At 39.0% G+C, this 482,578-nt stretch overlaps 23 protein-coding genes and 1 non-coding gene across 44 annotated transcripts; 14 read left to right on the forward strand and 10 right to left on the reverse strand.

The window, feature by feature from the left end:
• The first annotated feature begins 5,481 nt into the window (after positions 1-5,481).
• On the forward strand, positions 5,482-10,622 carry LOC131667545 (phenoloxidase-activating factor 2). The gene is made up of 7 exons (XM_058941023.1): positions 5,482-5,604; positions 8,458-8,539; positions 8,650-8,956; positions 9,039-9,356; positions 9,428-9,699; positions 9,842-10,005; positions 10,080-10,622. Exons 2-7 carry the CDS (start codon positions 8,476-8,478, stop codon positions 10,278-10,280), a joined length of 1,326 nt encoding a protein of 441 aa, XP_058797006.1. The 5' UTR covers positions 5,482-5,604; positions 8,458-8,475; the 3' UTR covers positions 10,281-10,622.
• Positions 10,623-14,941: 4,319 nt separating this feature from the next.
• Positions 14,942-24,837, forward strand: LOC131667577 (uncharacterized). The gene is made up of 15 exons (XM_058941075.1): positions 14,942-16,166; positions 16,302-16,638; positions 16,713-17,047; positions 17,118-17,561; positions 17,954-18,308; positions 19,032-19,344; positions 19,453-19,839; positions 20,220-20,851; positions 21,038-21,240; positions 21,376-21,609; positions 22,492-22,710; positions 23,364-23,549; positions 23,693-23,910; positions 23,986-24,144; positions 24,215-24,837. The coding sequence occupies exons 1-15, from the start codon at positions 14,942-14,944 to the stop codon at positions 24,416-24,418; spliced, it is 5,451 nt and encodes a 1,816-aa protein (XP_058797058.1). The 3' UTR covers positions 24,419-24,837.
• A 144-nt stretch (positions 24,838-24,981) lies between these two features.
• Positions 24,982-26,586, reverse strand: LOC131667571 (transmembrane protein 230-like). The gene is made up of 5 exons (XM_058941070.1): positions 26,464-26,586; positions 26,071-26,152; positions 25,814-25,917; positions 25,622-25,741; positions 24,982-25,355 (listed from the first exon to the last, which is right to left on the reverse strand). Exons 2-5 carry the CDS (start codon positions 26,075-26,077, stop codon positions 25,218-25,220), a joined length of 369 nt encoding a protein of 122 aa, XP_058797053.1. The 5' UTR covers positions 26,078-26,152; positions 26,464-26,586; the 3' UTR covers positions 24,982-25,217.
• A 315-nt stretch (positions 26,587-26,901) lies between these two features.
• LOC131667597 (transmembrane protein 230) lies at positions 26,902-29,251 on the reverse strand. The gene is made up of 4 exons (XM_058941098.1): positions 29,045-29,251; positions 27,962-28,074; positions 27,764-27,886; positions 26,902-27,697 (listed from the first exon to the last, which is right to left on the reverse strand). Exons 1-4 carry the CDS (start codon positions 29,139-29,141, stop codon positions 27,560-27,562), a joined length of 471 nt encoding a protein of 156 aa, XP_058797081.1. The 5' UTR covers positions 29,142-29,251; the 3' UTR covers positions 26,902-27,559.
• Positions 29,252-31,224: 1,973 nt separating this feature from the next.
• LOC131667541 (ATP-dependent DNA helicase Q4) lies at positions 31,225-36,772 on the forward strand. 2 transcript variants are annotated; one of them, XM_058941010.1, is made up of 8 exons: positions 31,225-31,644; positions 31,709-33,781; positions 33,855-33,966; positions 34,046-35,139; positions 35,224-35,550; positions 35,611-35,773; positions 35,849-36,174; positions 36,258-36,772. In XM_058941010.1, exons 1-8 carry the CDS (start codon positions 31,534-31,536, stop codon positions 36,486-36,488), a joined length of 4,437 nt encoding a protein of 1,478 aa, XP_058796993.1. In that variant the 5' UTR covers positions 31,225-31,533; the 3' UTR covers positions 36,489-36,772. The 2 variants fall into 2 exon arrangements, with proteins under 2 accessions (XP_058796993.1, XP_058796994.1); XM_058941011.1 differs by having other exon boundaries at positions 35,611-35,767.
• LOC131667602 (uncharacterized) lies at positions 35,982-39,080 on the reverse strand. Of its 3 annotated transcripts, none has more exons than XM_058941110.1 (3): positions 38,331-39,080; positions 38,055-38,259; positions 35,982-36,102 (listed from the first exon to the last, which is right to left on the reverse strand). In XM_058941110.1, the coding sequence occupies exons 1-3, from the start codon at positions 38,442-38,444 to the stop codon at positions 36,089-36,091; spliced, it is 333 nt and encodes a 110-aa protein (XP_058797093.1). In that variant the 5' UTR covers positions 38,445-39,080; the 3' UTR covers positions 35,982-36,088. The 3 variants fall into 3 exon arrangements, with proteins under 3 accessions (XP_058797093.1, XP_058797092.1, XP_058797091.1); XM_058941109.1 differs by lacking the exon at positions 35,982-36,102 and adding an exon at positions 37,441-37,973 and having other exon boundaries at positions 38,331-39,075; XM_058941108.1 differs by lacking the exon at positions 35,982-36,102 and having other exon boundaries at positions 37,441-38,259; positions 38,331-38,538; positions 38,855-38,920.
• Positions 39,081-40,700: 1,620 nt separating this feature from the next.
• Positions 40,701-42,243, forward strand: LOC131667625 (uncharacterized). Its single transcript, XM_058941166.1, has 2 exons — positions 40,701-40,853; positions 41,567-42,243. Exons 1-2 carry the CDS (start codon positions 40,781-40,783, stop codon positions 41,863-41,865), a joined length of 372 nt encoding a protein of 123 aa, XP_058797149.1. The 5' UTR covers positions 40,701-40,780; the 3' UTR covers positions 41,866-42,243.
• A 46-nt stretch (positions 42,244-42,289) lies between these two features.
• On the forward strand, positions 42,290-46,724 carry LOC131667623 (uncharacterized). The gene is made up of 5 exons (XM_058941164.1): positions 42,290-42,814; positions 43,070-43,240; positions 43,995-44,332; positions 44,411-44,639; positions 44,721-46,724. The coding sequence occupies exons 1-5, from the start codon at positions 42,793-42,795 to the stop codon at positions 45,074-45,076; spliced, it is 1,116 nt and encodes a 371-aa protein (XP_058797147.1). The 5' UTR covers positions 42,290-42,792; the 3' UTR covers positions 45,077-46,724.
• Positions 46,725-49,944: 3,220 nt separating this feature from the next.
• Positions 49,945-51,300, reverse strand: LOC131667579 (uncharacterized). Its single transcript, XM_058941076.1, has 2 exons — positions 51,130-51,300; positions 49,945-50,483 (listed from the first exon to the last, which is right to left on the reverse strand). The coding sequence occupies exons 1-2, from the start codon at positions 51,134-51,136 to the stop codon at positions 49,945-49,947; spliced, it is 546 nt and encodes a 181-aa protein (XP_058797059.1). The 5' UTR covers positions 51,137-51,300.
• A 1,152-nt stretch (positions 51,301-52,452) lies between these two features.
• Positions 52,453-53,911, reverse strand: LOC131667624 (uncharacterized). The gene is made up of 3 exons (XM_058941165.1): positions 53,803-53,911; positions 53,461-53,579; positions 52,453-53,382 (listed from the first exon to the last, which is right to left on the reverse strand). The coding sequence occupies exons 1-3, from the start codon at positions 53,828-53,830 to the stop codon at positions 53,017-53,019; spliced, it is 513 nt and encodes a 170-aa protein (XP_058797148.1). The 5' UTR covers positions 53,831-53,911; the 3' UTR covers positions 52,453-53,016.
• Positions 53,912-54,645: 734 nt separating this feature from the next.
• LOC131667622 (isocitrate dehydrogenase [NAD] subunit gamma, mitochondrial-like) lies at positions 54,646-56,989 on the reverse strand. Its single transcript, XM_058941162.1, has 4 exons — positions 56,920-56,989; positions 56,575-56,814; positions 55,955-56,374; positions 54,646-55,885 (listed from the first exon to the last, which is right to left on the reverse strand). Exons 2-4 carry the CDS (start codon positions 56,797-56,799, stop codon positions 55,367-55,369), a joined length of 1,164 nt encoding a protein of 387 aa, XP_058797145.1. The 5' UTR covers positions 56,800-56,814; positions 56,920-56,989; the 3' UTR covers positions 54,646-55,366.
• A 317-nt stretch (positions 56,990-57,306) lies between these two features.
• Positions 57,307-60,981, reverse strand: LOC131667621 (probable ATP-dependent RNA helicase DDX10). 3 transcript variants are annotated; one of them, XM_058941161.1, is made up of 13 exons: positions 60,866-60,981; positions 60,656-60,762; positions 60,307-60,498; positions 60,089-60,242; positions 59,767-59,881; positions 59,486-59,687; positions 59,232-59,394; positions 58,985-59,168; positions 58,723-58,899; positions 58,406-58,641; positions 58,054-58,268; positions 57,547-57,965; positions 57,307-57,477 (listed from the first exon to the last, which is right to left on the reverse strand). In XM_058941161.1, the coding sequence occupies exons 1-13, from the start codon at positions 60,885-60,887 to the stop codon at positions 57,351-57,353; spliced, it is 2,313 nt and encodes a 770-aa protein (XP_058797144.1). In that variant the 5' UTR covers positions 60,888-60,981; the 3' UTR covers positions 57,307-57,350. The 3 variants fall into 3 exon arrangements, with proteins under 3 accessions (XP_058797144.1, XP_058797142.1, XP_058797143.1); XM_058941159.1 differs by having other exon boundaries at positions 59,767-59,888; positions 59,970-60,242; XM_058941160.1 differs by having other exon boundaries at positions 59,767-59,888; positions 59,970-60,242; positions 60,831-60,873.
• Positions 60,982-63,507: 2,526 nt separating this feature from the next.
• On the reverse strand, positions 63,508-290,420 carry LOC131667615 (tyrosine-protein kinase transmembrane receptor Ror). 3 transcript variants are annotated; one of them, XM_058941142.1, is made up of 15 exons: positions 289,801-290,420; positions 115,534-115,630; positions 107,826-108,033; positions 107,599-107,752; positions 70,866-70,944; positions 68,832-69,087; positions 68,611-68,735; positions 68,253-68,518; positions 67,851-68,108; positions 67,527-67,766; positions 67,326-67,459; positions 67,035-67,251; positions 66,617-66,958; positions 66,274-66,542; positions 63,508-66,188 (listed from the first exon to the last, which is right to left on the reverse strand). In XM_058941142.1, exons 1-15 carry the CDS (start codon positions 289,877-289,879, stop codon positions 65,607-65,609), a joined length of 3,306 nt encoding a protein of 1,101 aa, XP_058797125.1. In that variant the 5' UTR covers positions 289,880-290,420; the 3' UTR covers positions 63,508-65,606. The 3 variants fall into 3 exon arrangements, with proteins under 3 accessions (XP_058797125.1, XP_058797126.1, XP_058797127.1); XM_058941143.1 differs by having other exon boundaries at positions 70,866-70,932; positions 107,587-107,752; XM_058941144.1 differs by lacking the exons at positions 70,866-70,944; positions 107,599-107,752; positions 107,826-108,033; positions 115,534-115,630; positions 289,801-290,420 and adding an exon at positions 70,193-70,356.
• Positions 126,385-126,456, forward strand: Trnam-cau (transfer RNA methionine (anticodon CAU)). The gene has a single exon. It is a non-coding gene; the product is annotated as a tRNA-Met (tRNA).
• On the forward strand, positions 157,143-162,317 carry LOC131667618 (TD and POZ domain-containing protein 4-like). 6 transcript variants are annotated; one of them, XM_058941157.1, is made up of 3 exons: positions 157,143-157,267; positions 159,734-159,847; positions 161,109-162,317. In XM_058941157.1, the coding sequence occupies exon 3, from the start codon at positions 161,121-161,123 to the stop codon at positions 162,144-162,146; it is 1,026 nt and encodes a 341-aa protein (XP_058797140.1). In that variant the 5' UTR covers positions 157,143-157,267; positions 159,734-159,847; positions 161,109-161,120; the 3' UTR covers positions 162,147-162,317. The 6 variants fall into 6 exon arrangements, with proteins under 6 accessions (XP_058797140.1, XP_058797137.1, XP_058797138.1 ...); XM_058941154.1 differs by having other exon boundaries at positions 160,058-161,115; XM_058941155.1 differs by lacking the exon at positions 157,143-157,267 and adding an exon at positions 158,968-159,105 and having other exon boundaries at positions 160,058-162,317.
• Positions 215,485-246,852, forward strand: LOC131667617 (probable serine/threonine-protein kinase tsuA). Of its 6 annotated transcripts, none has more exons than XM_058941145.1 (7): positions 215,485-215,662; positions 224,939-225,160; positions 225,888-226,920; positions 227,963-228,168; positions 229,204-229,614; positions 242,453-242,589; positions 243,808-246,852. In XM_058941145.1, exons 5-7 carry the CDS (start codon positions 229,296-229,298, stop codon positions 246,352-246,354), a joined length of 3,003 nt encoding a protein of 1,000 aa, XP_058797128.1. In that variant the 5' UTR covers positions 215,485-215,662; positions 224,939-225,160; positions 225,888-226,920; positions 227,963-228,168; positions 229,204-229,295; the 3' UTR covers positions 246,355-246,852. The 6 variants fall into 6 exon arrangements, with proteins under 6 accessions (XP_058797128.1, XP_058797129.1, XP_058797130.1 ...); XM_058941146.1 differs by having other exon boundaries at positions 227,963-228,161; XM_058941147.1 differs by having other exon boundaries at positions 227,963-228,068; positions 229,208-229,614.
• A 1,442-nt stretch (positions 290,421-291,862) lies between the features above and the next one.
• Positions 291,863-294,233, reverse strand: LOC131667580 (uncharacterized). Its single transcript, XM_058941077.1, is given in 11 exon segments — positions 291,863-291,919; positions 291,999-292,077; positions 292,141-292,362; positions 292,427-292,679; positions 292,803-292,884; positions 292,991-293,153; positions 293,217-293,286; positions 293,341-293,424; positions 293,507-293,888; positions 293,948-294,092; positions 294,166-294,233. Coding segments are annotated over 11 exon segments (1,605 nt in total).
• Positions 294,234-295,079: 846 nt separating this feature from the next.
• On the forward strand, positions 295,080-307,556 carry LOC131667598 (F-box only protein 32). Its single transcript, XM_058941099.1, has 6 exons — positions 295,080-295,459; positions 302,159-302,220; positions 302,657-302,706; positions 303,426-303,612; positions 303,682-304,108; positions 304,293-307,556. Exons 1-6 carry the CDS (start codon positions 295,338-295,340, stop codon positions 304,489-304,491), a joined length of 1,047 nt encoding a protein of 348 aa, XP_058797082.1. The 5' UTR covers positions 295,080-295,337; the 3' UTR covers positions 304,492-307,556.
• Positions 307,557-308,532: 976 nt separating this feature from the next.
• LOC131667544 (histone deacetylase HDAC1) lies at positions 308,533-312,870 on the forward strand. Its single transcript, XM_058941022.1, has 9 exons — positions 308,533-308,728; positions 309,812-309,924; positions 310,041-310,158; positions 310,232-310,605; positions 310,681-310,828; positions 310,918-311,203; positions 311,287-311,515; positions 311,601-311,691; positions 311,773-312,870. Exons 1-9 carry the CDS (start codon positions 308,680-308,682, stop codon positions 311,841-311,843), a joined length of 1,479 nt encoding a protein of 492 aa, XP_058797005.1. The 5' UTR covers positions 308,533-308,679; the 3' UTR covers positions 311,844-312,870.
• Positions 312,871-313,031: 161 nt separating this feature from the next.
• Positions 313,032-317,099, forward strand: LOC131667570 (putative sodium-coupled neutral amino acid transporter 10). Of its 2 annotated transcripts, XM_058941068.1 has the most exons (8): positions 313,032-313,253; positions 313,339-313,406; positions 313,485-314,046; positions 314,132-314,402; positions 314,474-314,610; positions 314,708-314,935; positions 315,012-315,216; positions 315,304-317,099. In XM_058941068.1, exons 3-8 carry the CDS (start codon positions 313,573-313,575, stop codon positions 316,839-316,841), a joined length of 2,853 nt encoding a protein of 950 aa, XP_058797051.1. In that variant the 5' UTR covers positions 313,032-313,253; positions 313,339-313,406; positions 313,485-313,572; the 3' UTR covers positions 316,842-317,099. The 2 variants fall into 2 exon arrangements, with proteins under 2 accessions (XP_058797051.1, XP_058797050.1); XM_058941067.1 differs by having other exon boundaries at positions 313,032-313,406.
• Positions 317,100-318,003: 904 nt separating this feature from the next.
• On the forward strand, positions 318,004-320,622 carry LOC131667554 (mini-chromosome maintenance complex-binding protein). Of its 2 annotated transcripts, XM_058941041.1 has the most exons (8): positions 318,004-318,139; positions 318,217-318,491; positions 318,748-319,113; positions 319,230-319,552; positions 319,618-319,794; positions 319,862-320,105; positions 320,181-320,351; positions 320,428-320,622. In XM_058941041.1, exons 1-8 carry the CDS (start codon positions 318,136-318,138, stop codon positions 320,617-320,619), a joined length of 1,752 nt encoding a protein of 583 aa, XP_058797024.1. In that variant the 5' UTR covers positions 318,004-318,135; the 3' UTR covers positions 320,620-320,622. The 2 variants fall into 2 exon arrangements, with proteins under 2 accessions (XP_058797024.1, XP_058797023.1); XM_058941040.1 differs by lacking the exon at positions 318,004-318,139 and having other exon boundaries at positions 318,207-318,491.
• A 1,689-nt stretch (positions 320,623-322,311) lies between these two features.
• LOC131667556 (protein FAM166B-like) lies at positions 322,312-327,497 on the reverse strand. The gene is made up of 5 exons (XM_058941042.1): positions 327,156-327,497; positions 323,842-323,917; positions 323,624-323,777; positions 323,330-323,554; positions 322,312-322,556 (listed from the first exon to the last, which is right to left on the reverse strand). Exons 1-5 carry the CDS (start codon positions 327,227-327,229, stop codon positions 322,327-322,329), a joined length of 759 nt encoding a protein of 252 aa, XP_058797025.1. The 5' UTR covers positions 327,230-327,497; the 3' UTR covers positions 322,312-322,326.
• A 6,992-nt stretch (positions 327,498-334,489) lies between these two features.
• On the forward strand, positions 334,490-348,323 carry LOC131667560 (uncharacterized). Of its 2 annotated transcripts, XM_058941046.1 has the most exons (3): positions 334,490-334,982; positions 339,568-339,604; positions 341,752-348,323. In XM_058941046.1, the coding sequence occupies exons 1-3, from the start codon at positions 334,875-334,877 to the stop codon at positions 342,246-342,248; spliced, it is 642 nt and encodes a 213-aa protein (XP_058797029.1). In that variant the 5' UTR covers positions 334,490-334,874; the 3' UTR covers positions 342,249-348,323. The 2 variants fall into 2 exon arrangements, with proteins under 2 accessions (XP_058797029.1, XP_058797030.1); XM_058941047.1 differs by lacking the exon at positions 339,568-339,604 and having other exon boundaries at positions 334,494-334,982; positions 341,752-342,189.
• Positions 348,324-398,836: 50,513 nt separating this feature from the next.
• LOC131667582 (uncharacterized) lies at positions 398,837-410,013 on the forward strand. Its single transcript, XM_058941081.1, has 2 exons — positions 398,837-398,913; positions 408,614-410,013. Exon 2 carries the CDS (start codon positions 408,622-408,624, stop codon positions 410,011-410,013), a length of 1,392 nt encoding a protein of 463 aa, XP_058797064.1. The 5' UTR covers positions 398,837-398,913; positions 408,614-408,621.
• Positions 410,014-482,578: the final 72,565 nt, after the last annotated feature.

Here is a 482,578-nt window from a genome sequence, read left to right on the forward strand (position 1 = left end):
AGGTTACATGTTTTAATAATTTATAACTGCTTGCAGAAGTACACTCAGGTACCTGTATACAAGCTGGCATAAACAAATAATATTATAAACAAAAACTCATAACTAAAACTTGTAGCTATTATTATCGTAAATCTTTCTTGTTAAGAATATTACTCTCCACCAGAATTTTACTATTTGTTTATACTCATTTTTAATATTATTTTTGAAACTTTTGTTCCTAATCCGTTTTTCTGTGAGACATTTTATTTACTTGTTGAATTTTCGGAAATTTTCAGTCGCAGCATACCGATGACTTCTTAAATGTAATTCTTTTGCGTCCGGCATAATTATCCTGGTCTATTCGTACTATTCGAGGTAATCAATTCAGTAAAATTCAAAATAAGTTACTGACTTGTAAGTTTTCAATGCTATTTATTGGAAATAGAAAATTAATAACGCCCAAACCATTTTGAACAAGAAAATTGCAAAAAAAAATCAATGCAGAAGACAATGATGATTCCAATGATGACGCCTCATTCAGTGACGATTCGTCAGATAGCAAGATAAGAGATGAAATGTTATACATAGAAGTTATAAAGAACATATAAAGAAGTTATACATAGAAGAGCACGGGTGATCGTTCTGTTGAAGACGAGGAACAGGATGAATATTATTCCCAATCCAAGAAAACTCTTGAGCCCTCGTCCTCGGATGAATCAGAAGACGACATCAAAAATAGCTTGAAGAACAAATTTATCATTTATAGCTATTAAGTAGTGACAACCCATCTCTAATTTTTGCGTGTTTAATAACTTTTTTGCGAACTTTCGCGTATTGTATTTATTCGTGCTTAATGATTCAATTAATCAGTGCTCTACACTAGATCTAATATTTTCTCCTTGGTTTTACACGAGATAATTATGCGTTTGGCAATCCACGTTTTGAAACGGAATACCGTCATGAAAAATAATATGCCTTTATGAACGGCATCTACGCTTAACTGAATAAATTGTTTTTTAGTTTAAAACAATATTAAATGTTTCTTCAAACCACTGTTTAGATTAATAAACTGTACAATAAAAAAATCATAATTCTTTTGGCCCTTGACACTCTATACCAATACAGTTGCTCATGCTGTTAAACTAATTTTTTTCCGAACTATCATCTTACAAAGTATTGACGATTTTTCTTCAACAGTGACCATGATTAGCAATTTTTATACGCGAGAACGAACTTAGGATAATCTTAATTTAAAGTTTTATGGGTAATTGTCATGCAGAGAAGTGTTCGGTAAACTAAGAAATGTTATACCATGTAATAATAACTCCCACTCGAAGCAAAAGTGTAACTTTTGCAGCACTATATTACGAGTAAGTGTAATGTTCAGTAGGATCAATCGGTTGGAATCTTGATAATTACAAATGCCAGACTTTTCCAATCAAACAATATTAGTGCACTGTAATACCGACAATCGTCAGATTCCTGTTTTTTCTCTTGTAGCTTAGAAAATAAAAATATGAAAATTACATTTTTCATATCAATATTACAAAAGGGGAGAGTAAAAGATGGAAGGAACGATTTTTTACATTTGATTCGGAAAACTTGATATTTATAATTAATTATATTTATATTTATAATTATAATTATAATTATATTTATAATTATATTTGTAATTATATTTATAATTATAATTGATGATTATATTTATATTTATAATTGATGATTTTGTAGTGGTCGGTGAAGTAGATTACATAAAGAAACAAAATGATTTTAATAAGCAACAATTTCAAATCTGAGGTACTACAATATTTAAATATTGCAAGTTATTGTAGACCCAGGTGCGACTGTGTTTTCATTATGTTAATAAAATATGAACATCAAGCGATAATATTACTATCGTAATTTTCTATTAATTGTGAATCAAAATTATTCATGTTCGAAAGTGTAATACCATTAATTACATGAAATCAAATGCGGAATACACAAACGCGAAATAAACGTCAATTGAAATTGAAACGGAAATATTTTTAAAACAATAAAATGAAGTAGGTAACGAGAAAAACACTTTTTATCAACATAATGAAGGTCGAAACATATCAATATGACGCAAAATAGGTACATGCATTCATATATAATATATGACCAACGACGATCTTTTAGTGCTTCATTCATAAACTTCTCTGATATATCTTTTTTCTGATAAAGTTTTTCCTGATCCACTTAATTTTCAATTCGTATCTTACAGTTGGTTTTGCAGGTCAATAAATTTTCGCGCAATCGTTTCTATGGATAGATTTACAATGTCAATTAAAATATAGAGACTTTATTCCAGCTTTTCCAACGTAAAAACTATTATAATATGAAAATTTAGCTTTTGATACAAAGTTAAAAAAAATCATCTATTATCTTTTCTCTTTTCTTATAAAAAAGAGAATCTAATTTAGTGTAGGCAACTTATTCGTGATCTGATTAGCTGGAAAATAATCACGTGATAATCTGTTGTGGGTAATCTGATTAAAGATTACTACAGATTTTCGTAGATGAATCCATATTCGAAAAGTATGTCAGTATGGTTGGCGTGAATATATTATGAATTGATTGATTGAACGATACTAATCACATGCAATTATTACCTCGATAAAGAAATTAATTGAACTTTCCTCTATGCGAAAGTTTAGTTTCGAATAAACAAAATACGTAATAAAAGATATAAATCGACAGATTATCGCGATAAAATATTGTACAGTGATTTTAGCTCAAGTTACGTAAAGTATTGAATAATTTTTTTTTAAAGTGCCTTAATTACAACTGTGAATGTCTACTAAAGAATGTTATTTACGTAATGAAGGATATAATTATAAAAAACTATAATGTTTTTAAAATTTATATTACATTATGTATCGTGTTTTTAAAACTTTTAAGCGATGATTTTTCAACACAAAACTTAGGGTGACAAAAACTTCATACTTCATCGATATCTTTAAATCGATTATGAATTAATTAATGATTATCAATAAATAATGTCATCGGCTATATCTCATATATCAAACCAAGGGAATATTTAATGCATTTGGAATTTTCGAATTTTAACGTATATTCGTGCATTAAAATGAATGTGAACAAACATAAGCGCGCAAAGCGTACTAGACATCACTAGTAAATTAAACTTTTCGAATAGCTATTTCTAGACTCATGTAAGTACATACACTTTTTCAGAAAGCACAAGTTATTCTTCCTTTTCCAATCGGTATTCTTTTTTTATGCAGTCGTACGTTATCACCTGGATCAGCGAGATACATTTGCGTTAATTCTTTTGTAATTGAAGTAATCGAAACTAATCACATCGGCACGGGTTTTTCTACAAAATGGTCTATCGCACTATATTCCAATAAAATTGTTTCGGATGGTTACTAGACGAAGCAAAGCAGCGAGAAAGTGATTAAAATGCGAATGTAATTAAAATTATGCGTTGACGCCTTCGCTCGAGGTGTATATATTTTACGACCGCATTGTATCATAGACGCCGAGCGCGTTCGAAGGAAAATTTACGGCCGGTCAAGCGTCGCTCGCGAGAAAAACAGATGCATCCGGATGTTTGCTTTCCAGCTTCCATTGGCCTCCTAAAAAAGTCTTGAATATGTTTTTTATTTGATTTGTTTCTCGAAATACAAAGACTGTCGCCCTGCACCTGAAAATGCGATTGCGAGAAATGCGAGTTAAGCGTTTTAATATTCAAGAAATATGTAATCGCACTATATAGTCTAGTTTCAATCATCGATATGTTATAAGCGAGAAAGTCTTGATATGTAGTGTCAAAATTGAGAGTTTAGAAGCGGTACAATTAACGAGGGATGTGAGCGAGACGCACTGACCCAAGTCGGGATTTAAGTTCGCGTTGTGACGGAAAGAGATGCAGAGTTCGTCTCCCGTCAAGTAATAATTTGTGACATCGACTCGCTCAGAACTATTGCTCAAGAACGCTTTTAGAGTTCAGTAAGGCAAATACACAATTTTCGCGCTAATTCTGACGAAACTTGGTACTTGTCTGCAGAAACTTACATAGTTTTTGTAACAAAAATGAGAGTTCTTCGATTTGCATTTCGATTTAATACTTATCTTTGTTCTAGTTTTAATGTAGTCATTAAAACTGAATTTATTCATGTAATATGAATAAACGTATATAATCACGTATTCCAATCTTTTTAAAAATTATTTGTGATTTATTCTTACTCCTTTTCAATCTGAACAAAAATTGAGCTAATAATTTTCATGCAGTTCAAAGGATAAAGCTGGATATTTAACTATGTGAAATTTCAAGTTCATAACAATGAATATTTTTTTTTGAAAAAGCATATTTTTAACAAAAGATGTTTTATTCTCGTTGAGTTCTTGGTAAAGGCATGAGTTTATACTATTTTGCAGCACCTTTTGCACAAAAAGAAAAATCCTAAGAAATATTATTCACAATAATCAGTACTACTGATTGTAACGTCTGCATCTGAATTTTCTCAAGATCGCTATAATCAATATTGGTAAGTTTTTAGCTTGTTAAATACAAATCCTGAGCTATTTAAGTGCCAAGAACTACGAATACCGTAACCTGCTACATACTTTTTGTTCTCAAAATCCATTTATATTGAAGATAATAAGAATCATCATTTTCCGCAAATTGAAATTCCTCGAGGACACACTTGTCCGTCGTATATACTTTGAATTCAACGCTCCACCAGCTCAGTTTGCAAGTAGCATATCAAATACATCTGTATTCGCAACCGAATGGATCTTAGTTTCACAGCATGCTGTCTTTTTTTTTTATTTTTAAGCCTCGGCAACTTTTTGAAATATTCTCCAACGTCTCGCACTGAATATTTTCCGGTAACAAGAATGAATACAAAATTTGTGCGGAAGGTCTCAACACGAAATCTTCCAAGCCGTATAACATTAGCGTTTCTTATTATCAAAGACAACGAAGAAGAAATTGTTGAAACTCCTTGTGCTGCATCGCCACAATATCTTCGCGCGTTTACCTTTATCGAAATTATCCAGCTAGATTAACAGAGACACTTACAATTGCACTACTCGATTCCCAATCAAAGCACCTGCTACGAACTTGTCTTCGAAATAAAAATCGGGATCTAGCATTGTTGTCGGCTCTTTGTCTGGCAGTAGTCATTTATAAAGTCGTGCGATTAAAGAAACGAACGAAAGTTCACGGGTCCTTGATTTCAGTGCCGTTCAAGTCAGATTATCTATGAGAAATTAAATGAGTTCGCTGGAAAAGTGACTGGGACACGGGCGAAGATGTGAGTGATTGGGTCCGCGTACTGCGAGTATAATCGTGCTTCTTGGGACTTTCCCGCGAGCGGTAAAGACGTCATGTATGGCATTGCGAAACGGGTGTTAGCGTTCGAAAACCGCCGAGTGTACGTATATATATATATACATGTGTGTATATATATATGTATATATATATATATGTGTGTATGCATGATTGTGGGAGAGGGAGTGATCATTCGTCCGTCGCAGCATACGCTTGTGCGACCGTGAGTTTGCCGGTAATCAGCTCTCGACTCCACAGCTGTCTGCGCGCATCGCACGGCTCTTCTCGATCTCCGGATCCCTCTGGTTTGTAATACATTCACTTATCTCTTTTCCTCTTGCTTTTGCGTGCACGCCAGGAATCAATATACGAATGGGGATGGACGAACGGCCGCTTGCCTCTTTCTAAATCATTTGCCAAGCTTTTCACTGAATCGTATTTTCGGAATTCGTCCGATTTGCATACTTCCAATTGGTTTCGTGTGTCACGGATCAACGTTCATTCGTCCGCGCAATTAATTGAAATATTTTTATGGAAAGTGTTTACATTAGTTTACAATCGTGGCACAATTAAATTCTCGCCTAAATTTCAACGTAAATCTTGATATTTCTCGCGAGAAAGAGAGAGCTTCTAATCTAAAATAGTCGTTAATATTTTGACCACTGTCAACACAACGAAGATAACTACGCTTTTCTTTCTTTCAAGATAGTGCGCAAAGAACTTGCGATGGCTGTGCGCTTGTCTCGGACGAGTAAATTGCCAATGCACGCTAATTTTTTTCACGTAAACACGTCGTTTGATGTTGACTCATCTCAACACTTCCGATAAGTTTCAGTGATATGTAAATACGATGGATAAAAGTTTGCTCGCGGGACAAAACGAAGTATACGCTAGCTTAAGAAACACTCATCGATAAACCCAAATACAGTAGCACTATGAAAATAATCATAGACGTTGAAATAGGAGCGTAGTGCCGATAGCGCTGTTCGTTTTTTTTTTCCTTCGACAAAAAATATTGTCGCTGCCAACTCATCTAAACGATGGCGCATCTGTTCTCACCGGGGCGTCAATGTTTTAAATTGTTATCGCTACAAGGAAAACCAAACAGATTTCGCGTTACGGACACATGCACGATCTGCAACTACATAAATTAAGAAGTTGAATTCCGCGTGTCGTGGCCGCGTACCGCGCGCGAAGCTCTGTTTCGATTTTCGACGTTTTGTCTTTGTTGGCACTGCCGGTGCACCGGTTTGTCGCGCGACCGGTTTCATCGCGAAAGGTCAGTGTCGCTTACAAACGGTGAACTCCACGCGCATACGGACGCGCACACGGGTCTCGTTGGTACACCGCGTTGCGCAATGTCTGTCGTTCCGCGTCAATCGCCTAATTTGTAAGGGTGTCACCGAAGCTCGATACGCAATTGCGGCATCGGCTCGAAAAGTCGTGGAAAATCTGTTGGATATAACGATCGTCAGTTGTGACGATCACTTCGTGCACTCGGGTAAATATCATCATAAGATAAATGTAATTGTTGGCAACTCATTACCTGTTTAAGAAGACGACATTTCTCAAACTCGCAACACTAATTAACCGCGTAAATGAAATAAAATTGACATATGTTTGCTTTTGTTTTTTTTAACAACACAATCTTATCGTTATATATAGCTACATATATCTTGTTACGTTGTTCGCATGAAAAGTATTATGCTATATTAGTTGCGAGGACAAATGTTTGCAGACATTACGAAGAAGTGCGATTAACGTGGCATTGACACAGTGACCAAATTTTGTAAGATATTGAATCTGGATAATCTTGTTTGCGACTTTATTATTAGTACAATCAACAATACGTTTGATTTTGTATATATATATACAAAATATTTTGTATATATATATATTAACTTCTTAGCTTTTATTATTTCATATCAAGTAGTATTCCTTATAATCAATTATAAAACTAAGTTGCTTCTTTAATATTTTGCAATTATCGTGTATGACGTGGTGGTAAGAATAATACAATAATTAAATTAAACTCCGCGAGAATAAAGTTCTCTATAAGACGTTACAAAAATGAAATGTTAATGTTTGTCGCACGCGACCTCAGTCTTGCCATTAAATTTGCTTTGATAATATTAACAGAACTGGATTTTTTTTCAAAATCTACATAATTCGACGTCTCAAGAGCTTATACAACTTTTATACACTGGTACCAGAGTGGTCCTTCAGATATTCTCGGTGGTATTAAAGATGTACCAACAAAATTTTTATTTTGATCTATTGCTTTTGAATCATTTTAATATGTAGAGATCCACAGTGGCTCAGTGAATAAATGTACAAGACTCCCGTTCAGAGCCTGGATTCAATTCCTGGGGTACATTTGAGCGAGAAAGAAATGAGTAAAGTTAGATTACAACAATAAATTATGTTATTGAGCTTTTTCTTTAAAAAAGTATGTGTGCCAAAATTAACACCGCGACTCTGGTGATTTAATTCGAACAGTACTGAACTAAGGTGTAGGTCTAGTAACTTGAGGTATTTGTGTCTTTTAATTATCCATAGGAGGAGGGTAGCCCACAGGTATTTGGTAATAAAGTTTGGCAATGAAGTTTGGGCAATTTGTATTGCGACATTACTATATTTGAGGAAAGAGGACGAGAAAAGTCGGATTACAAAAATAAATTATGCTAATGTTTTTTACGTAAGAATAAAGTTATTCTAATCATTATGTAAAATCAGCTCATCAGCATAACTATAAAATCTGTAAATACTCATATAATAATATCTATTGATAACAATGCCAAGCGCGAGTTTTACATTCGCTATGTATCTTGCGTATGAGATTTCAAAAAAAAAAATAAAAAATGCACAAGTAGATATAGCGTTACAATAATTACATGCATGCACACAATTACATTGTGCAAAGTGTTCATAGCTATTTAAGCGTCAATATACGTGGAACACTAATACATAGAAAAATATGAAACGTTATGCCTATTGTTATCTTCGTATTTGTTCAGCTACATAAATCTAATCTAACAATTTTTACGCTAAAGCTGAGTTGCGATTGGCGTTAGCAAACATGTACAGAAAAATATGGTTTATAAGAAATGACGTTATTTCGTCGACTGATTTGTCATTATATTCTTTTGCTATTTCAGAAAAAGAGAATAGCAAAAATGAGTTGGATGATCGGCGCGTTATCGGCCCTGCTGATTACTTCCTGCTTGGCTGCTCCTCAAGGTAAAAGCACGAATAAACTAATGTTTGCATACGGCGCATCGCACACCATTAGTCTGATAAGATACGATACGTTTTGATCAAACACGTAATCAATTGAAAAATCATTCCAGATAAGCCTGCCAAAGGAAGTTTGGAGGATCTTATCAAGGACGTTTTCCAAACTGGCAACAGTCCTTCGGGAGAAGCGCAACGTCAGAATGTTGAAACGACGACGCAAAATCTCGATTACATAATCAGTCAGGTATTCAATCAACCGCCAAGCAACAACAATCTACCAGGTGGTGACCGCACTGGCTTTCCTGGCGCTAACGGAGGTAACTTCCCAGGTGCCGAACGAGGTGGCTGCGAATGTGTGCCTTACTATCAGTGCCAAAACGGTAGCATCACCGAAAATGGCGCTGGTATCATCGACATTAGGTCATTTTTTTTATTCGAATATGGAAAACAAAATTAATTACAAGTAAGCCTTGAATAACCAATCGCCACCTCGTGCTAACAGGGTTCAAGGTGGATGCGACGACTACTTGGAAGTGTGTTGCACACCGCCCAACCTAATTCCAGGACAGGACGTGAACATCCCAACAGTCAGACCACCACTAGAACGTAAGAGTTGCGGTCAACGTAATCCGGACGGCGTCGGCTTCCGTATTACTGGTGCCAAGGATAACGAAGCACAATTCGGTGAATTCCCCTGGATGGTCGCTGTTCTCAAGGAAGACGACGTCGGCAACAACGGTGAACCACTCAACGTTTACCAGTGCGGTGGTGCGCTCATTCATCCGAAAATCGTTCTTACCGCCGCCCACTGCGTTTTCGAGTGTGTGATCTAAATACTTTCTCATTTTTCGATCGACATTTATTCTTCATTCGCTTGGCTACACTCAACAGCAAGAATCCATCAATCCTGAAGATCCGTGCTGGCGAATGGGACACTCAGACGAAGAACGAAGTGCTGCCACATCAAGATCGATTGGTAAAGAGCGTCATCACCCACGAGCAATATCACAAAGGAGCTTTGTACTACGATTTCGGTCTGCTCATCCTCGTCGATCCTGTCGACCTAAACAACGAGAATGTCGGTATCGTCTGCTTGCCTGAACCCACCGACAACTTCGACTACTCGAGATGCTTTGCTAGTGGATGGGGAAAGGATATCTTTGGTAGGTTGCACGTTTTCCATCCTTCCGTTACGATTGTTTTTCGACATTTTCGTGGTATTCATTTATGTAACACAAAGTTGTAAAACAGTGAGATAAAAAATGACGAACCAACAAACAACTTGTCGTTTCTTTCGAATTGCAGGTAAGGAAGGTCATTACCAGGTGATACTCAAGCGCGTCGAATTGCCAATAGTGCCGAACGATCAGTGTCAAAATGCTCTTAGGACGACGAGATTAGGAAAATACTTCCAGCTTCACAGTAGCTTCATATGTGCTGGTGGTGAAGCTGGCAAGGATACTTGCAAGGTGCGTACTTTGAAACAAGCTACTTACCATTAACATACAAAAATTATATTGTTTACGTTTGCATTTTAATTCAGGGCGATGGTGGCAGTCCATTGGTATGTCCCATGAAAAGGAATCCAAGTAAATACGTGCAAGCAGGCATCGTTGCATGGGGTATCGGATGTGGAGAAAACCATGTGCCAGGTGTATACGCAAACATTGCCACCGGTAGAAGTTGGATCAACAAACAGGCGCAATACGCCGGTATCAATCTCAATGAATACCAATCCATTTAGAAAAGTCAACTATAACTATGTCCCAAGCAGAAATATTCTCGTGGGGTACTTTCTAAGAAGGACTGATTACCAGTTTTTTCTATGTTGTATTTATCAAGTGATTGCCTCATTGTCGCGATCTTATCGCATATGCAAGACATTCGCCAATATTTTTTTACATTTTACTCTATAATTGTACGCTACTTGTAATCTTATCGTTGACGAGAGATTGACCAAATGTAGCATTTTTCTCTCGTTCAATTGTGATTCTTATATAAATTTTAAAGTAAGAGGCAGATTGAATTCTTTTCAAATATATGCTGTTATTTCTTTTTTGTAAATTAAATAAAATATCGTTAAATCACAGTGTCGACATGTGCATTTTCTTAAACAATCAAGTGAAATTGACTATAAAGCTCTTTTTACTCATATCTCAACGAATAAGTAATATTTTCATATAAACGCAACGAGCTTCGTAAGGTTTCTTCTTCCTTCTATTCATTATTTTTATTATTTTAGACGAAATATTTGCTTATTATAGAGTAGATATTTCTATATTTCTTAAAATTAATAACGTACATACTAGAAAATTATGACCGTCAAATACTTTCATCGCATCAAATAATCATTATCGCATCTTGATAATTGAACTTATTATTTAATTATTTACTTACCTTAATTTTTCTGCAGACTGTACATTCTGAACAAAAGTGTAAGAATATACGAAAAATTCGGACAAGGTGTCAAATCGTAAAGTAGTTGTCTTAGCGACCTGCTCTGCGCATACAAAATTGCAAATATCTTAAGGAATACTTGAGATTCTTCAGATTTTTAAGATTCTGAATTACTTTATATAGTAAACTGTAGAAGTTTCAACTTAAAAGTTCCAACGTAAATCCCATAAAAACAGAAAAAATAAAAAAAAACTATACCAATAAAATTAATTGCTATTGTACTATGGTTTGCAAAAATAAAACCTGTGCGCGTGTACAGAGAATCGAGAAAAGTTGATCCGTTTTCCATTTCAAAATCAAAAATGCTGAAAAAAATTGAAAAATTCATGATTAATTAAAGAAATATAGAAAGGCGCAATTTTAGTGTTACACAGATATGGACGAGTCTAATACAAGGTTTTCTACGTATTTTATGAATATTGTTAATTCGCATAGCGTGATAAGGGAAATTGATTATAAAAAATCTATCGAAAAAAATGACAGCAAACTTTGACAACGCGTCTATCTTGGTGAGATCTATATCTTTTGATTTTTTGGCAAGATAGCTTCATCGCAAAGTGTTGGAATATATGAATAAAGAATTTAGCTTCTCGAGGTAACGAAAATCAATCGACTTATAGAGAGAATCAGATACAATATTAGTAAGAAATGTGAAATAAGAGCGATGACGCAGAGTCATAAAACTAGTGTACTTATGTCCGCATTGCTCATTAAGAGTTCATTGATTTTCAGTCTAAGGAAGACAGTGCTGCCGTAAGAACGTGCCTTTTTCGTATGCTTTCAGAAAAAAGCGCTTCTTTGCTTTAAATATAAACATAGACGATAAATCGTAGAAATAATGAAAGGTAATCTGTCGTGGATGAAGCCTCGTGAGAGTGACCTTCCGCTCTAACCTGACATAAGAAAGTCACAGCTTGGAGTATATTTGTCGGTTGGTGCATACGCATTTCCATAAGGACATGACGCGCTATCAGTTCAATTCGGCCGGACAGTAGTCACACGATCTGTCTTTCTGATTTTCAATTAATAAAGCGCGCAGAGTTAATTGTCATTCTAACAGAAACTATTTAAGACACCCAACCGTATCGTCAAGTAGTGGGCAATGACAAGGAAGAACCCTCAACTCATCAGAAATCATAGAAATAATGAAAACCAGAGTGCATATCGTAGCTAGCGTGCTACGAGGCGAATTCGTTCTTTTGTATGGCAGAGAATTTATTTTCCCTGTTGATAAGTGCTCAAAAATTGTAGTATTACGAAAGCCCGATCAGTCGTAAAAAATGAAAAATATGTAGGACTGTAGGTGATATAAGGATGCAAGATAGTGAGTGAGAGAGATTTGCAGGTAGCGATAAGCGTGTAAGAGAGCAAATGAGAGAGATCAACTTCGAAAAGCGGTAGGCGAGCGAAACCCTTTGTCGTAGTTTCAGTCAAATCTACACACACACACACGCGCACATATCGGCTACAAATATAAGTTGCGTGGCTGCGGGTGACTATTTGGATAAAACTTTATATTTCTTCTTTTAAATATGTATGACGAGAACGTTTTTCTTGACATAGATCTGAATATTAAGAGTCTGTAAAGTCCATAACTAATTAGCGAGACGAGAAACTAGAATAAACCGATATATTTATACTTTAGGACACAAGTGCATATGAGAAGGAATTCTAACAATCAAGAAAGTTATAGGAAGTTTACAAATTTTTTGTTATAAAATTCAATATTTTCTAATAAAAATTAAGTCGTTTACAAACACTGAACTCTTTACACATATAATATCTCTATACATATAAGTGATTGATATATGTTAAATAATCCAACAGATACAATAATATATTACACAATTAAGCTATTTTTTTATTTTGTTAATTGTGTTACGAAACTAAATTTTTACATATAGTATTGGCATTGACTATCGCATATTCTCTCTCTCTCTCTCTCTCTCTCTCTCTCTCTCTCTCTCTCTCTCTCTCTCTCTCTCTCTCTCTACGGCTAGGTAAATTTCCGTTGAGGAGATTTTGAGAATCGAAAACTGCGTGCTAAGTTAATTTTGTGTACCTAATTGCAAAAATGAGCAAATAAAAATGTAATCTGCAGTATCCCTGACGATTTTTTTATTTTTACACGCGTAAGTAAGAAACAATGTTATTCCTACTATTCCAGATTTGTTGAATTCCGATCATTTTTAACAATTGTCACTTATACAAAATAGAAAAATTTACGTACACTAGAAGCAGAAAATCAATATAAGTTATGTACATTTTATGCAATTCGAGTAAGTCATTTATTAATTTTTTTATTTCGGTCCAAATGATAATCGATAAATAGATATGGTACATCGACGGGCAAATCTGCGAGATTACTTAAATCAATGAAATTTTATGTATGTTTTTGTAAAATTAGAGGTCTCATATCTGAAGGTTGAGCATCATATTACACACGCGCTTTTTCCGTTATGTACATATACATACATATATATACTAACAGCCTATACTTACATTTTTCGGTCGTTTCTAATTGTTTGTAATTTTAATGATCATTAATTTTAATGAACCATTGATTTTTGGAAATATATTAAATCGATTATATCAACAGTGTCGTAAATCGTAAACATTTTAACGCCACTTATGTATTTCACACATAGTTGGAAAATAGCGACAGTTTTAGCCGAGCATCTTGATTGTTTACCATAGCTGTTATGACATCATAAAAAAATGTTAACCTTCAATTTCACTGATAATCATGTAATATATTTTAACCATCCTATATAAAACTGTAGAAGTAGAAATAACAGAACTTTCGTGGTTCGAATCTCTATCCCGCAGCGTTGGCAGCCATGATGCCCAGACGTTCCGTCTAACGACGAGAGTACAGAGCGAGCAAATAGGTACTCAGAGTCTTGTTTCGGCAGTAGTTGCAGTGCGTGTTCGAACGGCGGAGAAGCAATCTAATCCTTAAGCTCGTTTAGTAGTCACATACGAAAAGATTCCCAAGGAATGACCCATATATTATCGTCGAGTGCAAAAAGTAACAAGTACACAATTATGTAGACTAAAATCAAGTGAGTTTGCGTTAGTATTTTAATCAGTTCTTGCACCGGCTTTTTGACTTTCTTTGTTTCTTCATCGTCGCCGGTGGTGCGTTTTTGCGCTATATAATGTCCGTGCCTTCGAAATAATCATCGTAGGCCGTTCTTTGTTACAAGAGTGTTACGCAAAAAAGGATCAACTTTACTGCAACCATGGGTTCACAGGAATCGCCGCCGGGTTCGTTAAAAAAAAGAAAAAGCCCGTTTGATTCGCCGTCAACCTCGCGAGTTACAATGACAAGTAAACGCCGAAGGCAAGTCAACTGATATTACTGAACTGTGTTATATTTTTAGCAGCGCATTTCTGCGACTTCACCTGTTACCAAAAATAAATATGCAAACTCGTCATGTTTATGTTTATCAAAAGCAACTTGTACCATTTGCCACATGATATTTTTGCTATTTTATATCAAAGCAAAAGACAACAAAGCCCTTATATCAAAGCAAAAGACAACAAAATTTCAATCTTTTTCTACAGCCGATTAATTGCAATCGAATAAAATATCTATGAAGTAACTAGATGCACGAGTTCAGTTCTTTTTAACCACGACATGAATCTGTTTTTTTGACCTCTAGTGTTTGTTTACAATTCGCTGCCCTTCTGTTTTAGCGTGTAAGCCTTGCTAGCATATCGTTTTAACATGCTTGTTTTCATTACTTTTTCGTTCTATATTATTTTTTACAAAATAGCTTAAAGAAAAAAAAATATTTCTGCTAAAAATTCCTTGCAATCCAGTTATTCTTATTAAAAGATATAAATTAAATTTGTATTATAATTTTTTTTAATCATATTTTCATTAAATTTATCTCAGTTTATTTTAAAATCTAATTTTTAATAAAATATTTACATAGGAGTATGTTGGCACTCAATAAAGAATATTTAGAGCAACATAGCCAGTTTATGAATGACTCTTTCTTGAAGTTAGAAGATGAAGATACAAGAAGTTTTACATCTGTAAGTGTTGTATCGATACCATCAGACCAAGTATTAACAAACTATCCTGAAAGAGATTATACTTCTGTTGCCTCAAAATTTGGTATTAGTTCAAAATCTGCCAAGAGGTTTTATTATTTTTTGTGTAATCAGCCAACAGTGTCCATTGTTAAATATGTCTCTGTCAAAAGAGAATTGCTCAATTCTACACAATTGGAAAAATCTATTACATCTACAGCATTCAGAAGGAAGGGAAAGAAAATACTGAAGACCAAAGATTACACTTCATGTACCGTAAAATGTAATAGTATTTATAATGAAAATGCAACTAGCAACTTGATAGAAAACGAACCTTTACTGAGTAATGAACCATTGCAAAAGAAGAAATTGACTAAAAGAATAAAACAAAACATTCACAATTATTTAAAAACTTTGAAAAGCTCTCATAAAGTTTCTTTGGAAAAAAAACTTCATCCTTCAAAACTATCTAATAATACAGTATTTGATTCAGATGAAGAATTTCAAATTTTTAAATTTAAAAATTGCCAAAAGTTTGCTGAAAAGGATAAAATTGTAGCTAATCCATTTTCAATAGATGAGCAAGCACGAACCAGTTCTCCAATTTCTAAAAAGAAAGAATCCTTTTGGACCAAGAAGTTTGGCAGTATTAAAAATGCCAGGCTCAGAAAAAAAACTTTTTTCAACAATTTTAAAAAGGAAGATGAAAGTAATGTAATTGATAATGAGGTTCAAAATGAAAATGGTCTTGTACAAACAAATGAACAGGTGAATAACAAACATGGTGAAATTAGAAACGAAGAAGGTGTAAGTGCAAAAATGAAATGTAAAAGATCTCGAATCTATATTTTAAGTGATGATGACACTGATAGTGATGTTGACATTAAAACATATGACAGCTTATCTGTAAACTGTCAACAAGTTAATGCAAATATTGAAAATAATCTGAACCAAAGCAATAATCAATTAAGGCCTATTATATCATTTGGTGAAGGATATGACCAATATGAAAATGAAGATAGAGATGAAGAAAGATCCATCGACAATATTAAAGAACAAGATATTCATATTCAAAACAATGTTATTAATAAATCTGCAGCTTCTCCTGAATCTATAATAATTAAAAAAGGTATAGTGAAAATAATTTATTAATGTAACATGGAAATTGATTAACTTATTACTAATGGAACATATTTAAATTTATTTAGAATTTGAATTGTAATTGTGAGACTTCATTTCTATTTAAACTTATGTTATTTTTCAGAAACTATTTTCACAACTAATAACATGCGTGATAGAGATAATGATGACAATTCTAATGATAATCTTTCAGATGATCTTTATGATTATGTTAAAAAGTTAGACTCCCCATCTGATGATAGACTAGTAATAGATTTTACTCCAACATCGAGCATTGAATCATCACCAATTAAGAATGATTCTACCAAGTTTAAAGGGAAACCCAAAATAAAAAGTGATACAAAATTATCCAACCCTATATATAATATTCCTGTTCGCAAAAAATACGAAAAATCAAGTCTTGAAACATCTCCATCTCCTCTCAATGTTTTTGCTGAAATCAATGGAGTTGAAAAACTTAGGTATTTAATTGTATAAAAATTTCGTTAAAAAACAATTTTTATTTCTATCTTTGTTATTGTTTTTCCATTTTTAGTAATGAAGATAATTTCAACCAACCTGATTTGAATGGTGTGAATCGACAAATTAAAGCTATCAGTGCAACGCCAAGAACAAGAGGCTTAAAAGCTAGTCTACAAAAGGTGAAGTGTAACCTCAACAATAAGGAGAGTGTAAAAGAGTACCATAATGCCAAAACTAAAATTACATTTGGTAATGATGTAGATGAGAGCTTTGATGAAATTTGTCAAGATATTACTGGTTTAACAAATAACGAAAGCATCACATTATATAAAGGCAGTGAAGATGTAGAAGATTCGACTAACGGCATTGTTTTGAACTATTATTCAAAAAGAAATACTCATAAGAAAGGTAAATCTAAAGAAATTTTTAATATTTAGATCAAAACAATACAGATTATTGGTAATATTTTATTTTTCAGAAAATTCCATGTCATTGTCAGTCTTCAATAATAATGTAAGTGAGACACATATATCAACACAAATAGACCCAGAGACTACATTGCCAATAACTTCAAGCAAAGCTTTTTCATCTAAATTGAGTGGTTCGAATGACCAGGATAGAACAGCCACGAGGCCGACTAGATCATTCAAAAAACTCGTTGATGTTCCCAGAATTCCACGCAAAAATTCGCAATCAAATAAAGCTAGTTCAGTTTCTTTGTCAGAGCTTAGAGATCCTCGCTTAAATAAATCACTCAGCCCAAACAAATCGCTTAGTGTGCCTGCGACCGATGTGAGAGTGACCAGATCTAGTATCCAAAAGTCGCCTGGTATTTCTTCTGCTGATCCGAGATTAACGAGAGGCCAGAGTCGACCAAGAACGTCCGATCCAACTACACCTACTAAAATTTTATCGAGAATAGGTAAGACAAGATGGTGTGTTTCTTTATAAATATGAGTTTGCGTTATACCTTATCGAATTTTTATTTTTCGTTGAATGTTTTGTTCGTTTAGTATTTTTGAATCTTTTATAATACTTAATGATCAAAGCATTTCATGAAAAATAAAAACAAAGTCTGAATAACAAAAATGAGTTCTTTCATGGTAGGTATATTTTACAATCAACAAATGTAATTTCATATTAAAAAATTGCTTATTGTAAAACTGCTCGATTTGTTTTTCAATACACTTATTATGTATTTAATAAAAAAGTTATATTGAAATTCACAATATAAAATATAATATAAATACAAATTGTACGGCAACACTAATTATTACTTACTAAAAAACAAATTTTTAAATAACCAACAAGCAGAAAGTGATGAGGAAGTCACAATCGTGGATCCGCGATTACGTAAAAGAAAAGAACGTGAAGAGGCCGAGAGAGCAGCAAAGCTTGAACAGGAGCTTTCCCAGTCAAACAACAATGCGTCGATTTCAGAACCACAACTGTCACAAGTGTCTCAATTTGGACAAAGTTCACCTGCTGCAGAAAAGAAACGTAGCGTATTTCAAAGGCTTGGTTCAAAAGAACCGTCGCCTGAACAGAATTTTTTATTAAACATCATCAAATCTAAGAAGTCTACGACGCTAATTAAATCTCATAGGGGTTATGAAACAGATGATGACAACATCTCTTTACATCCTGGCATTTCAGATTTTTACGAGTCGTAAGTATTCTCGTTATTTTGTTTATTGTGGCATGTATCGATATTTTGAATAGTGTGCGATAGAAATTATACTAGTTTTGCAAGTTTTGTATGGTCCTTTGGCAAGTATTTTTAAATGAAAAGTTCAAGTTCAATATCATATCTACACTTTTTCATCTTATTATTTGGAGAATTTTACTAAGATTCGTGACTTTTCTGAGAATTCTCGAGATACATATTATTATATAATAATATTACCGTGTAGTAATTATAAATTTTATTACTGCGGTCGTTTGTACCAAACGCGTCATCTTTTTAAATAAATCTAAGCCGCAGCAGTTTATATGTTTTTTCTTATAAGAGCGAATAAAGATGCAGGCTGACTAGTCTTTAGAATAAGAGGGCCTGAAAACGACATTTCCACGCGCGTTTTTCCTCCTAAAGTAGCTGCGCTTTTTTTGCTTTGTTTTTTTTTTTACGGTACAAGAAATGCGGTCGTTTTTGTTTCACGTATACACATTTGAAGTTTGTCCCTAAATATGCACGTTATGCTCTTCTACAATAGTATTAACAGAAATCTGATATCTGCTGTATAATTCAAGGTTATTTTTGATATGTCAAAATGACCTTTTTAAATTTGACTTTGACACATCCAAATTAATCATGCCTTTTAATTTCAAATGTTGCTGAATTATAAACAAGATGGGAGAAAAAATAAAATTAACAAACAAAATTGTCTCGTAGTAGCGATGAAGATGATAACGATTCAAGTCCTCGACATCGGAAATTTGAGTCGGAAAGATATCGGAAGACAACTGTAACGTCAGAGATTTCATCAGCATCGTCAATAATGCAATATGCGCCACAGCAACACAGGCTTTCAGCAAAACAGCGAGTAGGAGCAAGAGTGGGAGTACCGGTCGCTTTGGGTAATCGCCGAGCACCAACCAACGCGCTTCGCGCTTCATCAACGCTCGCGACGCCGATCAAGACGACAACGGCAGCAAACTCACTTGCCAATCGACTAGGAACGCAACCGGCGTCTCAACTACCAAGGGTGAGATCAATTCAGTCAAAACAACAAAAGTTTACTTTTAAATAAGCCATTATATTCATATACCGCGAGTGACAAATTAGTATAATAATAAAGCAAAATATTTTATAGATACTACCATCAACGGCAAATGCAACGATCGCGAATGTACCGCCTCCGAACTTGAATGTACCTCCACCGCCGATAAGAGTGTCTAACTCACAATTCAGAGCTAACTCCCCTTTCAACGTAGACTCGTTTTACCAAATGAATACGGAGCAGATGATGCAAGATCAAGATAATTTGATAATGGATACGGATGAACATAATGTCTATTTCGATGGAAATGATAACATGCCTAGTGAGTTTGATCATCGTTCGATCCTCGACAATAAGCCTAATACGACGATCATTGGGCTTAGTGATCCAAAGTTCACTTTCTTCAACAAACAATGTTACAAGTTGCTTCGCGACGGCAAGTGCAAAAATGAACTCACCACCTGCAAATTCCAACATCAAGTGAGTATGTTTTTGTTTTCATATATTGTCGCGAATTATTTTTAGAATAGTTTAGATGTTTGATCGAAACAGTGTGCAAACATCCAGCTATTTTTAGAATTCTCGAGTTTTTCTAGAAGAAAGGCAGGCTTTGTTTACATACAGTATCCTGACGGAAGTTAAATGGATACACAAGGTGGTTTTTAATACTTAAATTTTGAGCTTTTTGTGAAAAATGACTTCAATTTAGTTTCGTGGCATTCAATTTAAATAATTTTTTTCTTCGTAGTTTTGAAAAAATTTCCTTTTTTTATCTAAAATTTGTAGTTATACTATTATTAGCTATAAGAAATCGAATTTTTATTTCAATACGTTATTTAAATGGATTATTTTTATTTCAGATTTATATGTTATTGAAAAAGATAAAAACTAACGATCCTCCGTTTATCAAAGCAATACTTGAAACATCTATCGACCAGAATTTTGATTATTATCTTGATAAAGTTTGGAAAGAAATGCTACCAATAATCAAAAATGATGCCTTTACAATTTTCACAAAATTGTATAAGGCAGGTAAACGCAGTCAACATTTCGTGATTGAACTACTCAGGTACAGTCTATCAACAGGTGCATACACTGTAAATTCCTGTCTCGAAAAAATTGCACCTATGCTTGAAGAAAATGATTCTGTAACGGTGCAGGCTATCTGCATGGCAATAAAAGATAAACTGGAGGATGGATTTTGTTGGGAAACGATCAAATGCATCTGTACAAAAGCTGCGCCACCGAGTGATATCGTAGAGATCATTATGTTGCAGTGTTTGAAAAGGAAGAAAGATCGTAATCATATACTAGAAATAGATAAACTCATCAAAACGAAGATGATTGCATATGAACGAAATAAAATAGGTCAATCATTAAAGAAACAATTTGAGGAATTGGTAACCAAACAAAATCCTATGGTCAAAGATACTGAAACATTAGGTACAATGCCTTTGATGAATGTTACGAATAATTTAACTAATGGCAAAAAGTAAGTGATGTATTTTGGTATTTTATTAGTTATCAAAAATCGTTGAAAAATTTATAATATTGTTTAGTTGAATATCAAAATTAAATCATACATTGATTATGGAGTATTGAAACTTTAATCTAAAATTTTCTGTAATACACTTTAAATTTATATGACAGTTTGAACAATTCAATTTTTGAATTACAGTTTTCAACGGGAGTCAGTTAATGCATCGAAAATAGTCATTCAACGAAATGCCAACAGTATTAACAGTACTGTTATAAAGACAGTGCCCCAGACTCCACAATCTCCAGACAATACTCCTAATACTTCACCAAATGGGAATCCATTCCAAACTCCTGAGAAAGATGAAAGTACAAATTTTACTCAGTACACAGTTAATGAAGTTTGTAAGTAATAAAATTAAATATTTGCATTTTTACGGTTAAATTAACTTTTTCAATTGTTTGATTTCACATCTTATAGTGAATATTTGATATACGATATTTTTAAAATATATCTATTAAACATTTTCATTTTTACAGCCGTACCAGAGCCTAAAAGTGTTTTTAGGGATAAATTTTGGAAACTTTATGCAGCTGTGGATAACGTATCGAAAGGACTGACTCACAAAGATTACGATTACGTTTGGGAACAGCTAGATAAGTTTTGTCAAGAACCTATGCCCAATGAAATCTGCAAAAGAGGAATTTATCAAATCCTTTGTAAAAATGTGAAAACTTCTGAGCAACATCTCAGTGAAGTACTCAAGAGAGCAGGTAGGTATCATCCTCTTGTCGAGTTTTTAGAACCAAGAACTATTTCAACAATACCATGAAATTTACAATACCTTTTAATATATTTAGAAAGGAAATGTTTATCTTGTGGTTTTTAAGAAATCAATTGTTAATGTATAAGTATAGATGAGTCACTTTGATATTTCTTATTGGTATACTCTCTAGTATATATCAAAGCTGGATGTACTCAAATATTTTTATTATCAAACGTACCAATTTTATTTTAAAACTTACTAGTTTTTGAAAAATTCAACATTTTTGTTATGTAATTATTAGAAACTTATAAATCTTACGCAAAATATTGAATTTTAAATTTTAAATTTGTTTTCATTTAGACTTGAAAGATGGTATTGTCTCGTTGAACATATGATACTTATATATATATTGTATATGATATATATATGATATATATATATATATATATATCATATATATTAAATATGTAGTAAATGTTAATACTTTTCCAATGTTAAGTTGATATACTCAGTAGATGATATTAATTCGAAGTAAATGATTTATCACATGTTAAAAAATAGTTCAGTTTACCTTTTTGTCTAAATTTAATACCTCATAAATGACGTTATCAATATTCAAACTAAGTTATTGACAAAATTGACTAAAACCGGTTTTTATTTCAAGTTCATTTCATGTAAAAAGTATTTTTATGATATACAACTAGGGACTCGCCAAAAAATCTTAGAATTGACATTTTTATAGAAACTTATTGTAGTATACAGTATTTTATATTTTGTATGGAGACAAAGAATGAGGTAACGCTAATGTATAATGATCGAGTAATAAAGAGAAGGAATATTTTCTTGTATCTTTGGTTATTCTTTGCCTTGCTAAGTATCATATTTGCAGCAAGAAAATCAACGGAAAATACCACTCGCTTACTCTTTGAAGTTGCTATGCACGCCCTTGTCCATTTATGTGACAACGGCTTATGGGTGATGGCTGCGGAGCTGTTGAAAAATATGACGATATTTCAGCCTGACGTTTCGCACGTCACTTTCGTTCTTATTAGCGCTGAGATACACTTAGCTAATAGTGAACCAATAGAGGCACTCTGCTTATTGCAAAGTGAGTTTTGCCATACTAGTTCACTCTTTTTTTTTCTTGAAATCTGCTTTTTATTAATATCTTTTATTTCTTAAGTTAGTCTCGTTTAGATATTGGTGGAGATTTCTTCAGATTTTCACTTACAAGGTTGTTTAAAATGAAAAATTTCAGATTGTTTCAAATTGAATTCTGTGTTTTTTAATTTTGATGAAAAAAAATCTGATGAATAAAATTTCTTTCTTAGAATTGTTAATTTTACTAAATGACTATTAGAATTTTGTTCTCGGAGCTTTTGATTGTTAAAAATACGTCATAATTTTTTCTTTTTGATACAATTGAAGGTTTAATTTTTTATTTAATTTTGATTTTGGCAACACTTGTGATTCCTCAAATAGTTTACTCCACTGATATCTACATCGATAAAATATTTATCAAAATTTATACATCGGTAAAGTTACTAACTAAAATTAATCAAAGTCAGTAGTGAGATTCTAAAGCATGTACGAATTTCATCGTCATGTAAGTGTACGCAAGTGATTATTTAACTAAAAGTCAATGGCATGTAAGTAAGACTCAAAATGCCATATTAAATTATCAGAAATTTTTGCATTCTTTCGAATCTGCATTACTTACAAGCAATAATTCGCTCAAACATTTTACTACTTTTTTTGCAGGAACAAAGGTAATCCGTACTAATCGGGATGAATGGCTCGTGTCAGACAGTAAAAAAGTTGATGAAAAACATCGTAATAAAGTTGTCTTTATTTTGCTGCAAGCTCTAGCTCATGTTGAACCAGAAAAAGCTGTGTTCTTGTATAAAGAACTCATGGCAGATCAATATATTTACTACTATCCTATTGGTATGTACTAGTTATTATTTCTATTTGTTTATAAAATACAATTGTACTGTTCAATATATAATTTAAGAATTCTAATGAATATATAATCAATTGAATGCTAATTTTTCTGTACTCTATTCATTTGTTATTCAATTTTATTGCAGATCTGTCTCGTTATTTAGATAAGCTTACTTTACTATTATTTGTGCATAGGAGATTGGATTTAGCTGTAGAGATTACTAGATTAGTTATGGCTAATGACATGACATTTCAAAAACCGACTTATCAAGAGATTCTGTCTAGGTTGCTTCCGGTAGATGACATTTTGGTGAATCAGATTTTAGATTATGCTGTTCACCTGGGATATTACCCAGACATTAATGTATATATTTTAATATAATATTTAAGATATGCAAACTTATTTTCAAAGTGTTTAATGAAATGTATTTTGTATTAGATAAGACAAGGCTTTACAACGTTGATCATTGATGTAAATTATACTGAAGAAGAAATTTATTTGATGTTGAAAAGATTAATACGTCAATTAACAATAAACCTTGGACCAACGATACCGAGATTGAAATCAAGTCATCTGAAGGTTATCTTAGTGTTCGAAGTAAGTATCTTTTTTAGGTAAATATCACATTTTTTACTTATAAAAAATACTAAATGTTTAATTTTTTTAGGATATACCAACTGGCAAGCGGCTCTACAAAGATGAAACTGTGACTTCAATTAATTTGAATAACAATAGACAAATGAGATCTCTAATATCTGATATATTATCTACACGGTTTGATCCTCCAATAAAACTTTCCCAGTCAAAAGCAGATAGATTTTGCAAAATAATGAGTAGAACGCTTGTTAACTACTTGAAACATTGGCATTAGATACCAATTTCTTAAATTTTTAATGTAACTAGATGACTTATGCTATGAGCATATTGATTTCGTGTTTGTAATTTTACACGTTTTTTTTATTTAACGTGATATTTTTTTACTATTTTTTTCTTTTCGAAAAAGCATGCATTTACTTCGCTTTTGTGATTTATAAGATTAACTTATAAAATGTTTGAAATGTCTATGTTAATTAAGAAAAAAAGATCTTTGAAAGTTAATTTTCTTATATTTAACGTTTAAATTGAAAAGAAAGTTTATTTTGAATCGTTTCATGTACGATTAAATCAAAGCAATGTAATTGTTTTGCTGTAATATAGAAACAGCTGTATATGTAACTGTTGAAATTTTCGCAGATGTTTAATTTGTTGTTTTTCAAAGCGGCTGTCAATATCATATAAAGTTTATTAACATATTTTTGAGGTTTAAATATAACGATAAAGAAGAATCTAAAGAATTTATTTTTTTTTTATTTTTTGCTGTATTTTTATAAACCCCTCTAGTAATTTTATTTTTATATTATAATTTGCATTATAAAATAATAGTAGCCTTGTACTAAAATACATTAACGGTAAATGAAAGTGGTATTGCTTTTAATTTTATGTCTTCTTACAAATTGTTCAAATATTATAGTAGGTTGAAAATATTAGTTTAAATTACAAAAATTTTAGTAGTGATCATGTCATGTTTGGAACTGTACTCCTTGCTTAAAGGTTTTATAGAAATGATGTATTTCAATTTTATTTCCAATTGAATTTTAATTATGTATGTACACCATATTATCTGTAACCGTCTATTCAAAATCAGGGATGTCGTCAAAGGAGTAACCAGGAGCTTTTCGATAAGTTTTAACAGCTGCTCTCACATGATAAACACCTGGTATGAACATTAGAAGACCTAAGATAATTACTGGCCACATCCAACCAGAAAGCTATAATAAAAGTAATGAAACATTCATCATATTAGCTGTAAGTCATAGTTATTAATTTTCTACATTTTTGATAATTCTATATAACTGACGCGATTTGATAAATATAATTTATTTATAAAATTTTAATCCTTTGATTCAAAGTTATTTGACCTAGATCACACTATACAAGTTTGCAGACAAGGTTTCATAGTAAGTGTTAAGAGTAATATGAAAAATCCAAAGATTCACTTTGGATTTTGAAACGATAAAATAAAAATAAGTTTTACCTTTGAATTAATGCGGCCACTTACTGTCAAGCAACCTACAATCACCATTACAGTGCCACTAAAAAACAATAGTGTCGCTATAATAACAGTTCTCCAAGGGATTTTTGATGGAGGACTTAGCTGCAAAAATAATTGAATAGATATTATTTGAAAATGGGAAATTACAATCTATTATTGTAGCTATACATTTACCTGTGAATCTATAAATCCATTATCAGTCTCTGTAAGCTGAGTATAATCGACACTGTCGTATAGTCTGTCTCTCGAGCTTTTTCTGCCCCATTTATGAAGGTAATCTAAAATAAAAGATAAGAAAAGTAAATTTGGAACAAGATAAACTTTTTTTGTTTAGCTATTCAACAAGTATTAATAATAAACTATTATCGTTTTTTATTATTATGATTATATATATTATGTTACAAACGTATTATTTATAAATATTAACTCACTCCACATGTTGTATCTTGCCAGTTATACATCGAAAATTCTTATATGAATAGTTTTCCATGTCGTTTTTTCCCTTGTTGAATTCTGAAAACGTGATCGAAATACTGATTAATTTTATTGAAAACTCGTTACTCTCGAACACATTTACACGGTATTTCCATTGCCTAAAACCACCATTAATTTCCTCAAGCAATCTACTCGAAAATAAAGTTTATCATTGAAAAATAGTTTCACGGAAAACGTAAAAAAGTTATTCACCATTAAAAATAGAAAGCTTCCATCGACTGACTTCAATTTCACAACAAGTAGAATGAAATAAACAATTAATAATTGGAACTAGATAAGCTTTGAAAATGTTCGTGTCGCTAGCCTGTAAACAATAAATAATCACTTACACATCGTCGCTGCTTCTGTTGGGCGATGAAGACACATAAAAGCACTGTGTAATGATGGTTTGCATTGCACGCTGCATACACATTGCGCGTCAGTCGGCAATCGATCGCGGAGGCTGCGTGACGACGACGCAGGACACTGGCATTGTTCTCAGAAGGGACAGCAAAATTGTAAGGTTACCAATGTGGATTCCCTATTGAAAAGTCTTTCTTTTTGAACATCTATAATTAAATTATTTTAATTCATTTATTTTTTGACAAAATTCTTTTTTATTTGTTAGTAGCGATTTTTATTAATTTCAACAGACTGAAAAATTAATGACAGTTTTATTTTCGAATCCTTAATTATTAATTCCTACTAATTAATTTTTTTATTTTTACGCTTCTGCGACTTAAATAATAATATATCGAAAGCTACTTTTAATGTAGAGCAGTCATCGTACACATTGGTTTCATAATCTCAGAAAAGTTATTTTATTATCTGAAATATATGTTATACATAAAAATTATGTTTATTCAGCTTAATAAAGCAAACATCCGTATATCATAAAATCATAACAAAATTTGCAACACTTATATGTATATATAACTACGCGCGTATGTGTATAATACAATTTGAATTATGAAAACATACAATTCACGATAGAAGTTTAATTGTGCGTTCAACAATAAATATATGTGAAATACGTCATTAGTAAGTCACTTTACAATTTCTCATTAATAGCAATGAGTGACATTAAAGTAATGACTTACGTGATCAATTATTTCAAAATCTACGTATTAAAATACTAAATAAATTATCAACTATTACGGCATTTATTAAGGCTCGTTTATCACAAATTAAAATGTTTCAAAGAAAAAGCTTTGTTATCACAATGTGTAAAAAAAAGAACTAAATACTATATACAAAACATCCATACGAGTTTGAAACACTCGTTATATATTAGTCAGTATATGCCCAGTAATAACACGAACTTTCAAATGCAATGACATTTTTTCTAAAAATAAACTTGTTCGCTTTTAAAAAATTTCCAAGCAGGGTTGATACATTTCGATGAGATGTTCAACATATATTATGTTTACACATCATTTTTAAATATCAATCGAACTCTGGAATATCGTCAAAGGAGTAACCTGGTATCTGCCGATACGCTTGTACGGCTACTCTTACGTGATAAGCACCAGGAATGAACATTAAAGTCCCCAGGATTATTATTGGCCACATTCTGTCGGAATACTAAAGAAAAATGCGAGAGGTCAATTCACGGATTTGAATATTCTGTTGGTAAAAAAGGTGTCTTACCTTTGTATCAATATGCCCACTAACTATTAAACTGCCTATTACAAGCATCACAGTTCCCCCGACAAACAACAGAGTAGCAAGTATAATCGCCTTCCATGGTACTTTTACCGGAGGCGATACAAACTGCAAGAACAATCGTTTAATTATAACATGACAGGTTTTTCGACGAATAAACAGTGTGACTTAGAGCAAACTTACTTGTGAATCGATGAAACCATTATCGGTCTCGGTGAGTTGCGTGTAATCCACATTATCGTATTGTCTTTCCTTCAATCCCTTTCTCCTCGACATGCTCAATTTGTGTATGTATTCTGAAATGAAAAAATCATTGGTCAAATCATATCTCTTATTTATTAAACATATATGCGCTCGACGTCAACAAAGTTACATTGCCCGTATCGTAAAGCAGGCGCGCGTGCAGCTCGACTCACGCACACACCGAGGTATAAGTAAAAACTGCCTTTGAAAGTGCGAGTTCTGCGAAGTAAACTGCCGTGGGACAGTGCAAACACAACCCTAATCAAGTAAAGTTTCTTCACTTACTGAGACTTTATGCATTGCTTCGATATTAAATCAATTATCGATTTTTTTAGCTCACTGGCAATGAATTTCGTTGTGTTTACCCTTTGTGTGAAGCTTTCTTTATGATTAATGGTTGCCTCTGATGTTCTTGCTAACACAGACAGACAGAGAGAGAGAGAAAGAGATATTATTGTTTTATAAAGGACGTTAGTTGATGGTCTGTTGCGCAAGAATTTCACGGTCTATGAAAGGCATATAATTATTTACGTCGATTTTGATTCAAGTTTCTTTTGAAAAATTAGTTTACTCTATATTTATAAAAATATAAACGATGTAAAGAATGCAATTGACTATTTCTGAACACTTGTACTGACTGAAAAGTATTTCAAAGTTCAAGCAAGTGCACACGGTATACCATATGATCAATATACGTGTACGTAGAGCTGCAATTAATAAATGAACTGTTGGTGAAGTGCACGAATTTTACTGCAACAATGATCGAATGAAATTTTTTTTAATTCCTTACTAATTACACTCACGCTTTACAAAATTATTTGTGATACGAAAAATATTGTCCTTCCTGCGGAAATTTATAGCTCATTGTAAAATAATTAGAGTCAACTGTATTGTTCTTATATTTCGTCCGTACTAAGTTTGAATTAATAATCTTAGATAACAAGGCTTTTGACTAAGTATTTTTAGATAATCACTAACACTGCACACGCGCAAAAAAATCTTAACGACATAGGATTAACTAACCGAGTTCGCTTTTGCAGACAAGATCGAGAGTATCATCGAGGCAGACACGCTCGCTGCTGTCCGCGCCTCCACAACGAACGCCGATCAACGTGTCCATCCGTTACTTAAACTGTTCGCCGGACGACTGAATCGTGAATCCCGTGGCGTGGCGCGCGCTTTCATCAAAATACATCAATTCGCTCACTATACTATACGCATAGAACGAATCGATCGTCGGCCTCGTTCTTGACAGCATTATTATACTCACTGTCCGGCGACGATGAATTTGCCGCAGCCGAGGGTTATGCTAGCAAACTCTCGTAATCCCGAACCATCAGTACGGTCACCCTCCGACTTTTCGTCACCACTTGGCCGCTACTCCACGTCGATAATGTCGACGGTACTGCTTTTGATGGTGATTTTTTCACGGCTACTTCTGGCGATGACGATGATGCCGCCGTCTCGGACATGAGCGTGAGCTTTGTTTATATTTCTGCGTGTGTGTACAGACAGACGGAGCAGAATGCACTATTGGAGGGACAGATTATCGAGTTATCTTCATGTAGATAGTATTTATGACTGTGCGAAAGGTTATCTATTATCTGCAGAGTTCTGCTGGTATGTACTATATATAACCTAACCTTACGAATAAGCGCGAAAATTCAATTAGCTTGAATTGTTGGAATTCCTTGAGTAAATAATTATTAAAGGTGTTAGTGAGACTAATTACTGTTGTTACATATATTGGCAAGTAGAATAATGAAACTTTTGTGCATTGTTTTTTTATTTCCGAAGATCTTCAAAAAAATATTCATTTTTAAGAAAAAAGTTTGGTAAATCCAATATGATCAGATACTTGTTGTTATTATGCAAAATGAAAAAAAACTCGTATTCCGAGTGAAGTTTCTTCAGTATTGTGCGAAATGCCTCGCAGATGTTTTAACCTACACATTTTTTAACACAATTCTCGATGAAAAATTTCAAGTAAAAATTCAATAGTAACGGCAAAATTTTTTGTATGAAAAAAATCACTTAAAAAAGTAAAATTTAACGAAAGAAATATTAAAGAAGCATTATGTGCGATTTACTGCCAAAATTCGTGCACGATGCTCTGGATAAAGCGGAAACCTCGTTGAGTCTGCCGATTCTCGCTGCAGTTGCCCTGTGCACTTTACATTTAGCAATAACCCATATTATGCACATAGTTTGCATAGTTAAAGATATACTTCGTAAGAGAGCCAGAAAAGCTAACCGATGTCCCAAACCGAAGAAAGTTAGCGATGGATGCAGTTTGGTTGATCGTATCAAAGGTTTGTTTACAATTTAATTTTCACTGCTCATTCACTTTATTTAATCTGGATATTTTGAAACAAATTTTACTACTTGAAAGCAATTTTGTTAATTTGCACGTTGGTTTTAAATCAAAAGAAAAAATAAAAACTGATAAATTAGTTTACGTCAAGTAGTGAAAGATCCGTTTTTATGAACGAGTGTCAAAGTATATATCGTGTTACGTTGATAAACTTCTTCGTTCATCTTTGCCATTCATCAATCAAATTCGAGAATGGCTATTTCAGCAATGTTTAATTCGTGGTTCAACGCTAAGCCTAAATGCCCGGAAAAATGTCCTAGAAAACCCAAACCAGTGTGCAAACGAAGATGTCCCAAAAAGAAATGTAACGATGTTGATTCGGATGATGACGAATTTGATGATGGCGACGATCTATTAGGCCTTGAAGATTTATAGATTTTCAATTTACTATTTTGATATTTCAAAAAAGTCTGTTAACGTTTATAATAAAATATTACATTTTTGTCATTATTAGCTATTGTTTAAAGCGTGTGCACTCGTGCACTTTCTTAAACATTATTTAAATATCATTATTATTGATTGTTTATTAGCAAAAAAAAGTATGAACGTTTCGGTTAAAGTAACTTGAATTGAACTTGAATTATTTTTTACGTTGTAATATTCTGTATTGTAAATATTTTTTATTTGAAACATTTCAGGATAAAACTCATTCATTTGCATATAAATTTAATACTCAATCTACATCATTAATCAAATCAAAATTCAAGGTACCTGTAAAGGGATTTCATTAGCGCATAACATTTTTATTCCGCTATAGTGCGCAAGCGCTTCAAAATACTCTGGCTCCACACCGCCATCTAGTAAACTGAACTACTCTGGCGCCATAATAGTGAGATAACCTACAAAACGCCTCGAAAATATGTCAAATGTCGTAACGTGTTTTGCTTTAACATTTCTCGAAATCGTCAATAAGAATATACATTTATTGAACAGTAACTTTAAATGGTAGCTTTAGTACAAGTTGAGCAACATAAAAGTCTGAAAATATTAGTGATCATCGCGACGATTCTTAAATTTTAGTAATATTCAGAGTACTCTGCAGTGCAATAAAGTACATATTTGAGTTTAGAGTTATTTGGCTAAGGGGTAGATTATAAACAATTTTGTTTAGCCAATTTTTAATATAAATCAATTCGACATGGATCTAATGCAAAATCCTACATTTAAAACAAAGTACCAAAAACACAAAATGCGAGTGAAATTTTGGGAAAGTGAATTTATGGAAAAGTTTGGGCGCAGACCTACTAAGGTAACAAATATAATATGGTATTTTTTTATTTGAGATACTTATTTCTATTTTTTTGTTTATGTAGAATGATATTAAGGTAGCTGACCCATCCATTCGCGAAGCTTATAAAATGTACTTTAAGTTAAAAACTAGAGCTTTAGAAGAAACATTAACTGATATCACATTTTTTGAAGATACTGAACAAAATATTTTACCTAATGAAAGTCTATCAGAAAGCATTATTCAACAAAATAGTAAGGGCGATGATAATAAAGAAAAAATACAGTCTAAAGATGATTTTGAAAATACATGCCCTAGCGGCACTGTTTTACCTCCTATGCAAGAAACGGTAACTTTAGTTCACGATAATGTGAATGTAAAAGGGGTATGGGATAAACTCTTAGATGTAAAGCAAGAGCCTAGAAAAAGATGTACAACGCTAAAAAAGTCTTCATCTTTTCAATTGTCTCTACGGAAATGTAATTCCCTCAGTGCTCCTAAGAGGAATCCCAGAAAAGCTAGTTCATTTAGAAAATCTAATATATTAAAAGAAAAATTATCCAGAGAAAAGAATGAAAAAGAAGTGGAAAGGAGCGAGGAATTGGACATTTCAGATTTAATGGAATCCTCTTTTAATGACAGTCTTAAAGTAACTCAAGCTGAAAAGAAAAGTTCTACATCAACAACCAATACCATTCAACAATTGATAGAGAAAAATCCAACTTCATTAACTTATAATAAACAATTGAATTTAGGTTGGTTGAGCAGATGTACTGGAGATGAAATTTTAGATAACAGTATAGCAGATCCACACAGGCTATCAGGAAATAGTGATTCTGGATTAGAATCTATGGATTATGTTCATACATCCAAAGAAAGTATTGAAACAAGAAACTCATCTAATGACAAAATTCAGTCCGACGAAGATTATGTTTGTAATAGTGATTCAGAAGAGGAGCGCAGGAGTAAACGTAAACGAAATTTCAAAAAAATTTTCAATGATAGTGAGACTCAACCATCTAAAAAGCCTTGTGTCAATAATATTGTTACTGCAACACAAAATCAAAGAGACAAAGGTAGTGTTATGAAAATTAGTAGCTGTGGAATGGTACAAAAGTCTTCAACTGCTGGTGATATACCTGAAGCGTTGAGTAAATACATGCTTAATTCAAATGATGAAAATGAAGTTGTTTCTTCTGTTAAAAAAGGTGAATCACATACCGCTAAAATACCAATTACTCCAGCAACTAATTTAAGTAAAGAAGATGTAGATAAAGATGTACAAAATGCTACAGGAAATGGATCCTATAGACTTTATAAAACTAAAAATGCTTCTACACCTGAAGAAAAAAAGACACGTAAACCAAGAAAAGGTAAAGTCAAAGCAAAGATAACCACAACTACTATAAGGAGAACTCGAAAATCTGTTAAGAATAAGCCATTAGATAATTATACCTTTCAAAATAATGATGAAGTTGAAGGTAATGCCTATAGTGAACCAGACCAAATATCTGAGTACAACATAGAATCATTAGATGTAGTTCCTCGTGTGCCTCTTCATGCTTCAATATCAAGTAGCAATCTCATAACAAGTTTCTCACGTGTTCTTGGACTATCTGATGCTAAGGAAGTTGAAAGAGATGATCTTGCAGCAGTTAAATATAGTAAAAATTTGTCTGATAAAGAAAAATTTGAACGTAAAGTAGCTTCAGGAAATTTAAATGATAACTATGTGAGAATAAATTTGAAAAAAAAAGTATTTGTCAGAGGTAAAAATACCTTCAACTTTTCAAAGTACAAGAAAAGTCAATGGAAAAAAAAGAGAAAAGAATTAGCTTCAAGTGAGAAATATTTAGAATTTGCGGATTCTATAGACAAAAACAATGGAGTCTTGTGTTTCAAATGTAATGAAGTTGGACATTTTGCCAGACAATGTAAAAACGTTAAAGAAGATCCTTTATTGCCTGTTGAGGCATGTGAAAATATCTCTAACTTTCCAACCATAGAAGAAGTTGAAGAAATGGTCAAATTGAATGGTGGTAATGGCAGATTTCCACCTAAAAATGCATCTACATCTGATGCTAAACATGACGAAGCTAACATTGACGATCTAGAAAACTTTTCAGATTGGGAGGATGGTGAAAAAAGTACTATTGAGGTAAAGTTTTACCTTATAAATAAAAATTTTTATAGCAAAGTCATTATGCCATAACTTAAATTTTTTTCTGCAGTCCATAGCACCGATTCATAAAATACCAAAAAGTGTTTTAGAAAAATTAAGACCACCAAGTATTGAAGAAATTCAACCAATTTACAATTTGCAACCTGATGGTTCTTTGATAGGTAAATACTTTTCAAATACACTGGAAACTATTATTAGAAAAACTATATCGTTTCAATTATATTTTTATTTCCATTTCAGATACACCATTAGAGGTTTTAAAAGCTCTCTTGCGATTTGGACACACAAGTTTTCGCGAAGGTCAAGAAAAAGCTATAATGCGTATTTTGTCAGGGCAATCAACTCTTGTGACTTTAGCTACTGGTTCAGGAAAATCTTTGTGTTATCAATTGCCAGCTTACTTGTACTCCTCAAAATCACACTGCATAACTCTAGTTGTTTCCCCACTCGTGTCCCTAATGGACGACCAAGTCGCCGGGATACCTAACTTTTTATCTGCGGCTTGTCTGCACACGAATCAAACTCCAAAAGTGCGTGAGAAAGTTATTGACGATCTGAAAGACGGAAAAATACAAATTCTATTAGTATCTCCAGAAGCAGTTGTGGCAGGAGAGAAATCAAGAGGTTTCGGTTCGATATTCCGTTACTTGCCACCAATAGCTTTTGCCTGTATCGACGAAGCACATTGCATTTCTCATTGGTCGCATAATTTCCGTCCTTCTTACCTGATGGTTTGCCGAGTATTGAGAGAAAAATTAGGAGTTAGTCGGATTCTTGGATTAACAGCTACAGCGAGCAAGTCAACCGCCTCGAATATTGTGACTCTTTTGGGCATCAAAGACGGGATGGCAGGAGTGATATCTGAAAAACCTTTACCATCGAACTTAACTCTGACGATATCTCGCGATGAGCAACGAGACGAAGCTCTAGTTCGATTACTACTCAGTGAAAGATTCGCCAAATGCGATTCTATCATTATTTACTGTACCCGACGAGAGGAATGCATGAGAATCGCATCTACGTTGCGCGTTTCTCTCAAGCAATTGGAATCTAAATGTAAAAGCAACAAGAAAGCTAAAGTATCCTCTATAGCCGAAGCTTATCACGCTGGATTATCAGCTTACAAGCGAAAACAGGTTCAAGCAGCGTTTATGAAGTCCGAGACGAGAATCATTGTGGCTACTATTGCTTTTGGTATGGGCATCAATAAACATAATATCAGATCGGTAATTCACTACAATATGCCCGCAAGCTTCGAAAGCTACGTACAAGAGATTGGTCGAGCGGGTCGTGATGGTGAGCCTGCTCATTGCCATTTGTTCCTCAGCCCTCAGGTTTGTATTTTCAACGTATTACAATAAGATAATTGATACTAGGATTAAATGAATTCTGATTGTTCGATTTTTTTTTATTTGCAGATCAACTCCGACGAATATGAATTACGTCGTCACATAAACGCCAATGGAATAGACAGACACACGATTAGACGACTGCTTCAGAAGATTTTCATTCCGTGCAGTTGCAAGGAGTCTGGCAAAGACACTCGTTGTCAAGGACACGAAGTCGCATTCGCAGTTGATGATACTGTGAGTTCCCTCGATATAACGGAGGAAACAATTGCAACGCTTTTGTGTTACTTGGAACTTCATCCGAAACGATTCGTCAAAGTACTCTCACCGGCTTATGTCGACGCGAAGGTTATTAGTTACGCCGGTGCTAATGCTTTGAAAATTGCTGCACAAAATGTGAGTATTGTTTTCAAGTTTTGTGAAGAGGCATTAATTTTTAACTTTGTTCAATTTTAGTCTCCACCGCTTGCAATGGCTATAGCTTTGTCGATAAAGAGAGGAACGTACTTTGAGCACAATGCTACTGTTGAATTTCCAGTTATTGATACGGCTGCGACGATTGGTTGGGATAGTGGGTTAGTTAAGAATCAATTGAAAAAATTGGAATGGACAAGTACTGGTAAATTTATTCATTCTAATGTTGACTTACATTTCTCTTTGTATTTGTCTATAAAATACTTACTTGATTTTTTAGTGGATGGAAGGAACAAACGTTCACCCATAACAGTTACCTTCGGAACATTAGGTTTTCGCGTCAAGGCTCCTGGTGACTTGACAGTTGAGGAACAAGATGAAGTTCTAGAAGCGTTGAACAGACAAAGTCAATCACAGATGATATTATCTCTTAGACAACTTAAAGCCATTTCTATAGCATCTCGGAAGTTTAGCTTTCCTTCGATCAATCAGTGTGTAGAGTTAACAGAGGCGGCGCAACTTAAATCTGAAGAACTAAAAACAACAATACGATCGTACTTTGAACAGGATGATCCCTTATCGCACATTGAGGTTTCATTAACAGAGGTACCTAATGTATTTTCAACAATTATAAGTAATTTTAATTACTTGCTTTGATATTAAATGATAGTTTCAATTTTTTCTTATAGACGAAAGTCGAGAACGAAGCACTGATCGTAAATGACATACGCAATTTGATTCTAAGCTATCGAGACAATAATTTCACTGGACGCAGCGTTGCTCGTATTTTTCATGGAATACAGAGTCCAAATTACCCGGCTATTGTCTGGTCCAAATGTCGATTTTGGAGAGCGCATCTTACGGACGATTTCAACGCGATATGTCAATTAGCAACGAAAGAAATTTTCAAGATGAAGTAGAATGTATGTAAATAAATATTTAATGTGCTTTTTCTTCACATAAGCTTTTCGCAAGTATAAATAAGTAAGTTGCAATTACGTTCTTGTAAAAAAACTAAGTTGTATATACTTTTTACTTTATTTTAATAATAACCAATGTTAATAGACTATAACGTTTAATTTTACCATTTATCTTTAAGTCTTAATTAATAATTTTGTCTGATCTATGGGATAAAATGATATAGTTGAAGATTGATCTTTTTATCTTATGTTTATGAACTTAGAGGTTTATGAAATTTAGAGGTTTTGCCGATACATTGCAAAATTTAAAACAGAAAAGTGTTTACAGACGGACAAGCAGACTGAATCATTTACATGCCTATCAATGCAGATAAAAAGTTTCTTGACATAGATAATACTTTATCTCTAAAATTTAATTAAGTCACAATAAAATTTTAGTAATTTCAGTTAGATTACTTTGAAATTTGCTTTTAATTGACTTTTAAAACCATGTGGTTTTGAATAAAAATGGAAAAACATTAAAATTACGTATAAAATAACATGCTTTTAATTAAGTCAAATGTGTTCTTTATAATGTGAAAATTGCACTGAAAAGATCAGTGCATTTGAACTGACTGATTTTGATTTTGCAAATTAAAAAATAATTATTATCATGAATATTGCGAAATCCGACATCATTAATCTGCAAAAATTGACAGATTTGATTAACAAAACTGGAAATATTGGATTTTTTAATTTCAAATTATTTTTATTACGTTGTGATTTTTAATTATTTCGGAAAAAATCGAAAAAATATGTAAGTTTCATTTTTTTTTTTTCGAAACGAAAGAGAATCAATGTTTCCGTCAATTCCAAATAAATCAAATTTATAATCATTTCACGTTCATTATCAATAATAAATGTATGCAAAGTAAAATAATTTTCAGATTGGGTTATCTTTACGGGATATAAAACATCATGTTGTATAAAAATGATGAGTTTTATTTACTTGTATACGGAAGCTTTCATTATAAAAATGTATACACTTTGATAAGATGACAAATTATTTATTCCAATTTCATATCAGAAAAAAAATTGTTTACCTAATAGATTTCTTTTAAATAACAAACTAAAAACGATAGCCTTCAAAATAAAGCAACTTTCACCAACGTACTTGCAAGTACGTGTAAATACATCGGCGATATACAAAAAACAGACAAACAAATCCGCCTGGCCCAACTATGACGCATTAAGTACTCTAACGTCAAAAACAATGAAATTAAATCATGCATATATAGAGGACAGTTGACCCAGCGATGCGAGATATAATATCCTTTTCACCAAGCACCTGATTGTAAAAGCCAAAAATAAAGACACAAAACAAAAGGCTTGTAGCTATGTCTCACTGAACAACTCTCTTGATATAATGACATTGTTTGAAGAATTTGTGCATGCGATTCTGCTGGATCTTGCCGACGACGTTCATGCAGGTCTCATTTTGACATACTGCGCAAAATTGCGAGGTTATGGCATGGAAAGGTGAACGAAAGAAGAATGCGTTTTCGTTGCTCAAGCATTTGTTCTTACGATGTGCGTAAACGTGTAGCAGCCATTCGATAAGGGCTAATACTCCGAGTAACCACCTGCAGTAAACTATGGCTGGCAAGAGTAGACAGATCGGTTTGGTTTCACCGAAAGATACACCCGTTGGCACTGGCTCGAATTCCGGCCAAATTTTTTTTTCCCTCGAACTGTTAACGATTGACTGATTTTCTGTCTCTTGTATGGGAATCTGAAATGAAGTAACGACATGCTCTGTTAGTACCGTGATGTTGTTTGTCTCCGCGATCGTGCAATCATTACCTTGAAGGGTTTTTTACGATTTGGCGATTGGTAATGTGGCTCAGGTTCACCAGTCTCGGCATTGCTCATCTCGTACTCAAGCTCCTCGCCAGTTTCCCGGTCTATTCGCAGCATGTCGCGTTGTATATTTCAGTTGATCAACAGCAGCGACGACACGGTTAGCACCACGACGAGCGCACGCAGCCGACTAAACTATCTCTACGCGACTCTGAAAAAACAGATATCGGTACGTGCGTCGATCTCTTTTCGTTGCTGCTGCGCGCGCGTGTGTATGCAGGTAGTTCCATTCTCCTCCGAGAGAGGCAACACTCGTATAAAATTTCAACTATACTCTTTATTTATTTAAAAAAATCTTATTATTACTATTTTCATACTGCACTGATGTAGAAAATGTAAAGCGCCGCGCGTTTTTTTTTTCTCGAAAGAGAGGAATTATTGTGCTTCGTTTCGTTTATGTTTGTTTTGGCACGCGATATGGTGATGCGTAAATAAGTGCAATTAGCGCACGTTGTTTTTGTACCTACACTGTTGATCAGATGTCGGCAAATATCTTAGAGATAATGTCCACGCGAGGCGGTAATTCTGGGAGGCTGCGAAAAAAAGAAAGCAGGTACATGAACGCGTAAATCACGAAAATGTAACGACAATTTAAATGACGCAATACTTTGATAAAACCAGTTTTTCGATTATATTGATAAACATTGTTTATCAAGATAAAAATGAACGAATGTCCTTCACCTTAAAAAAACAGTTATCCATTATAACATGTTTGTATAAAATCGTTCGGCGCCGGTAATATTAGTTGCATGCAGTACACGAGCTATAAATATGCATATTATTTTTTTATCGTTTGCTTTCGATTAATACTGGTTTTGAGCGAAAAGCATACGCGCGTAACATATTCCAACGTAATCAGTATTCGCGAGCTTTAAGTCTGTTATAATTATTTGGAAAAAAATGTGTGTCGTTAAAATTACACGTATGATTTTCGGCTCTCGCGTCGTAACTTTCGAAACTCGGCTGTATATAGTTCCTATTGCTCGCCGTATACTACTTAGCATTGTCATTAATGTGCTTCCTGTGAAACGATAATGTGGCGCATACTTCACACAATGCCATCGAAAAAAGAAACGAAAATTCCATTACTTCAACGCTCATCTTCTCGCATACGTAAGCTCATTAGCGAGATTCGTTGTCGTATTCAACGATACGCTTGCAGAATTTATCGACGGCTTTTATAGATTGTGCACGTTCGGATGCGTGCAGTTGTAAACTCGGCGATTCCAGCCGTCGCGGCGGAGGATTCGAAACATTTTGTCTGCGTACGTACGGCTGCCGGATGATTAATTGCAGCACGATGACGATTGAGCGATGAGATTTTTTTTTCTTCACAAATTCAACGAGTTCGAATCGTAATTATTTCTTGTTATTCTGGCACAATGACGCGGCCTTCGGCTCGCTGATGAACAATTAAATACAGCCAATTAAAAATACATTGAAAAAATTCTTCACTTGACATTGGAAACTTATTTATTTTGTCGGATGCGCTTTAATGCCCGAATCTATTTCGGAGCACGCCCGTCTGCAAATTATAGCAAGTCAAACAATTGCGGAGTGTATCACGCGAAAACTGCGTTTCGGTCTAAATTTACGTGAGCGCGAGATTCCTTGTTATTGTCCAAATAATAAAAAACACCAAGATCTGCAAAACTGACGCGTCTTTGAGAAATATGCAGAGTCGATTGTTTCGCAACTTTAACGAGCAAATCGTCGCTTTGAAATTTTTATCATTTGTCGTCATCATTCACCTACAGAAATCAAACTTTCAAAAAGACCTCACTTTCCAATTACTAATCCATAAATAACATCGCACCTGTTGATTCGTTCTATTTCTTAGATTACCCATTGATAAATATTCTTATAATGTGATACATTCGATTTCAATATCTTCAATTAACGCTGTTTTTGTCAAACAAATATATTAATAATTAGCAGTAGTTTAAATTATGTATTATTTTGTTTGTGCAATTGTGGTATTTGCTGGAACGTTATTTTCGAAATTTGAAAAATGATGCGTAAAAAACCACAAAAATGCGCGTGTATAGCTCTTTGATGCTCAGTGCCATCAGAGTTACGCAAGAGGAATCGATCTATCAATGTTAGTTCCCAATTGGACACATCTGGTCAATTCAGCCGCGCGATATTTTTCAGGCAAAAGAACAAATATTCACCGAAAGAAAAAGAAGAAAAATTGCCGTGTTTTTTTTTTTTTTTTTTGGTCTATAGTTCTTCAGTAGCAGTGCGAGCACTTTAAAATAGTATATTGTGCGAGTTTCTCCCACTTGTTCGTCAATCCACTCTACCGGCAAAGATCAGACCGCACTTTTAGAATCTTTTCAATGCCAGTCGGTGCGAAAAAAGCAAAGGTGTAACGCGCTGTGGGCTGGTGCATGATCGATGAACGCGACGCTACAGCTTTCGACGCGCTCGCACGTTTTAATTCACTGCGAACCTTTTTCCGGGGTAAGTCCAAACGAGCTATACAATCTTATTTAATCAAATCAAATGGCGCGCAGAGAAAAACGCAACACAGCTAGAATCAAACATTTGAATAGATTTTCTTTGTAATACATCGAGATTGCGGTAAATAAAAAAAGATTACGTGTTCAAAACTTTTTAGTTTATCCGAGAACTTTTGACATAACTACTGTCCGATACAACATTATTATTATTCGTAGAGCTATTTCTATCACTTTATTGTGTCTTTGTGTCTGATATTCGCATGATATAAATATAGACAGGAATGTGTACTTTCACATGATTAAATATGTTACGAACCTATTTCGAATAAAAAATAATGCAGTAGTTTGCAGTGTTAAATTAAACAAATAATAAGATTTAATTAGTTAATTAAATTACTGTTCTTGTGTTTTAATGCGTCAGTGAAAAAGTAAATCTTAAATTATTCGTCAAAAACAAAATAAAAGGAATCGTAACGCGCAAAATGAAAAAAAAAAAAAAAAAAAAATTCGCATCGTATCTCGCGCCTCATAAAAATAGCATTTTTCTAAAACACGACGAATTGGCACAGTGATGCCTCGCACATACTTTCGGGCAAACATAAAAGCGAAGCAGTAAGCGATCAAACTGAAATAACGATGCGCGTATCTTTCAATGGATAATCGTGATCGCGATTGTTGAGGAGACTTGAAAAATTAGAAATCGAACTTTTGCAGGTATGAAGAGTAAGAATGTCAGCGGGGTTCCAAGTCAAACTCCAGTGCCAGTCGAGCCTCCGCCTTGTTACGAGAAAGTCATGAGAAATCTCAGATATTATCCGTCGCCATTCTTGGAAAATAATGTGAAATTTGGCTGCGTCGATAACAAACCTATTTGTGACCAGCCCAATGATTCCGCTAGAAGTGCTTATTCGGATAATCGCAGTAGGGAAAATGATCGAAGCAACCGATGTGACGATCGCGATGAGTGTTGTTCTTACGAGGAATGCTGCTTGGCTTTTATAGCTTGTCTTTGATTTGTACTTCTGAAGCTATCGTGCATGAGAATCTGCATTTATCGTTGCTGATGTAATGTCCGCATGATATTTTATAAACGTTTGTTTGTGATATCGATGAGCAATGTGATATACGTACAAATTTGTTGCAGACCGTATCTCTTTGACAGATATGGCAATAGTTCATTACCATGCATTCTCCGCATGTAGCCTCGTGCACGCGTTTGGCCGAGCATTCGGGGAAGCCGCATTTGGCGCAAGGGCTGTCAAAAAATACTATATTAAGTAAAAGCTCCATGTTAGGGAATCCGCACTGTTTGTCTCATATTATGCGAAAACATATATGATAGCCATTTGTATTTGTACAGAAATGACTCTATTAAAAGATAATTGATACAATCGTATTAGTCATTCATAATTTAAATAGTTTTTTTCATATCTCACTCGATTTCTTTATCTATCTCCACGCAATGTCTTGCTTATAACTTGTAATAATTCTCACTGTATATTTCAAAGTTTTACAATGGACAGTCTTCCTTACTTGTCGCTCGATACATATAATTCCATGACATTAATAAATTCATCAGTCCATCGAGCATCGTCGGAAATAAAAACTGTAAGAGCAAAGCTCGCACATTTGAACGGCGGCGCGCACTATTCTTTGACGAAAACTCGGACGCGACGTTACGGAATTAAAGCCCCGCACACGCTTACAGCAGTGTCTCTCTGAACTGGCACCGACTGGGCTAACTAGGCAGAAGCCATGTATCGCCGTATCGCAGTTCGGCTACGGACGCTAAGATGAAGCGAACCTACGCGCAGAGTTGTCGCTCGTAATGTACGAGTCTGGCCTGCGAAACTCCCGGTGATAATCACGTTGCTACACCTTGTCACGTGCCAATACGCGTAGTCCCATGCCGCACGAGAAATTTGCTTAAACTAATTAACATGGAATCTAAAAAAAGTCAAGGTAAGTAATATATATCAAGCTTGCACGCGGTCTGAAGTCCGTTTATTTCATGATTCTTCTCATGGGATATTGTAACGAATACTCATCGATGAGAAATATTTCTCGACGTGATTTTGATCTTGCGAAATTCCTTCAACGGTCGAGGGTGAATTTGGGTGAATTTGGAAAATTCATTATTTTAATTCATCAAATTGAAAATCACTTGGCATCAGCAGTGACAACGGTAACGATAAATTAACGCGCTCTTGCATTTAGAGTTGAATAATACGAGCGAGCATAATGTTGGGCCAGTGGAAGCCCCTCCGTCGTACTACGTGGCTGTGGGAAATACGCCGTATAATCAGCCGACAGCGCCAGGGCTCGAAACAGAAAGTACAAATCCAAGTGCCAACAGTGTTTTATCTCGGGATCAGTGCGCGTCACCAGGTAAACATGAATTTTCATTCACTAAAGTACGCCGGGAATCGTGAAATTATTTAGTCATTTATGCGTCAGCGGCGTATGGAGTGCTATTACATACACCGGAGGAGAAAATATTTTCAGCGGTACAATAAGAGCTATTTTACATTTCGCGATCAAACGCGTTTGCTTCTCTGGTGTGAAGGCGCTCGATGCGCTGCCGATGATTAAAAAAATTTTTCATTCCTGGCAATGTCGTACGAGGCTTTTTAGATACCGAGAGCAGTTGGTCGGTAAATGAGTCGTGTTCGACGCAACTACGCGCAGTTTATTAATTATAATAAATAGCATTTTCGTTTTTCAAGTCTTTTATTAAAAATACTGCCGATAATATTGGACCGGCCAGCACAAACATGTGCTGTCGGAACCATGCCTTTGTCGCGTCAAAACAAAACTACTATTCGCTTGTGGCGAATAAAAACACCACTGGAGGATGACTTATCTCCTGTCTCCTCCTAGTGTAATAGCGCCATTATACTAGAAGGAACTGCTCGCGTATATGGGACCCATTTACCGATCTAGTAGCCTCTGTATTTAAGAATCCGAATATGGTCGCCCGCAGTGTAAAGTAAGTTTACAGCCTAGGCGAACGTATGAGGGCATTTGCGTGCAGAGAACCCTGGCTTCGCTCGCTGTCTCGGCTTCTATACTATCCCGCGCTACATTTTACTCGGCCGCATCTGCCTTCCATACGCTCCTGGCGCATAAATAACTATTATAGGACCACCGCCTATTTACACGGTCAGCGATCCGAGATTCGCGCAAGGGGACGACAGAGCCACGAGAATATTGATAACGAATCGACTGAGAATGAACGACCAATTCAATCAAGCGAGGAATCAACAGGAGAGGGATATCTTGTGGAATTTGATACTCATAGATCTAATTAATGAGGGTTACTGCAATTTCATACTCCACAATGTGATAGACTTTTGGCGTTTCCAATATTACATTTACCAGAGTATAATAAATGGCCTAACAAGTAATTCATCGAATAACTGGCAATTTTTAGAACCAATGCATAATGTTTTCGGAAGTAGTGGTGGCTCGAACTTCACGGTATGTACGATTTGAGTATTCAAATTAAATTTACATTGAACGCATTGTCTGATCTATTATGTACGTGTCTTTTTTCAGAGCGACGTATTGTCTTCAGACCACAATATTTTTCCCAGTTCCGGGCTTGACAGTCTTCCCAGTTCTAGTATAAATACCGATCCCAGTATTCTACAAAATTCCACGGATATAAACCATAGCATGTCATATCTGCCCGTCCCTGTACCATCGTTGTCTAGCATACCTCCTGCAGATGTTGCAACCGCGAGCGCCGTTGGGCCTAGCCTAGGAGACCACATTAGCTCCGGAGGTTATTTCCCTCTACAAATCGAATTTTAACGATCTCACGTCGAAATTATTTCCGTTTTACAAAACAAAAATGAACTTTCAGATGTGATTCCATCAGGCGACGCGACGGCGAATTTAATCTCGGCAATCAACACCACAAGCAATAACATAGGTTCGGACGTAATAACGAGTCAACCTATCGAATCTTTAGTACCAGTGTCATTGAACGATATTGTAATAACGAACCAGCCAACAATTTCGTCTCCTCCATTAACGGCAAACGATACTAACCATACAGATGGTTGTTGCGGTGGTGACGGCGGCTGTGGCGGTGGTAACGAACACTGCTGCGGTGGTAACGACGACTGCTGCGGTGGTAATGATGATTGTTGTGATGGCGATTGTTATGTTGGATGTGACGATTGCGGAGATTGCAATGTATGCGAGCTAATCTGTTAAAGATCAAAAAGTGAACATTCTATTAAGCAATAGCAAAGTACTTTTAAATTTTTTTTAGGCATTTCGTTGCTTATTGTAGTCGTGCTATGATGTTTTTACTCGAGAGAAAAGAAAGATAGCAACGATGTGACAAAACTTAGTCGCCATGAAAGTATTACCTCATTTTATTTCAAATACTTATATGAAGTTATAAGAAATAATTTTATACTATTGACACGTTTCTTAGATGAGTTTATTATATGTGTTTTGGTATATATAATTTTGGTATATATAATATTATTAGCATTTTTTATTTTATTTATGGAGATTGTTTGATCTAAAAATAGATTTTTAAAATAAAGATGAAACTACTTTATTTACAAAAGTTTTTGCTGCGTAGTTATTAATTGTACGTCAAAATCACAATGAACAAAATAACATCAGAAAAGAAGTATAACACAATGGGTGGTTCTGCGATCGAGATACGAGAGAACATCTGTAGTTACTTTCTACTGTCAAAGTGCATCTTTATATTTCTCGTTTTTCGTGTAACTTCTCCTTCGATATTTGTTCAACATTCAGCGCATTTTATTGGACAAATTAAAATTAGTAAACAATTGATACGCTCAAGTTGTATAGAACGCGTCGTAACATTATTTGTTTCTGATTGAGTTATAGGGTAGAAAAACAAATCAATGAAATTTATAAGACAAATTTTGAAAGTAGATTTGTGTTTCTTTTCAGTAAATAATTTAGAGCTCTACAAAAAATGCGTGATAATAACGAGTGGTTTTAAATTATTAAAAGAAAATTTAGCTTTGCATTTAAAAACATGAGATTTAACTTTCACGACATTCTCAGTCCATAAGTATAAGAACTGTTATAATTATTCAAGCATCAGCTTGTCAAATTCAGTTAATTAAAACTCGCCAAATGAAAGCGAGAGAAAATATTTGACAAAATAATAAGTTTAAGCCGAGTCTTATTGTACATGCATTCTTAAGATGTGGGATTTGGTCGTGCAGAGAAACTTGGGCTTGCCGCAGCTTCTTATGCACGTGCATGTAGTATACAGTAAGCATTGTGAACTAAAGTTAGCTCACATTACTTACGGAAACTAAATAATAGTGCTATGTCACATAAAACACTCGCGTATTTAAGATAGTTCCAAATGCAAATTCAACCGTACTGGCAAGCGATAAAGTGCGAGCTTCGAACGACAAGGAAAATAAGTGGTAAAAATTATTGTCATACGTAGTCGTAGTTACGCAAGATTTCTTATCAAACGTAAGTAACGTACGTAGATACAACCCATAGCTTCTTATGATGTTCAATGAACTTTGTTATTTGATCGGAAGGGGGTACGTACGGTGTATAAAACGTGTAACGCGACACACGATTGAATGAAAATGATAATATTGGAAACGACGCAGATTATGAATTCGAAACGTTATACAGCGGTTTAATTATAATGACAACATTTACGACGTTTTTTAATAAGTCCGTTGTCAAGCATCGGCATGAGGACAATTTTGCAGCACAGCTTTATTATACACACGAATTATTGTACACATTAACGTAGCGCAAGAAATACACGCTGATTCACGCCGCATTACTCTGTACAATAGTTTGTGTGCGTAATAAATCCGTGCACAATTGTTCGCGTGACCAAGCATGAGTTCCGATAACAATTTTCACAAATTGCGAGAAAGTAAAACTTTTCTAGTCTGATTACAGTTTTATTACGATTAATCATCAGTTGAGCGGAAGAGCTAAGGAAGCAAGTCATTCTTATGATAATTAAGCGTGTGCCTTTAGGTTTTTTTCAAAGAAAAAATATATTTTGGTATATATACATCAAAACTTCACGATTAATATGTAACAAGTCACTCAAAGATAAGAGTGGTATAAGTTATAAAACGGATGGGAAGTTAAATTCATATAATAGAGAGTTAATATTACAGTAAATATAAACTTGTTTGCGTCAGTAATCAGCTCAACTTAGCGCTGCGGTTATCCAAGAAGCTCAACGTTAACGAATGGAAAAAAAAACGAAAGAAACTTTCTACAAAATCGACGCACGTCGCGTCGATAAGCCACTTGACAAGGAGTGCGATATAGTCGCGCACTACTCGAACCCGCGGTGAGCGAGAGATTAATCGTCAGAATCACAGATACACTTGAGGCACATCCCGAAGCACCTGCACAGCTCGATGCATCCGCAGCAGCACAGCAGACACTTGCAGCACTCCATGCCGTCGCCGTCGCGACGTTGATTCTGATCGGCCGGCGGCACGACCACGTAAGTCTTGCGGTAGCTGTACTCGCCGCCAGCTTGAGCCGGTGCCGGCATCATCGGCGCCTGCTGCGGCATCATCATGGGTGGCTGCTGCGGGTTCATATTGGCGAAGCCAAGCGCCGGCTGACTGGGCATCCCCGCCGGATACGGGCTGGGATAGGGCGGCTGGCCCGGCGGTCCGTAACCGGGCGGTGCCGACGGGTAAGCTGGCGGATAGGGCGCGCCTGCCGACATCATCGGCTGCATCGGCACGTCCGAGCCCGGCGGCGGCAAGTTCGGGTAATAGGAGCCCGGTGGCCCCGGCATCGCACCGCTCAGCGCGCTCGCTGGAGGAGGCGACGGGGCGCTGTCGCGTCGTTGTGCGACGCCGGACGCGCCGTCGCTGCTGCTCGACGGCTTGGGACCTCGGCGTCACTGCTTCGCCGCCCACCTTCTCGGCTGCGAAACGTTCGAGCCTCACTTCGGACAGCTGCAAGCTTAAAGTCTGCGTCAGAATGCCCTTACGCCGTTCGGTTAAGTAGACAATTTTTTTTCCCGAATTTCGAGTTCTCGCTACCTCGCGATTCCGAGCATAGAAGGCCACCGCGAACGATGATGCGTAAAGCGCGACTATATTTCATTGTTCCTGCTATTCCCGTCGGCTGTAAGCGTTTCAACATATAGCTAAACACGTAACTCGAATGTTTAGATTGTCGATCTAATAAATTATCGATGTTTGGTCACTGCGCCCCCCCCCCCCCAAACTATACGCGCCAACTGCTCGGCATCGAGTCAGAGCCTGCCTGCTCTGTGTCCTTGGAATTCACCAATATGCGTGTACAGTACGTAGGCGTATCGGTCAATAGCCAAAGCTACAGCATAAAGTAGCAAACGAATGCGCAGTAACGAAGCGACTTGAATGCAGCAACTAGGAGATGCCGAAGGTGAAACGCACTATTTTGCCTCGGCATCGTTGTGTCGTGTACCGTTACAAGCGAAATCAATTGAGTCCAACGAGTGACACGAACGCACTCTATATACGTGCACGTCTGTAGACTCGATTGAAGCGCTACTCGCGAAGCACACGTACATCACGCAACCGAGTATATGAGAAGCTCGATTGTGCGTAATTCCGTCGCGCGCACAGATCAGCGAAGAGCGAAAATTGCTTACCTGGCATTTCTCGGCGTCCAACGGCGCCTGCACAACGTGCGTGGCTAACTGCGGGTGTCTCGATATAGTTGTGCTCTGTATCGAGCTCGAGCAGTAACGCACTGTGCGCACTGTACTTTCCCGTCGCACAAACTATACTACTTCCTTCGAGCGCGCGCGATCGGAGCAGCGAAAAGGCGCCAAAAGAAATCAATGGCTCGTGTACAGTTGTTCTGCGCACAGTAGTTTTGGCAGTGGTGCGAACATCTCGTCACGTAACTAATAAAGAATAACGTATATAACGAGAAGTCGTTGCGCGCGCGCCCGCGCGCGGGCGTCAGTGAACTTGCCAGGCGCCAATTTGGCGACCGACTGACTAGAGCTTCGAACTACTTATCTTCCAAGACACGCACGTGTGCGCCGAGCGCCTTTATTCGCGCAATGAGCACACTTGCGTCGCGCTACGCAGCGCGACACGCGCGAAACCAACTGCAGCGCCGATGGTTTAAAAATGGAACGAGAGGAGTCTCGAAGATAGTTGAGCGCGTGCTCAACGTCTCACCCCAAGTCGGCGAGTGCGAGATCTACTCTCGAGGCTACAGCCAGCACGATTCATTATACATGGCTATCTCGGGGAGCTATCTATCGGAATCGAGCGAGGTGCGACGTACGAAAAAAGATGTTTGTATTTTAGACTCGGCCACACGGTAGTTAGTAGGCGCATGTATGCTACGCTCTTATAAATACTCACGATTTTTATATTGTGAACACGTGCAGACGCGAGCGACTAGAGTTACCGCATTCTTTTGTGTGCATTTGCATATATACTTGGCTTTTTTATTGCGTGACCTGTATCCTGGCACGTTTTGAAATCTTCTTCGATAAGAACATTGAAGCGTCATCTCACACCAAAGATTGTAATAGCAAGGTTGCTTGCATAAAGCTCGTAAGGACATTGCTCTATTTGAGGTTTTTATTACTAACGGACAAAGTAACGGGATAAAGTTAACGTGACTTGTATGTTATGATAAACGAAGTTTTAGCATTGAGTTTTGGAGCTTCTCTAATTTCGTGTGACCGAATTAAATAGACGTGAAAATTTATAAAATTAGGTTAATTCTAGAAAAAAATATGATAGAATAATTTTCAACGGCGAATAATAGTAAAAACATTAAATTTATTGTCTTGGCTGTACGTGAAGACGTTTTGCATATACCAATATAAACGTATTTATAAACTATTGAAATATACATACAAATAGAAATACTACATCGATCCCTAACGCTCATAAATCGTAAAAAATAAACGCATCTGCCAATATGTATATTGCCACAAGCTCATTGTCAAACTTTATCTTTCTTATCATATAGTTGGCATTATACATATCGTAACGGCCAAATTACGTACATACGAAATCACAGATCACGCGCCAGCAATAATAATTGTCCACGCGCTCGGTTCACTTGCAGCAGTCGACGCAGAGCGATATACACCTGCAGGTCTCAATGCAACACCAGCAGCACATAAGCCAATCGATGCAGCTACACTCGCTATCCTCGCGCCTTCGATTTCTGTCGTCTTGTAATACGACGTAAGTCGTCTTTGGGTAAATGTGCTCGTGATCCGCGCTGTATGCAGCCGGTTGGTTGACAATAGGCTGCTGATAAGCGGAACGAGGCAGTATGCTGTTGCTTAAATCTACAGTTGGAACGGAAGTGTGGCTAGCGTGTACAGGTTCAGGCATTGATGAATGGACAGTCGACATTGGCCGAGCTGGCACATTGTCGTCCACGGGATACGGTTCAGTCGGTTGCGGCAGCGGCATCGTTGTTTCTCCGATGGGGTACGGGGTTGTTGCGTAGGGTAGTGGCATCGGTGGATACGGCGACGAATTCATGGCTTCTGTGTAGGTCGGTGGTGGTCCCATTGGTTGTACCGATGAACTTTGTGGCCTCGCTTCAGTTTGTTTGTAAGCCTCGGGACGAGATATCGAGTTACCTGAACACGTGGAAGATATAGAAATCAGAAGCGATCATACGATCCACGGTGGAATGTCTTCACGCTTATCTCGCAAAAAGCTATAGCGTCATCGCAGCAATACCCAGTACCACTTGAATACGTTTCGATCGACATTTATTTTAAATGTATCGAGAGATGCAAGTTCGAGTTCGTCGCATGTTGTGCTGAAGACTTCAATTACGTCTAATAATTTGATGAATTTTAATTATATCGAAAAACTTTCTTTGCTTATTGAAATCACGAAGCAACAAAAGCGCATATCTATTATTAACTCGTGATCATCTTATCAAATGAAAAATGTGTATTTGTACAGCTATAATGCCACTGCGAGTTTCACTGGAATCGTTTAATAGTAAATGATAAGGGCGTTATCGAGAAAAAAATTATGAACATGAGCAAAGAACTCGATAATGCACTGAGATGTATTTGAAAATTTTTGTTACAAGATGGTTTTTTTTGAGAGAAACATTAAAATCAAAAAGTAAATTTATTTAGTCGTAATAAAAGAAAACTGCACGTATATTTTTAAAGTTTGCCATTAAATGTTGACGCGATGCACATACCACTTAAAATAAACACTGATAACCGCGACACACTAATTGTTTTGCAAGTTATATATACTCACTCGACATATTGCTTTTGGCAATTTTCGCACTGTATTCCACTGAATTAAATAACTCGTTTCGTTCGTGGACCGCAAATACTAGACTCGAGTTCGATAATTTTTGCCAAAAGGATGTTGAACACTCGGCAGACTAGCGTGCGTAAGATGCCGGGCGTCGGATTGCTACGTCAATTTGTTGGCTATACTCTCGCGAATATGCATACTATTGGAAAGAGTGGGAGTAACGCTGACACTTTCATTAAGGTTTTTACACGCTCCTTGCGATTTACTACAATAACATCCATTTCTTTTACGTTATCTTGGCGACTCGTATCGTCGCGAATTGCAACTCGTCAAATACCGCTGGCTTCTAAGCTAACACCTTTTCCGATTTTTGTAGCCTGATTTTCATGACTTTTCGTTTAGCGAATTGTTGACGGTACGCATACCTTCAGTTCGGCCATGAGCGGGAAAGACCAAGTGTGTTGTATTAAACTTTCGGGAATTCCGAGGCTCCTGACTTTATACTATACGTACGTATAGTAATAAAATTATGGTATTTTTGCTGTCGTTTTGGCGAAAGAACTGAATTGATTGACTGATTATACATGCGTTTCTGCGTATACTTAATGAACTCGCAAATTAAATAAAGTTACCGATATTTATATTATAAATTTTATATAGGGAAATACTTTGACGTATTTAATTTGTTGATGTGATTTGAGTATGATAAATTATTTATAAGAATTCGAAAAAATTAATTTATCGATATATAAATTAATTGAAATAAATTATTTGATAGAGTTTAAAAAAAATTATTCGATAAAAAAAAAAAAGAGTTAACTAAAACAATTGTTTCGATTTGTCATCGATAGAGTTGCGCAGATAAAAAGCAATACTTTTTCAAAGCAATAAATGTATAATTTCGGTTTGGACTTATGAAATTCGTGAGACGTAGTATGATTTTATTGATATGACACACGTGCCATATCTTATCAATTATTTCCATTTCATTACTACATACGAGCACCTGGTTCGTCGTCAGTATGAATCAGTTTTTTCATTTTTATTTCTTATTCGTAATGTACATAATTTTTTGGAAACAAAAACTATGACATTCACTTCTAGATTACTCACCCATGGCAATATTTAATTTTGTCCTTACTTATGTCATATCTGTTCAGTTTATTGGCTTCCAACATTTTAAAATTGTATAATATATAACTGTTAATCTATTTACTGATGTCAAACCTTTAATTAATTCTCAGTATTAGTTTTATATTTATTATGTAATCTTTCTGCTGATTGTTAGGTTAATGAAAAATATATTTCAAGTGACTTCATTTAAAAATTTATTAAAACGTTTAAACAATTGGTTAACAAATTATTATAATTTCTCTAATAATGAACAACAATTAAGCAACTTAGTACTATTCTATTCATATCGAATTAATCTACAATTATGACACATTATGAACTGCACATGTGTTTTCATTTTAGAACATTCAAAGTATTGTAATCAATTCAGGTATCACATGTATTATCATTTTGTAAGTCTTCAAAGTATAATCACTGCAGAGAACATCAGCACTTATGAATTCAGTATTGAATATACAAGTAATTTCTATGGAATGTAGTTAAAAAGGTTTATAAAAACATTTGATTTTTAAAAAATTATTTTACAGTGATACTATTGTCATGTTTTTCAGTCATTTTTCATATATAAATGTATAAAAAATCTATTTTAACTTTTTTCAAACATGCGCTTTGAAGTTATTATTTTTGAACGTTTAAGAAAGTGAAATATCTCACATCGTCATTTAATAATTGTAATAATTTAAAAAGCTGATTTTGTACTAAACTAATACTGATTGTTCAATTTTATGTGCTTTTTGGACCATTTGAACTTTAAAGTCCACCAAAACAATCACAAAAGAAGGCTAAACACACTAATGGTCCTCCGTTGCAACTGCAGCATCTGTAATCATCCTTTTCTGGAGTATTATTTTGATTGCTCATGCCAGTCTCATTTCTAGTGGTATTTTGAACTTCATTTCTTGATTTAGTATCCTTCTCCAAGTTAATAAATACTGAATCAAAATGATCTATGATGGAATTTTCGTAGTTTCCTAATTCAAGCTGAGAAGTTGATTCTTGAGATTCCGAAAGGACATCATCTTTTTGTATGTCTATCAAATCCGAAGTTTCGTCCAATGAAGACGGTAGGTTGAACTCAACGCTTTTTGGTTCTGGAATTTTCGGGTTATCACTTTCCTAATATAATTAAACACATTGGTTAATTTTTCATGTAATTGAATTTAGTAAATAATTATTTTTATTAAAGAATCTTACCTTCGCAAAAGAATAATGATCATGAGTCGCTTCAGAGTGTTGTTGGGACTGGTAATTGTCCTGATGCGACGTATCGTATGCGTTGTAAGAGTCATTAGTAACGCCAAAATTCGACGTATCTATGAAATGACAAAGAATTCAAAAAGTTAACAAACAGAAACGTATTACTGACAAGTGTCGTACGAAAATTGAGGGTTATGTCAAAGTTTAATTGATGACAGATGAGAAGATCATTCTACCGTGAACCCCTTTTCCCTAACAAATGTTAATAAGTTTTCCGAAAACAATTGACTTCAAACTACTATCGATATCTACTCTACGTGAGTATATTAATGAAAATACCTTGAACCGTATTATCATACGAGTCCATTCTGCCGATCGGCTAGAAAATGACTAAGAATTAAGAAAGAACAATTAGAACGTTATAAACCGGAGTGTGGGGCGAATGACAATCAGCTGACATCTAGATCGTTGATCTGTCAGCTGTGCGAGATATCGGATCGATCCTAACACGAAAATAATATTTTTCAAATACCTATAATATCGTTCTAAAAATACCACCGCGAAATTCTCTCGTTTGTTTTAATGATTTGAAAGAATATTGGGGTGGTATTTTTCATACAAGCAATGAAAATCATTTTGAATATTTAAAACAAAAAAACCAGCAATCACATCGTTATAATGGAAACTTTCATATTCAACAAGTTTTGTGCACGCGTATGGTCACTTTATCATTTCTCCCACGCGGAAGTATGCGGGGTTTGATTCCCAACGAATATTAATGGCTTTTTGTCAAAAAGTGCCAAGAATTAAAAATGAACACTACGGCTCCGGTGGTTCGGAGTTCGAATTCCGCCTTAAACTGATTCAAGGTAATACCCTGGGTACTATATATATATGGTTCCTGCTACTCTCCATAAAAGCGATTAAATGATTGTTTAAATAATCCGAATGCTTCTCGAGAAGGGCCCTTCTCCCCACACATATATAATAAGAAAAATCACGCTTGCGTATTGGCATACTGACAGTTGCTAACACTTTCCTATCCTATAATCTTCATTCCCGCAGTTATACGATAATTATTTAAATTTTAATTCAAATTTTATTAAAACTCACCTTTGAACCGGATAACTTCTTTTATTAAATTGAGTGTGGTAGGAAAAAATAATTCAATCGTGAATAATCTTTTTTTCTTCGTTTAATTGAATCCTCAATCCAAATATAATGTTAGTCACCGAGTATCATCTTAATTATAAATCAAATCAACAATAAATCAATTGACATTCGTAGTCTTACAAATTTTCTGTTAAAAAACATCAGTTGGCGAGATTGAACGTTCAATTCAGTAACAATAATTGTTTGTGCGATTTTTTTTCAACATTTGCTTTTAATGTATTATCTTATAAGGCAAAAGCAGTCCTACTGGTGCGTTAATAGCATTTTTATAATACTTTAATATGTAATTTTAACACAATTCAGTATATTTTTAGCATGATGTATTGCAAAAAATGTTTGCATTTCTATGAATATATTCTTCAATTACTTGCAATATATTTTTATGATAAATTCAGTATAACATTTTTCTATAAATTATGTTTGGTTTCTGATATATTTTGAAGTATTTTCTTAAAATTTACAACTATATTATTTACGTTTTAGATTAAAACAAGATTGTTTCCAATATAAAATTGTATATCACAAATTCAGTATAATCAATTGGTCCAATATTATTAATACATATAGTGAAACCAAAAATTAATATAAGAGCTTAAAATCCATTATGAACTTTTATAAGTACATACAAGTGACTACAATAATAGGTTTTTACAATTTAAAAAGAATCTGCAATGATTTTTTGTAATACTTTATCACAAATTCATTGGACGAACTAATATCGTATGTCTTCTTAACTTCTTGCCGCTTTAATACACTTCAAGATATTATCAACAACATCTCTGCTCGTAGCAGTGCCTCCTAAATCTTTGGTGTGGACTCCGGCATTGATTGTTTTTACAATGGCATTTTGAATGACAGTTGCATGTTCCTGACGCCCAAGATGACGCAACATGTCTGTAGCGGCGTTGAGCATAGCAATGGGATTTGCAATATTTTTTCCAGCTATACTTGCACCAGTGTTACGCGTTGCTGGTTCAAAGATGGTGTAGTGATCGCCATAATTTTTACCAGCCAATAAACCAGCACCACCGAGCAGACCACAAATTACATTAGAAACGATAGCACCATATAAGTTTGTTGTCAACATGACATCAAATTGATGAGGATTGGATACTAGCTGCATGCATGTATTATCAATAATCATGTCATTTAATTGAATATCAGGGTACTCTTTGGCAACTTTTTTAGAGACTTCCAAGAATTTTCCATCCGACAATTTCATGATATTTGCTTTATGAATAGTGGTGACCTAAAAAGGAAACAATATTATATTCATCAATAAAAATTGGTGTATAATTTATCTTTACTTCTTCTTTACCTTCTTCCTGTTATGTCTCCTTGCATATTCAAAAGCATATCGAGCAAGTCTTTCAGCATTTTCTTGTGTAATAACTTTCATACTCTCAACAACACCTGATACACTCTCATGCTCTAACATGGCATATTCACCCTCAGTATTTTGTCTCACAATAACAATGTCTATATTTTTCTGACGCGAATTAACACCAGGGTAGGAGATACAACGTAAAGTATTAACAAAGAGATCCAACTCATTTCTCAGAGCAACATTACGTGATAATACTCCAACTTCTTTGCTACGAGTTTCAATATTACCTTTTAAAGCCACACCATTTCTGCGGATAGAAGTGATGGCATAGTCTAAGTCGTCATTGTTGTCTGCATTGGGATCAATATTAATTTCTTCAAAATCTACTGGTACACTTGCATATTTGAAAACCTAAGAAGTAAACAAAGACTTTTTGTTACTTTGATCATTACATTTATTATAATTAATAATTTTGTATTATTGTGGAATCATTTAACCAGAAAATTTAGTTAACTTTTCTCAAAGACATTAAAAAATAAATATTTGTGAATTCTAACTGCATTTGTAATCTATAATTTAAAGTTATTGCAAAGTATTAATAACAAAATTACCTCTCGAACATAGCCCATAAGTTCAGGTCCGATACCAGCTCCTGGTAAAAGAGTGACAGTATGTCTTCCACCGTAGTGTGCTTTAGGCATTGGCATAACTTTGATTATAGTTGGAGTTTTATGTTGCCTCTCAAAAGCAGATATTGCTGTGGAAGCACTACGAAGGTGTATTTGAGGTGCAAAGCTTTTTGGTTGTACATATTTGAAGACACATCTCCCTGCCATTTTGGTGACTATTACCTGTAACAAGATGAGAAAACAAATAGTAGAAAATCACTTTTATTATGGTTTCCCAAAAGAAATATTCACTTGGCAGTGTCTATAAAAATCTATTTTAACAATCACCTATAAAGACCTTGCAAGTTATGTTAAGTCTGGATTTTTTAGTGTAGCACTACACTTACCTATAGCTATAGTACAAACAGTAAGCACTAGTGGATTTATAGAGTAGAGATATTTTGGGCTTTCAAGACGAGCTTTCAAGCTGCTTCACTGTTTCATCGCGCGTTATTCAAATAACCAACATCATTGTACAAAAATAAGATATTATTAAAGAAAAATATAAATGTAATTTTTCGTTAACCTATTGTTAATACATTTTTTATAAACATTAGATTGATTGAAAGTATTGGAAAGGCATTTGAATTTGGGTAATATTAATTTATATTTATCGTTAATTAAAAACATCACGTTTTATCAACTAATATAAAAATATCATTTACACTATACAGCCATATAAACATTTCATTCTAAATTGTTTTCTAGTAAAATTATAATTAACTTCGTAATAATTGCAAAGCAAGCTCTTCATCAAGTTGTAAATTATCATTGTCAGAATCTGTCGATAGACGTTTCTTTTTTTTCTTTTTTATGTCTTGTAAAATCAACTTCCTCTTTGGAGGCCTGAAAAATTTGTCATTTCTTTTATGCCATAAAACCATTATTAAAAAGAATAAAAGGTAAATACATTACCTGTGAATTTGATCATTATCGCTTTGATTACCACTATGTTCAGATTTTTCGTCAGCATCGTCGCTTCGTTCAGAGTCGGATCCTTTTGATCCATAAATTTCATCTGGATCAGGTAAGAAAGATAAATCTGGTTCGTAAGATCCTTCACTTTCTTCACCTGATTCCTCACCGACGTTTTCGCTATCATATTCTTCGTCATTATCCTTTTCATTTTTCGGTTTACCTTTTATCAATGCTTTTAATTTTCTCTTTTCTTCCTTCTTTTTCTGTTTGACTTTCTCTCTGTGCCGTTGCTTGTCAAACTTATCTTCTTCCATCAACATTTTTCTTGCTTCCTCAATGTTTATTCCGGATGTTTCTTCGTTTTCGTATTGTCTAGCCAAATCGGACACTTTCGATTTAGTTGGATCAATCACTTCCTACATTTTTAAATAAATAAATCGAGAATTAGTTTTGAAGAAATTATTCAAATTTGTAATTGGCAATAACGTTTTTGTCGAATATTACCTGTCCTTCTTCATCAAAGTTAATTTTCTTATTTGGCACAATTTTCTTTTTCAAAATTTTTTTAGCTACTGCAGCTTTTGTTACGGCTTTCTTTTGCTTTGAGTTGGATGTTAAGTCTGTAATATCTACGTTATCTGGCAATTCATCATCAATATCAATATTTTTCCTTTTCACAGTTAAAAGGGTATCGTCATCACTGTTATCATCTTCACAAACTAAAATATAAAAATATGATACTCATATACTTTTCAAAACAAATGTTTATAAAATATTCAAAATAAACAACTAAAACATTTCAAATGTTAAATTGACATTAAAAGATATTTTATGAATATTTGATCCTCTGACTTACTAGTCCCAAAATTTTTGCTAGACGATGAGCGTGCTATTTTGATACTTTGGTCTTTTTCTTCGTCTTCTGATGATTCTTCATCATTTTCCTTTTCGTCACTTGCATTATTTTCTTGTATATTTTCAATATTCTTGACTATTTTATGATCATCATCAACTGCTTTCTGCTTCAGTTTCATATTCTTCTGAGCTCGTTGCAGAAATCGTATTCTTGGTGGAATAGCCAAACCTAAAGACCTTTGGAATAATTTTTCAATAAAAAAATTGTTTTTAAAAAAAAAGTTATATTCATCAAAATCTATTAACTAACAATATTACCTAGCAAATCCATCTGTATTTAAAGCATGAACATCAAAAATATTTTTGTCTTTCATCAAAGAAACCGATTTTACGTATGCTACAAAAGCGCGTTGAGCAGTATCTTTTAATGATACATCTCTTGCCAGTAAAGCTTCCAATTTCCTTTGAGGGTACTGAAGTTTATTAGGATTAATTCTATAATATATAAATATGAATAGAGTTTTGGAGACACAAAAATGAATTGTAAATTAATATAAAAAGTTGTGAAAAAATAACGTACTTAATCATATTGATTGGAATTCTGTGTGTTTTTAGTTGCTCAACAAATTTCTCTTCACTTGGCAAAAGTACTAACAGAGATTCTCCACCTTTATCTAGCCTAGCCGTTCTCCCTGCTCTGTGAATGTAAGTATTTACATCTTCAGGACAGTCCAATTGTATAACCCAACTAACTTGCGGAAAATCTGAAATAAAAAATTTATGAAATTTTGAAATCTCCAATTATTTCGAATTTTGATGAATGTTACCTAATCCTCTAGCTGCTATATCAGTGGCAAATAAAACAGCATGATGTTTTTTACAAAAAGATTCATAAATCTTCATTCTCTTTAGTTGATGCAATTTGCTATGAAGAGCCATTAAGCTCACACCTGGTCTCATGTGACAAAACGCATCATTTATATATTTTACCTGAAAAAATATAAAAATACGTATATAATCAAAATACTGTGAAACATAAAAATAATTAGTAATAGATATAATTGTATTAGTGAAGACTCACCTGTTTACAACTTGATAAGAATACAATAACTTTTTGTTTAAGATGATTACGAATGAAAGACCATAACATTGCTATTTTGTCTTCTAATTCACATATAACATAACTCTGTTGAAGACCTTCAGGTGTTGTGTGGGCTGCATGTTCATGGACAGATACGTACGTTGGATCTTTCAAACTGAGACGAGCCAATGTTTGTACAGATCTAATAAAATTAAAGTAAAAATATAAATAGTTGATATTTTTGTTAATTCAAGTAATCTGAACCTACAAAAATAATGTACCTTGTTTGAGTTGCTGAAAATAAAAGCGTCGTTCGTGTTTGAGGCAAATTTTCTATAATGGCATTCATTGTTTGCTCAAATCCCATGTCCAAACATCTGTCTGCTTCATCTAAAACTAAAATCTACGAAATCAAAGTATTTTTAATGATAATAAATTTATCATGAACATGTGTTTGATTTGTTTTATTGTTGTAAATACATACTTGCATATTTGTACATTCAAAAAGATGATTTTCATCCATATGTTGCAGTAAGCGACCAGGAGTACATATTATAATGTTACACTGGTTCATTCGTTTCTTTTCAAAGTGTAAATCTTTACCTCCAATGATCAAACCAGCGGAAAAATCATGATACCTTCCAACATTCCTCAACGTTTCAAAGATTTGCAAAGCCAATTCACGAGTAGGGGTTATGATTAGAGCACCTAATCCATCAAGTCTTGTCCATTGTTTGCAATACATAAGTTCTATGACCTTAAAAATACAGAAATCATCAATCTGAATGAACGTAATAAAGATATTAATAATAAATACATACTGGTATTAAAAATGCTAATGTTTTTCCACTACCAGTTTTGGCAGCTCCTAAAATATCCTTTCCTGCTAAAGCTAATCCTATACTTTGTCTTTGTATATCTGTTAGATTAACATATCCATTATCTTTCAATCCCTTCTGTGTTTGAGAAGACAGTGGAAGATCCGTAAACTTTTTGATTTTTAAGACATCAATCTAAAAAATTAATTTGTAATATGTAAATTACATTAGTGACAATAAATTAGTTTTCTAACGATTGTTGAATATATTATGTTGACAAATTAATCCACAGTGATAATTATTTTAGTATGTTTGCCATATTAAATATAAGTGTATTTATAAAATAACCTACCTCATCGTATTTAGATAGCAAATTTTTGATGATTTTGATCTCAGGTGGTCGTTTCTTTGACTTAACATAAACTTTAACTTTTTTCGTATTCTTCTGAGCCATTTTTGCTAAGAAATATTACAAGAAAAACGTTTAATAAATTATCAAAAAATATAATAAACCTTGTATACCGCACATTTGTTGCTGACTGTCTAGGTTATGTTTGCATACCATGTGCGGGTGCAGTTCTCATCACTGAAGATCTATTTATGCTATATAAACTATAATATATATACTTTCTACCTCCCAAACAAATTATGGTATTGTAGGAATCTATGTTCAATATATTATTACGGCTCCGATTGCTCCGAACTAGTGATGGGCGATTATCACAAAAGTAATCGATCGAACACAATCGATTACCAAACTCTATTCCAATCGACTAATAGATTAATCAGCTAAAAGAATCGCAAACAATCAGATAATCGATTAATCGGCGGAAACATTTAAATAATTAAAATAATTTAATTATAATTTATACAGTGTTTATTAAATAACGAAATTTATCGAATCTAACTATTATTTTCAAGGTTTTATTATACAATAATGAAATTGATCATGGACCCAATTAATTACAATAAATATTTTCATGGAACTTTTATTTTTTGAGTTTGAGTAAAATGAAAAAGACTAGGTGCACAACGTAAGTGACATACACAAATTGATAATTCCAATATGATCATTTACAACACGTGATAAGCTCAATCACAGGTTTTTGCATAATTTCCATCGAGATTTATCTTTGTCTTTTTGTTTTTAGTTTTGTTAGTGAATATCGTCTTATAAAGATATTTTAATATTTTCATTGTTTCCAGTGATTTGATCCTCATCATAGACGTTGAAAAAATTCATTAGTAAAATAAAACTCCTGGAAGCTTGATGTATATTAAATTCAGTTAAATTATATTCAGAATACTATAATAAAATAAATATTTTTTTTTACTTACTACTTCTTAAAATAGAAATGATCAAATAATTTATTATATTAAAAATAAAACCAAAATTATAATCACACATAATTAATTGAATAATTAATTGAATATCTTTGATTTTTCAATGTCACCGGGATGGGTTGAAATTTAATTGACTAGTCTTCCGTAACTAAAAAATGCAAAATAATTTTTGCCGCGCACGCGCAATTTTACTTCGATTTCGTCACCGCCATCTAGTAAAGTAAAGTAAAGTACTTCGATTTCGATTACGAGTTAAAAATGAATCGAGCTACGATTAATCGGTGGCTCAAATAATCAAATTCAATAAATAGAAGAAATAATGTATGTACAACATTTGATAAAACTTATTTAATATAATAGATAAAAGTATCATTCAAGATAGAAAAAAGTCTATAGTAAATATACAGGGTGGCCCATTTTAAGTGATCCACTCAGATATCTAGATTGGAGTGAGTTTTATCGAAAAAAGTTTCAGATGAAAGTTACTCAACTTTGAGGGGGCCATGTTTCTATGACCTTGGATTTGACCTTGGAGGTCATGTTCAAGGTAATTTCAAGGTCAACTTTGTTTTTTTAAATAGGAACCCCCATTTTTGACCCCGGATTCGGAAAGAGCGGGAAATTTTACGTCCAAAACGGTATTTTTAAATTTTTTTTCATGGCCTAGAGAAGGTCGATTTAAGGTCAAATGCTTGAAAAACTGCCTAAAAGCGTTTTTTTAATTTTTAAGATATCGAAAAATGACCTCTACAAAATTTGTTCAGAATAGAGTGGGCCACCCAATGCACCAAAAACCTTTGACCTTTAACCTCATTTTGAAGATCATTTCAAGGTCGAAGTGTTTTTTGTAATGGAAACCCCTCTTTTTGACCCCGGATTCGCACATAGCGCGAAACTCAACACAATACCTTATCCAAACGTCGGATTTCGCGCTATGTGCGTATCCGGGGTTAAAAAGAGGGATTTCCATTACAAACAACACTTCGACCTTGAAATGACCTTCAAAATGAGGTTAAAGGTCAAAGGTTTTTGGTGCATTGGGTGGCCCACTCTGTTCTGAACAAATTTTGTAGAGGTCATTTTTCGATATCTTAAAAATTAAAAAAACGCTTTTATGCAGTTTTTCAAGCATTTGACCTTAAATCGACCTTCTCTAGGCCATGAAAAAAAATTTAAAAATACCGTTTTGGACGTAAAATTTCCCGCTCTTTCCGAATCCGGGGTCAAAAATGGGGGTTACTATTTAAAAAAACAAAGTTGATCTTGAAATGACCTTGAACATGACCTCCAAGGTCAAATCCAAGGTCATAGAAACATGGCCCCCTCAAAGTTGAGTAACTTTTGTCTGAAACTTTTTTCGATAAAACTCACTCCAATCTAGATATCTGAGTGGATCACTTAAAATGGGCCACCCTGTATAATATATTCAGACTATTTTTACTGCAATACCTTTTTTTAAATTTGTTGAGTAAAAGAATGAGTGAAATTTATCATCGTAGCTTGAAAAAAATGTTATAGGGGAATGGAGCAATAATAAAAGTCATCTACGATAACTCAAATGCGATTACACATAGTAAAAACAATTGAATGGCGAATAAAAATTCATTATTATCTATATATAGTTCAACATAATTAATAATCTTATGCATCATAGAAAGAATTGAAAGATTATTTTCATTATCTTTCAATATTTTCAACAATTGATAAAAATGGTTTGTATAATTAATTTTTTTGTTTTATTGTTTTTATAAAACAAGTATTGCGAAGAACTAAATACATGCTAAAAGGTGTGAGGAAAAATCTAAGGAAATGATAAAAACACTGTTTTTACAAAAACATTGATTTTATATTTGACCGAATATATAAATGTTGTATAAGTTTTTAAATATTAAATACAAATTATGGTGTGAATCTATAACCCTTAGTTTCGCAGGAAACTCTACAAATGATATTGTGAAATGATATACAACTATGAATCAAAACATTGTATATATATTTAAGAGCATCAGTCTTTAAAAGTAATAGCATATACAGATGTTTGAAAACATTATCAAACGATTGCATGTGTATCGAAAATATTTAAATATTTTAGATTAGTTGTCGATTTTTGCGAAAAATTCTTCAATTTCAGTGTATAGACTATTGAAAAATGACAGTCATCATATAAATATAGTAAAATCAGTCATAGAGATTAATTTGCGAGTCGATACACAAAAAATTTTCGTTTTTCATTTCGGCAATCGCTTGATATTCTATATATATGACAATTTCAAAAATTTCGTTTAGCCAAACGGTTCCTTCAAATTATTTTTTTTCACACTCGTTTCTTTTGGATTTACAGTTTACACATAGAATATTTATATTATATATAATATATATCTCAAAAAATTATAAAAGTTATCATACACGCTTTTTTTAATTACACGAATCTCTTCATTTATTATATTGTTCATTCTTTCGTTATATATAACATACTATCTTATAATACTAAGATTTTTATTTTATCAAGCAAATATGAAAAATGTTTCTTCTAGTTTTCTTAGAAAATAGTCATTCCGAGTTTGCATATGAAGGTACTCTGAAATGCGATGAGAGCTTTTATTTTTTTTTCATATTTACTTGTTCAGCTTTATTGTTTGTTTTTTTCGATTTTTTACATTCAGCGTGTGAAACATAAAATTATGTTTAAGCAAGCATGCTATCATTTCACGTTAGCAAGAATGAACACTTAAAAGTACTTAATGTTTAAAAAATCTAAACTTTAACAAATGAAACGGTAATACGTGTTTTTCAAACATCCAATTCGCTGCGTAAGGTATTTCAAAATTATTCTATAGTGGTCGAACTTGTCTAAAGAATAATAAATAAACTATTATTGCATTCATCACGCTTCAAACATTTAATTATTGACATGACCTGTGTACGTAGATCAATAGTGAAACGCCGCAGTTACACAACAAACCGTGTCTAACTTTTACTAAAATTACGTTGCAAAAATGTTTTATCAATTGTTTTCCTGGTTTGAAACGCTTTGTAACAGGAATTTTTGTTTTGATACAAAACAGTTTTCGAAACTTTTTACAAATATAAATTTTACTTTATCGAAGGAAATGCTTTGCGAATTAAATCATTTTTAAAATCAATCGAATCTGATATAATGTGATCATTGCTTCATACTTAAGTTTCTCCTTTTTTGGTATAACAGTTTTTTTCCATTATAAATGATTTTAGTATAGAATAGTAACTTCGAATCTTATTAAAAATTTAAGACACGATTAAATTAGAACACGATTAATCGGCAGTGTGAATTTCTTTGAAACTATTCGGATAGATGTACATTATAAAGCTAAACTGTTTAGCTACAACAAATATACTACAAGATTATGAATTGATGAAGAAAAAGAAAAAAATCGCGTATTTCGTTACAGTTCATTGGGCTGTTAAATTAAGAAAATATAAAATATGTCTCCGATCAAATTATCGTTCTTTTATGTGGCACTAAAAAATCACAAACTGTATCGTATATAAAAACAAATAATATATACATAACGGTTTTCTAATAACTGTCTCAGAAATAGCGTATATTATATTAAAAGTAGTAATAAAATACAAGCTCTTAGAATAGTGTCGATAAATACATTTAGCTCGATTTCTTTTCAAAGTCAAATAAATACTAGAAAACTAAAAGGTAACATTCATCCATTAGTTATTTCTAAGAGTTAAAAATAAAAAATACCATTTTTCAATAAAAGAAAGACAAACGAAATTAGAAATACTCTCTATCCATTTAAGTTGAAAATTTTATGCTTTCTACCTTTCGTATCGAGACTTAATTGTTCTATTTCTTAACGACTCGTTCAAAAACAGTTATGCTTTGCTTCTTAAAACTACTAATAAAGAACTGCGTTGATATTCGAACATTTAACGTACTATCGCTCAATCACGATCCACACAGAAGATTACTGTTTGGATAGTCTGGTCTCAGTGAGTACTTTACTAGGATCGGGTAGTCTGACAACGAGTTGAGCGCCATTCTGCATAGGTCTTGTACCGTTGACTTTCATATTTGGGCTTGTTAACAACGGTAGAACCTTTTTAGCTCCACTGAGCTTAGGTGAACAACATTGTTTCTCCTCCCCCTGATAATTCATTTTCTGTTCATTCACATTATATGGAATACCATTGGCGAAGGTTTGTTGTTGATTAAAATTGGGCATTTGATTCCTGTTAAGCGAATCATTTTTAAAATTGTTTGGTGCTGAGAGCTGCGTGGAGTTAGTCTTGTTGGTACTCTTGTGGCTGCCGCTGCCCGAGTAGCTGGTTATCGAGTCGTTGCAGTAGTCGGTCAGATATGTCTGGTTAACGTACCAGTTATGCAAACGATGGTGAATCTCTGGAAATTGTGGCCTGCGGTTTGCAACCTCGTGCCAACACTCGATCATTAAGCTGTAAATCATGGTTGGACAATCTTCCGGGCAGGGTAGCAACTGTCGTGAGCGAATCATGTCAATGACTTCTTGGTTGTTGTAACCATAGTACGGCTAAAAACAAATTTTTTTTATTCAGTTAATTTATTTATTAAATGACTTTTCATGCTAACATTTTAATAAATATATGATTCTTTACCTGTAAGCCGTAACTATAAATTTCCCACAAAACTACTCCAAAGCTCCATACGTCGGATTCAGTTGTGAATTTGCCGTACAATATTGACTCCGGTGGCATCCACCTGACAGGAAGCAAACTTTTTGATTGTACTCTGTAATAATCGCTGCTATAGATGTCGCGAGAAAGACCGAAATCAGAAATTTTCACTGTGAGATTTTCGCCAACTAGACAATTTCTGGCCGCCAAATCTCTGTGTACGTAGTGATGGCTTGCTAAATATTCCATTCCTGAAAAATAATTATTCAGTTTAACAATCGCACTCTTTCTTTCCGGAATATATTTTTTATATTGAATAATGTACCGGAAGCAATCTGAAGTGCGATGTGCAAAAATTCAGGCTGCTGTAAAATCTTTCCACTACTGTTGTTAAGAGGAACATCAGTTCTCGGAGAGTGACATATCAGAAATTCATGTAAGTCACCCTGAGTCATGTATTCGAATAGCATACACATCGGCTCGCCATTGAGTACAACACCGAGTAAACAAATGATATTCGGATGCCTGAGATCAGTCATAAGATCAACTTCACGCTTGAAGTCATTCTGAGTCTTTGGACTTGCGTTCTCTTTCAACGTTTTAACAGCAACGTAAATTACTTCATCAGACTTATTACCAGTCTGCAATTCTCCTTTATAAACTTTACCTGAAAATTGTAAAATTATTTGTGTAAATTATTATTTTTCCGAAAAGAGGTCAGTAATTCTACGAAATTATCTTACCAAATGCTCCTTCTCCCAATTCTTGTAACAACGTCACATTATTTATTGTAAACTGTGGCACACGATTATTCGAAGTTCTACTACTTCCACTACTTAACGTTCCGGTTCCGGGAGTTGTATTTCCAGGAGCAGCTAACAGGGAACTCATCTCCATGGGCTGTGTCATATTTCGTCTTCCGTCATATATATTCTTGTCACATTGTAATCCAGTTAACATCTGTGTAAAATTTTTAGAACTCAACGCCATGATTTCTTTACAAGTATATGCATTTAAAACAATGAAGAACTTACTTTATTTGTAGGTAAATGATTCGTTTGTCTCCTAGACTTTCTACTTTTATAGCAACAACAATAACAAATCAATATAATTATAAATCCTCCAGTGAGTACGAAACCAACAACACCGTAAACCCACGAGTTTTCAACTGTAAAATTAAACAGATATATTTTTGATCTAACATTTTTTTGAAAAATCATTTCCATGATATTTACCAGTTTGCAATAGTCCACACTTAGGTATATTACAAAGTGCTTTTTGACGATTTTCTACGTAACACCACGGTTGCGCTTCTGTATTATCGGGATTCCGACAATATGAGTGATGTCCTGCAAGCTCGGGATAATCAGATATTGGTAGATTGAATTGTTGTATCCAGGGTGTGCAAGGACCCAATATGCTTGTTTGATGAATTCCACGGTATGATTTTCCATTTCCCCAGTAACAGTATTCATCTATAAAAAGGCGTAACAACGTATGGTTTACATTTATTGTCAAACAAGCTACTTGTAAGATCTTCAATAATGTTTGAAACTTACTCTCTCGAACATTTTCCATAGTGATTCCAATGCTCATGCAATCATCCGTTTCGGGCAGCTCAGAGCATTCAACTAAAGGTACTTGTCGTCCAATCTCTGGATGTCTTTTAGCAATGGCATATTCTTTTCGACATAGATCGTTTTCCAACATTTCACATTCTTTCCGGCAGATTCTTCTCAATTTGTTGTTCAAGCTGTCTTTTCTGGCTGAGCGTGTGTCACCGTACGATGTGCTGATTATTTTGCCGTTTGGTGAACCTTTGATTTCAAAATATGTTAAAAATATTAATCTTCAAAATCATAACTTTCGTCTCTACTTTACTACTAGTAATATTATTATCGATAAAACTATGGCTTACAACAATTTGGTTATAATTTATGTATTAAAATCAATGTTCGTACCTCGATCTCTATGCAGTTCCGGACTAGCGTCACCCATTGATCGATATTTAGCACCTCTTTTACGTGGAATGCCATGACGCAAATTAGAAAGATCGTCTGAGTTATCATCAATGTCTGCGTCATCAAATGGATCTCGTTGATTTGCATTCAGAAGGTTGAATAATTGAGTGCTAAGTTTTTGATTTTTGGAGAATTCTTTACAAATTGGAAATGTTGAATAACATAGCGATGGCTGAGCATAACGACCACAGTTTTGGGAAAGTTCGCTGTAAGAATAACTCAAAAATGTTAATAAGAGATTCTTTAATAAATAACTAATGTATGCATAATATTACCAGAAAACTATAGTTTTTAATACCTTGATTTGTTTATAACTTGAAATGCCTTTATGAGCTTTTCTTCGAGTATGCTTTGATTGAGAGGATAAGGTAAAAATACAGGTTGGTTTCCAACGAATTTTTCGCAAATTTTTCCGACATAAATCTGAAAAATGAAATAAAATAAAATAAAATAAATAAAAATGCTAAGCAACATGAGAATGGATTAACGAATTGAAAATACAGATGAGTAAGAAATTACCTCGCAAATTCCTCCGTGATTGTCTTTTCGACCAGAAAGTGTGGATACGCCAGGTAGGCTGGCAAGACTAACACCTACTGGCAGTTGCATATTGACATTTTTAAGGCCACTGATTTCAGTGAGATCTATTGTGCTGGGTTGCAAGCCCGTTGGCTGGGGACTCGGAGGTAATTTTCCATAAGTATTCGTTGGCCCTTGCTGGTACGGAGTCGAAATTCCACCCCTTGAACTTTCAAATTTATCTTCATCTTCGTTGCTGAAAATAACCATTTATTTTTCGATTACAAGGCGTATTTTTCTGATAGTGCAATTTTAAATAAGTATTTCAAATTGGTATTATCCCGGAGTTTTGAAAACTTTGAAATCGAACGGATTGCTTCTTGAAATATAAGAACGCTAATATGGAACATTAAAAACTAATGTAAAATAGCAGTATAGGCTTTTGTAAACAGCAACGTTTTTTATTTCATTTACACTCTCAAGTTATATATTTTATGAAATTTTTTATTTACACCATATGGAATTCCAAAGTTATTTTAAATTATATTTATTTATTTATTTTAAGTCATGTTCGTGGACTATAACATTTTCGAATTGCCCGAAAACATTCCCTGTGTTTTTCATTTTTATGTACTTGCAGAATTTTCATTCAGATGGCGTTATTTAAAATAAATATAATCAGAAAATGGAATTGTCAATTTGATTTATATATAATATAATTTACTCATGAAATTGTAATTTACAGCCCGAATATAATTATTCATTTTGAGATAGTTAGATTGAATTCACTACTTTTGTTCAAATAACCATATGAATTTTGTTTAATTCTTGATATAATAATATACTTAATACAATTATAAATTTCGATAAAATTTAAGAATAAATTTTAGGTAAAAATCCTGTAGTCGTGAATTAATGAAAGTAACAAATAAAATTAAAAAATAATTATAAAAATTTATTTTAAATTTTTCTTTTAAAACCGGTATATAATAAACATAAATTTATGTTTTCTATAAATCTCGAGATGTTTTTAAAATTTACCGAAATTTCACTAGTTTTTTAAGTCTTAATACTAAATCAACTTCAGTCAAGATTCCAGTATTTCCAGTCTATCAATGAAGATCACGATGTAAACAAATGCTCAGTTTACAACATCAACATAACCTTTTGCCAAACACAGATTTCACGTGAATGGAATTTTCGTGAATCAAAGTGAAAAAGCCGATCACTTGGAACAGCAGTGAAGGCTCGAAATCATTGATACAAAAGCACGAAAGCAAGAAAAACCGTTGGACCATGTATAGCTACAAGAGAGCCAAAAAAAGAGGAAGCAGAAAGAAACGAACTGCGCAGACACAAACCTGGCTTCAACATCATCCAGGTCACTGGTAAAGCTCCCGTTTGTTTGTATAAAAATACGAGAATCAAGTAACAACAGAAAATACACAATTAGCTTCATAATTACAATAAAAGAAGCAACGAAACATTGAACAAAAGAAGAGATCCCGTGTCATTGCACCGTCAGCTCTGCGGCGGCCATTGCTACACTACGCTGACTGAACTCGTGGAGTAGAGAGGGAGAGAAAGAGACATAGCAGTCCTGCTTTGAGCGCCACCACGTGATATCGAGGGTCGAAATAGCTATGTAAGGGCAGATGTGCTGCCTACGCGCGCGGCTCTCTGCTGTATGCGCGTGAGTATATTCGGAGTGAGAGACGCATTCATGTGCTTCTTTTCTACGCTTTCTGATTGGGAAACGTGATGGCAAAGAAAAGTCGTTGAGTCGGTTTATTGTTAGATGCGATGAAGATTTCTTGGAGAAATCACGCGTTTGAAAATTCTTTTGAGTATTACGAGTCAATTGATGTTTTTCTACGTTATAACAAGGTGCAATTTTATTTCAACTTATTATTAACATTGTTTATAATTAAAATCAAAATAATGATCAAGCCGTGAGATTTGACTTTTACGTAGATGATTTAAACGCTAAAGCTTTTCTTGAAAAGTACATAGGTAATGTGTGTGGTTACTTACTCATCGAGTAGATCTGGTAAATGAGGCAAAGTAGATGCGTAACCACCGACGTCAACTAAAGGATTCACTCCATGATTATCTAAAATCAAATAAAAGTTGCAAGAATTAACGAAATTATATATATTTTTTAAAACTAGATAACATTTTAGGATAAAATATCTTGCATAATGCAAACAATCGCTAATAGTGTCATTCGAATATTTCAGATCTGTAAGGGGCCCATTTTAATCTCGTGATTTCTACTTTTATTGTTGACTTTCCAATTTTATTGTTGATTTTTTGTCGAAAAAGCAGCGCATTTTTACCACGCACATACTTGTCGTGAGCAAGTGGAAAAGTCTGGAGTTCGTATTTTCACGTGCCTTTCCGTTTAGCTTAACCCTCACCACAATTTTACCTATAACATTCGCCGACACGTATGGTAAGTATACGTAAAAAACAACGCACGTCGTAAAAGAGGCTTTGAAATGAAATAATCGAGTGAAGTTTGTTACGACGACGTTAATCCTGTTTGAGCGCTGAATTATTAACGATCGATATTCAATCAGCCGTGTAATCTTTGCGTCTCAAGCCGTCAGCAGAAGCTGGCACGAGGCGCTAAGACAATGCGAATCCGATATGCCAACATAAAATAGATTATAGCTCGAGCGCGCGTCTACGTATCCGCCCCTAAAAAGCAGATACACAGGCAGGCAAGCGGAATGAAAATCGAGGAGCCGGCGGCAAATTGGCAGGTTGTCAAGCGACCCTACGAGATTTCTTACTTAACTTATGTGTTTCGCGCCCTTTTCTTTTCGGCTTCTCTATTTCTTGTTTGCCTTGCGGCTAAAGCAAGACAGGCCGGGCTGCGCGCGCGTGTATATGCGTACGAAAAAGAAATCCCTTCGTCGGAAAGGGGACGTGCGTATGATGCTTCGGGGCTTCTCGGCAGCGCCCGATGGCGCATTGTTTTCCTTCCGATTATCTTTTTGCGCGCAGCGCGAGAGAAAAATCTCGCCGCATGCGTCTTTGTCCCTTTTAATCAGAGCGTTTCATTGCGCGCGAGATAGTTTATGTATAAAAACACCCGAGAAGGGCCGATTGGACGTCAAAACTCAATGTCGAAAACTCGACGGGAAGGGGGAAGGCAGTCGCGAGAACTCGGCCGCGAAATCAGCAAAGTCATAGCCCTTGCGTCCGAAAAAAGTGCAACGCAATAAGTTGCGATTACTGAGCAAAATTGCTTTTCCTCGAGCTCGCGCGTACTACCGGGTTCTCTCTTTCTCTTTCTCTCTCTCTCTCTCGCTCTCTTTCTTTCATGTTTGGAAAGAGGGCTATGGGATGTATACCTATTTTCGTAGCGAGGGTTCTACTTTACTTTTTCTCTCCTCTCTCTCTTTCTCTCTTCATATTTCACGGGTCGACCGGACTTATTAGGGTCTTATAGTCGTGGAATCGAAAGCTGCTTTCGTTTTGCTTCGTGAATTTTCGCGCATGCAAAGAAATATAAAAGCCTTCGGAGTTATCGGAGATGATCTATCGTATTTCTTACAGGCGACTGCGAATTTATTTGTTCAAGCTATTCAAGTTTACTACGTCGGAACATTTTTTGACGGCGGAGAAGTAAATTTTGTAGATTCGTCCGAATCCTTCTGCGGTGGCAAGATAAAAGAGATGCAATTGATTGTTCACCGAAGTTGAAGAGAAATATCGTATGTTATTGTATATATTGTATGTATTATATTTAAGCTCGTTTATCTGGAAAAATTGTTCAAACGACTCAAGCCTTGTCACCTTGACATCGCAGAAAAATTTTTATGAAAAATTTAATCAGTAGTCAAAGAGATCTGGTAAGAATTAAATGACCAACTGATGTCCATTAATAATAAGGAAGGTTTAACAAGATCTCGATTGTGTATCCGAACTGAAGGTCTGGAGGGCGCGCCAGCAAAGAGTTTCGGTTTGTAAGGTGTGACGATGGTCAAACGCTGCTGGAGCCAAGGGGTTTAGAGTTACAGACGGTCGCACTATGATAAATTAGCGCGTCCGTACCGCGCCAACCGGAAGCGCGCCAGCGCCTAGATAAGCTCCAACTCATTAATAATCGGCGTACCTACGGCCGAGGGCGCTTTTGTGCGTCCCTCGGCTCATGATATTGTTGGCAATTTGAGAAAAGCACACGGGGGCTCGATGAAAATAGAACGGGAAGCAATAAGGCCGCGCGCGGTGCAAAGCTTCAATGCTCGCAATTAAGCATATCTATTTCAGCGGGTAAGACCGATCGGATTCCCATCGGCGCAAAGGGGGACACTGGTCGTTGTTGCGAGATCGGACGCTGACGTGATTGATCGGCTTTGAGGGTGATGATCATTCGCCGACGTACACGCTTACGGACGGATTTCGATTAAGTTTTTTTCAAAGCCGTCTATCGGATGCCAATGCTCTGCAGTGATGAATTTTCGAAAACTAAGCGTAGGGTATTCGCTACAACACTGAGTTATGACAATGAAGTAGCCACCCAGTGTCTTAGTCGATGATCGATGCCTTTTCAACGATCATTCAAAACTATCTGGAATACACTGATCTCGCAGTTGATCCAATATTCATAGACCGAGTGTCGATGAACGCGCCTGCGCTGCTAATCTAAATTGCCAAGCCCCCCCGGACGAACGGATACTGAGCAGCTGCGATCGATCGTTCATCTTATCACAGAGCGCCGAGGAGGCGTAGCGCCGACAACAGCTGTGCGGGAGCTTTGGCTCGCATGTAAATCGGCCGTATCGAGTTTGCGGCGCGAAAACCGGGGGCGCCGGCCAAAAGCTCGCTCACAAAGGCTCTCGCGCGGAGATGCGCGTCGCGTGCCTTATCCGACGAGTTGCAACAGCCAGCCGGCAGCGCGCATCGATCAGCGCGGAGGCTCGCGCTCGCACACAAGCGGTCAGAGCTCGCTGAATTATTCACGAGGGCACGATAAGTGTTGTCCCTCGCGGATTCAATCGCTCGCCGACGCCCCCGTCGAGGATCGACGCTTCGAGAATCCACGATGCGTGTTTTCTTCGTAGCATTTTTTTTTTCAGGCTTCGCGATCAAACGAGCTTCAGCGGATTTTTTTTTGGCCAGTGCGATGTTTCCAAATGTTTACAAAGAAATTTCGCTATCGTTTGGCCGAGAAAAGCAAGAAGCGAATTAGGTATGTGACGTTCATCACGCGGACCGGTGTTTTCATTAGATCATGTGTTCGGGCACGAAAACATGTCTATTTTGAATTCCGATACCTGCATAGATAAAAGTTTTATTGGAATGCTAATTGAAAGAGATAAGTAAGTGACGTATCAAGTACTAATCATCTTTAAAAATCAAAATATTCCTATCTGACCTATTTATATCAAAGATAAGGTTTATCTCTCCGTGCGTAACATTGTTACATTTTATTACTAATTATACAATTAATCAGAAATACAGATTTCCTTAGCCACTATCAGAGCATAATACTCAATATTTATACATTATACATATTACACTTTTCTCTTCTCATTGGAAATAAAATATTTGGAATTCTTTTACAATTCAATTCCTTATTGGTCGGTACGACAGCCGCTAGAAGCTCACAGAATAGGTCAATAGGACACATTTCTGTACAACCAGGAATTCGGAGCACATCGGTTTTCACTTGAGTGCCATAGTAGTATAGTAGCTAAAACAATATTGTGGAACATTCAAAATTTACAAGATACATAATGTACACGTAAAGACGTTAGGAAGCGATTTGCCTAGGAACATACCTTAACGTAATAATGGCTGTTATCCTCATGTAGCTCGACTATCACAGCGCTCGAATAGTCCGGCATGTTGGTTTCATAAACTCCAAGAGCTTGCAGCAACATAACAATATTCAGGTCGTCACCGGAGTACAGATGAATTTTCTTCGAATTTTGACCTATTATGGTTTTCGACATGTCATTGATCATTTTTTTCAGCAGAACTCCTGTAATGTTAAAATATTCTCTATGTAACATTTCATACGAATTGACCAACAAACTTCGCAGTGCTTTTGTGGGTTTTAAAGTCTATTCAACGCGTGTACATTACCACCGGCCAGCCGTTTCAGTTTATCATTGTATCCATAAAGCTCGTTCTGCATTAGTGAAATTTCCCGAAGTTCACCGGTCTTATAAATGGACAACAGCCAAGGATCAATAGGCATATTTAATACGTCTTGGCTGGACATTATGTCATAGAGATCATTCGTATCCATCAACGCACATCCTCTTCTTTTTCCCAAGAACTCTCTTAATTGACCGAGCAATTCAGCAAGCTTGCCGTATTGCTGTTGAAATACTTGCGAACCTAACACTCTTTCGTATTCCTTTTTGTATCTGTATGAGCGATATACAACGATGAAAAGAGTTGCGAAAATCACGGTGAAATGAATCCAATAGCGGATACTCACTCTTCACACTGCTGAGGAACGAAAATAATATCCTGATATTTTGGAAGAAACGATGTCAACGCTGGTTGCCAGGACATTTCGTCGCTCCATTTTTGAATTTGACTTGGTGGGTACAAACCAGCGAGCACTAATTGTAAAGACATACGTGTTCTGACCGTATCGGAGCTCACAGCTTCGACTTCATTCGTCAAGTAAAAGTCTCCTAGAAAGTGGCTGTAATTTTGTCGCAAATATTTGCCGAAATTGTAAACACGTTCCTTTCCTTCCTGTAGATTCAAACAACAATTGAACTAGTTTTGAGTTGAAGCGTATTGATGACATTCATGATCGATGGGTTCGAGAGCGACTCATCAATGACATTCTAGCTTCTAACTAATAAATCTTAAATGCTTAAGATTTCGTTGCATCTAATAAAGACTGCCATATATATTTTCATCAACTTTGCATTACAAAGCATTAAAGTTGTTAATGTTTATACTGTGTAGCTTAAATCAGCACTTAAGTAACGCCTATCCATTAACTAAGTAGTTCATTTTTACAATGTGCATTCTAATCTTACGGTGCAAGTCTGATTCATCTTAAGTCATCGATAGACGAACCGTAATGCTGATTTATGATCGGCAGTATAAAACATTATACGATATTTGTGACTCAAGAATCCCATCTATGTTCAGGCACTAATATCACGCCGTGCAATAATAGGCTACTTGAGTCAGACTTTTCACAATATACTAAATTTCTCTTTAATTTAAAATAATTGACGATGATATTGAATGAATCGCAGGCGTATACTTACATTGGTTAGCTCACCAAAACCCGACGGAAAAAGAAAGTGCAGATCGATAGCTGTAAAATAGCACTTCCTGCATGATTTCAAAAAGTCTCTGGGTACTCGATCACCATGTCTAAATAACTTTTTTTTAATTAGAATATATTTTTTCTGTTTAATTATACGATTTCATTATGCTTGTGCGCATTCTTTGAATACTTCAGTATCTATTAAACTTACCACATTAATAAGTTTTATATCAGCGCAAACAAAGGTACAAGTGAAAATGAATACGAGAATCGACAAATAGTTCATGATTGAAATAACGTTTCTTCGACCAAGATTCTAAACTCTTTGAAACTGACTTTATCATATGGTGTGCTATTATTTTTCCTTTATATACACGTGTAATCGTACGTTTTATGTACTTTTCAGATAACAATATTGATGCATAATTTAAAAAGGTTTTGAATATAAAATTATTTAAATGCTATGACGAATGACGACTTACATTTATATTTTCGTACGCTTTCTTGTTCATAGCATATCAAAAATCGACCTACTCAAAGACTATAACAAGTATTTTACTGTTCAAATACTCGTCTTTATAACAATTATTGCTGTATAATTCTAATGGTGTTTTATTTCTTCAAAGAAAAAGTTATTTTTATTATTAAAATGTTCTTTATTAATGCAACAAGGAATAAAATACAGTAAATGATAGAGAATAAAAATGACTCGTAACGCAGCACGTGATTATACATATTTAATTGTTTATAATATCTTTATAATATCTGGAAAGCTGGAAGCTTCGGGATAATTTATTTGCCAGTACGGTTGTTCATTATAGTTATAATGAAAATATATTGTGGTTCGGATGATAAAAATGAAGAGACATACTATGTATTGGACTTTGGTTATGCAGAGCGATCTTTCTATTGGATGATCTCTTTAGATGTAAAAAAAAACTAGTTTAAATTCAGGTGTCTGCATCGATAAAAGTTTCATTGGAATCAATAGGTATAATAATTTAAAGGGTTAAAAAAGAAACGTATCAATTATAATCGAATCTAAAACTTAAATATCGATAATTGATCCAGTTATAAAAAAGATAAGATGTATATCGACGTGTGTATTATCGTTACTTTCTACTACTTATTGTACAATTGATTGAACATTCCGGTATATAATCAGAAATACCGGTTTTCTTGATCACTATCAAAGAATAATACTTAATGCTTATACATTATACAAATTGCAATTTCGGCTGTCGGTGGATTATAAATCCTGGTCAATCCTCTTACAATATAAGTCTTCTCCAGAGGGGAAAACAGGGTTTAGAAGCTCAAAGTATCGGTCTATATTACATTTATGTTCACAATCGGGAATTCGGAGTATATCGGTTCTCATTGTAGTGCCGTGGTAGTGTAGAACCTAAAAAGATATTACGGGATATTAAAAATTTGATGTTAAACTTACAAGACATACAATGTGAAAATTTAGCAAGACAAAGCATTTTTCGTAGAGACATGCCTTAATGAAATGCTGATTCTCCTCTTTGTGTAGCTCGATTATAACGGCGCTCGACGACACCGGTATGTCGGCGTTATAAACTCCAAGAGCTTGCATCAACATAACAACATTGATTTCGTTACCGGAGTACAGATGAATTTTCACCCTACTTTTTATCATACTACTTATCATATTATCGTACATTTTCTTCAGCAGAACTCCTGCAATATTAAAATATTCTCTGTGTAACATTTAACGAGAATTGTTCCTCAAACTTCGCAGTGTTTTTATGATTTTTAGGCGTGATTCAGCGACTCTACATTACCACCGCTCAGTTGTTTCAATTTATCATTGAATCCATAAAGCTCATACTGCAGTAGTGCATTTTGCCGAAGTTCGCCGTTATCCAAGACTTTCTGAATCCAAGGAGCAAAAAGACTTTCGAATGGTTTTTGAGCAGTCAACTCGCGATAGAGATTTTTGACGTCGTCCACCTTAAATTCTTCTTCTTTTTTTCCCATATTCCGATGCAATTCTTCGAGAAATATATCAGTTTTATTATATCGTTTTTTAATTTCTGGTAAAGCCGTCACGCTTGCGTACTCCTTCATGTATCTATATTTGCGACATACGACGATTAAAAACTCACGGAAATCGTGGTGGAATATATGGCTTAAATAGCGAACTCACTCATCACACAGCTGAGGAGCGAAAATGGTATCCTCATTTTTTGGCAGATAGGATGACAGCGCAGGTTGCCAGGCCAGGTTATCATTCCAGGTTTGCATTTGACTTGGTGGGAACAAACCAGCGAGCACTAATTGCAAAGACAAACGTGCTTCGGCTTCATCTGAGCTTAGAGCTTCGACTTCTTGCGTTAAGTAATTATTTCCCAGGAAATCGTTGTAACTTTGTCGCAAATGTTTGCCCAAATCGTAAGCATTTTGCTTTCCTTCCTGTAGGTGTAAATAACAATTGAATCAGTTTTAAGTTGAAGCTCAGTGATGACCTATACGATCGATCGTCTCGAACGCAACTATTCAATGATATTGTAGCTCCTAACTGATAAATCCTGAATGCTTAAGATCCTGTTGAATCTGATAAAGGTTGCCGCGTATGTTTTTATAACTTTGCACGATAAAGCATTAAAGTCAAGAATATTTTCTTTGGCATTTCGAATAACTGATGAAAATATAGAACAAATAGCTGCTGTATACTTACAATGGTTAATTCACCAAGAGTTATCGGGTAAATAGCAGCAGGATCGATAGGTGTAGTATAGCACTTCGGACATATTTTTATAACGTTTCTGGGTACTTCAGCAGCATGTCTAAATAACTTTTTTTTTTAATTAGAATACATCTTTTAGTTTTTAATTCTACGATTTCATTATGCTTGTACACATTCTTTGAATACTCCGGTATCTGTTAAACTTACCACATTAACTAGCTTTATTTCAGCGTAAGCAAAAGTATAAGTAAAAATGAATACGAGGATCGACAAATAGTTCATGATTGAAACAACGTTACTGCGACCAAGATTCGATATTATTTGAAACTGACTTTATCATATGGTATGCTATTACTTTTCCTTTATATACACGTGTAATCGTACGTTTTATGTACTTTTCAGATAACAATGTTGATGCATAATTTAAAGTTTTTGAATATAAAATTAATTTAAATCTAATATCTATCTTTTTGTACGTTTTCTTATTCATAGCACATCAAAAAATCTACCTCCTTGAAGATAATAACAAATATTTTACTGTTTGAATACTCGTCTCTATAACAACTCTTATTATATGATTCTAATAGTATTTTATTTCTTCAGAGAAAAATTGTATTTTTTGTATTACTAAAACTTTCTTTATTCTTAAAACAAAGAATAAAATACAGTAAATGATAGAGAATAAAAATGACTCGTAACGCAGCACGTGATTATACATATTTAATTGTCTTAATAATACCTGAAAAGGTGGAAGCTTCGAGATAATTTAATTTCCAGTGCGATTGTTTATAATATTTATAAAGAAAATATGGTGTGTTTTGAGTGAAAAAAAGCAAGAGATTGTAAATTAGATTGTAGCGATGACACGTGATTCGCACCATATTCGTGGCACTCCGTCTGTGCACATACGTAGATACGTCGTTCTACTGGCGGTCGTTGCTCTCAGTCGTGTCGCTACTGTACTCATTTTGGAAAGTCCAAGAGTTCGAGAGCACTTGCTCTTGCCTGGGACCCGCCAAAGGAGCAACATCTCTCGGAACTCGCGAGGATCTCATAGCTGCTTGCGTCCAGATCTATACGCTCTGCCCTTTATCACTCCGACGCAACTACCATTGCATCTTAGAACGACCAAATCCAAGCTCGGGAACTTGCCTACCCGAGTTGACTTTAGCTGTCGTTCCATGGTCGAGGGGGAGTCCAACATGGAGAACCCCAGACGAGGAGCTAACGGTTTTCATCGCTGCTACCAGCTAAGTACCTCGTGTTCTAGCGTACGCTGTTGTCTTGCCATTTTATCTTACCGTTTGTCTATCACTTGAGTGTCGAGTCCTCGTTACGCGCTTAGCGAACTGGCATTTAGCGTCATGCCTTCTTGTGTACATGTAATTATTATCGTTTATCCTGTAACTATGGACTTGTGTTAAACACAGGCGCTACCTCAAACCTGTGTGGTTCTAGTATATCTTTGATTTTCTCTTTCTGACTTATTCCTTAATATCTCTCTATCTCTCCTCGTCATCTGTAACGCAAGTGTTCAACATCGTTTCAATAGCACCCAACGCACATTAAATAAATTAAGTTTGTATCGAACATTGCAGATTGTTCATACGCAGGAAATTGAGGTTTTTATTAATTACACATTGCGTAATATTGTTTTATCGAAAGCAAGACGTATATGTAACGCGAACAGGCGGAAAACCTTTGCGCATTTGAATACTAATTATAATCCGTATTCGAGGATACGAAAAACCGTTGTCAAGATGACCGACCAACCTAACACTGCTACACAAGATCAAATTCGAGCACAACAAGCGGAGATTCAACAGCTGTCTAATACGTTGGCGAAACACCAACGAGTCGTGACTAATGCATTACGCTCGAAGAACAACGCGCAACGCAATGCACAATTAACGGCAGCTGAGTAACATAATAGAATAATAATCAGCGGTAAGATAGCGTGCTTCATATTCAATTCAAGCTATAATCGAGCTTTTGCTCGAACAAGTACTTCGGTATTCAAAAATTGTTTATGAGAACACTATAAATCCATTGCAGTTTTTACAAGATCTTGAATAATTCTTTAAGCTGTGTATATATTTCAAACGATAAAAAAGACTGCTGTGTTTTGTATAATTTTCCTGTCCAGGACTACGATACAGTTAGGACTGCTCTCATTTCTGAATTTTATGCGGTTTCAATCCAAGTCAAAAAGACAAAAGAGTAGCGTACCGAGAAATCTTCAACTGATGACGATAATTTACAAATCTACTTTTATAAGCTTTAATGATTGAAAGCTGCTACTTACATCTTAATACAGCGTGAAAAAAAATTAAATTATCATACCGAGAAGCTATGCAATTATAATTGTCGTCAACATTTTCAAAACAATTCTCAGCGAATAGTAGAAGTGAATTAATTTGTGAATTAATTGTCTGTGCGAGGAACAAGCATAAATACAAACAAAACTCGTGGTCACAGTAGAGGCCGTTCGCAATATGCAAATGATAGAAACTAGGTAGAATAAACCTCATTATAACGGAAACATAAAACATCAACAAAACTCAAATTACTGTAGTTTCGTGAACATTATTTCAGGAGCTCAAAAATAAGCATACTATTCCTTTATGACCAATATCAAATATCATTGCTGCAATTGCAATCAGAAAGAAAAGCACTACAATTAAAAACAAATGCTACTGGAAGTTTCTATCGGAAATTATAAAAGTTCTCACATATTTTTTATTATCCCATTTCTATCTAACGATATCATTTTAGGCAAGAATTCGCACTTAAAAAACACAGTAATTGAAGATTATTCTAAAAGAGAAATCGAAATAAAATTTCGTTTATTGCAAAGACTTTAGACTTGTTCAAACAATGCTTGATAGATAGATTAATCTATTCCAAAAACAATGAGGAAACAATTATTTATGTTATAAAAACTGATAAGTTAGATACCATCAACAATGATGTTTTAAATAATAGAATCATTGTGAACGCTAAAAATGGAAAAAGTAATATAACGCATTTGAAAACATTAACTAATGATCTAATAAATCATGAAGATTCAAATAAAAAATATGTGAAAATGTAATTTTTGAAAATAGAGCTAAGAGGTATGATAATGATAGTAAAAGTATGAATAATAATAACTTAAAATATATAAATGAAACAAATACCTTCTCGGATAGTAATCGTGAAGAAATCTCTCGGATGTTCGATCGCGTATAACAGAACTAAATAATGTACCAAAAAAACTTGTTTAATGTATTATCTAGCAGAAAATAACCCTTTTCTAATAAACCTGGTTGCGCTAAATGATATGAAAACGAAATAAAATTAAATAAGAATAATCCAACGACAAAAATTAACTATTTCCTTGAACTTACAGGAAAAGGTTCATGAAACAATAAAGGACATGCTAGGCTTCATCGAGCGCACCATCAGTCCGTATTGCAACCCACTTAAGGCGATGAATAAAAATAATGATGATATTAGACTTTGCTCTGATACTCTTGTTAATTAAATGAAAACATAGAGGATAATTGCTAATCACCTTTAATTGTTAGAGAAATACTTCAGAACTTTGAAAATATTTCATTTTTCAAAACTTAACTTTACACACTCTATTTGCCCAATATTATTGATTCCAAAGTCACGACCGTGTGCAGTTTTTATGTTTGAGTTTACAGTTTACCAGTGGATTCGCGTGCCATATGGCTCGAAAACTGCTAGTAGTGCGCTCGTACAATTGGCGATCCAGCAGTGTTCGGAAATACGTTGATGATTTGCTCATTGAAAGTTCAAACTTTGAAGAGCACTTATAGATTTTGAAAGAACTATTTGATAAATTTATAATACACAATTTTCACAATAAATATAAAACAGTGTCAATTTTATAATACTGATTTTATATACTAAATAACCCAACTTTTTCAAAATACAATTACTTTCCTTGGATGTGAAATATCAATTAAAGAAGTTACTTTGGATCCTGCAAAATTGTCTAGAATTCGAAACATTAAAGAAACTCGTTGCCTCGCGCCGCTACAATGATTTCTTAGAGTATGTAATTTTTATCGATAATTTTTTTAAATACAGCGACTTTATTGATCTCTTTCTTGAATTGTTGAAAAAGAATGCCACATAGTTATGAACAATTCGTACTCTTGAGTGCAATGGAAACGAAACTACGTAAACGGTATGTTTGAGTCATATCTTACCGAATAAGGAATTTGTAATAGAGTGCGATGTTTCTGGGAAGAAAATTTTAGGTGTTCTTTTCTAAATGGATGATGAAAGTAATTACAAAATGTAAATTATTAGCATAATATTTACCAGTTACAAATTATTAATTATTTAATTATTGTCAAATTTAAAATGATTGCTGTTAACAAAAGTTTGATATTTCTATCGGATACCAAATATCATAATAGTAGACTTATTTGTTGGTCTGCTATTACAATGATTTAGTTAACGCTAGAGATAACATTGTTGCTGATTGTTTTAGTAAAAATCCTGATGGACAATTCCTTGAAAAAATTAAACACACTGAAAATTGCCACTTTGCATGATTTTACTCCGATTGAACACTACAAACAAATGGATCCCTTTATGGTATTTGCGTTAGGTGAAAATTTAACAGATCTCAATTTAATATTTGAAAATATAACAAAAAAAAATAAAAACAAGAGAAAATAATTTCAAAGATAAATGAGATGCTCATTAACGAAAATAAGATTTTGTCAGACTATCAAGATATGAAAATGTTCTATTTCATAAAAATAAAAATAAAATAGTGATTCCAGATTCAATAAAAAAATCTTTGATTATGGCGACACGTGAGAAATGAGATTATCCGAGAATATGTAAAACAGAAACATACTTAAAAAGCAATTGTTATTGAATATCTATGCATCGTGTTGTAAAGAAATGTGTAACTAAAGTCAGCGCGTGAAATAACTTTGGAGAGCTTAGAAGGCGATTTATAATTCTTAATACCGGAGGAACCCAGCAATCTTGTCACCGTTGAATTAGTTGGTCCCCATCCCCGTGCTCGTGGGTAATGTAGCGTTTGCTTGTTCTGGTGAATACGTTTTCGAATCTCGTACGACCTTATCCAATGAAAGCTGCAAGAACAGCTGCTTCATTGAAACATATATTTGATGACTAAATTCCAGAATACGGGAAATTCAAATGAATATGAATGAATAATGGTACGCAGTATACTGCCAAGGCGTGGAAAAATAAGTTTGAGACTAAAGGTATTCGAGTATTATACGAGTATAACTCAATTCGTCATCCGCAGAGAAATCTTACGATAAGAGCGATGCGTGAGATATATGGATAGACTTTTTCTAGATCCTTTAAAATTCAAATATATTAATTTAATAGTTTTCAGAACAATTAAATTATAATTTATATTCAAAGACTTGTATCAACGTGACTTAATGAGATATATATGCGCGGTATCTCATTTTAATCTATGCTGTCAAATATCTCCGAATGCAAGCCAGATACAAAAAAAAATGGTTTAGACGAAAATTGTTCGTGCTGATGGAGGTCAACTTTTGGTCACCTTCAATTTGACTTTAAGATAATTTTTCAGGGTCATTTCAAAGTTAAGATCATTTTTTAAAATAGGAGTCGTATTTCTGATGTCAGAATCGGATAAAGTGGGGAATTTTACGTCCAAAACCATTCTTCAAACATTTTTTTGTGACCTCCACAAGGTTCAATCAAGGTCAAATGCCAAAAAAAATGGACTGAATGTGAAATGTCATAGTTGTCTCAAGCAGAACAAGCGTTGATAAAACCAACCAATCAAAGGATGTCTGCTTTGTAGATACAACTTAGTATGCCGCATATCTGTTGCACGATAATTACCATTACATTGTTGTAAAATCATTATCATGTCTACTATTTGATCACCTGTATAATTCACAGATACAGTAAAAAAGAGGTCTATACCTAAGAGCAGACTCATCAACTTATGAAATTTGATCTGCTAAAACCAAATTCGGCCAGAATTATGCCACCGCCCTCCATTTTTTATTAAAACTAAAGAAATCACCCTGATTTTTCTATTTTGCTTACTAAATATTGTAAAATCAACATAATTATACCAATGTAGCTTCTTTGGATTTATTTTTTTCAAACATAAAGTATTTTGAAATATTTACAACAGAATAACGATGTCAAAAAAATTCTGGTTTAAAATCTAATAAGTGATAATAAGATTAATTAAATAAAAGTTTAAAATGCAATTGTTAAGTATTACATTGTTGAAAATAAGCAAAAATAGAATTTTCAACGATTTGTATTGAATTTTTAACTTAAGTTAAATTTCCAAGGCACTAAGGTTTATTTGTTCTCAATATATGAAAATTAAATTTTTTTCAATTGTCTCGTCTATAAGTAAAATTATATCATGGCTGATTATCCAGTTGATCAAATAGTTGACATGATAATGGTTTTAGGGTAATGTAATGGTAATTATCGTGCAGCAGCTAGGCGATATGCTGAGTTGTATCCACAAAGGAGTTTTATCCTACTGATATGACAATTAAAACTATAACTCAAAGAGCTGGCGGTGGCCACATTATTCGTCAACGCAAGCACTACGAATACAATGAAAACGACGCACAGTAGCACACACCAAATTGAAAGAGAAATTGTTATTACCCGTCCGACGGTTGCAAGTATTCTGAGAATTCTTAATTATCATGCCTACCATATAAATTTAGTTCAGGAACTAAGGCAGAACCATATTTAATTGCGTATTGAATTTTGTCACTGGGCTTTAAGAATGATAGAAAATGATCCAGAGTTTTTCAAATACGTCCTTTCATCGGATGAGGCAAAATTATATAGCGTTGGGCGACTAAACAGACATAATTGCAATTATTGGTCAGATGTGAACCTTCACTGGTACATAGCGATAGATCATCAAAATCGGGGAAGCATTATGGTCAGGTGTGGAATAGTTAATGGTTACTTGATAAGTCCGTATTTCTTTGAGCGAAATATCGATAGAAACAGCTATGTGGAGCTATTAAGAAATCACTTGCATAGAAAGATGTTGCAGTGCCACATTTTGTACGAATCGTTCGAGAATTTTCAAATAACAATAACAATAAAAGATGGATTGGACGAGGAAGTCCAGTTAACTAGCGTACTAATTCACCAGATATGACGTCACTAGATTTTTTTTTGTGGGGTACGTAAAAATATAGTTTTTACTCAAAGACCCATAATAAGAGAACATTTTATGGATAGAATTCGTAGAGCTTGCGTATTCATTCTTAGAGCAACGTTGCTCAGGACTTTGAACATCTACTCCGTGAATAGATTATATCAACCGCAGTAATGGTGGTGAGAGGCAATGGGACTTATGTTAAACGAGCACCCCAAAGGAAACAGACCTTACTACGTCCGCGTCGTTGTTTCTGGGTAACATTAAAAGTAAGGTTCCAGTATTATCAGAAGGAGTTTAAAGCCAATAGAGCAACGTTGCTGGAACTTTTACATATAAGTGACCGCAGAAATTTCCAGGATAGTATTTTTAGCGATTTTCATGGAAATTGAAAAAATTGAAAAAAATACTTAAAGCAATTCAGCCTCAATACGGTACCATCGCGTTGCACCTCATAGAAACCTAACATCAAATTCATAATTCGCGACCACAAAAATTTCTTAATTGATTGGTTGAGTTTATCAAAGCTTGTTCTGCTTGAGACAAGTATGACATTTCACGTTCAGACCATTTTTTAAGTATTTAATGTCGATTGAACCTCATGGAAGTCATAAAAAAAACGTTTGAAGAACGGTTTTGACGTAAAATTTCCCGCTCTATCCAAAATAGGAATTCCCATTTAAAAGATGATCTTAACCTTGAAATGATCTTGAATAATTATCTCAAGGCCAAATTGAAGGTGACCAAAAGTTGACCTCCATCAGCACGAACAATTTTCGTCTAAACCATTTTTTTTTTGTATCTGGCTTGCATTCGGAAATATTTGGCTGCATAGATTAAAATGAGGTACCGTGCATATATTTTTTTGGTGTAAATATAATTCTTTTAATTATAATTAGATCAACCTATATATAATTTGCTATAAAACAATGCGGAACCGTATATTATATTAAAGTTCATATAATATAAATAGGGTATGCGATTAATGTATGATAGAATTATGCGTGGCTTGGCATTAATAAGTCAATTTCGTATGGTATCTTAAATTAAATTTCGTTCGCGATGCATTTCGATGATAGAGTTATCTGTATAGTTATTCTATTTTATTATAAGTTTATGCTTTGCTTGTAGTATAGTTTCTTCACGATAGTTGCCTAATGATTGTTAGGGCGTATGGCGAAAAAGGAGAGATTGTAGCAATCGTCTGTAATTTGCACCATGCTAAGCGTTCCGCCCGTGTGCATAGATGCGTTGTTCCAGTGCGGTCGTTACTCTTAACCATGTCATCACTGTGCTTCTTTTAGAAAGTCCAAGACTGCGGAAGTGCTTGCTCTTGCCTAGGGTCCACCAAAGGAGCAACATCTCTCGGAACTCGCGAGGATCTTCTAGCTGCTTGCATCCAAATCTACGCACTGCCCATTATCACTTCAACGTAACTATGAATTGCATCATTGTATCTCAGAACGACCAAATCCAAGCTCGGGAACTTGCCTATCCGAGTTGACTTTAGCTGTCGTTCCACGGTCGAGGGGGAGTCCAACATGGAGAACCCCAGACGAGGAACTGACGGTTTTCATCACTTCTAGCAGCTAAGTACCTCGTGTTCTAGCGTACGCTGTTGTCTTGCCATTTTATCTTACCGTTTGTCTATCACTTGAGTGTCGAGTCCTCGTTACGCGCTTAGCGAACTGGCATTTAGCGTCGTGCCTTCTTGTGTACATGTAATTGTTATCGTTTACCCTGTAACTATGGACTTGTGTTAAACACAGGCGCTACCTCAAACCTGTGTGGTTATATTACATCTCTGACCTTCTCTTTCCAACTTATTCCTTTATATATTTTTATCTCTCCTCATCATATATAATACAAGAGTTTAAAATCCTTACAAGGTATTGGAAATTGGATATGCGAGGCGGTCATTTCATTTAATAATTTGTTTAGATGCAAAAAAATATCGATATTGAATTCAGATACCTGCATAGACAACATTTTTATTGGAATTAATAAATATGGTAATTTAAAGTGATAAGAAAGACACGTGTCAAGTATGAATCGTGTCTAAAACATAAAATATCGATGTCTGACCTATTTACATAAAAGATAAGGTGTATCACCACCTGTGTATCTTCGTCATTTTTTATTACTAACTCTAAAATTAGTCATAAATACCGGTTTATAATTATAAAAACTGTCTTCTTAATCACTACAAAGGTTAATACTTATTGTTTATACCTAATACATATTACAATTTACGGATGTCCATTGGGTATAAACCCTCATCAATCCTTCTACAATTTAACTCTTTTTCTGTAGGAATGACAGGCATTAGGAGGTTAATCAATTTGTCAAAAGGACACATAGCTGTACAACCAGGAATTATGAGCACATCGCTTTTCATAAGAATGCCACGGTAGTATAGTACCTAAAAGAATATTGCGGAACATTCAAAATTTATAAGATACATAATGTATAGGTAAAAATGATAGGAAGTAATTTGCCTAGGAACATGCCTTAACGTAATAATAGCCACTCTCTGCATGCAGCTCGACTATCACAGCGCTCGAATACTCTGGCATGCTGTCTGTATAGAGTCTAAGAGCTTGCAGCAACATAACAATATTCAGTTCGTGACCGGAGTACAGATGAATTTTCGTCGAACTTTTCCGTTTTATGATATCTATCATGTCATTGATCATCTTCTTCAGCAGAACTCCTGCAATATTAAAATACTTTCTATGTAACATTCCATACAAATTGACCACAAAATTTCGCAGTGTTTTATGGTTTTCAAACGTTATTCAGCGAGTCAACATCACCTCCAGCCAGCCGTTTTAATTTATCATTGTATCCATAAAGATGATACTGTAGTAGTGCACTTTCTCGAAGTTCACCATTCGGATAGATGTCATTCGCCCAAGAAGGAAGAGACAAATTCATTGCTTTTTGAGCAGATAATGTGTGATAGAGATGGTTAGCATCCATCAACGAACATTCATTTTTTCCCATACTCTCGCTCAACTTAACGAGAAACGGATAAAGTTTATTATATCGTATTTGAAATTCTTCCGAAGTCAACACATTTTTGTACTCCTTCGTGTATCTATATTGACGATATATGACGACTGAAAGACTCACGAAATTCATAGTAAAATAGCTTAAATAGTGAATACTCACTCTTCGCACTGCTGAGGAACGAAAATAGTATCGCTGTCTCTTGGAAGAAAGGATGTCAGCACTGGTTGCCAGGACATTTCGTCGCTCCATTTTTGAATTTGACTTGGTGGGTACAAACCAGCGAGCACTAATTGTAAAGACATACGTGTTCTGAACGTATCAGAGCTTAGAGCTTCGACTTCTTTCGGTAAGTAAACTTCTCCCAGAAATTCCTCGTAATTGTTTCGCAAATATTTGCCGAAACTGTAAACACGTTGCTTTCCTTCCTATAGTTTCAAACGAGAATTGAATTAGTTTTAAGTTGAAGCGCATTTATGACATTTGTGATCGATAGATTCGAACGCAACATTTCAATAATATTCCAGCTTTTTAACTAATAGATCTTGAATGCTTAAGATTCCGTTGAATCTAATAAAGATTATCATGTACATTTTCATGGACTTTGCATTACAAAGCACTAAAGTTAATAATGTTTTATATTTCATTCAAACCATCTAAAGAAAATAGTGAGTGAATATCAAGCGTATACTTACATTGGTTAATCCACCGAGACCAATTGGGTAAAAAATATCATCGGAACGGTTGGGTGCAACATAACACTTCGGACATGACTTCAGAAAGTTTCCAGGTGCTCGATCACCATGCCTAAATAACTTTTTTTTAAAATTAGAATACATCTTTTTGTTTTTAATTCTACGATTTCATTATGTTTGTTCACATTCTTTGAATACTCCGGTATCTGTTAAACTTACCACATTAACTAGTTTTATTTCAGCGTAAGCAAAAGTATAAGTGAAAATTAATATGAGGATCGACAAATAGTTCATGATTGAAATAACGTTACTGCGACAAAGATTCTAAATATATTGAAACTTACTCTACCATATGATATGCGATTAATTTTTCTTTATATACACCCGTAGTTGTACTTTTTATGTACTTTTTTAGATAAGAATATTGATACATATTTTGGAAAGGTTTTGAAACTAAAATTAATTTAATTCTACGACAAACGATGACATCTATCTTTTCGTATACTTTCTTATTCATAGCATGTCAAAAACGTAACCAATTCGTAGAAACATAACAAATATTTTATCACTGGAATATTTGTCTTTATAACAGCTATTTCTGTATAACATTAACGATGTTTTAATTATTTAAAGAGATAATTACAAGCAATTTACACAATAAGAATTCACAAATAAATGTCTTATTAAGGTAAATTTGCCACTTTTATCACATTATTCATTTTTGTTCTACGCCGTTCTTTCTGTATCAGTGCTAAGATTTTATCTCTTTTGGCGTTGTAAATATTTAAAAATTGTTTCATAAAATTGCTTCCTCGAATTATGTTTTAAGAGAGGAAATAGAAATGTTATCAACTAATACTGACTCGAATAGCGTTTATAAAATAATTTTCGTAGACTTTGCGAACAAATGTAATTATCAAACTAATAAAAATACCAACAAATAAAACAAAATATTATATAAATTTCAGAAGAAGTCGGTAATATAGCTACACATATATTAATTAAGAACAGAAGTATTAAATAAAAACTTACAAAAAAGAAAGGTAATGATCAGTTAGCAATAAATTACCATACGTGAATAATGGATAAAATATTACAAACACTAAGTGATAGTTTAGATAATTATATATAACTGAAAAAGATAAATTATAAACTTCTAAAATAAAATTGATTGTTCTAGATAATATTGAACACTTACCTGATAGGGAACTTACCTGATAGGGAAGCGAGGGTGGAAAAGCACACGAAACGAGAACATCTTTTCTGAGTATGTTAGATACAATTTTTTTCAAAACAACGTGTCAAAAGCACGAATTTAATCGTATATTTCTTGTTAGCGTGCGACAATGATTCAAGGATATAACAAGATAATCTAATGACGAAATATCGCAGGTTTTTGCTTTGATAAAATTTTTATTAAATCAGGAATATTAAATTATAATGCTTATAAATTAACAAATACAAGCACTAATCACTATCTATTAATTATTAATTTAGAAATAAACAATATTGATATAGAAAATGAAGATATTTTATAATAAACAAAAAAACTATAATAAAAAAGCTATTAGAAAAATTTATTAATGCAAGATTCAAATTTAACAATAACATAATAATTTTTGAAATAAATAATTGCATAGGTACATCGAAAAATACTAGTAAAATAAAAACAAGTAAATAGAAGAATATTCCGAGAAAGAAATAGATTATAAAAGTAGTATGCAAAATGAAAAATAAAGAAGTAGATAATATAAGTTCAAAAGATTTAAAAACCATACCTAATCATATTGCTATATTATTAACATATCTTTTCAATTAATGTATCAATTTATCTATTTGCCTAAATACTTCTAAGAAAAAAAAAGCTGAAATTATCCCAATTCACAGAGGTAAACAAAAAAAGACGTAGAAAATTATAGAGCTAGTTCACTTATTTCTAACATAGGAAACATATTTGAAAGACTTATATTTAAAATAAATATATAACTTAATGAATAACAATAAGATATTATCTAATAAATAATATCACTTTAGATAGAATGTCAAAACTAAAGGTGCATTAAAAAGATAACGGATATTATTAGCAAAAATGTCGATAAGAGTGTTATAAAGATACTCTTTGGATATTGCTAAAACCATTTCAATGCCGGATCATAATATCTTACTACAAAAACTGTACGCACATGGCCTTCTTAGGAGCTACTTATCCAATAGGTAATAAGGAGTTCGATTAAATGACGACACTAGTAATTATCTAATGATCAAATTAGGAGTTCCACAAGGTACAATACTAGGACCATTTTTTGTATTGTACGCTAATGATTTAATTGAAAATATATTGAATAATTCTGTGTTAGCACGCGTAGAAGACACCGTGGTGATATCAGGAAATGAAAGAGGTTATTGCTATAAATAAAATGAAGCGGGCACAAAAAGTTATGAGTCGAAAATGAGCTTAGTATGAATGTATCCTTTAAGGTAAAAAATATTCCGTTTTTTTGCTGAAAAGAACTGTTAATCAGTTGTCAGAAAGCGATCGTCGAAAATAAAGAGAAATGTTGGTAAAGACTCGTCACGTATTCATGGTATAGTATAATAGTATGGTAAAGCATTCAATAAAATTACGTAGATATTGCGATGAAAAGTTTCACTTCCAACTGCTGAGGGAATATGACGAGAGGGACACGACTGTATATGCGGGTACCGCGTTCGCGGATATAAACCGAGTTTTTCATAAGTAAGTCGAAGTTTACTGCCCCGGAGGCAAAAGCAATTGCTCGGGCGGTTTCGACTCCTAATAGCACGGGGCGAACTACTACTACTGCCACTGGATATAGACGAGCCACGACAAAAATTTCATCGAACGATATCCGTCTTGATAGCTTCGGGCGTTGCCAGTTAAAAAAAGCAACGCTCTTTTCCAAACAAATCGTTTGTTGATATTTTGAGTGGCGTTGTTGTCCCACCTCCCTTTTTTTATCATTGCTTGACCTGGAAATTTATAGCTTGGACAGTGAAAAATATAAGTTATAGAGTTGATATGTGCAACGATGCCATCGTTATGGTTATACGAGTGTGCGATTCGCAAAAAATAAATTTTTCTTTCGATAGTCAGCGTGAATATGCTGTTCACCATCGCAAGCATATTGTAAAGTAAAATTGATTTTTTCGGTGTGTGTTGAGCTTTCCAGTCACCTCTGCACGCTAAAAGAAATTGTGTTTCTTACGTTCATCGCTCAAAACACACGATCATTTTTACACATTTCTCGCGCGCAGAGCGCAAATTTTTCTTTCTCATTCATACGACGTAAAAGATAGTCACATGAGAGGAATTCAAAGTAATCGAATTCCGTATTCTGAATCATAAAGAAGTAAAAAGCGCCAACTATCTTTTCTCACTCGAATATTGATTTTATCTTTCTATTTTTTGATTTCCAACTGACGTACATAATTACATTAAAAAAATAAACAAAAAGAGAAAAACCCTCAAAACATTTTTCTTACGAGAAAGTACACGTACACTAGAATTTCATAAAATAAAATAAAGTAAGGTTTTTACTACAATTCGCGGCTAATTCACGCTAATGGAGTTTAGGTGGCAAGGGGTCCAGCAGCCGTGCGGCGTTAATGTATAAAATATGATATTAAGCGGGAGGGCAAGGTGCACCCGTGGCTTGATCCACCTTAATTTGCCCTGGGATTATTTCGCTACGAGTTCACTTTAATAGCGTGCCGCGGCAAATTGTATCCACTCGTTCTTGCAAGTTCGCCCTTCCGCCCGAGCACTGCATCTCGTTATTTCCTACCTGTACTGCTGGTGAAGATTATTGTTATTGTAAATTATTAGCGAGGATCACGTTGGCATTGAAAAATAACGAAAACATTTTGGCATCATTGTAATATCGAGTATCGTTAATGTGCACGCGAGTTTGAATTATTATTCAAATTTTCGGTATATCTTCACGAATATTTTACCAAGTTTTTTAATACAACTCTGTCTCACCGTATTATGTAACTCACGAAGATTCACAAGATAAGAGAAAAAAAGAATCACACACTTAGTAAATCAAATAGCGAGCTGAAAAAACTATTGCATATGTTGGCAGGTGTGCAACGATAAAACTTTCAACGCACGAAAACACATAGCTCCGACAATAAAAAAAAAAGAAGCGCACACAGGCATATAGATATACGTTCTATATTTACGTTTTTTTTTCATAAACCTCGAATTCCAAGCGTAGTAGACGAGTCCCTTTATTACTAGAGCGAGAGAGTGCAGTGCAAGCGAGAATCGTCAGAAATGCAGGCTGCATTTCGTCGGTGGGAAAATTTAATTACAAAATCCTCTCTCTTGCACTAGGAAGGGAGAGAGAGAGAGAGAGAGAGAAAGAGAGAGAGAGAGAGAGAAAGAGAGAGAGAGAGAGAGAGAGAGAGCAAATTACTCGCGACCTCTGTAGCAGAACCAAAAGAGCTGAGTTATGTTTATGAATCGCTATCTCTCTCTCTCTCTTTCGCTCGCTTCCTTTTTTCTCTGTGGGATTTTCACGCGTGTCGAGTGATTTGCGTGACGACAACGACGTTACGGGAATTTGTGTGTACGGTATTTTTGCCCGTGACATATATATACGCGACGAACGTTGCGTTGTGGTCTGCAGTGTGATTAAATTTTTTAACGCTACTGACATTGCTTGAATTGTTTTTGCTGATGGCCAGCTTGGTTATTGTCGTCGCGGGGCAATTAAAAAGTATGGAATTGTCAATAATAGAATTTGTTTAATGATTTTTTACTTATATTTCATTTGCACAACTCGGATGAATGAAAGACTGATGAATGGATAATTGTATAAAAGAACAATAATTATACAGGTCGATAAAATATCAAAATGAAAAAAACTAGAAAGGCAATAGTACATTTTCGTAGGTTTTCAAAGCGCTGAATCGAAATCTGTCTTCAGAATTTATCCATCACCTGAGTTTCTCGAGATATCCTAACTTAAAAGTGCAAAAATCACAATATTTTGCTATGTTTTAGGTTATGTAACACTGTGAATAAATTTATTTTTCAAAAACAAGTAGAGTCATGACAAAACAACACTCTTGCCCACTAAAACCCATATTTTTGAATTAGAGTTATCTTTTTCTTTCATCGAGATATCATTGATTGAAGTTAAGTACTTTAGCAATTTCGCAACTACATTAAAACAGCCCAATCGTCAAGTAAGTGTATCTAGCATACTCCAGACTCTTACATCTCGATTGCCTTAAATCCTGACCCATGTAACCTGCGAGGCTATAACTCCGAACCCTTAACTCCAATTGTCTTAACCCCCAACCCCTCTAACCTGTGACGATGTCACCCCCAACTTCCGACTCCTATAATCTGTAATTTTAATGTTGTTGCGAAATTGCTAAAATACTTAACATCAATCAATGATATCTCGATGAAAGAAAAAGATAACTCTAATTCAAAAATATGGGTTTTAGTGGGCAAGAGTGCTGCTGTGTGATAAATTTTGGAAAAGAAATTTATTCATAGTGTCAGATAATCTCGAACATTGCAAATAATTGTGGTTTTTACACTTTTAGGCTAGGATATATCGAGTGCCTTAGGCGATGGATCAATTCTGAAGGCAGATTTAGATTCAGCGCTTCGGAAAACTACGGAAATATGTTACCGCGTTTCTGGATTTTTTGAATGTCGGCCTGTGTTATCGATAACGTGCGCATAATTAATGGTTACTGTTGTTACTCATCGCGCAGTACATTCTTGCTATGAAACTGACTTGCCAATTCGTTCGTAAACTTTTGTCAATTGCGGCAATCAACCAAGCCGTAAGACTTCATCCACGAATACAAGAAAGAAGTGGAACGAGCGAGACGTAGTTGACATCGCCAAGTGAACAATGCGCACTGAGCGAGGACGGCGATCAAGCGAGACGGCAAAGAAAGAAAAAAAAAGACCGAGCATCCGAGAAGGATTGATAGAAAAAGTTTGGCGTGCGTCGCGGGCGCAATTAATTCGCATAATCCGGAAAGTTAACGAGAGCTTTGCGTCGGCAAGTTGGCGGAGCTGGAGTCGGCTTTCCAATTAACGAGCGGCGCGCGCGCGAGCTTTGATCCTCTGCGACAACAGCGATATTGTTTCTCAACTTTTTCAATCGCGAGACAATCCGAAACGCCTGCCACGGCGTCGACGGCAATGAGACAATGCCATTTTCGGTACGCGCACGCCGAGTGTGGGGCGGGCACGCTCGAGTTAATAGCCGTGTAACGAGCATTTCAGCGAACCAGGTATTATATCATATAAAACATTTGCTGGTATTACGCGAGCTACGTGTACATCCGTAGGCGCAACGAATGCTCGGCGTTTCGTGTAGCGCTCGCTGCCGAATTTTACGCGTCAAATTAGTATGAGCGCATCGAGAGCCGGAGCAGCAGCAGCGGCAGCGGCCGATTTAATTAAAGCTCCGGGCGAGAGAGGCACGTTTATTTCTGCCGGTTGTACGCGATGAAAATTATAAAGCGCCTCGTAATAAGCCTTTCATGGCACTGGCTGCGCGCCGATTAATCGATTGCCGAATCGCTTTTCGCGCAACGCTATACTTTCTAACTGCCATATAAAACTTGAGCTTGCGAGGTTGCAACGGTCGTTTCGTTATCAAGAACCAGACCGAATATATCGATACGACGTCCGATGCGAAGAGCCAGGAGTGACATCGGAAATCGAATCAGCGGAGCGGTACATATGCTTCGCGCGCACGCCACGCGAGCGAACGACAAAACTGGCGCGGAAGCGTGCGGGTCGTCCGACTGATGGAGGAGCACAAAGGCGCAGAAGACGTGCAACAAGGACTGCTACTCTCACTGCTAGAATTAAGGCACAGCTAGTCGCGAGCTCGAAAGGATTGGGGTCGCCGATCGGGCGAACGGGACAGCACTGCTCCTCGGGCCCACCGTCGGCCGCGTTGCTCTCGTCGCCGATTGAGCACCTTCTTCCTTTACCGTTCATCGTCGCGTGACATCTGCGAAGCGCAAATAAATCGAGTGTAAACTTTGATAGTCTATAAAAGTTTTTGAATTGATAATGACGATGACGAAGCAAGCTTGCAAGGGCAGACGACGAGCTTTGACGGGTCCGCAGCCTGCTCGCGTATCGCGCGGAGCTGCGCGCGCCACGAGCGCACCGTCGGCGTGACCCCGTGGAAGCTTACCTCGCTGTCCACGCACGTCACCTCGACGGGGAAGGGAGGTTTTCGAGTTGACCTTCGGGCGTAGGCCTCGGAAAAATCAGCGACAGTGGCGCCAAGAGGGAAACGCTGGCGGCTTTGTCTCGGACTCGACTGACACGTCTTTTCCCGATGCTTCGTCATCGGTAGCTCAATCAATGGCATCGCGCGCAAATGCAGTCAAGCGCCTCGCTGATTCGGCAGCTCGTGTGCGCTAGCCGGCGGGTGGCGTATAGGCGAGCGAGCGAAGCGTCCGATTCCCATTAACGAGCGATTGACCGTGCGTCCGCGTGCACGCGGATCCTACGTCGAGCGCACGTGGATCGGAGGTGGCCGCGCGCGACGCCGAGCGACGATGGCTTCGTCAACGCGCGAACCACTGCCCCCGCTTTTGCCGAGTGATCCGCTTCGTCGCGCTCGTGCGTCCGACGCGGCGGGCATCGGCTTCCCAATGGCGACCACCTCGCTGCACGACAACGACTGCACTCGCGGGGTGAACGGAAAAGAGGGCGGCACGCGAGTGGGGGCAGCAGGCCGCGGGTCGTTTCCCCGGCGGGAAATTGGGCGTCGTTATAAATTACATCTCGTCGCAGACGAGCACGGCGCTCGTACGTCGCCGAGGTTTATGCTGCCTCGTGATATAACGAAGGCGGCGGCGCTACTCGCGAGCTTATTACAGCAGGCACTAAATTCAACGAGCGAGCGCCGCGCGGGCTTTTGAAAAATTCACAAAGTTGAATTCGTTCGTGTGTGGCGAATGCCTCGCTCTGGTTTATGAGCATATTTATTATGCCAAATGCACCCACTGTTATAAAGAGGTCGAGCTCGTTATTCGTCACGGCGACTGGGTTGTTTGGTTTTCCTTTTAACGAAGCCTCGTAGCGTAAATCGTAGAGAACTTTGCACAAGTCATTCCACTGGGCGTCATTTATTATGCGATTCGAGTTAATGAGTCGTGCTTTAAAAATCAGTTTGATCGACGCGTCCGCATCGAAAAGTAATCACCAAGCGAGAGAGAGAGAGAGAGAGAGAGAGAGAGAGAGAGCAACTCATTCGGAAATGCTGTGGCTTTGATGTAGCGTGCTTCTCTTCATCAAACATCTCGGCAAATGAAGCTCGCGCGCTCGTCCACCGATCGAGAGCGAGGGAGAAAAGAGCGCCGGCATTTTAAACGTCCGAGCAAACATCGATGCATAATCGAGCGCCATAACGAGAGAAATATTCTGCACCTCGATTGCAAATAATGCAGCAGCATTTTCCCTTTTTAATCCCTGGCTGTTTTGGTGTCTGCGGGCTAGGCTGCGGCGCACGCATATGTACAATAAATATGAGAGGCTCTCGTTCCCGGATTACCATTACCTCTCGGCAGCGTTGTCGTGCTGCGGCGACAGATATTTCGCTGCGCATATATGCCCTGGCTGTGTTTTCGTACCGCGCGAGCACTTTTTTTTTACATTATCACTATTATCACCGCAGAGATTATTTTTATCCGTGGCGATGAATTATTTATTGCTGCGGCCATTGTGCACGCACTTTGTTGTTCTGTGCCCTCGAACGGGAACGCAATAGAATCAAATTTGCGGTCGAGGCTTAAATTCTGCGCAGTAGATACACTGATTGATCAAAGACGGGAACGAGAAACCGAAATAAGAGTTTAGCGTCCTCCATTAAGCAGTCAAGCTGCGCGACGAGCAAATTGTCTGATTGTCATTATAGACGACGCAACAGATGCTCAAAAAAAAAAAAAAAAATAGTCCAAAGCGCTCTAAAAGCAAATAACGATAAGTCAAAGCACAGAGAGACGAGAAGAAAGAGATCCGTAAATCCCCTCGTTTATATTCAAAAATATGGGCGACGCTAGCATTTAAATATTCTAATCGGGCGCGCACACAGTCTCGGCGCCGCTTGTGTTTGTTTTGTCGAAAGGTAAGGTTGCGCGAGAGCTCTTCGGGCAACGAGGAGCGACCCTCGACTCTCGGCTTTTCTAACGCGCTTGGAGATATCGCTCGGGCCTTCCTGTTCTTTGCTCTCGTTATTGCCGCCGAGACGCAATTCGCGCGCTCGCGCTTACGCAACTCCCTCGCGCGAGGCTCTCGGCGCGTGCTTCGCAGCTGCGGCAGTCGCGTCGGCCAAGGGGCTGGCGCGCCCGAACGAGCCGCTCTCGGAGAGGAAATCGACGCCTTCGTCGGAGGCCGCGCGAGGGCAAATAATTGCCGCGGGTGTCGTCGGCGGCGCGATCGCGCGTAATCCGCTGATCGACCGCGGCGCGCGCTCCGATCCGCGCCCCTGGCATTTTTCACTCTTGCGCCGCGGTCCTTTCGAGCTTTCGCGCGTCCCCGGCGCGCGGGAGATGAGGGCCTTTGATTTTTCGCTCTCGTTAGCTAGCGCGCTGCCGCGAGCTCCGCGCCCTCCGCCTCCTTGGGTTCTTTATGGAGATTCTCCATTCTCGCGCTTGCTCGAACAGCCTCGCTCCCTTTTGTCCGCTTTTGCTTGTACCTCGACGGCCGATTTTACTTATTTCAACATATTATTGGCGACTTTAGCGATCGATGCCGACCTCGAGTACCAACACTACTGCTCATATCAACAGCACGTCGAATGTTAATTTATTCACGATCGTGAAAATCAGTAGAGACAGTCAACGCCAAAGAAAAGATGCCTTGGAGTGACAAAAGCCATCGTTCACAATTCAGCAGGAATATTTATCGTTGTAGTCCCAAAACGCGTCACTGGCATTGCCTCATCCAGACGTACGTACAAATTATCGACCACCGTTTCGGTCGAACCCATTGTCACGTCAGCTTGAAGAACCACGAAAATAAAGCGATCAGATCGCGAGGCGGCTAAAGGAAATCATACACGCGACGGGCAAAAATTGGAGCGCGACCGGCGCTCGCAAGCGATGCAAATCGATTCGGAAGGAATCTCCAATTCGTTGCTCGTCCTAGCCGTGGGAAAGATGAACTTTCTAATGGCGTATTTTTTCCGACGTGCCAGCCTGCCTATCGATCTCGTTTAGCGTCCTTACGAGCGCGCCGTGCGATACCGCTTGCACCTGATGCGCGCTGCACGCCCGTGATTCGCGATAGACGCACACAACACCGTCGCGTGTTTTTTCAGCTTTCTCGCCAGACCGACGCTCTGTAATTTCATCGTTGACGAACGAGCGCTGCGGCGCGATGCTGTTTCGTGAACGAGAGGCAAATAGCGTTTGAAAAGCACGTGCAGCTGATATTGGTTGCCGATCTCGTTACTGTTACGAGTTGAGCGAACCGAATGTCTTTGCGCGGAGACGACAATTCTATCTCTCGTGAGAAATTCGCGTCTACCGCTACGGTTCCGCCTTCGCGTGAAAATTACATGCACGGCTCGTGCCCGAATAAGGAAATTGTCGAGGAAAGGAAAAAACCGAGCGAAAACGTAAATGTGTCCGGCCACTACCTCTAACATTCGCAGCGTTGCGCGAAACATTTTTAGGCGCCGCGTGCAAATTAAAACGGAGTCGCGCAGTAAGAAAAAGTAGACGGACGATTTTCCAGCTCGCCGAGTACCAGCTGAGCGGCAAAAAGTCCGTGCTCCGCGCGAAGACACTCTCCTTTTTAGTTTCCTCTTTATTCGTCGTCGCTTATATTTTCCGCGCGCGACCCCTCGATTCGCATTTCCTCGTCGTGGCAAATGAAGCTGCGCTTCATTCTTTCCTTTTCTCCTTTTTTCTCTTTTTCCTCGTGCGACAGTGAATATGTTGTATTCCCATTGTCCTCGCTGTAGCAAAACGAACGCGATAAGTTTGCAGTACGACAAAATGCTTTGTTCGCAAAAACAAATATTTGCTTTGCTTCCAACGCGTGCAGTTCTTCAATAGTTTCCTTTCCAAAACTACAATACATTTAGATAAATTATTTGATTCACCAGAACTTTTATTTAATATATACTCTCTCGGGAGGATGACTCTCACAAAATCAACCAACAAATTCAAGAACCATTATCATCGATCAACATTTTTTCTTCAAACTGTAACAATGAGATTTTATGTCTCACTTGATCGGTATTAAGCGGTATACTATACTCGTAGATGGACATCTTGCGCACCAAATTTCCACCTAAGATCGCTTATGAGCGCCCCTTAATCCCCTTCGAGAGGTTTTAAAAGCAATGAGAGCCTAGCGTTAGAGGTAGAAGGAATTGAGACTCGCTGTCTTTGACAAGTACGTGGTGTGTGACGACGATAGTTCGAGAAGATTCTCCAGCAAGAGTCGTGAGGAGATCTACCGGCTACTTCAAGCATATACACGCGTACGCAGATATCTTGCAATTATCAACTACGACAGCGACCTTGAATCTGCGAGTCCACCGCAGATTTTGAGGAAAAATTAAGAGGAATTCAACTACTTCGCTTTAAATTTTCGAGGATTACTCTACCAACGGCAGATTATTGCACGATAATATACAAAAATCGTGTAAGACGCACTTTTTCTAATAAGAAAAATCGCAAATTAGAAAGAGTTTAGTAAAACCAAGTTGGCCTTTGACGATAGTAATAATTACGATTACCGTTTAAACTAGAATCATTAATTGTATCGAAGTATTGAAAAATTGTAAGCGTGATCGCGTAAACTTTAAACCTATTTAATAAAATTGACAATTATTAATAATAATCAATTTAATTTGTTATTGCCACGATCTTGTTCCTGAGCTCTTGGTCGTTTGCCTTTTCATATAAGCTCTACCGACATTTAAATAAGATGTTTGCGCTGGCCATTTAATAGAAGTCCAGCATAATATTTACGTTATGTCTTTATTATATATATAAAATTTTACAAAACTAAAATTTTTAGAAACTACGTCAAGTATCTTGCGACGAACCCTCGACTGAAAAATTGAGCTATGACGAATAATCTTGCATGTTAGGGTCTCTTTCAATCGGAACATCTAGTAAGTTAAAGTTAAGTCAATGAACTCATTTCATTATTTTATGAAAAAACAAATGGAGCTTCTTCAACGAATATTATTGTTGTTCAAAATCTGTCTCTGTAGATGTTTTTATTTCAAACTTTATTAGCTTTACAAATTTTTATTGGTAATTGCTAACTGAAGTAAGCAAGTGAAATTGAAATCAAATCGTTTCTTAAATATCAATAATATTTTCGACTAAATCAATCAATTGAAACTATGGTAACACGACTCTTTTAGAACCATATCTTCTCGTTCTATCGATGTATGTATTCCTCGGACACACGCACAGTTTGTTAAAAACAAAAAATCAGGACGAATACAGAACGTTGTTCGTGCTTTCCGGCGAACTTATAAATAAAACCTTAAAGCGCTCGCAGCTCGCGTAAAGGTGCCACTTGAGAATCGTATCGCACAGTGGTCTTCGTGACTGCGAGGAGATTGGAATCCAGCTCGCGTGCGATGCTAATTGTCCTAATAAACGACACTGCACATCGTCCAAAAAGTAAAAAGAACAGAAGAGCGAATGAGAGGGATCACGCCATTGCGAATCCGTTATCGCGCGCCGCGCGCGCATTTCGAATTAATGGCCTTTTTCGCGGCACGATTGCCCTTCCTCTTCGCCGCTTCTCGTTTCACGAGAATGGCTTTGTCATTATGGCCGTTCTATTTTGCGCGACGCCGAAGCGATATGATTCGAAGCGATCGTCGAGCTGGCGCAAGAGCAAAAAGGAGAGAAAAAAAAAAACAAAAAAAAGACGAGAGTAATTATCTCTCGCGCGTGCGGCGCGCGATAGTTGGCGAGTTTTCGGCGGGGCGCTCGCTCCTTTTTGCTCGCGGGCAAAACACATCCCTCGCGCGACATTCGCGCGACAAGCCGCGCGCGGACGATAGGACGCGGACCGACTGCCGTGTAACGCGCAAGTTCTGCGCCCGTCGAAGCCCTCGGCTTTCCGGATTTACGGGCAGCCCCCGAGCCAGCCAGAACCGAGGCGTGCGGCCGCGTAAACATATTGCCGCGTCACGCTTTACTCGCCAGCTGCCGTGGCTCGTTCGCATTTCGGATAGGGATGATTTTGCGCGCGATTGTCGCCCGCTTAATTGTCCTGCGCTGATATGAGCTGACCGCGGAGACGATCGTGCCGCTGCGCGAGATTTACTGCTCTCAGTTGATTTCCCAAGTTTTGCTGCGCTTATGTGGTCTGCGAAGGCTGATGGCACGAGTATGGATCGTCTTTCTCGTCTTTTTGTGTTTCACGCTTCCGATATATCGTTGAACATACGGTTGCGTACTTCTAAAAGTAGCAGCGTATACTTGTTTCGAAGTATCTTGTAACGCTAGATTTTCAAAATAAAAATCTTTTTAAAAATTCTTTTTGCCACATTAAATCCGCTGTTTCAAATTTTCAAAATTTGACGTCAGATGTTCGATCACCGATGCCCAAAGTCTTCATAATCACTTTCACGCTCAGAGTTGGTGTTGCAGAAAAATGTGTGCCGCTCAACGTATTAATTACGAAGCTTTATCGTGGCTATGAGTTTCAGTAAAATCTTTATTTCTTGACATAAAATAGTATCGAGTGATCGTGCGAGTTATCACCAGTTTCATCCAAATAATGTAAAATTCACGCGAAGATTCTCGATCTGCGATGCATAAAAACGGTGTAGTTGGTTATGAACCCAAAAAGAAACAAAGGACAGGGTTGAGTTTAACAGCTCCGAGTGATCAGATCAGTGGGCGCGTGCGTTCGGCATTAAATTTACGGACCTCATACCTTTTTTTTCTACTCGACACGATCGCGGATAAAGGAAAAGAGACAGCGACCTCGCGCCCCTATTGGCACATTCGCACTCTACAACGCTTCACGCGAGCAGATCCGGTATAATTTCTTGCAGCGTTGCGCTCAGCACGCGTTGTATATGGCAGTGACCCTCGTAAATTCTATGCCGGCGCGGTCAAGCGACAATTCGGAAATGTCCGTGCATTTTGAGATTTAATGGTTTATCTACCACCCCCTGCCATCCTCGCTGCGCCCCGTTTTTAGTGCGGAGCACATTTCCTTTCTCAAGATTTTCACAGGAAAACAGAAGCACAACGACGACGAATCGAAAATGCAAGCCTCGAGCGGAAAACACAAGCAAGGAGTCAGTTTACGGGTAACAATATTTCCCGCGCGCAAACAGCAATGGGCAATCCGACGAATTGATAGGGACATCCGCGCGGGCGCCGCAGCTGTGCGGCCTTTGGCTCGTCCGATAAGCTTGTACGCGGCGCGCGCGTATACATGTGTGCAGCATCGCGTCCCTTTCGGAATAATCGCACGCGCCGTTTAGCGCGCAGTCATTGCCGTTCGCCCCACAGGGAGTTCGACGTCCGCACGCCTACATACATATATATATATATATATATATATATATATATATATATATATATATATATATATATATATAAGCGATAAGGCAGTGCCGCAATAAGAGCCAATGACGAGCGGGCCTAAGGCGTTTGTTTTACTTTTATTGACCCGTTAGTCTTTCCTCTTCGCCGAGGAGAGGGGGGGGGGGGGTCGCGAGCTTTTCACTGCCAGTGCTTTCTTTCTCGTCCAATTCACGGTGTTTGAAAGGCTGCTCGACGAGACGTTCGGTTTAATGTAAAAATGAAAATGGGTTTGGGGTTTACAGCTATCTATCCTGAGGGAAAGCCATCTTTCAGTGGGAGCTTTCAAGAAGCAATATATGTGTATATATCGCTCGAAGCGGCGAGAACAAACTCAGTTCGAGAGAGCGCAGGCTAACAATTCAAACAATCCGAGTTACCGCTGCCGTTGCGGCTTTTAGTAAGCTAATTCAACCGCACGAGATGCTTCTCTCTCTCAGTCTCTCGAGCCAATAAATATGTAGGCGACGATACACGTACACACACGCGCACACATCGGCGAGCATCGTTTACGGTTCGTGCGCGTAGGCTGGCGGCAGCTATAAACTTGTGACCGTAAATTGAACCTTGTCCTCTGCAGCTGCTTCAACGAAAATTCGTACACGTGTGCAGCGATCAGTTGCAATGCTATACCTGCATGCCCGACCTCTCGACGATTATCTCACCGAGTTTGCGCTCTGCCGCTGCGCTTTGCATTGATTTTCGTATCTGGCTTCATAGCCGTTCTTAAAAGCCAATCGTTCAACTGTACTTCGTTATGAATTGTTGCAGATGGAGATCGTAACACTCGAGGTTTCCTGCTTTTTCGCGTTGGACCGATTGATTTTTCGTTTTCCAGATGTGGAATCGAATTCGATGCGAATTTCAATATTTATTATGAATTTAAGCGACCGTGCTTAACGCCGTTTTCCGGTTTTGAAAGACAGGCTTAGAAAACTTCTCGCGTTGTGCACGGAAAGAAACTGCAATAAGTTTGCTGTTGTATACGTCTTTTTAATTTACAATTTACTTTACCGAGGTCCATAGCAAGAAAATAAATCACTACTAAGTGGTTGACAAAGAAATCTCTCGACTGCGCGAAGCCAAAGAAAAGGGTTGAGCGTTAGAAAACGTTGGAAGCTATATACACTATATTCTCGGCGATAAAGACGGCCATTTTTCTTCTCGTCGAAGTCGAGTCAGCGATTGCCTTTGCGATTAGCCGAATTCACTTTACCACTGTTAGCTCCTTGGGGAATTGCGAGCTTCGCTCCATAAGATCCAATGCCTATTGCATGCCCGCTGAGACTTGACGGGCATTTCAAACGATTAAAAAGGGATGTGTCTCGCGGGCGATTTGTTGAAACAATTTCATATTTTGAAAAGACTACTCCAAGTGGAAGAGGATTATACTCGTAAAACACCCGAAAACTTTCGCGGCGCGCTGAAAAGTTGTAAGACTCATCAGAAACAATTTCGAATGCGCAACTTTCTCTCGAGTTTATGCAAATTTTTCAACCTCGCGGCCGAACGACACTTGATGAACATTTTCCCTTTTTTTCTTTCTTTTTTTCTTCGCGCTCAGGGAAACTCTCACTCGACGAAATTTTCCCGACAATCGCTCCTATAAACTTTTCAGTCACCGCGTCAAAATTAGCGGAAAACTCCCTGACTGGAGTGCTTTCAATTTTTTTTTCGTTTGCGTGCGAGTGATAATGTAAAAGCTTCCCTCAGCGTGCACGCCTGCTTCATTTATGAAGAGGGTGAATGGCGATGGCAGCTTCTTTTTCCGTTTTTTCTCTTTTCTCCTTCACGCTTTCGTAGCTATTATTAATTCATGTTTGTTTCTTGGGATCGGCCTGAGATTGGCTTTTGAACTTGCGTAATTGCTTTTTCATTGCCTTGCTCGCCTTCCAAAGTTTCCTCAACGTTCAATTTTTCACTCATTCCAGCTAATCGCATTGCGATTTGCGCGGCCCGATGTATTTCATCGTCTAGCTCTGATTAATCCAACTTTACCGCGAGTTCAGCTCGTGAAATGCTTTTTAATCGTTCGGAAATAAGCAGAACAACAGTCGCCGGGTATTTCCCCAATCGAAGAGCAGTAAATGAACGAAGTCGCACGAATCCTTGGGCAAACGAATAACCCGGTGAAAAGCTATGGTGTGAAAAGCCGAGAACGAGATTCGAGCCGGAAGGAAAAGCAGAAACGCGAGCGCGTCGCGCAGCCAGGAGCCAATGAAGTGGAAGGAAACAACATTGAAATCCATACATGTGCCTCGAGGAGGGCGCAAGGCACATTTAAAAGTTGCAGAGAGAGAGAGAGAGAGCCCGAGAGCCGTGCGCACTGGCCGCCGGATTAGATTAGACTTTATTGGCGGGGCGAGTCTCCCTCGCCCGCTGCCGCGGAGATAACAACTTGCCCGAGAGAGGAGCTTTCTTCGCGAGTTTTCGGATCGCGCCGCTTGTTTACGGCTACGAGAGTACAGCCGCAACTCTCGGTTTTCGCCGGGTAATCCGGACGTGTCTTTTTCTCTCTCTTTCTTTCTTTCGACGCTGCACGCGACGCGATAATATTCGTCGAAGAGCGCCGTGCGTCGGCGAACTTGTATAATAATTTCACGACGGGGCTTTACGGCCGGCTTAAAAGTCACTCTGAAACGCTTGAATAAATGATGCCGAGGACTCGAGGCAACAGGCAAAAATTTATTTCCGCGTCCGCATCGGCTCGAGAGGAGTCTTGCCTCGAGTCGGAAGACGAATCGAACAATTTCGAGATTTCTCAACGCTCCCATTTGACTTTCCGAGGCTCCTCGGCCAAAGCCTCGCGGACTCGCTAATTTCTCGCTTTTACTTTTCTTTTCTCTCGTCGAAAGCCACGTTAAAAATGAATTTCTGCCCTCGCGCGGCGCGGACCTTTAGCATCGCGTCGGTGGCAGAGGTACACTAGTGTGTGGCTTGAGGCCAGCCCCTCGAGACTCTCGCTCTCTCTCTCTCAAAGCGCGTGATTTACGTTTCCACGAGGGACTGGCTGACTTTCCAGCGTTTTTGTTTTTTATTTTGTCGACCGCAGCGCGCGTCTTAATCAGCCAAAGGCACGCGCGCCGCGCCAGCGATGACGTGGCCGCCGGCTCGCTCGCTAATTTACGACGCTCAATTGCTCCATTACCACGAATATATTTCAAGCGGCATTGTACTGTTACGTCAAATTAGAGGACAAGTTTTACATTTGATATGCATCTTTGTAGATCCAACATGCAGATACTCCGCTCGAGGGGGGAACTCGATGCGGGTATACGTACCGTGGCGCGAGGCTCTGACTTGAAGCGTACCCTCGCTCTGAATGAACTCCTTGCCGTTGTTCGCTCGACACGCGTAAAATCCTCGATCGTTCGCGTCCAAGCGCACGATCTTCAGGCGGCTGCCGGCTATGTTCTTCGCCGCGTGCTTGTGATTCTGCAAACGAGTCGATTCGCGCGATTATTCGCTTTGGCCGAGCAGCAGTTACGCCGCGGGCGACGCCTCTCACCTGATAATTGATTTTCTTGATGATAATCCTGTTGGACTCCTCTTTGATTAGCGCCTCGTTCTTGAACCAGCGAATCTTGTTTGGTGGCGGGTTGCCGACTATCTCGCATCTCATGTGCACCACGCTTCCGGCGTCTTTGGTCAAATTCGCTAGGGCTCGCGTGAACTTCAACGTGCCGGCCTTGTCCGCCGGCGCCTCATCGTCCGTGCTGAAATCAGATTATTCGAGTATTTTTTAAGGATCTTCCCACGAGTTTTCATTCGACGAGTCTCTTTTTTTTCTTCAATTTAATCATCGATAACTTGAATTTCATTTGCACGTGGAAATTTTTTCGCACTAGACTGCCACTTCGCCAGCACGAGGTAAATAAAAAAAAAGAAAAATTAATGCGCGAACGTTTTGTCCCACGTCTGACGAGCAGACGCTGCCATGTACGCGATAACCCGGGTAGCTTTACCAAGTTAATCCGATATTCGCGATACCTGACGATTCGCAGTTCGATCGTCGGTCCTCGACTGCTCACTTGGGCTCTTCCGTCCGAATGCCCGCCCGCTTTTACTTTACCCGTTTAGGACGAATTTTTCGCGTGTCGTATTTGAGGTCCTCAAAGTCGTCATCGACTCGCCGAGCCCGAATATTCGACTTTGAAAAAAGAAAGAATGGCTGTAGTTAACGACAAATCTAACGGGTATCTTTCTTAAAAAATAGTAGACGAAACGCATCAAGGTGTATCGAGATAAAATAAAAAAGAGGACTACGGAGAGATTAAAACTGTTCCATCTCTTGCGCGCACTACGCGTATATATACGTATAAAGTCGAATAATGGCCTCCACTTAGCGCGTGTAAAATATGCAAGAGAGAGGAAGAGAGAGAGAGAGAGAGAGAGAGAGAGAGAGAGAGAGAGAGAGAGAGAGAGAGAGAGAGAGAGAGAGAGAGAGAGAGAGAGAGAGAGAGCCGCTTGCAAAGTCCCTCGAGGGCGTCACGAAGACAGATGCGCCAGCAACGACAAAAAATAACAATACGAGCGACGCGTGATTATCGGCACTACTGACGGAAGTTACGCGGCTATCGGAGAATTTCAGCGCCTTCGGGAAGTTCCACGTACCTATCTTGATATTAATTTGAAAGACACGCCGGTCGCAACTATTAATTTCGCAGTTTGATTGAAGGCTTCGAAGCTGTTATCGCGTGATTTTGTCGGTCTGTAACAACGCGAATTCCACAAAGGATGAGCGTAAAGTATCAGACATGAAATCCTCTTGACGCGTCAATTTTGTTCTTGTTTTCTTTTTTCTCTTTTTGTAAGCTGACCCACATAAATGATTACAAAGTGCGCGCGCGCTGCTGGTAATGGCCATTAGTAGCCGTAGTTGGCAGCCGTGCGAGCGCAAACAAGAGTATCCACCGCACATCCGCTACACACGAGTGTGGCGATGGTGGCGAGGCGCATACATTTCGCGAGGGGTGCCTTCGACAAAGGGACAAGCAGCGTGTGTGCGTGCTTGTCGGAGGTGAGCCGCGGTAATCAACGTGTTTGCCCGCTACCTCTCTTGGCCAATTAACGGGAATACCAAAGAAACATTCAGAAAATCGCTAATTGACGGATCAGCGAAGATCGAAGGTGATTGGATATTGGAAATGCCGAGCGCCAGCAGACATCAATTAAGTGGCTACATTCCCGCAGCACTGTACGCATTTGAATCTTACGTGATTGCACTGTCGCGTTGTGTGATAATACACTGGAATTACCATGGGTATACAGCCCAGTACATCTAGCTTTCGCATACATTATGATGTGCGAGTTGCTAGGTGTTAGGCGGTATATGCTGCGCTGCACGTGCGACATATTAACGCCAGGCATCAAGCCGTGGGAATTAATATCAATATCATAATATTAATGTGGAAAACTGAGATACCGTCGAGTTAGACGATCCTCTATCGACTGACAATTCTCATCGTCAATAGTTTCGCTTCAACTTCGAATGTATAGTTCTCTACTTTTCTTTTCTCGATAAGCGCTATCAAAAGTCTTTAATCTACGGCTTCACTTATTTCAATTACCAATCTCAGTACGTAAAGGTATCTGCAATCTCTACGTAAGCACTACGAGATTGATATTAATTCCCACAGTGTTTGTGTCTGCCCTTATTGTATCGTGGATTGATCGTTGGCTCACCTTTCAAAGCCATCAATCCCGCAACTTGACCTAAACACGAGCGATCTTAACATTTGTGAATACGGCCAAGCAATGATTCTCGTGAGAAAGAAAAAGAAAAAAAAAACCGACCGGCTATTAATAAGTTAAAATGAGACGCTCGCGGCGCTTAATTAGCGCAACGCAATAGGTAAGGAAGGGGAGATCGGATCAAGTTGGATGCACGCAACATCGGCAGTATAATCAGAGCAGAAGCCGAGAGAGGGGCCGACGCTGTGCACGTAACTAACCTCGGCGCTTATCGAATGCAAATCGCGTGCGTAAGGTTCGGCATTCGTACGGACTTGAGACCTGGGATGACTTCTCGTCCACGAGAGCGTTGTCGCTCGTCAATCATTCACGAAGCTCGGGGATGCGGATCGCTCGTCTCTGATTGTCAGGTCAATGCGAATTCGTGTAACTATGATTCGCAATCATTGACATATAATTGGAGAATTCGTCGATGTGAAGATGGGACCGATGATATTAAATTTGATTCGAGTTAACGATTAATTAATGTGCATCGGGATTAAAACGCTGTTTATTAATAATCTGTACATCGGCAAAATATGGTGATACCCGCGGTGTAACGAAGGCTTACTATCGCGATTGGAAGCTCCGGCGGTTCCGTTGAGCGAAAAAAGGGAGGCGAAGCGTGCAACCGGCGTCGGCCAAGGAAAAATTTAATTACCGAGTGCTGGCGACGCAATTAAAACTTGGCTTTCAGCGGCGGCACGAGAGTGAAAGAGAGAATGGGTCCCGCCGCGAAGGAACGGCAGAAGAATTCCGGTAATACAAAGTACACGTATACGTTCGGGAGGCTTGCTCAATTATTCAAATCGCCACTGCGGCTCCGCTAGCGGGCTACATAGCCTGCTCCGCCTCTGCCCGTGAAAGACGACGCGAGTCGATCGGGCTATTGTCTGGACCGCGCGTAAGCGCGAAATTGGCTGTCGGACGGTCGAAATTTCGGATAAAAGCTCCCCCGGCCGCGAGCATCTGCCTCGTGAGTCCCGGCGTCGGCGGAAAAAAATTAAGTGGCGAGCCGGGGGCGCGCGCGCGTCCGCAGATCCGAGACAGATTTTTCATCGAGTGCGCCGGGCGGCGGACGCGGCGAAAAAGAAAACAAGAGGAAAGCCGCGGTGAAAAATGGAAAGGCGAGCTCTCCTCTGTCCGTCGCGAAAAGCAATAAACGAGCTGGAACGAGTCGCCGTGTCAGCTGGCTTCCAATGAGCTTGGCACGTATAGTCGCGGCTTTATAAAATTTTCAGTGGCGTTGCCGGCTATTGGTTTTCGCTGTACGATCGCAACCCAATCCTTTTCATTATTTCGGGCTATTAATAGAGCTTCGATCGCCGCTGGCGGCCAATGGGAAACGGGCAAGTGCACAGTTCGATAAAAGTGGTCAAATTGAATTACTTTCCGTCGTCGTCGAGAGAGAGAGAGAGAGAGAGAGAGAGAGAGAGAGAGAGAGAGAGAGAGAGAGAGAAAGAGAGAGAGAGCTACGCTTATTCCACGTGTTGCGACCTTCAAAGCGAGATATCACATTACAATGGATATTATACCAAATTGAATCGAGCTTCGTTTGTCTTGTTCGTCGTCGTCGATGAAATTAATTTTGGAATATTGAAAAAGCTTTGAGTGATCCGAACTGATTGTCCGTTCGTCCAACTCGATCCGAAAAGAGTAGTTTAGAGTACGATCGCGAGCTTCGGCCTGTCGGGTGACTCAGACGGCATTAATCAGCGAAAGCGTCGTGCGTACATCAGGTAACATCGCCTCCTTCGACGAACACGCTCACGGGGTTTCCCCGGCTGGCTGCTCCTGGTACACTCTCAGTGAGTCATCGAAGCGCGCTTGCAACAAACTTTTCCCGCCGCGTCTGCGACCCCATCGCGCTCCGAGAAAACGAAACCTGCGCTCGCTCTCGCGTCCGATCAGTAATTTCGCGCGGCGCGCGGCAAGCTCGCAGGAGATTATTTACCTCGCATTGACAGTTGAGACAGCGCTAGAAGACCAAGATTTAAGATCGAAGATAGAGAGAGAGAGAGAGATAGAGAGAGAGAATGTCCGATGAAAGTCTCTCCAAATAAATAATACCTGGCGCTGGCTCTTCTTTCCGCAAGATATTCAAGGGCGGGAAGGACGAGCACGTCTTTCTCCTGCGTTCATTCGCGGCGCGACCCCGTGTCGTGGCACAGAGCGTCGGGAATCAATTAATGCCGCACCAGTGGCTGACTCGATATTCCAGCGGCGAGAATTCCAAGGGAGAGCTTGCGAAATCGAAGCTGCTTAGGCGCGTCGAGGGCTCTTTGAAGTTTCGGTAAACGCGCCCTCGATACTGTACCTGTAGCCTTAGCTCGCATAACTGATAGCTCGCGCGAGGCGTTCCGCGTCGAAGTCTAAAACCGACGTCGTGCGGTCAGGGTGTGCGGCGCAGATCAAAGTTTGACGTTCGCGATTCGTTGCAATTTCATGAAGCTCTCGTAAGTATTTCACTTGGGATTCGAGCGCGTCTCTTCTTCTCTGCTCATTGTGAACGACGAGTCGCATTGTTTACTTTTCCAGTAACAGTCGAACTATGATATTTAAAGATCAAAACGTAAAAGCAAAAAAAGAACCATCTACGAAATGAAAAAGAAACAACATAACAAAGGAATATATATAGTCGGTATGGCTTGCGTGGTACTTTCCGTCACACGTAGCGCCACGGCAATTGATTTCTCGTCTTATGACGTTCGCGGCCGCTAATATCCGCGACGAGAAGGAACGAGACATGTCTACCCACGTGCTCACCTTGGGCCCCCACGTATGAAACATAATTTACGATCGATTGCTTGGCGCTTAGAATATCTATCCATCTATTGTGGGAATGAGTTTTTTACTCTTCGACTCGTGACTTGCAACTTTTAAACGTTGAGCTTTTCCGTCTGCTCGTTCTTTTTCGGTGCTTCGCGAGCGGGCACTCACTTGATTGACTGTGCTTGGACACGTATCTCAACAATGATTTTCGAAATATTTTCGTGGAAATTTCGTTAGCTGTATTTTTAGATGACGACAGATTTTCGGCGTGGGGCAGGTATCTTTTTTTCTCATTTTTTTACGTTGAAAAAAAACTGTCAGTTCGATCTCTAGAGAGAAAACTGATATTTGGAAAGAATGATGTTTGGTGCGTTCGTATTTTTAGAATCTATCGTTAATATTGCAGTTTATGTCACGGTAATTTTATTCAAATGGATTGCTTATGTAGAGCAATTTTTTGTTTATATAACATCAACAAAATTGGTCAAAAAAAAACGAACAACCAAAGATAACAGTTTTGCAATTCAACAACTCCATACAAATTGTTGTGAGTAAATGCAGTATGCTCGGACATTACCATGAAAGCATTTGACGTTTCTAAACGCAAAAACGCTTGAAAAAAAGAATAAAAAACAGAAACGTGACTCGAAGTGATTTATCGATCAATTAGCAATGGAAATAAAAATAAAAAGAAGAAGCCGAGATTGAGTCAGCGCGACGCGCAGGAGTTTGAAGAATCGGAGCAACCGCAGGGAAAACAATCACGGTGTCTGCGCGTCGTCAAGCCAATGAATTACAAACGAGAACCGGCGGGGAGAGCCTCGACGGCGCACAAAGCAAAGTAGGCCAACGTGCCCTCGGCGAAAGAGACGCGGGCGCCGCGCGCGCCAGCAGAACCCGAGGAGCATCAATATTAATGGGCCCGTGCAGTTTGCGTTTAGACCGGAATAATGCATGTCTGGCGTATGCGCGTCTCCGCGCCGCTCGAGCGAGCGAGCTTTTCTTTGGCATCTCCTTCGCTGTAGGATATACGCACACCAATGTATGTATCTGTTCGCGTGCGCCTCGGACTCTACATCTCGAGCATTGGATCTCGCTCTTTGTTTTCGGTGCCCGACGCGCCAAGAGATATCGCTTTCGATGGTGTGCATATAGCGCGATGACTCGACGGCTTTTCTTTTCGATCGTTTTACGTCGAGCTATTGCGGCCAATCGATGCCCTACATGGAAGAACGAGCAATTTTCTATTTCTTCGGTAACTATTTGGCTTGTTTGCTTCTCACGACGACTGCTCCGTAGATCGGAGGCTAAAACGCTGATCGCGACGATGGGGGATCGTAGCGAGGACAAAGGGAACGAGCGTCTGCATAATAATTAGAGCATGCGCGCGGGGACAAGAGAGCAAAAGAAAGAAACTCCACCGCGACAATCAAGTTCGATTTGTCCACGCGCGCACCTATTGTTTCGGTCGCTCCATCTCGATTCCCGTTTAAATTAGCTTTCCCCTTTACTATAGCGTGCGGCGCGCAAAAAAAAGAACGAATTCAATTTTAATCACGCGACCACGTGATATCGTTATAAACGCAAGGAAGGCTAGACAGAGAGACAGAGAGACAGAGAGAGAGAGAGAGAGAGAGAGAGAGAGAGCGAGATTGAGAGAGAAAATATACGCGAAATTGGAATAGAGGAAGCCGGTGCAGAGAGAGAGAGAGAGAGAGAGAGTCGATGGAAAATAATCAAAGAAATAAAGAGGCCAATCGCGTCGCTGGAGGATCGCAAGTTGAATTAAATCTCTGGTTAAACAAATGATCCGCTATCTAGCTGTAAAATTTCAAAGAGGGGGCAGAGAGAAAAAAAAACATCAACAAAGGGTAGGGGGGAGAACAAAGAGAGCTTGCGCGCGGGAAAGTGGCATTATTAACTTTCGAATCCGAAGCAATCGCGCCTCGTTTCCTTATTAAGCCCCGCGGCACCCCTCCCGAGTTTTTTTTTTTCTGCTCGCGTTCGCTTTGGATTGAATAGACGCCGCGCGCGCTGTTTGCGCTGCCGAGCTCGCGCCACGTTCGCCGTTCTTCCGTTTGTTTGCGAGGACGCGCGGGTTCGCGAAACGGCGACTCGATGGGAAGACACCCGGCGCGCACATTTTCCGGATAATCGAAACAAAAGAACGAAAAGAAAAGTAAAAGCAACGAATTCCCATGCGAAGAATCCAAGCGTCGGCGCGCGTCAACGCTTTCGAGACTGCGTGATTTCGCGGAATTCGTAAATTGCTCGGCTTCTTCATTAGCGTCATAGTTATACATCGACGTAGAGGAGGATGGGCGGAGGTAGGCGGAACGAGGACTCGTCGTCGCCAGCGCGTCAATCTGAATAACCCTCAGCTGCTGCGGGCCAATATTCAATATCTGAGAGCCCACATTCCTTGAGATAAACTAATTATTTGCCTCGCGCGAATTGGAGGCAGAAGACAAGGAAATAATTACCGTTCTTGCTTGTCAGAAGTTTCATATAGAGTTTCGTTACTACACTAAGGATTCGTTATTAGTGTTTGAGTTCAGCCTTCGACAACTCCAATTCAAATAATGCGTAATTTTGGCATCAATAAATGTTTCGCGCCAGGTGATGTCGTCATAAACGAATCTAATCCGCATCGCGAGCTCTGATTGCGATTCAAAGTGGAAATCTTAATATTGATCAAATGAACGACTTACTCGTTCGAAGCGGCGTCGAAGACGTCGTTGTAATCTTCGTCGGTGTAATCTTGAACGCTTGGATCTAAATCTTCAGCCTCGTCGACGACACCAGCAGCTGAAACCAAAATCATCGTATTTTGTTATCGTCTTATTGGCACGAGTCAAGTCGAAACATAATGAAATTACAATAAGTCATATTTGTAATTGCGTAACCAGTAAATCACACATTAGACATACGAGAACGCATTACCGGGCAAAATGCCATGAAAAATAGCCATCGCATTTTCTCCCGGCATTTTCTTTTTCCTCTTCGCAGTACTCGAGATTGAATAAAATTCTAATAAATCGCGGCCTCTTTGTCAAACGAGCTCGCATTAAAGAACCTCGTAACCCCCGTACAGCTTGCAGAGCCAAGCGTGGCGGAATCAGTTTTTTCCTTTTATTTTTACGACGGCGAGAGACGGCGACGCGTATCTTGAATTCGCGCCCACGCGTCCCGGACATTTGGCGCGTCTTGGGTCGTTAGAGATCTCACTTTCGTGGCACGAAATGCTCCTTGTTAGACTGGCGCGAATATGCTCCCATGAAAAATGCTTTTTCTCGTCGATAGTTACTTTCGATCGATTGGATTTTATGTCATGCTCGATCGATCAATAACGCATAGAAATAAAAATTATTGTCAATTGTCAGACGCTTAGAAAAACGCCGGACAAATCAAAATCATAAATTCTTTTTTGCGCAACAGAAAACTGTTGTTCGGTTGAGGAATGTTTTTCGTAAAACGAGTGCGATGCGCCAAATTGAAGCAGCCGCTCTTGAATCGAAGGACTGTAAAAATCTCTAAAGAACAACGATTTTATTTTTCCTGTGATCAGTAGTGCCAAGTAGTCAACCAGCAATCTGCTCAGCCACTTATGCGATTAGAATAGCTAATTGTCAATTAAAAATGATGACGGTCTTGCGTAACGTTGTAAATGCTTACGTTATAAGGATTACGTTAGGATAACTGCACGCTGCTCCTTTGATAAATATGACATCCTTGTTATTTTGATCCTAGTTAGACTCCAGTTAGAGCAAAGGACGAAATCGATCAACAAATTCAGTCTACTCGCGGTTCGAGGACTCCGATCACCGAGCGTTGCTTAAAAATCGACTCGAACAAAAATTGAATATACTGGCTTGTCGACGCGTTACATCGTCGTCGACAAAGCGCTGGTTCAGACCGAGGACACGTGCACAGGCGCAATCCAGCGGCTTTGGCGCGAGCTAAAATTACATTGTATCCATGTTCCTCTTCATACAATCTTTAGGCAGACGAAAATTAATCATACCCGGGCGAATCCCTAGCCTCTCGCGTTGCCTAATACCTTGGCGCGTGTATATACCTAACTGCATGTGTACAGCTTGCATTCGTTTATGATAATCCGAGCCGAGCGCTTCAAAGGCCCTTTGATTTATGCGTAGCCGCGTTCACGTGTGTGAAAGGATTCGCCTACGCCGCTCGCTGCCTGTTTACTTACTAAACACCAATTATTATGCATTAAAGAGGGTAAATACGTAATTGAATGTCTATACTTTGTCACCGAAGCCAGTGGCGCTTCGTCTCTCTCTCTCTCTCTCTCTCTATAAGGTTCGCTGCCTGTAAATGGTTGCCTTTGAACAATTAATAGCAACTGGTCTGATACGGATATATTACACCACTGTAATTTACGTTATAGTCAAATATCGTATGAAACATCCGGTAATGATTTATTACCTAGCAACGATGAATTCGATGAAAGAAACTTTGATCGCGTAGTAGTCATCTGTCGGCTGTAATAATTTTATCGAAAAGTTCACTCTCTCCAACACAAAAACCACAACTTTGTATCATTGGTAAAGTATATTTCGTATAAACACTCGATTAATACTTTGAGAAGTTGCCACATAGGTATTTGAAGCTAGCAGGTCTAGCCGATAAAAGAGGTGTTGAAAACCAACGCGCCAGCTCCTAAAAGGATCTCGCGTGTAAACAAGCTCATGCTTCATCGTCGCAACTTCGACAAGGCACTTTGCCGCGTCGGGATATATCGGATTAGGGATTTAGCAATCGACGATCGACTTATACGTCCCGCGTAAAGAATTGGCTTGTTTTGCATAAAACAGCGCTAAATTCATATCGAAGGGCGCGCGCGAGGCCTCCCCGAACGCCGTTGGCTCGGCTAACGCAGACTAACGAGGTTGCCGTCGGAACTTTCTCGCGCCCACGATTTTCATTTCCTATTTCGTTTTTTCTTTTTCTCTTCGCGCCTACCAGCTTGCCAGATTTTCGCGGAAACGAAAACTTTTCGATGATTTATCGTTGAACTTTATTACCGCGGACTTAATATCGCGATCATTGCTTCAAATCAGATAAGTGCTGGAGGCGTGCGATGCATAAATCAATTTTCACGGTTTTAATCGCGATTTGATAGCGCTATAAAAGTACCGTACAAGTTCGAAAGCGGAAAGAACTCAATAAAGGTAAAGCCACTTTCGACATTCTTTATTTCAACTTTTCATCCGCGGCGCTACTTACGCATGCGTATTTTTGGCAGAGTCAGCCGATCGTCGTCGCGCCAAGAGCGTCGAGATAGAAGAAATTTCGCGGGGGTGGAGAAAAAGTTTTTTTACCTTCTTTCGTTGCGCGCAGAGGCCAAGCGAGTTCTTATCATGCAAAGCGGGCAAATATACGGCGGTTCATAAGCGGGGTGTAAAGAAAATAAGCGACCTTCAGAAAAAAGAGAGACTGAAACGTATAAGTCAGATAGCACAAGTGCGACCTTTAGTCAAATTGGATATTTTCTGCATAGGTAGAAGTAAATCATCTTTTTATGAATCTACAATTTTATTCCTTATATATTCAACTGAAAACTGAAAGTCAGCTAATTTATGATAAGTTTAGTTTTTTGAAATTTGATTTGAAAGAGTAATGGTAAATTCTAATGAGCTGTTAACTGTTCAAAGGCGTATGATCCATTGGATAATTCGATTGATCAGTAAGGAAAAGAAAAAGATGAAATGTTATCAGTTGTTGATCGGATCAACGAACCATATAAAATCGCGCGATATTTTCAATTCGATAAAAAACAATCGCTCGGAAGATCGCGCGAAACGCAATAAGCGGTGTGTCGATTGATTCGCAAAGGCCAAAAACAGCGCGATAAAATAACAAAGGCACGGGGAGCCGGGATGAAAAAGAAGAAAAACGAGAGAGGCGAAGGACGCGCAGACGATGGAGCCTTCGTTGTTTTTGCGCGCGCGGAATTGGAGCCCCGGCGGCAAAAAGAAGACTCGAAACGCCATCACCCGCGTAATTCGAGTCTCTCCACTTTGACTTCAGTCGCGCTTGCCCGGCTCATAAAAGCTCACGGATATATTTTCCGGGCCGAGCTTTCAAGGTATATGATTACCAGCGATTAAATGCGCCCGTACCTGGACGTGGCTTCGCGTTGAAGAAAAGAAAGCCAGGATGTACGCACAGCAAATGAAACGTTCGATATAATTAGTTGCCGCCAACTAACGATCTCGGCGATGCACTTTGCCTTTGGAACTTTGGCCGTTTCGCCGTGTTCCCTCTCCTCGGGGCCGAAACTTTACAAGATTAACAGCTTCCATTACAGCAGAGAGGAGTCGATGCTTGCGGCCTGCTCCCCGGTCCTCTTATTAACCACCCCTGTCCCGCGCCAGAAGTCACACGAATCCAAATGGAGAGACTATCCGGGCAGTTATGCCCGTGAATCCGCGAGAGTTGTACGAACGTATGTGTCTTCCTCCAAGAATGCCGCTTGTGCCGAATTGTTTGCAGCCGTCGAAACAGTGTTGAGTTAATCTCTCGAGCAAGGACAATCGATCCTTGGCGTGCAACAATGACAGGTCGGCTGGTCAGCTTCGAATTCATCAGCTTGCCCCTCCCCCGAAAGCTTAATATTCGCGGCGAGGAGATAAGAGGACGGGCTCGCGGGTACAGCGGCCAGAGGTCAGCCCTCTCAGCTCCAAGGGCTTTTGTCGAGATCAAGGGAGACGAGGGACCGAGTTGAGTGGGTAATCTTGTTTTTGGCCCCGACCGGCAAATTTCTCAATAAAATCTTAACCGGTCGCGCGCGACATGCGCATCAATTCGTTGAAAGCACTCGTCGTTTCGCGAAAATATTATCTCGATAAAAAAAACAAAAACAAGAAACCAAAAAGACAAAAAAGCAGAAGAGCAAGAAAAAGAAAAGGGAAATGGGCGAAGAGCCGAGCGTTGTTTTGACATGTTGTTCGTCGACGGACAATCAAGCTCTGCGGCTTTGTTCTGAATAAAAGAAAAAGAAAAAAACAAGGCTTTTGTAGCGATCTGACGCTATTATACGTGGCGAAATACGGACCTGGAGGGAGGCCAGCGATAAAGGAAAACAAATCTTGCACGCGTAGCTCTTCCAATCAGCGTAGAGCGCACATCGTGCGTCCGAATGACAATGGCACGCGCGCTGGCTAAAAGCGGAGCTTTTGCAAGCTCTCGGGAACGATACCGATGTCCTCGCGTCAATGCCCCAAGCCCGAGCCGGGACGCGCTTTAATCATAGGCACAATAAAACAGAGGGCCACGTCGTGCAGTTAGCGATGTACCTGCGCTCTTCTCTTCATTCCCTCATCCCTTTTTTACGTCCAAAATCAATTACTCACTCATGCTACATTATATATATTTGTACAGGGTAAATGCTCTCTACCATTTTCCGCAATTCCATTTGCCATTCAAATCTAACACTCCGTAGACTTCTACTGAAAAGTCCATAATATTATTTTTCGCCGTTCTGAAGTCTAAAACAACTTTATCGAATCCGATAAAGTTGTTCCACCAGACTCAATTCGCACAGTAGCGCCCATACTTAGATTGTTTTCAATGACATTTATATACGTGATATTCGATTCATCGCAATATGTAACATCCTATTCTTGATCTAACGGCTGTGCATTCAATTGGACACATTCTTGGACAATCAAACGATCATTTACGACTCTTGAGCCAGCGCGGAAGTTGTCACCAAATACAGATGGCGTTGCAACTGAGATCAGCACAATAGCGAAGAAAATACGTAGAGACGACATAATGTTTCTCTGCAAATATTTCAACAAACGTAAAAAGCAAGTGTAAGGTTGAATAGTACAAAGGATACACGGCTGACACAAACTATTGTAGTGATGATAACTCTTATCGAATGATGATAAGCTATTGCAATTTAATGACAACATTTGGAAAATGAAAACAAATGTTATCGTTGAAATGTCAGTTTTCAGTCAGAAGCTTAGTGACGATCTATATATAGACAATGAAATCCAATATTTATACTCACGTTAAGAAAATGTGAAGATTAGCTGAATGAGCTGGATTGTGAACGGCAATCGTTTTATATAATATCTGGTCGTACGTTATCGATTAGTTTTTTTATTGATTTCATCTGTGCTTCGTCGCGTCAACATCAAATTCAAAAAGTAACATTTTCAGGCAAAAGGACTGTCATATATGGCTTTATATCTGTTGTAACAAAATCGCCGATTATCAAAGTCCTTCATAGTAAGCTGAGCTAATGTTTTAATAAACGTAATATGACGTTCCATTGCTAAATATGGCCTTACACATCATTAAGTGGTATGCGGATAATTGTGCACGGTTTCGCTATACACACAAACTATTGTGCACAGTAATGTGACGTGAATCAGCGTGTATCAATTCTCAGGCTACGTTACTGTGCACTATAATTTGTGCGTACGATAAAACCGTGAACGCGCCCATTAAGCTATTCCTTTCGAGAAATTAAGAGAATATCGACTGGAACAAGAATAGTAAAAATGTAATCTTATAATTTGTTAATCAGCAGTACGCCGAACTTGAAAAATGTGTTTAAACAAATGACATTGATTTATTTAATAAACGATCCACCTACGTGAAGTCTTACAAGAACTTGTAACGGTTGAGCAACAGCGAACTCGCAAGAAAGGAATGCAAGCCGAGAGGCAGGAGGAAGGAAAGCGAAAGTGATTTGGAGTGCATTGTGCGAACGAGCTTGTCGTAAAGCAAACGAAGCCGAAGGCAGTTGTCCTCGTACTCATACGCGGGGCCGAGAGTCCGAGGGGCTGATAATTCACAAAAGGGTGCTCGAGAGGCGCCGGCGCACGTGCGCGCCGATATGAGTGTCAGCTTTTACGAGGGACACGGTACCGTCGCGCCGCGACGCGTTTTATGGCGAAGCTTGCAAGTCCCGCAGCCTTCTGGGAAATCCACCAGCGGCATCCGCCAGCCTTGTACATTATCGTATAAACCGACACTGCTCATTCGCCGCACTCGCACACATTCGCTCTCTGTCCTGGACTGTTGTCCTCGGATTGTGATTGCCTTTTGGGAGCATGCCAGAGGATCCGAATCGGGAGAGACGTTTGTGCAAGTGGTCAGCCTATTTTTATGTTAAATGTGCTGACTTTTAGAAATCGGGGAAACTTGAGATTTTTTTTTTCTGGGGGGGGGGGGGGGGGGGGGTAAAAAATAAGCCAGAATTTTTCAAAATTTCGATGGAATCAAAGTAAAAGAAAGATCACATACAATCGCGATATCTGCACTTCTCCAGTTGCAGAAAACAATGGGAAGACCCGAAAAAACAAACAAGAATTGAGCTATCGCAGGAACTCCATTCCCGAGTGAAAGCTCTGGAAGCGACAAGCAAACAGGAAAAAAAAAAGGAACGCTAGCCTTGAGTATCCCGGCGCGCCCGCCCGGTTGAAAAGCTCTACGCGCGAGGATACAGTTTTCAAGGACGCCGGCACCGGACACCCGTCCGCGTTTGCTGTTCATTTTTGAAGTGCGCGTACACGAGCTTTCGTCGAGTACAGCGCACTCGCGCTCTTTCCCGCCTCGGCCTCGAGCCCCCTCCCCCTCTCCGTCGCGTACTTTTGACGTGTAACGCGAGCCCGCGAATTCCGCTCGGTGCCCGGTTTTGCGCTTTGCCGTTGTGTGCATTATTTGAATGAGCCGTGTAGCACGCGTAGTTTGGAATTCATACGCGCTCTTGCCAATGTCGGGTCGATGTCGTTCGGAGGATTCATTAAACGTTTCGCTAGTTTGTCCAAATTACAATGGAAGTACGGAACGGCGAGCTTTGCGCAATTAATCGACAATGTACGTACGTACGTTGAGTTATAGGTTTAATTGAAATGGCAAATACCTTGTTACGGATCAAATTGTGAAACATGCCGAGCGAACGCGCTCTCCTTGTCGGCAATAAGGCGAGATAATGCAGATGTGACGGGAATACCGGGCATAATAATTTTGCAACAATGACGAAACAACGAGCAAGCTACTTTTGATAAATTCATTGATTGCGTACTAATCATTGCATTTGAAATTAAAATGAATAACGACGACCGAAAATAAAATAAATGAACCGAGTGGCGTGCTGACGGATGAAACATAATAAAGAAAATAGTCCGTTGGAATTAGCCACGAATGATCCACGACTCCGTCTCGAGTCAATCTCTTCGTCACTGAGATACACAAGTACACGTAGGACACCATGCGAACATATACCGCCATATAGTAGGCTTTGCGAATGACTTGGCCAACGGCAGGTCGTAACCAATCGCTATGGCACTCAATACCCCTAACGTAAGAGAGTAAAATATTTTCTCGATGGGATCTTTTATAAAAACATTGTACAGCGTACACGCGATAAAAGTCCATCGGGGAGAGTCGATAAAGTGAGGGTAATACACGCAACAAAAGCTTTCGACCGTTTTTGCACACTTTAGGTTGAGTACTTGCTGGCGCTCGAGCGCGCGATCCGCCTTCACAATGAGTTATCGCATACGGCTTCTGCTCAGGAGAGCTGCGAGCGATCGAGCTTTTTCTCTTTCTTTGCCGGCTATCTTTATTTAGATGGACTCTCGGCCGTTTTCCGTGGCGACGGGGCTCGCCATTATGCGTCAAAGTCCGCTTCCTCGTGCGCAAGTCGCCGCTAAGTTTGATTAAAAAGTAAGCACTACGCTTCCTAAGATAATTTGCGATCAAGTTCGCCTTACGACCAGCTCTTTTCTAAATAGAGTAATAAAAGTCTTTTACGGTATCTTAAACACATATTGCCAGAAGAGGCTTCTTGTACTTTGGCTCTTTTCTCTCTCGCGCAAAAGCAGTACTTTCTTCTCAGACACTTTACTGTGCCGCGCCATATTTGCTGCGAGCATTCTTTTACGGCTAGTTTCAACTCCCTTTCGCATCTCGCTTTACTTTGATGAAACTATCGGACCGCCCGTATAACAAAGCCACTGTATAAAGAATTTAATCGAGAGCGCACGAGCTCTTTTACGGGATAGTCCGGCGGAAACCAAGAGCGTAATATCGAGCAATTGATCGATTACTTTCGAATAAGACGTTTTTCTTGAAAACTGGCTCTCTCTCAAAACAATTGCTCTTCATTCATAGGTTAGACCTTTTGCGATCGTTCACAGCGCGAAAACCAATTGCCACTTTTAATTTAACTAGATGTCGTCAAGCGCGCTGTAATATCTTATCTTTATTAGCACATGTTGTCAATATATTAATATAATATTATAAAAAATATTTCTTTTATATTATTTTATGATTACATCAATATATATTATTAAGTTTTGCATCTTTTTTAATAATATAATTCTATAATATGCTTTTCATTATTGTAATACATCAAAATTTATTCTTGGTATAATTCTTTGAAGACAAGATTTTTAATTTTTCTTATTTGTGCGTAATTTCCTAAATATATTTTAACAGAATCCTAAGATCTAACCCTAGACATTGCTATGTAAAGTTGACCATGATTGAACACGATCCGTCTAAGATCAATAATAGTGTTTTTAAATGTTTGTCCTTGAGCTTTATTAATGGTCATTGCAAAAGCTAGTTTGATTGGAAATTGTCTCCTTTTAAATGTGAATGGATAATCATTTTCAGAATACAGTGTTATACGGTTTAAGAAGACAATTTCATTAACTTTACCTGTTAAAATTTTACATTTTATTAAGTGGTTCGTAAATTCGTAAAACATGTTCCGTTACATCAGCCTTCATTAATACTAATATTTCTAATAACCATTATAATACAATTTTTTCATAATCGTAATTCATGAGGAGGTAAACTTGGCGGATTTAAATTATGCAAATGTTCTGGTAAAATAAGATCGTCTAATTCACCATTGTTATTAACAACGGTATCAATAGCAGTATATATTCGTTCAGAATCTTTATTCAATAAATTAGTAATTTGTTTGTTAATATCGTTTACGTCAATATTTCTAGCTGATAATATAGCACATTTACTCATTTCTTGGAATTTATTTTTTCTGATTAAGTTACCAAACATATCAATTATATTAGCATGTGGGGGGAGTATACAATGTTCAGGAATAGTTATGCAGTCATTTTTATCATTTAATGTTCCATTTCCAATATCTAATAGAAATTTAGAATATTCTATTTCATTTGATAAAACTCTTATGTTGGCAGTTAAAGTAAATTTAGTAAAATATTTCCATACTTTACTATATTTAACACAAAGACTCAATGTTTCACTTCGTGTTCCTCGAACTTTAATTGATAACAATTGCTTTAAATCTCCTCCTCTATGATAATTTTTCCTCCAAAAGGCAAATCATTGTTTATAAAATTTTGTAAGGTTCTATTTACACTTTCCAATGCATATATTGGAGTCATTGAAATTTCATCCTATATAAATATTTCAGTTTCTCTTAGTATTTGAGCTTCACGAGATTGTGCTTTAATATTCGAAGATGAATCTTGAAACATAGGTACTGGTAATCCAAAAGTTTTATGTACAGTTTTTCCATTTGGAAGCAATGTAGCTGCAATTTCAGTAAATGCCATTGAACATATTTTAATATTTTCAGAAGTTAATTTATAGTATATAGTTTTATAAACGTAAGTTTTTCCAGATCCTCCTGGTCCATCCATATAAATGCACCTAGGACCAGAATAGTTTGAATTGTGAACTGCTTCAAAAATCATGTCAACTATTTGTTTTTGTTGAAGATTTAGATTGTTATAACGTTATTCTCCTTGTTTTCTTATCTTCATTTGAAGTATAAGGTATAGCCATTTGTTGGTTGTTATTGATATTCATAGTTGAGCTGTTGAAAATATAATACACGTGGTTTTAATAGGTTAGTTACATAAATTACTATTTTTATTTTTTAAGTAAAAAAAATAATGATAATTATTTAATTCACACTTGGTTTAAAAAATATATAAAAACTTACTTGCTCACTATTAAATAACACCTCAATTAATAATCGATCGAAAGAAATCACGTAATCGCCGTTTTCACAATGCGCCGCAGAGACAAATGACGCTTAGATGCTTAACATGTGTGTGTTGGTTTGGTGCGTGTGACATTGACATCGTTAAACTTTTATCGTCACCGTCGCTACTCTCTCAAATATTTGAATGTCGGTGCTTTTTGACGTTCAACCAATCACAATGCTGGATGATCGGCTACACATCATTTTTTTAAGGTAGGAGGATTTCATCTCGGAAGGATTGCATTCATTTGTTTTCAAAGCTGACGTACTTTGAGTCGCGGGCTTCACGACCGATATTGGATGTATACAGGTTAAATGGCAATTTTTTCGATATTCCCCGCGTACTGCTATTTTTATCCGACTCAATAGTATTTTTTCCGAATAAAAATGAAATTTGTTTGTACAATTTATATCGAATAAGATGTGTAAAATTATCTGAAATATTAGCGAGCCGCCCTATTGATTTGTCCTCAAAACTGCATCATTCCGTATTCACTGCTATGAATATACGCGACATCGGCGCCACAAGAGCAGAGTGGCGCAGTGGAAGCGTGCTGGGCCCATAACCCAGAGGTCCGTGGATCGAAACCACGCTCTGCTAGTTTCATTTTTTTATTTTTTATTTTAGCCGGCAAATTAATCAAATTCGTTCGTTCACTGATTGTCGATGGATTTTTTCGGAAAATAACAATAATTCGACTGAATCACCGTGGCTGTATTTTCTTTTGCGTTTTTTTTATCTATAAAGAGTCTTGTAAAAGAAACGATTTCTTTTTATCGAATAAAAACTCCGACCAGAACAATTAGATTTCGTCTGACGAAAGAACGACAGGTAGATAAGAACTGATCGCAAGAAGGAAAAAGAGGTAAAATGCCGGAATTTTATGCTTGTTCAAGTCTATTGTTTGAATGATGAAAATATGCTCTGCTAACGAAGAGCTACGCTTTTCATTGGTGCATATTCTTAGATAAGAGAAACGAATGGAGTGCCACATTTCGACCATGACGAAGCGCAATGAAATAGACGACAATCCGCTGGCGCGAATTTGTCGCGAGCCTCGACTGGCTGTCAGTGTAAAATGCAGGCGAGCGAGCACCGAAAAAAAAAGCATTTCGCAGTTGATTAACCCGGTACACAAGCCGAGGCAGAGAATTAGCGCGCGCGTTTACCTTTGGCTCTGCCTAATTGTTCTGGGTGGGAATGGCGTGTGCATTGTGTCGTGGAGCCTGAGCGCGCGCGTCTGGCTCGGACGAGGCCGTAGGGGTGGGGAGGGCAGCTGTCCAAACGAAATTTCAATCCTTCGCCCAGACGCAGTCGGGCCACGCGCAGGCCACCAGCGGATCTTTGTTCGACGTTTGCCGCGCGTTCTCTGTTTCGCGATTCACGCGGCAATGGATACGCGTCGCCTTGGCACGTCTTTACGTCGGAAATTGGCAAAAATGGGCGAACGAATCGGTGTTCGCTCGCTCACAAATCCCTGCCGCGTCTGCTCGGCGGCTGTCGTCAAGCGTCAAATGAAATTCCACGATCAAGCCCGGCAATGAAAAGTTACAGCGGGCCACGTGTTTCCGCGGTCATCGGTGGGGCAAGAACTATGCAAGAAGGGGGGGGGGGACTGGCCCCGTACATAAGGAAGCGCACATCGATGGATACCACTCGTGCAAACTTGACTGTCCGCGTGCGATAATGCGGACGCAACAGCCAAAGCGGAGCCGAGCTGCTGCCGCTGTTGTAAAGTTTATCAGGTTGTGTACACCGCAAGAGAGGAGCAGACCTCTCGCCCTCTCTTGGCTTTATCCCCTCGGCGAAAAGCTTTATATACAACCCGTGCTGCTGCCGCTGCTACAGGGCTTTACGACTATCTCCACCAGACTGACGTATTGACTTCTTAATTTATCGCTGGGCTTTTCTTTACTCTATATCCACGCCGATGCTACGGCAGCGATGTTGTGCCTGTACAAGTATTTCACGTGGCTACCTCTCGCATTCTTCTTGCCTAGCGGTTGGATACGACCGTACTTTAATTTTGAGTGTCGACAAATCTCACATTTGTATGTTCTCTCATCGGTCTGCAAAGATTTTCTCGTTCGGATTGGAATTCGTTCCAGAGAACCGTTTTCACCGTTTTTTTTTTTCGATGCATTCCAAAAATGTGCCAACCAGATAGAATGATTTTGGCAGTGCAGCTTATATACAGAACGAAAGAATTTCTGATATCATTTCTCTCCTGCCAACCACGCTATTTTTAAAATGTAACACTTTTCTGCGAGTAGGCTACCGCTGATACCTAGAGACTATTTAAAAATCAATTTGGTAGTTGTAATTTAACTATTTTTGTTATAATTACGGAATGTCAATTTTATCACGTTGTGCGATCAAGCTCGCAATTTCCGCTTCGTAATTATAAAGAAAATGGTCAGATTACAACTTTTACTTGCATGCAAAAATACCAAATTGATATTAAAATAGTCTCTAGACTCTAGGTATTAGCGGCAGCTTACTAGCGTGTAAGTTTTACTATTTTATTTGAGAAAAGTGTGGTGGGCAGTGAGGAAGGGGAAGATTTCATTAACTATACCAGGATCGTATATAAAATAAAATTTATAGACACAAATGCTTAGAACCGAGTACCAGTTCAATTACGCATGATCGTTTCTGATAATTGTTTAATTACATCAATAATTACAAATACAGACATGTATTTGTAGGTTAAACTTATACCTACAATACCGGCATCAGGCTATGACTGATATTTTATTATACATACTGACATTTTTAGCATTCAGATCATACTGACACTTTTAGTAATTCAAATCATTTTTACTAACCAAACAACTTATATAATTAATATATAGATGTATAGTGTCGGGTGCGGCCAGGCTTCATAATTATTTCATACCTATTTGCATGCGTACCGCGACCACATACACAGTATCTGCTCGAGTTGATTTTACGTAAAATTTTCTCGGCTTTTTTGAGAGCACGGTCAGTCCTAGTTTTCAATTGAAAACGCGTGAAAGTACCTCGAACCCTAGCACAATGCTTTTGGGAAGTTACATTTCAAAACAATTGCAAGTAGTATATTCTAATTGAACTATTCAGCCAATATTATTAGCATTCGCTAATTTTGCTTCAAGCGTAATTATATTATTTGTCACGATCCAAAATTTGATGACCCACCATGTATGAATACGTTCTCTGTCTCTATTTAATCATTTGCCTTTATAAATAGTTATCATCACTCGGATTTTCCACGTTTGATAAAGCACTGACTGCCGGCGTGTGAATAATTTCGTAAATATGCTCTAGGTAATCCATTTACAAAATTATAATTATAAAGCACGGATTGACCAAAACAGCCTTTGTTTCTTTGTAGTATTATAATTTTTGACGTGTTACGCATACACAATTATAGTTTAAAAGGTATATTTATAGTTTTAGGAGCATCAGTGGTAAGTGCATTGCAACCTTCTTGATCTTTATTTTTAATGACAGTTATTATGTGAAAATTATTAAACTATTCGAATCCATCTACGAAACGATTTTTTATTTCAATAGCACATATCGATGATCAAAATGAAAGCTGTTGTATCGACTCTGTTGGTTCTTACTGTATCTACGATTGTTAGCTTGGATTAGTACTTAGAATATTTAATAATGGATTTATAGCCTACGATCGTCTTCATTGAAACTTTCTAAATATTAAGAATTATTTGCAACGATCGAAAAAATTCCAATTTTTTGTTTTTAATTAGATAAGCACTGAGCAAAGTTTTCATATTTTCAAGTGCTATGGGAAAGTCGATCATTAAATGCAAACTGAATTGTCCATCGGTGTTTTCATCCTCGAGCGACAACTTGCAAAATCAGCCTCAAGGTGACTATTTCAAAGAGTATTACCGTTCTACACCGCGACCATCGCTCCGCCAATAAGACAGCGGTTACTGAAAGAAGTACTGTTGAGAATCCTCTTCGTGACAAAGACAATCAAACGTCTATTTACATATTTTTTAAATTTTGCCACTTAATAGAGCCGCGCTCAACTTTCACATTGCCAATCCCGTACTTTTATAAAATTCAACTCAATGTAATTGAACAATTAATTTTCCTCTGTAGAAATGGGATGGTCGCAATAAAATTTTACAACTAGCTAGCGATAGCAAGAAATAAAAAACAAACAAAAAAAGAAAAGCTTCGTAAATTCACGGCGTGTAACGTAATTCAATAACCCTAATGCGCAAGCAATTAGACTGAAAAATGTGCAGTTAGAGCTGAAGCATATCGCGCTTCCTCGTACAATTTGTAGCATTCATTCGGCATTCGATTGGCGTATTTTTTATCCCCGTCCGCGGCACACGGAGAGCGCACTTTATATGCAAACTCGTGGAAAGCTCGTTGTTTTACCTACAGCCGTGTGTGGATATGTGGATTCAGTTGGAAGCGCGAAAATTTGATGGTAACCATCCGCCCGCGCGCGCACTCGATTTCGCTGGGGAGTTATCGTTGTGTTTACGCGCTCTGCCGTTCTCGCGCTTTGCATTTCTTTTATTTTTTTTTATTCCTCATTCAATTTCCAAACGTTCAATTGCACGCGTGGGCGCGACGTTAGATTTCGTTTCTTTGACAGAGAGAGGGAGAGAGAGAAAGAAAGAGAGAGAGAGAGAATAACAAAACTCCATTTGCGGCTGTTTCGTACTATTGATGTTCAGCGAGACGTGAGCACAACGAATTAATTTGGCAAATGTATCTCGCGGCGCTTTCAGAGTTGTATTACTAAAAGGTAATTTGAAGTTCGTAAAATTACTCACCTCGTGCGACACAGCATCACGTAACTCACATCGTCAAAGTAATGTTATCGCGTGACCGACAGCGTTAAATTTTAGCATCGCACACGATTTCCACCTTCGCGTACTGTTGTCGGGGCAGATATAATGTTGCTCTTTGTAAAATCTAAGCTCGCGTTGCAGCTCTTTTTGGCTTAAAACTGGAGACGCAAAAACGGGGCGCATAGAAAATAAGTAAATAACGCTGTGCAACGAATGAAACGTCAGGAGCGTAATTACTCCTCCCTCCTCCCGCTGCTGCTTTATCCATTTACCCAGGATTTTTCAGCAGAAGCAGGTCTCCGCAGGGTCCGCGCTGGAATCGATCGATTGCACTCGACGGCGCGCATATCGGCGTCAATAAGTCGAACATACAGGCGGGCAGAAACCAAATCAAGCAGGAAAAGCAATCAATCCATTAGCGCGCAAAAGCGTGGCATCCTTCGGGCGCAGAGCAGCGCTCGTCATCGCTCGACGTCAGATACGAATTATTGAATTTGGCGAGGCGTTTTAGGCGCGAGGCGACGGCCAGAAGGGTTGGCTCGACCGACGGCCGCGCGGAAAAGCCGGCGAGGCGCGTCGCGTTGCATCCCGACGGCAAAGTGCATTATGCTCCTTGCGCGTTAGTCTCGCCGAGCGAGCCAACAGATGTTGCCGTATACGCGCGACAGACACTTTGCGCGTCGTTTCTATTACGCTCGATCACTTGTGAATGAGTTCTCTACGTCACATTCAATTCAACCAATACCTTTGGCTTTGCTTATCGTTTTCTTTGTGCAAGTGCTTTGTGTAAACGCCAATTTTTTTGGCCCGATACATTACTCATGCTGTCCTTTATAAAAGCGAATCTTCGATTAATGTTTTTTTTTTTGTTTTAGTTACAATCAATAATTTTACATTATGTTTTCTCTGAGCAAAAAAGTCTATCCCCTTTATCAATTACCACTGATACATGATGCAAAAACGTAATGAATTTCGAGATGCCCACACGAGACAATCGTTGGCCGATAGGAATCACACAGCACAGTAACTAATATTTCGTGTACTGTGTCCAAATTGAATTTCAACCTAATCGAAAAAAAAAATGAAATCATAGGTTTATAACGTCTGCAGTCTTTGATGTTCTTCAAAGGATATCGTGTCATAAAATTCATAGGATCTGTTGTGTACGCGAATGCCCAATTTACTATTTTGTTTTGCTGCTATGTTCATTTTTTGTTTGCATCTTTTATGATTATTATTCAGCTCTGTCAAAATAACAGACTTGATTCTGACAGAGCTGAATTTATTTCTGAATTTTGTTTTGACAGATTCAGAATCTATTGTACTCGAGTAATTTGGAGCCTGACGTCGTTCTTTTCATTATTTTTGAGGATGGAAAACTTGTATAATTGATCTACAGTGCATATTAAACGAGCATCAACGATTGCAAGTTGCGAAGCGTAGAGTCGCTACCTACTAATACGCATTGTATAATCAGTTGTCTTTGCTTATTATACGTCTTTTGGCAATAAGGAGGGTCAACCAGCTTGTGTTAGAATGTAAATAAGGGATGGATGACTGCGCTATTCCATGTAAGATAGTCTGTACGATGAGCGGCTAAATAACTTAACGCTCTTAACTTTATCTTTCAATTTGAATTCCTGATAAAACTTGGTCTCTTATTTAGTCTGATGTCTTGACGTAAAACATAACTCGATTCGCTGTCGGACCGAGCTGAATGATATTCTCCAATATCTGCGTCTCAAAACTAACTCTGTAAATATTCATCGTGCTAACATTGCAACAAGATTTATTACTGATTGATCAAATATTTCAGCGTGTCTAGAATGTTACAGAGTTTAACTGAACATTAATCCTAAATAGTTGACTCTATGTCAATTTGAATTATTTCACTCAGCCCAGGTGAGTCGGTTATGGCGACGCCGATTAACAGCAAAGTCAAGCGCAATAATTTTCATTTCAAATTTTAATGAGATTTCCTGCTGAAGCAATTAATCGTGTCGCGTTTACTCAAGCTATGTAATGATTGGACAACTGGGCAAACAAATCGTTCAGTGAAAGATACTGAGAGTAATATTAGCCACAACTGCTACGTACGGGGCAAACAAATGACTTGACTTAATTCAGACACTCGCTTACGTTACCATTTTCAAATTATAAAATCATATGAGCAGCACGTGGTAGCTTGTAAAATCTGCGAGTATTATTATCCACAACTACTACTTACAGGGCAAACAAATGATTCGACGTAATTCAGGCACTCGCGTAACATTTTGGAAATCATATGAGCAGCACGTGACAGACTGGCTCAAGTCCCAAAAGAATAGTAGTAAGCGCTACGGATAACAAGATATGACATTGCTCATCAATCACAAGCAGTCGTTGTAAAATGTGTAAGATTGGAGACGATGATGCAATCTCACGAGAAATAGACAGTCGCGACGTCGGGATATGAGACTGCGATGAGAGGCTTCGCGCAAGTGCGCGGTGTACGGAGCTGGCTCTTGAGAATGCCTTGAGCCTTGACCGCGCGCGAATGGAAATGCAGGCAGAGCCATCGATTCTCCGTTTCCGTGGACACGCTCGGCCGGCAAAGGCGGCGCGCGCGCGCACAGAAGCCGAGCATGTAATTGAAAACGGAAGAGAGGCGTCGCGGAGGCAGCCGGAAAAAAGGAAAGGCCGGGGAAGAAGGAATGCAGCCTACGTGTTTGTCCCGAAAAGGCCGAGCAAAAGAGGCGGCAGCGCGTGTCTCGGAAAATAAGGGGTAACCAATGGCAAAGGGATTGCCATTCTAGTTCCGCGTCGCGCATCGGAGAGCCGGGGCGCGTGCCTGCTGCGCATACGCACGCACAGCGGAACACATGCTCCTGACAGCCGCGGAAAGAACAATTGAAAGCCGTTGCGCCGCGTGTCGAACCGAAGAGTCGAGGATCAGCGACTCGCCGCTATACGGACGGCCTGCGCGCCAGAGTAGCAATTTACGTGTAAATATGGCGACTGCGTTATTATTAATGCGAGGATCGTTTCTCCCTCGGTCTTCGCGGATGGATTTTTATTGGTCGGCCTTGCAGCGGCAAAGGGCGGCTAACGTGGTCGCGGATTGATCGTCGAGGCATCGGTTACTTCCAGAGGCCATTAGTTTCGCCGGATGCTTTTGGTATCCGCTTTCCGTTTGACGAGCACTCGGCTACGTCGGGGAAAATAGCAACGCAAATTAATTTGTTCGGCGCGACGCACCGACGAAACAACGATGCTCCGCTGTCACGTGGTCGTGCCGGCTTCCCTTCTGGAAATTCGCGCCGCGCGATATTACAGAAGCCATTGGCATTCGGCAAAAGACGCGCGAGGAGAGGAAAAAAACAGGCGGCTCGCGCGAGGTGAAAGAAAAAAAGAGAAAAAGACAGGCCGCCCGGCAATCTCTCTTTGGACTGTCGAGGAATCTGGCAAGCAGAGCACGCGCGTTCAATCGTTTCTTCCCTCGCGCGCACATAGGCGAAGCCGACGACTCGTTTCACGCGCGCATAATAATCGTTCGGGAAACTTTGGCTTTCACGCAGTCAGGCTCCCCGATGTTTCCCCGATGTTCGAAAAGGGCATGCAAAATAAGAAAAACAAAAAACAAAAGGAAAATCCGGCTCTTGCGAGTTCCCATTCTCTTTTTCTGCGAACCATCGCAGGAACGCAAGTTAACTCAGAAATTTCGCGAAGCCGTAACGATAAGATGCCTCGAGCTGTACTGCACGCGATTCGATTTGATATTCACGGCCTGTGTTTCGCAAGGACGGGCTCGCGCTAAACGGATGTGTAACCCCTTCGGTTTTCGGCCCCTCCTTATGCTGTCACGCTCAATTCGGCCTCTATATTAATTTCGACGAGAGCTCGTTTGATTGAATACTCGATATTAACTTTGGAAAATATACGCCAGACGCTTATTGCGAATTCAATCAGTCAAGCGGCTTTTCACGTGATACGCATTTTTATTTGCTTTCGCTTAATTCTAGTTAATATTACGTAGCTTACGGGCAGTAGATTTGGGCGAAAAGCAAGGGGCAACGCGAGGCTTACCTGCAACAAAGAAAACCAACAATTATTTGGATGATGATACCGCAATGGGATATGTGCTATTATGATAATGGATTTCACGCCCAGCCGAAATTCGTACATTTGATTCGATCGACGAAAGTTCAGCGCATGTCCACTAGTACACGACAAAATACCAAAGTGGCATTTCTCTCGCAAGTGAGAGCTGAATTTCATCAAGGAAATCCAGCTCGTGCATTTATGCGGCTACAACACACGAAAAGTATAATCCCCTGTAGAGTCAATGTCGGCATATATAACCTTTTATTCGATCCCTTTCTCATTCGGTGTATTTCGGGCATATCAAAGGGTGTCCACGACGTATTTCCGGCACTTAGCGAGTTGGACGATGGAAAAGAGAGAAAGAGAGAGAATGATTCGTAATGAAGTGTAATAGATGGGGAGGGGAGAGGGGGATCGCATGTAAGCCACGGGATTATAGGAGCGATGCTACAGAATAGGTGCACAATGCAAGCGCGCGAAAGCCTCGGCTTAATATCAAATGTAAAGGACACCCTTTGTACATGGACGCAGGATTTTATAAGGGTTTCGTCAAATGATTTTTTATGTCGATTAAGGTCGGACCGACGTCACTGTAGTTCGGTTTCGTTCGCTATGTGGGACGGGAAGAATATCTCAATGGGAAATTCTCTCCTTTCTGTTTTCATTTGAAACTGAATGCACGATAATCGCAATTGAATATTACTCCTACGCTCTGAACGATTAGCACGCAGTCGTAAAAAGTATTGTTACTCAGGCTTAAAAGATGGTTTAAAGAAATATACGGACGAGTGGATAATTCATTAATTTTCACGAAATGATTTTTTTTCTCGTCGACGCACAGCAAAATCTATTCTTTTAGTTACAAAATGGGTATATAACCGAACTTTTGGTATACAGATTGAATAATTTGTTGTAACGCGAGTAACAGCAGTAAATATACTACCGACAATTATTTTTGTAATAGTAATCATTACTTTCGCAATGTATTGCATCGTTATTTGATTATCGTAAAATGCCAATACGTTTAAAGAGTTAAAGACAGATCAACTGTGCAACTGTTATCAGATAAGTACAGAATTGAGACCTTTAATTGTTTCTTATCTCCGATTAACTATTTAGCCTAATTAATAACAATGTTTTGAATTATAAATTACACAAGCCAACGCATTTTTACACCCAGAGACCGGAACTGGTACACCCGAAGGAATTTGATGCGCTAAATGCGTATCCGAGCTCAGAATTGCTTCATTATTCTCAGCATTCGAGATATCCTAACTTCAGAGCATCAAAAATACGTTTTCTGCTATTTTTCAACCCCTGTGACTTTGTGAAAAAATGTTTTTTCTGGAAATTCAATGATGTTACTTTAAAGAGCAACCTTGCCCTTCAGTACGCACTCCTCATTTTTTTAATATTATTTTTCTTTCGACAAAGATATAATACAATCAAGTATGATAAATTGGCATTTTCGTTTAAGTAGATAAAAGTTTCGCTTAAAGATAATCTTTGTTAAAAAATAAAATAATATCGCAAGTACCTTAACCAAAGAACCTTAGACCCTGCTAGGCAATAACCCCCGACTGCTACATTCCAAGTACCTTACCACTACATCCTAAGTTCCTTAACCCACTAATCCTGTACTCTGCTAGGTTTACCATTGTTATATTTCAACGAAACTTTTCTCTCCTTAAGCGGCATTTGCGAAAATTCAAATTTATCATACTTCAATCTGTCATATCTCTGTCGAAAAACATGATATTGAAAAAAATTAGGAGTGCGTCTTGAAAAGCAAGAGTTGCTTTTTAAGATGCCGTCGTAAAACTTGCAAAAAACATTTTTTCACAAAGTTACAGGGGTAGGAAATAGCAAAAAAACGTGTTTTTGATGCTTTCAAGTTAGGACGTATCGAAAACTGAGGATGATGGAGCAATTTTGAGCTCGGATTCGGATTCAGGGCACCAAATCCTTTCGGATATATCTTGTCTGGTCTCTGAGTGCGGACTTTTTTCAAATGTTATCAGCCTGTGTTATCTTTCATTTCGCATACTTTAGCTTCGTGTCGATATTTTGTCGATAGATAGAGTGCAAATGATTGGCTGTGTTAACTCAAAGGAGGAATATTTGAGCTTTTACGATCACATAATCGGTAATAACACAGTTTAGTCGGTAAACAATTCATGTTTCAAGTTTGTCGATAAGTAACTGCTATTGTTACAATTAGTCAGAAAAGTTGATTCTACGAACTAGCACAATCAACACGTTTAAATTGTGATTTCACGTTCACGTTTGTTAATAAAGACATATTTATTTTATTTATATAAATTAGTGTTTAGTTATTTCATGCCCTATCCTGACAATATTGAAAGGTGTCCTACCCACAAAATCTTTGCACTGTACTGAAAAGAAGTTCAGTTGCATTTATACCGACGATTCACATACGTTCTTTTACGTAATAAAAAAACATTCAGACAAAATCGTAAGATGAAATTATTCATTAATCTGAATATAAATTTTCTTAAATTTAGAATCAAAACTGTAAAGCATACGTTCATTAGATTAACCTTAGTTTTGTTTATGGCTTCATAACTTACGATGTGTTATACATTCAGTTTTCCGTAAAATCAAGTTTTCGTCAAAGAACTTAAAAGAAACTATTCATTGTCACTGTTATATTTCTAAGTCAACATTATTTTTGTACGTTTTTATTTCAAATTTGTCAATTGTTTTCAATAGATGAAACATTCGAAATGATCAAAATCAACCATTTCGATCGTAACGTTGTTTAATATTTAAAATTATTCATATTACTATTCATTTAACTTAAAAATCTGGCGGATTTCCAGTTAAATATTTTTCGACTGCCTGCCTTGTACTCGATAAGGAAATAATGAAAATGATTGCGAGCCGCATAATACCAATAAACAAACTAAAAATTGATCGTTTAACAGATGTACATCCACAACTAATAATGTACAGAGCCAGACTGAGAGACGCACTTCAAAAGAATCTTACCGACAAGTTCAAACTTTAATAATAAATTGATCCAGTCATATTAAATAGACAATTGAAGTAGATGTCAAGTTTATCTTCGACTAGTAAGTAACAGAACCGATCTTAACGCGACAGTAACCAAAAAACAAAATAGTTCAGCTTGTAGATAATGAATATAAGATCCCTCACTGGTCTAGGCCAAATATGTTTCTTTATAGTTAACGAAATTTCTGCCTCGGTATGACACGTAAAGAAGACGCGTATGAATAAAATGTATGCTGAATTTATAAAATCCATCCAATAAAAGGAAAGGTACATGCTCTGGCCGTCAGGAGTGCAAATTTGTAGGCGCCTTCCTGCTCCTCGGAACGTTACGAGTGTTGGAACAGATGCGAATGAAAGAGATTGGATGGAGGCGGGGAGATTCGCAAGAGCACCGGCAGTCTGGCATTATTCAGAATCACGCCCTAGAATGCATTAGCGCGACAATAGCCGCGCGCTCGCTCGTGGAGATTTGCCAAGCGATTTGGAAATGTCCGCCGCTATACCTATCTGCAATGCGATTTCTTCCTGCGAAAGCGCTCTTGCACTCGGCCGCTCCGCAAACGCCTCGACCACGCTGATTTTATTGGCGAATTATCGCTCGGCTGCAATTCGTTTTTACCTTTCGAACAGATTCTCGATACGCGATTGTTATCAATTGTCAATGGCGAGCTTGCGGACGTTTCGATAAGATCGACTCGCGTTTGAATAGCTACGAAACGCAACTCGACGCCAGTCGAATGTTCCTTCGAAAATCTTTGCACCTGCATCCTTCAGCATCGGTATTCGTCTAATTACACAGATTTTATGAATTATAGGTTGAGATTGTTGTTGGCCAACCAAAGGTCAATTTCGAAGTAATTCGTTGCGTAGAATCTGAATTCAGAATTTGTAGCTCTAAACTTTTAAACCCCAATTTCCCTAATCTTGGAGCGTTGCACCCATTAACTCTTTCAGGGGCACTTTTTTCTGCTGCACTTATCCCGAACCCGAAAGTGTATATAAAGGTTTTCAGGGTCGCTGATTACGAATCTGGAGTCCAATTTTCAAAATTCAAAATGGCGGATTCGTAATGAGTAAGCCTATAAATACCCTTATACCATCTTTCAAATGAAATACTCAGAAAACCGCAATTCTAACCTAAAATAGTCGCCATATTAGATCCACCATTTTGGTTTTTCAAACCGGATTCGTGATCAACGCCTTCAAAAGCTCTTTTATACAAATTTTCATTACATTAGGATTAAGAGTCTGAGGTAATAGCTTCGGAGGTTGCAGGGCTCGATTATTGAAGAATTGGAGTTTTAAGGTATTTGTTGTTACAATGTGCTGTATTTTGATATTGTGACGAAATTCCTAAAATATTTAACTTCAATCTACATTATCTGAAATGAGTAATGAACAAAAAAATAATTGTGATATGAAAAATGTGTTTTGAAAGGCAAAAATTGTACTTTTAGATGGTTTGATCCCTGAAAACAAAAAAATATTTTTTTCATGCTATTACGAAACCTCAAATATACTAAAAATTGCTTTTTTATGTTAGGATATTTCAAAAACCTGATATGATGAATAAATTCTACGCAAAAAATTACTTTGGAAATAGAACCGACTGTGATGTTGGTTCTATCCCTCGAGTGACCTATTATCGAGTAAGTCCGCGCAACTAAGAAGCTTAAGCAAATCAGGAAATAAAGCAAGCTCACAGGCACAAGTCCCAATAGCCGCACTGCGCGTTTCCCCAAGTTTCGCGTGTACTCGCGCGCGCGACGACGCGAGCGTACCGCGGTTTCCAAGTGTTAACGCCGGGGAACCGAACGTTGAAGCTCGCTGCGAGTCTGCTGATAAACAGCTCTGCGCTCCGGTCGTAGTCAAATGCATTGCCTACTGCGACTGCCCTGGACCTCGTGGTCTTTCGGGCCAGTTCTTGACTCAGCTTCGACACGAGATACGTCCGCGAATAGCGTTGATTAGCCTTTCGATTGGGTTACAATCGGCTTATGAAAATATCGCGATGAAAGCTTTCGAGGAACGAGAGCGATTACCTAGTAACTTCAATACCTGACGCACGCGACACGGGAAGCAGCGTATCTCGCGCAAGAATGACCACATCCTTGTCGCGTGTCGCCGTGCCATTCAACATCTCTCCTTTACGTTTTATTTAGCTGCATCTGCTTGCTAGAGCGCCAGAAAAATACGCGTGCGTCTCGCGGAGTCGATTTGTCAGGGGGTCGCTATTAATCGTGGACTTGCTCGCGCGAGGCTATTTGCAGAGGCTCCTTTTTCTCGCCGGGCTTCGTTATGTTTCACGCGGAATCGTAGCCTGCGATTGTGCCAATTTGCGGACCATCGTGCAATTTCATTTCGGAGGGTGATTCATGCGATGGGCTCGAAGACACGAATCCTCGAGACTTGGCTCGCTCGAACTATCATTCCGCCAAGGAGAAACAATCTCGGCGTAATTTCCGAAGAAAGTGGAAGCCCGCGAGCACTGCGAAAGGTTGTCAACTGGGAATTCTGAGCGTCGATTCAACAAACACTTTTGCCGGCCTGGATACTCCGTACCCGCCCCTCCGAGATAATTAAGTAATTTTACAGACGGTTAAATTCGTCTCGAGGTACACGCGACACTGCGGCACGAGGGGCTCGGCGCCACCGCTAATTGCTCGCTACCACCCTGTCTCGCCCTCCCCGCGACGCGTATCACTTTTCTACCTCGCGTTTACATAAAAGCGCGATCTCGCCCAACGAATCTACCCGTTCTCAACGCGACACTCGCTTGCACGCCAGATTTTAGGCTTCATAAAGTTTCCAGACCAGATGTCTACTTCAACTTATATATATATATATATATATATATATATATATATATATATATATATATATATACATATACACACACACACACACACACACACACACACACACAGATGGCAATGCAACAGCTCCAAATAGAATAATCTTCGCGTGCTTTAGAGATACGAGGAAGGCAGGCTATGTTTTTCACATTGTTTTTTTCAATTCGAATTACATATTACAAATTTTTATTTTCAAAAAAAAAAGAACAGTCGATAGCTTTAAAAAGATTCTTCAAAAAAAGTTATACCCCAAATTATTCGCTTATCTCGATTAAACAACAACTCGAGGAAACAAATAATAAATAACAAATATTTCATTCAGTTACAAGACAAATCTTTTAAAACAAATCCCTACTTACATAATTTTTTATTGATCTCAACAACCACTTACACTAATTTTGAAAAATTAAAACGCCTTTACATTAATATTACAGTGCGTGATTCTTCGAGGTATTGATTTAATTTTTACATGTATACCGTTTCCTGGTAAATCATTAATATAAGATCATGTTATTGTTAATGGCAAAAGAGTATAAGATAGGTATGTTTTTATGAACATTTTCAATGTTAAACTAAAAATTTGAAACGTCTTACTAAATAGAGAAATTTGATGAAAAGTCTTTCTATTTTTATATCGTTATCTGGCACTTATATCGTAAATACTTTTTTTATTTTCAACATGAATAGATTTGAATACTACAACTTGCAAAAGAATAAATAGTTACTGAATACCTGATATCATAGATTTTGCATACGCAACTGCAACAATAAGGTTAATGGCCACAAACGAAGTGTTAATAATAAATATACCATTTCCGCAGTGTCTTAGCAATACATAATAAACAGACCATCAATTTTGAAAAGGTATGGATTTTAGACACATAAAAGCAAAAATGCAGACGTACATTTTCGGAGGTATTGTATATTTACAACATTAAAAACAATATGAACCGATAATTAGATACGATTAAATGAGACGATTGTTATAAATTCACTATAGATATCGTTAACAATGAGTCTAACAATTGCAAATCAAGGAGACAAGCGAATAGGCGCTGTCTTAAACCGAGAGTGTCACAAACATAAATGTAGTCCAACACTAGAAGGTAAGTGCTAATTTGATCGCTTGCTCATTTAGAAAACGGTCCAGTTTTGTGCATATAAATCACCCCTGTGATGTGAAACTCTTAATTATCCAAAATTGACAAGCAACTATAACATCCGGGATATTCTAATTTGGTTTCTGCCATTTTACACTTGTGACATGAAATTACTCAATTACTAATAAAACATAAAGAATATGTATAACTGAAATGTATTTATAATATGACACGTAAAGATTAATTTACATAATGTGCCTGCAGCTTCGTAACGTACAGTTATGTTTTAAATCCCTGACACAACGGGAATCCACATTGCTTCTAAGTAAATAAATTCAGTTGAAGTGTTTCTTTTTACTCGAGAGAGCAGATTTTTCATAAACACTACTAATCGATCAAGATTCTTGCATAAAAAATAGAAAATAAGAAATCAATATGAGTCTTTCTAATGGCTTTGCTAATGTTCATCGTTACCACATTATTAACTGTGGTTAGTACTAACTCCTTCTTATTGTTTGCGTTTCAATTTATTACATATCAATATGCTATTTCAGGAGACACTTTGAATGTAGAATATTTACTTTTATTAAAAAGCAGCAGTTCTATAATTAACAGCTTTGTGAACAGCAGTAATAATGTGAGTTTTTGAGCTGAAGTGTCATTTCGATATCGATATGAATTGTTGAAATGTTTTATTTGACATTTAGATTTTTGAAAAACGTTTTCGATATTTTTCTATTATCGATTTTTAAGAAGAAAGCCGATTTGGATTTACAACTCCCACTGTGCGCGTTTATTTTTATTGAATATTTCTAAAATGATAAATCGAAATATGGTAATAACCCTTTGATATTATTAATGATTAATCGTTTATCTTATAGAGCTCAAACGACAATAGTTGAAGAAAAGTATTCAATCAAGATTTAATAAAAATTAAAAAAAAAACTAGGTAGAGTTGATAGTAATATCAAAAATTTCAACAAAGTATTAATGAAATAATGCTATGTGAAATAATAAAGATTCTTTCTTGCGTGTATAAAAAATAAAAACAAAAATGTAGAAAATACATGTAAAAAATATAATATGAAATGAAAATTATCAGGGAAACATCTTGAGAATTCATTAGCCTTATCTTGCGGGTAAATTTGAATCCAAAGTGCAGCTTTTCATGCAACATCACGATTTCGAGTTAAGGTAATAATTAACGAAAAAATTCATAATCACTTCTTCAGCGTTTCTCGCAATTTCATACTCTCATGCACGTAGCACATTTGTTGCGATAGACCTGTCATATCCATCATGGCTCTTATGCATATATCTGTAATCCAAGAGCAAACGTGATACATTACACTTTTCGCGTGTGCTCGGCAATTGCTTTACTTTATTTTTCATATCGCCTTGATTTATGATCATTTTCTTTAGGTTCATTCGAAATTTATGTACTGCATCGCAAGGGAAATAATGCAAATATTCTTCTGAATAGTGATAATTTCGAAACATAGTTCTTAGCGTCATGAAATGCGGCGAATCAAATTTTAGTTGATTGTCTGGTAAGTATGCCTGGTAATTTTTTTCTCCGGTAAATAAAGAAAATAATAGTTTCATTTTGTAACAGCGTTTTCAACTTTAATGACTCATACGTCGAACAATATACATTTGAAAATGACGTAATTTATTAATTGAAGGTACATAAGAAGCACTGTTAAGGTTGTTATCGTTTTATAAAGTTAACGGGTACTACTTAATTACACGAGTAGTTGATAACAAAGAGAGAAAAACCTCATTTAACTACTAAGTACCTCATTTACTATACGAGAACATGAAAAGACATTGTGTTGATAAACTCCTCTCTGCACGAGAAGACAAAGGCGTAATGAGTTTTGTTAATGAAGATGGAAAAGGGCTTTGCCATTTGTCTCGTGAATTACACTAAATGTTACACAAGTAAGATCGGTAACTTCCTTTCACATCAAGATATATACAAATGACAATTATTGAGCTTGATAAAAGGCAAAATTTGTTTGGACCAATTTTGTATTTGTATATTTTTATATGAATTTGAAAGTCGTCGAGTATATGACTGTTAAAAAGCAAGCAATAATTCAAAATATAAATTAACAAACTATTATCATTGGTATCTCTGACTATAAGTGTATTAAAAAAGTTGCTGTCTAACAGAAGCAAGAAGTTGAGTTAATTTTCACCTCAAACGCAATTTCATCCAATTAATGGCACTGAAATGGAGTAAGTTGAATTTTCCGCTAAAAGCATTTCTAAGCGACTAATGCTTCTGCGAAAAGCATTTGACCGTGCTGAAACTTGTACACTGTAGAGGTGATACGAAGGGACAAAAAGGGACGAAGCTTTGATAAACGTTCCACGGGTATGGAAAGGTGACAGCGTAATGAGTTTCGTTAATTAACGCGAGGCAAAGGGAGGCCGTGCGCTGTCTACTTTAGGACTGTACAATATTCATTGGGCTTTTCTTATTTTGTCAATTCAAAATGCACAAAGTGCGACAGCCGGAGCAATTCGACAAAAGCGGAGAAAATGTGGCGCGTGCTGATTAAATCGGAACTAACGAAAATACTCGTGTCTCCACTGTGGCAATATCTAAATATGCAACTACCATACAAGTTGAAGTTCAGCCGTGCTTTTAAATAACTCGGCTGTTAATACTTTCTGTGCGATAGCGAGATACACAGCCTTGAAGATAGAGGAAGATAAAGAAAGCTCTGTAAAATCCCATCTGTCACAGCTAAGATAGATTACACCATTTTCGTCGCACTAATGCATGAACTTGTGCAATACGTAGTAGTCTTGCGTAGAGTAGAAAAACCAGTATACTACAAAGATAAAGAAATGTGACAGACAAATAGCGACGGACTAGTGTCAATATGCTAATTTCAAGTTGGTTTTTTTAATTATCTTTGGTAAACGTTACGGCGAGATAATTTGTTTATTCAAATGAAGATGGACGTGCTATTTGTGATTGTGCTGCTTATTGTTATCTTAGTCGTTACTTAGAAACGATTTACACTCTTGATTAATGGTTGGGCATACATCAATATTTATAGGCTGGCGGTAGCGTATTAGTATTGCTATAGAGCTGACAATGGTACGTGTAACGTACTCGAAAGTATTTAATATTAGGTAAACAAATAAATTGTGCGAGTTAGAAAAGTCTGGAAAAGCATTGGAAAAACAGCGATTTTTATTCTGAATTGGCGACACTCGGCCTCAAGTACTCCTCGTAATTGGGGAAAACCGTCACGAGCGACAGTGACATTCGGCTCGTCTTCGTGCTTCGGTAGGACGAAATTAACTCGGCCTCGCCGCTAATTATAACATTGAACGTTGAAGCGCCGAGGGGTGGGGCAGATTGCACGAAGGGGGACATAATATCGGACTTAAAGGTGAAAGCGTCGAAAGATCCCTGTCCTCTCCGCCAGATATTCCCCGCACTTGGCTTAATTTAATTGAAGGTGCGCGCGTGCTCGTGTTGCACGTGCCTCGTTAAGCTCCGCGCCCGGCTACGCATATCTGTCTTCGACATTTGCCGATTGTAAAATTGACCGGCGCCTCGCGGGCCTGGCCTTCTCGCGAACTGCCGAACGCTTGACGTCGCGTTTCCGAGCGATATTCGCAATAATTATTCCATCGCCAACGCCGGCATAATTAACGAGGTAACGGATACATACGTATCCCGCAAAACGAACGCAACCGAATCCGCGTATTATGCAGTCGCGGCGCGCAAACACGGCAGCATCGAAATATTAATTAAACGTAATTATAATGGCGCCGACGAAACATTAATTAAACATCGTTCGAAATATTAATAGCACATCGCCGTACAAAAGGCCTTCTTCGCAGCACCGCGCGGCGAGAATAAAAACGCCACGTCGAACAAAAGCTCAGTTCATTGAAAACAAAAGGCAGAGGGGTCAGACTGTTGTCGCTGGTAAACACAATATAAAAAATACGAGTGAATTTCGCAGCGAAGGAGAGGGAGGGGGAGGGGGAGAGAGAGAGAGAGGCGCAATATTGCCAAGGGTGGCACGGCGAGATATCCGCTGCTGTTCGACATCAAAGGCGAACGTACACGTCCGAGAGCTTGCGTGCAGGCGCGCTCCTCTCTCTCTCTCTCTCTCTCGTATTTTCATTTCATATGCCCGGCCGATTGTACACGCTTGCTTGCTTTTTCTTTCTGTATCGCGCGCGCGCGTGCGCCGCACTCGTCGTCGTGTCACGGCTGTGATATAGCGCGGGCAACGATAAGCTCGCAGAGCCACGGCACAGAACGGCGCTCTTTTGTCGTTGGAATACGCTCGCTCGCTCGCTCGTTATTGCTAGATTCGCCGCGTTCGCGAGGAGTTATTTCGCAAAATCAAGCCGAGCTTTAATAATCCAAGGCAAACGAGCAGGAACGAGACGTTCCGCTAAAAGTATATGGATAAAACTGGCGTCAGACTATTAGCGTGCCTTTTCTTCTCACGCGTGGTATTAACAAGTCGATTATTTGTTGTACAGCCTATCATTCACCAACAACTAAAACTAAGATAATTATCTGTCTGCGCGCAGAGTCGAGCGAGTGATGTAACAAACGGCGTCGCAGGCGAGTGAAAATGACAATAAATAATTCAGGTCGCCGCAATGAGACAAGTGAAAAGAAAAGGGGAGGAGGGGTAAGCAAGACGGAAAGGAAAGCGGCCTCCGTCGATATTCCGCTGCTTTATCGGCGAGCAGTCCTCAATAATTCATGAAAAAGAAGAGAGAGAGAGAGTCTGCGGATAGTGCCAATTATAAAATAACGAAGCGCGTGCTACCGTCCTGCCTCCCGCATGCCTTCGGGCTGTACGGCGCAGAGCGAGAGAGTAAAACTTTGCTGCGCGCTCGCTGCCCTTTGTCCCGGCCGTCGGCTGAAAAGCTCGCGGGCTCCCTTTTCCTCTCGGGCTTCGGACGCCCGTCATCGAGCAAAATTGCTTGCCACTGATTCGCACTGCTCTGCGCTCGCGACTCGGCCGACGCACGACGGCGCGAAAACGTCGATGCGGCGACGTCGAGGCAAATGCTAATTAGTTTGATTCCCGGGGTAATCCCTTGTCTTGCGTTTAAGCTATTTTGCATTCTAAGAGCGCGACTCTCTTTCTCTCCCTTGGCTGCCGTCGCGGAGAGCGCAGACGAAGAAAATCGAACTCGAGGGAAGAGAGCTCGCGACGCCACCGCTGCCGTGCCCGTAATACTTGCCAGGTTGATGATTCCACGGCTGTCTGGTCCAATTACCAGCTGGAAAAGCCTCCCCCTTGATTTCATATTCAGATCCGCTGCTGTCTTTTGCGGGCTTGCTCCTGATTCTTTGCGAGAACGACGACAGCGGAATAATCCGGAACGTCGATCCGTACAAGTGCATTCTCCGAGCGCGATCGGGCGCAATAAGCGAGCGCTCGCTCCAACCGAATTTCCCGCGCGGGGGATAAAGGCCGAGCACGACAAATGAGCAAACAGCCGAGTTCTCGCGCGCCAACGGAGAGAGTCAATATCAAGCCAAAGTAAACAAAGCTTCGGACGCGGAGAACGAGAAAGTTGGCCAAGAGCACCGCGAGGCTTTGACATGGCTGTGGGGACTCTTGCGCGCGGGAAGTAAAGCCCGTGCAACGTCTCGAAACAGGCGAAGCCGCGCCAACGGGCAACCGAGAGTCGTGTTTGCTCGCGCGTGAACGCCACCAGACTACACGCGCGCACGCGCGCACGCGCACTCGCTCGACTTCCAGCTAAGAAAATAGGGATCGAAATATTAAAATCGGGAGAATCTAAATGACGGTTCGTATTTCAAATGCAAGCGTACTGGAATTTTTATTTACGCTATAAAAGTAAAAGAAATTGTATCTTTATTAGGTATCTTTTGATTAAGATGGAAAATAATGTGAGGAGTGCGTAAGCTGCGGTTCAAAGGTAAAAATAATATTCAAGGAAGGCATTTCGATTGCTCGCAACAATGAAAGCAGCATACCAAAGCGCAGTCAATTGAAAAGAAGCCAAGCAAAGTGCCGCTGGCAAACAAGAGTGCAGAATGCAGCATAATGAACTCCGCCTGAAAGCACAAGGGGAGTATAAAGTCAACCGTCTCCCCATCCAAGCAGCTGCACTCGTGCCACCACCGCCGAACTCAAGGAAGAGAGCAGTGTCGTATGCACATCGGAGGGGGCGATTATACTTGAGCGATTTGCCGCGAGGATTCGCGCCGTAATTACTCTTCGAGGATCGGTTAATTGAGAAAAGGTGACCTCGACATCAAAGACGCCAGAGAGAAAGCTTTAAGCGTTTGCCTTCTACCGCCAACTGCAAACCTCTTTTATTTCATTTTTTTTCCTCCTCTCTTCGTCTCTCCCGTTCTTTTTCACTTTTCGTTCCTCGCTACCTTGCTCATACCTCCTTTTCCCCTCTTTTTTTAATCCACTCTACTATCCATCCTCTTTCTTTTTCATACTTGCACGCTAAACGAGGATCTTACTCGAGGCTTTGTCGGAAAAAGCACATCTTGCGCATTTCTTTTGCTCTGCTAATTTTTAAGTGGTCGCGCTTCTTCCTAATGCTTGAACAATTGAAAATAACCACTTCCAATTGCAAAATACCTTTCGATTCCCTCTTTTGCATCCTGACGTAGCGTCTCCATCAGCCTTGATCCCTCTGCGTATATACTTTTTTCGAGTCTCACCCTATCCTACGATTTCTCCTTTCTCTTTTTTAGCTCTCCTCGTGCTGCCGTTGTGTGTGTGTGTATGGGTACCCCTGGTCTTTCGGTTCTATTTTTCTCTTGATCCCTCTTACGGAAACGTTAGCGTGCTTAAGCTCTCGAGATGACGAGGCGAAAGAATTGCGCTGGGATTTAAAAAGCAAAGGAGGAATCGGGAAAGGAGAGTGGCGTGCTGTGCACCATTGACCGAACACTGCTGGAAGATCGAGTACTGAGAGTTTCAGGATGAAGTGTTCTCTTCTTGCGTATTCGCTTTCAACAATTTCTTTTTTCTTATTCGCGAAGAAATCAATTACTTTTCTCCTTCGAGATTTATTCTTATTTAAATACCAGCAGTATATAAAAAATGTTGTTTATTTTCAAAACCATTAAGGATAAATATAGTCCATCGCGACTAACTATTTCTCAAGTTCTAATGAAATACGTAAGATCGGAATGTAGTTTTTGGAAGTTGATTTTGAGCCAAAATTATCAATTCATTGAACAAGAGGAAAGGTCCAAAATCAACTTGCCGATCATAACCTACTTGTATTTCAAAAACAGATAATAACTTGAAATAGACTTATATGATTATGCCGGGAAGCCTCAGCATTTCACAGTTGGTAGTTTAACAGTAAATCGTATTGGTTGTCTTGATATGTTTCTATCAAGTTTCAAACTTATTTTATACTCCTCGAAATTGAATAAATTAAGCCAAAATACTCCAAGCAGTTAGCATACATTTCCTTCGTTCAATTCCAAGATAAGCAAGCACAAGCCTTGACCACAGTCGCTTGATAAAGCAATCGAAAATCTTATCTGGACAATGATTAGCGTCACGAGATACGTGGGTAATTTTTTACGAAAAAGAAAAAGAAACGGAATATGGAAACGCACGCGTAGCACGAAATGCGAATTCCATAACTCATTGGAGAGAATTGTATAGGTAGTGAGAGAGAGTGATAGAAAGGGGTGTGTGTACACGCCCGAAAGCTGAGTCACACTTACACGCTCGCGTGCACGCTCGACTGAAAGGAAGAAGCCTGACTGCCGCGATATAATCCTACTACTTGGGGGGACGTGGCGGCATTATACATACTGCCTGGCGCTGCTGGGATTCGGTGGAGCCACGGCGGAAGCGAAAAACTTCGTAATTAAATGCGAAGAACGAGCACCGAATGAATAATATAGTGTCGCTAATTTCGCGCGACTGTCGATGAATCTGATTGCCGAGCGAACATTTGATTCCCCCGTCGATGCTCCTTTCAGAGAGCAAGAGGCTGCGCGTACACGTGGCGAACGAGCTGGTCAGTCATTTTTTATCGCGACTAATGGCCAACCGTGGATGATGACTCCGGCTTGGCCAACGCGACCTGCGTACCCAGCCCTCGTAATTTCACCTTCATGCCTTATTCAAACTTATTTCGCAGCGCGACACATACTATCCTCTTTCAGCCAAGTTTTTTTTTTCTCCCTATGTTTGCTCTCGTTTTTACGACGAAATAACTTTCCCCTTTCCCTTTTCTTCTTCTTCTTTTTTTTTCTTATTTTTCATCTCTCGCGTCAACTTTCTTTTTGGGCTTATTTATATTAATTTTGTCGGCAAAGTTCTTCGCCGCGAGTGAATGTTCCTTTTTCCTTCGCGTGTCGTAAAACGCAAGGGATGGTGATGCGATGCTTTAGCCGAGGATAAAACATTCATGAAGGGCTTTGAAATAGAGTTATTATCAATACACGTCGTCTGTGCGTAGTACTTATCGTGGTAACTCGACGATAATTGCTCTGGTGAATTTTTGATGTGACACAGTCCTTTCATTAGACAATATTCAAAAACCCATTATTGTAATCTGATAAAATTATCGAGTAATTTGATAAAATATTTCTAAACAAATTGTGATTCATCGGTCGTTTGGAAAAAAGAGGGTGAAGGGTGGGTGGGGGGGGGGGCGAAAGATTTAAAGCAGTTTACGGCTCCTCCGCCTCATGTATTTTTACAGGTGAGTATTCGCTCAATGGGGCCAGTAAATTGTCGAATTCCAAAACGCTCCATAAATTCAGAATTAAATTCGAACGAGCTACAACCGCACTTGCCCTCCATAAAACGCATATCCCCCGCTCACTTTTTTTTTCACTTTCTCTCTCAAACCTTTCAAACCCGCATACTCTTTGTAGGCGCGCGTTAGAGGGGCTGCATGTCCCTGTGGTTACAACCTCTTTTTTCTTTTTTTTTCATTTGACACTTTACTCTCAGCGCGCCCTATTTTTCTCTTCTACTCAACTTGCCGCTGCTCGCCTTCTTTTCTTTTTTTTCGGTTACAGATATGAGACGGGGTTTGAATTTAACGGCGCGTCGGTAATGTACCTCGTTTTGCAGTGTGTTTGAAATCTTTTACTCCTCAAGGAATTCCAGTGCAACGGAAGCCAGAGGGCAAATAGAAATTATGACGCCGCTGGAATTAAAAGAATTACAGTTAAACGGTTGTTTAATGTTAACTGCTTGCTTAGACTCTTTCGTCCGTAAAAGTCAGCTGATATATACTGCGAGACTTTCCTTTACGAGCTTCTTTTTCTCCTTTCTTTTTATTTTTCTACCTCGAGAGTGAAAGACTTTTAACGAAGTTCAGCAAGACAATTTCTCCGATGTTTCAAGCCAGAGACTTTGTATAATGGCAAAAAGTAGAGGCTCGCAAATTTGCCGTGCGAGAGGAGATCAAACGATTTGCAATTCAATCGTGGCTGAGGCAACTATTTCGAAAGCAAACTACATAGAAAAAGGAGCGAGTGTCGATGGAAGAAGAGAGTGCTCAGGAAATAAAAAGGACTAATATATATATATATATATTCTCCGAGCCGAATGGCTCTCGACTGCGCACGCACTGCACACGATAGATTGAGTTTCAAGTTGTTCGCCAACAAACTCGGAGCGCGCTCCAAAGTCCAACGGGTCACCGGGCAATCGCTGCCCCGTTCTACGGGGAATTCGCTCTCCTGGCTAAGTTTTCTTTTATATTCTTCCTTGATCTCTCTCTCTCTCTCTCTCCCTCTCTCTCTCCCTCTCTCTCTCTCCCTCTCCGTCTGTTACAGCTTTATGGGCCAAACATTGGGACATTGCGCGCAAGCCGCGTCGCGATTGATATCGACAAGGCGTGTTTCGATGCGGAGAGGATCGACGGCGTGTCGCAACGTATTGCTTCTCGGCTTTGATTCTTTGAAGGAGTGAAAAAGGAACGATATCAGATTGCTCGATATTAGACGGCGTATCAAAGAACAAAAGAAAACTGTCGGCGGCATCGAGTGCCTCGATGGAAAATTGACGGGATTAGTTGAGCGTCCGCTTCGCGTGGCTCCGCTCGCTGCTTCGTTCTCGCAGATTTTCAGTTCACGTGCGGTAAGTCACGTGTAACCGACTACAATTGAACGCCAACTCGTAGATCAAAAAGCTCCTATCGCGGTGCAAAGCGACACGCACAATTCATTTCTCAGCGATGGCAAACGCAAAAAAACCACTGTCCCCCTTCCAAACAAGGAAAAAAAAACAGTACATCTGCCGACCGTTCAAACAATCTTGTTTTTTCAATTCGACACCGTCGAGTATACGCCTATAGTCGAAATTGGCGTGTGCGATAAACATGCGCTTAAAAGCTGGGATGCTCATATATCTTGCGACACGCGACACTGTTTGTCCTTCCCAACTAATACCCCTCGAGGCTGAAAGTTTTCGCTTTGAGAAGCCAACTATAAGTCGCACCACATGCGGTGCTGTCACGCTTCTCTCTTTTTTTATTTAAGCGCGCGGGACACGACCAAATTTGTAGCTAGTAAGCGCGACCCCACGAGGGTGATGTATATATAGAGGTGTTTGCCAGTTTGTTGGCGACTATACTTAACAACGGCTCGTGCTAATGGCGCTGCGAAATGTCGGCTAGTGGATTAGAGTTAATCTATGATTTGCTTGTGAGCTACACTTTTTTTTACTTTGATCTTGTCGTACATGATTGGCAGTTCAATGTAAGTCAACAGATTGAATAGACGTGGCGATGGAGAACAGCTTATTGTTTAATTAGCTTACCGGTTTTGCCAAGTGATTCTAAAGCACATATATCTGCAGAAGAAAAGAGACAAAATTCTCGCAAAAAAATCAATTTTAAACGGTGTGTAAATTATCCCTGGTACGTGCATTTAATTTAACACATGGTCAACAACTGACATAAGTAAACATACGTGTCAATCTCATATTTCCAATGTATTAAAAGCAACTAGTTCAATGGATGGTTCATAGCCGACCTGCACGAATTGACCATCGTGCAACACGTGACCAAAAAGCTTTTTCGGTCGTACGGAGTGATTACTCGTTTTGTCGGTAGCCTCAGCTGCTACTTAGCAATGTCCACCCACAGTCTTCTCTTTGGTTTGTCCAGGCGCGAGGGGGAGACGACGAGTGTATTTGCAGTCGAGACCTACATAAAGTGTATTTGCTCGCAGCGCCGAGTCTTTTATTCGACACGCTTACGATCGTGTACTCGTGTGAGGCGCGCGAAAAAAAAACGTCATAGGTAATTTAGAAGTCAACGATATGTTGGCTTTACTTACGTGGCAGTTGTAGCTTGCACGAGCTTTTTTTATATTTTCAAACTGCGCACGACGAGACGAACGTGTGTATAAACGACGTAGTAACGTAAGAATCCAATAAAATGGAAGCGGTAATGTTTCAACTTATTCAAATGTCATGGCAAACGGCAGCAAGTTGAAGTTCCGCTGCACTTTTCCGGAGCCAGAAAAATAATCAGAGCAGTAAAAAAAGAGAAAGCTTCAGCGCTCACGGGGAGGCGAACCGTAATGAGTGCGAACGGCGTAATTTGCGGGCGCATGACCGGAAGTAGCCGCGGTAAAAAAAGCTCTGTTTCTCCTTCTCCCCCCCCCCCCATATATATAAAAGCTGGCCGAGAGAATCTTTCCCGGCTTGCGTTCATATTTCAAAGGCTTTCCGGGAGCGAAGTCGTTTTCGTTAAAGCGCCTCGCGCAAGGCAACTTTTAATTATTGCGCTTGAGGCCCTCCTGAGGCCACCGCGAATTAATTGGATTCGACTTTATTTACTTGTGCGCTTGTCTTGCTGTGCTTTTTAAAGCATGGTTTCCGAATCAAAATAGAGCTTAGTATTTTTCTCGGACAATTTACGAATCGAAATTAATACGCGCCGAAGGTTACGTTTGTTCATTATCCTTTCAATATTTGCATTTTATTTTATACAAATACGTTTTTATACAAATAATAATTACCAACGTTGTGCATTACTTTCTACCGGTTAGCTTTTATTAATTGTGCAAGCACTTCAAAGAAATATCACCGAACAAGTATGCAAAATGATCATATTTTTTCATGTTTGAGGCAGAAAAATAGGTCATTTATAATCTTGAGTCTTACAATTTTCGCGTTTTTATTATTCTACTCAACCACGAAGCGAATATTATCGTGCGATTAACATCATCAAAGTCTACGTGCATAAAGACTCGTACTGTAATAAAACTAGATTTCACTGTTCATTCAATTCAATAATTTTAGAATAATTTGTCGTAATACATTACATTTATTGTTATCAATATTTCTTTCATATTTTTTTAAATTGAAGTTGATATTAAATGCAATATTGCTCGTTGTGTGATCACTCTAGTGTTTAGCCTAATAATATGAGCATTGCAGGAACATTCTAACTTCATAGTCTTACTCGCCACGAAATTTTTTGTCACAAATATGGTAAGCCATTTAGTGGTCTGAAGGTATACCAAAATCTGACAAATTTTTATCCCAATTTGACATTTTAATGTGAAATTGTAAAAAATATATATATTTGAAGCTTCTTTATTGTTATAAAAAGTTTAACTCTTGAGACACGTTCTGAAATGTAAATCTGGCGTAATCAGCAAACAGATGTGTCACGTAACTTCTAAATCATTCTAAATTTCATAGATGTTACAAATGATAAATGTTCACGACAGGAATGATTGCGTGCTTTTCTAGTTCAAACCTTTCCGATAGAAAGGAATATCTTTTAAGTTGGGCTCTGCGACAAGATCATTTGGACACGTTCGTGGCCAGCTTATAGAAAAACGGGAATAACTGAATTGCAATTGAAAATTGAATTCTTTTCAATTACTCAGTTCAATGATAAAAAAGCACAAAACTCGCTCAAACATTCTAGCCACCTTAAGAATAACGTACTGTAGTGTAACATTGATGAAAAGAATACAAAGGAAGGTTATATGATGTTGGTTTAAAAAAATAATTTTAAAATTTCGGTGATAGCTCATCACTTTTGTGTATAAGGATACAATAATAAAATTTTGCAATATCTGATTCATCGACAAATAAAAAAAGTTAGCATGAAAACCACCGAACAATTTGTTATCAGTATTATTCCTTCCATATTCACGATTCCTTTAAAAAAAAAAAAAATTAAGCAACCATTGCCGTATATTATTGTACTAGGATATCGGGAAATGTAAAAAAATAAACAAATACTGAGGCAAGACGCAAGTACATTTGATTAACGCAAACGCAACGATCAATTGGACAAATCCTATAGCCTTGAGCAAACAACAAGAGAACACATAAATTTAATCAAGCATTCGCTGGATGACTCGTTGTTCCCCTGCTTCTCTCCTCTCTTTCATCGTTCATAAACATTCTCCACCATTTGGTACATCTATAATTCAACTCTCGCATCGACCCATTGTCGTTCTTATTCCGGGCAACGGCCTCTTTTCTCACGCTGTGTGACGGGCAAATCTATTATTTATTAAAATAAAAAGAACGCACGCACGCGCTCTTTTTAAAAGCCCTCAAGGCTCCCCATCTTATTTCTGCGACGTATACATACCCAGCCCCTACACCTACCACTGTGTATCCGTCAACACTACGTGTAAACATGGCGCATTTGTATATTTAACCTCATCTACCATTGGCGTGAATTGGATGCTAAGATGCTGATGTAAAAGATGTTTTAGAAGCGCATGTGAGAATATGATGGAATATCGGATTATTTGCGTTAAGAAAAGCTGATCTGCAAAATAATTCTTTGATGGTTTGCTGAATACATTTTTTTTTTCCAATCCGTACCAAATTTAGTAGATTATTTAAGAGCATTATTTTATAAACGAAAAAGTAGATCATTTAAAGAGTAACTGCAGGTATCGAGCTCACAGCATAGACACGTTTAATCCATCATTATGCATCCTGACAAAAGTGCGTCGAGCTTTCTTGGCCGAAATGCCACAATTAAAAATGAAAGTACTATCACGGAAAACGCAGTGGCGTACTCATTTGGAGCGAGCAAAGTAGCCCCCATTGCACAGCACTTCAAATCCAGCCGCACGTGCGCGCCTAATTCTCTTTCTCTCTGTCTTTCACTCCCCCCTCCCGCTTTATCAACGGTGGTACGCGATGCGCCTATAAGGTGAAGTACCGGCCGGCGGCGATATTGCATTAGCGCAGCGCGAAAATCGAGTTGGTCTGCGAAAGTGCGCGCGCGTGTGGCGCCGCTCTAATTTAATTTCAAAATAGCCGACGAAGGGTACCGGCCTAGATAGCTGCTGATAAGCTCTTCAACGAGCAGCAGTAACAGCAGGGTTCAAGCTACTTCAGTGGACCGGAATCAACAGAGCTCGAGACCCTAAAATCGTATACTATTGTTTTGTAAGATCGTCGAAAAAAAATGCTGTCGATTCATTGGCAGTCATCTTACTTGTAGATTATTTGCTTATTCTATTAAAATCTAATTTCTCAATCGCTTTATTCAGAAATATTTTAACATTTACGTATTTGACAAAGTTTTATGAAATTTCTCTGGCTTGGTACGATTTCATTGGACCCATACCATGCACACTTACTTTGGCTTAACAAAAATTCTATACTGAGTGTATGCAACACTAATAATTGTAAATGCAATTAGCTACCGTGAAATTGATTGTGTAGAACTTGGTTTCATTAATACTTTAGTTATCATGAAAACTCAACTTTTTTGTAATCTTGTTTTGTTCTATGCAATCTATAGCAAAGTAAAGTTAATTGATTAAAATTTTCGATACTATCCGAGTAATAAAAACCGCACAGTTAAATAGTTTTATACCCCTAACTCTAATCAACAGTTTTATCTGAAATATGCAGCACGAGAACTTTCGTATTTTTCATTTTCTTTTAACGATCATTTGCAAGAAAGATCATTTACGAGAATTGATCTTTCTTGCAGCTGCTTAGTTAGAAAATCTAAATTCTTAAATTTTTTATATACTTACTTCAAAAATAAATATTGTTAATTTAAGTACATTTCTTATTATTAAAGCTTAAGTTTATAAACATAATACACCGTTATTACTTAATGTAATGGATTTATAATCCTCAATTCCAGTACATCCGTTCGATTAAAAAGTTATTGCAGCAAATCATACCGTTTGTATGTCCAAGTGTCAATAATTGTAAGTTTTTGAAAGATATCGCGTTTTCCAGCTAATCGAATTGTAGATGCGAAACTGGAATTTGACGTCACACTACGATGCTAATGCATTATCTGTCGAAGGATGTCTATGTATGTCTGATTACGTGACGTTGCTAAATTTTATAGTACTACGTGACTCAAGTCCGCGCTTATGCAACGTATAACGGCATCTCGTTGGCGCTCGGGCTATAACTTCACAGTGCCGTTTTGAACTACTAAGTTACGGAAAGACGAGCCGTAAGTGCGGATTTGAGGGCAGTGCTATAAAATAATGAATGATATACGTGACGTAAGTAAGAATCGACAGCACGGCATTAACTACTCTTACTGTGTTCGGGCGTTAACTAGTCGTCGTATTAGGCCTTACTTACGGTACTAGTATTGTTATATACTAATCCCTAACTATAGGATATTGTTATTAATATTTAATTAAAAGATATGGTAACGCGATATAACAATTTGTAGAATTTTTTTGCAAATATTTTTCAATTCACCGTACAAAATATTCTAATAAGTATATTCGAAAATGTCATACTTTAACGATATTTTCAAGGCTGCTCATAAGAGCTCACGTTGAACATCACATTTGGATCGTCTTATTTCTCCGTCTTTTGCATGACAGAGTAAAATTAAAAATAAATTATCTATAATTACTATAAATTAACTAGTCAGGTAACGTCCTTAAGGCTCTGTTGGCGTTACCGAAGAAGTTTTTCCAGGGTTTTTCTCAAACAAATGAACTAGTCAACTTAAAACTTTTTCAGAACATCCATTGTACGTAAACAAAGAGCCGTAGAGCCGTCTTTTTGAAAATTGTGTTAAAAATCAAGAAAAAAAATAAAAAACTGCGACTAGTTTTAATTTTTTAATTAATTTCTAAACTAATTAGAAAAATACAACTCTTTATTGCTCTTGCTTTATTTACGACGGATGTTCTGGAAAAGTTTTAAGATGACTAGTTTATTTGGTTAAGAAACAACCTGGAAAAACGCTTTGAGAAAAACCGTTATACGTTAATAATTTGCAGTTTTCATGAAACATCGTAATCGTTCCACATTCTTTAAGTCTTAAGGTACCTAGGATATCCTTCAATTTTGTCAAAAATAAATATTGAGTGACAATAATAAAATCTACCATAAGCGTTTATTAGGGAGTCGTGTAATTTTTAATTATTGAAGCAAGTTTAATAGTGACTTTTATTTAGTTATTAGTGTCATTCCGCAATCATTATAATCTAAAGAATAATGTAAAACTTACGACATGCCGTAAAAACTGAAATTACTTTAATTTGATGGAATCTATAATATTTATAAATTATATTTTCCTAGAACATTATCTTAACGAAAGACAAAAAATCGAATTCTCACAAGCATAGTATTTAGACGTATTGTATAAAAATAAAATTATTTAAAAAATTCAGTAAAAATTTAGAAGAGAATGTCAATGTAGGAAACAATAGAGCTATTGGAATCTGACATCTAGACTGCTGCCACCTATCGTGACACTAAACAAAAATACACAAGCAAGTTCTTTAATACAAGTAGGTTACATAGACCAGAGTGTAGCTATAACAGTCCAATTTCTCCTTAATTTTATGTCGAGAATTTTCACTTTTCCGTACTCTCTATAGCAATATCCCTCTTTAATCTCTGTCTATAAGATCCAAGGTAGATAAAAATGAAGCCTGAATGGGTAGTGGGGTAGTCAACACTTTGACTTTACCTATAGAGCATGTACAAACAGACTAATAGTGTACTGTCCGCACATTAAAGTTCAAGATCCAAATAATTTTTGATGATTGAGCATCGATGATATTAAATGCATTTTTTTTTGGACAAGTTGCGGAGATATAACTTGCCAAAATAAACCCTTTCGCCTACCTTCATTTAGTGTCGTCGATATTTAATTGACGAAAAAATTCAGATTTTGAACTTCGCGCGTCTCAAATGCTCGGGCAGTATTCTGATCATCTGAGGTTGTGACGTCCAAGAAAAGACTGTTAGCTATTGCTTTGCGTCGCAAATTCATACTTGAATAACTGTTCTAAGTGTTGACACTAGCTGTTGACATTGTTAACAAGTCATTCAACTAGTGCCTGTGGGGGACAGCTATTTTGAAATTAGCAAGGTGATGTTGTTTTTAATATTTCAATACAATTTTTCATTTATTAGTTGGAAATCGAATCGTTTTTTTATAACTAAATGTAATAAACATGCCAACGAACGTGAATGAAATTACGTATAGATTCTGGTGTTTTCGATTGAATGAGAACGTTATATTATACTGTGAAACAAACGAAGCTAAACTCGAGACAATTATGTTAAAATTTAATCATTGTAAAAGCAGTATGTGTAGAATAGGAAACTTTGTATATATTGAAGTTAAGTTTATACTGTTTACCTTGACATATTTTCATCGAGAAGTACATGGTATATAAACATAGAAAACTTTACGAGTAAACTTTTGTTTGTATGCCGACAGCAATTATTACTATCGTATAATCGTGGCTAATAGATCTAAGAGTAAACATTTGGAAATGGTTTTATTTGAATATTTTAGCAATTCCTTATATACGACTGAAATATTTAAAAAAAAATTATTTCATCGACTATAAATAAATCATCTTTTCAAAAAATGCTATTTTATTTTATAAATTTATGATATTGTTTGAGACGGTACTACAATTTTTGAAAAGGAAATAACGTATTCTTTAATAAAATGTAGAAAGATCATTGTGATGTATTCCTCATTACAGATAACATTGCAGCCACATCGATTGGATCAGATACCTGAATAAAGATAGGTTAAGATTTCTACCAACAAGAAGAAGTTGCTCGATACTTTGCCTACCACAAGTAATCTATTATAGGTAAATATATGCTCTATACGATTGATTGATATATTTTCGGGATTGAGCCTTTTGTATAGCGTGAAAAATTTCGAGAGTGAAAAATTAAGAATTCGCTGTCTTGTCGATAAATATATGCAAATAGCGGCTTTTAGTAATCCGACGATTAATAAATGCACCAACGACTGTAATTTCGCCACAACAAGTAAAGAAATAGTTATTATATTCCAGATAAAAACATGGATATTGATCTTCGAAATAATCTGCTGGGTTGTTATGTTCAATGTGAATTACCGACCTCAAAATTGAATGAGAGATTTCGATATTCCAAGCCTACCGCTGCATGGTCTCCTATGGATCTAGAATTAGCATCTATCGAATTAGTCCAACAGAATGAAAAGAGTACATGGAGCTTACGCGTGACTAGGCCAATGGAATATCCGAAGCTTCCGAGAACAGTCAATTACGTAGACTATTTGTCTTTTGTTATTTCGAAACAGACAAAAAATGAACATTTTATATTTTATCATGCAATGTTGAGCGACAACGATAAAAAATCGGTGCTAGCGTCAGCAACTGGATTCACAGACTCGAGCAGTACCATATTCAGTAATGTTCATTTTGATGTTTTGAAAACGTTTATATGTGACATTGGTTGTCTTTATATACATTTGTATTTAATAGATAATTTTGTGTCAGTCGATGATTTGATCCTATTGAAACCTCCAGCAAGCTCCGGAGAGCTAGATATTTTACAAGAAAATTATTGCTGTAGCTTTAGCAAGGATCTTTTTGATATGTTTAATAGCGAATTGTTAACAGATGCCGTTATCATTGCAAAAGATAAAGAATTTAAAATTCATAAAGCTATCGTTGGTGCTAGAAGTAGTCGTTTTGCTACTTTATTCAAAACTAATTCGTCAAACTGCATATATCTGAAAGACGACCGTGATCAGCCCATTAATCCTAGAGTTGCTAATAGTTTTATCAAGTACGCGTACACAGGCGCTGTTGATAATATTGAGCAGTACGTTATCGAATTATACGAATTAGGTCATATGTATGTTATGAGTGCGTTACAGTCAACATGTATATCGTATTTGAAGCGTGTTGTGAATGTAGATAATACCATAACTATATTATTGTTGGCAAAAAAATATGGTATCAAGAGGCTGTACAATCCTATTTCCACAGTTTTCAAAACGCGCGCTAAGGAAATATTTGATAGCAATAGCTTTAATGCGTTTATGTCGTTAATTTCATCTTAGTATCTTATTTTCAGATCATCATCAAGATGGATCAAATAAACGTTATTGATAGTCAAGATCAAATCAGACAGTTTGGAACTCGTTGCTCTTTGATTCTCGATCAATTATCATTGCGAAACTACCCATATGAAACTGCGTCTCACTTATTTTGCACGATAAGTAAGACGGGCATTGAATATAGATTCGTGGTAAAAGCTTACAAAGATGAATGTTATAAGCTACAGATCGATTTTCTTGGCGACTATGACGATGAAGACTTTACAAATTTAAAATTTTGTTACGCGATTTGCGATAAAGTAGGTAAAGTAGTTCATCGTTCTGATCGCACTGAATCATTCAATGTGTCTCGAAAATATTCCGGCTTTTTAATGTCATACGAAAATTTGAAAAACTGGACATTCGGTTATACTTCGCCGCTTATATTAGTTTTCTACATTATCAACCACGAGCCTCTGCTGGAAAAATCTGGCGTTTTAACTGGCGTTAAAACGGGCTTGCCTACGAGTCACTTACACTCCTCGACCGAATGTCCATTATCAAATGATCTATCAAATTTATACGAGAAAGGCGATCTCAGTGACTTCACCATTGTCGCGGAAGGTAAGACCTTTAACGTTCATAAATGCGTTCTTGCTGCGAGAAGCATAGTATTCAGAAAACACATTGAAGAAAATATTGATCACGAAAGTATGACGCTAAACCTTAAAAGCGATATTGTCGAGGAAATGCTGCGATTTATTTACACTAATACTGTACACAAATTAGAGGAGCTAGTATACGATTTGTACAATGTAGCAAAAGAGCATCATTTACAAGAACTCCGAAGTAAATGTATATCTTACATGGTGGAAGCCGTCACTGTAGATAACGCCATGAAGTTAATATATTTTGCAAAGAAACACGATGAAAAGATTTTACAAGCGAAAATCACTGATTATTTTATGAAAAATGTCGATGAAATTTTAGTAAGCAAAGGAACTGATGAATTTTTGAAACCGCTTCTTCAATGTAAATTGAGTTTGAATTCTTTTGAAAGTCTAGCTAAGGATTAAAATAATTGTATTTGCGTTCGATATTTAAGAGAATTACTAGTATACATACTAGTGAAACGTTAACTTTTGAAATGTATTTTGAAATGTATTTCATAAAATTATAAATCAATTAAAAATAATAAAGGTCTCGCTTTTGGTTGTAGTACAAACTTACAGCTATTACATAGCGTTAAGGCGTTAGAAAATCAGTTTATTTGAAAATATTTGCTTTACCGTACTAAGATTTTGAGCTAAGAAAACCAAATCAACGAGTAGTTATTTTGCAGAGAATAGAGCATCTGAAACATCTTGGCCGTGGCTGAAAGTTTGTGCCATTGTAACCTCCTTTTCATTGTACCCGCCTGAAGATAAATGACGTAGCAATCTAAGAGGTTACCCAATTCTTCTTCACATAAAATATCATTCTAGTTTTTCTCTTGGGCGTGCATAGAGAGAACAGAAAGATAGACGGTCACGACGAATCAACGCCGGAAGAAAGTACTAGAAAAGAGAAAAATTATGAAAGTCCGGCATCGAGGGTGGAAATATAACTACTGTCTTTTCTTATTTTTTTAAGCTTTTCGCAGAGCTATCAGTCATGTCAAAATGGAGTAATAGCTTTTGCTGCTTTTCTTCTTTTAATAAGAGACGCTATTGTGTGCTGCAAATGGCTGACTGTATTTTTGAACGTTAGACCAAAATAACGGTATTACAAGAGGACCCAAGCTTAATATTTTTTATGTGTGCTCGAAAAAATAATGATAAATTTTCATTTTTTTTTTTCAAATATCATCTCTTTGATCGGTCCCGTGTAAAACGCGATCATGCTGCGCTTAATCATCGGAACTATCGTACATACCGAGCTAAAGAGTGAATCGTAAATCGTGGAACAAGATAAAAGCACGCCTTCGCTTGTGTGTAGCGCCCCGCGTCAGCCGAGTACACAGAAACATCCGCGCGCGCAGAAAAAAAGAAAGATTCATCCGGCAGCCGGAGGGGCAAACGCCACCTGCGCGAAAAGTTTCGCGCCGCAAATAAAAAGAGCGAGAGAGAGGGAGAGAGAGAGAGACAGAGATAGATAGGGGGAGAAGAAGGAGAAAGTCGAAATACGGGAAACGAAGGGCGGACCTTACATTTTATAAGTGCCCGATGCTCCGACTGTCTCGATACTACCCGCGACATGAATTTTAACGCGAGTGCTAGAACTTTTTCCTTATAACCGCTCGATCTGCTTACTCCGAGAGCTTTTTGTATCCTCTCTCACTCGTCTCAGTTTCGCTTTTTCTCCCTCCCTCTCTCTCTCTCTCTCTCTCTCTCTCTCTCTCTCTCTCTCTCTCTCTCTCTCTCTCTCTCTCTACGCGCGCGGTGATGCATTATTTTTCTTTTGCTCACACGCGTGTGCTTCCCGCTCAACTTTCCCTCGAATTCTTTTCTTGCTATTGCAACATAAAGTTTGTTCGGTTTAAAGCAGGTTTTCGAACGTAACTTACAGGTCAAGTGAGAGCGAAAGCTAAAGACTGTTCTTTTTTTCCGAGTCTTCTCGTTGTTTGGCGAAATAATCTACGAATTAATGCAAATAACTTTCATTGTTCGGTAATTCTACTTGGTAATATAATTAAGTTTACAAAATTTATTACACGAATTTATAACGTCGCTGGAGATTAAGATTTATCAAACGCGCGACCTTCCGACGATAATAAATCTTCAATACCAGTGACTAAAATTTGTCTTGATTAGAGCCATTCGAGACATTCTACTGTCTACAAATCTTCCAAAACGTTCAGCATTGTATTCGTAAAATTGACAAGTAAATTTTCGTTTCTTACCAAATTAACTTATCGAGCATCTTAGAATTTCTTTGCTACTGACCTGAAACAAAACAAAAAAGATATGTTAAAATATAGTAATGAAAGATGTACAACGTAGTTGAATATAATTGAAATTACTGTCATACTAATCCTCAAAGTCTGCGACAAAAATACTCTCTTTCACGTAAAAGAAACTTCCGTCGACTTCACCTTTGTAGCGATATCCTTAGACGCCATGCAAATACAAACCGAGAGAGAGAGAGAGAGAGAGAGAGAGAGAGAGAGAGACGACAGGATGGTATAAAAATAGAGCTCCCCCGGAAAAAAGAAGAAAGCAGAGCAACAGGACAAACAAAAAAACCGCAGAAAAGACTGACGCGAGAGCAACACGACACATTTTATCCCGCGCACGCAGAAAGGGAATGAATAAAAAGGACGCGAAGCATCTTTAACGAGCGAGCATATAGAGGTCCCTCGAGAACGACTCGATGTACATGTCGAGCGCTTATAGTTTATCCCATGCTGACGGACGTCTAATGGTGTCTCCGCGAAAACGTCAGCTCATTATAACAAAAAAAAAAATAATAACAAAGCGAAAGCAATCATTTATTCTTCAATATTTTGTTGAACAAGCCGTACTTGGTCATCGATCAAAAAGAGAGACGCGCCCGCGCCTAATGCAAAAATCCCCGGCTCGTCGAAGCCATACACTCGCGAGAGCAACGTGTGTAACGCACAAAAGGGGTTCATAGGGGTCTTTCTTCGTTATAATACTTCCGTAGACAAAGACGTCTTAAAATTTGCGCATCGATATATCTTCTATGGGTTCCCTCCCTCCCTCTCTCTCGATGTGTATTCATTATTCATACGCTATGGGCCAAAACTCGCGTGACGCCGCGAGTATAGAGCTTAAGCTTCTTATCGAAAATCCTATAAGATGACTTTTTCTCCTCTCCCCGTGGCTCCGGGGAATTAATTATTTGCGAGATATGGGTTGGGTATTACGCGTACGTTTTTCGGTGAATGCGAAAAAATTGCGCGCCTAAAAATCGCGCGGCGCGCGGCTGCGGATTTTGTATATCGCAATCGGCGCGACTCGAAGGATTGCGCAAGGCCATTAGTCGCATGCCGGACCGTGTTTATTCGCGGCGATAAACATTGATCGCCGTCGTTGCGCGCGCGTAATAAAAGCAGAAGAACAAAAAGAAAAAGCGACACGCCTCGACGGAAGTGCTAAAGCCGCGCGCGATAGATCGGCAAAAGAGCCGAGCAGTAAAACGAAAGGAGCCCGCGAGGAAAGTGGCTCTCTCTCGCTTGGAAGAGGCGCACGCGTGTGCAATTTGCAGCGGCAGCTCGCGCGCAAAACGCAGGGTCTCGCGCGCAGAGAGAGAGAGAGAGAGACCAGAAGAGTCGTCCATTATTCCCCGTTGCAATTACCTTGGGAGCTCGCTCGCGGTCTCTCTCATGAGCGCGTGACACTCGGCGACGCGGTACTCATCCCGCCGCTTCCCCTTTCGGGAGACGACGACTACGACGACGACGACGACGACGACTAAAGTATACTTGAGAGATTTGCATTCGCCGGCGGGAGGAGGAGCTAAGGTCTCGCTCCGCGGCGCGCGCGTGCTGCCACTCTTGCGAACGCGGCTTTGCGCGCGCGGCGCAGCCACCGGCGTTTCGTGTATTTTCGCGCTCCGACGGGCGTTTTCGGAGATGCGAGTTGACCGTGGCGGCGCCCTCCCACCCCGGCCAAGAGGATTTTTCTCATACGCCACAGAGAGCCCCGACCTTTTCATTTTTCATGAGATCCTTATATGCCCCTGTTCCGCTGCTGCTGCTACTGCCTCGGATCGACGTGCATCTCTTTCGAGGCAAATAAGAACCACTTTCATGCCAGGCAGACTTTGTTCATTCAAATGCTTAAACTGTTGCTTTGGCTGACAACCGTTTACTTATGTATACGTTCTTTTCTCCCGTCACTGGGTATTTTGCGTTTATTTTACTTCTAGCGCGGTCATTGTTGCGCCAAGTATCAAACTCAAAGTAATGATTGTAATAAACGTCAAACCAATCGTAGATTTCTAAGCCATTTTAGCAAACTTATTATTCAATATTCGAATCGTAGGTATTCGAAAAGTAAGGTAAGTAAATAGTTGCCGACAAATTTAGAGACTTTTCTTACATTGCCAGCAGTCAGACATTCTATGAGATTTTGTCGGCTTTTAAGTCACATACATGAGCGTAAAGGTAATTTTTATTCGGCTGTAAATAAGGTTAAACGTCGGTATGCAACACACTCCCAGTCTCTATCTTGAACTATTTTTAAATTTAAACCGCCTGCGCGATGCTCATCCTTACTGTTTTAATGTCAGTCTTAGTATGGATTTCGTCAGCTTATTTTTAGTAGGAACGCAAATGTACAGCTTTACGTGTGCGGCTTGGCTCGATGATTTCAATAAGCAGCTATAATTGTCAGCACGTTCAATCCTACTCGAGAGTGGTATTTTGCTTATTGCTTTTCTCGGACTTTATACTCGACAATGAAGTAATCGGAAGTGCAGAGTCATTTTTACGTTAAAACAACAAGTCAAAAACTCCTGTACGAGCCGCCGTTCCCCATTTCAAAACTCATACGCACAAACCCAACAGGCGAAGTAACGAGATCAGCGTAATGAGTCGGAAAGAAAGAGAGAGAGGGCGGAGAAGAAGAAAGCTTTCTCAAGAAAGAGGGAACACAACATAGCAAAGCTCGAAGATGTCGGGGTTCGCCTAATCTCCGAGGCAGAAGCCAAAGGAAAATCGTAGGATCGGGTTCCGTTCCGTCGGTCGCCTACCGGCCAGCAATTACACGTCGACGACGTTTCATTCGACGGAGGTGCCACTCGAGAGCCACTCGGCGCACGGCGCCGCAGCCGCAAGTCAGGTATCCACCGCCACTATCCCCGTTTCATACCCATTAAGCCCAGTACGAGTTGCGCGCAAGCATTTGCCGCGAGGGTCGGGAGAAAAAAGGACAAGGAGAAAATCGATCTCCGGACATTTGCCCGAGACTGGGGCTCTATTTCGAATCCCGCAGCAGACGGCATTCGTCGAAAGGGAAATAATTGTTCCAGGGCGCAATCTCCCAGCAAAGCGTACGTTCTCCGCTGCGTTGTTGAGCGTGCAAGCCGGTTTCACGTGCATTCGTCGTGACGCGTGACATCGAATGTCGGGAGCAACGGCAAAGCGCGTCATCATCGATGCCAAATATCAATTGGGCAAACTTATCCAATTAGATGTGACACCGAGCCCTCGCATCGCTCTGTCACAACACGTCGTCGGAAAGCTCGCGAAAAAAGCGACTTTGCTCTCCGGAGCTCGAGCAGAAGCGCCGTAGAAGCGAGTTTGGCCGAGAACGAAATTCAAGTATAAAGAAGTTACGAGCAAAGTCGCGAGAGAGGAAGCGACAAAAAAAAAGAAATGTCAACGGGTAGCTCGCCACTGCAAGCTCGTCGTCCGTCTCTTATCCGGGAGCTTCCGTGCAGCGATCGTCGTATAGGTGACTATAACGCGTAAACAGAAAGAGAGAGCCTCGCCTTGACCCTTAAGGGGGAGAAACAATAAGGGACCTCGGGCACGAAAAAAAAAATAAATAAATTGAATCAGACAATTTGGGAAAGAGTACGGCTCGGACGAGGACGTTTTTAGTGAAATCTAGTTATATACGAGGCGCGCGCCCGCGCAGAAAACAATCTCCTCAGCGCGCGACACGAAGCGACCACCGGGCTTTTGTCGCGCGTTATTTTTACGTCTTTTGATGTCCTAATGAAATCCCACGGCAAGGAGAGATGGAATTATACGTCGCTAAAAGAGATCACAAGGGGCGGGGATGAAAAGCTACCGCCGCTGTTTCTTCCTCCTCGCGGCAGATTGATCTTTACGACGACGACGACGACGACGACGACGATGGTTTTTCTGCGCCCGCAAGATTGAATGTCGGTGCTTACGTGATGGGGCGCTTGTATCGCCCGATTAGTGCTTAATGACGCCGCCCGATACGCCATCTCCTTTATTAGGTTTATTTATGCCGATGAGCTATTTCTGCGAGCTGGCAATGATATTTCTCCAATGGGAACTCCCTTCTCTATGATGTTGACTCGTGTGGAACGCTCACGGAATTAAGTAAATGGCCATACGTATGTTCTCCTGTTAAATGGCCAAAAGCAACGAATTGCGCCGAAACGTTTCCACGAGAGCGATCGCGGTCAACTATTTGGAAATGAAGATTCTCTGCGTATCCTTTCCAATTAGCTCGATTAAAAAAAAAAAAAAAAACAAATAAAGCGTTCCGCTCAGAAGCGCCACTTAATTGACGAAAACTCGAGGGGGGCAGGGGCATTTAAGAAAAAATTACACGAATCGTCGACAGAATTGAAAGGGGGCAGACGACATCTAGGCGCACGCTGTACGTGTATACAGAGAGATCGTGCAGGGCGGAACGCGCGCGCGAAAGAGAAGAGAGGCGCGGCGATATCGACTGCAAATTAGCTTCGGGCGGGCGCGCGTCGAATAGAGAGTTTAAAGGGGCGCGCTCCCCGAGCGAAAGTGGCAGGGGAAGAGGGGGGGCGCCAAGCTCGCGGAGTGGCACGCGCGCAAAATAAACCAAGGCAACGCTCGGCGCCAAAAGGACACCGCGCGCCCCGGATTAACGGCGTCGCTCTGATTAATCTATCGCTATTCGCGAAAACGACGCCGCCCTGGCACGTCCCACTGCCGATTGGTCCACGGACCAATTATTGTTGCATTTCGTCGTTCCGAATAATCCCCAGATTTATATTAATCGTTTCATTTTTCTTTTCGCACCTTCGGCTGATGCACGTTGATTAATTAGAGCGCCAGTTAATGAGAGCGGATTAGCAGAAATAACCGATGCAACGATTTTCATGGCATGAAAATCAGGTAATTCGACCAAGAGAAAAAAAGAACAAAATGATAAGTGAAAAAGAAAAAAAATGTTCTTGTTCTCTTCTCTATCCTAGAAAAGAATAAACTAATACGCACACGAAATATCTGCATGTTACATGCGAAAGCCAGAAGGACGAAGGCAGCAAGTGTTAGTAAAAGAATTGCCGAAACGGAGGAGAGGAAAGCGAGAGGGCGCGAGGCGAAAACGGGTTGATCGACGAGCCGGCGAAAGTTAGCGGCGTTCGGCTACAGGTCGCGTCCCGACGGCGCGCGCACACACAAGTGGGAATCCTTAATCTTGTCTCCGGGATAATTGAGCCGAGATCGCAGTCGCGCGGCGCCGGCACGAGAGGCGACGACGGCATTTAGACGTCACGAGCACATGCTGGCTGCAATTCGTTTCTGCGTGCGCCGTGTCACCGATTTGATCCGCGTCCCTTGCCCCGTCTGCCTTCGCTTATTGTCTCACGAAAATTGAATCCTCCCCCAGGGCCAGTCTGGTGCGCGCGATGCTCTTTTCCACTAAAGCCCTTTTGTTTACTCTTTTCCGTCGCTCTGCGAAGGACCGTTCTGGGGCTGGCTCCTTCCTTCCATTGTTTGTTTGTTCCATCCTAATGAACTCTGCTTTGCCTGCTGGATATCGTTGCATCTCTCTTTTCGCCCGAATGTATTTTTTGCGCTTGTTTGTCGCGACTCGTGCGACGTTCGTTCTTAGATCGGTCGAAATGCCGTGCAGTCGCACCACGAACGGCGAAACGAGAGTGCGACGGGCGTCGAAACGCGATGCGTCCGGGGGAGACGACAAGAGAAAGAGAGCGTAATCAGCTCGCTGAATGGAGGCATCAGCGCTCGAGATTTTCGCGGTGGGCCGCGAAGAGACGACAAACGAGATTAATCGCCTCCGCTTTCGTAATCGGATTAAAGCCCGCGGAGAGTAGTCGTCCTTTGGTCGGTATTAGCAACATATGGTTACCCGCTAATATCCCCGAGTTTGCCGCTAACCGTAGCTGCTGCGACTTACGACTGCGCACATATGCCGTAGCGTGTTGCAGCAGGCTCGTGGCTACCTTCATTTGTAAGATTTAGACGAACGGCAAACAGCCGCCTCCCGCCCAGCGATACTTTCATTGCGCGTTATTAATTTTTTACGATCGCGCGTATATACGAGAGCGCGCGTTTGCATTTTCGAAAGGCTCGATTTATTCGAGGTCGGAGCGACAATTTTCCCGAGTCTCGTTAATATTTTACGCGTTGATGTGCGCACGGCCAGCTTGGCGTATTCCCGGCAAGCGGCTGCGGGAACATATGCCGCGTCATGGTTTATTGGCAGACTGCTACCGCGGGCTTGTATTTGAGAGTCTCTCGCCAACGTAAGCAGGCGAGTCGATCGATGGTTAATTCGCGTTTGATCGGGCGTTGTAGAACGAAACGAAGGTTGTTGCTGAAGGCAGCGGAACTCCGCCGGATGAGCCCTGCACGCGCAGCTTTCGCGAATGTAGCGCGATAGGAAGAAATCATACGGGCGGCTCGGTAACACCCGGGAGGAAAAGATATTTGGAACGCGCACGTTCAAATTAACTCGCATATTTCACGGGCCGAAAGTACATTATACGCTCCACAAGCGACTCGCAAATTCTTATGTATCCGCGCGCGTAGGGAGCGGGCTGCTAGAAGCTCGCAGAGACCAATTTTATTGCTTATAACCGTGATCCCCTCTTATCTATGATTCATAAAGATATTTGCTTGTATCGCGTATCGGCTTGAAAGATGCTTTAGATTTTATGGTGGACGCGTGCTCACTCTCGACGCCCAGTTACGTGGCGGAAACGTTGCGCATCATCGTAAAGCTGCGAGATCAACTTGGCGCTTCAAATATTTAAATTGTACAATAATTGCGTTAAATATAATTAACGATTAATTATTTATGCATCGAGTAGAGGACAATTGTAAAATAACAAGATCTGTTTCTTATTTTGCGATTTGCTCACTGAATCGCGATAAAATCACGTTTTAGTCCTCCCGAAGCCGAAACAAAAGAAAATACGACTTTCCGGCGAAACACGTTATCGAAGAATATATCCGCCAAAAAGATAGACATCTGATATAAAGGACAGGCGTATAGTCGCGCGCGCACCCTAGCGATTCGCAGAAATTGCAGGCATGTCGCGAGAGAAAGCCCCTTAGGGCACAAGCTAGTGTCGCGCCATTAGAGGGTCCGTTCGTTCGTTCGTTCGTTCGTTCGTTCGTTTGGCGTGGCGCGCGCGATTGGGACAATTTATACGTGGGGCGAAGCGCGCGTGCAGTGCGTCACTTTCGCCAGATCGCAATCGGCTCCCGCGCAGGCTAATCGACGTCCACGGTCACTTCTTTACTGCGCCGATCTCCGTGCCCCGACGGCGCGCGTCCTGGCTTTTGCGCACGGAACCCCACGGACGAGCTTCTGCGCGAGCAAGCCCGTTTTCGGAAGGTGGCTCGCCCGCGCGGGTTTGTTTGCGAACTCTGATTATTTGCGCAGGCTTGTGAAATAATCGCGCAGAAATTGTGTCATTTGAAAGTTCGCTCTTTAAGCGTTCGATGATTATTCGAGTAAATTTTCAATCAGCCCCAACAAAAGCAGTTATCGATCGCAAACTTTGAATATTTTATTCCCCATGTGGACTATAGAGTCTTTACACCGGCGTAACTCCGGCAGCAGAACCACGCCGTTACGGGGCGCGCGCGAGACGGTAAACGTGTCTCTTTAATTGCGTCGTCATTGCCCTGGCTGCACGAGCTGTCACGCGCCAAATCGTAAAAAGACTGCTTCGCTTTGGCTGCTGCCCATTACGCTGGCAACTCTCTTTCTTTCCGTAAAGCGCGAGTCGCTAGAGCGAATTCAGTTACGCCTGGCGCTATGCCGGAGCTCCCGGAATAAAATTTAACTTCTCGCGCGTGATTCGATCTATGTACCACTCAATTATTCTTCTCGCTGTTTTTCTTGCGAAGCGAGAGAAACAAGGAGACGAAGAACTCAAAGGGAGATAGCCGAGGCAAAGGCTGCGAAGTCCAAAAAAAAAAAAAAAAAAAATACACGAAAGAAAAAAAAAAACAAGGTGAAGCACGTGGGCCGAAAGCTCCTTGGCGAAAAGCTCCCTGGGCGTTTATCGCGCGCGGATTTCGCCTTCTGGCCTTTATCGCCGGCAATCACCTTCGCTCCGAAAGTACCGCGAGCGCCTCGCGCATAATTCATTCGCCTCTTTTGCTGCCGGAGATTCTCGCGCGAGCTTTCGCTTCGGCTACGGGATTATCGAGCGTTCGTGGCACACACCATGAGGATTAATATTTGATTGTGATATAGGTTCGAGCTTTTATTGTTATGACGCGGCGCTTTCATTGAAATATAAAACTGTCCTTTTGCGGGGGCCACTGCGATTTTTACGAGCGACCGGAGGTGTTAAAGAGAGCCCGAGTCCATTTTAATTTGTCGTTCGGTCACGGACGTTAAAAGCGCGATGCTTGGTATGCGCCCTGCGCAATCCTGGCGAAACATTAATTTCTCTTACGATCTTCACGAATCTTATTACCTGTTTACCATTTTAATGGCAAGCTCTAATTATTATTCTAATAAAACGTATGAATACTTGGGATATAATTTCGTCATCGTTATATTGCTGTTTCCATGCCAGAGACCTCAATCTATGAAAGATAGTTTTCGAGTCTACATAAAAACAGTGTTAAAAATCTATACCGGTTTGAAAATTCCCGTCACCCATTAAAGGATATACTCGTGGGACTTGTTATTTGAAATCAGGTTTCTGGCTTCTTCTTAAATCTATATAGCTAAAAAATGCTATCGTCTCAGTGCGGTTTACAAGTCAACATACAAGACCGACGCTGAAGACTTCTGTGCTACTGCGAGATAGATGTTTGCGCACGAGGCCTCCGGTAATTCCGTTAGTGGTTTTACCAGATGATGGCGCGACACTCCGATATATAGAAAGTCACGCTCGGCAGTTTGAGTGTGTGTGCCGATGTATAAAGACGCGTCGGTTCTTGAAGGTGACGAGTTCTTCTACTCTTGCGAAAGCAAATCAAAGTAATTGCTTTTTTCATACTCTCGTGAATTTGTAAAAGCAGATCTTCGGCCCGAGGAATTTGCTAATTGAGATTTGATATTTTTTTACAGCTTGGATTGAAATGTCACGGCTCACGATGATTGGCGCACTGCTGTGCGTGACTCTGAGCGAAGCTCGCGCTACGAGCCTACCCGAGCGAACTGCAACCGTTGTCAAAGAAGTGAAACTACCAAATTCGTATGCATACACCGTAGCGATCGATTCGCATCTTTACACAGTTTCGAATAACATAACGCACCTGCTCGTCAACTCGACTGATGAAAATGTCAAACCGTGCGTCATCGACTTCCACGAGCACGAACTGCAACAGACAATCCGAGCAACTGTCATCAATGACAAAATCGTCGTTTGGGGCATACGAACCAAATACAAAACCGTTTACGGAACGAGAATGGATCACACGGTTTTGATAGTCGACCCATGGCATTGTAGTTTCAAGGCCGCATCGACATTCGAAGAAGAGAGACCGCGTGGCTGGTTTGATCCATTTGGAAATATAGCTCACGTCGTACCTCACGAAGACAGCTTCGATGTGTTCTATCCCAGTCTCCAAACGTGTGCACCTTGTCGGTATTCGATCGACGGCAAAAGAATTGATTTGCAGCGTCAGCTCAAGTCTGAAGTTGCCAACATGAGGGTCTACTTTCAAATCCAAGGATTCAGTGCACCTGGACTCGAGAATGGCTACTTTTATGCTTACAAATTTAAGCCACGTGATGAGACAGTTATTCAGCTACTCGATGCCAATTTCCGTGTTGTCAAGAAGAGAAACCTTAACCATACGGTAGATGCCTTTGCAATTAATCCGGTAAGTCCATGCATCGACATAAGCGATTACATTTTTTACTTGCGAAATCTTTTGTGTTACATAATGATGAGTCAGGTAATTTAGATCAAAAGTTTCGAATATTTTCTCGAAAACAAAACAAAGAATAATCATTCTATGCTAAAGATTTTGTGGCTCGCTACACCATTGCGTTACTCAATTGATATTTTAATCTATTTGCTTTTTGCAGGCAAGTCGTCCTGGTGTCATCGTTTGTTACATGACTTCCCCGTTTACGCATCGCAACGGCAACGATACGGTCTATTGCAAAGCCTTTGACAGTGACCTACAAATATTGTTTATAACTCGTTTAAATATGTTGGACGGATATGGTCCCGATTCGGTTTCGGTTACTGTTGATGCTCAGGGTGATTTGTTCATCTCTACCGAACAGTCTGCGGATAAGTTGAAAAATCATAGACGGAAATTTGTTAATTACCAAGTTAATTCGGCTGGTAAAATAACGGACGTTTCGACGGTACATGTACTACCAGAGGATTTCTATGGCCACTGGAATATTCATGGATTTTTCTCCAATAACACGTATTGCGCTGAATACAACAATAATGATTTATTCATCAGAGAGGATACTCAAGAATTCGTTAGATGCGTTACTATTCCTAAATGATCTTGATTGTTGGAATTCATATAATTTTTTGAAGCGATTATCAAATTATTAAGATAAATTATCTGAAACTGAAAAATTTATGCCTACTTCATGGATTACGCAAGTTCAAACTTTTGGAATCGTCTGTTGTATTTTCATACTTATTGCAACACTGATAAAAAAATGATTATAATCACTGCATAATTTACAGTCGTTCAAAAGGATGAAAAACTATATCTTGAAAAGAGTTATTTTTTTAAATACCATATATTTAGAATAAATTTTCGGATATGTTTCTTAATTATTTACCAAATAAATTAATAAAACAAAATATTCACTGACTTATATACAATGTATGAACAAAGCATTGTTAATGTAGTATTATCTACCACATTTTTATTGATAGTCCGTTCTTCTCCCGAAAAATTATTGTTTATGACGTTTACACTAATCATTGATTAGCATTTAATTAGTACGTGGTAATATTTATGACAAGTAAACATCACTAAAAAATATAACGCGCAAATACATAAATGATTTTTCAAAAAAACAAAGTTAACTGAGGCTTATTTGACCTCCAGTAACCTCACACACGACGAAATCACTTTAATGATAACCTATTGCATGAATTTATTATCAATTAGATAATTCTATTTAAGTCATCGGATACTGATCTGACGTAATGATGCAGGAAAGTTTACACTATGTTATCTATTTTTTTCTTCGGATACATAAATCAATTGACATTATTTATAAATCCTTATTCAGTTTGCATCATTTTCAGAGATGAAGCATTTAAATGAACAAGTTAAGCGGTTAAATTGAAGTCTAAGTTTACGACGAAAGGTAGAATAACCGAAGGATTTATAGCTTTCACTAAAATGGCGAAACTGATAATGATAAGCACATTATTGTGCCCTTGTTTACATACAATAAATGCTGTAGAATATCCAACATTTGTCAAAGATATCAAGCTTCACAATACATTTTCAACGACAATAGTAGATGACTCGCGCCTTCTGACTTTGGCTTCAAGTAGTAAACACATTTTAGTAAATTCCCTGAGGAACATGCTAAAGTTTGTGAAATTGCGGTCGATGATTCGGAACATCCAATTCAAAAGAACGTCAAAGCGACGATGGTCGGACATAAAATCACCGTCTAGGGCGTACGCGCCAAGTATGGCGTTAACAGAAGAATAAGAACGGATTATACGGTTCTTACTGTCGATTCAATACAATGCACTTATAAATCAGTCAAAACCTACGAAGAAGAATGTCTCCGGTATGATTTGAATAAGAATCTATCTAAAGTGGTAACCCACGACGACAACTTTGACGTTTTTTATTCTTCTATGAGAGATTTCACTCCATGTCGATATTCGATAGACGACAAAAGTATCATTTTAAATCAGGGAATTGAAGCTGAACCTTTGGAGCGACCGGTTTCGTCTTATATTAGAACATTCAATAATCCTGATCTCAAGAACGGATTTTTTTTATGCTCACAATTATGCTAATCAGACATCGGTGATAAAGTTATATGACCACAATTTTAATCTCATCAGCCAAACAAAATTCGAACATACAATCGACGATGTAACAGTAAGCTCTGTAACTATACTTTTAAAACCAATATTTATTCATCTAATTAAATGCCGTTTGATTGATTAAAAATAATTGTTTGTAGGGAGATCATCACAATATAACGATTTACCACGCTAAATCGGCCGAAGAAAATCCAATCCACGATAAAAAAGTTAACTGTAAACGTTATGATTTCAATTTGGAATCCATTTTCTCTTCTGATTTACATCTGTTGTATGTTTGGAGTATTGTTTGAAAACTACGAAAATATGGCCTATATTTATGGTTCCGTTCGATGTAGATGAAATTGAATCTATTAAATGCACGGCAACTTGAATTTCACGTTCTTATTTTTATTTTTAAAACGTGTTACGATTTTTCCAGAGACAATTGTAATGTACATAAAATATTTTTAAAATACGTCTGACGGCTGTGGATATTTACTTAAAATATTATTGCAATAAAAATTCTTATTTTCCAAAATTTCAATTTCTATCAAACTCAGAAGTTCTACGAAAGCTAACATAATTTATTTAAACTGTTATCTTAAAATGATTTATTACAAACGGCAATAATTTTGCTTACTTTAATAATCACATGAATAAAAAATTTCCTAATGAATAGCCATTCACATTAAATTTTTCACTTATTACGTCGTTAATTACGTTCAATTTATGTACAGTATTAAAAAATGATTATAATCGCTATACTTCACAATTAATAACAATAGAAAATTTATAACAAATATCACTATTTATGTATATGTTGCAACGCCAGAATAATTCTATAACGTTACGTAGTTGTTTGCCAAATAAATTAATCAAACAAAGTATCCTCACCCGTACCTGATGTGGATTCACGAAAACCATATAAATTCGTCTGCTCTCGACATATGTATATAATTACTGTTTAAACTGTCTATTAAGTTTAGTCAATGTCATTTTTTGCCTAATCTACCACATTGTTATCGGCAATTCATTTACTTTTCCTCTTTCATCATGACTATATTTGTTATTCAGCTCAAAATTTGGCACAATTGAAACTGAAGTTAAGAAATATGTTCTGTGGAAAAATGTTCGACTAACAATCGTCAAAGTTTTCATCGTCAACCTATGGCGTATACAGTTACAATTCTAAAAACAGGTTTTTAAACTCAAGATAACTGAGAGGACGGTGAGCTCACTTAATCCGAATGAATATTTTTTATTTCTCATATTATTTTTGCCTTTTTCAACCCTGACATTAGGAAATATAATATCGTTACTGTCGCATTGACTTGGTTTATTCGTACGAAAAAATCGAATTCTAGACTGACGTATTACTGTCCTAAATAAATTGTCTTCCTTTTTGAATGGATTCCTTTTGTTCAGTTTGCAAAATTTCTAGTAAGTCACGGCGTCGATTCGAGGAAAAAAAGTAATAAAATATCCTGTTATAAAATATATATTACATTCCAACTTTCGAAATTTACACAATGAAAATTCTGTACGGTTTTCGAATGAAATATATGTGCACAATACTGTCAATTCTTATGGTACTGTGTATTATATTGGATTTATCTTGAAAGAACAACATTGCTTTGAAAGTATTAGTGTATTGTTTTTAATTTATGATTTGCCAACAGCAGCTGACAATAAATCAATCAAATTAAATTTCACGTTCAAATGACTGATCTTTACTTTCACTTTCACTTTATATTCTAACTAACATAGAATTATTTATAAAGTAATACTATTTATATATTATTATATAGCATTGTATTAACATATTATTATAAATAATTATTTATAAAGCACGACTCCAGATATTTATTTGCAATATTGAAAACTTGGTGAGGAGCCAAAGACGATATTACGAAGATTTGGAAATGTAATATTCCGTGAATTGATTTACAACAGATGCTAATGCTTTGAAATTACTAAAAAAGGACTAGTTAATTGCTTTACCATCTGAGTTTCATGTTCAAATAATTTCCGAGATGATGGTGATCATTAGTGGTGAAAAAATAATTATTATTTAATATAGTGAAAATGGATCGGTAGGCAAAAGTCAGATATGTTTCCTATGAATAATCTTCAGTGTGATACTCTCATTTAATAAATATAATTTCCATTATAGGTTTTTTATATAGTCAGATATATTACACCCATCTTGATGGAACATAATTCAAGCGGTTCTTTTTTATACCGTTTTTATATAAAAAAAACAAGATTTTTATTTGTTGCTATACTACGGCGCATCGTGCCATCATGGCGAAGTTTTGAATAAATATATATACATACATTATTTTTATATTAGTAATATAAAATAATTGTTCGTGATGCAATTTATTCGTGTAAATTATACGACCGTGAATGAAAATAAAATATCTTATAGTTTTAAACATATTTATTATTGAAGAATTGCATGTTTATACTTCTGTATAAATTTGTTTCGGTTTGAAATTTATAGTTGAACTGAACCGAGTTTTTCACGCTACGCTATTTTGGGTATCTGAAACAATTTGAGTTTCTGAGCTTTCGAATTGTTTCAAGTTCTAAACTTTAAAAATTTTTGAACTTTCAATCATGGTAAACTATTTATTCCAACCGATATTTTTAAATTTCAGGTATTTGCATGAACATTTAAAATTATTATTAGATGATTTAATTAGTGACTTTAAACTCTAACATCTAAAAATAAAAATACGATTTCAATTATTCATGCTGTGAGATTTGCATAAGAATTATACAAGATTTGGCACGTTCTTCAATGTCGATGCGATAATACTCTAATCTTTCGTTTTAGGGAGAATTTGGAACGTCAGATCAAGCCTGATCCCGTATAACTTGTACTTTTTTCGCATATTAAAGTGTTCAATTCAACTAAAACGAGTCACGGCTATTAAAAAAAAAATAGCTTTAGAAGCGAATAGGCTGTTATAAAATTGCATGATCGAGATTTTAATGTTGTAAGGCAGAAACTTGTGAATCATACCATTGACGTGTCTACAGTTGGTGCTGTAAGTTCCTGAATATTTTTGAAAATTTTATTATTGCCTTATATTCCTTTTACAGGGCACTTTGGCTAGTATTTGCATTTACTACATGACATCTTGACCGTTTCCTTATCGCAGTTACATTTACGTTCGAATAGCAAATCAACTGATCAAATGCTCTGTGAGCGATTCAGCGGCAATTTCGAGTCACAATTCTCATCTGAATCAATCTTGCCGAATGGAGTTTAATCGAAAGCCGCAACACTCGACATCGATTCTTCAGACAATTTATTCATCGCAGTGCAGTCTTCGAATCTCAAGAAGAAGGATACCATTACCGTTCATCGTCTAGACGCAACAGACGTATCGGTTAGTTCTTTAAATTTAGGAGACACGAAAAATATCAATTTCGAAACGAGGAATTATTTACGTGCTTGTTTTATCGATGCTTAGCACTGCTTTGAAATTCCGCGCATCGTCCGACGACAGTGAACGAATCAAGTACATTACACTTTATGAAGAAACTTATTAACGTCAATTATCGATGTAAATTTTGAAGGAATAAGTACAGCTCAAAAATACATCATACATCAAATCTTCATTAACGAGCAATAATCGCCGATGTAAGATTCCACGATGCATGGAAAAAGGCCACCGCTCGATTAACCAAGTATTTCCGTGCGTCCGCGGGGCTGCTATTAGACGTGGCACACGTGTCACAGATAGCGGACGTCGACTCGAGCCTCGTTGCTACATATATAGCCGCAACAGCAGGTGCGTATATAGAACCACGATGGAGGGTGAAAGTACCGATCGAATCACCTGTGTGTGTATGCATCGCCAGCGCGAGATCTTATCGAGAGCTGTAGTCTCTTGTGCCATTTGGCATGAATGAATGCTTGGCTACTCGTGTAAAGAGAGTCGTGGCCGCCGTGCTACACGCTTGTTAATGCTGACGTCGAGTTTCTTGAAAAAATAAACGAATTCGTCAAAGAGCGTATTTCGAAAAAAAGAAAAAAGTAGGAACGATTCAATTACATTTAGTCAGGTTGGAATCTTTGCCGTTTGCGCGAGAGCAACATTCGATTATTGGCTTGGTGCGGTTTCGCTCGACGATGTGCACCGCGCTATACAGCTCTCGCCGTCGACGGAATATCTTGAATGCCCCATCGATCGTATCTCGTTCTATGTGTGCGAGCTGCGGTAACGATACTCGCGAAAGGAAAACACACACACGCACTGACGATATGACGTGATAAGAATAAAAAGTCGAGAGAGAGAGAGGGAGAAATGACATGATGCGATACCGTTTAGCTTGCAATTTATGAGCTGCGCGCAGTTTGTGCGCAAAGATTATCGCCAGAAATAAATCAGCTTACCCTAGTCGCAACAATACGAGTTATTTATAACTATGCTCAGCTGACATTTATCATTCCAATCGATTCCTCTTTTTTCTGCGATTCCGAGTATTGCGAAAAAGGAGAAAAACGCGATGACGGCTTTTGATTAGTGGAAAAACAATTGGTCTTAAAGCACCAACGATAAAAAAATCGATTAACGACAAAGAGAACGACGACCCGAACGACGACGACGACGACGACGACGACGACGACGACGACGACGACGACGACACATGGAACGCTGTTGCAGTACAGTAGAGCATATACCTTTACTCGTGGAAGTACTCGCAAGCTCACGTTGCATTTTTGCCAAGCTCTTGGGAGAGAGAGGACCAACAAAAAAAATTTAATCTGCCGAGTGCTGCTTCCCTTTCCCCTACTTGCACAGTTTTGCTAAGCCGCAATCTTTTCGGCTTCTTTCTTTTCTTTTCTCTGCTTTTTTCTTTCGTCGATCTCGTACTATGCCTTTTCTTCTTTCCTCTATTCTGAGCGTGCGAAATCAACGGGGAATTTGCATGAAAGTTGACGTTACTTTTTCGGTGTTTCCGTAAAGTGTAATTTTTGTTTGTGAAAATTTTTGCTCAGTCTAATTACGTACTTTTTCGGTAATGTAAAATCAGCAACAATACAACGCGAGCGCTTACTTCTAACAAACAAACAAACACGGGGAAAAAATGGAAGCATTAAACAACCAAGTAATTTCCATCCGTTTGAAATCCCAGGATCGTGCGAGCAATTTTCTTAAATAGAATCCGTCTTATCCACCAACGAAAGTCTCCACTGCAATCCGCTCGGATTTTTATAAGCTACCTGTCTCGCTCTCCCTCCCTCCCTCTCTCGCTTTCTCCTCCTGCGACCTTCGTCGGCATTTAATTCCCAGGCGCACGAATAGGCGGTTCTATTTACGAGAGCACGATTCCGCAGGGTAAATATCGTGGATACGTTTTTTGTCTGCATGTGCGTGTGTGTGCGCGCGCGCGCGTCTTTTCATTGAGGCAAACGGAACGAAAAAAAGAAAAGGAAACCCAACTGTATCGACTCGTACTTATCTCTCTTGTGTGCGAATATTTTTTCTCCCTTTATTTTTCCCCGAACAGTCTTATTAAACGCGCACCGAAAATCCAGTCGAGGCCCTTCATTATTGTCACCCCCTGCATTCTCCATGCGCAGTTTACCCGAATAGATTTTGTGGAGAGAGAGACAGATAGACAAGAGAAAGGAAGTTTTGATGCTAATTTTGCATTTCCATTGGGAATAAGCCAACAGTTACCTCACGACTTTCGCCGTTATCGTCTGCTTTTTAATTGTGGAGCTTGCGCGTAATGATGCTTTTACAGCTCCAGACTAATCCGTTGGCTCGGGTAAAGTTAAAAAATCAGAAAAGTTGAGTCGATCGAGAGACGTTGCATACGAAATTCTCCTAAATAAAAGCGATACAAACTTTTCCATTTTGCCTTCCGTTTGTCGCGCACCGTCTCGATTAATTTACTTTTTTTTTCAGGGCTGCGTCGCAGGGACTTATCGCACGAAAACTTTTCCATGACTGCAATAAAAGCGGGACCCGAAGACTGTTAAATGCAGGCCAAAAGAAACCGGAGCACATCGAAAACTTATCTGCAGGAAAAGTCGTACGCTGAGAAGGAACCATTGAGTTGAGGTCCAAGTGCGGGCACGCGGAGCTCGTCCCGTAAGAAATCTATAAGGAAACTTTGGTGAATTGAATTACGGCAGGTATAACGAGGCCAACGCGCCGAAGTTTCGGCGAATCGAGATAGCAAAGCCACAAGCGTCAACACAAATCGTCAGTCAATCCCGGTTAATTCTCGTTCCCCTCGCCGTCATCGACACGAAGGAAAACAACAAGCGAGCACGCGTGTAAATGGTATCACTTTATCAGTGAAACTAATCGGCTGCCAAGGTCTGCCGCCTCGACCGCGGACCGACAATGCGCAATAAAATTTGCATGAGGCAGTCATTAGTCGTCGTATAAGCAAGTGATGTATTCCTTTGGCCTCGGCGAAAACTTTGCGTCGAGGGTCGCATTGATCTCCTTTAAGGGTTAGGCAAATCACGGCCTTTGCCTCTCTCCCTCGAGCGATTCTCATCTATTACCCGGATCCTCCGCTGCTACCGGCGTGTCAATCGATCGCTGCGCCGTCTATATTGCCGGGCTCTCGGCAATCACCAATTTTATGAGGGACATCTTGAAAGGACCGAGCGGCGTGTGCGTCGGTCCGATAGCACGCGGTTATTTCGTACGTCGCTCGTCGCGTTTTCTTTTGTTTTGTGCGCCAGCGAGCTGCGTGCATTGGAAGCACCTGCATTTCCCATGGCGCGAATCATTTCATTAACGACAATTGCAGTCGATGCGTGTTTGCAGCATGGTCTTTGTCTCTCCGTGTGTATCGAGTGTCGGTGGCCTTAGGGTATACGCGCATACATCGCGCGAATAGAACGGGCATACATACATATAGAAGCAACAGCCGAGGATAAGATTCCCGTGGGAATCCTGCCGAGTTCGCTCTCTCCGTGGTCTATCCCCTCCGGGAAGGAAAAGATGTGATGCTCCCTCTTCCTCTTTTTGGAAACTGCTGATAGCTGTGGTGGCTGACGAAAATGCTCGCTCCCTTGTCTTAGCTTACTCTTTCTTTCGTGGTTGAGATTTCACCTTTTCCAAGGGTTTGGGTTGGACCTTTTATTTTCGCCCACCTCGCGTGGAATCGCCGATGGGCGTTTTCCAAGCGGCACGGGTACAGTTGAATCGTAAACAAGTTCAAACCAATCTTTAGAAAAATTTCTCGTTTTTTGGAAACATTAATTAATGCCCTTTCGCTTTCTATTGATTCTCGCAAAGGAACGCTCAACACTTTTCAATAACCCTAATTCTAAAGGAAACGACTGGAAAACTTTGTAATTTAATCCCGTAACACCTGAAAGAAATTTGATAGATAGCCGCCCAATTGCGCTTTAATGAACTCTCAGGCGACAATGGAGCTTGCTCCCCATGAAATCGCCTCTTCGATAAACTTCTCTCTTTCTCTTCAAGTTACTACATAATTGGGTCGTCGCCCTCATAATTGTGAAAAGCGGAAAATCAAAGCGACCGAGAGCGAGAGGATGGGGACTTGGACCTTTTTTATCCAAACTTCGTCTCTTTTTTTTTCGCGCTATCGAAAAGAGAAAGAACGAAAGAAAAGCGCGATGTGATGAAAGACCTACCTGGCACAGGCAGGGAGCGAAACAAAGGACAAGCTTCGCGCTAGCGAGCGGAGCATTCTGTACACCGAACTTTTTAATTACGCGGACAAAATTAAACGCCGAATTTCCGGCCTCGCCGCGCCCTTTTCAAACGACCGCGTCTTGTTTGTTTAGCGATGGGCTTTCGCGCGGAAAACGCGCAAGTGAGCGATGCGCGAACCATCGTTCTTCTATTTTAGGTGGTAGAGAGATTCGGCACTGTGTATACCGAACGGATTTGTTGTCGAGCGTCGATTGCGAAGAAAGCAGGTTGAACCTTAGTATCGTTTTATAACTGGAGAGCAACGCAGCGCGACAAGTTTCAAGTTTCTAAGCTGTCGGTAGCAGCGAAGACCACAAGTCGCTTAGAGAGTTGAAGATTTAATAAGGCAGAAACACCTGCAGCAAGCAACAGTGGTAGAAGCAACTCCGCCGGGAATTCCTGCTAAGACCAGGTGGGGTTTTAGCCACGTACGCGAGAAACTTGGGCATGCTAAGCTCGCGCACGCGTGGGCAAGGGATGCAGGTGCAAGAAATCGAGTGGCTTCGTGTTTTACTAGCTCGTAAACGTCCGCGGGCACGTCGATGCGTCGCGCGCTATTTATTTATCGCGGATGGCCGAGCATCTCGCCCCTCCCTTTCTCCATCTTTAGCGCTTGCCCTCGTAAATCTTGCGTCGCAGGCGCAAAAACTATCCTAGCTTTTTCCCGTAATTGCTTTATCGTGGCCTATCCCTACGGCAAACGTTGTGTAATTTATGGCCACAGCGGAACGACTTTGTTGCCCAATTGATTTGCTTATCAATATACCACGGGATTAATCATCGTGTCCAAGATTTATGATGTTTAATCAAGTTTCACAATTATTGCTGTTTCTACGCCTATCTTCGTTCCAATAACGTTCGCATCTGCAAAAATCTCCTCCATTCAATTTGGCGTGGAATTACCGGTGAAAAATAGACGCCGTTCAATCGGTTGAGAAATAGAATTCACCTTTTAACATTCATCATTGCTCTCTCTCTCTCTCTCTCTCTCTCTCTCGTCGCGACTGAATTCGAGAGGGGTACATCGACGGTTCGTCCTCGGCGTCTTTTTCCTCTTGTTTGACGCTGAAACGTTCGCGGAATTTTAATTTGTTAGAGACCCATCGAGCGCGTAGAGGCCGAAAAATGCCTGCATAGTTGGCCCCACGAGTAATAAAATAAGAAATTCCGTTCATTCCCACCTTGGCTAAGTAATTTTTTTTTTCCTTTCTCCACATAAACTTCTACAATTTTCCTACGCTAATTCGCTCGTGCCGCGAGGTATTTCTTCTTTAGTTCGCGCGCGGACGAGGAAAAAAAAAAAGAAAAGAAAGTCTAATTCTGTTTGACGAGATTTTTCTCTCGTGTAAATTCTCGGCACGAAAGCTGTTAGAGATGGCCCCGTAAAAATAAATAGCTCTGATGTGGAAGAGCGTGCGAGAAAAACACGTAGCCTCTCTGTAAATGCGAAAAAGGCTCCGCTCTGTTTTACACACACGCGCGCGGTCTACAACTTAAACTTCAAGTCTGCGTTCGCGTCAAAGCTTTCGTAAAAAGTACGACCTGCGGGCGTGCGTCGTCTCCTGTGAGCTAATTCTTTTTTTTTTTTTTTCATTTTGCTTCCACCTTACTTTTAGCATTTGCTTATACTCGCGCAGCTTTTACTAGGAGGTTGTGTCTGTTCATTTGGCGAGTCAGTTCATTCGCGATGCTCCTCGTATTGTTGTTTTTCTTTCTTTGCGAGTCTTGGGAAATGCTGAAAATAGTTTGAAAGAACGGAATTGCTTGGTTGATCGCGAGTAACGATTATTTTCCGTACGCGATGATTGCTGCGTAGAAAGAGAAGTGCGACAAGAGGCTCTGCGGCAGTGCAGAAAGGTTTCCTTTGCGACCGAGAGAACTTGTTCCCAAAATCACGTTCGAACTTGGTCGTGTATTTTCCTTCGAGCAGAAGAGTACTCGTACGGGCCGTCTATGCCCGGCCCAACTATAATCGCCAGAAATTACACTTCGGCGGAGAATCGTCAAAAGTCAAACAAAGAAATGGAGGAGGACGTGGGGGAACTCGACCGCTGGCACGTGTACATCCACGGCGACACAGCCATCAATTCCCGACACGCAGCTCGCGAAGGAAAAGTTTACGGCGAAAGTCTGGCCGACAACGGCCAAGTCGTTGGTCCCTTTATGCCTTTCGTAGCTTCTAATGAGCAGAGCTATTCCCCGCACGTACGGTCTAAAAAGCTCTGCGTGCGCGCGTCTGACGCCTTGGATACCGCAAAGCTTTGAGTCGCTCCAGTGTGCGCGCGTACGATTGAGAATATAATTAAGGCCAATTTGAGTTGCCTCCGGGCCTTTGCACTGTTTTTCCGGTTTAATTATCGCCCCCCGATATACATGTATACTGCTGCGAGTTTACGCGACGCCGCCGCCGCTGCTTTGATGTCTGCACTCTTGATTCGAGGTATTGTGGTTTTGCTGCAGATGTGCTCGCGAATCTCCGCTTGTTATCTTGTAATAAAACGCCGGTCGTTTCGAAAATTAGGTTGACAAGCTCGCAGCGGTTACTTACGACAGTCATTTGCTATCGCTTTCGTATCTGACATTAGCTGTTACGAACGGGAATGTGAACAAAGTATTAGCGAAGCGCGTTTTAACTCGAAACGTCCACTCGCTCGTTATCTCGGTCGTTCGGCGTAGCTCCCGTGCGAGAAGAACCTGTTCGAGGTATGGCCACTTGAAACTCGTTGATTTTCTAGGCAACGACACATTCGTCCGCTTAATCGACAAAAGGCACTCAGCTCGCGTGCGCGCCCGGATAAATATTCCCCGGATGAATTTGCAAATACTCGCGAGGAGGGAGGGGGTAGCATTCGAGGCGTTAACGACCGTCGCGTCGCGCTCCCGGCTAATTATCTTTAGGCTTCATCTAATTAGCGCCACGTCGAAAGAGCTCTGACGAGGGATGGACGATTTCAATTTCTTATCGGCGGACGCTTACCGCGGAAATAATTTTTCTCCGCTACCCGATAAAATAAAGTACGCCAAGTGGAAGATCAATCGATTATATCTGAACGTGGAAGCGGCGATTAGTGATATTCGAACAAGAAGAACTGTTCGTTACGAAAAACAAAGAATTATATAGTTTGTAAAGTCAAACTCTACTTTTAAGGTAAAATAATTATCTTTAACGTGAATGAAATTGCTGTACGAAAGAAATCCCGCTCGGCAAAAAACAGCAGCGTACTTATTTGGTGGATGAAACTCGGGGAAGCCGTCGACCGATAAGTTCGCGCAGCTCTATGTCTTCGCGTATTGTAAACTTTCTCTCGAGCGATTTACTCTGTACGCTCCGCGACAGCCTCCACATATTAATTAACTCCCGTTAAAACTGAGATGGCGATCGAGTTGAATTTCTCCCTTGCATTGCTCGCCCGCGAACTCATGGAAGCTGGTCATCGCGAAAGTGCACAAGAGCGTCTTTTCTCTTTCGTCTTGCTCGGGGGAGGAACGAAAGATCGATTTGCTGGCAAAACAGCCAAATGTCGATGGATGTATTGTCAGTTGGCGCCCATTGTCGGCGGCGAGCCGTAAGCGACCTTCCTCCGGCGCGCGCTTCACTGCGGCTAGCCGCGCTGCGGCGCGGAGAGGCGCGTCGGGATAACGAATCGGAGGCAGCTCGGGCTAATTGGTTCCCTCTGTCTCCCGCGAATATGCTCGGCAGTAACTTTTCGCCGTCGGCTTTTCGCCTCGCGTCTCGCCAAGTTTTCTCATTCCGCGCAAAGTCAGATTAACCGTGAGCGCGCTGCAGCGCTGCAGCTCGCAGCCACGCGCGAATTCAGTAAGCAAAACTTGCAATTGAATTTAAAACGTTCGGCGACCCGCCCGGGTAAGTTTGCTGGCTGAGCGCAGCAGCAGCCACCTGGTACGCGCGCCCGGGCGAAGCAACGCAGCGCGCTCGTAGGAGAGTCCCATCGCTCTGCGCGTAGGAGCCGCCTACTCGAACGCGGCGTCGATCGAGTTGTCCGTCGTCGTCGGCAGGTCGCGCGGAAGGCCGATCAGCCGGGATCGCGCACGTGCGCCACCAAGAAGGCTCGTCGCGCGCAATCGCCTCGAAACTTTGTTTTTCGTTTTCTTCGGCCTGATATTATTTCGCGTCGACCGACCGACCGGCTAACGAGCTCGCCCGAGAGATTTTCCTCCTTTTCTTCTAAAGCAGGCGAACGAACGCGAGATTGGCGCGGAGCAACGATCGCACGAAGAAAAGTTGGGAGCTCCATCTCGAATTGGCATTAGAATCGCTGAAGAACAACAGCACGAAAGAACGAACAAGGGAACAAATCGAATTTTTTTTTTTTTCTTTTTGAGTTCGACGCAAAACATACCGGAAAAGAAAACAAGCCGGTCGTCAAATTGTGGAAAGAAAGAAGGGGAGGGGATAGTTTGCGCCGGGCGCGTACACAGTCATCCGATACATTCGGTGGGCGCAGGGGTTGACTAGCCTCCCCTTCGCTTCTGGCTAATGGCGTATTACGCGGATTACGCGGTTTCCGTTTGGTCACGCATACACTCGAGGTAAAGTTGCCAAGTGAGGGCCTTGGCTGGGCGTGCAGCCATTAACGGATTAATGATTTCATAATGGCTGGCCATTATCGGAACCCCCTCTCTCAGAATGATAAAGAGGCTACGCCCCGTCGACAACGCTAAGCATTTTCAATGAAGCTCGCGAATCCAAAGCTGCGGTTCGCGCGTTTCGATGCGTCATTGAGGTGGTAACCCACTTTACTTGCGCCCGACGCTGCCGGTAGAGTCGCGACCGCCCAAGAGAGCGCAGCGCAAACTGTTCGCCTGCTTGTAAAAAAGAAAGAAGTAAAGCGCGTCGAATCATTCGGAGGCAACTATCAAAATCTCATTCGTTGCGCTCAACGCCATCCAGCCGGCAACGGCAATCTGAGGGCGGCCGAGAGTAGCATCTGGATAAGGCAGTGGTCACGTGGCCTAGATATTGCCTGATACTTTTCTCGCGTCTGTTTCCAAATATCGACCGGCCGAGAGTCCGATAGCGGTGGAACCGCGCGCTTACATAGTCGATCGGGGCGCGCGATTATATGGATTCGATGACTCACTGCATGTACAATCTGTGGGGATTTTGCGCGACGCCTAAACGACGCTCCGCTCTCGCGCGTCTCGTTATAACTTTATGGGTATACGAGGGGGCAAAGTCGTATCCGATATAACGACGCGCAAAGTACCTACGCGTTGCAGCGAGCACCGGCGCGTGTACGCGCCGGCAGCCGGTACGTGGATCGGCAAAAGTGCGCGCACGCTCGCTGCCCCTCGAAAAAGAAAAGGAGAAAAAAAAGAAAAGAAAAAAAAAACGGGACAGGGCGCGGAGGCGGAGGGGCTTAACGGGTATGACGAGGAAACAATGCCGAGCGCGCGCGCGATTCTCGCGAGTTGTTCCTTCGCTTTTATTTGTCTATCTGCGTTTTTCGTTTGAAAGAGTGAGTTACGTTGGCAGCGTCGAGGGAGCAGCCGCGAAATTGTTTCCTCGAGGCTGACGAACGAGGAGTAGCCAGATCGAGAGAGTGCCGAACGACGCGGCGCATATGAGCACTGCGCGCTCACGGCAATTTATCGTCAGCCGTTCGCTGCTCTGCGAGCGAGCAAGCGTACACATCTGTGTGTGTGTGTGCGTGTGTGTGACCTGGCGCGTTGTCGGCCAACAAAATGAAATTCAGCAGAGTCGTCGTCGTCGTCGTCGTCGTCGTCGTCGTCGTCGTCGTCGTCGTCTGATGAGAGCGCTTAGTCGTCGAGCTCATGGTTTATGCAAATCGTCGGTCTGATGGCTTGATGTTCTTCTCATTATTACGGGCAGTACATTCCTGAAGAGGGACTATGTGCAGCTTACTCAAGAGTAATGCTTAATTTTAAGTTTTTCACAATTTTCTGTCAGTTTTTTGCGAATTTACGAAGGCCTATAGACGCAGTCCATAAGCCAGATATATTTCAAGGTAATGTTAGTTCGCGCACGATGTATATAGAACGAGAAGTGGAAATAACGAGGTAGAAACTAGTTTTGGCGGAGCGCGTCGATGATAAGGGCCATAACGGCTGCCTGACCTCAATATTCGCAGTAGCACGTTTACCGAACGTGCGGCAGACGAATGCTTCGAGTTTCCCGAACTCTTGAGACCAAAAATTCCTTCCGTTCTGCATAGTTCTAAGAGGGAGAGAGAGAGGGAGAGTACATCTACGATGAGTTTGTTGCTAAACTTCCAGCGACAGTGCCAGAACGCAATTATTCCACCGAGAATTTCTTCTCTTGATGATCTATTCTCAAGTTTATTCCAATGATAAGTGAGTCAAAGTTTGACTTCTAAAGATACGCGTGGTTTGATTCCAGCTTTCCAAATCGAAAGAAAAAGGAAGCGAGTTATTTGGAAAATAAGTGTCGCGCGCTAAAACTGCAAAAGCAAACAAATCTCGCAAAGTGAAAGTAGCGCAAAGTCTAAAAAGTCACGCTCGAGAGGAAAAGCTCGGCAACAAAAGCAAGAGGGCTAGAGCGAAAAGCATCGCGTGCAACAAATACAGAAAGACGTACGCGCGCGAGGCAGAATGGCAAGAGCAGCCCGTAAAATTGCCGCCGACGGTAAGGAGAGATATATATAAGCGGCATTCGCGCACGACGCGCGTGTAACGAGTTGTTGCAACGGATCTCGTTTCCAAACGACGTGTCGCGCTCGTTATACGTCGCTTCATCCACAAATGTTGCCTTATTGAAAACTGCCCAAGTTTTTAAATGCCGCGCGTAGACATTTTTAGTTGAACGACTCGTCGTTTGTTTACGTCCGACTTCGTTTTGCCGCCACTTTTTTTTTTTAATTTGTGAATCGCTGCTTCTATTTATTCATTTATTTTTATCATCGAGATTGCAGCTTTTTCAGATATCGAGAACGCCTATATTTTTTATCGCCTTGAACGCTATCCCGGCTTTTTTTTCATGAAAAAATAAAATTTCGAGAGCCAACGCGAGATCAATAACCCTTTTTTCTGTAATTGCGAGTTCCAGTGTAAACAAAAAATATTGACGAGCCTTCGCAATAAAAAAAAATGTGGGAAGGAATGTTTGCTCGTGCGGAGCTCCGTTGCACATATTTATTGTTCGCCATCGACGGAGGGGCAGCAATATATCTGAAAGAGATATATAAAAAAATTGCCGAATGCCGGATAGCGCGCGAACAAAAGACAAATCGAATAAGGAAAATCGTATCGGAAAGAGGAGAAAGAGCAGATAGATAGCAGAGACGCGTAGAGGCAAAAGTGTCTGTGAATGAGAAGTAGAAAGAAGGGACAAAAGCGTTTTTCCCAGGCGCCCTTCCTCTTCCCGAAGTTATACGTGGAGAGATAGCCAAGCGAGCGCCGAGTATTGAATGACAAATGCTTGACACTTTCTGACGCGTATTGCCATTCTTACGTTGAGACTGATATACCACTTCTGAAGAATTCAGGATCTCTCACCTGCAATCAGAAAAAGAAGAAAGATATTGCATAAAAAATTAATTAATTCAATTTTTTTATTATACTGAGAATCGTTTTGCATCCAGCCGTGTAAGGCAGTCATTAATCATTCAACGTTTGTTCAATACAAACCCGCGCTTTCATGATATTTTTACTATAGTATACTCAAATAAAAAAAACCACTCGACTGGACCCGTACTAGCGAGTGTCATACAAAAAATAGACATATATATATATATTGTGTGTGCCAACAATAATAATCTTTGATCTCCCTTCCGTGCGCCAAAATCCCTCAGCAGCCCTCCAATAATCCCATCAAAGAGTCACAGGCACAATCGCAAGGCTAAATGAGCTTATACGCAAGAATACGTAGAAATTTTTTTTCCCCTTTGGCACACAGCACGTGCGCGCACTCAAAAATCCATCGACGCGCGAGAAAAGAGAAAACACCGTCGAAGCGTGAAAAGTGACCCTTCGTTTTGGCGCAACAATATATTTTGACGGTGCGCCAGGCTCCTCGCCCCCCTCTCCCTTTTCTTGCCGTATTTATTGTCGTCGGCTCGAATCGAGCGGGAATTTCAATTCGACTCGACTGGCCAAGTCTTTTTCTCTTCAGCTGCCAAAGAATCCAATACTTCTGTGCGCGCGAGGTCTCGCGAATATTTTTTAATATATTCGCTGGCCGTGCTTCCCTGAAAAGGAGTAGCGGGCGAACGGTTGAGGCGCGCGAGCCTTTGAAGTTGATTAGTCGAGCGATTCCATTCGAATGGTACGAGGCCGCCTCGCTCGAGCACATCCCGATCTCAGCGACTGGCCGCGTTGCTTCGGCCGACCCGCGAAGATTAACGGCAAAGAAATTAACTCGGAACGGAGAAAAATCAACAAGCTCGGCGGACGGGGGTGGGGAGGAGAGAAGAAGATGCGTTTCGCGCGGTGCAAGTGACGGCGGATCTCGCGCCAAGTCGGCCCATTATCCGCGGCAAACTGGCATCCATTGTTTGTCGATGGACCGGCTAATTATCTTGCGCGCTTGGCCGAGGGAGAGGAAAGCTATGCCTCGAAGGATTAAAGTAGATCGACATTACTCTTTGGCCGCGCATGCCGAGAGCCAGGGGACAATGACGAATGCCCGGGAGCGCAAAGGAATATCGACCGAGAGGCCTTCCAAGCCGACGACCTGCCCGACGCTCGCTAATTCGCAAGATTATCGAAGAAATTTCTAGCCGCTCGGCGAGCCACGTCCTTCTTGCGGCTCTAACGGTGGGTTAAATTCGAGAGCTCGAGAGGCAAGCTATACACTTTGCAACTCGGACGGTATACAGCGTGGCAAACCGAAATACGCGCGGCGAAGAAAAAGAGGATGCTGATTCGCGACGCGTGTCTCGCCGATCTTTTTCCCCTCTCGCGCGACACCCGTCTCCACTGGCAGACCGAGCCGAATCTCAATGTAGCAATTTGCTCGGCCGTAGACAAGAAAAATCATTCGCAAGCGCAATTGATTGACTATCCCCAAGTGGGAGCGCTTGCATAGTCATTTCAAGGCAATGCGGGTGGCTTTTGTTATGACTGCGCGCTATCATCCATATTCATGAGCAATCTATGTATAGGAAGGAGGGCGAAGACTGCATGCAACGATGAGTAATTCCTGAACGAATCTCTTTTTTCCTCTCTCTCTCTCTCTCTCTTCCATCTCTCCTGATTTCTCTCGGGGATTCGATTCGAGCGCGAAAACAACGCAGCTCTAGTATTCGTGCATTCGTTCGGAAAATGCTCTGCATCTTTTTTTTCTTCTTTCTTTCAAAAGCTTTCTTCGATTGTCCATTCATCATCGCGTACTTTCAACTACTGCGTTTCATATTCATCGTAGCTTCACTCGCGCTTCTTACATCGATCACGCCGACGTAACTATAACTACAGGTAAATATAAATCGAGAGCGACTGTGAAATAAAAATAAAAGTTGCTCGTAGAATTAAAAGAAAAAAGATAAATTATTCCTCGGCGTTTACTTTTGGAAAAACAATATGGTTGTTCAACTTGAGCCCCGAACAACAAGCTTCACGCGGCGCTCGGTATTTCTCACTCGTCGCGACATAATGCGAGATCTGCTTGGCGCGAGTGCAGCCTTTGAAAGGCCGCGAAGCGTGTATCGCCTGCTCAAAACCAACAGCCGCGCGCCGCCGAAAATCTGCATTCCCATTGGCCGTTGCCTCGTGACTGGCAGTCATATTCACTGTCATACGCGCGAGAGGGGGGGAATTAATTATAGTCGGAGACCGAGGGTCCGAAAGCTGCAGCGTTCGCAAGGATGTGCGACAGCGTAACGGCGACGAGGGAATGCGGAAAGGTGACGGACCGCGCGCGCCGAGAAATAAAGCAACTGCGCGAAAAGGGTGGGTTCGGTGACGGGCCGAGCGTGAAAACGGAGATGGCTGGGTTATTTTTGGAGGATACCAGCGGCTCAGGTGCCGAGTCGTAATTATCGCCTTTTAAGCACTTTGTAATCTGTTGGACTTCTATTTCCTTTTATGACGAAGCGACGGAAGAAAACAACGTGAAACGTCGAATGGAGAGCGACTGTTATTCTTCGATCATTCCTTTAGTACATAATTAAATTCATTCCATTCCGCATTCGGCCGCATTTGACGATCGAAAGAGAGAAAGAGAAAGACAAAAAAAAAGAAAGCGAGCTCTGTCCCTCTCCGCGGGCGAAGTAATTAAAATCTTTGCACTCGAGTGTAAAACCGCGGGGAATCCCCGGGCACTCAAAAAAAGAAAAACGAAAGCAGCGCGGGCGTCGATTGGGAAACAAGCAAGGGATAATTAAAAAGAGAGAGAGAGAGAGGGAGAGAGAGAGAGAAGTGACTTTAATACCGAGTTTACGCGTTTGCACGTCCGGGCCGTTTGTCAGCCCGAGATAAACGACGCTACGTCGATTTTGCACGCGAATTACGAGATATGCGGCGGTGCGTCTCTCGCCCTCGTGGGACTTGCGGATATGGCCGAAGATAATGCGTGTCAAGGCCTATCGTAAGGGAAATTTGGTAAGCTTACGCGTGTAACGATGTCCCTTCTTTTATCATTCCTTTTTTTCGTTTTGCTGCCACCTGACAGTTTAAAAAACGCTCGAGTTTGCTGAAAAATTGGATTTTTTATTCGACACCTAAAATCTTTCGTAATTGAGTTTCCGTCGCTTGGTCGTATTACCAATTATAAATCACACATTCGTTACGAAGTGAGATTCGTTTGGATAATGTCATTGTCAAAATAAAAGGCAATCAGGATTATCAGCGCGACGCGTTGATATTCCAGAAGTACGGATAATCCGTCAAATTCAGACTTCATTAGTTTATTCGATTGTAACGCCTGCTCCTCGTCAAAGTGACTTGCTCGTTAGACTTACACACACGCCAACGTTTCGTCTGGCCGTTCAATGAACCTCGCGTACGTCTTTTCTTTGCCGTGAAATTGCTTATAAGCAAAGGAGCCGAAATTTTCCGTAGATCGGAATTGTAATTTAGAGGCGTGCCCTCCCATCCGGAAACATGCTCGTAGCAGCAGAGCTCGTATTGGATGAATTTTGGCGCGAGCCGAGGTAAACGTTACCGAAAGCCCTCGCGGCAAAAGTGTACGTGAACGGAATTTGTTTCTTTCTTTCTTTGGAACGTCAAACGAAATCGGATGAGATTTTGGAATATATTTTCGACCGAATTCAATTTCCGACGAGTGCTCTTGAGTTTTCTTTGAAATACAGAAACAAAGCTACGTGGCAATTTGCTTTGCGAACGTGAAGTATTATCCTGTTTATCGTCGCGCGTTTTAATTTTAACTGCTTGCCGCTAAAGAAGACATTCCTCGCAAAATAGGTAAAAGTGTAGTAGCGGCAGCACGCACCCTCGAGAAAAGAAACAAGAACAAGCGATAAACATCGCTAATCTAATTAAGAGCGCGGCGGCAGAGGCAGTAGGCGTTGCAAAGCCCGAAGTGCATTCTTGGGAGCTAACGTAAAAAAAAAGAGGAGCATAGAGAAAGAGAAGGATGAAGCAGCGCGTGAATTTCCGCGATTTCTTTTCCCTTCGGTCACGTGGGCAGTCGCGCGTTAAATCCCCACGCACGCACACGCACACGCACGCATACTCGCTGGCTTTTGAAAGCAAGCGCGCGACCAAATTTTTGCCGGCTATTTAATTTCAGCAAAGGGGTTGCGTGCTTGCGCGAGGGTGAGTGTATTGGTTTAGTCGAGTAAACGCTTTGTTGGTTTTTCCGTTTCCTTCAAATTTTCCCCCGGAATCGCGTGAAAATAGCTTTAAAAATGCATTCGACGACGTGGCGTAATTCAGTTGGCTCGCGCGTCACCGAATTGCCGAGCTGCATCTTACTAGACGTTTGCTTAATGCGTCAAAGCATATCATTGAATAAGTTTGCTCGTAGTCGAGATATTGCAGTCGAAAACATCAAACAAAAGCGCGCGCCGGAGGAAGAATGCCACACAATTCGCTTTGCCTTCAAAGCGAAACTCGTCGCGTGTATATGTATAAAATACAAATGCACGGGGTGCAAAGGAAAATTATTCATGCAACGGGAGAGGGAAGAGCTCGACAATATTAACCGAGCCTCCTCTTATCTGCATCAGGGACACGGGCACACAGGTAATTCCGCAACGTGGCATTTCCATCTTATACCCAGAGCAAAAGACTCATAACAACGAAGAAAATTTATATGAAAGAGAGAGAGAGAGAGACGAGGGTTAAATTTCTCTTGGCGCGCTACAGTGCAGTTTCGTCTACAAAAGCAAGTCTTATTAAAAGCTCCGACGAGACTTGCGACTTTGCGCGCTAACGAGTTAAGGAATAAGGATAACTTTGCTTTTCGCGATGGCGTGTATAGAGCGGTGCGTTCGCGGCTTCTTCGCAACGAAGTTTCGCTCTCCGCGATGGACAATTTTTTCGCAGAAAAAGTCTATAAAAAATGACAATGCTCATGAGTCATATTTAGAATGTAGTCATTTTATTGTTTACATTGAATTAAGCCAAGATCACATTTTTCACACTAGCTTGACGTGAAAGCAGAATCACAACGAGGACAAAATTTTTGCCTATTAATATAATTAACTAACTTCGCTATGTTATCTCATAATTATGAATATTCGTAAAAATGGAAACAAATATAACACGTTTTTGTAATGTAACAGTATGGCATCATTACGAATTACAGATATTTATAAAATATAGAAAAATAAAATTCATTTCAGAAGGCAACAATTTCAAACTCTAAAAATAAATAAATTAAAAATTGAACATTGAATTATAATTAATGTAACTATTATCAATAATTTTCATTTCTATCATTATCATCGTAATTTTTAATTAATTTTTAAAAAATTACATAATTTGAAATGAAGTTCCAAATATTTGTTGATAATATTTAAAGATCTTCGAAGACTTAATTCGTCTTTTGAGATGTCTGAAATAGCATCTGCTTTCCTCAGTACAGTATTAATTTCATCTAAAAGCTACAAAATACTTCAATTAATAAAAATGATAACATAATATAAAAAAATATGGAAAAATAATGCTAACTTTGCCAGCAAAGAAATAACAATATTTGTACTTAAAGTGTTTATTCGTCAAAATATGAAGTTTTTCAACCTCTTCACTCAAGTAAATGATAATTTGTCTTTTGCATGATAATGGGATTTGTCTTGGTAGGTTTTTTATTGAATGGTAACGTTTGCTCACTTCCTTATAAAGTTTCTTAAATCCTAAAGTTAACATGGATTGACCGATCACGTTGAACTTTCGGTCAACCTGCATAGAAATCAGTAAATAATATGTTTACAAAATGATACATAAAAGATGACGTTAAAAAAAAATATACACGTTTCGATTTACCAAGCGAATATTAGCTATTGTGTCATAATTCAAGTTGGAAAATATCATCCTTAATACCTCTTCTGGCAAATTTGTCAAATTACACCTGGAATCACTAGCAGCAATCGAAGCATAATTTTCAAGTGGAACATCAGCGCAAAACCTCTTACAACTCGCAGGCGCCATCTCTCTTTCAAAATATCAGAAGAACCACCTGCAAACGAAAAATTTTGTTGATTATCTGCTCCCACGAATCGTTAGAACGCTGGAATAATAAACAGAGAGGAGAGAGAGAGAGAGAGGGTAATAAAATAGATGCGCGCTCTGCGCGAGGTTACGGTAAAACTTTGGGAAAGTGGTAGTTTAAGCGTGCGTTATTAATACGGGTAAAAAATTGAGAAAAGAAATTCTAATCGGGGAGCGCACAGCCTGGTGGCGCCAAAGTTGCGGCTTGATAAGGCAATTAGCCGAAAAAAAAAATCTGCCCGCGGAAGGTGTTGTTCGGGCAGGCGCGGCGCTGCAGCAGAGCACCAGGCAGAGCGCGCGCAACATTAAAAAGCCATTTGCCCGCGCCATAAAGCTCAAAGCTCTCGAGAGCGAGTAAAAAGCTCGCAAGTCTTCTTACATCCTGGCTCCGCGTTCGTTACAGATGCGCGCGCGACTACAGGTGTGCCGAGCAGATTGAAATATCGGAGTTGCACAGTTTCGGAAAAGTTGCCGCCGAGTTGCTCGTCCACTTTTCTAATGGGCCGCCAGCAAGAAAAACAAATCACTCGGCGGCGCGTCAATAAAACCAAACTCTCAAGCTCGCCTGTCGATAAATCAGCTTGCTCTCGAATGCGTTTCAATCTCAGAGTGAATGACAAGACAAACAAGATCTGCGAGTCGCAGGCTCGTATCTATGCAGCGCACACGGCGTCGGAATTCTTCGCGGGCTCTTGCGGCACGGCGACAGAGTTGCGCGCGCGCCCGTATACACGCTCTCTCGAGTGCTAAACAAACGTCAGTAGCGAGGCAAGACGTCGCGACGACGAGACCTTCGCAGCTCGTCAGCGACGTTGCCGGCGCATTTAACTAATAAAGAGTCGGGCAGTTCTTCAGGCGCGCCTGTGCCTTTGCGCCTCGATGACACGACGGTCCTCCGAGCGCTCGAATTCGATCGTGAAATTGCGCGCGAGCATGCGATTGGACAAGCGCAACAGTGCGCGAGGTGGCACGCATAAGCGCGGACAAAGCTCTGCGTCGGGATTTCGCCGATACGCGTACCACGCATCGACGTGATCTCTCTTTCCCTCTTTCATTTTTTTTTTTTTTTGTTTGGCAGAAAAGCAATCACGCGCACAAAGAGCAGTACACAGCAGCTTGCTTTAAGCGCGCGGGGCGTTTGAAAAATTGCAATGCACTCTGCCTCCCCCGGTGCGCGCGTGCACACAAAGCCGGCGCGATCGGGAGAGAGACTTGAAATGCACCTCTGTCGGTTGCGTTTCGAAATATCTGCAGGCTCGAATCGTAATTACGAAGAATCCTCTCGAGCTCGCTATGGACCACTCCGAAGATCTCGCGCGTCTCGCTTGTGCCCTCTCTTGCTTGGCTGTGAGCGCGGCAGAGCTGTTTTCTCGTTTTTCGACGGCGCACGGGAAATTTATCGGTCCCACGGGTATGTTCGAAGCTGTTAATTCAATTAGCCGCTTATCGTTTGTCCATTGCCAAATAAGGCCGAGCAGAGCCGCGTATAATTACAATGCAGTGGGTAATTGACGGGAGGAATGAGTGTGGCGGAGCCGAAATTTCCAAAGAAGCTTTGCACTCGAAGCACTGTGTGCTCGCGGTAAATCAAGACGTGGGTGATAATTGAACGCGTACGGCTCGACTACCATAGCTGGGAGCGTGGCGCGGCGCGTACGCACGTAACACTTGCACAGTTGTAGTTTCAATTAACCGCAGTTCGAGTACTTCCGCAGCCATGGTTAAATTAGGTAATTGTATGGGCCGGAAGGAATTCGACGTTGATCGCAATTAGCCGACTACGTTTCCGAAGGGGTGCGCGAATCGTGGAACGCGCAAGGTCGCCGGAGCCTCTACCGCGCGTGAAAAAATCAGGCACGCTGCCGAAAGTATCGCCTGGGGAGTTCGCCGATAATCGCCAGTTCGCTCGCAGTACACGCATATTTGAGGGCTCGGGCGCGTCGCGGTAAATCTCGCGAAGCGGGGCCCGGCCCCCTTGCGCGCCTCCCTCGGCGCTGTCGCGGATCGTCGAAGGGCAGCTGACGCGAAGTTGAAATTGGCGCGGGCCGACGCCGCGGCGCATTAGCGCACCTGCGCGAGGACACGAGCGCGTGGTATTGATTCGACCGCTGCCCGAGGAGACGTCCTGGCGTCGGACGACGCCGGCAAATTTAATGCGCCGCGGGCCGGGCCGAATCGCGTCGTTTTCTTTTTCGCGGGGCTGCGCTCGAAAAATATTGGACGACGCGCGCCGAGAGCGGGCTCGGCAGCGGCAGATGGCCGATTATATTACACGACGGGGAAACCGGCGCGTTCGTGCGGTGCGTCAACGCGGCGAGCCCAAGTCGGACGTGCACTCGGCGAAAAACAAAAGGTCGTCGTCGTCGTCTTTCTTAGCGCGAGACGCCGGGAAAAGGGTGCCTTAGGAGACGCGCTGTTTATCGTCGAGGCTTAGCGAGTCGCCTGTCCTTGCGCACGGGGATCGTTATCGTGGTCGGCTCTGCGAAGCCTCCCCTTCAACCTCGTAAATATGGGCCTGATAAACTCTCTCTTTGGTCGAATGGCATACGCTCGAGCGAGCGGCTGATTAATGCAGCCCTCGTTATCGAGTAACAGCGCGCGCCGCTTTTACACATCCCCCGAGGTATAGGTACTACGTATACACTCTCACTCCCCGCGACAGATTGTCATTCGCGCGACCAAAACACAGATAACTGATCTCCAGCCCTGCGGTCGTCACCTTCCCCTCCCTTTTTATTGCCAGGGCTTTCCGCTGGTCTATACCAGTAAATTCTGACGGGAATTAAGTTGATTATTTTGGGCAAATTGATGCAATCCAAAGTTTATGGCCAACTTTTAATCGCGTCAGTACCAAGAGGATTTCCATGCGAGAAAAAAGATAATCCAGTGTCGTACCCGGAATACATTTTAATGCTTCGATTAACAGTCAGCGCGCGAAATAAACGGTCAGCGATCCATTTGCTTAAAGCACTTTTCGTCAAGTCGCCACTCGCGTTCGACAAATGTCGCAAACAAACGCGTCCCCGACCCGCGAACGACGAAATCAACGGGAAGAGAGACACTTGGCGTGCCGACGGCATCGGCAGGACATTTGGTTTTCATGCGGGCGATAATTGCGCAATACGACTCGCAGTGCCTATCCTATCGCAGTGCGATTCCGATAATCGATAGCAACGCGTGCCCCCCCCCCCCCCCCCTCTTTCTCTCTCAACGCATATATTTCGCCTTGATAAGTGCGCAGGCGCTAATTGAGTTTGTCAATTTGGCTCCGGCAACGCCCCGCGCCACGCGGTACACTGATATATCCCGTTTCCGCGGGCGCGCGCGCGTATAGCTGCCCTAGAGTACGTACGATCGTCGTATAACGTTTGCGCGCGCGCGCGCGCGTGTGCGAAATGGCAAAGACCAGCCGTAATATAAATGCATATATGCGTTGCGGCGCACGAATATGTATCGGGTTACGGTTAATTAGAAAATTGGTGGTATCGATGTGCCGCCAGCCGGCAACACGGAGAAAACCGGCCGCGATGGGGGAAAAAAAAACTACGAGAATTTTGATATCGTGGCGTGTTATTTGAAACTGCTGTACCGTTACGGAGATTCAATTATTAATCGGGTATTTTCACTAGCAGTCCGATCCGGCCCAGATGCATGGTCGCATTCGCGTCGCTAATTCAAACAATTGATGGACTACTTGCGTTGCAAGAATGCGACGTGTCAGTGCCAAATAAATGAGGGTAACCTTCGCGACGTTTCATTCTATACGAAATGTGCACATTTATCATAAAACTACGTAAATCTTATTTCATTGACACTTAGATCAATAATGTGTATATACGTGGTGGTGCGCACGGATGAAAAATGAACTCACTAGAGGAATATACACGATGTGTGCATTTGTACGAAGTGACTCGGGTTTACAAGAAAATAAATCTCAACAGTGGGAACTTTTCTAAGTCGAACCTCTTCGCCACATGACGGTAACAATATAGAATTATTCAATTCTTACTTCTACGTTCTAACTTTTCGTCAACTCACAAACAATGATGGATAGTCTACAGGAATATATATACATTTGTGAGTTACGTCGCAAGAGCAAGCATACGTACGTGTTGGCACTGGCACGTCGCGTTCTTGCATCGCAAGTAGCCCACCAATTGTTTGAAGTAGCGACGCGACTGCGACCGTGTATCTGGGCCAGACCAGACTGATCGTGAAAATATCCGATTAATAATTTAATTTCCGTAATGTATTTGAAAAAGAATTCAAATTTATTGGAAACGTACCCGCTAATTGGATGCCATTCTTAGGGTTTAAAAAATAACGGTAACAAAATTAAAAATAGAGGGTGTATATTTATGCTTTTCGTATAAATTGATAGATTTATGAAGGCGTATGTATATACCTTCAGTAGTCAAAGGAGTAGTAAAAATGGAACTAGTTCCGCAGTTTTTAATATTTTTGTTACGGATGTATTTTGAAATATGCTCTCACAGAATTTTCGGACAAAGACATTGCGCTTAGATCATTTCATTACGCCGCGGACTGTTTTGCTAATCGATGCGCGCGTGCGATATCGAACTCGAAATCAAGATCGAGTGACCATGCGTAGCGGCATCGACACTCTCATTTCTAAAAGAATCTCTTATCTGCCGATATTTGTCGGTAGGTCCCTTTGTTGTTAAATTCAATTACAGCGTCTTCGAAACTCGAAACTTAAGCAACACTACGAATATTGTTTACTTAAAATAAGCGTGTGAGAGAAGCGTGCGCCGCATCAAGCTGAGTTACGATTTAGAATCAGATTTTACTATTTAACATTGCTACGATCACTGCATCCAAACTTGCCAAAATGCATACATCGCTAAAAAAGATGGCAAATGTATTGTGGTAATCAGACTGGTTGAAAGGTTACCTTTCAAAGCTGATTGCCGACGACGCACATTGAGCGTCCGTCACCCCGTTGTTGGAGCCGAAAGCCGGCAATATCAAACAACGCAACACGAGCCACCAAAACACGGCACAATCTTTAGCGCGCGGTCGGAATTATCACAGACTTCGACTCGAGCCAATCAAACAGAGTAAGGAGCAGTTGATACGTGAATAATGAAACCCCATTGACAGGAGGTCAAGAAGTTCACGCCTTCTACCTTCGTGCGAGGAGAGGGAATTGAGATAAGAAAAAATTTTTTTTGCATCGGACTCAGCTGGCGCGGCGACGCGTTTCATTCTCTCTAGATCCGGCTCTTAAAAAAGGCAATTTGCTTATCGTTGAGCGCGCGTGCGTTAATCATACTCTATTAATTGTACTTCCGTCAACTATACCTTTGTAATATTTGGAGATACGATTCTTGTGCCGACTTATTTAATCCTTTCTTATTTTTAACTAACTCAGTTTGCGATTGAGATTTCGAACTTTTATAAATGTAATTTGTAACGTTAGTTTTAATTGCAAACTTACTTTGGTTCCGAGCGTTCCGGTTTATTTGTTATACTTAAGCTATTTTATTGTGAGTTGAATAAATCCGGCGTTCTTATATCTAATATTTTAAAACTTCCACTCTCAGTCCTTCTCACCCTAACAATTTCTTTTTTTTTTTTTTTAACACGGAAAAAAAATTTTAAGTTTTTTTTGGAGTGCACCATTGAATTCTTCGTGAAATTATTAATTATTTAATCACTTTCGCATCGATAAATTATCACCAGGATGAAATTTCACTTGATGCTTCCCTTAATAATTTAAATGGTAAGAACCAATCCTGGGTGACTCAAAAATAAACAATTATAAAATATCAGGACGTTGCGCTGGTTTGATTTTCAGCTCTATTAAGTTCTAGCTCTATGTATTTTATAAATGGAATGGATAATAATAGTGTAATAGAAATTTCTAGTTGAGTTACCCATGGTTTTTTCAAGTGGCGAGTTTAAAGAAATGAGTAACGTCCGAATAAATAAAATACGGGAGCTACTTTCAAAAAGCGTCTTTTTGTCAAAGTTAACAATGTAGAAATAGTGATCACGTCGTCTCGGCGTTCCTGCCCACTCGCTTCCTTTCGATCTTCCTTACATTGTTACTCGCCTTACCTTCTCGCTTTCTTCTACTAATCTCCTATTAGACGCTGCAGCGGAAAAGTACATTCGCTTCAGCAGATGTTCCAAAGGTAAACATTGTAAACGACTAGACTCTCTATTTCTCTCTCCCGCTTTCTATTTCACTTACCTTCAAGATATTCACCTACGTGTCCTTTTTGAAATATCCGACGATAGACTGGTGACTGACTCACTCAAAAACAATGCCCTCGAAAGTACTGTTATGAAGAAAAATATACATTTTATTTTATAAACAATCAATGTAAGATATTTCAAATGAAATGTACAAAATATACTAAAATAATATTTAAATTGATATACTACAAAAATGTATTTGAAAAATTTCAAACTTATTACTCGTACAAGATTCTTAAATAAAACATTTTGAAACACTACAATTGTTGTTATACGTACTTCTGTCGAAATATTTAGCGATGTTCACTCGGTAATTTGAAATATAACTCTCACTGATTCAAACAATAGATGCTGCGAGTACTCGATGCTGTCAACTCATGGACGAGCGTCAACTAAACTGATACTAAAATTCACCGTACAAATTACCCCTAATAGCGTCGTTCGAAGAGATAGGTGAAAAATATGTGCAAGTGTATTGATGGAGGGTCTATACCTCATAATCGGTGACTAGCAAGACCGCTTCCGATTAGGTCTTAGCTAATTCCCGCCACTGACACTTTCTTCCCCTCTCTCGTTCACACTTCATAGCTCTGTCATTTGATGGTTCGTGGTCAGCTTCGCCAGTTTCCCTTTTCTGTATTTAAACCTACCTAATCCGCAAACCGTGCTTTCCGTCACAACTAGCCTACAGCTTCAAAGAGTAAACTCTTGGATCCAGGATGGCTTCAAGGCCGCGAGAACGCTAGTGCCGTCGTACGCGCGTCCAGGCTAAACCTTAAGCTGCGAGGGATATGAAAGCCACGCTCGGATATTAAAATACTTTTGTCGAGATGTTTCTTTGTCTTCCCACGAGCACTTTGCTCTCGCGTTCACAACTTACAAATCACTCTATAGAACACCTTGTGCACCTACAGTTTTACATTTTACAACACACCTTCCTCAATCGCAATGAAAACATGTTTTAAATTATACATTCACGTTATTAAATAGATACAAAATAAAGCTGTAAATAAGTTGAGAGTAGTAATCCCTCAAAATACGTTCGTGTCAGAAACACAGGATCGGGAAGGTGACAACTACCTTAGTTCGAGATTTTTATGGGGTAGTTTCAATCTTTCGAATGGCCCTATTCGATACCGTAGTCAAACTACCTAAGATTTTTCCAGCAGCTCAAATAACGGTACCGTCATTATGTATTGGGGACGGAGGACAGGTACCAAGGAAACCTAAAGATTCATTTTTCTATTCATAGTCAAATCAACAGAAGAAAATTATAGATGAAAATTCAGATATGCAAAAAATCAACGGAAATATGTCAGAAATAATGTAAATATATGCTCTATAGCCGTGTAACTCGAGATTTTGCATCAGATGTTTTTGAAAAGGTCAAAGTTTGCAAAAACAAGTTTCTGAAGTCTGTAAGCCACGGTATGCATATTAGATAAAAAAGGTTAAGATATAAGTTGTACAGAAATGTAAAAGCTACATTTTGAGCTATTCCACGATAATTTTGGTTTATTATTTGTGCTATTAAAAGAAAGCTTTTACTATTCTATAAAATATAATCTCTTGTGCAATTGAATATATTTATCAGGTGCACAGATATTCCAATTAGTTAACTAAATGGTAGCTAAAGTACGGAGTTATAACTTTTTTTGGCCGATGAAATTGAATTGCAAAATGGATTTTTTGTCTCTTTGTCAAAACGTCAATTTTCATAATTCACTAGTAACGAATGAAAAATTTTTATTTCAACCTCTTGTTTTTAGCATTAATAAATACAATGCTTTTTTTGTTATAAATAAATGTATTTATGGCTTTCCTATATATTGTAGAAATTTTTCATCTGATAATTTGGATAGCTGGATTTACGACGGATATTTAAAAAAATTTTATTTTCGATCAATAGAAGCCGAGTCGGGTTTTTTTTTTAAATTCAATCGCAGTTCTCGTAAAAATAGAGATGAAAAAGTAATTATAGTAGCATTCTAAATGCACCGACGGTGCAAATAACACAAATAACGTAACCTGAGTTTAGTTTTAGTGGTTGATTACGTAACTCCCCCTAGCGAATGGCGAGGGTAAACAATGCGCGATCTTCGTCGTAAATGAAATCCGTCGTAAACGGTGATGAATGACATAATAAAAATTATAACGAATCTCCAGAATTGTTATGAGATTTCATTGTAAATTGTCAATGCTGTAAAAATGTTTTCATAACAATGAAATGTTCGGTCACCGTGTTCCTGCATTGCTTATCCGTTACCGTTATTTTTTCGATGGACGTTTTCTCCGTCTGTTTTCGTTTAAAACTTAAAATACAATGTGGAAAACATTTTACGTTTGTGTCCTAATTTTCTTGGACTATTGCAAAAACGAGCTAATAGTAAATTCTAAAAATGTCTAATCATACGGTTAATGTTAAATCATAATTGAGGATATTCATATATTTCTGCTAACTTCAATCAGCTGCCTCGAAATATTCAGTTAAAGGCGGGAAAGTAATTCAGAATTAAGTAAAGAGTACAATTACTAGTTTTTCGCTATAATTATAATCAAATAAAGGCAAAAATAGGAAATTCAATTGATTGACTAACAATACGATAGGTCATTGCCATTTCCGTAATAACGGCAATCAAATAGAAGCTCTCGTCGTGCAATCAACTAATCTTTTAGCTCCCTATCAAATAATTTATAATGGCTCAATCATAATAATAAAATGGCTTAATAACATTATAACTCTGTAGCGGAAAATAGAAAGGAACGCAGAGAACGTTCATCTTTATATACCGACGAATTGGTTAAAAAGCCTTAGCGATGCTTGCGCTTGGATAAAGCCATTCAATCAATCGTCCGCATAGTAGTCGTTTCATTCGATTACGCTTTCGCAAACTGCACACGCGCGCGCCTAGCAGTTGAAAGCAATCGTGAAATTCCTGGGAAGCACTTGGCAGAAAAGAGAGAGAGAGAGAGAGAGCCACATGCAGTTGGGTAGACAAAGCTCGCGAAGAATTATTCGCTACGATGAAAATGCAACTGTGCGCCTTCTAATCCGTTATTCGTCTTTTCTAGAGCTTCCTTTTTATTCCCGGAGGAAGAGAAGAGCTGAGGGGAGAGGAGGGTGGTTCAGCGCCAACTTTTCCGTGCTCGTGCAGCCACTGGCTCTCTGGTTTATTTGAATAATTGAAAGCTGCAATTTGCCAAGCTTACCTTTTGTCCCTTCTCTCTAGCTTATTCGCTTCGCGCTGGCTAGTCCAATCCCCATCAATTTACTATTTTTCCCCGTTGCTTTTGACGAGCGAGACCGCGCGCCCGTTGTAATCGTAAAAGTCGTCGATGCACACACCAGCCACGCGAAAACCTCCAACATCTTCCTTTGTTTTGTTTTTTCTTTTTGCCTATATATATTCCCTTCTGAATTGACCATCGTATATTTCATTTTCTTTGGCAAACTCTTTCTTGTTTCTCCGACGCTAATGGCGCTGGTGCTCGCGCTCTCGTGCTCCTCGGAGAAGAAGAGCAAAAAAGGGCCGAGCGCAACATTTGCCTAGCCAGAGGGAAGAACTTGGCAATAGTTTACGAGTGCACGGAGTATCCTATTAGGCGAGCCGATGCACAGCACAAAAGGTATACGCGGCGTATCTACTCGCGCCAATGGCCATGCTGTGGAAAAAAGGGGAACGGCGCCACAAAGTGAGGGGAATGCGTATTAGAAACAACGCGTGCAGTCGAGAAAGTAAGCCTCGCGACGTATTTAAAATGATTGACTTTTAGTCCGCTCGTTATCCGTGTCGCCAGTCTGACTATTATTGAAATGTTACCCCGAGAAAATGATTTTAATGTCGTCGCGTGGATGGAGATGTTTGTCGAGACAAGTAATTTGCTAGACAATCGTTAATGAATGTAGTGCTGTGAAATGACGAATGTTTGAAACTCTCGGGATGTTACTTTTGAAAACAGCTGTGTGACTGCACTGAGCGTTATCTACCCGTGATATCTTATTGAATATGACACAACCGAAGAAATCCGAGTAGTCGTGAATGATTTAACTTTACGCAACAGCAATCAATAGCCGTGCATTCATGCCTACTCAGAATCTGCCAGCAGACAATGAAAACGCAGACGCACATATAGTCACAGGTGAATAATGAACCGGTGGGTGTAAGGGATCACCTCGAGAAAATCATCAACTGCGCGAGGCTCAAGCTTCGGCAACATTGGTTCTCGTTATTATAACGCAGCGGCAACAGTTGAAATACATCGTCGCTCCGTTTCGCGGAAAGTCTATGCAAGTAGTGCAGCTGCAACCTAATTGGATGGTTTATTTAGATATTTCTTCTTTTTTTTTTTTTTTTTTGTGCACGATCATATCTCGTGCACGCGCGCACAAGTCGAGGGCTTTTTAACGAGCTCTTATGGCTGCTGCCAAAGAGGAAAGAGATTCGCCATTTTTTTTTGTATCGACCGAGGCTACGCCCGGATTTAAGGCGATGTTGATTTTTTGGGGCTGTGCCATAGCCATGTTAAATGAAAACTCATTCGGTCAAAAATGCTCGTTGCAGAATTTCACATCATCCCTTAAAAAGCAAAGAGGAAAAACAAAATCTCTCTGACAACGAATCCGGTCTTATCGCAAACAATTTTCTCGTCGTTAGCTTAAAGCCCATACTCCGTCAGCGATGTTCCAAGGCTAACAACAACAGCAGTTTTATACACGGGCATGTATTATGCGTGCAACACAGTAGCGGCCATTAATCCGAGACAGAGAGAGAGAGAGAGAGAGAGAGAGAGAGAGAGAGAGAGAGAGAGAGAGAGAGAGAGAGAGAGAGAGAGAGAGAGAGAGAGAGAGAGAGTGAGAGAGTTCACGTTTTAAGCCATGAAAACGGAGGGTTCATCAGGAAAATCCAGCGAATTAAGCTTGCGGAGCCCCTCCAAATTACATCTCCTACCGAAGACATTGTTCAAGCCCCTTTCGCTCTCTGTCTCTCTTTGTTGCGCATCGTGCGCGCAGATAAGCGCATGAGAAATATCTTTCTTTCGGCTGCAAATAACGGCTTAATGTGGCCGCGATGTATCTCTCGCTTTAACGAGCTTCCGCTGTTATTTTTTGTCATAGGGATCCTCAAACGATTGTACGTGGCGACAACGCGTGTAGAGTGAGTTTATTTAGTTAATCAAATACGCAACAACAACGAGAAAACTTGACGGTAAAGATAAACATAGCCAACAAGCAAAAAAAAGCCACGTCCAAGTGAGCCATGCTCTCATAACGAGGCACTCGACCCGTTAATTGAAGCGAATAAAATAATTCGCTGTCCATTCGCTTGAAGATCGACCGAAAAGAAGAAAAAAGCATAAGAGAGCTCCGTCTCGAAGGAAAAGCACCTGACCGAAAGCCACTCGAGAGGAGGGACTTGGCGATCGTTTAGACAACGATCGACTGGATTGCAGGGATTGCGTAAAGGAAACTGCAAGATAAGCCCTCGGCTGCTGCTGCTTCTTCTCCGCTCTGAGCCAGCAGGTGTATATAAAGTTTGTTCCCCTTCTACAATATGAGCAATCGCCCTGCTCAGCTATTTTCTTTTTTTCACGCAGGTATTACCAGTTGATATCGTAGATTTTGCTTTTATAGATCCTTTGTTGCTTTTAGAAACAGTTTTAACATGGGATTGAGCGGTTTTAAGAGGATTCTATAACCGTTTCTACAAGAGTCCGAAAATCTGCCTTACAATCATCTAGGAAATCGTTATTTTATTGAATTATTAAAAACTACGTATTTTTCTACGAAAGTAAGAGCACTCCAAAGAAATATACGAATCACAGAAAATATGTGATTCCAAATTGAATAAAGTCAAATAACGGAATTCATAAAATGAGATTTTTATATGGAAGCACGCCATATTTTACGCCATTTTCTAAAGTCGCGCGTGCCGTCCACCTCAAATTGTGGATTTCATTATTCGACTTTACTTTTATTTTTATCGTCTATTTGTTGCGCTTGGGTGATTCCTCTATCGTTTACAAAAAAATATCGTAGATATACTCGGATTTTTAAATATTAATCAAAAACTTCATAGCCGGTTAGTTCAGAATTTGTTTTTATAGCATCCGCTTTACGAGATGACAATTTATTTACTCATTTATTAACGTAAAAAGAAATTTCGATACGTTGATGTATATATACATATACGAAATCATATTGGTGAGGATATGCGCCGCAATCCTGCGTGTAAAGGCACTTCGCGCACAACATTAGAATTAAATAAATGTTTATGGTTGGACAAACAAAAGCATACAATACGTGGAATTATGTTTCCATCAAAACTCGTAAACTCGCTTGCAGCAGACGTACGTACATCCGGACGGTTAATTTGTCGGTTGGTCGAGGATTCTCGCGGGACACACCTAGACGCGACTCGAGAGAGCAGCCAAATCAGCAGGACGACGTCGTGCGTGCGCACACCACCGAGCTACGACGTGTTTAATGGCCTGCGAGTGCATAGTTTTCACGTATAAAGCACCTACTCGCTCCGCACGAGTATAGCCTCAGCTGCTTCTCGTATGCCGAAGCACATTTACATTTCAGAATTGGCTTGCGAAATTGTACGCACGCAATTCATAATAGAATAGAATAGCCAGATGACGAATATTCGATGTGTCGTTGAATGAACATCGTGTCCTGGACAAGAAGCTTTATCGCGAGTGAAGACGCCGCACGATCAACGCGAAAATCGTGTCGCGTCGAATTTTCAGGTGTCGCCAAAAAAAGAAAACGAAATTGAATTTAGCCGAGTATAAAGGACATCGAGGTGCATCAAATTTTCGGGGTTTTCTCGCAGCTCGTTCGCGCGAATCCCGTTAACGCCTATCCAGCTCTTCCTCTTTTTCTCATCGAAAAACTTTGCAGCTTCTATCTATCGGCTAAATGGCTTTGCTCTAATGGACCGTTTTCTTAAAACGCTCATTGCAACCCGTTTCCTTTTACTTTCCTTTTCTTTTCTTTTTTCTTTTTTAGCGGGCAAATGAAACGATCGATTAATGTCTCTTTTTATTTGCCTTTTGTTTCAACGACCGGTCAACTAGTTTATAAAGTGTACGAAAGTTCAAAATTCTGATTTACAATTTACAAAGTTTTGCTCATTTTGGTGCTTTTTCAAACATCAGCCGTTCAACAATTACATTTATTTATTTATTTATTTATTTCTTTAGTTATTTTTGAAAAGTATGAAAAAAGATCTGAAACATTTCACACTGATTCTGCTTATTTTGATAATGTTGAAAAAACCATGTGGCTTACGAAGATTTGTACGTTGAAAAACGTACGAATGCCAAAAGCCAATGCTGATCCCGATTTCCAAACATTACCGTTGCCCGACAAGCTTGCGGATTCGCTCGCGAGGCAAAAAGAGAAACACGGCGCGCAGATTACTTAAAATAATGGAGAAGAGCTGGAAAGAAAAGCGTCCGCCCTGATATCGCGGCAGATGCAGAGAGATACGGGCCGAGCATCTCGTGCGAGCCGCGAATCTAATCCGTCGAATTGGAGCGAAAGGGGTGGAGGGGGATAGATTAGAGCTTGGCGCGGCGGCGACGCTCTCGCTCGCGAGCGCAAGCCAGATGGCTTGGAAAATCTGGGATTACGCGAGTGCGCGACGGAACTAATGAAAATATCGAATTACGCCGGGCGGAAGAGCGACCCGCGAGGACGGACGACCTATCGCGCGACCATCTCTGCGCGCGGGATAAAGAGAAACAATGGCTTTGGTTTTCGACCGGGAGCGCAGCCAAAGTTCGGTCACCGGCGCGATTCGCTTTGCGCCATTGAAAGATCGTTGTCGACCGTCCGCGCGCGCGCGTGCGACAAAGAGTCTCGTGCGTGGCAGTTCCTCGATGTCCGCCTGAGTTGAAGCGAAACGCTGGCAGGCCTATTCCGTGCACTTGTGCGCGCGGCACTTTCTGGCAAGCTGACGTCTCGTTGGACCGTATCCATCCAGGAACAAAGGAGAAAGCATCGGCGATTCGACGTCCTGCTATTACGGAGCAATCAAAATCTTCCGTTCTCGTGGCAAAATGAGAGATGCGACGCGGGCCGCAACGAAGAACGGAAAATCCACGACGAAGGAAGGAAAAGCGCAGAGCCGCGATCGCAATGGGACACGCGAGCGTTGAAGTATCGATTGCCAGTCGGCTGCCAAATCACACTGCACCGGTGGTGGTGTAGCTAGAGCCCGACCACCGAGTAAATCGTGGCAGCGTCGCCTGCCCAAGTGAAACGCGACGACGACGACAACGACGACGACGACTCGACACTGCGCGCTTTGTATCTCAGACGCGGCTCGCAGAGTCCAAGTGAACGCTGCAACCGATGTGCGCTGTATTTGGAAATGCACTTTAGAATTTTATTTCAGATTAATATCCAATGCCGTTTATAATTTGACAGCTTTCAAATTCCGAGTTATCAAATAAGGCTTAAACTTGATTAATTTCGATAGAAACTGCGTGACTACGAAAGTATAATTATTATTTATCATTTATTACAAAAAATTGAAAAATAGAAATACAGAACCATCGTAACAATATTGTATCGCAATGGATGATATAGGAACTGATATAGAAGCACATCTTGAACATAGTACAAAAACAGTACCATCTCAACATCGGATCTCACCAAAGTATGCAATACGATCTGATAATAAACGCAAATATTTAAATTTGCTTTCGATCGTATAGCAAATATTTATACAATTTATATATGGCGCATGTGGCGCAACAACAGAAAAAAGTCAATTATAAGAACGAACAGAGCCATTTTTCTAAAACTTTTTTCATTTCTTCAGATTGCTGATCATCAATTACTGCTGTCGCAAAATCGTTTTTTATACGGTCAATAGAAGTTGATCTTGATTGTGTTTCTTTGTCTCTGGGCTACTTCTAAGATTAAACCCGTGCAGTCTTCCGTTATGAAAAGAGTGATAACTTACTTTGTAATTTGAAGTTTCCAAATTCCGTCGCAATGTAAAATCGTCAGTTCAAACGTGTTCGCGCATATCAAACGCTATCTAATCCGGCGATCTTCGCACCGAAACGGATGAAGAAGCACTCGTCATCGCAACGAGACTCGCTCGCAATCTCGCCTGGGCTCCATATAATAAACAACGTCGCGCTCTGCTCTGGTCCGGCGTGTTGACTTCCCGCGTACGGTCACATGTTCGACCGTGTGCTGCTCACCATCAAGCTTGACGAGGGATCTCGTCAACAGCTAGCCCTGAAGAAAGAAACAATCTTCGGCTGACCAAGTCGACTCTACTAGCTATGGTTCAAAGGAAGCAACGCCGAAAAAAATCCAAGCGATGAGCCGTCGCTGAGCTCGCTCGCCTGACAAAGATAACCGATACGTATTCAGAGGAAGCGTCGCTTAATTTCTCTTTGAATGTGAACTTTGACGTTTTTTACGTTTGGAATAACAAATTACGCAATTTACAATTTTAAAGCAATGAGTCTGAGCTAATAAAAATACATTTTATCATTATCAACCATTTCTCCGTATTTCCCTATTTAAATGTTACAATACCAATGCTTCATCTACGAGAATGTCGAGTGCTGCATGACCGAATTTCCAAATTTCCCACAACACGGATTGCAAAACTTTATTTCGTTATTGTAACGCTGCCAGTATCAAAGGGACGGGTTTTTTGCTCTATGAAAATTAGGATTCTTCTTGTCAAAATAGACAAGCCCGAAAACAGAGTATCGAAAATCATTGGCATTGTCTTTTCATCTACGTCAATTAAAATTTCATTGGGCAAATTTAACGCATTTATACGTGAACATGCTATGAAAGCGACGCCGTACAACTACTGTTTTCTTACCGGCAGTATCAACAAATAAATTTACCTGAAATAATGAACGCGACAGCGTGGGAATTATTTGAAAATACAATTAAAGGTACTTTAAATAACAAATAAAAATCTAGGGCACAGAATATGAGCACATATTTGAATAAAAACTCTCAACGAAATAATCAGATTACGTTATATCGGACGAGGAAAAATGTGCTAATTAAAGACTCCTCATGGAGGAGAAAATGGAAGAGATTCACGGGTCTGGGCTAAAATGTAGGCCATCTCACGTACAGAAATAAGCGCGGAATGCAAACGGAAATAAATCGACGCTCTCTCTCTCTTTCTCTAGGCAACGACACATCCTTATCCCTCCCACAACGCTCGTTCGGGCTTTTGACGTTCTAAAGGTCATTAGGCAATTGTTATCCGACGTTTTTACCACAACCGCATCGCAACCGCGATTGCTCGTATTTTAAGGTTCATCAACAGCGCAATTCCGGCGCAACTTGCCCCCCAAGCATTACGCAGAGCAGTGGCTGCTGTACAAACTTTCCAAGAAAAATAATTACTCTGCCCCGCTATTTACGAAGTTGCACGTGATCCGTATTTTTTCCTTCGACCCGAGAATAACTGCTGCGTAGAAATCGGGCCATTTAAAAAATTTTAATGCTCGTGCGGCTTCCGTGTTTGGATTTTCGCGTTTAACCGCTTCGTTACCCATCCATTGATTCGTAAAGGTCTCGGTGAAGGCGCCTTTATAACCATCTTGTTTGGGCTATCTTTGTTCAATGATAGTTTATATCGACACACGCGTGCGCGGTATTCCAGTATTCTCGCTGAAGCTCGCAGCTAAATGTTTGCTGCGGAATTTCGCATCGACGCCTATTTTCGCGGCGTAAATCACGCACTTTTTTTTTACTTTGTTCTAAAAACGTAAGCTTGAATGTTCTTCGCGCTGTTTTGAAAACAAATTTCGTAGATAAAAAAAAATTTTTTCTCTCTAACGCGTAACACCTGAACCAGCTTGTACAGCTTAGAAATATATTGTATGCCTAGCAACGAAAAGCAAAATGAACATCATAACAACATGAATAACAAAATGTGGTACATCCCACAGAAAAGTTTACCTGGACCTACGAAAATTTGGACGCCAGAGAAGCTCCTCTGTGTTGATCCCATAAAGGTTCGAGAGGGCAACATCTCCTTCATATTATGAGCGCCGGAGAAGGCGAACCGTGAAGAACAATAAACGAGCGTGGGCTGCGATTAATCGGTGAAAGAAAAGCAAAGAGACAGAAGGTAAAGTGCGTGTCTACATGTCACGCCTCATCAATGTCGATCGAGCGTACTATATCGGAAATAGTCGTGAGTCAGTTCGGCAGCTGCACGCGTTCGACTGTAAAAAAAGCTTCGCGAGATAAAGTACCAGAGCTTTCTTTCTTTTCCCGTTTCCCATTGAAGGATTGGCGAGCGGTCGATTTCTTTGAAACTAAGAGATCATTAGCGAGAGCTTGGTCAATCGGTGGACGACAGTTTTGCAATGGTCGATAAAAATTGAGCCATTTCATTGGTTAGTTCGCTCGAAAGTTGGATAGGAGACGACAGATCTATATGTAATAATGCTCTTTGTGCTAAAAATGGTATAATTTATTATTAGATCAACGGACGACGAAGCCAAGCGATCTAATATTAGGACCGATAATCTTCGTCCGCTAATCGTAATCGGCGGCCGCGAGCTTTTCCAAATAGTTATCGACCAAATTTTATTATCCAAGCTTGCTTTGCCGTTGAAAAAAAAGCAATTTTCACTGTACCGATGGAGCGTATAGCATGCTAATGTTGCAACGGAAACATGGTTTTCGCGCAAAGTGACCATCGGATTTCAATCAAACGTCGTGTTAGTGTCGGACGAACTGCGCCGTCTAGTCGGAAAGAAGAGGCGATCGTGCACCGGACATCAGTCGATCACCCCGAAAAATCGTCGCTCCCACCACATCTACGTCCAGCTTCGTCGTCGTCGTCGCCGCCGGATAATTTTAGATAGACGGCACCGAGAGCCGCGATGTTGAGCCGCAGGCGTGTGCGTGCGCACGAGTAAGAGAGTGAGAGCAAGCCAAAGTCGCGGCAGCAGCCGGGAAGAGTAGTCGGGCACTCTTCAAGCAGGCAGGCAGCTCAGCAATGCCCATCGGCTGATCGATGACCGAGCAATTGACGACCAGTGTCTTCGTGTGATTTGTGTGCTCCGCGTGTGTCTGTGCGTGCCGATGTGTGGCAGTCTTTTTTATCACATAGATCCACACATCAACTAAGCGTTAGGTAATGAAGTGCATCTAACTTACTCGGCGTTATTGTTTGAGCGCATGCGATTTCTTAATTTCTTTTAATAGAGAAAAGCTTTTACCGTAATCCATTTGATACCGAGTTTGGGTTATTTGGTGACTGATGTCAATTACCTAATGATCAATCGAAAGTTTATCACTTATTCAATTAATTTTATTAGACCAAAAAATACGTTGCTTTCCATTTCTCAAATAATGGTTACTTTTTCTTCCGGAATGCTCGCAATAATGTCGCAAAGTGTGTTGTATTGAATTGAATCAAGCGAATCTTGCTGAGCAATCTTAACTTATTTAACAAATTCACAAGAACTTATCGAAAACTTGATTTCCTGTTCACGATATCAATAAAATAAAATTATAATAACTATATTTACATCGCACAATCTCTACCATTATTTCGATTGCGAATAACTCTATTGACTATGTCCACAGATGTCTTAAATGCATTTATTTTACATTTGCTCCAAACATGAACTTGTTCCAATCTTTTCCGATTGATTTATTGACTCATTGGATTATCAATGTAATGACGAGTAGCAAGCAAACTTCAAAAAGGAATTGTGTGCAATTGTTTAATAAATGGTGAGATATGACAGTGTGTAATTGATTATGTGATCTATAAGAAGTGATTATAATTTTTATTCGTTATTTTAGATATGTGAGTAGGAAAACAACACAAATTTTCGAAATTTCGATGTGAGTTTGTTAAACAAATAAAGATTATTTGACAGGATTCGATTGATTCGATTCAATACAATACATTTTGTTCCATATTTCTGTCGAATTAATTATGTTTAATTAATTCGAAGCATCGATATTCGTTATTCGACACAAATAAGAATTTTCTAAATTTTGCTCATGTCAACATTTTAGTTTGACGAATACAAAAAGGAAATTTTCTCGTGTTAAATTGCAAAAAATTTGCGTAACAAAATAAATTTACAAAGGGAGAGACAAGGAAACCAACCAAAAAAGAAAAAAAAAATTCGACAAACGCGTTATGTCTGCAGAACTGCAAGTACACACGAGGAACGAAACAAAAAGAGTACAGTGACGGAGCGAGAAGAGCAAAAAGTCCGCTAGACCAACAAGTGTGAATCGATATGAGAAATGCTGTCGAATATTTGGCTTCCTGGCGAGAAGTGTGCTCTGAACTCCGAGTGGAGGAGCTCGCAGAAGGGCGACCCAAAAGTGCGCGCACGTCGGGGCAGCAAGCAAGATGAATTAGTTAGCGCGCGGAAGACTGCAATTACAAGATTAAAAGTGCTAGCGCGCGACGGCGTGTCAGAGACCTGCCAAGCTTCGCCATACAATGGCGTTTCCGAAAAAAATGATAAAGTGCCTCGAGTAGAATGAAACCCACACCTGCGCGCTAACTCGTTCGTCTTCTGTCCGTGGCGCATCTTCAATCTCAATTAAAAATCATGCTGCGCTTCAAGATTTTAACGAGCAAGCTATGACTCAACTACAATCTTCTTTGTTTATGCTGCAGTCGACTACTTGCTGATTTGAAAGATTGACTGCGCTTTCGTGTAAATTCGTTCACGTTTACAATAATTTTCAGTTAAGTATGAGATGTTAAATACTTTACGAGGTTTCTTGGTTTTTATCTTTGGCATATACTAAAATTCGGCGCAAATCAATGTACGCCGTATTGAACAATTTATTTCAATTTACGAGTGGAAGGTAAATTGAATCGTTCGTACTTTTAAGCCGTCCACTATCAACAAATAACGACAATAAAACGAAAATACCGGATAGTTCTCTAGAAATACTAATAAAACATCAGCGTACGTCAGTAACACCTGAATGCGAAAATGGTCGTGGGGCCACGAAGTTCAGCCAACCCTCCCTCGGAAAACTGTGTCGAGATTGCGTGATAAACGACTCGCGTCGAATGATTTACGTGCTGTCCGATTTAATTATTCTCAAACCCATCGTAAGTAAGGTGGCTTACTTCGATAACAAATTTAGGCTAGTTTAGGCTTTTTCGCAAATTGATATTTCAGATTTATTTGTTGTACTAATGCATTTGCGATTTTCATAAATGTAACAATCGTCGGCAAATTGATTTGTAGATTTTTAGTGTCACAGCGCTGATACTGAAATTTCACGCAAGCTATTGTCAATTAACGATATTTTTTTTTATACGCCAATGTGTTTGCTTAGTTGTATAACGATCGCTACCGGTGGAAATATATATATTTTTGCAGCCTGGAGCAAGGTGCTGCTGCTATTTTTTTGGACTTTCAGACTGCGAGAGATGGCGAGAAAACACGATAAATCTCGCACGCGAAAATAAACGTACGAGACACGTGAAAGATCCAGGCGCGGGGAGTATAGAAATAATTAGTCACCCATTAAACTTTCCACCAAGTCTGGATGAAGTCACCGAGGTTTCGGAGCGCGCTATTTTCGCGTGGAAAAAAGAAAGCTGCGATCATGCATCCTTTTTTCGTCGTGTAAATCTTATCTGTCCGGTGTGCATGATGTATAAAAAGCCTTTGCGGACTATGAGCGGGAATTCGAGGTTTTGTCTCTCTCACTTCGATGATTGGCCTTAATTCTCTCCGTTTATTTTTTAGTGCGCACTCTCGTGGGATGGTGATTTCCTTCCTCTCTCTCTCTCTCGCTCTCTCCTTCGGTGCGTCGTTTGTTGATGTTGTAAATTTTCTCCACCTCCAAGATATGTTTTGACAATAAAACGTCGTGAGTTATGAGAGTTCTTTTTTTGAGACGTACGAACTTTTATTTTTCGAGAAAAGATACAGAGGGTTATTGGAATCGCATTCGTTCGAAAGATGCCAGAAAATGTGCGACAGTCATATTTGCGAAATCGCAATTGCCTAGCACGAGAGGCGCGAATAAATAAGGAGCTACGAGAAAAGGCTCGATTGGTCTTTGAGGTGCCCCTCGGCCGACAAAAAGTTTGTAACTCGCCCTTCCGGCGTTTTATTAAAATACACGTGGCGCGATGTCCGGCGCGGTGTGTTACGCCTCATCTCTATGCAAATCCGAGCGGCTGTAACGTTGAGGTGGCGTAATCACGCGCGAGGTGCGCGACATGCGCGCGGGAAAATTGAATGGCGCTAACGATACGTCATTGTAAGCTCCAAGTTTAAATTGGCCGAGTGAGAGCTGAACTCTTAAGACTCAGAGACCTGCGTCACTGCGACACTTGGCACTCTCTCTCTCTCTCTCTCTCTCTCTCTCTCTCTCTCTCTTGCAATTAACGCTAGTCTTTCGGCCAAATTCAATTAGGTTTTAGCAAGTCATCCCCTCCCCCGTTACGAGACTTACCCAAGTTGGCCTTCTCTCTAGCTTTCGGATATTCCACGGATGTCGCGAGCAACGCCACCGCCCTCGCTATCAAATTGGTATTGAGAGTTTCGTAATTGGATGCTGCGTCCTCTCTCCCCGTCCTGTATACGGGGCTGGCTCCTCTTTTTTCCACTTTTCTTTCTAATCTAATGTCTGGCTTACCTGTCAAACAAGAAAATATTGTGGCTTTAGTATATCTGTAGCTTCCGGCTATTACCACATATGAAAACTATGCATTGACAAATATATTTCTCTTATGCGAAACTTTCATCAGAATTGACGATCAAAACTGAATCGCTCACATGTTCGTACTATATTTACCGTGGGTATAAAAACTTAACATATTCGATGGCTAAAAAACATTGTTTGTTCTAGTTCCTTGCTACTTTTGTTAAGAACCTCAGTCTCAACCGAAAGCAACGCTTCTTTAAGAAAAAAAAAGTGTCTACGTCGCAAAACGAAGACTCATTGGCCGTCTCTGCGCGCCAAAATAATTTACGCGGAAAGAATCTTAATTAATCAGCCAGCTGAGAAAAAGAAAGAAGGCAAGGATGGCGCAGCATCAAAATCCGAGACTTGCACGAAACTCTAATCCACGAGGGCGAAGAAGACGTTTAAGTTTTCGCACTTGGAGAGGTCGACGCGTGAAAAGAGTGTTTTGCAGCGCGGCGCAGCGCGAGAGTAATGTTTGCTCTGAAATTAGTTGGCGCCGGTCACGTTTACCTCGCGCGCGCCTCTACCCGTCTATCGGCAGGCCGAACGTGACACTCTCGTCGAGCGGGCCTCGTGTTTCGGGTTAACGTCGCACCCCTCTGAATTATTTCGCGAGGCCAAGCTTCGAGAGGTGCAAGCCTGATGAGACCTGTCGAGCAATGACGCCCTGTTGTGTAGAGACACAACCCTATCTGATCGGGGCTCCTACGGATTGGTTATTAACGCGCGCATTTTCAATGCCCCGGCTCCCCTCGGATCAGTCTGCCGTTGGCAAATTCGTTTATCAATGCTAGCGTCCAACTCGAAATAATCGAACGCTTGCGCCTTCTCTTTCTCTCGAGTTTATCATTGAAAGTGATACTGAACGAGGTCAAAGAGCTACGAAGCCAAGCAAGCAGGCAGGCAGACAGGCAGGCGGGCAGCCAGCTAATTACCAGGTCGACCGCAAGCTTCACTCCCAGCTTCCGGAGGCGCAAAGCCGCTTCCTCTCCCCTCCTTTTCAATGCCGCGAATTTGTTTTGCAGAGGCAGCCCCGCGCACCGGCGCACACTTTACCGCTTTCAATTTGGACTGACGCCTCGAAGATTGAATGCCGTGGAGGCGATCGACCGATTGCCTCTGGTTGACGGCCCCGTGTACACAAGCGCGCATGTGTCGGACCGGCTTGCCGAATCGTGAAAGCCATTTTATTTCCAGAGCGCAATTTACAATGCTCTTATCGTTCGCCATTTGCACTCTTTCACGGCGTGAATCGCCAAAGTTTGTCCGTCGCTTCCTTGGCGAGTCGTTCTCATCCCCCTTCCACGTGGAAGATCATAAACGAGACGCCGAGCTTTTGTTACGTGATGAAAATTAAGGGCCGGTGTCTTGCCAATTCGTCGTTTTCGCGTGCTCAAAGTGTCGCGCTGGTTCTGTTTGACTCCGCTCGCAAGCGCTCCCGATGGGGAAGCCTTCGGACAAGCCAGCGGAACGACGTCGTCGAATGATCATCGCCGAACTCATTCCAAATAAACTTTACGACTTCGAGATGTATCGGGTCCCGCGCGCGCGAGCACGTTTCGCGAGTGTACGGTATTTATTTTCAGGCCATCCAACAGCGAATGAAGCTCGATTTGTGTTGCTTTCCAGCGGCGCGCGACGAAATTTGACTTTTGCTTTGTAAACATAGCGGCGAAAAAGGAAAACACGGCCGAGGGATCCGAGTCGAAATAGTGCGCGGCAAACTAATCGATCAGGCGCGCGCGAATCGAGCGGCTTGGCGTTCCGGGAAAACTCCCGGCAGAGGTCGAAGCGCCAAAGCGCGCGGAGAAAAAGAAAATCTGCGCTCACTACTTTATGGAATCGTTCCAGATACCGCGGATTCCCAGAAATTACGCAATTGCTTCTCGATTAAATTCAGATTTACGGCTCGCTGTGCCGCCCAAAGCCAGGCGCGCAAGTCGCACACGCGAAACATTTTCCCCTCGGCCGGCTGTGCGCCTATCTACCTTAATCCCTGCGCGTTGAAAAAACTCTAGGAGGAAAAAGGACCTCCTGAATTTACATATCGACTGCGAACGTCATACGGAAATCCTGCGGTTATTTAGGTGCCCACTTCCAGGCGTAATTCAACGACGTTATTGCAGATATTAGAAGATGCATCGCGACTTCAATTCATTCCGAGCACTTGGGAAATAGAATTTTCGAGGGACATTCTACCAAGTCAATTATTCGCAATTTATGCAGACCGTCATACTTTATTCAAACGCGAAGGCGCGCATTAACGAGATTTTTCTCTCGGTCTGGAATTCATTGCGGCAATTTACGCGCATATCTTTTTTCCTTCATTTTTCTTCGGTCATCATAAACTCTCTCGTTAAAAGTCATGGCGCATAAACAAAAAGTGTCCTTTACCGGCGATGCGTGGCGCCTTCGTTGCTTGCCACGCGAAAGATAAAATTCAATTAAAGCAAGCCAGTGAACAATTGCTTGTTCGACCTCGCGACCTTTGATAAATGGTATGCAAACGGAGTCGGACTGTTTTTAGTTCGCGAGCGAAAGCATTTCGCGCGGAGAAAGTTTCGATTGCCGCTCGCTAACTGCGTGCGATCGAACGCTCATGAAGGTTAATTGTCGGTAGCTTTTATGTCTTGCGATTAAAAACCGACGTGTTAACGATTAGTCGATTGGCGTCGAATTATATTTATGCGAAATTATAGTGCGTCCTCGCTCTCCTTCGTCGTATGTGGCATTCTTCCGTTAGGCTCAACGTCACACGTTCAGTCCCAGTAAAAAAAAAAGCGCCAGCCCGTCGGCTCGTGCCCGACGTCAATCTTCTATTTTTTTTTTTCTTTTATGTGCGAGCGATGTCAACGCGTGTCACAAAGTCTCTTAGAAAAACATAATTTATCTCGATGTTTAATTTAAAATATACATTAAATATAAATTTTGTATCATATATAAATAAAATGGGTGGTATAAGATTTGAAAAATTTAGAAAATTATCTAGAGAAATTTGGCAATGGATAGGGACCAAAAATGTTATAATTTTAGCTTTTTACATTTCCTCCAAGAAAAACACAGCAATAAATAGACTATTTAGAAGTGAAAATATTCACACGTAAAATGATAGATTTGTTTGTTACGGCATAGTATAGGAAATGTAAAAAATTTATTTCTTGAGATCCGGAGAAAGATGCATTGTTTGTTGATGCTTTCTCTATAAATTGGTCTGAATTTTATTCTTGTGCAGTTCCATCTTTTCATTAATGTTTGCAAGATTTATCGAAAATTAAGCGAGAAAATGCTTATGGTATCGCAGTGATTCCATTTTGGAAAAATCAATTCTAGTTTCCATTGTTCGAAAATCTGATGGTGGGAAACTCGTTTATGTTACAGTCTAATCAGTCCCTATTGTTGTCACCATCTTCGTCGAAAACACATCCGAAAGTGGATCACCTGTGCTTCATAGCGTGCAAACCTTTTTAAAGAGAAATTTTTCGGCAAGGTACTCTAAAAAAATTACATGTATTGTAGGAGAGCGAAAACAACATAATTGAACGATCATACGTTCTGACTTGTAAGCGAGTACATTGTATCCAACCCAAATGCTAATTGTAAAATTGCACAAGCCTTCTATTCTCACATATCATTGGAAAAATGTAAATGAAGTGCTCGCTTCCGCTTACTCTGAAAATTGGATATTGAAGTCGAAGACTTGCCGATGGGGGGCGCTTTCTCTTTACTGGAACCATCGACTAGAGTACATATGATGATGATACAAAGTTCTCGTACGCAATTTCTCGTCGTGCAAAGGATCGTTAAGGCTTACCTAGTTGAGCGCTGAGGTCAGTCTTATCCTTTACATCACTCTTTAATAAGAAAAAAACTTCTCCTTTGTGCTGCGCTTTTATCACAGTACTGCTGCAATAGTGAGACCACCAAAGATATAGGACGCCCTAAATTGTGTTCTCTCGCCCTAAATTGCGCCCTCAATGTCCGCTTCGCTGGTGGATCGCCGAACGACCTCGGGATAACCCTGGCGCTATTACCGAATCGTAACTTTGTCCCTTCCGGAGAGTGGTCGTAACAGCCTCGAGAGAGCACACGGCCCTGGACCTACCTGCAGGTAGCCACACGCTCGGACGAGCGAAGCCACGGAGGCAGGGCAGATGCAAGTATCGGTAAAATCGCTGACCTCCTCGCTCAATCCACCTAGCTCACTCGCGCGCGCACATTCCCGCTCATACCCGCGCCTAAAAATCGTATATTTCGCGCGCACCTACGAGTTCTGCACGTGCGCTCGAACGCGAGACACCGATGAGCCCGATAAAACGGGGAAACCGCCGGGTAAATCTCGTCGTTACCTTGGCGCGCCAGTTTTTACGAGGAGATGCCCAACCTGGCTCGCACACGCGTGGTTGACCAGTCCGTACGTGCGCCTGCCTTCAACGCGAGAAACGCCGAGAAGCGTCGGCGCGTCATCTGTTCGTTACGTAATTGTTGCCGTGCCACTAAACACTTCCTAAAGAAAAAGCAAAAAGCGCATCTCCCGCCGAACCATCGCCCATTTAATTGCCATTCTCAATAACGTGTAATTTACCCGACTGAGGATTTCATATAATTTCGATCTAACATCGCTTACTGGTAAGTTCGTTCATTTTATTATAAGTAAATTCATTAGCTCGTATCTCTAACGATGCCAATCGACATTTCGAGCGGATTACAAATCCGACTAACCATATGTAGTATGCCTTGTGTTGACAGATTATAATCGTACATGTCGAGTAGATTGGGTCAATTGTACGAAATATTCAGTTGAACTTGATCCTGCGTGTAGCATTATTAATGTCCCTACAGACCAAAGAAAACTCATGTGTATCAGTTGCACATGAAAAAGCCCTGATTCACGAAGCAAAATCTAAGACCGTCCCCGAGCGCACTTAATAAGCGGGAATATGTTCCGTAGGGTGATAAAATGAGATTTCGAGGCTCTCGTATTCATACATCTACACGCACGTGTAAATCGTCGCGGCAATATTACCTGTGGGAATATAAGCACACGAGAGTGCCAAAGAGAATATTTTGATGAATTTGCCGATTTTTACGTGAATGACAGAAGTGTGTTTTTAGGGCAATAAGACATATTTCCAGGACAGAAATAATCGTTTAAAGTGGTTCTGCTTGATGCAAGACGCAAGCTCTAGCTAAATTATCGTTCAATATCGACGCGAAGTCGTTTTGAGCGGTAATTACCCATCGCTGGTCATACTATAAAAAACTTCGAGTGCCAAAGTCTTTTACTCACAATCACAAGTTCTTGCCAAATGATTATCAAGAGACAGATAAATTAACGTCGCTATAAATGTCTAAATTAAAAATGTCGTGAATCATACGAGACGGGAAAAAAAATAGAGTAATTAAGATGCTTCATGTTATTTTTTTCCCCAATTCCTACGAAAATTTACACGACGAAGCTTTGACAAGGACACGCTAATGTTTCCATAAGATAAACACTTCGAAGACAGAGACTGTATCTGCGTGCAAGCGACGTGATGCGATCGTTAATTTAGAGGCCAAAGCTAGAAATAGACACGACGATTTAGATGTTAAAACCAATAATTTAGATAGTTTTGCCAAACGGTGCGATATCCATATATCAATCTCTTCCTGATTATTTCGCAGTAATTTAAACATTCTTGTATGCCTACGTTCGTACTGAAACGTTATTAATTTGCAGGTACGAATCAAAGGACCTCGTCGTCGGATGCAAGCATATGTACATACATCAGCTTGCAGACCTGTGCCTTTGACGTCGCCAAGTCGTCCATCTGCGCCTGCAACCCCACAAAGAGAGCTTGAACCAAGAGAGAGAGAGAGAAGAGAGAGAGAGAGAAGAGAGAAAGAGAGAGAAGAGAGAGAGGAGAGAGAGAGAGAGAGAGAGAGAGAGAGAGAGAGAGAGGTACTGAAACGTGTGCTTCAACGTTTTTCCCTCCTCCTTCGTGTTTATAAATGTTTTCTTTTCGTAAATTGCCACGGAGATGATTGGTGTGGGCACGTTTTTTTTATATTTACGAACGAGATGAGTAAACAGACTTCTGCTGAGTTGACTTCGTCCGGTTTCGTTTACGTTTCTATTTTTTTTCTCATTGCAAGCGCGTCTAACGGTTAATTTTCTTGATGGGATCTGTGTAAATTTTCTACTTGCTTTTTTTTTATTTCATGAAGCGGTTGTGTTCATATTTATTGAAGAGATACGATGCCTTTACTCCAATGAAGAAAACATTTTTCAATCTTTTGACTGTACGTTTACGATACGCTTACTTATCATTAAATTTTATTGAAAACTTTTTTCAAATAATTGAAAAACTAGATGTACCAATTGTCGGAATTATCGATTCATGTAAAAAAATTGAATCAGTAGATAAACAAATAAGAGAACAATTGAAATCGTGATTTCTTTGAATCAGTCGCGTATCCTGCTTTCTTGATCCTGAGTTTTCAAAGCACATACACAGCGCGTAACAACAACAGAGCTGTGCACCGCGCTTTCGCTTTCTCCTCGCGCACATATCCGCCGTGCTGTCAATAAACATCAGCATCTATCTTAGCCGCCGACATGAGCACACAAACATCCTGCGGAATCATCAAAAGCTCATTGACTGAAAAATCTTTCTTTTATTTTTCAGACGAGAGACGTAAAAGCGCACACGCACACACATCGAGTGAGATAGAGAGAGAGAGAGGTGGAGTCTTGGAGGGACGTCGATGGAATTTCGCGAAAGTTCGACTTAATAAATCACCGGAGATACCGACGGAGGATTGAAGGCGCACCTCTTCTTTTTTTTCACTACGCGGAGGGAGAGAGATCTGTATACAAGCCGATGCGTACGCGGGAGTAAATAGGTTTCCACAGAGGTAGCGCCGCTAAAAGGCTTTGTGGACAGAAAAGGAAAGAGAGTGCAGCACGTGCGAGAGGGAAAAAGAATTGGGTTGTTTACGGAGAAGTATTGAGGCGATTATAAACTGACTCTTTTTCCAATAGAAAGCGAAGGCGAAATATCAATCATTTTTTTTTTTTAGCAACGCCGTAAGGACGTGATCGAGCGTAATTTTGCAATCCTTTCCGCACGCGAATCTCATTATTCAAATGCTGGAATCTCGAGCGTGAAAATTTCCACGTCGAAACTTTGCGCGAAAATCAAGAGAGAGATGGAGAGGGAGAGACAGCAAAACAAGCCCCGTGGAAATTGAATAGCGTGGTGGGAAAAACAGCCGACAGAAAACACCGCGAAAGTTTGGTTGTCAGTCATAAAGAGAACTTTTAGGGCTGTTGATCGTCATGATAAACACGTTTACCCAGCAAGTTCAACCGCGGCTGCTCGGGTTCGCTAATTTTCATTAGGCATCATAAAAGTGATGATCGGCCAGGGATAAGAAGCGTAGCGTGCGTACGTGAAATCTGCGTAGGCAAAGGATGGCTTCGGATTAAAAGTGCAGGTGTGCGGACGAGTTGATAGGGAAAAGCTACTTGAATATTTATAATATACATGAGAGGTAATAGGATAGCCGCGGAATATAGGGGGCGTTAGATGCGAAGGCTTGCTTACGCGTGGGCCATGCATTACGACATTAACCCTGAAATATCAAGGCAGCAACGGAACAAAAAGAAGCTGATGCTGCACAAGCGCCACTGTTATTGTTGCAGCACTACGCTACACTGTAAGTTTGTGTAATCAGGCCGAGAGAGATTGTTTTCCGAAAGTCTCGCGAGCCAACGAACGCAATTCTGAAGTAATCTACGCGTGAAAAGTTTTCGACGCTGTTTAATTATTCAAAGATTTGTTGCGAGAAATATTGAGTTTGTAGCTTATTGCGAACGCTGTCATTATACTGAAAAGCAAATGTTTACCAAAATCACTAGTTTTGTTATTCGGTGAATGCGAATGAAATTTGCAAGGTGTTTTGGAGAATAGTATAAGTCCAAAAGTTCATATGAAAAAATTTGTCAAAGTCTGATATTTTGATAAACTACTCCATTCATAAATAAAGTTGTTTTAACAATATTTATTCAAGATAACCATATCTGTCTAGTTTTTCATCCAATACTACAGCCTGTTTAAAGCAGTACCATTGTAAATCTTGAATTTCGATTGCGGTTGTGTTACAGGATACTTCGGATTTGAATTAAAACCTTTTCACGTGACTCATGCTGTTTTTTTCAAAACACTGCAGAAGTTCAAAGTTACCTATATATTTCATTTTAAGAAGAATAAACATTATACTTTTGCTTTCAGATGGTAAAGTCTATATAAATTAAACGTCCAATAAAAGAATACTGTATTTAATTTGAAAGCAACTTAATAAAGCGATGTACTGTAAAATGAATGCTTAGCGTCGTAAGCGTGCTTTTTTACGTGAAAATAATTGAAGAAACAATAACGTAGTTTTAGAAACAAGTATGATCTAACTTTGACACAAGTAAATAATAATGCCCAACAAAGTTACCGACATGCCATTTGACGCGACCACCACTCCAAATAATACACCGTTGCAAACTCCTGAAAGTGAATAAATTATGGCAACTAAGGGCGCTGTTGTAAACTAAATGACATTGTCATTTTCAATACGACATATACGAAGGTGAACTGAATAACGAAGCACCGTCGCGTCGCATTCGCGCATTATTCTTAATTTGATAAGAATGCAAATCGAATAATAAATCGCGAACCTTGGCATAATAAAACTGCCTTTATTTCGTCAGGGTATCGAGCAGCAGTAGAGAGTTGGGGATCAATCGTGGAGGACGGTTCTCCCGCTAATTGGCCGACGAGGATATTAAGGATCGACGAGCTAATAACCTCAGGCGAGTGTCCCGTGGGCGTTGCTGATTGAACTTGGCTGAGGATATACACTGGCTGTAGCTGGACACGGACCGATCCGTTATTTGGCTTGTCGACTTGGTGCCTTGTAAAAATATATCAATTAATAAATAAATAAGAGAGAGAGAGAAAGAGAGAGAGAGAGAGAGAGAGAGAGAGAGAGAGAGAGAGAGAGAGAGAGAGAGAAAAGGAAAATGACTGAAAGACTTTTGTCAAGCCATACGGATGTGTTGTTTTACAACATGCTGAACCATTTGTTTCTAACGTTTGACCTTTTGCTTTGTTTTTTTACTTAACAATGTTTCTGTTAATACCAAGTACCAGCTTGTGGTGGTAATGATTTGTTTTCTTTTTGTATTTGTTAAACAAAGATAAATAAGAAATACCAAAGTAGTTGTTGATCACTTTTACCAATGAACTTTAGAGACATATTATAAGCTTAAACTTGTCAAAGAATAAAATGGCTTTTGTGTGACTATGAATATAGCTTTGACGCATTTATCGCTTTGTTTTTGTAAAGAGCATCATTGTATAATTTTGGCTAAGTAATTATTATTGAACATGTACAATTTAGACTACGAATAAACGCAGAAGTCGAACCAAAATATTAATGCGAGATTGTTAATTCCTTCTTCATTGTTCAATCGTAACTAACATTTGCAGTGCGCTTTAATTAATGATTGCAATAGTACACAGTGAGATACATTCAATTTTCAACGTTTAATACATTATTGAATTTCGAATTGTATGAATTTGAGCATCCGAAATTGACACTCACTTAATTTTGTTATTATATAGTGCACAGTGGAGTTTGTCTCTACTTTGCATGAGAATTCATGTTTTTATGATTATTCAACAAGAAACTGTGAAAGTTTATTATTAAAGAGTCACAGTTGAGAAATATTTTTGATGTTTATATGGTAACATTGTGTATTTTGTTAATCGCTTTACGATCATCGAAATCATTTACAATTTGATTACGAAAATGTACATGATCAATAGGCAAATGTGCAAAATGCCACTGCACTCAAGCATTTTAACTCATTGAATAGTGTTCTCTATAAAGATGCAATACCACTGGCAAAGCTAGAAATTCTAATCAGAATTGTATATGAACCCACAGGCAGCAGCAGCAGCAGCAGCAGCAGGCACGAATTTGAGTGGCCAGAAACGATCATCGACGAACAGCAGCAGTCGCAACAGTGTGTCGAGTGAATGCGCACGAAACGGTGCGAGCTGAAGGAAGTGCGCCAGGGTAGGCGCCGAGCGATAGGCGAGGAATACGTGAACGCACGTCGCTTTGCCTCGGGACAACTGTCAAAACTCGACTCGTACTACGAGCTCATCAAGATGATCGCCGGCGCGGGCGTTGGCTTCGCTGGCACCGCCGGTGTCGGTATGCTACGTGCACGGCGTCGAGACATCAGTATCAAACCAAATCGCAAGCTCGATCGCAAATCTTCTAGAGGTGTTATTTATGAGAACGAAGAACTTCGACTCAGAGCCATAAACATCAACGCTGAGGTTGAACAAGGTAAGCTTTGCGTTCTTATTTTTAGTTTTGACCGCTTAGGTCGATTTGTGGATGACGTTTGCCAGTTGTCATCTTGGATTATCTAGAGGATAGGCGTGCATTTACTTTTTAAGTCGATAAGAAACGTTAAGATGACATATTCAAAGCGAACTTTTGATGAACGAATAATATTTGAGTGATAGTTTCGTAAGTAGTGAGAGCTAAATTCTGAATAGCTTGAATATCTTTGGTGGTTAGATTTAGAAAACCTTTTTAAGCGATGCTTATTTATTAAAAAACATTCTTGTCAAAACAAATACCATCTTTCAATAGCCTAATTGTTTAATTTTATTGTTCAATATTTGTTGAAGAGTTAGTTTAGTTTTTTATTAAAAGAATATAATCTTATCACGTTTTCAGTTATGTTATTGTAATGATTTTCTTAATAAGTTCACGAGATGGCTTAAAATGGTATATTGTATGTATTTGTTTTTCAAACTATTTCTGGAAAAATCTTGAACGTGCAAGAACGTTTCTTCTCGTGTATTATTCAAATAACAATTTTATAGAAAATATTTAAATGTCGTTAACCAATATGATTTGCATTATTTTTTAATTTTTATAAGAGAATTTTTTTTACTTTAATTTCGAGTAATAGAAAATTATCGATCAACAGCTGAAGAAATTTGCGATCGATCTATATAAAATTGTACAGGTAGAGACTCATTTCTTGAGATATTTCCTAAATAAAAAAGTGATGGGCTGCCGAGTGAAGTAATTTATTTTATATATTTATTTTATACATTTATTCGTGATCCGATTGACTGAATAAAGACGCATGGGTCACAGTCATGAGTAAATCGACACTAAATAATAAACCGAGGCGTTTTGCACTGATTTATACTCAATCAATTGAATGAATAAAAATAAGTACAACAATTTATAGGCATTAGAAAAACAATAACGCCCACATTCTCTCAACGGACTAACCTTAAAATAACACGATAAAGTAAGCTTAATGCACTCCAATTACATTTATTTGTAGGACATATCAATTTACTGAATATCTTTATTCTAAAAATCTTATTTTTAGCTTTGAATCAACATCATTAACAAAATGAAGAGAGTTGTATATCGATTTTATATGACATACTGTGGATTGGTTTCAGCGCATTCGGTACCGTTAATTTATTTAAAAAAAATTTTTAATTTCATTTGTAAACAAACGCTTCGAATGGTCGCGAATAAACAGTTGAAACAAATTAAAATTACATATCTGTTAATATGAGGATATTTTACAAAAAAATTTAAGTCGTAGACAAGAATGTTAAAAGATAACGAATTTAATGCACTGCCTATTATCTATTATAACTAAATAGCCAAATTATTGCTAAATTGGCGAATAATCAACGTATTTGAATTTTCATTTATCAATTAATATTGACGTATTTAAGACGTATGTAGTGTATTTTAGATTTTTTTTTATTTTGCCTACAAACAAGAAATGAGCGCGTGAAGTGCGCTTGATGACACTTATTATTATTGTTATTGTTATTGTAAGTTCAAGAACTACGTCCATGTGGAACGCTGCAGATTTATGTTTTAGAATATATATCGCTGTAGATAGTGACGATGAAATATTTTCCACTTTGAGCCAAATCAAATGAATCACTATACTATCATTCATTACTATTTCATTGAACCACGTGACTCTTGATTTTTTAAGTACTATAAATTTGGCTTCTTCGCAAATTTCCGAAAAGTTTTACTCTAAATTCTAACGTCTACATAATCGTGTCTAGGTTCATAATTTTCATAACATATTAATTTTAGTTCATGTGACCATTATGTCGCTTACACAATCAGAACACTCATTCATCACCTTTGAAATTCCTCAACGAAATTGCAAAATACCACAAACCTAATTCTTTCAAGAATGGAACTCAAGAAATAAACGCAAAGACAATTCGACTGCATTGCTACATACAATTCAACATTTCGGCTAACAAACTTTTGAACGGAAACATATCACGTGCAACAGCATTCCTAGACAAAAAAAAGTATAGCTAGCGATCAGTCAGCAAAACTTGAACATACCATCGGGTATTCCGTACAAGCATCACGTGCAAAAAAAAGAAAGACCACGTTGGTGATCGTCCAACGCGAGAAGCATGCACTTGGTGGTGGTCGCGGGGGAGCGCGCGACAGCTTTCTTCTCCCGCCGTATGCGCGAAGCTTCTTTAAATTTTCGGGGTTCACGTCCGCTTAGTTAAAAATACCCAAGCGCACCGGCGGGACGGGAGAAAGAGAGCAAAGTGGACTCAGAGAAAGAGAGAGAGAGAGAGAGAGAGGAGAGAGAGAGGAGAGAGAGAGGAGAGAGAGAGAGAGAGAGAGAGGAGAGAGAGAGAGAGAGAGAGGAGAGAGAGAGAGAGAGAGAGAGAGAGAGAGAGAGAGAGAGAGAGAGCAGGCGCGTGGACCTATTTTCGAGACTGACCAGTAGCGCTAGCGCACCAGCAGCATCGTCGACCCGACGGAGTTCGATCCAGTCGTCGACTCGCACTTGCATCGCCAACACACGCGACAACTGTCCTGCCTGTCCTCACTCGCGCGACGCTTCGACGATGTTGACGCCTGATGAAGTGGCCGCACGACGACAGCATGCAGCCGTACTTACATCATTATCTCGAATGTACGTGGAACGCGCCAGCAGCAAGCTAATGCTTAACGCAAACCGCAACTGCTTTTTCACGCCTCAGCGTAAGTAAACGAGCTCGCAAGCTTTTCGCCACGACGATGACGATGACGACGACGACGACGCCACTCGGACGCTTGCAGGAGCATTGTATTTCCGCCGCAGGCACACATGTGCGAGCGGCGCGTAGGCGGCGGCGATTTATGTGTTTCCACTTAAGCAGCCCAATTATAGCTGCGCGCCCGCACAATGCTTTCGCGGAATTAGCCAGTGACAAATAATTTCGCGCCTTCTCTTGATAACACTAATGATAGAATGAATTTGTTTTCACCAGAGAATCTCTAAATCTGAATGTCTTCCTCTTTCTCTCTTTCGAAAATAGACTGCGCTGATTATTTTTATTGTCATTTTAAAGAACTGATGTATACTTGCGTTTTCGTAAACCTGGTTGGACATTTTGAAAACAATATTTTAGTGTGTTATCACGAATGTATATCATTGTTACTCATAAAGCCAATCATTTCGATAAAAATATTTTGATAAAAAATGTTTGTTGCGTCTCTTCTAGCGAGAATTTCGACATTCGGTTTGAGGAAGGGGAATTGTTTGACATACCAACTCAGTACGCCCTCGATCCAATTTGTTCCGGGAAATGGAGGAAAAGCGTTTTATTTAGATATACATTATTCATCAGCCAATGAATCTTTCATCAGGAATAATTTTCAAGTTTTTTAGAGACACTCTGTTTGTACGTATAATTAGCCGCGAAACAATTTTGCGTTTCTGCATTTGTTTGCGGTGGAATTGATGTTTGATTTAATGAAGCTGCTGATTTATCACGATTTACCATTCGGCGCAGGTTTCGAGGCAAGGGAAAAGTTGTTTTCAAAGCTACAAAGCAACTTGTGCAGGCAAGTTTCGCAATAACGACGCGTGATACTATGGAGACTGCAGCTGAAAAATGTCGTGCAAGAGAATGAGTTGTCATTCTGCGCATAGCCGAGTGAATTATAATAGCGTAGCAGCTAAATAACTTGGCCCGACGCGCGAAGCTTGCAATTCTTGCCGGGAGTATCTCTCTCTCTCTCTCTCGTAAGTTTTGAGCGCGCGATGCGGCATTATCGAAATATTCGGGCTCGCGTTGGCGGATAATAGGTGATAGTAAAGAGAATTCGTCACAGACGAGATATACATCATTTATCTTAGTTTGCACTCACGAGAGTTCGCCATCTTTTGCGAGACGCAGTTTTCCGTTCATTAATTATGGTTTCGGGAGAGAGAGAGAGAGAGAGAGAGAGAGAGGGAGAGAGGCTCTCGCAAAGTTATAATCACTCGCGAATGATTTATATCTCTCGTCTAGCTCTCCTCTCGCGCAGTTTCAATTTTTTAGAGGTGCTTGCCGAGATTGCCTCCCGACTCCCAGTCGAGCGTGAGAAATATGCCACTTGAAAAAAAAAAAAAAGTTCATCTTTCGCGACTCAAACTTTCAAAACAACGACGTCAGATATTAATGATAGTATTTGCACGCGAATAATTGTACGTTTAACGGTTTTCCATGGAATATAATTGAGCCGACAATGCACTCGAGTGCGGAAAATCTGAGGTAGTTTGTACTATATTACGTATCTTTTATAGTAAGAAACAAAACTGTCATTAAATCGTAGTCGAATATGATTCACAGGAAATGTCATATAAGAATAATAGGACTTGGAAGAGAGAGTGCATTATGCGATGAGTTTGCAAATTCGCAGCTCTCCGTGGGCGGAGAGAACTTGTTTGCTTAATGACAGCGGTGTGCTACAATGGGGAAAGTCCTGTCTAAAGCGGCGATCAAACTACGATTATTCATATTATCATAAGCTTTATGAAGGTGTTATTGGTGGCTTTTGAATATCGAGAAAATTATTGAGTAAATCAGTAAGGCTCGATTGCAAATTGTGCAATGAATTCTTCGTAGCTGCCTCCGATTTATCATAAAAAGCCAAGCGAACGAACGTCTTATGGAAACGTCTTGACGGAAAGTTCTGGCGCACGCACAGTCGCGCAAACACACCAAGTCCATCAAACTTGCATAGAACAGTAACAGCATAGCGAGGAAAATGGAAACGCAGGAAGGCAGCGAGTAGCCCCCGACGAGACTGCGTATATACGCTGCAAGTCTATTCCTCGGGACAAGCTTTGCTGGCCACGCGAGAGGGATACATCTATACGGTGAGAGGCTAACTTTCCTCGAGGGCGCGGCGCGCTCAGTGATATAGCGTTTCGTATCACTGCTCTGTGTGTGCCCCCATGAGATTTACGAGCGAATGTCCAATTTCGAGTCACTCATATATATATATATATATATATATATATATATATATATATATATATATATATACGCGCCGGAGAGAGACGACTTTTCTGTACTGCAGCTTTATCGATGAACAATGGCGTATATGTCGATTTGTTACGTCGATATAACTTTCACTTTTACTTGGAGTTTCGTTTGGGAGCGTGTTGTTGCTGCTGGTGCCGAGTTGCTGATGTTTCTTGTTTCAAAGATGGATTAACGAGACGTTTTGGCCTGAATGTGAATGACGTTGTTTCGAGGGTGTTACATTTACACGATGACCGTGTGGTTTTCGATGGAGATGACGTGATTATAAGGCTGCGATTTCGAAAAAAATAAATTTCTCAATACATTGAGAAAATTTCTAAGGAGGAGAATCAACAACCGTAACAATTTTTTATTTCAACGAATTCGGATTTTTATGCATGCTTTGTTCTCAGTGTTTTGATTTACGCATGTTAGATAACAATTTGTCTGTATTCGCGAGCACTGCACTTCTAGCGCTATTTTATAACGAATTGCTATATACCAACACTGTGTGCGCTGTATCGAATGAAAAGCCTTCGTTCAATAAAAATCAATAAATCGAATTTATCCCAGGCTTCTGACGTGCGTCTTAAATCATACAAGCAGTTTGTGGAAAAAAAGTTTAGAAATTTTCGGAATCGGTGGAATTTTAATCATCACAGTTTAGAGAACGAAATTTATTCTGGACGTTTATAGACTCCGCTTCGGTAACATAATTGTGCTCGATAAAAAAAATGGAGTTTTTGAGCCACAAATGAAACACAATACCATAGAAAAAATAGCACATTAAAAGTTTAATCGTACAGATGGAGTGGTAGGTGTGTCTATAGCAGCTGAAACATCCGCACGTCAATCGACGAAAGTGAATATCGATTTGAAACATTATCCAACTGCGTAAGCCACATCGATCATGCCTAATTGGATTTATCCGCGACCTTCGATCAATATAATACGTACACAGAAGCTTTATATCGCGACGCATGTAAGCTTGTTTAACATTATGTCGGTTCGACAGCGAGTGAGATATTTTTAAGAAAATACGCGCGGAAATGCGAGACGATCCAGCGTAATTATGCATTCAATGCCGTAACCGAAGTCGCGACGTAAATGGAGAGAAGAGCACAGGAAGCTTTTCGCTGCTTTCCAGCCGAACCGAGCAAACCGTAACCCCGTAGGCCGCTTTCACGCGGCTGTGCTCACGGCTATATCGCGAAGCCATCTTCATAGTTCATCGCGGTTGGCACATCATTCGCAAAGACGCGGGCAAACAAGCGACAACAACTACTTGAGCTTCCTTGACCTTGCACTCTTCTCAGTGCCGCTTCGACTCTCGTGGCGTAAGTTGTGCACGTACAACAGATTTAAAATAGTCGAGTGTCGTCGTCGGCTGTCGGTATGCTGCTACAGCTGCTCCGTTATATAGACTGATGGAAATAGATGGGAGGCGCGTGATATCCGACATTTTTCTATCGTGAATCTCTCGGTGTGTTGTTGACGAAGTCATAAATAAAGAGCCAAGTGCTTTTAGGGAGAGCTGCTACTGCTTCGCGAGAGAAAGTCGCCGATGAGCCCTCGCAGTGTATTTATGGAGCTTGCACGGGCATGGACAAGGCCGGCTTCGTGCTCTTCTTGTCACCTTCGCGTGGTATGTGATTCTTTTCTCGATTCCGCATTCTTTCGTCGTCGGCCTCCCTTCGTCGTGCTAAATGCACCGTTCAACGATGTCCAGCGCTTCATTAGACGCACAAAATTATTTGTCCGGGCTTATAAAGCGGCTTGAAAAGTCTTTAAATACCGGCGTTACATCAGCTGCGCGCACGTGAAGGTAAACCAACGAAGCCAATGACACTGTTCTCCGAAAGTTTTCGAGGAAGACACGCATTGGCAGGCAATTTGCCGTCGCACACGCGCACACGTACACATATGAAAAAGCGCGCGAGTCAAAAGTGGATCGCCTCGTGGTAGGGGGATCGCTGCTCGCCGAGCGAAGAAGAGACGAGTAGCGGAGCTTGGCGTTGAAGGCTGGTGTGTAGTAGTAGTTGGTCGGCGAAGCGTGCGCGCGCCGATTGATGCAAGCTCACCGGACCGAATCTTCTTTTCTCCTTTCTTTTTCCTCGTGTTCAGAGCAAGGCTGTGGAGGAACTTTGAGAGCCCGTGAAATCCTGAGGCGCCAGGGTTAATTGATAAGCGGGCCGCGTGTGCGTGCGTGTGAAGGGATCGAAGGCGAAGTGGAACAAGTGGCTAATGCGCGCTAATTGCTTCGAAGCTCAGCCGTGTGGTTCGGTCAAGTGGGAGCGTTCGTTGCACACAAGGAAAATTATGACTCGTTATACTTTGTGTCGAACGAGGGAGATAAGCGCAATGGAACTTATGTAACCACGCAGATCGAGTGCAATTGTTTGCTAGCGTTTTCAGCGAGAAGTTCAGAGGCCCGATCGGCTCAAAGTCCATGAAAAGTATTCGATCGCTTCTGATATTTTTGAAATAACAAATCGTGCCAGCGCGCGCCTCTTATAAAGAAAAACAATCAGATTTCTTCTTTCGGGGAGTTTCTTTTTTATTGTGACATCGGCTATTTTAAAGCTTACAACACGTCATCTCTTTGAACTATACTTAAACAGCGGTAACGCCATTTCTACTCTGAGACTGACTTGAAAGCTTTACGAATCAAACTGACCGACGCCTCTTGCAAGGCGAATGGCATTGTGCTGTTGCTAATTCAAATATTTGCAAGAGACGTCAATACTAGACTTAACCCGTTTCTGGAAATTCGAGTGTAATCCAATCTTGTGGATTTCGAATTGAAGATACGAAATTAAAAATAAAAATTGATATCGAATTCAACAGGCAGCTGGAAAAGTATAATTAAACTACAGGACTATCTCCAGTTTAATTTCTTTCAAGATGAGGCGATAAGCCGGCCGAGAAATTCCAATCTCATCGGTGAAATCAGATTCGCCTTTTCCGCAGGTGGTAAAATTTATCAATTCGACGGAAGTGAGTGAGGCCTCGTGTATACACCGTAGATATATCTCGCTCTCTCGCTCTTATCGATGGTATGCGATCGATCCAAATCTTGCAACGTAAAAGTTGAGATGTGCTTATAGTATGAGCAAACGAAAGTGAAAGTAAAAAAGCTTGCCGGTCGAGAAGAAATTACCTTTTCATCACTGCACTTCGCAAATTGAATCAGTGCCTACGTGCAAGGAAGAAACGGCGAGTCGACAATAATAAAGAAGAAACGAAAGAAGCGAACAATCGCCATCGATCATCGCTGAAAGCCCAAAGCGACCGACATCTTGCTCGGATAGCCTGCAGCAAGTCGTAAAGTTATATTTTCGACTGCAATAAAATGCAGAACGAGTGGCATACAGCAGCACGCAGACACTCGATCAATGAATCGGTCTCGTCGAAAAGTTGAACGATCGCAGCAGAGAGCTAGAAAATAGCTCGAAGCGTCAGAACCGCCGGCAGCGGCGGTGGCAACGCCAAGCCGAGGAAGTGCAAGGTCCTCGGTTGGGATCTTGATGAGTACAGAAGAATGGGAGCTGTCGAGATGAGGGAACGCGATAGGATCATGAACAAGAGCCGGCAGAGTACGTTCTAAGTTGTAGTTTTAATAATTCAAAGCCGAAACTGTCAAGCATCTGTTTTTTTTTTCTTTCTTTTTTTCAATCTCCAGCTACGTGCAAACTTTTCACCATTTCCATATACTTCGTCACGCATATTTTCGCGAGAACGAGCGTAATTTTCCAGCTAAACGCGAAAACTCAGCTTCGCGAAGAAGCCAAGTAAACTTGAAAATTCCAAGGCAGATTGAAAGTTGCGAAGCGGCGGCAATCTTTTTTCTTTCTTTCTGTGCCACTTAAGAAACTATTTTATAGGCTCAGGTGAAACTTTTTGAATCTCGTAGATAATGCTCGCTGAAAGAGACTAGTCGAAAGAAGGGCGAATTGTAACTTGGCCTTTTTTTGGTTTTACAGACAAGGTGCAGATTTACAGGATGCCCCTCACGCTCGTAAATGTTCGGATTTCAAGTCTATAAACGGGAGTAAAATATCGAAAATCCTGCTACGTACGAAAAAACAAAGACTCAGTCGAGTGTGCGTGTGCGTTAGGCGTGCACGTTCGGTGCTTACTTTTATGACTTTTCCGTTGATTTATCGGGAGTAAATGACATTGTTACAGCTGCTTGCGCGCGTTCGATCCTAAGAGCCACTTTTTCGCGTAACACAGCTCGTACTGGCTAATTTTAAAGCTTTTCTGTCATGCCCGCGACCGAAATAAATGCTCGATTCACTTGCACGATTTATTATAACCTGCAGCGGCATTTAACCTTGCCAGCTGCTCGCTGGCTTTTCGAGCGTCATAAGCTTGCGGCGATGCAAGAGTTCCATTGAAAATAATAAACGATTGCGGACTCCGACTGCCAAAGGGACTGCCAACGGGACTGTCAATGAGGACGATTCGTCAAAAGTCTCTGCGCGCTTCAACACTGCCGAAAAAAAAAGAAAGTGTAATTATTTATCATCGGCCGCCGCGAGAACGTGTAAATTGCGAACATAACGATAATAAACGGAGATTTATAAGCTTGTTAGCGGGCCACTGCGGAATATAATTCGCCTGCGCGTAACACGTGGTGGAAACGCGCAAAGGCAAAATATTATTGATATTCATCATATCCACGCTCACCCGGCTGTTTATCTTTATTCGTATATTTTAATGCCTCGCGCATATATTTACGCTCGATGAATATACACGTGCACTCGTTTTTATTAATACGCATCGCTCGTACGCAGTGACAATTAGCGGGATCGAATACATTGCAATGATTTCCCATTTGATGAAAGCATTTCGATACTTCCCCGTTCTCATCGTAAGAGAAATTCGTAACGTGCCCGTAGAGCATTAAATCGAATGGAAATTCATCAGATAAAGCAATATCACCGATTTGTCAGGCGCAATTAGGCAGCAAAGAAATAAATAAGTTGCGCGTCCATGACGAAATTAGGCATCCACCTAGACGCGAATAATCTCGATATTTCGCACTGACATGTCGAGAGAAGCGTGGATTGATGTATGGCCGTACGAAGCGATCCAATCTCAGCGACACTGCTGCTGCTGTTGAGCGATCGAGTTGTCGTTAAGCTTAGCCGAGTGCCATTAAAGTTGGTCAATTGCGGCTGCTGGCGCCTCGCTGCGATAGACGAGTTGAAATTTGCCATAGCGACTGGGAGGACCTCGATCCTCGTGAAATTTCGATATGAAAGTTGACTGGATAGCTTGCTTCGGACGATTGTGGATGATTTGACGAGCGACGTCTGAAACGAATTAAATTCGTTTGGCGAGGTGCTTCCCCCTGCACGCTGCCGCTCAGTCAAGTATTTGCTTGTAGTCCGCCGAGCAGCACCGGTAACGCGCGAAAGTAAAAGCAGCGCGAAGTTGCCGGAGAGAATTCTCCCTCTCTTCTCGGGAATATCGAGACATCAAAGTGGGCAGCGCAAGATCGAGAATTTAGTTACACGTCGGCAGACGCAATTTCCACCTTTGAGAGGAAATCTCGCGCTTGCGACCGTGGCAACATAAAGCGAAATATTTTGCCGCGCGAGACTCTCTTCTTTGATCAGCGCAGAAAAGGACTTTTGAATTCGCAGCGCGCTTATATTGCCTGAGCTTTGCAACGTCATCTCCACGAGCATTTTTCCTGCAAAGCTGTGAGAGAGTCCGTGCGAATTTTTAATGCACCCGCGGAGCTTCATTAACGTTCCTTTCTCTCTTTCCTGCTTTCCTCTTTCTCGTCGTGCCACTGACGAGATTAAAACTCGGCGGGAATGCGCTTGTGCGCGGTTTATAACGCTTTGGCAGTTGACGGTGGTACTGATTTTTTGCTTCGGCTGTTGGAACAAAGCTCTGCGTAGATGTGTTTTGCGTTTCCCCCGGTGGCGAACGCTTGTCAGGCGTCAGTCAAACAAGCCGAGAACCATTAGCACTTTAACAGGGTACTCGATCAGAGATTGAAAGGCTTACTTTATTTGACTGAGCGTTTTACATTTCTGAGGCTCATGCATTTTTGCTTGTACGACGCTAGCGTAGTTCTTTTAAAATGTTTCAAAGCTTTGCGCAGCGACCTCTTGAATCGCCTTCTGCATTTGCTAGCATAAAATCCTTTAGCTTTTACGCTTTTTATGATTATTGTGGCCAAATCTAATAGCTAATATAACAGATGCGCTCACATTTAAAACCTACCAACGTTACTTTCTCTCGAGCGGCCCACTCAACATTTTGCATAAATACGTTGACTTACTTTTGCTGGATAAAATGGACAAAATCTTTGATCGATATAGAATTTCCAATTTTTCTCCAACAGATTGAGATAATGCTTGACCGATTTACGGTATTTCAACTTGCAATATCTATTTCGTCGACGCTTAAACACGTAAACAGGGAAAAGCATGTGCCGATTCGCGTGAACGCGTTCAAATCCTTTATTTAGGTTATGCATGCAAATTTGATTCATCGTGTAACAAACCTACAATCATTGACATTCGATAAGTTGAATGATTTATTTGCTCTGAGCCGGCTTATATACTCACGAGACGCAATTTCGACATTTCAGTGTACGATAAGTGTTTGAATATTTTCATAATAATTTCTTCCGGCAAATCCAGCAAAGACCTGCTGTGAGTTTCTGTTACTTTCGTAACGGTGCTATCTCTGCTAGCACTTTCCATCGTTGAATGTGCAAAACTTACGAGACACTTCAAATTATTCGAACAGCATACTTTTAATATCCGAGAAAGAGTAATAATAAAACTTTAGGTTGTCTATAAAAATATAGACAACCTGAAGAACCTACTATCCTGTTCAAACAAAGGAAAGACGATGTAAATTTTTAACACGTGACCAAATTCCACATAGATTTTCATTCACAACATACGTGTTTATTCGTTATAGGCAGATTTCGCGTGCTTCAATTGAAACTGATTGCAGCTATTTTGAGAAACTTGCCGGTAGCTATTCCGGAATTGGGATTATGTATGGCTACACTAAATATTACAATTTATTGGTGTGTACAGCGCCAGTGCATATCTCTAAATTTAGTCCGAAAATTATCGTTAAAAAGCGGCACTTTTGTATCGAGCGTATCGAAACAAACGGGCACACGGTACAAGCTGACAATCAAACAGAGCGTGGAAAACAAATGAAAAAGGTTGCCCGGCCACGCGCGAACATCAAGCGGAAGGCGACGGCATGCGCGTAGTTGAAGTGCACGTCGGATCGAGGAACTGCACTAAGTAATTGCCATGAGCTTCTCGCGCCAGGTGATTTATCACGGAGCAGCAAGGATTAGAGAAGCGGAAAGGATTGTGTGAATCGATCTGAGATCGAGCCTCGTCTTATGAATAGCTCGCTTGCTGCTTTTCGTTGCGCAACGAGGCTATCGGTCTTATTCCAATTGTGCTTTTTCTTTCCTTTGGACTTTCGATACTTGATTTACTTCAACGGGCGCGCTTACTGAATGCATTCGGTCGGTCTACACGTTCATTATCTTTTTTTCAACGATTTACTTGGCAACCGTTATTAATATTCTCAGTAAGTTCACCGCGGCACTTCCAAATGATATATTATATATTTTGAGAGGTCGAAGGAGAAACGTAAGCCAATATATAACCGATATGTTAGCTCGTTCCTTATTTATCTTGGTCCTTCATCAATCCTGGGCTCAAAATTTTCACTCGAGTACCCCGTGAGGAAAGCGGGTAGTCTCCTTGGCTCCTTTTTTCTTACGCAGGCTGTATTTGTTTTAGGCCAGAATGACATCAAGAAGCTACGCCGGGAGAACGAACAGCTCAGGAGAGAAATATGGAGTCTGCGGGATGAGTACGACAAGCTCGAGGAGATCTTGAAGAAGCAGAAGAGTCGAGAGGAGAGCGATGAACCCGAGGTTCGTATATACACAACCACCTTGATTGACTTTATTGATCCTACCTCCAGCTTTTCTCCACTTTCTCACATTTGACATATTGAATTAGCACAGAATTTACCAACTGTACAAGTATTGTAGGGTATTGCTCATTCATTAATTTAAGTTTGGTTTTATTGTCTCTAATTCGGAGTAACTGAGCAACAAGTGATTGACACACAATATGGCTAGTTCAGTATCCTACTTGCTCAACTTCTTATCGAATTTATATTATAAACTTCTATTGCATCAGACGATTAATTTGCATGATTAACAATTTACTCACTTTTCATTTTGTTTCACATTCATATTAATGGACGACGAAGTCAAAGTGATGAAACAGTGATAATCAAAGTACTGATAAAATATAACATTGTGAATGGGTCTGGTCGATCATTCAAACGAGCAATACTCGTGTTAAAGAGGGGGGGAGGCCTTGTCCCTGTCGGACGCTTTAGGAGTGCAATTTTCTCGAAATTCGGCGAGGTAATCTCTTCCGGCTCGCTTTGCGCGCAATTAGGCGGGCCTGGCTGCTTGAAATGACACCAGTAAAATATTTAACACGCTATTTTCCTGGCTAACGCGCTCGCGCGAGCGCCACTCTAACTTTCTGACCCTCTGCAACCCTCCGTCGTTTGCTGCTAACTCGATCGATTGATGTCGAAACGCACTGGGCACGCATCTATCTCCGTTGTTTGCGTCGCGTACGCGCGAAGCAATTATTTCTATTTCTATCTCTCTCTCTCTCTCTCTCTCTCTCTCTCGCTTTTCTCCGCGTGTTTGCTCAATCGTTGTTTTCGCCTGCGCGTTATATAGTGATCAACTTTTACGATATATGTATACGAAAATGGATTTTTTTTAATAACTATCAAGTTCTTGTTTTACGGCTCGTTTAGTCAAAAGAAAAACAACCAAGGAGTACATTGGTCGTCCATGGGGATTGGTTAACAAATATTTCATGCCATCGTAAAACTTTCCTCTCTTTTTTTAGAGACATTCAAGGATACAGAGAAGCTGTGTAGGAATTTTTATGAGATAATATGTCGTATAGCGGTGCTTGCTGCTTCTAGCTTTTATTAAATTTTTCATTCAAGCCAAACAAAAAATAGTGGGCGCAAAAGACGAATATGACCAAATCTCGATTAATTTCCGCGATTCGGCAAAAGAATAACGAACTTATCGGAAATATATAATTTTCAGGTGCGCTCAGAAACCGAAATTGCTGGCTCAGAGTTCTCGGACGACGAAGAGGAAGAAGACGACGATGACGATGAAGAAGAAAGCGAATCCGACGATAACGACGCAACCGACGATCAAGAAGTACGCCAAGAGAACGCAGAGAACCAAAAAATATCCTCGGAAAAGTCAAACGTCACCCCGACGATGCAGCAGCAACAGCAGCAGCACCACACCTTGTCCATAGTTCACGAAGAAGAAGAGCCACGGAAACGAGACAAGGGTCAAGCGTTCGTTGCTACAGTCAGCGTGGAGCCCGCTGCCGTCGGCGCCACACAGCAGCCAACGTTTCCGTATCACGCGACATCCTTCGAGCAGCCATATCACATGACAACAACGAATTTCAACTATCCCATCGACAGCTCGTTCGTGTTCCCTCCAGCCTCAAAGCCGGAGCCTTATTCGTCGCTCGTCGATAGTATGTTGATAACTACTTATCCTCGAGTACATCATCGTCAGCAGCAACAACAGCAGCAGCAGCAGCAGCAGCAGCAGCAGCAGCAGCCTTCCGTCGTCAGTCAAACTTCGAGTTTCGACATGGGCATTTTCGAGCTTCCCCACGTCGCGACACCTGCCCCACCTCCCGGCTGGCAAAGTAGCCTAAACGCTCGAAGCAGTCCGTTGAACTTTGCCACGGGCTTACCGAGGACGCAGTCGCCTTTGTTGGACGTCGGCGGGCCAACTCTCAAGCCGCCCGAGGAGTTCCGATGTGTAGAAAACGGGCATCAGCGGCAGAAGAGTCTGGCTGAGAGGCGGAGGGCTTTTTTCAAACAGTATACGGACAGTCAGCGGGCTAGTGGGTCTCGTGACAATAGCGGCTTGGACCCGAACAAAGCTCCGGATCCCGCGGCAAGCGGCAGATTGGAACGCTCGATCGACACCGCCAACGGACTGGATGCATCGCCATCGGCTCTCAACGACACTGGCAACCGGCCGAAGCATTTCTTTGCGCCTCTGCCCGTGAAATGTAGGTCTCCGTGTAATGGCGAAGCTAACAAAACGATGGGCGCCGATCTCACAATGGCCGGCGTGTCCGATAACGGAAACAGTCCGAGCAGCGAGAAAACTGGTTCGACAGTGATATCGAGAGGCCGTTATGAGCAAGGCTCGTTCGACGTAGCCGTTAGCGAGAGCGACACCGGCAGCAGACACGTCGTCTCGTTCTCCGACAATGATAATTTCCGATACGCAGACAATGCGGGACAAAGTGATTTTTTCGGTGACTCGAACAATCTACTGACCAAATCACTGTCCTGTCAGGATCTCAATTCACGCGTATCGTTCGTCGAGAACCTCGGTTCAAGAAACGAGCAATTAGCTAAGAGCGATAGTACTCTGGATAATACGTCGATCAAGGCCTTCAAAACTCATCTGAACGTAACACTGAGGCAACCGGGTTCACGGAAATCGTTGAGCCCAGACACGCCGGAGATTCCAAAGCTACCGTCCATAGACTACAAGCTGTTCAACAATCCATTCCTGCAAACTTTCGAGCAAGCTTATCAGAATTTTCCAATGAGGACGGAATGTCAGAGTCCGCTCTCGCTACAGGTGTGCGAGAGTCCGGTCTCCGGAGCTGGCTACTCGAGTCCGGTGAGGATGCAGCCGACGTTCACGAGTCCGAGCGAGCCCGAGTACGCGACTTGCAAGCGAAAAGATCTGGAACGATTGCGACTGATGATACCCAGCAACAAAATGCTCGACGGCGACAGGCAAGAGTACCAAGTGACGTCCTTCGAAAATCCGAGTCCGCGCACCTTGCAAATTCCGCCCATGACGCCGTACGAGCTGGAGGCACTGCGCAGAATGCCCACCGGCACAACGCCCCTGGACCAGCCGCCGATGCTGACGCAACCCACCCCCAGGCTCTATCAAAATGTACCTTTCACTCCGGGTATGAGGCACGAGTCCACCACCAAGATATCGACGATGACTCAGACTTCGCCGAACGATCGGCCGCAGGACTCGACGACGCAAGCCCAAGACGAGCAGCCGAAGAGGCGACGGTCCCGGAAGGAAAAGAGCGGCTTGGCGAAGGAGAAAGGAGGCTCGATAAGGCGCAGATCGCTAAGCACGGCGCGTCGCAGCAAGGAGCAGCTGAAGAAGCAGCCAAGCGTGGCATCCGCCAAGGACATTCCAGAGACGCCGAGAAGCCAGCGCGGCGAGTCGGAGCAGCAGGACAAGAACGAGAGCAGGTCCTCGTCGTCGGGTCAGGAGTCGCCCAAGAAGGACCAAGTCAGCACGAAGCGAGTCTCGTTGTACTTCAGCGCGAGGAAGCGGCCGTCGCTAACCTCGTCGAGGACCTCGACGCGCAGCAGGAGCATCGACAACTCGCCGCGGCATCTCGGTAGGAGCGACAACCATCTACTCGAGAGGGACAACCCTATCCAACAGAGGGAGAGAACCAATTCAATCAGTAGTCGAGAGGCCAGAGACAAACAGCAACGCAGGACCAGTACTAGTAGTGGTAGTGTGCCTTGGTGCGCGTGTTGGGGTAATGGCTGCGTCTAAGACTTTTCCAATCAGTGCTAATTATACAAACTATGGGCTATGTTATATCTGTTCGTTCTTCTTGATGGGGCGCACGACAAAAATTTCAGTTTTTTTCAAATTACATTTGCACTTGACTTCGTCGTGTGAAAATCGTTACAAAAAAAAAACATTGCGTTATCTAGGAAACGGAAGTAAACCAATTTTATACGCTTATTCACGTTTATCTATATATTTTATGTCGTGTTCATGCTTGTATGCAGATGTTTATTAGTTATTTGTTAATCAAAAGTTTTGTAATGTCGCGTCCAACACCACTGACGAGATAAGCAATATACGCAAGTTTTAAAAAGTTTCAATTGCTCACTGTAACTGCATCCCGACTATAAAAAGCCAAGCCCTATTCGTCGTATTTGCTGGAGTTGTGGTGCTGCAGGTTGCGGCAAATAAAGAGATCCCGTGCAAACTTGACGAGCAGCCGAGTAGCAGTGTTGTCTCCTGCGAGGTGCAACGGGACTTGGAGCCGATGCTGTATGTCGAGTGGGACATTGCACATGGCTATGCGCAAAGAGCCTGGCGTTCGCGCGCGGCACGCGAGAGACAGCGAGAAAGGTACGTTCGACTGGCGAAACGAGGCACTTGAATTAACGCCGGCCTCTTCGCCTGCACGCGGAATGTAATAAGGCTCCGAGGCCTCCAATTGCGCCTAAACCCTCGTCCTCCTGTGCCCATCTTTCGCGCTCGCATACCTGTATATACGCGCGCGCTCGAGCACGATTTCGCGCCCGCGATGTCCCTCGTCTCTAGGCGAAGGCTTCCGCCGCGCGCCCCTGCAATTAAAATGTAAATTATCCCTTTTCCGCGCGCGCGAGCGCGAGCACTAGAGCGGCTCGCTCCCTTTAGCGGGCTTTCATCTCGCTTCCCCTCCGCGCGCTGCTTCCGCGCTTCGTCTTGCTGCGCGGCCCGCTCAACGTGTGCTGCTGCTGCTGCTGCTGCTGCTGCTTCTGCTGCGCCAACCTCGCTCACGACGATTAACTGCCAACTTGTTTACTTGACCTCCTCGGCAATGAGCGTTACTTCTCCAATTTCGACTCGTTGCCTCGCGTTCGTCGCACTTTTTCGTTTTTTATCCAAATTGGTTTCTGATTGTATCTGATGACGCATAGCGATCGACGCAGAAGAGCTCTCAGCGAACATTCGTTTTTCGACGAGTGGTCTGGCACATCAAGAACAATGCTTCTCGTGTCGAGGCCATAAAGTGAAACGGTTTCCTGTTGTCGGTCATACTCCTAATTTATTTAAGGCAAACAGTGCAGTAGCTCTCGCGATGACTGCTTGTCGAGAGAAATAACGCGGGCACAGACGGCACGAATGACTTGGTGGTCGAGGCGTGGAAACGAAAGAGTTCTTTGGGCCGTAAAAAAAAAAGAGAAAGAGCAACGTCGAGACGCTTTCCAGCGCCGAGGCACAGCTCGTGACGCTGATAAGGCTAGCGAGAGACGAGAAAATTAGCAGCTTCTTTGAGATCTACACTTGGGAGTGAGGTGGGAAAAAAAGAGCTGTTTACACGGCGGTTCTTTCACTCGCCCTCCTTCCTTTCCTTTTTCTACAACCGCAGGGTCGCTGGTCTCTGCTGCGTGCGGGGTTATCTCGAGTGCGCGTGGCGAAATCTAAATTGCGCTGGTTTATCGGAGCAGAAGGTTCGGTGCGCAGGGAAAAACTCATTAAAACGTGGCCGGGTCTACGCAGATCTCTTCGTGAATAATTTTAATATCGCGGCTGTTTTTTTAGACAATTCGTTGACATTAATTTCTGAAAATCAGAAAAATGTTTGTACGCGAGTTTGCTTTTAAAGTGCTTTCCGACTAGTCATTCCGTGGGATAATCAATAACGCGTAAATTCATTTCAACGAATGCAACCCTATCGGCAACTAATCGCAATCTTAATTTAATGAGCACTTCGAAGTCTGAATTGTTTACAGGCGCCTAAAAGATAGAACAATTCAATCATATTACGTTTCGCTTAAAACGCAACTTCGGTCTTTTAGATTTACGATCTTCACTTCGTGCGCTACGTTCCCATTAAAATTTCACGCTACCGTTGCATCTTCGTTCTCGCGTTGGCAAATATGATTAGCGTTCGCGCTTGAACGCTCGCTAAATAGACTTTGTCGCCTACTTGAATTAGCTTTCGCACGTTTTTTTCATTCTTATTCGCGACTTGTCATGCAAATTTACTCTCTGCGGGAACGAACTACGCAATGGTCGACGAATTTTTAACGGGAATTTAAAGAGAGAGAGAGAGAGAGAGAGAGGAAAAATACTGTTAACGCCAACGAAACTCGTTATAAAGTTTTGGCACAATGCTCCGAGTTTGAACAGCACGGCAATTAACGCGAAACATTGTTACAAAATGTTTAACTTTGCCGAGCTTCTCATTTTTCAACGAGATAAAATTAGCGAAAGCTCACACACTTGGAAATTTTTTCAGCTATTGGTCACTCGAATGTAGTGTTGAAAGCATTTAATTCAGTTTTTCTTATCAAGTGAAACCGAGATTATTCAATTTGAGTATGCAAAATCTGTAATAAAAAAAATCTCAAATATGACACGATTTCATTGAAAAAAACTCTATGGCACATCAAACATCAACTTTACTTTATTCGTGAAATTCAATGCCGCCCTCTCCAAGAAAAAACCTTGTTGTAACCTATCTACTTCAAATAACAAAAGTATACGTGTGTAAAAAAAATATTTTGCTGGAAAACATCACTTGTGGTAGAAGGCATTTGTACGATTTTCGCGTGAGTTTGAAATGAAGGGAAGTTCAATATTATTGGAAAATGGATTAGCCTGTCCGGATAAAACGAGTCGACACGACGATATTGGATAATGAAAGAGCGTCGAACGAATGAAGCTACGGAGCTCGCAGTTTTTAGAGGCGTTTTCTGTTTCTAAATCCATTCGTACTTTTTCAATCAAGAGAGTTATAGGCTTAGGAAAAGCGCCGGAAATAATAATTTTCAATTAGATAGAATTAATGACGATGCTCGTGAAAGAATGACCAATTGCAGTACGGGCATCCAACGTTCAAAGGCAATCCAGATAAAACAGTGAATAAGACAGCAGACAATAACTCACTTCCGCCAAAATAGGAATATCAGCTGCGATCGACGTCATCATCGATCTCGTAAAAGGCACAGCAATGGCCATAAGAGAAAAGAAAGCGTTGAAAGCGGCGTGGCGCGCGGGTGCTCTGCCGAAAATCTTTTGTCTCTGGCTTTCGCTCTGGTGGCGCATTCCATCGTTGAAATTGAGCGTGCAGCAGAATGGAGGGGAATATCGGCGGGAGGTGAGCTGTTCGTTCGCGGTTTTGAATTTCCCGTCTCGGCGGTATATTCAAAGTCGGGAGGGGGAGGGGTCCGGATCCCTTCCCAATGGAGGAAAGGAGACGCGAGGCAAAATAAGAAAAGGGAGGGAATAGGGAAGCCGAAAGGGCTGGGCGAAAAGTTTCGAGTTTAAAAGCTTCCAGCGGCACGCGGTCTAATGGACTTGGACCACTTCCGATCAGGATGCAGCGACAGCCACGCGAACTCGATAGAAAATTTGCCGGGATGCGCTTTTCATTGTGCTACAGCCCCGTGGCCTACCTCCTCCTCTCCCTCCTCCTCCTCCTCGGATTCTCTATTAAGGGAATATCTCCGTGGCTTTTCTTCACATTTCTTTTCTGTCTATTTATTTTCAATGCATTCTTTTGTAACTGTCCACTTTTATTACGAAAGATTAATTTGACATTCAACAAATGTTTGCTTAAATAACTGTAAACAAAGCTGTGAGAAAGAGAAAATGAACGAGTGAATTACCGTCGGCCGTATTCTTCTATCCAGGCTTTTTGCGGAATTAACTTAGGCCGGAAATTTGGCGCGTATGCGTTGGAAAACGAATGAGCGCATAAATCAACAGTAACGATCGCGTCGCGCCTCTCTCTCTCTCTCACTTTTCAAGTGAAGAGTAGTATGAGTAGTAAGAGAGAGAGGGAAACCAACGACAGACAAGAGAGCAGAGGAAATGCAAGGAGCCAAGGGGCGTTAGGCTGCTCAATGAGAGGGAAAGTTATGGGGCAAGGTACGACGACGAGTGTTAGTTATTCTATGTCACGTTCCTCCATATATGGGTGCTCAAAGCTCAACTCTAATGAACCGCGCTCGTCAATTTTTCCTTGCACATCTGCGAGCAACGAAGCAAAAGAACGTCGTGGCTTGCATTCTTCTTGAAAGATTTTGCTTTATAGGCAGCAAGCTGCTTGTCGTATAACGGCAACAGGCCAGCCGCTTTATGCCTCTGGCACAATAATTTGGCGCACCAAAAAGATTCTAACTGCGCCATGTGCCGCTCGCGTCCTTTCATTCCCGATAGCCGCGGCTCGATGTGTAATTATTAATATTCATTTTTTCAATAATTAATATTTTGAAATGCCATCTTAACTTTAACCTCGCCGCTTTACGAGTTGATAAAAATTAAAAACGCTCCAGCCGCGTTTATGTGCGCCTATCGATATTCGGATAATCTTTATTCACACTTTACGTTGATGTTTATCCAAGTTTTATGTAACGACCGCGCAATAGCAATGCGCACGCCTACAGGCAAAAATAAATTAAGAACGGGCCGAGCGTATCTCCAAAAAACCACGAATTTCCATTTAAGCTTTTACGAGCCAACTGGAAATACACAATGCAAGCGAGCACGAGGCGCACGTTATAATACGTTATTTCCAGCGCTAAAACTTTGTGAAATTCTACGGGAGAGATAAACGTTGTTGCTTTCTTTTTACGCGCCATCAAGCGATTCGTGGACTTCTATACGAAATAGGTTTTACTAAAAGAGGATGGACCGCCCAGTGCGTATTAAGAACCTCGAGCTCGCATTGTATCGACTTATTCATGATCCCATTTTGCTCCGTGTCAATTATATTTATGTATTCCTGTCGGCATGTAATTCATTACCGACGTTTTAAAGGTTTTTGCGAAAGACAAAAAGAAAAAAGACGCACTCAAGCTGAGTAGTAATGGAGAATGATCATTGGATGATTAATGTGTTTGGCCATCTAATAAAAGGTTGAACTCGTCCCTCGAGACGGGGGAGAATCTTCTTAAAAAAATAATAAAGGGTATAAATCGTCGACACCTGCTTTCCTGAAGGCTTGGCTGAATTTTTCTCAAACGTTGCTAAGTGATGACGACGCTTTTTTAAAGTTTGCAAATCTGTGATAAAAAAATTTGAATTATGCTTCGATCCGTCGACTTTTTTTTATCGACAGTGTAATTTTTTAAAATATAGATAGATGTTACAAGTAAAACTATGAATATTACGCTGGCTTTCGATTTTTAACGGAGTGCTAAAACAGTTTTATATTGATGACCGCAACTCTACATACTGAGCGTTTTACGCTTCCTATTACGGTTGGATAAACTTATAAAGCTGAATTTTCCTTTCTTTTTTTTAACTTTCTTTCTCAACTCCCGTGGAGAGTGTGCTCTTGAAAGGCTCATTTTCTCAACACTCGTTGAAGGGTGGCGAAGGAACGGAAAAAAATGCGAAACCATTTCTTTTCGGTCGCGAAGAAAAAAAAAGAACTGCAGCTTCATATTCTGTTTGAGCTTTTTTCATCCGCTCGTAGTTAATTTCAAAAGCCTCGTGTTCCTTTTGTTTGAATGAGGTTATATCTCACTTTTTGGTGCGTCCCGTGGAAATCGTTTCCGAGAAATATTATTCAATTAATCGAGCTGATGGTTGTACGTAAAATATGATCGGTTATTAGTTATCGTATTTTTCCCATTCTTTGATAATCAATCGAATAGTAATGTAGTAGTAAGTACTGTTTGTTCGATTATTTCCCGTACATACGAATAACGCAACGAAACAATGAAATTCGCAGGTGAGCAAAATCAATAAATTAGAGCAATCGGATAAGCTGCAAATTCAATAGCGTCAATTATCGAATAAGCTAAACTGAATTAACGGTCGGCTGGTAAATCAGCTCTTAGTATATATAGCCACAAGCTGTGATATAGTTATAGTAACGGCGGCGGCAAACTACGATTTATATAGAGTATATCGTACATCGGCCACCCACAGGCTGAACGGAAGTCTTAGCAGTAGCAGCAAAACATACCAACTCTCCCCTCCCCTCCCACGTTTCGGTTTATATACCTTATACTCTATGAGGGGGGTCGCGCAGGAGTCGCTAAAATAACACCAGGCTACCGAAAACTTTGACTCTCTCTTTCTCTCGTCCAATTACTCGGTAATTTTCTAGTCCCGTTTTCCCTTTTCTCTCTCAGTAAAATGGACTCGCTCCACCCATCTTGCGATCTGCTTGAGACACTTTGGTGACCCGTTTTAAATTGCATCCCATTACCTCCAGAGCGCTTACATTTTCCGAATCCACCTCCCCCCTCTCCCAACCCTTCGTTCTCCCTTAGCTTGATATTGCGATTTTTTATCGCTGTCGTCGCGCCATCGTTTAACCATTCGACGCTTATTAGAGCAGCTTGACTGCGCTATGACGTGATATTTTGCAGGTTTCTATGGAGCTTTCTGTCGGATTTGAGAGAGAAAGAAAAGGGTGGATATCGAAGTTTCATTTCCTCCTCGGCGAGGGTGGAAGATCATTTCGTTAGAACTGAGTGTAGATTTGCCGATCGAGCGTGAAATTGAACAATGCGATATTTATGATACCGCTCGTATTCGAAATAACAAAAAAGAAATCAACTTTTTCTTGTAGCGGGTTATTATTTAAGCGGCCATATGAAGCAGCGCGCTCTTTTCGTTTTGCGCTAAATTCTTGTCGACGTTGGCGCCCATCGACGAAACGAAAAGTACATATACGCAGATGTGGCTGACGCGCTCGAGACGCACGCGTAATATATGTTTCAAAAAGGCTCCCCGCCGCGCGCCTAAAGCATTTGAACAATCGAGCGGCGCGACAAAGAGTGGCAGTATTTCATCCTTCCGCCAACGAACACAAACGATTATTAAATCTCGCATTGAACGTTACAAGAGAAAGAGAAAGAGAAAGACGCCGAGTATTCCATTTTTTCTGGTGAGCTATAAAAAATCCATTCTCAGGTTCGCTTGCCATTTCTTGTGCCAACTCACATTTGATAAGTTACGTTACACGAAATCCCCTTGTGCAATTACACCTGTGAGTGCTTTAGAATGGAATTTTTACATCCTGCGATGCTGATAATTTGGATCACAAGAGTCAAGATGAATCGTTTTAAACTTACAAATGGTGTATATAAATAGCAACAAAAGCTAGTGCACCGAGTAACGACATACACAAACGCACCCAAGAGTGTAAATAAAAATAAAGCAAGTGTCAAGACATCGTTGAAAAGCCACTACTAAAAGAAAAACAACGACCACCTTAAAGATTCATAGTCCCGTCAGAAGCCACGCAGCACATACGCCTACCTACTTTAAAAGGAAAAAAAAGAAGCAAAAGAGGAGAGAACGTAAAATCTCACCTCGGCGAGAGGCAACGAGAAAGAGAGGGGGAGGGGGGGAGTGCCGACCGCGTGCATGTGCCGTCGTAGGGAAGCAGTCGTACGCGAGCCTCGGAGCGAGACGCTGTCCAACAAGTTTATAGGGCGTTCGTAAAATGCGCCTGCACTCGCATAAACAATGAACTCGAGCTAGGCTTGCGATTCACGAATTTATTTCAATAACAAGCGCGAGTGAAAGCTCTGCTTTTCTCGGTATATAAGCTTGCACGCCTCTGCAGTCTGATTTATAAGTGTCTGTGAGATGCTGCTGCCGTTGCAGTTAGCTTCGGCAATGGATATATTTGCGCGCTCGGTGTATTTCAGGAGCGTGCAAGATGCTTTTTAGGCAAACATTTTGGTAGAAGAGCTAATGAAATATTACCGACTGCACCTCGTAGAAGCCCGCATTCTTTAGCATTTCTGAAACATTTTTTGTTCCAACTTGATTTTAACTTTTTTTTTTTTTGGGGGGGGGGGGGGTATTCACACTGAAATTTCATTGTGAATCATAATATTCGCAGAATTACGAATTTTTATTAAAAAAAAAAACTTTTGATATCTATCAGTGAAGGTAGTACGCAATTGTTAATTTTCATAAAAGCTCTCATGAAAAAGCTGATTATAATGTATTCCAATTGACAGTTTTTCCTCACTGTTGGTGTACGGGAGTGAGAAGCAACAGTTTCAATTCACATCAAAGTCCGCTCAAATATGCTTTTCCATACAGAAATACTTTCGTCAACAAAACGAACACAATCATCATCATCGTTGTTTGGGATGAGGTGAATAGGAATAATTTTGATGGTGCAGACAATATTTATTCATTTTAGATTTTGATCTTCTGTGTAATATTACCGGATTCCGGTAAAAGGCATTAAAACTAATCGCAGCTTCATAAACGGTTCGCACCTAAAAGATGCGCGTAACCTGGCCACCTGGCCGTTCGCTGGCAGAAACTTGGCTGCTGTTATCCCACTAGGGAAACGCTCTCGCGCTCGCTGGCTGACCGGTCCGTGGGTCGGCCTCTCGGTCTTCTTTTTCCGCTGTTGCTGACCTGTAGTACCCGGGAGTCGTACTCCCCGAGAGGTCTATGGCCTTCAAAGGGTTACGCCCGCGAGGCTGAACTTGGCGCAGCAGCCACGATACACTTCTGCTAGCGTTCGTGTACGTGCATGGACAAGCGAGCAGCGTTAAATTTAGCGGGTGACTCAATCGTTTGATCAAATCATTTCACGGTAAATCTGAATCCAAACGTCGCTACAAGACTAGACAGACGTATAGCAAACTTTACAGCGCAGACTTGAAAACGATCGCGCGTTGAACGCAAAGTCGCTTAAGCGGCGGCGTATGTCTGGGCCATGCTGGGGAAAAGACGCGTTCTCCCTGCGCAAGGCGGCCCAAATTCTTTGGACGCGACCCAAGCCGCTTGCTCTTTCGACGGGCACACGACGGCCCACGATGAAACGTGATTCTGCAACGTGCGAGCGCGAGCGTCGACATGGAAATTCGGCGTTAATAGAACGAGCAGCAGGCGAGCGACTCGCAGAGAAATTACATTTTCATCGGGTGGCAGCCGCTCGACAAACAATACGAAGGAGAGAGAGAGAGAGAGAGAGAGAGAGAGAGAGAGAGAGAGAGAAGGCCAGCCGAAGATTGAAGTTTGACGAAGCCTCGAAAAACGAGAGCTCGCGCGACGAGTAAAGTATAGGTATACCTGTAGACGTGCATAGGCGAGAGAACGGGAAGCGCCTTTCGCGGCCAATTTTCTCGCCCGAACGTAAATTACTTGTATTAAGTGCGCCGCGTCGGCAACTGCCTCTCGACTGAACGTCGCGTGCTGCCGCCTGGAATCGTTATGTAACTTTCACCGCTGCGAAAAGCTTTTACGAAGCGTCGCAGCTCGATGAAGCTTCAGCAACAGCGGCTACTTTACCTGACGCGGGCGCGTTAATGCCCCCTCGACCGGGCGGCCTGACCGCCCAGCCAAAAGTGTCGTGGCGCGGCCTGCAAAAATTTAATATTGCACGCGCGCGCGTTAAGCAAAATGATTATGGCAGTAATTTATGCACTCGCTGCGGGAGCAGCCAAGCCACGTAAAACCGTGTTACGCTTTCGTTTTGCCACTTCGTTTTTAGTGCTCGTGGACTGATTATGCATTTTACGCTTTATAAGTGCCGCTATGAAAAGGGCTTCACGAGTAATTATTAAACTTCTCGTTTTCAAGCTGTAGCTGACAATATTACGCCAGCTGAGATTTCAGCTGTTGAAGAGCGCTACTAAATAAACCATCTTGTCTTTGATTTTATCGTATTTACTTTATCGTATTTATCGACAACAGCTCCATGTATAGCTTCTAATGATATACATATATCCATTCAGAATTTTCCGTACGCTAGATTTTTCAATTAAATAACATTTATAAATTTCAGAAAAGAAGTGTTTTTTTTGCCATGTCGAATCCGTCATTTACAATTCGTGATCAGCAACTTTGAATCTTGCAAAAAATATGCCTCCAAAAAATTTAATTTAAAATTCAATCATCAATTTTTAAGACACTATTGTATAGTCTAAAAGTAAAAATTAAGTACTAGTACCCGTATATAATAAAATCATCGCTACAGTACAAGCAAGGAAAAAGGGACATGCCAACATCAGGCTGTGGTAAACATCGACAAGTCGGATAATGTAGACGGGTAAGAGAGGACCGAGCTGTGGGATAAGGCCACTCGTACACGCCAGTTTGGCACGAATCGGCCGAATTTCCCGTATTCGCGTATATTGCCAACTGCCAGTCGTTCATTATGCTGGCGCGTGCGTTCAACTCGTTTGCATGCACGTCTACCGGAAGAGCAATGTGCACGGTCAGAGCCAATCGGGTGCGTGGGAGTTTAATGGTCTAAGAAGAGCAAGTATGACGATATACAGCGCTCGTTAGTTCGCGATAGACTTGAAATATTTTCGCGTGGGCATCTATTGCCGTCTGCGCAGGAGTACGCGGCTTACATTTCAACTTATCGTCATCCATTTGAAAGCGCGCTATTCTCTTCTCTTCCACGACGCGCAGAAGAAAGAAATCCGAGCATTCGTTCGTAAAAGCGACTTAAAAAAGGCTTCTTTCGTGAAAGCGCACGGAGTGCGGCGGAAAAACTTTGGCAATCATCGTTGAGTCTCCGGCGAGAATCTCCATTTCCCGCGTCGGGTTTGTTCAGCCAGAAAGCGATAGAGGACAAAGAGAAATCAAATGAATGCTCGACAAGAGGAAGTCGATAGATAAGCTCGCGCGCGTAGCGCGAACAATGCTTGTGCAGTGCAGCAGTCGAACGGCTTAGAGATAGCGGTGTGTGTTGCACTAAGAAACGATGTCGCGAGTGAGTGCGAGAGAGCCAACCAACGAGGTCCTTATTGTAAGGCGAGATATCGGCTGGAAGATACGCCTCCTTTTTTTTAACACTTGGAAAATTGGACCGATCCCGTCTTATCATCGTTTTCTGACACACAATCGAATATTTTCCCTTCCATCGCTGTAATCTCACGTGATCGTGAATTGACGATTCGTAATAACATTGTGGTAAACATTAACAAGCTGCATCTTGGTCACATTGTTGCGGAATGTTAATGATCGCTGAACCTGTGTCTGTTTCTGCCATTTTAAGACTTAAATTTGCAGTAAATGTAGTCGAGGCTTTTAATAAAATATGTACTGCTATTAACAATAACATTGATTATATTTTTTAAAACTTATACCAAGTTCTTTCTTGTGCATTTAATGAGCAGAGCAGATCCGCAAACATTTCTATTATTCTCAAATACAATTGAATCACATCACGCAAGTAGATTTTAAATTTAGACACTATCGCACAAACGATCATCGTTTCAATTGACATTTGTATTTGGTTGTCTGAATTAAATTCCAATCTTCAATCAGAAAGGTGGAGAATGCATTACTTTTATACGACAATAGTGAAGTTATGAACGAATATCGATCGGATTTGATGGAAAGGCAAAGGGTTCGGGTTAATGAGATAGCATAATAGTAAAATTTCAAGTATAAGCTTTATCATTCTCATTTTGTATGGTGAACCATTAATTACGAAGACTTACTATTGCATTACGCGCTGGAATTTCTGATAAATATTGTGAAATACAGCGCATAGTTAACCATGTGGAGAGTCGAAAAGTTTCATAAGTATTAAATAATTTTCAGTAATCTATGCACATTTACAATAACAAATTTTTTCGTTTTCTTTTGAAAAACAAATTCGAAACTAATATAAAAATTTTATTTTTCGTTATTTAAAAAGTTATTTAAAAAAATCTATAACTATTCTTTATTCGTTATTACAACAAAGGGTATCTTTACTACGAAAATAATTACAATTACTGATGTACTCAATTTTTAGAATATAAGATTCCACTGGGTTAAAATGACAAGTGATCTATCCTTCGAAATTCTTAGCACACAGTATAGCGTTTGTGATTTTTATTTGATTTAATCATAATGTGATTTTTTTTTATATTTTACTCTTCAGTCCTGACAAAAGACTGTCTGGATGTAAAAATTAGTGAAACAAGACAGAATACAGATCTATTCTCAAAAGTTTTGCTTATCCCTTCAATACTTGATTTATGTTGAATCTTTAAAGCTTATGATCATCAACAAAACACTTACAAGTTTAAAGGATGCCTTAAAATTATGATTAACATCAAACACCTGTTGACAAGAGGGTTGATTATTATCTTCTGACGTGCGACTTGAAAATGCAACTTGTGCAAATGTATACGTCAGTTATGATTATTACGAAGAGCTTCACGGTCACGGACAGTTCTATTGATCCACGTATAAGCGCAGACGTATCAATTGATAATTTATGCAAAAAGTAACTTTTCACTTTGACTATTATGCACTTGAAAAATGAAAGGAGAAACAAATCTGTAGGGCATAACCACGTAGATAATTTGCATGAAAACTTGAGTTATTAGGAGCCGTAGAATTTTTATGCACAAAACAGTGGAATAAAGTTTGCTTTTCTAAAAGCTCAGGGCCATGGCATTCAGAAACGGTTTGGCTCGTAATCGATCCTATCCGCGCAGAAATAAAAGAGAAAGCCATCACGGGGCGAGCTTTCCAAGCTTACCTGTAAAAAAAAATAGTACGAAGTAAGCCCACAGACGCGAGTGACGCGGAATAAAGCTCTCGCATAGATAATGCGTCGTCGTGGCGTCGGGAGCTCGCTGTGTGTATGAATATTAAGCAAATTAAAAATCATAATTAAACGAGAGGAAGCAAGGCCATGCAATCGCGTTAGTCCGGGCAAATGGAGAGGTACGCAGATGCATACGCGAGGGAGGGAGTAGCATTGCTCATTTGATTATACCAAAACGAGTTTCAAAGACCACTTCTGCGAACACACACGCACACCTGCCGAGTATAATTGCATAGGGAGTGGGGACAGGCGAATTCGCATTATTTAGAGCATCGAGAGTCGTCAGAGGCTTAGGGGAAGAATCCGCGTTCGACTCCCCCCCCCCCCTCCGCCACTTCTCTCTCTCTCTCTCTCTCTCTCTCTCTCTCTCTCTATCCGTGCGTTTCGTTTATGAGGAGGATTTAGCGACGGTTAATGCCGATTTTCATGCGCCATCACGTTGCCCCGTCCAACGTTGCGAGCTTTGCTTATTGTTCGCATTCATTGGTGTGCTGGGGTTATTATTATTATCACTACTAATTAGTTCGAAATCCCATATTTTGGATACAATCGTAAACGAGTATCAATTATCGACTGGTCCATCTGCACGTGTAATGATTTATTTTTCGCGACGATGTGCAGTGAAATATTTTGGTATTTTCCTCTGTGTCATGAATGATTTGATAGTCAATTTACAAATTATTTGAAAGCACTGAGTTTTGACTAGCTTCGTGACAAATGTATTTCCAGCATTGTCAATCTACACAGAACTTGGGAAACGCACGAATGGACCTTACCGAATGATTCATTACGTAAATAGCGATTTTATATGCCAATAATATACTCTGAAAATGTATACCGAATGCTCCGGAAACGTTATTAAATAGCACAATATATATTCTATCCATTCGGTTGTTTACGAACAATACGATGAATAAATTTAGTTAAAAATTACTCCAAATTTTTTTTGCAAGTGCCTGGAAGAAGTTTTATGTTTTCCACGGGCAGCTAAGCTATGCAGCAGAAGGCTAAGAAAATAAGTAAAAATCCAAATAGAAAAGGGAGAAGAAAAGATCGAGAGATTTTATACAGAGCAGAGTCTACCTTAGTCCGAGTGCACTTTGAGGATTGCGAATAAAGCGAAGTCTTGCGACATCCCTTATTTAAGCTTCGACAGTATATTAAGGACAGTGGCAAGATTTAAAAAATCAACATTGCTTTTTCTCAGTTTTCCTTTTTCATAATCCTTCCACTTTGTTCGCCTCTTTTCTCGTTTAATTTACAGGGCTAAAGATAATTCATCAGCCTTACCTTCGCAATATTGCTCCATATTTGCGCAGGCTTTTATTACGCTCGCGACGGTATAAAGTATATTCACGATATGGTCTCTTTTATACGCTCTCTGGCGCGCGACCGAATTTCATCTTGTCGTACCTTGCCTTTTAGTCCCTAAGGTGCCTTACAGTAAAAGGACATCGCCCTCCGGACGGCTGTCTGCTTAACGAAGCCGCGCGCACACAAATAAATTTCGCCCTACGAATCGCGCTGCTCACGTTTTTATTTCGGAGGTTTTAACGCTGAGTTGTTGCGACTTCTTCCTCCCACTGTGACCGTTTAGTCTTCATTCGCCGGAGGGCCGACGAGACACGGGTGTCAAGAACATTTATAATGCAGCTAACTCTTCTTTTTTTTTTCTTTTTTGTTTTGTTCGACGAAACACAGCACGAAATGGACTAATTACATTTGCGCGTGCCCACTGCGAGAGCATTAAAACTGTAATTTCAAGCTTTATTATTTCGCAACTCACCTTCTGTGCGAAGAACCGAGTGAAATGAGTACCCACCTGAAACAGACAAACGAAAAATCGTATTAGTTTTAGAGCTTTCAGCTTGTCTGAACTGAATAAGTGACAACAGGTGATAATCACGATAATTTTGCAGCTCGCGGGAAACAGAAAAAAAATTGAATGGAATAAAGCTCTCGACTCTTCACTTTTGAAAAGAAGGAGAACGAGATGCCATGAAAATGGAATATTGTGAGCTTAAAAATCTCGGGGAAAACTAAATTAGCCTCCTGGAATATCAAGCTCGCACTTATTAATAAACATGATCTCTCTCGATCCCGCTCGGGGAGCTCAAAAGTCGTTTGAAAAAATTCCAAACAACGCCATTTAAGTTTGCAAAGAGAGACGAGATGGGTGGGAAAGGTTAGGATAGTTCGGCTGGTGCTTGATCCCTGCAGCCAAACAAAGTTTTGCCTTGAGTAAAATAGAGATAGCAGCGGTGTACGTGACGTCGCCGCGCGCGTCGAGAAGAAAGAGAGGAAATTGAATCCGGCGAGACAGCTCTCATAAATTTCTCTTGTCTCTCGAAAGTACTTACCTCTTCCCAGGTAAAAAGCCAATAGCCCGGGTGCGCTTTTCATTCGGAATCCAGTTAATATGAGGTTTTTTCGCTCATATCTGGAGCACCAATATCTGCCCCGCGAGATCGTCGAGTCTTCTTTGTATCTCGAGAGGAGCATCTAGGCGACAAGAAAGCAATTTGACGAGATACTTAAACGGTTAAATGCGTGAATCTTTCCTCTATCCAAATCGCTGATTAAGTTTGCCCAATTATACACTTTTTTTCCACTGTAATTTCGCTGCAGCAATTGTCACTTACAGGGCAACGACTGCGCAGCTGTTTAGTTTTCAACAGTTATTTGTTTTATTGTTACAATGTCAACTCCTTAGTCGCGTTGACGGTGACATCAACATTAAAAAAATTATTTTTAAAGTGTAAAAGATAAGAACATAAAACTGCTTTTGTTGGAACAAAAAATACATGCTAGGAAACAATAGTCGAATAAACTGAAAATTATGTTGAGAGTTCGATTGCGCACGTGCATAGTTTTCAAATGACCAGCCGAAAATCACTGCCTATACACTACCATATCTATATATATTATGTGTGAACATAGATATTTCGCAGCACAGAGAAAAATCCGATCACTGAGTTGCGAAAGAATGAGGTCGATGCTTTGGCGAAGTTTGTCCCGTGAAACGCTTGTTCAAGGCGACAGACGCGTGCAGGTATAAAATATGAGGCATAGAGAGACAGAGAGAGAAAAGAAAGAAGGGACATGCACTAGACGGCAATATCGAGCTTCCGCGAGCGCGTCGAAGTAAAGGATCTTGTATTTCGCAAAAGAGATCCGAGGCAGACGTCGTTTTCCACCTCTACTGCTTTTACATATATAGTTATATATTCTCGCATTCGAGCTTTCGCCTGGGAAAAGATCTTCCCCATGTACGTGTTTGTGATTGCACGCAAGCGCGAAGGAAAAAGAAACGCAGCTTCTCACACTTGCCGCCATCATTTGTGCGCGTATTTTGGTTTTTTTTTTCTTTTTTTAGGTAGATAAAAACTGCGTTAGCTGTCGCATCTACGGTTTCTATAATCGTAAAAAGCATATAACTGCCAGCTAGAATCCTCAACGTGGATGCTGTAATGGTGCTCATTAATTTCTTTTCTTTTTTGCTTCCGTCACATTCTTTACCAATATTTTTTATTTCTAAAAATTTGTGACTTTTATTACGCGTTACATGTAACAAATCAAAATGAAATTCCTTTCTGCCAAATCGTTCTCGCATTCATTTGCAAAAGCCAGTTTCACTTCATCCCAACGTGCGTGATCACTCTTTACAAGTTCCCGCCAGCTGTCGTACATATATACGAAGAAAGCTGGATCAATAAGTACCCGCGTTTTAAGATAGCTTGCGTTACTAAGATTAGTAGGCATTACTATCGTTCACTGCTATCTTCCAACCAACGTCGTAAAATGTCAATGTGATTTATAAGTTAGTTTTGATTTGACGGCCATTTGTACTAATAACTCCGGAAACGTGTTTGGTTTTTTTCGATACAATGGAAAAAGAGCAATATCGATCCGTAATTGCCTTTTTTTTGAACAGTAAAATATAAGAAGAAATTAAACCAAAGTTACGTAGATACTGTTTATGGGCCATTTACGTCAATCGTGAGATATTGGTTCAGCGAATTTAATCGCGGATGTATATGTGTTATCAATGAAGAGCGCTCAAGATGTCTGATGTGGTAGCTGAAAAAATCGTTGAAAAGATTCTTGATATGATTCTTGCCGATTGTCGAACGAAAATGCGCAAAATAGCAAAGGTCGTAGACGTTTTGCATAATAAGTTAGGAATGAAAAAGCTGCCGGTCCGGTGAATGCCACAATAAACGGATGCGGCTGGCAACTGTGAAGCAGTGTTTGAACCTTTTTAAGCGAAATCCGTAGGAGATTTTGCACCGCACAACGATTTATTTTAACCGATTCCATGAGAAATTGAAAGGGATGCGGCCTCATTTGGCAAAGAAAAAAGTGCTGCTTCATCACGACAACGCACTAGCTCGCTCCTTCGGAATCATCGTGGCCAAATTGTATGAATTGCGCTACGAATTGCTGTCGCATCTGCCCTACTCATCCGACCTGGCTGCCATGCTCTTTTCTTTTTAAATTCAGTTCAAACGATGTCATTATCGACTTTGATAAATCATACTTTTTGTTATTTGCTAGGAGAATATGGAAAAGCAAAAAAAATTTTTGAGAAAAACTCTTCATTGAAAACACAGATACTTATATTGATCCACTCCCGTACAGGGAGTATAGCTATACGTGTCGGGAATACCGCGGGCGATAATATCGGTAACTCGCATCGCGGGATCGCAGGACCGTTACTCTCTCACTCTCTTCGAATTCGAAGGGTTAGTTTACACCAAAGGATGGTCTATACGATCCCACTTCGCATTTTTTCTTATTTCGTTTCGCGATTTCAGTTTATATTTATGCCTATGTGTTTTTTCAGATGGCGAGGGAATTGTGTGGCCTTCTTCAAGCACAAAAAACGTTCCAAAGATGGAATTCACATATATCTTATCTTTTCTCTTCGCTTATTTCTAACATCTTTTTTGGGGTAAATTTGAAATTTGAACTTTCGGGTACATCATATTTCGTAACCTACGTGACTATTGACTAGTTATGTATGAAATAGATTAAAAAGTTACGAATGTTTGATGTAATGAGTAAAAACGACGTTTTTAATAATTATTGTACACAGGCATTTCACAGAATATACCTACGGTATCGATTTCATGTTTTATACAACGCGACACAATAGGTATTCGCCTGTTTCTACTCTGATATTGTTACGAATGAAAGACGAGAACGTGCGCTGTACAACTCAGGCACGTGAACGTCGAAATTCCGTTGTGTCATGAAATTTCTTTCCAAAGATTTTCAGGCGCGCATGAAAAGGCTTAATCAAGCGTTACGAAGGAAGACAGGCTTTAATGTGCTAGTTAGACATTTCCCCGGTGTATCGAAAAAGGTTCATGCAGTTTCAATGCACCGCGATACACGTAATTATTCCGTCTAAAAGCCTTTCTATGAAATATTTGTATACCCAGCTCGACTTCGCGTTATACGAATTGAACCAAAGGAATGTAATTAAATATCCAGGATGATGAGAACTGTTTATTGGAAAGTGTATAGGAGCACTGAACGCGTTTATGTGCGATTGGTTTTCCGAGCAATTAACTTTTTTCTTCATTCGTGTCCTAAGATAGCAAGGAAAAAATTCCAGTCGATCGGCTGAAAAGGCGATTTTTATCGTCGGATTAGCATTTACAAGGAAAGTCGCTGGGAGTAAAAATAAGACGAGTCTACGAGCGTAAAGTTGCAGATTCGGCATTGATTCGGTGAGCGTTAAGATCAAGCATTAGGATTCGCCGTGTGTGCGTTCGCGTCCTAATCCCTTTAAAGGATCGACGCTAGAAGAAGAGGAAGAAGGAAAAAAAAATGTCACCCCCTTGACTCGATCGCCCGAATACGCTTTCCTGTTTACGTGCACGCAGTCTGCGCACGTCTTATCGGCAATTTCGTTCCTCCCTCCTGCTCTACGGTCTTTTCGACTTATATGGCGGCGAGGGTGAGAGAGACCGACGCGGTTTTAAGGTGAGACACAAGCTTCGACCGATCCTGCGATATGGATTTTCTAATAACTGTATTTTACTTGAGTGAGCCCTGTGGTGTTACGGAGCTTGCGAGAAGTACATGAAGAAAAGTCTGCCCGACTCTTTAATCTTTTTCAGTACAGTGGCTTTATCACGAAATTCGAGCTTTTAGTAGTTTTCAGTTTGTAATAAGTAGCTTTAAATTTGAATAGCTGAGATGAAATGTTCACATTTTACTAAAATTTTATTCACAACAGACCACAAACCCAATTAGTTTATAAGATCAGTTGAACATGTTGAAAAAGGAAATTGTTTGTAAAGCCGCGAGAAAGGTGTCAGTGTAATACACACGAATGAACCAAAAGTCTAAGTATAATACAATATAATGACGTTTAGCGCAGCAGCCGCTTGTTCTAGACTGCTTCCTTTGAGTATAACGTTTCTTTTTTCCTTTTTTAGAATAAGTTATAAAAAAGGTATAGTTAGAGGTTTGCGCGTGCAAGAGAGTCTCTATAGAAAAGTTTCCTCGCTTTCGTGCCTCAGGCGCGTGAATTTCCATTTGCTTTCTGCGCGCTGTCTCGTGAGCGTTATAACGATCATTAGGCTCAATTGTGCAAAATGCAGTGGATATCTTTACCCAGTTAAAAAGAAAATACATTAAAAAACGTAGGAATCGCATGTTTTTAATAATTTTAATTGATAATGAGTTTAATTATTCCGCTTCTCTTCGCGTGTCGTGAAAAAAAAATTTTAATGTAGATGGGAAAAACTTGTAGTAGTAGTACATAAAGCCTTCTAAATTGCAAGGCAAGTTTTCCTTTCGTACGTTATTGTGAACAAATGAGAATTTACATCTGAATTTGAATAAAAAGACTATAATACATAACGATCAAATATAATATCACTAATCACGACGTATTTGTGAATCAACCAAACTCAAACTAGATTCCCTTTATGCAGTATATAATTTTTTTCATATAGACTCGATAGACATGTTCTGATCAGAATTAAATATATTTTTCAAATATGCTGAACTTAAACGCGTGCCACGAACATCAATTCAAATATCCATCAAGTTTAACATGCATACCTGTGCTATTTTTATGTCTGTAATAACAACTATATAATGTATCATAAAATACTTTATATGTACAGAAATATAAGAGAATAGTATAGAAGATGTTGTCGATAAATATTTTAAGGAATCGATTTTTCATGGATAAGTGTGGAATTTTCAGTTAATTATGAAAGTAATGAAATAAATACAATAACATCATAATCGATACAATTAAAGATTTATTTGAAGATGTCTGTATGAATAACAATGTTATCATCTGTATGTTTTACTTAAAGTACCTACATATGAGCTAATCAACTTAATTGTATATTTCTAGTTAAAATTAAAAATTTACGGACATCTTTCTGGTGTGTATAAAATTCTGCCAGGGATTTAATTTGACTCTAATATTTGTCATGAGCATGCGAGCAAATACTTTTTTAAAGCAATCGTCGAAGAATTAGATTGGCTGAATAATTGTTCTCCAAATCGTAATTATATGATTCTTCAAGAAAATATCGATCGATAGACTACTATTGGCCTTCAGTTTGATTGCCAATACTAGTTCCAGTCGGTTTCCGATATTGTTATTGTTATTGTTGCTTCAAGATATTTAGTAGATATTGACATAAGAGAAAGGATATTTTGAAGTTATTTAAATTGGCAAATCTTTTAATTCTTTACAAATTTCCGGTAATTTTCTTAGGAATGGAAGGACAATGAATAATTGTTTGAAATGAATAAAGTAGTATTTTTTAGGTATAAAATAAAAAAGATAGTATAAAGATTTCATTTGCCCGGCAAAGGAAGTAAATAAAAAATCTTGTAAATAATTTAACACGAATATTACTTGAATACTTTTATTTGAATGGGTGATATCAGTTAAAGGACTTTAATATGATCAAATAGGATTACTCGTGGCAGGTTTAACAGATTACAAGTATTATTAGACTAAAAAACGCATTCAAGAAGTGTGTCTATATCGATAATTAAAGTATATTTTAAAGTTATTTAAATAGGTATGAAAAAAGGCGATCGTAAAAAATTGTCGCGAATTTAATTAGTGCTACAAGAGTACTATTAGATTCAGAAGGCGCAAAGAAAGTACACAAATACAAAAGCGAGTAGTGAAACCATATTTTGAATATGATCTAAAACAAAAGAAACATCTTTTACGCTATTCTTCAAGTAAAAGCAAGTGTGACTGATGTTATATGATAAACACAAAAGTTTTGAAGATCCGTGGACGCGTTTCGTTTCATTCAGTCGTGTGTACATGTGCTCGCTCGTATTTACAAAAGGCGAGCGACTTTATCACTACTAAACAATATCTTTCTTAACTATAGAATGACATTCGTTAAATGTCTGTAGTACTGCATTGACTTGTGCTCAAGTACATTTTATAACTGAAATTTCTGTGACAGTTGAAAACAAGTAATCCGGCTGTAGCGAGCGGAGAAAGCGAGTGTTGCTGCAGAGGCGGTGCAGTAGAGAGGTGACGCGACGACCGACAAACGCACTCGGCGGCGGCAAAAAGACAAGAAAACATACCATCTAGAGCTCGTAAGTTCCGCGTTCGCGTTCGTAGATAAGGCAACAAGGAGCAGAACGCAAGAAAAGAGGAGCGAGTCGTCGTCGTGAGGCTTGAAGATATGGGTAAGCGTGTCGGTTGAGTGCCGCGCGGAATCTCTCCTCTCTCACGGCAGTTAATCCCAACACGCGCCCGGCTATCCCAGAAGGCCTATCAGCAGCAGATAAACTTCGCGTCTTACAAAAGCTACCGTTTAAAGAACTGCGCGTTTAACGATTGCTCGGTTAATTACGATGCTCCGTCGTCACGCTTGTTCAAATGCTCACTTTACCCCATCCGTTTCTTTACATCCCGCGCGCGATATAAACGCCGACGTTCAATGTTCTCTCATTATTATTGGGTTTGATCGACCGCGAAATTAATTACCGGCTCATAAATTTTAATTGGTTGTTGATTAACTTTGATTTATTCGCGCTAAAATAATTTGCTGATTACGTCAGTCTCCTCATTTTAATATGCAACAGATAATAATAAGTAGATCAATATTTAAATTTCAATGTAAAACTAAAAAGAGCATCTGCAAGATTGTCGTAGCGTGCGATGCCATTGAATTATTAGTATTAATTATTAGTAGAAGCTGTATATTAAAAGGAGGTCACAAGTCGCTCGACCTCATAAAAAAAGCAAATGAAGTGGCCGCGCAGCGAGCGAAAAGCAAATTTTCCTCAGAGGGAAAAATAAAATGATAAAGAAAAAAAAAGCAGAGATCCGATGCTCGGGCGCGTGCATTTTTTAACGATTACATAAAGCTTTCAGCGCGTGTAGCGTTGGCCAGGTCAAAAGAGAGAAAAATAACGAGAGACATCAAAAGAAAGGTAGCAAAGGGAGCAAGAAGAAGAAGAAACGAGAAAGACACACGTACGCGCACACGTGTGCACGTATAGGTGTATAGTGGTAGAAAACGAGTCGGCGGGTTAGGAGAGCAGAGTCTAGTCGGCGTGTTCTCGCACATAGAAATGTGTCCTGGGACCGGTTTGCTTAGCCTCTCGTAAACTTTTTGCCAGAGCCTTTTGCCTGAAAACCTACTCGGCAGTTTCGTGGTACGGTGTTTAAACATAATATCAAACTTGCGCATGCACGCTCACACGAGATAGAAAAGATACTAAACTTTGCGGGACGCTCTTTTGCACGGCCAAAAGTTTTGAACAACGACGAGGGTGGAGGGCGAGAAAGAGAGGGGAAAAAATTAATGAGCGAGTCTGTAATTTAATTTCGGATGGTAAAATGTTATCAAGCAAATTTATTTTCCTTCTTTCTGTTTCTTCGCCAGTCTGAAGTACTTGCCAAACTAAGCTTGGCATCCCTCCGTCTTGAAAAGGCATCTCTAATAGTCACGTGCTATGGGTATCTGGTTCTGGAGCACGTCCTTGATTATTTCTTACATATTACTAGTTACCGACAGTTTTTACGGTGCAAATACTTGGTTTGCAAGTTAAAAGGACCAATTAAAAAGAAAACAAGAAACAAAAGAAGCTATTTTATTAAAGTGCCATCGAGTAAATTGCATTGTTATGCCGTTGAATTTAAAAGCAATTAAACAATAAAACAACTCACAAGTGAAAGCTGCAGAACTCCATATGCAAAGTATAGGTATCTACTCGCGCGCACACGTAGCCATAAGGCGCATCACAATAGCTGTATTAGTTTGAAAACTCTCCCACGCTGAGAAGCGCTAATCGGATACTGGCTCTCGTGTCAACTCTCGTGCAGCGGTGGCTTTACGGAACAAAAACGTCTTATTGGTTTTCTCGCGCTTTTCCCAGCACAATTCACAAGTACGCGCCTTATATCAATCAAGAAAGATTATCAAATCGATCACTGCGTTTTCGCGAGAAAAATTTATTACCAAGAATCTATAATCTATTAGCGAAAGGAACTGACCATCGCGGCTAAGCCAGCAATCAATCAAGCAGTTCTTCATCTCCCCCATCCTTTCACGGCAATTCTTTCTTTTACTTTATCTGTGTGAGCTAATCTTCCACCTGTCTGCGGTACTGTCTGTCCCACGTCTATGTTCCTCTCTCGTCCTCTACTTTCCTTTCGCGTTTCGAAATGCACACACAAATAAGGTATTAATCCGCCTTTTCACGCAGCGCACGCACTTTGCATACTCGCTCGTACATAGGAGGATAGCTGAAATTTACGTACGAATAATGCCAAGCGGTTCAATTTACGTGACAATAGGACCAGTGGATCAAACTAAAATTCAATATATTCCGAGAGAAGAAAAAAAGAGAAGAAGCGTGAATTCTAGGTAAAAAAAATAATAAGGAATCGCGCGTGGATGAGTAATCAGACATCGGCCGCTCGCGATTTGGCCCGTGTTTTGTCTGCGGATGTGTGGGTATGAGCAGCAGCAGTAAAGGCTCGGCGTTGAAATATGGGCGACACCTTCGCGCTGGAACTACGAGGGGCAGCGCGCGGGACTGTCCTCTGCTCGTTTTGCTCGGTGGGCGTCTCTTGCGAGCAGAAAGAAATACGGGGCGACACACTCGCACGGACGCGAGAGGACGGATACACTGCACGCCCAAAGTGTGGGCTCCTTCTCTCACTCTCATCTCGACGAGGAGGCGTAGCACCGTGTTATTGACAAAGACGTTCGCAGACGAGGGCTCGCACGCGAAACGGAATAAAGAACTAACTGCAGAGAGTCCAGAGCGAATGAACCGTGCTTAAATATTCACGCCTAACCGATTTGTGTGTGTGTGTGTGTGTATGTATTTTAAGGGCAACCGGAGTAATAGTGGACTTGGCGTGCAAAACGAAGATTAAGGCTGATTGAATTCGAATTGCTGCTCATTCTTCACTTTGCTCGATGCCCTACACTTCAATTTTCGATGAGCTTCCGTTGGTTGCTCTTACCTTACGGTGAAGAGGCTGATTAGGGTGCTTTTACACGTGCACTTGGTCATTAGTATCGTCGGACTAGAGGCTGATAATTACCGGAGACTCGTCAATGTTTTTTTTATAGTAAAATATTTTGTTTGCCTCTGATAACCGAGATAATAGTCATTAAACGCGACATCAATTATAGAGAAATTGTCAGATAAGTAATGCAACATCTGTGGACATTTAGACAAGTAATGAAAAGCTAGAGTTGATTTTCAATTGAGATCGAATGAATCGAATCCTGTTCCGAGGCAAATAAAAACGGAATCGCCAAAACAAACAAACACAAGTGAGGATTGGAAGATGGAAACGCATTAATGGGATTAACAATAGCGCGCAACTCGTTAGCCCGACTTCCGCGCGGAGAGTTTCAAATCAAAGTTTTCGAGGTATAATTGATAACCGATGTATAATTCGATATTCCAATTAAAGGCGGCTTCGGTATTGTACGTGCTGTAGGCACAAGGCTAAGGTATTACCGCGGCGCGGCGTAATGCGATGTCTGACTGAAAGTTTCGCAGCGAGGGATGAGTAGCCGACCTTCGCTGGTTTTCGTATACCCACCTATCGGTTTGACTATAGCTATACGCAGATAACAGAGTGAAGGAGCGTCGTCGTCGTGTTTGGATCAAGATGCCAAGTGTCTGGGATCTCATTAGGGAATGCGTCCCCTCTTCGCCCGAAACTTTTCGAATGCTCGGATTCGCCGGCTAGTCTGTCGGCGGTAATTCCGAAACTCTCTTTGTTCGTCGAAAAAAAGCGCGTGCTTAGGAGCGAGGGCTACCGAAAACAGACGAGCGTGTCCCGCTTGGAAAAGCCAGTATCAAATGAAACGCGGCCGCATATGTGCGTGCGCGTTAATTTGCCGGCAATTCGGGGCTTCTGTAGTCGTCGCTACTTTCAACGGGCTCTGCGGCTAAACGAGCGCCAATTAAACGAGCGACACCTTACCAAGCGATTCGATTGACTTTCTTCGCGTCTTAGCTGCGGCTCGAGCTGCGTAGTCGCTAACACAATCAAATGCATCCTTGACTTTCGCGTTGTTCGGATCACTGTGATCGTCGTGAAAATCAAAGAATCGACGGTGTGAGAGTCGCGCACCTCATAGACACGTAGTCTTCGCAGGGCGAGCGAGAACGAGAGACGAGGTGGAAGAGAAACAAACGAAGAAGAAGGATCTGGCAGCCCTGGTTCGCCCGACGCGTTTGGTCTTGTTAGCGTTACAACTCGCCGCGCGATAACCACGAATAAAAAAAATGGAAGACGCAACGCGATGCTTTGCCGTTTGGCGTGCTCGCAAGATGGATTCGGCAAGAGATCGTGCGCCGGCTAAACGATAGGCTTTCTTTATTCGTTCGCGATGGGATTCGCGGATAACCAAAGATCTACTGCACTCGTGCCGGCACTTTGGCATATAAACCCGAGCGGAGAGCAGCATTCTCATCAGCAATGCCCGGCGTGCCTGTATCTCTTGGAAATACGCCGCAACTTTTTTGGCCTTCTCTCGGCCTGTCTCTGTGCAGGCGCTCGACGAGACGTCGGCAGCGCCACGGCGGAAGCAGTTTTCCTCGAGTACTGCGCGTCGTTAGCTCGCATTCATGCATTTCGACAGAAAGGCTTGCTTGCTCCCTCGCCATTTTTCCGATAAGCTAGTTTCACTTGAGAACCAAATGATAAGAGCGTTCCGTCTGCATAGTCTCTCGATGCGTTCGCAGTCGTTATGCTCTTCTTCCCTTTTCTGCCTCCATGCCTCAAACTTTTTCTTCCGATTTCATCGAGCGTCGCGAAACTTTTGTCTCTAATTAAAAGCAATGTGACGACCATTAGGAGACAACAGCGAACATTTATCTCAAATCCGAAAACGAATCGGGGTCGAAATCACACTAGCAGCGGCGAGGAAAACGAGGACTGGCGCATCTGCGTCTCTCGTGTCGCCTTTAATCTCGTACACAGCGGACTTGATCCCTCCAATGATTAGCCTTCGCTAAATCACTGACTCAGAGACTAAACTTCGTGCGCGCGCGGAAGAAAAGCATTCCGTTGGTTTTCGAGATTCGCGGGCGCGCGAGTGGTCGCTAATGCGAACGTCCGCTGCAGTGTTGCCGCGGCCCGCTGTCGCCGTATCGATTTCGTATTAAGAGCCAAATGTCTAAGCATTAGGCTGCTTGCGTGGCGTGCGCGCGCGCACATACACACACTACAGCTCTCGACTCTTGCAAATGGCTCAATTTACTTTCCCGCGCCCCCACGTCGCACAGAGAGAGAGAGAGAGAGAGAGAGAGAGAGAGAGAGAGAGAGAGAGAGAGAGAGAGAGAGAGAGAGAGAGAGAGAGAGAGAGAGAGAGAGAGAGAGAGAGAGAGAGAGAGAGAGAGAGAGAGAGAGAGAGAGAGAGAGAGAGAGAGAGAGAGAGAGTCGCGTCGCCGTTGTGTAGATTTTATACCCCGCGGGCTCTCTCGATGCGTCGTTATATATAAAAGAGAAAGTCGTGCGACTAAATTTCCGTCAATTATTTTACCTTTTCTTTTTCTTTTTCGCGCGAGACTGATTGACGCTACTTCGAATTTCGGTTATAAATAGTTTGCTTTCATTCGTCGATTGAAATTGTTTTGCAAAGATAATGACAATATCACGACAAACGAGTTCGACATACTTTACTACAAAATAAAAAAACGCGCCAAGCAAAGAGTACGTCGTAATATCAAAATGGTAGGGTAAACCAGAAAAATTAACGGCGAACAGGAAGCAGCAAAAGCAGCGTCCACCAGTGATATCTTCATTGAATATCGACCTCGCACAAGAAGCCGGAAAAAAGTTGAAAGAGAATTCCCGGGGCTTTTCTCAATTTGCCAAAGCGGCTCCGCCCGGAATCGCGCAAAATGTTTCTCTCCTTCGAAAAATCAATCGAACAATAACGCACAGATACTTGAACGTCGGAGATGTAGGCGCGGCAAAATTGTCAGAGATAGCATTGTCTGGCAGTACAATTGGCTTGAGGCTCGCGGGAAGAGCTACAATCCAAAGGGATTCCGAAGCGGCAGCCGTGGTGCAGGTGCGATAGGTATCGCGCTTTGAAAACAGCCAAGGCTCGATGCTGCCCCCATTCAATGCCAGCTGAGCAGCCTGGTCCCCGGCGTCACGGGCGATAGTAGGCAGCTACGTGTTAATTCAAAGGAACGCGCTGTGTGTCGCTGCTCGGTGTCGAGATGCTTCGAATTTGCAATTTTCCAGAGTATCCTATCCACCAACCGGATTTTACACGCAAGCGTAGACTAAAAAGCCAGAGATTAATCCTTGGTTTAAAAAAAATCTTTGTATTACTGTGTGTTATGATGAAATATACAACTCCATCCTCCACCTTACAAAAGAAAGAAGAGAAAAAAAAAATTCATATCACGGCTACCGTATTCAGCGACTCACTTCTCTCTCTATCTCTCTTTTTTTCGGCGACTTCGTAACAGCGTCGCTTATATCCCCATTATCTTTTTACGAGGGCCTTCCCGCAGGATGACAAATGAAATCTTTGTCGCGGGATATATATACATATCACGCGGCATGAGTTCGCGCGAATATTGTCGGTGTGTGCGCGCGCGTCTATCACCATCATCGATTACAAAAGCTGTCACGTTGAGCCACATATAATTTATCATGGCCACGCATCGATCGCGCAAAGTCACTCTCGCGCTCGATATTCTTTCATGGAAATTTCGTTTTGGCACCCGCAACGGAGATCAGCAACAGTTTCGCGCGTGAAAAAAGACGCCGAAGCTTTATATCTTTTCCTTTCAATTTTTCGTTACAGCAAGCTCGAGTAATAAGTTTCTCGAAGTAATACACCTCCGGGCTATTATGATAATTGATCAGGGTGAATAATTAGCGTAGCCGTACGTTGAAGGGTGATCGATGTATCGTATTTACGCTTGGCTTGGAGGGTATAATTCGATTACATAATTCCTGCAAATAGAGAATGATCGCATCACCGCTTGCAATTTAAAAGTCGCACTCGAGAGCCGCTCGCATAAAGTTTCAAGTGCGAAAATGATATCGTATTAATGGCCCTCTTCCCGCGGAGTCGTTGCCTTCCTTCGTAGACGCGCGAACATCTCAATAAATCCGCGACTGCAGGCAGAGATTCGCGCGCTCCTCCTTATGCGCGACGCTTGCCTATCACGTACCAAACTTTGGCGCGAGAAGAATAGAAAGCACCAACACTGCGCATTAAAAGCGCAATCTCGCGCGTGCGCGAATATATATATTATATAGACGGATATTTCATGGGAGAGCGTTTTCGCAGATGTTGCCGAATGTCGCGCCGGCGCGCGTGCAAAAAGACCCGTGAGCGAGGAAGAGGGGGTGCCGTGGCTCGAGCAATGGCTCCCTGGGCGCCGATGACGAGGCGCGTTAAAACAGAAATTTTTTTTTTTTGCACCTTCCGGGGATCGATAAAAAACCAGTGTAAACCCGACGCCCAAGTTATATTCCCGTGAGATAAAGACCTGAGGTTAAGTTTATTATACGTGTCGCGGCGGACGAGTGAAAAATCGCTTGGATTATTTTTACACACCTCGCCCCGAAGTATTATCGCTCTCTTCTCGTTTTCCTTTTTGTATTCGCCGGCGAATTGATGCTGCGATAAGATGTAAGCGGGATCGCTTGTTTGATTCGATAGGCAGAGTTATTCTTTCTCCTCGTCGGGTCTCCGTTTGCCATTGACAATTGTGAGCGAATGCATTTCATGAACGATCTTCAATCGCTTCCGAGAAGTTCACTCGATTGAAAATGAAAATACTCGACTGAAATGTCGTTGGAAAAACATACAGAGAACACGTCATTGCAGCACAGAACACGCGGATGGTGACCATCTGTGCCGTCGTTGTACAGTGATAAGTACGAAATATCGTCCTTAAAAAGAAGGTGCAATACGCCGTGAACGTACGAAGTCTCGATCGGGGAAAAAGAAGAGCAATACATCACGTGGCAAGGCGTGACGCGTCTAACCGGCTGCTGCTGCCGGAAAAGATTCATCGGTCGAGGGTAACGCGGGATAAAGGCGACATCGATAACCTTCTCATAAAGCGTCTCCGATATCTCTTCATAACTCGATCGTCGTCGTCGGGATCAAAGCGTTAGAGAGAGACGGATAAAAAAGCTTGCTGGTGACGGCCCTTTCATCCCTCTCGCTCGCGTATAATTAACATCCATTCAACAAATAGCGAGACGCCCTAATAATATCTCCTCGCCACGTCGCCATGGTGATATACTTTTTTTTTGGCTCCCTCCTCGTAGTTCTACAGTGTCTTCCGTGCTCTTTCCAACTCTGCTTGGCTGATTATATTAAAAAGTGCAGGTGCTCTCTCGTTCCAATATACCTTCTCCCTACATTATTCGCTCTACTCTCTAATCATTTTATATTTGCACAGGTATATTTATTGGATGGGCTTAATCGAGTTGCTACTTTTAATTGCTCTAATTACTTCTTACCCCTTTTTTCCCTTTTTTCGTGTAGACCTATTAAGCTGCAGCACTTCTCTTTTTTTTCATGCTTAACTTCGTTCATGACTCTACTCTCTCTCTCTCTCTCTCTCTCTCTCTCTCTCAATGGAAGCTAGTCTTTTTCTCTACTGGCGTGAGTGTAATTTGCTTTCTCATTGTTAAAAGCGAAACTCAATTAACAAGATTAAATCAGTTGAGTGAGACATTTTGTAGAATGATTTAACACTATACTTTGTATATTAGACAATATTATGTTTTGTGTATAAATTAGTATTTTGAGTTTGAAAATTAGGTTGTGGTTCGCTTATGCTTATTATTTAGACATCTTTACGTAGTCCAAGTCACGACAAATCAAAACGTACGTCATTCTTACAAATTTTATTCATCTATAGCTTTTGTTTCAAATTACTCATATACAAATTTGTCTAGGTAATACAATCTTTCACGTTTTAAGAGGTAATTATTGATAGACCGTGGAAATCGATTATTTGAACGTATAAGTACATAAACTTAGATAGTCGAGTTGATAACTAAATTATATGAATTCAAATCACATCAAATCGAACACAACTGAACTACCTGGGCCGAACTATACTATCCTCAATATGGCATTCATATCTGAGCAGTTCAACACTGTTAACCCAGTAACAAGTGAAGTCCGTCAACAACGTAATACGATCTGCATAGCTGATGATGATTACGAATCAGCATCACTGTCATGAGCAATTAGTCCGCTTCGTTGACAGAGTTGAACTGATTGGCATTGCCGCCACATTCTTCGTCATTTCCAATAGAAATTGAACGTACATTTCATCTAGCACATGATCATAGAGTATAAATTTTTTGATCTCTATTGCGATAAAAGATAAGAAAACAAGCTACATGAAAAAAAAGGTGACAAATAAATTCAACAAAGCAACTAAATTTAAAACAACAATAAAATGGTAAACCTTGAGAGTAGAGGACGAGGCAAGTTGAACAATCCCTCGCATAACAGCTCTCGTCGCTAAATCGGCTATGTTAGCAAATAAATCAAAGCCGTCATCATTTTCATCTTTTTAAAAATCGCGTCGAATTTTCCCAATGTAATCCAATCTAGCACATTCTTCGGTAGCAGCGAGAGCCCCCCTTCTCGACCAAAGCAGCCCCTTTGTTACCTCTCCTCTGTCGGCTTCCGCCCTCCTCGTCGTTGTCGTCGTCGTCGTCGTCGACGTTGCCTGGAGGGCTCGTCGACTCTCTAAGCATTTTCGCGACAAAGAGTGTTGGCTTTTCCGGCTAACGCACGGCCGACGAATTTAATATCGAGCCCCTGCCAGCGACGGTGATGAGAGTTCATAATCGCGCTTGCCGCGTGAAAACGCGCGTCCGCGAACGAACTTGGTCTACTTCACGCGCCCGCCGTAAGGGAGAACGAGCGTGCGTGGGCTCTATTTTGCCGTAGAGTTAATAAATCACAAGAACGGCTCGCTTTTTCAATAAAGCCGTCGGCGGCTTTCAAAGCGCAACGCGTGTATATAGTCATCTGGCTTTTGCTGCCAATTTGTGCAAAGTCCTGCGAGTTTTCGAATGCGCTTGAGGTCGAAAGGTTTTTCGCGCATCACATTTAAGCTGTCATGCAGAGTTTGCGCTTGGCAATGCATACAGGCACAGCAAATAGAGCATGTCGCGTACCTCGCAAGTTATGAACTGTCGCGTAACCTCGCGCGAAACAGAAGAGTAATAGATGCTTTCGACTACCGAACTACACAGCTCAACGGAGCACACGATTGTTTCATATCTTCAAATTAATTACTTTCTACAACATACGAAGTGTCCTTCCGACACTCGAGAATCACGCAAAAGATATTATATACATAATAGTGCCAAAGCTTGCAAGTGAAATCTACGGTAACGAGAGGACGAATGCGCAAGTTGGAAACGGCTTGACGCGCCATCAAAAGAGAATATTTGACTGATTGTGAGAGTGAAAAGAGACTTTTTTTCGAGCTTAATTCCGCGAAAGAAAGAGTGCAACTAACGACGTCATCTCGCGAATGGAAAAAACGAAGAAGAGACTTGTGCCCAAGCCGCGGCATCGAAAAGACACAATTGGCCACTTTCATTTCGCCTCTTTTCCGTCGCCTGTCGCGGCGAGGATTTCGCGCAATTAAGATCTGCGGTGAATCGTTTCCTTTTGCTTGTAGGGCGGCGGCCTGGAGGCGGAAGTTTGCTACTGTACCTTTCGGAGTTCATTCGAGGGTGATGTGCTTTGCGCTTTGTATGAAGTGCTGCCGTCACTGCGACGAAGTACACAGATTTTTCTCGGAAGGCAGCTTCAATTTGAATTTAGTTTAGGAATGGTGGTGAAAACTGATTAAGTAAGATTTCGAAAAATTACAGTTAATATATTTTATGCTTTTTATTGTTTTTAGAAAGTTTCTGGAAATTGAAAATAACTTTCTCTTTCAGTCGTATGTCAGAGAATTTATCAACGTCTTAATAAAAGAAATATCAGAGCGTTTGTACAGATGGAGCATTGTTATGATTATCTGCAAGTAAAATATTTTAAATAACAGACATTCGGTGATACTGGATTAAGTCGTATAATTGATTACAAAACAAAATTGTGTATGGAATAGACGGAACTCTTGTGTGCATTAATGTTTGAACAAAATTTTTAAAAGTAATTCAATATGAATTGACAACTGATAATCTGGAAAAAATCCTTGAAAAATCAAATAAACACTCACAGTGCATCACAAATCAAATCGAATTTATATAAATTCGATTGAACGAACTGCAAAAGAAGGAGCGCGCGCAATAAATATGTGTCGCGTAATCGCAAAGCTGGGCAATGATGTACGTCGCATCGAGAACAACGAGTGGCATGCAGTAGCGGCGATAAAAGAGTGGCACTGACCGTCAAATTAGAGACTCCGGGCCATTTCGGCGGCGGCGGCGGCGGCGCTCGCGAAAGCGAACGCCTGCGTCTGACAATGAATGACACTTTAATCAGTCGTCACGCACACACGTATACACACGCACACAGCCCTCGGTCCACAGTCAATTATACCAGATAGCGAGTAGGGGACGCCGCACCGCGTGAATTTGCATGCTAAATGGTCTCTCTTTGTGCGACTTTGGCTACTCGCGCAAGTGCATCTGACTTCTTTTCTCTCTTTCTCTCTCTTACTCTCCCCTTTCTTTTCCAGTTGATCGCTCGCTCATTCGACTGCCTCGTCAAAGTTGCTTTCACATCTTTGCCACGCGTTGTTTTAATTAATTTGTCGTCTCGTCGCCATTCATATATTAATCGTTCTGCGAATTGAAACACATGTCACTGCTGCGTGGCGCGCGTTGTATGAATTTCAAATTTGTCGAATCACTGTGTAATATTCCGTCCATAAACTCATTCGGCTAAAAGCGACGTCGAGGTACATTAATCCGGTATTCTGAATTAATGCCGTTAATTATTTTAAAGCTCGCTGCACTTGACTTGGTAACGAAATGACTCTGTCGACCTGGTGTGCACATTGAATAGTTGTTACGTGGAAAAAAATACCGAAAAAGGATACAGCTCATTTCATCAGATGACTTGGCGATTCTCGCATCGGGAAATTCATTTCGCCAGCGCGGGCCAATCATCGGGATTGCTCGTAAATTTCAGGCTGGAAGAACGCAGCCGATCCGTCAACAAAGGGGCTAGTAACCAACCACCGCACAAGGGCACGCACAGTACTAGCATGTAGTACAACTCATCAAATCAAGGGCCGACAAAGGCTCAGCTGATGACGTGAGAGCGAGCGCACCCGTTCAATTCCGATTCGTTTCAAGCGTCGGCGGCCAAGCAAATGAGTGGCTAATCAACTCGCTCGCTTAATTGCAAACTTGGAACACGCAAAAAAAAAAGAGCTTTGCGGACGCGACTGGACGTGGACTTGTGATGTTAATCGCGTTTTCGTCGGCAGTGTCGGACGGAATTTTGATATCATGCAAATGTAGCTAGAGAGAGAGAGAGAGAGAGAGAGTAAAAGTCACGTATGGACGCAAGCGTGCGTGCCTGCGTTTGCGACCGAAATTCACTTTGACGAGAGATCGAGTTAACTCTCCGCCATATATGTATACGCCTTTGCGCGAGAGAGAGCCAGCGAAGAGATTAATTTTTTACGTATTCATGGGAAAGCTTGCGTCCGCGGTGGCATGCGCGCCTTTCAACTGCTGCGCTCGATGATTTGATTTTCGACAGGCGTGTGCGTCGTCGTTCGATCTAAGGATTGTTGGCCCGTGTACAAAGCACACGCCAGGGTGCGACGTGGTTTTTGTCAGCTTTCCGCGGCTCCGCGTCGACTATTTTTTGCCGGCTCGTCTTGTTGAATGGTAGATTACGTATCTGGCCCGGAAAATTCATTCCGACTGTCAAACACGTGCTATGGGCTTGCCAATTTCCCGATCGTGGCGCGTATACTATTTTTTTTGTCCAGCCAGACCGAAATTAGCATTTTACTGACCGAACCGCAACAGGGAAATGCTACTTTTGGCCGGCCCAGGTATGCAATCTATTATTTTTCGAATTCAAACGTGAGAAAATAAAGTTTGGCCCTGAACTTATAATCGACGGATGGAGCTTCGATAGAATTTTATTGGCTGATCGTAGATGGTCATCATCAATAGTCGTGAATGTCGCTATTATAAATTCGTATACAGTTCACCAGTTCACGTTTCCCATTGAAAGCCTCGATACATAACGAATACTTTTATAAAATAATTATCCGAAACAGCAGAAGAGAAAATACTCTTTAAGACATTGCATCGTGCTGCTTTATTAAAATAGATTGCACCTCGCTCGCAAGCACCAATAGGTCGTGACGACCACGATCGAGTCGCAATTTCCAAAAAGCGCACAGTGGCGAAGGTGCGCAGTCGTGATTCACAAAGCGGTCTGCGGGCCGCGGCGGCAGCAGCACATATCGGACTCGAGTGCCCTTGGAGAAAAAGAGAGCGCGCCGTTCGCACCGCCTAATCGGCCACTCGAAAGCTCGACCCTCGCATTGGTGCCGCTGTCAAGCGACAGCATCGATCGCGAGCGAAGCGCTCCTTAAACGCGTTTTCAATGAATTTCGGCTGCACGAGTCCGCGCCTCGTTTGTTCTTGCGGGCAAGCGGGCGCGGATAGCACTCGATTGATTTTACGAACATTGATTTACGGCTAGAGATGGGCTCAGCTGCGCGTCAATGAGCCTCCCTCCTGCACCGCGGCCGAATTTCGTTATCATAAATTACGCGCTCGCGCAAGTTTTCATTTGCTTATTCATCGATCGCTTTATGCGCGCGCTTTGCCCCGCGCTCGCTCGGCAAACATCGCCCGTCTCCTTTTACATTCATTTGTTTATATTTGCCCGTGGTGGCGCTCGCCCAAATGCGATATCATCGTCATCATTATTATTATTATTATTCCAGGACAAGCGAATGTCGGCGTTGATCAAACGAAGAGTCGGGGATGAGTCGATATGTTTTTTTTCCCGTCAGCGTTAGTTTTCTCTGCAAAGCCACATTGAGAGCGAAAAATCGTTTCGTTTTGCGCCAGTTAGCTCGCGCGACGTCAAATCGCTCGCCAATCGTTCTGCGCCGAAGAAACGAAGCGCTGGAGTGAAAAACAAAAAGTGAGTCGTCGCTTGGACGCGAGTCAGTCGAACGGAATGCATAACACTGACCGCGCCGCAAATGCAGGCGAAACCGTACGTACCAGTAGCCGTCGCGAATGATAATCGGCGCCATTTGCGTTCGGCGGCCGGGCATATCGCGCGCGCAAATCGTCACCTTCCAGCTTGTCGCCACGACGACTTCTCGGGGCAATCGCGTAAAACGTAATGCCTCGGGACGGGCGCGGCGAGCGGCGTGCGCACAGCGTATGCGGCGCGATTTCATATACGCAGCCGACAGTTTACTGACAGTTCCGATTGCTGATATCCTGCATGTTCTCGCTATCAACTGCACATACTACCCCGTCGATTTCCCTTCTTTCTCCCGTTCGCGTAACCTTTGTCGTTCCGGCGTATAATTTGCCCGCCACTGCGACAGCGTCATTCTAACCGTACACCTGCAAATACGCCGTCCTAATGACGATTAGCAACATCAACAGACTCCATAAATCAAAGTATAAATATAAACGTGAACGAGCGAATCAGCAAATAAGATAGATTGGCGTAATTCGCAGGCAAAGCATTCGCGTGAAAAACGGCTCGTCTGGTAATTGAGAATTAATCAATTGAATCGGTAGCCAGAAAGGGACAGGCGTGCTGCAGGTGTGTGTAATAGGCCTCGAGGCAGCGACCGACGTTACAGAGAGATGAATTGGCTCGGAGATGGCTCCTGAAAGAGTACTAGGATGGATGTACGTGCGCGTAGATGGGCGAGCGCGGCCCTACGAATTCGCTGAGAAAAAGAGAGAATCTCTTGGGGCGTTATCTCGGGATTGAATCAGCGTGTGCTTTTGGAAATAACAGACGATCGTGAATTGTTTTTTTTCTATCGATATTAGAGAAAATATTTTTCCCACACTTTTCGACGAATTATCATCTCAGTTGCCAAGTATCGATTGTGCAATTTCGGTAAATTTGCCGAGTGCGGCTATACAGAATATCAAGAAAGGAGAGAGCGAGAGAGAGAGAGAGAGAGAGAGAGAGAGGAGAGAGAGAGGAGAGAGAGAGAGGAGATGAGAGAGAGAGAGAGAGAGAGGAGAGAGAGAGGAGAAGAGAGAGAGAGAGAGGAGAGGAGAGAGAGAGAGAGAGAGAGAGAGTGGCTACATACCAAACTGATCAAGCCTCTCTATCTCTATCTGCGTGTATCAATTCAACCCTCGTACAAGAGTAGAGTGCACCTGAACTGCCAGTGAAATGCCAGTCCGTTGAATTCACCTATCTCTCTGCCCCTGCGGATGTACGCGGAGAATTACAAATATGCGCACGCTAGTCCATGGCCGCCGTCGATACAGACAACGGTTGGCTCTTCGGATGCTTCGCGTCGTTAGTTGACGATTTTCAGTTTCGTCGGTTAATCACGGGCGTTCTTGAGCCAACAGTGAGATCGGATATTCATTCATCGGTCCATTCAGTCATGTGAGCGAATAAAAGCGCAACGGATTGCCTCTCCGTCACATTTCTAATTGAGCTGCGTGCGACTCGGATTATCACTTATCACTGTCCGACACGTCGATATTCCGAATGAAACTGGAAACACGTAATGTTGTATTGCTTTCCTATTAGCTGGCGAATCATTGCCAAAGCAGCGCTGCTGTTTTCCCTGCGATCCTATCCAATGCTGGCATGCGCACTTGGATGCGACGTAAAATAAGTCTGAATAAGCATCTTAAGGAGCGCATTGAATCGAAAGTTTCACGAAGGCGACGACGACTCTCTGAAGCGCGCGTGAAAAAAGTTTCTCGACAGAGTGCACACACAGACGCGCTTAATTGCATTTCCGGTATTTCATTCATTCGCTCTCTGGCGCTACTCCCCGCGTCTACGATCCTTCTTTCCCACTCGCTCCCAAATAAAACAGGATAAAAACACGATTATGCGGCATTAGACATTCGCATCCGAAAACTTACTCTGCGCGCACACCGGCGGTAATTCAATGCACTTATTTAGAGAAAACTACGTAGCGAGGTTCCCGAAAGTCCGTTCGACGACTTTCGAGTGTCTAGCCGTGTAAGCGAGAGTAATTTTATGGGGACGAGCTCGAATCTAGTTGATAGAGATGTATGCCGCGAGCACCGAGAGTTCTACGGAAAATTCTCGCGGGTACGGGATTGGAAAGCTAACTTCTATTTGCGCACTGTTATAACGGCTCTATTGAAGTTCTCGAGCGAGATCCTGGAAATATTATAGTTCCTTGTTTCGTTTACCAAATGTTTAGCTAAATCTTCAATAACAACGACGATGTTTCATAATTCATTTCCAAGCGCGTTCGTCATTCCATTCCGCCGTACTTTAGTGTTTCGTAAAACAACAACCTGCGAATAACGAGGTAAACCAGCAACGAATGATATAAAGTTTGAAAGCAGTCCATCAAACGGCCGCACCGTCAAATGGAAGTCATGCAGTGGTAGGCGTCCTCCAAAAATACACATAACGCCAAATAAAGCTCACGAATTGAGGCGTCTGGCAAAACAAAGAGGCGCGGCGGCGTCGTCGTCGTCGTCGTGGTTGCCGCATTCGAAAAGCAAACTAACACGCGCGAGAGGAAAGACACGTGCCCTTCCGCCCCGTCGTGATACACAACGCGCGCCGTCTCAAATCGACCCCCGTTCGCGCGGTGCACGCGCACGATAATTGGACAATCGGAGCTCTCGCCGAGCCAACAATTAAGAGCCCCCCGCGTACCTGCGATGGCACTTGGCGCGCAGAACCCGTTCTAAATTTAAGACGCACGCGGACGTTGACTTCTCTCGCGCAAGGAGTAAAAAGACGCGGGCAGGAAGGAGGCGGAAAGGGATTTCAAGAATGCATCTTTCGCTTAGAAAAGTCGCCCGGTGACTGACTGGAAAAAATAAGTTTGATTGCAAGACTAATCGAGGAAATATGATTGCCAGAGCGAGGAAGGAGGGAGGGAGGGAGAGAGAGAGAGAGAAAGAGCTTCGGCGACCGATGGGGATTTTATATAATCTTTTTTTTGCTTTCTTTATTGGGGATCGGTTATTTGAGCTTCCCTTTTTTCTGTCCGATAGACGCTGAAAAGATTCTATAGAGTGCTTTGCTCTGCGGTTTACTTGCACTTTCACGAAGGTAAGCTAGTCGCTCGTTATTATATTTACCGTTGACGATATTTCATTGCAACTTCTGGAAGCTTATAAATTTATTTTTTCACGTTTTTTCTTCCTTTGTCGAAACTTCGATACTGTAACGCGAAGGCTTAACTCGGGGCCGTTCGATATTCAAAAAACCATGCTCGCGTAGTAACCCGCGACAAGCACAGCTGCGTATATCTCGAAATACATCCACGCGCCGCACGCGCGGGCACGCAGTTCGGGACGGGAACCGCTTTTGCAAGATTAAAGAATGTCAAAAAGTGAGTCGCGCGAGGGCAGACAGCCGCGAAAGAGAAAAAAGAAAAAGCGAAGAGCGAGGCGCGCCTCGCTTTTATTTTTCATCCGTTTACCGTCGCCCGTTTTCTCGTTATTCTTCATTGCGGATTTAGAACTGCCACGGCTATACGCGGACGGAAGTCCCGCGAACGAACCAGAAGAGCGAGGCCTTCCGCGATGGCGTGGGCCAGCTCTCTGGGCTCTATCTGGATTTGACCGATAACGTCTATAATCCCGCGCGCGGAAATATCGACGCCTCCGCCCCGGGCAAAAAAAAAAAAAAAAAAAAAATTGAACGAATCGACGAGAATTACGCGGCTTTGTTGCACGGAAATTTCATATCTAGGCTCTATTGTTCCCTTCAATTATTATTTTTTCAAAAAAGCTTTTGTGTTATTTTCGCTCTGTCTTTTTTTTCTGCAAAGCGCAACTTGTCAAAACTCTGATTCAGAAAAAGTTGTACATAAAACAATATCCCCTGCCAATTTTCTCATTACTCATGAATCTGGCAAAAATTTCAATGCAACAAGGCTTGGTAAAGTCCGAGAGCTCATTACGAACTGCATGTTTCCGTTACGGTGATAAAACAACTTAAATACACAAGAATGCCTTGAAAAGAAAAAAAAAATGATCTACTTACAAGATTTTTTCTATATTGCAAACTTCCGGCATCGAGCCTATGGAGCTACTCGCAATATGCGCAAAAAAGATTATTGAATTCAGCGAGACAAAGTGGCAAGGGGTATAAGCTCGTCGAGAGCTTTCCATTGTTACGAGAGGATGAATGGAGCGACGCGTTGGTTGATGGAAGGGTCCAAACGACGTTGAAATACATAAAAGTATACAGAGAGAATCGAAAAAGTCACATGGTAAATATCTGCATGCATAACAAACCATTTTATCGGCGATATCAAATAAAAGGCAATTTCTACTATTCCGCCAGTCTCATCCCTCTCGCGTAAACCACCGTTCAAAAAAAAAAAAAAAATCCTCGTCGGTCAATAAATTAAAACTCGCTCGCATCAATAACAAGTTCACATCCGCACTTGTCAGTCGGTAAATCAGCTTAGTAAACAAACGCATAGCTGGCCGATTAAAGGCGAACATGTTAACTGGCGATAAAAGGGCCAGGAAGACGAAGGAGGAGAAATGCCGTAAGTGCTACCTGCGGATGAGAGTAGAGTGGCGCGAGCGTTTACTACCGTATAATTTCGCGTCGTGTTTTATGCGCCTCATTCGTGCAATGCCCCTCGTCCGCACGCTGCCTATCAACGAGTCCCGATCGGAAGGACTCGTTACCAAAGCGAGGGCGCAACGCGACAACGGATTTAATTTTCTTCATCCTAAGACTGCGCGAGAAAGCATTGATGTTCTCTTAAAGTTTGTCAACGAAGGTTGCCAGCCGTGCAGGGACAACATTCTCCTCGCGTGTGGCCTTCAAGCGCAAGCGGTACATAATAATGATGTTAAAGTCCTGTATCGCGAACGCACATCTCTCGACTAACGTCGTCTCAATGCCTCGCGTACACTTTATGACGTTGCCAATCCAGTCAACTTCCAATTTAACAAACTAAGATAGTATCGATCGGAAGTGAACACTTTGCAACGATTGAACATACGAGCATTGGTCATTTTAGCTGATGACTACAGTTGAAGGTCGTTAACTCGTCATTTACTCGTAAGCGCAATTGATTCAATGTATGTTAAATTGATGATCGTTCGCCTGCATTGTTTTCTCCAGGAAAACGAAACGAGGTACGTTTATCTTGTCCACAGGAGCCGGCAACGTGCGATAGGGTGATGAACGAGTCTGGACAGCGGCATCTACGAAACTTTGATCCAGGCCATTCGTCGCCTAAAGCGACCGCGCGTCACTCCGTTGCTATACCGCCATTTGTGACCTCTTAATGCGCGTTATTTACAAGTCAATGGACGTCGACGCGTTGCGAAGACGATTAAAATCCTTTTCGATGCAGCGCTCTGCCGCGGTACTTGATTTATTCTTCGTTTCGAGACAGTTGCTGTGATTTATGGATTGTTGCGCGAGTCTTCATTGCTTTTTTACGGTCGCGATTGATGGCTGACGCTCAAAATGTGCACCGATAGGCAAGCGACTGCAGAAGTCATCTTTATAGACAGCGATTTGACAAGCTTTGATTAACTTTTGGTATTCGCGTTTTTAAACAAAGTCAATGCTTGAATGTTAATAATTGTTTTTACTCCTGATATTTCACATATGCAATGGAAAGTTTTATTATACGCAGATAGACATTCTATCTCTCTCTTTTTTTATATAAAGAAATGGGATCATTCACTGCAATTTCTCATTCTACAACATAAAATGTGTTAAAGCTACATGCATCATCCTACGAAGGATACTTTAACTAGTGACCTCAGTGGACTGCAAAGTTGCACGGAATTTGATCGAGTTTGGTCCGCAATGGCAATTCCGAATAAAACTTTCGGGTAGACCTCCCTCCCAACGCTTTTTCTTTACCCGCGCGAAAAGGAACAGTTTAATGGGCCATTCATCAGCCATATTTCTCTCTCTCTCTCTCTCTCTCTCTCTCTCTCTCTCTCTCTCTCTCTCTCTCTCTCTCTCTCTCTCCCTCTCTCTTTCAGTCTGGCTCATCAAGCATGTCGCATTCGCATAAGCTGCGAAAAAAAAGTGTCATTGGAATATTGCCTCCTTACGCGCAAAGTCGTAAATTTACTTCCGAAGCGGAAACAAAAGTAATAATTGAGAAAACTCCTCGGCGGGCGACTTTTCCTTCTTTTTTAATCGACATGAATCAAAAACTTTCCGCCGCAGTCGCTAAGATTCGTAGCTTGTAATCCTTCACTCAAGAGAAAAAATTGAACATTCTTTTTCTTCTTATCCAAGCCTTGATATATATACACATTATGTAATATAAAAACGAAGGAAGGTTGATCGTGATGGATTCAATGTTGTCTTTGAAGAGGTGATTTGTCATGTGAAGTCAACACCGAGAGAAAGAGAGAGAGAGAGAGAGAGAGAGAGAGAGAGAGAGAGAGAGAGAGAGAGAGAGAGAGAGAGAGAGAGAGAGAGAGAGAGAGAGAGAGAGAGAGAGCGTGGTGACAGTGGTGTATGTGCAAGCAGGGAGGAGAACAATTTCAAATGCTTTCTCGGATACGGGGACGTGTGGGATCGATTGAGCGACTGTTTCGCTATTGTTATTGGTAAAATATTGACTTATCCTGGGCTGAAATGTGCCAGCGATAGATGGGAGAATAATGACCGTGCAAATATCGTGGCCCGCAAATCGCAATGCCACATACTCCCCTCACCTTCGTACCGTTATTTTTGTTGCTTCCATAATTTTCTTTATCGCTTGATTAAAGCTCACGTAAACTATTTTCCTTTTTTCGTTCAGCAAGGTCAACGAATACGAGAGATGCCCTCGTAAAAGCTTATTGGCGTTGAAAAAAATGTTCCTTGTGAGGCCAAAAGTAAACACAAACGATATTAACGATGATAAAAAGCTACGAAGAAAAGCTTCGCGAGCGTATCGCTGAGTTGCTGTTTATCAAATCAATTCTCAAGAGTTGTACAAACAAAGGAGTTTGAGAGCAACGATCGTACGGCATAAATGTCATAGCTACTTTACGCGTGAGTGAGAAAATTCACGGGGCAGAAAAAGTGCGAGAGAGAATGAGAGGGTAATAACTGTCAGCAGCTGTAGTATGAAGCGTGAGCCTAAGTGACGCTCGGCTTATTATTCACCTCGAGTGCTCAGCTCCGAATTGGTTCGTCGAGAATTTCTCCGTGCTCCGTGGGTAAAGTACTTGAAAAGTGCAGCATCCGGTATATACCACGTTTGTTTCTTACATTATTCTCGCTTCTAAATTGTGATAATTTTTCGAGCTGGCGTGAGCTTGTTATCCTCCACATGTACTAAGTTGCTATTTAAATAGTTATCCCAACTATTTCATGTCTGACCATTACGACCTTTTACCACTTGAAATAAGTTCGCTATTTTTTTCTTGAATTTATTTGAAGTGATAAAAGGTCAGAATGGTTTTATTTCTAATTTTTATTTTCATAACTGATCTGCATTGAAAACGCAGTGCGGACTATTCGCCATAGTCTATTATCTCAATGATCATTGATAACTAATAGCGATGCATGTACAGCTATACTCTCCGACTATCGACAAAGTATCGATCATATTAGTGGACTCCATTTCAAAACAATTTAATACAAAACGCTAGCATTCTTATTCGTAAAAGAATGATTTATTCCATCACAAGTCACTCGTTCTATAAATAGATTCTCATGACAATAACTTTTTCCTTTGCGATGATAAACACAGACGCCATTGATCAACGGTTGAAACGGCGAGGTATGCAGGATAGAAACGCGTTCGCGCAATACGTAATTCACTTGTCTACGTTTCTCATATAAATACAAAAGCGCTACATGGCATCTCACACGCATCAATGACGCGAGAGATAATAACGCCACCCACACGATCAACAGAGCACAAAAGATCAAACAAGCAAAGTCACGGAATTTGCTCGTGGCGTGCGACATAAAAGTGAAAGTAAACGCGAGTTCTCGAGTCGATTTGAATTGCAAAAACAACACGTTTTCGTGGAAGGAGAAAAAACCAACCTTTGCAAGTTGAGGCTGCAAGTAGAGCGACGACGACGACGACGGCAAGCAGGCAGGGACGATGTTTTCTGGGAATCATCTTCGCCGCGGAGATTTTACACCTCGTGCGGGGTGAAGAAAAGCAGAACCGATGTGTCTCTACTGCTGCATTCAGTCACACGCGCACTTGGGTAAAATATCGAAAACGATCGAGTGAGCGCGAGACACAAGACACTGTATTCGGCTTCGAGTCACGTGCAAATGCAGTTATTACGCTGGGACATTTTGCTCGTATAACGGTGAGATCTCTCCTGGAGGGAAGAACGGGTTGGGAAAAAAACAATGACGGTATACGAACACCTGTTTAGCAGTCGTGAGTCACGTGGGACCTGCCGGCCTGTTCGTGCTAAAAACAAAAGAAAAAATCAAAAGACCGGCTTGCGCTCACCCACGCGCTCTCTCACCAGTCGACGGTCGTAACCAACTCGCGCGTTATTGAAATGTCCTTCGATCAGCGCTCGTGATCGACAAATCAGAAGTCGAAAGTAATGAAAAAAAGAAACGAAAGAAAATGGCGTTGGACCACTCGCAACACTCGCGCGGCACGCGCACACGAGAGCGAAGGAGAGGAGAGGAACCGATGTCTCGCGCGAAATACGTGCACAGTACTAATGATCAGGATGATTATGGAAAATCCGGACACCCGTGCGGAATATCCGAAGGTCCGTCGAAGAGACAGCGGTGAAGATACGTATGCGTCGACGTATCGCGCGACACTGGGGAGCGAAGTTCGCGCGCCACGCGAGTTCAGCCTCTCTCTCTCTATCTCTCTCTCTCTCTCGCTCTCCTTCCCTAATACCTGGGCTTGAGGGGGCTGCTGCCGCCTGCCTGCCCGCCTGCCTGCGCAGTGGGCGCACCATGCAAAGGGAGAGGGGAGTAGACTCGCGTAGCACTGTAGATGGCACTGCTCTTGCAACAAGTTGCAGCCGTATATAACTGCGTTCTCTCGCTGCCGGTACGTGTGTGCTTGTATACGTGACGCGACGACGGATTTAGAGATGTGCTGCTCTACCGCCGCTGCAGCGCACGCGAGCGCCGATCAAGTAGCACGCCAGAAGTCCCTTGGAGCCATTAACGAAGGCCAAATGATGGGGGATGCGCGATGTGCCACGTACCTTTAAACGCTTTTGTTCGCGCGACTGCTGTTTATCTCGCTCTCGGCCGTCCTTCTCCTCGGGCCCGAGCTTTGTTTGCTGCTTTTCGGAGGCCATCTGACGCCGGTTTTTCGTCGGTTTCTAATGGGCTTCCACTTCATTAGGAGTTGACGCGTTGCAAGGAGCGTCTTCTCGACGGGGAAAGCGTGCGAATGTCGACAGACGCATCGTCTTTTCGAGCTTTTCGTGCGAACGACGCTCGGCCGACGCATCAAATGAAAGATCGTTTCGATGAAAGCCTTAACGAAGCCAATGCCAAACGGCGAAGTACGATAAATAAAATCTCTGCAAGAGAGAGAGAGAGAGAGAGAGAGAGAGAGAGAGAGAGGGCGCGAGGGCAAGGAGATAATAAAGTGGCTAATGGGAAAGAAACGAGGCGCGACGGGACTTTTTTTTTCACTTTGCCTCCCTCGTATAAGTTGTTATCCAATGGAACGATACTTATGTGCGACAAACTCCAACTGCGGCACCCCTCCCTCGTGCGCCACACGGCTGGCGGCTTCTTATTGTATTTAAACTGCCGTCATTTGCATGTTGACTCCGATTGCTTGACAAAATTAACAGCAATTGTCAAGGCGACATGCTTACTATCTTCTTGATGTTTTGTTTGAAATGGTCAATTGTACGTTCTACAAGTTTATTGCGTAAGCGAGTATAATCAATTAAGTTGGATATATTTCCAATAAGTATGTATATTTCTTCGAATTAGAAATGACACTGACTTTGTAAATATTCATATAAACTATATGTACATTCTTCACAATAAGATTAATCGCATGTCACTAAAAGCAAGTCTATCCTTCCTAAATTATAATCACATCTCATTGTCAAAAAGAAGCTACACGAGAAGATTTAAGTGTTTCCTACTATTATCTGAATGAACTTTCAGAGCTGCTGCTAGACATGTCAGAACTGTAATGGTATCTCTGCAAAACAAGAAAGTTCGCCATGAAAATGATGTATTCGCTCAAACGGCAGAAAATAATGAGAAAATTCGATGAATACTTTGTTTGTGTAATAGGCGCAGGGAGAACTGCTTGGCGAGGGGGAGGCTGATACCGATTTGAATCTCTTTTTTCGCCTTCTGTCGTAACGAAACGAAGCATATTTAATAACTCTCGTTATAAAATAGTTTTAGAATACATACTTGTATGATCTACGTGCATTAGAGCACAGCGAGTCTTTACTGTAATAATTCCCGGAAGCTACGCACGTTTCTGTCGTCAACATTTTATCACATCCACCAGGACAAGTTTTGAATTTCTGTCTCCACCATTCTTTAACTTTCGAAGCGATACTTTTGCGTGAATTTGTCGAGCAACCTGTATCGAATTCGCAGTAATCTTCGTTTTTGTAGAGCATCGCGAAGCTACAAAGAATGAATCAAACGTGACACTTGGCAGTACGCTCGCGAACAAAATTGATAAACGCACTCGGATCTCGGGGAATCGCAAGGTGAACATTCCTCTGGATGTTTACGGAAGTGTCGGTAACATACCAGACTCAGTCCAACCAATATCCATACAAATGCTGCACTTGATATTGCTATAACAACTAACTCAACTGTCGATAGTGAATCTAATACACCCGCACCTGCTAATAATCAATTAATTGCCATTTTATTATAATATTCTTTTTGAATTTTAGTGTTCGTTATTCCTACCCGTAAGAGTGTCCGATGTTTTGCTTTTCGTTTTCATACCATTACTCTTCTTTGGCACACCTTCAACTATTATTCAAACGATTAATAATAACAAAATATTGCATTACTTGCTCGCAGCATGTATTAGAACTTAATAGTTCAGTCACCTGCATCTCGGAGGAACGCTATGATTCTTAATACTCCGCCGAAAGCCGGATACCATTTATCATCGTTTAAACGAGGGTAGACCTTTATTTTTTTGCGCGCGCGTGCAAAATTTATATCAGTTTACCTTTTTGAGTGAAAAAAAAGAAGAAGAGGGAGAGAGATAGAGATGTTAAATCTCACCACGTACGGATTCTAGTAACCATTTATAAAAATCCTTGTTGAAGTTGGCGAGAATTTCTTTGTTCGATGAGATACAATTGACATTAGTCGCGTAATATATGAATAATATTGCGACGGATTCTTCCTCGTAGAGCGACCAGAGATTATGATTTTTGAAGGGTACAGCTATGCTACAGAATATGTGCGTCAGAAGTTGGATAAAGATACAACTTTGTTTATTTGACGTTGATTACCTATTTGGTCTGACATTACTGTCGAAATACGGTAAGTACATATGTGCAGTTCCCAATACATCCGCATCGCCTACAATTCACAAGCTTAAACTTGACTTTTCACTAGAAATTTTCCATAGCATACCTTGGTCACTTTCGACGTTTGTCTCGACGTTTGCTTTGACTTTAATGCGACCACGATGTGCTTCAGCAGTCTGCCTAGTCGCGACTGTTTCATCGACATCGAAATTAGCCTCATAAATAATACCAGCTCCCATTAAACAATATCAAGTTCAATAACAAACTTTTACTTGCAGGATTAAAAATGAGCCTACTGCAAGCCACGGACGCATCCTCGTAATTGATAGCAACGGGAGTAACATTGATGAACATTTCCAATTCTATAGGTTTCCTCCAGCCAGTACCATCGCTGCTCAAAAACTGTTTCAACTCGGCTAAAAGTTGGAAAACCTTCTCGGCATTGCAGTACTCGATGCTTCCAGCATAATACGAGACCTTCGTGATCGGCACCACGTACGAATGCAGGTAACCGCCCATTACATCCGCGAGCGACTTTAACATCAGATGCTTAGTCTTGCCCGTCGACATGTTGCTCACGTATTCGAGGCACAGCTTGAAGTAATTCAATAGATCTGCCAAGTATTTGTCGCTTTGTATGTTTGGTGTTTGCATCTGAAAAATTAACGATCGTTGATGCGATCGATCGACGTCGAACGTTTTTTTGAAAATACCGCAGGCAATAGATCCTGAAACATCTGTCGACTGCTTAAAATTATCAAGTCGTCGTTGGTCCAGCAACGTTTACTAGACGTGCCTTTATCGAACAGCACCGTTCCGATGTTCATTTTGTCGTTGGATTTACTTGTAGCGAATACACTGATTTTTAATTCAGCCGGTCAATAGTAATACAATTTTGAGGTTATTGCAAACAAATAGCCAAGCATCTAACCTTTCCTTTTCTAATTTTGCAGACATGATGACAACAACCAATATAAAACACATGGGCCATAAGCCCATGCTACATTTAGACGTTGCCCAATTTTAAGTTTTTAGTTGTAATTCATTGTTATTGTTTATGTTGAAAAACTTACTTAGTGACATGACTTTGTATCAAAATGCTCTGAAGTTATTGGATAATGGTTTAACGTTCGAATTTCTTCTGATCATCATTCCGAAAATTCAGAAATCCGTTTTTTCTATAATATACATTCAATTTGAGAAAAGCATTTCGATTTAAAAGATATCATTGGGTATATTCCAAGTTGAAAGTTACACTGCACTTTCATTGTAAAATCAAGTTTTCAAACTCCAAATGCGACCGCTGTGTCTGACTATTCGTGGCTGCTTCTACTTAAAAATTATGCGAGCATTCGCAACACAAACCAGCAAGGTGATGTAAACGAGGCTCGTTGTGGTTAGAATCAAAACGAATTCCGTTTTGCAATGAATCCTAATCGACATTTGCATCGGCATTTCGAATAAATGCCTTTTCGTGTTCAATTCGGCACAATTCGCATTCAAGACACAAACCAGAAAAGATATGTGAATCCAGCTTGAAGACCGTCAGTCGACAATCTAGTACTCCAAAATGGAAGTAACGATGGCGCCACGTGTGCCACTGGAGAATAAACTCATATGGATAGCAGTTGTTATCTGCACAGCTGATGCAGAAGAGAGAGAAGGAGCGAGACTAATATTCCGTTGTGACGTCACGGAAACAAAGCCATGCTGCGCGGTCGATGCGCGCCGTAGCCGTCCATCGAAACACACACACACACACACATACACTCACACAAGCACAAAGCGCAGAGAGAGAAGTTTCCCTCTCTCCAGCCAGCACACGCATCGTATAGGCAAGAAGAAGTTGCTCGATCGCAGCGAGCTGCAGTGCCGTGCGTCTCTGTTCGTCTGTGTGTAATACATACATCGCAGAGTCGCGGCGCCCCGTTGTTTTGTTGTTGCGTGCGCGCGGGGCGGGCAAGTCGACAGCAGCAGCAGCAGCGGCAGCAACAGCGGCAGCAGCGGCAGCAGCAGCAGCAGCAGCAGCAGCAGCAGCGGCAGCAGCAGCAGCAACAGCAGAAACAGCAGCAGCAGCAGCAGCAGCGACAACACTCGCGCGTGATGCCGTTCATATCGAAAGATTGGAGGAGTCCAGGTGAGGAGTGGGTAAAGACTGTCGAAGGTTGGGAAAAGAAGAAAATCCTCGAGTGCGCCAACAACAAGACGCTGTCACTTTTGCTCAGGTCAGTTCTTTATCCGTGCTCGATAACATTACAAAGGCAACGCGACTGCTGCTCTTTTGCGTACTTTTTGCTGCTGCGGCAACTGTTGCTGATACATGGAGAGAGAGAGAGAGAGAGAGAGAGAGTGCAACAATGCCGTGTCGTGGGACAAAGAAACTTGCGACTACTTGCGGACGCCATTTGCCACGCAGAAAGAGGCAATCCAAAAAACCTCTTTTTCGATGGCTCTCTAAATACGCGCAGAACAAGGCAGTGTGCAAGTGCATCTGCGTTTTGCTATGTATATATGAAAGCAGCTGTTCCATCGGGCGCGCGAGCTCTTCGTATTCTTCCTTCTTTGTTTACATCTGAACGAACGCGCTGCAGCTTTTTATAATAATTACGAATGATGCTATTTGCTAAATTGAGGAAATGAAAAAGGCAACTGTCTAATGAATCAAAACTCTCGTTATGAATTTATATGCCGCTGGAACACTAACGGAAGTGAAAGTTCTATTGAGTTATATGTGGCACAAAAAAAAATAGATTTTTTTTCTTTATATAACTTATTTTCTTCCATACGCGATGCGTTTTATCTAATGGAAATTCGTCGCCTGCAACTGAGTGATTGATTGCTTTTTCGAAATACGAGGGATTGAAAGCTTCCAGAGTTTGATCATCGTACGTTTCTTTCCCACTGACATGTAGTAAATCTATCACAAGATAATATAGCCAAAAAACCAGTTGGATATGACATGTACATGACGATACAAGTCGATACTTAAAACCCTCACGGTCAGAGTACCTGTGTGCGAGCGCGGCGGTTGAAAGTACCGGAATAAAAAGTGAAAGATGCTCTGCTCGGCGGCTACGGCGCTCTTCCAGTCGCACAGCTGTTTTCTCTCTGTCATGCAATTGCAGTGCTCGCGCCTACAAAGCTCGCCTTCGCGCCCTCTCGCAATAAATTGTTTGCCCGTCGCTGCGCTGCGCGTTTCTCAGCGCATCAGCTGAGCGGGCCTTTTCCTTTCGAACTTTAGTCGAAAAATCCACTCGCGCTGGGTAAACGTTGAGCAAGTGCGATCGTGACGAAACGATGAGGTGATGATTACGATCTGTGAACGCGCGTTTCAATTACTTTTCAAAGCCTTTCCTTCGTCGCAGGCGAAGTTTACGCAAGCCGGACAATTCAATTAGATGAGAAAGCTCCGCGACCTATTGTTTGGTCGAAACGAAATATGTGTGTGTGGAACAAAAAGAAACCTCATACGGTCATGCCTAGGATAATAAGTGGGATTCAAACACTCTTGGCTTGTTTATTAGAAAAACTTTTCTGCCCGAACATTTTTCCTCATAGCGGCTGGCTGGGGCTCGCGCGAAAAAAATCGGGACGGAAATGTCGATAGACCGAAGCGTTTCGAATTAAAAATTGCCGCATCGCGAGCGCGAGCGCCGCACGATACGCGCGGGCCGCCGACGATCGATGCGCTCGTCGAATTTCTTATCCAGGTGTGCGAGCGGCGCCGCCTTGTTGCACGCCGTTGCAAGAAATTTTCGCGAGCGCGGCGCTGGTGCACTGAATTATTCAGAGCCGTTGTAAAACGCCATGCTCGAGGTGGACGCGGCAGTGTAGGGCGCGACCGAATGACACGGCGCCGGATCGCAGGATCATCGTTCGGCTTTCGTTTCCGCCGTTCTCGCCGGCAGCATTGAAGTTGCAACCGTGCAATGCGTATAAAAGGAAGGTCCAAAATAATTGCCAGCGTTTTTCCTTCCACCGACCGGCAGCCAATTATTCTAGCATCCAGCGCTTTCGCCACGCCGAAGGAAATTTTCATCCGCGCGCGTAAGAGCATCGTCCCCGCGTCGTGCAAGCGTGAAAAAAAACCGAGCAACTGCTGTCGCGCTTTCACGCGTTTAACAACGCACACGCAGGGAGTTAATTATAGACGTTGAATTATTTTCTGCAAAATGTGGGCTATCGATTTGCGAGCGCCCTCGCCGTTATAATATATCATTTATGCGATTAGCCATTGTTCGCAAAATCCAATTTGAAATTACCGATTACAGGTGCTTCGAGGACGTAATTCTACCCCGTCGGTCGATTGGCTCCGGGTGTTTGATTACCTCCCCTACGCCCATCCGTGACCGTGGCACGATTTCATCGCAGGTCGGTCACATATTCCAGAAAAGACAGACGTCCGTTTGTCGCTCGTTTGCCTTAAATTAAGTGTGCAATTGGAAATGGGAGGCTTTCCGATGGAGACGCTGTGTGAATCCTAGAGAGTTGGTTGCTGCTCGAGAGTATCAGCGGTATCAGCGGCGATGTTGACCCGAGTGAAAAAGTGGGTCGCGACCCAGCTTTAACACACGCTACCGGCGCTATACCGCCACTGCGCTCATTTCTCATTCTATTTTTTTTTCCATCTTGTCGCTCTTCTCGGCTTCTGTTTCAATGCATCGCGATATATCCATTGAGCCTATGGTCGGCCCGCTTTGATTTATTACTCGTTTATTGCGCTCGGTAAGAAATTACCCGTCTGAAAAATTCGATTTTTATCTTTTCTACGAGAATTTGACTTTGTGAAAGTGCGAAACTATGCTTTTTCAACAAAAGATTCACGAAGCTGAAAGGTGAATAAATTGCAACACCTATTCGTAAATGCCTTGGCATATGTAAAAGCTCGCAATGATCAAAAAGGCGAGGAAAGAAAAAAAAGTATTCGCTATACATTTTTGTCATTATTCGGAATGAGTGTGGTCGAGCAAAACCTCGAGTGTCTCCCTCGATTTGCAGAAAGCAAGAGGTATAATGTAAATTGGCTCGGCAACGCGGATCCATTGCGGTGATTTTCGCGCGCAGCTTCGCGTGGAAACGTCCTTGACGGCACTACACCGGCTTTTTTCGCTGTTGCTATATTTTCGCAGCAGTGGCTTTTGCGTCGAGCTGCGCCGCAGCGCAATACGTACCTCGAGTGCACGCACGTGTACGCGATTGAACATTTTGTCGACAAAAGCACTGGGCATACTCGGGAAAAATATAACTAACTACAAGCGTCAAAATTGAGATTCGTTTACTACCGCGTACGTTGAAAAAACAGAGTAACACCCGAACGTGAAACTTTTAGTGAAAGTAACGGTTGGTTAAGCTAGCAATTTTCAGCTGATAATTTGAAAGGAAGTTTTTGCATTAAGCTCGAAAAATGTATCCACTAGAGTGCAGTTTAGAAATTAACTCTTACTACTGTAGGTGAAAACAAAAAAAAAAAAAAAGATTACAAAAGTTGTTCGAAGACGATAACACTCGATTAGAAGCGTTATAAAATACGTGCTTTCTCGTGGTTTTTCATGCATTTACAAGATTGTGAGAAAAGTCAACACATGATTATCAACATTCGGCACTTTGACATTGCTTGCGCGTGAAATTCGAGGAAAAAAAAGTCGAGAAACGAGACGCAGCCTGAGGATCTGGCACTCGGAGGAAGAATTTTCACGAACACTTTCGCGACCTATTGCGTAACACTCGAGCCAAGGATTCCTAAGGGGTGAATTTTCCGACAACCTTGACGCTCGCGATGCCACGAATGCAAAGAAAGAGTCACGATACACGCGGGTAATTCACCTTCGTTTCCTCGTCCGCCGTGTTGCTTCCGGATCCATCGTTAAGCTTACGCAACGCCAGGGATTTTCTGGCTGCAAGGTCTTCCTCGTCAAAAGCCCCCCTCCCCTCTTTTTTTTTCTCTCTGCGCGTGGCGTTCAGACGAGTAAGTATGTTTCCCTTTCGTAACGTGATTCCGAGGCTGGAATTATGTAAAGCGGCGCGTGCGGATTGTTACGTAAATAATTTGAGATAATGACGAGACGTAGCGCAGTACGGAGTTGGTCGATGGGCGCTCGCGAGCGAGAGAGCACTTTGACGTCGCGCTGCTGCCCTCATCCAATGCTATTTTCCGCTCAGCTTTTTGAGCTTCGTATGTGCGCTGAGATAGATTATTTAAGGACAAGCTTTCAAATTGACGCTTTCGTTGTGAAAACAAGAAGAGCGATGTAAGGGAGCGAGACCCTGCACTGAACAATGTACTCTGCATTTTAATTACTGAGCTGTTTGTAAAATGCGGCAATTATCGTTATTACGTATTCTTATTTATGATTGTAAAAGTTCGTCTCGTTGAGCTCTTATGTCCACGTATCTTCAGACCAAAGGGCTTAAATCACTTGAACGAGTTTTCAAAATGAAGGCTACCCCACACAAAACGTCCGTACTACTTTTTGATCATTTAATAGTATCTTTACTAGAGCTCAAGTATACTAATATGTTTTCCTCCAATATAATCGATCCCAGCGAATTCTAAACCACCGTCAGCATTCAAAGAAGATGATACGTTCCTTTTTAAAAAATCGAAATAGAAAAATACACTTGTTTAACATTGAATAATCTACCTGGAATACGATAAGAAATATCATCAGAAAAGTACACTTCTTCAAAGTTGAATATTTTACGTCAAAGATGAGCGTTCTTTTAAATAAATCTACGTTTGGGCTTTTTATTTCCATTCGTCTTGCTAATGCAGAATAATCAGTGTGCATAGAAATACAAATCGCTCGAATGCGTATACACGTCAACTCCTAGTTGACGTCCGTTAAACACAGCAGAACAAACTTATTATCAATACGAAAGCGCGACTTCAACTACAATTAAACTTTAATTGTTAAAAGTTTCTTTCAACACGCCATTCGACAATAGAGGGTCAAGTGCACTATTTAATATGTCAAGGAAAAGCTGAAGCATGATGCGATGAATGGAAGCTTTTCAGCTTTCTTTTCATTATTTTTACAACTAACTAACTAACTTATATTCATTAAACTAACTCACTCTTCAAATAATAGAATTGGGAGGAAAGATTACTTACAACCGAGGCATCGATTGTAGGTGACGTTTAAACTACATAGTTTAACCGCAAATTTCCAATTTGAGTGCTGAACCTGAAGCCAACGAATGCTCTACAGCTTAAACGTGTTAAGCTAGACTATTCGAATACCTTCTCTAATTTTCAACTTATTGATAAAATAACGTCAATGAATTCCACGAAGCTGCAGAACAAAGCGCACTTTGCTGTGCCCGCGCAACATTCAATAAATTTCACTACAAACCATCCGCTACGTCCGAGGACTCGTAAAGGAACAAAGCAAGCGAGTATCACGAAATCGCTATACAGCTAATTCTCTCGCACACGTACAGTCGCGTGGCCATCATCCCGACATACATGATAGACACGTTCGCCCACGTAGCGACCCGATCCTTCACTTTTATTATTTCTCTCTGCACCATCTCTCGCTCGTGGCTTAGAAAAAAAAACCTAGCAGTGGTCGGCGTGTAAGGCGAAACGAAAATTTTTCTTTCCGATTTTCCAGCAGCGCTCTTTCGCCGTACTTTCTTTTTCGCGCGGTGTGCTGCATTCGGGTATCGTAGAGTCCGTTGCACTTTCGCGTCTCTTGATTCCACGTACGCTTAGGCACACTACTCGCGGTAAAGCGTTCCCGAACAAATGTATCTCATCCGGAAAAATTACGCGTAACAAAGCAAAGGAACGGTTATTTTAGTCTCTCGTGTAATAACGAGGAAGGAAGGCGCGCAGTCTGAAAATGCCGTGGAGCCTAACGAGTCAGTCTCCGCGATAAATCTCAATCTTAGATAGGATCGCAAGCGACAGCGCTGATGCGCCGCTATCTGGAAAGGAGACGTTGATTTCGCCGAGCGAAAAGAAACGAACGGCGAATGATTTAGAAGCCCACTTTCCAAAAGACAAAAGGCAGGCATTTTATAATCGGGTCTTCTGGCTGCAGCTGCTGCAATTGTTCATTTTAACTAATAGCACTGCTGCTACTGCCGTTGCTGCTGCTGCTGCTGCTGCTGCTCAGCGTACTCTCTGACAGTAGGTCAATCAATACGTCCCCTGTCGCGAAACTAACACTTTTGCATCGGGACCCTCCTCGCGTGACACGCAAAAATCTCTCGAGACGTTGTCGGGCCCACATAAGTGTGCGCGTCTACGCGCATAAGTCGCGAGAGAGGAGGTCAATGCACGCGTGATTGCGAGAGCCTTCTCGGTGAGTAAGCGCAGCGAGAATTACTTCAATGAGAGGTAAACTCGTGGAGCAAATGCGCCTTATCTTTATTGCGAGAAAACAAAAAAAAGGTAAATATATAAGCTTGCGAAAAAGTCCGTCGACGAGCATCGGAGTTGACGGTGAAGCGCTTGGGTGAGATTATGTGGTAATTTATTAAAATTAAGACTGAAATCTATGTCAGTCGTAAGCGCGGAGAGAAAACAATCGCCGATCGCAGTTCGATTCTAGCGAAACGAATTCCCGTTATTCGTCGCGGAATAAATTGCCACTTTGCGCGAGCCAGTGACTCGCGTGACTCACTTGCAAGTTTTCTTTCTTTGTCGCTTGAGATTATACACGCCGTGGGCATGCAATGCAAGTGCGCATTAACGTAAATGTTCTTGAGGCTGAGTTTGCGAAAATCAGCTAGCCATCAAAAATTTTAGTTTCTTAGTTTGGAACCAAACGCACGTGTGCGGCGCTACTACATAAAAAAACGAGAGAACAGCACAAAAGTATCGAATATAGACTCTAATCCTGATGAAATGTAAAAATATTCACTTTCGGATTTAGACGAATGCAGAGACTAAGAAATTGCCTCGTTTCTTTTTCCAGAACGGAAACTAATGACGACAAAAGGGAAAAAGAGAAGGAGAAGGAGAAGGAGAAGAAAAAAGGTGAAATTAAAATTAGATCGCTGATTTTGAATTCAACTGGAAATGAATCGAGCCTTATATTGTGAGAACATTTTTCGATTTGATTTTGATGGATGAAAACTGATTATGGATAATTGATATGTTTATCAATTTGAACATTGTTTACTTAATTTAAAAAGAAAACATTCTGAAACGGAAAAATTATTTCAGTATCACATCGGATTTAAGAAATTCTTGTGCAATAGAATTTTTCACTGATAGAAAAAGTCATAATCGAAAAAAACGAAAAAAAAAGATGAAGTTCAAAAGTGTGCGAAAAAATAAATAAATAAAGAAGTAAAAGAGCGTTAATTGCCGCCTAAATTGCGGAAGTTTATCCTCGAGGGCGCCTCCCGTTCCTCGCGCGCGAAAAAAAGCGAGACTAATTTCGAGATTGCTCGTATTTTTATTTTTGCAGAAGATGCCGTCCAGCCACACTGTCATATCACGCTGAAGTGCACCCGCGAGGTGAGTGACTCTTACGACACGTGCGCGCACAGAGCCTAATATATTTTTAGATTGTCCTTTAACCATCAGTTCAGACTTGGCTTTCTATTCTCGAGCATCTTGAAGCCAAGCGTCTAACTCGTCAATCGTCACGATGCACCGAGATTCTATTTGTAGTTTGGCGCCTCGTTACACGACGTTTTCTTAAATGCTGCCGCCGGGATAATCACCGAGTGTCAAGGAAAAACACGCGATGACAGCTATTATATTTCCCACAATTTGCGGCTGGAATATTGACTTTCCGTGGTTTTCCAATCTAGCATTTAAGCTAAGCGAGATACACGAGATTCTCATCGAGAACTAAACGGATTTTTCTTTTTTCACGCGGATAAAAAGAGTATTGATCATTTTTACTTTCAAACTCTCTCGACAAACTTCAAGCTTTGAAGACGTTCACAATGATTGACATTGTTATTTTGAGGGCCAGATCCATGCTTGGATCGTATTTTTCTTATGAATGATTCGGTGTTAATGGTAAAAACCTCTCAGCAATACTTCACTTTGAAGATAAATATGTAAAGAATGATTGGTTCGTGAGCCTTCCGCTGTGCATCCGATATTGACTGATTAGCGCTTGAAAATTCCACAATTTTTAGAAGTAGAAAAAATGCTCTAACACCGTCGACGTACTTTAGAAAAAAAGCCATACCAATAATGAATCCCGAAAAAAAAATGTTCAGATCGCAGGCTTCAACGGATTGAGCGACGCTCTGAAGAGGTTGGACTTCTTATCGGCGGTGCACGACTGCCGGCGCTTTAACTATATTGTACGGCTGCTCGACCTGTTGGTGAGCCATCGAATGGGAGGATTGAGCGGCTGCGCTCAACGCGTGCTGTTTAACATGCTCGAGGAGGTCGCATTAGAAGGTGATCGTCATAATTTTTCGACCTAAAACACCTGCACATGGGGCGCTAAGACTGTTTGTCGATTTGCAGTGTCCTTATCGCAACAACAAACCGGCAGACTGCGACGACTCATAGAGAGGGTTCGAACTTTCAGCGCCGGTTGCTGTTGGGGTGGTAGACCATTGGGCTCGGTGATACTCTGGGAGAAACACAAAGCCGCGCTCGATCGAATACTGCAGATCGCATCTTCCATCACGATAACTCAGCCCGACGAGGAGCAACAGCCACAGTGGTCAGATTTGCCAGCCGAGTGTCGGCGCGAGATCTTGCTGCGACTTAGCGATCCGCGCGACATCGAGGCCTCGTCCGCGGCTTGCGAACACCTTGCCGTCCTGGCGCAGGAACAGAGGATCTGGCGAGAACTCGCTCAGTATCACTTCACGTCACAGCAGATCGCCACTGCCCGACTCAACAATCCTGACAAAGACTGGAAATCCATATTCACTATTGCTCGCAGGTATAGCCACGCCAAATTGGCTCTTTCAATCCAGCCCGTTCGTTAATGCGCGCGAGTGCACATTTCAATTGAGAGTATCGATAACAGTTGCAAAAATAGCATGCGGAACTGGGTTGGTGGGGGTGAAGCGAGCGTGACTGTCCAATGTGGCTCTTGATTACGCTGACATTCGATTGATTTGCAGATCGTATGGTTTGCGAGAGGAATACGCGGAGATGATCCAACTATGCCGAAACTGCCGTTGTCTATTCTGGCGATCGCTCGGACACCCGTGCATCGCAGATCAAGATCCGGCCTTCCAGGAGAAGCTCGCCGACGTCGATCGAGCGTCGCTCCACGTTCCGATTCCCCCTCAGACCTTCCTCAAGTTTTTCTCGCTGTGAACGTCGAACCGACGATTATAACGCATCCGATAATTGATTAAAAATGAAAAATACTCGGTTCTAACACATTATTAAGTGCAGGCATATACGTAGTCCGACACGTATATGCGAATATAACGAAAGAGATGTGTATACTGTAAACCGGAAAAAAAAACAGATTTTAACTTAATACGCTGTAACTCTCACGACGATTTTTTTCTATTTTTTCTATTGTTGCTATCTTGTAGTTTTGATTTTATACGTCGCATTGTATACACTGAAAAAGATTATTCTTTTTTCGAAGGAGGAATTTATTATTTATATATTGCTCAGTGAAAAAGAAATCGTTAATGTATTTCTTCCCGCGGTAATATTTGTCTAAATCGAAATACTTCACGATTTTTCTTTTCTCATTTGCAATTTTTGCTAGTCAAACGAATTTATTCAAGTGCGAAACGTGCGAATTTCCGCTCATTTTTTTTGCTTTCGTTTTTCAAACACAAGCGATTTATAATTGTTCCAGGTAAATTTTAAGCTATGGGCAAAAAAAAAAGAAGATATATATTATAAATAGAATAAAATGAAAAGTGATAAAAAAAATACAATTAATGTTCAATAGTTGCACAAAAAAATGTCACGCAATTGTCCAATATTTCCAGTACAACTCTAACCAAGCAGTGTTAACCGCTTAAGAAAATCATCAAAATACTAAGTATTTTTGGGAATGTGAAGAAAGTGCTAACATAAATTTTTATTTGCAAAGAAACTTCATGTCATCGAAAAATCATTTTAGTAATTTTTTGTATCTACTTGCAGCTACAATACCTTTTCCAAAGGTTCGATACAAAAACATTTAAGCTTCACCAGTAAATTGTCCATTATGTGCTTTTTGAAATTATTCAACAATACTTAGTATTAAGCTATCATCAAATGTGTAAAGTGAACAAATTAAACAGAAAATTTATGATTCCTGCCAGAGACAAATACATTTTTCATCGATAAATACATTATACATATGAATATTTTAATTGTACATTACTGATAAATCCAATCTCAGTCGATTGAAAATAATTTGAGCTCTGCAATCATAAAAGAGACAAATTACCATCATAACAAAGTTATCAAAAAAGAAAACAAGACACAGGCACCTTGCTAATAAACATGTTCAACGACATCAATCTACAATATTGCAAAATTTGCTGCATTAATGTGTATCTTTGTAAATTTGATGAAATTGGTTAAAACGTAAAAAATAATTTTTGGTGCTTCAAAATATATACTAAATTATTATCAGTCAGATTTGATTATTATCCATTCCTTTTAATAACTGAAGACTTATTTGGAAGCACTTTTTTCTATGAAAATTTAATTTTCTCAAAATAAACAAAAATGTTAAAAAATTCCTAACCAAGTCTAAAGCTCACAGCAATTTAGCTGCTGCAATAGCAATGAAAACTAAAAATTTTAATATTTTTAATGCTTTATCAAAATATAAAATAGTAATATTATTTTTTAGCACATGTCAATCAAAACATGATATTCAATTCTAAAAATATTATATGCTAATGCTAACCTCAATTAAGTGTATGGGAATGCAAAAAAGATTTTAAGAAATCATGACACAATTTGCAATGATGTAGTAGTCAAAGATTTTTAAATAAATAAGATTTAAATAATGCAAATGATTGCAAATTATCATAATTTCTTTTATTCTGTGATGAAAATAAGTCCTTTGACTTTAAACAATGAAGAATGTAGAACTTATCATGGATAAAACACCATTATTTCAAATAATATTAACAAAAACATATATATAAATATTTTGGCCTACGCAGGGTGACCCCAGTCAAACAAATCAACTACATGGCTTTCTTACAATAATGTCCAGAATATAAAGACTAGATTAACGAGTATAATCTCAATGATGCGAATTTGTTTGAAAGGTACTTTATTAAATATTTAAAATAATATGCAATTCTTTAAAGCTGAAAAAATTAATTATAAATGCAAACTTCAAATCTTCAATGATAAAAGTGTATCTAAATAAAAAAAACTTGAGTAAAAAAAATCTCAAATAATAAGTATTTCACTTGATGTTGTAGAAAGATGTCTTTGTAATTTTGGTATATGCTCTTTTTGAATATTGTTTAATTTGCTTTTAGAGTAAAGAAGTTTCAATTTTATTGAAAGCACTTTTATACTGTCATCCAAATGATGTTTTTAAATTCAATATTTGTATATGTGATAAACTTAAATAAGATGATCCTTAGTAAAATTTATGTAAGTTTTTGCAAATATATATGCAGTAATGACATTTAAATAAATCATTTGTTGATTCAAAAATATGACAATTATATACTGCCAAACCATAATAAATGAAAATGCTATTGCATTGAACAAAATTGATATTTAAAAACTTTTGGTTCAAAACAGAGTAAAACTAATTCCTTCTGATAAATATTTTTCATTATAATGATCTGTTAAAAAAGATTACATGTTTTCATAATTTCATTGACCTAGTCATGTTATAGGGTGCAGACAAAAGTGGCATTATCACTTATAGTACAGTATTGGACTCAAAAACTCAATCGCATGAAAAGTTACATTAATTTTTAATTCAAATGTTATCTATAATACCTGTATCCAATGCTTCTACGATTCAAATGAATCATAAGAAAAGAAAAATATATCACAAAAACAGTGTATGTAGAGATTTAATTTGAAGATTATAAATATCTTGTATGTAAAATGATGGTACAATTTCATCTATAAATAGGAGGTGTATAGAGCAACATTATGCCAGAAGCTTCTAAACAAAGAATCTACATAAATATATTTATGACAAGATATTGATCATTATTTTAATACTTTAAACAAGTTTTGAAAAAATTTATGTTTATTGTAGAATATTTAAAGTTCTAATAAAAGAAAAGAATAATTGTAAATTTGTCTGTACAACTACTTAGAATTGGGCTTACTATACCGTATATTAAAGAAATTATTTTATGTTGAATATGTTATGAAAAATAAATATTATAGAAAACAAAAGAACATGGTGATATATATAAATAAAAAAAAAGTTAAAATAAATTTACAAATCTATTGTATGATACCTTCCATATTAAAATCATATCCGAATTTATTAGACTCTTTGATATAGCACAGACCCTACTGAATCTGAGTAATATAAGTTTTTTTTAGACTAAATTTATGTATCTCTATTAATGAAACAACTACTGAAATAATTATTGTTAAATTTCAAAGATTTTTAGTTAACAAACAATGGACTTAACTATAAACAAGATGACCTTCAAGAATGTTTTACTCACGTATAAAAAATATAGATATATTGCATGCAGATCAATGTATTGTTTTCAATTTAAAAGCAAAAATAGTCGATGATTAAGAAAATATGCAAATCTTTTACATACCTTTTATAAAGTATATGCAGACGTTAGTTGCTCGTCTCAACAATATATGTTTATATGAATACAACTTTTGATTTCGGTTTTTAATTCTAAAAGCCTCAGCGTAACAATAACAAGTCACAATAAAATTTCTATACATTAATTTATATTGTTTTAAAGTAGAAAAAACGTAATTGGCGCCAATGAAATTTTATAAAAACTTGCATTTCTGATGTTACAATGTATTGTGACGTCATTCGATAGTTCTTAATTGCCGTTTGTATTCACTTATTTACTATTGCTGTGAGCAAATATTGTGGCGCCCTCAAAAAGCTGGGGAAACCGTGTTAAATCTTATTGAAAAGAATTTAGTTTCGTGGTCGCCGTCGGCGTTAAAATTGGAAATTCTTATAAGAACCAATGTTAAAATCGACGCCAGCGCTACTATCCCCTCCGTCCGCATGTTCACAGCGAATAAGAAATCGCGGCAGCCGTAATGAGCCGGTGCCGGGTACCCCGTGCATGTTACCCTCTCTCCTTGAGCTAGACCAATCCAAACAACGAACACTAATCAATGAAGGGGCGGAGAATCGAATCGTACTAATGCGCAGGCGCAACAGCTGCATCAGAGTGACGCCGTGGTTCCAGCGTGAAGCGTCAGAGACGCAAAGTCCAGTCAACAGAGAAGAGGTGTACGCTTAAGCTTGGAAAGTGTCGTGCCACTCTCTCTTTTTCCGCGCTTTTTTTGCCTTAGCGTATAACAATTTAATCCGAGTGTGCCCTTAACTGAACATTCATCAACATGTCACAAATGCAACACAGCAGGAAGCGAGTTTGCTACTACTACGACAGTGAGTATCAATTTTCTCTTATAAAATCAACGTTGTGGATCCGTGCTTTGGATCACATGTCGCTGTACTGTGAGGTTTTTGTTTATTACTAGCAGATATTCGAATTTAAGAAAATTATTGTACAAGAATTTTATTTAAAAGTAGTTTTTCAATTGTACCTATTTGGATTGGTAGATTTACTTGAGTTTTGGCAAGTTTGTACTCTTTTATTTGGTTTAAGGCAAAAGGTCTTTAGGTCGACTTTCATGCGACCGTAGAACCAAGCTAACTTCCATCATGTCTGCCTTTGGTAGTAGTCTACTTGAGGATTTCTCACGCTATTTTCGTTAAAACAATATTTTTTATTGTAATCGTTCAACGCTTCAAAAAATTTGTGAAAAACTAATCGAAAAAAATGCTTGTTGACCATTGACTAAGTACTAGTAATTGTAGACATGCAATTTAGTTGACTTTTTACTCTTAATAACGTTCCCTAAAGTAATTTTGAATATTATAATAAACTTGTTTATTTTATATTTGTAACAATCTAGATACTTTAAAAATAGTCTTTTTCTTTTGAATTTTATAATTTTGTTAAATGTAAATAAAATAATGTATTTATTTAAATGATGTGAACATATATTGAGTATCAATTATTTAATGCATCACATGTTATCTTCCCATTTTCCACAGTTATGTATAAAATAAATATTTTACTAAATCACTGTAAGCTAATATATTGCATTTTATTTCACATTTCGTTGACCAGATTTGTCAACCTCATTAGTAACAATAGTTCAATTCAACAGTTTTTAAACCATTTTGACCTCAAAATAAGTTTGTTGAAACGTCAAATAAAATGCAATGTCTTAGCTTACAGTAATTGAGTACAATATTTATTTTTCAGTAATTGAATGATTTTATTTTTACTGCTCATAAGTGCCAAATTGTATTTTTTTAAAAGTTCAAGTTATCAATAATAATAATTCTTTTCCAAATAAAATTAATAATAATCAAAGTATTAGGTAGTTCTAAAAATTTAACAGATGCAACTACAGGATCAACTAGCAATTTCTTTTATATAATGGTAATAAATTTTTATAGGTGACATTGGAAATTACTATTATGGGCAAGGACATCCTATGAAGCCACACCGCATAAGGATGACACATAATTTATTGCTAAATTATGGATTATACCGTAAGATGGAAATCTATGTAAGTTTATTCCCTACTCTATTATGCAATGACATAAGTGAGCTAAATAAACCTATATTGCTGATTTCAGTAATTATGATCATGCAAATATAATAATAAACTGTTTATATTTGTAGCGTCCACACAAAGCTACTGCTGATGAAATGACAAAATTTCATAGCGATGAATATATTAGATTTTTAAGATCTATTAGGCCTGATAATATGACTGAATACAACAAGCAGATGCAAAGATGTAAACAAAATTAATTTTAGTTGCTTACAAGTGAGATTTTTCATATGTATTAATATAAATTTTTAAATTTTAGTTAATGTAGGAGAAGACTGTCCTGTGTTTGATGGTCTTTATGAGTTTTGTCAATTATCTGCTGGTGGATCAGTAGCAGCAGCTGTGAAACTAAATAAGCAAGCATCTGAGATTTGTATAAACTGGGGAGGTGGACTCCATCATGCCAAAAAGAGCGAGGCATCAGGGTTTTGCTATGTTAATGATATTGTTCTAGGAATTCTAGAATTACTTAAGTATCATCAACGAGTTTTGTACATTGATATCGATGTTCACCATGGTGATGGAGTTGAAGAAGCCTTCTATACAACTGATAGAGTGATGACAGTATCATTCCATAAATATGGAGAATACTTCCCGGGAACTGGAGATCTGAGAGATATTGGTGCTGGAAAGGTAAGTTACTACATATCTTTGCAAGTTTATTTGTGAAGTAATTAGAAAATAACATTGTTTATTTTCTCATTGTAGGGGAAATATTATGCAGTTAATATTCCTTTGAGAGATGGAATGGATGATGAGAGTTATGAGTCTATATTTGTACCAATCATTTCTAAAGTTATGGAAACTTTCCAACCATCTGCTGTTGTATTACAATGTGGAGCTGATTCATTAACTGGTAAAATAACCTCATAAGTCACAAAAATTATTAAAATGTAGATTTTATGTACAATAAGTAATATAAGAATATTTTCTTGGCATAAATAGGTGACAGATTAGGATGCTTCAACCTTACTGTTCGTGGACATGGCAAATGCGTCGAATTTGTTAAAAAATATAATTTACCTTTCTTGATGGTTGGAGGCGGTGGTTACACAATTAGGAATGTGTCGCGTTGCTGGACATATGAAACTTCCGTAGCACTTGGAACAGAAATAGCAAATGAGCTTCCATACAATGATTATTTTGAATATTTTGGTCCGGACTTCAAATTACACATTAGTCCATCTAATATGGCCAATCAAAATACTACTGAGTATTTAGAAAAAATAAAGTAAGTTAATATTACATTGAAAGCGTTTGAGTTACCGCATAAGTATGATATAATTTTAACATATCAAAATACAATTTTTTCAGAACGAGACTATTTGAAAATCTCAGAATGCTTCCACATGCACCAGGAGTTCAAGTACAAGCTATTCCAGAAGACGGAGCTGTCATCGAAGATTCAGAAGCTGAAGAAAAGATAAATCCAGATGAACGACTTCCTCAGCGTGATATTGACAAAAGGTTACAGCATGAAAATGAATACAGTGATAGTGAAGATGAAGGCGAAGGTGGCAGACGAGATAACCGATCATTTAAAGTACGACATCAGTATTTTTGGCGAAACTTAATTTTTTGATTGCTATTAATAGAAGAAATTATTACAATTTTTTTCATATTTATAGGGATCGAGAAAACGTCCTCGATTAGAAAAAGGTCAAGATAATGCTGATGGAGATGTGAAGAAAGAAGATGATATTAAATCAGATTCAAAAGGTAAATAAGTTAATTTGATAATACTTTCAAAGTTTTTTCATAATTGTTTAAGTGGGTATTAACATTACTTTATTATTACAGATAACGAGAAAGACGAGAAAACCAATGCTACAAACGAAGAAGCGAAAAAAGATGGAGCAACGAATCCTTGATTTAGGCATATTGAAAATTCTTACAACGGAATTTAAACCATTTTATGCAAAAGTAAAATAAGCAACAAATCCTTGCAATAGTAAGATATCAATTGCAATTTTCAGTTAAAATTTATGATGTTATCAAAATTTACGTCACCAGTCTATAAATAGAATATTTTTAGACTCTTATCAAGAATTATTGACGTTCGCGAACGTTCGTGAAGCACAATATGTTTCTTTTAATATAATCTTGTGACTGATGCATCAGTTATTCGAGCGTTCATTTTCACATTTCATTTTTTTTCTAATTATATTAGTCAAAAGATTATATTGCAAATTTCATAAATTATTTTCGTATATAAAGATCGATAACGTGAATCGTGAGTTGCCAGTTCAAACTCGCTTTATGATTTCTTTTGAGCAGGGCAAATTTCGAAAGCATTGATTGCAAGCAATTGTCCGATTTAGATAAAAGTATGAAAGGTGTGTTTCTACAGAAATATTTCTTCAGTCATATATCAAAGTAAAGCAAGCGTAAATGGAAAAATTGTAGTATATTCGTGATCAATTTGAGAATTGTTTTGTTGCGTGAAATATCGAGCATAAATGGTAAATTTTTTCTTTTGTAATTATTGATTACATTCACACTAATTACTTTGCAACAATATTATTAAAGTAAGCTGTAATTTTTTATCTATTTTTTTATTTGCACCTTTTTTTACCTGGCTTGTATGTAAAGATCTCAAATAGTTAATATTCATATTTTTTAAGGTACTTGAATTTTTAGTGTAAATGTAATCGATGGCATATACTATACTGATGTATTTACTAAGTCGGATCAGATATATGTTCTATAAACTTATGTAGGTATATAAGTAAATATGTAAGCAGTTTCTTTAGATATAATTGTAATTTTTTAAATAATGTATGATGTTGCGTTTAATAGTGTCAGTTTTGAAAGACAAGACATTGTCATATTTATGTCAAAGTATGAAGTTCAAAAATGTTTTTAGATATTTATGATAAAATAATAAAATCACTTGTGCAAGTATTCAAAATTTACATTATTTTGTCTTATCAATAAGAGTATGGTATATTTTTGCGATAATATGTTTTAATGTTAAATATCTGTACGTTGTACACGTACGTTTACCTATAATGTTACATACATACATATGTATCAGTGGCGTACACGTGTGTGTTGTAACAGCTGTTTGGTTAAAATCAAGATTGAATAAGAATTCTAAAGAACTTTAATTTTTAGCAAGTATTTTTATTGTAGCATTACTACTTATACACATTTGATTGGTCTTTTTATTATTTGTTTGAATTAATACTAGAATAATATACGGGAGACACGATATAATAGACATACACTGATGTGTCCACATATATATATATATCTAGTTGTTTACGTTTCGTTAATCGGTAACTTTAACCTCCTTTTTATCGAGTATTTTCGTCGATTTTTACACTATGAGTAATGATTTTAAATTGATTCCTTATACAATAGAAAATATAGTAAAATATCACGTACACAACATGAAGAAAGATGCGATTAATGAAAATGAAACATATAAGGTAATTCTTTAATTGATGTGCTGTTCTATCTACAATATACTTGAACTTAGCATACGTTAAAAAAATTTTCTATTTCAGAATCCAGAATGTAAATAAACGTGAATAATAATATAAAACTATTTATTTACCATTTGCCACATGTGACAGACCAAACTGTGATACCAAAATGATCTCACATGTAATGACCCTTGCTAATGGCATTATTGGTGTTAGCGTTTTAGCTATGCCATTTTGCTTTAAGCAGTGTGGCATTATTTTAGCTACTTTAGTTCTTATACTAAGTAGTATCCTCTCCAGATTATCATGTTACTTCCTCATAAAGTCTGCTGTCATGTCTCGTCGAAGGAACTTTGAATTTTTAGCATTCCATGCTTTTGGCTTCATGGGCAAATTTTTGGTTGAGCTGAGTGTGATTGGATTCTTGTTGGGAACTTGCATTGCATTTTTTGTTGTTGTTGGAGATTTAGGACCACAAATTATTGGAGTAATGATTGGAAAACAACCTGAAGATATAAGAACTAGTTTGTTGATAACAACCGGGTTTTTCATTGTTTTACCATTAGGTTTGCTAAGAAATATTGACAGTTTGGCTAGTGTTAGTACTGCTTCTATTGGATTTTACATATTTTTGGTTTTAAGGGTAACGTAACATTTTTACTAATTATTTTGTTACATTTTAACTAATAAATGTTACAAGGTATTGTATATAACATTTTTTTAAACAGGTGATAATAGAATCAACTCACCATATTTTTGCTGGAGACTGGCTGAATAAAGTTCACTACTGGAGGCCTGCAGGCATTCTCCAATGCTTACCTATTTTTGCTTTATCTCTTTTTTGTCAAACACAGCTATTTGAAATTTATGAAGTTGTTCCTAATGTTAGTTTAGAGAAAATGAATGAAATTGTTCGTGGAGCATTGAACATGTGTACTACAGTTTATTTTTGTGTTGGTTTTTTTGGTTACATAGCTTTTAGTACACAGCCATTTACAGGTATTGGTTTTATTACTATTGAATAATTTTATAAAATTGATAGAATAATGATTTATTAAATGGTATTTTAGGAAATATTTTGATGAGTTTTGAACCAAGTTTGTCATCTGAAATAATAAAAATAGGTTTTGTACTATCAGTAGCTTTTAGTTTTCCACTAGTCATTTTTCCCTGTAGAGCCAGTCTTAATTCTTTACTTTTTAGAAGAGTAAGTTAATTCAACAATTTTGTTCTATCATATATATAGCAGTTATTTATGGCACTTTTTTTACAAACTAGAATTATTAATAATAATTTATTTTTAGGCATATACCCATGAAACATCAACCGCATATATATCTGAAACAAGATTCAGATGTCTTACAATTTTTATTGTTACCATTGCTCTTATTATTGGAATTTTGATTCCAAATATTGAATTTGTATTAGGTATTGTTGGATCAACAATAGGTGTCATTATATGTCTTATATTTCCTGCTGCATTTTTCATAACTATTAGTACAAAAAATACAAATGAAAGATTGCTTGCTCAGGTAAGACACAATTTAAAAATGTTGTTTTATAAAAATGTGATTGGCAATTCAACCTTATTAATAATAAAAAGTATAGTTTCTCATTATTGTTGGAATATGGATTTTGGTACTTGGAACGTATGCAAATTTGTATGCCATGGAACAGTCAACAGCTAAAGTTACTATGACAACTGCAAAATTTCCTAGTCAACTAAATGAAATTCCCAAAGTGTTAATTGACAATGAAATCTTTAAAAAACATGATGAACCAAAAGAGTTAGATGGTCTGCAAGTTAAAAAAGGTATGTAATTGATGTAGATTAATTCTTTATAATAAATTTGGATTTATTTTTGTAATGTTATAATAATTTTAAATCCATTCCACATAGATGACATTGAAATTTTAAAGCCAAAAGTTCCTGACAAAATTCCAGATAGTAAAAATGTACGACAAGAGCCACCTGTTCCTATAGAAAATATAAGACAAGAACCACCTGTACCTGTAGAAAGATTACCTGGTGATGAAAAACCAAAAGAGGAGATCAAGGACAAAATTATCATAGAGCCAGAGCCACCTGAAGTTCCAAAAGTTGAAAAAGATGCAGATAACAAACTCATTGAAGAGGCAAAAGTAGCTTACGATTTATTAAAGAAAATTAAAAGTACTAATAATATACCGGATGTGATAGAGGAAGCAAACATACTACCTGGTAAAACAGATGAAAAAATTAATGTTGCTCAAAAAAATGATGTAATAGCTGTTGACGCAATAAAAAAAGAAGAATCTGAATTAGCTGCTGATAAGGAAATATCAAATGTAGAAACTGTACTAAAAAAGGAGCAGCTTAAAAGAACTTTAGAAGAACATATTATGGAACTGATGCAGGAACAAAAAGAACTTTTAAAAGATATTGAACAAATAAAGAAAGAGAGAGAATTATCTGAAAAGAATGAAATAGAAAAACAAAGTAATCAATTGAACTTGGTACCAGAGAATGGAAGGAAAGATGATCCTAATAATGTAGCACAGAAACAGAATCTCGTAAATGCAATCAAATCTAAAGTTGTCGTCCATAACATAGAATCACAGAAAGATACTGAAATTAAAGGACAAGAAAATGAATACAGTATGAATGTGTCTCATCATAAAGGACAATCGGTTATTCAGGGTAATAATGAAGGCACTAAAATCGATAACTTAAATAAGCAAAATAAGTATTTTAATGAAAACAAAGAAACTCTCATGAGAAAACCAGTTATCTCTTCAAATTCAAATAAATCAATTGTCGACAAGCACATTAAAAAATCTGAGGATCATATTATCAAAGCATTAACTAAACAATCCAATAAGTTGTCGAATGGAAATGAAACTATTGAAATTAATAAATTAGATAAACCACATGATAGAGAGGAGAGAAAAAATGGAAAAGAAAAAGACAAAAAAATTTATATGAATCCAATACCAATTCTTTTAAAAATGAACATTACTAAACAAATAAATGATAATGAAAGTCATTCCAATAATGCATTTCCAAAACGAGACATTCTGGAGGAACATTTAAGAGAAAAAAGAGAAGCTGAAGAAGATACATCAAACATATCAAATAAAGTCATCAATGAAACAAGTGAACATAAAAGTAATTTAATTGTACAAAATAATATAAAGAATGAAAATGATACTTGTGAGAAAAAAATTAATATATCTGTAGCTGAAAGTACAGGAGAAAGGATAAAAGTTAAGGAGAAAAATTCAGACAAAGGTGCAGAAAGTTTAATAAAACCAAGTGTTCATTTATCTCAACAAGATGCTATAGAAAAACTTTCTATTAATTCTGAAATTCATGTTAATGATAACTTTGTTAAAGTGAAAAAAAGAGATTTAAAAGCACTGCAATTTAATGATGATGCTGATGATAAAGAAAACTGATTATTATTATGTATGCTCATAGAACTTGAATAATTTAAAAAATTTTCCGAATTTAATTAGGACCAATTTAAGTTTAATTCTAACAGTTTTTATGAAAAGTATTATTGGATTAATTAATATTATTCTACAAAAAAAATCGATAGATTGTAAGAATATGTAAATAATGAATTTTGAATATAATAATTATTGTGAATATGATAATATACGTATACTAGAATGAACAAAAATGCATTGTAAACTGATATTTTTTGTCACGAATACTGCAAAATATATTTTCATTGAAATAAATAAGATTTAAACTTAATGGAAACCTTATAAACTCATAATTACAATAACTTGGTTTTAATTAAGTAAAATGATATTTAATCCATATTAAACATACTATATGACAGAAATAAAATGACTATTTTCAAAACCAAATTTTCAAGCCTCCTAATTGTGTGTATGTATATATATATATATGTGTGTGTGTGTGTGGTGTAGAATTATCTATATGTATAGCTATATATTTATATATAGATTTGAATAGATTTTTCTACACACACACACACACACATATATATATATATAAGGAGAATAGACAAACATATACATAACTTACTGACTAAACAAAGATTTTTGTATGGTTTCCTCTGAAACAATGAATTAATTAATTACGTTGAATCTTTTTTTGGGGACATTCATTATACATGAATAAAGAATATATTGCTCAACTTTTTTTATAAAATGAGAGATAAATGTGACAAAAACTGAATGACTGAAATTAGAGTTTTTATTTTTTCTTTGATTCCATAACATTTTTTCATAAAAGTAAGATTTAAGCACACGGTTTATTTACAATGAATGTCTTCAATAGGTTTCAACTTAATTGATTCATTTGTTTAAGAGAAACCCTTGAAAAACTTTTATCTGCTAAGTCAGTAATGCCACGCCATTGCAGAAGTGGTGCTCAGCATTTCCGCTTGACAAATTTTTCTCAGGATCTCTAAAAATTATTGTATTTTATATATTATTATTATATTATTATATATCAAATAGGAAATGGGATCATTTTTAAGGACGTCTGAAAAAAAATTTTCCAGCTGCAACGTTGATGGCGCTGCATACGTTTTCTTGTTATAGAATTTTGGCGCGATATATCACGTGGTCGTGGCGGTGGAAGTGTAAAGTAGTTGTCTTTTATGGCCATTCTGTTCTTTATAAGTTTAGTTTCAGTGCTGCTGATAAGTAATTTTATTTACTTTTTCAGTTTTATTTTAATTTAATTTTAATTTTTCGTTATATTTATTCCAAAATGGGTAAGAACAGCGTCTTCTTTTGATTTAAAAGATAAATGTAAAAACACTTTGATAATTACATTTACTTATGCTTTTAGCTCTCAAGCCTACTGATTGGACTGTTGATTACTTTTTGAAAAATAAATCTGACTGTATGAAAGATTTAGAGAATGCTGATGCATTGAATGAAATCCCTTCTTTGAATTCTACCAACCTGGATTATCTCAATGATGGTCAACTTGTTCATTTTCGAGGAATGATACAGGATATGTATAATCCTGAGTATTTTCTTCAAAATTATCAAGTAATCAATGAACAAACTGGCAAAAGCAGTATTAGAAGTGGATTGCTTATAGATAGAGCACACTGTGAGGTAAGGCAATGTAAAAGCTATTTTGTAGTTTTTATTTCAATGAAGGTCTTAAGGAGCACTTGGAAACCCATGTTACATTATTAACATTCAGGTCAGTGCAAGACCAAAATAAAATTTGACTTAAGGTTACTCCAGGTGTGGGATACTTAAAGTTTAGTTTATTCCATGTATGCTGTAACCAACAGCTTTATCAAAGTATTATTATTTATGAATGTTATTATTTCTATAATTGTAATTTGACCTTATTTTATGGCAGTCTTATGAAAAAATTGAATTTAATTCGGATAGTACTGTAAAATCAGAAAGACAGGTTTGGATAGTTATTTCTATACCAGGATTGAATGATTGGGCTAAGGAAAGTCTTAAAAATAGAATGCCTATTGACGTACAGTCTACAAAATCCAATGTTAATAAAAGTAGTAAAAGAGCTTTAGATGATTCAGAAGAACCAATGGATTGTTCAGAACCACAACAAAAGAAAGAAAAAGCATTGGATAATAATGCAGAAGTTGGATCTTTGTATTCAATGGACAAAGAATCAAAGAAACCACAACTGGTTTCCAAGGATTACCTTCTGAACTTTCCTATACCAGATAAAGATGGAAAAATTTGTATAGTAAAAGTAAGTATTGAAAATTGATATTAATATCAGACAAATCATTGAATTAATCTAATGAAATTATGAAATTGTTTGTTAGTCACACAAGGTTAGTCATTATATGTATGTTTACTGTATAGGTATACCAAAATATGCCTTACAAATTAAATCAAGTTATTGATATAATTGGATTTTTATCACTGGATCCTACTTTGAGTGAAATTTATGATTCTCCAAATATGACTGAGCTAGAACAACAAATTCATCATCCACCAGCTTCTATAGTTCCAAGATTGCATGCAATCAAAATTATTGATGAAAAAAGCAAATACATTGTGGAACAAACTAATATTTTTTCAAAAGCAGAATGTATAAGAGAAGATTTAAGAAGGGTGTTAAGTCAGATACTTTTTGGAGATCAAGTTGCTGCTGATTATTTGATTTGTCACTTGATTTCATCAGTGTATGTTTTATAACATGCTTTATTGCAATATTTACTATAACTATTACATGCTTTTTATATTTTAGGTATCTTAGGCAACCATCTCTCTCCCTTGGAGCATTTTCTATTAATATAACAAATTTTCCAATGAAATATAAGGATTTTTCAAAAGATTTGTATGAAATTTTAAGGCAAATTGTTGAAAAAAGTCATTTAATAGATATGACATTAGGGAATCTCAACAACATGTGTTTCCTTCCAAAGTATATAAAATTTAAAATTGTCCATCAAAAAGTATAAATTTGGAATTTAACGTTATCTTTTTTACAGAAAAGACTATGAATGTGATAGATTAACAAGTGGAATTTTACAGCTTAGTAAAAATACTCACTTGATTATTGATGAAACAGGTCTAACAGCTGGCCAAGTCACAGCTTGTGGAAGACAAAACTATAATACTATTAATGACTTAATTATATTTCAAAAACTGCCATACGATTTTAAATATTACACTATGGATCATGAAACAGACATACCTGTTTTAATTTTATCAGAATCGAAATCATTTGTATCTGTAAATTAATAATAGTATTGTATATCTATTATCGTTTTATTGGCATTTTGCAATAATAGTTTCTATTTATTGCAGTGTCGACAGCAAATAGTTTTAAAGCCAGATCCGGAAACAGTTAAACTTTATCCGCATGTTCTTGAAGCGGCGAAACAGTATTTGAAAGATGAAAATCGATTAACAGATATAAGACAGTACATAAGTACACTCAAGCATGCAAAGTTTGATTTTACAGAAGAAACGTCTGAAGTGAGTATGGATGCAACAAACTGATTTTGTTTGTATGATGTTAGAAATTACATTAAAATCATGCTCTCGATTGTAGGTCATACAGGATGATTTCGTAAGGCTAAGGCATATATACAAGAAATTTACTCCCGACGATTTACATTCATTAATGGTTTTATCACGACTAATGTCACTATCGCATGGTCTTAACGTTTTGAAGCCTGATATGTGGAAAAGATCTTTGAAGTTGGAAATGGAACGATTGAACAGGTTATCGAGACGTAGATAAGTTGTTAATTTTTTAGGATTAATTAATATAATGGGTTCATTTTAGAATACATTTTTATTATCACTTCAATATGATACTTTTTTTGTTTCCTATTACGGTAATTTTCATTATTTACAAATAATTATAACTTTACGCTCTTAACAAATAGAGGTATCTCGTAACACTTGTTATTCAAAACTAAATATTATCTTTTACTTGTAAAGATTGAACTAGTTTTGTTTTTCTTCTATTTGTCAATCAATGGTTCTTTCTATTAAAAAGAACACTGAGACATATTTTAACCCATTTCGTACCAAGACGACAAAAATTTTACTGAGTTTTCAACGTCATAACTGTTTAACGAAATGCGTTAGAAAAAAATAGCGAAGTATAATTTCCGATAGTTTAAAGTCTCCTTTTTCGAAAGCCGTCATTCAAATTAACTTAAAATTTCTTGGAAAAAGTTATGACGAGTTATTCACCAAAAAACATGAAATATTCAAAATTTTTCTCAAAAAATGTCAAATTTTAAACATGGAAGAGTAATATTAACATTAGTATTAATATTAATATTATTAATATTATTATTTAATATCAGTCCGATTATTAGAAATGCCTTAAAGAGTGACATTAGTATTTGCCCTTCAAAATGTCATTGAGATTTTTCCGAAATTTAAGATGGCGGATAATAATAATAATGGAAATGTACCATTTACAAAGAATTATACGAATTTATAGATTTGTTATAGGTTTTGAACAGCATTTTCACGTCGCCATCTTGAATTTTAGAAAAATTTCAATTAAATTTCGACAAAAACATGTTATTGATACAATTTATAATGACCGTAATGATAAGACACTGCTTTTGCATAGAAAAATATAGTATAAAGAAATCCGCGTTTTTATGATTTTTTTCACTTTTAGGACGCCATTTTGAATTTCGGAAAAATCTCAATGGCATTTTGAAGGGCAGATATTAATGTTACCCTTTAAGGCATTTCCAATAATCGGGTTACCCTCTTTCATTTTTAAAATTTGACATTTTTTGAGAAAAATTTTGAAAATGTCACGTTTTTTGGTGAAAAACTTGTCATAACTTTTTCCAAGCAAATTTTAGACTCATTTTAATGATGTCATTCGAAAGATTAGACTTTAAACTATCGGAAATGATACTTCACGATTTTTTTCTAACGCCTTTAGTTAAAAAATTATGGCGTTGAAAACTCAGTAAAATTTTTATCATCTTGGTACGAAATGGGTTAAGTAATTTTAACAAAAAACACAACCCCATTTTTTTCAAATTACGTTTATGTAACTTACATCTAATTATGCTTGGACGGAAGTGCTGCACAGATTGAAGTGCCCTGAGTGCTTTTATTTTGTTGCTATTATACAATCTTAATTTATTTCTATGATATCATTTGTTTTCTCGAGTTATTGAAGCTTTCAAAATGAAGAATCTGTCCGTGCGCAATATTTTACAATGACTTGCAATAATTGCGACGTTCATTAATTACTACTTAATTTAAGTAAATAGTATATCATACTTTAACTGTGTGTATACAAGCATAAGATGCTGTACAAAGCGATAAATATTAAAATACTTCTCAAATAACGTTCTCTCTGTTCAACCTAACAATAACTAAATCAAAACTCAAACCTCATGATTTACTCAAAATAAGTTGTGTAATCTTAAATCTAAAATTAATCTTTCCTCGTCAAGAGACTTCACGCTTTTATGTGTCCCGTTTCATCAAGACATGCGTCGTCGAGAATTCTCTGAATTGCGTCAGCGGTTTTGGCTGTACCAAGCCTAGATTCACGATCTTTTTGCAGAAGCTCAAGACCTTTTTTCGCTGCCTGCGCGTACCTCTTTGATAAAGCAACTTCTCCTTTGGCGCCCGGTATGTGCCCAGTATAACCAACAATTGGCGGACTTTCAGCTGTTACTTGATTGTCTATGAATACGTCAAATAATTATTAGTCTTAATTTTTTCTCATTTGACATTCGAAAGATACATGCAAGTTGAATCATGTTCCCTCTAGTTTACATGTGTCAGCTTACTGGCTTATGGCATATGTATAATAAAAACTTAATATCATCATGAATTTGTTTTTCTTTGAGATAAAGACTACATTTGATTGATAATGTTATCTTTCCAAATTAAGTTAATCAAAGTTGGTGACACAAGCGGAAAATTAATTGGTTTTATTATGTACAAAAACTTGCATGTATCAAAAAATATATTCTACATAAATGAGAAAATGGATATGGTCTTTACCTAATCGGTCATGATTCATAGTTAGAAATAGCTTAATTCGATAATTTTTAGTATTTCATATTGTAAGCTTTATTCGACCTATTTTTTACGTATTTTTGTCGACTCTTAATTCTGTCTGTAAGTTAATGTTAAAATAACAAGAATTAGTCATTTAATTAGAACAAATAACACAGAAGACAGCAATTCAGTGGATAATTATGTTGCTTTAACGGTGCAAAAAAATGAACTCTCTCGACACATATATTGTATGTACAATTGGTAAGCACGACACGCAACATTGAATGATGATCGTAAAATAACAGTTCTCGACCACCAAAAATCGTGATTGGAAACGGTAACACACAAAAAAAATGGGTATTAGAAAATTGTTGCACTCTAATGTTGGTTTTGTCGATCTTATTTGGGACTGAAACTATAACAACGATCGAAATAAAAGTTATCTTACTAACCGAAATATTGCCTCTTCCGACTGTGTCCATGATCGATCTCAATGTCTACATTGTCTGACCTAACTCGAGACAATAAATTTCTTGGGTCCGTCCTTTCGGCATGTGCTCGCATTGCATCCCTTCGTGCTTTTAACTTGTTTTGTGCTTCACGCCACTCAACTGCACCTTCCTCTACTGCTTTCATGAACGTTAAACCGTATCGGCTATTGAAACCGGGTATGTAACCTGTGATTGATATTTTTAAAGATTTTAACGTTCTAAATAAAGGATTATTAGTTAAGACCGAGAGTATACCTGTGTAACCTAAAATGTAAGGAGTTTTGTACACGTAGGCATCTTTTTTCCAATCTCTTCTGATATTTTTTTCGCGTTTAATTGGAACTAAATTCTCTTTTCCAGAGTTAGGTCTGTAGGGGCCAGTCTTTAAAATTTTTTTCTCCATAAGCTCCTACAAACAAATAAGTCATTTTTTACAGGTTGTTTTAAAATGAAGAATTCGTCCAAATATTTACTTTCATAATTTCTTGGGTGCAGGCTCCATATCGTTTTCCAACTCGGAACTTCAGTGTTGGACAGTGTCCGGTGTACCTGTAACACAGTTCTTTATCATTATGTATAAGAATTCTAACTATAAAATATCACAATCAAATTACATCACTGATTTTGTTTATATTCTTTCGTACGTCGATATCAATGTTGTAAATTATTTATGCACAAATAAGGCATTCGATAAACATTACAAAATCTCTTATCCCAGCAAATTGCCAATTTATCAATAATTCATTGAATAAAAGAAGAATCAAAGTCAATACATAGAAGCGATCTCGTGACGGAGTGCAATCCTCGATAGATTTACGTATTAACGAACCGCTGGCACTGCGCGGACGTTCGAGAGGTGGAAAAAAAGCAAAAAAAGTGGGCCAGCGTCGACCCACAAAATCGACGCAGTAGAGCAGTTCTGTGTGACGGTCATGGTTGAATAGCTAGCTGGTACAATAGCTTTACATACCAACATGTTTTACTCTGTTTCATTTTTAAAAATCTATTGTCTGACTAGCTTCGACAAGGTCAATGACCGGGCAAAGCATTATTGGGATCGTAGCTCGGTTGCCCGGATTTTGAAAAAAACAACGAGGTACTTGGAGGCGACAACAGGATTTTTATATGTATTGGCTTTGTTATAAAAGTCTTACTTTATGATATTGATTTCAACATAAATCTGTGTTTTGAACGTCAATTGTACATTAATTAGTAATAGTCAGTTAGAACTATTCCAAAAAATACTCCAGTCGGACGATTTGATCTCATATGTTAAATGTTCCTGCTTGTTACGTGAATTAAAGCGCGATAGTTGAATTATTACAGTTATGATTGTAAAGTCTGGAATACCGAAAAACCTTTAGCAATAACTTGACTAATTTCAATGTTAAGCTGTCCTGGTACAACAATCAAATATTGCAGCAAACTCATCAAATAAGCGCAACACTCAACGCTGAAAATAGAATTTCCTTGGAAGCACCAAAAGTTTGACGGGCACGATGGAATGCTCGAGGATATAAGGAAAGCACACAGCTGCACGTATACACAAAGAAGAGGGATTGTTAACAGACGTTTTGATAAGAGCCGCTAGTTTATTTAGCGAATCGATATTGCGAATTGTCGGGCAGGTGCATCCCCAGCATTGGTGCTTGCCTTGCCTTGGCTACACGACGGGCGCGGGGATCTCGCGCATGAAGGCTAACTCTTGTGCGTGATTAAAGCTCGCGTGGTACTATGCCTTGCAGTCCACCACCCACGAGGGTGTAATGTAACGTGGTACCGTGACTGGTACCAGTCCATTCCTTTGTATTCCTCCCCAATACTATATATTTTGCTCTCAGTTCGCTCTCTCTCTCTCTCTCTCTCTCTCTCTCTCTCTCTCTCTCTCTCTCTCTCTCTCTCTCTCTATCTCTCTCTCTCTCTCTATTTTCAGCCTCAAGGGCCTTTTATTTCTCTTTCACTTTGTTCACAGATCTTGTCGGTTCTGTTGCGATGCAATTAGCAGTCGTTAATTGTTCCAAATGATACCTATACATTCGACCTGCCAATTGTTTCGTTGAACGATATTTGAATGTCAAATATGTTTCTCACTGTCGAGGCTCTGAGCGTTATTTCATACGATAATTTCACAAAATCTGAGTTACACTCTAAATTGCTTTGAGCGCTGCTGCTAGAATAAATCAACCAGATTTAGTTGCATATAGATTTCATCTAACCTGTTGGCATGTCACATTAACCGGTTTTTAACCTTTAAACCTCAATTATATTCGATAAAACTACAGTTCAATAAATCCAATGTTGATACGTTATTAAATCTATTAAAATATTTTTCACGAACTTCATTTTTACTTAATCTATACATTAAATATGAAACTTTTGAAATAGATTTCAAGTCCATAAATTATTAAACGTATATACTTATCAAACGGTTTATTAACATCATTAGTCTTCGCTTAAGTAATTTTTCGTTGTACTCGTTACATTGACCTGCTCCACTTGGGGAGTAAATTCCAGTTTTACTTGCATACGTATGGTCAGTCATGTGAACTAGTTCCATAGTACAATACGGTTTGATGCTCACACAAGAAAAAACGAGCAAAGGCTATAATAACAATTAGACGTTTGTGCACTGTGCGCAAAGTTATTTGTAATCGATATGCACTTCCTAAATATTAAAACTGAACTTGATGCGATCAATAAAGTTTCGAATGTTTCGAACAATTATTGGGTTCAAATAAATGAGTATTAATAAAATGAGTACATCCGTATTAGCTAAACAGAAGCGTACAAAATTTAATTTTTCGAATGTAACACGAGAGATTCAAACATGAGGTTGTTTGCACTGTGCAAATTTACTTTTTTTGACGTCAACGTCGTTTGGCGCATTTTTAGCGTTTACGCTTCTTCAGACGCTCTACAGTGCTTTTTCAAATAGGCAAGGAAGCGTTGCATCCGCCGTGTTTACCGTTTATACATCGAAAGGATAGTCTCTACATTTTTAAGTTATTTACGAACTTATTTCATGTGATCGAAACAAAAATTGAATTACAAATGATAATCAAAATCACCAATGAAGTAATATTTTCTCATAGGGAGAGCAATATTTACGGATTAACGGTTCTTCAAAACCGGGTGAGCTCAAAAAAGAGTTTTGATCAGTGTTTTCATGATCAAACCCGTATTTTTAAATAGTTAATGATAACGTTAATTTAATTGGCGAAGAGAACAAGTACAAAAGAATATTATTATAAAATGAATATTATTTTTAAATAATATTCACATACTCATTATTCGATTTTTATAAAAATGTAGAATGATAGATAGATATGAATAAATTCATTTTTCTTTACAAAATAATCACGGAATTCAAATTGGTTCGTTTACTGATTGGTTTATCGTGTAACTGCCAAATAGAACGCGTTGACTTGACAGAACGTGCGCTGCATAAGATTGTCATTCAAGTCTCCTTAGGGCCTATAAATACAAACCTTTCACGTTCACGACTATTATGCAATGCCTGAGCATATATGAATTACTACTCGCCATATTGTAATAGAGTTGCGAATTTTATCACCTACGTTACCGCGATAAAAGATAAGATAGATATTACGATAAACAAATATATTCATTGTACTGTGTCATTTGACTTTGTTTTTTCTTTAGGTGTTTTTTTTTTCGTTTGCATATTTTCAAACTTGGTGAATAGAAAACCATAAGACAAATATTGTTTTTCTAATTTGAACAAGTTGCTATGAAAGTAATTTTGTTGTAATAAAACAGATCATACCCCGGAAGATGAGCAATGCATCCTTGTTGAAAAAATTCCTGTTGTTGTTGGTCGGTAACGGGATCGAAAGTCATCTTCACAAAGCAAACAGAATACCTCAGCGGAATAAAAGACACGCACTATGATGCTAAACTAAAACGAATGATAAACACTCTTCGAAAAATAATAAATAAATAAATAAAGTAGCAGGTTGGTCTATGAAAACGTAAACTTCACATGTTTGGCAGGTGGACCAAGGGCAAGTTAATTTAGCTTAGTTTCAAGTTTGGCAGTTCAATGCTCGCATGGAGCGTGAACTCCGTGTCTAATGGACGAGCGCAGCAGCGCGACGGTACGGTCACCGCGTCGGCGCTCCGAAAAACACTGGAGGATAAACAAGTGAAACAAACTGTATATAGTCGGACCGCTTAGCGCGCGGCGCCGGTGAATGCGCGCGCGCGCTCCGCTCGCACACACCTCCGCCCCCTTCCTCCGTTTCTTCTTCTTCTTTTCCGGCGCACGTTCCCGCACTATTCGACGCGCCTCGCTTCCTCTGCTCTTGGATATGGCCATTTCTAATTGTCCGTGTAGGCGAGGTTGTAATTACTTTTTGATTGCTCCGTGGTATTGTGATTCACACTCGCCTTCTTTTTTTCGAATTGATTTGATTAGATAATGGCTTTATGAAGATTCTTAATGGGCAGTTATTACAATGGGATAACTTTATTTTTCTATTTTCAGGCATAAACGTAACATCTAACTGATATTGTTTGTGGTTACTGTGATCGGCTATTCGATGAGAATAGTCGGTGTTTCAATTATTTTCGTACGAGAAATTTCGGTATGTGTTAAGTAATATTGTCACATCCTTGAGCTTTGATCTGAAAAATCCGTTAAATCTACATTGCAAGACTATGTATCGATTCGATTATCACTGATTATTAAGCACAAGGTTTTACGCTCGTAGCCATAGTGCTAATAGGATTTTAGTAGTCAGTTTTATAAAAAAATGACGTATCATGAATATTTTGACCAAGAGATGACAATTTGTCAACCGTGCCAAAATGTTTGACTTTACTCGAACGTGACAAATCATTTATAACAGATGAAAAATCAGCTACGTCATTGCCTACGTCAATGAACGAAAATTTCATTTCCAAACAAAAGGATCAAAATATTTGCACCCTTACAAGCAATACCATCTAATAAGTTTACGTGTTAGAATATTTTAATGATGATTTATGAACTGAGTCGATGTTACACATACGAATATAATGATTATTCACATAGTCTTTTAAACAAATTTAAGTTGGTTTCTTAAGAAATTGCAATGTCATTTAATACGTCATTGCAGTGAATATGTTGATAAATGACTTAATTAATTGTTTGTTTGATTGTATACTCGGTAGAATATCAATGTCTGCTCGCTTTAGTAAGTGGAACAGTAAGTGGAGCAGTTGAACGTCCTGTACAGTAGATCGCCGAAACAAATGCAGTCAACATTGCGCGGCCACATTACGGTTTACAAATGTTACTTTTTAACTTTAACGCGCGCCTGTGTATACTTGACTCTTTTCTCTCAAGAGTTTCTTGTGAGCTTCTATCTATTTCTTGGCTGTTCTATAGGTGAATTTAATTGTATTGATTTTCGGAACAAAACTACAGAGAACTTTTTGGATTTTTATTATGGTCAATAAGGATTATTATGACCTTGTACCAATCAGATTATCGATTTCGAGACTGTATGATCAACTGTCATTGGTTGGAGAGATTATAAGTGTACCAAATTTGTAGGGAAGTTGATAATATTGCGTTTCTATGATATTTGAAAGCGTCAAACGCTGGAGATAGGATTACAAAATAAATATACAAAGCTTCGAGTTAGTATGCATTGTGTTTCATTGGTTTTTGCAAGACTAATAAACGAGCTTTCAAAAATTGAAAAATAGTCGCGAACGACTTGACCGACGGACTTGGAGATAAACAGAAAATGTTATCGATTTTCCTCCCATGAACGAGTACCTGGAAAGGGCGCGGCGAGTTACTGTGAAGGCAGCGCACTCTTTGTTGGTAATATGTACCAGCCATCGGTAAACCGGGGAAGCTCAAGAGAGAGCTTCTGGAAAATTCTAGAAGCCCGGCAGCGATTTCATTGCACACTTGATACGTGTCACTTGTGATCACGTGGCTTATAAATCGCGTAATCTGTCATCGTCATACGATAGATAACTCGAATGATATCGCTCAAGCAATAAAAATTATTGCATACTGCACCCCACGTGAATTGGTCTCTCGACAAGAACATCATTCGCATGATATAATGATTTTGCCTAATTTTCTCATGTATTTGATAGTCGTATAATTTATCTGGATTTTCATGTAAAAATGTCTATATTTCATTTTTCAGCCCGCTAACATTTTAATTGACAGAGCTTATTCCGTCTATTTCACAAATTTGATGCAATAATATTGGATTATTTAACTTATCGTGAAAACGTCCATAAGCACAATAGTTTCTTTTTTTGCAAGTAAATTTCACAAGAACAGGCCGTTTATCCAGCCTTGCGTATTCACCTGAACGATAACTACTTATCACCTCATTATTAAGAGTCATACAACGTTAGAATTATCTATTGGAATATTTTGTTTAGTAAAATAACTAAGTATAAATCAATAAATTAGATGATAGGACGTAAGTTTTCTTGATTATCTATATGCAATGCGCGCGCTTGAATTATTGATTATTTGCGTAACTATATACGATTCGGATTATTACAAGTTGTATCATACTTTAATGAATATAAACAATGAATAATACTACTGCGGCTGATTTTTATTTGTTGCTAATCGACGTTTTCTCGATGAATAATAACTTTAATCAAAACAATGAACATAATAAGTACTTTTATTTATAATACCTTATCTATATCGTATGTCAATTCTGACATTGTTGCTGAGTTTTTTTGCGCAAAAAGGAATAATCGATTCATTTCTTAATTAAATGAAGAATCTCAATGAAGCTTTTGATCATTTGGACTTGATGTTACAATATTTAGTTTTTTCCACCCCAATACAGCAAAGCACCTTTGATTGTAATTTTCCATTCACAATAACTACTTGTAATTATATTATCGGAATAGGAAGATCGGAGGTACGAATATTCAGTCAGTTGTATTTCGATACGATCACACTATAAATTGATTTTGTCATTAAGCAACGATTAAGTACATTACAGTTGTTTTTCGCAGTTCTTCATAGTGAATTTGGAATTCCCGGATACGTCAGGCACGGCATGAAAGTGCGTTGTTTATCCGCGAATCACCGGCGATACCCAGAGCGCATTTCCTGTTGTAGCGTATTTTTTGGCACAGGAAAAATGAAGGTTACAGCGATCATTTAGGGCATGGCTAATATTGTTTTATTAATCACTAAAGTTTGGAACTGATCACACTAGCACAGCGTTTGCCCGAAATTTCGGAGGTTCGCAACACTATTAGAGTATAAATATTGACACCATCCAATAAAGTACAGTGCGTCATCACTGTTTTTGCGATACATTTTGGCAGACCATCATCATTATTATTCGCAAATAGAAATAGGTCGTCATAAAAGGATCCACAGTCGTTCAATTAATCGAGAGCAGCGCTTATCGTCTGAAAATTGAAATAAGAAAGGTCACAGCCGTCGCTTGGAAGAAAGCACAGGATACGGGATGTGTAGAAGCAGAGAGACGCGCGGACAGGGGAGGAGCGATCGCCTCCTCGCGAAATCCACTGCAATCCAAACGAAATAAATCAACATTTGAGAGCTGGCACATCCATAATTGCAGTCACTTGAGCTTGATCAGGATAATCTTGACATTATGTATTCAGGCGAGCGACAAAGAGCAGAGCTCTTTCGCGAAATAGCTTTGCCCTCGGTCTCGTCAACTGCTAATAGGCCGGCCGGCATTCGGCAGATTGGCGTAGCGCGCGAGGCAGTTAATGCTCCCCTAGGGCAATCTAGAGAAGTTCGGACGCGTCGCAGCAGGCAGCGGCAGGATCATTCGCGCTCGCCGATGCAAGGTCGACCTTGGCGCACACTCGCACACGGACGGCTGCCGCGAGAACGCGGGGGTCAGCCTTTCATGGAAGAGGCGCGCTCGGCACAGCATGAAGGGTCGAGGGCACACGGACAGGGATGCTTGTATTATGCAGAGGGGAACAGCAGCAGCGCGCGCGCCACCCAAGATGGATCTACGGGAATTCCAGTGAATGAAGGGAGAAATAGGTGAGCGTGGCGCGGAATCGGCGAAGAAAGGCCAGCGACGAGAGACGATCCGCGCGCGTGCGGCGGTAAGCGCTGTAGGACACGTGAAGAGCGCGACGCTTCGGTGCGAAACCGCGCGAGTAGTTACGTATTGGCATTTGCGTCGTGGCCTCGTTCGAGACGCACAACTTGCCAGATTTCAAGTGCTCAAGCACATTTCGGTAAAAAAGAGGGTGCAGTTTGGACACTCGGCTATTTATTGTTCGTTACTCTTCTTTTTTTCGTTCTAATTTTTATTGTCGGAGCTAAAGATGCCATCATTTTTTGTTGTTGAAAAGCCAGTTTAACTAAAACTTACATCACTTTCAGAAAAGACGCGTGATTTTTGCGGTAATATAAATCAAGTTCCTGTGAGTTGTCGCTTGACAATATCTGTGTCAAGCGACACGAGAATCGTAAAAAATAAAAGATCAAAGAATTAATTCTCGTAAGTCAGGAATTGAGGATGAACCTTTAGAAAAAGGCAATAAAATTTACTCTGGTGTTCACACATATCTACGAGCTAGACTGACGAAGTAAAGATCAAGTGGAAAGAATGAAAAAGGGAACTGTAGTGAATAAAAGTAATGAGGTGATAAAACGTCCGCACGAAATATACGAGCTTGTCTATAGTGATTGACAAAGTCTGAGATAATTTAAAGCTGCGTTTAAAATAAGTCAGCCTGGCTATAGTGATTGAAAAAAAGTCTGAAATAATTATAAGCGCAGCTTTCGAGCTAAAAATACGATAAAACTATTTCAGACTTTCAGGATTCGAACACAAATAAAGTTTTACAAAAATCAGACCTAATATTTAATATCTATTCGAAACGCTCAGTGTCATATCTATATATACAAATAAATCCAACTTCTGTCTGCGTGAGCCTAATTTATTACCGTTCAAATCGTTAATTTTTGTTCTAATAAATTTAGCCGAAATTGGCCGCTGCTTGAATTTTTCACTACATCACAGACACAGTTTGATGAAAAAAAGTGAAAGGCTTTGGAAAAGGGATACATCAGTGAATTGCCTGTTAAAAAAGGTCGATGATGAAATTAATATCACTTTCAGCGATAATTTATCGGCGCGTTCATCCAAACGAACACGATGTAAACAGAAAATAAGATAAAATCGATGCGCGTGATGTATCTTTACACGGATACATGTATACGCGTAGATAGCAGATTTGCGTAGCAAAGCTCGTGTAAAAAAATCAATATACGCGTTTGCGCCGCAACTGCTCGCTAGAAAAGCTCAAAGAAAATGGTAAATTAACGCTCGATGAATAGGAGACTAGGCTACCGCGCCACTCTCCCTTTTGGGGCGCCCACGCGCGCACACAATCGACTGCCTGCGTGCCAATCCTCAGGAAGCCAACAGCGCGTGCAAATGCCGTAGCCGGAAATATCTTTCACAAAAATGACAGCGAAGTATTAAAGGCGCCGCTCGTCAGTCAATGGGAACCAGTGGCTTAGGTGAAAATCTATAGAAAAATATTTCCAAATGCCTTGGTGCGGTACTGCTGCAGTGGCTGGGCGATCCGGGTCAAAATTGCGCGCAGTAACCCGAACTAGTTCCAGGCTGCTACCGCCGACCTTTAGCTCAAGCTACGTTTATATCTGCATTGTCCTGTATTAACGTTTTTATTGCTACTTGGCTTTACTCGAGAGCTTGCGTAGCTTTTTTTGAAATTTAAAATATTTTTGAAAAAGATTAGGCTCATCTTCGCTTAAGTTATAAAAATTTCTTTACGTTAAGTGGAAACAAAGTAATTTCATACGAAACAGACATATTTTCGATAAATTTATACATAAGCTTTTCATAAAAGCTGTACAATTATAAGAGTGGTTAATTGCACTTTGCTTTGTTCTGAGAGCTTTAAGGTTCTGTCGGTGGTTATATCTAAACTCTACCACTGCACATTCAAGTACGAATATACGTATACAAATTTACTCACGTGAATGCTCGTGGGAGATTGAATAAAGTGGGCGTTCTATATATGAATTTTAAAGTAATTAGCCACTTGAAAAAAAATTTTGCCCCTTATCTTTTGCTTCCTTATATGAAAAACTGATTGTAACGAAATGTCTTCGAAAGGGAAAATATTGCAGCCGTGGAATAAAAGTACTTTGAAATACGTTTACAAAGTTTCAAGGAAGTTTTGTCAAAGGATGGTGACAGTTCACTCGGTTTATTGTTAAAAAATGATTACGTAAAATTTATTTACAAAAACAATGAAATATCCGTGTTTATTTTTATTGTCAAAAAGTTAAATTAAAAATGTCACGAATAACTTATGATTATTCGATAAAAAAATCCATAGTTGACGGAGGTCGGCAAAGCAGAGATTCCCCGTGAAAGCATAAAAAAGAGCGGTTAATTCAAATATGAACACGCCGCACTAAACTTCATAAGAAAAATATTTTCAGCATCTCGCGATAAAATAAGAGAAATAGTTGAAACATGCATACGTATGAATAGAAGCTCTGAAAACGAGAGTGAAACCGTGAAAAAAAACGCTAAAGTTTCCTTGGCGCACAAAAGAAATAGTCAAAAAGAAGCCAAAGATAGAGTGTCGGCACGCAGAATGAAAAGAGAACGATGTATAGGTAGGTACACATACAGGGAGCTGGCGGCCGCGTGCTGTCCCGGACGGCCGGAGAAAATACAATATCGCGCGCGATGTAAGTAAGAGAGACAGAAAATCAGAGGTCGAGAGTGTTGGAGAGCGAGAGGCTGAAAAATCAATGGCCCCGCTCTCGGTCGGCGCAGCAGCAGCCGCACACATGTGCACACGTACACACGTACACGCGGCTTATGCATCTACGTTTGTATAGGTGGCAGCGTGAAACACGCGTCTCGCGGCATCATCGCACCACCACATCGACATCGCAGGAAAATCAATGGTTATATGCCGGCGCGAGAGAGAGCGGGGGGCGCTATGACGTTGGCGTCCCGCCTTACGGTCAACCAATCAAATCGCGTGCAGCCCCACTTTGGCTAGTAGCGGCGGCGGCGGCGCCACCTCGACCTATACGCAGGCGGCCGTTGATCATAGCGAGCGCCGGCGGCGTGCTCATTTCCGATCGAGCGATCGCCAAGCAAACAACTTAACTCTTTGAATTACATATATATACTTAGCTTTTTCTTTTACCCCTTGTAACCGAGCGTAGCACGCTGTTGCATCGACCGAGGAAACGTCAAGTTCGTTTTCAAACGTAAACAAAGCAGAAAACAAGCGCCTTTTTGGTTGTTCGAAGCGTGTGCGCGCACACAACAGTGTAATCACGGCCACGGCTCAGAGTAACGAGGCACCAAAGACGGAGCGTCGTCGAAGTCGGCCAGCTGTTGCTAGATTCAAGGCCTCAACGTGCCGCCGGTGACCAACAAGCAAAAACGATCCATTATTCATTGTGCTTATAACGCTTGTCCAACGGCTGCCAGACGTGAAAATGGCTTTCATGATGCCAGTGGTAAAGAACGAGTGGGACATCTACAAAACCAACCGTAGTAGACGCTCCTCCGAGTGCTCCAATCCTCAGGCTTGTCGCAGCAGGAAGGTGAGAGCGCATTCTTCTTTTTCGTTTCCCTCTCTTTCTCGGATCTCCGCATGCGTGGTCTTTCGAAACCCCCACACTCGATTACCCAAGTGTTGATTTATTTTTTGCAGACGAGTTTCCATTGCGTTCTTTCATGTTTTCTTTTTATATATGGAACAATCAATTTCAGCAGTAATTTAACAACACGCTTGACTTTATCGCACGTGAATTTCTTGTCTTTTCTTTTTTTACCGAATGACGAAATCTGACGTAGACTTCCCTCAAGCACAGCTTTATTAACGCAGTGCATAGTTCTTAGTTTCAGTCCGTTTCAATGTTTAATTAATTTCGCGATGTGCTAGTTACATTGGGTTCGTACAAATCTTGAAATTTTTGAGTAAAATCGGAGCTTCGCTGCGACTATACATTTCGCCGCAGATCAATTTGTGTGACTTTCACATGCACAGTGAACGTCGGTTGATCTGTGCATCAGTTCATTCGTTGCAACTTGTAAACCGATATAAGTTTCAATTCTTTTTGACGTCAAGGAGCGCATCGTGTGTTACTTTTGAAGTTACTACAAAAGAGAACCAATATCACTGTCCAGAAGCAAACTGCCTTTATTACGCGGCTTTTTGTGCACTTGGCCGTGAATATATTTGCAACAATAGCTGATCTTACAATGCATGTTTTTTGAGCATAACTCATTCAATTATTTGTCAGAGAAGAATAATGTTTTATTTAACTTATATATGCATATAGGTTCGATCTTTGGCTTAATATTGTTCGTAAATGTTTTTCATTAAGCGCATAAGAATACCTAAATAGTAAACGCGGGAATAATATATTTTTGTGAACTTTAAGAGACTCTCTTCATGTATTCAAAGATGATAGATAATGACTTGTTATTTTGAAATAATAGAGTGTTACTAAAAATAGATGACCACTCGAGTTGATTAGTCATTTCAGTGATGATCGCGTTGACACGTCAAATTACTGATTAAATTGAACGTTGGAGAACGTCAACAACAACGTGAAAAAACAGATAAACAATGTCCATTCTTCTGCGGAGTTTGCCTTTTATCGCACACATAAAAAGCCGATTGTTTATCAAAGCGATTTCCGGGTGCTATAGGTGAATCAGATTCTAGCGGAAAGGCCTTTAGGCAAACGCTCATTCGCGATATAGCGACGACCGCGGAACCGCTAATTTCGTCTCTCCGAGTCAATTGATTGGCATTAAAACTGACGCCGAGAGGAGAGCGACAAATTCATTGCGCGTCAGCGCAATGGAAAGTGGTGGGTACATATGCATTGGGCGCGTGACGCGCGCGAACCACTTTACGCACGAGTATAGTTGCGACTGCGCGTCACGAGACCGCACTCGATTTCTCGCGTGCGCTCGAGACGTTTCTCCCTTATTCTCTCGTACGTTTGCTCCTTCGTATTTTCAAGCAGACTGAAAGTGAAGCAACGGTTGCACGATGAATGACTAGCGAGCAAAGAAGAAAAAAATGTCGAGTATGAAAAGAGGACGAGACGAACGAGCGCGTAAGCATAATAAAAGTTCACCCGATGAGACAGTGGCGACTCGTAGATTGTGCCACTATAACGAAAGATTATTGCTTTTTCCCTGCCGTAAGTAGCAATGCCAGTGGGGTTATCAGTTATTGACGCGAGGACGCCTATAGATTTTTGTTGAAAGAATTATTAAAAAATTGATAGAAATATTTGAAATTAAATTGCGATATTGGCAACTGGTTGAAAGTATTGTTGTAATTATAGAAACTGCAGTTACACCAATAATGTGTCTAGACGGATGGAGCAAAGTCGAAAGATAATACTATCTCTTTAAATGTATGTATATAAAGACACAATAAAGGAACGGTCTCGCGAAACAAATATAGCTCACTCGATCGCTTGAACGGTATCATAATAATGACCCATCAGTGTATGTATTTTAGCTATGAGTGACTGAGTCACACACGCATTTGAATGTCAAAAAGTCGGCCCACGCGCTCGCGAGAATCAACACGCTTCTCCTCTGCGAGAGCTAATTTTAGAATGGCTGCTCCACAATTATACTTCTCTCGTCATGTGTGTATATGCGAGATCAACAGCATTGGCGATAAGCGCGTGCGAGCTTTTAAATTCACGGCTACAGGTGTGCGCGTGCGCGCGTGCGCGCGTGCGTGCGTGCGTGTTGTCGTTCGTTACGCCACATGTTGCACGCGCGCGCTCGTCGGAAACGAGGGAGCTGTGCGCGATTTCGTAATGGTCGTTCGACGAACCCGCGCAACCAACTATATAGGTTCGCACGTTTCTCTTTCTCGTGCGGACGGGATATATAGATTAAAGTGTAACGATCTTTCGGTTTCTCTCGAGGCCGTTGTCGCCCCGTGCAGCTTCTCAAACATGGATAGAAAGCATTAGGCGGTGAAAACGTTATTCGCGACTGATTATTGACCAGACGTTTACTTCTCATGAGAATTCGGACGATGGATTTCTTTCGTTGCTATGGTTCTTCAGCCTGTACTTCTCGGAATTAATTGCGCAATCGGTCGTAACTGTCTACGTGATGGTTTTCATGTCTGAATGAGACCTGCGGGAGTCGTGCGACGTGATTTTCTTTCTTTAGCAAATATCTCGGATACCTTTCATGATACCTAATTGAAAAATTTAATTGCGTGAAAATGTAAATTCGACAGTCCCAGAAATTAAACGACTTGGAAAGTCTCGATGACAAATATACGCTTCATGGTTTCGACTGACTTTTAACGGTATAACGAGGTATATGAATCACTTGACACGTCAGTAGGCCGGCGCGTAGAAAGTTTGTTGTAAAAAATGACGAAACGCGGAAATCGCGATTCGAATTTTAAAGATAATGACGTTGCGAAATCTATAAATAAAGTTGCGTTTGACCGTGATACGATGAAATTTCTTGACACACGCTGATAAATATCTCGCGCGTGAACGTCAAACATTAGTCGGAAAAAATACGGGGATGCGTGTACCCTGATAAATCTGATAACCCGTTGTATATTTGTATGCGACAGGAGACGTTCCGAGAAATTTTTTGCCGGAAACTTGAAAGAAAAATGTGTATTTTTCAATATGCAAGTGTTTTTTTTTTTTTTATCGCAAGAAAACTGGGCAATAAGCACGTCCAAAAAAGACGCGGCCGGGGGAGAGGGGGAGATAAGAGTTACCACGGCGCGGGCGTCAATGCCGAGTTTATACGATAATGACGTCGACTGCGGTGGCGCACGTGGTCGGTTTCGTTTCACGATGTCGGCAGTGGCCTGTGGTTCATATCTATGTCTCAGTATTATTTACCTTTCGCACTATACTTACGGAGTATCGTTTTTCCGCCGATGCATCGCGGAATATACGGTTAAGCGGCATTGATTGTTATGTACGCGCGTTTCTGAGAACGAATCGATATACGCACGAAAAAAAAAAGACAAAAGGAAAAAGCCAACCTCGCCACTTTTTGCTGCTCTCGCTGTCGATTTCGAATGCAATTGCAATAGGAAAGAAAAAGAAGCCACTCCGACACGTTGCTTTTTCCGACAATCTAATCGCGCGATAACAGAAAAGAATTTTAAATGTAACTTCGGGAGATCCGCAGGCGCGATTCCGCAATGACCGTGCGCGAGCTCTGCCAACTCTATGCGTATACGTACGAATCTGCACGTATCACCAGATAAAAATTTGCCGCGTGTCCGGATCTGCGAAAGTTTGGCGCGCGTGCGACTTTGAGAAAACACGTACGCGCGTGCGTGAATTCCAGAGACGCCGCGCGCAGCTCTTTCGTGCGGTTTCCTTTTGTGCGTGCGCGTCGCGGCCTTGCGCCAATTAGCTAAATATTTTTCTCCGACTCTTGCCTTCCCTCGCACTTTGTCGCTGTGCGACGCGACTCTTAGCCGATGCTGCGCCAACTTGTCGGTCGCACTTACTTCGCGATTCGATCCGTTGTTTCCCCGCGTCTCGACATTGTTCGCCGGTGAGTTCACCGGCGTGCGATGCCTCTCGTCCGAAAATACGCGACGCGTTTCTGTGCACCGTTCAAAAATACACGGCGATCCACCGAAGTGGATCCACACACGCGTACCGCTGACAATTCTGCGACGTTCGCGAGGAGAGCCTCGGTGCTCTTGAAAATAACGCGAAAACTCGTAACTTTCGTTGCCCAACATAACGGCGCGCGTTTTTGCCTGTCGTTTTATATCTTTTTTCTGTTATCCGTTCCGTAGCTCCGCGCTAAATGTGATTATGTACGCGAGGCTGCATGCTGCATGCTCCGCGTAATTGTGACGCGTAAAAATACGACAAAACGGATCCCAAGGACTTGGCTGCCCCGCCGGCTATGTTTTATTGACGCATGTCTGCGTGCATTGTTGTGACTTCTCGAAGATTGTTTAGCTTTGTCTTCTTGCTGAGTTCGTCTGCCTGCATGTTTTGTCTTTTAACACGAGGGTTAATTGCAATCGTCGAGCTCGCTTTTCTCCTTGAGACTCCTATAAATTTCTTTTTATTTATTATATGGCCTGCCTTGGAAATGCAGCTATACTCAATACACATATTCGCATTTCATTTTCAGAGAAATGTGATTTTGACGACAGAGTTTATTGTAAAACGTATGTACGACTACAAACAATGCTTTCCATTATGTTTGAAAAGCAACTTGCATATAGTAAAGGCTTTGCGACCGCTAGAACACACTCGATAGAAGCTTTCTTTTCTATCCCCGTAGTATGAAGAACTGTTTCTCGCCGAAACTGCGCAAAAACTTGAAAAGTCGTCGGGTTATCGAGCGTTCGAGCAAAAAAATGGCAAGCCTTGTCTCGCGAGGCGACAGATTGCCTGGAGATGGTCAATTTCTTTTTGTGCGCCTGTCTGACGTCTTTTTGCGCGCTAATTCCCGGGTATGCAAATTTAGAACGTCCTCGCTCGCGCGCGTGGCCCACAAAAGGGGATCGATCGAACATTGTTACACTGTCAGCGTTATCTCTCGTATTTAACGAAGCTCTAATTGAACGCGAAGAGGAGAATGTATCAAGCTTAGGCTCGATGAGAAAGTACGTTAGCGAGGCGGATTTTATGATCGACGCGGTGATTAAGAGTTGTAGTAAACAAACATTGGAAATGTCTAGGTGGTGTGAAAAGGGAGCGTTGTTTGGGCGAGAAAGTAGGGAGCGAAGAGAGAAAGACTGCAGAAACCCTGAAAATGTCAGGGTTAATGTTTGCTTACGTTCGATCTGTTGTATGTACATACACACTCGAGGCTACGATATTCTGGAAGGCTAACCCAGCTATTAACCCCTCGCAATAGACGCATTAACTAGCTTTATCAATCGTATACGTATGTCTGGCACTTTTATGCGTTTGAAAATGTGTAATCTATTGGCATATAATAATTAGTATTTGAACTCGTTGATTTTCAATTTGTAATTTGAAGTGACTGGTAATCAACGAATAATAAATGTCAAGACGATAGTAATAACAGCTAGAATTAGAATTGTGCGTTCAGTTTTGGTATTTTCTTACGGAAAACCCCATTTATCACGAAAAGTTTTTAATAGAATATTCCGAAAGAAAAAAACCCCGCCCGTACAATATTGGAAATTGTGCGTAACGACCTTGCTTGTGGCGTTTCTCTTTCACTCCTCCGTCGACAGGTGCCCACGTCAGCGTCGTGCGACTTTCGCTTCTCTCTATTTTTTTGGTCGATCGCGTCATAAGCATGGACTTCCGTTAGCGTGCAAAATTTAGATCACCATATTTAGCTGCGCGTGCTGCGGATTATTTCTTTTAAATTTGGATTCCGCGACGACGACACGGGCTTTGCGCGTCCGTGTGTTTACACGCTGGCTTTTCCTCGATGTGCCTTTGGGAAATTGAAAAAGTGACCTTTGGAGCTTTATTTCGAGAACAGTTTGTTTGGAAGGTCGAGGGACGCGTCTGACTCGGTAATCACGGAATGATAAACGCTGCTGTGACTCACTGTTGTCTTGCCAATCCGACGATCTGACTTAAAATCAAACGTCGCGATAAGCTCGAAAATTATTATCGAATGTTCAATGGAAGCTCAAATCTGGAATTTTCTGGCAAAATATCGACGCTCGTCAATGGCGATAATCAATTGATACAGATCAGCGCGTCGCGTGTCGACAACATTCATACATGTCGCTCATCTCTCGATGTTCTCGATGAGTGGAACAAGCGTAGAAAAGGAAATCTATCCGAATGAATCATAGAAGAGAGCATCATCGATTTCCGCAGTCTGATATCGTTACTTTCGCGTTCAAATCAATCGAGATAACTCTCGCCGTTCGAGTTAATCAAGTTTAATGCATTCGTAAGCGAATCGTTTGGGAGTTAGTTACGTCCTCTAGTTGTTGAATAAATCGCCATGCAAATGTCACACTTGCGTGCCATCGATACATCGTTCGTTAATAGAACCGCGATTTTGGCGTGCACGTCGAGGATGTAAACGGCTTTTACTCATTCGATCCTGATATGGGATGGCAGGATACCCCGCGATGCTCTCCCTGTGCGACTCGAAGGTCGATGAGTTACCCGATACGCCCACTTGGCTTTGTCTCACTGGGATGTCAAGCCAAATAAAAGACGATAAGAGGAGGTAGATCGCGGCTTCGCCATTCATTCGGTAGAGTAAGGGCGCAAGACTTGGCGCGGTGAAAGAGAAAGTAGCCCGGCACATTGTATCGCGTGGATATATTTGGTTTTAATGGGGATTTCTCGTCTGTTGATTGTGTTGCAGGTCTCGGAGTGCTCGAAATCGGAGGGCCCGTCGTTGTCGACGTCCCCAGGCTCGGATTTTCTGACCTCGCCGGCGCATCGCTCGGTGCCGGTGAGCACGCGCCACTTCTCGCGCACGTCCTCGCGAGCATCCCAGAGCTCCCTGCAATCGCCCAGCAAAAGCACCGGCTCGTCGCCGCCAAAAACCGGCAGCTCGTCGAGCCTAAACAAATTTCACAACCGTCTGGTGGACAAGCTGAAGCGCTCGCTGCGACGAGCCGAGGACAGCGCTTGCGACGACCAGCGCAACCTGTCGTGAAACAGTCAGGGGGTTTTGGGCCGACCGCCCCCCTACGGCTCGAAACCGTGCAGCGAGGTAAGGCGCACCTCGGCGCCGCAGCCGACCACTACTTCGCTGGTTGCGGCTGCTGGCGCCAACAACCAGCAGCACGCCAGCAGCAGCAACAGCAGCAGCACAAGCAACAACAGCCGAGCAACTTTCTCGTCGTCGGACGATGACGTTGCTCGTGACTCGTCCGCCTCCTGATATTACGGCTGCTGCTATCAATGGCCCATTCGGAGGCGCCGCTACTCGCTACTCTCAGTCTCCACCAGCAGCATCCTCTTTGCGGATCCATAGAAAGGTAACACTCAATCACAAAACAAAATGATGCTTCCTTCTACAATTCTACTACTCTGATGGACAATTCTACCAAGCAAGCAAGCAAAGAAGATTGACGAGGAGAATCTTGATGATCTGCCCCAATGATAATGAAAACCACCACCAATTCGCGATCGCGACTCGCGCGCGCGCGGACAACTCAGGCCGGGGCCCTTCGGCATCATGCATACAAACACCACATACACACACACACACACACACACACACGTACACGCACGCCCACTCACACTCACACACGCTCTGTCGCGTAAACACACACGACCTGCCTCGTCAGCAGCGGCCAATTCAGCAATCGGCAAGCAACTCTAGTGACACACTTTTAATAGCGTTCAATGTTATATCAGATAATTCTACACACTCTGGAAACAAGAGAATACCCTTATGTATAAACAACTTACGAGTAGTCGTCATATACTTAAACGAATAGTTATCATTGCTGAGCGTACTTATTTGTCCGATAAGATACTTAGGAAACCATCCAACAAACACGAATGTGATGCCGTTTTGTATCTGAGGTCGCTGCTGACGAGCATGTTTGGTCTTTGATACGACGAGGAAAAGATGAAAAACGAAAATGCAAAAAAAAAAAACATAAAAACATCTTCGATTGTTTCGAAACCTATACCAACAATGCTGATTGTATGGCATTTGTAAAATACCAAGTTGTCGTTTGAACAACAAAATTGGCAAACATTGAAGCATCGGGCAGACCAATGTCGATGAATTTGAAAAAAAAAGCAACGTTGGTTGTAGCGTTTCGAAGCGATCGGAAATGAAGCTACAAATCGTTATTAGTTTAGGGAGGATTTGATTTCTCACAGTTCAGCACGGATGTCGCTTGCCTACTATCTTTTTCTTCTAATTTTGAAAGAACGTTCCGAGTCGACCGCTTTTCTCCTCTTTTTTTTTTCGAAATTGTTCGTTCTTTATTAGCTGTTAAGATCGCGCGAGCGCTGTTACAGATAAAGAAAAATAAGAAAAAGAAAAAGGACGCGAGTGTGGAAACAATATTAATTTCGAAGGATTAAAAAAGTCAAGTTTCGAAAATTAGAAGTTGCGCGATCTTTATCCAACGAAAGCCTATCATAATAAATAAAAAACGGTAATACACGTACGCGGATGAATCTTTGATCGTACTTAGGACATGTATATATCGCGCAGTCGTTTTCCGGACACTAAAATGCGCGAGGGAACTTGCCTCTTTTTTCGAAAGATTAAAACAAACAACACAGATCAATCATGACGTTACGCATGATGCACGTGGACCTATACATACATGTAAAAGAGCGACGATTTAAAACGCCACGCCACGCGTTCCTGGTAAAACCGTGATCGTTTTGGCAAGAGAGGCGGCAGCTTCCCGAGCGCAAAGTAATGCGTAGCAGAATGCAAAAATGGGGATATATACCGACGGCACAATCGCCATAATACCGATAAAGTCACTCTCTCGATCGCACCACTGTCGATTTTCCGTTTACCTTTTTCGTATCTGCACGAGCTAGAAATGTTTCGACGATGGGCGATGATGATCTTCTGTTGCATCAAGCATTGACATACGCGCAGAGTAGTTGAGCTTGCGATAATCTATCGATCGTCTCAGTAAATGACCGGCTAAATCTTGAAGTGGAATTGCACACGGAGAATCGATTTGATTCTCTCGTCAATGGCTGATGCATCAATTGATAAATGCGCAACGAATATATGTGTTAGATGCGCGAAAACTGTTCGATCTCGTTCGTTCTGATGCTCCGAATTCGTCCATCCTGCTTTCGCTTCGAAGCACGAGGTCGTTTTCCAAATAATATAATATATTTATATTATCGTTCCGAGATCGTCCGGTACTTATATATCTTCTCGTATGCGCTCAAAAACGAACAAGCCCCATGGTTAAACAAGCTCAGGGTCTGTTTGCATTTGTTCCGCTTTGACGTTCCGCTTTGGCAAGCTTCAAGGTCAATTTCTCAGCAAAAATATGATGAATACCGATGTCGAGGAGAAGGGAAAGCCTCGATCTTTGCCTATTGAGTAGTAAGTTGCAAAGTCCGTTGCTCTTGCGTGTTTCTTGCGACAGCTTAAAAACGCTTCTTCAGCCACGTGCGTTCGCCAACTTTCGGAATGCTTATCGCGTATTCTGCTCCGAACTTTGCGAACGCAGCGAGATGACGGGGTGTTTGGTACTTTCGCGGCAAATGTAGCGATTTCGACGAGGCTCTTGCGATTCTATCAATCGATCGGTAACGATCGAGCTTTAACATCTCCTTGACTTTTAATACTTTGATCAAAGAATAACTTAGTTTATTTCTGAAAAATTTGAATTTGTTTTTGAAAAATGATGATTAAAATTTTCTTGATTAATCAAGGCGAACCTTATCGATCTCGACGTATATTCTGGCCATGATGTTTCAGCAAGTCTTTTGTCTCGGCATTGTTCTTGTTGTTGGCAAAAAGGCCGAAGAAAATAAGATCGTCGGCTAATGGGCGTCGAGTTCGACGGTTCGCCGAATGTAACTTAACTGTGCAATCTTTTAAACTTTTTTTCCAGCTCGCTCAATTCGCAAGCACACTGATTGCGAAGCGACCTTGAACGTCAAATCTATTTTTTTGTTTTTTTACAGAGGAAAATCGACGTGCGAATGTATATGATAAGCTCTTTGCGACTCACCGCCTGCGTCCTCGCTGGCTTCCGAATTCACTTTGTTTTGTCGGTAAAAAATTATTCATAAACGTACAAACAATGATGCAAAATATACATGTCAAAAACAAAAATGAAAAGAAAAAAAAACTAAAAAACAGGAAAAAAAATGGATATATAATGACAAAAAAAATGATTAAATGAATAATTAAGTCCTCGCGATTCTTGAGCGCAACGTATAAAACGATATACATTTATGTATGTATACCGCGTGTATAACTCTGTGATACCGTACGTTATAAGATAGATTTATTTTGCAACGTTTGAATACGGAATGATTAAAAAAATGATGAATAATGTGAACAAGTGAGATATAGATATATGCGCGCTAAGCCGAGAATCATCGTCGTTGTGGTTTCCGTGAAAAGCTCCCTTTCCGAGTCGAAAAATAAATAAATAAAAAACTTGGACCAAATTACCAACTGGCTATCTTGAAATCCACACGTAAGAGCTTTGCAAACCTGACGACATTGTTCTCGATTATTGGAAATGTGATAGTAACGCTTAATCTAATAAAGAATCTTTAATGCTACGATTTGATGCTCCAAATTGAACGGGAAAAAATTTAAGGTATTCGAAACAAGCAAGTAGAAACGATTGGTTTTCCTAATTTTTGGACATTTTTCGAAGTTTCACCTTATAGAGGGTAGCGACGCATTGAATATACTTATCAAAGTAAAACACGGTGATATATAACGCTTGTAATACTCTCATTCGGAATTGGATTATTAATGATTATTTAAAAAAAAAGTCCTATACCTATGTAGAAGAAGAAAAAGAAAACTGACATAGAAAGATTCCTCTGAACGTGCGTCTTTCAAGCTTCTATAGCTTAAGCGATTTAGAGTAAACTTCTAGTTCGTGTATCATTATAAGCGGAGAGAGATTGAGAGATCAAATTTTAATAATTATTGGCAAGTTATAATCCAAGTTGTTCGAGCGAATACTATATAGAAAGAGTAATGTATTATACAATGAAAAAAACATTTAGCGCCCTTTGAAGAGCGCGTTGGCTTTATTACGTAATAAGACTGCTTTAAAACGAAGAAGATTGAGATGAGTATGTGTATCATTATCGGCGATGAAATGATATAGATATATACGTATAAGCTGTATCTATGATATATACGGTTGGTGCTCGGGCGAGGTATTGCGGGTTCAAGTTAGAGGGGTTGACGATTTTAACGCTGGAGAAAGCAGTGAGTTTGAGTTCCTTCAACAGTTCTCCGGTCAACTGCCCGAAGTTAGATTTTCCTTTTTGGTCATTTGCTTAAATACATGTTTTTCTTCTATAACGATGAAAAGACTCGACCTACCTGTGTACGGCAGATTAAATGTGTTCAAACGTTTTTTAAAAGCTTTTATTAACCTAGTTGGGAACCGCTCGAATTTCTCCTGTGGGAAATCATTTCAACTCCGTATAATCTCGTCGTACAATTTGTACTGATTAGACAGCCGCTTTACCTAGCGATTAAGGCGGTTTCGGCTGACAGATACTGTAAGAAAGAGAGTGAGAGAGAGAGAGAGAGAGAGAGAGAGAGAGAGAGAGAGAGAAAGCAGAGATATACTATTTATTTATTGCAAATAAAAAAGAGAGAACGAGAGCGAGAAAAAGAAAGAAAGTAAACGACGATCGTAGATTGCGCAATAAGAGAAATTACAGCTGCAGAAGCTTCCTCTATTGTCACTGTAAATGAGAAGAAAAAAAGAAAACAATTGGCCTCCAGTGAGTTTCCATTGTTTCACCGCGCTATGTCGGGCCTTGCAATCGGTTCTATACAGCAGCGATAAAACTAACTCACTGTACGCGTAAGTAAACCACGCAAGTGCGAATGAAACGAAGACTTCCTTTCAGAAATAAAATTACGGAAAAACTGTCAATTTCTCCCTCTTCCATTCCGCAATCTACGATCGCACGATTGCGTTCCTTAATTTATTAATAAATAACAAATAATGCGAGTTGATTATATATCTTTTATATGGCCATCGATACTATTCTTATGATTAGCGACTCAAAACACCATCATTACACTTATCATTTGATATCATTTTCCGGACTTTTCGATTGTTGATTTTTACAAGAGCATGGATGAAGAGAAGCACGCAGCTACGATACGAAAAAATCAATGGGCACATTAGAAAAGAATCTAAAACAAGGCATCCATTGGTCACTTAACATCGAATAATAATAATGATAATAATGATAAATTTTGCGCTTATGCACCTACAAAACAAGAAAAAAAACTGCCAATGTGACTGAATCCATTCTGGACGGATATATTACTTTTAAACCGCACTATCTTTTCGAGCCTAACATCCCATCCGAGAACAATTAAAGCCGGTTTCTCTTCATTCATGGTGTTTGAATATCACTGCCAAAAAGTTCTGAAGGACCTTAGTATACGTGTGCTCCGTTACAGAGGCGTCATTTTTGTACGATAGCTACTCATTTATTTAGTTATTAACTTCGTTTCTTCTTTTTTTTTTTTTTTCAATCAGTTTAGTTAGGTGAGTTGTAATGTACGTCGCGTCGCTCGTTCACGCTCGCAACATTTTCTTTCTTCGTTAAAATATTTTTTATTCAAGTCGCAGTGTGTAATCTCAATTAATACGATCGATTTATATTGTCCGAATCGGTTGTTTTGCAGGTATACGTACATATATATTTTTTCTCTGCGACGTAGAAACTTGGTGACGAGGTCTTTGCCGAGAAGCTTAGTTGTTTCTTGAAGGCAAGCAGATTGTGCTACTATTTAGATTGTGCAAATTGTCTTGCGTGCACACGCGAACTCTTGCTTCTTTCCGGATGCGCATTGACGACTGTCGCAATTTTCGTCTTTGCGTAACCGGTAATTTTTTATTCGTTGTTTTTTTTTTCGTCGGGTCGAAAACGAGACGAGCGACGCGAGCCGAGCACATTCCATGTATTAAGTGTAGGATACGTATTGAGTAAATTGTTAGCGTTTGATATATCACATAAGCACGAAAAAAATATTACACCCGAGGTTATAAGATCGATTGAATGAAAAGATTTACAACAACAAAATGAACAAAAAATAATAATAAAAGTTGACCGAACGAGATATCAGGACAAGAGACGAAGATATATCTGGCGGGAAACCCAGCGATGTTCTCTCTTCAACAACGGTTCGAGATTGTGATATATATGTATCGCAATTTTTGTGTCACGTTCAATAAATGAGTTTCGATCTTTACGTAATTATCTTGTTTTTTTACGTCAACACAAAAACACTTTTCCTTTCTCCTCATCATCTGCTTCCTGTTCGTCAATCAATTTTCCTGTCCCATCAGTTATTATCAATCTCATAGCAAATGTATTTGTGATATTTTTCATGCTTAAAATCTCAGTAAATAATTCGCGATTAACTTCTTTCGAGTTACATAAAATAATGTCATTTTATTTATACACCTTAAAATCTTTATCTAAATTGCAATGTTTTTTACCGTAACTTATCAACCTTATTTAAAAATAAATAAAAAATGAATACAGCTTTCTGTCAGAATCGGCAATGGGAGATACGTTTGCAGCTATCAGTGGTTCGATAATCAGGTAACTAAGGTAAGTCGGTACGAAGTTCTTAGAATCGAGAATGTTTGTTCAAATGAATGTCAAAAAATAACGGGATAAATTGTGCAATTGACGGGCAACGCGCAATAAATTGAGATTTGAGACACGGCAGAAATGAATTTAAAACTTTATCTGGGACTCGCTAAGTACACGACATTTGAATGGCTTACTGCACTAGCGATTGACAAAAGCAATCGTTATCAACACGTCACACGATGTCTGTCGCAGAGGCGAACTTTCTGGCGCAAATAAAAGTAGTCCACTGTAACGTTCCTAGTGCGAATAAGGCAAAGTTCGCGCAAGCGGAATGGCATGCAGGACACGCGTCGCGCATCGATTGGCGTATGCGCGCGCGTGTACAGTTAAATGTTCCAAGTGCACTAACCGCGCTCGATGCGAGGAGTGGCCCGTTCATTTTTACCGCCGTCTTGGAATGTTCTTGTGTTCCAGCATCGTGTTCTTAAGCTTGAATGTTCATCATCCGAAAATTGAACGCCCAACGACTGCATTAATAATTTTCTTTCCCTTACGCCCGACCGGATCTCGGCGCTGTCGCCGATTTTTCAACCGTTGTGCAATCGTCGGCGTCGGGCGATTATTCAAATTGGATTGTCTGCGAATCTTCGAGGAACTCAACGATTATTATCCCAACGTTTATTCAGTGTTGTGTAGAACAGATGCGACGAGGGGCCGCCCTTTTTCTCTGTTACGAGTGACTTTAATTAATTAACATGCGCGTTTGAAATGCTTACATGCCGATAATTACGAAGCGTCGCTGCGATAAGCTGCTTCAAAGTATTTTTCTCGTGTGAAACAGAATGGTTTACGCTTGAAATAATTGAACTGTAGACAGCATCAATATCAAGACACTCTGCTCGTGTCAATTTGAAAACGCCACTTCCGGCTGGATTAATTTGATCAGCGTATACGCATGGCAAACGTAATATTCGCACACGCCCAGTCGGCTGATTACGGCCGCGCTCTTTTCTTTTTCTAATTTGCTTCATTGGCAATCGATCGACGCGTGACTTTTCTCCAACACGTACGACGCGATAAGCACGAGCAATGCGAAAAATGCAGCAAACAAATGTCCTGTGAGAGAGCAAATGATAGCGTGGCGCGCGGTCGTTACGCCAATGACTTTTCGCGAATGGAAATTTCCACGTTGCGCGCGCGCGACTTATTAGCGCGAAAATGCAGAGCGCGACTGCGCGCTCGCTTTTAAAAATAGAACGTCCGTGCGAAAGCGATGCGTCGTCGTTGCCGTCAAGTGCAAACTTGGTGAATCGCCGCGACGACGATTTCTGAGGACGCGCAGTGAATGGATCCCGGCGAATAATTTGTTTTCTGTTTTCAAATGGAGCCTTCGGTACGGTTAAAAAAAGATGACATTCATGTAAATTTGGACGTTCAACTACTCGATTTTTGCTCTTTTTGTTTGTGTAAAAAAATTTGTTTTTCGCGTTGGTTCAAGTCTCAACACAACCCCTTATACGCACATGCATCGAGCTTTCAAAGTTTCTCCGCGCGAACAAGCTAACTCGTTAGTGACCCGACAATATTGCGCACATACAACTATCAAGACAATATCGTTGATTATTGCAGAGGTCGTGAACGAGACTAGTATGTATTAAATTCATGTGCGCGCTCGTATAATATTATTATGACGCGTCAAATCAAATTAAACTTTTTTAAGAATCGCAGACAAGCTACGCAAAGAAATTATCCACGACGTAGTTCGCATGGCCCATCGGCTAAGTCGATCGCTAATTATATTGCGCTGGGTCCTTCAAGGTCGACCGGTGCGATGCTTTTCAGTCGCGCTCCCCTTGCCGTGTCCTTCGGCTGCTTCTCTTTCACGGTGACAATTGATTTACGAGCCGATACCGTCTATACATGTATATTCACAGACACATTGCGCACTTCCTCTGACCTTTTTTGCTTTCTCTCACTGACTGTCTTATCGTCAAACCGACTTCGGCCTGCGGAACTGCGTACAATCGCACATCAGCTCCGCGCGCGGATGTCGTATAAGGAAGGAAGTCGATTCTTTCATCGCAATCTCGTAATTCTTTGTTCTTCGTATATAGTATAACGAGTCATTTAGACAAAGTGCGATTTGCTACTTGGATGGATATGGCGTTCGACCAAATTTTCACAACGATGGCTGGGGTTCTCGCCAAAGTCGCACACTGATCCTCTATAGTGCGACGGACTTTGCACGATGAAAAATTGTAAACACGCGTTCTCAATATTATTATGATGCTAAAAACAGCCGTAACTGTATCGACGAGGTACGCTTGTATGCGTGTGTTGGCCAATTGACATCTGCGCCTCGTCTAATTGTATAATTATTGGTTATGATCTATGAACGTTTGCAACATTTATCCCTTAGTGGTTATTGTTAGGTTGTCGCGTGAATTTTTTCTTATACGAATCCACAATCGTTCTTTCATTTATTTTTTCTTGCACTTATTTTCATGCTATTTTTTTGAATTTTACGATAACGACACGACTTTTCTTTAGTTTAGTTTAGACTGCGTTGATGAACCAGGAATATCAAGCATAAACTTGCAAGACCGCGTTTTCGGAAGGTAACGATTGAGAACGTAACACAGCGCCAATGGCAATTCACTATAAGTAGTCACAGTTAGCGTAAATAGTGCATGACTGCGTCATAATGTTACAAAGACAAGCTTTGTACAGAAATTAAAGGACCACACTTATTCGGATGAGCCATACATTCTGCACAGCCCTGCACGTGTCTTACTCGCAATTGTCATGGAAAGATGAACGTGACTGTCTATAACATGTTGTCGGGCATTTCGTAATATTTTGAGACAGGTATTCGGGACGATGCACTTCGACTATGAATAAGGGCGCATTGCATTTTTAGACGATATATATGCTTTAGCGCCTGTACGTTATTCTTAGCCGAGCGTACGTTAATTCTAGAACCGTAAACGCAGCCGCATAACTTTTCGAAAAAACAGTTTACTTAAACTTGGCTATTGTAAATGTGGGAGGGAGGTGGGCAGGCAGGGGGATGTCGATCAGATGAGTAACGTTGCGAGCTCGCGTGTATTCACTCGCGATGATGCAGCCGCGAGATACGCAAATGGATTTTACGAGCAGCGTAAATTGGCGGATGTGTACATTGTGAGTTTAAGGTCGTACCAAGACTTTTCAATAGGTAGATCTCGTGTGGTACATGACTTTCTTATAGTAATACTATTATTAACAATGTTTGCTCGTTATTCTTTTCTATCTATTAATCCTTCAGCATTACATTCCTTACACTTAGTCACATGACGTAGCGATTTGCCGGAAAATTAAAAATTAACAGCATGTTATATTTTACTCTGACACTGAAATATTCGCTAGCTTATATCATAAATTCAAAGTAATGATTAATCTTTCCTTGTTACATATACTTCATGAACACTGCTGTATTGACAATTTACTTGTATCAAATTAGAAAAAAATAATTAGAAAATAAATGTTACAGAAGTTGATCGAAGAATTGTTTTATCGATCGGAGAGGGAAAAATTTTTCTGATGGAAGAAAAACAAGTAAATAGTCTTCGCTATGTCTGCTATTCGTTAGTTATTATCTGGCGACATTTTCAAGCTCTTTATTGAAAAAAACACGTAATTATTACATATATATTCAAAAATACGTGCAACAACTTTAATCGGTAAAATTTTGTCTTTTCAAATCATTAAGTCTAAAACTTTTCAATCGAATTTTTCAACATTTATGAGGCTGTTACTCAAATCAATTGAGTTGAAAATTTAGCAATGAGAAAATACTTCTCGCGAGTAGTTGAATGATACGAATGCAAAGTTATTTTCTGCGGATTCTTAGTGCATATATTGACTATTTGTTCTCATATGATTTCATGGATGATTAAGATATTTACAAAAAACTCAAGAATAAACTTAGCAACAACGAAATCTAAATGAGAAGCCTGTAACTTTAAAACAATACTTGTTTGTTATGTTCGTTAAATTCAGAATTTTCTTGAAAGATTCGTCATTAAAACGAATAATTCGTGAGATAATCTTTGAAACTACCAACCTTGATGTAGAAGATACTGCAGTAGTGGCCAAAAATCGTACGCATTTGTTAAAAATATATCTTTTGGAAAATATCGATATCTAGTAATAGATTTCTTAATATTTATTTTTAATGAAAATATAAAAGGTACATGATTTATCTTTAAAAAGATGATCGATCAAATCATTACGTTGTAACTATTTTTTATTCCTATGTGTTGAAGTTATCTGGAAATATTATTTTAATTTATTTTCTACAGATATACTCAAAATCGTATTCGTTAAAAAAAAAACGTGCTAGTGTTGACACGAAAGTTTATTTATCCAATTGGCTGGCAGCTACAGTGTATTTTGGCACAGTTGCATTGTACGGCAACGTATGTATACGCATGTATATATGTGGGTGTAGAGGCGCCATTCCTGTTGCAATTATAACGTCGCCGGCTAGTCGTCGTCGAAATAGACACCTCCATTGTAGGCACACCGGGAAAACAATTAATTTGCCAATCAGGCAACTTTCCAAGCTGTGACGATGTGTTTCTTAGAAAAATAAGGCGAATTCGCAGAAAATATTTAAATAACATAACTATTAACGATTAAAAGGTTTTCTTGGCATTATCGTTGTTTCCATAACTAAATTGGACTTAATTAGACTAATGAACCTTTAATCACTTTGCTAAAACTAACATTTCGCTCCCTTATGAATGATATCGTAAAAAAATGCGATATAGACTTCAGGGCACTCCCAGATTATTCAATCTATTTCGTACATTATATAACCCGGTGGACGTTTCGATTTCGAACGGATTTGGAAAGACACACTGGGAAGTTCTCGTAAGAATGTTTGAAAGCTTAATACAGAAGTAGCCCGCAAAAGTAATACATAAATTATTCAAAGAAAAATTAATATCAACATGCATATCAAGAGAATTTTTATATATTCAAAAAGCTAAGAATAGAAAAACTTTTTCCTCCGCTGAGATGATTATTTTACGACTTACTTTGCACGTGCTTGTGGAGACAATAAAAAGATCACAATGCTACTTTTCCTACCCACTATTAGGAAATTAATTTTATTTTATTACATTGCTGATGATGACAAATTGCATGCACTCTTTTACCTTTTAAATAATGTGAATAATATAAGTAAATATGAATAAAATGGATGTTAAAAATTATTATTATTTCTAAAAGCGAAAGTTCCTGTCCATTATACTTTCTTATTTTACATTTATAGCAAAACTGTATCATACTTTTCTACATTGCCAGATAAAGTAATAAGCTATTGAAAAAAATTACATGCAATTATTATGATTTCAAAAGACAATAAAGCAATTTGAAGGAAGAGGAGCAATTGGAAAAATTGTCTTTGCATAACAATGTTGATTCTGTAAGAAATAATGTTGTATTGAGATGTATATAGGTAATGTGATTGGCAATATTTACTACGCATTGTTCTATTTCATTGACTTATTACTTTATTCGATAGTTTTGGCTTGGAATAATATTGCTGTTACAGACGAAATACGCACAATATTTTATCGATTTATCAACTGAAGTTGAAATCAATCGATGAACTGCTTTGGATGGTGGTAACTGCAAGCTGGTTATACGATTTCGCAAAATGAAGGTACTTGTTTGGAAGTGTGCTTAAATCGAAGAAAAATTTCCTTAAAAGACGCGAAATAAATTATCGCCTTTAAAGTTGTCTATAAAAAAGGCTCGAATGACTGAAGAATTAATTCAAAAGTACACTTCATTTTTTGTAAATGAGCAAAATAATAGCTATTTGATTATATCGAAATTTGCATTAATTCGGTATATTTGGTTACAAAGTTTGTTTGACATATTCAGTTGTTAAAAAGTTGAAATAATGCACCATTCAGATGGTTAAAAATTTATTTGTGGTTATTTTATTTTACGTTGGCTTTTCCGTTTTAGCAGTATGCTGTATCGCAAAGAAAAGGGCTTTTAAAGCTTTTATTCTTAATGTCACATTAGAAAAATAGTGTGAATCAATGCTTGCGGTATTCGAAGTAAGATGATATTTCAAGAGTAAGATATTGATTTTTTAAATATATTTGTCAAGATCTTATTCTTCCGAAATAAATTAAGTTTTATTTAAAAGAAACCCACATTTTTTACTCAGAAAAACTTGAAAACAATATATAATACTGTAGTTCATAATATTTCAATTAAATATTGTATCCGAATTTCATTAATTAAATATCAATGATTCTGATGATGGAGAAACTTTGATTAAATATAAAACAATTTTAATGGCAATCCAATTGATTTATAACAAGCGACGTTTTAACCGTTTTGAGGTGAATATCCGGCTTTCTTCAAGCGAAGATTTGTAAACGTCTGACTTGTAACCGACTCTTCGCCAGAAGAGAACCAGAGATTTATCTTAAAATGGTTGACACGTCGCTTGTTATTAATAAATTAGATTGATGGAAAGTCACGAGAATGATTTTTTTATCTATTAACTAAACTTGCAGGAAAAAAAGAATGATTGATCTTCGTTAAAACGTGAATGACAACTGCAATATAATGCGCATTTCTTCAGGAAAACCAGGCAAGGCAGGTAGTAAAATTAGTTCCGTAGAATAGAGACCGACGCGCAGATGGCATTTCTGGCGAGTCGCTAAGGCGCAATGCAAACGTCAGTCTGGGTGTCCGAGCGAAACTGCCCCCCGTTGTTACATAGATAGACCGAGCGGTTTAAAAATAAGTTAGAGAGAGAGAGAGAGAGAGAGAGAGAGAGAGAGAGAGAGAGAGAGAGAGAGAGAAGTTCGTATACCTGCGCCTTCGTCGCAGTTATACCGTTATAGCTTCTGCGCAGCCAATGCATTTTTAATTGTGTGAATCGCAAGTGCGCTCATATTATATTTTCTTCTTTCATCGGCTCTTCATTTATTTTGCACTCTGCGGTACATTATAAATATAGAGATTGCGCGCACGTCTCATAATTGTTGCTTTTACCCACATTATATGCAGGGATTATTGCAGCTTATTTTTGAGTGAAAAATGTCATTACATGGAGGGTCGATGAGCGTCTTTAGAGATCTTGTAGCATCACTTGTGGCATCTTTTACTATACGAAAAGTGTAAATAGACGATATATCGTGATTAGATCGATTTAATCGCGAAAATGAGCCGAGCAAATTATTTCAAACTCGACCGCTTACGCGCAATAGACTGACATACTTATACGTATATATCGAGCGAACTTGACGTGCCACTGTCATATGCATATCCAAGGTCGCCAGAAATCGAGCTTGTAATTTGAAACCTTATAAAATGAAAAAAAAAACGAAGATGAACTGATCGATGCACTGTATATCCAATTACCGTTTCGCGTTATTCCTTTTTGCTCGCTAATGTACCGACATTGCATTACATCAGAAATACGCGAAACACTGCAGGTCGTAATAAAGTGTCGCTTTAACCATTATTACGATCGGGAACTCAAGCATGCAGCTGAGAAAAAAGCGCTATCACAATGTTGGGATGGGCGTGTTGTACAGAATAGAGCGGTATTTAATGAAAAAATGCCACCTCGAGACAACTACGCACTGGAGCATTACAATAAGAGTGTCGCATATACGATAAAAGCGTGGGCGGCGATGCATCTATCTCTCGGTCGAGGCGAAGTGCACCTAAAAATCGATATGCACTCCTCCCACATTTCCCCTTTCAGGCAGCCTCGAGGTACTGCTGCTGTTGGCTTACTACGCCGCGACCTTCTTTTCCTCGATCTGTCTGTCGGCCTCTTTCTATATAGCTGATAATATGACGGTGGTGCTGGTGGTTGGTTCGCTGATTTTCTACGTTTGGCTTCCACCAACGTCTGCGACGCGGATGAATCTCCGTCTAATTGCATTTTGTCTGATTATGTAGCTGTTGGCTCGGAAACATGTGTACTCGCGGATACGCATGTTCATACACAAGTGTAGGGGGTTGCGCTGCACAATTTATTACGTCGAGGTCACAATTGATAGTGCGAAGAGCTGTATATTGAGATAATTTGTGACATGCGTTTTCTGTGTCAATGCCGAGGAAAATTTATCATTTTTTGCAAATATATAATCAAACAATAAAGTTTTAGGATGCTGTTACGATAGACTTTTTTTTTAATGGCGACGGCACTAAAAATTGCCTTGACTGATCGGTTTGTTTTGGAAAAATTAACGTCCGACATCCGTTTATTACCCACGGTCCCAGAACAAACTTTCCTCGAACTTTACGGGAAGGACTTTTCTTTTACCTTCGATTTTCCAAGGTGATGCGTTTTTCTTAACTACCTGGTGTAAGTTTGCTTTCAATAAATCAAGCCCTTTTTCATCCACGTTTATTTCTGTCACTTACAATTATTATTATGATTAACTCGCTCACAGAGAACTCAGATTAGTAGTAATTCTCCTTTATCTCCACTACAACGCCAATTGTAATGACTATTTTTACAAATTTAATGAGCACTCATCAATGTTGGATTATCTTTCAGACAAAACATGTTTACGTACTGTTCGAGCAAGAATTATTATACTATGATTTGAAAGATAACTTGTTGTTTATAACAATAACGGATAAAATATTTGATTTTTATTGGAGTACATACTATTTTTTTCTACAATACGTGGCATTTGAATGATTGAAACCGAAACGTGATCAACTTCCATACTAATACATTAGAATTGAAATGCATACTTCAGGTATAAATAATATAGATAAAGACCTGTTTATAAATAATTAAGTAGCTCACGAGTTTGCAATGTGACATTGAATTGAAACCTTATTATGTTACGAATGACCAATGAGTTTATTGAGTGTAGAAACAATGCCGGTAAGTCGTAAAAAAATTAGACAATAGAACTGCTACAATGTGTCCTAATTACTAATAAGAAAAACGAATATCAATTAGAGAATAAAATCATTGTTTTCCGACGATTTCGTTAACATTTCTGATAAACTCGCTTCCCTTAATTACTGTTATTGAAATCCATACGAAGATATTGAGAAAAGAGCAATATCAGCTATTATATAAGTTGTTTCTTAATGACGAAAAAAATGTCGAGTCACAGTGAGATGAGTCTGCTACACGAAGAGAAAAAAAATGCGATACCGCGTGTAATGAACTGTAGCCGGCGCCAGAAAGAATACATCGGCGGCGGCGGCGGCGGTATTTCGATTACGTAAAAATGAAAAAGAAATCAGCGCGATTGCAAGTACGTGTGCGTGCGATGTGCACATGGATCGAGGTGGTAAACAAAACCGCGTGCGTCGCCAAGCGCGGGATCCGCTCGCCGCTGCTGCAGCTCATTGACATCTGCAGTGGAGCCGAGAAGCGAGCTGAACGTCGTTCTGCTGGCACGAGGCATTATCTGCCTTACCAACGGCCTCGCGCTTGATAAATAAATTGCCTGTGTTGCGCTTGTATTTTTCGAATTTCACTTGGACGCTCAGATATTGTTCGTTCTTTTTTTAAGTTTCATGTTGCACGCGCTGTTTGCTATGTAAACTGGACAGTTTTTTATTTACTCTGCACACCAATTAACGAGTTTTTATTAAGAAGTGCGACGCGTCGTAGATAAGCTGGATCTTACAACGTAACGTTAAATTTATACGAAAATTTCATGTGTTTCTGTTTTGCAAGTGAGCAGTTGATAAAAAACAACTCGAATTGCAAATGTAAAACGTTCAGAGGATCCTCGTACACACGAGACAACAGCGAGATTTATAAATAAAGTAGTTGCCTATGTAGGCGTTGTAATACCTCATTATGCAGAGCTCGTTGAATAACAAAATTTTAATAACACTGAATATGAGCAATAAAGTAGCATTTCATTCTCTCGACGCACCTGGGCACGATATCAATATCATACAGCTACTTGAATACGATTGTCAAGATGATTTATCAGATATATAAACTATATCTGAAATGAGTATTAACAGTATGTTATTATTCATATCAATTCATTTTCCACTGATATTCTTCGAAAGAAAGGGAATCAATAATTTTTAATTCAATCAAAACCATTTTTCAAAAGTCAAATATGCCTTTTTGCTGGTGAGTATATTCATCGAATTACGGTTTACTTTAATTTTAAGTCATTTATTTATTTGAAAATGAAATGAAATTATTAAAAATATTCCCGTTTAATAATAATTACTTATTGTTAGCTTACATTTCTCTTTATGTGCACCTATGATTCGATATCTAAAAAATATATAGGTCGGCAATGTCTTTTATTGAATCAATATCATTTCTTTGCTATTTTATGTTGCTGGCTTCATTCGAACTTATCCTTGACAGTAGTCGTTGACTTCATTCCTTGTTCCATAATACAATATAGTAGTTATTATAAAAAATAATTGAACAAAATACTTGCCCGAAGCCTATGAAGAAAGAAGGGATAACTTTCTTCGGTTCTCTTACTAACGCTGATCAAGCATTGGTTATAGCAAAAAAAATATATAATATTAAGCTAAGTAGGCCAAACTATATTAATCAAAATATAAATAAAAATTTTTAACTTTGATACATAAAACAAGGAAGTTTGTTGCTTAAGTATACTTAATTATTTATCCATTTATATACGTTTTTTATCCAATATTTTTAAGCAGCATGAACTAAAAGAAGAAAGCTTGAAAAACATGATTTTTTAAAAAGCTATCGATTCAAATTGAAATTGGAACATTGTGGAGAATGAAAGAATCTACACATCCCGAGGATTGCTGAATGTTCAAAAAAGGAAAATAAAAAATGCAACAACGGACTGTTCGATTACTCACTTAACGCTTCTAAGGCGCCTACCAGACGGTTTGTTAACCTTTGACCATCTCGCTATACAATTTATACTAAAGACGCCAATAAATGACTCGTTATGATCAGACTTTGATTGACAATGGATTTTATTTACTCATCAAAAATTGATTTTGCTTGAATATTTTTCTTACTTCTTTTAGAAAAAATGAAAGGTTACAAAATATGTAAGCGCATCTTGCAATGGATTGTGAATCCATAAATGTTAGTGTAAATGTTAATGAATCGAACATAAGGTGCAGCAATCTTGAGAAGAGAGCAATCTGAAAGTCAGTATCCATTAGATTGCAGATTTTTAAATGACTATCAGAAATCGATTGGAAATGGTAAATTGAGGAAACGGGACGGAATTAAAAACGAATCGTTGAATTTCCATTAAAAATCGCGGAGCGACTAATTTTAAACTGGAACTGAACGATATAGTCTTGCGGTATGCCAGTCTAGCAGAGTTCTCGTCTTATCGATCTCGCTTCGCTGGCTGCTACAACGCGCGCATATACTCTCTCGTAAAAGTCGCGAGCGACGGTGCCAAAGCCAGCTAGCTCGCATGTGCACGCATTCCATCCACTTCTGGCCGACTCGTCAAGATGGTGCTGGATGCTCGTGGCTCGTTTGGCGGCTTTCTGAAACACGCGTATAATGCCATCTCGACTTTTAGACTGGGAGAGCCGCGCGCGTTTAAAATAGCCTGCTAACAGAATCCATTATAGCTATATACATATTTGTCGCGCATTCTCGCCAGTGTCTTCTGTCACCCGATCGAGATTTGTATACTTTCCAAGAAGCCCTCCTTCCAAGTCACCATCTATTTCAGCGACCCGATAACCTTCCAATTCCCCCCCCCCCCCCCATTTTCTTTTCTGCAAAACTCGACATCCTCTTTGACGATGCGTCAGCGACAATCTCCAACCCGGCAGGATTCTGCGACTATCGCAATCGGATCAACTCCGTTCTCAATTCTCGCGCTTCTGCAGTCGCGATTCCTTTGACAAATCGGCCGACTCTGTCTGCGTGTGCGTTGCGCGCGCGTTAAGCTTCATTAAAGTGAAATCAGTCAGTCGATTCGCTCTAATTAAAGCAATTCGCAAGCTGCACATACACACGCACACACGCGCACACGCATACGCTCTGTCATTCGATCGAATCGCGCCCGATCGATAGAACGTGTACTATACGCAGCTATTCCACGCTGCCGGCTCAGCTTTCAATCCCATCGCGATGTCGAATAGATAAGCTGATGTAATCTATCGAAAGCCGTAGATGTGACAGACGCTGATGCTTCTGTTTATCGAAGCGCGACATCGTATCGCAGAGAGGCGTGCGGCGCTCACTCGAGCCAGGCAGCAGCAACAGCAGCGGCAGCAGCGGCAGCAGCGGCAGCAGCAGCAGCAGCAGCAGCAGCAGCAGCGAGAGAGACACACGGAGAGAGTATTGACCGTCTCGCGGGGGCACAGTGGAAATTTCCACTGCCCTACCCCAATCTCTCTCCGCGCGTGCGCACGCGAGACAAGCTCTTGCGCGGTGCTCTTATCTTTTTTCCCCTTTTTTAAACGATTTTTTTAATCCGATCGACAAGGATTTTCATCATCCGTTCTTCGTGGAATCCTTTTGTTTCCGATATGGTTTTCACTTTTTTTCAGGACAAGTTCTAGCCTTTGAATATTTCACTTTTTGACTATCGCTCTTTTAAATTTGAATAATTTGTTGGAAAATCAATTTTCTTTTGGAATGCGGATGGGCGGTTCAACCATCAAGTGCATTATTTAGACTTTTCTACTCACTAATCTTGATAATCCATACTCGACCACTCTACAGTTGACAGATTATTTTGTCAATTGAAATTGTGCTTCATTAGCTATTCATTTTCTACGTTGGCCTGTATTTACATGAAAATACAAAGGCTATCGAGCTCCAATAATCGATTCATCAGTTCGCGCGATCTACGCAGAATCAATTGCTATGACCTTGAGCCTGTAGCTGAAATACTTTTGTTACTTAGACGCGGACAGTAGGCTTACGCATTAAGTATATATCTTTCATAACATAGGAAATTTCAGAAAGAGAAGCAAAACTTGCGCGTGGCTTTATCATTTTTGCGGCTTTTTTCTCTTCCTTTATACACGTCCAAAGTTATGGCCCAAAAGTAGCAATAAGATTACGTCATCGTAAGCTTTTCTGCATGGTCGACAGACGATTTTGCGACTAAGATGGAAAATGCAAGAGACCAAGAAACGTGAGACATAGTCTTTCTCTCTCTCTCTCTCTCTCTCTCTTTCTCTCTCCCTCGACTTTAAACGCTATTCTTAGGCTGGCGCCGTCCTTCAGTTTTATGTAACTTGCGATCAGCGTTGCTTTGTAATTAAACGCTGCAACCGTCTGCAGCGTCTTATGGCTTTGACTCACTCTGCAAACGATTAGCCAAGCGTGAAATTATAAATTTTCTAATTGCCCTTGTCACTCCTCACGGTTACGTACACTCTTGCGGTTCTTCGTATTAGATAACTTGCCGTGGATAGCGATGTTCGCTTTTTTTTAATTATAGCTGTAGACCGCATTCATTGAGTTGGAATTCAATATTCACGAGGATTTCTATTTTCGTAATCTTTGATTAAATCAACTGAAAAAGATGGTTTTCATTTTATCAGAGAAAGATTTAAGACCGACGATCGGTAACTTTAGCGACCGACGATACCAGACGTGATAAAACTGTAGAATCTATATATACACTGTACCCGGCAACGATAAGGCACCTAGAAGATTGGATTGTTCAAATAAGAGTGATCGAGTTTTGATAACGCAGAGAAAGTAAAATGATATTCCTCATTATAAATGTTAAACATTTTAATATATTTTCATAATATTACTATTCAGCTATTTATTAACACGACCATTTCCTACCATGAGATAAGCACATATAGAATTCTAATAATGAATTTTGTTCTTCCTCGAAAACTGATGAAATAATTGTATAATGCAACGTTTTAAATATCTTTTAACAAAGCGCAACATGATTAAATTTCTTTATCGAAATTTAAATTAATTTATAATGCAAAAAACAAGACTTTCGGAATCAGCTCTCAACAGTTTTAACTTTTAAACTCACATCCGTCCCTTTTAACTTTAGGAAAACGAATTAAACGATATGAAAGGACCAATGAAATGTTCAAGAAATAAATATCATAGCGACGTTATATCAAATTTATCACCATAGTAAGCCCATTCTTAACTATTTTTGAACACGGCCAGATGTTCTACAGGGACTGACCTTTCATTTGTAACGTGCTACTTCAGAGAACAGCTGCGGCCTTGAGAAAATCAAATGTTTTCTCGTGCACGCGGAAACAAACAACTCGAAGGTTGACTGCCGAGAACGGTGATAAAAGAAATTGTTTCAATAGAATTCGAAATACGTTATTTGTTAAATTGTACTAACTTGTAATATACAATTCATTAGATGCGTAACACTTACGCTGGCTTTTTTGATAATCTTTTTTTTTAAGCCACTAAATTTCTAATTCTGTTACTCGAAAATTTAATTCAAGGAAAATATCTTGCACAGAAGAAAGTCTAGTAGAATTTTCTGAACTTTTATATCGCAATAGGACGTTGTGGTAGTAAGTATGGTTTGCTTTCTTAGAAATTTCAGAAAAGAGAAAGTTTTCATTTTACTTAACTTTTTTATGTTTATCCATGCATTTTTCTGAGACAGCCAACATTTGTGTATTTAGGATTGATCTTTCTCAAAAGAGTATGATTTGTAGTTTGCATTATGTCCAAGTCACTACTTACCTAATACTAATAATATAATAACAACATATATCTTATCTAATGGAGACCATTGAAGATTATGTTTCATTACTATTGATATTTTTTATTGAATTTAATAAAAATGGTTTGATTTCAATGGATATAAATAATGTAAAATTTATAAAATTTATATCCATTAACAACTCTTGAAACGTTAGTACTTTGCCAATGAGATAATCACAAAAACAATTTATACGAGCAATTTTCGAGATGTATTAAATCGTAACCATTTTTTCGAATGTTCAAAAGTGCACTCACAGAATTTTAAGGGTGCTTGCCTTTTAATTTTTTTTAATTTATCATTCTTCAAAATGTGACTCACCTGGAGATGAAACTGCTCATATATCTATAAGTGATATGCATTTTCAGATCCCTCATATTGATGGCGTAAAATACTTCTACGTTCTACTATCGATAAATGTACCACTACTTTAAATAGTAAAGAAACATTATCAAAGATGCTATGTACATATTGTAAAAATATTCAAACGCGAGTTCAAAAGTGTTATCGCATAGTATAAAAAGGTAAACATACATGATTAAGTGTGCTAATAACATGAAACACTCCCATTAACTAACTGATAAAATCGATTTATAAAAGACCCGACTTTTGTCCTACTGACAAAACTGAAGCGTCAACTTACTAAATTGAGAACATTAACAAATAAACTTAGTTACGATTTGATCTTTATTCATTAACATTTTCGATGGTTAACATAAAAATAATATTTTATGTAGCATCGGAAACGTCTCTATTTTGATGCTTGATGTTTTATGTACTAAGCGTATTGAATTGTTAAATACACATACACATTCGCGAGCACACGCACACGCATACAAATAAAAGGCTTCAATAAAAAAATGGTTCGTTCGAGTGCTAAACTGTGTTTTCCACTACAATAAAGAGCCGGAAAAAAATGACGAAAATGCGACTTGGAAGTTTCGAATCAGACAAGAATAATAATAATAATATCAAACAATACAAAAGAAAAATAATAATAACTTCATCGTCGATTTCCAAAGAATATTAATGAAATTGTTTTATTCACTAAATATAGTTACTTTTTAAGTAAATACTACTTTGTATAACTTTTTAACTACATCGCGTAATTATATAATCTTCAGAGCATTTTTAGTTTTCACTTGATCATTAATTTTTTAATAAGGTCCTTTTCTACAGATATATTTTCCTCTCGCTGACTGGTTATTGTGACTTGAGTACGTCTATCATACTGCAGTTGACAATAGTATGAGGGCTGCTTCAAAAGTCAAAGCAGCGTCAAGAGGGTCTCTGGAGTTACCGAGCTACGGTCAATGGTTCAGTCGTCGGCAACCACACCATATGAAACAACCAAGAGAAAAAGTGGTGACACTCCGATGAATTTCTGAGTGAAAAAGTTCAATGTTAGTAATAAGTTTTTATTATTCTAAACGCTAACAAGTAAGCTGTAACATTTAACCGTGTTTAACGAATATGAAAATATTCTATGCAATGCTGTCGATATAAAATCTATGAGCTACCAAAATAAATTTAGTTAAATATCGTCACAGTTGGTTGGATTTAGCTCAACATTAGGAACATTATAATTGAAATAAATTTGACAAGTTTAAGAAAGTGTTATCTATTTGTATCAGTCAGATACTTTTATCCTTATACATTCAATCGAATTTGACTGACTGAACAGGTATATTTCTACTAGACGACATTCATTATTTAAAAAATCTTAAGTGAATTGGACATTATTTTAATACTCTTGTTTTTAAATCATGAGCCGACAAGATTAAAAAAAAGAATTTAATAATTTAAATGAAATGTTATCTTTGGTTGAAACAAATTATATTTAAGAAAATCTTGCCTGACCAAACAGAGATATTTCTACTTAATGAAATCACGTATTTAATCACATCTTATATAAAAAGTAATCTTTTTACCATTCATTTTTAAAAATAGACGATGGAGTTTTCATAAGTGAATATATTATCCTATATTAGGCAAAATATATTGTTTGCAGACGACTATTTGACACTGACTTTTGGTCTAGTTCAAAGTACGAGCTTTAGTAAATGGACGTTCAGAGATAGGCGCAGCAAAGGTAGATGAGCGCAAATAAAGTCATCAGTCGCGCAGGACCATTGGGTTGAAATGTACAAAGCAACGCAGCGTCTCTTGAAACCCATCATCAATAAATGCAATCATCGCGTGGTTCCGCGAACACGATGAATGCGTGTTCATTAGTCGCGCACTGCGCTATAGGCCACGAAGCAGCAGCGCACATCTAATATAATCGAGGCTTCACTAATGTGGCATAATTTGAGTGAAGAATCAGGGCGCTGAGGGTTTAAATGAAAGAGGCGGCTATTGAGTTACTCGAGCAAGGGGGTCGCGCAAAGGCATGCTCGCATGCGCGATGTGCACGCCAACGACACAGAGAGAAAGAAGGAGAAAGATAATTTTTAAGTACACATACTCGGGGGGTGGTAACAGCAGTTGCTTCTGTCTCGGGTATCGGGGTCTCCTCGAGCCCGCGCGCCACATTAAAGTAACTTGCGTACGCGAGCATAGTGTCGCTATGAAGAGTACTACAAAGTACAAAGGGGGCTAAAAGTGAGTGACGAGAGACGAGTTGCGAAAGTGCGCGCGCGCTGTACTCGTCGCGGCAAAGAAGAAGAGAAAAAAGGGGGCACCGCGCCGCTCCCTCGACCGCTCGACTATTAGTCACAGTCTGCGAGGTTCGGATTTCCTCTCGAGTCGCACATGCGCGCGCGCACGTTCGAAGGGAAAGACGAGGCGTTGCTCCACAAAGAAATACACGCGCCAACCTAATCTCGGAGGTTACTATTTCTCGAGGACAGGCCTTTCCGTTTCACTTTTACAAACTCGCCATCATTCACGCTCGACTTTAACCGACGCACTTGCGAGTCGTGCTCTTCGGATAGATCTACCTAGCTGGATTTCGTTTCTCATGCTGTTCTTTGTTTTAATAATGTTTCCTTTAGGCCACCTGGAATACGCTGCACTTCATTGTAAATCAGCTATTGCATATCCTGAAACCATTTAATAGCCTTATTTATTTTCAACAATCGTTTCAAACCATGAGAATAATTTTGCACCGGGATACCGCCCATTACGCGTATATAGCGATTAGGATAATGCGCGTAGCTGTAGCATTAATTCACCCGGAGATTTGGGAAATAAGCTCCACGCCTTCGAGAAGCTCAGATATTCTAATCTTTTGTTAATGGACTCATTATTAATCAAATGCGTAAGAGAAGCTATATGTAGGTCATATCCGTCACGCGACCTTTAAGATTTATGAGCAAGTAATGATTTTCGTAATCATAACGTAACTTGACTGTGATCGCGATATTTCGGCTTCGCGAAATCACTGTTCAATCTTGCCAATCCATTACTGATTAACGAGAGGTGGCTCGATGGATTCTATATTTGTTTCTTATTGTGATTGAATTATTGGTTAAGGATAGGCGAATGAGATTTGCGTGGGTTGCCGCGTTCTATTTAACTTCTTTTTTAGATGATCGCGATATGATTCTTTTTTAGATGATTTTATTATTCTACTAAATTTTCTTATAAATAACAGTTGATCTTATGATATTTACAATGCTAAAATGGCACGGTTTCAAAGTATACTCAAATATTTGTGTAAATATTGAATCTATTTAAAAATCTTACCTCAAATGCATTTCGAAATTCTGTTATGAATTTCAGATAGAGAAAAATGCAGTGAATGTAGAGAATTTTAATTTTAAGCAATTTAATTTTCAAAGCTATACGTTTTGAAATATAGAAAAACTTTTTCTTATTTTGCTAATTTCAAATGTCATATGAAATGATTAATAAATAATAGGCCGACCGAAATATATTTAAATATTGCAACATAAGGCAAATGGATGAAAACTGCAATTATAGCCAATAATATTTTTTGTAGGATTTCTATCGTCTACGGAAAATGAACGTGTGCGTAAACTTACAGACAAATAAAACCGACAGATTGTACTCGAATGGCAGCATTCGAGGCTATTTACATTAATCAGTCGAGCAAATTGGCACAAAGAAGCTTTTACCCACATACAATTCCACTCGTCCTGCTGTTTTCCCAAGTATATACGTATCTGTATAGTATGTGTGTAGGTATGTGTGTACTTGCATGTTCGATTGCAGATTCAATGGAATATTTTATTTCATCAGCTACAATATGTGATAAGAGTCTGAACAGTCACTAGCAGAAGATTCGCGAACAGTTTTATCATTGAAATATACTTTTCTCGTATGTTAATGAATAACAAATATGATGAGATATTAGATAACGCGTAATATTTGATTTTAATTTTTAGATAAAATATCCATTTTATATACAATCCAAACAATTCGGAATTTTAGATTTTTATGCATTCAGATTTCTCACAACATATTTTATGAGGATAAAATGACGTTATTACTTGATGTTTTCCTTATATGAATCAAGCTTGTGTTATGTCATTCAAAATTGAAAAAGCAGGATTTCAAGCGCAGCTGCTTGTCAGAGCTAGCGTAAAATTGTATTTTTAGAAACAGGTATCACAAACGTTGATTTTGAGTGAATTAAAAATATGCCATGCAACGCAGAATCTTCCAGAATAAATTTACTATTTGTTTGTAAGTTTATTAAAATTTTTATATTGACGTTAAATCGTATTTCTAATAAATCTCACATCATTTTATTTTAATATCTGGTAGACATTTTGAAGACAATTGTATAATCACGATCGAATTTAGCTGACATACTATCTTCAACTTGAGATAATAGAATTTTTGAATTGCAACGCTTGTATAATTTATACGATAAACTATAAATCAGTGCAGTCACTATTATTTTTAATTAAAAAAGCTTAGATTGAATTCTGTTTGTATTATATTTTAAATACTAGAATTGGGCCATATTAAATTTCAAAATAATAAAACGTTCTAAATTGAATTTATTCTAGTTTTTGAGCATCTACAATCTATATCCATGAAAAAGAAAAATGAAAACTAGAATAATGTAAAGTATCCTTATTGAACGGGTTTTCGCATTTCTGAAGATTGTACGTTTAATTCTAGATATGTTTGTTTGTTGTAAGATCAAATTTTGAGTTATTGAATTTGGCCGGTCACATAGAATATTTCTACTTGATACAATTTACTTATTTTTAAATCTGTGATCTTTAAATTTGAATCATTCAGCGATATAGTTATGGCGCGAGACAAACACCCGTAAAAATGGCTATCGTAAACAATTAAGTTTTCAATGTTCATCCGATTATTTCGATAATGTATTTGCTTATGTGAATAACGTTTATGGGTTTATACTCATCGAAGCATAAAATTGTATTATATTTCGAAACAAAACGCAATAATGTTAACACCAATTTAATATTTTATCCGTAATCAATAATAATTCTGAACGAATGATATCAGTCTTGCATATGAAATGGAACAAACTTGTAAGATTATCTAATACTATCAAATAAATTATTTGACAATCAAATTTTTTCAATCGTTCTAGAAATATACATAAGCATGTGCAAAATGAAGAATTAGATTGAATACAGCACCCTTTGTTTTTTAAGCTACTACATATGTAATACTTATTGCAACTTCCAGATTGAAAATATTACAAAATTTAATTATAGCGTCAAATCAATGAATGTTCAAATAAAGCGTGTTAACCGTTTCCAAAAGTTATTTTAGAAACAAATGAAACGTAGTCAATACGTTGTTGTTCGTTGATTTTATTAATCAACTTTTATTCGATCATGAGTACTCGCTTGAAGTTGTTGCTTACAGTTGAATTTGTATATTCTACGAATTAATTTAACTCTCGTATACAGCTAAATTCGGTTCACAGCACAAAATGTGATTACGTTAGCGACAGTTTTTTCTCCACTTATGTATCGTACCGTCGTTTTTCCCTTTTTTATTACTATGTCTCTGCGTGAAATAATGCGGTTGGATTCTGGCATTCGTTCGCTTTTGCTATGCTATGATGTCGAAGACAAGAAAGAAAAAAAATTGCTGATCGCCATTTTTTTTCTACTGGCGCTGTGCCTCGACACAGCGTGCATTTTTCAAATTGAAGGTAAAAGGCAAACTGGCACAAGTAGTAGCAGTAGTAGCAGAGAGAGAGAGAGAGAGAGAGAGAGAGAGAAAGATGAATTTTATTTTCGAGTGATGAATCAAACGCTACCTTGCTGCAGATGCGCACTTTGGGAGACCGTAAAAAGGAATCAGCTCGGATTGGAATTGAAAAATTTGTTACCATTACTGATGAGAAATTCTCATCCTTCACTAGATATTTCGACCACGTCGGTCAAACTTTATTCTTCATTATTTGTCTTTTTTCATTTTATTTTTTCCATTCCCTTCATCAGTCGTTGGTATTATAATTAACATTTCAAAAAATTTTCATCAAAGTATTGATCGACGGAAAGTTTCAGGAAGTAGATTGCAACTATAATTTGCAGCAGAAGACTGAGGGAAAAGTGATAAAGTTTCGCAATATATCACGACCTTTGCGACTGGCCCTATGAGTGATTTGTCTATGATGTGGAATTTTCTAACTTTTTACCATTGCACAACCAATTCACTTCTATTATCAAGTAAAATGCTTTGCGAGGAATCAGTGCTTTTAAATGGATCCACAATTTTTAACCATTAGTGATCCGACAAGCAATTTACTGTGGTATTAAAATTTTGCTCGTATAAACAACTTGTTACAGACTTGATTACGCAAGCAGCTAATCCAATTTTTGACAGTTCTGGCGACGTAAAAAAGTGCGTCGAAGCCGAGCACTCTGCGCGATGCAAAACAAAGGAGAGAGAAAAGCGAAAATGCGATGGTTCGAGCATAAAAGGATTGGATTAACGTCGTTATTTTTTCAGTTGATTGACGTATCGTCGCCTTGGCCGTTTTATCGTATCATCGTCATTATCACATGCTATCTGTCATCGCGCACAACGACAACAATTTACGCTATCATCCTGGTATGAAAAGCCACACGTTATATGCAGATGTGCTTGTTTGGCAATTAATATTGGACCTTGGTTATTTATGTTTTCCCTGTGGCCAAATATGAATCAACAACAAATTCCGTCTTTTATTTGAAATAATGGATTTTTGTGCGACGTACGTATAATAATGATGTGAAGAGCCGCGGTGACTCTTGAATAAGGTGTATTGCGTGAGGCCTGCGTTCGATTTTTAAGGGGTAACGATGCAATTTTGCTCAGAAAGCGTATACGTTAAAGCCAACACCACGGTTCTCACAGTAGCTCATATTCCACTGTTCAATGAACTGTAGGTTGCGTATTCGAGCTCCGACAACCTTAGTCGCTGTAGGTTTCGTCACAGCGAGGCGTTATTTCCTCTGATAACAAAAATCATATAATAATGAATCAAAAATATATGTAAAAAGCAACGAGGTTCATGCGGAGTACCTTCCGTAGAAGCACAAAATTATGACATAAACTTATGACTTATCTTCAGACACTACGGTAGACCGATGCTTTTCAAAAACAGCTCGCGGTACACAATAACGGTGCTCTAAAAGCCGATTACGACATGGTACTAGAACAACTAACTAACTATAATATTTATATATCTAGCTTTAGAGTGGCATATCCGCTATTTAATTATAATGTTCAAACTAATAAACGTTGAAATATAAATACTATCTAATTTTGAGTACTCCAATAAGTCATATAAAATTTATAAATTATCAAACGAGACAATTCCAGTTAAATCCAATTATTTACACATTTGTATTTTGTATTTATTCAATCGGAAAACTAAAATAGAATAAAGCATTCATATATATGTTGGAATACATGTCTGAAAATTCCACGTTGATACATACGAAGTGATGAAAGTATGAAATTGATCATGAACTGCAGTAATTTGTAGACATGGTATATTAGACGAACGAGATATTAACAATTTTAACAGATGATTGGTCGATTATTAGTAATATGAAAACTTTTATGCGGAAGACAATAGGATTTCTAAAATTGCACATATCACGCCAACGAAGTACGATGATAACAAAGTTTGAATTGTTTGTAGAAATCTATACCCGCTAAAATTATGTCTGGTGGATATTTAATAAAAAGCAAGAATTCGACGATGCAGTTTTAATTTACAATTAACGTCGACGGCATTATATCTGTCGAAATAAATCATTATGAAGTTTCCCATGGACGTGCACTGGATGCCAAGGTTTACACATATGAAATAAAACGTGAGTATTCATCAATTTTACATCCCTTTCACAATGAAGCGTGCTCTCACAATAAAATAAAAATGACCAGCGATATAAAATCCTTGACAGTTAATGCAGTTGTCTCCGGTCTCCGACAGGCCATTCGTTATTTATATTCTCTTGTATAAATATAAGGATATACGTTCGATTGCTGTGGCTTTTTCGCGTATGAATATTAATCGTATGAGTCTCGTGAGGAACGCGCGATCCTTTACGACGCTAGCAGCTGCGTCGTCGCCGTTTGGCAACGGCGAGTAGACTGGAACAAAGAGAAAGAGAAAGATACAGTCCACATCCGGAAGTCGTCCGTAGCTCGAGACAATAATGCTGCGCGCAAAAGCTCGTTGTCGACGCTTTCTTTTTTGTGATTTGCGATCTCTATACCGGCTTTTTCTCTTCCTCCGCCCTCGTCTTTGTTTTCTTCTTTCTCTTAGCCGCGCGCGTCCTCCCTCTCACTTTTGCTTCTCTACTTCTTTTGTCGCGCGACGTTTTTCTTTTATTAGCATTTATTTGCATTGCCTTCGCGTACTCCGACTTCTAGTGAATGAAAGGCATGTTTTTCTTACATTTAACATACTTTTAAGCATTCAGAATTGATGTTGACTGTGTATTAATGTTGAGTAAACTTTTCCGAGACCCTCCTATTGATTTCACTAAACTTTAGCAGTTTAGCTGAACTCAAAGGTTTTTATGCGATCTGTTACTTTCGGTAAGGCCATTGTTGTGTTGTTGATGTAAAAATGCTATAAAATAAACGGTGACTACATTTGCACCATTCTTTTTTTTTATCTTTATTCATCGTACATAACAACATCCTTTAACTTGGTTTTGTCATGCAATTTTCTTTCGATATGGTTATATCTGCACTTTTAATTAAATAGTTGGATAAAGCCTTCTTACTTAATGTCCTAACTTCTGGATCTAAAATAAATATATGCTACGACAGTAAACTGTAAAATGGACTTTCCATGTTTCCATTATTTAAAGATAAATTTTGTTGGCTCTCAGCGAAATTATAAAACTCCCGAGGTACACTTTATGGAGTTTCACATTTTATCGTTATAATATTACACAAGATTTCTAGCTTTGTTAATCTGAGTCTCACGCTAATGTGATGGATCATTTGAACTAATAGTTACACATCCTCGTACGGAAACCATTTTTCTTTTTTCAAGTCATATACACACTTCGTATCTCGTTACCTGCAGCGGGTCACGTGTTGACCTTATCTAAGGCTCTTCGTCGTTAACAACTGGGTAAAGATTTTCATCGTACTACTCGTTAAATTACTAAGAAACGTCGAAACAAATCAATCTGTTTTAAAATCATATATTCATTATTATTTGAGAAATCTTTACAAAATCTCAATACTTACCGTTTTTCCATCAAAGCAGTTATCTGTAGAAAATACAAATAAAAACTACGAAAAAATAGATCATAACTTTTATATTTTCACTCGATAAAAGTGCATTGTACTTACTTTCTTTTGATCACAGCATTTTGTTTGAAATTTTTATAAATGGATATTGCTACAATTAAATTTATGTGCAAAAAAGTTGCAATCAACAGTACTGAAAGATTTATCTGCTGAAGATCAAATAATAAACATTTTTTTAATATAAGCGTTTTGGGAGCAATTAGAAAATTAGAGACTAATTTTACGTCACCGCTCGTAATCTACACTAAAATGCACGCATATATTTTTGTGTCTCCGTCTTTTATAGTAACTTGTAGGTTTCTTTGTTGTCTCCCTTTTCCTTATTACATTCCGTCTCATTATAAGACAAAGAAAGGACTTTGTGTACTATTTATGAAGGTTAAATTTTTTTATAAAACATCTTTTATGATATTCTATCAGCCGAAAAATCTCGATATTAAAGATTTTTATCAGCTTAAAATCATGTTATGATTCTTAATACAATTTTATAAAAATATGTGTGAGAAACGTGGAAAATTAGATTTCGCTGTCGAGGCGGCTAAGATGTGTGGACAGTAAAAGCAAAAAAGAGCTGGGAGCCATTGCTGAAAGAGAGAGAGAGAGAGAGAGAGAGAGAGAGAGAGAGAGAGAGAGAGAGAGAGAAAGCCAAAAGATAGGGTCGGACAATAAAACTTGGAGAAAAGCGCAACACGAGTCCGCAGGCGAGATGAGCGATAGTGCTCGGAAAGACCGCGCAGTAAAAACCGGAGAAAAACCTAACGCGAGCGCACCTGGATCGACGACGCCCGCGCCTTATTAATGGCTTGAGCAGAGCATGCTGTTTATGTTGCGGGCGAGGCGAAAATTAGCAAGTAAAATTATACGAAGTGATCGGACGAGCGGCGTGAGAACATTCCTTACTTTTTTTATCATTGGACTTCGAGAAACTCACGACATCAACGAGGAGAGCAACTCCACGGGTATATTGCTTGCCTCGAGCTCAATTCATGAACGTGCACGCGCGCATTGCGCGTTATCGTAGCCGTGACGCCGTTAGAGAGGCTGCGTGGAGTACATAACTTCCAAAGGCCATCAGTCCTCTCGGAAAGCACGTGGCTTCCGGGTATGGCGGGTCATCCAGGAACGGATAGGGTTGGCGCAGCCCCAGGCCGGAAGGCCACCTGGGGAGAGAGCGACCAAGAGAAAGAAACCGGGAGTGAACGATGAAAAAAGGGACCGAGTGAGTTTGGTTATGGTAAGATGGTGCGCGCCACGGTTGTAGGGCCCAATGCTATTAACCACCTGCGGAACATTCGTGGCTGGGAAACAATGGCAGGAGGAACTCGGAGGCCTAGAGAACGAAAGAAGGGAAAGACAATTGCAGTCCAGTCCTCAACTCTTTCAGGCAAGTCCCGTTTCCATTTACTAATTGGTGCCATTCCTTATTCGCATAAGGTTCATAACCGCTGTGAAAAAACGGCTTGTTCCTCGCGAGCTGAGGTTTTTAACGTCACTCAATTGATGCGATTGTAAATTAAATTTTTACTATTCCTAAATTTACAACAACTTCACTACGAACAATAAAAAATGTATTTACACACTTCAAATCATTTATTTACATAGGAAAAGATATTTTCCTTTGTAAATGAGTAATCGCGTTTGAAAAGTTTTTTTTAACATATAGATGTATTGACAGTCTGATATTCATATTGTTTTTGATTTTCCTATTGAAGTAAATTCATCAATAGGTGATGCAAATATTTGAAAAGTAGAACGAATATATTGGACGATGAAATACGAGCAAATACGATCAGATTTAATATTGAAATTGAATAATTTAAGGAATTTGATTGATGATAAGAAAAATGGCTTGGCAAAGACTCAAATGGTTTTGTAATAATGAATTATAAAATAATCAGTCGGCTAGACGTCATAATGAAAAAATGATTGATGAATCGGAAGATAAAAAAAGGTTGACTCGTGAAAAATGACGGAGCTTATATTAAAACTAAATTGACTTATCGACATTGTACCTTGGAGCTACCAGGTCGAATTGTCAGACAGAGAAAAGTTTGCTAATTCAAAATTATAATCGCATGATCGTAACCCTTCTTGTCTGATATTTTCGTTTCAAAAAATTCAGCAGCACATCTACTGAGCAAAGTTATAATCGATAAATTCGGCGAGCGCGATTGGGAGCCATTCTTTCTGGAGGTCCGCAACAACATCAATTAAACGGGCGGGGTCGATATTATCGCGAGCGCGCGCGCCAGTTCACACGTACCGGAAAAAGGCATGATTAATAGCCACAGGACAACGTGGCAAACGCTAGCTACCCTCGGCTACTGCCGTTCGCGATGAAGATTTTACGAATAGTTCTCGACTGTAGAAGGTTTACTAATTTTATAATTCTAGGAAATCTCATAATTTGGGTAATTCCTTCGTTAATGTACCTGGAACTTCACTATCGACAATATTTGAACTAATTTTTTTCTCTCCCTCCTCACACCCTCGATCGATTTTTGCACTCTATACTTTTACGCGATAATACGTCAGCGCACAACGGATGTGGAAAATTGCTTATTGATTTTTTTTGTCAGCCGCGCTCTGATTTGCGCGAATAAGGATGTTCTTCGATGATATATGCATGCGAGTGTATTCTATTTTTGTGATGCTCAACTGTAGAAATGAAATAAGCAAACGTATGTTTTTTCGTTGCGAATACGGTCGATCAGTTCCTCGCTATAAATATTTTCACATTATCGGATAGAGCCACAATATTGATTTTTGTTTATTGAACTTTTCAGATCAGATATTCATCGTGTCGACCATTCTCTATTCCCACAAAAAAATGTTTTTAGACAATAATTATAAATAAAACTTTGATAACTTGTGGATATTCAATCAAATAATCATAGCTTTTGGAGGCGTGAGCTTGAGTGGAAATAGTTTAAATGAACAAAAATGTTTTAAATCTTACGGTTTTTCATAATGGATAAATATAAAAATACAAATTATTAGTTATTAAATAAATATAAAATTAAAAACTATCATTATAAAGCGACGTTGTTTAAAATTTATCGAAACAAATAAAAGAAAAAGATGTAAGTCGCTGAAGTGCGATGAGGAATTGGAATTAATGAAAATTGATAAATAACCAGAAAAATGTTTAAACATACAAGAAAATATTCTAGACATACGCGTTGTATAAGAAATTTTATAACTAAAAGGCGACTTGCCTTTTTGGACCACGAACTGAAATTGTGCTACGCACAGTAGCCAGTTCTAGGTTGCGCGCACAGCTTAATTGCCTACACTTTCAAACTTTACTCCTAGCCCTCCGGTCCACTTGGTTCGCTCGCCAACTTACCAGTCCAGAGCTAGCTTGTCGATAGACTTCGCCGTAAGAAAAGACGACGGACCCTGCAATGCCCTAAAGCTATGTAGTTCCCCCAGCCTTCGTGCACCTTACTCTATACCCAGAACCACGTCAACGGAATAGGTCGAGTTCATCCTAGTAGCTAAAAAATCAGGTGCAGAGATCAACCTTGTTATTTACGCACAATTGTAATACAGTTGTTACAAACAGCTGTTTAATTTTTCATACATCTCGTACCTACATTTTCAACACTACAATTTTTATTTTGTACGATCGCGGTTCTAGTCTATTAACCTAATTTGCCCTAATATAATGCAACCTTAAGTTTAGTACATACGAATCTTGCAAGAAATTAATTTCTCAATGACGATTATTCTAAATTCTAATCATTCCGAAGTGTTACGTGTGACTTTGCTGAGAGTGCGACGTGCAGCAGCATTTCAGTGACGCATTGATACGACGAAGGTAAGTTTACGACTACTGAACTGCTTTTTCGATAAAGCAGAAATCAGATTTTGGGAACGCGCGTATGAAAGGAAAGCGACGAAAATGGTGAGAGCTATACAAGGGAACAGCGACCGAGGCGTAACTATCGGCATTAATACACGACTCAGGTATTCTAGATACATTTTTTAATACTTAAAAGATAAAAGGAAGGCAGAACGAAAGTTCTATATTGCTCAAAGATTATATAATAGATATTTAATTCACGATAAGTCACTAAGAATATATATGAAAGCGTGATCGACAGTGAAGCCGTGTGAACAACAAAGACAGAAAAAAAAAATGGAAATACTCGCTCGACAGCATTTGCTCTTTGACGATATAACGGTGATCTGGAAAAGAGCTTGTAGGTGAACTGTAGGGAATCTTGTTTACTTTCGTCGAGGCTTCGCGTCGACGAGCTCCACAAGAGAAAGGGGTGAGGTATATAGAGGCATTTTTCGAAGCTCGCATTGAGAATGCCACGTATAGCTACACACAGCTGAAGATATTGTGACGAGGAACCGTCAAGGTGTACGCGACTAGGGAGGGGGTAGATCGTGTATGTAGCCGAGTATGAATAAAACATTCAAGCATTTCATTGCTCCTTACCGTGTCTCCTGTCGATATTGACTAGCTCACAACTTTTTCCACGTTCTTTTCTTTACATTTGACGTACGATAGACCGTGCTTTCTTATTTATTTGTGTTTATGCGTTTTCACGCTGCTCACTTATAATGTGATTGACTAACAATTGAGTAGTTTTCGAAAATAAATTCTTCACTATTACCGATCTTTTCGGTCCTATTATTCAGAAACGTCTCGTAATCAAGCTAAAAAACAATGAACGCAGAGTGCAACAACTTGTTACTAACTACTCAGCGTAATATAAGAGTAATTGTTAAATTTGTTTACCATAAAAATGCTAAACACCATATTGCAAACTTTAAATGACGTAATAGCATGGCAAAATAAATCATAGCCAAAATCAAAACATTTTGTTCTCTACTTTTGTGCAATTGCTGGAAGCAAATACACTCGTTAATTACATTTTCAAAACGTTGCATTGCGGAATAAATATATTTTGTCCAAAGATCTCTAGTAGCATTATTAGTCAATCGTGTATTCTTATACGGTTCTCTCGTGTGTGACGTTTATTCGAATCGAAAGCTACACGTACGTCGATTTGCATTACACGTGGTCGCATATGTCGCGCATATTGAAGTCCATGCGATGATTGTAGCTGCGTTTGTCGGCTTGCACCACAAGAATCAATAATTCTGCAAATGTTGTGCGATGAAATATGCATCATTTTTAGATTTTATATTTTACCAGCCCAAGTACAACGAATGTTCTTTATGAATCACCGTGAAGAAAGTGAGCGAGGGCGCAAAAAAATATACTGATTCATACAATTTCATTTGCGACACGCCAATTGACGTTCACAAAAGCAGTACCAAGTAGTGAAATATGTTGATAAGCAGAGAATAAATATTTTCATTTGGTTATTTCGCTTTACTCGTCGATCTTTGACGAACTTGAAAGGGAAGTTATCTTGCAGTCGCTTCAACGATTTTAATATTTAAACGAAGTGTACGTCAAAAAGATTTCCCGAGAAAGATAAAAATTCACTGTCAAAATTATCGATTGGCGTGTCTATATCAAGATCTTAACCATTACTGCAATTTTCATCGTTATTCTCGAATAATTGAAACAACGTTTAACACGATATTAATCTTGAATCTTCTTCTTACGAGTTTCTGTTGTTTGGTATTGGTGCTACGTGCTCGAAACTAGTAGTAAATTATATGTCGATATTCTCTTTGATGCAAAACTTTCCAATCAGCGGCTCGGGCACGCAGCTTATTTGCTATTCTTGATCAAACTTACCACTTAGATGATATCTGAAACATATATAATAGAAAGAAAAGCCCATCACGAAACTCTCGTGTAGTTACAAGGAATTGGTAATTAGATTATAGGAGAGTACTAAAGTGTGATACTACCGGTGGATGGAATGGAAAGCAAGAGAGAGAAAGTGAGAGAAAGAGAGAAAGAGAGAACCCAGGGGAACGAAAGCCCAATGCAGTTTGTATTAATTTCAGAGGAATTAGAAGTTACGTCTTCGTTGGCAATTAAAATTTGCATAAACAAATTTTCTACTAGCGTTAGACTGAATGTATATATTCAAGGCCGAGAAATGTTTTCAATTTGTACGAATTTCTTTGAGCCATATCTCTTCAATACTTCTAACTTGGAACGTAAGTTGTGAAAATACATAAATCAACAATCCTTCGCATACTGCTTTCCAACTAGTTTGCGTAAAAGGATAAAAATGTATAAACTCATCAAAAATTGGCCGAAAATATGTAGTAAGATTTGTATAAGAATGTAAGTTATCGCAAATAATTGTGAAAAAGCCGCAAAGGCATTTTTGTAAATGATTACAAATCATTTAAAACAAAAGAAACGTTGTAAACCATGTTAAAAATTCGAGAAAAACATCGCGAAAGAAAAACAGGTTACTTTTCGCACACAAAGTTAAATAAATGTTTGAACAATTGAAACCTTCTATCCAAGTATACGCAAAAGTTATCCGTTTGTCAAATTCAACGGACTATCCAAATTGGCTAATTCGTTAGGAACAAAAAGTACCATACAGCGTTAAAAATGACAAGTCTTTACGCCTTTTCACAATCGTATAAAATTTTTTACAATTATTCGAATCTCATTGCAAGCCTTGGTACTTCTTTTTGAGATTACTTACATTATTTTACGTTTCCTTGCCGGATCTTATAAATTTTCCGTCACGTAATTTTTGGCAAACCTTCAAAACATTTCGCGTATATTCAACGCTACTTTTCTCGGCCAGGGCAAGGCTAAAAACTGCTGAAGCAATTTCAAATGCGAATTAATAAGTTTTCAAAGTTCACCACGCTTAAGTATATATCGCACAAGTGTTAGTAGATCACTAAAAATGCAAATACTTGGCAGACTGTCCCCTGCGCAAAGTGAGCGCGAGTGCATACGCCAGCCAGTGTTTACTTTGAAACGGCAAATTTCAGTTGCGGTTTTCATTCTGTCGCGTGATACGTGTGCCTCGCAAAGTAAGGCTAAATTGAAAAGCTTTGGGTACGTTGTTGAAACTCTTGTACCTGGCGTGGTACGCGTATATGTATATATGTATGTGTGTGTGTGTGTGTGTATATATATATATATATATATATATATATATATATGTATATGTATACATATAAACGTGCGTACTCGGCTTCAATTTGGAGTTGCGCTCGCTCGCGTTAAAGACACTAGCGCGCCGAGGCGCGGCGCAGCAGCAGGCTGTACGTGACTCATGTCATTTCGAGTACGTACTCAGCGTTATTTTGCAAGCCTAAAAGTAGTCATCCCTCGAGTGATACACGCCTTTGATGTTAATTGTAACAGATACTTTTTGTCATACGTAGACTTCTTCTTGCATGTTTTGATAGAAAACCGCGCGCTCATGGCCTGACTTATTCTTTTGTATTATACACTCGAGAAAGTTCATCGTTCAAAAGAATAACCGTTTCGTGGGGACTTCCGCTCGAAGAAAGTTAGTAATTGCTTTCATCGTCGATGCTTCGCTTGGAAAGCGAGTCCTCTTACTATCAGAGGATAATCTCTTTCAGTCAGTCCTCTTACAGCAAGAGCAATTCATCGTCACGTCACGGGACTTTCTTCTTGTGGCAAAAAGAAGAGACTGAGTTTTTTCAATTAGCTCTCGAGTCATATTCAAATTGGCGCCGTGATGTCATCTTAATTGAAAATATTTAGTGGCAACGTGCATTGCAATATAAACGAACAATGAAATTCTAGATATTATATTCTTGTATTCAAAAATTGCACTGTATATGTAGGTATTTGCACGTACACGTGTCTATGAGATCAGACTCTTTCCTGTTCGATAATAATTATGAGTCTATATAACGAATTTTTTTATTATACGCTATTAGAATACTTGTGAAAAATGAAAATTAATACACTGCTTTGTATACGTTTTTATAAAAATTATCTTAAAAATGAAAATAATTAATTCTATAATGATGTACATGCACGTATAGCAAGTTTGGAAGAGGAGGTCGGGTGAAATCAGTTTGATAACTCTAATCAATTAATTTGAAAACAATAGATAGATAACGTTTGAGGGAATTTGCTTCTCAAGTTCGTCACGAAACTATGGAGGGATTCTGCCTTTCAAACTGTCTTTGATCTGTTCATACTTAGTATCACGCATATCATAAACGGGATTCTTGTCAGAACATATCATTAAAGAGAACTTTCATACGTTTGCATATTAAATTGATCATTTTATGCGTGTCATACATGTTATTACTCGTTTAATAATAATAATTTTTATATTGAAATTAAATGTTCATTCTTCCACTTTTCTTATTGTACAACATAGGACACATTTATTATTAATATCAACAACAATCCAAATTATAATTCGCTTACATTTATTATAGTTTATATCCGTTGTATATCAAACGCTTAATACCTTGATCACACTTTTTATTTTTTTGTTTCTTTATTACAATTTTTTCTCACTGCTTACTTTTCTTAATTTTGTTTGTACGACCTTAAACATTGTACAGCAAAGCTGTCTTTCTTTTCAGTAATTAGCTCCAGGTGATAACTTTTCCTATCTAAATTTTTGGTAGTTGGCCTGATGGCATTTAAACGTGCAGTCATATAATGTGAGCTCGTAGATTTTGGAGGAGTGCATAGATCGATAAAAAAGAGAAAAATAAAAAATAGAACAAGATTGCGTTATAAGTTCGCGCGACTAATATCCGATTATAACGTTCTCAGTCGCACTGGTTAGGATTTGAAAACTGTTGTGCAACCATCGTGGATTTGATGTAGTATATGTAGTACTGCACAAGCAGATTGTTAAGTGTAGCCCAGAAAAAAAAATTGTTATCTGTCATAGTTAATTGAGTACTTTACGATCACGCATGTAATTATACACAATTTTGTGAAAATTTCAGTGAGTACAGCGCATTTGTTCATCTTTGACATGGAAGCTTTGGCCAAGTTGCTTTAGCGTGCAGAAATGTGCTCCTTTTATTTTTTGTACGATGAGCTAATGCGATGTGCATAATGTCCGTTGAAATGGAGCTTCCGCACTCTCTGTACGCATCAGTGGCGGCCTTTGTGAGCGGGTCGCACTTTTTTCGAGATGAGCTCGGCTCAGGCTAAGGGCTTGAAAAAGAAAAAGGTCGCCGATGCGGGAGATAAATTGCAAAGAGCGCGCAAAGCATGGGGAGAAAAAAATAGCACGCGTGCTTGCGAATTAGAAAAAAGAGGATAGAAAAGATATGCAAAATGAAAATGTAAAGGATGTGCTTCGGATCACGAAAGTAGAGTTGATACATATAATTAGAAGGAAGAATATCGTGTTTAATTCATGTATACTCGCTGTGTAACACTATGCTCCCTCTCTTAGCTACGATACGTATTCTGCGCGTATCTTCCTCTCTCCCATTTTGAACGATATTCAATTATCCTTGTTTAGTTTTAAACGGCGTTTTTGTTTACATTAAGCGATCACGTTACGTTGTACAATGTGTTGACATAGCACAAAATGTTCAAATAGTGCCCGAGCGCGAAACGCGCGTTAGTAGCTTCGCTATTACACACTGGTATTTCCATGGAATAAATTAAGATTTTCTAAGAGGAGTTTCTAGTCGATTAACGTGCGGAGGTAGTGCTTTTTTGCTCGCTTCAAACTAGTTACTTCGATAACGAAAGCTCATTTGACGGAATCCTGCAAAAGTTTTTACTGGAAATCGTAACTTTGCCTCCTCGTAACCGAGGCTTCGGTTTCATGAAAAAAAATGTTCTTAAAACCATTGTAGAAATATGTTTCAAGGTGTTATGAACGAGATTATATTATTTTTAAGAGAAGTCTGTATGTGTATGTGTGTATAAGATGATATATATAACGAAGAAACAATATTAATTAAATCACATTGGAAAACCACTAATTATTACAGACGAATGCAATAATATCCGAGTCGTCTAATAAAATCTTGTTTTCGGCGAGACTTTGTCGTAGACGCGAAGAAAATTTTGACCAAAATAGTTTTACTAAAAAGTGAGTGAAAAGTCAATGTAACTAAATAATTTAATGACACAAATTTATCAAAGTATCTAAAAGTACTTACTATTTCTAGATATAAGTATTCATTATAATTATTTGGTAAACTTGATTATAACCAATGATAGACAACGAAAACAATAACGAAGTAAATGTTGACAAAACAAATGAATCATTCTGATAAATTATATTGTTATTTCCATGTTGTCAATTGGTTACTTTTGAAAGAACAAAAAACAAATATTATGCATATTTACATTGCAATAAAGTGATAAAGATCACAAGCTAATGAATCTTTAGCTTACACGAATATACTGAAAAGATATAAAATAATACAACAGAACAAAGAACATTTTTTATTATACAGTGATATACATAATATTAAAAAAAATTCTATTTATTAGGATAATATTGTTATGAGAAAGCTGACTGCCAATGAATTGACAAGGTTTTGAATTTGTGGTTTTTTTGGAATCTTATTTACAAATTTACTTTTATGATTGATACAGAAAAGAAATTCCCCGAAGAAAAATTGGTCATTAATCTTCAAACATAAGAAAGATAGCTGTCGTCGTTATTTTAAACCGATAGTACTTAGAATTGGAGCTCAGACGAAATCTTTTAATTGAGCCCAGAGAAAACTAAAACGCTAGAAAAGAAGGCTAGGAACCTTCTCAATTTGTCTCGCTTCCGCGGAATTAAAAAAGCCCGAAGGCAGCTCCGTGTAATCGAATTATTCAGTGTACGCGCTGCCGAGGCAATTCCGTTAGCCTTGCTGCCTGATTATTGGAAAGCATTTGCGTCGAAGTTGATCGGTGACCAATATGCTGAGGTTATCAGTCTGCCTGTTCCCAGCCTGTAGCTTCGTACAAGCAACTGCATTGATAGCGCATTGAATCAAAAAAAGCTGTGCATCTTAAAGATTCATCCACAACAATTTAATTTTTATTATATAAATATTGTACAAAGTAAAGAGTTCTAAACTTGTAATACGGCATCTACATTCGTTATTGCTCTGGTTCTGCAATATTCATGTTGATGATTATTTTTTGATAAAGTTACTGAACCGAGTTGCAAATAGTCACTCAACAATCAAGTCAAGCTTGCCCAAGAAACTTGAATTATGCATCGAGTTGGCATTGTTACGGACCGCCAGCAAACGAGCGACCTCGTATTTCCATTTTTCTGTTTTTGTGAATTTGCCATCGTAGAAATCGATGTATAATCATCTGCGACGCGCATGTTAAGCGCTCCTTTTTTGTCGTTTCGAAAATCGTAAAGACACGATAAGGAAGTGCCGAAGATTATTAATAGTCTGTCGACAAAGTCAAAAACTAAACAAAAAGATGAGGTACTTTTCACCATTTAATTTAACATCTAGGAAAAAAAAGGAAAAATACGGAAAAGACTTCCCTTGACTAGTATGCGACAAATGCTAATTTTCGAACTGAATAGTTTGAGATGGTAAGCTTAAGATGTATGAAATTTGTATAGAAACAACTGAACACCCCAAGAGAACGAACGGACTCGGTAACAGGGACGCCAAGCGGCGGGGTGAGACTCTTAATCCTGCGATGGTCGTGTCCAAATCGTAGACTGATGTGTGTGCCATAAACGCAATTGCGCAATCGCTACCACCGCCCTCGCACGTCATACGTGAGCGCTACGATTACGAGAACTGGAGAATAATGAGCGTGCGAGGATAGGGTCAGGAGAAAGGGAAAATATCGTGTAAGAGTTTTGTAAAAGGTAACGTTTTTTTTCTAGTGTAATTAGACTTGAGTTGTGTACTCTTTGGTTATCAACTATATATTGCTTATGTTCGTTCATTAAAACCCAAACTTAAAATACCTTGAGTAGATATTTATTTACTTCACCGCTGACAGTGATAATGAAATGAACACGAAATTTGAATGATGGACAAACATTGTATACCATCAATGGAACGAGCGAGTGAATTGTAATGGAAAATGTTGGTTATTATCTATATATACGTCAATTTCAGTTATTTTTCTCTGTGATCTTCGTATAATTTTTGTGTTTTTATGCTCTCAAGGATATAGCTTAAATTGATTAAATTGGTTGGTGATATGCTTCAATATTGCAAAATATTATTTAACGACAAAGGATAATGGCGACTTTATTTTTACAGCGATATTAGTTCTCAATAATTATTATTATTACTTCAATGGAAATATAATAACCTTTCTGCCAATTATCATTGAAATCTAGCTACAATAACGTCTTCTGTAATAGTATCATGTATTAAAAAAGTAATTTATTTACAATATCATTGACTGGAAATCGATGCAAATGGCAGTGGTGAAAAAGTATAAGAATTTAAGTTGGCTATCATAATACTATATTTGAATTACAATTATTCGCAAGGTACAACATTAAAAAATATGACACCGTTAACGGACTTTATGACTAACCTACCTGTCTTGTGTATTGATGAGAAAAAAGTGCTGCTTTCTCTTGCGCACACCTTGATAAAGACTCAGATCGATCAATCTCTACTCCTGAATTTTGATTAGTCTTTGCACGACGTATGTGTTATTGCCTTGGTGCAACTAACCACGCAACCCCGCGGCCCTCAAGACTATCCAAGTGTCGCCGAATTTATAAAGGTATCTATTTCGGATTTCGGAAATCCCCGAATTTTCCAGCTCGAATTTCCAAAGCTCGATATCACACTTTACTACAGCTTTCGAGAACTCGTGACCTCCCGGCACGGCACGGGCTGTGTAATTGAGAAATTAGTTGCTTCGAATTTTCCCTCGGAAATTCGGTATTTCCCCGTCACAGCGTGCAGACAGGTACGGCCTTGAAGCTGGGTCGAGCACGTGGAGAGGCCTATGTGAAAGGTTTGCTGATCAAATATCACTAGACAATGCTCATGATACGCAATACATTTTGGCAGTACTCAAAAGGTTAAAGTTAAAATAAATTTGACAGTTTGATATTTATAAATAAACTTATATATAAACTTTAGTTTTCCAGAAGAACTAAGTGAGCTTAAGTTTTGAAAAAACATCGCACCTTTGATTGTTTGTTTATTTGATCACTTGATTATTAAGATAGTTGAAAATTCATTTTAAATTCATGCTGTGATGTTTTTGAAATTACTGAATTTATTGAGCTAGTAATAGAAAGCAGTAGTCATAATTTTGAAACAGATAAATTGATTAATTATGGAAAGTGTGAGCTATCTAGTATCTTCCGGGAAGACGTATTCTCATCACAATGACGTCACTCGCCGCTTTGATGCATATAAATGATATATTTTAATACATAAGATTCACCGTAAAAAGGAGTCAGTTTCAGTGAACATCAAAGTCGGACGCTCGAGTTTTCAAATATAATCATCGAGAGTTCGTGGTTTATGTGATCGCGCTTTGCCATGGCATTTTGATATTTGTTTCTGTGCAGATAAGGAACTTGAAATGAATACCAATTAATTGTCATTTATCAATCGTGAAGATTAACAGTAAGCTTACTTTAATTTTGTACATAAATATTAGTGAAGTAAGCATGAAAATGATCTTATTCCACTTTTAAGAATCTTGCTTTTAAAAGGTATTAACGAGCGCTTGAAAATTGTTATTAATTCAATCGGTTGGAAATTTATCAACAGAATTAATTGAAAAACTCAATTTTTTACAGTTTATGTACAAAATAAGAATTAAAGCTACTCCTTGTAACGTGATTTAGACAACTCAAAATATCGCTTACAAACCAAATCGAATAATATTATTTGATATTCGATGCAGCATTGTGCTTGATACTATCCTTGATTCTTATCATGGACAAATTTAAATAAATGTATTAAAATTGCCAAATAAATGTCCGTATGCAACGTATTAACGTATATCAAAGATGTATTATTAAAGATGAGTATTTCGATAAAAACAAAAAAATAACTTATCTACATTGCATTGTTATTAGGATATAATGATCAATAAGCAGTGCTCCGAAGTAATATCTAACTTTCCTTATATGTACACGTATGCATTCACTGAGCGTTGTCAAAAGCAACCTATTCTTTGAACATATCGGTAAAACGTTTATGCTGAAATTATTTCCTTGCCATGATAAATATATCAAGATTTATCAAACGAAGATAAGAACGAAGAAAGTCGTTAATCGATAAGCGAAAAAAGGCGCGAACACAAAATAAAGCGCGTCACAAAAAGCCATGGTCGAGCGTGGAAAAGACGAAGTCGAACGATCGATATTATCTCTGAACATGAACTTGGCTTAACCCTATTCAACCACCCTCTAACGGCCATTTTCCCTTCGACTTTGGCTCGCTGCGTTTCTCTCTCTCTCTCTCTCTCTCTCTCTCTCTCTCTCCCTCCCTCTTTCTCTTTACTCGCAGATAAACGGCTTGGCCGCAATCCAGAATTCGCTGGGATCAGCATTCCAGCACCACGAACGTATTCGTCTTGCGCTCAACATTCCAGCGCGAAAATATCTGTGCTTTTGTGCTCTCGCGATTTTTATGAATTTACGCGCCCGACGGCCTTACATCATACGGCTCTTATCCATGAGAGCGATGTTCTAAAGCAAAAACACCTTGTACGCGCGTACGAGATGCGGCTTAAAGATTATTTAGTGTCCTTAGCTGTTTGTCCACGAGGATTCGGGGACTCGCGTCGACAACAGTTCGTTCAAGTTTCATTCCGTTTTTTGGCTGACCTCACCGACGCTATTCTACTTTAATTCTTTGATTTTTTTCTCTTCTGGGCTATATTTTTAAATTTTATCTTAGTCGAGAGAAAAGTTTAATAAATTAGTTTTTGTAATGTTTTAATGTACATAAAATATAAGATTATAATGTCAGTAGAACTCATGAATTTTCAGTGATATAAAGAGGGTATTGATAAATGTGTTTTACATTTCATGATAGCGAATGATAGACAATGTATTTAATTAACATTTAATAATATTTTATTCTATATATATTTAAATAAAAAAAAGTATTAAAGCATTTACAATTGATTTGCAGTTGAATATAAAAAGTAAATATTTCATAAGAAAATTATGCACAATTTTAAAGACAAAAGTAATAGCTTTACAGTATCTTTTCAAAATTATAATAAATATATGTATGAGTCAATGGTCACTTGATTATAATATTTCTTACGTACGAAAAGATTGAATAGACAAAACTTTGTAAAAAGATAAGTTTATGCGCATAAAAGTTGTAGAATGCCAGATAAAATTTTACTAAACGCAATAGTGTGTTACGTATTGACAAAACCTTTATGTTCGATACTTTTACTGATCAAAAAGGCGAATATAAAAAACGCATTCAGATTTTATTTTTAAATATAAAACATAGTGCTTTAAAGCCGCTGACCATGCCGTAGTTTTACGCGACGGAAGAGTCATGGACAATGGCAACGCACAAAGCACGAGGAGCTATAAAGGAGTATATATTTCGAGATATTTTTATTCATACGTTGCGATGTGCAACTTTGAAATAAATCTGAATTCGTTCATTTATATTCCTTCGGAACATAAAAAAATTAGGCATATTAAAAGCTCATGAAATATGAAAGAGTCCCTTAGTAATCTTGTAGAAACTGGTTTTCAATGAAATTTTTTGAAACTGTTTTACATGGTAGATTTCGACGTACTGAACAAATCTCCACGAGACGAAGACTCGAGGAATGAGTATTATTTAGAAAAAAATAATTAAAATTGCATATTTTAATCAGGGTTAGAAGGATGGATGGTAAAACAAAATGAACCTTTTTCATAATTTTCGAACGGTGCTCTTGAAGTATTACTTAAATAAAGTATTAAAGCAATTAGCTCTGCTCTTTGTCCGTCAGACCGTATTAAGACTTGTTTCTTAATTGCACCGTTGAAAAATAATAACTGCAAATAAATTTTATTTTTTGTTATTTACGAATTGGATATTTAAAATAATAATAATAGAAAAAATCCTTTAAAATGTACTTATTCGAAAATTTTTTCGACCACTTTTTTCGAGGACTTTTTGTTGAGTACTTATTTCAGTACTAGTTTGAAGACTTTTTCAAGACTTTTTTGAGTACTAATTCGAGGACTTTTTTAAGGACTTATTTGAGCACTAATTTAAAGACTTTTAAAAGCCTTTTTTTAGGATTTATTTAAGTATTATTTGAAGAACTTTTTCGAGTACTGATTCAAGTACTAATTCGAAGATTTTTTCGAGAACATTTTTGTGGGATAGAAGGAGAGGGAGAGGCCAAAGATATTGAACCTTCGAGCTCTAATACATATAATTATTCTGTTGACATGTATACTTTATTAAATATAATTTTTAAATAAAAAGAATTAATTTTATTTGTTACAATTTTTGTACATTTTCGTCAAAATTTTCCTGTATTGATCTCTTGTAATTTTTTGATCATTGTCGACTGTCTCAATAATGAATATTTCAATTGTTATTTACGGATTAATCTCTTATATAGCTATTAGATTTTTTATGTTCATACTTATTTAAAAATAGATGACAAAATTCCCTGTTCTGATGCTTCAAAGTTCAACTTCTAAAATGTATCCGTTTATATCATTAACTTAGTATACCTTAAAACGTTGTTAGGTAGAGTGTACGAGGTCTGTCCGGAAAGTATCAGGCCTACCTTTATATTTTCGTGCTAGCGTTATTCTTTATCATCTGGTTGGTGGTATCCTTTAAAGTAATCCCCACTTGATTGAATAACACGGTTCCATCGATGTTTCCACTTTTCAAAACAGTCCTGGAACTCACTTTTAGGGATAGTCTTAAGTACACTCGTCGCATTGTTTTCAACCGTTGTTTTGTTATCGAATCGGTGTCCTTTGAGTGGTTTTTTTAGTTTTGGAAACAGCCAAAAGTCACAAGGGACTATGTCGGGACTGTATGGAGGTTGTCGAAGCAATGCGATATTGTGTTTGCTCAAAAACTGCTCCACAAGATTGGATGAATGCGCTGGCGCATTATCGTGATGGAGAAGCCAGTCACCACTTTCCCAAAAGTGCGGCCGTTTTCTTCTTACTGCATCACACAAACGTTTCAAAATTTAAACGTAGTATTCTTTATTGATTGTCTGACCTGTTGGTGCATATTAGTGATGTACAACACCTTCACAATCGAAAAAAACATTCAACATTGACTTAACATTGCTCCGACTTTGACGTGCTTTTTTTGGTCTTGGCGATTCAGAATGCTTCCACTGTGAAGATTGTTGTTTTGTTTCAGGATCATAAACATTAACCCATGATTCATCACCTGTAATAACTTTTCTAAGCACATTATCATCATTATTGACCATTTCCAGATGGTCCAGAGCGATTTCTAAGCGAATGTTCTTCTGCTATGCTGTGAGCAATTTTGGGATGAATTTCGTACACACGCGTTTCATTCCTAAATTTTCGGTTAAAATTTCTGAAATGATAGTTTTTGTTATACCACTCCTTTATTCGTGTTTTGCTCATACACTCGCTTCCGAAGGCCTTTTGCATCATTTCAGTAGTTTCCAAACTCGTTTTTCCTAGTTGAAAGCAAAATTTGATGCAAATTCGTTGATCTTGTTTTTCAGTCATTTTTGACAATATCAAAATCCGACGAACGCGAAAAAGGCACTGTAAACAAAGACACGCTGCGCATGAACTATACGTCCGACAGGTGTCAGTAAGTAACCAATAGATTCGTGAGGCTTTACTGTTGACGTTTCTGTCCGGTAGAGGTCGCTCGAACACAATGGCGCGAAGATATAAACGTAGGCTCGATACTTTCCGGACAGACCTCGTATGATACATATTGTGCATGCATGTGTGTATGAATAACACGATGATTACTTGTCCGTTTAATATGTTGACCATAAAAATATAATATATATAAAATTACGCGTTCGGCTTTTAACTAGTAAGCAATTAACTCCTGTTTCAAAATATTTTTCAGAATCGTTTTTCATCAGCTCCTGTTCCTTCTCCTTATCCTTTCGTTCTCTATCTTTTTTACCTTCATCTTTCTTCTTCCTTTTCTTCTTCTTCTTCTTCTTCTTCTTCTTCTTCGTCTTCGTCTTCTTTACTTTCTTTCTCTTTTTCTCCTTTATCCCTCACTTCTTTTTCTTCTTTATCTTTTCCTCCTTCTTCTCTTTTACTTTCTTCGTTTTTTTCTTCTTCACCTTCTTCTACTTCCATAAGTTTTTCTTCTTCTCGCTTACTTTTTTCTTTTTTCCACTTTCTCCTCCTGAAAGTAGAAATTTCATTTTAATATACTTTTTTAATCTAATAGACCGTATATATAATATTAATTGACCATTTGACTTTCAGATAACACAGTCTCATCAGTAAAAATTTCTAAATCAGTGAAAATGTCCAAGATCAATGAAATCATTTATTTTGTAGTGATATAAGAATTGTCTTTTCAACTAGTACATTTTCTTGCTGTTATATAAAATAAGTGCAAAATACAGATAACATTTATTTGCAATTATATTATGCAGTATTAGTTATCAGTTTTAGTTGTTGTAACCAATAAGATCTCAAGTAATCTCACGTATAATGTTATGCGAAACCTATTATCTACAATTGTCCGCGGTATAGCGTTGCAGTCGATGCCTGCTAATCTTTTTCAGGGACTAATAATTCACTGCAAAATAGTGCTAACAACAGAGATCTTCATTCTAATTAAAAAAATTATTTTTAAATAAGAATTTATTTTTTCTATTTATTTATTGTCGCATTCTCTTGTTAGGTATTAGCGACATTTACATAACAATACAATAAATTATAACTCATATACATAACTATACAAGGATATTATTATAAATAGATAGTATTACATAGGTACGTATATATTTTTTATCGGAGTGAGTATTACTGTAGGTGTTATAATAATTTATTAATGTTAATTGTGTCTACATATTGAACAACTTTATGGCCCTGTGATTTTTCACTTCTATTGCTTTGGATATTATCCTAAATGTTAAACTTCTTCTGTACATTATTATACTTTTGGCAGTCGATCAGAAAGTGTTAGATGGTCTACTTTGTATTGCAAAAATTATAAACTTGTAGGGTTTCTTTTTTGGAAATGTGCCGGTGAGTTAATGTTGTGTGTTCTGTACGTAGTCTGAGATTGGTTTTTTCTATTAAAATTTATTGCTGTTACGATCGTAGAAATTACTTTTAAGGTTTTGAAGTTGACTACGTTGAAATTGTTAAGATTGTGTTCTTCAAAAAGAGTTCCAGAGTTTTCATTCTTTTTGAGAAAAATTTTGACAATAATATATTTTTTTTAGGAAATATTTGATAAATTGAAATCTACTACCGTCAATTTTATATTTAAGCAGTAATTGAAGTATAAATTTTCTCCATATATATCAGGTTATAAGCTTTCTTCATGTTAAGGTATACTGCGGCTCTATGTTGATTGTTTGGAAGATTTCGTTGAAATTAGATTCTAGTTCTCAGATAGTAGAGCAATTTTTCCGAAACCCATTTTGAAATTTCTTTAAAATTTTTTATTCTAAAAACTTTTGTCGTCGTGTATTTAAAAATTGTACGAGAATTTTACAGGTGCAATCAGTTATCGGATCATGGGCTTTGCTTACTGCAATTTTATAAAGCTGTTTTTACTTCAGTTAGTGAGATTGGATTGGTGGAAATAAAATTGAATTGTCGTCGTCGGTCGGGGTTCAGTAAGTGAATTTTTTTCGTATTTATTTTATGTTTGAGGAGTTCTTTGTGGTAATATTTATTGCTCGAATTTTCAGAACAGTTTGAGCCATTATACGAAGGTGGGTCAATAAGTCCTTAAAAAATCCAAGAAATGGCACGCAACGGATCACAACTTATTTTGCAACAGCAAGCGTCATTTCTAAATAGAGTACTGCTAAGGTTTCAGCCATATCTATCAAATGGTTTCGTTTTTATCGTCGATCAAAGTGAACAACTTTTGCTTATTGTTAATAATGGAAAAAAGTGAGTTCCAAGCGGTGATAAAACATTTCTATTTAAAAGATCTTCCATCAAAAGAAATCAAAGCTAAGGTAGATGCAGTTCATGGTGTATCTGCCTTTCTATTTGCAACTGCTTATAATTTGGTAAATAAATTTCAACATAAGAGTTATTATATACACAGTTTTTTATAATCTTCAATAGCCTTCTTGCAATTTTCATTACATAATGATATGTACGTATTTGATTTTGGTCATTGTGTGTTTAGATTTGGGTATACTATTGTTCGCACAAATAATAATATCATTAGTAAATTCGTTTACTATCTGATTAATATCTATTACATTACTCTTAATGTGATTATTAAATTTGTTTTCAAAATACGCTATTTTTTCGATCATTTGTTTTTCCAATTGGCTTCTTTCAAAAGTGTAGTAGTCACTGGTATAAGGGTAGTCACTTAATTCTCAATCCATATCTGTGGTAAAATTCTTGCTACAGAAACTTAAGTTAATTGCCCTTTCGTTACGGCTAGACATACCAAAAAAATTAATTCCTTTATTATCATATTTATAACAACCCCAGAATGGGCTGTAACTATTAGTCGCTTACTAAAATTAATGGTTCTGAGATTTGTTAAATTAATTTGTCAAGTTTGCCAAGGTCAATTGATTAGTTATTACTTAGATATATGTTGCAAATCGAGAGTGCTGTACTATCAAAGTACACTTTAACGGATACTACTAATCGGGAGTCTAATTTTATTTCGTCGCTATGTCGCTCGTATACTTTCGCTATTAATAATACATAGTCCTCCAGTTGCTTATAGTTCACTTTGTTTTTGCCGATGAACTGAAATATTTTATATTGGCTGTTTTATCTGTTTTTAAGTCAATTTCTTATATATATATCATATTTTATTCTTTTTCCTTAATAACTTGTTGAAGAAATTCTTAATTATTATACAGTTTGTTCAAATTCCATTGTAATACTTTGATCATTTATATTATGTAAGTTCAGTGTTGCAGTTATCCGGAATGGAAAACTGCGAGTTGCCATTTAAATTATTAGGATTTTTCAATTTATTAAATAGGCGAGTGCATCACAATGTATGATTATGTTTCTGATATGCCTGGATAAATGTCTCATTTAATAAATTTAATCAAATTTTTGACGTCATCTGTAAATTGTAATATTACGAATATATGGCTATATGTCCTACAAAATTGCGGAAAAAACATTATATTATATCTGTATTTGTGAAGGTGCAATAGTTAAGTTCTTTGTGATTCAATTTAATGATTTGCGGAATTTTTTTCACAATGTCAGGATTGACATAGACTTGACGTCGGAAGCTGCCGATGTTTGCAGTTATCTTTATTGATATTTGCTTTGATGTAGTCGACTCGGGAACCAAGAAATGCTGGGTGAAACGTTGGAGAAAGTTACTTTTTTTAAGTTGGAGACAAGCGGTTTGATAGGGACTTGTTTTTGTTCAATTGCGAGATATTTATATTTCGTTGTGATTTATATTATTCTTTATATTAGTTCTTGGTTGGTTAAGTATACACATATACGATTGTTGAAGATTCTTGAAGTGAAAAGAATGTTTTTTAAATGGATTATTGTGTCGACGGTAAACGTGCAGTCAGTCAACGTAATTCTTCAATGCAATCCAGAATAATAGCTTGATCACGTTTAGGGTAGAGATTTTTCTATGTGGCGGTCGAGTAATTTGAAGTGGGTTCTTTAGTTATGAATGTTGAAATATTTTTAATTGTAGATATTTTGCCTGTATGAAGAAGGATTGTACCAGCAGAGCCATTCATTGCACGTCACTGATCATTCGTGATCGCAGCGCACGTGCAGGGCTAAGCTCTGTACATTGTTATAGATGGTAAAAATTTTTCGACTGTCAATACTAGATGAGCAAATGTATACACGTCTATACTCGTTGAGTGATTGACAACGACTTAAGAATATTTATTGACAAATTAACTAATAATAAAATAAAATAATAAAATAATGCTTCAATACTGTCGAGGAGTGCTGTGCGGTATCATTCAACCTGGCAGATGAAAAGCATAGCTACTTGCTATAATGCCTTACTTAAGTAATACTACGTTAAAATTTTGAAATAAAAAGAATCATAATTTATTAAATAAAGAAACAATCAAAGTCTGTATGTTATTTATTGATTGGCACTTAAATAATTACAACAAGAATTGTTGTTATTCGTATCTATGAGTAATTGGAAAATAAAGGAAAAGGTGTATTTTACTTTGTCTGTCGTCACTCTAGATCGAAATACGCAACTAATCATTTTTTTCTAAATAACGGTCCTCGAAACTTTGGTCGATGGAGACTTTAGTTCAGTACGCTGAAAACTATCATGTTAAAAAGTTTTAAAAAGTTTTTAAAAAGTTTAAAAAAAGGAGGTTTTTTTCTTATTATTTCAATCACACAAAGTAGAATGAAATTGCTCAATCAAGGTTTTTTTTTAAATATTATTTCGGTAAACAAAGAATGCACATAGGCGATGAAACTAGAAGAGATTGTAAATCTTGTCAAAAAGGTCTTATTAGCCGATTGATCGACGAGATCGAATGCTTTTACAAGGAGCGTTGACATAAACACGAGCGCATGAATAGGTCAGGAGCCAAGGGTGTCGGCCTCGCGTGCAGCTTTACTTGTTCCCTTGGGGCTGTTTCGCGAGTATATTGCGCCGTCAAAACGCGGCGGCGTTCATTTGATTTTCGCCGGGGCCAAGTGTGAAAGTGAAATGCGTCAGCTCTACGCACCTAAAAATACAATTTAACGAATTGATTTATAGTTTGTCACACTGATAGAAAAGTTAACCCAGATACTATCCCTTGGATGAACAGTTTTCCTTATCGCTTGGGAATTGATTGGTCAAAATTGTTACCGGGCGAACGATATCTGCAACAGAACTCTCTTGTTAGCAAATTCAAATACCGTTAGTTTGTTTAATTGCAACGATTGTAACGTTTTACGTCAATGTCGTTGGTCTGCACCTTTTTCGGGTCAACGCTTTCGCAATCAAACTATGTCGATATGATAAATGGATAGATAAATATACTTTGAAAGCCTCTGAATTTGGCAGTCAATTAGATCATCGTAAGTATCAAATTACGATGGAATTCATACCACTAAAATTGTTTGAGAACATTTGCGTGGGAATAGTTCTTAAAGTTGAAAATTCAAAAATATGTGACTGTATCCTTTCAAATTACGTTATTATTAATTCTAAAATTTTAAATTACTGTAGAATTTCTATATACACTATGCGGATTTACGTGTTTCCAAAACTTTAAATGAACATATTACTTTTACAAAAATAAATCATACAAATAATCGGGCTGTTTCTCTTTTCTTTAAATTCAAAGTATATTTTGCGATATGAACTTTGAATGGACATAGCATTAATTTCGTTGAAATTTGAAAGCGAAAGCTTACTGTTATTTAGGAAAATGTGACTTTTAATGTGTTAATAAATTATGTAACAGTTACAAAAAAACTATCAACAGGATTAGCAAAGAACAAACTTTGAATGTCAAAAGGAACCATATTTTTTTGAGATTTTGTTTTTGATAATAAAATACATTGAGGAAGCCACATGTTTATTCTTGACAAGTCTAATTCCCTATTCAAGATCAGTCAACATTTATTACATTATATTCTTTCAAAAAAAATATCGTTTTCGCTGTTTGCAATGACAATTATGTAGGGATGAGAAAAAGCCTTGTATAACACTTACACTGATAATAATGTTAAAAAAGTCGTAATTGGAAACAATTGACAACTTATAAATCTAGATTTACAAAATCAAGATTTACATAGCGTTGGGTAATAATTTAATAATAGCATATTGACTGGAAAAACACTGAAAGAGCAGACATAAAATATACCTTTTTATAAAAAATGCTAGAAGAACGCAAAGAATATTCAATAATGATTGGCTACTAAATTGATCTCAAAAACGTATAGCATAATTTTATAAGATAAATTAAAACAAATTATCGAAATTTTGTGGCAAGAGTTGTTTGAATACACTTTTATAATGTCGATTATGAAAAATCTCATTTTCCTACTTGCAGAACACACCGATGACGTGCACTTGAGACCTATTGGTCATAATAACCAGAATTCGACACATTGAAAACAGATGGCACACCTAGTGATAGTAAAATTTAAAACGTTCGAACGGTCGAGGAGTGATGTTATATGGCGATATCTTACTCGAAGAAAACTCGTAAACGTCATTTGTAAGAAACACAATGCAGCGCACATGTGTTTGTAATTTACGCCCTACGATAGTGGCTATTGTAAGAAGTTACAAAATGGGCGTGAGAGTTTAAGCTGCGTAGTAAACAAAAAGAAAAAAAAATGCAGCTGTTCTCAAGGGTGGCCGTGTAGAAAGATTTGCAAGCATAGTACTCGTAAAAAAAGATACGAAAAAATATGAATTGTGACTATCTATGTTATTAGGAAATAAGGATGGACATTTGTAAAGGACTGAATGAGTGCTGTAAGACGTACCACCCTCATATTCACCCCGGAAAATACTCATAATAAAAAAAAAATTTTCAAAAGAGTCGAGTTTATCGCGTTCATCTATGTTGGCTTTTTTTGCTCACATTACATTTTCCAAAAAAAAAATATATATATGAAAATGTTTCTCTTTTACACAAACTTTAAACGATAATATCTTGTTGAAATATCAATATTTGTTCAATCCTAAGATCTGTGATGATGCGTCATCACACACAAATATATATTACCGGCACTATGACAGAACAGCCACGACTACATACACCCGCCCACGCACTCCCGGATCTCGCGAACTACGACCTCTAGAAACCTCCCTGACCGATTCGCACGACCCTTACGCTCGCGTACAACCCCTCGCGCACTCACGACCCGATCCGACCCTCCCCCGGGGAGCTAGAAGCCCCTAAAGTTTTCAGTCGCGATCAGCTGATCGCAAGCCCCCGTTAGTTAAGGCAGGCCTAGCTAGACTAAAGGTAGGAGCGACCGAGCGCGTGAGAGCGAGCGAGACCGCCGATGCTAGACCGATCGGAAGCGAGCGAGGGGAATCGGTAAGACCAACGAGCGGTAGATAGAAGAAGATAGACAAGCGACGCTAGTTGACTGACCAATCGTTATCAGCTTAGGGGTGGTCGAACTAATGAGGGAAAACCGACGCTATCTTCGCGGCCAGTAGGCAAATTAGGCGCGAAGGACCGACCAATAAATAAATTGCGCGGGTAAAAAAACGTTAATATAGACGGCGCTGAGACCTGGCTTAGCAACAAGCTAGCCAATCGGCAACAACGAAGGGGAAGTAAACTAGGAGAAGCGGTGCGTCGCCGAAAAACGGCGCGCCAGTAACCGTTAAGCCTCGACGGTAGGAAGTCCGCCGAGCCTCGCCGTTGCGCGGTACGCAGAAATTAGAATAGAAGCAGAAGTGAGAATTAGAATAGAAGCAGAAGTGAGAATTAGAATAGAGGCAGAAGTGAGAATTAGAAAAGAAACAGAAGTGAGAATTAGAAAGAAGCAGGAGTGAGAATTAGAAAAGAAAGTAGAAGTGAAAAGTGGAAACAAAAAAAAAGAGGGGAAAGAAAAGCGAGAGTGAATACGAAAGAAATAGTGAAGGAGGTAGGCAAGAGATAGTGAAAGTGAAAATAGTACAAAAGATATTGAGAGAAATAGGCATAACAGAAGAACGATAATAGATAATAACGATAATAACGATAACAGGATAAAATAACGATAATAACGATAACAGGATAAAATAGCGGAATAACGATAACAAACAGAGCATTAATCGGCCAAAATCTACCAGGAGTAAGTACCCTTTTACTGCCGATTTCTTTGCATGAATGATAACCGCGAGTTTGTCGCGCATTGCCGACCGCCGCGTTTTCGGGAGTGCCGCATGACCTCCGCGCGCATTACGCCTTGACCGAAAACGTTTGCCGTTATCCCCAAGTTTTTTTTTGTCACGTCGTTCTTTGTCCCGCACCTGAAATAGTCGCCTGACCGCCGAATGTTCGCGCGCGGAACCCCGCATGACCTTCGCGCGCCCGTCACCGTTGCTTTATATGGTTTTGCCACCGACCTTTCGGGAATAGTTTCGAGTCGCCGTGTTGCTATCAACCGTGCAACGAGTTTTCTGAGTGTGCGCCCTTGAAATTCCTTTCCGAGTCGATCCAAACATCACACGAGTCGCGTTAGACCTTCATCCGACCGGCAAAACTCAGGTACATCGTCGCCTTTATTTTGTTCGCAAGCATCGCTATACGTAACGTCAACACCGCGAATGGTAGTCAACCTTCGCGCGACCGACCGAATTCCTGAGCGCAATTGTTTTGAACGAGCTGGAATTTTCGCCGCGAATAGATAAACCGACGTTACGTATTCGAATCATAGCCGAAGCCCGAAACATTCAACCGAGTTATTGTCCGTCTAAGCTGACTTCGCGCCGTAGTACGCCACCCGCGTTCCCCCAGTAATCTAGACCAGGCTGACCATCGCTAGGGGTAGACCACTGGGGTAGACCTGGGTTTCTTTTGCATAATAAATCCGAATTTTCTTTATATCCGACTTATTATTGACTACACCCACTTGATCGCCCCATCCCCCGTAGCTTTCGCGACCGGTTTGAGATCGGTAAACGCGTGCGCGAATTCCCGACTGCCCTGATCACCGCTCAACCGATAGCCACCGTCGCAGCCACTACGCCACCAGTCCAGGGAAGGAGTCATCATCCCCCGAACCACTAGCCGCCAACCGGAGCGCCCCTGCGACGCCCCCCTCGATGTACCCGCTTCTGGGATTGAGAGCCGCCATGCCCCGAAACATCTAGCTAGCCGAACGAGCCGCAGCCGTGGGTGGCCTTGGAAACCACCCGTTGCCCCCCTTTCCCCTTTCGCTCGATACGTCTTTCCGCTTTAGACTTGACCGAATCGTCGCCTAGGACTTCGCGCCCCTGCTTCATCCTCCACAGGTGATAGTCGGCCACGCGCGCAAGAACACCGACGGCGACAAGGAGGGAGGCGACGGGGAAACCACCCGACCTCACAGCGACCAGCAGGACCACCGAGCCGAGAACCAGCCGACGTTGCAGCGCTACCACGTTCTCCTAACGCGAGAGCACGGTAGCTGGCGCCCAACTCAATAAAATAAAGCTGCACACGTCGTCTCGGCTGACTGCGCGCCGCTGGCGACAGCGCGAGATCAGGAGAAATACCGTCTTTTATTTTTCCCCTCCCTCTCCCCCGTCGCAAATGGCGCCCAACGTGGGGCCCACGCCATCAAGTTAACTGACGATTAGTGGCTAGGGCAACACCCCTACCCCCGATCCGACCAAGTGGCGTACCGCGACCGCGAATAAGACAATAATCGGAAGCGAATAAGTTAATGAATTTAGCGATTACATGCGACTATATGCGATGTGCTTGTGATTATATGCGATGTATATGTGATTATTTGTGTTTATATATATACTTATGCTGCTAACTAATAATTCACTAACCTATGTGTGGGCTGACCGAATAATAATTGTAAGTTGTCCGGGTAAATTTTAAGAAAATCGCGATTGTTGGGCCTGACCTGGGACCTTTATATCCCCTGTGTTTGCGTTGGGAAGATTCTCTGTGGTAGACCTGCGAGAGTATTTGGCTAGACCTTTTGTTTAGCTAAGGGCTCGAAACCAGTTATTGACCGACCTTGGATAGGTCGTTGATTAGGGGTTTGACCGCTGGATTCGTACGACCTCGCGATATTCTGTCCCGGGTAGCAAATCCCGATTGGACTTTACTCCGAACGTGGAGTGGGACCAAGCCTGACCAGTCGAACTGGCCAGTAAGGATAAGCCTGACCTTCGGGAACCGAATGACCTCGCGACCGTAGAACTCAGTAATAGACCTCAACTGGAATTAACCCCTTCAGTGATAACTAGATTAAACCGAGTATTAAACCAGGAAACCACAGTGCTTAACGCATTAGCTGCTTGGCGCAGAATGACATCCAACGCAAGTACAGGAGTACCGACCACCAGGACCGAGGACATGGACACCTTTGAAGGATCCGAGGACCAGCCATGGGACAACCTGAGGATGTGGGACACCCTTAAGAAATCACATGCTGGACGAGAAATAGCTGTGACGATTAAGGAGATGACGCTTGACGAAGTACATGGGGAAATGGAGCGACTTGGACTCCCTATCACTGGACTACCTGACGTTGACCGCCTGGAGTACCTGCGGTACCGTCTGCGGGAGGAGCGGGTAAAACCGGACCAACGAATCAAAGGATCCCTACACCTTAGCACCTTCCCAACGTATTGTACAGTATTATGGCGTCCTGTGGAGACCAGTAGTGATGCCCAAACGCACCAATCGGAATCCACAGCAGCGGAAGGACGAAGTCGCCCAAAATCCAAAGTTGCTAAGGCTATCGAAGAAAGCGAACACGACCAAAACGCCAGATCAGGAACGAAGGCGTTTAAAGTCCGCCCGCTTTCTAAAATACCAAGTCAAGCTGAACCGTCCGACCTAGTTGATCCGAGTACCTCAGAGGATGACACAGCCGATCCGACAGGAAGATTACGGCGGTCCAAACGGACCCAACAAGCCTCAGCGATCAGTGGAGCGCGCAATCACAAGAAGGCCGACGCTGTCATAGAACAGCCGGCCAAGAAGGGCAGAAATACTCGAAGGATACCGCCGCATGGAGCAGCCGACCAACCCGAGATACATTTGGAGCTTTCGGAACGCACCGGAACCATTCGCCGAGTTACAAGAACGAAGAAAGGTGTTGCTGAATCAAGAGGGGTAGACCGAGGGACCGATACCGACGAGCCAGCCATTAGGGAGAGCCGAGGGATTGGTCGGGGCGAAGAGTCTCTTAGGAGGGTTGACCTGAACCGATCTTTGCTTCAACTGGCGGAAGAGGACCGAATGGACCTGTCAGCTGAACCAGGAACCTGTCGTAAGGGTAACCTGACCGAAAATGGGCAAGAGAAATCCAGGACATCGTGCAGTAGACAGCTGCGTCCTAGTGAAGATCGGCTCACCAGTTCGCATCGCCAGACCAGGACCTCCACTTGTATGGCTGCCTTATCATCAGATGATACGGCCAGTGAGAGCGATAGGAGGACGTCCCCGCGTAGACCCTCTTCGAAACAGTATAGGCATAGACACACTAGGCATTCGAGTCCGGACCGACGTAGCGACAAACGCGGCAATGGATCGCACACCACTGACTGCAGATCCCCTGATCGGACTATCAGACGGCCAACGAAATCGACCCGCTCTGGCAAGTCTAGGTCGAAGCAAGTGAGCTCGAGCCCTGTGCGACCACATGGAAAGGCCCACTGCCGCGACCACGATTCACCGAAGCCACGAGTACATCAAAGGCATGAAAGCCGCGGTCGAAGATGTAGGCCTGAGAGAACTGACCGACACTCAAGACACTCCCATCGGAATAGGGATTCGTCTTCAGAATCAGACAGCAGCAGTGAACGAGACAGTCCAGCCCGCCGCCGCAGACCCGTCAAGGTTCAGTCACACCGTCGTCATAGGGGTGACCACGACCGTTGGCGTGAGCCTGAACATTACGCATCCGAGACCAGCGAATCCGAATACTCGAGCGACCTCCAGAGTAGTCCGGACCGACGGCGCCCACAGCGAGACAGGCATTACGAGGAGTATGATGTAGCTAAAAGAGATTTGAGGAATATCAGGATACTGGAAAGCAGGAAGATAAGATATAACGGATCAGACGGCCCGGAAGAGTTTATCGGACAGATTGAGGAAGTTAAAGCCCGGACCGGAATGACCAGCAGCGACCTACTGCACGTGATATCGTCCACGTTCACCAAAGAAGTCGCATCCTGGTACCGTAGCCTGGCCAGAGAAATCCACTGTTGGAAGGACCTGAAACGAGCCCTGCGAGACCACTACGGACGCAGGTTGACCGATGACGACATTGAAGAGGAGCTGCGACGTCGATCACAAGCCCCGGGGGAAACCATCATCGACTACCTCGATGCTTTCCGACATATCGCGAGCTTCTTTAAACATCCACTCTCCACTTCGACCCAGATCAAGATTGCCCAGCGCAACTTGCTACCAGCTTATAGGAGGTATATGGCTGATAAGTCCATACGACATTTCAGCGACCTAACCTACTATGGGCGAAAATGGGAGAACCTAGAGGAGATGGATGAACAGTATCATCCTCCGTCGAATAAGACTCGTTTCCCAGCAGCGGCCCCGAAGACCAGCAAAAGAACGGCCAAGATTTCTTCGATAAGCTCAGATAAGGTAGAACCGAACCGGAGCCAGGAGACTTTACCGGACCTGACACCGAAGCCAGACAGGAAGCCAAAGACCAAGGAACCCGTGAAGGTCAACACGACCACGGTACCCAAGGAACCTCCTGACGCTCCGATGTTAGCTCAGGTCATGTCGTCAATGAACCCGCACCAGTATTTGGGGCTACCACCGACACCCCCGACCGTCACCGTTCCACCTGCGAACGGCCCAACGAACTCGAATCCCTCGCAGCTAGATCAAGGGTATGAGTCTCGATGGTTACGACCCTCGATTCTCCCCCTACGACCGCCTGTCAGCCCTCAGCCGCCCCAGCCAGACCGTCAGCCGTATAGGCCTGACCAATGTAGAGCGTGCCCGGATGACCACGATTATCGAAGATGCCCGAGACGGAAATGCTACTTCTGTTATGAGCCTGGACACATGGCAGGACAGTGTCCAAAACGAGCTGCACTATTTCCAAGAGAAAGACCGCGAGAAGCACGAGGAATGTTCTGCCAAGTATGCAAATTACCAGGAGCCCCCTTTGACTTCTGCAAAAACTGCAGTAATCGTCGTACAGGGCTTCTGGGAAACGAGGCTTCGGGGGAGCAGGCGAGCCCGCTACTTCCCCGAGTCATCGACAATCTGCGATAAAGGGCTTCGAGACGGACGCACAATGGAGAGAAGAGGATGAGAAAATAGAGAGTTGGCGCACTGGACGAGGAAACGCGACTACGGAGCTGGGGCCTATGGACCAGGACGTAGTCGAAACGCCTTACTTGACCCTGCAGACGAGCTCTGAGGAGTCAGACATGCCCATCGACCGACCTCTCTGGACGGATGACGAGCCTCTAAGCAGATTATTGCGGACGCTCGAGACACCGGACACCCTCATCCTGCAACTTCCGACCAAGTGCGTCCCGACCGACTCAAGGGTGGAGAACGCAACGTACCCACCCCTGAGTGAAAGGAAACTGGAAAACCTGGACCCTGCTGACCGGGCCGTGGAAAGATCGGACCCTAAGCCCAGCAACGACCAGATTTCCGGCGACCGACCCGTAAGAGAGCGAGCAAGCAATGCGAATAAGTACCCCTGGGCGTCAGGCCAGATAGTAGTAGGCCCCAGGGGGAAAGATAGCGAAGAAGATTCCTGTGGGTCAGGCCAGACTAGAGTAGGCCCCAGGAGAGCGATGCAGAAGAAAGGAAACCTACCCGACTCTGAGGACAGCAAAAATAACTCAGAGTCGGGAGCGATGAGCAGAGCAAATAAGTACCCCTGGGAGTCAGGCCAGATGGATGTAGGCCCCAGGGGGAAGTGTGATGAAGAAAACTCCTGTGGGTCAGGCCAGACTAGAGTAGGCCCCAGGAGAGCGATGCAGAAGCGAAAAGATTCGCCCGACTCTGAGGACAGCACAAATAACTCAGAGCCGGGGACGATGAGCAACGTAGGCAAGTACCCCTGGGAGTCAGGCCAGACTAGTGTAGGCCCCAGGGGGAAATACAGGGAAGCAAATTCCTGGGAGTCAGGCCAGATGGATGCAGACCCCAGGAATACGAAGCAGCAGGAAGCAATGACCGTTGGCCCTGATGAGAGTTATGACAACTCAGGGAGACGGGCGCCGAAAGGACCGATAGGACCCTGGGAGCCAGGTGGGACAGACACTGGCACCAAGGTAAAGACGGTGACCTTCGCTGACCCCGAGGACAGCAAAAATAACTCGGAGTCAAATGCGAACCCACGAAGGGAGGAGGACACCCAGCTGTGCGGGCCGGCCGACTGCTCAGGGGAGACTACGTTATTCGACGCCGGATTAACCGATCGACCAGACGAGTCCGAAACTGACCAGTATGGGGCTACAAATACGCCAGGGACCCTCTCGGTTAAGAGCGCACACTGCGACAACCGTCTGTTTATTCCTATCGCTATCGGCAAGATAGTATACGACGCCCTGATAGACTCGGGCGCGTCAGTATCTATCGTCGGACCCTCGATCACAGCCCGGTACCGAGACCGACTTATACCGCGTTTCAGTGAGGTACAAGGAGTGACCGGGGTCATTGAGCGAACTGAAGGAGAATTGCCACTCCAAGTGAGCTGCGATGGGCATACGGCCAGGTTCAACTTCAAAGCTATGACTAACCTGACCGGACCACCCATCATCCTTGGACTAGATTTCTTGACCGAATGGGACATGGTATTGCTATTTAAGGACAAGAAATGGAGAGTACGTGGGGGGCGATGGCACCACTTGAGGCCTCACAAACCCCACGAATTTGTAACCTTCTCTGCGGAATGTGCGGGGTTGACCGAAATGACGACCGCCCAGACCGCAAAGTTGAATGAAATAATAGAAAGGCTGCTACCGCCTGAGACAGACGAGCTAGGACGTACACCCGTAGTAAAACATCTGATTGACATAGGAGATTCGAAACCAGTAAGGCAAGGACTACGTAGAATGTCACCAGCAGTGCAGAAGATTGTACGAGACGAGATTAAGAGAATGTATGATTTAGGCATTATAAGGCCGTCCAAGAGTGCCTGGAGAAGCGCACCAGTAATGATCCGGAAGCCTGACGGGACATGGAGATTCTGCATTGACTACAGAGACCTGAACAAGGTGACCCGCAAGGACGCATATCCGCTGCCGAACATGGACTCGATATTAGACCGACTTAGGCATGCAAGATACATCAGCAAGATAGACCTACGACAAGCATATTTCCAGATTGCATTAGAGGAAGATAGTTGCCAGTACACAGCTTTCGCAAGCCCTGGTGAAGGGTTGTGGGAGTTTGTTGTAATGCCCTTCGGACTAGTAAACGCACCAGCCACGTTTCAACGACTGGCTGATGCCCTGTTCGGACCAGACTGGGAACCATATGTTTTCCCGTACCTGGATGATATCATAATAGCAACCGAGAGCTTTGATGACCATCTACATTTCTTAGAACTAGTCCTCAGACGACTCAATGATGCTGGCCTACAGATCAACGCTAAGAAATGCGAATTTGGATGCTCTCGCCTCAACTACCTGGGATTCCTACTGGACCATGACGGACTTCGACCAGATCCAGACCGTACTAGACCAGTACTGGAATTCCCAGTACCGCGCACCGTCACGCAATTGAAGAGCTTTTTAGGAATGGTGGAATGGTACTCCCGATTTATCAAGAATTGTTCCGAAATTAAAGTCCCGCTACAGAAGCTAACGAAAAAGAATCAAGTGTATACTTGGGGACCGGAACAGCAACTGGCCTTTGAAACCTTGAAGCAAGCCTTAACGCAAGCTCCGGTATTAGCCCGTCCCGACTTCAGTCGACCTTTCACCGTCCAGACCGACGCGAGTGATTTCGCCATCGGAGGGGTACTGAGTCAAGAATTCGACGACGGCGAACATCCCATAGTATACATCAGCAGATCCCTGACAGGACCGGAGCGTAATTATTCGGTAACGGAAAAGGAATGCTTGGCAGTGATATACGCGATAAACAAGCTGAGGCCATATCTAGAAGGCTATGAATTCACCGTAGTGACCGACCACAGTGCCTTGACCTGGCTCTTTAACAACAAAGAACCAAAAGGTCGCCTAGGCCGTTGGATCCTGGAACTACAACAATGGCCAATCACTGTGAAACACCGAAAAGGGAACCTACATAATCTGCCCGATGCCCTATCACGAATGTCGCCAGGACCAGATGCCGTATCAGCCTTCAAACTGATCAAAGACACCTGGTACCTACGACGGCGATGGGATGTTAACCAGAACCCAGCAAAATTCCCGGACTGGAAGGTCGAGGACAATATGCTATACTATCACCGACTGGATGAGCCGACCGACCCGGTCACCGACGGAGAGACTAACTGGAAGCTTGTGGTACCGGACGAGTATAGACAGCAAATAATGTATGATGCCCACTGCTTGACAACGACTGGCCACCTAGGGGTTGAAAAGACCTATCTAAGGATTGCTCACGACTACTATTGGAGAGGGATGTATTCAAGCGTATACAACTACGTGACCCGTTGCGAAAAGTGTCAAAAGTATAAAGCCAGCCAACTAGGACCTCAAGGCCTAATGGGCCGGCGGAATATCGACCGACCATGGGCCGTAGTTGCAGTTGACACCATGGAATTCCCCAGGAGCAAGACCCAGAATAAATACCTACTAGTGTTCCAAGACCTGTTCACTCGTTGGATAGAGCTGAAGCCGGTACGAGCAGCTAACGGAAAGAACGTGGCCCGAGCTTTCGAGGAGTTGATCTTGTTTCGCTGGGAGACCCCGGATTACCTGTTAACCGACAACGGCAAGGAATATGCCAACAGATGCGTAGATACCATGCTACAGGAGTATGGTATCAAGCACGTCACCACCGTGCCGTACCATCCGCAGGCTAACCCAGTCGAACGCACGAACCGTACACTAAAGACCATGATAGCGACCTTTGTCGACAACAACCATAAGGATTGGGACCAACACCTAAACGAGCTCCGCTACGCGATAAACACGGCAATACAGTCGACCACGCGGACGTCACCAGCCTTTCTAAACTTCGGACGACAACCAAAGCCCCCAAAGAGCCTACGCCGCAAGGTGGAGTCTACCGAGGTTAAAGTGGCGTCAGACCCAAATGAATGGGTAAACCGACTGAAGAAACTGGACGACCTTCGCGAAACGATTCAAGATCGACTGGACCAAGCCCACAGCCAGATGGCCGACCGCTATAATAAAGGTCGGAGACCAACAAAATACAAAATAGGAGACCTGGTATGGAGAAAAGCTCATCACCTATCCAATGCGGCTAACCAATTCTCGGCGAAATTAGCCGAGAAATATGAGGGACCATTCCGGATAAAGGAACAGCTATCAGACAACGTGTACATTATCGAGAATACGTCCGGCAAGGAAATAGGAAAAGTCCACGTTACCCAATTAAAACCTTATAAAGGAGAAAATCCGGTAAATGTTAAGTTAGTTACCGAACGACCACCGCGTAACTAAGACCACAGAACCTAAACGAATAAGATCACGCCCCGAAAATCATGCGGAATCGAGAACTAGAAAGGACAAGCCTCTCTAGTTTTACAAAGGGGGGGGGGGGGAGATGTAGGTCGCGTAACAAACTAATTAACTAACCAGACTAACATCGCACGATTGGTGCTGGTTGATGACCTTGACTAATAGACCTCCCCTATTGACCGAAAACTAAGACCTTCTGATTTACAGGCTTGACCATGCCTCCCAAATTTGGAACCCGCACACGACGGCCCCTCCACCACCGGCCAGAATTGGAATTCCGGCCAACAGAGGACGGCCCACCACCCAAACCAGAGCTCGTCATTATATCCTCAGATGAGGAAGATGACCACGACCGACAAGACCAGAGGGCAACAGCGCCATCCCCCTCGTTCTCGACCTCCTCCTATATAATGGAGATAGAGGAGGAGATTTTGAAAGAAAAGGCTCGCCTCGGACTGCAGGATCGACTTACCCTGGCAGCAAAAAGGGTAGCGGCCCTGGTTCCCCCGGCGGAACAAACTGCAGCCGACCAAAAAATATTCCACCTGGCAGGCCTCATCGAGAAAACGGGTGGAAACCAACCTTCAGGAAGCGGCCAGAGCTCAGACGAGTCGGGAATAGTCCTCCTTACAAGAGGAGAAGGATTAGATAGCCCCACGGACGAAACCAGACCGACCAGCCGAGACCCGACCCCGGAGACCACGAGAGCGACGGTAGTCCCTGCTATCCGGGGGGGAGACCAGCCCGAGGATAGCCAGGAGGACCCGAAACCGAGCCAAACCGAGAGATCGTCGCAACACCATCCTCACCCGGGATGGTTACCGGTCACAAACACGGACGATAGGGCCACCCTAATCCGCGGAATCGAGGAAAGGAGGATAAGGGGGGAAAATGGCCGGAGGAGAAGATACAACCTTCGGAGGCACCTGGAATATAATGACCTGGTGAGCGTGATGGACCGTTCGGACGCATCCAGCGACGAACCAGGTCCCCCAACCCGCACATCACCACCTCGAGGCATCCGCCCCTGGATAAATTACGAAGCCCGCCCCAGAGATACCGGAGCAGGCTTCGGAAATCTAAGAGCCATCCCTACAGACCCGACCATAGACCCTCCTGGCCGCAGTTGCTTTAACTGCTGGATGCCCGGACACAGCTACCGGACCTGCCCGCGTCCAACGGAAGCCAACCAATATTGCGGCAACTGTGGCCGGAGAGGGGTGGGGGTCGAAAACTGCCCAAGATGCGCAGAGGAATATTGGCATCGCCAGGACAGGACAACCGCGGGCCGACTGACGCACCACGTGGCACATCCAGAGGCCCCACCTCCCTCCTACGACGAAGTGGTGCAACCAGCCACCATTAATCGACCGGGGCCATCAACCGGCGCTATCCCACGCCCCCCTGAATATAGACGCCAGAACCGTCACAACCCCAGCCACAGCCGACCGCACATTGAAGCCGCACAAGACATCGAGGACCGCCTGAGGGAACTGGATAAACTTCGTCAAGCCGTGGAGGCTATGGCCGCGGCAGAACGCCGAAATTTAGAGAAGGTTAGAAGAAACCGCAGTTTGAATCGGGGCAGAGAATCCAGTAGCGATTAAGAATAATAAACCGCGGCCTCCGGGCCTATTAATCACATCTGACTACTCTTATTTAACCCTAATCCGATCCCTTAAACACCCCCTTTCAGGTCACTAAATCAGTAGCCGAGGACCAGGTGTGAGCAGATCATCAGTAGACCCGCGATGACCGACGAATCACGGTGCATGTGTATGCACCGGATTAGTGGGGGGCTATGTGATGATGCGTCATCACACACAAATATATATTACCGGCACTATGACAGAACAGCCACGACTACATACACCCGCCCACGCACTCCCGGATCTCGCGAACTACGACCTCTAGAAACCTCCCTGACCGATTCGCACGACCCTTACGCTCGCGTACAACCCCTCGCGCACTCACGACCCGATCCGACCCTCCCCCGGGGAGCTAGAAGCCCCTAAAGTTTTCAGTCGCGATCAGCTGATCGCAAGCCCCCGTTAGTTAAGGCAGGCCTAGCTAGACTAAAGGTAGGAGCGACCGAGCGCGTGAGAGCGAGCGAGACCGCCGATGCTAGACCGATCGGAAGCGAGCGAGGGGAATCGGTAAGACCAACGAGCGGTAGATAGAAGAAGATAGACAAGCGACGCTAGTTGACTGACCAATCGTTATCAGCTTAGGGGTGGTCGAACTAATGAGGGAAAACCGACGCTATCTTCGCGGCCAGTAGGCAAATTAGGCGCGAAGGACCGACCAATAAATAAATTGCGCGGGTAAAAAAACGTTAATATAGACGGCGCTGAGACCTGGCTTAGCAACAAGCTAGCCAATCGGCAACAACGAAGGGGAAGTAAACTAGGAGAAGCGGTGCGTCGCCGAAAAACGGCGCGCCAGTAACCGTTAAGCCTCGACGGTAGGAAGTCCGCCGAGCCTCGCCGTTGCGCGGTACGCAGAAATTAGAATAGAAGCAGAAGTGAGAATTAGAATAGAAGCAGAAGTGAGAATTAGAATAGAGGCAGAAGTGAGAATTAGAAAAGAAACAGAAGTGAGAATTAGAAAGAAGCAGGAGTGAGAATTAGAAAAGAAAGTAGAAGTGAAAAGTGGAAACAAAAAAAAAGAGGGGAAAGAAAAGCGAGAGTGAATACGAAAGAAATAGTGAAGGAGGTAGGCAAGAGATAGTGAAAGTGAAAATAGTACAAAAGATATTGAGAGAAATAGGCATAACAGAAGAACGATAATAGATAATAACGATAATAACGATAACAGGATAAAATAACGATAATAACGATAACAGGATAAAATAGCGGAATAACGATAACAAACAGAGCATTAATCGGCCAAAATCTACCAGGAGTAAGTACCCTTTTACTGCCGATTTCTTTGCATGAATGATAACCGCGAGTTTGTCGCGCATTGCCGACCGCCGCGTTTTCGGGAGTGCCGCATGACCTCCGCGCGCATTACGCCTTGACCGAAAACGTTTGCCGTTATCCCCAAGTTTTTTTTTGTCACGTCGTTCTTTGTCCCGCACCTGAAATAGTCGCCTGACCGCCGAATGTTCGCGCGCGGAACCCCGCATGACCTTCGCGCGCCCGTCACCGTTGCTTTATATGGTTTTGCCACCGACCTTTCGGGAATAGTTTCGAGTCGCCGTGTTGCTATCAACCGTGCAACGAGTTTTCTGAGTGTGCGCCCTTGAAATTCCTTTCCGAGTCGATCCAAACATCACACGAGTCGCGTTAGACCTTCATCCGACCGGCAAAACTCAGGTACATCGTCGCCTTTATTTTGTTCGCAAGCATCGCTATACGTAACGTCAACACCGCGAATGGTAGTCAACCTTCGCGCGACCGACCGAATTCCTGAGCGCAATTGTTTTGAACGAGCTGGAATTTTCGCCGCGAATAGATAAACCGACGTTACGTATTCGAATCATAGCCGAAGCCCGAAACATTCAACCGAGTTATTGTCCGTCTAAGCTGACTTCGCGCCGTAGTACGCCACCCGCGTTCCCCCAGTAATCTAGACCAGGCTGACCATCGCTAGGGGTAGACCACTGGGGTAGACCTGGGTTTCTTTTGCATAATAAATCCGAATTTTCTTTATATCCGACTTATTATTGACTACACCCACTTGATCGCCCCATCCCCCGTAGCTTTCGCGACCGGTTTGAGATCGGTAAACGCGTGCGCGAATTCCCGACTGCCCTGATCACCGCTCAACCGATAGCCACCGTCGCAGCCACTACGCCACCAGTCCAGGGAAGGAGTCATCATCCCCCGAACCACTAGCCGCCAACCGGAGCGCCCCTGCGACGCCCCCCTCGATGTACCCGCTTCTGGGATTGAGAGCCGCCATGCCCCGAAACATCTAGCTAGCCGAACGAGCCGCAGCCGTGGGTGGCCTTGGAAACCACCCGTTGCCCCCCTTTCCCCTTTCGCTCGATACGTCTTTCCGCTTTAGACTTGACCGAATCGTCGCCTAGGACTTCGCGCCCCTGCTTCATCCTCCACAGGTGATAGTCGGCCACGCGCGCAAGAACACCGACGGCGACAAGGAGGGAGGCGACGGGGAAACCACCCGACCTCACAGCGACCAGCAGGACCACCGAGCCGAGAACCAGCCGACGTTGCAGCGCTACCACGTTCTCCTAACGCGAGAGCACGGTAGCTGGCGCCCAACTCAATAAAATAAAGCTGCACACGTCGTCTCGGCTGACTGCGCGCCGCTGGCGACAGCGCGAGATCAGGAGAAATACCGTCTTTTATTTTTCCCCTCCCTCTCCCCCGTCGCAGATCTTAAAAAATTGCTCACTATTACCAAAAAATTGGCCCGTTATAATATATTTGAAAAGTTCATTATTTTTATAAAGAAATTTAAATAATATATATACACTAATCAGCAGCCACAGCCAACTCCGTAAATTAACGCATGTGCAAGACGACTATTTGAATTACTTACGATGCCAATTACATTATTACATTTCTTTATAAAAAAGAATGTACTTTTCAAATATATTATAACGGGACAAAATTTCTTATGATAATAAAAGAAACACTTTCATATATTTTTTTTTTGGAAAATGTAGTGCGACCAAATTATTTGGCCAACATAGCTAAACTGAGCAAATTCAACTCTATTGAAAATTAACTTTTTTTTATATTGATTATTTTCCGGGGCTGATTTGGGGGTGGTGTAAGTCGTAACTGTAATTGATTGTATAACATGCTGTGAGAAATTGTAGATACGACTCTATCAACGTATGCGTCTATGTCTCTCGATGTTCTGAGCTCGATCTATTGACGTGTACTAGAGCATTGTGCATCATTGATGTATAGTCAAGTTACAGCTACGGGGTTAGTCGTGGAGGCTGTAGTCCCCGCGGAACGTACATAGTTACCAGACAGTCGGGCCCCCCTATACGAAAAGGGCTAGCACATAACCCTTGGCCAATAGGCTGTAGCCCAGTCAAATAGTAGTCGGATTTAAAAATGTCGCGAAAATATTACCAACACGGTGCTAAGGGACGTTTGATCTTCAGGAACAAAAATATGCAATTTTTTTTTTCTAAACCGGTGGCAAGTTGAAGAAAATAGAAAAAATTTCGTTTTACGTGTTTTATTTGAAAATGTAGTATTTAAGGAGAAAAAAGTACACCGTCGTGTAGAGTGTAAAATTTTACATCGAATAAGATGTATTTCACTACCTCGTTGTTGTAAATAGCGCTTACAACTATAAATAAAAATTATAAAAATTTTGAGATGCAACGCCACTGAGCCAAAGTTGACGCCAGCAATCCATATTGATCGTTAGGGTAATAGTTTATAAGTAAAATAAAGATGATTACGAAAATATTACGATGTAAATGATGAAGTTATTGGCATATTCTGCAAACATATGTATTTCCGGTGTAAATGAAACGTAAGTCCATATCGCTATTTAAGCTGAGAGGGGCCATCGCCTAATACTGCCCCAAGAAGCGTCTCGTGATGGATACACGCTCGTGGCAAGGAGAAGTCATGTCAACACGAATGGGGCAAACCCAAATGTCGGCCGTCCGAGCACCGCACTGCATCGTCTAAAAGGAGAGTTCGCGTCATCGCTACAGGTAGCTGAGGGACCCGCGCGAACTACATCTTACGTCCTCTCTTGTGATAAGCCAATCGGACAACCCGAGGACCCAAGTGGAAGAGAGGGAAATTTTCCCACTCATTTTGTCACCGCCCCTTCTTTTGAGTTAACAATTTTTTCACAAGGAGCGTCAGTCTGGCAGGAGATTTTGCGACACTCAAACGCTGCAATCGAGCACTCTGTCCTTGTAACCGCTTGCGCTCGTCTACTCGTTGTTGGAAAGCTTATACGGTGCGTTCGCTGGTGCACATATGTGTGTGGCCTCACCTCCGCCCTCACGGATTCTTTACGAAGCCTACGACGCTAATCCAAAAGGCCAGCGACAGGATTATTCCTACAGATTATAGTAATACAGGATTATTATTATAATTCATTTAATTTTAATGATACATAATTTTTTGGCGACGGAAATGAATTCAACGTGAAATTTACATCGGAATCGTTTTTGAGGTCAGTATTTTTTTCGAGAATCATTTGGATGTCAAATCGGAAAATAATAAATTATCCGGCGCGATTTGACCCATAAACACACACATATAAACTGACAAATTCTTTAACGCTAAAATTCTCTGAATGTAGATTTAAAAGCTGATGGCCACTAGCCGCTATCCGCCAATGCAGACAAACAAATTACGAGCTATGAGAGCTGTGCGCGCTGAATAGCAATGGCTTCGCCTTTTAAGATTTACATAAATTTTAATTGTTATTGTTGTAAATAATATTTACAATAACGGGATAATGAAATATATCTTATTCGATGTAAAATTTTACGCTCTACACGATGGTGCACTTGTTTTCCCCATAAATAGGGGGTCCTATAGATGGGCATAAGAGGGGGTGCCTGAGATAATTCGCTTCGTTCAAATATATTTATTATTTTGAAACTTTATTTTGATTCGCTTTTTTGAATATATATAATTAACTATCTTGAAACATTTTCTTCCTGTTTTACAAGATGCCCTTTTGACCATGAAATCAAGTTGTTTTGCTCAATAAGCTTTACGTAAATAGTTTAATACAAAAAGCAATTGCTTGGATAAAGTTTAAGCTTAGTATTTATCTAATGTTGCAGTGTTTGAAGTGTTTGAAGAGAGTATTATAGAGGTCAAGCACGTCACGACAACGATTTCGGAAGTTTATACTCACCGCATTATTGGTATAACAAAACGTAAACAGGTTGCACGGGATTTTTGTGACTGCAGATCATTGTTGCAGACTTGTTGTCAGTGTTATATATTGACTTCTGCAGCGGAGTATCTTACGTGATATATATACTAGCATTCCACTGATTTCATTCTCCCTAATAATCAATGCAAGCTATGCACGCATGACTAAAACTACGAATCATATCACAAGTATTGGCACATGACTCGGCAGACTCGCACGTCGGCTCGTCACGTTGGCCTACACACTAATGCACTTTGCATCTGCTCCATCCACTGTTGAATGTCTCAATTATCCGCATAATGGAAATAAATTGAATGCAAAACTTAAGTAATTTTTTCTAATAATTTTTTTTCAACATTTAATGACATCAAATAATATAACAAAAAGCGCTTTTTCTTTCTCTGCAAATTGCTTTCTATATGTTAAGAATAATAATATTTATCTTGATAATATCTTCAATACTTTGCTCATTAGTTAATTAACATTAAGAACGCTTCCAGTATAAGTTTACGCATAATAGAAATAGTCAAACAATTTCAACTTCTATTAATCGAGTTTTTGACAGCAGTTATGATGACAGCAATATTTATATTACAAGAATAAAACAAAATCCGTTGGAATAGATAACTTGAAAATTTCGAAAGAAGAAGAATGCATATAACGCTGTTGATCAACATTCATATTGCTATTCTGAATCATCAGCTGTTTTAACAGCTGGCTGAAGACTGTAAAATTTTGCTGACTTCACTTGCATTGAAGGCTTGGTAACTGATTATATTACCAAAGACTTTCGTCTTTAATAAAAATTTTAATTAAATAATTGGCGTTACTATTTTATCGTAAATGCTACCATTGCGTAAAAAATTTAACACAATCTACTAATACATATATCCGCATTGATGTTATATATTTTAATAAATTATTATACTAGTCATTGTTTGCAAGCATTATTGTCTCTGACAATAAATGTAACGTATTTTATACATAACAAAAAATAATTTACATGCGTGAAAAAATAATGAAAATAAATAATTAGATAAGTGAACGTGCAGATGCTTTGTAATTCTTTTCTGTAAAGCATTTGTTTGTTAATTTACGATACTCATATTCTGTTTCGAAATTTCAGTGAGGAGCCGCAGTTTTGAGATGACGCTGATAAACGCAGCTTATCAACGTGACTCTTGACAGCTATGATTGTATTGTTACCAAAAGAATTTTCTGACTTCACTTCATTCACAGAAAATGAAAACTGTTCTTCCTCGCTTTTTTCATTTATTAGAGTTTTACCGTGATAAAAAAGCAGCGTAATTAAATATTGTGTTTAGTAATTTTCACATTCTTTGTTAATGCAGTATGTTGACAACCAAATGTATCCACTCTTAGTTTGAGCGCAAGATTCACCGGTGAAGTTCAATAATAATTATAATTTATGATATGGTTTGTTAAGTAGTTTATACAGTATATAGTTTATTTATTTACTACCTGACAAAGGTTAGTGTTTTTGCCGTTTAAAAGATAATTATAAATTAATAATTCGATTTTGGCATCACATCGAGAGAAATGCATAATCGATTAATTATTAATCAAGCATAATGAAATAGATCAATATAGACGCGGAATAATAACATCCAAAGGTTAAAACTGACTAGAGTTATAATTGCGTAAGTAATAAGATAGAGTCGTTGGTTTTAAGAATAAGAACAGATTTGCAGCGTTTTCATAAATAACTGTGTACATACTGTCAGAAGGATTTCCAAGATTGATCATTTTAATCCAATAATGAATTTTTTACCAAATTTGTCGATCGCATATTATAATCCATTTGACCTTTCAATATAAATATTACAAAATAATGGAAACCAACTCACTTAATTTTGGTGTAAAGATATCGAGATATTTTTCGTATATTCAAAAAAAATTTTCCGTAAACAACACAGTGATATGCATAATGTTTGTACATTTCAATAGTTGGAATAAATATATATTTACATTGTATTTGACTTTCACAGTATTTTAAACAATTCTCCAAAGAAATAAATAAATAAAGCGTCAGTTTATGAAAGAATCATGACAAGCTTTTGCAATTCGAGAATGAAAAAGAAATGTGAAGTTCTCGACAACCCATCAAATTTAAGATGTAATACGTTCTCTACGAAAGCGATATACTGATGAAAAACGACGAATGACAAGATACATATGGAGTCTAGTAGCTGAACTCAGCGTATTTTGAGAGATACACTCACTGAAAAAGCAAAAGAGATGGGGAGAGAAAAGGGGTGGAGAGCAGAAAGGGGCCGTATAACTTTTATTTTCACTCGACGTGATGGGAGACAATAATGCAATCCTGGAAAAAGCGCAAGATTGCAAAGCTCTCCTCTCGATTGTTTTGTCTGATAACTTACTCTTTTCGTACCACACATTCAAATGTGTTTTGCTTACTTTAAAGGGCAACTGGCATCTGGATACGTTGCACAACGAGCAGTGTTTTGAATTGAACTTCGTAATTTTTAAAATTGACGATAATGCATAATGGGATCAAGTTCGATTTTCTGTTTATATGTTTTCCTTACATTTAGACCAAAGAAACTAGTCGAGTACTTGTAAGGATGTATTCCACTTCAAGATTTGATTATTCAATCGGAGAACATGGTTGAAGTAGTATGTAATTATACTTGAAAGCAATCGCTACTGAAAAGGCGTCAAGGCAATGGGGTTCCATTTCGAATCTATATTTAGTTTTTTCCTTCGAGTTGTCGCATCAACATGGAAACTTGAAATGAGAAAATGAATCAACTGTTTTTTTTTCCAAAATCGTGCTGAGCTTACAGAACGTCACTTGATCAGCATTGAAAGTGAAATAACGAGGTGATCAAAGTAGTATAGCTCGAGAAGAGCCGTAGAGGTAAAAAGCGGCAAATGAAAAGCGATTTTGCGAAATTAGCGAGATGAGCGCGCGATGGTGCGGCTGAATCTAGTGGCAGCAGCTTATCGGCGTGGAGCTCGGAATAGCTCATTGTGAAAGTTTTGGAGTGTGAGAGCCCTCGAACGTAGCCGTAGCTCGAGCGCGCTACCGCGCGGTGAAACTTTCTCGATTGGGACAATCAAAGAATCGACAAGATCAATGGTCCATTTGCGCGCAAAGTGCATGTATACTCACTCGCGCAGCTGCAGCTGTTTTGCGTTTGCATGGCTTTCGACGCGGTATGCTGTTACGAAGCCCGCGGCTCAACCCAACAACGGCACAGTCAAATTATACTCTGCTTGCCAATATTGCTTGATGCCTCGTGTCTACTGTTATCGCTGCTCTGCTGCTGTCTCTTCTCTCTCTCTCTCTCTATCTCTCTCTACCTCTGTATTTTCGTGATCTTTCTCGTTAACTCGGTTTGATAACGTTTTATATATGAGTGACGTGTACCGACCTGATCAACCAGTCAAAAAGACCTAACTCATATATTCAAATTCCATTAAACTATAATACTTACTTTTTTTTCTATTGTATCAGATACTTTTTATTTACAAGTCGACGCAGTAGATGTATAGTTTATATGCTGAATTCTAACATTAAAAATGAAATCGTATAAAATGAGAGAACGCGGCAAAATGGAATTTATTCATGAGAAATCTGAACCATTTACGCGTACAAAAATATTAAGCATTACGATATTTATAACATTTGCAACGAAAAAAATATTGTTAAATGTTAGATACGTATTTTTAGAGTTTAGAATAACGCCGGTTATCCAAAGTCCACTTTTAACCAAGCAATGCATTTTAACGGCTCAAACGACGAAGAAAACAGCTGAAAAGCATTTGTAAAAATAGCCTTGGTAAAAGCGTTTCCATGAAAAATGTTCTGTTCTCCTGACTTCTACTTATTGGCAATAATCCGATAATCGATCAAAGAGAAATCTAGGTAACGTTAATTCCACTTATTAAATATGAAGAAATGGAGTAAGTTTAATTGCATGAAATGAGTATTTACAAGAAAACAAATCTATTGACATATATATCAGTTTAGAGCGCTATAATTATAAATTGCTAATTTTGCAAATATACAATTTTTCTTCGCCCAAACTGCGATAACGACGATTTCACTTATCGAATATAAAGAAGTTGAAATAAATTTAACTAACTAAAGCAAACATCAGTGCATTTGAAATGTAAATGTAAATATATTGACAATCATGCGTTCCCGACTTAGATTTTTGACTTGCTATGACGAATAACTTGATCGTAGTTTTAAATTTGAGCTTTCCAACCATCTTGTCTCTTAGACTTGACAACTGGTTCATTGATATATAAAGATACTTCTAGGAATGTCTGTAGACTAAATCTTCTGGGGATTCGATATAGTATCTTGACGTGGCTTGAGAGAAGGTCGCATGGGACGGTGCAGTATTCGAGTTTTTTTGTTGCCACTGCTGGATTCCAACTGTAGATACATCAAACGATTCTACTGGAATCCGATCTGAATGTAAGCTTCGGCATTACAGTGAGTTTTGTTTGCAATAACAATGCTAGTGAATATCCTGCCGCCCCATTTTTTTTACAACGATCGACGTTGGTATATGCAGTGATTATCGCTGTTACGTTCTGTGTATTATAGATCTAACATCGAATTTTCAATTGTACTGAACATTCTATAAAAAGAACATTATATAAAAAGATGTACTACTCACAATTAAACTACCATTGGCTAGCTTGTAAATAAGGTCTTCCTTTTCTATAAAAATTAGAACATCACAGCGTGCTCCACGCGCCCAAAATAAATGCAATGTAATGTCCAAATAAGTATAACAATTAAATTATTATTATTATTGATACGCGAAGAAATTAATAACAGTCTAATGTGTATAATTTACATAAATAATTTTTAACAAACGAAGTTTGTCTTCGATTACCTAAATAAATTCTTAATTAATTCCAAGATCACACTGGAGATGTAACTACGTACAGTTGATCATGATTGAAAATATTTCTTCGAAAATCTATACCAATATTGTCTAAAGTTTGTCCTTAAGATTTATTGATAGTTATTACGAAAACCAAACGAACTAGAAACTGACGTTTTTCAAAAGTATATTTTCACAATATAAGGTAATTCGATTAAGATATACTGTTATTGCGTTTGTCTCCTGTCAATATTTTTCATTTTAATAAGTGATTAGAAGAATTAATTATTTGTAGTCTTATTCCATTACATAATCCTTCACTGAGACTAATATTTATAATTTACAAGACCATACAGAACTTTTTAAACGTAATTTATGAGGAAGATTATGTGGCTTTAGTGAATTAAGATATTCTGGTAAAATGATATTTTGCATATTACCATTGTCACAATTTTCTGTGCTATCTATACCAGTGTTTATATATATTTATATGTGTGTGTATGTTTAGTACTTTTATCTAATAAATTAGTTATTTTATTATTCATATTATCTACATTAGCATTTCTGGCAGGTAGAATTGCACAGTGATTGATTTCAGAAAACATTTTTTATTTTATTAATTTCTCAAAAATATTTTGAACAATGTATTCATTTGAAGATAGTATACAGTATTGTGGAAACTGTAAATTATTATTTCCTGTCCTGATTATTTAATGAACCATTTCTGATATCCAATAAATCTTTTGTAAATGCAAGTTCATGTGGTAAAACTCTCATATTGGTTTTTAAGTTAAATATCACGAAGATTGGCCATAATTGAGTTTTTAATAGACAAATTTAGAATTTCATTGCGAATTCCATTAACTTTGATTGAAAACAATCGCCTGAAATCACCACATAAAACTATTATTTTACCATCAAATGGTTGATTAATGTTCATTAAATATTTTAATGTTCTATACGATTTTCAAAGTATATTTTGGGGCCATTGATGTTTCACCCTAAATGGAAACTTTTGTATTTTTCTAAGTCAAACCTTCATTAAATTGTATTTTAATATTTGAAGCTAAATATTGGAACTGGGAAACTAAATGTTTTATGCATTGTTTTTCCATTTAGTAGCAATGTATCGGCAATACCAGTATAGATCATTGTTGAATATTTGATATTATTTGGCATTAAAAGGTGGTAAATGGTAATGTAAACGAAAGTTTTACCCGATCCACCTTGTTTATCTATGTAGAAGCAAGTTGACTTCAGTGAATTATCTGAACGTGCTGCGTTTGTAACTTTATCAACTATTTTTTTCCGTTCAGCATTTAATATTTTATATTATTAATTGCCAATTTCGAATCTATGATTTTCTTTATCATTATCATTCATATTTACTAAATTAATAATAATATTTTGATTAATTGTCAAAAAGTCAACTAAACTTTTTCCTTCCTTTATCAAAATATTATTTATTTTAAAATAAGTCATTTAATAACTAAAATATAATTCATTGATACGAAAAAAATTCTCTGTTATTGCATCTTTAAATGAATCCCATAATTTTTCCGTATAAATTGGTTGAAAGTGAATTAATATAACAACAAATAAATGTCTGAGGCGTTTCGGCATCATCTAATTAATTGATTCTATATCATAGCTTTCTTCTATTCGTCGTCGTTTTCAATAATTCCTAGTACTAAGCAGGCTGCTGTGAAAGAAGGATGTAATATATTATCCATTGTTTTCAAGTCATTATAACTTGTAGCTTCCTTTACATGCAATAATAATAATGTTAAATGAAATAATTCTAATTACATTGGACTTACACTATATATTCTACCTATACAATTAAAGTGTTTTTTTTTTTAGTTCATCATGAAGAAGTAACTTCACCATTAACTTTAGTATTCTTATAAGTAACATATTTAGGGATTTCAGTATAAAAATACTTCATTATTTGCATTCACTTTAAAATAATCAAGTAACATGCTACTGACATTATTTAAACTGGCTAATAATGAAGCTTTATCTACATTCTGCATAATTAATATTGCTTATTCACTGGATATATGAACCGGTAATCTTGTAACCTGTGATTTTTATCTTGTATCTTTTTACTGAAAATGCGGTAACATGCCTCAATAGGGCTAACATAACGTGTTTCAATGGAATAACGGCATTCATCGTGCTCAATGGTGCTAGATGTGTTTACATATCCAATAATAACCGTAGCAGCGTCGAGTCCTTTATATATACATTTGTATAAATATTGAAATGCTGTAATACTGGAAGCGATTTCCACGTTAATATGGCAATCGATAATTTTTAGTAATTTAGCACAGTACGGTACCACTCATCTATTATCTATGCGTCCATTAGAGCATTTGTAAATAGTCCCTGTATTTCTGCGACGGTAAAGTATAGTCTATAGTAATTTATAATCTAAAGCATCGCTCTGATCTATTATAAAAAGTTAACTGTATGAAGGATTGTTGGCCATCGTCATCACTAGGATACAAAGATGTGTTTATTTAATAATATATTTGATCTTAAATTTTGAAACAATATGGACCAAAAAATAAAGATTTTTATTATTACGTATACCATAAAAAAACCATGACTTTAATGTGTTCTCCGTTGAATAAAGTTATAAGTTCAGATGACAAATCCTGAAATGAATCCAATTTGAGTGATCTATAACTACAGCAATCATTGAGAGACAAGCCTTTATTTGAAACTTTCCAATCTTTGAAGTGTTTTGCTTGGCAATATTGGCATGAAATATTCATTAATCCCGAGTAAGCCATATTTTTTTATTATATTATTTATGCCAATTCGATTATTATCAGTAATTTGTATTTTAGCGATTTGCCTTCTATCTTCGATATTATCGATCTATCTATTTTATTCCGAGAAATTTCTGTTTCAATGTCTGAAAGTTTTTATCGCGCCATAATGTAAACGTTACAGCAGCACAACAATTTTTTATTCGTTTAAGTAAATATAAAAAATAGCACGTCGTTTTTAAAATTTCAACAATAAATAACTATTGTAATATTGATAAATATAATTCCGCTAATTTAGATAAATATAATAATAATATTTTTTCAAGTATTATACTATCTTGATAATGTACCCATTCATTGAGCAGAGACGAAAAAAATATATCATTCGTTTTCTGATTCAAAAACTTGGGTGCACAAGCGAACGACAAAAAATAAAACATTTTTAATTGAAAATTAGAAAGCTTTGAATTTACAATAAAATTAAATTTTAATAGTTGATCCAAGAATGTCCAAGATTTGTGATAATTATTTATTTATGTTCCAAGTGAGGTCTGTTTTGGCCGACGAAGGCCCATATGCGGAACAGCTTTAGTCTAAAGGGAGGCATGGTTTTCCCAGTATCTTTTTCTGTCCTTTGCTTGAAGCTCGAAATAACGAGCATGGGCGTAGAGGCGTCACCATGGCCGTGAATCCGCCAGCTCCGAGAGCTCGACTCTTGGAGGTTGTAAGAGTTCGCGTTTAAGATCATCTGATATGTCGGACGCAGCTGATAAGCTGTCTTTAGGCTTGTAGGCTGCAGAGCGAGAAAGCGGAGAGAGGGTGAGATTGGGGAAGACGAACTCTAAATTACTCGGTTAGTATCGACGCGTGCGCGCAGGGGTAGGAGAAGGTAGGGCAGCGCCCTTAAAAGGAGAGAATGGGTTGTGTATCCCCTCAGTTGTGCTCTTTCTCTCGCTATGTCTCAGCGAACGAACAAGATTGTGACAGCGTCCTCCGCGTTAGTTGTACTTTGTTCCAAGTAGCATGCGTGTTGTCTAGGTACTTTATTCATTGTGGTTTTTTTTTGTGTAGTATTTTGACCAGGCTTTTTCCCGCGCAGGACCGGGGTTTTTATGCCGTATGGTCTCGTAATAAATTGAGAAAAATAAAATATAAAAACAAAATGTACATTAAAGTTTCCATCATTATTATTTCTGCTCACCTAGTCTCTGATAATTTACTTGAAGGACGAATCTGAAATAATTGATAATAAAAATGAAATAAAATTTGTTGTAAGGCAATACTATATATTTTTGTGTCTTTCAACAGATAGTTGCATTTTTGCTTTCTTAATAATTACTTCAATGCAGTAGCATTTGACTTTGGACAATAATTTCATTAAACATCGAGTCACTTTAATTACCATTTTTGTCCTTTGTTAAAATTAGATAAGCGTGAACACCTATACTGCGATCTTAAATATGAGTTGAGAGATACGAGGTAAAGTTTTGCAGTGAGATTAATTTATTTTGTATAATTTTGTAGGATATCTATTTATAAAATAGACAATCTATAGGTCGTTGTAAAATATTTATTATAATATATCAAGATTTAACCAAATTCAATTTTTATACAAAAAGTTGTAAAAGAAAAACAGCTACCACTGAAATTTGTAAAAGTCAAAAGAAAATAAATATACTCACGCATTAATCCTTAAATTCTTCCCATATCAGCAAAGGTGACTTCTTAAATATTTTTAGCTTGAATGTAATTTCTTCCTCTTAGCTCGTAATCTCCAATATCTTCAATGGTTTTGCCATCCTTTATCAGCAATTCAAACAGTACCAAATTATTGGTTTCTTTTAAATATGACTGTGTCACGATCTTTGATACTTTTCGATGTGCAAAATCTGCAACAATAGATATAAAATTGTAGCATAGCATTCAATGTATTTTGAGGAACGCAATAACTACAGATAATGTAATACTTTATACGAAAAGTAAATTTTTTAAATACAATAGAAAATCTATAAGTTAGTTACGCAGACTCATCTTTGTCTATAAATTCATAGAAATCTTCATTTCTATTGAAAGGCATAATACCGTTAACCTGTTCATTAGCCAAATCCATGCCATTACCTTTATTAGGCAATGCTGTTAGCTTGTTCATGAGTCAAATCTATGTTATTACCATTATTTACATTATTGTCACCCATGTTTGCTATAAGAAATAATTAAAAAAGCAACTTTACGAAAAGTGAGACACAGAAATATTGACAATTGTAACATTGTTAAATTAAAAGTGATTTATTTCATAAAATTATAAAAATTAAATGTGTTCACCGTAATCTACAATATTACATTACTGTTATTGCATTCTATTGAAACATAATAAATAATTAATATAAATAAAAATTTTGTTACAATTTTACCTTTCTTCTCTTGGAATAAGATTAAGCGTGAAGATGTTAACAAATGAAAACTGGTAATTAATCAATCAATCGGAACTAATCAGCACCATTTGCCGTCTGTTTATGAACTGTAAGCACTACATCTAATTAGAATATTTTCATATGTGACCATTAACACATTCACACATACGTATGTATATGACAGACGCTCATGTAACCACCTCTCAGCCAATTAGATCACGAATAAACTCCGTCGCTTTTTAAAAGGAAGGAAATATTGATAAAGAAAAAAAAGAAGAAAATCTTTCGAATCGTCAATTAATTCTGCAAGTTATTTAAACTCGTTCTATCGTTGAAAATAGAAGAAAGTAACGCTTTCATTAAGGTCTTTGAGTTCCATTAAAGTACTTTCTATGAAGAATGAAATTTTGTAATCTATTTCAAGTCTTTCTGTTTGACTTTCTTCTTCACCAGTATTGAACTGTATTAACAAGTTTCAATTTTCGATAACCTTGTTGATGAAGTACGATGTATATCGTTGCTTTGTGGATTAGTCAGTCCTTTAAAATCTAAAACGTACAGTAAATATCTCTTAAATTATAGAATTTATTTACTTTACATCTCCATTCTCCAGAGTAACTATTGTCTTTGATATAATTAGCAGTACTCATAGTGAAATAGAGCCTCGTATATGTCTGCATTAATTGTAAAAATCTCGGGTGTTTAATTACATCTGAATTAAAGAAGCGTGTTTCTGTTATTCTTTTTTTTAATTAATATAGATTTTTCATAATTGAAGTAACTAATTTAATAAGAAAAGAATGTAGGGTACTGTTTGAAGCCACTACACCTACATAATAAAAGCCTCGAATGCACTCGTAAACACACGTGTTAAGAGAGTCGAATGGAAGGAGAAAGGAAAAAAGAAAAGAATCTTATACGGATCAGTTGCTCTATCCATATTTATGGTTGAGCGACGCGACACGCGCGATCTCTCTCGTGCAATCTATACATCGAAAAAACGAGCCACCACTATACGACCATTTTAATTACATTTTCAGTTTGCACGCCTCGTAGCACTGGATATGATTTAAAGATGTTCTGACGTAACGAACTACGCTGTATACCCTTGTCTCTCTATCTACGTTTTTCTCTCTCGGCGAGACTGTCTCTTTCCCACGGCGCGGTGTCGCATTCGAAACAACTGGGTCACCGGTAATTACGCGAATTATTCAGCCATTCCATCTGTCATTCCCCTCTCTGTTATTCGTTCCTGCTATATAGCTGAGTTTTGGTAATAGTATGTTTGGAATTTTAGAATCGCCTCTTCCCCCATGCGTCTAGACGAAAACTGAGACAAAAGTAACGTACGTATTCTTAATCGACGAGTTGTCTTCAATTGTGTTATAGCCATTCGATCGTTAGGCGTCCCTTAGGTGAATAAATCACAAATTTTCATTGCTTAGAGTAAGTAAATTAAATCGTTTATCAGGTTCTGCGCATACATAATGAATGTATTCAATTAAGGAAGGTAGTTTCTTATTGCGATAAGTTTTCGAAAGATGTCGATCGTTTTTACAAGTTTCACACTTGAAAATGTAATTTAACGAAGTCTTGCAATTTATTTCCTATTTTTTAAATTCTTTTTAGTTTTTTCGTTGACAACTGGCCAAAAGAGTGTTTTTGATTATTATGTTTACATTGTTATATGAAGTTTTTATAATATAGTGGAAGTAACGATTCTATATCTTGTCGATGTAACATTTTTTAATCCGAATATCGCTTCTTCGATCAAATTTATTTCATTGATTTTTTCATATAGGATTATAAGCAAGGGACTGAAAAATCTCTATCTAAGGGCTCGCTCCCAAGTTGAGTTATTGTTATATATTTGATTACATCTTTTTTCCAAAGTAATTATGTTACTTCAAAACAAAAAAAAACTATAACTCTGATATTATAATTGCATCAACTAACGGCATTACTGAAAGCTACTGCCTTCATTGTAATTGCAGTGATTTTATGATTGAAAATCCGATTCAGGAGTAAAAAATACGAATGAAATATGTTGAACGTGTCGACGAAGTTGCCTTACGTCTTTAGCAGACGCGTATTTGAAACGATTGAATTTAATGGAGCGTAGATTTTGGATCTGTGACATCTGTGAAGTATTCATTGATGTCCGATGAAAAATGTAGGGTGGGAATTCAAAGTACCTGGCGCGTGCATTTTACATAACGTCTTCTGCAAGCAAACACAAAAGGCTCAGGGAATACGAATACGCACTTGAGAAAGACGACTTTGTGACTGTAGCGCGCGGGAACAAAGCATCGCAAAACGAGAGCACGCTCTTCGTTTACACCACACTTGTGATACATAAAGAGGCGGGAGCGAGAGAAGAAAAGAAAGAGAGAGAGAGAGAGAGAGAGAAGAAAAAATGGTCGGGGAAGCACAAGTGTCAAGCGATCTAATGGCAAAGCTGAGGGTAAGAAATAAATCTCAGGTCAAAAAGTTGGTCGGCGTGCGCGCAAGACAAAGTTTGCCAATAGGTTGACCAGCTTGCTTAGCTGGCTGGCAGGTCCGTCTTTCTTTTTCATCCCCTCGTGGCAGCTTTGTCTCAGGCGGGAGCCCCGTAACGAACACGAGGCCGCACTCCAACTGCGAGGAAGATATAGGGAAACTTTACTAAAGCAAGGGAGAGAGGGAACAGTCAAGAACGAACTGCCTGCACCAAAGCTCGTATAAATTTGTCCGACAGCACGGCCCGCCAGGGCATTCATTGACTTTGGATTTACTCGGGTAATTAAGCTCAATGCACTTTCGATCTCCCGTGCTTCTGTATTCTTCGCGCCTGCCCCTCTCCCCTCTCTGCTACTTGCTTATTTCTCAAAGTTTACATTTGTTTTAGTACTATACTTCATTTCACTGTTCAATAATACTTTAATGACCTTTTTATTCTATTTCATTTATCTAAAAGTTTTTTAAAGTTGACATTGATTAACTTCCAGGCAATTATAATTCTGATGGATATATAACTACATTTATACTCGTACAATTTATCAGTACAAAAATAACTTAATTTCATTAACTATTGTAGTCATACTGGTATAAATAAATTTAAATTAATAAGAATTCAAGAATCATATCTGCTATCTTTGGCGTTGCATCAACACGCCCATATATGGAAATATAGCTACAAGAAAATAGCTAGTTCAAATGGTTGAGTAATACAGATTACTCGTTTTCTAGTATAATATAATAATTTTTCCAACATTACAAACTATATCACTGAATGAATGAGTCTTTTCGGGAAATGGTACCAGACGCGTATGAAAATGTTTTAAGATATTCTCGTTTGAATTCGTATGGTACATATTTTTATCGATATTATCTTATCGTTCAATACTACTTCAATTAAAATTTAAGATTTGCAATAGTATTTTATCAAGTGAAATCAGTATAAAATAAAAAGCTAAGTAAAAATGTTTGAATATTATATCATTTATTGATTTTTATTCAGTTCAAAGAAATATTTTAAAAAATGTATCTATTATAGCTTGTCTATACATAGTATTCAAGATGATCCTACTTTAACTTCGAAACGTAGATTAGTATTCATGTTTGATATAGAAAAATGCAGAAAAATTGTATCATACTGATAATGTGTTTGGCTATTTTATTGAAAATAATTAAAAAAAATTGATCAGTGTTGAGAAAGCGAGACTTACTTATCTAGATAAGGCATTAAGATTCAAATACTTCATCGCGAAACGTTGTCAAATGCTTTAATGCGAAATTGGTACTTCATGAATGTAGACGTCGCGTGTTTTCTAAACATCGGTCTTGTACCTTTGTCTAAATTACAAAAGACTAATTAGATAGGACAGAATAACCACAAGTAAACAGTAAAATATTAATAGTAGAGCATGATCTGAGTAAATTAATTCACTAGTTTCATTAAATTTCCATATTATGAAATTCACACAGGTGCCATGAAGATTTATGCAGGAGTATAGCTGTTTATTATGCAGGCAGATAGCATTGGCTTGCACAGCGCGTCTGACCGACCAGGTGATAATAATGTTGGGGGAGAGAGACGGCGATTTCATTTAGCAGGCGTCATACTCCAATCTAAATAGATAGACATGCCTCCAACTATAATTTTGCTTTTCACTAATGAACATGTCAAGAGTAAATAATAATTTTCGCGTCACTTGAATTGGTAGTATTTTTTTATTAGTGCGACTAACAATTATTAGTTGTTTTTTAATATTCTCTTTCGAAACAAAATAAAAACTTCGATTTTCAGTTGACAATATTGAAAACATTTAATAAATTCGGCCAATTATAAATGTTTTAAAGACGTGCATCTGATTTATTTAATTTTTAATTTATTTAGCATATCAATTTAAGTTAAAAAATCATTTTCTTTTATAAAATTTTACCGACCACGACAGCTGTTTACATATTAAGTTAAATTTTGATATACTGCAAAATTTATAACAACAGACATGCACTTAAACCCAAGTTCAAAGTCAGGTATGATTACACATCGATACGAATATGATGATTTCATAGTGAATTTTAAAGCGTTTGGAATTGATAACCTACAGGTATCTTGACATTTTTTTATTCTATGTTGTTCTTTTAACAATAGTAGACGCTTGATTGAATATTAATTGATATTATATCGTGAAACAACGGGCTGCCAATACTGAACAAAAGATAACAATCAAAAATCAACTAACGAGGAGTATAGAATTTGGGTCGTCAAATGACCATAATTGCGCTATGAATGGTTGAGAGAGACAAATGTGAGGGGAGGGGGCCCTGTGAGGTGCATGGATCGGTTATCGCGGAACCGCCTCATTATCTTTGCATCCGGTTTGCTTGTGGTCGATTGTCTCTGTTGCGTCCCCGGCGATGGGTTCGCGATGACGTTTCGCGATAAATGTGTGCGCGAGTCTGATGTACTTATGCACTATTGTCAAACCTCGATTAATTTGCTATAAGCTTACTCTCACTTTATAAAGTCGAGCAATTGCAGCTGTGCACAAGAGCGAACTGCGCTTTAGGCTGATATATTTTGAAAGGTTGAACTTAATTGACATATTATAAATATTTGGCGATGTTCATAATAAGCAAAGTTTTAGCTAAATATGTAGTTCGGCGACGCTGACCATTTCATCGCCGCTCATAACGGGCAGAAAAGCAATGCGGGTAATGGAAAAGTGTTACTGCGTAGAAACCTATTCCGATCAATTACTGCAGTCTTTTTGCTTTAAAATGTATGAAATTAAATGTAAGTTTGTCAAAAAATAATTTCTATATAATTGTTTGAAAGTTAAATACTATTTATGTACCGACGATGTTTTTACTCGATCTGATTATTCTTTTTCTTTTCCAGAATATTAATTCTAAGAAATCATTAACCTTATATAATGAAAAATGTGAGTGGTCTCATTTGAATACTATGACTTAAAGTAAAATTTAAAGTACTGATAATGGCCTTAAAACAAATGAGCCATTTCGATGCAGCACTCACTCTATAATCCAATATCTATATAGAGAACATAAGTAAGTTGACAACTTCTAAGATGTAATACTACAATATTCTAATGACCATTGTACTCCAAACTTCTAAGTGTAGGTATACATGTCCTAGTTAGCTTTCTCTTGTTTACTGTTATTAATCATACAGAGTTAACTGGAGGTGGCTTATCTACAGGATTATTAACTCGGAGAAATGTCTAGATAGGACTATGTTGTAATTTATCTTCCTATAATAGTTATCCTGAATTCTTTTTAATAGACGAAGTTGTTCCCTTGGCCCAAATGTAATACCATCCTTTTCAGGATTATTTTCTAACGTATCTCTTTTGATCTTTTTAAAGGCCGCCTGTTTGAAAGCGAGTCGGCAGCACGTCGAAAACCTCCCGGCGGGTGGTGATTTCCTCGACTCTAAGTCTTGCTAGCCAAGGAGTGCTTCAGCACACTGCCTCCTTCAACCCCACTGGGAGAAGGAGTCATTGTTCGAGCGCGTGCACAGAACCCGACGTTTAGTAATCCTTGTGGTATCCTTGCGACCAGAGATCTCCTTCCAAATGAAGCAAGGCCCGAGACCTCAAGCAACAGCAATGAAGGACCAAACGCCTTAATGCTCGATGCGATGCAAAGAAGGCTAAGGAAGCGTAAGAAAATCACACCATGACCCGTTCTACAGGACACAAGTGTACTGTCAAATTCACCAATATCCTTCTACTAGGCAGCGTTAGCAGTTGGATTCTTTAATGGTCCCTCTCTCGGACCGTGGATTGAAAACAAAAACAGCCAAGGAAAACTTGTATGATAACAATCCAATAGATAATTATACAGGCAACGACATAAATTCTGATTAGTACGAGTATTATTAGTAAATAATCATAAAGCTTCTCACGGGATACATCTAGCATTTTGATTGACTTATAAATAAGTTATTTTTAATAGCTCGTTTATTAAAATTATAACTTTCATCCAATTTTTCGAATTAATTTTCGAGATGTATTTGAATTTAATTTCTATTTTGTCTTGCTTTACCATGAGGCGCTTGACTTTTTCGAGCTTTTACAGAAGCACGGTGACATCCATTATACCTGCAGACATGCAAAAAAATGTTTAGGTTTGCGCAACTCATCAGGTCAAAGCTAAATCTACAGGCTGTGTTTAGTCGTTGCTCGACGGTACGTTTATTATAGGTGTGCTGGATTAAAGCGTGCAACACATGAACGTCATTAGGATTTGTTGTGTAAAGCGCCAACTTTATCGCAATATTTCGCTAATTTCTCATGTGTTTAACAATTTATAAATATTTGTAGGCATTGATAGAAACTTAACGTAAAATCTCTTTGTTGAGCGGACAAAATACCTGAATAAATATCAATTGGTATTAATAGACTTTGATTATTAAAATTAGTTACTAAACGATTTGTTTACTAAATTTGGTTACTAAACGTAGTGAAAATTAGCAGTCTTGTTATAGAGTAAATTGTAGTAATAATATAATTATTGAAAATTATATTATTCAATTTGCTTTAAAAATTATTTGATAACAATATACTTGTTCAGGTGAGGTAGAGTGGAAATAACGAAAAGGCAGTTATTTAATCGGCGATCTTTTATTTATAGTTACAAGCGTTAAGTGTCGTTACAACAAAAGGAAACTTAGAATAATTGTTCATGAAACGTTATATTACAAAGTTAGTTTGCAAATTGAAATTGATATACACGCTCGCAATCTTAGCTCGGATATAACAAAGGGGGTTAGAATTAGGTCTGACCCAATCGGACGTCTGGCTCGAAGTATCCTCTGGCGCGCTCTGTCCCCGATCGCCCAAGGTTTTCCTTCCCTCTCCTCACTGTGCTTCTCCGTTCAAGACCCAGAGGGCTACGTCGCTTTCCCGATTTCTTCTCAACTAGCGCACTGTTTGCTCCCACCTCTCTCTCTCTCTCTCCCTCTCTCTCTCTCTTTTTGGTCCTCGTAGTCTAGCTCACATTTTGGTCTGCAGCTAACATGGTTGGTTTAGAAGGAGGGCAAAATTTAGTTGTATCCACTTTTTTCTTTTCCTTTTCTGACCTTGCGAGCATGGATAGTCAAGATTTATTTCAGAAACTCGATGAGTCCTCTTTAATTCCCTTGAAGCGCTCACATGTGCGATTCGTTAGTACAATGACTCCTCTTATCTCTAAGCACTCATGTAAATTGTTCTGAGATGTGGATAGCGACTTCGCGGCGAACGTTGTTTGTCTTTATAAACACACTCATCCAAGATTCATACCCTCATGCAATTCGTGACCAAGCACACATCACATATATTTACATTACAGATCAACGTTGACAATTACTTATTTTTACATAAATTCATGCTTTTGTCTTATTCGCCCATCTTCGGTTCTTATATGTACGCACTTCAATGCCTATTGCTTATTATATAAACGCTTGGAACGTAAACCAATTTGTCAAATGCCGCGTACATGGTTTATTGTCTTAAAATTATCCTGTGTAGTCACCGTAGTCTGCCCTGCGCTGATGTGCGCGGCGATATTTTCGTTTATCCTATATTTCTTCTTTTTTTCGAGGACACAATAAAACTGAGAGCAGCCTATGAACATGTGCACTTCAAAACGTGCCTACGTGCCTAATTTTGTTTGAGCGGTGTGCAATAAAAGTTTTTTAGTTGGCGCGCATCCGTGTGGGCTATCCGGATTGTCTCTCGTTTTCTTTTCTGTTTTCTAAACGTCATAAAATATTCATTTACATAGTATGTGTCTGGAACACTACTTAACACTATTAAATTACCAATAATGTCGTCATGTGGTAATAGCTAACGACTAAACTAAATCAATTGTAATACATTTTATGAGAATTTTTTATAGATTAATTTCTAATACGTACTTAAATTTTATGAAAATGAAATAATGAAAATGAAAATGAAATAGGTTTTATATAAAACCTATGTAATTAGATCTATTTTTCGACACTCGTCTGAATTCATTTGGTTGAAATAATAACTGCTTGTAACTTCAACCATATAACTGTAGTTTAGTTTAGATGTACATAGATAATCAGAAAGTTTGAAGCAACGCAGGTGAAGAGAAGATAGGTATAACTTGTGATGCGTCATCTCATGGCAAGCGAAACTGGGTCAATTGATGCGACTTATGCGAAGACGATGGTAGCGTGGCGCAGTTTGCTTCATTATAAAGGCATAACGATAAAAGAGAAAAAACAGTCAGAAGTTATCTCTGTCTTCCTCTCGCACGTAATAACGTATTTATCCTTAAAGTGCCGAGTCTTTGTCTTCCCGTGAGAGAATGTCCTTGTTTGTCTTTTTTATTCTCGGGAGCTTATGGGCGCTCAAAGACCCGATAAGGTTTTATCGCTCATGCATTGGGAAATCTCACTGAGAAATTCGGGCGGTGCGTTCGCGGATCGGTTCTAGGAAAAAAAAAGTAATTCGCCGAGAAAGCACTAGCACCGTTTGGGACTTTGGTGCTTACTTTCTCCTCTCTCTACGCGTGGCAGACGCTCGAAGTAAGGGACGTGAAACAAAAAAAAAATGAATAAATAAAGAAAAAGGAAAAACACAAGAGCGATTCATTGCTGCGCGACGAAGAAAAGAACTCACGTTGTCTTGGCAAAACTCTTGTACGGGCTTCGTCTCCCATTTTCTTGCTTTTTCTTTGATGCTCTTTATTTAGCTAACTTGCGTCACTTGTTGTTATCTTTGAAATCGAAAGCGAAAAGTGAGAAAGACGTTTCGCTGTTAAAATAATTATCTTTTGAGTTGGCTCGCTGCCAGTACAATTGGAATTTACGTCAAATAGTAGGGATTGAGTCAATTTAAGCGAATTAACGTGACAAACGAGCATCGTTGCTAGTGTACTTTGTAAGTTTGAAACGAGTGTGCACTCGACGTGGAGTTAATCGCATTTTAAATGGCGTTATTCGCTAATCGAATCGCGTAGCATTGGGACAGTCGCTTAATCCAATAACCCAATTGTTATTGCAAATATTGATTGTCGCTTGTTCGGCGATCGTCGTAAAGTATCGAGGGAGCGGCAAGCGACGGAATCGCGAGAAGGGAATTCTTATAAATCACGCCGACAGCTTCATCGGAATGCGTGTGGCCCTCTCGCGCAGCTATTTACGCGCGGTCAGTAGCCGCGAAATCACTTTTTAACGTCGGGTAATGGTGTTTGATCGTACGTGCGCCCGAGAGAAGTCGAACCATTAGTCAACCGGCGCTGCGACAGGCTCGCTCGCCTTTCTTCGCACGCATGTCCGACACGCGCGGTGTCTTACCTCGCTCTCTTGCTCTTTGGCACACGCGTTACCACGCGCCAATTCGGTCTAATGCATTTCGATTTCGTCACGCTCGAAATAACTCGACTGATCGATATGCATTAGCTCGCTGATTGAGTCTGTCGGTTCGCGTCGCGGTGCGCTTATAAGGGACAAGGGCAGGCCGAGCGTCGCGCAAAAACCACTAATGGCGAATCAATTTTCAAAAACCACATTGCGCTCGCGCGTTCTATTTGTCGGCCCGCTCGAGGCATTGTAGTCCATACAGCGCGATGGAACAATTGAGGCCTCGCGTAACGCGATTACAACGACATTTCAATATGTATGTGGAATAGCAGTAATGTCATGTTTGCTTATCGAACACAATCGGGCAATCTATCACTACTGTTACAGGTACTGACACTGCAAATAAAATTCATTGTAGTGGCGTTACTTTTGAAAAGAAAAATTCTAGTTGCAGTGCAAGTCACGCAGCTGAACTTGTAGCGCGCGCTATAACATTTTTAAATTGCGGCGAAACTGCAAGCAGCAAAAAATTAAATAAAAATTTTCAAACTGCGCCTTGTGAAATTTATCAAAATTCGAATCAGCCTCGCGCAATCGGAAAAATAAATGTTCAGTAAAAGAAATGTTTTATCTTATGAAGATGCATTTAGCGCGACATTTCAATGCAAGTACTGCCACCGCCGGACCGAATATAAATTAAATATTGACGGCGAAAATTCTATTCACTTCAATGAGATAATAATAATAACTTTTAAATAAAACTGATTGTCATAGCTGAAATTACTTATCTACAATTCGACCGTAAAAGGTATGAAACTGTTTCTTTCATTGCATTTCTTTCTAACATGTACAACGATATACACTTTATAATATGTTTTTCTAATCTCCGTGTACCGGCAAAAAGTAACATCCGAATAAATCTAATATTTGAAATAAAGTTATAAATATAAGAAACGATATTTTTTATAAGTTAAGCTTGGTACAGACTAGTTTCAGAGTAAAATATTAAAGTTATGCTTTAGCCTACCGAAGGTACGTAGGCCGTATATCAATAAAAATATCGTATTTTTTGGGGATTAAAAATGTGCGCGGGAGTACGTGTGTATGTCAAAATTTGAAACGACAAGAGCCGATAATCATCAATCTATGAATCAAGTTTAATTAAAGCATATTGATAGTAAAAAGATAATCAAGGGCCATTTCCAATCACTTACAATTTCAGCGTTTCCATCAAAGCGATGAAAAAATAATGTGCAACTGAAACATCGGTGTGACAAAAAAAGGTGCGGAAATTGAGACAAGAATCATGGATCGACTGCACTATGACGTTAAGGGAGAGTAAATGGTAATGGCCCATCGGGATGATTTGTAAAAGATAGAGCAATCGAAAGTCAGCCGGATAATTCAGTACGATAAGTAAATAGCGAGGGTAAAAGAAGGTTGCTTTCATTCGTTATTGCGATTTCTCTCTCTTTCTCTCTCGAGTGCAACGGCCGTTATCCCCATTCATTCCATAGACTCGTTTCTCTGGCGCGTTCTTGTGCTTGATAGTTCATCTTCTCGGCTCTTGTGAATGGCGTAAACGAACGGAGAAGTTCGATGTATTTTCTATTGACTTTAATGGCGATGTTGGGGCGAGGAATGCAGAACGCGCGCGCAAGCGCAGGGGAGATGAGACTACGACTAGCCTAGCGTGAAGAACGTTAATGATGCACAAAGTTCGAGAGAGAGAGAGAGAGAGAGCCAACAATGAAAGGGTCTCTCGCTCTCTCGAATTTGAAAGTAAAAGAATCTGCGAACATCGAACTTCTTCAACATTCTTTATCAAGTTTAATTATTTGTTACGACCTTCCGTCTGATTGTCTATATTGTTTTCAACTTGGAATCTTATTGAATACTTCCTTCGACGTCAGAATTTGATTAATCACACTGGGCAGCTACTCTCATGGTATAGAGATTAAATCTCTGTTTTTTTAGGCTCTCGTGTTACTGCTTATGAATTTTCATACAAAAGAATTGTGAAAGCCAAGCTATGCACAGGAGTCCTTTGCGTTTGACCAAAAAATAATTAGGTAAGTTGCGGTAAGTCCGTGAGGTAGACAATACATTTATATGTTGAAAATTCAATGCTCAATCTGCTCCGGTTACACTTTGAAAAAAGTACTATCTCTGTTGATTTGGGATTCGACGCATCTGCGTTGATGACGTTCAACAAACTCTCTTAACGTGCACCGAGAAACAAGGCAATTAAAAAAAAAATATTTTTCCGGTACAATACGGTCGTTAACCGACACGCCGACGCTGGGAAAATTTTATTAGCGACATACTAGCAAGCTATCACAGGCACGTACGCACGAGTTGCGTGCATTCATTGGCCGATTATGATTTCGTAGTTGTAGCATGCTCGAAAACAACAAGAAAATGGAGGAGGAGAGAGAGAGAGTTCAGTCTTGCGAAAAGCGTAATTAAATTAAACTAAATCCTGCCTGGAATCCATCAAGTGAGCCTGTAGAATAAAACGATTGATGCGCATAAAATCCAAAGTCACGGGCACTGTCCTCCAAACAGTACAATTTTTAACTGAAATGTTGGAGGCAAAGATCTTTTCCACTTTTCCAATAGAATTAAAATAATTTAAGGATCAAGTCGCAAGGAGTTGACATCGATCAAAGGATCAGGCAGCACGTAATTGGCAAGGATTGGAAAACTTAGGATCTCGGACCTCTAGGCCTCAAGCGAAGAAGAGTGGCCTTTGTCAAATATTTCTTTAGAATATTGAAATTAACTTTATTCACATTGCTCTACCCGAGCAGTTTTAGTCGGAAATACGACTTACCTAAAATAAATTGCGTACGTGTCAACCTATATTTTCTTTGGAAAATCTGCTTATCACGTCGTATATCTCGGCCGTATTTCTTGCTTAAGTATATACCATTGTATTCACGTCTTTCTGAAAACTTTCTGAGATATCCATGAAGTCTTTCTGGAAGATGCTTTCAAAAAATTGAGATAAAATGAACAGTGGATGAATAAATAAAACACGGGTAACGTGACAACAGTTAACCGTTTCATTTTTCTGATTCTTTCTATCTGAATGTTAATTCCAAGATTTTCTCTGCTAAGTACCCGCCGCCTAGGAAAGAGTCCTAGTTAAGCAGCAGAGTCCTAACAATGAAGAAATCGTTTTAATTAAGTGCAACAACAATGATTATACAGAGTCTTAATTTTAGAGAAGCTTTGGAGTACGTCGCATTCTCAAACCCTAATATTGTGTACCATACCAAACATGATGTTTGTTTGCGGTCAGCGGAAACTTAAGAGAGAACATGATTAATGACTTACACAAACAGTACTTTTGAAACGTAGATTGGCACGTTAAGTCTCATCTTGAAACTTCAGCAGCAAATTACAACGAGAAATTTACTATATTTTACAAATAGTAGATATAGTCTAAGTTTGTTATTTTCCTTGCGTTGCTTTAGTAGTAAAAAAAAGAACAGGATAAAAGATCGTGTTCTTGAATATGTTAGTGCAGGAAGATGAAACAAACTCATCCCACTGAAAAAAATTAACAACGATGAATATTGAACGTAAACATGTGAATGAACTTCTTTGTTAGAGAATTTGAGAATTCTGTTCGATGGCTTAACGCTCAATAGCAAGTTTTCTGAATATTGGTGACGCCTGGTACTACTGATAACAGTTCGCCATTAACGAATTCATGATTGCGTTATAGCTAGTATATCCTGATAAGAAATATATTATTGCTGTATAGTCATATGAAGAATTCATAATACAAATATTCATGAATAAAAATATATCGCGTAGCGTTTATTTGGTAAAACGTTAATCGGCTGGCTGTGAAAAAATGCGGATATTTCCGCATCAACTTGAGTGATTCGTCGATAATGCATCTCGTGCACTATCGCGACAACTTTGTCCGGGTTCGTTGGAGTGTAATCTTGGTCGGTGAAAGAGCTGGTGGTGAAGTTAGCTAGTCCGCAAACTCTCTCACGCATCTACGAATTTACAAGGGCTCGTAGGAACTCCTTTATCCGTGCGCTCACGCCTTATTCAGCACTTGTCGGCGGCTGCGTACATCCACCCGCCCGTTCCGCTACGACGAAATAAGGTATGTGTCAGTGCGTTTCCCCACAACACTGCCTCTCGTCTACAAAGATATGAGAAAACTCGCGCGCTTGTCGCCTATATAAATATGTGAAATTGAAAATTTTGCTTTGCTATATACATACACACACATACACAAGCACGCGCGCGTACATACACGTTCATCCTTTGTCGCTTGGGCATTTTTCCCAATAACGTTTCCTTTGTCTAAGCATGCTTCTTATTTTCATAGTTAAATGAAAATAGACAAAAAATTTTTAATATGATGATACTATACAGTCATGATGAATAATTAGAATGGAGGCATATAAAGTTAATTATAGCTCGAGATCAAGTAGTAGTGGAATATAAATAGTCAGCCAGTAATATAAACGTAATAGTAAAGAATAAATTATACAAAAATAGCAACGAATCGATTTACTAACTAATTTTTTGTTAAACGATCAAAGTGAAAATATAAAAAATTTATATATTTTCTACCTGAAAAATGAGCATTGCATAAGAACATAATTATACCTTAGCGCAGGAATTTCTTGCATTCATTGTACTTTTTGCATCATCCGCAGTGCGGTAAGAAAAGGGTAATCAAGAAAATAGCTCCTGGTGGGTCATTAGTTCCCTTAGACGAAATTGTCTGAAAGATTCAACAGCTCTTTGTGATTTCTCAGCGGAACTTACTCAAAGTAAATAAAAAAAGTCTCTCATAATTAATTTTCCACGAGTATCACAAAGTCTCCTTTCATACCTAAACTATTACGTGCATCGTCGGAGTCTCGAGTTATCATAAACTTATTTTCAGACCACATAATTTACTTAGTTTTTTGATAAAGGGTGTTTTATTCAACAGGATTTCGACTGAAATAAAACATTCGTTAATCTTTTTGTTACAAGAGAATTCTATAAGATCTAAAAGTACTCTTTTTCATCCGAAAAGTAGTCCTTCACCATAAAAAAAATTCATTTTGTAGAGCAAGACAAAGAATAATTTTGATATTCACTTCCAGTCAAATGCGAATTCAAAACAACTTTGATTTCCTGTTCGAAACTTTTGTTACAAAACTTTAAAGAAAGAATTATAAGTTATTCAGGCAACTTTGCATTTTTCCAAAATTTAACGATAACACGAGATTCACAGGCAATCGCAATCGGAATCGTTATTAAGTCACGAAAAGTTATTCTTGATTGCCGATACAAAATCAATGAGTTCGGATCAGCGAACCTTGCAATCAGAACGAACGGATACTTAATTTATTCAATACAATACATATACCATGAATATACGCGACACGAATTATAGTAAAATCGATATTTAAATACGAAAATGCAAAGTAAATTTGAAAAAGGTAATTTCCAAAAATTAAGCGAGCTGCTACGTCGCAAGACCCATATGACATTTGCATAGAGAGCTACATATAAAGGAAAATAAAAGCAGAGAGGAGAAGCGAATCAAGCCAGAGCTCGTAAAAATATGATGTTGATCGTTCATGTATGCGCCACGGTCGTCAATGCATCTTTTTCTCTCTCGGTCTTTTTGTCTCTATTTCTCTCTCGGTGGGAAAAGAATTGAGCGGTGGCATAAACCGGGATATCGTCCAGAGAGGGACTCTCGGGGAACGATGGAATGAAGAGGGAGGGTTGAAAGAAAACAGAGCAGCATGGCCGTATAATCGCAAGTGGAAAAGGTATAAGAAGTCACGATGCCGTCGATATCGCTAGGCGAGCTTGTCTTCGGAAAGCGGGCGCGCGACGTCCCTCTTTGGGGATTATTTTTCTCACGGGAAATAACCGAAGCCAGATCGAGAGAGCGAGAAAGAGAGACAGCAGCTTCAGGAGGCTGTCTTACTCTCTGACTCATGAGGGAAAACCAACTTAACTCATACACATACATAGGTCTATGTGTGACTCTTCGCTTGTATCGATTATGGAAATTGTTTCGAGGTCTTTTTCAACCTTTTTCGATTGGAGCTGCACTCTTGCACTACTGTTAGTCGAGATAGCGACGTTTCACCATCATCCAAATAAGATACAATATATATCCTGGAGAGATTGGCTTTTTAGGCATTTTGCGTGTTCCTTTTTCGTCGCTCGTCGTCCATTTGAACTAGCCGCTGTAGTGTAGCCTCATTTGATTGATTCGGTAGGCAGTGAGATACGGCTTGCTGCGAATTTCACGCACGAGCGAACTTGACGAATGTGATTTGACCGCGATGTGACTGCAACGCTTTCTGACAAGAGTAGCCGTGGTGAGTATGTATAGCGATATCTAAACTGCTAAATTAACGTGTAATTTTCAATCAATCGGATATATTGTTATATTTTTCATAATTTTAAGTAATTTTCTTAATTTCAATTGCATTGGAAAAAATACATTCAACTCCGTTTTTTTCTTTATTGCATTTTTCGTAGCTAATCTCATAAAAATCACTGGATTACGTAAAAGATGCTGTTACTCAATCTATTATTGAAGCTTGAATAGATTACTGCTGATGCAACGTGGACAGAGATTTTTCAATGTAAGTGGCTTTTACAAACCGAAGATCAAAGTAGTTTAATCTTGACTTGACGATGAATTGATGTTACGTGTAAGTGTAGTGTCACTGTAAATCAATGATTCACAAGCTTTCGATTCGTGCAGACTTGATGCTTTAAAAGTACGTTAGTTACTTCAATTATAGAGTTTTCGATAGCTAAATTAAGAGGCTCTTGCTAATTGTCCTCTGTTTTAGAATTAATAGTTCCCTGGAATCTCATCAGTTTCGGAGAATGATATGCTTAATTGGATGGTTATCCGTAATAAATTAACAAACAACATTGAACTTAGTGACCTGCTTCAAAAAATTGGCCTAATTAAATATCGGTTACTTACCTCGATAAATGGTTTAATTAAATCAAACCACAATTAGTGATATTTTTAATTAATTTCAAAAAGACTTTCAATAATGCGATTTTAAAATTTTTACGATATTAAGAAGTAAGATGAACTGGGAAAATATTATTAATGTTATTATTCTTTCAAGAACGACGGTCATGGGAAATATTGCAGTGGAACACTGTAGGTACATATACGCATTAGCCTTGGTTCCCTATAGTCATCCACATGTACACTTACCTCCTCTACCACTTTTGGGAATGGTAAGAGAGGAGAAGTTTGCACGCACATCATGACTTGACCTATAATTTAAGATGGAATCCAGGCACTGGAATCACGATAAAAAACATGTGAAAATTTTCATGTACTCTGTGCTGGGTGATATTTCTTTTAACGTCGATTTAGCTAGGTCATAATAACAGGAGAGAGCCCGAGATTATCGCTTTGAACAATCGATCTTTCGTATAGTGAGAGGTTGAGAAGCGCGCATGTGGCAAATTATCAACGCCGATAGCCTCCATGCTACCACGCACATACAGATGAGTGATCGGTCATGACGGGGCTTTCTGCTGCTGCGACGCTATATGATCGGATTACGCTGTAGCTATCGGATAAAAAGTTAACGCACCTGATTGATTCGCTGACTGAGATAGAGAGCGAATTCGCGCAGTTTGGTGAAGGTGTAGCCGCCAATTTTATTAACCCATTTCACGGAGTATCGCTCCGTTTTCAATCGTAGCTCTCTCGGGCTACTGCTAGTTCGACGCCAGCTGATGCGTGGCACAAAACAAAAAAATAATAAATAAAAGCAGCAGTACACAGCCTCTACACATCAATCCCGTCTCCGCACGCTACTGTTCCATCGAGTCAAGCGGATTTAACGAGACAGAGGATTTCATGATTCTCTTTCCCTCTTTCGTTCTCTATACCGATACATGGCTATCAATGCAACTTGACGTCTGGAATCCTCGTCCTCTCCCACTCACAATCGAGTGGCTTTTTTTCAATCTCAAGGTTGATACTCGATGCTTGTTCATCGACGTATGTCGATGAACATCGATTGTACAGATGCGCAAAATCTGCCGACTAACCGTTCTAACTTGACGAATGAGAAAGATTTTGTCGGATTTTCCGTCGGATTGATGACTGAACGCTGCACGATGCATTTGATACGAATGAAATGTGTTGAAATATGAAGTGACTGATGTTATATTGTTCGATTTTTTTCAGAATTTTGGCTCGTTGATCTGAATGTTGTTTGTCATATACACTTTAATCAAAAGAGCTATGGAGATATATTTTATTTAAATATCCAAACTCGATGGAATAATTGATACTAAGATACCTTTTTATGCAACTAAAATATTTTTATAGATCAACAAGACCTTGAAATGGTGATCAAGATCAGTATATCATTATTCAGGCATCGAGAATTTGGCGATTTTCATGTGAGTTTAAATAATCGCTTTTGTTTGAGGAAAAATATATCCTTTCAAGTTTTTTAAAGTACCGATCGATCAAATGCACAGATGACAATAATAAAACATCAAGAAATCATATCGCATGACTGATCTGTACATCGTGGCTTTCAGGTATGTACCTGTGGCAACTTTTCTTTAATAAGACATCGTTTGTCAACCAGTCGATTGATGATCTTGCAGGTGTTTCCGGCGGTTAACGAAACTTCAACGAAGGCTCACTGAGGCCGTTAAAACTTGGCGCTGAAGTTTTGATCAGAAAGTTTCGCGTACATTCGCAGGCAACGCAGCACGAGCGCACATGTAGCTAAGTAACATCATACGACGCGAAACAATAATCGTGGTGTGTAGTGAGAATTGAATTCCCTCCTCTCCTCGCGCTCAGAGTAAATTTAACCAAAGCATTATCTAATTCACAGCGAAAACCGATTAGCAACTTTTTGAACTTTTTTCCCAGCGGTTTAACTTGGCCGAGGGAAATTGTTTCGTACGTGTTTTGAAAGACAAGCGAGCGCAGCTTGGAATCAATCAGAGGGTTCATCCATTGAATGTGAAAATACGGCCTCAATAGTTGACTTTCTCAATCGGCTTGGGTTCTATTGACAGTCAATTTTACTTTTGGTAATTATAAATGATACTTGTAAGTTTCATTATATTTTGTTGAATAAAATTGATGCTTAATTATTCGTATAAGTATTTAGTTAATTTAAAAAAGATGCCACGCATGATAGAGTGCCTTCTTTCCGTTTTGAGCATGATCACAGTAATATAGGCTTTAATATATTCTTTCAGTGCTATTGTATTCTGTGCGCTATGAATCCCAGCTAGTCCGTCTTGGTCAAACTAAGAGTAATTGTGCTTTTATAAATCCTCGCAACGGGGCGTCACACTTACAATATGTCATGATTTCCTTGTAATAGCTCTTCAGGGCCTGCTTTGAACTTGCCATAGTCTTGCATTATGAGGATTTATATATATTACTTCACCAAATTAATAATTGTGCTTAACGTGATATGCCGATCTAACGAAGTGTATGTGACGAAGTTCCATCGGCTACAAAGTTTATTAATGTAATTACATAACAAATCAATAAATCCTAAGACTCTAAAATCCTATACTCAGACACCTTCCTTTTAGCTTTAGCGTAATGATTACCTGACGTTGGAGAATCTAAATCTCAGCATATACCTCAGATATTGACATGATCTTTCCTACTTCAATGGGGGTTTGCCTAGTCACCAAGACAAATCCTCTAGATCTGGATGTTCCGATAGTTTGTCACGATAACCTCTTCACTGAGTTCTTGTAGATCGAATCGGAAGATTTTTCTATCCTTCAACGTACATCTTTATATAGGCAATAGTAAGTTTTTCACTTGATTGAATGTCTTCTATCTATGTCGGACCGATGACTCTAATATAGTACTTTCTAATTCATTACGTCTATTAATGATGCCGAAAGCTGACCGCTTTTGGATGGATTTTCAACTACAGTTTTTAATTTTTCCATTCTCGTATAGCATCTACGCGTCTCTATTTTCAATCAGTGGCTCCATTAGCAGTCGACAAGGATAATCAGAAACAAATATATTGTCGAGTGCGACAATATGATATTTGTTTCGTCAGACAGTTACCTTGCTTCAGGTAATATTCCACTTCAGATTCGGCTCTTCTATATAAAGTTAGTTGAGATCTCCCAGAACGGGATTTCATAGGTATGATGGACGGATATATGTACGAACACGATCGAGGGTTTCCCCTAGCTTGTTTCCCTTGATCTCAGCTCCGACTCTGCAGGTTCGGGGTCGCTTACCAATAATTCAATCTTTTTCAAGACCCAGTAAGACAAGTGAATTACCTTGCGAGCTTCCTCAGTAGAAGGGAACTTATTATGGATGTAAGAGCGACAATCGCATATTAAGACTTCCTCTCTAACTTACCCTATTCGTAACAAGACCTTGAACTAGTCACCGTCACAAAATTCTTCGAGATGGACTTTCATCCTGTGCCATATTTCTAGGATAAGTTTCTAAGTTTTGTCCTGCTTCGGTCTTGTCGGATATCTTCACGGGCGACTGTTCCTTATGGAATGTCCTGAGATCCTTTAGGTTGCACTGGTATCTTTCTCAATTCAGTAGCCAAGTCATCCACAAACAAGATGTCTCACGACACCTAATTTTGTGAGAAGGCGTAATTTATTCTCTGTTTTTTCGAGGTCATCCGATACGGAGCCAGAGCTTTGGTGTATAACTGTCTACAAAGCAGGATTTTAGATTTGGTTAATGGAGATTCGTAATACCAACTCCTCTTCTTCCGCTGTGTGGCTTTATCCACGAGTAGTCGTGGTGATATATGCCATTGCCAAAAAAATCTAAGATTTTTATCTTGTTATCGGCTTTTGCATGTCACGAGGCAGCATATTAATGGCACTTGCAAGCTCTATTTACTAAATTCTCAGAGACTTATAACATTATTAAATTTTCAGATAGAGCAGTCAATCGAGTCATAACATTGGGTGGATTACGTATCACAATACATTATAATGTAATAATTTATTGTGTTCCTGTAGATTCAGTCTAATGCTAAATAAAAAGAATTTCAAAATTTCACAGTTAGAAGGGCGATTAAGGTCACATTTATATTTTTAGTACTTTAAAATATGTCTAAAATAAGAATCCCCTTAAAAAAAATGATGGAAGCCATATTGAAGCATTTTATTCGTGACCTGGTCAGCCCAAATGAAAAAAACCGCGAGAATTCAAATTGATTTTAGTTGATTTTTTTCTCAGATTTAATTTAATTTGTTGTTAGCAAAAAAATAAAATATAAAAAATATAATCTTTTATTCATCATTTATGATCATAATGTAGTTCATTGTTTATCAGTTTTATCCTTTATAAAAAAGTCATGGATGCCACGTTGAAGCATATAGTGATCTGATGGCTGAGATATAATTGCGTGATATACTTATGTGGTGGAAAATATAGGTGTGGTTTTGAGTTGAGATTTTATTAATAAAAATTCAAATCATCATAATTTATCATACGGATAATTTTGAAGATAAGGAAGTAAAAAAGTAGACTGTAATATTGTTTATACACTCATAATATGAAACTAACAACAAAGAAATCGTTTCATACAAATAATATAGGTTGAAATTGCTCTAAATATTTTCTATTAATAATCGAAAATTTGGTTTTTGAATGTGTACAATAAAAGTTGTAATGTTGCAATCTTTATTCAAAAAATAGAATAAAAGTTTAATAATAAATTAACCCGTTGAGAAAAAAATAGTATAAGATTATATTTATGGCAGTTTTTGATATAATAAATCATAAATTTGAAAACGTGTTTCATCACTAATACACATTTTCCGCTGTGATATGGGTTTTTAAAAAAAATTGAAAAATCTACCTTTGAAAAAAGGTAATTTGTTAAATATGTATGTTAATATTGATATAACAATAAGAAATAAAAAAGAAGGTAAAAACGCGTAAAGTTTATCTAAACCTATATATTTTTATTTTCCTATATGAAAAAGTGATGCTGAGTGAAGTAATTTTATTTATGACCTGATTGTCTGAATTTCGTCACGTGTGTCACAATTATGAGTAAATCGGTCATAATAATAAATCGAAGTACTTTACATCTATCAATACAAATAAGTATAATAATTTGTAGGCATTAAACTGTAAATGACTTCCACATTCTCACAATGGCCTAACCTTAAAAAATACGATCATTCCGGCGCAGAACGTTATACGGTGTAGACGTGTTTACAATCACTCTCCCGACTTCTGATTACGCGTGTGTAGTGGCCTATTGGCCAATGCTCTCCCTTGGAGCTGAAGTGTGTCGATTTGATCACAACTGTCGCTGTACATAAAACTAGTGATAAGAAAGGGTGATACCCGTTGGTGACTCCGTCAAGAGCCCCAACCAGCCAAATCATGGCGCTCTGCGCCATTCCAAACGCCTCACAGTCACCAACATTCTCGAGTATTGTTCAGCAAGAAAGAGTGTTGTCCCGAGAGCAAGCTATCGTCGTTGACTCCATCGAAGGAAAAACCATTGAACAGTATGCTATAGCTCTTTCAAAAGTTGTTCCACCTAAAGATATTTTGTACATCTCAAGAATCAGCCAAAATCGCGTGTGCTTCTACCTGAGCAAACCGGAAATAGTCGACACATTGGTTGAAAAGAAAACTGAAGTCAAAATCGAAGATCTTTCTCTACAAATTAGACCACTAACTTCGAAAGCGAAACGAGTCCTCATCTCTAACGTCCAACCCTGCATCCCTAATGCTCTCATCACTCAAGAATTCGAGAAAATAGGCATCACTCCCGCCTCGCAAATCACAACTGTCAAAGCTGGTATACATGTGCCTGAATTGGGTCACTTACTGAGCTTTCGCAAACAATTATACGTCAAGCAAGAAGACATCTCAAAAATTCCAACGAATTTAAAGATTGTCCATGAGGGCGTAAACTACTGGATTTACTTATCTACTGAAAAAATGATGTGCTTCCAGTGTAAGAAAGAAGGTCACCTGGCAAAAAACTGCCCAAACCGCTCTGAGCTCCCTTTCAACACTCAAGATGAATCAGCTATGGAGATCAAGTGCAGTGAAACTATTCCTGAAGGCAATATCGTGAATCAAAAATCCAATGAAACTAACAAGGCCATCTTAGCCGACAGCAACATCAAGTCAAAGCGTCCGCTTTCGAATACCTCGCCCAGCGATACAAGTACTTCTCTCTCTACACAGAATGTGCTTAAAAAGGCAGGCGCGCCCAAGCAGCCAAAAAAGAAAAAGGCCAAGGTAACTAGTAAAATTGACTTTAAAACTCACCTCGAGCCAGCGCGAAACATGATTGAAAACGATCCAAGTAAATTTCCTATCGAATATGACCAGCTTATAGAATTCCTAGAAAGCACGTACGGCAATGCAAACATTCGTGATACAGCTACCTTGTATACCACTAACACGGACGGTCTGGCTATTATGCTCACTCAAATATATTCAGCGCTAGAAGACAAATATACTAAAAGCAGAATCACTCGTATTCGGAATCTACTCGTCTCTCAACAAATTGATATTAAGCTCACTGCTTCACAAGACGAAAACAGTAGCGTTTATGAAACCGAAGGCCTCAGCGACGACGAGAACTCCCAAAACGAATAAAAAAAATTCTTCTTTCGATATGAATCCAAGCCTAAAAGAATTCACACTTAAGATATTGTTTTGGAATTCTCGTAGTATTCTTCAGCGAAAAAACGAACTGCATAAAATACTTCAAAATATAGACATATTTATATGCGTAGAATCGTGGCTCAAACCTGAAAATCGACTTTATCTTTCTGGCTTCAACACTTTTAGAAAAGATCGCACGAACACTCGCGGAGGTGGTATTGTTTACCTCATTAAAAAAAATCTATCTTATAGAGAAATCATTCAGTACACCACACAAAACGATAAGGTGGAAATCACTGGTATTAGAATTCTTAACACGACGCCTAATATTGACATAGTCACTTGCTACCGAATCCCGGCCTTACACTCTCGCAAATTGAATGGGACGAAATAATAAATCGTGTCAATTCTAATCTACCTCATGCGCTTCTGGTAGGTGACTTTAACGCTCACAATGTCAATTGGAACTGCGAAAAAACAGACAAAAATGGAGAAAGACTTGAGCTTAGCATTGACGCGAATAACTTATATCTTCACAACCATAACTCGTCAACCCATTTTGACAAAAGATCTGGCAAAAAATCAAATATAGACCTCGTTCTGTCCTCGATTCCGCTCGCAGATAAAGTCAATGTTACGGTCTTTGATGAAACATTTGGCTCTGATCATTTCCCTATAACCATCTATATTGATACCACAAGACAAACATATAGAAAAAAAACATTCAAGCTTAAATCAGTAAGGACCAATTGGACCAAATTTAATAACGATCTCTCTGACGATTTTAACAATAAATTTCTATCCTTTGACTATAGCAACCTCACTCCCTCTAACAAATATGACTTCTTCATTCAAGTCATATCGGACAAAATTAAAGAAGTCACGCCCAGAAACAACAAAAAAGCCAAAAGACCATTAAAGAACCCTACTCCTTGGTGGGACTCCGACTGCGACAGAATCAAACGGCTTCGGAGGGCTTCTTTTAAAAAATGGAATTTTTCTCATAAACTCTCAGACTTGATTGAATATCATAAAAACTGTGCTTCAGCGAAAAAAACGTTTAATCATAAAAAAAGACTGTATTTCAAAACCTTTGCGGAATCTATCAACTTTTCCACTAATAAAACTTATGTTTGGAACAAATGCAAAGTACTAAAAAACTCTTGGTGCAAAACTAATCACAGTTCTGAAAACGACATGGAGAAATCGCGACAAAAAAGTGTTGTCTGTCTCGAAAAATTAAGTTCACCACATGTGAGCAATAATTCGGACTATTTTCCTTCGTGCCAAGACAATAACTTCTTTGATGAGCCTTTTTCCTTCATGGAACTAAATAGAATATTAGACTCGCGTAGAATCTCAGCTTCCCCTGGCATTGATGGAATAGATTATGAAATTCTCAAAAATTTGCCAATTAAATATAAACTTGAACTCCTCGATATCTTTAATGCGATGTACCGCGTAAGTAACTATCCAGAAGCTTGGAAGCACTCTTTTATTCACATGGTTGAAAAACATGATCGAAACGGTGTGAGACCTATTGCCCTCACATCATGTACTGGCAAACTATTTGAAGCCATGGTTAAAAATAGAATAGAATGGTGGATCGAACATAATAATCTTTTACCCTCATCCCAAGCTGGATTCCGCAAAGGCAGATCGTGCCACGATAATCTAACATTGTTTAGTTATATAGTCGATGAGGCCCTAGAACGCAAAGATGAAGCGTTAGCCACTTTTCTCGACGTTTCTGATGCATATAACAATGTGCTCCCTGTATTACTCCTCGATAAACTAGCAAAACTCAAATGCTCCGAAAAAGTTATCCAATTTACGAAATTTCTCACTTTTGAAAGATTCTTGCATACTAACATTGAAGGATATGAACAGATTACAGTCAATAAAGGAGTCCCGCAAGGAGGCGTACTGAGCCCATTATTGTACATTATTTATACGTCAGAAATAGCTAATGGTCTAGAGAAAAACGGAATCACCGTGTTAGAATTTGCGGACGATATAGCAGTCGTAGCAGTATCGTCCTCGGCTTCCGGCTGTCTAAAATCATTAGAAAAAACAAATGAAACTATTCGTTGTAATCTCTTAGCTCTGGGCCTTGAACTTTCTCCTAAAAAGACTGTTTTTGTCCATTTCAATAAAAAAAAAATTATTCCTGGCTCCACCTCTATAAAAATCAACGACTGCAAAATTGTATCTAGCGAATCTGCTCGTTTTTTAGGCATAATATTTGATTATAAAATGGAATTTACTGTTCATATGAATAATTTACTAGCCAAATGTTATTCTCTTATGAACATTATAAAATTTCTTTGCGGTACTTGGTGGGGAGCCCACCCTAGCACCCTAATTACACTGTACAAAAGCTTCGTTCGATCATCAATTGAGTATGGCAGCTTTATATACTTACCGAAAAAAAAAGAGTCTGTAAAAACATTTGAGCAAATGCAATACCGAGCAATTAGAGCTGCTCTGGGTTTCAGAAAAAGCACTCCTACTAATATACTACTAGCAGAAGCCAAACTCCCCTTGATTCAAGAACGAGCGAAACTTTTAGGTAATAGGTATGTACTAAAAACACTATCCAATAAAAACAATCGTATGTATGAAAAAATTATCTATCACGCACCAAATAATAACAAGTCCAAGCGCATTCTATACGAATGCATTAATAGTGTTGCTGTCCTGACTGAATCTCTCGTAATACATAAGTCACTACTTTTTAGCCACAATTATAGCTCTAATTGTATAAATATTCCAATTAATTTTGATTTCGGACAAAAACTAAAAAGCTCCAATAACCCTAACGAATATTTAGAAAATTTTCTAAGAGAAAGCGGCAATCCTATCTCGATATATACCGACGGTAGTAAATTCTCAGACGACAGATTCGTCGGAGCAGCTTGCTTTACACCTGCACTTAATAAAAAAATTAATAAGAGTATAGCCAAGGAGGCCTCCATTTTTACAGCTGAAGCAATAGCTTTAAATCTCGCAATGGATGTTGCTCTAGAGGACAAAAAGTCTAACGTTTTTGTCTTCTCCGATTCCCTTAGTGCTCTCCATGCTTTAGCTAGCACTAAAACTGACAATAAAACGAACCCGTATATCATTCAAATCAAACAGAAATATGAAAATTTCAAAAAACTCTTTCCTTTACGCAATCTTCAATTTCTATGGATCCCTTCTCACAAGGGAATTAATGGAAACGAAAGCGTCGACTATCTAGCCAAAGTAGCCACCAAAAATAACTACGCTCAAATAGATAGGATCCCATATACTGACCTCTATTTTCATGTAAATAAAATGGCTACTGAACGCACTAACGAAACTATAAGAGAACTGGGCAACACCAAAGGAGTTCTGTATTTTAAACTATATTTTAAAGATAAAAAACACCCATGGTTTACGGGAAAAAAGCTACCCAGGGACCTTATCGTCTCAATTAATAGAGCGAGATCTAACCACTACCACCTAGCTGAATCTCTAGCAAAAATTAAAGTTGTCAATAGTCCTCTATGCAAATGCGGCCTTGAACCCGAAAATATAAACCATGTGGTCTGGCAATGCAACAAGTACGATCAACAACGATCTATATTATTAAAAAAACTGTTCAAACTTAAACTCCAACTTCCCATGTGCATCGAAATGTTCATAAGCGAGCCGAATATCAACGTTTGTAAAATTATTTTCGATTACTTAAAAAATTGTAATCTTAGAATTTAAATTAAAATAATGTAATATGTATTATCGTACAAAGCGAAATAATCTTGTATAAGTTTAAAAGCTTTAATAAAAAAAAAAAAAAAAAAAAAAAAAAAAATACGATAAAGTAATCTTAATGCACTTTAATTGCATTTATTTATTGGACATATAAATTAATTGAATATATAAATTGAATATATAATTGTAAAGTTTAGCTTCGGATAAATATGATCAATATTGAGAAGAATGGTAAATTGATATTTTATATGAAATTCTGAGAATTTATTTCGGTGCAGTCGGCACCGTTAATTTATTTTAAATAAATTTTGAAATTTAATTTATAAATGTAAACAAACTCTCCAAATGGTTTCAGATGAATAATGGAAAAACAGTTAAATTAAAATAATATATCTGTTGATATGGAGAAATCCTATGGAAAGCTTAATACCATGAACCAATACGTTAAAAAAGAAACAAAATTAAATTGTTAGGCGCAGCTGATGGTTCTATCCTATTCTTATTCTTGCCTTATATTTATTTTTATTTTTTATTTTTATACTTTTTACATATTTTATTCCTATATTATCTTTAAAAAAAGATGAGTCGCTGACATCCAGCGTTGTGATTTGTTGATGCAAAAATAGGATTTTGAATTTTTCTATACTTTGAAATATTATTATTATTATATATCAAAGAGTGTAAGATTTCTATTTTAGCGATAAATTCAATTTATGAATGATTAACATGGATAATAAACTGCAAGAATGGAAATATGTTAGTAAATTAGTTTAAGAACATAATACGTTCTGTTTTGAAATTATTTGTACAAATTGTTAATTTTATAACCATCTCCAATACTACAATCAATATTATTGTGTTAAAATTTGGTAGAAAGAAAAAGAGAATGAATAAAAATAAAATAAAGACTACATATTTATCTTTTGTATATTTTAAATTAAAACGTATGCGAACAAAGGAAATTAATTATCAAAATATTAAACCTGTTAAATTAGAAGAATATTCACTGATGTTTTCATAGTGGCAGCAAAAAGTACACGATGTTAAATGTATTACTTATACTAATATAAGATTGGAGCCATAAGCACTACTATTGAATATGTAAGTTTAGTGTTGTATAATAGTATAATAGTATAATAGCATTATTGATCTTAGGTCGAATTAATCTTTTGAATAATTTTTCCGATATATCTTGAAATGAGTAAAAGTTCATCGATTTTTGAGAAAAAATGGGAGCATGTTCTATTTTTATTCATCAATAAATATTGACGTATGTAGTCTATTTTAAACAGCATGACTTATTCGTGTCCATTGAAATCTTGAAGTTGACATGTAAAAGGTTCAAATAATGTAATAAAAATAATAGTAAAACATTAAAAAAAGCGCGCGAAGCTCGCTAAATAACACTAGTTATTAAAACGATTTGTTACTTTATTGGTGTATATTATAGTGAATAGTTATTAATTAAATCATCTTAATTTATTAATTGTGATTATTCAATTGTGCGTATTTATTTGTTCATATTCGTGTTTAGAACTTATATTTTTAAGTAAAAAATGTAACTTTTAGTGAAATTTTTCATAATTTGTATTATCTTATCTTACGTTTGTAATTATTCAATTTAATAATGAAAAAAGCACAACGTTAGTATAGATATTTGTAGAATACTCCTAGTTACCCATATTGAAAAATCGAAAAAATAAAGTAAAACTTTAAAAATCAGTTTTCAAAACTTAAGACTCCTAAAAAATTGATTGGTGACGTTGAATCAATAGAATAAGGTAATTAATCAAATCAAGAAATAAAAGAATGCAAATATTTTGATGCTATTTACTATTTTTAAATGCTAGTAATGTCAGACGTCTTTAGTACGTTCTTAATTATATTCTTTTTCATTTCTTTCAAATTAATGATTTATCATATCAAAAATTGCTATAAATAATAATTGCTATAAGTACTTTTCAACTATATGGGTTAAATTACTATTAAACGTTTATCCTACTCATTGAATAAAGATTACGACATTAGAACATTTATTTCAATCTTATATATTCAGATATCAATTTATCTATTAGTTATAGAAAATAATCAGAACAGTTCCAAAGCGTCACCTCTTGCTTTTACGAAACGATTTACTGGCTGTTAGTTTCATAACGTGAGTGATAAAACAATAACACTACAGGTTATTTTTTTTATTTCCATTATCTTAAAAATGGCCTGTATGAATTATGATATATTGAATGTTTACTACTGAAATCTCAACTTGAAACCATATATTCATACTTGTTTGCCTAGTACCCAATGAGATTGTGAATAAAATGCTTCAAAATGGCATTCATTACTTTTTATATGAAGATTAATTGAATTACTTTTTACACACATCAGTTTTTATTCAATGTTGATTACATATAGTCCATTTTTTATTTCACTAAGTTCATTAGTGCAGTACGTGATGGCTTATTTTTATTTTAATTCGCTCAAGAATTCTGCCTAATTAAAGATATATTATACAATTTGAAAAACATAAAAACATATAGAAATGAGCGTTGTCTTGTTTCAAATTTGTACATTATAATTTATTGTATATCGTTTATGAGTAAATCAAATATACGACTTTGTGTTTGCATTTATAAAAATTGTAATGATACAGATTTGAATAGCCTGTTAGTAGAAGAATATGAATATTCGAATGCAAAGTAAAATATGTATTAAATTTTGAATAATCTACAAGTAGTAGCAATATGTGACTCTGAATTTCAGATGATCCGACTTAGTATTTTTGATAATTTGAAATCGCAGAATAAAATAATGTAAGAACCATGTCTTAGTACAGAATAGGAAGAAAAATCAAGAAAGATTGCAACCACAACGTGACAGAGAAAGAGACACAAGCGAGCGACGGTTAAAAAAGGGAGCCGAGTACAATGTGTTCCTGTCGATTTTTACGGTGATATAGCGGCGACTCGTCGTAAACGGATCGTGAATCATGGTGTACCCGAGTAAAACTCCTCATCCATTATCAGTGATCCAATAAAACTCTCGGGCGTCCTGCTAATAGATCTGCTCTGCTCTGATGTTCTCCCATGAATGCGAACAGCCCGGCCAATTTGCGCGTCGCAATCAGATTTGGTGCGAACATTTTTTCATCTTTCTACGATTTTTAATTCGTTTTACTTTACAGTTCATGCAAGAAATTCGTCTTATCGAAGTAATTCATCTTTGATCTATTCCTTTCTTTCTTCTTTTACTTGCTTCCATTAGAGTTTCCAAATAAAAGTTCGTTGATAGAGCTTTAATTAAGACTTAATTAACATTTTTACTTCTATGTTAAAAAACCTATTTACGTTCTCGATTCGATTTTATGCAGCTCTTTACGTGTTTGAAGAAGTAAAATACCGATAAGTAGATAATTGTTACAATGCTAAAGCTTTTGCATATAGAATCGAGTATTTTTTCAAGTTATATCATAGTAAAGAAATTTCTGTAATGTTTTTATAATCCTGAAAGATTTATATGGAATGAAAATATTTTTTCTTATTTAACAAAAACGTTAATTCTTGCAAGAAACGAATTTTCTATCTTAAGGAAATATTTATTGATTTATAAACATTCTTCTAAAAATTGCAAAATTCAGGAAATTTTTATTAAAGTTGTTACAAATTAGGCTGCATCAACTAATATGATTTGTTTTTGAACTAGTTGTTGTAATAGCTTTTTGTCTTTGTCACGTTGAAGATAGGGTTAGGTGTGTGAAATCAATGAAATTAGAGTTAGAATTAATGGTATGCGCTTTATTAATCGAAAATCTGAAAGGGAAAGAGAGATCGTGTGTGTAAGCGCGTACCTACTATCCGAGATTAAATGCCTCCCCGGCTGTACCAAATCTATCTCGGTGCGCATTTCATCTAAATGTCCTCGCTTAATAATTGTCCTCATGAAAGATGCACTTGTATGCGTGGCTTAAAATTAGCTGATACCCTCCAAGTAGCGAGAAAGTGACGAGCGCGAGTAAAAGTGAAAAACGGAGTCGAACAATCACTCTTACGAGGCTTCGCATGTGTAAGTAGGAAAAAACGAATTTCATCAGAAAAACATAGTTATCCAGAAAAGAACAAATTTTTTTTATTTCGTAAAGGGAGTGTCGTTTTTCGAATTTACAATTTGGCCCGCGACTCTATTTACAAAATTGTTTGCTCGGGAAAAAGAGAGGCACGAATGCTCCAACTACTCAGCAATCTACCGATGTGCAGTTGGCGACGTTCACGTGCAATTTCATTAAAAAAATACTCTAATGTACAAAGAAACAAGCCAAATCTTTTCAAGGTTTATGATGAGTAAAAGTGAGCTAATGAATCTCGAACAATTAAGACACCGATAAAGAGTGAGCAACTCGACAGAACCGAGTAAAAGAAAAGAGAGTAAAAGAAGAGAGAGAGAGAGAGAGAGAGAGAGAGAGAGAGATAAAAAATTCAATCGTTAAAAGTAACAGCGCGATGAGACGCTTTACGCTCGTGTGCGAAAGTTTTTGTTCGCCCATAGGAGCCGTTTGGTTCTTTCTTGGCCACCAGCTCCCGGGGCAATCGCGAACAATTATGACTTTAATTCAACGCTCTGCTCGCTACGAACTTTTCGCCCGAGAACTCATTCACCGTCGCTGCTGCGTCAGTGTAATGTGGGCTTTCTTCCCATTTCTTAATATATTTAAATTCATTTGGAGACTTCAATGTACAACTTCTTCAACAATTGCATTGCGCTTTGTGGCGTTGGCGTTCTTGTTATACCTCTTTGTTAATAAAATATTTTTTAATTTGTTTTGGAAAATATAATTTTTACGCTTGAATTGAATGTCATCCGGCAGTATTAAAAGCATTCATTTATTCTTTATTCAAAAAAAGTTTAAGCGGGCAGTATATGCTTCTATGGATTAAAGTGCTTACAAAAATTGTATAAAAATAAATTTAACAGCGTTTGCCTAAGACTCTTTCGTGGAGTAAGATATACCCTCTTTCTTTAGTTGACACGGAAACACGCCTTTTTTTATGTATATGTGTCATAGATATGACGCGTTCCTCTTCTTTTGACAAAAGTTCAATTTATAGGTCTTGCACATGAAAGACAGTAAAGACGATATATTATCTTATACATTTTTGTAAAATTAAAATTGCGTGGAATAATTTTCCAAATGATGCACTGACATATTAGTCGAAGCTGAATGATACGCATATTATTTAGAATCACAGCGACTAGAATTTCAATATTCAGGTCTATATTCTACTGATTATGCAAAAACGTTGATTGTTTTCTCAATAAAATTCTAAAAATTGTAATATTTTGAAAAGAATTATATGACGAACATTATTCAAGCCTATGATACCAAGAACAGATAGAGGTTGTTTTGAAAAGATGTCTACTTCACGCACCAGTTTATGCGGGGCTCGTTGATGTATAGAAACAAAATATCAGCTCCATCGAGATAATTCGTAGAGTACTCATGTTTCAGCATTGAAAGTGAGTGAACCATTGCATAGGCACGACAAGAAAAAGAGGGAGCTAAAATATTATAATGGTGATCACCGTGCATTATTTTCGTAGCAGGCACTTTGAAAAATTACGTCGAGCAAAACGTTAATAGGACTCGAAAAAAAAACGGCAGCTTCATTCGTCGAGTGAGAGAGCTAAAGTACTTTTGCGTTCTTCAGCTCTTGCAACTCTCATCGTAAATTTGCAGTAAACTATTCCAGCAGTGTACGCGGGAGGAAAAAAGCCGCCGGGAAAGCTCCGAAAATGGCAAAAACAAAAGAGGAAGAGAGAGAGAGGGAGGGAGGTAGGAAGAAGAGAGAAGGAATAGGGAGGTAGATCGACATACAAAGAGTATGCGAAACAATGAAAGAGGAGTGGAAAAAAGTCATGGAGCTATATAGTAACTGGGTGGGCAGATAGAGAAAGAGCAGTAAAAGTGAGCAGATATAGCCTGTGCAGGTAGGTTCATTCGCTCGCCACGGTGCTTCCGGTGAAATGCGGCGTGAGCGAGCAAGCGCGATATTCGGAATTGAAATAAGTAATCGTTATTACCGCTGAGCTCCTACTGCCGCTGCTGGCCGGTTATATAGAACGCAAAAGTTTTAATCCCTAGACTGCGTATAGCCTTCGATACAGTTGGGCTGTGCGTACGCAGCAATGAGGAGCGGGGAGCGCGTGCACGAGACGCCGATTGCTATTATGCGGCTGATTGTGTTTCACGTGCCGCGCAAAAATTGCGCCAGCAGCAGCGGCACGAGAATAATTGTAGAATGGCGAAATATGGGATAATTCCTTTTTGTCGAGGCGAGCATTTATGATGCACGCTGCACGAGCTCTCACGCCCACCCACCTCCTCCCCTTTTGTTATTGGCCTTTGTGCATGTTAACCGTTATTTTATTCGTTTTTTTTTAGTTTGCTTTCATCACGTGCAATTCGTTGTATGATTTAGCCGATCTTTTCCAATCAATTCGTGTTTATTAAAGTTGATTCAAGATATTCAAATTTAAAAAAAAAAACGAAGCCCCGCGAATAGTGGAATTTTAATTTCCTTTTAAAGGTCGGTGTGAAATGGGCTTTTTAACGCTGAATCGTCATTACTTTCTGTGTTTGGATGTCAGCCACGTAAAGCTGTTGGATAGCTAATACAAAACAACCAATTGAGTGAAAGTATATTGAATATAAAAATACTTATTTACGATTGGAACAATAGTGTAAACATTTTCAACTTAAAATAAGAAATTACTGCCTGTCAGAACATCGAAAATTACGTTCACTTCAATATTTTTATCCTTTCTTGCGCCTTTATCGACGAAACGAAGGTAAAGACTATATAGAGTCCGTGATCTCCATAATGGGAGGAATTCATGGCCATATCAAGAGTAATTTGTCATTTGTCCTCTGTCTGCTTTAAATTTCTGATATTTTCACAAATTTGAATAACGTCGATACATCGGTCATTTTGAAATATTGAGATATGCTTGAACATAGAAAACGGAATATCAGGCAAATGTAAAGGAAAAAGTATCTTGTTGGTCGATCTCGTTACGCTACTTATCGGGCTCTTTTTCCTCGATAGCTATTGCAGTTTGGGGCCAATGTGTACCCTTGAATAGCGTCCATGTTGTACGTCGCGAGCCGCTTGAACATGGAAAACAAACGACACGCTAAAGGAGTGCCGTCGTTGTAGCTGCGGCATCAGTGGCAGCAGCTTACCCTACGGAAATGGCCGGCCGTCGCTCAAAATCACTTTAGTGCCGCTATCAAAGGAAAGCGACCCACGCTACCTGCTACTACATTTCACCCATACGTCTAATATGCATACACATCGAGATACATACGTACATGCATACATACATACATACATGCATGCATACATATAGCAGGTATATATTATATCCCGGTTTCAAACACAGCGTCAGGATTTTGATTGATCATAGTCCTTGCTGTCAACTTTATTTTTAGGAGAAGGGGATCCTAAATTGACCTCTTTGTGTGTATCCTGTGATTCAATTTTCAAGCTTTTTCTACCCGTGATGGTTTTCAATCTGTCTTTCATTGGAAAGCTGTTTTTTCATTACGCTGCTTGTTTATTAAATTTTCAACATAATGCTTGTCAAAATTAAATAAGCATGACAAAGTGTCTTAATGTAGATTAAGAAGTTTGTATAAATAATAAAAGAAAACGGATTTTAACAAGTTACTTCAATAACAAAAGGTTGACTCAGTATTAAGTTTTCAGAAGCATCCATATTTACCAGAGTTGATTTTTTTTCAATTCTGATGAGTTGAGAAGACTATTCGTAGCTTGCGAAAGCTGCAAGGAACAGAAATATCGCAAACTGTTCGGATATTCCAAAACATTTCATTAGATGCCGAAAGAATTCGAAAATTCATAATACTATCAGCACGGCTATTACAATAACCATGTTTACGGTGGGGCGCGTATTGGAAGTAACAGCCGAAGGCAATTTCTCGCAGCAGCGTCGACGATGGCGAAACAGTAGGTGTAGATCGTAAAAGTTTCGAAGAAAAGTAGCATCCCGGATTGGCGCGTCGCATTTCCTTATCAAACGCTCACTCGCAATATAGCTAGACCGTGTGTGTGCCAGGCCGTGTAATCGATACACCAATTCTCGCTTTTGTGCAAATCACGTAGTCACGTTCCGGCGAAAATCCTCGGAAGAAACTTACTGCGGACGAGCAAGCGAGAAAAGGAAGAGATGCCACTGGCCAAATTGAATCGTTGCGCTCAGAAATGAAACGACCCGTCGAGGGTAAAGACAGCCAAAGGCGACGATGTTCCTCATCGCGAATCCGTTGGCTCACGGAAACGAAAGACTCTCGACAACTCAGACGGACGCAGCCTTTTTTCTCCTTTTTTATTCGCGCAATTGCTGCTCTTACATAGCTTCCACTCTTCGTCAACGACGACTACCCGCAATGTCTTTTGGCCCTGCTTTCGCTTTTATTTCTGTCGAAGACGTGAATTTTTACTTCGAGGCATCGAGTGATGGAAAGTCCGTATCGAATTCTATTTTAATGATTTATCAAATATCTGGTTTGCAATTTTATATTCAACTTTTTATTTGCTCTTTGCATACGTGTCCATTTTTTTTCTTTTGCGAGAGATTTGTGTATAATGTGAATTCTCAAAGAAATTCGAATTATGCGAATAAAATTCATAATTGAATGGAAAGTATTGATGCTAACAGCGGAATTATTGTAAATCGATTTAACTTATCCATATTACATGTGATTGCTTGATAATTACAGAATCTTGATAAGTCAACTATGTTTTTCGCAATACTATTGCATACAATATAATATTCATAAAACTATGAATGTTCAATATGGATAACGGATTTTGTCCAATAGTAATATTTCCTTGTCATACATAAAATATAGAATACTTTTAGCTTTTATTGCCGTATCAAGGAATTTTCGCACAGCGCTAAACTCTTTTTTATTTTATTACTCTCAGTTTATTTAAAATTTATCTATATTTTGAAACAATAAGTAAATGTTACTACAATATGGTTATATGAACACGAAATTCAGAGGAATATTCCAGTGAGTATTCTATCTATTATATTTAATTTTAAACCGTGCATGATCAAATAAATTAGGATTTATTTAATACACAAGTATTCATAAGCTTATGTTTCTTGAGTCTGGTGTCAGTGATGGATGTTTTGAGAAGTTTGCTAATAAATTTATTTAGGTGATTTTTGAGTCTGAAGTTATATTTTGCGTAAAACTTGACTTCTTTTACTGTTGGAACCTGTAGATCGTTTCTTATAATTTCATGTGGGATGAACCATGGGGCCCGTACGAGACTTCGTAAGACTTTCAATTGAAATCTTTGCAAAATTTCAATATTTAAGTTTGCAGCAGCACCCTATAGTTATATGCCATAAATCTAGGCTGGATACATATCATTCGTACATACATACTTTTTCTCCATTTCAGTCCTAGCTGTTTGCGCTTTTTGAATATATGTTCTTTCCATGTAAACCTCTGGTCTAGATGTATACCTAAATATTTTATGTGATTGCTTTGCAGAACGTGTTTATTATTTAGTTTAGTAGATGGACAGGTGTCTTTTCGAAGTGTAAACGTTGCGTGTATTGATTTAGTTTCATTTACTATAATTCTCCATGAATTGAACCAGTTTTGAAGATAATTATTTATATAATTTGGAAATGTTTCGGATGCTACTGTTGTCTCTAAGTGTGACGTTAAAACTACTGTATCGCGTATTATGTTAAGGGACATAGGTAGGTACGATGTGTATAACAGGTATAGTATTGTACCTAGAACACTATCCTGCGGTATTTTTGCATTTATAATCTGTCCTTCCGATATATTTGTATTTATTTTTATTTAGAAAGCTTTATTTTGTAGATATAACTGAAGCAGTTCGTAGTGTCGCTTTGGAAAACATCTTTTGAGTTTATGCAGCAGCCCTTTATGCCAAACTTTATCGAACGCTTGTTGGACATCAAGGAATATGCTGGAGGAATACTGTTTGTCTTCACTGGTTTTCATCGCGGCAGAAACTATTTTGTTTACTTGTTCTATCGCGGAATGATTGCACCTTAATCCAAATTGATGGTAGGGGATAAGTTTATTTTTAATATTATTGGATTGATTCTAGTAAAGATTAATTTTTTGCAGATTTTTAAAAGTACTGAAAGAGACTAATCGGTATAAAAATAATCTCTGCTACTTTCCACTGAGAGGGAAAATAGCATAGACGCAAGTAAGCATTGAAAATAATTGTTATGAATCTTATTGCTATTGTAGGTAACATTTTGACTATTATTTCTGTAATATTATTATATTCGGAGGCTCTTTTGTAATTAATATCATTAAGTACTTGAAATACATTCTATATTTTAATCGATTTTATCGGTGTGTTGTCTTTTTGAGTGGTAGCATCAAAGTCTTATAGTAAGGGTTCTATTCATGTTCAGTGATTATTCTTTCATAGATACTTGGCAAAAGTTACTGTTTTTTTTCATCAGATCTGGTCCATTTACTGCATGGTTTTTTTTATATATGGTATGAACTTCATTGATTTTTTTAATCGTTTGGTGGCTTTCCATAATGAGTAGTCCGTTGCTTCTGTTGGACTCAGTGCTCTGACTTAATTCTGTCTTTATCTGTTTTTTTCTTCATACAACATTTTATTTAATTATTTGGTTGCTTTGTTTGATTTACATTTATCATTATTTGATCTGGTTAACTGATATTTTTTTTCTCAGTAATCTTTATTTTTTTTAAATTTTTTGAGCTATATATTATTCGAAGTGATTTGTTGTTTTTTTACAGTTGATAATGATAAAGTATTTGTTGAAAACTTTATTTAGGGATACGTTGAGAGTTTTATATTATTAGCCAATTTAAGAGGAACGTTATATTTTATCCGTTGTTCAATGAAAAGAGAATATTTTTTTCAGTCAACTTTTGTATGCGCTAACTCTAAACTTTGATATTTTCACGTTCTAACGAAATGAGAAAATCATTCGAGTAAATTACGAGTCCTCCTTTTGTGTTTTCTTACTGACATTTTCTTGTTCATTTCGACGGCGGCCCCTTCTGTTTCGCCTTATCGTTTTTCCTCTTCTGCACGCTTTCACGCGTTTCACCTTATATACCTCTAACCTATTCCCCTTTTTCACCAACATTGTGTCGTCAAGGTCCCCCAACTTTGCTGATAATCGAAATTTGCGCACGTGGCATGGCAAACCACTCGGAATTGCATTGATGGAGCGAGAAATTTAACGGGTTATTGATTGGCCAGCGCGTGTTCGTTGCAAAGCAAAGCGCTTTATTGCGTTGGCCAAGAGAGCCTTGGGAAACATTTTCCAAGAGAAATATTTCACCTCGGGCTTTAATATTCGAGCTTTGATTACTACGCATTCTTACGCTAAATGGGGAATTCCAATTTCTCATTTCTCTCTTGCTCTCAGTTTACCTAATGGAACTTATTTAAAAATATGCTTTGATGTATGTTAAACAACATTGAATCTGCTATGTAGAATTGAACGAGATAGTAAGGAACAAACGAAAAATTAACTTACTTTTATTGCAGTAGGACATGATTTTAATCTGTTCTCTAGCATAATCTTTATGGCCATATTTTTTTGTAATTTGCAGAAAAATATTTACGCTCGGTGTACTGACCATTCATAATCTAATGCATTAATTAGAAATCGTTTAAACGACTAATCTACACTCGCCTGATATGATTTCAATTTTCGATATGATTGGCAATAATTAATCTTCACAGTGTTTGTTTTATCGACTAGAATGGCAATTGTTTAACCTATATTAGGTAAAATTATTTACGATGAGTGTATTGATAATCCATAATCTGGTTGTAGCAATTATAAATCGCTTAAATAAAGAATGTAGAATCGTCTCTCATGATATCAATTTTCGATGACTTTGCTAATAGCTAACGTAGTTTGATTACATTGACTTTGGCAATTTTTAGGCTTTTATTAAGTAATCGAAAGTAAATAAATCTAAATCAGGGAAGAAATTGACATACTTTACCATTTGTAATCTTAGCATTTTCTCTTATACTATTAGTCCAGTTTATGTTTCGGGACTAGAACGGTCGAGGACTGCTTTAATTGTTTTCAACGCCATATAACACATTGCTGTACGTAATGGCATATTAAACCTTTACTTGCAGCTATCTGACGTATGGCAAGTCTGTGACGACAATTATTTCGGATTACTGGTATTCAATCTTATACGATCCATCGTCCCACCGCGCACTCTATCTACTCAAAGTTACTTCACTAGAGGTAAACGATTTAGTACAATTCATTCTGGATTTTGCCTTATTCATCAACTTCCTACATTTTTAAGTAGACAACTAATGTTGTTTTTTAATCATACTTTTGAAATTATTTCGAAAAGCGTCCAAAATTGAATCGTTAAAAAATGGTTTTTTATTTATAGTCGTGTTGAGTATGTTAAATATCATTTAAACACAGAAAACCCATAAAAATATTCAATACGACGTTTGCAATAAAGGAAACAATAAATTACTTCTCACACAAAAAATTAATGATTAGATTCCACGATAATCATTGCTCTACCTATATTTTTTTTCGTATCGAAACATCGAAAAAGAAAAGATTGTCATTGAAAGAAGTCCGTACGAAGGCACTATTATTCTTGAAAAGACAGACCACTTTACGCATACACAATTGTTTAATCTTCCATTACGGCTCCATTACCGAATACACAAAGGACCGAGAACCTGTCACATCGAGGGTTCAACGCAAAGGTCAAGCAAGCCATTATTTTTTATTATATTTTCTTTTAGCGGAAAGGAGCGCGGGTGTGGGTAAGTAGTCGTTTGCAAAAGTCTAAGCTACAAGGATATATATAATCGGGATATCATTAAATATGTCCATTTGTCTCTTCTTCCTCGCGCTCTCACTCGGTGGTACATATACAGTTTAGTGGGCTCGACTGAGCAGTCATCATCACTCAAAAGAGCTCTTGACAATTAAACAAAGGGCAGTGAAATAGCGAGCCTCGACAAGCTGCTGACAAATGGGCTGGAATTGACGGGAGATGACGCCGTGGGAAGTGGAGCAGACGGATTGCGAGATCACAAGTGCGACGAGGCAAGAGTCAAGAATAAACGAGGGGTGAGATGAGACAGAAAAAGAGAGGAAAGAGCCTTAAGGGGGATGTGCGTGCGGGGTATGGCGATGCGAGATAGGCCGCGAAGCGAGAAAAAGAAACAAGCGTGCGTCGGGCACGCAATGGGAGGCAAACAATGAACTGGAGGTCAGCGAAAACCCCCCAGCGCCGAGTGCGCGATTTGGCTGCGAGCCCACCGCCACCGTAGAGCCCGAGGTGCAATGGAAATTAGTTGCGAAATCGCGCTTTCGCGGGCTTCGCCATTTCGCCTGCGATTGTGCGACGCGCGTGATCCACCCCCGGTCGAGACCAGTTTTATGCGATAACTGCGCCTCGTCTGCAGCGGTGTATCGCGATCAGCCAAACGAAAAAAACGATGAAGCCTGACCTTGACGTCTGATTTATCTTGTTTTTTTCTGCTACGCTGGAATTTATCGAACCTACTAGTAATTTACCTGTTACGCTACGCAGCACTTTCGCAAAGTAAAAATGAAAGTCGTTGCGATATACTGAAAGAAAAAAAGCTCGTTTAGCTGTCGTGTTAACCCGAAAATGATAGCTTATTCTCTTTACCTTCCGTAAATTTCAATTTCCCTTTTTTCTTTTAGTTTTTGCTTACTTTATTTAATATCACCTTTCACGCGCCTTTCACTGGAGAGAAAGAAGCTTCTTTCATGAACAAAATGTCTTGCTCGCGACGAAAAATAATGCCATTTTTTTTGTTATTTAATATTTGCTCATTGAAACTTGATTACGCTAAAAATTTCATCAGCAATTATTTGGCTTACTGTTTTTTATTTCCAATCAACGGCTGGTGGAAATCGATCGTCAGCCATTAACGAAAATGAAATAAAATGAGAGTATAATTATTTAATATGCTATCTGTATGAAACGAGCATTCATTGTTCTCAAACAATTTTCATCCATAACTAAACAAGTTTTTGGATTAATAGTGAAAATTGGAATTATTTTTTATAGCTTTACGTAATTACAAAAATTGAATATCATTGATAAAATTTATTAGAAGGTTTTGTTATGGACAATCAATGTAATGTAGCCAATGATTGTGAAAAAAACTGCGCGCAATATCTGTTTTACAGCTAATAAAAATGGGGCCTCAAAAATTCTTTTCTTGCAAAATATTGCTTGTGCAATAGAAATTCTGAAACTAGTGTGAGTAGCTTGCAGATGTACTCAGCTGTTTTCCTACGTAGATATGTATTTTTATGTGGCAGAGGATATTAAAGGCCAAAGACCCAAAAAAAGCAGCAGCATAGTGAGAGAGAAAGAGAGAGAGAGAAAGACAATAGGACAGCGGCAGCAGTAGTAGCAGAGCAATAGAGAGGCATAAGAAGAGAGAGGGTGAATGCAGCAGGTGCTGACACTCGTATACACGAATGAGTTTCCGGCGTTTGGCCGAGCTCGAGTACCTTGCAGCGGAACAGGGTTGCAATACGCGCAAAGGAAGAATGGTGCACCGTTGCGAAGAAGCCACAGAAAGAAGAAAAAAACAGAGAAGCTGGAAAAGTGGACACTCGGAGAAACGAAGAAGCTTCACTCGCTCATATACGCTGAGATCTGCGGAATAAGATTCACAGATGCCCGTCGCTCTTGCTTGCTCTTTTCGCGGTTCTTCTTATAAGTTATCATTTCGGAAAGTGGCAAGTTTTTGCTGCCTTCGTACCCTCTACCATCTTTTACTCGCGACGAAAGTACTATAACTAATAGACTTTGGTGGGAATACTGCTAATGCTCGCATAAAGAAAGTTTACGAATAACCTGTCTTGGGGTAGCAAGCCGCATCACTCAATTACCTTGGGGATGTCGTTTTTTTTTCTTAAAGACTTGCAGAGTTTGTATATCTACTTTAAGGATATTATAACGGATCTTATGAATTTGCAATTCAAATCAAGCCGAGCGATTATTCAAGTTATTTCTAATAAATATAGATTTTCGGAAGCATTGAAAGTATTTCGGAATTGGAATTTACATTATAGATTTTTCAATAAACCATTTTAAATCAAATTATTCAGTTTTAGAATAGAATTAATCAACTTCTATTATCAATCCATCCTATTTTTATTCAACTAGAGTGGAAATGCAGAAATCCGTTCACATTCTTTGAATAGCCAATCCTTTTTTTGATTAAAGATTTATCACCTGACTTATTTATGTAATTTTACTTTCATTTATTGAACAATTCTACGGCTCCTGTAATTTTAATAATTTTACACGAGTTTGTCATTATTTACCTGCTAGATCGCTGAAAGTTATTATTTCACTTTTTCAAATTGCCGTTGAGTCTACCAAGTATAACGTATGAGTACAAAAAGTTTTGCATCCGAAAAACAAGATGTATAAACCAAACAATTTCGATGCATATAGTCGAAATGGAATTTAGTTTCTGCGCAATATTTTACAAAATCTACATCCTCGACGGGCTGAAATAATGGAGGATTTAACGTGCGCGGGATAAGGTATTGCGTTGCATACTCATTTTAAGCTATGCATTCAACGATCGCGCTCGTACTTTATATATGGACAGAGATTTCGGGGCAAGACAGGGGAAAATCCTTGTTTCAAATATAGACTAGCCAGGGAACGCGATTGAACTCGGCGCCAGGGCGGCCGTCTATCTTTCATTTTTCTCCGTAAGCCTGAAATTCTGAGGCTTCAAAATAGCCTCGCTTTTTGTTTTTCAAACTTACTCTTCTGGACTTTATCAATTGATTTATTTTTATTGTTTATATATACCGCAAAATTAGGTTGCATCGTAAAAAGCTTCCAATATATATTTTAGTTGTTATTCATTATATTCTGCAGATGTGCATATAGGCTATTAAATAATACATCTTTTCCATCTATTTATGGCAAGTATTTGAACAAATATGAATGAAAATTTCGAGCTTATCCTTGTGTTTTCAGTTACACTGTTATGGATATATTCTTCTGAAATTTGATTACCATTCGACGGAATTAATTTATCTTAAGATAATGCCGAAAATTTCTAATAATCAATATTGCACCATTTATAGACGTCATTAATGCATGTATATACTTATATCTTTAATTAGGTATTTATAAAATAGTTATAATGTGATTTGTCGCTAAAGTGAGTTACAGAAAAGATAAAAGAAATTAAATAAAAGAAGCAAAAGCGATAGAATATTTCGAGCATCATTTAGTTACTGTCCGTAAAAAAGGTGCCCATCGTTGTTATTTTTTACCCCGCATCCATTATTAAATGATCAATTAGACCAATATCCACCTCCTTATCCCAGACTATTGTGAAAATTTAGCCACAGTAACCTCCTCTTTTGCTGGGCAACTCTCGCAAATAACAAATAGAATTGTCTTCTCGCAATTGAGTTAACGCTTCGACAATAATAATGTATTCGCATGATTTTAACGTTAAATCAGTAACAGTAGCATTTAATTGATTTATCAGTACCTGAAATAACATCGGGTTCATTGCTGAATGTATTAATTGATTACATTATAAATGCCGAGTTCACGAAACGTAGCATTTCTTAATTCACATATTTGGTCTGTGTAAATCAGCTTAATTGGTATATTATATATGCACTGCGATAATAGAGCGCGTGCTATTTAATACATTACAAGTGCTCGAACTGTGTACAGCAGCTTTGACGGAAAAAAACATCCGGAGGCCACCAAGCGAGCGTGCAAAGCGCTCTCGACTCGCCCAGCTACTATTGCACCCGCCCGAAGAGACGTTTATATTGTTTGCCACCCGCGGTGGCGGCGTCCTTCCTGCACACATTCTACACAGCTATAATGTGCTCGCCCGCGTACCAACCTCCTCTATGTCTCTCTCACGTCACGTCACATAGCGTAGAAAGGAAACGCAAGCTCGTGCTGCTGTTACAACGCGCGTGCCAACCCTCTCGGCAACTGAGCTTACCTCAATGGCACCTGTGTACACCTATGTTATCGCGTCACCGCCGAATTCCACAAGCACTTCTATATAGCCGGCCGCGACTTTTCAGCGTGCAATTTTGTTATAAATAGTAGATGTTGCTTTGAGGTAGATGTACGGCACGACATCGCTTGTTATTTTCTGTACTAAACTTCGTGATTTGATCGCTGAAAAACAAATCCTCTTGTGACATGATAAATCGCATTTAGTATAAGAGGGTTTTTGGCTAATATGGCTGTGAAACGATTTATTTTTAAGACAAGAGTATTCTCTTGTTGCAAGAGGAAATATTTTTCTTGTGTAAGGATCGCTCACAAACCAATTCTTTTCCATGTACAAAAAAGATTGTTTTTTTTCGTGAATGAAGTTCTTACATTAAAGAAGTACTCTTGTAGTAAGGATATCATTTATCGTAATAATATCTTGAAATCTTGTTATATATAAGGCAAGATTGCCGATATTTTGCATTTGATTTTATTTAGTTTCTTTTGTAATTACCTTACCATCTGTTTCGCGACATCACAAGCCGATTATCAATTACAATACATACGATATAATATCATGACTTATTCGGGCTAGTTGTTGCCTTTAAGATGAATTCGAGAAAAACTGAAACTATTTAAACGAAATTGACAGTGTAGCAGGTAGAAACGATGTACAATTTGTCCATTGTCATATCAATATATAGAAGTCGTTTGAGTATATGGCATGGTGGCCATCGTAAGTTCTAAGCGTAATAAGGTAAGTATTATACGCGGTATTAGTATGCGAAGGCACGTTTGGGGATTCGAACTAATTCGCTGTGTGTGCTGGCGCATACCTCAGTGTGGTCCAGCATATACACAGTTATAGTCTTTCAAAGGAGACGGGGAATGAGAAAGCGAGAGAACATACTTCGATTGACACAAATCGCCCACACACAGATCCGCACGTTACGTAGATGATCAATCGTTAAAACAAGCATGCACTTTGTAAACTCCCGCTCATTCGCTGTTTGTTAAAGTTTATCATTCTCCATTTACCACGAGATTCTCCTCTGAAACGAGGCTTCGAAGATTTGTTATGAGTTTTCCTACACGCTTGCAATTCGAGCAGCGAAAACCGATAAAATTTTCGTATACTTGAGTTTTTGAAAAATGTCCGAAAGTCGATTAAAATTCTCGAACAGTTTCACCTGTGCACAGCTGTTGTTGGCGCAGATGCGGAAAACAAAGACAATTTTCGTGGCCCATAGAATTTGCAATGAAATTCTATTTCTAACAACGAGATATGGATAGGGCAAGGAATTTTTATAAAAATTCGATAAAAACTTTTATATAGCGTGCACAACCAGCCAGACTCGCGGTCATCACAACTGCAATAATTATTCTGCTGAGTTCTCGAAAACGCAAAAATAATGGCTTTCTCATTTACGTTCGTGGAAAACATTTAGATTTGCCAAGTAAAAGCTTCTTAGAGTCCTTTCACTTAGCGTGTCTTTCGAAATAGAAATAAGATGGGAGAGCAGGAGAATAAAAAAGTAGGAAACACAAAAAAAGTTTTCGCCGAGAAAGAGCATAGCTTGAAGTTCGGGCTAGCTGGAACTCAATCGAGGACAAGCACGATATTCGTATGCTCGTACTCTGGCTCCTCGCGCAGTCAAGAATGGGAAGGGTGAAAGACTGGGGGAGGGAAATTCTTCTCCCAGGCCTTTAGCGAGCGGCCAGAAAGTCTTTGAATGAGTTATATCTTTGGAGCTGCGGGGGCGTACTGTGAACTTCGAAAACTAGTTACTAATCCCGTACGAAATGAAACTCCGACGCGCCGGAGACTTGGCAATTTCTTGCTTTGCTCCCTTTCTCTCTCTCTCTCTCTCTCTCTCTCTCTCTCTCTCTCTCTCTTTTAGTACTCAGCCCTTTTAATCTCGCTTTCTTTCCATTCTCCGCTTTTTCACTACTTCCGTGGCTTGTTTTCATATCGACCTGATCTAATAATCTACTCAAGTTCCTCCACAGCATTGTTTTTCTATGATCTGCTTACCGAGATATTTCGTTTTACTTTTTCTTTTTCACGGAGAGAAAAGAACTTTTATTCGCTACAGTTAAAGGTTGAGAGTTCGAAGGAAAATTAATTGCGGATTCCGGAGCTTTGCTCGCTGGTAAAAGTAAAATCTGTCAATATTTTCAAATAAAAAGATAATTGGAGGTTCAACTGCCATGGACAATACACTAGATCTCAAATAAAAACGCGAAAAGAGTGCACACATTTCTTGGAACGAAAATCCAGGATGAAAAATGGGTGACTCTAAGGGGTTAAGATATTATTGATTGGGCTCTCTCTCTCTCAGGCAGTCTGGAAAACAGTGAGGCGTACATATACCAGTACCGGAGAGAAAAAGAGAAGGAGAGAGAGAGAGAGAGAGAGAGAGAAAGACAGTCAGCGGAACAAGAATTTAGAGAAGAGCTTCGTGTATAGTAGCAGCCACGTCTAAAGGCACAAAGAAAGACAAACTACCAGGTCATTTAGTAAAATCAATACAAACGGTCAAATAGAATTGGTAGAGACTATTGCACTTAACTCCAACAGTTATCTTGGAACGAGGTATAATGGAGACTCGCGCAGTTCGAGTATATGCGCGCAAGAAAATCCTTTGGGAACTCATGGCGCGCACTTCGTTATGTTTATAGACTCTTGGCCAGCGCGCGTATAGCCGTCTCTCCGCGGGACTTGATTAAGCGGCAAGTAAGTGTAATTAGGGCCATCGCGAAAGAGCATTGGCGACGACCTCCGGCATCTTCAAGTATTTTTCTCTCGCTGCGATTGCTGTCAACGAGAATACAGGCGTGCTTTCGTTGCAGCTATATAAACCTGAAAATTTGCATCTTTACGAGCGCCACTGCTCTGGTTTGTTTCATTTCGCGTTTGCTACGTGCCGTGCATCCTACTTTTCACTCAAATTCCATTTTAATCTTTTCTCGAGATACACGAGCATCTTTAGTATATAACATTCAACTTGTTCGTCACTTCGTCTCGAGCCTAGAAACTTACCTCTGTTGAAAAGCTTCGGTTTCGCACTTAATTCAATTCGAGCTTCAGCGACATCCTTCCAAATTAAATAATGCACTCCTCAAGCGAATGTAGAAATAGTGATGTCGAGATGTTACAAGCTTACAAAAAGCTAAAGGAGCGAAAGGCGCAAGTTATGTAAAAATCCGAGTAAAGCTACGTAACGACTCTCTAGCAGTTGCGTAATCTCAATGAGACGCGATGACGTGGATATTGAAGTGAATAAGCTTTATTGTCGTCGGCACCCTCGACAAGTTTTGCACTCTGCAAAACTCGACTGCATCGTCGTAGCTCTTACATAGTAATAAGCCACGAAACTATATCGGCGCGTACATACGCTATAAGATGCCCGCGATCAACGCGACAGGCAAAACTTGCAACTACTTTCGAGTCATCTCCTCCGGAATTGCGTACAAACTTACGAGTGCATCACTCTATATATGTATCCTTGACAATCTGTTCGAGTGTCTGCACACACTTAAGCTACATACCGATGAGGGCCCAGCAACTGCTAATCGAACTTTCAGAATTACCTTCTAGATAGAGCGAACGAGCTTGAGGTTTTGCGTTCTAGAACGTAATTACTCGCCGGAACATTTAATTTTGAGGTAAGTTGATTCTCAATGTATCTTACGTACATACTTGTGCAGAGCACAAATTGAAAATAATCATTATGTAGAGACAAAATATTGAAAGATCTATTGTTGCGACTGTAAGTCAACCGAAAAACAATAGGGACAAGAATAGAGGCATTTAAAATCAAGAATACATTCTGTATGCTTTAGTAAAATCATTCAAATATATTGAAAAAAACATAGTTACATAGCCATCTGATCGAGCATAGCTTAATTCAATTTAAAAAATATTATGAATGCTCGAAAAATGTATACTTTTTTTTACACTTTGTTCCACACAAAAAAAATTGGTCTTCTATATCAAAACACAATTTAATTTTAAATAAAATCTTTTTGATACAAAATAATGTCTCTTGTAATAAAAGACTGACAAAAGTGTTAGAAAAAGAATCGTTTTCCAGTCATATTATGTGGAAAATTCTTTTATTTGAAGAAGATTTCTTCTGTTACAAGACATTTTTTTGAGAGTATATTTTCCATATCGAAAATATGAACTTTTATAAACAATATTTCAAAAATGAGATAGCCAATCAATCTGAAACTTTGTACAGACTATTCATACATTAGCTATAAGTTTTCAAAATTTTTAAAAATGATATAGATTTTGATTTGACCTACCTGGAAAGTAATGTTTATGTCATATCACGTATTGTTAGCTTCAAACACTTAAAAGCACGCTTTGTACTTTTTACTTTTTCTTAATGATTTTATCGACAAACGACGTTGTTAAAGCGTTCACGCAAGCGCAGGATGGACGATAGAAAATAGAAAAAAATGAAGTCGCAGCAACTTTTAGATGGCTATTGGAAAATCAAGTTTGCCCGGCGAACCAATAAAGCAAGAGAGAGAGAGAGAGAGAGAGAGAGAGAGAGAGAGAGAGAGAGAGAGAGAGAGAGAGAGAGAACGATAGACAAGAAGCTCAGTTACCGTTAGTCAAGAGAGATCGGCAGGGGTTGAAATCGAATTTCCCATGGCACTTTCACGCTTATGTACGCGCGAATCAAAGCGCGTCATACGACAACGAGCTATCATACTATCAATCGAGGATGAACGCTTCGCTTTCTCTCTCCTCTTCTGTTCTGCTTCTCATATGACAAGTTCGCTTTATAGCGCTTGCATGGCACACACAAATACACATGCATGCAAGTGCACAGAGAGAGAGAGAGTGAGAGAGAGAACGTGCCGAAAGCCCTCCTAAATCTGTCAGTATCTCACCATGTTTATGCGCACTCAGCCAGCCACCTGAATGAATTTGCCGACGCCCCGAGAACACCTCGCTGCGAGAGCACCACCCAGTGCCTTTATGATCACGAATGCTATCGTGACGGGCGTGCAAATTAAACCTGCTCGAACTAGCTTGTATCAAAAGAATTATTGAAAGACTCGAAAACATTTCACTTCTTTTACGATCATAGGACGCGTCGTACATTGATATTACTACTTGCAATGAAATTCGAGCAATATTTCATTGAATTTACGCTTTATTGTGCGACGCTTCTGAGATGTATCATTTATCATCTTATTTATTACATATTCATTATGTGCAAATATACATGGTTTGTTAATTTTGTTATCGATATTTATTGTAATTTGATTCATTGCGTATTAATAATTATATTCAATATGGCACTTAATATGATGAATAGATTTATTTTTAATACCAATTTTAACAATATTTGGAGCAAATACACATATTTAAATAATTGATTACAAAGCAATCTTGTAAAACCGTAACCAACAGCAATTTCAAATATTGTTTAATTCATGTGTGCCAATTTCTCAACAAGAAAAAATCAATAACTCTCAATAAAAAAAATGTTGATTTTATTGACATTGTATACTAAAGAAGGTGATAAAAACTACGTTTATTTACAAAGAACTGAGTGATCACAGAAAGGTCTATTCAATTTAAGTTATTTCAAAAAAGTATTTTAATTCATTACTCAAATTCAGTAAAAGAGTATCAAATAAATAAAGAGAAAAAATGAAACGGGAATAAGGAAAGCTTTTTATTGTAGGAGGAATACTTTAATACATCAGTCACAGTTCTTCGTAAGGATATCGGTAAATTTATAATGCTTTATTATTGTTTTATTACTTTAATTTGAAGAAAAATTAATCAAATATCAACTCTTCAAAAAAGATGTTACTATTGATCATAAATTTTAGATTATATCCTATTATATGTTTTACTAATTCAATTTTTTAATTATTGAAATGCAGACATTTGGCATTATATTCGTTTATAAATTATACGCACATATATTACATTTGATATATGTATATTGAGATAAGGTAATAAAAATAGCTATTTATGTAATTCTACGCTACTTTTCTTACTAAAATTAAATAGAGTTTAAATACATATTTGCATATTCAAATCTGTTTAAAAAAAATAATATTACCACAGACTTGGATTTAAAATCCTTTTTGTAAATGAGTTAAGTCGGATATATTATAGAGTTCATAATAAGTTATGATATTGAGCAACTATACATTCACAGTACAAATGAAAAAGATCCAATGAATTTCTTTGCGATTTCTCGTGCGATATCGTTTATATTTGAAAGAAGTCTTTTATGTGGCAAGAATATTTTTAATATTTATAACGTATCACACAAATAAAAGGATTTGGAAAAAGTGTAAAAAGAATGAAGCTGATGCGCTTTGCGTTGTATAATGTCACCCTGTTAGATTATACGGATTGCGACAAAGCCCCGCAAGCGTTAACGCCGAATGGGACAATTCTGTGGTAGTACTGATGTTCGCACGCTGGGATATAATGCAGACTCGACTTTTTGCGGTTGTGACTTGACGGTTTACGATGATCGTTCATTACATGCGTGACCGATCTTTTTAAATAGATCTATTTGGTTTGTTTACATACTTGACAGTTTCACAGATTTATATTCTGGAATTTATTCAGAAAGAAATTACACCAATTAAAACTAATGGTATTGTTAACCTGATGTCAGTATTAAATTGAGATAACATTTGAAAAACGTTAAGTTTTCTTGAAAAATTGTTTAAACCTTTTATTTAATTATTAACATTTTTTTTGCACAAGAAATTCTCTTTGCAAATAAAAAATCAAAAATGAAATTCTGTATCAAAATGTATTACTCGCGAACTTCTTGGAGGTTATAACATATTATTATTCTTTTCCACTCTGTAAAAGTAACACATATACTATCACTCCATAGTTGCAATTATAATAAACCATTCTCTGCAGTCATGGAAAACAGTCACGTTACCTTATGGAAGAAAATGGACGACTTCAACATGAGTTTGTTAATTTATTATATTAGATTTTAATAAATATAAATGCCAATTACAAAAACTTATTTGCATTGACATGATTCAAATATGAATATTTCCTAACGGGTGCACAAAGGCATTTTGGATGGAACGGCAAGTTTACGGCACGAGCCGGAGGCGAGTGCTGAAACGAGTTTCGTCAAAAAGTCTTTTCGCATCAGTTAGGGACAGTATTTTTCCGCATGAGATCCGGAAACAAGCGCCGAAGGTGCGATTAGAAGGTGGAGGTTAGAATGTGGGACAATTATTTAAGGAAACTGAACTCGGTTCAAGGGGCAGGATTGATTCTAATTTTGTCGTAATCCATTAATTTGTAACTCTTCGATGATCACGAACTTGGATTAATTATTTAGTTCTCGATATCCACATCCAATAAAGTCAAATTATGCGGTTGTTAATTCTTTGTTCAAATGTTATTTTTTATCAGTCGCGTCGTAGGCTATTTTTTCTTTGTTTTAGCGTGTGTGGTTTAATACTTGGATCCATACTACATTTTCAGGAGCTTTTGAAATTTTAATTATTTCTTGTTTCATTCAACCTTTACATTTAATTTCATCATTAACGGAATGTTTATTTGACTTAATTTTAGTTAATTTTGCAATTAAGTTTTATCAATAGTACCAGTATTAATCGTTTTGCCTCAGGAAACTCACCTGTAAAAGCGTCAATAGGGATAAAGATGGATAGAGATACTAAACAAGTTGAGAATACGTAGGTCAGCGCTCTCGACAAGGCTGCAGACTGCAAAGTGCCGCCAAGAACCTCAATGCCAATAAGGAATTGGAAGCTGAATGTAAATCAGCCGGTTAATGGGAAAGTTGAGGCGCGAATAGAAGTCCTCGAGGCTGCAGTGGTTTCATAGACCTTCCCACCAATGCTAATGGCCAATCCGGCTACTGCGGAGTTTGGTTACTTCCCTGGCGGCTCACTAGCGGATGTTAAACACTCCACGTGGATCTTCTTTGCTAGCGATATGAATATTGGATATCTTCAGGCGTTTTGCATATTCTCCCACTGCTAGAATTAATTGCTTTGATAGGTCGACATTCGGATACATATATATCCAAACACATGCACTCGCGCGTGCGCGCGTAGTTTTTCTATTGAATTTCAATTTCATTTAAATTAACTTGATGGATCTTTGAAATCTCGTATAAAATATATTATATAAATAATTAATTTCAGCCAATCGGCGTAGAAAATTATTTAATTTTTAAACTTGAACTTTTTTATTTAGACTTTATTTAGTTTTATATAATATACCTTTATTTCATTATGTATCCTAATGACTACTATTTGTTCAAATCTGTTCAGTACCTAACATTTATCTTATTTATATTAGTTTTAACATAATTCCCATTTTAGTATACCAAATTTATGAATAAGTTTTACAGTTATTCATAAAGTTAGTTCATTAATATTTATATTCATACTCATGACAGTATCTTTTTAACAACTATATCTGATACCTAGGATTACTTAATTAAAATATCTGAGATGGACGTATAGTATGACTGACTATTCTATTATATAAAAATACTATAGAAGTAATTACTTTATTATCAAGACAGTTAAATTGTGTACTCAACTTATGCCATACCGAGAACGTTTTTATAAATAATATTAATTAATTGCCCTAATAAATTGCGAATTTTATACGTATTAGAATTTCTCAATGCTCAATATTTTTAAAAGATATAAAAATATTCAGTCGACTTATGTTGCTAGGCCAGGGATGATTTTTACGAAATTGATTTGTTATCTCGACTTTGTACAGGTTTAGACTAATTTTAAACTTTTTATCATATAATATCTGTTAAAAAGATGTTTAAACGCTTTAAGAATATGACGCTAACTAAATTTTTATAAAAGTTTGACGTAAGCGATAAGCTTCGTACCTCTGAGCTGACTTGAGCTTTCAAGCTCCAAAAGTATTCAGACTGACTTGTGTAAGTTTTTTTAATTATTCGTTCATTCAAATCAGAAATTCTATTTAATTTTGTGAAGTACTAAATAACTTCTACCATTTCAATAATCTTATCAACATGAAATTTTGTTCATTAATCAAGGTTCATCCGATAGAAATATGCGGATATTTTCCAAATACTGAATTCATCAAAATGAAAGTTGAAAATGAGAAACTAAATGTTATATCGATATTAAACTAATTTTTAATACAACATTTGTAATGTTGGTTGAAAGGGGAACAAGGTCTAAAGTAGCAGACTAACATGGTTCTTAGTTAGTAGCTTGGCTAAAGCGAATAGAAGTTAGAGTCTGTATTGTTGACTCGAGCGAGTCCTCTTCATATTGACATCTGGGATAGTCGTCATGATTGGGGGCTGCCCCTTTCGATTAGCTCGCTGGTTTACATGCCTCGCTATTGTTGGATCTATCTGGCTCTTCCTCTGCCCTCCTCCCATCCTCCTTCATTTGAGCTTCAAACTCACGCTAATCACGCCCGACTCCGTTTTCTCTATTTCTCTTCTGAGAGCTTGCATTGCAATTTTGCCGACATTTCATCTGTGGTTGTCCATTTGTAAAGTTCAGTAAGAAAAGAGGCTATTATCCATGTGTATCGTCGTTTTGGTTGAAATCTATTGTTGCATCTGTAGTAGTGGAAAACCCAATCGATTTACCATGCAACTTACAATTCGTAACACAATTCTAAATCTAGTAAGCATTGTCATGTAGATACTGATGATTAAAATGTATTACTGAATTTTAGCCGATCTTAATAATCATTATTAATCATTCGAAATTCATCGAAACCCGATCAAAAATAATTTATTACTGACCACATTTAAGAGATTACTTGGCAATCGAATGCTTAAATTATCACCCAATGAAGAACATTGAAATAGAAAATTTGGAATTGAAGATAGTCCGAATTCAATGACATGTCAACTTGTTCAAATGAAATCAAAACCATCGCTGACATTTTGTTAATTATCTGATTGAATTTCTAGTCTATATTTAACAATTTCAAAAAACCGATATATTAAGATTACATTAAACATACCAAAATATCGATAATTTGGAACAGACGCAGAGCAAAAGTATTGATGATCATCTTTTTATAATCTTTCTATAAAACCTTGCCTTTTATAAAAACGAGATGGGTTTGAAAGCGAAACCAGTTTATTCGTAGTCTGATTGACTGAGCTATGGTCACGTGGGTTACTATCTATAACGGTATGTAATTAGTATGTGGGTTATTCTTGGCTATTTCGATTGACTTATAACCCTTGGTTACAGATTTTTTTTTAATTTGGCACAATTATTGTACACATGAAAGTGAGATTTTTCCTAAATTTTGATGTCGATACATTAATAATATCAAAAGTTATTAACAATTAAAGAAAAATGATAAAAAAATTTTAAACGGCTATATTTTAAAAACTAATAAAGATATCGAAGTCGGATTTTTTTATAATACTTATGATGCCTTAAAATTTCAAAATAATTACAACAATAAACAATAAAAAATTTTTTTTTGAAAGTTATTAACTTTTTGCTTTAACAATTGCTAATATCTCAAAAAGTATATTTTTTTTTGAAAAATTCTGGCTCCTGCGTGTTCCTGAGGATTTTTGCTATCGAAATCAATCATAAAATTCAAGGGCCCGACATATCGGAAGGTGTAGCCCTAATTAGAAGAAAACGCCTCAGCGTAAGACCACGAAGACGTCCCGCTGCCGTTGCGACGTACACCGAGGCATCTTCTTTTGATTAAGGCTGCGCTCTCCGATATGTCGGGCCCTTGAATTTTATGATTGATTTCGTTAGCAAAAATCCTCAGGAATACGTAGGAGCAAGAATTAAAAAAAATATATACTTTTTGAGATATTAGCAATTGTTTAAACAAAAAGTTAGTAACTTTCGAAAAAAAATTTCTTATTGTTTATTGTTGTAATTATTTCGAAATTTTAAGACATTATAAGTATTATAAAAAAAATCCGACTTCGATATCTTTATTAGATTTAAAATATAGCCGTTTAAAAATTTTTTATCAATTTTCTTTAATTGTTAATAACTTTTGATATAATTAACGTATCGACATCAAAATTTGGAAAAAATCTCACTTTCATGTGTACAACAATTGTGCCAAATTAAAAAAAAATCTGTAACCCAAGGGTTATAAGTCAATCGAAATAGCCAAGAATAACCCATGTACAAGCGAATTGGTAGTAAAAGTAGTAAATCGGTGCTAATAAATAGCTCGAGATACCAACGATTGATTGAATGAATAAAAAATAAGACAATTCGAAGGCAACAAAAAAAGAATAAACTCTACATCTATCCAACGGCCTAACAATAAAATAATATAATTACTAACTAGAATATTACTACTAGAATAATTGGTATTTCTGATCAGACTTCGAATAGGACACACTAAAATAACACACGAACATCTACTCAGCAAGACAAATAAAAACATATGTAACCAGTGTAAAACTCCGATCACAATCAATCATAAACTCATTGACTGTCCACAATTCAACATAGAGAGAAGAAGAAATAAGATTGCAAACCTCTATATATATGAACTACTAAACGACCCAATAAAGTATATAAATGTGATAAAATTCATTGAATCTATCAAACTGAGACCACTTATATGAATAAATTACAAACCTATATGTACCTACAATATTATATCATAATTATATAATAATTATATAATAATATATAATACAATATTATATAATAATGAAAAATTAGTTTAAACACTTATATATTGTTATTATCATTTAATTTTTTACTTATAAGTACTTTTTTCGTGTCCGGTATTGGCAAATTAATAATTACAATTAACTGTAGTTGTTTATTGTCTATTAACATTTTATAAAATGTTAATAATTAAACGCAGTAATTAATAATAATTACTAATTTTTTATTCCAATAAGTAATTGGTGATAACTATTATTTGCATTTATTATTTTTTAAAATAAATTTGGTTTGGTGAATAAAAATGCACATAACCGTTACTAACCGAAAAAAACTTTTATAATTTGATAATGACAGTTTTTTAACAGAAAATAACTCTTTCTAATTGTTATATGTGTCAAAAACCTGACGTTAATAAATGATTATAAATTGTAAGTAATTTTTAGCAAATGTAATTAACTGATGATTTCTATTTATTATAATTTTATGTGTAAATTATTTCCGACAGGGTTGATTCAAGCACATGAAACTGAATATTAGTACAAACGAAAGATGACACTAGTAAAATTAAAGTTACGTGTTGTTACGTATATGTAATTTTTCGATTTTCTATTCTCAAAGGCCTAGCTGTAATGTCGAATATTTTTATCGGGTGTGTTGATTTTGAGTTATCTAACTAGCTCGTTTTGACTTGCGTACTATAGTCGCACGATCGATTGTAAATGACTCCATCGTGGACGCCCTTAGCACACATGTATAGTCCTATATAATGTTAATTACTGAAAAAAAATGCATGAAATTAAATAGAGAATTCTAAAAATAAAAGAGTAACTTTTTGTTGTAGCTATTTATTCATAGTCAAACTGAATAATTGGTTCGTAAGTATCATGTGCAAGATTAGAAATTTATGGTGAAATTTATGATCATTGAGCATAACAAATTGGATTGATTGTTACAACCAGACTGTAACGTTTGATCTTCTTACACGAAGAACAGTAAGATTGAAACGCAAGTTTCGGTCCGCTCTAATTAATAGTTAGAACTGAAACCGCTTTAATTAATTTCCAGTTTATCGTCCACGATTCTACCATCTCAAAATAAGTTCGCCGGTATATTCGTGTCAGTTGAAAATTGCCGCGATTCTGTGAACACACACATACACAGGTATGCTCATACAAGAATAATAGCCGATCCATCTCACTA

This window comes from Phymastichus coffea, unplaced genomic scaffold (genome assembly GCF_024137745.1).
Source record: "Phymastichus coffea isolate CEN01 unplaced genomic scaffold, Cenicafe_Pcof_1.1 PCOF00068, whole genome shotgun sequence".
NCBI lineage: Eukaryota > Metazoa > Arthropoda > Insecta > Hymenoptera > Eulophidae > Phymastichus > Phymastichus coffea.

Bases quoted from the DNA above. Each gene is read 5' to 3' on its own strand.
- LOC131667582 (XM_058941081.1), top strand. From the start codon at position 408,622: ATGCCTCCCAAATTTGGAACCCGCACACGACGGCCCCTCCACCACCGG.
- LOC131667541 (XM_058941010.1), top strand. From the start codon at position 31,534: ATGGATCTAATGCAAAATCCTACATTTAAAACAAAGTACCAAAAACAC. The intron at 33,782-33,854 runs GTAAAGTTTTAC...TTTTTTCTGCAG, and splicing joins GTGAAAAAAGTACTATTGAG to TCCATAGCACCGATTCATAA. The intron at 36,175-36,257 runs GTACCTAATGTA...TTTTTCTTATAG, and splicing joins TTGAGGTTTCATTAACAGAG to ACGAAAGTCGAGAACGAAGC.
- LOC131667577 (XM_058941075.1), top strand. From the start codon at position 14,942: ATGTTGGCACTCAATAAAGAATATTTAGAGCAACATAGCCAGTTTATG. The intron at 20,852-21,037 runs GTAAGTGATGTA...TTTGAATTACAG, and splicing joins AATTTAACTAATGGCAAAAA to TTTTCAACGGGAGTCAGTTA. The intron at 23,911-23,985 runs GTATATATTTTA...ATTTTGTATTAG, and splicing joins GATATTACCCAGACATTAAT to ATAAGACAAGGCTTTACAAC.
- LOC131667621 (XM_058941159.1), bottom strand. From the start codon at position 60,887: ATGAGAACTGCACCCGCACATG. The intron at 60,243-60,306 runs GTATGTATTTAT...TGTATTTTTAAG, and splicing joins CATTAGCATTTTTAATACCA to GTCATAGAACTTATGTATTG. The intron at 57,478-57,546 runs GTAATGTATTTA...CAAATTTTTCAG, and splicing joins GATAATGATCAAATTCACAG to GCCTCCAAAGAGGAAGTTGA.
- LOC131667622 (XM_058941162.1), bottom strand. From the start codon at position 56,799: ATGGCAGGGAGATGTGTCTTCAAATATGTACAACCAAAAAGCTTTGCA. The intron at 56,375-56,574 runs GTAATTTTGTTA...TTTACTTCTTAG, and splicing joins TTATGGGCTATGTTCGAGAG to GTTTTCAAATATGCAAGTGT. The intron at 55,886-55,954 runs GTAAAGAAGAAG...TTTCCTTTTTAG, and splicing joins GGAGACATAACAGGAAGAAG to GTCACCACTATTCATAAAGC.
- LOC131667598 (XM_058941099.1), top strand. From the start codon at position 295,338: ATGCCGTTCATATCGAAAGATTGGAGGAGTCCAGGTGAGGAGTGGGTA. The intron at 303,613-303,681 runs GTGATCGTCATA...GTCGATTTGCAG, and splicing joins CGAGGAGGTCGCATTAGAAG to TGTCCTTATCGCAACAACAA. The intron at 304,109-304,292 runs GTATAGCCACGC...ATTGATTTGCAG, and splicing joins ATATTCACTATTGCTCGCAG to ATCGTATGGTTTGCGAGAGG.
- LOC131667615 (XM_058941142.1), bottom strand. From the start codon at position 289,879: ATGATTCCCAGAAAACATCGTCCCTGCCTGCTTGCCGTCGTCGTCGTC. The intron at 68,736-68,831 runs GTAATTTCTTAC...TTCATTTTTCAG, and splicing joins ATCACGGAGGAATTTGCGAG to ATTTATGTCGGAAAAATTTG. The intron at 67,460-67,526 runs GTAAATATCATG...TTAATTTTACAG, and splicing joins GTGTGGACTATTGCAAACTG to TTGAAAACTCGTGGGTTTAC.
- LOC131667545 (XM_058941023.1), top strand. From the start codon at position 8,476: ATGAGTTGGATGATCGGCGCGTTATCGGCCCTGCTGATTACTTCCTGC. The intron at 8,540-8,649 runs GTAAAAGCACGA...AAATCATTCCAG, and splicing joins CTGCTTGGCTGCTCCTCAAG to ATAAGCCTGCCAAAGGAAGT. The intron at 9,700-9,841 runs GTAGGTTGCACG...TTCGAATTGCAG, and splicing joins ATGGGGAAAGGATATCTTTG to GTAAGGAAGGTCATTACCAG.
- LOC131667560 (XM_058941046.1), top strand. From the start codon at position 334,875: ATGGCTTTCATGATGCCAGTGGTAAAGAACGAGTGGGACATCTACAAA. The intron at 334,983-339,567 runs GTGAGAGCGCAT...TTTCATTTTCAG, and splicing joins AGGCTTGTCGCAGCAGGAAG to AGAAATGTGATTTTGACGAC. The intron at 339,605-341,751 runs GTATGTACGACT...ATTGTGTTGCAG, and splicing joins GACAGAGTTTATTGTAAAAC to GTCTCGGAGTGCTCGAAATC.
- LOC131667571 (XM_058941070.1), bottom strand. The intron at 25,742-25,813 runs GTAAATGTATAG...TTATTTTTGCAG, and splicing joins ATGGATTTATAGATTCACAG to CTAAGTCCTCCATCAAAAAT. The intron at 25,356-25,621 runs GTAAAACTTATT...CTTTTATTATAG, and splicing joins GTGGCCGCATTAATTCAAAG to CTTTCTGGTTGGATGTGGCC.
- LOC131667554 (XM_058941040.1), top strand. From the start codon at position 318,207: ATGCTTTTAGCTCTCAAGCCTACTGATTGGACTGTTGATTACTTTTTG. The intron at 318,492-318,747 runs GTAAGGCAATGT...ATTTTATGGCAG, and splicing joins TAGATAGAGCACACTGTGAG to TCTTATGAAAAAATTGAATT. The intron at 320,106-320,180 runs GTAAATTAATAA...TATTTATTGCAG, and splicing joins AATCGAAATCATTTGTATCT to TGTCGACAGCAAATAGTTTT.
- LOC131667625 (XM_058941166.1), top strand. From the start codon at position 40,781: ATGATCGATGAACGCGACGCTACAGCTTTCGACGCGCTCGCACGTTTT. The intron at 40,854-41,566 runs GTAAGTCCAAAC...GAACTTTTGCAG, and splicing joins ACTGCGAACCTTTTTCCGGG to GTATGAAGAGTAAGAATGTC.
- LOC131667624 (XM_058941165.1), bottom strand. From the start codon at position 53,830: ATGGACTCGTATGATAATACGGTTCAAG. The intron at 53,580-53,802 runs GTATTTTCATTA...GTCATTTCATAG, and splicing joins GTATGATAATACGGTTCAAG to ATACGTCGAATTTTGGCGTT. The intron at 53,383-53,460 runs GTAAGATTCTTT...TAATTATATTAG, and splicing joins ATCATTATTCTTTTGCGAAG to GAAAGTGATAACCCGAAAAT.
- LOC131667597 (XM_058941098.1), bottom strand. From the start codon at position 29,141: ATGGACACGTTGATCGGCGTTCGTTGTGGAGGCGCGGACAGCAGCGAG. The intron at 28,075-29,044 runs GTTAGTTAATCC...TTTTCATTTCAG, and splicing joins TGTCTGCAAAAGCGAACTCG to AATACATACACAAATTGAGC. The intron at 27,887-27,961 runs GTAAGTTTGCTC...TTGTTCTTGCAG, and splicing joins ATGGTTTCATCGATTCACAA to TTTGTATCGCCTCCGGTAAA.
- LOC131667556 (XM_058941042.1), bottom strand. From the start codon at position 327,229: ATGACTTTCGATCCCGTTACCGACCAACAACAACAGGAATTTTTTCAA. The intron at 323,918-327,155 runs GTATGATCTGTT...ACTGTGTTACAG, and splicing joins TGCATTGCTCATCTTCCGGG to GTACACCGGACACTGTCCAA. The intron at 323,555-323,623 runs GTATACTCTCGG...TATCAATCACAG, and splicing joins TTACATTTTAGGTTACACAG to GTTACATACCCGGTTTCAAT.
- LOC131667570 (XM_058941067.1), top strand. From the start codon at position 313,573: ATGATCTCACATGTAATGACCCTTGCTAATGGCATTATTGGTGTTAGC. The intron at 314,611-314,707 runs GTAAGTTAATTC...ATTTATTTTTAG, and splicing joins ATTCTTTACTTTTTAGAAGA to GCATATACCCATGAAACATC. The intron at 314,936-315,011 runs GTAAGACACAAT...TAAAAAGTATAG, and splicing joins ATGAAAGATTGCTTGCTCAG to TTTCTCATTATTGTTGGAAT.
- LOC131667544 (XM_058941022.1), top strand. From the start codon at position 308,680: ATGTCACAAATGCAACACAGCAGGAAGCGAGTTTGCTACTACTACGAC. The intron at 309,925-310,040 runs GTAAGTTTATTC...TTATATTTGTAG, and splicing joins ACCGTAAGATGGAAATCTAT to CGTCCACACAAAGCTACTGC. The intron at 311,204-311,286 runs GTAAGTTAATAT...CAATTTTTTCAG, and splicing joins GAGTATTTAGAAAAAATAAA to AACGAGACTATTTGAAAATC.
- LOC131667618 (XM_058941154.1), top strand. From the start codon at position 160,066: ATGGATATTGATCTTCGAAATAATCTGCTGGGTTGTTATGTTCAATGT.
- LOC131667602 (XM_058941108.1), bottom strand. From the start codon at position 38,444: ATGCTGCGAATAGACCGGGAAACTGGCGAGGAGCTTGAGTACGAGATG. The intron at 38,260-38,330 runs GTAATGATTGCA...ACTTCATTTCAG, and splicing joins ATCGTAAAAAACCCTTCAAG to ATTCCCATACAAGAGACAGA.
- LOC131667623 (XM_058941164.1), top strand. From the start codon at position 42,793: ATGGAATCTAAAAAAAGTCAAG. The intron at 44,333-44,410 runs GTATGTACGATT...GTCTTTTTTCAG, and splicing joins GTGGTGGCTCGAACTTCACG to AGCGACGTATTGTCTTCAGA. The intron at 44,640-44,720 runs GTTATTTCCCTC...ATGAACTTTCAG, and splicing joins AGACCACATTAGCTCCGGAG to ATGTGATTCCATCAGGCGAC.
- LOC131667617 (XM_058941145.1), top strand. From the start codon at position 229,296: ATGCGCACGAAACGGTGCGAGCTGAAGGAAGTGCGCCAGGGTAGGCGC. The intron at 229,615-242,452 runs GTAAGCTTTGCG...TATTTGTTTTAG, and splicing joins CAACGCTGAGGTTGAACAAG to GCCAGAATGACATCAAGAAG. The intron at 242,590-243,807 runs GTTCGTATATAC...TATAATTTTCAG, and splicing joins AGGAGAGCGATGAACCCGAG to GTGCGCTCAGAAACCGAAAT.